Source organism: Drosophila albomicans, chromosome X (genome assembly GCF_009650485.2).
Source record: "Drosophila albomicans strain 15112-1751.03 chromosome X, ASM965048v2, whole genome shotgun sequence".
NCBI lineage: Eukaryota > Metazoa > Arthropoda > Insecta > Diptera > Drosophilidae > Drosophila > Drosophila albomicans.
Genome location: NC_047627.2, coordinates 25,483,946 through 25,888,450, shown reverse-complemented (window position 1 = coordinate 25,888,450; position 404,505 = coordinate 25,483,946). Strand labels below are relative to the sequence as shown.

Genomic DNA, 404,505 nt, shown 5'->3' with positions numbered 1-404,505 from the left:
CTATACAAATTCTGGAGTATTGAAATATTGTATTATATAATAATTGATTAGAGGGTATTTACTAGTCGATCTGTTCTGTGTGTGTGTGTGTGTGCTGCCAATACAAATACAAATGCGAATGCATTTTTCATTTTGATTCATTTTCTGTTTTCGTTACTGTTGTTGCGGTTTGTCGAAGTGAAGCACATTTGCTCAATTCGTACGTAGATAGATTCGTTAATATTATTTTCAATTTATCATGATTTGTGTGTGTTTTGAGCATTTTTTATTGCACACAACGAGGAGAACCAGATACCCCGAAAGTGTTCAAGTCTCTCCAAAGCAACAAGGCAGAAGGCAGTAAAACATCATCAAGTCTACAAGTCTCCAAGTCCCCAAGCGCCCAAGTGTCTCTCTCTCTCTCTCTGTCTCTTTCTGTCTCCACCAAAAACAAGTTGTGACATTTCCCCCCTAAATGGTTAAAATAAAACATTGCAAATGGCAATACAATGTTTATTTGTTGCTGTTGTTGTTGGAATTGCAATTGTTGTTTGTTACTGCTCATTGGATTGACTGCTGTGATTAGTTGCTGTGGCCGCCAGCGTCGCATTTTGGCTTCAGTTTTGGTTAACATCAAACGCTGTTCGGTCAAACGGCAATTGGAATCCACAGCACGTTCTCAGCGTCAGCCCGGAGACGGAGACTAAAACCGAGACTGAGACTGCGATCAGACCGGACAAAGTCAACGACTGAGATTTTTGAGAGCGTGGTGGAGGGGAAGCGGTGACTGAGGGGGGCACTCGGCGGCCAAAAGCCAAACAAGTTCAAAACCGCAATTGGGCAAATAGGCTGATGATTGTCAGGCAGTCGTTTAGTGGGCCAGTCAGGTGGATCAGTCAGTCAGTTGATCAATCAGTTAGTCAGTCAGTTAGTCACTCAGGCTGAACTTGAAGACCACAATGCCAGTGCAGCATTGTTGCAAGCCCTTTAAAGGTCACGCCACAAATGGAGCAATACCACAAAAAGTGACTAAAATAGCTAATCCATCAATATAAAACTCAATTTCAAATTCAATTTTAGTATATGGTAATTATTACAGTACATTAAACTGAAATAATGTTAAACATAAATAAAGGTTATTCCTAGCACTATATTTAGAGTTAAGATTGGAACTTAGGAACTTTTTCTATTTTACGATAAAATATATACATTTATTTCATTCATTTTTATACCCGCTATCCATAGGGTAGAAGGATATTATAACTTTGTGCCGGCAGGAAATGTATGTAACAGGTAGAAGGAGGCATCTCCGACCCTATAAAGTATATATATTCTTGATCAGCATCAACAGCCGAGACGATTTAGCCATGTCCGTCTGTCTATATGAACACCTAGATCTCAGAGACTATAAGAGATAGAGCTATAATTTTTTTTCGACAGCATTTGTTATGTTTGCACGCAGATCAAGTTTGTTTCAAATTTTTGCCACGCCCACTTCCGCCCCCGCAAATCAAAAAAATCGAATTACAAGCCTAATTTAAAAGCTAGAGTTTCCAATTTTGGTATATACTATAATTACTGTAGTAGTTATGATTCAGATAAAAATTGTGGAAGTTATTAAAGAAATACTTTTGTATGGGAAAAAACGTCTGAGTTGCTTTGGCTGACAATCTGGCACATTGTGCCGTCTATGGTATATTTTGAATGGTGTACTATATCGATATACCAAGCATATCATTTGGTATATTTTTTAGTATTTTTTAGTATTTTCGGTATATTTTGAAAATGATACCGCAATATTTTGCCTTTATTAAAAATGGGTAGCGGGTATCTCACAGTCGAGCACACTCGACTGTAACTTTCTTACTTGTTTGGTTTGCTTTTGAATTCATTCATTTTTGCAATAATCTTAATAGAACAGAAAAGTAATTCCAAAATCATTCTTTGCTCTAAGTAAAGTGTTTATCCAGAGTTATAATTCAACTTGACTTTACCATATATACATACAATATATATAAATGGAACAGTTTATCTTGATAAAGTTATTTATAGACAATATGAGATTAAAGGATTATTTATTCAGTTAAGGAATTTCTATTTCAATTGATATGACTTTTGTTTTATTTAAGGGTACAAAAATGTATAGCTGCTTCACTTAACGAATTTCTATTTCAATTGTTATTTTGTTTTATTTATGAAGGGTACTAAAATAATGTATAACTGAAGAAACTGCCATCGAGTTATCTAACTGTTTCACGCGATAGCTTATCGTGAAGTTAAACTAGGCTAAAAGTCTAAACGATAACAAGGTTTAAACACACAAGTTGACACAAGGATTAATATTGTAATCCCCCAGCAATGGCAAACGGAAGTCAGTCAATTAGAGCGATACAGATCTCGACAGACAACAGTTCCGTTTTAAGTCAAGTCCAATTTGTGTGATCGTATTAATAACACATAAGTCATAGATTTGCATACGTTTTGCATAATTTGCAATCTGTTTTTTTTTTTTTTTTTTTTTTGTTAATTTTCAATTTGATGGATCAATAGATTTATCGCACGTACATGTGTGAGAATCGCGTAGGAAGGCGCGTGGCCAATGCCCCGCGATAAACGATAAATGAACGAAAGAAGAAAGAGAGGCGCGCACTCATAAATTTTGAATTGGTCGATAAAAAGGAAATGCACGATTTGCATTATTTTTGGTGCGAGCTAATCGTAAAAGCGCCATTCATAATCCAATATATATTAAGTCTAGCCCATATATGGTAATGTGCTTAACTTGTCTTGTCTGTCAATTGGCTTTGATTTGATTTTAAATTTCAAATTCGAATTGGAATTGGAATTTTGAATTCAAAGTGGAATTTACAAGTTTACATTTGTGATTTATGCGTGTGTGTCGCCCACATAGCGAATGCTATGGGCGAGAAAGAGACGCACAGCGAATGCTGTGAAATGGAATATGAGGGCTTGATTGATTTGCCGATAGATGGCGCCAGCGGCAGCAGGAAAACCACAAAACGCTTAGAACATTGTAGTCGGGCACTTAATTTGCCATGCAAAGCAACATGCAAATGTGTGCGTGTGTGTGTGTGTGTGTGTGTCTTTGTGTGTTTGTAGTTGAACTCACCTGTTGCTGGTGCTGCTTCTTATCAGAGACGTTGTTAATGTCGCGGCTTTTTGTAACTGGAGACAAACAAAAGCCGAGAGCGCAACAACAAACGACAAGAGGAAAATCAACAAGACACAAACAAAACAAATACAAACAATGCCGAAGTAAATAGTAGTGTAATTTGCAAGTGTATTAGTTAGTTCTACGATTCGCGGAAAAAAACTCGCTCGAATTTCCAGCACGACGCGTGATGGGGAAAGGAAAGAAGGTGGGGGATGAATTTTTGATTGACTTGCGGTTATTATTACAGATAACTGTTTATAGTTGTTGTTGTCGGCACACGCAAATTTGCAGAAAATGTTATTAAAACGCAAAACAAAAATAAAAACACTAAACAAAATATGTGCAAACACACAATTTGCGAAATTGTTGACTTTGGAGAATGTTCGAATGTTCGCTTGTTCGTTTTTCGTTCGTTGTGTAGAGTGTGGAGACTGGAGACTGGGTGGAAAAAAAAGATGCGCACAACCGTTTGGCACGAGCGGAGGCTCTTAACTGATTGTGCAAGCTGCAATTGTTGCTGCATTTAGGCTCGCATCGCAGCAGAGAGATAGGCGCCAACAGCAGCAGCAGTCAAATCTACAACAACAATAACAACAACAACAATAACAACAACAACAAGTGCGCTGCTGTGGGCAGCGGTCATCTTCCAGTTGCAGTTCCAGTTGCAGTTCCAGTCGCACTCCCAGTCCGGATGTGGTTCGCCTCGTTGCTGTCTACGCTACGTGCGTGCCCAATGCGTGTGTGTGTGTGTGAGTGAGTGTGAGTCTACATGCGTGTGTGTGTGTGTGAGTGTAAGAGCGAGCGCGTGCGTGCGAGTGAGTCTACACTTATGTGCATGTGTGTGTGAGTGCCTTGCGTGCATGTGAGTCTGCATGTGCGTGTGTGTGTGTTTGCAGTTGTCACCACACAAATCAACAGCTTACAACAACAAATCAAAACACAACCTTCAGCAGCAAACTCAGCAGGATTTTCGGCACCGCGACAAGGACTTTTGCCATTTTGGCAAATACCCTGCAATTAGTAGAAAAGAGGGTAGCACATAATTGAAGCAAAACTTCAACTAATTAAGCAATTATTGCTTTTCAATGCAAGAAAATATTAAAGTTTGCTAAATTTAACCAAATCAAAGTTGCCCCAAATAAAAGTTGGTCTCCACTTGAATTAATAATGCATAGAATGCATTTATTGTCGAGTTGTGGAATTGGAATTATTGGAATTATCCAGCTTCCAGACTGCTTCTTCTTCTTCTTCTTCGCTTCTAAATGGAATAGCTGCGTGGACGGTCACGTTCCTCTTCGGCTAGGAATTCATCCCTGGACGACGAGGAGGACAAAAAGCTCTGCATCGAGCTGTCCATGCTGCTGCTCGTTGAGTAGTCCGTGCTGTTGAGCAAAGAGGTTTCCTTCTCAAGTTTGAGATCTTGAAATTTCATAGTCAGCTCCTCTGGAACTTCATGATTTCTGTTCTCCTCCGGTATGGATGGCATATCGTTGGACAGTTTGAACGCCTGCTTGGGCTTCGATAGCAACGAGGATACGTAATCGCACTCTTTAGCCGTCCTGCGAATATTCTGCATTTTTCAACCTTTTTCTTTTTTTTTTTAATTTTTAGTTGTAATGTGCACGACTTATTCGACTTACTGCTGTCAAGGAAAAAAGATTAGCTAGCTTCTAAGTTTCAAACTTCAAAATTGACAGGACTTCTGAGTTGTCATATCATTGGGAAATTGGGGGGAAATCGGAAAAGTTTCGATTTTAAATCAGATTTAGTTCAGACATCGCCAACTCCGATTGTTTAACTTGGTTCCGAAAAAGGTATTTTCTTTGTCGATATGATATAATATAAAATAATAATATAGGAATATACACAGATTAGTGCAAAAATGTCATTATCAATCCCTTTTTTATCAATGTTTTTCTTATAATATATGTTATAGTTATATGTATATATTATATTATAATAAAAATAATAATAACAAGCAAAGAATAGTTTGTTCTTGAAGACCAAATATGTGAAGATGAAGGATATAAAGAGAATGTCAGTTTTCCACCGATCTTCCTATATTTCTAAAATGTAATTTATTATAAATAGATCGGTGAAAAGTTGTCATTCTTTTTATATCGAAAGAAATTATTTAATAATTATATTATAGGAAGATTAATACTTATTCCATAATTATATTATAGAAATATAGAATTTCATTCTTCATTGCAGTTTTTATATCGATGCTTTTCACATATTTAATCATATTATATTTCATTCTTCACATATTTAGTCTCTAACAAAAAACTATTTTTGGCTTCTTAAAACATTTACAATATTTAAAAAATAATCGACCTATTTTTGTGAATTTTTTACCAATTTTTACTAAGGACAATTTTCTGAAATATAAGAAGTAGTTGTTCAAATATCTTTTTCATTTCATACTTCTTCCCATCAATCTAATTATTTCACATTTTATTGTCACTTTTTTCCAGATGTGTTTTATTTTTGCCAAACTGGAAGCTGGCAATAAGTAGTAAGTCTTTTTTATCAAGTATCTTTCTTTATTATTGCTTCACAATGCAATTAAGTTTGCTTGTAACATAAGTGATATTAATTAATTAGTTTCCTTGTTGGTTGGGTTTCAGATTAGTAGATTCGACTGTAGACATGTTGTATATCAAGTTTCCTAGTCGCAAATATTGCAGAAGCTGAGTTCAATGAGTTGAAATTTGTTATAAATTAATGATTTCTTGCATGTCCGTTTAGAATTCGTAGAGAGCAAAAGTTGCAAGTGTTATGGATTGTTGAACAGTGATAAATGCACATGAGATCCCTCGATATGGCGAGACGCCCTTGATGGGTGCATGTAATATGCCCAAAGTGAAACCGCCTTATCGAAATGCAAAGCGCAGCTCCAAAAACAAAATCAACAAAAATCGAAAACAAACAAGTAAGAAAGCTACAGTCGAGTGTACTCGACTGTGAGATACCCGCTACTCATTTTGAATAAAAGCAATATATTTTGTGGTATATTTCTCAAAATATACCAATTATACTACAAAAATACTAAAAAATATACCAAATGGTATATGTGGTATATCGATATAGTACCGCATTCAAAATATACCATAACTAAGACCTTTGGCTGACAATCTGGTATATTGTGTGGTATATTTTGAATGCGGTACTATATCGATATACCACATATACCATTTGGTATATTTATTAGTATTTCTGTAGTAAGTAGGCGTTTTTGCCCATACAAAAGTATTTCTTTAATAACTTCGACAATTTTTATCTGATCGCAACCAAATTTTCAGGAATCAGAACTACTACAGTAATTATTGTATATACCAAAATTCGTAACTAGCTTTAAAATTACGCTTGTTATTCGATTTTTTTGATTTGCGGGGGCGGAAGTGGGCGTGGCAAAAATTTGAAACAAACTTGATCTGCGTGCAAACATAACAAATGCTGTCGAATAAAAATTATAGCTCTATCTCTTATAGTCTCTGAGATCTAGGTGTTCATACGGACAGACAGACAGACAGACAGCCAGACGGACATGGCTATATCGTCTCGGCTGTTGACGCTGATCAAGAATATATATACTTTATAGATATAGGTCGGAGATGCCTCCTTCTACCTGTTACATACATTTCCTGCCGGCACAAAGTTATAATACCCTTCTACCCTATGGGTAGCGGGTATAAAAAACAAATACAAGTGAAACAGAAACAGAAATTGAAACTGAAATGAACTGCACACAGCACATGGTCAGTGGGTTGTGCAGTTTTGGCCAAAACCACAAGCTGGATATGTATAAACGAGTGGATGAGTTGAAGTTGATATTGATGATGATGATGATGATGATGATGCAGTTGCAGTTGTAATCGATTGTGTGAATGTCAACGTCAACATTCAGTGTCAATCAAATGAAATCGCATGAAAAATGCTGCACAAATTCTAGGAAAACAGTTTTAAGCATGCAACGGGCACAAGGAGAGCGAGCGTGCACCCAAAATGTGGCAAGCAGCGACTCTAACGGTGCCACAAAGTCACAGCTGGCAGGTGAAAGTGAAGAGACACTCAATGAGAAACTCACGTTGAAGGCTGAGCTGTCCTTGCTAGGGCAAACGAATTCAGAGGAGGCGTCACTAGAGTCTCAACATGGAGGCTGACGTCAGCTTGCAGACTGAAGACTAAAGATTGAAGCTGTGGCAAGTGCGCCATAAAAGGATTGGGGCAAGTTTTTGGCTTGGAGTCGGAGGCGCAAATATCACGCATGAAAAATGCACAAAAATTGATTTTAATTTATTTTAAGTGATTCACTGCAACGCAAACGCAAACGAAAAACTCGAAACTCGTCGAAACCTTGAATGCGCTAAATTTGTCGAAAAATAACAACAATGAGAACAACAAAAAGTGCAATTGATGATTATGTTTTTATTAAGCTATCTCTCATTTATAAAATAAAGTACAATTTGTCATAGCATAATGTTCATTTGCAAATGCGCGTTAAATGTCGTCTACAAAACTAATCAGTGCTAAATACAACTTAGTTATATTATTAACTGGACAGGACACGCCCCCCCACAATAGCTGTCTCTAACTACATATATACTATATATATATATGCTAGAATATGATTAATCACTTACTATCTATATAGATGTTAGGTATGTGTGTGTGTGTGTCGAGAGATGATATCAATATGAAAGCAACAATATGTATAATCAAAAAAAATATATATATATCTCTATATAATATTATGGTATGTTTATGTTTAATGCATAGTGAATGAATGTTTATGAATATCTCGGCAATGTTCGTGTCTCAAAACAATCACAAATTAAATAGTGATCATCAAAAGATGACAAATATTCTATGAGAAAAGTTTCAAAAGTTTCACTTAATTCAATTTAAGAATACAATTTCGATTAACAAAGAACATAAAGATGGAAAACATGCAAAAATTCTTATTTTGATGAAGAAATACTTTTAAAATGAACATATGGGTAATTCTTTTACTATTTACAGTGAAAGAAATCCTAAACTGAAACAATTTGAAAACTAAGTAAAGATTATTTAGCTTATAGCTCTGTTTAAGTACAATATTTAGAGCCAAAATTGAATTTAAGAACTTTTTCTGTTGTATGATTAAAATATATAAATTCATTTCGTTATTTTTTTGATTTGCATTTTTGCATTTATCTTAAAACAGAAAAGTAATTCTAAAAATCGTTTATAGCTCCAATTAAAGTGCTAATCAAGAGCTATAAGATTCATCTTTACTCAATATACAAAAAAATGTTTTGATATATAGTTTTTTCACTTTAAATAGTTTCACAGAGAATTAGCCATATAATCAGTCGAATGGTTTGAATATGAATGCACTTCATCAAATGCATTTTTATGGCTTATCTGAATCTGAGAAAACAGAAACAGACTTAAACACAAGCATTATAAATTCGAGATGAACATATGTTTAACAAATGCGAAATGCGATGCAATTTTGGCACAGCTTACAAACTAATAATGCTGCTTATGCGATACACAGACACAATTACTAAATATTGATTTAAAATACTAATAGGTGTCGTGTTGGGGGAAGCAAACTCTATATACTATATATATATATATAATAAATGTATATAATATGTAGTGTGGCAATACAGTGAGAACGTGTATCAATTAAATACAAAATAATATAATAATATAAAATCATATAAAATACAATACATGCATTTGCTTAACAACTATAAATTGGAAGAACAGTTCGTTACAGTTTCCTATTTTGAATGGAAGATGGAAATTGCATTTGCATTTGAGTTTTTTTTTTTTTTTGCTTTTTGTTGGGGATTGTCTTTTGTTTTTTAGTGTTCGAGCAGCTCGAACAATTAAACAATTATTTGTATATAAAAAAAAATATAGATTGCACACACATTGAGATTTTTGTTAGCAATAGAGTGAGAGAGAGAGAGAGTACTTAAAGAACATTGGAAGAATTCGTGTAATTGTGTGGAAGAGTTTGAGATTACTCGATTTTTGTTGTTGTGTTGTTCAATCCGTGACTCCTAGATGGACCAGCTGTTGCATGGTGCGCTGCAAATAGGTGGGATCCGGAAACATGTTGAACTGCGTCTTGTGATCGACGCTATTCCAGATGACCACATCCTCGCGACCCGTCGTCACCGAGCGTCCAATCGAGAAGAGCAAACGGCGATCGAAGGCGATCTTGAGGAAGCGCAACACTTTGCGGCCCAGCGGACAGTCGGGCAAATAGCAGATGCGTGGAAAGCCAACGGCAAAGAAGGCGCGACCCGGATGCGGATGCTCAGCGGTCTGCAGACCCGAGGCGATGCTACACAAGAGAGAAAGAAACAGATAATGAGTGAGAAAGAGAGAGATGGAAAGCAATACTCACTCGTAGACAATTTGAATGGTGTTCTGTCCCTCGTGACCGGGCAAATTCTTGCTGATGATGCTCCAGGACATGCTGCCAATAGGCTGATTGCCCACCTTCTCCCCATAGACGATGCCACACACGGGACACTCGATGAACAGATTCTGCTGCAAGACGGAGAGAGAGCAAATCAAATGTGAAATTGAACACGAATTAGAAGAAGACAAGAGACTTTACCTTATTCAGCTCGTTCTGCTGGGCAATGATCATGCCGTTGAGACACTGCAGATGCATCAAATGCTGGCAGCGACTCAACGATATGGCTGGATTCTGTGCCGAATGCACCAGCTCCTCCATGCACATGGGACACGGCTGAGCATTGGGCCACAGCGGTGGCTCCACCACCTTTACAAAGCGCGATATCATATCGCTGGCTGGGTCCACGCCCACAATCGAACCAGCGATTGATTGCTGTTGTAGTTGTTGCTGCTGCTGCTGTTGTTGCACCTGTTGCTGTTGTTGTTGTTGTTGCTGCTGTTGCTGTTGTTGCACCATCTGCTGTGGCAGGGGCGGCGGCACCGGGGCACGTTCACCCAGCGACGATGGCGGCAACGATGGCACAAATACCTCATCACTGCCCAGCGAACAGTCGAGCAGATCATTCACAGATATGGCAAAGTTACGGCTACGCAAGCTCTCCTTGCTCTCATGGCTCAGATACGTCGAGACGGTGTCCACACTCGGTCGCCTTCGATGCGACTTCACACTGTTCGTATCCGTATCGGAGGCACGCGTGCGCGAACGCGATCGATGCGAACCCAAGCGGCTGCTGCGCTGCGACTGCAACGAACCCTCCGAGCAGCGACTGTGATGGCTGTTCATCGATGAGGTCAACATGCTCTTGTTGCTGCCGTGCGCAAAGTGTTGCGGCACCTGATGTTGCTGCTGATGTTGGTGTTGCATCAAATGCAGCGTTGAGCCCGCCACATTCGAGGAACTAGCGGAGGCGCCGCCCACTAAATGTCCATTGCTGTGGCCATGATTGTGATTGTTGTTGTGGTTGTTGCTGCTGCTGCTGTGCTTCGTGCTGCTGCCAAAGATGTTGAGATTGTTGAGTATCTGACGCAGATTTGTGGTTGAGATTTCGCTGTGCTTTTTGTGTGGCTTCCTCTGCTGCTGTTGATGCTGCTGCTGTTGATGCTGTTGCTGATGATGCTGTTGCTGATGATGCTGTTGATGTTGCTGAAGATGTTGCTGCTGTTGCTGCAAATGTTGATGCTGCTGCTGCTGCTGATGGCTGTTGCTCACTGACATGGGCAACGGATGTTGCTGTCGATGCATTGGCGGCAACATTGTACCAATTTTGGGCAACGTATTGTTGCGTTGTTGTTGTTGCTGCTGCTGCTGCTGCTGTCCATTGCTGTTGGCATTGCTGTTGCTCGTTGTCTTCAACTGCAGCGCCTGCTGTGGCGTCAGCTTGACCAACGGATACGGCGCCTGCTGTGTACGGCGAATGCTGCGCAACGGACCGCTCGGCTGTCGCATTTGCGTCAGGTTGCAAAAGTTGATGGTGTATGGCAGGCTGATGTTTGTGTTGCACAGATCCAACGTTTGTTCTCCCTGCGTAGAAGAAAGTGGCAATCATTATCGTAGCTCACAAAAGTGGTCAAATAAAATCAATGGATTACTGTGCTTACTGTTCAAATTACATTTTAAGCATTTTACGAATCTTATGCATAGCGAACAAGTCTCGAAATTATTAATTATTTGTAAGATTATTTTAAAACTCGATAAGACAGTCAGTTAGTAGGATCCAAATTACATTTAACTTATTAGGTTATGATATCTAATGAATAATGTATTTAAAGTGATTTAAGAAAAGACAAAAACTAACTCGAGAGTTTCATTATAAAACTCAAGAGTGTAGGAAATTATTTCAAATTAGTTGTATACAATAATTCTCAAAGATGATAAAAGTTTCAAAAAAAAAAAAAATAATGGTTATCCGTGAATTTTCTTATAAACTCAATAAAAGAGAAATCATTTGAAATAATTGTAGACAAAAGATGTAGATTAACATTGGAATACATAGAATACATAGATTCAAATAATAGTTCACTTGAAATTAGTTGTATAAATGATTGCAGATCAATTTATATTAATTCACTGTTCACTACTCGAAGCCTGAAATGTACTACAATGGAGATAATAGTTTAAACTCGAGTGTCGCTTATCCGATGATACTCACACGCGCCCACGCATCCTCGATGATGCACTGCACATGCATGTTGTAGGGTCGCCAATCACAGCAGTTGCCACCGCTGCCGCTGCCACCGCCGATGTCCCCTCCGCTGCCACCCGCCGACCACTCCCACTTGGTGCCCTTGCCCGCCGGACTGCTGGGCGCATAGAGCATGCGTCGCACTCCGATCGTGAGAAGGCCTCCCGCTTCCGATTCGGTGTCCGACTCCTGTGTCATTGTCCGAACATTCACATAGTATTGCTCCAGGCTGGGATCCGCATCGCTCAACATGACGCGGGTTAATTTCTTGGCGTGCGCACGCTCCAAATGCTGGGACACTGCCGGAGAATATGGCAACCATTTGCCGCCGCCGCGCGATGCTTCAAATTCCCAGACACAAACGGCATGCGTATGATTGATGGTCATGGTTGATGATTGACCAGCAGCTCCACCACCACCAGCACCAGCAACTGAACCAGCTCCAACTGCAACACCAGCCACATTGCTGGCCATATTTTGTGTGAATTGCGTTGGTCACTTCATTTTAATGCAATATTTGCATTTATCATCAATCACTCAATCAGTCAGTCAGTTAGTTGATCAGTCAATAAGTGTGTTTTGGTTCTGATTCTCTTTCTCTGTTTTATGCATTTACATTTGAGCTGCTGACACTGCGACTGCGACTGCGACAATGCGACACTGCGACGAAGATGGAACACAAAATAAACAAAGAAATTAAAAATGGTGGCCCACACAGTATGCACAGGGGCAGGAGGGAGGAGAGTGTATGTGCATTGCAATCGCTCGTTGCATTCACTACCTTTTTTTAATTTGAGCATGCAATTTGATGTTTCACACAAAAATACACTGCGAATGATCTTCAACTTTAATTCGATCGCACTTTAATTAAATTTATATGCAAATTTCAACATTTTGGGCGCAAGCGCAAATGATAATTAGTGGTGGCGAAACATCGATAATACTATCGATGCATCGCTCTGCATGCAATATTATAAACATCGATTTCTTATATCAAACATCAAGGATTCGCGCAGTAAAAGTGACTTTCATCAATTAATTTATATAATTTCGCAGTATTAATTTTTGTTACGTCATATTTATTAATGCATTTTGTATTTAAATACAAAAAACATAAGAATTTTTATCTGGTTACACTTCATATAGTATATTGGTATATTTGTAAAGCACCTATAAAAAGGTGTATCATTTTGAACTCCTTGTTATTTTTAGGTTTTTCTCTCCGTAGACCCGTAAAATATATTCCCCTCAGCATTTGAGAATTTTCCGCAATTAACTATACTTCTATTAAAAAATAAAACGTTCGCATATTAATTCTAAAAACGAATGCGGCATAAATGCAAATGAAACGAAGATCGATAGCTGCAAGTTGAATTTCAAAATATATTAGAAATGGTCACACTACGAACTGCCATTTTCGGTATTATCGAGAAAGCAAACGAATGTATCGAGTACTATCGCATGCAACACTAAAAGCGCCATCTGGCCAAAGAAGTGGGCAAACTGTCAGAAATGCAACCCTGCTACCGACAAATGTCAACTTTGACAAGCTGGCGACTTCCGCGGCTCTCTCCATTCCTTTACCTTTCAGACGGGCAGACGTAAAGCTGGTCTTTTTAAACGACCTGCAAAATAATCTGCAAATTTTGTTAGCATCTCTCAATTAAAACCGCGTTAAAATGGTTGTCAAGAAGGTAAACACCGCTACCAAACTAAATGAACTAAACGTGCAATTGCAGTATTACGCGAAGTGAAATATTTTAGTTATTTATTTTTTTTATACATTTTTTTATTTGTGTTGTGTTTGTGTTTGTGAAACCGCAAGTGAACTAACTACTGCATACACATATGATGTATTTACATGATGCTTGCTATATGTGCGAGTGACGTACTAAACTGAAATTCATTTCAAACTTTGCAGCCCAGGCCAAAGAAGAAGCCAGTGACCAAGAAGGTGGCTCCAGCCCCATTGGCCGTTAAGAAGCCAGTTGTCAAGAAGGTTGTCAACCAGCTCTTCGAGAAGCGTCCCAAGAACTTTGGCATTGGTAAGTCTATCAATTATTCCATCTATCAATATGGCAACTAACGTGAGGCATTTTGTATGTTACAGGCCAAAATGTTCAGCCCAAGCGCGATTTGTCGCGTTTTGTGCGTTGGCCCAAATACATTCGCATCCAGCGCCAGAAGGCTGTGCTGCAGAAGCGTCTGAAGGTGCCACCACCAATCCATCAGTTCAGCCAGACACTGGACAAGACCACAGCTGTCAAACTGTTCAAGCTGCTCGAGAAATACCGTCCAGAGTCGCCTCTGGCCAAGAAGCAGCGCTTGAAGAAGCTGGCTGAGGCCAAGGCCAAGGGCAAGGAAGTCGAGCCCAAGAAGAAGCCCAGCTACGTTTCAGCCGGCACCAACACGGTGACCAAGCTGATTGAGCAGAAGAAAGCCCAACTGGTTGTCATCGCTCACGATGTCGATCCCCTTGAGGTGAGTGTACGATTTGGTAAACAAAGCCAGCCTGTCCCCCCCCCAACTAGATCTCAATATTTTCCAATGATGTGAAATTTGAATTTCTTCAACTGAAGCAAAACGTCTTATTAACAAGACGCATTTTGTTCAATGTGGTCAAATTGACAGCTGAGTACTTTGCCGACAATTGATATTTGAGTGTGGAACACGTGTTTCATCAGCTGTTTATACTAATGTAATGTTTTGTCTCATCTTGTTTTGCAGCTGGTTCTCTTCTTGCCCGCCCTCTGCCGCAAGATGGGCGTGCCCTACTGCATTGTGAAGGGCAAGGCTCGTCTGGGACGCTTGGTGCGTCGCAAGACCTGCACTGCCTTGGCTCTGACCACCGTCGACAACAACGACAAGGCCAACTTCGGCAAGGTGTTGGAGGCTGTCAAGACCAACTTCAATGAGCGTCACGAGGAGATCCGTCGTCACTGGGGCGGTGGTATTCTTGGCTCAAAGAGTTTGGCCCGCATCGCTAAGCTGGAACGCGCCAAGGCCCGTGAATTGGCCCAGAAACAGGGTTAAGACACAGTTCAGTTCAGCTGCTACTATTTTGTATACCTAATGCAAATAATATGGACGTTGATTTCCATACCAACAACAACAACAACAAATAAACATTTAAGTGTACAATTTTTAACTATTTTTTTTTCTATATGTATAGTGTGAGTGCTGTGGCGCTTGAACGCCGCGTGGGCGTTCAATAAATCAATAAGCTTCCAACTCTTGCGTGCTTTGTTTATGCTGCTAATAAGAAAGAAAACAAATCTTATTCAACATCATCCTAAAAAAATGATATAAATGCATTATCTTATCAAAAAGGAGCTTAAAACCGTTTTGTTTAACACATGTGTCGGAATGTGACCACACGGTATATTTAGTATTTTATACCACAGCTGATGTATTGTTTGAAACGTGCGCAAGCCATTGCGGTTAACAGTTCCATTTTGAGTTTAACATAATGCAAATACCAAAGTGGCAGTACGCTTTTGAATTGTGAGACGCGCTCTTCAATTGTATTCCAAAAAATGGTGTAATTTTCAATTATAAAAGATTTTATTGTTGTAAATGCAATTGTAACAAGAAGAATCGTATGTATGTACTAAGTGTAATTATATTTTGGAGCGTTCCACGGCGCGCAGCTTGATACTCTGAATGGCTTCGTTCAAAATGCTGAGCACCATGTCCACCTTTTCCAATGTGGCGTTCTCACCCATCAGGCCAATGCGGAAGACGTGTCCCACTGTGGGTCCAAGGCCGCCACTGATTTCCAGATTGTATCTGCAATGCAAAGAAGATGGAGAAAATTCAATATTGGTGTAGCACGAATTCCGTTGATAATGCGATCCAAGCAGAATGTTAATTCTAACAGCAGATCGTTTACAGAGTCGAATTAATGTTAAGACTCCAATTGGATGCTGTGAGTTGTAACAGTGATTGAGCAGCATGTTGACTGCCAAGTGAGTAATGTTATGAGACTACTGTTAATATGTTAGTGTTTAATGTTTTCATGTTAGCACTGCGCTCTCTCGCTCTCTCTCTGTCGCTCTCACTCACTTGCGCATGGCATAGTCGGCGACCTTCTTCCAGTCGACGCCAAAGGGCACTTTGATGGTGTTCACCGTGGGCAACCGATCCTTCTCCTGTTGCACAAACAACTCTAGGCCCAATTCCTCGATGCCTAGTTGCAGGCGAGCCGAGCACTCTCGATGACGCTGCACCACATTCTTCAATCCCATGGCGCAGAAGTTGGAAAGTGCCTCACGCAGGCCAAACAACAGCGTCGACGAGATGGTGTGATGATAGATCCTTGGCGTGCCATAGCAACCCCAATACTGCCCAATGAGCAGTATGTCAAAGTAGTACACTTTGGGCTTCGTCTTGCGCTGTTTGATGTGGGACAAGGCGCGTTTGCTGAACGAGATGGGCGTCAAGCCCGCTGGACCACCTAGGGACTTCTGTGAGCCGGTGTATGCCACATCCACCTTCCACTCGTCCATGAGGAAATCGGTGCCACCCAGCGATGCAACCGTATCCACAACAAGGAAGCAATCGTACTGCCTGCACAGCTCGCCAATCTCGGGAATGTGTCGCTGCAGAATGCCGGTCGATGAGTCGCCCTGGGCAATGAAGAAGACGCGCGGATTGTGCGTTTCGAAGGCGGCGCGTATCTCGTCCAGCGTCAGAGCGCGACCGAAACTCGCCTCCACGTAGCGCACATCGGCGCCATAGCGACGCGCCATATCGGCGGCACGATGACCCCAAACGCCCGAGATGCCCATCAGCACGACATCGTTGTCCTCGATGAGATTGCAGAGTGCGGCCTCCATGCCGCTGTGACCGGCGCCGCTGATGCACATTGTGGCATCGTTAAGTGTCTGGAATATGTACTTGATGCCTTCCTTTACCTCGTCCATGATCTGCAACGAAGCGTCTCATTAATTGCTTAAGTACTTTGCCCTCGCTCTTATCACTTCGAGAGACTCCCGACTACATTTCGACGGGAAACAGTTTGGGGAAGACGGTAAGTTGCTCTCGATTTACGATTGAAACTCAGTATATATATGTATATGAATATTGATTTATATAGGAATTTGAACAGGTTTAAATTGTTTTCTTTAAGCGTTGTCAATTTGTAGGTGTTAATAGTTCATTAACAACATAGATACAAAATGAAATATCTATATTTAAAGCACTTTGAAGGAAATCTAATTAAATTTCTGTTGTTCGAAACTAGATTTGAAAGAAATCATAGGAATCTAAATTGACGAAATGAAGAATAGTTTAGTAGTTTTGTTTCTTGTATAAATAGTTTGTTTAGCTGTGTATTTGTTCTATTAAGAATCAGTGATCTTGTATGATATCAAAATTTTAGATAATCATATCTTTAAACAAAGCCTTATCTTTACTCCTGGAATATAGAGCATAGACAATAGTAATGTTACTTTACCTGAAGGCACTCGGGATGCATGTGTCCGAGAACTGGATTGCTCATCGCTTCGAGCACACGCTGGGAGCAGTTGGAGGGTCCTGGACCCATCAACGTCTTGCTGGGCACAAACAGAGGACGCTTGAGGACTAAAGGTGGCGGCACTTCCATTTTGTACAGGAAATTTTAACAAGTCTCTCTAATTTTATGTTTTCTTCTGTTATTCTTTTTTTCTTTTTTTTTACGTAACAACAACAGTTTTATTGATGCTGTTATCACAAAAAACAAAAACGAGTCACGAAGATTTGTTTGTTGGCGAGAGGGAGAGAGAAAGAGCGAGAGGAAGGGAGCAAGAGTAGAAGATCACTCTCGTTGAAATCTAAAGATCTAACTGAAACGCTTTGGCAGCAGCTCGTGCGGCTTTATAGCTGCTGTTCAGAGTCGAGAACTGGGAGATCAGATTTTCTTATCACTACTGGAAATACATAGAGGCGCTAATGAACGCACTTGAACAAGTGGTAAGTGATCACTTTTCTCTTTCTCTGTCGCTCTTGCGATGCTATTGCGTCGTTCCGGAGAGTTCTTGGGCTATATCAAAAGGTTATAATCTCTGATTTATGGTGAAATTCGTGTGTGTGACGTCTCTTCTGCTCGAAGGAAGTGTAGAAATTGCTTAGCAAGAGAGAGAGAGAGAGAGAGTCACGTTCACCTGCTTCGCCTTTTCCTTTTCCACTGCTAATCACTGATAATGCAAAAGTGATTGATATGCCAAAATAGAGATAGAGCACAATGCATGTGCTAGCTAGCATTACAAATATTTACATATTATTTATAGACGGAATGATGCACAAACAATAGAAGCTACGACACGGAAATGGCAAAAGGGTTAAAGGGGTCATGCATCAAGGCCAGCATTAAACGTAAGTATCACAATTAATTCACAAATTACAGCAATATACAAATTTCCGTTAATATCGGCTGTGATGTTAATTTTAAATTTGCCGCCTTAACAGCACTGTTATTTTCAGATTTGCTCGCATTAACAGCACTGTTGAGTTAACAGCTTGTTGTTTGCTTCACAACACTACTTGTCAGCGTTGCCAGACTGCTTGCAATTGAACACAGCAATTCAGGCAACACGTGCGACCACCGTAAACAAAATGCATTGCCTGTAAACTTAATTTCATCACAATTTTGTAATTCGGAAGAGTGAAAAAAATGTCTCGTATTATAGTTAAACAATTGCCCAAGCAGGTGAGTGCAAGAAAACGTTCCGCAATTAACCTTATTTTAAAGCACACATTGATTTGCAGATCAGCGAGGAGAAGCTGCGCAATATTTTTGGTGCCAAAGGAACAATCACAGATTTGCAACTGAAATATACGGCCGATGGCAAATTTCGGCAATTCGGTTTCATTGGCTACAGCAGCGAGGCCGAGGCTGAAGCGGCCATCAAGCACTTTAACAACACTTGCATTCAAACAAGCCGCGTAAAGGTGGAATTATGTGCATCGCTGGGTAGCGAGGAGAAGCCACAATCGTGGAGCAAATACGCCAAGGATAGCAAAAAGAATCTGGAAAAACAGAAGGCAGCTGAGCAGCCTGCAGCAGACGAGGAGGACAAGAAACGAGAAAAGAACAAGCAGTCCAAAGTAGATACCATACTGGGCAAGCATAAAGATGATCCGGCATTCCAGGAGTTTATGCAAGCGCACGACAAGACACGCTCGTTGTGGGCCAACGATGCGGGACTAAACACTGCCGAAACAGCCAAAGATGATGATGATGAAGACGATGAGGAGGAGAAGGAGACGAATGCGGTTGCATCAAAGGGAAAAAGTGGAAGTGCCAGTAGCAACGTTGATGCTGCAGCGGAAAAGGAATCAGATGAGGACAATGACGATGACGATGATAACGAGGAGGAGGAAGAGGAGACTGGCGAAAAGTTGGCCGAGAAACCCATCAGTGATCTGGAGTACATGAAGTCCCTGATGGCGGGCAAGCAAAGCGAAACCTCAACAGCCAAGCCAAAGGCACAAACACCGAAAGCAGACAAGAGTAATTTGGAGCTGTTTACCATCAAGATGCACAATGTGCCATACAACATAAAGCGTCAGGATGTTATCAAGTTCTTCAAACCACTCAAACCGTATTCTGTGCGTTTGCCGAGCAAAGTGCATGGATTTTGCTATGTGGGCTTCAAGACGGAGAAGGATATGGCCAAGGGCATGCTGAAGAACAAGAGTTTCATCAAGGGTAAACAGGTGTTCTTCTCTGACTTTACCGAAAAGAACAAGCTGACCAAGGCGAATCGAAATGGTGAAACTGCAGCTGTTGGCGATGCGTCAGCAAGTGGCAGCAATGCTAAGTGGAAACAACAGCAGGATAGTTTGCGCAGCGAGGAGAACATCTCGGATTCCGGCCGCATCTTCTTTCGCAATCTGGCATACACCACAACGGAGGACGATCTCCAGCAGTTGTTCAAACAGTATGGTCCTGTGGTCGAGATCAATTTGCCAGTGGACAAGATTACGCGTCAAATCAAAGGCTTTGGCACCGTTACATTCATGATGCCCGAGCATGCGGTGCAAGCTTTTAATGCGCTCGACGGCAGCGATTTTCGTGGCCGACTGCTGCATCTGCTGCCCGGCAAGGAGCTGGACAATGCCGCCGACGAGCAGCGGGATATCGATAACGATGCAAGTCTTTCGTTTAAGCAGAAAAAGGCGCTGAAATTGAAGCAGAACGCACAGAAACCAATTGGATGGAACTCTTTGTTTCTGGGCGCCAATGCTGTGGCTGATCTACTGGCTAAGCAGTTCAACACCAGCAAGGAGCGCATCCTGGACACCAGCGAAGGTGGCAGCAGTGCTGCCGTTCGCCTGGCGCTCGGCGAAACGCAAATTGTCATCGAAATGAAAAAGTTCCTGGAGGAGGAAGGTGTGCGTCTCAGCGCCTTCGATGAACCCAATCAAAAGCGCTCCAACACTGTGATACTGGCTAAGAATTTGCCCGCTGCAACCGACATCAAGGAGCTGACGCCGCTGTTTAGCAAATTCGGTCCGATCGGACGCATTGTGCTGCCCCCAAGTGGCGTCACAGCGCTCATCGAGTTCTGCGAACCATCTGAAGCACGACTGGCCTTCAAGAGGCTGGCCTACACCAAGTTCAAGAGTGCTCCGCTGTATTTGGAATGGGCACCGGAGCATACGTTCACCAAGACACTAAACGGCGAGGCCATCATACCGAAGACCGAACCCAAAGAAGAGCCAGAAGTCAAGCAGGAGGAGCAGAAAAAAGAGACTGCAGTTGCAGAGGATGAGGATGATGAGCCGGAAGTGGAGACAACCATTTTCCTGCGTAATCTCAACTTTAAGACAACGTTGGAAACAGTGCGTAAGCACTTTCAGCACCTGGGCACCATTCACACTGTGGAAATAGCCAAGCGCAAGGATCCCCAGAACCCACGAGTCCTCAACTCAATGGGATGTGGCTTTATACAGTTTAAGAAAGCAGCAGTCGCCTCACGCGCTCTCAAAGACATGCAATTGACCCAAATTGATGGCAATCTAGTCGAGCTCAAGCGCAGCGATCGTGTGCTCAAGTAAATGACGAAATTCCCCTCATATGAACTGCAATAATATCAATTGATTATCTCTTTTTAGCACTCAGATTGATACCGGACGTCGTCGCCAGGTGGAGAAGAAGCAACAGAATGGCACCAAGATTCTCGTGCGAAATATTCCCTTCCAAGCGAATTATCGCGAGGTGCGCGACATATTCAAGTGAGTAGCCAGACAAAATAGGATTACTTCGTAAGCTAACATAACGTAATTTGTAATCATTATTGCACAGAGTTTTTGGCGAGCTGACGTCACTGCGCATGCCCAAAAAGATGACACCTGGCGAGGATTCACATCGTGGCTTTGGCTTCGTTGATTTTGTCAGCAAATCGGACGCAAAGCGTGCCTTTGATGCGGTAGGCGCCAGTACGCATTTGTATGGACGTCGTTTGGTACTGGAGTGGGCCTCCAAGGACGATCAAAACGATGTGGAGGAGTTGCGCAAGCGCACAGCAGCCAAATTTGATAATAATCAGGCGGCAGTGGAAGCAAAGCGCAGCCGTCGTGCCTTCTTCGATGTCGATAGCAACGTTCAACCGGTTGCTAACGAGGAGGACGAGGAATAATAGTTTTTAGCAAGGATAACTATTTAGGATATAAAATGTACATTATATAGATATGTATCTAAATCAAGAGAATATAATTCGTTAACTGCTTTTAATGTAAAGAAAAATTAAAATGCATTCTTTGCGGTATGTATAACAAAAAGAATATTCAAATTCATTGCATACTTTGGGGGTATTTTTGGCAGCTCAGAATTTTCTATTTATTGCCATATCTGGCCAGGATACTGCAGGATCTTCAAATGACGTGCCATTTTGAACTCACCGTTAGCATATCTATCGATTGGCATTCAAGGATTTTTAAAAATTTTTTAAATTTGCACCAAAAATTTTTACAGGGGTGAGCATAGAAAATTTGGCCATAAAACACAAAATGTCCTTTATCTCAGCCATTTTTATGACGATTTGCATGTCCTTCTCCAGATCGATATATATTGGTGTAAGTAATCGAATGACACTACAAAATCCCGGATTGTCCTTCAAACGGACGAGTTACAAGGACTTTTTCGTATATGAAAAAGTAGCTTTAACTTGGTAGTCCTTGGCAGGAAAAGGACGAAAGTAGTGTCAAACGATAGCGTTGAAATAGGACTATCAACTTGCCAAAGGACATTCAAATCGCCCTGTTATTTTTCGAGATATTCAGGATTTTCTGTTTTTGACAAATTTCCCGTCGTCCCGAAGCCGAAATTTGACAAGTGTTGGATTCTTAGATGACCCCATTTTTTGTTGATGCCCATCGAAAGATTGAGTTTCCACAAATCGAATGCAACAAATCCTTTGAAAATACGTAAGGATATAGCTGAGAAATGAACACTTTTCTAATTTGTAAACAATAATGCAATGTGCAGCAAATAATTTTTTGTGGCATACTTTGAGGGTTCGCCAAGTTAAATTACCACGACAACCCATAGATGGCGCCACTTCAGTGACTTTTTGTATATCAGCTTGCTGCTGATTTATGTTCGCCTGGTATTTGAGCCGCTGATTAAGAACTTTTTTGGGTCCCTCGAGTTCAATTGTAGTTCCGATAGCAACTGATAGATGGCGCCACACGAGTAACTCTCTGTATATCAGCTTGCTACTGATTTATGTTCGCCTGGTATTTCACCTGCTGATCAGCCACTTTTTAGACCTTCGCAGCTTCCAGTAGCGAATAACAACAACATTAATTCTTAGCATACATTTCCGAGTTATTAAAGTCAGCATTTCTAAATAGAATATATTTTACTTTATTTTACGTTTCTGTTTATATAAAACCTAAGTAATTAATACAAAACAAGACGAAAAAAAAAACAGAATCTTTTAAGCATACACATACATATATCATCATTACCGTGATCATTATTACACCATTATCATCAATATTCTCTTGCCGCAAACTATAGACTTTGCATTTCCTTTTTTTTTTGTTTGTTTGTGTGTTTAGTAATATGTATAGTATACTAAGTAGTAGTTAAATATATATATTTATGTATATATATATAGAATATAGATATAGTATGTATATGTATATTGTGTGTACTCGTAATATTGAAAATATTTGCCATTATCTCTCTCACATTCTCAATTTCATTCTGATTCTCATTCTTATCCATCGTATTAATTATGCAATTGTTGCAATAAGCAGGATGGGGGCGGGGCCAGGGGCCGGGGAGCTTGTGCTGCGCCTATGTATATGTATATATATATATATATATTATTGTATATATGTTCCTTTTTTTTTGTTGTATATCGATAAAGCATATAGTAGTTGTTCTTCTCCTGCAATTTGTTTTGTTTGTCTTCTAAGAATATACGAGCAAAAGCAGCTAAAAGCCATTGGGGGAGTTTGGGGAAGATGTCTAGTGTCCTCGCACAGGACACTAGAACCGGGATTAGCAGCAAATAGTGTTGGACACTCTTCTACGCATGTACATCATGTGTGTGTGTTTGTGTCGATCGATTTGGGGCTCGATTTCGAGCACTTTTGTTCACTTTTGCTTATCGACTCGATTGACCAACAAATCATCAGTGTGTGTGTGTGTGTGTGTTTTGGACCGGGGGGCGGGATTTGTGAGCGTTTGAAGCATAGGCCATAGAGTTTTATGCATATGTAAATATTTCTTCTGTGTGTGTGCGGCAGAGTAAAGTCAAAGACACGGACTCCGCCTCAATGTCTGCCTTCTTAATCCTTTTTGATGCGCGCCTGCAGGAAGCAGTAGAGTATGCCCGCCTGTGCCATGGCATCCACGGTGCTTGCTGCTAGCGGATCCTTTTGCTTCACCTGCGTCTGTCCTGGTCTCAGCAATGTGGGACCAAAGACCATTGCCAGATTGTGCAGCGACATCTTGTTGTCCGCCTCCTTTTCGTGCACCCTACGAACAATGAATGAATGAATAATGTTGCAAAGCAATTGGCATCGAGAATTCAGTTCACTTACCTGATTAGATGATCGAGTATCAGATTGATGGAGGATTTGTTGGCTTGCGGCAGCTCCTCGTACACCTTGAGCAGCTCGTTGATGCGTGTGGCTTCGTTGTTGTTGCTGAATGCACTGAATGTTTCGAAGAAGCGCGGATATAACTGATCCGAAAAGAGTGCCTCGGGCAGTTCGCGCAAGAATGTCTTCAGTATGCCCGTCACCGAATGTATATCGACTTCGCGCAGCAGCTGCTCCGCCTCATAGGCATCTATATTTGGGGGGGACAAGACATTAGTTATTGGTTGGCTGGACTCTCAACTTGTTTTTCAACCCTTACCCGACTCGAAGGCCTTCTTGAGCTTGGCCAGATCGGAGGCAGAGCCGCTGACGCGATAGCAGCCCACCTCGAGCATGCCACGTCGCTCTACTTCCCGTATGCAGGCACTGATGATGAACGGAATGTCGCGTTTTTCGCGCCTGTCCAAGAGAAAGAGAGTGAATAATAAGAAGCACTCTTCACCAGCTACTTCAAGGCTTACTTACTTTAATACTTGACTCATTTTGGCACCAAAGAGTGCACCAGGCTTTGTGGTGGCGCGACAAAGTTCGCCGGGCACAAAGCGGAAGCTGGCGCTCAGCTCGAGCGTCTCGCTCAGCTTGATGCTGCGCGTCTGTGTCGTCTCCGTCAGCCAGCTGCGACTCAGCTGCAATGCAATTGAAATGCAATTGTTAACAACAGCTTGAACAGATTCAATAGACTCTCGCTTACCTTGAGTATGTGCTTGGCGCGCAGCAGCGGTCGCTCCTTCGCCTCGTAGAGCAAGACACGCACATTCTGACTGCCCTCGAGCTCGAGCATAAAACTCTCGTTCCACAGCGGACACTGGCTGCGGCAGATCATCTTGGTGGTGGCCTTGCGGAAATAATGGCCATACGAGTCGACCTCAATGCAGATGTACAAGTCGGCCGCTTGCTCCAATCCCTGCAGTCCCTGAATGCCCATGTGCAGATCGCCAACGAGCAGACTCTCGTCGTTTGTATTGCGCATCAGATACGAGCCCATTTCAGTCTTCATGCCCTTCTGCATGGCCACAATGAAAGCGGTCACCTCCAGCGAGTTGATCGTGTTGGCGCCAGGCAGATTGCACTTTTGCTGAAAGAGTTAAAAGAATGTTAAAGTCCCTGAAATCGAATCCTTATATTTTTACACACACACCTTGAGCGACATTATAGAGTCCATCCACTGCGTGCGCTCAAAGTCCGAGCTGAGGAAGAAGGTCATGGTCTTGTTGTTCGCCTTGTTGCCCAGTCGCAGCACCAAATTGGGCGTGGCCAGCACTAGCTGTGACTCCAGATCCGCCAGCTTGCGTCGATACTTATCGCCGGTGCGCACGCCATTCGACTCGAGTATTAGTTGATCGCGCACCGAGCGCAGATTGCGCTTCACTTGCGAAATGTTCGCGGGACTAGATTCCTTGAGGTCGGCACTCATGTCCGACTCCTCGTAGACATTGACATCCTTGAGCGGTATAAACCATTTGAGCTCATAATCGATGCGATCACGCCCCAGTGCCTTATACTTGGCGCACGCAATCACATCGTTGAAGAGGAACAAATGCCGCAGCTTGCGATGGCCATCGACGAGCTCGACAATGAACGAGTTGCGGACCATGCGACGCAGATTGCGATTCGATTCCGTTGGCAGACGTTGATTAACCACATTGAATTGATTGAGAAAGATCTGTATGTTCTTTTGTGCCTGCTTCAGCGGCTGATGATCGGGATGATTGGCCGGTGTCTCGCGCAGCAGATCGTTAAAGACCAGCGCATTGATTTGCACTCTTGCCACCGGTTTGTGCAACAGATCCTCCAGCGTCAGCGATTGTTCCGTCTGCAGATTGACCACAATCGTTGAGACAATCTTCTTGAACTGCGGATTGTTCGCGCTGCACTTCTTCACCGTATCAATGGCCTGGCCATAGTTATGCAGAAATGCGCTATACAAGTCAAACATATCCGCCAAACGCTTAAACGGTTCTCCGATCAACACATCGCCGCCCTCGTGGGCGACAATTGTCTTTAGATCGCCGAGGAATGCGGTGTGCACCTCGTGCAATTCATCGATTTTAAAGAAGATCGTATTCTCCTCCTCCTCCTTGATCACAGGCTGCGATGTGCCCAGCGTCGCGTGTATCGCTCGCTTGTACTGTGGAAAAATTAGTTTGCATTAGTTATAGAGTATTTGAATTGATCTGATCTTTTACTCACCTGTATCATCTTGTTCAGACATTCAACGTAGATCGTCTCGCTGTGGATGATGGAGCTCAGTATGGAACGTATTTTGGCACCACGAGCATTGCCAGACAGCTGCAGGGAACAATTGTAAGCATTAGATTGATATATTTTAAAATATCTATACATATGTAAGAATAAAGAATATATTTCGTGTAATCTACAGATGCTTGCAGGGAAGAGCGCATGTTATCTACAACCCTTGCACCGCTTGCAAAAGCCAAAGAAAATGGAGCACATCACAAAGGTAGACAAATGTAACATAAAGTATATAATATAGTGTGATACATATAGAAATTTATATACATATATAATATGTGTTGTAGTAGCTGGGAGGAAGTGAACGAGATATGTACACGGGAAGGAAAGAGTCGGATAGATGGTGACAGAGCGAGAGGGCAACATACACACTATGCAGTAATAAACTTTCTAAAAAAAAATAAAAGTACAAATAATAATTTAATATTCTACACTAAATTAAGTTTAATAAGTCTAAATTGAAATATTTATTATAGCTATTCTTCTTTAAGAGAACTATTATATTTAAGTCAAATGTTAATTAGAGCTTTGATATTTAACTAAATTTTATTTTCGAACTAGAATAGAAATTATCTTGAATATTTAAATTGATTCGATTTTGATTTAATTTGCTCACTATTATTTACTACAATCTGAAGTTCAGTTTTTACTATTATTCATTGCAAATGCTACAACTCATTAAAATCTTATTGAAATCGTTTTTTGAGGACAAATAATTTGCATAGTGCAAGGAATGAATGCAAGTGTGTGTGTGTGAATGGTGAATGAATATGTAGCTATGTTTGTGTGTGTGATAACAATAATAATTTTGGGAGAACACAATAAAGAAGGCAACGGAAAAGTGTGAACCAAAATCGCATTGAACATTTAACACTGAAGAAGAAGCGCGCATTCAGATAAAAGCTAAACAAATATGTATATAGTAAATAAATTTACACAAGTACGTAGAGTATGTACATAAGCATTGAATATACAGTACTATATACAATACTATATATATATAGGCACAATCATATGCGAGGACAACAATGACAACAACACAATAACAATAACAGTAAGAAATAACGAGAACAAACTAAAATAGAGCTGAGTCTAGGCTTGGACAAGTGTTCGGTACTCACAAGTATCGCTGACACTAAGTTCTGTTGAGAGAAAGTAAAAAAAAAGAACAAAATAAAACGAATAAAATAAAATAAAACAAAGAACAAAAAAGAGAAGTTGTGGAAAATATTAAGAGAATAAAATCGTTGGTTAGTAAATATTATCAGATATTAGTTAGCATCAAATATTATTTAAAAAAAAAAAAGTGTTCTCAATCGATTATTATATTATAATTTCAAGAGAGATCAGCTCTTTTTCTCTTAAGCGACATATGAATTAATCCCGTAATTATGGATTCAAAAAGCGTTAACAATATTGCCACTCACAACTCGTTTAATGCAAGCGCAGTGCATTATACATCAATAGTTATTATCGAATACGCTTAACAACGTTTCTAGATGCCAATTAATGAAGCAATTTGCATACAATTTTAGGGCAACTTATGGAATGCGAATGTTAGTTTAATTGAAATTAATATTGAATGGGTTAATGGGCCAATAAAATTGTTTAAATATATTGAGACAATATCAAATTGAGATCAGTTTGTAATCGTTTGAATATGTGAAATGGATTTTCACAGAGAATATTCAAATCGCTGTTGAAGTAAAGACGATTGCATACCTCATTCGCAGTCTGAACTGTTTCCTTGTTCGCGTTAAGCAAGTCAAAGATAAATGAACTGCGCGGCGCAGGCCACAATGAAGAAGAAGAAGAAGGCATTGCGCACAGCTTTGAAGAACTGTTGTTGAAACAGTTGCTTTCGCTTGAGCTGAAGCTGAGAGCTGCAGTCAGAAAATAGCAAACGAAACAATTTGCGCAAAGAATTGGTGAAATTGTGTGTGGCAATTAGAGGCGAGTGCGCTGAGTCATTAATCGATACGAGTTGAATCGTTGCAACTGCAGCAATTAGTCTGTTAGTTGTTTGCACAAAAGCACAATACGTGTGATTCAATAGCAATCAACTTTGTTAGGGGGTTAATACAACAGCAGCAGTAGCAGCAGCAGTCTAAACAAATCAAAGCCATAAAAACAAAACAGCTGAATGACAGAATTTGAATCACAAAAGTCACAACGCACCTTGCGTAATGCGCCTGGCGTCTGTGATGTGGATGATGATGATGACGTCGTCGTCATCGTCGTCTGTTGCTCGTCATGCGAGATGGTCCGCAAGATGGGCGGCCCTTCGAACTCGCCATCGCTGTCCAGCGAGCTTGAGCGCGTCTCGTTGCTCTGACTGCAAGCGAAAGAGATGCAATGAACTTAGTAAACGTATTCAGTTACATAATAATCAATTAGATAGTTACATAAAGTAGTCAATGTTGACATAGTTGGAGGTACGGCCGGGAGATTCGGGATCCGTCACGCTCGCCTGACTGCTCAGCTGTGCCATCGGCAGCGTGCTGCCCGGCGTCGACAGATCGTCGCGACTGGAGGAGGAGCCAGTGCGTCCGGGCTTGATAAACACATACTCGCCATCGCCATTATCAAGCGGAACGCTGTCATAATACGGCTCGTTGTCCGCCTGCTGTGCGTTCGCCGCTTTGGCGCTGTCCGAGCTCAACGATGACACCGACTCGTAGCTCTTGATCTGCAAGAGGAATATGATTAGATGTGGAATAGGAAACTATAATTGCTAACGACTGCATCGATCGATTCGATTCGATTCGATTCGTATCCAATGCCAACTATCGATAGTAAGTTGCCGTTGCTAGCAACTATCGATATCTAGTAACTCAACTATCAATAGTTAGCAGAGAAACTGCACTCTATCGATAGCCATCCTAGTAACTGAAACTATCGATAGGTAGCACAGTAACTGAAAGCTATCGATAGTTAACGTCTCTAGCCGTGCACTCACCACCTCCGATATGCCTTGCGAGGCAAGCGATTCCTTGCTCCTTGCCGTCTCCGCATCGCTGGCCTGCAGTGAGGCACGCGACTTCTTCTCCAGACTGCTCGTTGAGCTGCTGTCGACGGCCGCCAGTTTGGCCGTCTTGCTGAGACTGCCCGTTGGCGAGGCGCCCACAATGTTGTTGCCACGCCCCGCGAGTGGCGTCAGCGCCCGCCCCGGTGTGGATGCAGTGCGTCCCAGGCTGCCGCCATTCGTTGTGCTCAACGCATCGCTGCGCTTTGCGTGCTCCAAGCTATCGGTTTTGCCCACCATTTTGCGGCCAAGCTCCTCCATTAGCTCGGGTGTGTTGGCCAGCTTGCTCAGCTCGGGCGTTGTCTTGCGATTGGCCGTATACTTCGACTCCAGACTTTCCGATGACTTTTGCCGCAATATGTCCGATGGCTTAATGTTGCGCTCCAGCGAACTGCCCGGACTCTCGCCCGAACTGTTCGCCCCCAGTGGAGGCAGTGGCATCGTGCTGCCCACATACGGAGTCTCGCGCTTCGGCGACGATGACAACTGATGTTGTTGCTGGCTGGGAATGGTGGGCGGCTCGACGCGTCGCACGTTCTTTGGCGGTGGTCTGAGGGAGACGCAACAGAAGATCACGATTAGCAGTTGGCAGTGATTGTAATAAGCAAAGACTATCGAGTGTTATCCTTGAGTTATAGGCAATTACAAAACGACAGACGGGGGAAGGCGAACAAACAGTCGAATAATATTTTAGGTACACCCGACACACCAACGGATAGATTAGTCCCTAAGTTATTGGTATTTATATAGGACAGACAAAAATACAGACTCAGTTATTTGAAAACAAAGACAGACAGACACAGATGAAGAATAAATCTAACGTAGTCTCTGAATACTAGGCATTTGTATAGAAGGACAGACAGACAGACGGAGCATAAGGGTTCTTAGCACAAGGGGTTCTTCCTCACACTCACAGTTAAACAGGTTGAACATATAGTCAGACAATAGAAAGAACAACAGACAAATGAAGAACATTAATAAAGTAGTATTAAACTCAGCTTGAAATAGAAGAACAAAACAAAGGATAATAATTGTAATGTGCATTTCCATCAATTAAGTATAGTTTATTCCGTCTGTCTGTCTGTCCGTGTGTAAACGTAGCTTAATCTCCAAAACTATAAGAGCAAGACCTACCAAATTTTAAACTAATAATCCTCTAGACTCTAACTAAACTGTATTATTGTTTTAGACGCCTAGACACAAATACTATATTATTAACCTCTTCTGATTATATTTGTCAGTCTTTGCACTGCTTTTCCCCTCCCTTCGCAACTAATGTTGCCCATTAGTGGCTTAGTGGCACTTTGCTTACCTGGGTGGCATTTTCTTTTTGGCCTCGGACGCTGAGACGGATGTGGACATGGCCAACGATGGAGACAACGGTGGCGCCGTCGCCTCTACAGCCTTGTTGCGCTGCTCGGGATAATGTCGGGCGAATGTCGATGGTGGCGTCGATGTTGACGACGACGAATTCGCTGCTGACGATGATGATGATGTGTCATTGACCGTTGTCGTCGTCGTCGATGTCGTTGTCGATGCTGCAGCATCATCGATGTCTTTGTCTTTGGCCTCCTTGACCTCGATGACGGTGACAAAGTGTGATGTCGACTTGCGCAGCGGCTTCGACTGCGACTGCGACAGCGACTGTTCCTTGTCAGCATCTCCGCCCCCACTTCCACTTCCGCTTCCACTTCCACTCGCAGCTGCAACTCCTGCCTCCTGCTTGTTATCATTCGGTGCTGTTGTCCTTTGTTCGTTGGCCTTGTGGGCACCGGTGCCAATGGAGGCAGCCAGCTCAGTGATGCACTGCTGTAGCGCTCCATTTGCGTCCTTCTCGTTGCCGCTGTCTTTTTTATCCTCACGCTCGAAGCTGTGCTCCGTCATGCTGCGCTTTCCCGTCGGCGGGGCAGAGCTCAATCCACCACCGCTGCCACCTCCGCCTCCATCGTTCTGTGTGTTCTGTGTGTATTTGTTGTCGGTGCTCAAGGACAGCCTGTCCTTGTCCTTGCCGCCCGATGACGCAGTTGATGCCTCGCGTAGATTCAAACTAGATTTCTGCAACCAGACAAAAGACAAAGACAAAAACAAAAGCGAATTGTGAATTGTGAATAAACACGTGTGTGAATAGTGAATACAAATTGCAATTACAGTTAAGCAAAATATGCAATCAACTTTCAGTACTTTCAAATCATTTACGTGCACAATTAAAGAGGGTCTATTGAGCTGCTAAAAGTTAGCGTAACAAATAAAAGACGTATAAAAGGAAATATCTTTTTGTATATAGATTATGCACTTAAATGACGAATCATTTTGATTAACCAAAATCATATCAAATCTTTTCATCTTTTCTCATGAATTTCACACTTCTTAAGATTCCACAAAATTACCAAGAAAATCTTTCTAGATAAGAGTCTTAACAAGACTGTTACCAATTGGAATTGCTCAATTATAAAATCTTTAATGTAACCAGAACAATTCCATTTGATTCCATTGTTTTGCTTACTTTGATTCAATGTTATATCTACTGTTCTGGTTGCTAAACAAACAACTGAAATATTCCGAACATTTCTAAACTCAACTCTTTGTTAAGATATCTTTTTCTCTTTTCTAAACTAATAAGCGTAATAGCTTAATATATTCATGAAATGAATGTAAATGTTTTCATTGAAGGTATTTCTCTGTTTTTACTTTGGTCTTCAACGCACGTGCTGTTGATTTCCCAGTATATGGTAACTCCCGGATTGCTGTCGAGCAGTGAGCTAGCTGTTAATGGGGGGAATTACGAGTTCATAATTGACATAAAGAACAGATGTGCTCGCTGGCTTGGCCGCAGCTAAACTTAGTCAGCGTGAAGCAGATGTGGCTTAAGGCAGATTAATTGAAGAAGTGAAGTCAAGAAAGCCGAAGCCGAAGCTAAGCGTAATGATTAAAGTGGCAGAATAATATGAGAAATGCGAGCTGTAAACGTGTGATAAAAGTGGGCAAGACAAACTTGCGAGAAGTATCGAGAAATGTATCTCTTGAATAGCTTTGGACTTTCGGAATGTATGCGGCGATAAATAAGGAATTCAAACAATTAGTAAAGTTTAAATAGTTGTTTCTTTTTTAGATTTATTAATTTATTATCGCAAATTAAAGTCAATGCAGGGCATTGTTTATTGTTGCGACTCCGCAGAGTTAAGGCTGTTTTCTTTACGTGTGTTCACGTGCAGTGTGTAGCGTAAAAGTTGAAACCGTTTTTCGTTTCTTTAGCAATGCCAGATTGCCTCAGATAAAAAAGGGAACAAGGGTGTATTCATTTACACCCACAACATTTCAGACATTCAGACGCTTGATTCGTTTATAGTTTGAACTCGAATGGCATAATAAATAATCTGTGGGTCTGTGTGTGTGTGTGTTGCTTCGTGGAAATGGAGCAATGAGTTCAGCATTCAATCAAGGTTTGTGTCGACGACAAAGACTTGCGAGACTCGGGGCGTATACGCAACAACAACTAATTGAATGAATTGCAAAAAGGTCAACAGGCTGAGCATGCCGAGCAGCGCCATCTACAGTTCAAAGATCCTTCGAGCACTGCACTGCACTGTCAATTGAAAGCAGCCCAGACACTCCCCCTATCCGCCATTCCACTAGCTGTGTCAACTGGCTCCATCTAGAGGTCATTTGCTCATGCTAGGCACGTAACGCATTTCTCTAACACGTTGCGAGCTTACACTTAACAGCAACAACAACAACAGCGAGAGAAAAAAAAGCAAAAGCCCGAAAAAAAAAACCGAGTCTTGACTGACTGACAAATAAGCCAAACTTGGCGTGTGCGTGTGCTGGGGCATATTTCTTTTTGGCCAAATTGTTTTTGGCTACAAAAAAGTGAAAACTATACAGAAAAAAAAAATCAACTAAAAGAGAGCAACTTTTTAATGTGTTTTGTTTGATTTTTTGTGTGCAAGCGAAATAAATAAAGAAAATTGGCAACAAAATTCGTGTTTTTTTCCCGCATTTATTTTACTTTTATTGTTGTTGTACTCGAATATGCGAGTGAGTGTTGGGGTGGGGGTGGGGGTGGTGGTGAGCACGAGCTCAACAGCAGCCGGCAACAGTTGCACATGTGTGTGTGCGTGTGACGACTCTGTGTGGAGCTCTGTGCTTGTGTGTGTCCAAGCGAAGCGAAGAAGAAAGCGTGCAATAAAAGTTGACGGCGAAGGTCGAACACACACACATACATACAGGCAGAGACAGACACGCGCCCACTCACTCACACACATACACACACACAAGCACAGATGGAGACTGACAAACACACGCACTTAGCCAGACAGTTAGAGCTACATTAGAAATACTCACACTCACACATTTAACGAGTTTTGTTTTATCGTCAAAATGAACTGAACTGAGCTGAGCTCAGCTTCAGCTTCAGCTTTTTGGCCGCCACGCAAGTCATGCAGTCGCTGCTCACTTCTCCCTTCTCTCACTGCGGATTTTTGCTCGCCTATTCGTGTGCGCCATGTCGATACAATTATTTAGCATATTTTCAATCAACACACACACACACACCCAATACTCGCACACGCAACACAACACACACACACACACCCATATATAAATACTTGCAAACTCATGTAGTCGACAACAAGCTGGTGTGAATGTGAATCATGAGCAATAACAACTAAAACAACAACAAAACTGAAACGGCAACTTAAAGCATCAATTTTTGTTTGTTTGTTGTTGTTGTTGTTGTTAAGTGTGAAATGCGCTAAGAAAAGTGCCAAAAAGGAGCATCGCAGCAGCAGCAAAATCATTTCACGTTAACAGCCAAAATGTTAACATTAACAATTCTTTAACAGCATGTTAAAGATTCTTAAAATGTTACCAAAGAAATGATCACTTCTGCAACTTGACGAATCTTAACGAAAGTGAATAGAAACTAAGCAATTAGAGATGCATAAATAAAACTCAAGATTAAAGATTAAAAAAGTTATGCTTAGCTATAGAATAAGGGAAGCTACAGTAACGCAAAGTCACAGAAAACAAGTAAGAAAGGTATAGTCGAGTGTACTCGACTGTGAGATACCCGCTACCCATTTTGAATAAAAGCAATTTATTTTGCAGTATTATTCTCAAAATATACCAAATATACTGCAAAAATACTAAAAATATACCAAATGATATATTTGGTATATCGACATAGTACCGTATTCAAAATATACCATAAACGGCACAATGTACCAGATTGTCAGCCAAAGTAACTCAGACCCCTAGTAAGTAGGCGTTTTTGCCCATACAAAAGTATTTCTTTAATAACTTCCACAATTTGTATCTGATCGCAACCAAATTTTCAGGAATCATAACTATTATAGTAATTATAGTATATGCCAAAATTCGTAACTCTAGCTTTAAAATTACGCTTGTTATTCGATTTTTTGATTTGCGGGGGCGGAAGTGGGCGTGGCATAAATTTGAAACAAACTTGATCTGTGTGCAAACATAACAAATGTTGTCGAAAAAAATTATAGCTCTATCTCTTATAGTCTCTGAGATCTAGGTGTTCATACGGACGGACAGACGGACATGGCTAGATCGTCTCGGCTATTGATGCTGACCAAGAATATATATACTTTATAGGGTCGGAGATGCCTCGTTCTGTTACATAAATTTCCTGCCGGCACAAAGTTATTCCTTCTACCCTATGGGTAGCGGGTATAAAAAGTTATGCTTAGCTATAGAATAAGGGAAGCTACAGTAACGCAAAGTCACAGAAAAATATAAAGCAATACATTTCGTTTTTTTCAAAACAAAGTTCTTCTAGCATATAAAAAGGGCGTGTTAATTGAAATTTTTTCAACTACTGCACTCATTATCTAGTTGAATATTTTTTATCGAAGTTCGAAGAGCAGATGAAACAGTCAGCTGTTGACTGATAAAGAAGAAAAGGCGGAACATTCTATACTAGCATGACATTTCAAAATAATTATATTTTGTGACATTTCCCAATTGTTAACAACACAACAAAAATAATAGCTGATGCACAGTTGGCGTTTATAACATAACATAAACATGTTATCATTTATCATTGAGAAATCGGAATTATTTTTAACTAAATGTATGCGAATGTTAACTAACTACAGCCTTAAATAGAAATACCGAACCCTAAGAGAAGTTTGCATGAAGTTTCTTGGCATTGATTCTACACTTTTAAATAATACAGAAAAGATGAGACTAAAGTAGGGGTTGAAGTGCTTTATTTGATTCTGTTTAATCACAACACAAAAATCAGTTGAATTTCTGGAATACTTTGCAAAGTGGCAGACGAAACTTATCAACTTTAATGCACGCTGTATATAGGTAATTAAACCATTCTTTCAAATGGAATACTCATCACTAAGACATGTCTAGCTCCATTCATTCAGTTCTCTTCCGTTTGCGCCAAGTTTCATATGAGATAATTTATCTGTCAGCTGTTTAACACTTTCAGGTCTAATCATTGCTCTCAAAAGGTTGCTTGAAAAACTTTCGTGTTTATTATGCGAACGTTATGAAATTTGCAGAATATAAAGATAAGCGACAATGCAAAAGAACAAAGGCTTTTAAATTGTTGATTTTTCTATCGAAAGCAAAGAAGAAAATGCGATGAATCTCTACGGAAAATGGACCTTTTGGCGCATATTTTCAAGGGTATACAACTTAAGTTTATCTTTGCAAGCTGGTTTTTTTTTAGCATTACCATCGACTAATTTGGTAGTGGGATTATTTCCCCAGCTCTCAGCTCCCGGTGCAAAATGGAAACTCGTCTAATCAGAAACGCTTCTAATCATATTTCAATTGGCCAAAAACAAGCTGCAGTCTATAAAGTACAAACGTATTATGAGTAGGCTATATGAAGTGCCTCCCCCTCCCCCTCTAACTTCTTTACCCACTCTCTCTCTCTCCACATACACGCACGCTCTCCCTTGCTCTCTCTCTCGCCTTTGCTGTCTTTGCTGATAGCGACACCAGCTGCTTATCAACTGTGAACGAGAGAGAGAGAGAGAGAATGGCACAGAGATTTGGATTTTGTCGTCGTCTAAAGAGGACTGCGAAAGAAGGGCATTGCATGCATATGTATGTGTGTAGATATTTGCATTTGTGTGTGTGTGTGTGTGTGCGTTGGGCTTGACGCATTCTCTTAACGTGTTGCTGCTTAGCTCTTTTCTTTGGACTGCTGTTGTTGTTGTTGCTTAAGTCCTATAGACTATCCGCACACCATTTTTTATGACTCGCTTCGACTCGATGTGTGTGTGTGCGTACTTGCGATAAGTTTATTGATTTCAACTTGTGATAAATATACAATAAATGCTGCACACACACACACACACCCACACACACGTACAAACACACTCGCTTATTCATTGTGTCTGCTGATTACGCACCCCTCTGGTCCATAATTTGAATTTCTCCTTGAAGGAAGACATGCTCCTTAAGCAGCAGCAGCGCCACTTTATTTGTTGTTCTTCTTTAATTCACACAAGCAGTCAGATGTTTGTGTTGTTGTTGTTAGTAACTGCAATTGCCGAAACGAGCCGAACACGAACACGAACGCGAACACGACACGAGCACCACACGGACACAAACACGAAGCTATTGATAGCCGAGCTCCGCCCAGCGTTTGCAAGAACAACAACTAAGTAGTTAAGGCAAAAAGCAAAACAGCAACGTTAGCTGCGACGTCGACTGCGACCGCGACAGCGACTGCAACGCTGACGTTGACCACGAAATTTGAGTCAACCGAATTTGAAAAGCACAAGTTAAAGTCACACACGCCCAAAAAAAAAAAAGAAAATATTGAAGTTATTAAACAAAATCAAATATAAAACACTGGCACACAAACAGATAAAAAAAACACAATACGCAATTTAGCCGATGTCGTTAATATTATTGTTATTATTTTTCTTTTTACGTAATTTATTTATTTTGCATTCATTTATTTATTATGAAATGCAATTCTTTGTTGTTGTTGCTGCTGCTGTTGTTGTTGCACTGCCGGTTCAAGGCAGAGCGCGCGCGCGGTCAACGCGGAGCAGACGACGCGTGGACAACAGCTAGGTGGGGAGGGTAGAGAAGAAAGGGGTGGGGACTGGTGGGCACCTGGCACATTCAACATTGACCGGGTAACGTTACTTTTTGTACTTATTTTTCGGGGTCCCGTTGTTATAGAGCGAACACTGCTGACTGCTGAAACACGGCGACTCGCGACAATGGCGACGACGTCGGCGGCGGCGACGTCGACGATGCGGCTGCGGGAGCTGAGAGAGTCGCAGTCGCAGTCACAGTCGGAGTCGACGACGCGCAAAACCGAAAGAAAAGCACAAACACACACACACACATGCAGATAGGCATGCATAGACAGTGTGTGTGTGTGTGTGCGTAGATAACGGGCAAAATTAAAGATATCGAAGTGGGAGAACAGACGAACGCACAAACGAATGGACAGACGAATAATGGAGGAAGAGCGCGCTCTTACGGTGTACGCTTAAGTGTGGGAGGGAGGTGAGTGGGGGGTGGGGGGGAGGGTGGTTCAAGAAGAGCGTCATCAGCTGCAAGGGCACGCAATCAGCTGCAATTCAAATGCTTGAAAACTACTCGAACCGTTCCGGCTGCGTTGTATAAAGCACAAACTTATAAACCGGTTCAGTTAACTTGAACCATTTCGCAAAATGTTGAGAATGACAGTGAAGTTTAAAGGTATATGAAAAATTAAAGGGATATAGTACAAAATGCAGCGAACGATTGGGAAAGCCATATTCAAGAAACTTAAAACGTTCAATTAAATTATTATTACCGGTATTAATTATGTATATTAAAATCCACCAAATATATTAAAATTCCAATAAAATCTGTTAAACTGAGAAGAGTTAAGCACCAAGTCATATTTCGAACCGGTTCGTTAAACCATTCTCAAATAATTTCATTTAGTTACAGGGCATTTTCAGCGCTCAGCTGGCTGAACAAGTTTGTCGCTTCAACCGCGCTGATAAGCATTGATAACAAAACAACGGGGCAACCAATGGAAAGAGGGAGCGAAAGGGATTGGCTGCCTACAAAATGTGAAATGCTGTGCGCCTGGTAATAGCTAACGGTTAACGCAATCACAAAACTCTCACTCTTGCAAGATCAGAGCACAACAATGACTGCAGATAATCAAGCAACAATAATAACAAAAGCAATAGCAATAGCAATAACAATAATAATAAGAGTAAGGAATACAATTGCACTTACAAAGTCTTTGTCAACGCCCGCGTTTGCATTTCCAGTTGCGCTGCAAGTTGCGCCATTTGCAGCAGTAGCAGCTGTAACATTGTTGCTGCTCCCACTGGGTGCATTGGCTGCATCTGCTGCGCCTGGATTGGTAGCTGCCTCAAAGAGTGTTGTGGGATCACCGCCAGATTCACGATACTTTTCCACATCCGATAGCAAACGCTCCAAGTACTCCACATAGAGTGTCTCCTGTTCGAGTTCTTTGCTCAATTCGGCGATTTTGATCTTGTGTCGTTCGAGACTGGCGCGCACATCTTGCTCCCAGGCATCGGAGAGTGAGCTTTGTGGAAAGCGTTGCATCCACAAACGTTGAAAGTCATTGAACACGCTCATTGCAAACTACAAAACAGCGAACAAGCGAACAGCAGCAGCTGCAACTCCACCTGCCTCCCTGCTGCCTGCCTTCCCTTTTTCCTTTTCCTTTGATTTTTCCTTAACCCTTTGTGCAATTGGGTGCTTGAGTTAGTTGGGCTTGATTGGAGAGCGAAAGCTTTGCCTTGGGCTTAGCTTTTATGTAAGCGTTGCGTAGCCCTGGTCCGCCTGCAAAGGTGAATATGTGAACGTGCATTTGTGTAAGTGTGCGAGTGTATGTGTGTGAGTGCGTGTGTCTGCAGGAGAGCATTCGGTCTCTCTCTCTCTCTCTCTCTCTCTCTGCATCCTGGATCGACAACAACAACAATAAGAAGAGAACAGCAGCACAACAAATCATCAACAACAACAAGAAGTAGACGAGCAAGAACAACAACAGTAGCGACTGCAGCAGCAGCATCACGACTTTTGAAAGGGGTTCAGTTTCAATTTTGTGTTTCTGTTTTGTTCTTTTGCTTTGCTGCTGCTGCTGCACTTGCTGTATACGCCTGTAGTTGTTGTTTTTGTTGTAGTTGTGGTTGCTGTGTAGCCGTTGTAATTGTTGTTGCTGCCCTTTCTCATTCGCATACACACACACTATAACACATATGCACATTCGTAGGCCTGCATAAGTGCAACTGCGACAAAAGATGCTCGCTGCCTTTTTTTTGTTTTTACTTTTTTAGTTCTGTTTTTTTTTTTTTGTACTCTAAACCAAGGCCAAAAAGTTGTTGTGCATCTTCGGCCAGCAGCAGCAGTAGCACAGCAACAACTATGGATTTTAAAAAGAGGCGCAGACGCATTCATTTTGTTCACACACACACACATGCAGTGCCGCTCCTGTTGTTGTTGTGGCTGCTGGCTGCGCCCATTGAACATCATAGATGGCCTATACCACTTAAAGCGCACTTACAATATGCAGATCCTTTTTGGGAGGCCCGACCGACGCGCCGTTTTATATTTATTTCGTTTCGTTTGCCATTTCACTGTGCATTATTTAATTCCAATTAGATTTCGCTTCGCGTACCAAAAAAAAAAAAATCACTTCGCACACACATATAACCGACGACGACAAACACATACAACGAACGCAAGCAGATGAGAAGACATTTGCATATGTATGCATTTGTATTAGGTACAAATAGGGTGACCGCGAGTGGCATTTCAAAATATACTATTAAAAGTCGCAAAATATACCAAAAAGATGTCACTTCCACATTGTTAGCTTGGTTACACTGTGTAAAATGTGGGGCAATTTTCGAAAAGTGAGCGTCTTATCTCTTACACATTTTTGACTGAAAGTTTAACCAAATTGATGGAGCAACTTTTTAATATAATAATTAAAATAGTATGTTTAAAAATCCAAATAAGAATTTTGAGTTTAAGCTTAATGTATATGAGACATTAAATGGTAATTTTTAGTGTATTGTATTGATAACTACCCGCGACGCTTACTGGATTTGCAGAATGTCTTTTCCAACACTCAGAAAATATCGACGATCGCAATACATTAAATATTTCATTGATTTGTCCTTAAATTACATATTTGCTAGGTCTAATAAATAAATGAGAATAATTAATCATACAGTTTTTTGACGTGCGAATATATCACATTTTATCGAATAACAAAATCGATAACGATTGATCGACAGTCACTTGCGAAACGTATTTGTAAAAAAACGGTCTTCCTAATTTTGGATCTGTGCAGTTGAAGAGCCGCCAAATTCAAATGCACCTACGGTTTAAACTTATAAAAAAGTACAATCATTTTGAGCTCAAACATTATAAGCAATAAATTAAAATATGCTCTGTTAATGAGTCAGAAACATTTCTTGCTCCACGGAAATTTCTAGAAAGCGCAATTGAAAAAAAAAAACAAGTTTCTTAGTCAAATGAGCAACGAAAACAAATTAATAAATTTGCAGACATAAATATACGCAGAAGTGATTAAGATTGCTAATAAAAGGTATTAACATTTGCGGCCTTAACTTATCTAGTCCGCCGATAAGATAAATAGATATGCATAAATATAGAAATATACTTGGGCAGTAATTGATTAAGAATAAAAATATGTAGTAAATAAAATTGTTTTGTCGGTTCGTTTCTTTGGTATCGTTGCTCATTTTAAGCCAAGTTAAATCAGCGAACAAAGGACGTCATCATTCTCAGGTAGCTAAAGAAGCAGATGAGACAGATTGTCCACTATCAAGTCCAGTTTTATCATAGAGACAGTCGGACGTCTTATCAGTCTTATCCAAGCGATAACCGGATATGGAATATAAAGGCAAATACGACACTTTCAGTGTCTTCACATCGATTTCAAGTGACAGACGTGCCAAGCTCAAGCCAAGCAAACACTTAATTTAAGCGAAAAACGTTCAAGCATGTCGTATGTACCATATGTCTAAACTAAGCGAATTCTCCCCAAATCTTTAACCCAAGTCCTCTTTTTACGTTTAGCAAGCTCACGGAATATGCCGTCATTTGGATACTTTTAATCGTGGCCATTGGCTGCCTTGTCTTGGGCCTAATCTTTGGCCTTGGCAACGAGGTAGATGGCCGCATTGGCGCCGTTGCTTCCAATGGCGTTGGCTGTGCTGAGATCGGTGGCCAAATGCTCGATGTGGGGGGCTCAGCGGCCGATGCCGCAATTGCCACAATGCTCTGCGAGGGCGTTATGTTGCCACATAGCTTGGGAGTTGGCGGTGGCTTCGTGGCCACCATTTACAACAAGGCAACTGGCCAGATGGAGACACTGATTGCAAGGGAAACGGCGCCGGCGGCAGCAACACAAGACATGTTTGTGAATCTAACCAAGGATGATCATGTGACGGGCGCTTTGTCCTGTGCTGTGCCCAGCGAGATCTTTGGCTATTGGAAGCTACACGAGCGACTCGGCAAATTGCCCTGGCGTGCACTTTTTGAGCCGACCATAGAGCTGTGTCGCAATGGCATCACCGTCTCGCTTTATTTGGCCGGCGTGCTGGCCAACAATGAGGAGCACATCCGGCGGGAGCTCTCCATGTCCGAGATCTTCATCAATCCCGCCACAGAGCGCGTCTACAGAGAGGGCGAGGTCATGTATCGGCATGTGCTAGCGGACACTCTAGAGATTATTGCCACAGAGGGAGCTGAGGTGCTCTACCGAGGTGGACGTGTGGGACGTATGTTGGTCGAGGATATCCAGGAGATGGGCGGCATCATAACCGAGCAGGATCTGCAGAGCTACAAGTGAGTCGAATGTGGAGTTTGCATGCCAAAAATAGTCAAGGTAGCGCTGATAGTTTCGGTGATAATAATGTTTATATGAGTGGGAACCAACGAAGAGATTATCTCGCTTAGCGGCCACATTGCTTTTGGTAGCCGAGTACGCTGAGCAGCCTAGATTTTTTGTTTAACTGTCACCGAAAGAAAACATGTCGAAGAAAAACGCAGAAATAAGTTACAAAATTATTGCCTCACTTAATGTCACTTAGTGGCGGTTAAGCGAGTTTTTGATTAAACGAATTCAATTTTCAGGCTATGCTTAACAGCATATAATTTCTTGTTTAACTTTCACCGAACGAAAACATGACAAAAACGTAGAAAACAGTTAAGAATTCTATTGCTTCAGTTGCAGTTTTTTTCATTAAGTGGCAGTTAAGCGAGTTGTTAGGAAAGCGAACAATATTTTGCATTAAATTTAGTGGGAATATTAGTATTTGCAAATCAGTGCTGATTGAGCAGCTTAGCTTAATTTGCTGACTAATGAAAAGTGTAGTAACATCAAAGATAAGAGCCACACACAAATTTGTGCGACAAAGTGTCATTAAAGTAAAGTTGTTTAGGATAACTGCCAAAACAGTTAAATCAGTTTTGTTTACTCAATATAATCAACATGAAATATAGCGCGTTAACCTTTTGCTGACTAATGAAAGGTGTAGTGTGCTTAACTGCACTTTAATGATAAGTGCCACACACAAATTTATACAACAAATAATATATACATATAGTATATTATGTTATTTGAAGTTGATTGTGTGTTTAAAATAGCTGGCACAAAAGTGATCTTGAAATGAACTTATTTAAAGTTGTTTAGGATAACTGCCACAGCAGTCAGTGAGTCAGTTAAGTACATTATGTTGCTTTTTTGTTTACTCATTATGATAATCATAAAATATAGCCCGGTTGTTTACCTTTTCTAGCCTGTCAGCTTATCTCCGCAAGCACTTTTCCCCATTTTAATTAATAGATATTTGGCCAATTAAATGATTGAGTTAGTAGTAATCAAGCTCTATCTTCTCTTTGTCTCTCTCTTTTAGTGTGCGCTGGGAGGAACCGCTGCGCAGCAGCTTTGGACACGGCTACGACTTGTACACAACACCGCTGCCCACCAGCGGAGCACTGTTGATCTTCATCGTGAATGTGATGGACAAATTGCACTCGAAGGACATGCCGATCGAAACGTATTGGCATCGCCTCGTGGAGAGCTTCAAGCACGCCTATGGCCAACGTAGCAATCTGGGCGATCTGCACTTTGAGCCCTCGGTGCGTCCGCACTATCGGAAGCTGATCGATCCGAGATTCGCTGACAAGATTCGTGCACTGATCCGGGACGATGTGACGTTTGAGGATATACATTATTATGGCGCCAATTTTAGCAGTGTCGAGGATCATGGCACTGCGCATATTTCGGTGCTGGCGCCCAATGGCGATGCCATCTCGGTGACCAGCACGATTAACGGAGATCTCGGTGCTCGGCTGCGATCGCGGCAAACCGGATTCATACTCAACGACCAGATGAATGACTTCTCAAAGCCGGGACGTGTGAATGCCTTTGGCATTCCCGATAGTCCTGCGAATTACATTAAGCCCGGCAAGCGTCCCATGTCTTCCGCATGTCCCAGCATTGTGCTCGACAAACAGGGCAATGTCCAGCTGGTTGTTGGCGGCGCCGGCGGCCCAAAGATCACCACCTCGGTGGCACAGGCCATACTCCGGTACTTTGTGCTCAAGGAGTCCGTCTACAATGCGGTTAACTCGGGTCGACTGCATCATCAGCTGGTGCCGATGCACGTCGAATTGGAGCCATCGGTGCCGCGACGTACGGCTGATCATCTGGAGGGAATTGGTCACAAGCTCAGTCCATTGAGTGGGCACAGAGCGTACTCGGCCCTCACGGCCATTGGCAGCAAGGAGAACGTTCCCGATCCCATCTGCGACTATCGACGCGAGGGCAGCGCTGTCCTAGTTGGTCCCAGCCTGGATTATGTTTAACTCGCATCATCTACTCACTTCTTCCTCCCTCTCTCACTCTCTCTCTCTCTCTGTCCATCCCCATCTCAGCTCATCAACTACTTACAATAAATTAAAATATACATTTTTAATATACTAAAGAAATAACAAAACAATTTCATGCAGAAATCTCGCATTTTTCATTTTTCCATATTTTAAGTCACAACAAATAAGAAAGCTACAGTCGAGTCTAAAATAATGCACTTTGTTCCAGTCTATTTACATATATTTTAAGTGTGTATTCAAGGTGACTTCTAATCTGGTGTAAAGCATTTGCCTAACTTCCAAATTTGAGACATTTATAGATTACCGAATGCTAGATAAGGGAAAATGTGAATGTCTGCTTACAAGTTTTAATGTTTGCTAAGACTCAAATAGAAATAGCGTCCATTGATCTCGCTTTCTGTCATCTTATCTCTGTCTCCCTCTTAATTTCTATCTCTTTCTTAAGCATGATAAGAGAAATGCTTGCGATTATAGCGATTGTATTAGATCTAATTAATATAATTTTTTCATCGTACAACAAAATGAACTTAACAAATAATAAATTCTTATTTAGTTTGTGACCCGAAATACTCTAGATAATTGTATAGATCTTGAGTTATAATTCAATAAATAAGAGTACATACCATAAAATGATAAAATAAGTTGAAAAATGAACCATGTTAGAAATGTGTGATGGCTAGAATAAAATAGAATGAGATGATGCCATAAATGAAATGAATATGAATGAAATATGGAAACACAAAAGTTTTAAATACAATCAGTAAATTATTTAGATTAAACACATAAATAATTTGATGACAAGTGGAGCATACACAGAACAAACAATATAATCATAATAATAAAAGAACAGAAAATGGACAAAACACAATTAAAAAATCGAAAATGATAATAGTAAAAGCCCCTTTGGTACACACATTTAACATTTATAGTAAATACAAAACAAACTTACGGTAGACGAGAGACTTTTGTAACATGTAAATAGTAAATGTGATTCACATCTTGTGTTTTGCGTATAAATAAAGACTTACAATCTGTTCAAATTTGAATTTAATGCTTAACATATAAATAGTACTAGATTAATGTAGTATTATTTTTGCTTTTGTTTTTTGTTTGACTGTGCTGGTTTTTATGGTAGCTTCTTTCACCTGTTACAGTTCTGTATAGGGGAACAATTTCTACGGGGGGAGGAATATATAAATATATATATATTATATTTAGAGGCATTCTAACGATTGTTGTAAACTTGCAATCAATTCGAATGGCTTGAATTTAGTTGATTTAAATATATATGCGCAGATATATATATATATTAAGCTATACATGAATATAATTTGCATTAATTGAAAAAAAAAAAACAAAAACTAAACCAAATCATTTAACAAATTGCCAATGAAATGAACGAGAGAATTTTGTTTGAAACTTTCTAAATTCAGTGTGTGGTTTATCAAGCGATATCGAGTCGAGTCCAAAATCAAAGGCATTTCCTTTTGCATGTGTGTTGAGGTGAAAACTATCAGTTGAGCAAATTATGCATTATGTGGAAAGTTCTACGAGCTGTTGCAGTTGCAGTTTTTATCCAATTACTACTTGCGCTTTTTGGCCATTTTATTCTTTTTATGCAGCGCTTCCATGCGCATATCTTCCAAGTCCTCTTGTAAGCCTGAAGGAATAAATTGATACATTAGAATTAATAAAAGTAATGACAACAATGTGACTTACCTAGTTTCTTGCTGATGAGTTCCTCGCGTTGCACTTGCGCGAAACTCGATTCCATTTGATCGTCATCGTCGTCCATGTCGCGATATCTGCGCTTATCATAGCCAAAGATATCACGAATGTGCGATGAAATATCCTCCTCGCAGTCGCCATCGTCGATGAAGTCATCCAGCTCCGAATCGTACTCCGAATCATCCTCATCATCATAAATGCGTCCTAGAAGAGGCAAGAGGCAACGTAATGCAATTAGTTTCCATACTTGAACAAATTATTTGTGAGTTACGTCAGTAGAGTGCTAGACAATTATATATCACACACTATTCCCTGTTTAACTTGACTAATTTAATTACAATTAACACTGGAATAATTGTCAATTCACTAAGCTTAATACGCATGCATCTAAATTATGCTATCGAATTAGTAAATGATTAATTTTGAATTCTAATAACTTTGTTTTAGTTGTTTCAATTTGTTATAACTTTAAACATTTCAAATACTTTTTAGTAAATTAACTACTTAAGACAACTAAGTAAGTAATTCATTTGTATAAAATAAATTATAAATGAAATAAAATTAAATTCTATTTGCTAACTATGTTAATCATATAAATTTACTTTCGTCCTCTTATCTTTTGTTAGCAACATTATTCTATAGATAATGTTGACTAATGACTCATTCATTAATTGAATTTCAATTTTGTAACTATCTTCATGTTAGTAGTATAAGATCAATTCTCTAAATAAACGAATTTGTTTTAGTATTATTAATTACATTTTTATGTTTTTTTGTGTTAGTAATATTGATTGGTGAATGAATCTGGTTTTCAATTGTTTACAAATGGGTTGGTTTGTTCAATTACATGCAACAGTTCGATTTGAGTTAGTTGTGATGCATTGGATAGATGGATGGATGGATGATTGGATGGATTGGTTAATTCGGATTAGGATTCATTCCTGCTCATTGCGTCACTCACTTTTGTTGCTCATCTCTGGCTGCCTTCGCGACGACGCCTGCGCCGATGAACCACCTCGACCACCACCGCCACCGCCACGTGCATCGCCAGGCGGAGGCGGTCGACGCGGTGCCGAACGCTGCACATCGCTGGGCGGGAAGGCGCGCGTCTTGGCGATCGGTTCTCGTGGTGGAAATTCGCGAGTCGCTCCCGCTTTGACAGCGGCCGCGTATGGATTGCGAGATTCCGTTTTCGCAGCGGGTTTGGATGATGATGATGAAGCCGCCGCCGACGACGTTGACGAAGACGTCGTTGCTGACGATGGTTTTGTGTTGCTGTTGCTGGCGCTGCCTTGGGGACGCTTCGAAGCGCTGCTACTCCCGCTGGCGGTGCCATTGCTGCTTGAGGATTTTGTGGCTGTTTTGAGGCTGGAACTGTTGCTGCTACTGCTGCTGCTTCCTGGGGCACTTGACGTTGGCCGCTTGAGGCTATCACTTGTGGGCTTCGCTTTGGCATCGCTGCCGCTGCTTGACGCAGATCTCCCTGACTCCGCCGCCTTGCTGCTGGCCACGGCTGGCGATTTGTTCAGCTTGGGTATGCGACCATTGGGCTCCATTCGAGCTGGCGCCTGAGCTGTGGCATTGCCATTGCTCCGCTGCTCCTTGCCAGCAGCTGTTGACGTTCCCTGCTCTCGCATGCGATCACGCTGCGCTCGCTGCTCCTTGTAGCGCTGTCGTTCCTCCTGTTCACGCTGCTCGCGTGCCGACAACAAACGCTCCGGCTCCTTTTTCTTTTCGGGCGCCGCCATTGCCACGGGCTCGTGTTGCTTCTTCTCGGCCAGACGCAGTAGCGCCTGGAAATCCATGGGCGGTGGTTGCGCTGGTCGCTTCATCTTTCGCTTTTCGCGCTCCTTTTCCTCCTGCTTGCGTTGCTCCTCCTCCTGGGCGCGACGCTCCGCCTCGGGATTGTACAGCGTCTTCGACGAGGTGCTATAACTACGCGCCACACTCGGTTCGCTTTTCGAACTCGCACTCGCTCCTGTGCTTAGCCGCTGCCGCGTGTGTGTTTTGGCCTCCTCACGCTCCCGGGTGATGGCAGCCTTGACGCGCTCCTTGGTGCCAGAGAGATCCCGCAACGATTGCGGCCTACTGGGCGCAAATCCTTTGTCCTCCTGCACATCCTTCACCTTCTCGATGTACTTCTGATAAAAGGCGTTCGCCTCGTTCGACACATAGCCATAATCATCGCCATCGTGCTGCTCGCCATCGCCAGCCGCGGTATCACAGTCTTCAAGCACCGATTTGTTCGCCGACTTGGTCACTTTGAGCATTTTGCGTATCTTATTCTTGGACTTCTCGTCGCGCATTGCCAGCAAATTGTTCAGCTTGTCGCGCTCCTGTTTCTTGCGTTCGCTTTCCTCCGCCTCGCGTTTCTTGAGGAACTTCTGTATGTTGCTCGACAGCTGTTTGCTCTCCTTGCTCTCCTTCTTGGGCGGCGCATACTTGGTGCTATAGTATTTATTCTGCTGGAAACGAGAAAGTGAAAGACAGACGGATGAAAGCAGAGAGATATTAGTTAAATTTAAAATTTAAATGTAGAATGAAGATAGAGGAGAAGTTAAAAATTTGTAGCTCTTCCTTTAGGGTTTAATTTGAGAGTATTAAACAAAACTATTCGTCACGGGCAGAAGTTGGTAACCGCAAGAAGCCCATCAGGTATTTTATGTGTTTTATTATCACAAACTGTACGTATTCAAAAAATTCCATACAATCGCCCCATCAAATTGAAAGCGAAAGTGTTTTACATATGTACATATGTAATCAATTTTTTTGGGGTTTCTCGCCTAATCTACAATAGCTCATATTCTGTGAATTCCATTTAAAGCGTATGATCAACATGAAAATGAGTTTTACAGCAGCGAGTATCGGAAAGTCGAGCACACTCGAGAGCAGCCCGCATGCTTGCACATCAAGTGTGGATCGTTGGTCACAGTAAATGCGATTCGTAGCAATGAGTAAGTATCCAAGTGTCGAGCACACTCGCCTGCAGCTTTCGTTCGATTCGTGGGGTCATTGTATGACCTACTTGACGACGATCCGCAAGCGATAACGAAATGGGAGACGAGCGCACACCGGACGGCAGCAACCATATGGGGAATGCAGCATGCAGCATGCAGCATGCACAGCCTGTTTTATCGAACAGCTGTTCGAGGCATCCTGGTCCAGCACACACACATACGCGTACTTCATTGAAATCTTGTCGTTGTTTCTTTCTCCATCAACAACAGCAACAATAAAAGCAACAACACCAAATGGGGGGAAGAAAACCCACACAACAAACCTCAATTTTGGTGACTGCATCATTTTTCTTCTTGGCGTAATGCAACAAGGCACCGAAATCCATGCTGGGTCCTCGTTAGTTAGTTAACACACACACTGCAATTACTGTAGTTGTTGATTTAATATGATGTTGATAAATATTTAAATCGCTGCGATGCGTTTTATTCTCTTTGTCTCTGAGACGTACGTACTCGTTGGCTGAAAACTCTAGAAAATACTACTTATTACAATGTGCTGTGTGACCGTAGGTTGCATGGCCAAATATACCATTTTGGTGCGACAACATGGTCACACTGCTGCTGTCCACAGGTGATTCTGAATCACATTATTTATTTCAATTATTATTATTACTTACATTTCTGTTCATTTCTTCCATTTACTTAATTTCATAACTCGTATGCTTCAAGTTCCGCTTGTCAATAGTGCTTTGAGTAATATCAAAAGCAGCGTTATCGTAACGAATGTTATCGATACATTTAAAATGTTATCGCATGCAACAAGTACAAATGTATGTTTACCTTTTCAAATAATCGTAACGCACAATATATGTAAGTGTTTATTTCTTTATTTTAGACAAAAGAGAGGAAAAAAAAGAATAGTGATAGTAGCACAAAGCTAAAAAAAATGTGCACTACACTCAAATCTCAGGATAGGCGCTGCCAATGAGGCTCTTGCCGCGATAGCGCCACGAATAGGTGACAATGCCGAACTTGCTATTGCCCAAGGAGACGGGGCAAGTGCGATCCGGACGCAGCTGGAAACAGACGGTGTACAGCGCCAGTTCCAGTTCCGGCGAGGTGCCCACAAACATGGTGTCCACCGGCTTATTCAGACCCTTGTGTGAAAAACGCAGCTTGATCACTTTTCCTTTCTGCAATAGATAATCGATGATGATGCACTGGTGGTTATGTTACTCTGTTAAAGGATTACGACTTACGGTGCCAATATCCTGCTCTTTCATGTAGCCCTTGTAGTCGAAGCGACCGGCCTGCTCCTCCTCGTTGACATACACCCAGTTGTGGAAACCAATAATGGTGCCATTCTTCACCTCATGCACGAAAACATGCTCAAACCCAGAGCTGCCAATCTTGCCCTGGCCGCGGGAATACTGCGTGAACCACAGCTCCTTAACCAGATCTCGATGTGTCTTCGGGTCGGGCGTAACCAAACCCTTCTGCTGCAGGAACAGCATCGCTTGACGCATAACTCCGGTGGCCATAACAGCATCGAGGAATTCGTTCTCCTCGCGTCGCTCATTGGCGGTCACATGCTCGTTGACCATCGTGTCCTGCTCGTAGTTGTTGAACAGCAGTCGCATCTTGGCAATCGTTTCTGGTTGCAGTGCCTTGGAGTCCACCGTGAGCAGCGGCTGCGGCGCCTCATCGGCGCTGTCAATGGAGCGAGTGCGTCCCTGGAGGTTCACCGCAATGTTATTCAGCTGACTGTTGGATTCCTTAGTGTACAGCTGCTCGGTCAGCTGGCGTATCTCATCATCGCTGGCCACCGAGTTGCCAGACGATTGGAAACCAGGACGCACTGTGGTTGTGGTGACGCCACCAGTGTGGGGCACAAAGGATACACCGGAATGGCCACCTGTTGTGGTCGTCGTTGTAGTGGTGGTCGTTGTCGAATGTCCTGGTGTTGGCCTCACAGCTGGCTGGGCTGGTGTAGGCAGAGGCGATTGCCAAGCCGACGGCGAAGTGGGCGTGCTGGGCACAGTTGGCGTCTTGGCCGTGGGCAGCGGTGGGTAATCCTCCTTGATAGAGGGACGACGTGGCACGGGCAGCGTGGGGAAGGCATCCTTGGACGGCTGAGGCTGAGGATGCACTGTGGATGTTGTGGAGCTGCCGCCGAAGCGCAAATCGACGCCAGGTGTCGGCGTCTTAGGTCGCTGTGTTGTCGTTGTCGTCGTGGTGGTTGTCGTTGTGGAGCTGGTCATGGGCGCCAAGCCAAAACTGGGACGCACTGGATTTGCAGCTCCTCCTCCTCCTCCAACTCCTCCACCACCAGAATAGCTCAAATCAAAGCCACTTGGCTGTGGCTTCTGTGGTCGATATGGAGCAAAGCCGGGCGGCAAATTGGGTGCCGTTGATGCTTGCCCAGGTTGACCGAAACGTCCCTGCTGCGGTGAGGCGGCAGTGGTGGGCGTGGCACCAGCTGCAGTTGGCCATTGGGGGCCATGTACCGGCGATGGCTGTGCTGAGCCAAATGGCGACGAGGCGGGCGTATCGGGGCGTGGTCCCAGTGGCATCAACGGTGCATGCGAAATGACCAATGGTGGTGGCTTCTGTGCCGGCGTCACAGGTACAGACCGTGGCGTTGTTGTTGTCGTCGTCGTCGTCGTCGTGGTTGTTGTTGTTGTGGTTTCGCTGCTGCCGAAGAATTTTTTGAAGCCGCCAAACCAGCTGGATTTCTTGGTAGTAACTTCCACATCGGGAGCGGGGGTTATTTCAATTTCGCTCTTGTAGCCAGCTGCAATTGAAATTAAAATATTATACTTTTCGGTATATTTGTAACGTATATTTCATGATCGTCCTTTAGTATATTTGCTTGAGCTGCGCTTAAGGTACGGTCCCACAGGTGGCTCGTTTGGTATATTTGACCAAGTATATTTTAAGTGAGTCCTTAACTAAGCAAAGTGATTTAGTATATTTTCTGAGTCGCGCTCTAACTGCGGCCACACACCTCGAACGTCGCATTTTAATTGCATATGTATTTTGAAAAATGTGTTTCAGATGTGTCCTTTGCACTTTGGCAAAGGAGAATTCATTGGTTTGCCAATTTATGGTGCGATCATACATTTGTCGTCTACCTGCCCCTGAGGCGGTTTGCTTGATCACTTGCTTACCTGCAATTTCGCACTGGCCGGCGATGACAACGCAAACAAACAACGCGCTCAATGCCAGACAACGCATTTTGTAGCCGTTGTTGTTGCTGTTGCTTAAGTTGGGTTTTATTATCACTTTGCTGCGCTACTTTTAACGCACGTCTTTGCCGTGGTGCGGTGTGGAGAAACAAAAACACAACCAACTGGTCAGAGATTCAGCACACGACTGAGACCTGAGACAGTGCTTTGCTTACGCTGTGCTGACTTCAACGGCGGGCATCCGCCATCAACTGTGCTGCCTTTGTTGTTGTTGTTAGTGTTTTGCTTTTATATTTGTTTTTATTTTCTTTATTAATGAGCTGATGTCGGAGCAGCATTTAGCGTGGGTTTCGGGCCGCTCAACGCTGCGCTACTACGTTTTAACTGAAGCATTTCAGTTGCCTCACCCAAATCAAGCAGCTTTTGTCCGATCAGCAGAGAGCAGTTAATTTGTCTATGACAAACAGCTTTTGAGGATCCACTTGCGAGGATTCAAATGGACTGTGCCAAACAGCTTTTACTTGTAATACGCGGATTGTGATCCATTTTGAAAGTTGACTGCACTGACGTAAGCTTAGCTGTCTCACTCGCACTTTCACTGCCCAGCCTTGATCTTAAAATACACATGATAATTACTGTGTGCACGTGCAATTGTTAAAAGCTATGACGAATAATGAAGTTAGAGCGGAATTTTTGAAGCTCGACTTCCGCGTATTTATCTTGATCATCACAAGGAGTTATTTTAAATCTAAAATTGATAGCTGAACATTTTGTGTAGTGATGGAATATTTGTATTTAATTGAATTCTCTCTTTTTCCCGTGTAGCAAAATAAATTAAAGCTGGCTCAATAGTAGTATGTAAATTTCAAGAAATAAATCTGCACACAATAGAACCAGTTTCTCTAACTGAAGTAAAAATGGGAGGCAACTGTACCTGTTTTTCTATTTCTATTTACAGCGCATTCAGCAGTCGCTGTATTCCGAAAACTTTTCACCATCGTTTGCCTAAATTCATTTGAACTTGCCAGTGGACCAAGTGCAGAGGGTTCTTCTGGATGATGCTGTAGGGGTGGTAAGCCTGGATTGGAGGGTTGTGCTGTGTAATTATGCTCTGCTATTTCAGTGTTCATTATTCCCTTTAATTGCAGGAGAGGAAAATAAAAAACCGGAAGCAAAACGAAAATAGAATATTAGCGGTGCACTTTGATTTTATCGTTTGCTTTCATTTCATTTCATTTCATTTGAATGGGTTTTATTGACTTACATAAAATGCATAATATTAACTTGAGGCTCAGGCCCTTGAATAAGGTTTAGCATAAGTTGTGTCTCCCTCTCTCTCTCTCCCTCTCTCTCTCTCTTCAGACGACCTGAATTCCATTGAATTCAACTACTCAAAACAATTATAAATTGCACCGTGTTGTAATTGTTGTTGCTGCTGATCGCACTTAGATGAATTTCTATACCCGGATTGATGGGTATTTTAACTTAGTGACAATCGAATGAGGTTGTTAACATTTTGCCAAAAAATAATAATTTAATAAACTCAACGAATTCAATTTTATTCTGTTCATATAAAATTTGCTTTGGTTATCAGGTATTTTATAGTCGATCTTATCGACTCTTACGAGTTCGAGATGTTGTTTGCTTTGAGCTCATTCCTAATGAAACGAAACTGGAAACTGTGGAACGCTTATCAATTTTATATACCAAAAAGGCCATTGGGAAAGGTTGCGACATTATTTTTATTTCTATTTCTAAGTATTAGAATTCGTTCTATACCACATACGAAAGTGTACACATCCGTTAGGTAAGAAAAGAGAGATTATACTATATGAGAATTTCTTCTGATCGTTTAATCAAACAATTGTAGCAAACAAAAGAGCCACGGCATTTCATAATTAATTTCGCTTTAATTTGGCCCGTTTTACATTTTTTAAGGCTTCTCAATTAAACTGCGCAACACTATTTTCTCTATTAAAATTTGCTTTTTTTAATGGATTTTCAGAAATTATCCAAGTTAGATCGAAAAGAAACCCTGAAGAAAAATATTTCAATACTGAAAAGATACTTCTAGAAAGGAAAGAAAATAAAAAATTGATGAATGACTTTCCAAACCAATTTAATTGTTTAAATTTGTAATTTTCAATATTCGGAATATAATATATTTTCAAAATTAGTTTTGTAATAATGTATTAAAGTGTTGCTTCATAACTTCTTCCTGGATTGTTTAGATTTGTAGCATACATTTGGGCTTCTTAGCAAAATGCAAGTACGACACGTTTTCCCGACTTGCAAATACTCTGTAGATCGATTAAATGTTGTTTTTCCCTTCTCCACTTTCATTTATGATGATTATGAAAGCTAATATTATTTTCATTATGACTTGTATCGATCAGAAATCACAAGAACCCCCAAAATGGTGCTATGAACATTTTTATTTGATCAAAACATCTTAAGCTTAGACAATGTGGCTAGTGATCTTGAAGTCTTCAACAGAGCAGAGATGTAGCTCATCTCAGGTGCTTTTATGAATAAGCTTGCTGCGAATAGTCTCGTCCAAGGGGGGAATCGCTTCGCGGGGTATCAGAAACGTTGACAGATTGAACAGATCCAGAAATACTTTATAGCGATCGCTGCAACAGAAAAGATCAACGATCGATCTCTCTCGTGTTATCTCTCTTTATCGACTCACCTGAGTGTGGAGCGTAGATATTGATAGCCGGATGAGCCGCCTGTGCCCAATTGCTGTGAACCGATCATGCGTTGCACCATGATCACATGATTGTCTAAAGAAAAAAACGAAAGTGTCAACTAAGAAGAAAGACTGACAGAGAGAAACTTACAGCGCCACTTGGTGATCAACGAGTCAATGTCCATGAGCAGTGTGAGTAGCTGATGGGGCTGACTGAAGCGTGGCTCGTCACGATAGAATGTGATCATGATGGCACCCTGCAACGCTCGATGACTGAACCGACGATCGCCACGCTTCACCAGCGCCTCATGCACCGCCGGATCGAAGATCGAGCGATAGACTTCGCGACGCTTCTCAATGTCCATCAGGCGATAGTTTTTGGCCCGCTCCACAGGCTCGAGGAGAGCACTCTGTACCTGTGCCTCCAAGAACTTATCAACACTCTGTTGGAATTTGTCCCAAAAATTGAAGCCATCTTCCTCGAGTCCCGGTGTGCGTTCCAGCCAACGTTGCACCAATTCCAGCAGCGAGGGTTCATCCTCAGAGCTGCGTATAGCGTTCAACGCTTGGGCATCGCTCCCAAAGACATCTGTGTACTTTTGGTTGTACTTCACCCGCTGCTCGGTGAGCACACCCAGCTTGTTCTCCATCAGGCGAAACTGCAGCGATTGAAAGCCCGATGCTGGCGCCAGATACTTGCGAAAGTCCATGAAATCCAGCGGTGTCATTGTTTCCAATATAGGGACCTGATCCACCAGTAACTGTGGAATTATGTGAAAAGGGAATTTTGGATTATAAACAGTAACAACAAAAGTATAATCTACAAAGCGATCACATGACAAATCGTTTAGACTTAGAGGATTCATCAGTCAAAAGCTTAACTCAAAACGATTTTAAACAGTTCACTTAATATGAAAAACATCTTTCAAAGAGATCCAAGTGATCATTAAAAATGGAAAGTAATAAAAAGAAAGAGTTTACAAGGATGACTGTCAGTCTTCTACATAGAAGAAAAACTATATGCGCTTAGGATCTATCTAGGAGGAAATTATAAAAGTGTTTAAGATCAATGCAAGATCGTTTTTCGTCTTCTAAAAGAAAAACTTTATGCTAAATAGACAATCCTTTTGATGCATTCAGGATCCATGGATCTAGCGATGTTGACAAAAATAAAAGTGTTCAAGATCAATACAAGATCATTTCTCTTCTTCTAGAAGACAAACTTGATGCCAAATAGACAATTCTTTTGATGGCGACAATAATAAAAGTGCTCAAGATCAATGCAAGATTAATTTCTCCCTTTAATGGGGCTGTCTTAGCGATCAGTTTCATTGCGATGAGATCAATATCACGATCACTTGAGCTTACCTTAAGTATGAGTACAACGCGATTTAATCGCTTGACAATTTCCAGGGTTTTGGTCTCATCGATGACCTCCGTGTTGAGCATGTCGCGTATCGAATCGAATTCGAAGATGATTTGTTTGAACCACAGCTCATACGCTGCAAAGAGAGATAGAGATAGAGAGAGTGAGTGAGAGAGAGAGGGGTAACGTACTCACCCTGATGCGTTATGATAAACAGATGCTCATCGTGAACGGGTCGCTTGTCCTCCTGGGAGAGCATGCACTGGGCATCGAGCAGCTTGTCCAGCATCAGATACTCGCCATAGATCTTGCCCACCTCGGTGGTCAGCGGCACAGCCGACTCATCATGGTCATTGCTATTTGGTATTGTATCGGAGTGATGATTGAGAATTGAGCGATTGTTCGATTGTTCGATTGAAGAAGATACTCTGCTTACCCATTGCCAGCATAAGGGCAGCTCATGATTTTGATATGTTTTTCTTTTGTATTTTGCTGTTGCGACTGTTGGGCAGCACGTCAAGCGGCAGACTGAACTATCAGTGAGTGCTCTGAGAGAGTCTCGCATCACTTACAGCCTAGACAACGCTAATCAGTGCTGCCACCTAGCCGAAAAAGTAGCCAGAATATGACAAAAAAGTTGCAGCTAAGTTGAATTGCATTTAAGTGCGAAGAAAGCTAATTAAATTGAAAGTTTCAAGTCTCTCGTTGTGTAATGATTAATCTTGAGTGTAAGAACAAAGATAAAAGATGGTTTTTTGCTGAAGATTTGCTGAGTATTTAAAGTATTATTCATAACTATAGGAAATTTGAATGCATATTTGTTGAACATATTTTTGTAATCTACAAGAAGATGGTTCACGGCTATCTATGAGTATGTATTAAATTAAAATTTTAAGCTGAAGGCCTTCGCTACCATTGCTTTATCAATAGCGTTAGTATTAATTTTAATTATAGCTAACCTTTAAATAAATAAATAAATAAAATTTTAATCCTTCCAAGTTTGTTTGAAATGAAACTGATCAAACTTTTAAAATCCCAACGGTTCTTAGAAATGAGGTGAGTTGGCAGCCCCATTCGCCAGTTGGCAGCTCTCCACATAAAGATGATTTCGAATTTCTGTTATCAGTCCGCTGTTGGTGTCACTTGACGTCAAGTGGCCAAGCTTATCAGCTTATCAAAAGGACTGTGCCCAGCCTCCCATCCGTTGTTTTGACATTTCAGAAATAAAAATACACTTTAATAGTTTTGTTTTTTTTTTGTTTTTTTTTTTACCTTTCAATATAATTGTTTTTTTTTGTTGTTGTTTTGTTTTTTGTTTAAAATTTATTTGTGAGTCATTGGGCTCAGTCATATTTTTAAATTTGTTATATAACTTGTTTAATTTATGTTACTTTTGCTGTCGCTTCGTCTTCGTCTACAACTTCGTCTTGATTTTGTTTTTTATTTTTATTTTGTTGTTCTATAGTTGTTGCTGTTTTGCCTCTGCCATATACACTAATTGTGTATATAAGTACTATTTATATATATTTGGTTTGTTTTCTGTTTTTTTTTTTTTTTTTTTGTTTTCATATTCTTTCTTATTTAATTAATGAATACACATTTTTCACATTGTGTCTGTTGTTGCATGCCACAAAAAAAAAAATCAAAATTCTTTAACCATTCAATAGATTAGTGTATATATATATATGTATATCTGCTTTTTTTGTTGTTGTTTTTTTTTTTGTTTTATATAATTTGTCAACTACATTTTGCATAGAAAAAAATTAGTTATAGCTGATATTCTCAACCCAGACAATTCGAACAGAAAAAGTCGCAAAAAATACCATTCATAATTTTCTTTTGCATTTTTCTGTGAAATTCTTTGCGTTACTTTAGCTGTTTTTTTTTTTTTGTGTTTTCTTTATGTATTACATAAACATCTAATATATATATATATGTATATCATATACATGTATATATATATACTGGAATATATATATATATTTAATTGTTATTAAATATGCAAATCGCGCTGCTTTATCAATTCTTGAATTTAGGTTTTTTTCTCGGAAATTGTTCGGGTAAAGTGTTCGTTCGATTTTTTTTTGTTCATTTCTTTCTATTTTTATGTGGCGCCTAAAAGTGCGCTATGTTTTTTTTTTAACTACACTTTGTTGTGTATACTATATATCATAGTTTCGGTATATATTGGTTGTGTATGGTATATATATGTATTATATATATGTATACGACTAAGTTCGTTTTGCGCCTGGGCCTCTTCTATGTATATGTATATATGTATATGTATATAACTAACTGTATCGAACTAACTGTACTGTAGCACTAACTAACTCTCGCTCTGGCTTCACTTGCTATGCGTTGTCTTTGTTTCTTCTTAATCTGCTTCATCTATTTATTTCTTTTTTATTGCATTTTAAATGTAATTTATATTTATATATATATATGTATATACTATATAATGTTTTTATTTTTTCTCTTATATTTTTGGTTGAATGTTTATTATAGACATGAACGCAAGTGGAGTGTTAAAAATAATATTTGCTTTATATTCGTTCGTTTCCTTTGCCAGTTAAATTGTATTGTATATACTCTTAAAAAGTATTGGATTTCTCTTTTTATATATTTTTGCATTATATCGTTTTCTTTCCTATTTGTGTTACCTGTTTCAAGTTCAAGTTTCTAACAAGTTTTCTTTTTTGTTTTTTATTTTAGTTTTGTTTTGGTGCAACTTTGGCACTGTTACTTAGAAGTAGATGATTTTTGTTATTTAAGAATGATACAATAGATTCGTATACATAGATCCTACGCACACACATACAAATGTGTACGTAGGCATGTATTCTCTCTCATGAAACCCAAACAAACTGCAGCTCACAAAATAAATACGCAATCGTACAATGGCACTTATCGGGGTTCGTATGGGGGACATTCCAGAAAACCCCAAATCACCAAAGAAATACGTGCGCATATTATAAATGTAGCGAATGAAAGTTCTATCAATTAAAACTGTATCGTTAATGTAAGAAAATCAAAATAGTGGTGGAGAGGGGGGAAGCACTCTAATCGGCATAGCCGAAGCTTAAATACCCTTGCAATTGGGTTGTTCCCATTTCCAGCTTTCAGCTTACATTTATTTGTTGCCTACTTTCTGGAATTCGCGCCCATTGCAATGGGCATAAAAACCATATATTGCATATTATTTATAATAAATCAAAATAAATACACATATTTATATATATATATATATTTAATACAAAAAAAAAGAGTATTTGGATCAAGTGTATAGACATAAATAATAATAGTAATAATTTGCTTAAGAATAGCTCTATTAATTAAGTTCCTTCATATATGATATTTACTACCTTGAGATTTAAAAAAAGACAAATTCAATATATATGTATATATATATTTTTTTTGTTTGTGTGTGTTTTATGTGTTAAGATTGTGTTTTTTTTTTTGTGGTTTGTGGTTTTTGGTTTTGATTTTTTGTTCTAGTTTCGAGTCGAGAAATGGATGTGAAAGAAAGTTTCACTGTAGCAACAAATTGCACTACATATATAATAAATATATATGTATATAGTATGATAATTTAAATATGAGTGTATGTATAATATAATTTATATATATTTATAATTTAATTAAATTTAATTTATGTATATTTTCACTTAAAATCAAATGCAATTTTCATTGAGCAATTACGTTTTTGTTTTTGTTTTCTTTTCAATCAAAGCGAAACAACTAAACTAAAGCTAAATCATAGACTAAAAAAAAAAAAATGAAGATCAATCTAGTCGCAACATGAACGACTAACAGCTACCCTGTTCTCGAAATTAAAGAGTTTCCCTTTTCAATGATTTTTGAACAAAAATTCATTAAAGAACTTTGTTTAATTTTAGTTGCTAAACAGACACTCGAAAGTTTTTGAATTCTGAATTCTAAAGTACAGGGTATTTGAAAAACGAAATTATAATTTCAACATTTTCAGTATCTTTTCGATTTTGTTTTTGTTGCATTTGTAGCACCCAGCATGTAATAAATAAATTCATATACTTAATTAATTTGGTTTACTATTTTGGTTGATGCGAAATTCGAGATTCGAAAACGTAACTTTGGAAAACTCAACTCAATTCGAAATTGAAATCGATTTTCCTTTGTTCTCCTTCTTCTTCTGGTTCTTCTTTAACCTGCTTGCCTCTCATAATTTATCATATATGCATATGTATATGCTTAATTTCGTTAGTATGTATATATTTGTTGTATTAAAGAGAATTGTTAAATGTTTAATTTTAATAGTGTTTTGTGGTTTTTCGTTTCGTTTCGTTACGTTTCACTTTACGTGCGTTGCACTGTTGCACAGTGTCCAGATCCAGGGCTGGGCATGGAACAGGGTTGGCGCAACAATATACAATATTAAATTTTCGAAATTCACAGACACATACACACACGCACACACTGATGAGGCGTAGATACACCTGCACACCTACACATACACAGGAAAATAACAGAGATTGCGACACTAGGGAAGGGGGGGTAGGAGCGAGGGAGGGAGGAGGAGGCATGGAAAAGAAATAAAGCGCAGGTTCGCTAGGATCAACGCGGAGCAAAACTCAACGACACAATGACAGCTTTGTTAACTCAATTTGCGGAGAGGGAAATGAGGCTGTTGTTGAGGGCTGTTGTGGTGGGCGTGGCTGTGGCTGGTTGTTAGCTCATCTGCCGCCACCGGCGGCGCCACCCAAATGCACTGAAGTCGCTGACAACTCGACGCGTTGACACTGGCGGCGCTCGACAATCAACGCCGCTGGCAGCGACTATTCAAGCCCGGGTCATACGTTCATCGCATAATACACCGAGCCCTGAGCTGCCGAAGCGGCAGCTCCTCCTGCCACCTGTTGTTGTTGTTGCTGCTGAAGCTGTTGCTGCTGTTGCTGCTGTTGTTGCTGCTGCTGTTGCACGGCAGCGGCGGCTGCTGCTGCTGTTGTGGGTGAGACCATGGCATTGCAATCGCTGTGCGATACAGCGGCTGCTCCCTCGGGCACGCCCCGCTCACTGAAGCCCGGCATTCCGCCCTCGGCTCCAAACTGATAGTGTTGCTGCATCAGACGTTGCTGCTGCTGTTGTTGCTGCTGCTGCTGTTGCTGTTGTTGGTGTTGCTGCTGCTGCTGCTGTTGGGCTGCCGTGTGCGGGTGTTGTCCGTAATGGGCGGCATGGCCACGCCCACTGACCACATGCAGTTGCATGCCAGGCAGCGCATAGCCAATGGGCACACGTATCGTTTGCTGTGTCACCTGGGAAATCAATAATACAGAGAGAAAAAAAAAAGAAATACGCAAATGTTAATTAAGCACAGAGCACACAATGCGAACATTTTCCGCATTTTCCGTAAGCCCGAGGGAACGGAACGAGGCGAGGACAATTGTCCTGGAGTGCAAAACGAGGCTGTGTCGCCCTAAACTATTCTCTCAAATTTCTTCAAAAGTTGTCTCTCTTCTATTTGTAACTTTTTTTTATGCTTTGCTTCCTTTGTATTGTTTTCAACTGCGTTTCAGATTCTGTTTTTTCACCTCTTAACTTTATTATCTAAGGTTTCCTTTTCTTTCCTATACTTTTTATCATCGTCTCCCTTACTTTGTTTGCTTGTAGATTTATTTTCTTTCTTACCATATTTTATTCATATCTATCCTTTCTTTTCCTTCCTTTAAATTGCGTTAACTTCACTTCATTGTTCCTACAATCGAGGGACATTCTTTTCGGAAATCCTTCCAATCATGCTTTTCCACCTAATAACTTTAGTTTCGTATACTTCCTTTCTCTTCCGATTTTTAAAATACATTATTCAGGAAAGCATCAGAAACTGATATTTCCTTTCTTAAATTGGCAATAATTTCTCCTCTTTTCGATCTCATCAGTTCTCTTAAACATAATCTTCTCGGAACTTCTCTTTCCTGACTTGTAATCTTCTATCTCTCAATCATAATTACCCTACTTTCCTCCTTACTTTTAGGAATCCCCTCCAGCTATACTTATTTGCTGATTACCAGCTCCTTCAATTCCCATTAATTTTCCCCATCTGTTTTCCTTCCCTTCCCTTTCCCTTCTCTTTCCTACCTTCCACTCCCTGTGCCTCCCTCCTTCCCCTTTTGTATCTCCTCCCGCTTTACTCACCTGTTGATACTCGAGTATATTCTGCCGCTGGATGTGGGCCAGCTTGGGATCGACACTGCTGCTGGTGGCAAACTGCGAGTACGTCTCCGCATTGTAGGGTATCAGGACCATCGTCTGGTGATAGTTGCGCAACGGCGGCGGCGATTCCGGTCGTCGGGTGGGGCTGCGTGCAAAGTGGCTGCTGTAGCTGCTGTGCTTGCTCTGCTCGATGCGACCATCAACGGTGGCGGTGGCCGTGGCTGTTGCCGTGACGCTCTGGCAATTCTGGGCGGCGGCATACAGCAGCGATGAGGCATCATCGGGCGCTCCGCCCTGCTGCTGGATCATCGTCTGACGGAACATGGCACCGGCGGGCAATGTTTGATAGTAGGTCTGCTGTATGGCTGCCGCATCGACGGGGAAGCGTTGCTGCTCGCCGCTCTCGCTGTAGAAGCTCCAGGTGCGTTGCTCCGTCTTTTGCTGGGCAATCGTGTTCGCCTGCAACGCTGCCGCTGCAGCTGCCATCTGTTGTTGCAACTGCACCTGCGCCTGTTGTTGCTGTTGCAATTGTTGCTGCTGCTGCTGCTGCTGTTGTTGTTGCTGCTGCTGCTGCTGTTGCTGTGGCACGTTCTGTGGCGAGGGATTCTGCGAGAGTTGCTTGGGCTGATTGGGCATCGCATAACCCTTGACCGCCTGCGGCACCGGTTGACTGCTGATCACCGTCGTCGGTATCTGTTGCGTCAACTGTTCCTGCATCTGGGCGAGTATCTCGTTCGTTGAGCTAAACTTCGGCTTAATGCCGCGCACCGACGGCCGCTTGTTGAACCCATAATCGTTCTGCTCATCATCGTCGCTGCTCGCCTGCGATTGCGACTGCGACTGACCGCCACTCTCCATTCCCGTGTAGCGTTTCTTTAGCTGCTCGGTGCGCTTTGCTTCCGCCTGCGCAAATGCCGCCAACTCGTCCTGCTGCGACGTCTCTTGTCCCGGTGTCCCGGCAATCACATCGGGCGCCACCTTACGCGCCTCATCCCCGCCACCAACACCACCTGAGCCGCCGGCTCCGTTGCCACCACCCAGCGCCAAGCCCTGAGCTGCCATCGCGGCCACAGCGGCTGCTTGCTGTGCGGCAGCATCGCCTCCCGCTCCGGCTGCTGCTGCGCCCAGTAGTTGACTCATATTGAAGTCGGCGGCAGCCGCTGCAGCGGCATAATGGGCGTGGTGGGCGTGCCCATGCTGATGGGCCGCCGCTGCCGCAGCCAACGTGTAATACGAGGAGAGATCGTCCTTGTTGCCGGCAACGCAGGCGGTGAGCGGCGCCAGCGTGGATAGGAACTGACGCTTCGGTTCCGTTTGACGGGGCGGCGTGCGATGGATTTGCGTGTGCACAACGGGCACCTGGATGCCCATGCCCAGATCCGGTGCGGCGGGACAGCGGCATTCCTGACAAAAAAAAAGGAATAAACCAAATTAGCAAATTGTGTTAAGTCTCAAGCTTATGTATTCAAGAACGTAATTTATAGGAAACAAGTAAGAAAGTTACAGTCGAGTGTGCTCGACTGTGAGATACCCGCTACCCATTTTTAATAAGTGCAAAATATTGCAGTATAATTTTCAAATTATACCGAAAATACTAAAAATATACCGAATGGTATGTTTGGTATATCGATATAGTACACCATTCAAAATATACCATAGACAATATCAGATTGTCGGCCAAAGCAACTAAGACCCCTAGTAAGTAGGCGTTTTTGCCCATACAAAAGTATTTCTTTAATAACTTCCACAATTTTTATCTGATCGCAACCAAATTTTCAGGAACCATAACTACTACAGTAATTATTGTATTGGGCGTGGCAAAAATTTGACACAAACTTGATCTGCGTGCAAACATAACAAATGCTGTCGAAAAAAAATTATAGCTCTATCTCTTATAGTCTCTGAGATCCAGTGTTTCATACGGACGGACGGACATGGCTAGATCGTCTCGGCTGTTGACGCTGATCAAGAATATATATACTTTATAGGGTCGGAGATGCCTCGTTCTACCTGTTACATACATTTCCTGCCGGCACAAAGTTATAATACCCTTCTACCCTATGGGTAGCGGGTATAAAAAGCTACAGTCAGATACCCGCTACCCATTGTGAATAACAGCAACACATTGCGGTATTATTCTAAAAAAAAATACTAAGGTAATGTATCGCAAAAATACTAAAAGTATACCAAAGGCTATATTTGGTATATGGGTATACATTCAAAATATACCCTAGAGTGGAAAATGTACCAGATTGTTAACCAAAGCAACTACAATAAGTATCTGTCTTTCTCTTATAGTATCATAGATCTAAATGTTTATACCGACAGACAGACGGACATGGCTATATCGACTCGTCTGTTAATGATGATCAAGAATAAATATACTTTATAGAGCCGGAAATGCCTCCTTCTGCCTGTTACAAACATTTCAAGAAGGCACAAAATTATGTTATAATAAACTTCTACCCTATGGGTTGCGGGTATAATCAGGTAAAATAAGTTTCCTATCAAATCTGTTTCTTAGTGAGGCATTAATTGAAGTGAATTAACGTATTTCCCTAACCAATTTTGTTGTTCCATTGCTCTTAAGGTTCATCTCATGTAATTTTTAGGGTTCAAGCAAAGGTTTTGGATTCAAGGTTTCGATTTGAACCTTGTTGCACCTTAAGAATGCAATTTGTAATACAGAAAATCAGTTTTCTCTTAGAATTGTATATTACTAATCTTCATAATCTATGTATATTGGAACTATACTTTGTTCTTCCACTCTATTTTTTTATGTGTTACGACGATTCAAGGAACATTTCGGACTTTGCTAACTATAGATATTACAGTGTTCAACCTATATTCATTCCAAACTATTTCCTCCTAAACTTTACTTCTCCGTGCAATAGCGGTTTCCGCTTTGTCTGCCAACTCACCTGCGGTATAATGACTATGGGATTCTCCTCAAGCTCCATGATCTTCTCCTGTTTCTTGTCGCGACTGAAAATGTCGGCGATTTTCTTGTAGGCGGACGAACCGCTCGACGAGCTGGACACTGAGCTGCTCGGCGAGAAGCTCTTCTCACCGTTCAAGAACTTGGGCGCCATCGCATTGGGATTCTCCTCGCCGGCGGGACTGTCGCGTTGCGCCAGCTCGCTGCACTCGCGTTCGCTGCCCTGATCCTGATCCACCTGTTGCTCGTGCTCGACAACGCTGCGAGCCAGCGATAACTCCTCGGCCAGATCCTCGTCAATGTCGCAGGTGAGCTGCTTAATCCGCTCCTCCAGCGAGATGTCCGACTTGACGGCCTTTTTCCTGCAATAGAGAAAGTTGTAGCGTGAAGTGTGTGACGAGGCGAGGAAATCTCCACTTACTTGATCAGGGAACGTCGCAGTATGTTGCGTTCCATGCTGCGGCGCAAGGTGTCCGAGTCACCGCAGCTGCCGGGCAAATGGGTGACCAGGCAGCCGGCACGCTTCGACTCGTCGAAGGCGCGCAGTGCCTCCGAGGTCAACACCGGCGCCTGTTGGGCCGACACGCTGGGAAACAGCTGGCGCACCGCCGAATTGGGACGCAACGCATTGTTGAACAGCGTCGAATGCTTCTTGATCGGTATGAGCTCGTTGATCTGATTCTCGCTGTCGTCTAGATCACCAGACAACGATTGACCGTCGCCATCGGTGCCGGCATTGGCCTGATCCTCGGTTACGAAACGCACAGAACGCTTGGTGGCACCACTCTCATCCTCGGAGGTGGTGTTGTTCTGGTCATCCGATTGCTAGCGACGAATGGGAGAAGGTATTTAGTAAGTAAATCATTTATTTAATTGATAACTCGAGTATCAAATTTGAATTGAAATGTAATAAATGAATAAGAAGAGTGACTAACATAAATAGTAAACAAGTAATTTCATAAATGAAACAAATAAAAACGAACAGTGTTAATAATAAAGAATATTAAAAACAGCGAGTAAATAAAATAAAGAGTAAAGAAACTAAGAAATAAATCCAATTTATGGCGTAAAAATGGCGTAATTTAATAAATAAAGAAGAGAGTTGAGTAAAACAACGAAAGAATAATAATTGAAAACAAGCTACAGTTGAGTATGCTCGACTATGATATACCCGCTAACCATTGTTAATAAAAACAAAACAGTGTGGTGTTATTCTGAAAATATAGCAAATTACTATACTGCATATATTATATATATCAAAGGCTATAATTGGTATATTGATATAGTACTACATTTAAAATATACCATAAAGTACAAAATATACCAAATTATCAAATTCTGAAAATATAGCAAATTACTATACTGTATATAATAACTATACCAAAGGCTATAATTGGTATATTGATATAGTACTACATTTAAAATATACCATAAAGTACAAAATATACCAAATTATCAAATTCTGAAAATATAGCAAGCTACTATACTGCATATAATAACTATACCAAAGGCTATAATTGGTATATTGATATAGTACAACATTTAAAATATACCATAATGTATAAAATATACCAAATTATCAAATTCTGAAAATATACTGCATATAATAACTATACCAAAGGCTATAATTGGTATATTGATATAGTACTACATTTAAAATATACCATAAAGTACAAAATATACCAAATTATCAAATTCTGAAAATATAGCAAATTACTATACTGCATATAATAACTATACCAAAGGCTATAATTGGTATATTGATATAGTACTACATTTAAAATATACCATAATGTATAAAATATACCAAATTATCAAATTCTGAAAATATACTGCATATAATAACTATACCAAACGCTATAATTGGTATATTGATATAGTACTACATTTAAAATATACCATAAAGTACAAAATATACCAAATTATCAAATTCTGAAAATACAGCAAACTACTATACTGCATATAATAACTATACCAAAGGCTTTAATTGGTATATTGATATAGTACTACATTTAAAATATACCATAATGTATAAAATATACCAAATTATCAAATTCTGAAAATATACTGCATATAATAACTATACCAAACGCTATAATTGGTATATTGATATAGTACTACATTTAAAATATACCATAAAGTACAAAATATACCAAATTATCAAATTCTGAAAATACAGCAAACTACTATACTGCATATAATAACTATACCAAAGGCTATAATTGGTATATTGATATAGTACTACATTTAAAATATACCATAATATATAAAATATACCAAATAAATCAAATTAACAGTCATACTAAGTCAAACTAAGACTCGAAGTAAGTAGTAAGAAACCAATTTAAGGGCTACTCACTTGCGAGATAGAGTCCTGCTTCCACAGTTTGCCGCCTTTGAGTATGCCGCTGATCTGCGTGGTCGTCGTCTCCTTGGGTGGTATGGGCGGCGGTTTCAGCTCATCATATTGATCCGTTGCATTTCCAGTTGCTGCTGTGGCGGCGGCTGCAGCTGCGGCAGCGGCTGCAACAGCTGCTGTTGCGCTTGCCTTGGCTGGCAACGCTGGCGGCAACATCTCGGCACCAGCTGTCTGTCCAGCTCCAGGTCCGGGTGTGGCAACTGCGGCTCCAGCGTTCGCTCCACCGGCGTTGGCAGCGACATCCTCGTGCGCCTCACGTATAATGCGTCGCTCGGTCACTGTGGTCATAGTGGTAATAGTTTCAACAACAAATCGTTTTTTCTTGGCCACGGCCGGCAGCAAGGAGTTGCCATAGCCGCCAGTTGAGCTAATGGAACCGCCAATGCCAATGCCAGCGCTGGCGGTGGCGTTGGGCCTGCTACTGCTACTGCTACTTGTGTGGTTGTTGCTTGAATCCTTTCTAACTTTGACTGTCATACGCTCGCAAACGGAATTTGGAGAAGTGTGCGTGTTTTTTTTGGTTTGGTTTGTTTTGATTTGATTGATTGAAATTGATTTGACAACAATTTGTGTTGCATTTGCCAGAGTGAGCCGCAATTGTAGTTCGGTAGACGAGTTCGACGAAGTCGAGTGGACGAAAGAGAGCATTGTACATATTTTGTATTGCATTCACAGTGTTGCAGATCGTGAGAGCGAGCGAGAGAGGAATAGAGAGATGGCAACACAAAAACGAGCGGGGTTGTGATAGCGAGAGCTGAAGCAAATGGCGATACGATTGCGAATGTGTGCATAAGTATGGGTATAACACAGTTATATAACAGCTGTATAACAGTCGTATAACAGTTGTATAACAGCTGTATAACAAATTTGGGCATACATATTAGCTATGCTTATGCCGTCTAACAGTTTTACTTCAGTTGTATAACAGACATTTGAATCCTGGCAATAACTTATCAAACTGTTATACACTATGAAATTCCTCATCTGTGCATTGCCCATTGTACAACAGTTAATTCAACAGTTGTGCAACAGTCGCATAAGCAAGCTTATTTATACATAACTGCCAATGTCAAATTGTTTAGCTGGCAGCTAAGAATGCATGTATAACAATTGTATAACACTTCGCCATGAAATGGAATTCGAGAATTGCATAATGTGAATGCTATGCGTGAGAAGTGTATTGCGTCAACTTCAACCAACCGACTGAATGCTGTAATGAATGCTCAGTGAATGCGGTAACAAACAAGGAACAAGAAGGAGTATTTTGTGGGGAGCTATGAGAGATACATAGAATACGTTCGAGGCACGTCATTTTTGTTTTTTTTTTGGGGGGGGGAGGGAAAGGGCTCTTTTATCATGATGTACATGTATGTAACATTCGCTCTTTGCAAAATAACTCGCGTTGACAGCGCTGACATCTGTGAGCGAGAGCGCGTGCATGAGGGAGCATGAGGGTGGAGCAGGGGACCATGGGAGCATGGGGAGCAGAGGAGAGCGACAGCGAGAGCGCGTTGTGCTTGGCATGAGTTGCAATTGTATTTGTGTGTGTGTGTGTGTGTGTGGGAGTGCGGCTTATCGATTTGAGAGGTAGCATGATGCGAGCAAAGATATTCGAGATTCGAGATGTATGTTCGAGTATATACAATGTACGAGACTATGTACAAAAGCTAATGACACAAGTTCGATTTTTGGAATATCGGATACATATCGGATATTGAAATTTCAATTCTGTTGATAGCTTACCTGCAGCACCCGCTGTTGGCTTGTTGTATTGCGATTGCAGCACATATTTGGGCCTCTCCTCCCCGGCAATGATCTCCTTCTGCGTAATCCGACGCTCCGGTGAACTTGTGTGCAGCGGCAACAGCGCCACCGCTGGGACGCCGATCGGCGTCAATTCCTCGCCACACTGCGCCGAGCTGCATTCTGTGGAGGAAGCGACAAAAGAATAATGAGGGAGGAAGTTAGTTACGAGTAAGTGAATGAGTTATGATCACATTAGTTGTTGCCCAACTCCCAGCCTGTTGCTCTGCTCAGCTCTAAGCTAGAGATGAGCTCGTGCAGACAATAGTTTATACTTGTATAATTTGAGAAAATATCGTTTTGCTTAAAGAAAATGTTACAATTAATCTGTGAGTTTCAATTGGTTTATGCTTTCGATAACAACTGATTGAGATACATGCTCGGGTTTGTGTCTTTGCTTAGCTAAGAATTACATTATGAAAGCATTGTTCTCCAACTAATTGAAATACATTTATCATCTTTATCTATTATCATTTATGCGTTAATAATTCATTTGTTGTGGTATTTATCTTTAGCATTGTCTGTGAACGTTAAAATAGCAGTGCGACCGAAAAAAAATAGATTATGGTTTATTACATATTCCATTTTGTTAGCTGATTGCTGGAACATTGTTTTTGTAAAATGGAACATAGAGAACTAGCTACATAATTTATAATCAGAATCGCATATCAAAATATTCTATTTTGTCTGTTTTCATGAACTTTCATCGATATTCATTTCGTGTCACGCGCTCAGCTCTAATTTAAGCTGAGGCGGAAGCGCGCTTGAAGGATCGCTTTGCCACCAAAAGGGAGAGGCATGGCGAACCAGGGCTGGGCCGAACCTTAACTGAGCTGGGGTTCGACTCGATTCGGGTTGGTCACATTCCGCTTCGTTAGGCGCAACAATTAATATATATAGAGTCAGAGTCAAAGTCAGAGTCAAGCCTGAAACGGGCTTCAAATTCGTTCAATTTCGTTCCATTTCGTTTCGTTCCGTTCTGTTCGTTTGTCACTTGATAATCAATAATGCGTGACCGATATTAATGCAAATGAATACGTTTACTTCCCTTCCCTGCTCACCCTCAACATTACAGCCGCTCCCTAACCCTTGAGGTGGGCCAAAAGTGTCGTTGTGGCAAAAGTTATACTCGTATGTCCTTGTATGGTTGCGCTCAAAAGGGGGAACGAACGTTGGCAAACAAACCAATAAACAACCAAGAGGCAAAAACAACATAAACAAGCACAACTTGAGCTTGTTTATCCATTAAGCAAAGTTGCCATAAATCAATCAATAGTTGGCGACACAAACCCCTCAAACTTCAAACAAAAATGCCAAGTTCAACATTTGCCAAACTGCGGGCGTTCATAACAAATCGAAATTTAATCGAATTATATCCGAAATAACTAAGTGTTCTGTAAATACTGGCGGCAAACAATTAGCGGGGAATCGATACGCCATCAAGTATGTCGAAAGTTAAATACCATATAACTGAAGAGTTCAGAAAGCAGCTTCGTAACATTTCACTCAATTAAGAGTTAGTTAAAGTTGTGCACATGAAACATGAAAAGACATGCTGCCTATGTATAACAGTTGTATGACAGTTTATTGACTTGCCTATCTGACAAACTCATTTAATTTCATTGCAAAACGAAGCGTTTTTCAATAGGGGCAGCTTTCTCGAATTTAATTAACTACAAAAATTATATGGAACTCTTCACAGAGTTCTCTGACTGCGACACAAACAAAATGGCGTCCAATTTATGGCGCACACATTGAAAGAGAGAGCGAGAGAGAGATGGAGAAGAGATGTCTAGCTCTGTTCGGTGGCTGGGCAAATGTTTGCATAAATAATTCATAATTAGATTACACAAAGCCAAACGAAAACATTTGAAAAGCGCCTCGCGGCAATTGGCACTGCTCTCCTCTGCTCTCCCTGCCTTTCTCCCTCGGCCCTTGGGGCTTGGCTTGCCCACTAATTGGTGCCATGCACTGCGGCTCATTTACCTGCATCCTGCAGCTGTTTGGCTGCACATTCGGCGCACTCCGCGCACTCGGTGCACACGCCCTGCAAGTCCTCATCCGCCTGCTGTTGCCCTGCTCCATGATGCTGTGTCGCTGCTCCATGATGTGGTTGCTGCTGCTGCTGCTGTTGTTGTTGTTGCTGCTGTTGTTGTTGCTGCTGCTGCTGCTGTTGTTGTTGCTGTTGTTGGGCTGCGGTGCCAACGGGCGGCGGTGGCGGCGGTATTTGTTGACTATTGCCGTTGCCATTGCTGTTGCGTGCGGCCAACATTGCGGCACGTTGCTGTTGCAGACGCTGTATCACCTGCAACTGCTGCAAATGTTGCGCCCCAAAGATGTGGCCGCTTAGCGCGCCACCAAGCGTATTCTTTAAGCTATTATCCTTGTAGCCATCGGGCGGACTGAGCGCCGCATCGTCCACAAAGTCAATCGGCGGTTGATATTTGGGACTCTGTCAAAATGGAGCAAGAAAAAAGAAGAAGAGCAGTTAGTACTTGGGTTAGTTAATCACTAAGCTAAAGTTAGTTATATTAGTTAGTCTAAGGGCTGCTGCTGTTGATGCTGCTGTTGATGCTGATGCTGCAATGTTGTAATTATGCTCCCGCCGCAAATTAACTTAATTGAGTTTTATAGCCAGACGTTATTGGGGACGCTACGTGTGAAAGCTTCTGTGTGTGTGTGTGTGTGTGTGTGTCTGTGGTTTGTTTGGGGCTGATGAACTGTGTGTGTGTTTTTTGCTCGTAAATCTGTGTTAAGTCGCTCTTCGAGTATGCTGTGGCTTTGGTTATGCTATAACAGTTCTTTCATAGTCGTCTGCGCCTACAGTTATGCATTTTGATGACTTAATATACATACATATACACGTCGTATAACAGTTGCAGTCGTTATGTTAGTCATGCAATTGAAGCATACGACAATTGCTAAAATGTCGAAAAGCGAGACTTGGTAGTTTTGTAACCTATTGATGTATAACAGTTGGAAAACTTATATAACAGTTCGTAATACAGTTGATAGTAAAAGCAAAATCTTCCAGCATATGAATTTTGTTATATTTCTTGTGGTATAACAGTTGTATAATACCCGCATAATAGTAACATATTTGTTTTGTTATATTTCAGTTGTATAACAGTTGATAGTAACAGCAAAGGCCTCAAACATATTCGTTTTGCTGTATTTCAAACGGTATAACAGTTGTATAACAGTCATATAACAGCCTTAATTAAGCATAATTTGCTAAGAAAAACCGTTCATTAGCTGATATGAACAATGGTAGCTGACTGCCAGCGCCAAGGCCAGTCATGGCATCATAATCATAAGCACAAGTGCACGCACGCACATGTCTATGCATGCACACACACGTCCACACACACCCGTATATGCATGCCAAACATTTGAAGAATGCATTTGCAATTGCAATGGCAACAATGAAGCAGAGGAAACAGAGGCCCAAGAGAAGGCAACGAAAAGACGAGGCAACAACAAAGTCTAGGCCAAAAGTTCGAGCCGAATGCCAAGTTGTGTGTGTTTTTCTGTGGTTCTTCGTTCTTCGGCAAGCAATCAAGTTTTTGTTGTACAATAAGTTAAGTTTAAGAAGTGCCACATAAAGCCGAACAAAATGTACATTGTACATATGTAACTAAATAAGCGTGTGTGTGTGAGAAAATGTAAATGGAAATGGAAAACTCACAGCTATAACTTGGCGTTGTAGCCATAAAAACTTTGTCCACAAAAAATGCAGAGAGAAGAAAAATGTTTCCTTTTTTTCGCCATTCATGATTTGCACACACCCGGTAAACCAAGGCAAGAAGACGAGGTATTATAAGTTAGCCAGTCAGTTGGTCACAATCAAAAAGCCATAAAAAATAAAAATAAATGATATTCTTAATGTGGAAATGTTTAGCTTTTTGGTCAATTTCAAACAAGTTCCACAATAATTTAGCCTGAGAATATCAAATGTTGGTGAAACTAATCGATTACCATATAAAGTAAAGTAAAAACTTCGTCAGTAGTTCAAAGCAGGCATCTTTTAGTCGAGCATTATTATTTGGACCGTCTGGCGAAGTGAGGCAACGTTTGGGTTATGCAACGCGTTTTGTAAACTTGTTACATACACTAAATGCATATTAAACTCTTGAGTTAACGGGGGCGAAGTGGCGGAGGCGAAGGCAATGGGACACAACACAGACATTGGGGTCTAAGGCAATGGGCACAATGCTTGAGCAGCGTCAAGTCAAGTGCATTGGGCGTCCGCCCACCCACTTTGGTCGTCGAGGTGGTGCTCAGACAGTCAGATAGGCAGATAGAGGACAGCTCTGTGTGTGAGTGTGTGTGCCAGAGAGTGTGTGGCATGAGTCTGGCCTGGTGGCAGATAAGAAGCAAAAAGCGTCGCAAACTCAAGTGACGCTCATATGGCAGAAAATTGAAATTTAAACGCAGCTTGAGGGCCGCTTAGGATCGATGCGAGTGCTACAAAGAAATGAGAGGCAATTGTGCAAGCGAGATGGCAAGCAAGCCAGAGAGAGAGAGAAAGCAGGCAAACTTTGGCAAATGTCCTTTAACACATTGAAACGCGTACATCACGATAACGCGCACTTCAAGGCACAATTTCATAAAACAATATAAGAGAGATACACACACACACACACACACACACCTTACACTCACTCACACACACATACATGCAGACTCCTACACAGACAAGAATGCCCCCCTTAAGACACAATGTTGATGCAGTTGCTGCGAAAAGTTTTTAAGTGATTTATACAGCACTTGCAAATGGAGCGGAGGACACAAGTTACACAGGACTCAGGATGCAGGCTAAGACGCAGGACACAGCAGCACCCACAGGAACTACTCCAAAAACTTGTGTGTGTGTGTGTGTGTGTGTGGCAGCAACAAAAGATGCCTCTGCGGTTGCAGCACGTGTACGCTTGACTTGCAACTTGACTTGGCACTCCACGAAGACAGTTAGTCCTCGCCCCCCGCCCCCCTACAGTCCCCCAGACAGCAGACAGGATATGGGAAAACAGGATAAAGGATATGCAATATACACACATAAATGTTGTGCTGCAAAGACAATGGGCAAACATTTTTTTTCGGCGACGAGCATATAATATGCTTTTGTTGTCTTATTGTCTTCTTGTATCGCATTGATAACGTACAAAAGGCGGTCAATTGTGACGTAATTGACAGGAAGGACAACAAGTTCTCGCTGTGCAAACGAGCGAGTGAGAGAGAGAGAGACCGCGAAAGAGAGTGAAAGGAGACGACGGGGAGAATTAATAGAGCCTGTGAAATCGAAAGGAGTGAGTGTTCAAGAGCTGTGGTCAGCTTCAACTTCAACTGTGTGACTATTAAAGGCAAAGGCAAAGACAAAAGCAAGACAAGGCGATAACCAAATACAACACGATAACAATCAACAATCTTGAATGAGCTGGTGAATTATAAATAAAAATCATAAATATGTTAGTGAAAGCCCTCAATGTGAAATCAATGTAATGCGACATTGAAGTGCCTGAAAAGTTAAATTGAAGGACTTGGATATTGAATAATCTGACTATGAAGAAGGAAAATACGATAAAAGTTGAGAGAACTAAATATCTAGGAAATCAGGAAATCAGAAATTAAAAGGTAAATAGTTCAAATTAGTTGAATCATAATAAAAATTGACATCAAAATCAAGAGACATCAAAATCAGGAAATCAAGAAGATAACAAAATAATGTCAATTTGTGTTAAATCAATCAACACTTGTTTTAAAAGTAAATTAAATGGTAAATATTTCAAACTAGTTGAACCAATATAATAAAAAATTGTGACTGAAAAAAAGTAAAATCTTTATGAAATCAAGAAGTTAACCAAAAATGGAATTGTAAGTTAAATATTATACTATATAGAATTTGATTAAAGGTATCAAATCCAGAAGAGAACTAAGTGAACTATTTAGGCAAGACTTATCTTAAAACGAATTGAGCAAAAGACAACGAAACTTCTTGAGAATGTAATTGAAAATAAATACTAAACAAAATTCCATGGTATATGAAATAAAGAACACTTAATTGAAAAAGCATTAGAAGGTTTATAAAAATCAGCATAATTAAGCCAAGCTAAAAAAAATTAGTTTGATATCAGTTTAAACTAAATATACTAAGATTAAATATATTAAAAAAAAAATGTTGAAGTGGAAAAAAATAAAAAGATTTAATTTATTTCTTTATGAAACCTAAACTAGAACTAAAAGGTAAGAAAGCTACAGATGGGTGAGCTCGATTGTAAGATGTAAAACAGTGCAGTATTAATTTGAAAATATTTGCTATATTGATAAAGTAAGGAAGTAAGTAGAAAGGAAAATATACTAGATTGTCAGCCAAAGTAACTGATACCGATAGTAAATTAGCGTTTTTGCTCATATAAAAGTATTTCTCAAACAACTTCTACAAATTTTCAGAAATTAGAAAAAGGCAAAAAAGTCAAAGCAAATTGAATTAGTTTTTTATGAAACCTAAAACAGAATTAAAAGTTCTATAAAACATACTCCAAAATATACCTTACATATCCAACCTCAAGACACAGGAAGACAGGACACCAAGGTCACAGGCAAATGAAAAATTTAACAACCGAGAATTGAACAAATACGTGGATAAAGCTCACATCACAAATGCATTAGTAAAAAAAAGGAAACGCGCACATACACACACACATATTAAACAACAACATAAATAGGAAGAAAAAAAGCTGAACATGGAGAACAAGAGGCGCTTAAGTTGTCAATGAAAGCGAAGGAAGGAAAATGAAAATGTAGCGAGTGTTGTTTCGTATTTCGTATGCGTTATGCGTGTGTGCATTGTGTGTGGTTATAAAACGAAAGTGGAGCACGAAATGACTTAGGAGAAATTCGATAAGACTCGATAGATGGCTAATAATTAGCTGTCGCTTGTTTGGCCAAAAGCTTTTAGCGACTGCTAGAGGAGAGCTTCGCTGGTTGCATGTGGCATGTGGCATGTGGCATGTGGCACAGACACTGACACATAAGCTGCCTATAAGCACTTCAACTTTGGCCACTTCTGCAACTCGCAACTCGACATAATCCGCTTAACGAGAAGGGAAGCAAATACAGCCCTCCCCCCCCCCACATTTAGTTTAGGGTTGAGGATGGATGTGTTGTTCACTCACCTGTGGCGTTCGGCCATCGCCTGGATCGGCGGCATTCACCGCATAGTTGCATTGGCAGCCCTCCTCGCAGCAGAGACGGACGAGCTCGTGCTCGCCACAAGTGCAGGGCTCCTCGTCCTCCTCATCGTAGGCGCAATCCTCACGTATCAATATGACATAGTCCGCCTCGAAGAACTCGTTACGTGTCTCGTCGAAGACAACGCGATTTTTACGCGTCGGCGGCGGACGATTTGGTTTTTTGAGCAGACCACGCAGCTGTCCATTAACCTCACGCATCTTGATCGCTGTTCTCGATGTTGTTGTTGGCTTGACTGTGGCTGCTGCTGCTGCTGCTGCTGTTGAAGTAACGAGTGCACTCGCTATATTATTACTATTAATGCAATACTCGTTGCTCGTCGGCGTTGGTTGTATAAACTGTGCGGACGACGCTAGGCACTCATGGCACTGACAATCGTTGCAATTGTTGCTATCGCTATCGCTCTCGCTAACAGTGTCGCTCTCTTCCTCTTCCTCGACCTCCTCCTCTTCTTCTTGCTGCTCGCTAACGAATTCAGCGAGCAATTCGTCGTAGCACTGAAAACCGCGTCGCTGTTTCCCACTAACAACACCTGCAGCCGACTCTATGGGATTAACAATTGTGTGCGACAACGATGAGGCGCTTGGATTGTGATTGATGTCGAGCAGCTGCAGTTGTCTCGCTGCTTTCAGATACTCGCCAAAGCGCTGCACATCGAACTCGCTGAGTGTGCTCACAAAATTATCGTGTGGCTCTGACGATGACGATGACGATGACAACAACAACGATGATGTTGTTTTGTTGCTTGTCTTGTCACCAAACTCGGTGGCCACAAATGCGCTGCGTTTGCCCGTCAATCTATCGCCATCCGTTTCAATTTCAATCAGCACCTGGTCGCTGCTGTTGATATTGCTGTTACTGCTGTTGTCAGTGCTGCTGTTGCTGTTGCTGTTGCTGTTATTGCTGCTGCTGCTGTTTTTGACAGCTGTCAATTCAACACTTTCAATCTCTCGAATCGCGTTCGTTTCGCTCTCGTTTGCCACGCACACGCGCACTCGCCTATTCAGCAATTGCTCTTGCTCTGTCAATTGCTGAATGTTGCTGTTGTTGTGGTTGCTGCTGCTGCTGCTGCTGGTTTCATTTGGCAATTGCTGCTCCTCTTGAATACAATTTACATTTAATTGTATTGCACTTGAGCTTTGCTTGGACTTCTTTTCAACAATTTGATTGTCCTTAAAAGCCCATTCGACCAGCTTTATCGCGGGGGTTGTTGCCGTTGTTGTGGTTGTTGTTGTTGCTGCTGATGGAGTGAGGCAAGTGTTAGTTGGGGGTAGTTTCTTTATTGTTGCTGCGCTGGCATTTAGTTGTTGTTGCTGTTGTTGCTGTTGTCTCAAGGATGCCTTTACACAATCAACTTCAGCAGTGACACTACAGCTGTTGTTGTCGTTGCTAGAATGGTTGCTGTTGTTGTTGCTGTTGTTGCTGTTGTTACTATTGCTGCTGTTGACGCGTCCCTGAAAATTGTGCTGTAAGCGTTTCAGTCGCTGACTGGCCACAAAATCGTCAATCAAATCGTTTTCAAAATCAATAAGATCGCAATCGCTGCAGCTTGTTGCTGTCACAGCCAACACTGACGAGTTGCACTCGTTACTGGTTGTAGTTGTAGTTGTAGTTGTTGTTCCTGTTGTTGTTGCACGCTCCTCGCATTCCTTGGTGGTCTGCTCTTGTTGCTCCCGATCAGCGTCAAGTGATTCGCAATCTATAAGCTTGCACTCGCCACTCGTCACTTGCAACTCGTTGCTGTTATTACTCGTTACGTTCGTTGCTTTGTTGTCTGCTTTGTTGTTGGCTTTACTCACGTTACTCACGTTATCCACGTAACCGTCAGCACCAGCAACATCAACATCAACTGACAAGGCAACCACAGCATCCGCATCGACGACGACAATGTCTCCAACGGCATTATCAACAGCAATCAGAGGGTCGTGCCATGCTCCACCTTGTGCTGCGTCCTCTTCTGCTTCTGCTCCTGCTTCTGCTTCAAGCCACAAATATGGCAATGACAATGGCGTCCTCGGCAACTGCTGCTGCTGCTGCTGCTCTCCTTGCTGTTCCCCCTGAGCCTGCTGCTGATGTTTGAAATTTTGTTGCGTTGCCTTGGCGTGGCTGACACTTAAAGATGTTGTTGCTGTTGCTGTTGCAGTTACAATTGATGTTGCTGTTGCGGTTGCTTTTGATACTTTGTCACTTTGCACATTTGCACATAAATTAGAATTGGAAAAAAAATCATGTGGCACGCGAGCTGGAGCTGTTAACGCATTTTCACTGCCTTTTTGCACAAATTTTTCTCTACGTCGCGCTGCGCAGTCGACTGCGCTGTCGCCGTTGACGTCAACGTTGGCGTTGGCGTCGTTGTTGACGCCTGTATACAAATTTTGTTGGCTTACAAATTGTTGTTGTTGTTGCACGTTCAGTTGCTGTTGCCCGTTTTCTTGTACGATTTGCAATTGTTGTTGTTGTTGTTGTTTTTGTCGCACAGCGTTTAAACCGTTGTTGTCTTGAGTTGTTAAGATGAAATTTGCACAATTTGTTGTAAATTGTTTTGCAATTGTTTTCTGGCCAAATTGATTGAAAATTGGCTGCTTGGGCTGCTGCTGCTGCTGCTGCTGCTGGTGCTCAGCTGCGCTTGCTGCGACGACTGCTGCCACTGCGAGTGTTGCCACTGCCACTGGAGCTGCTGCTGCTGCTTTTGCTTCTGCTGTTGGTACCTCGTCTGTTGGTATTGAGCAGGCGCAGTCGCTGCTGCTGCTGCTGTTGCTCCCATTGCTGGCTGTTGTTGTTGTGACTTTGGGTGGTTGTTGACCATGGCCAGCATGGTTTGCGTTTGCGTTGTCGCTCCCGCTCTCACGCTCGACTTGCGCGCGCTCACAATTGCTGGCAACTTCCGCTCGTGAGTTGACGATGATGTTGTAGTTGTCGTTGTCGTTGACGTTGACGTTGTCGTTGTCGTTGCTGTATTCAGCACGCGCCTGCGTCGTTTGCATGTCGCTCAACATTCGTGTTGTCATTGTCGTTGCTGACTGGCACGCCTCTTCGCCCCTCGCAACGCTGCGCAACGGCTGCCACACACAATGCGCCTTATATTGCACGCCAGCAACAACAGCAGCAGTGGCAGCATTGGCAGCATTGGCAGCAGCAACATCATCAATGCGTGCCTCGCATGACAAATCGACACAGGCAGCAGCAACATGACCAACGTCATCGTCATCGTCGCCAGCGACTCGTGCAACATTGAAGCCTACTCCACGGTGTGGCATGTTGCCCGCTCGACTTGCTGCAATATCATAAATGTTGTTGCTTCTATTGTTGTTGTTGTTGTTGTTGGTGTTGTTGCTGTTGCTCTTCCAATTTGCATCTTCAGCTTGTTTGCTTAGCGCTTTGTTTGCCATTGTCGCCGTCATCTTTCCTCTTTCTCGCTCTCGCTCCCTCTCTCGGTCTCGTTCTCGGTCTCGCTCTAGCACGCTCTGTCCGTTGGTTAAAGCCAATGTTAGCATGTCCACAATGAGCATAGTTGCCGTCAATCATCGAGGCCAATTCTCTGTGGATGCAAAATAATCGCAATTAGCTTCAAACTGCCATAAATTATGCCACTAAACAGCGCAATCCTCCATCGTCATAGTAATAATCTTAAACGTAATCGCAATCGCAATCGCTTGAAATAGATACTCTCTGCATTACCGTTAGACCCCGCATAGACCCATTTACGTTTTCTAGTTCAATCGATCAGCTCTCGTTTCTGCGTATTCTAATTACTATACTCCATCTTTCTGATTGAAAATTATTCATTTCTTGCATTCCACTCGATATACTTCAATAAGTAACAAATACTAATAATGGATTGCTGGAAAGCTATTGCAGAGCGCAACAGAAATGGGGTGAAGTATTGAAAATTCAATCTATTTTTATGGCAAAAAGAATCACGGATCTTAGATTGATTCATAATAGAAATAATAATTCTATTCTTACAATAAATCTTCATTCAAAATCTTCTATAACTCAATAATCGTTTTGTTATGGTCATATTCCTTTATATCGTTTTCTTATAAAGACTATTATTAATAACGAATACAATTGTTTTTTGGAATAGAATGAACCAGAGCGTCTAAGACCTTTAACTAAAAAAAAAAAACTAATATATATTATCATTTTCTTAAATTTGCAGATTGAAAATAAAACTTTGAATATTGTTAAATCAGTATTTGAAATCCTTATCACCTAATCGGTTTTTATACCCGCTACCCATAGGGTAGAAGGGTATTATAACTTTGTGCCGACAGGAAATGTATGTAACAGGTAGAAGGAGGCATCTCCGACCCTATAAAGTATATATATTCTTGATCAGCGTCAACAGCCGAGAAGATATAGCCATGTCCGTCTGTCCGTCCGTCCGTCCGTCCGTATGAACACCTAGATCTCAGAGACTATAAGAGATAGAGCTATAATTTTTTTTCGACAGCATTTGTTATGTTTGCACGCAGATCAAGTTTGTTTCAAATTTTTGCCACGCCCACTTCCGCCCCCGCAAATCAAAAAAAATCGAATAACAAGCGTAATTTTAAAGCTAAAGCTGGTATATACAATAATTACTATAGTAGTTATGATTCCTGAAAATTGCGATCAGATAAAAATTGTGGAAGTTATTGAAGAAATACTTTTGGGGTCTTAGTTGCTTTGGCCGTCAATCTAGCACATTGTGCCGTCTAGGTATATTTTGAACGGTGTAATATATCGATATACAAACATACCATTTGGTATATTCTTAGTATTTTTTAGTATATTTGCAGTATATTCGGTATATTTTGAGAACAATGCCGCAAAATATATTGCTTTTAATCAAATTGGGTAGCGGGTATCTCACAGTCGAGTACACTCGACTTTAGCTTTCTTACTTGTTTTTTTTGCGCTTGTGAAGAATTTAATTTTTTAATTGTATTTATCTTGGAAATTTATCTCAAAATATAATGCTTATGAAGAGCAATAATTTTCACCCTTTATGAGAACAAAATAAAGTGTTGGCTATTTTGAATAATTACTAAAATAAATTATATCTTTTTTTATAAACAGTTTTGCTAAGATTGAGAAACTTACTATTAAATAATCTATTATATACTTTTCAAAAACCGACTATTATATAATACATATTGCCGTGAAGTTCATAAAAGTTCTAACCACTTCCACACCATAAACAAATATGATGTAATGATTTAAAAGCGAAACTACCTCAGAGGTTAAACTATCTCTGACCAAGTTCCGGTCGCCAAGTTGTGACATACAAGTATGTATGAACACATTACCATATTCAAATTTGTGCTTTGCCGATAGAGACTGACAAAATGTGGGAGTTTTTCTTATCGGAAACTCTCACACAACACTCAAAATATGTGAAATAGTTGACAACAGGTTAAAAGTGGTTAAAAGTGCTGATGATAGATGGAGATGGAGATGGAGAGGGGGGTAAAACTACCAGTTGAATTTTCCACCAAAGGTTTTTCTCAACATTTTCTCGAGTTTTTTTTTTTTTTGCATAAATTAAATTTACCGGCGTTCACTTTTCTGGCTGTGGCAATAACAAATTTTACGCGCGACTTGTTATTGTTGTTGTTGTTGTTGTTTGCAGTGGTTGTTCCTCTTCCTCTTTTGCTATCCGTTGTCGTTCTCATTGTTGTTGCGTTACACCGCTGCAACTAAAACACACACACACACACACTCGGGCACACAGAAGAATAAAAAAACAGGTGCGCGCGCGCAGTGAAGCGCATCCTGTGAACAGGACCCTCTCTCTCCCACTCGCACTCGCACTCGCACTGTCAATTGTGGGGAGGTCAACAGCGATAATAGCGCTGCTCGTTACGCGCCAATGCAGACGAAAAGACACCACCAGAAACACACGCAAAAAAAAAACACACACACACACCACACAAAAACAAAACACGTAATGTTCTCTCGAGTTGAGTTTGGTTTGTCTCGATTCTGTTTTGCGCTGCGATCGCGCTGCTTAAGACGCACGTCCGAACGCGTTTCGTGACGGAAGTTGACTGAGCGAAACATAACGCGGCAATTGGTTTTGGGCCGCCGTCGTGCAATCGTGTCTTGAGACTCGATGGATCGGCTGTCGTCGTGTTTTCCGCCACTCGGCAATGTCTTTAAACGAGCGGCGCAAGCGCAAAAACGAAGACATTGGGCATTAGAGTGAGAGGGAGCGCGATGCATGGCGTTGTAATGCAAGTAGTGGAGCATCAGGAAAAGAGAGGAGTGGGGAACATTGTTAATGATTGGGTGCAGATCGCATGCGCCGCAGTCGCAGTGGCAGTCGCAGTTGCAGTCACAGCTGCTGCTGCGGTTATTGCGTGTTCGTCTGTGGCAATTACGTGCTGCACTTGCAACTTGTACGTATTACCCATGTATCTCCCCTCATGCAAAGCAAAGCTCGTACTAGGCCTAATGTGACCATTGACAATTTACTTAGTTACCAACCTTGCAAAAAAAAAAAAAAAAAAAAAAACAGCAACAGAAAAGAAAACAAGAGTTTGCTAACTTGTTGGAAAGCTTGGTAACAGACATATCCTATCTAATCACTCTTACGATCTACTTCTTCTCACGATCTTCTTCTTACAATCTCTTCCTAAAATCTCTAGCAATTGTAAGATTTAGTCCAAAAATGAATATATCTCAAAGCAGCACTGTGAAAGCTTTTTTATGATAAGTCAGTTAGTTAAATCATTTCCAAAAACTTGCAAAGTTCGAACTAAAAATTATGTTTCTTAATTCATGTACTTATATGAAATTTTAAGACATTAAGCATTTATATTGAAGTCTTAGTAGATTATTTATAAAACTAATTTACATTTAAGTTAAATACTTGTATAATAGTTAACATTTAATTAAATCGAATGACAACTTCGGCTATCTAACCTGAGCTGAAGTAAAATGCGAGTATCTTAAAGTCAAGCACACTTGCCGCTTTGCTTTTTTCGTATATTTTTTTGCGTCTATGACATGCGCAAAACGTGCTCATCGTGCGATCTTTAATTGTACGAGTATGCGTGTTGTATATAGGAAGCATCGCCATCACTTCAACACACTCGTCATATTATAAACAACAACAACAGTAGACTTTAGATATCTTAACGCAGATACGTTGCAACTTTCAGAATGAGAAAGTAACGTTTTCAGTTTGTTCGCTGATTACAGAATTCCAAACCCTGGCAAAAAGTTAAGCGAAAAGTTAAGCGCCTCTTTGAGTGATAGTTAAAAGTGTTCATTGAATGAATTATCAACAATGAATTAACAGATATATAACATTTTATGTACAAGTTGAATTTAATATCAAATCCAACTAAACTCTATTCCGGTCCATGGTTAGTTTCCCCTCTAAGTAACAATAGTGGCTAAGAGATCAATCAATTAAGCTAATGAAGCGTCGCCAGAAACTCCCACGATATTTTTTAAGTATCTGACAAGTTTCCTATATAATACTTAATGGAGAAGTGGAGGGAAGGGGACACTGTTTATATAGTACTTATGTAGCACTTCGCTTAGTTCTTGGTGCTAGGTGCTAGGTGTATGTGCTCAGTAACCCCATATAAAGTACACTCATTATAGGGCTATTGGCATTGCATGTGGCTGCTTCATGAAGACGATGGATGTTGATGTGGCTGTGACGGTGACGGTGGCTGATGATGACGATGGAGATGGAGATGGAGACGACGACGACGACGACAGCCGGTGGCCAAAATGACAAACTCAAGACACAAGTACTATGACATGGCAGAAGGGGTAGGAGAAGGGGAAGGGGAAGGGCGAGATGCCCGTTTGCTTTTTTTCCGGGGCAAAACTTATTACAAAGTAGGAACACAAAGTGAGCAAACTGAATGAATGGAAAAATGTGGGAACAATGGAACGCAGAGCGTGTGAAATAGCCACCGCTCGAAGACGATGACGACGGTGACGAAGACGACACCGTTGAGGATGGCATAGAGCCGGTGGAGGAGCTAGTCGCTACTGCTGCTGCTGGTGGTGCTTCAGTTACAGATTCAGATTCAGACAGCGTCTAAGTCTGGGGCTACTATTTAGCACACAATGGCACCATTAAAGGTCGCTCTCTCAGGCTCCCAGGCAAAGTCTATCGTACTATATACATATATATATATATATATATAAGTATACATGCATATCATATCAAAGTGGTTCGGTCTTTAAACAAACAGTGGAACAACCCTAAAATGAATGCACATTCAACTGATATACTCATATGTACGGTAGCTCAATTATCTAACCTAATTGTATAATAGGTAATATTTAATTAAATTTTAACTTAAGAAATTTCATCAAGTTTCAAACTTATCAAACTTATCTGAACATCTCTCTTCAAATTCATTATAACGTGTTAGCACTGTATCTCTAGCAATTCCATCGAAATAGCCGTCTTTAGTTTTAACTAATTTGCAGTTGAGCTGCGTTTGCATTTGTATAAGCATAACTCCCATATGGTTATTATATGCACATATCTTAAGTGCGATTTTTAACTTATGTATGTGCGAAATTTTCCACGAGTTCAAGGCAAAAACATTTGACGTTGCATTTACAAGTGGAAAATGCAAAAGTGGAAAATGAGAAATGAAAAATGAATAATATAAAATGTAAAATGGATTTTATGGCATGCTCAGTGCACAGTTGCGTTGAGTTATGATAATGCGTGCCCATGACTTGGCATTTTAAGCGATTGTATGTTTTAATGCTTGAGGCTAACTCAGTGACTGAAGCCCCCACAGCTAACAGCTGATAAAATACCGAGAAAAAAAAAACAATACAAATTAAGTGAAATGCAAATTCATCAGGATAAAATATTCGCATTTCGCAATAAAAGCTTTAACAATTTTCGTATCCATTTGTGTCAAAGAGAATGTTTAAGTTAAATAATGTATATAGAACACTAAACTAAATTATTATATAAAATTAATATGTCAAGTTTATAATATCACTCAATTTAAATTTAACTCCAAATTTGTGGCTTGAAGATGATCTAACTTTCAGCAGGCCCCCCACTCAGAATCCGCACAAGTCTCAAAGCATTTTAAAAGAAGCGTCTTAATTGCGCTCTTCTTATAATCTGGGTACATGTAACAACACTTCCTAAACATGTCAAAAACGTTTGTCCAAATTAAGCTGAACTCCAAAATCTATTTCAAACGGCCTTAGAACAATACCCGAATCCGCTCAAAATTCGTATTAAATTTAAAGTCATCAAGACGTGTAATGTCCACAAAACATTTAGTTGTAAAAATTGTTATTATAAGGAAATCGCTTACAACGTCCCTTCTGTGCTTCCCCCCTTGCTCAACAAACTAAGCACGCACAAATATACTCGCACACACAAAATAGGGAGCTCACGCACTCACATGCACACACACACACACACACGCACACACACTCTAACATTCACTCAGTCGTACTCACACCTTTTAACGCAGTACGCGGGCTTCTTTCTGTGCTATCTCTCTTCTTTTGACATTTGTTTTCCATTGTTTCGTTGCCCGTTGTCGCTGTTTGTGTCATTTTGCTTTGCTAACTTGTTCGTCGTCTCAAATTCACCTAACTGACTTTTAATTACATACACAGGTGTATGTGTGTGTGTGTACGCGTGCTTAGTTATGCTTTAGTTAGAGCAGGAGAGCAGGAACAAAGTGACAAAAGCCCAGACATCAACTGAAACAGCGAGAGTGCGACTGCAACCGAGAAACTGAAACCGAATTGGGAGTCCCATTCTACTTGTTTTTATTTTTTTCGTTTTTTGCGCCGTTGTAACTCAATTTATGGCTGTGAAGTGTTGAGGTCTTTGTTTATGTGGAGTGCTCGGAAAACTCGTCATGTTTACTTGGCCATAGCCTTAAGATATCAGTTCCCTAGGTGGATTGAGCTTATATAATACATTGGATATCTGACATAACTGGTAACCCGAGATACCCTTATGATATAATTGGCGTTATCTAAGCTGCTCGTCTCTATTCCACCTAGGACAGGGAGAACTCTAGGTTTTTTAATTTCTCTCCTTCAATAGTCATTAAGTAACACAAAAAGAAGTAAGGGGTATCTATGTTATATGTGTTACATGCTCTTCCCAACATAACCAGAACTCACAGACACTACTAACCTGTTTGATACTTATGTATCAATTTGATAATCGCTTTCATTGACGTTGCGCTTCAGACAGCAACAGTTTTGCAACATCAGTTACATCTGCAGCAATCTTGTTGTCCTTGTCGCTCCAGTGCGAAATTCACAAATCGTTTGCGCAATTGTCTGTCCGCAAATTATGTGACTTATCGACGCATCGTCTCAGTCAGCGATTTGCATATTTGTAGTTGTAATCTCTTTTTTCTTACTTTGATAGCGCACACTTTCACAATTTTACCATGTATATCACATTTGTCGATGTCATTGAACTTTACACATATTCCGCTTACCGGCGACCGAATAATTTGCAATGAAAATTGCGACGAATTTTTAAGAGGCAAATTAGCAAAACTGAACTTCACGTTTAACGAACTCATTGAACTGGAAGTTCAAGTGAACTAGGATTTGATAATCGATAACTAAAGAAGCTTCGAGCTGAGCCTTGAAGCTATCGAAATCACTGAGCCAGCCAGTTCATGTGAACTAGGACTATCGAAGTCTGTGAGTTAGCATAATGCGGAATTAAAGATGGCGTCCCAGATCTAAAAGCAATTGGAGTTGCTTTTGACACCGGCATAAATAATTAATATTACATATGAATGTATGTAGTATTTAGAAACAATACTGATTGTTCTAAGCTATTTCGCAGAGTGCATTGCATCAGCGTAAGTCTCTGGCATTGTTTCTCAGCTCCATCCCAAAAATAGCTGGCAACGCCTAAAAGGCTGCCATGCCAAATGGCTGTGCTGCGCTGTGTTATGTGTTTCGTTCTATTATTATGGCAACAATTGGAAATGGGCGCGCACAAGAGTGCAAGCTTGTTGCTCTTTGTGATCAACTCAACGCAACTCAACTCAATGACTAATGCCCGGTTACTATGGTTGGGACGGGAACAAAGGGATAAGGTACTCGGCCGAGGGCAATGAAAGCGAAAGCAATGGCGGCGGCAGAGGCAGCGGCAACGAGAACAACAACAACAATAGCAAACTCAAACTCACGTGGCTGTTGTGCGTGACTCGTATTGCACATTTTTGAGGCACACTCACAGTCACATCAAGAAAGAGCCAACGTGCCGCCGTTGTACTGTTCCTCCCCCACTGCACACACCACTGTACACCAACCGCCCCGCCCTCTTTCAACAAACGTGGCGTCGACCACGAGACACCGAGGTCCATTCAGCTGCGTCTGCTTTGACTTTGGCTTCTGCCGCGCAGCTGTCTTTCACTAGATTCTTGCATTCGCCTTTGCTCGCCGTTAGATCTTTAACCCATCAATGGCCCAACGGCACACAACAGTTCCAACCAATAATTGTATATTTTTTACTTGATAACTTACGTATTTGCAAATTTCAAAATTATATGAAATAATAGAATAGACAAGCCAAGGCCACGCATATCTTAGCGAGCCGGCTAAGGGTTAAGGACAGTAGAACTGTGTCAGAACGAGCCGAGTGTCAATCGTTGGGTCGTCGATTGCCGAAGGCGTGGCGCGAAGTGAATCGCCGAAGTAGAACGCACGTTGTTGGCGCTGCTTTTGCTTATGTGTGTGTTGGCTTATGAATGTATGCGAATTTTGTTTTTTTTTTTTGCAAAGCTTGGTACGCTGGCGCCGCTCAATGCGCTTTTCGTCTCTGAGTTGTCGCAACTGTTTTCAGTATTCGCGTGAGTTTTCATCAAGTAGGTCGTCGATACAAATCGAACGGAAGATAAAACAAAACTACAACACTCCAGAGTGTAAACTGAAAACAACGTTTATCTTATTTATACACAATACTATTTTTGTTCAAGTGAATAATCAAAAGTGAACTACTAATAAGTATGATTTCTGAATGCAAACATATTGTGCATTCAATAGAATCCATATGCAAATGCAATGTTTGCAATGCGTAGATCGCGAGTGAACGAAACAAAAAGAGAGTTAACGAAAGAACGAACGTATAAATTTGTGAGCACAAATAAAGAGAGGCAGAGAGAGAGAACGAGAGAGCGTAGGCAAAAATGACGCGCACATTATCACAAATATACAATTGCATACAAAAGCTCGACCAGCAGCTTACATAAATGTGTTCTTGTTGTTGTTGACGCTACGTAACTTATTTACGTTGAACGTGCATTTCTATTAAGTGCCCTTGTAAGTGAGTGAGCTTGCATGTGTTTGTGTACGTGTGTGTGACAGAGATAACGAAACAACTTCGAGAGCTCTAAAGCAACAACAACTAGAAATGCATTCAACTAGCCGGCATGCTTTGGCAAAATCAACAACAACAACAACAGCACCCAAAACAAAGTAGTTAAATTGTCATAAAACTCAAATCAGATTGTCGTAGTCCCTGCGCAACAACAGGTCTTGCAGTTCTAAAAATATCACACATACGACGCGTTGTTAAAAACTTATTTGAAAACAAAATTAAAATTTGTATTTATTTCATAAGTAAAGTAAAATACTCAAGATAATTATTAATGAGCTATTGGGTAAATGTGATATTTGGTAATTAACCTTTGTGTCATTTAATACGAAATAAACATTTCGTAAGTACATCTCAATCCAATTAGAATGGCGAATGGCGATTTACAGTTACACGATCCAAGCGCTAATAAGAAAACCTATCTCATCAAAAACAATTAACTTTAATTATCGATTGCATAATTATGCCTAGTGTATATTACAATTCTTCATAATTATTTCGATAATTGTTTTGTTTTCATATAAATCTGAGATACATACAAACGAATAATGCTCACATTACATTATATAATGCTTGGAATATTGCGAAAGTATGTTGCTCTGACATCTCAGAATGCTTCGCTTTGCGTAATTTGATGCGCTCAGCATTGTTTTTGTTTTTGGAACTTTTGACCATTCAGCCAAAAAATGTATACAAGGCGACCAAAGTGTTTTAAAAAATAAACCAAAGCGAATCTGGCCATGCAAGATTGTCTAGATAACTGGACGATCTGGCAACGTTGAGTTTTCGGATGCCATTGCTGATGCGCTATTCGATATGCCGGCATTTTTCTATTTGCGTCGCTGTTGTTGTTTTGCATAACGGCATTTGTCAGCAAGTTCAGCTGCAGCCACACGTGAATACATTTAGAATAGTGCACGCCAAGGCTGCAACTCAATGGCTCTCTCCCTCTCTCTCTCTCTCTCTCTCTCTCTCTATATTAGTCGCTTGCACTCTCTATTAAGTTGAGTTACGTGACGTGACGTTTTGTGTGGGCTGTTGTTGAATGAGTTTAAATCAAACGTGACGCCATTACGTCGAGCTTAATACTAACTCAGAGAATCTCGCATTGGCATTTACAGTTATGTTGCTGCTGCTTCTTTGTCGTTTAACGGTTTCTTCTTTAAATTGTAGAATACTTTTCGGCGCGTACAAATATACATATGTATATCAAACGTCAGCTTCTTCAGGCAGTAAAAGCATAACTATTATACGCTAATATTGTTTCTAAAGAAGAAGTAAACAAACAAAAAAAGAAAAATGGAAGGCGAATCCACAGAGTCAACACATAATACTAAGGTATCCGATTCGGCATATTCCAACAGTTGCAGTAACAGTCAGTCACAGCGCAGGTGAGTCATCGATAAGTCGATTAAAATATCGTTATTGATTTGAAACGATAGGCTGTAAGCTTTTTTAATACATTGATCGATATATCTATTCCTTCCTACTTATGATTTTGTGACTATCGATGTAAAAGCATTAATCGATAAAACAAACAAAACAGATTAATACCGATCGCAAGTCCTTAAACGAATATTTCTTCTATATTTGCGTCTCTCAGTGGCAGCTCCAAGTCGCGCCTTAGTGGTAGCCATTCATCGGGCAGCAGCGGCTATGGCGGCAAACCCTCGACGCAGGCCAGCAGCAGCGACATGGTCATCAAGAGGAATAAGGAAAAATCGCGCAAGAAGAAGAAGGCCAAGTGCACACAAGCCCAGGCTACCGTCACAACATCCCTTGAGAGCACCGAGGAGCCACAGCCGAGACCCAGTAGCGGAAGTTGTGAGCAGCTTCAGGAACTTCAGGATACACAACAACTGTGCGAACCACCGCCAAGTGAACAGCTCAGCGAGCAATTGCAATTGCTCGAAACGGAGCAGAATGGCGAGGCCGCAAATCAATCGGAGCAGGCACAACAGCTACCCACATCGTCGTGCCTGTCGGTCAGCACATTGCCGGGCACAGGCAGCATGGCGGTTGCCGGCAACGCTGCTGTCCCCGGTACTGGCATTTGTGTAAAGTCCGACAAGACATACGAATCGGCGCCGGGAAAACTGGAGACGGTGGCAGCCGGTGTAGGCAAGCAGCAGCACCATGAACGCTCCAAGGAGGACAGTTTCTGTTGTGTCATCTCCATGCATGATGGCATTGTGCTCTACACGACGCCCAGCATTACGGATGTGCTTGGATTTCCGCGCGACATGTGGCTGGGTCGTTCGTTTATCGATTTCGTGCATCTCAAGGATCGCGCCACATTCGCCAGTCAAATTACCACCGGCATACCCATTGCCGAGTCGCGGGGCAGTATGCCAAAGGATGCACGTAGCACATTTTGTGTGATGCTGCGACGCTATCGAGGTCTTACCTCGGGAGGTTTTGGGGTCATTGGACGTGCTGTTAACTATGAACCCTTTCGCCTGGGTCTTACATTCCGGGAAGCTCCAGAGGAAGCACGTCCCGACAACTATATGGTCTCGAATGGCACAAATATGTTGCTCGTCATCTCCGCCACGCCCATCAAGAGTAGCTACAAAGGTAGGCGAAAAGTCTGAATACTTGTTATTTCTCCCTCATGCTTCTCTCTCAGTTCCAGATGAAATCCTGTCACCGAAGAGTCCCAAGTTTGCCATTCGTCACACCGCCACCGGCATCATTTCGCATGTGGATAGTGCCTCAGTGAGCGCACTAGGTTATTTGCCACAGGACCTAATTGGACGGTCCATTATGGATTTCTATCACCATGAAGATCTCACTGCAATGAAGGAAACCTACGAAATGGTCATGAAAAAAGGTCAAACAGCTGGTGCTTCTTTCTGCAGCAAACCGTATAGGTTTCTCATACAGAATGGGTGTTACATACTTCTCGAAACAGAATGGACTAGTTTCGTCAATCCCTGGTCACGCAAGCTGGAATTTGTCGTCGGACATCATCGAGTCTTTCAGGGTAAGTGAGGGAACTTTTTGCGTTATGTCAGCCATTAGTATTCCTTAGTTAGGAACTGTTCTAAATGAAAAGACCTCATTTTAGAAAAAATATAACCTGAAAGCGAATAGTTTCAGGCGTAAGTTTGTAAATAAAGGTTTCCCAGGTATTTATAGATTTAAAAGAGTTACTCTGCAATCCGAAGGGCTTTCGTGAGATTAGAAAGGTTGACTGGGAAATAAAAGTTTCACACATTATTTCTAGAAAAAGAGGGATTTCTTTCATGTCAAACCCATCTCGACTCCAAGTTAATTAATTCACTCTCATGCTCTTGATTCATACAGGTCCCAAACAGTGCAATGTGTTTGAAATGGCACCCAATGCGAAGCCAAAGATATCCGAGGAGGCACAGAGCCGCAACACACGGATTAAAGAGGATATTGTCAAATTGCTGGCGGAGACGGTGTCGCGACCATCGGATACCGTTAAGCAAGAGGTTTCGCGTCGCTGCCAGGCGCTCGCCAGCTTCATGGAAACACTGATGGATGAGGTGACGCGGGCGGATCTAAAGCTGGAGTTGCCGCATGAGAACGAGCTAACCGTATCGGAGCGTGATAGCGTAATGCTTGGTGAAATATCGCCGCATCACGACTACTATGACAGTAAGAGTTCCACTGAGACGCCACCCAGCTACAATCAGCTAAACTATAACGAGAACCTGCTGCGTTTTTTTAACAGCAAGCCTGTCACCGCCCCCGTCGAACTCGATCCGCCCAAAGTGGAATCCTCGTATGTGAGCAGTGCTCGCGAGGATGCACGCAGCACCGTCAGTCCCGTACACGGTTTCGAGGGTAGTGGCGGCAGCGGTTCATCCGGCAACTTCACCACCGGCAGCAATGTGCGCATGAGCAGTGTGACCAACACTAGCAATGCCGGCACTGGCACCTCGGGCGGCGGCAATTCCGCTGCCGCCAGCGGGGCCAGTGCCAATGCACCGCCCGTTACGGTCACGCTCACCGAATCGCTGCTCAACAAGCACAACGATGAGATGGAGAAATTTATGCTGAAGAAGCATCGCGAGTCGCGTGGACGCACCGGCGAAAAGAACAAGAAATCCGCCAATGAGAAGATGCTCGAATATAGCGGACCGGGACACGGTCATGGCATCAAGCGCGGTGGCTCGCATTCCTGGGAGGGCGAGGCGAACAAACCCAAGCAACAGCTCACACTCAGTGGCGTCGGTGTGGGCGCCAATGTGGGCGTGTCCGATGGTCATACGTTAACCAAATGCCCAACGCCCAATACGCCATCGTTGGCCAGCAATCAATACGTTGGCAGCAGTCTCAACTGCACCCAGAACATCAATCTCTGGCCCCCCTTCTCGGTGGGCATCACAACACCCTCCGCTCACACCACCCACACTGCGGTCGCCCAAAGCAGCTTCTCGCCGCAGCACAGCCTCTTCCCCGCCTTCTACTACATCCCGGCGCCGTTGGCCAGCGCCTCGGCAAATGCGGCAGCTGCCGCGAATGCCGCCAATGCTCATGCACCGCAACGCACGCACAAAAGCTGCGATCAGCCGAGCACCTCGCAACAAGCAGCCGCAGCAGCGGCGGCAGCTGCAGCGATGCCGCTGCAATACATGGCCGGTGTGATGTATCCGCATCCTTCGCTCTTCTACACGCATCCGGCGGCAGCGGCCGCGACCGCAATGATGTACCAGCCGATGCCCTTCTCGAGTGTTGGCAATGCCCTGCAGATGCCGGAAAGATCGAGTGGCTCACAGTCCAACTACAACAAAACGGTGTACACGGTATGCTAATTAGTTATCTCGGAATAATCTCGCATTGCTAATTCTTTGGCATCTTTCTTGCAGGCACAACAAGTTATGGTCGCGCCGCTTTCGAGCAACACAAAGACTCAGGGCGCCTTTCATTCCATAACGCCGTCGCAGCTGCAACGTCCCGCTTCACAGGCTACGTCCGTCAAGGCGGAACCGGGATCGAATGTGGCGCCATCGGATACATCGAAAAAAGAGGTACCCGACTCACCAATAGCCTCGGTAACGGGCGAGGGCGACTACACATCTGATCAGCCTAGCAATCCCGCCAACACCAAGGTAAGTCCCAATTTATAAAAGTCCTCATTCCAGCTCTAACTCTTCGTGTCTCCCCATACAGAAATACACGGACAGTAATGGCAACAGCGATGATATGGATGGCTCCAGTTTCTCCTCGTTCTACTCGTCGTTTATCAAGACCACGGACGGCTCGGAGAGTCCGCCCGACAACGACAAAGAGACCAAACACCGCAAAATCAAGGTAAAAAACTCAAGTCTTCGCGCCCAAGCAGCTAATGTATAATGTGTATTACTTTTACAGGCTATTATACCGCTAGAAAGCAAGATTGTGGAACATCCGGAGGAGGATCAAACGCAGCACGGCGATGGATAGCGGTCGAAGCTGCAGCTGCTGCTGAATCCATTATTTGCGACCAGTTACCAGCAATTAAGCCCCCTCTCCAAGGCCTAGACAAACTTCAACCCAGCAGCACACCACGTACATAAAGGATTTGATTGTTATTCAGGTAAGTAATTTGTCTATTCTGATTTGGATTCACTCTGTAACTTTGTTTCATCTCTTTTTTAGTTGTCCGCACAAATCACCCGACTATTAATTGATGCGTAATCTTCCAGCCGAAATTACTATCTAAAAATCCACACAATAAAAAAAATCCAATAAAGAACGTTGCCAGAACAGTGACAACAATCCAAAAACAACAAATTCTTTATATCATTATTTTACTTTTTTATTGAGGAACAAACCCTCATAAGGCATTACATCGAAGAGCTTTTGCAATACGGACTTCATTTTACGTGTAATGGCGTTCATTAACTTCGGTTTGATCTCACCCTCGAATGTCGAAAATTCATCGTTGAACACCTTCACAGTTGCTTCATTCAGTTCCGCATCTTTGAATAGATTCGTGAAGTTTATCTTGATGCTGTAAAATAAAAACAATGGACAATGCATTTTGATAAAGTATTGACGGACTGCGTCGCCTACCTGCCAATGGATTCTGTTGCGCCGATCTTTACGATCTTTAAGTACGTGTTGCCATCTTTACGCTTCTCGGGCTGATTAAAACAAGTAGCAGTGACCACTACTTTGGTCAGCTTGGCTTTCAGCTTACCCTTGCTATTCATGGGCAAGATAAGAAATTTGCCCTTCAACGTGTAATCGGCATTGATATCCAGCTCGGGGAAACTTATTTTCCAGATCACATTAAAGGGTGTGGTAAGATCCGTGGCAGAGGCATTAATCTGCAAGCTATCTACGATCAGGCCGTTGCCAAAGTTTGCGACAGCAACATTAGTTGCCTCCAATTCCATTTGTAACGGGCTATTTGAGTTGCCAAGCCGAAAGTTCAGTGCTCCCAATTCTAAAGGCTCCACGCCCGGAATACCATGCTCCGGAATTCCATTTTTGTAATACTTCACATATTGCTCCGCTTGAGTTTTAAAGCAGTTTTTATCATCCACTGAACAGCGAACCAAAGCGGAGGCTTCATGTGTAGATAAATGTGGTAAGACATTTAATACTGAATATTTAAAACTAAGCTACTTACGAATATATCCCTGGGCGAGCGTACCGCAAATGCCCAATATAAGGGGCAGAACTCTAAGCGCGATCTTTAACATGTTCGTCAAACTACAATACTGTCTGAGCCTTGCTATGGTTTATATAGTTCTGGGATCTACGTGTTGTTATATGATCTCCATAAGATCGCTTACAATGTAACTCTCTTAATTTAGTTGTTACAATGCTGCGATCGTTAGCAGCTGATTTGAGACATTTATTAACTGTTTTTAATACGAGCGTGGCATAAATACGCTAAGCCATATAATTATTTAAATTCTTGCAAGTAATAATGAACATTGATGTAAAGCTCAATTAATATTCGAACAACTAATAATCGAACAACTTGTTGAAACAAGTTTCCCATTGCGTAATTAATAGCCACGTAGCTGGTTTCAATAATTTTATTGAAAAAGCTCCTACGCAACTAGCAGTTCTATACTCTACTTTCTTGGTGATATACTTCCGTATTAACCATTTCATGCCAAAGATATTTGTAAAATGCTTGTTCAAAATGCTTTATAATGTCGCACGTTGGGCGCCAGCTCAACCAACCAAAATAAGTACTTTATTTTATTTAAATACAATTTTCTCATAAATACATACAAATATTGAAATAAATGCCTGAATCTTAGACAATGTTAAAGAAGTCATCATAGGGCACTGCATTCCAGAGACTTTCAATTATACGCTTAATGGAGCGATCATAGGCTTCAGTGATCCTGGGCTGAATATCCGCAGACAACGCTTCCCAATCATTGTTCAGCACCGACAACATGCTATCCGCTAATGCTGGATTTATGTTGGTTGAGTTTGACATGCTAAAGTTACCACTGAAAGAAAGCAAAAAAAACTACTTAGGAATGCAATTTGGAAAATCCTGATGTTCAACTTGCCTGCCAACTTTGGAGACGGACTTGTGCTCGGTTAGCTTCAGATAGTACTTGCCATCGTCACGTTTTTCGGCAACAGCTGAAACTCTGCTCTTGGTCTGCACATCGTTTAAACGAATGACAACATCGCCTTTGCTCACGATAGGCAGCATTATGATCTTGCCCTTGACGTCATAGGTGGCATGCACCTCTAGTTTCTTTGCACTTAAGATCCAGGTAAGTTTCAGAGGTTTACTCAGGTCCCTGGTGAAACCCTTAATGCTCGTTAGCTGTGCTTTCGACAGCAAGTGGAGTGAAGTGTTTGTCAGCACGAGATTAAAAGACAACGCACCGCTGGGATCATTGTTTAGGGCACGCACTACTCCCAACTCCAGGGGATCCAAACTTGGCACCATCAGTTCAGGAATTCCCTGGCTAAAGTGCTGGAAATACGATTGAACCTGCGCGATCAGGCAGTCCTGATCTTCGGGTTGGCAGCGCTGCAGCGGCGAAGCTGCAAAGAGAAGACCGAGTTTTGGAATCCTGAGGAAAATTGCAGTAGCTACAAGCTGAACTCACGCAATTCCAGAGCTCTAGTCGAGCTTACGCCCAACAATAAAAGTAAAATAGGAAATTTGGAACTTTCACGTAACATTTTGCTCGCCGCTGGTTTCACAACTAACATCCGATAATTGCATGCATTGCGTTTTTATTTGCACCTCTCAACTGAACTCTGGGCATCGTGTCGCAGAGTTCGTCTCGTCTCAATTACAAGTGCCAACTAAATGGGAGTTCACTACGCTTCCGTTATGAAGTCATAACTTACTTGCAAAAACATGGATCTCCAATTTTTCTGACTCTCAACAATATCTCTACTGATCCTTTACATTATTCCCCTCCTTCGCATAACTTTATTTATGTACACGGTATCTAACAGTCGTGTCAGCCTCCAAAGTACCCATTTCTTTGATGTCATTTTCCCAAGAACTTCAATGTTATGGGCCAAGTATTAAGACTCAATTATTATTATAGTTTTAAGTACCAAGGAATTATCTAGTATGGAGATCCCCTCTAACAGGGCTATCGATCATAAATGCACTATAAACAAAAGATTATTATTATTATTAGTCACTATTAGACAGCTACAAAAACTATTAACTGACATATTTAATAAGCCTATAGAATATTAACTTTAACTTTCAGATAAATGACTTTATGTAACCTGAAAAAATGCTTACCTAACCTCAATATTTTTTTTAGGTAATTAATATATTCACTAACTTAAAAATAAATGATCCCCTACTTCGTATAGTAACTTTATTTATGCACAGGGTATCCAAAAGTCGTTGCAGCTTTTAAGGCGCCCATTTCTTTGTTGCCATTTTGCCAAGAACTTCAATGTTATAGAGCAAGTATTAAGATTTAGTTATTGTTATAGTTTCAAATACTCAGGAATTAGCTAGTAGATCCACTCTATTAATTATAATCACACTAGTCAGCTACAAATACAATAATCAATAAATTGAATAACCTTAACACATCTCTTCTAAAATATTGATAACTTTACAATATGTTTACATAACCTAATAAAATGCTAACCGAACCTTTATCTTTCTTTTTTAGTTAACTAAAAAATCCATTACCTAATGTATTCAATAAAAAAAATCTAGCCCAATAAAATATTAAGCTAAATACACGTTAAAATAATAATGTCATATTAGACCTAAAAAAATACTTATCTTATCTCCAAACAATTCCTTTTTGTTTAGTTAGCTGAACTTATAAATTATATATATATTTAATATAGCATCTAGCTAAGTTCCCAAGTGTTTGATCTAGCCTAAGACTTAATAATTTGACAGAAATGTAGGGTGCAGACGTTACTGACTAATCGCTAAGGTAATAGAGTAGCACATTAAGCTGAAGTTTTTTTTTATAGGTTTTTGTAGCGTTACAAAAAGGTCTCGAGAGTTCAGCGAACAAACTAGTGACAGGTGACTCAGAGATGTGTAAATCAATTTAAAAAGGTAAACAACTTTATTTACATTTAGTTGAACATGAACCTGGATGGCGTGGTGAAGAGTTGGGGATAGTGGCGAGAAAGGTGTGAAATGAATGCTGCTAATAATAGATGTCGCCATTAGGCTTTGGTCGCATCGTCGGTGCTCAGGTTCTTCAGCGATTGCTCAAACTCAACGGCTTCCACTTGACGTTTGGCCGGATCGAACGGTGGTGGACCAATCAAGCTAACAACCTCGTCATAATCGAGTGTCTCCTTCTCCAACAGCGCCTCTGCGAGCTGTGCAAAAAATCAAATATCAAAAATGATGATCTAATATAGATAGAGGAATTTATAGACACGCACCTTTTCTAGCTTGTCGCGGTGCGTGATGAGTATCTCCTCGGTGGTCTGATACGCCTTTGAGACTATGGTGCGCGCCTCGTTATCGATGATGTTCTCCATGGCCCTGGAGAACGGTTTGCTGCTGCCACCGGCGCCCGAACTACCGGATTCATCCGCATCGCGTATATAGATCGGACCCAAAGTGTCATTCATGCCAAATTTCTTAATCTGTGAATACGCTATTTTGGTCACCTTCTCCAGATCATTTTGGGCGCCCGTCGTAATGCGCTGAAAGATCAAATTCTCGGCGGCCCGACCGCCCAGGGCCATGCACATCTTATCGAAGAGCTCCTCCTTGGAATACAAATGCTGCTCGCTCGGCGTATACTGAGCGAAGCCCAATGCGAGACTTGTGCGCGGCACAATTGTCACCTTGAGCAGGATATCCGAGTTGGGCAGCATCCAGCCGACAAGCGCATGTCCCGACTCGTGATACGCAATCACCTTGCGTTCCGCCAGCGACAGCGCATGCGAACGCTTCTCGGTACCACCTAAAAAGAGAGAAAGAAGAAATGTAGAGCACGTACAGAGAATTGTAAAAGTTTTTAACACTCACCCACTAAACGCTCCACAGCATACTCCAGATTCTTGCTGCTCACTTCGGACTGTGTGTGACGTGCCGCATGCAACGCCGCCTCGTTGCACACGTTGGCAATGTCGGCGCCGGAGAAACCGGGCGTCAGGCGTGCCAGGCGCTGGGAATATGTGCTGGGCGATTCGGCCAGTTTGACCGAGGACAAATGCTTCTCGAAGATCTCTTTGCGCTCCTGCAGCGTAGGCAAATCGATGAGTATGTGACGATCGAAGCGTCCGGGACGCAACAAAGCCTGCAAATGTTGAAAAGAAACAGAGATTAAAGTTCGGTTAGTTCAGGCAAGAAGTACCTTACCTTATCGAGTATATCGGCACGATTGGTGCTGGCGAGCATGAGAACACCCTCCTTGGTAGCCATGCCATCCATCTCAACAAGCAGCTGATTAAGAGTTTGCTCCGATTCTCCAGAGCTTCCCTGTCCCATGCTCTCGGTGCCGGAACGCTGGCGACCAATGGCATCGATTTCATCGATGTAAATAATGCACGGCGCACGCTTCTTGCCCTCCTTGAAGAGATCACGCACACGAGCGGCACCCAGGCCACCGATCATCTCAATGAACTCGGAACCGTTCATGCTAAGGAAAGGCACTTGAGCTTCGGTAGCCACCGCTTTGGCCAGCAGCGTTTTACCGCAACCGGGCGGACCGAGCAACAGGGCACCGCGTGGCACCTTGGCGCCCAGACGTTGGTACTTCTCCGGTGACTTGAGGTAGTCAACGAACTCCTTCACCTCTTGCTTGGCCTCACTGAGGCCGGCAACGTCGCGAAACAAAACGCCGCGTCCACCATCAAAGGGATCAACCAGCGTGAACTTGGCGCGTCCCATTTGGTTCTATAAACAGAAAAGAGTTCAAATCAATGGATATACCAAATATATATAGAGCGGAGAAAGCTGCTTACAAAGGAGTCCATGCTGAGGGGACTCTTCATACTGCGCATGCGCGTTGCAATCGACATGAGCAGCGCACAGAAGAGCAACAGCATCAATATGCGACCGGTTGTATCCGTCTGCCGATCATAGGTAACTGGCACGCCGTCCTTGATACCTAGCCGCTTCTCCACCAGCCGCAGTTTCTCCTCAAACTTGTTGGCATCGGCAACAGCCATGTGGAAAATGCTCGAGGTGACTTTACGTCCCTTGATCACGGCGCCCTCATGCAGAATGATGGTAACCATCTCCATGTCGGGGCGTATGATCAGTTCCTTGACTTCGCCAACGGCGAGCATGTGATGCACAAACTCATTCCAGGAGACGTAGCGTGTGGAGCCCTCGGGACGTTCGGTGCGCGGTGTGATAAGCAGCGAGATGAAGGCCACAAACATGTAGATGGTGAAGAGCCACAACACGGCTTTAGTTAGGACTGAGCGCAATTTCTCGTCATTCTCGTTGTTCTTGTTGTTATTGCTATTGCTGCTGCTGCTGTCCTTGGGGGGTTCCTCTCCAGAGCTGCTTGTTGTTTCTTTACTGCTGCTGCTGTCGTCGCCAGCAGCTGTTGTTGCTTTCTTTTCCGACTTGTCGCCTTTTTTGTCATCGCTGCTTTTGCTGCTGCTGCTGCTGCTTTCGTTGTCCGATTTGCGGGAGCTCAGGCAGCGCAAATGCAATTGCTGCACCTCGCGTGTCGTCAATTGCAGCGAGCGCGCGATCACACCCACAATTGCCTTGTACTCCGAGCGCAGCAGTTGCACCTAAACAAAAATGCAAATCAGTTGACAACAATTGAGTTCAACTTCTTCACTTAACTCACCTGTCGCCAGCTCAGCGGCTGCAAAGCGGGCACACTCAGCTGGTGTCGCAAGGCAGCACTGCCGATGCCACCAGAATTGTTGTTGTTGTGTTTGGTGGCTGCCGATGCCGCCGACGCTGCTGCTTCAGCTTTCATCATGTGCGTCACGTAGGTGGCATGGCAGCGGCCTGTTGCCTGATTGCAGTAGTGTCCACGTTGCAGCACATTTCTCACATGTCGCAAACCCTTGAACATAATTTTTCCAGCCACTTTTTCTTGCTCTCTCTCTGTCTCGCTGTCTGTTTGTTGGCCGCCGGTTGCGAATACGTAACTTGATGTTGTTCGCTTGAAATTACATGCAATGCATCGAGCGTTGCCACTCCGTCGCAAAACGGCTGACTGGCAGGCTGGCCTCTGAATCAGCTGTTTTACGTTATGTTGTTTCGGCGTCTATTTTAATAGGCACACTTTTAATTTGTTTCAATAAATTCCAAAAATTCATCTTTACATCAATACATTTTCTACACATCAATATGGGAATAAATAAACAATTTTTCCATATTCATTCATGTGTCATGTGTTATTTGTGTACTTGTGTATGTATGTATGTGTGTATGTTTGTTATCAAACAACGGCTCAGCAAGGTTAACCCTTATGCAAGTCACTCACGTTACAAAACACCAATCCCTAGGAAAATCACTTGTTTTAATTTCATCGTTTATGTCATATGTATAATCTTTATTATTGGGTTCTACAAAAATATATATTTATATATATATATCTTGGTCTGTTCAAATATGAAAACAATCAAAAAGCGCCTATTCTTTAAGATTACAAAAAAAAAATATAATAATAATAATAATAATGCTATACAAAATTACTTCGTACTACACAATAATAATGTCACTTGAATTGAGTAACGTAATTTGTTAAATGTTGTTCTTGTTATTGTTCTTTTTTGTTGGTTTTGTATCTTTAAATGGCATTTTGTTCGCTGCTTAATCAATAATTACTATTCACTGAGCCATCGAAGGGACCCATACTGTCGCCAAAGTCCTGCATCTCTTCATCGATGTTCTCATCGAAATCATCGTCGGAATCTTTCGATTCTGGACAACGTCGACAGCGACTTTCATTGACTCCATAGTTAATACACGTAGAGCCTACACATTCGCAGCAACCATCGTGGAACCATCTAAATACAATAACGAATAATTTAAATACGATATTCTTTTCATCGTAGTGTTTTTTTTTTTCGACATACCTGTAGCTGCTAGCACCTGTAGTTTGACAGCTTTGACGGCATTTATTCATCGACACACAATGATCCCAATATATGACTGTGCAGTTAACTGTCAGCAAATTGTCACGCTCTTCGGCGCCGCCATCTTCCAAGTTCTTATCGTTATATTCTATAAGAGTTAATTCATTATTCGGGTATTTCATATGAACGTTTTTGTCCAACACTCACTAAGATAATATTTTTCATCCTTCTCCAATGTGGGCTTGCCCCTGGACCAATCCACTTGAAATGTGAACGCATCCCAATAATCACTATCACTGTCATCTTCAGAGGCCAGCACATTGAAGAGCTCGGGCACGCCTTCAAAATCTTCTACGTGCGATTTCTTTGACAGCGAATTGCGTGTTTCATTGGGCTTGGGACACAACTCTGCAAAAATTTAAATAAATTTAATTATATAGCAAACTATATTTAAATAATTTTATTTATATAGCTAACTAAATTTAACTATTTCACAAAACAGACAAATACATAATAATTCATTTGAAGAATATTTATTTCAGCAATCAAAATATTATTTTTTAATTTCTAACTACTATTATATTTTGAGAAATTCATATTTTGGGAGCACGACATAAGTGTTAATGTTTTCTATTTGTGTAATCGAGTTTCAAACAGCGGCTCAACTATCGATAGACGTTGACGCTGAGCACGATCGCATTATTACACATCGCAAATATTCACATACACACAGGCACTCGTTCAAATACACAGATACACGCATACCTATGTATTTGCATACAACCAAAAACAACAACGACGGCGACGACGACGGCAGCGCAATAATGAATAATGATAATGTCACACACAAATCATATTAGCTGAGATCACATCATCGATCGATCGATCGATTTAGCTACTTACCCACACAACTACAGCACTCCTCATAGTATTTTTTGCCCAGACACTTGAGGCACTCTTTGCAGCAGGAGCAATTTTTAAGCTCGCATTTGCAGCTTTGCGTTAACATGCACTTGGAAACGATGGAGGCGCAAACGATTTCATTGCATGATTCCACCACGCCATAGAAGCACACAAATCCCAGCACTAGAAATGCGCCAATCGTCAACGATCGCCACACTTCCATTTTCGATAAATGATAACTAAATTGTATATGCACAAGTCAATGTTTTGTTTCCTTTTCGTTTTCGATAAATTTCGATACAGGTGGTTGTGTTGCAGTTGTTTTTGGTGGGAGATATTTTGATGATGTGTTGTTGTTGGTGGGTGGAGAAAGAGTAGAAGTAGAAGGAGGTGGCGCAGTATTTGAATTGCACACGAGCAGCAAGAAGAAGACACGCCGACGCTCTGCTTGCTGGACTTTGAATGATTGATAGATGCTACTGCAGTTTACAACAATTTTTCTTTAACTACTAATACACATTATAAATACTATGTATAATATTTGATAGATACATAGAAATTGTAGCGCGTTAATTTTATATATATATTTTTTATATTTGCACAAGGCACAACAACAGCAGGCACAAGAACAAGTTTTGGAATGAGCTATGAATATTTTTACTAAATCATTGAACAAGTCAGTCACAGCGCGTAACAACAACACAGCGCAACAACAATAAACGACACCACGACATACACTAACAAACGATCCCAGAAGACACAACACAGCAGCAGCAGAGCAGCCAGCGATCGACAGATGCGAGAGAGCCAAACGACGACGACAACGACAACGACAAAAACAACAACGACAACGACGTCGGCGCAGACGGCGACAGCAAAGACGACGACAACGAGACGACGTCAGCTATGTAGCTTGTTTTTGTTATTGGCGCGACGCAGCAGGGCATAACTGTCTTTTTTCCTGTCTCTCTTGTTTTTTTTTTTCTTCTTGTTGTTGTTGCTTCTTTCCCTATCCAACCAGCCAGTTAGCTAGATACAATGCGCGAATTAAGCGCACACACATACACACACGCATATATGGTATTTATGTGTGCTCAACCCATAGACACACACACAGGGTGGCTTAGAGAAACGTAAACACGTTACGAAGCGTTGATGTCGCTGCTCTTATTGGTGGATGCGTGCGGGGGCGGGGTGGGGTAGGTTAAGGGAGCGCGAGCGCGTTCATTAACTGAATGATGGACTACCACAACGCGAGATGTGAGCAAATACAAACAACAACAATAATCAATACACACACACACACTAATATACACGTGTAGAGATCAAAAAGGTATTCGATTGGAATGCTTGTACTTGTATGAGTGTGTGTGTGTGCACTAAAAGATTTGTAACTGTGGCGTGTGTGTGTGTGTGTAAGCCTTGCTATCGATGTCGCTATTTTTAAAGCCGTGCTATCGAATCATCAAAGACAATTATTATTATATACTACATTACACATAAAGTCTAACAAATAAACTATGAATTGCACACAAAACACCCTCATTTTGAATGCAGAGTAGGCTTTATATTAGTTTAGTTGATCTATTTGAATTTATGTAAGGATATTTGTTGTTTATTTGTTATTTGACCCCCGCTATTCTTAATAAGCAAAATTATCAAATTATGAAAAAATACAAAATAAATACATTTTATAAAAATATTAACATAGGTGAGTTTTAATAAAAATGTTAAAATGAAAAACTAACAACACACCTCTAGACCCGGATTCAAAATTGTCTTGTTCTGTAGGTAGGCTTTGCATTAGTTTAGTCGATATATTTAATTTTTTAAATCCACATATCGGTATCATTTGTTCCATATTTAGCATTCACCACTAATAAGACCTGTCTTTTATCATTGCTAAAATAGGTAAACGAAAAAAAAAAACTATACTGCTACGAATATTTGCTTAAGTGAACTTAAAACAAAAAACAATGATAGAAAACGATCGATAGGCTAAAACACGACACGCACTCACCTCTAGTCTGGGATTCAAAACAGTCTGGCTGTTTTGTATTTGTTTGTGTTCGCAAGATCTGGCAACGCCGTGCAAGCGAAATAATAACAAAGCGGCCGCACAACAAAAAAGAATAACAAAAAAAAAACAATACGTCAAATTCTCTCGTTTATGCCAAATGATAGTGTTTCGGAACTGTGCAGTGCTCCTTGTAATTGGCTCAATATGCAGTTTCATCTACGGAATCGGCCAGCTGCACGTGGAAGTGGAACCCAACGCCTGCCGCATGACTTATATGTTTGGCGAGCCCATGTTTGCGGTAAACTTATCATTTCTTTGCAATAGTAATAGTTAGTTAATTGCATATTCTTAAACAGCGTGTGCACTTTGCGGCGAATAAACAGTTCCCCAACTATGGCCTCTATTACTACTACGAAAGTGTGCGCCGTGAGAGTCCCCTCAAGAGTCGCATGACCGGCGCTCCCGTAATATTTGTGCCCGGCAATGCTGGCTCCTATAAGCAGGTGCGTTCTCTCGCCTCGGTGGCGTTGCGCAAGGCACGCGAACATGTGGAGACTGGTGTGCATCTGGACTACTATACCATTGACTTTGATGAGGAATTGTCGGCTGTCTATGGCGGCTATATGTACCATCAGCAAACGTTTCTCAAGCATTGCATACGCAGCATTTTGACGCTATACCGGCAACCCAGTCCCATTGTGCTGATTGGCCATTCGATGGGCGGCAAATTGGCGCAATCGGTGCTCACAGATGCGGAGATAAGTCAACATATCAATGCGATTATTAGCATATCAACGCCATTGGATCAGCCGGTGCTCAATTTAGATGCCCATCTGGGTCAATTCTATGTGGACACGCACACGCAGCTTAGTCGCACACGCACCGCCTCAAAGCCGACGAATAGCACGAATGTGTGCCAGAGTTTGCATCAGAAGCAGTTGAGCGAGGAGCGCATGGCCAGCCAAGAATTGTCACCGAAGCTGGACAATGTGCTGCTCATCTCGACGGGCGGCGGCAATCGTGATCTCTTGGTCAATGCAGGACTGACCAGTTCACAGTTTAACGATCTCCATGCCATGGTAAGCGGATGCAACTCTAACTCTATTGAATATCCTCTGTTCTAATCTCTGTGCTGTATTTTTTGAAGACTTCGGCCATACCGCGTGTGAGCCTCAGTTGTGACCATTTGTCGGCGGTTTGGTGTCTGCAGTTCATGCAGGTCATAAATCGTTTCCTCTTCAGCATTGCCCAGCGACGCAGCGATGACACCGTCATCTTTAGCAGCAACAAACAGCGCAACATGCATTCTGCGCTGTCGCATTTTGTGGTAAGTCATGGGTTTCACATTCAATCTTCGTCTTATCTATAATGTTTGCTTATCGATTGCAGCGACGAAGACCACGTCAGCAGAGTTTGGTCAATTTGCCGTCGCGTACCAATTGGCATGAGGAGCGACGCCTGGTCATCAACAAGTTCTTTGCTAGCGGCCTAAAGAGTCAATACCACGAGCTGATTAGCCTGCAGCGTCAGGAGCGTTACAAGGTGCGTTTTGCCAATCGTAAATATGTTTGAAAAGCAGCAGAAAACATGAAACTATTGTCTGTCTGTCCGCGTCTTTAAACGCCCAAATCTGTAAGACTATAGCAGCTAAGATTTTCAAATTTGATGACAATGCAGCTGAAAATGTTGCATGCTAGTTACGTAGAATAAGCTTAAGCAATTCTTCAAATTTTTCAAGTATCTGCATAATTTTCAACCAATTTCATTACAACATTATTTTTAAATCATTCCTGATAAGTGAATGTTAGGCAAGCAAAACAGCTGTATTTTAGTCTGTTTCATTTTCTGGGTATTTAGTCACAATCAGTTGGAAGTTATTTAAGCAAAAGTATTTCAATTGTTTACTGCGAACTTAATTACAAGCTGTTGTAAAGCTATGCAAGCAAAACAGTTGTATAAAAATAATGAATTCTCTTGCAGAAAATTGCCATCGAGGCGCTGAACGTAGAGAGCGATGAGAACTGGTTGTTTGGCTGCGAAGCTCAACGTCACAACGACAATGAGTCACTCACTTGGTGAGCTTAATCAAATTGCTATTCCAAATAGAAAATATCAAGCTAATCACAATGCATCTCCACAGCGACAAGGCGACACCATTGACGCATCTGATACAGCGTTTGCCCAATGCAGAGATCGAAGCGCGCAGCATTGCTGTCCTGGACTTGCACAATTTACGCAAAACGTATCAACAGTGGTCGCATTTGTTGGTACGCCTGCCACCAGGTAGCCAGCGCACTGGCTACAATCTGGACATCTATGATCCCAAGGAGCGCATTGTCGATATACGCATACCTCGATGGTATGCCTATGGACGACGCACGGCAGTCAATGAGACGCTGCAGGGCACGTTGCACTACAAGTTGCGCGTCGCAGAGCTGGTCGAACCTTATCAGAGTTTGCGTGTCCATGTCGAGCCGTTGCAGTGTCTGCAGCCCAACTATCGCATCACGGCCAAACTATGTGTGCCCTGGGCAGCTGGTTTTGAACGCTATCAAACACTAACGTAGGTCCACAAGTATATTTTAAATACTAAAAGTATATTTTATCGTCTGTCTGGCTGTCTGTCCGCTTGTAAAAACAATCCAAATTTTTAAAACTATAATAGCTTGTTAAAGAATACTTTTATGATAGCAACGCATCTTAAGTTAACGTTAATTTATGTTATATGCATTCGTAATTCGCTTTACTTCGAAGGTGTTTATCCAGCTGTCTGTCTGTCCGTTAATAGAAACAACTAAAGCATAGCAACAACTTGAGCTGGGGCTACCAAATTTTAGAGAGAAAACTCTCTTAATGACAATGCACAAGTATATTTCATATACTAAAAGTATATTTTATATTCGTCTGTCTGTTTGTCTGTCCGCTCATTAAAACAATCACAACTTCGAAACTATAATAGCTGAAGCCACCACATTTTTAGAGAATACTTTTATGTTAGTAATGCATCTCAAGTAAAAGTTAATTCATTTCACATGCATTCATACCTTACTTAAAAGCCTAAACGTATATTTTATATTCGACTGTCTGTCTGTCTGCTTGTAAAATGCACTAAAACTTTGAAACTATAATTGCTGAAGCCATCAAATTGTTAGAGAATACTTTAATAATAGCAACGCATCTAATTTGTATAATTTTCAGCTCGCCAGATCAGAAACCCGGACTCTATGTCAATGTGCCCACGCTGATGCCAAGGCATTACAATACTTCCCTCAATCCCGTCGTGCTCGACTTGTACTTGGATCCCATTTGTCGCTATCGCATCAGGTGAGTACGCGCCTCGTTTTCATGTGATGAATTGTCCAGCATTAATTGTTGCCATCTCGCTCTTAGCTATGAATACTCTTATGCGGATGCCTTGTCCCGCATTGTGTTGCAGTATTACGGATGGTTTCCGGCGCATTTGGTGTGCGTTCTGCTGATTGTGCTGCGCAATCAATTGGATAAATTCCAGCACGTTGGCAGCTTCAATAGCCTGAAGCCCTACGTTGGCTATTTGCAGTACACATCGATCTATTTGGTCACCGGCTGTCGGCTGCTCAAGAAGCTGATACTCAATTTGAAAGTCTTCCCGGAACCGGAGCCACTCGACTATAGCATCAATGTATCGATCATTATACACTGCACCGCCATTGGCATCTCCATTTTGTTAGTGCTGGGACTGTGGTTAGCACTGACGCTTTACGGACATGTCTTTTATCGCCTGGCATTGCGACTGACGCGACTCTCGACATCCAGCTCCAATATTTTACTGTCGATCATGACACATTTGCCAATCACGTATGGCATATTGACAATTGGCGTTGCTATTGGCGCCAGCAGCGGTCTGGGCCTGCTCTTGGCATTTGTATTTTACTTTTTGATGCTATCGAATGCGTACAAAGATTATCTTGAGGATTTTCTATGGCAAAAGGCGGCCGATTTGGTTAAACTAACAACGACGGGTGCACAACAACAACAACAAAGCGAGGACCAGACACCAGCGAATACGGAGCAGCCGCTTTTCGAGCTGGATGAACCTGACACGGAAACCGATTCCGAAACAGAGGCGTTGCAAGAGGCACAGCCAGCAGCTGAGGAGAAGTCTGACGAGAAGGCGGCAGAATTTTGCGTCGGCTTGCAGAACTTTCCCTTTCACGTCACGCTGCTGCTCATGCTGTTCATGCTCTTGTTGCTCAATGGACCCACCACGCTTGCCTGGCTGCGTAGTCGTCGGTAAGTTGGCAACAACCTCACACACCTGCGAAATCAATTAATCGACTTAAATTTACTTTGCAGCCATGGCATTAATCTTCCAGATCCGTCGCTGGTCACCAACGTCATTGTGTTGGCTTCGTTGAGTCTGCTGCTCCAGCTGCGTGCACCACAAAAACTGTAAGTTCTATCCCCGACAATCAATTGTAGTTGTTTTAAACTGCTTATCCAGCTTTACTTATTTACTGATTCTTTGATTTTATTGCTAATAACCTTAAGCAACTTTCCTTTACACATTCAGTACTCATTTATTTTACCTTACTTTTTTCTGTGTTTGTTTTGTTTTTCATTTGTTAATGCTTAAATTTGCATTACATATATATATGTATATATGTTTAGCTTTCCTAATAATGCCACTTACTACTGACATGCCACTGACTACTACTGACACTTAATGTCAGTAAACTAATGAACACATCACTGCTTTTCTACTCTATCTACTCTTCTCATAATTATACATTTAAAGCCTTGAATTTAAGGTAGACCGCTGAAAACATCGCTGCTTTCGTACTTCCATTTTCATCAGCATTTCAATACAATTCCTTTATTTAACTAGTTTTCTGTTTGTTTTGCTTTTAATTTTTAAAGCTTAAATTTGCGCTCTTAATAATGCCACATATTTCTAAAACCACTAAAGATTTCGCTGCTTTCGTACTTCCGTTTTAATGAGCATTTATATAATTAGTTTATTTAGCTATCTATTAACTTATTCACTTTACTTGTACTTTACTTTTCATAGTCAGTTCTATATATTCCAAACTCTTAGGTTAGAGCATACTTTGTAATGCACCTCGTTTTTTACCGAACCACTGAAAAAATCACTGCTTTCGTATTTCCATCTTCATCGGCATTTCTATAATTTCTTTATTTAATCCATCCATTTGTTTAAAGCTTAATAACATAACTTTTATTCGCTCCACTCGTACTTTACTTTTTATAATTATTTCTATATCTCTGTAGTCTCCTTTTCCACACCATACTTATCATCCCATTTTTAACTATCCATTAATTGAAAGTTTGACTTTTATTCACTTCACTCGAACTCTACTTTCCATAGTCATTTCTATACTCTCGAAACCTTTAGGTAAAGTCATACTTTAACTTATTTTCTCTTAGCGAACCAGTGAAATCATTGCTGCTTTGGTAGTCTCCTTTTCCACACAATACGCAGCATGCTTACTCGTTTTATTTCAATTTTTCGTTTAATCGCACTCAACACTAACTAAATGGTATCTATGCTTGCTTTTCACAGTCGTGGCTATTGGATATTGTCGTTGGTGTTGTACTTTTGTGCTGGATGCGTGCTCCTCTATTCACAGGCGGCTGTCTATCGCCTCAACTATGTGATCGCTGGCGCCTTTGCGCTGCTCGCCGGCCAACAGAGTCTAGGGTGTTTGCTGGAGAAACTCTTGCCCAAGTATTTTGACTAGTCATCCAAAAAAGAGAGACAAAAACAAAACAAAAGAACAAAATGGTTTATAAATTTTGTTTGCCATTTATTTTAACCATGTGTTTAATGCGACTGTTAATTGTTTACTTTTGTAGTTTTTTTTCTTTTTTTGTTGTTTAATAACTATTTAGTTTAGTTTAGTTTCATTACACACTTGACAATAGCCAAATATGTAAGGTGTCTACTATAATAAGAGCTTGACATGTTTTTCTGCACGCTGTGCGGGAAGTCCATAATGATATGCCACACAGCAAACGCGAACGCTAACACGAACACGAAAACGAACACAACACAAATCTATCCAAATGGGCGTCCATTTTGAAGCTCGATTGCTCAATTCGATGGCTGCATTAATAACTAAGTGGAGTAAAGCGTTTGTCTGTCGCCTGTGGCAAAAAACATGTCAGCAGGCCCATTTATATCAAATGTGTGAAAATATCCATAAATATACTATATTTAATAAACGCGTGTGTACATTAATTGTAAGTTTACACTGGACTGCAAAACACAAAACCACAATAACTATTTACTTAATGTCATTGGCTCCATATTTTATAATGAGAGCCTCAATATCACAATTAACTATTAAATAAACCCTCTAAATGTTTATTGTAAAACTTGGACGTAATTTGCAAATTCATTTACAGAGTTTACACTACCAAATGCACTTTATAACTCATTGAACTTTATTGAACTTTATTTATTTATTTGTTCAAGCGTGTTGACTTGCTTCTTGATATATTTTCCATTTTGTTGCAAATGTTGATCTTTAAACTGTTCAAAGTTATTGACACTTGTACTTAAAATGTTACGGCAACGAATCTTCAATTCTTTTCAAAGCGTGTTAACACTTGAGACTAAAAGCTTTGTAGCTTTACTTAAGTACTCTGAAAGATTGACTTAGTTACGAGGCACAAAGCTTAGTCAATCTTCTAGTCATGCAGCTGAAATTTATTATACATATTATTTAAATATTTTATAATAGTTAAAGTGCACAAATATTGCAATTAATTTAAATTTAGCATGTCTAGCAAATTTATTTCTTAAGCCAAACTTGTTGCATAGTGTAGCTGAGTGTGTCGTAAATTCAAAGTATAAAATGGGCAAGCGTTGTCCCACCTTTTTTTATGGGCTGATCACAGCGCATCGTCACAGCACCGAAGGGGCCGCAAAAACCAGTTCAAATGGAACTGGGCAGTACACAGCAAGTCCCTGTTGATGTCGTCGGCCGTTGATTTATTGCATCAGAGATGCTGTGTAAAAATAACTACTTGTAATATGTTTTTTACTTTTTTCCACCTGCTACCCATAGGATAGAAGGGTATTACAGATTTGTGCCTGCAGGAAAAGGAGGCATCTCCGATCCTATAAAGTATAAATATTCTTAATCAGTGTAAGCAACCGAGACGATATAATGATATCTGTCTGTCCGTATAAACACCTAGATCTCATAGACTTAAGCTGGCTAACATACAAATACAATTCACTTCGACCGCACTTGAAGCTTTTATAAAATTCTTTTGTGTGTGAAAAACTTACAATCTGGTATATTGTGTACTCTTTAGTATATTTGAAATATAGTAGTATATCTAAATACCAATTATACCATTCGGTTATGCTTTGATTTAAAGTGGCAAAAATTTACAATTTCTATGGTATACTTTTCATTATAGGATTATATTAATATACCAAATATAGCTTTCGGATTATTTTAATACTTTTGCGGTTTAATAACTTGGTATATTATAATAATAATACCGCTTTGTTTTGTTCTCATTCAAGAAGAAGAAAAAACTTACAATCTCTTAGATTTTATATTCTATGGTATATTTTGAATGTAGTAGTATATCAATATACCAAGTACAGCTTTTGATATATTTTTATATTTGCTTTGCTTTATGATATACCAAATATAGTCTTTTGTGCAGTTTTAGTATTTTTGGTATATTCATTTGGTATATTATAAGAATAATACCGCACTGCTTTGCTTTCATTCAAACTGGCTAGCGGGTATCTCACAGTCGTGCACACTCGACTTTGCCTTTCTTACTTGGTGTTTTTTTCATCTTTTTTCTCATTTTCCTAATTGCACGCATTTGGGCAGAGTTTGTTTTTTGTTTTTCGTTTTTTGCTTTATGCATTTATCCATTTATCGCCGTTGTTGGAAATTTTGCGCTTGTCGCCATAAATGCTTTGGGGCGAGGTTTGAATTTCTCCATGCAAACTGGGCTGATACCTAGATACGCGTGTATAGATATGAGTCCCAGTGGAGTGCATTGATTAATTGAGACATTTATGGGCGTGGCAAGTACGTGATGTGCTGTTGGCCACGCTTGGATATGTCAATAAGGCCTCAGGTGGAATTTTAGCCATTTACGATTGCAGCGTGTCTACGATTTGTAGATGCAAATCAAGATCAGATCGTTTGGTGTATGGGGCGTATGCGTAACATTACTGGCATTAAGTCAAATTGAAAGAGCTTTCATGAAGCTTAAAAGCGCATTACGGGGGAGTTGAAAATAAAGTTTAAGAACTTATTTAAATAATAATTCCGATAGTATTTCATAAAATTTGAGTTTAATACAAGATAGAAAAATGTACATCTTGGAATTCCTCAAAATTGGTCTTATTGCTTGCTTCTCAATGTTTTAATTGTAGAAATTTCATGACAATAGGCCAAGGCATAAAGTATATTTAAGAAATTCAAAGATTATATATGCGACAAGTTTTAATATAGAACACATTAACTAAAATCTGGGATGAAGAAAATAATTGAGGGAGGACTGAAATAGAGTAAAAGATTAAATAATGTATTCAATAATATGATTCAAAGATACAAACTAATCTTTATATTTATCAAGAGATAAACTTCAACTTCATATCCAGTAAAAGATTTGAAAACTGTGTAAGATTTTTGGGGTTGATCTTTAGTATTATTTTTATTCATATTTCACTTGCAACAAACAATTAAAAAAAAAAAAACAACAAAAACTATTGTATTACAATAACAATAAGAATGTGATTTGTTAGACATTGAGCTATTTACAGTTAAGTATATATATAGTAAAGTATATATAAATGAGTAGCATATAGTTTAAAGTATATAGAGTAAGATTGCAGTCAGAGTATTTATATATACTTGTATATATGGTATATATAATAAGTCATTATTTAGATGTCTCTCTTTTTGGAGCTGTTCTCAATCGCTGAGCGCTTAATTCCAATTGCTGGGCACAAACTGAATTGGATTTCCCAGGAACGGAGCAGGCGGCAAGGCATCCAAGCTGAGCAGCAGTAGCAACAAAAAACATGAAAACGAAAAAATAAACAGGAAATCGTTAGACAACATTATTCGGTAAACAAGATTAGATAACAGCAGATCAATGCGCGAGCGAGGAATCGCGTGTGGGCAAACTCACCGCATTGGCTGCGCGGTCTCCGAGAGGATGGTGCGATAGTAACGTGGACGAGGTGCCACATAGTTGGCCGAAGCGTAGCTCCTTGGATTGGCGATGGGGAAACGAATGTTAGCATTGCTGCGGCGTGTACCAAATGGACGCGAGATGCGACTAATATCGCCACCTGCAGCTGCACCGGCAGCAGCTCCAGCAGCAGCTCCACCACCTCCTCCGGCTGCACCGCCACCGCCAGCAGCAGCTGCAGCACCAGCGGCAGCAGCACCACCACCGCCAGCACCACCGCCAATGGCTCCAGCGCCGGCAAAGCCAAAGCCAAAGTTACCCAGGCCAGCGCCAGCAACGGGCACCGGTGCCGTGTACATCGCGGACAGCTGGATGGGCACAAAGGCGGGCAGCGATACCGTTAGCGGCACACCAGGTGGTGGTCCAGCGGGTGATTCAGGTGCTGGAGCGGGAGCTGGCGCCGGGGCTGGAGCTGGTTCGGGCTCCGGTTCTGGTTCCGGCTCCGGCTCGGGCTCTGGCTCGGGCTCTGGCTCCGGTTCGGGAGCGGGTGCCGGAGCTGGTGCTGGCGTTGGTTTCGGTTTGGCTTCGGCTGCCTTCCAGGCGGCGAGCAGCGCCAACACTTCGTCCTTGGTGATGTGATTGGAGCGCGGTGGCAGCTCAAAGCTGGGCGGAGAGCTCCAGCCGCCGTGCCAGCCACTTGGTGGTCCCGAGCTGAACAGCGAACGCTGGGCACGTCCCGCCCCGGGATAGAAGTATTGAGCGCTGGCCAGGCTCAGGCTGCAGCCGAAGGCGAAGATGGCGAATAGCGTTAAGGTTGAAGAGCGATTGCTGCTAATCATGATGGTTGATGGTTTTGCTTTTGCTTGCTTGTTGCGAGTTGGATGCACGTTGCTTGTCTGCGCGTCAAGTAGGCCGACCCGCTGTCTTATATATGCTGCTGTTGCTAAAGCTGGTGATGCTGGCGCAGCTGGCCGGATTCGAATTGGGTTACAGTCGACAGGAAGTGGCAGGCTAGCCAAGCAGGCAGGCAGGCAGGCAGGCTGGCTGGCTTTGCTTTGCTTTGCCTAGCCTGGCATTGGCATTTGGTCAACTGGTTCAAATGATTAGGAAGGCGCACACAACATCGATGGCTGCTGCTTCAACTGCTGCTGCTGCTGCGGCTGCTGCTGCACCATTTAAGGCCGCATTGCATCACTCAAGAAAACTGGTTCACTCCCCACCAGCGACAACTGGACAAAATGTGTTTTGTGTGTTGTGCAGTGTAACATTTCTTGATTAAGTGCTTTGTGTGTTTGTGTGTTTGTCTCTTTGGGTTTCAATTTCATTTTTCGTTTTTGTTTTTTGGGATTACCATTTTCCTCCAAATATTTTCATTTTAAATTTTCAGTTAAGCAACTGCTGCGTGTGGCAGTCCCATGATTTCTTATCCTCGTGAAACTGTATGAGCACCAGCTCATAGGTAACAATGCTGCCCGCGACCTGTCAAAATACATGAAACATGAAACATGAAAAACACAGAAACTCAGTTGTCGTTGCCACCACAAATCAATCAATCAATAATTCATTAACTCGCCAGCTCGCCAGCTCGATCGCTCACCGTCAGAAATAGCTTCCTGGTAATGCTGAAGAATTTGAGGCCACTCAGCGACACATTGTCCGCTGACAATTCGCTGGCCAACCGCGACACTTCATCGCTGTAGCCGGCGTGTGGCACTTGGCGCAGAAGTTGCAACAGCGGATCGCGTGCCGCATCATTCACCGAGGACACAAAGAGCAGCACGGCTGTGGATCGGCCTATCAGAAACGATAGCGAGAAGTAAAAGTAAAACGCGTGCACTGTCGATGGCATCGTGCTGAAAGAGCAAAAGAAAAAGAGGTTATTGGTTTATATACTGGAAAGAAAATAATTATAGAGTTTCAGGTAAATATTCACAACTATTTAACTAACTATAACCCTATTTACTAAATTATATTGTAGTACAATACATTTTATTTTATTTTTATTTTTACTTTTAAAAATAGTTTTGATTTCTTGAATTTCATTTTTTTCAATGTGTTCAATTAGTAGTATTCTAATATTTTTATTTTATTTTTTTAACTTGCTTAATACTTTTCAATTTAAAGATAATTTTATAGATTTCAATTTTAAAATGTTTTTTTTTTTTTTGTTATGTCATATATTTTATCACATTTCAATTTAATTTTTCATATATATTTGAATTTTTACCTTCATTATTTTTGGATATATATTTTGTATTCTATTCGGTTTAATTTCTACTTTGTTATTTAATTATATATATTATTATAGATTTCATTGTATTTACATTTTCCCATTTGCAGATTTATATATTATAGAATTGATTTCTAAGATTTAACATAGTTTATATTTTTAAAAGTTGTCTTTTTAATTTCAATTTTACTTTTGTATTTAAATGTTAATTTGATTTTTGATTGACTGTTAAGGTTACGTAAAATAAATAAATAGTATATATTAATATTGAATACATGGTGAAATCCATTCAAAAATCGAGCTTAAAATACTACTTGTATTATTTACATTATGCCAGAAAAAGACATTAAAATTGAAAGCAATTACTCAGCGCATTAACAATCAATCTAATATCTATCTGCTATTTGTCTGTCTCCATTCACAGTTTATTACTCACTTTATGCTCTTGAGCAGCTGCAGGCAGACAAAATACAAATTGCTGCCAAAGGAGACTATGATGAGGACCGAGACGGCATCGTCCACCTCATAGATGAGCTCCACAATGGCGCGATAACGTTTGCGTGTGTGCGTCCAAAATTCCTCAGGCATGGGCTGCAAAAAACAAGTCGCAATTGTAGTTGTTGATGGAGATTGTGGATTGTGCAGTGCATAGCAAATGGACGGCGTGAGCAAGTGATCCGCATTCATTCACCTGTTGTACAGCATGCTGCAGATGGCACGTGAGTCGAGTGAGCAAATCATTTAGACCAATGCCCAGCAGCATGAGGAATATATCCATATAGCTCCAGCTGAACGTGAGCAGCACATTCTGCAGCTTGCCCAGCCAACCCAACCAATTGGAGTAGGCAAACAAATGGAAAAGCTGCGGTCCAGTGGCAAACAAATACGATTCGATGGGATCCCTGCGAGACGGACACAAATCATGATACACAAAGGCAATGATGCTAAGCAGATGCTCCACTGCAAAAAAAAAGGAAGCTTTAGTAACAGCTTTAATTAGCATAATAATTAGCATACCCAAGGAAAGGGACAGCAGCAGCATAGCGACTTGGTGAATACGTCGGGCGAGGTGCTCGCGTTGTTTCCAGTTCTGATGGGGCGGCAACTGTTTCTCCACGGCAGCCCAATGACGCATTAACGATGGCCACTTTCTCGCCAGTTGAAGGAAGACACAAAAGCCCAGCAGATTGCACACATGGAATATTATGGGTTCTGCAAAGGAAAAGGGTGAGTTTAATACTCAAATATGCAGAAAGTGTCGCTAGAAAGTTGTAATTTTTATACCCGCTACCCATAGGGTAGAAGGGTATTATAACTTTGTGCCGGCAGGAAATGTATGTAACAGGTAGAAGGAGGCGTTTCAACAGCCGAGACGATATAGCCATGTCCGTCTGTCCGTCTGTCCGTATGAAACACTGGATCTCAGAGACAATAAGAGATAGAGCTATCATTTTATCTATCATTATGTTTGCACGCAGATCAAGTTTGTTTCAAAATTTTGCCACGCCTACTTCCGCCCCCGCAAATCAAAAAAATGGAATAACAAGCGTAATTTGAAAGCTAGAGTTGAGAATTTTGGTATAGATAATAATTACTATAGTAGTTATGATTCCTAAAAATTTGGTTGCGATTAGATACAAATTGTCGAAGTTATTAAAGAAATACTTTTGTATGGGCAAAAACGCCTACTTACTAGGGGTCTTAGTTGCTTTGGCCGACAGTCTGGTATATTGTGCCGTCTATGGCATATTTTGAATGCGGTACTATATCGATATACCAAACATACCATTTGGTATATTTTTAGTATTTTTTTTTAGTATTTTCGGTATATTTTTAGAAAAATACCGCAAAATATATTTCTTTTATTCAAAATGGGTAGCGGGTAGTCGAGTACACTTGACTGTAGCTTTCTCACTTGTTGTTATTATATCAATTATTTTTACATCAATACACAAATTAGCTTTTTACTTTGACCACCTTGAACTGTATTCCTTTCAAAAGTTGATAGAGTGCAGTTTTCTAAAAATTGAATTATTTTGCATTCCCTTACAAAATGGCGGCCATAATGACAGAGTCTAGCTATCTCTTTCCAACTACGTTACTCACCCACATTACGCACATCGAGCAGACTGTGTGCCGTCATATTAATTGTGAAGATCGTGTCCACGCTGAGGCTGCAAATGCAGAGCACACTGTACCAGGTGCGCCAGCTACGCCAGCTGAAGCGCAATCCCTGCGCAGTTGCAGCATAAATGCCGCATACGGGCATCAAACTGAAGCATTGGGCTATAACGAGCACTTTGATTGGAATTGGGAGTTGGAAAATGTGGAATGTGCAATGTGGAATGGGGGAATGGTGGAATGATAAAATTGGTTAAATTGGTTAATCATAACGGGAGCCGCATTTTCCAAAACAGATGCTCACCTGGCGCAATCGCCTCATGAAAGCCGCCGTTGTGCAAAAAAAGATGGCGTCGTTGCGTAGCAGCTGCTGCAAAAAGGCAAAAATCAGAAAAAAAAAAAAATATTTTTGTCAAATAGGGAGCGACTGTGGGCGGTTTCATTTACCTCGCTGCATTTGTGGCTCGAGCCACCTCGCACCATGTTGATGCACTTGCTTCACCAACAGCAGCTGGCGGCGAAGGCGACGCCGTCGATGCAGCGGTTCATTTGTCGGACGATTTATTCGCTTGAACGTTGGCATCATGACTGCATGCAGATTGTTGGGTGCTTAGCGTCCACATTATGCCAGAATTGATGGATATCACAGCAAATCCTAATTGACAGCGCCAATCTTACCGTCTTAATGCGTATTTAATTGACCTAATGACACTGCACAAATCTAACTGCAATCAATTTAAATTGGGTATCGTTAACGTGCCATTGAGATTGACGATCCCGTTTCAAGCAATTTGCAATGGTCTTGCCAGATCCTTGCAAAAAGGTTCTAGTGTATCTCTTATGGGAAACTCATAAATATGTTAAACAAAAATTGGGACAAAAACAGCTTAATTACTGATAAACAGGAATTTTATAGTGCTTTATAAGAGATTTAAGTAAAATTCTAATTAATTAGGCTGCGATCCATTACGTTTTATAGGTGTGGACACACTGTCCAGTGCAGAATCGCCTTGCCAGATCACTACAAAAACATTCTAGTGTTGTTCAGTTAAGAAAAAAGTGAAATAATGAAAATGTGCTGCAAGTTAAAATATAACACAGTTCTAACATAATACCTGAAAGCAATTACGTTACAAGTGAAATTGCATATGTATAAAAAAGAAAATAACGCAAAAAATGCAGGAAACCATTGAATGCGGATATTATATAGACGAGCTTGCGCACGCCCACAACGCCGGCGGCATTTTGACATGGTGCATTTTTGAAGCAGTTCAACTGCTTTTCTGATCCTTGCCAACTTTCCAGCAAAAGAAAAACATAACATCAACAGCAACAGCAACAACGACAACACATGTATCGAATTTGACAAGTTAGTTGATTTTATTTTTATTTCTATACATTTCACCAAGTATCCCGCAGTGGACCGTGGCGATTTGTGGGTGCATGACAACATCAAAATTGATATTATTATAAATAATGGACAGCAAAGTGGAAAATGTTAAGCGAGAGTTGAGCTCGTAAACAAATGCATAAAAATTGAAAGTAATTACTAAGTGAGTGCGAAAATAGACGGGCGTGTGTGTGTTGATTTTAGCAATGTTGTTATCAGATTTGCAACATAAGGTATGCAGTCTGGATTAGCTAACTGTGCACTCAATAATCCGGTAAATTAACTAATTAGCTACTTATGTCGTTAGCTATGTGTGCGTGTATGACCAAGCAGTATGTGTATGTGTGTGTGTATCGTCAATGAGTGCAGTGCAGTAGTGCAAGCAAGCAGTTCATAGCAAAGTGTAGTAGGTCGTTAAATAGGATTCCGGGTTTCACTTTTCGTTTCTTGCTGGTCGCATAAATAATGCTCACATATTGACTGAGCTGGGATGCGGATGCCTTTGCCTGTTTATTCAACTCGGCTGTAGTAAACGGATCACCAGCTACCAAGCAACTAGTTTCATCAACTTTTAATTGGTGCGATTAGACGAAACGTGTTTGAATAAACACACACATACACATGCATATGCACATGCACACTGTCCTATAAACACACACTCACGCACACAAGTGTTAATTAACATAGTATGTGTGCAACAGCCAGGGTTAATTTTACATATTTCCTGACAACCGACGTATAACAATAATAATGGTAATAAAAATATAAAAGCTGAGTTATTAAAATATTTCATTTATTGTGAGGCAGCCTAACAACATAGAAAAGGAAAAGAAAAGTGAAGCAACAGCTACGTTTCATTTTCCTTGTTGCTTAACCGCATTTGATTTTTGAAATCAAAAGTGGCGCAGACTTTAAAGTAATTGATCTCTTTTCTCACTCCCCCATATCTGTCCCGCTCTTTTGCACCACATTTATCTCGCGCATTTGGTGTCAGAGACGAGAAAACTTGTTACGTCCACAGGATGTGGAGGATAACCAACAACAGGTTTCAATTGTAGTGTGCGGCTGATTTGAATAATGGATAACATTTGTAATTTGTGCTTTTTACTTTTTTCACTTGCCAGACAATCTATAACAATATAATAAAGCCTTATGCAAATCGACGGCCATTAACAAGTCGTAAAGAAGTTTCAAGTTCAGTTCGTGCAAGCTTCAAATTTCCTTTTCCGTCATGCTGGTTGTTAATGGTCTATTTCTTTTAACGAGTGCATAGGCGTGTGTATAATTAAATTGTTAAGCTAAGTTATGTTTTTAATATAGGGGGAGTAAAATTGATCCATTGCTGCTCTTAAAACCTTTCTAACATCGGTTAATTATTTCATTTTTGCACATTTCATTGTAGTGATTTTTTAAAAAGCGGTTTTTCTTAACGACTATTTTGCGGTGTGACCATAAGCTCTATTTCGAGACAATTTCCAGCCGTTACAATAAATTTCACACCTTACTCAAAATGGCACTGTAAACGCCTACGAGCAGCTGCGCTTACGCGGATATGGTCACCCTTGATCGTTCTTATAGGGTTAACAGTGTCATTTGGGAACAGCAGGGGCTCAACATTAACATTAACATTAACATTGAGCCAATGTCAAGTCATAGGTCCATTTCGATTAAATATTATATTTACATCTTTTAGAAATGATGTTCTTTAGGTGTTTATATAGATAAGTAATTTATTCAATAATAAATTCATGTTTATTAGGTGGCTGCAAATACCATATCAATTTTGTCATACAAAAATCGATGATTACAAAATCGTATACAAATCGATGCATCGATAGTGCTATCGATGCTTCTCCGCCTCTTACTTCTTCTGAAATTAATGATCATTTGTTGTTGTTTCGCCGCCAGATTCGGACGTGTATTTTCCCAATCTTTCTGCCATGCAATTGACTAACTTAATTTTAAAATTTCGCTCATGTTTTTGTTGTTGACAAACGTTATTTGTTTTTGTTATTAGCGCAAACACGACGTAACATTGATCTCCACAGCCGAATCGAGTCTTCAACAACAACAACTACGACACAATGTCTAGTCCGCCTGCGTACGACAAGTTTGCTACCAATTTCGAATAACATTTAAACAATTTAGTGTGTGCGTGCGTGCGTGTGTGTATGTTTGCGTGTTAGTTTAAGCCGTGTATGTGAAGAAGTGCAAACAAAAGTAAAACGTGAAGCATATCAAAATGCAATTACAATTACACTTCACGCAATTCCATAGTGTTTAGTTTAGTGGCGCCATCTAGAAGTCCCAAATTGTACTATCTTCACCGTCTGCAGTTGATCAAAAAACGGGTAAGCAACAAATGAAACCAGTTGGTTAATAATAATAATACAATGTAACATCAATGTGTGCGTGTGTGTGTGTTGAGAGTATGAGTGTGGGGCTTATGTTTGTTGGTGTGTGTGCATATGTGGCTTCAAAATATAATTTGAAACATTGCGCATACAGTTGTTGTTGTTTGTATGATAAAGAACAAACGGCTGTTTGCCTGCTGCATTCAATTCGATTGTCCGATTGACGTTTTCCACCCTCCCCTCTCTGTCTCTCTCACTCATTCCGTCAGCAGCAGCCGCCACAGCAGCAGCAGCAGCTAATACAACACACACACACACACGCATGCAGAAATTGTCCCACACACACATGCGTAAGCGACTTTTATCATGCACACATTCACATACAGATATACTCCAACATCCAAAACGAATTTACACACATTCATCTTCGCTTCGCCTTAGTTTTGTTGCCTCTCCTCGCATTTTCGTTTCCTTTTCAAATATATAGTTTTTTTTTTTGCTTATTTACTTTTGTTTTTGTCGTCTGCATTGACTGCATTGTTCTTGCAGTGAAGTTTTATAGCTATCAGCTATAAGAGTATGCATCATCTTTTCGTTTCTTTTTTTTTTTTTGTTTGTGTTTGTGTTTGTTTTGACCTGAAGTCTGACGCTGGCTTTGACCAAACGGCAGCAGCAGCACAGCTGATGATTCATCTGCCCATACACGGAAACAGCTTTTGTCTTACGACGACGCACGAATGCAATGCAAAAGCTCGACTCATTCATGATGTGTAAGAAAAAACCCCAACGCTGGGCGCGCTGTGTTTAGTTGTTCCGGTCGAGTTATGCATACACATTAAGAAATTATAAAAGAAAATAATATTATAATGCTAATAGTTATTATTACCGCGCTAATCGCCAATCAGCTCGATCGAGCGAATGTGCTAATTAAGCATTTTCGATTTTTCGATTAGTCAGCACGCGCAGTTGGCACTGTTAAGGTCTGCCTAACAAAGCCGGGTATGTTAAGGTCTAGCATATTTTCATTGATTTATATACAAGTCAATTAATTGCAGCTGCCCAAAATGTAATTGCATTGCGTATGCACTTCTTGCAAGCAGTGGTAGAGTTTGGTTTTTTTTGCACGCACCGGCAAGCAGTGCAAAAAGAACTGCATGTTTTACTGTTAATGAGAATCTGCTAGTCGTGAGTTTCTTTCATTTTTAACTTGACACAAAATATGTGAAAAGCAAAGAAAATGATAATGCTGATGCCACGAAAGTTGCATTTTCCCTTGACATAACTTGAGTCGAGGCGAGGCGAGGCGAGGCTTTTTTTAAGCTCAGCGACTTTTGTGTATTTATTGATTGCTCAAGTCGAATTCAAATTCAAGACTCTCAATTGAATAAAGATATTGCAGATAAGACAACGACAACAGCGTGTAAACATTAAACGTATGTGAAATGTGTATTTTCAGACACAATATCATCAATAGGCGAGGGTAGCTCGAACAATTCAAAGGCACACAGTATTAAACTTCTGATTGCAAATTTCGATTTGAATGGAATTTTTATAAAGCTATATGAAATTTACGGATTTCTACTACATGTAAAAAAAAATGATCAGAAGGTAATTAAATTAAAAATTAATTAAATTTGTTGCTAATTGTCAGATGTTTAGCGCATTCTGTTGAAGATTGGGAAAGCTCCATTTCAATTATTATTTAACAAAATTCATTAAAACGAAAGTTGTTAAAATTTGAGTCATTTTCGAATTTGTTTTTTATTTGTTCTATTGAAGATTGAACGCAGTTTCGGTTTCTTATTAAGTTCCCCTCGTTTGATTGAGCACCCCAAAAAGACTTTATGGGAAGCATTTAAAGTCAGTGCGATATATGCTCACAATCCTGACCCTCTGTTGAAAAGGGAATGTTCTGCTTTATGGCGATACACACACACACACACACACACACACACACACACAAGCATAAGTATGTATTTGTATCCAAGCATAAATGAGACTGCTTATCTCTAATATCACTGTGGTCCCCCCCATTAGTTACACGACTGAAGAGAAGAGAAGAGGGGAGGGGGAGGGGGAGGTATGAGAAACAGTGTGAGAGAGAAGGAGAGCTAGATTGGGGGAGGGTAGTGGAGGGGAGGGGAAAGAGTGAGACATGCATATTCAGATTTCATTTAATTTTTGTGTCATTCCCTCCCCAATGCCGAAAGCAGCAAAGCAGCAAAGCAAAGATAGAAGAGCTACAAGAAGTAGTTGAAGAAGAAGCAGAATCAGAAGAAGAGCACAAACACACACACACACACATGTTGATCATGCATGAAAGCGGGCCGCGTTTTACCCCGAAACCAAACAGAGCCTAAAAACTCATACGGAAAACTGTTGCGCAGGAGGGGAGTGCATAAGTGTCTGTGAGTGTGCGTGTGTATGTGTGTGTGTGTGTGTGTGTGGTGCGGGGGCTGTTGCAAGAACCCATTTGTTGTTGCAGAGTCACCGGAAACGGCGTTAAATGCGTAACAAGGCGCTTTTCAATTTAACCGATCCAAATACAAATAAAAAGCAAAAAGCATTAAATAAATGAAATTGTGTGTATGCAAAACATTTCACGTTGCTCTGCGACCTGCCAGCTCTCTTCTTCTTGCTCTTGTTCTTGTTGTTGTTGTTGTTGTTATCTGCGTGGATAAAACGCAGAGAATGAAACTGTCACATACAACAGCAACAACAACAACAACAACAACAACAAGAAGTAACAGCAACTGAAACTGAAAAAAAAGCAGCAAGAATTAAAATGTAAGAGGAGCGAGTGCATTTGACACGCCGAACTTTAAATACTCTAACAGAGAAAATGGAATGTTAAAGTGACACTCAAATAAATGCATTTTGTTTATTATTATTAAGTAATACAATTAATGTTTTTATTTTCAATTGTAATATTCTTAAATTGAATTATCATTTGCAACTTGGTATTATATTCTAAGGTACAAAATTGTAATCCGATTTATTATAATAATTAATAGGAATATTTTGGGAATATTTGAACTTTGTTTTTCACAAGTTTGACAATATAGTAGAACTATAATAATTATTTTTTGATGCAGAAATACGATAAATTCATTTTGAGAATCAATAATAATATTTTATAATTAATTTTGAATCAACATATACAACCATATTTCTTAGTAAGAATCAACTATGCCAAATTTCAGCTTCGTAGCTACGCTATCAGTCGAGTTCCAATAGTCGAGTGCAGCCCTCGAACTTGGTTAGGGTATAAAACTGAACATAAAACTGAAACCGAAACTGAACTGAACTCAACTCAAACGCAACGCAACGCAACGAAAAAACAAACAGAGCTTAATTGAAATTTTTCATTGCTCTGCGATGATATTTTTTTGTGGTTGCAACATTTCGATATTGAGCGGCGCGTCGCAAAGTTCGGTTCCAAGCTCCATCACTCAACATGTATTAGAAACATAAAAGAACAAAAAAAAAAAAAAGACAAAAAGAAAATTTACGAGTACTACTGACTGAACTTATCGATTGGATTCGCTTCGTCTTAAATCAAGTTGTAGTCACAATCTCTATCTCGCGTCTATAAGGTGGGTTGATCACGTCCCTTAAGTCAGCGCTGACCTTTTTCCCCGCTTATCTTCGCCTGTTTTTCGAATTGACCATAAAATTGTATACGAAGAGAGTGAAAGAAAATGCATTGAAAAACATCTGCTGATAGCACGAAATACGAAATACGAAATGGCACACAATGATAACACACAATTTAAGAACAAATTCGGGGGAAAAACGCAATGACACAACTGTAAACAAAGGAAGAAATTTCCGGTTCCAGGATTACTAATTTCGAATTTCGACATAAAACCGATTACTTTGCATAACGAAAGTAAAAATTGTGTCGTAAGTGATTGTGGAAGAACGGAAGTTAAGAAAAATTCAATAAACTTGTTTCGAACTCAAAATGTAAATTGATCAAAATTAATTTAAGAAATTTATAATTAAATCGGGAATTTTCATAACGGTTTACGAGAATTATTAATGGTTTTTTTCACGGCCAATTTAAAGTTTGGAAAATTTCTGAATCCCAAGATCGCCATGTATAAATGATTCGATATTTTTTTCTTAGAAATTACAATCTGTGGAATGGTTGACTAAATGAAATAATGTTGTATTAAGCATGATTCGAAGCTAAGCAATGCACATTCTATAAAAGAATTCTGATTAAACTAGAACAAATGCAATTCAAGGTCAACTTAAACGATATGAGAGTTATTCAGCTCGCAATCTTCAAGTCGTTTATACTAATATGTAAGAAATAACATATAGAAAATTTAGAAGCGATGAAAATTGTTGGTTTTAGATGTGCAGAGTTGCTAAGAACGGAAATATAACGGATAAAAGTGCACAATTAATGGCCATTATCAATTAAGTTTCTTATTCCAAAATGTCAAATGGTGATAGTATTATAATTTATTGAACACTAATTTATAATCTATTGATATTGAATAAATGAAGTTTCTATTTAAACGTGATCATTCCAAATATGATATGATTATAATTATGAAATTTTTATTTTCATTCGAGATGATCATTAATACATTATATTATGGAATTCTAAATATAAATTGATCATTAATTCATTATAATTATGTAATTTTCATTCGAAATATAATATGATCATTAATTCATTATAATGTATGTTGATTAAAGATCTAAAATGCGACTTTGAATCATATGTATTTTTCCCGTCTTTAAATGAATTGCTTTATATCAAATAAATAAAGTATAAATATAAATTACTCACACATTTTTCGAATTATTTAATCTTAAAATCGTGATAAAATTCTAATTTATTGAAAACTAATTTATAAATATAATAGGATCATTAAAGTATTCTAATTTGGTGTTGAATAAAGATCTAAAATGGGATTATTGTTTTATATATTTCCCGTTTAAAAAAGTATAAATATAAATTACTCACACACTTTTGACGTAATTTAATCTTATTGAAATAAAATCGTTATTTTATAACGAGATAATATACTAATCTATTAATATAATAGGATCATTAATGCATTATAATTAGTGTTGAATATAGATCTTTTTTAAATTGCTTTATATAAATGAAAAAAAATTATTTATTTAAATTAGCCACACACTTTTGAAATGATTTAAGCTTATTAAAATAAAATCGTCCATAGAAATGAAAATATTTTTATACAAATACACTAATTTATAATCTGTATTGAATTGCTTTTGCAGCATGGACGTTCCCACACAGTCTATATACCCGCATTCCGCAACGCTTTTCGCTGCCATTTGTGCCTGTGTCTTTGTGACCATCGGCGTATTCGGTAAGTATCTCTCGACTAATGCCCCTCGATCCACATAACATATAAATCCCCTACTATAATACAACATTTGGACATGATTGCAGGAAATCTAATTACGCTTCTGGCGCTGCTCAAAAGTCCAACGATACGCGAACATGCGACGACAGCGTTTGTCATCTCGCTCAGTATATCGGATCTGCTCTTCTGCTCCTTCAGCCTGCCATTGACAGCCGTTCGATTCTTTCAGGAGGTAGAACACTAATATATTTTGAATGATTTTTGTATTTTAATAATGCCATTCTATTATTTAGAGCTGGACTTTCGGCAGCACTTTGTGCAAGATATTTCCAGTGATCTTCTATGGCAATGTCGCCGTCTCGCTGCTCAGTATGGTGGGCATTACACTCAATAGGTAGCAGAGTACATTTAAAATGATTAATTCGATTACACAACTAATCAAATCTTTACTCAGGTACATACTCATCGCTTGTCACAGCAGATACTCACAGATCTACAGGCCCAAGTACACGACGCTGCAGCTGTTGTTCGTTTGGGCCGTTTCCTTCCTGCTACTGGTAAGATGGTCTTTCGTTTAGTGATTAGTGATGCAAAGTTATCGATATGTTGTTTGTACTATCGATGTTTGATAGTTGTAGTTGATCTTCAGTTGCTTTTGTTTATACTCAAAGTTGATGGTATGCAAATCAAAAAGAGATTTTAATGGGCAACAAATAGAAGTTATTTGTAATATATCGAAACTATCGATTGTGCATCACTACTTACTATCGATCAACAAATTAGAAACTGTGCATTAATCCTTGAATTTGAATGCTTTCAGCTACCTCCAATTTTGGGCATTTGGGGCGAAATGGGACTGGACGAGGCAACCTTCTCCTGCACAATACTCAAAAAGGATGGCAAATCGATTAAGAAAACACTATTCCTCATTGGTTTTCTGCTGCCATGTTTGGTCATCATCATTTCATACTCCTGCATCTACATAACTGTGCTGCATCAGAAGAAGAAGATACGCAGTCATGATAATTTCCAAATTGGCGCTGCCGGCGGTGCAAAGAATGCATCAGCATCGGGCTCGTATGTGACGACAACGAGTACAAGGAAGGCGAGAGAGGATAATCGCCTCACTGTGATGATGGTCACCATATTTTTGTGCTTTCTCATCTGCTTCCTGCCGCTGATGCTGGCCAATGTGGTGGACGATGAGCGCAAAACCAATTATCCTTGGCTGCATATCATTGCCTCTGTGATGGCCTGGGCGTCCAGTGTCATCAATCCGATTATCTATGCAGCCAGCAATCGCAATTACAGGTGAGGCAGGCCACTTGAACCTTTTTAGCAGGACTGCAAAACTTGAATCTTGAGTTGTAAATTTAATTATATTTGAGACTCAAGTTTTGCAGCCTTGACTTTTTACTTCTACAATCCTATATAACATAATTAATCAAATGTTTTCTCTTTCATTATTTTAGGGTGGCGTACTTTAAGATATTCGCATTGCTCAAGTTCTGGGGAGAACCGCTGTCGCCGATGCCAAGTAGAAACTATCACCAAAGCAAAAACTCAAAGGAATTATCGGGCGTTATTCGCAGCACGCCATTGTTTCACGCTGTTCAAAAGAATAGTATCAACCAAATGTGCCAAACATATTCAGTATGATGAGTCTTTTGTATTCGACGACGAGTTTGCAATACACACACCAATTAATCTACTTATTAATCATATGTATTTTTTTTCCCCTAATTTATACAAATCTACATACATACTATATATAAATTTATTATATTATATTCGAGAGCACAGAAGAAAACGACAACAAAAATATAGAGAATATTATATTGTGACGATATAAACCATGTATTTATAACGATGGAATGTCCTTTTTGAAGTGTACTTCAAGAAAAAACTTGAAAGAATCAAACAGGATATAGCCGAGATATATTTTCATTTTTTGTATGTATACGAGAATGTCCATGAAACAGTTTTGCTCACAGGATATTCGTCGTTTTTAGTTGGTTTTTATTAACTCGAACTCTCTTGGATATCTCACCTCCTTAGCGATATCCTTGAATGCCACTCGATTGTGCCAGAAGCCCTGTTTTAAGAAGAGGTATGTCCCGGCGAGATCCTTAAAGATTTGAAAAATCTGTGGGTAAAAAGCGAATGTCCTTTTTCGAAAATGAGCTATATCTTGGCCATATCCTGATCCAATTTAAAAGGACTCGTACTGCAAGAATCCCAGAGAGCCAACTCTAACAATTGGCATCAAAAAATCGTGGGATCATCGACGAATCCAACTGCTCAAAATTTGCAGTGGAAAATGTGCGAAAACCACATAACGAAGGATATCTCGACAACTACTAGGACGATTCGGAAGTCCTTTGGCAGGATAATAGTGTTCATCAAGCTGCTTCATTTGACATAGCCCATGCAAGGATCCGACAGGATATGGATGAGATATAAGCTATTTTCTGTTTACAAAAATGTCCTTGTAACTTGACTGATTGAAGGATATTCGTCCTTTTAAGTATGCCATGCGGTTTGTGTCCGAAAAAGCTATCATTGTGCCAAAGGACATGCCATTCGTCCTTCAAATGACCGAGTTACGGCGGATTTTCGAAATTTTGGCCAATTTTTGTAAAAAATTGTTGCGAAATATTTCCGTTAAAATCTTAAAATCGATGAATGCCACTCGATAGGTATGACGTAGCTGAGCATACAAATTGGTGTTACGAATTTTCTAGGATATAGTATCAGGAAAAACAACCCATAATAAACCATTAAAAAACGTATCGTTTTGTAACGTATTATTTGAAATATTTTTATTTAAAAAAATAATCGATAATCGATACATTGTTTTTGTATCATATTATTTAATTAATTATCGAAAATAGTCGATATTATTTTTTAACGTATTTCTTTTAGATATCCAGAAAAATCTAGTTTGCCATGAAAAAGGTTGGACAATTTAGAAACGATTTGTTTACTTTTCGTACATTTTGGGTGGTTAGTAAACTTTACTTTTGGGGATCTAGGCAGGCCTAAGCAAACTTGTCTTAAAGGCAAACACATACTCAATCAATAAATACAGCAGGAGAGAGAGAGTTAGTTATTCAATGACAAGGAAAATAATATGGAAATAAACGAAAACTTAAGCGATACAAGCAATAATCAGAAATTCTGGTGTTGCGCCTGGGGTCTACTTAAAGGCGAAAGATCCCCGTCGACTGGCAGGCAAAAAGCCCAAGAATTCGTTATTATCGGCGGCATCGAACCGCAAATGAGAATTGTGCATTTATCGGCCACAGAGGATCATGTGTTCCCCTATGAATACACTTTGCCCTTGCCTGGCATGGGTGTTCATTGTGTGGCCGTCAGTCCGGACAGCAGTTGCATTGCTGCCATCGCTGTGGATGGCAATCTAATGTTGATGGATATCAACACTGGCGTACGTTTGCCCAGTGTCAGTCACCGTGTGGTCAGCAATTTCTGGTCCACGGCTTTTGGGGCTGAGAGCAATGAGGCTGTCTACGCTGGTTCCGGCAATGGACGTATCTTTAAGTATGACACCGCGAAGGGGAAATTGTTGCACAGCTACGACACGGAACGTTGTGAGAATATCCTTGGTTTGGCCATCAGCGGAGATGAACGTTTGTTGGGTGCCACCGATTATGCCGGTAGATTCTCGTTGATCGATGGTGCCACTGGTCAGACATTGCGGCGTCGCAATTTTAAGCATCCTCTACGTAAATTGGTCTTTCAACCGAATATGAAACGTGCTTTGGCCGCCTGCGATGACAAGACCGTAAAGCTCATTGATTTGCCCAGTGGGACGATGTTCCACGATCTGAAGGGACACGATTCGTCTGTGATGTCGGTGGACACCTCGCCGGATGGTCGACTTATTGCAAGTGGTGCCTGCGATGGCTCCATCAAGTTGTGGGACACTCGCAACACCAAGAACACGCTGTCATTTCTGTCGAGTAATAACACGAATCTGTGGGATGTGGCCTTCAATAGGCGCAGCAACAAGATCGGATTTGTGGGCGACGGCAAGGGACTGAATGTCTACTATTGCCTTGGTGGAATGGGATTGATGTTAGTGTGAAAGACATGTGTTTTTAAAGTTGCATTACTATTAAATTGTTGCGCTTTAACGAGTTATCAACTTAGCAAAGTACGTCAGGCTAGTGCTCGGAACTTAATCACGAATAGTGATCAGTGCAGGTAATATAACGAGTCCGCAGTTAAGGAAATACTGGAGCATCTCCTCTATGTATGTTCAGCGTTATCCTGACTCCGATTTTCGTGGCGTGTGACGTGTCACCCAGGATGTTCCTCCACTGGGGTCCATACTCCACCCCTCTTAGGGTCATCCACATATATCTGAACCTAAACCTATGAGCAAACCTGAAGAGAAAGTTTATTGGCAACCCTCGCCAAGGCCTCATTAAACTGCGGTCTGTTTTCTTTTTGGTGTTCGCTACTTCACCCAGTTGCGACGAGAGGGAGCAAGGGTATAAAAGGGTAATAGCGAGGATGGTGGCAACTCTGTAAATAAAAAATATATATATTTCGATGACGCGACCTTAATTGACAATCGGTTGTCAGCGGCATTTTTATTTGTAATTTGTAAATTGTTAACAATTTATTTTTAATGTACCTTTGTTTTTGTTTGCTGATGTTAGCTTTATGCTTTTATGTATGGATGCTCATATGTGTGTGTGTGTGTATGTCCGTGTGTTTTCTACTTGTCTCCTTGTGTCTTTTGTTTTATCATCGATTGGAAAGCTATCGATATTCTATAGTGCACACTTATTCATCGAGTATGTCAAGGATTTTTTGAAGCAACGGATTATCGCCGTCATTCAAATGCTCCTCGCAAATCATTCGCACATCACGAAACTTGGCATTGTAGATGCTGCGCTCCTCTTCAATCTTTGCCAAATACGCCTTCATGTCCTGCACTTCTGTATCGGTTACACGCGAATCGTTCAATTGGCTGCTGATGCGACTTATCGATTGGTCCACATCAAAAGTACGCGAGCGACCGCCGCTGCCATAAATCGAAGTTGGCAGCACTATCGACTGCTTGATGGTACTCGGGCCGAATCCCATGGGGACGCCATCGCGGGCGGCGAGTGCATTGTACGCCCTGCCATTGTAGTTGGCATTGAAGAACTTGCGGAACCATTGCAAGAACTCAAAATTGTCCTGGAAGCGACTCTTGATGAGACGCTCGACTGGTATCTCCTTTTTGACAATCTTCTTTTGGAAGCTCGCTTGCAAAATCTTAAAGTTATGCACAAATTCATGCTCCTGATTGCAACGAAACTTAACGCGTTTGATGGCCACCGAATTGGGAAACATCATATCCATCATCTGACAATAAGCGGCTCCTAAAAGACGAAACACAAATCATAAACTAAATCAAAATGTAACACAATTGAAGGACAACTCCTCTCTCACCAGTGCAAAGCTCCTCGATCTTGCGAAACTCGGACTTCAATTGCTTATTCACCCAGCTTAGCATCTCATGGCGCGAAAAATTCTCCGATGAAACATTCGTCGAGTGCACATTAACAGCCATATCTTTCCCTTTATTTTTGCTAAATCCCTTTAAACTAAATTAATGGTACAAACAAAAAATTGAATTGGATGTTTAGTTGTTCGTGAGCAAATTCTGTATATTGACACCAGAATCCCTGAATGTGTGCTGCAAATAACAAATGATCTATGGCCTACATGGATCCCAACAGAACAGAAATAAAATAAAATTCATTTCATAGCCAGCATAAGCCAAGCATCAATGTGCACGTGCACGCAAGACTATTTTGCGCTCGGGCCTTCGCATGACAAATTCCATGATGCTACCAATTGGGACACTGCAAATCTTATTGGACACTTCGTTTGCTTGGGCATCATTTATAGCTCACACACATACACACACGCGCGTTGTAACACAAACACAGAGATTTCACATTTAAAAAAAAATGGTTTTATTTTCTTATTCCTTTTTTCTTTCTTTTTCAGGAGAATTTTCTTAGCGCACACTATATATGATGTAGTTGGTTAACAATTTGTATATTGTTTCGCCTTCATATTTATGCCTTGACGGCGAATTTGCGTTGTGGGAAGATGGAACGCTTGCGGATTTCCTTCAGCGTCTTGCGGTTGGCGTCGCGGGGCGACAGAGCCTTGCGCATGGCGCGGGTCTTCTTTTTGCGCAGATCCAAAGGCTTGTACTTCTTGTTCTTGAACACCTTGCGCAGATTCTCCTTCTGCTTCTGGTGCATCACAATGAAGACGCGAGCGATAGCTTTGCGCACAACGCGGCTGCAAAGTGAACAAATAACAAATATTATTAGTGTTGTTGTTTGATGTTGTTTCGACTTGACTTGTGACTTACATCTTGGAGAGCTTGGATGGTGCTCCACCGGTGACTTTAGCCACACGCAAGTTAAGCAGCTCATTCTTGAGCTCATCCAATTGCTTGGTGAGCTCGCGCTTGTCCTTGGTTCTCAATTCGGAGCACTTAACCTTCACCTATGTTTCGTTGTAGAGGAATAACATGAAAAAAAAAATGCAATTAGTTTCCATTATATTAAGAATGCGCACACACAAAAAATAATAAATCACACACGTTAAATGCATATTTTGTTGAATGTTTCACATATTTCTTTGTTATTTTCTATGCGGATGTGTGTTATTTCGTAAAATTAAAATTCATAGAAACTCGGCACCAACCATTTTTCTCGCTGGTCACGTCAAAAAAGAAAGAACTAGGGCCGCACAATCGAGCTAGGGCTGCGAATTGAAAACAAACGCCGATTTTTGACAGTTGCAACACTTTACAGCACTACTGTTGTCTAACACTGGTGAGATTCATGTTAAGGGGCAGTGCGAGTGAAAACAGTATATACATTTCTTTTTTAATTTTTTAGATGATAATTATTATTGAACATCAATTTGATTAGTGGGGAAGAGAAAACCCGAATGGCGAGAAAAAAATGCGTCAGATAATATCTAGATTTAAAAAAAAAACCCCTAAAATAGAAAGCTTTTTAAAGAAACGCGCCTTTTCATACGCGTTCGGAAATATACTAAAATGTTAAATGAAGTGCAGCCAAGTGTCAGTTATCTTTACATTGGTATTAAGACATATTTTATAGAAAATTTGCATGTGGTCACACGCAGCCAAATAAAACAGCTTTAAGAAAGCTCTATTTTTATATTTACTATTGTAAATGAAGGCAAGCAGCAAATAAATAAATATAGAATAAATAATTACACTCAAGTAAATTAAGAATGGCTGACAGAGCTATCAAACTGCTAATAATCGGCGAAAGTGGCGTTGGTAAATCCAGGCAAGTTTATTAATAACTAGCTTATTCCAAATTGCGTATTTCGCATATACATACATACGCAGTTATATGTAAATACACGCTCCCACACACATATACGTGTACTATATATATGTAAACAAATACCTAAATAGAGATTGGCTTAGTAATATTGTGTGTCATAGCATGCGTATTGCGTATTTCATTCAAATCTTATTGTTTATAGCCTGGTACGTCGCTTTGTGGAAAACAAATTCGATGAGAACCATGACGTCACAATTGGCATGGACTTTAAATCGGCGGTGATGAATGTAGATGGCATTGATTACAAAGTCGCACTTTGGGACACAGCTGGCGCTGAAAGATTTCGCAGTCTAACGCCCAGTTTCTATCGGAAAGCTCTGGGCGCAATTCTCGTTTACGATATCACAGATCGCGATTCGCTTGTGAAATTGGAGGCATGGCTTGCGGAGGTGGATAGCTTCAGTGATAATCCCAACATTGCCATAATTGTGGTGGGCAATAAGATTGACAAGGATCGTGTTGTGGATCGCGAGGAGGGACGCAAATTTGCACGCAAGCATCGAGCGCTATTCATTGAGACATCAGCGAAATGTGATCAGTTTGTGAGCGATGCATTCAGAGATATTGTGGAAAAGGCAAGTCAACAAGTCGCAGTACTATATAGTTGTTAACCGTAATCGTTAATTGTGTGTAATTGCACTTACAGATTGTGTCATCAGAATATTTTGGCTCCGGCACCGGTGCATCGAATGGCATGACTATTGATAACACACAGGATGTTGATGCTGCCGGATCGACGTGTTACTGTTGATCGATGATGGCCTCATTTGGATAACCAATCTTTTGTCAAATTTCTAGAGTGTATTTATTTAAACAACCAAAAAAAAGCGTTTCAAAAATATCATTAGCATAAAGTCAAATCGTCTACTACTTCAATAATCCCGCCTTGGTATCGCTTTTTGTGGTAAGCAACACAAACAACAAACAAATGATGTTTTACGTACCTTAATTGTAAATATAATTTACTCCATAACATCCAACGATCATCATTGTTTACATGCACGAGTGCGAAAGAAAGCGCACTGTTGTGGTCCGCCTCCTTCCTATGTATATGTATGTATGAGTGCGTTTGTACAAAAGAGAGAGCACGAGTCCAGTTTGATTTTCTCAAAATGTTGTTTTTCATTTGATTTATTTATTTATATGAAGACATTACTGTTTTCAAGTCATGATCTCTTTGCGTTTCAAATTTCATACAAAAAAAAAATTAGATGAGATACAAAACTTATTACACTTTCTTTTTTGTTATAGCCGCAAAGAACAGAGTACGGAAAAAGAACAATTTCAGGAGCAGTTTTGTTTTTGTTTTCGCGTGATTGGTGCTGAATGTTTGTGTGTGAGTGTATTTACAAGTATCGATGAATGTTGTTTGCTGTTTTTGCAATTATCGTTATCGCTAAAAATACAAGGTGATTCTTTTTGTTTGTTGAGGGGTGAGGTTAGAGGGGACACAATTTCTTATGTACACACTTGTTATAATAATCGTATAGTGATTTCTTTTTTGTTTTTGATCATTTTGATTTTTTTTGTTTTTTTTTTTTTTTTTAATAGTGTCTAGGCATTACAGATGTAACTTAAATGTAGAGCAACGGGCTTGTCTGCCATAAATTTTATTGGCTGCTTGGTCGGTCACTGGTCGCGTCGTCAGTGTGGCCACTTATGCCATTTCTACTACTTGCCGGCGATGCCACTCTTCTTGGCATCCAGTTCGTAAATCAGCAGGCGCCACATTTTCACCACAAACACCTCAGCCTCCTCATCCAGCACCTGTTCGTGATGACAATAAGTTATCGATAATTAATTAATCGTTATAAATTTAAATTGTATACGAGTAGTTGTGTGGACATACCATTTGGACATCGTCGAGTATGCTTTGGGGTGGACTGCCGGCCAAGACTTTGGAGCAGATAAAGTCGACCAATGTTGGCTCGGGCTCACCGATATATTCGATGATTTTCTTATTGATCCATGGACGTATTTTGCGTTCCATTAGACCGCTGTCAATCTCGTTGCGGTCAAGCTTATAATTAAATAGCTCCTCCTTTTGTGTGGGTATCCTGTCAATAATGCTTTTTATATGGCGGCGTTTTTCATCATGCACCTTTGCACCATTCTCATCCTTTTTGGTGTTTGTCGCCGCAGCATCTGCGCTTCCCGCAGATGCAGCTGCATCATTCTTACCGTGCTGTTTGCTGCCGCTGTTGTTGCTGTTACTATTGCTGCCAGCGTTGCCACCGTGTTTGCCGCCGCCACCACTACCGCTCCCCTTGCCACTGCTGCCACCACCATTACCACCGCTGCCCGATGATGTGGAGCCAACACTCGCCCCACCGCTGGCATTGGCTATCTTTTGGCTGACGGCAGCGGCAGCCGCAGTCGCCGCTGATACAGCAGAACTTTGACGCTCCGCGGCCGTCTGCGTTGCACTAGCCGTCGCTGTTGTTGAGCTGTTCCCAATGTTGTCATCATAGTCTGCAAACCAAAAAAAAAAAAAAAAACGAGTATTAATTTCATATTGCAATTGTATTCGGTATTTTTTGCCTGGTATATTTTGTTTAGTACGCAGGCGCACAGAGCTTGCCATCCTGATGAAAGCTTGCAAGTTGGGCGGGCAGCACAACCACAAGCACACTATTGTTGTCTCGCTCTTTATAGTGCTACCACCCATCCTTGCTGTAAGCTAGACACTTTAAACCAACTAGAGAAAGCGGGACAAGAGAGTGCGTCTACTACTTGTTGCCAGCTTGCGACTCATGCTGTCCTGCTCTTTCTAGTATTACAGATCCAACAAGTGTTTACATTGTTTTTGGTTTTGTTTTGATTTGTTTCATTATGCTTACCTAATGGCACCAGTTTGCGCTTCTTGGGATTGATGTTCTCATCGTTGTCATCGTCGTTGACAAACACTCCCGTTGCCTCGATCTTCTTTTTCTTGAGATTGTTGCCCAACGTGAGCGAGATGAGGGGCATGCTTATAGGCGGCGTTGCAGAAGCAGAGGCGGCAGCAGCAGCACTGGTTCCTCTATCTCCTGCGCCGCCACCATGATCCAGATTATCGAGAGCATTGTTCATGGTGGGCGTGTGAATGTTGGACAAGGAATCGCGTGATTCGCTGTTCTGTCGACTCACACTATCGCCGCCCGACTGATTGTTGTTGTTGCTAATGTTGTTGTTGCTGCTGCTGTTTTTGAGATGCGAGTAACTGGCATTGGATGCCGTGTCCGCCATCGAGGCATGATCATCAATGGTCGATATGGAATCCTCCGATGGCGGCACCTTGCTGTGCACTCCCGTCATCTCCACAACACTGTCATATAACGCATCGCTGCTGCCCTTGCGTCTCTCCTGTTGCAACGCATCCAACTGTGCATCCTGTTCGCTGCGTCGCTGCGCCGCCTCCTGATTCACATTGATCAGTATCTTGGGTTCGTAGAGCTTCTCGATTTCGCGACGCGCTTTCTCAAACTCCTGCGAGGGATTCTCGTAGTCGCCACTAAAGATTTTGTTCTTCAACTCGGACAGTTCGTCTGCTTCCTTCTCGCGATCCTTGGAATCGGCGTCCGCTTCACGCACACGCTCCGCCAGACGCTGTTGCAGCTCACGGCCGCGATAATAAAGCGCATCGTCACGTTCGTCATCGTAATCCTCGACGAACTCCTTAAGACGCTTCGCATCCTTCTCACGTTCCTCCTGACGCATCAGCTCCTTCAGACGATGCTGAAATAGCAAAAAGTTGGTTATTTTTATAAAGTTTTTATATTCTTAAATATTAGCATCAAGTCTTCTATATAAATTTTAATAAAACAAACCTCTTACGATTCAGTTATTCGTTAGGCTAAAGTAGGTCAAAGAAGATAACGAATCTTATAAAATATATAATAGTGTAGTTGCCAATTTACCTTGTCGTTCTCCTTGGCCTTGCGCATCTCTCGTATCTCCCAGTTGCTAAGACGCTCCTGGTAGGCGGACTCTTTCTCCCGCGCCTTCTTCTCGGCCTTCTTGCGCTCCCTCAGCTCCTCCTCCATTTCCTTTTCGCGACGCGCATCACGCACCGGTTTGTTGGCCTTCTCGTCACGCTCTCGCTCCCGCTCCCGTTCACGATCTCGATCGCGATCCCGCATCTCCATGCGTTCACGCTCACGTTCGCGATCCCGTTCACGATCCCGTTGCTCGCGTTCACGTTCCCTTTCACGCTCACGCTCCCGTTCGCGTTCCCTTTCGCGCTCCTTGTCGCGCAGCTCTCGCATTTCGCGTTCACGCAACTCGCGCATCTCACGCTCTCGCTCGCGATCACGCTCACGATCCTTGGTCCGTGATTTGGAGCGTCGACGTCGCCCACTGTCGTTGGCCTTTGTTGTGCTGGTATTGTCGCCGCTGCTGCCTTTGTTGTTATTGCTGCTGCTGCTGCCGCCGGCAGCGGCTGAGGCGGTGGCATTGCTGCTGCTGCGATCCTTGTTGTTGTGCTCCTTGTGGCGTGGCGGCGACGCATCGATGGTGACCACCGCGGACTCTTTGCGACTGCGACTTGTTGTGCTCGCCGATTGCTCCTTATTGCTGCTGCTGCTTCCGGGCTCCTTGTCGCTAATCTCCAGCACCTCGTCGACTTCGCTGCTGTTCGAGGTATTGGCTGCATTTTTGCTTGCACTTCCTGCTGGTGCTCCGCTGGCACTACTGCTGCTGGTTTTGCGTTCGCTGTCGCGTTGCTTCTTACGCTCGCGATCACGCTCACGCTCCTTTTCCTTCTCCTTGCTGGCCAGCTGCTTCTCCTTTTCCTTCTCCTTCTCGAGCTCCTTGCGATGCTCATCGGCCTCGGCACGCATGCGAAATTTACCAATTTCGCTGCTAATCAAATTACGTTTCTCCTCCTCCAGGGCATTGTCATTTAACGATTTGATCTTCAAATCATCCTCGCCACGTCGCGCTTTCTTATTGCGACTATTGCCACCGCTGGCACCATATAAATCACCACGATTGCTGCCATCGAAGCCATCGAACTCATGCTTATGCTCCTCGAGCAATTCGTGCATTTGACTTGTCGCATACTCGTCTTCAGTCTTTTCATCCAAAGTATTCCCATGACCACCGCCTCCTCCTCCGCCACCTCCTTCGCCATTCTTGCACTCCTTCTCCTTGTAGTCCTCAATCAAGACTTTGTTCTTGGCATCCACCTTGGCCAGCAGCGTTTTGCCATCAATCTCCAGCTCGCTGAGCAGACGCACAGCGCGCATCGCAGCAATTGGACCACTGTAAAATCACAGAAACAAATTAGAAAATTATGGCAATTGGGGGTTTAGTTTTGTGCGTTTTACTCGAATTCACAGAATCCAAAGGTGGAGACACGCTTCCAGTTGATCACCACACCGCAGGTGGCCAGAATGCGTTTGAGCAGCGATTCGGGAACGCGTTCGCTAATGTTGCCCACAAAGACGGTGATGATGGGACCACGGAATTGTGGCTGCGGCTCTGGTGGTCGATGATACACTGTGGGCTGTGAACTGATCGTTGCCGAGTTGCGGTAACTGCGTGGCGGAGGATTTCCCATCGGCGGCATTAGCTACAACAACAAAAATGAATATAGTAAATTAATTGGCCAAGTACTATTTTGCGATACTTACATGCGGCGGTGGAATCGATGGTATCGATGCATTCATATATGGCGGCATCGGCGCACGCGGTGGATATGACATTTTTGTTGCTGTTTTCCTGCGCTTCTTTTTTTTTTACTTTTCCTAAACTAATATGTACTGTATTTGTGTGTGTATTTGTTGTTGGCGTGCGTGCAAATTAAAGCCGACACACGCACACACACTTACACACACGCTCGCCCGTCCGCACACACACACACACACACACGCGAAGGCACGCACACGGTAATATTGTATGAGAGTGAATGTGAATCGTGTACGATATTTATTTGTGAGCAGCCAGCCAGTTGAATATCTTTTTTGTGTGTGTTTTGCGTCGCTAAAACTAAACAGAAGCGTGCGCCTATTCAACACTTTCACATACGTATTAATTAACTAGCGTGACGCTTAATGCAAACTTCTTTCTTCATGCACAGTCAATTTAACAAATTTCGATGAAAATGTTGCTATTCTCAAATTTTCACCACTGCGGCCGCTGCTATAAGAGACAGCGTGGCTGCACTTTGTCGCTCAAAATACACTAATTTGCGTCACCAAATATACCGCTGCTGCAATTGGCCGCCAAGGGTTTCTGATATGCGTGAAGTCTCTATCATTTATTTTTTTATTTTGATTTGAATAGGTATTTAAAATTCGTACTGTTCTCCTTTTCTTTTCTTTAAAAACAAGGTGCACACGCGAATTATTATTTTTAGGCCGGTATAAGCAATTATGGTATTTTTTTTAATGGTCACGCTGCCCAGCGTTTGTGGCAAAGGTTGCTTGTGCGATATATTATCGATGCGCTACTATTTTTAGTGCTGCAAAACATTGTGCCAAAAAGCGGAACAGCTGTTTGGCAATATATAAACATTAAGTTTTTTTTTTTTGTTTGCAACAATTATACAATGCGTTTGGGTGGCGTGCTGCGTTGCCGCAGCGTTACAAAGTTACAACAATATGTGCCACAACACAAACCGGCTCTAGAGAATGACATAAAGCGTCTCGAAGACTTTCTGCTGTCCAAACCAAATATTTTGGTTCTCACAGGCGCGGGCATATCCACAGAATCAGGTGATGTCTCGCCCAAACATTGTCTTCAAACAGTTACTAACGTAATTTAAATGTTGTAGGCATACCCGACTATCGTTCAGAGGGCGTTGGTCTCTATGCGCGTACCAATCACAAACCCATACAGCATATTGATTTCGTTAAATCGAATAATGTACGCAAACGTTATTGGGCTCGCAACTTTGTTGGCTGGCCAAATTTCTCCAGCACCCAACCAAATGCCACACATCATGCGCTGGCACGCTTTGAACGTGAGACACGCATCCAAACCGTGGTCACACAGAACGTGGATCGTTTGCATACGAAAGCGGGCAGCAAACAAGTGACGGAATTGCATGGCAGCGGTTACGTGGTCAAGTGTTTGAAATGCGATTATCGGATCGATCGCCATGAGTTCCAGAGCATACTCACTTCATTGAATCCGGCGTTTAAAGATGCCCCTGACATGATACGACCCGATGGTGATGTGGAAATACCCGCCGATTATATTGAGAACTTTATCATACCCAGTTGTCCGAGTTGTGGTGGCGATCTTAAGCCTGAAATTGTCTTCTTTGGCGACAGTGTGCCGCGTCAGCGCCTGGACGACATTGCTGGCATGGTTTATAATAGCGACGGGTTGCTGGTGCTGGGCTCCAGTCTGCTTGTCTTCTCAGGCTATCGCATTGTTCTGCAGACAAAGGATCTGAAGTTGCCGGTGGCGATTGTCAACATTGGCGAAACGCGTGCGGATCATTTGGCGAACATTAAGATCTCAGCCAAGTGCGGCGATGTGATACCCAAGCTCTTTGACTACAGAAATAAAAATTAGCTAAGGACGATTGCTTGCTTATAATACTTGCTATCCATAGTGCCCGTCTGTCCATATATCCGTCTGTTTTCTCTCCCTTATATTCTGTCAATTTAACTAGGAACTTATTTATAAAAAGGGCAATGGCTAGCGAGTTTTTGACATTCGAGCACCCTCGATTGAACCTTCTTACTTGTTGTATATAGTTGCTCCATGAGTTTTAGTTTGTTGTCAAATACAACGTTATTGAAAATGTATTCTCCTAATTTTAATTTTCTTGAAGAAGCAAACTATTGATATTATTAGTCCAATAGTGCTCATCCTTGAGCTGAATTTGTTCTAGAGCTTTCTGAAGGCATCCAATGATCTCTTGGTTTAACGACAGTAGCTGCAAAATCATTACACATTAATTAATTATCTGGTCACGATATGTATTCAAACACTTATAATGCACTGTACAATTGGGTCTAATCAAAGAAAAACAAGCTTAATAGCAACTATGGCATATTCATAATATTTGAATTCAAATATTTGATACAATTCTGGCGCCAACTTATCAGTCAAGAGTGTGGCCGCAGTAATATACCAAAGGCACAAGGAAATATACCAAAGTATAACATTTCATTTGCATGCAAATTCCGTAGAATGTCAATGAATATGTGCACTTAAAAAAGAGGCATAGGCAAAATATATTATTATTGCTTACAAATATTTTCTAATTTTAATAAATTGAACAGTTTTGCAAGCCTATTAATAGTGGACAAGCGATAGTCAGCGACCGGCAATCGTCTAGCAGTGTTTTCCAGCACTGCTTGTCAATGTAGAAAAAACAGCCGCAGTCGCAGCAGCAGCAAAAAGAAGAACGACAGACAGCCGCAACGATAACAACAACAACAACAACAGCAGCAGCTAGAAGAGGCTACGACACTTCCAATTGTTATTTTTTATTCACAAATAATAAATCAAACACGATGGCGTACGACTTAAAAAAGGAATCTGATGTTAAGGAATACGTTGAGAAATTGGGCGTTGAATATCGCTTCGGTTGTTACTCGGAAAAGAAACCGGAAGGTAAATGTAGCAACAACAACAGGCGGCCTGCTGTGCGATTGCAGCACCAACAACAACAAAAACAACATTGCGTATGCGTATATGTGTGTGTGTGTGTGTGTGTGTGCTCTAACCTAGGTTTCTGTGTGTAGAGCAATTACAAAACAATAACATAATCAATTGACTGCTGCCAAAAATCGTACTGTGCGTAAATCGTATTGCAAACGTTTGAATAACAATTGTGATACCCGGTTATAGCAACGCATAGAAGGGTATTATAATTTAGTGGTAACTGAAAAAATATATAAGGTGTTTTCTTGATAAGATCTGATACCAATGTCTGTCCGCCAATATAAACTCGACGACAATCAAAACTTGACCTATAAAATGTGAGAATAATAAAACTATAGCTTCCAGTTATGTCTGGGTAAATACCTAGAACTACCAATTTTGTTATTTCAAAATTTGTTTATGCACTCCTTAATCGAAAGAAAACTAATTACCTCTTTACCTATGTCTTTGCAGTCTGCCATCTGCTGGGCGATTATCTGGAGGGCATCAAGAAGGACTTCGAGAAGGCATCGAAGGTGTACAAATCGACATGTGATGATTATGGCTATGCCAAGTCGTGTTACAAATATGGCAACTATAGCTTTCTGGGCAAGGGCAAATCGGGCAGCAAAGGCGAACCGCGTGTCGCCTATCAATACTATGAGAAGGGTTGTAATCTGAACGATTCGGATGCTTGTTTGCACTCGGGTCTGTTGCTCGTCTCACGCTCCATGCCTAAAGAGATCGATCGTGATGTGCCCAAGGTAAGTATAGTATGAATGCATTTCAATTACCATATAATTGATTCATTATATATTCATATTAAATGCACTTTGCATAGGGCCTGCAATTTCTGACCAAGAGCTGTGACATGAACAATGCCACCGCTTGCTTCTATTTGTCGGGCATGCACATTTCGGGTGTGCAAAAGAAACCGGAGGATGCAGCGACAGCAACAAGCACAACGACAACAGCAGCGGCGGCGGGGGGTAAAGCGGCTGGGGTCAAGGACACCGATTACATTGTGCTGAAGGACATGAAGAAGGCATTTCAATTTGCGTACAAAGCGTGCGAGTTGCGCAACATGTACGCGTGTGCCAATCTCAGTCAGATGTATGCTCGTGGCGATGGCATCGAGAAGAACGAGAAGGAGGCGGAGAAGTACAAGAAGTTGGCGCTCGAGATGCAGGACGAGGTGAAGAAGCAACAGGAGACGCTCGGCTTTCAACAGGGCGTCGGCATGCCCAATTGACGATGATCAATCCCAGCGAAAAAACCAAAACAAAAAAACCATCCAACTATATATTTTACTTTATATGTAGAGTTATCTTCTGACCCCCCTCCCCCCCCCCCACACACACACACACAAACACACTTTCAATGCTCCATTGTCATTGCTATCCACATATACGATACTTTTGTTTTAGATCAATTTTCTGTTTCAGTTTTTTTTTTCTTGTAATCCTAACTATTTGCTATCTTAACTTATAAGTGGGGTTATTGTTATATGTGTATATACAAAAAAAAAATCAGCATTTGCGTTTTCGGCATGTGTGTGAAAGAAAGCGAGTGAGAGCGAAAGCGATACAGAAAGAAAGAAAGAGAGAGAGAGAGCGACTACGTTCGAGGAAGATAATGAAAATTCTTAGTTTTAATTGTTAAAGTTAATCACAACAGCAAGCCGGCACAACATCCCTATAATAATCCTTAAATATTCCTACTCCCCGCCCCCCATCCCTCGTTGACACCTTACATTAAAGACGAAAAAGAAACAAACTCAAAATGCCTTCAATCATTTTTGGGGGTCAAGTTCTACAGAGATTACAAATACAACAAAAAATGAAAGAAAAGCTAAACTGAATTTTAGCGATAATCCAGCACGACTTTTGTCACTTTGCCATTGATAAGCCTTTGTTCTATACTGTAGCCTCAAATCTCAATCTCAAATGAAATATGGCTTATTTTGTAGGTGACTCAAGTATGTTGCACTTTGAATTTGGTATTTCACACGACGACTTCGATAAAAGTTGCATTTTATAGAGTAAGAAAGCTACAGTCGAGAATGCTCGACTGCGAGATACCCGCTACCCATGTGAAAAAATCAAAACAGTGTGATATTTTTCTTAAAATATACCAAATCTATAAAATGTAGCAAATGCGATATTTGGTATATTAATATAGTACTACGTCCATTAGCAATATACCATAGAGGTCCAAATATACCAGATTGTCAGCCAAAGCAAATAAGACCTGTAGTAAGTAGGCGTTTATACCCATACAAAAGTATTCTTTCAAATAACTTATGCAATTTTTATCCGATCGCAATATTCCCAAATTGTCAGAAATAAAAAATACTAGGATGATTATTATCTTTATCGAAAACTTCAAAATTACGCTTGTTATTCGATTTTTGTCGATTTGCGTGGGCGGAAGTGGGCGTGGCAAAAATTTAAAACACCTTTGATCTGCGTACAAAAATAAAAAATGATGTCGGAAACAAATTATAGCACTATCTCGTATAGTTTATAAGATCTAGGTGTTCATACGGACAGACAGACAGACGGACAGACGGACAAGGCTATATAGTCTCGGTTGTTGACGCTGATCAAGAATATATATACTTTATAGGGTCGGAGATGCCTGTTACATGCATTTCCTGCCGGCACAAATATATGTATCATATATTTATAATACTCTTCTATCCTATGGGTAGCGGTTATAACAAGTAACGAACTCACATTAAATAGAGGAAGAATGTTGTGTAAATATTTGCTAAAGATCAAGTAACGCTTGACAGTTGTAATTTTTGGAAAATTTATACTTGTGTTTGAGAATATCAAAGAGTATCTATCTAATGATTGATCGTAATTGGTATGCGTGTCTAATTAAAATGCCATCAAATTGAGTGGGTTACAATGCGTTTGAGTTGATCCAAACACACACATAGACCCCTCTTAGTATGACATTATTAACGGGTACCAGAGTACTACGTCTATATATACATACATACATATGTATGGTAGTTTGTTAAATAGTAGCACAAACCACACGATTTCGGTGATTGTCATTCGTAACTATTTCATTTTCGTGCCTAATTAGAAGCGTTTCAATTCAATTAGCTGGACACTGGCTAGAGACAATTCATTCATTTGCCGACCATTTCAGATTTCATCTAATTTGATATACCGATGTACCATGTTTAAGTAGAGTCCATAAATCGCATGTCCGACTCGACTTTTATCACCTGGCAGGCAAACAGAGATAAGCCCTTTGTGTGTATGAAACGTCACGTATGTTTCTCATGTTTCCACTAGTTTTCTCTCTAGATAGATTCTGATATTTGATATAATCTTCAACATATTTGTGCAAGTATGTTGCAAATCAAACATTTTGACTTACGACTCTCCCGCTCTGTAAACTATTTTCAATTCCATTTATAGAGCTGACGACTGACTCTAACTGTGGACATAACTCGCTTCTCTCAGCTGGCAACAGATCTTAACATTTTTTTTATACCCGCTACCCATAGGGTAGAAGGGTATTATAACTTTGTGCCGGCAGGAAATGTATGTAACAGGTAGAAGGAGGCATCTCCGACCCTATAAAGTATATATATTCTTGATCAGCGTCAACAGCCGAGACGATATAGCCATGTCCGTCTGTGTGTCTGTCCGTCTGTCCGTATGAACACCTTGATCTCAGAGACTATAAGAGATAGAGCTATAATTTTTTTTTCAACAGAATTTGTTATGTTTGCACGCAGATCAAGTTTGTTTCAAATTTTTGCCACGCCCACTTCCGCCCCCGCAAATCAAAAAAATCGAATAACAAGCGTAATTTTAAAGCTAGAGTTGGTACATACTATAATTACTATAGTAGTTATGATTCCTGAAAATTTGGTTGCGATCAGATAAAAATTGTGGAAGTTATTAAAGAAATACTTTTGTATGGGCAAAAACGCCTACTTACTAGGGGTCTTAGTTGCTTTGGCTGACAATCTGGTACATTGTGCTGTCTATGGTATATTTTGAATGGTGTGCTGTATCGATATACCAAACATACCCTTTGGTATATTTTTAGTAACCAAACATACCCTTTAGTATTTTCGGTATATTTTGAAAATAATACCGCAATATTTTGCCTTTATTAAAAATGGTTAGCGGGTATCTCACAGTCGAGTACACTCGACTGTAACTTTCTTACTTGTTTTTTTTTTTGATAAGATAGATGTGAATGAAAATCTAATGAATGGGAACACAATAATCAAGCTAATCATCAGGTGAGATGAGATAACATTATCATGCCATCAGAGAAGACGTTCTCTTAAAAAATAAAAAAAAAAGATATATCTAATATGTCGAGTTGTCCTATCCAGTGTAAACAATTGTCAACCTCTTAAGTTTCTTATTTCTTTAAACAGAGAAATCCCTTAAAATTTCAAAGAATATCAATAATAAATTTATTCTGTTCTTTTGATTTAATTACTTGAGTTAATGTAAATGTAAAACAAAACAATTTAAGAGCATTCAAGTATGGATTATAAATATGAATCGTAATAAATCAACTTTTGTAAAATAATAACAAAGATGTTTGAAAATTCCCCGCTATTTGCATTACAACAAAAATGAATAGGAAATATTAAGTGAAAAGAATAAATTATATATTTTAATTTGTGGTATCTATAGATATTAAAAATATAGTTATAAAATAAAGAATCATTTGTGAATCGTATTATACTAAAATTACCAATTAATATGCATTTTAATATAATAAATGGAAATTAAAATTTCTTTACATAAGTTTCTGAAATCTAAAACGAAAAAGTATAAAACTGACTATTAAATAGTTGTTGTTGTTGTTGTTTAGGGCGTGGAAGACAGGAAAAAATAGAGCAATAAATGCTGCATAAACTAGGTTAATTAAACATACTTATTTTTAGGTTAGATTTGACAAAGCATTATAAGTAGGCTATGCTCGTCTGTAAAGTAGATAAAAGAATGGAAATTGTTGTTGTTGTTGGTGTTGTTGTTGTTGTTGTTGTTGTTGTTAGTGGAGCCAAGCCCAATCGGACTTTCTTTGATGGCACGAGCTGTTTGTATGCTTTTGGGCTATAGAACATAATTAGTTAGTCGCTGTACCATGACATGACCTTTGGGGCGGCTCGTATTCGATCGTATTTGATCGTGTACAAATCCGATTTGCGAAACTGGAGACTGTCCGACGACAACAACAACAACAACAATAATAATGCGAGCACATAAACACACACACACACACAGCATTTGATGGGTGTGCGTGTGTGTGTGTGTGTGGTCAGCATGCAATCGGTTTTTTTTTTCGTGTGCGACGACAAGTAAATGGTCTATAGTTAGTTAAACTGTATATAAACTGCACACACACACACACACACACTTACACATATTAAAATGCCTATACACATACAGACATCGGTATGTTTGTATGTATGTATGAATGTGTTGTGTGTATGGCAACGAATGATGCGCTATAGAACAAAAAATCAAGCTCGGCAAAAAATTTCGATGCTCAGTTTCGACTAAAGCGCTATCCGAAACATCGAATCAGTTTAACGTCAACGTCGGCGGCATCAAGACAATATATAGAAAAAAACTAAGCCAAAGCCAAAAGTTAAATCCAACAAAAAAAGAAAAAAAACCTAAACGAAAACGAATACGAAAACAAAAACACATCATACGCTAAACTAAATCAAAGTCAAAAGCAAAAACAAATACAAAATCAAAGGCACGCAAACTCGAGCCGAAGTCGAAGTCGAAGCCGAAGCCGAAGCCGAGACCGCAGTCACAGTCACAGTCACAGTCTCGATGCTCTGCAGTCGCAGCCGAAGCGAAATCCCAAGCAAAGCGAAGGCAAAGTCGAAACGAGCCTAGAAGACTGACACTATAAATGCACACACACAAACAAACAAATTGAGATGCGAGCATAAAGAAAAAGATGTGAAAGATGCGCGACGTCAACTAAGCGACCGGATTCGGGATTGACTTTTGCCTATTGTCATTGTTATTTTTGTTGTTGTTTTTTTTTTTTCGTTCTTGTTGTTGTTGTGCAAGTGTGTTTCATTTGATTTTGTTGTTGTTGTTGTTGTTGTGTGCAAAAGAGAATCAAGCAGACGGCAGACAGGCAGGCTTTAAGTGTGACTGTGTGACTGGCACGAGACGAGCGCGAGAGCGAGACAACTGTATAGTGCTGCCGAGACGAGGAATATAGAAAGCATAAGAAAACGAAACCGAAACGAAACCGAAATCAAAACCGAAGCCGAAGCCGAAGCCCAAAGCTTAACTTCGGGGCGAGTGCGAGACAGAGACAGAGACAGAGACAGCGAGAGAAGGCGGCTAGTTTTTATGATTGCCCCTTGATTTATGCCTTTTTGCCGTTTTGGCATCTCTGTCTTTAAAACGCGCCGCGACAACGCGAAATGCATTAAGTGAGACACACACACACGCACGCACACACACACACACATATGCACATATGCCGAAGCCGATGCTGTGTGTGGGTGTGTATGAGTGTCGCGCCACGTCGCGCCTTGTGCTTTAAATTGCCAGCCAACGCGCGTCGCAAACGCCTCGTTGCCGCTCCCCTCCGCCCCTCGCAACGATCATCGCCATCCTGAGCGCTGCAAGAGATCTTCACGACAATTGAAAATAACGCGCGGTTTATATAGAAAGAGACTAAAAACTTACTACTACATGCGTGCACGTGTGTGTAGGTGTAGTTGTTGTTGTTGTTGTTGTTGTTGTGTGTGTTAGTGTGTGTGTGTGCTGCTGCTGCTGCTGCCGAGGCCGAGGCTAAAGCTAAAGCTAAAGCGGGCGAATCAACACCATTGAAGTGGAAGCGACAGAGATTGAGATTGAGATTGCGTTTCATAGAGCGGCCGCAGCGCAGTTTACGAGTGTCCATCACCACTACAACACCGTGCAGCAATGGAAGACTATTGGGGTCTTAGCAGCACTACGGGTACATCCAACCAAAAAAAAAAAATTAATACACTACAAAAAAAAAAACAGAAAAAACACTACAAAAGAAAAAACACAGACAATATATAATACATACATCTGTCTATAAACTTACAAAAAAAGAAAAAAAAAAAAAACATAAAGGAACAACTCAAAACTGGAAAATATCAATTACAACAACTCAATAAGAAAATCTACAAAGAAAGTTTGTGCTGATAATTCATAAATTATTTTTGTGTGCATCATCATCAAAAACCAAAAACAATTTTTTTTTTCTTTTTTGTATTTGTCCTTTTTGTTAATGCGGCAAAAATCAAAGCGTATCAAGCGCAATTAACGCAAATTACAAGTCTTGATTGTCTCTCTGTGTGTGTGTGTGTGTGTGTGTGTGTGCTTGTTCGTATGGATGTGTGTGTGTGTGTGTGTGTGTGGGTGTATTAAACAGTGACGTCACATGTTACATAGTATATATATAATATATACTATATATTTTTAATATATATACTAGCTCTATATATAGACATATATATAACTCGATATTCTCGTGGATCTTTTTTTTTTTTATTTTTTTTTTTTTTTGCTATCTGCGCGTTTTCCCTCAATTCCACACACATGCACACATAATCTATTTATATATATATATATATATATATATATATATGTGTGTGTGTGTGTGTGTGTCGCGTAAACTAAAGCATATGGATCAATTGTCTAAATTGGCTCATTAAGTGAAACTTAATGACATTTACTATGCACAAAAAAAAAAATAAAAAAAACAGAACAGAACAGAACACAAAAAAAATCGAAACGAAACGAAACGCAAAGAAAAGAAACAAACAACAAAATAGAAAAAAAAATACAGACTGTTGTTGTTGTTGCTGTGCCTATTGTTCAGTTAGCTTGTTTTTGTTGTTGTTGTATTTTCGTATTTTTGTTGCGGAAAACTTAGTTTTTATAGATGACTTCATTTGTATTCTGCATTCTGCATTCTTTTCCTTTTCTTGTCTTTCGCCACGTACAATGCGGCGTATGCGCAATCCGATCAAGTATACGCTCAGTTGACCACTCAATCAAAACTGAGTACAAAACACCATAATTTCATATGGCGTGCAATAGATCTACCATATATTCAATTATATTACCCACGACATCTTCAAATTGAGCTCCAAAGGGTTTCACAATACACGCAAATCTATCATTTTATATAGATTATAGTGTTTAGTCACAACCGATTCTGAGCAATAGAGAAAAGCTAAAAACTGTAATTATTATTTGTATAGAATTTTCGTTTTTGTGAGTTTCAAACATAGAAATCTATAATTATTTCAACAATTATTATCAATTGGTCAATCTGAAAACATCTTTTGATGAATCATAGTTGAAATAACTTTGAAAGGCTATAAAACTTGAAATATTTCAAGAAATATCAGAGAAGAAGCGAAGCAAACTCGAGAATACGTGATCAAAAGCATAGATGAGCGCGTTTTTTTCTTTTTTGTGTGTGAAACATGATTAATTTGGATAAATCTTAAATTGTCTCGGTGTCAGATGCCGTTGTTCGCTGGGTGCACATCAACTTGCGCAAGATACAATACAACAACAACAACAACAAGAACAACAACAAGAACAACAACAAGAACAAGATATAGAGCTAAGCTAAGCTGAGGCACAGCTTGGGTGCTCTCGAAACTTACTTAAACGGTATACAAAAGTCATATTAAAACGCATTGTCGCGTTGATTTCGCTTACTTTATGTACACAAAAAAAATAAGAAAACTTACACAGTTCTATGTGTCTGTGTGTTTGTGTGTGTGGCTTGAGTATATAGCTCTGATCTGGACTATAACTATGTCCATTGCGACTGTTCCGTTTCGTTTCATTCTGTTCTCTTCTGTTCTGTCCTGCTCTGTCTGTGACTGCTTTGAGTCTCTTGTAAAAACAAAAACCAATTGCGGCTATGAGGCGTATACGTAATATGCTTTTAAGCATACTACTTTGACAGTGTTGGACAATGCAAAATGCTTCACAGGCGATGTCAACATTGAACAGAGAATTGAATACGGCGCTGTTGCTTTTTCTTTTCTTATAAATTCATTTCATATTATATTCTTAGTAGCATTTATAGATATCTATTCTATATGCATATAGTAAACTGTATTTCTTTTTGTTCTATCTTAATTCCATAAAGTTGTTTTGGCTTTAATACTCTACTTTTATATGATGTTAATTCCATTTTCTATTTTCGCATGGAATTTACTTTCACAACGTTGTTTCGTTTTTCTATATGTTATGATGTGCTTCTCTTTGAGGCTATGAGACGTATACGTAATATGCTTTTAAGCATACTACTTTGACAGTGTTGGACAATGCAAAATGCTTCTCAAGCGATGTCAACATTGAATAGAATTGAAAAACGCGGTGTTGCATTTAATTTTTTGGGAAACATTCTATAAATTAATTTCATATTTATTCTCCGAATATTTTAAGTGTTGTTGCTTTACATTATCTTCGAATTTTAAAAAGATTTAGTGGCTCTTAATAAACTATTTTGATTAATCGCTCAACATTTTTTACATACAAAAATTGTTAAAATCGACAGAAATTTAAATATTGATAAAATTGAAAATCGTACAAATAAAAAATTTGAAACTCGATCGAAATCTTCAAAATCGAAGAAAAATTAAATATTTATAAAATTGAAATTGAAATTAAAAGTCGATTGAAATTTTTAAAACACAAAACTTGTATAAATAGACTAAAGTTTGAATATTAAAACACTTTGAAGATAACAATATTGTAAAAATCGATTTGAACAATAATTTAATAACTATAACTCAAACTTTGACTACTTTGACTTTTGACATGCTTAATCTTTTACATTATTAATTCGATTTTGTTTTATACTCATAATGTATTATTAGATCATTCAAATAACGATTGAAACTCAATTGTTTGTTTTTTTTTTTTTTTTTTTTTTTTTTTTTTTTTTTTTTTTTGTCGCTTTCTACTTCTACATCTGCTTCTGGTACTGTTTATGCGGCTGTTATTCAATTAAAGTGAACTTAATTTACAGTGATTGAACATTTCGCTGATTGTTATCCATGTTAAATTTATTATCATTAGCTGGAGCAAGCAAAGTGAGGCGAAGTGAAGCTCAGCTTAGCTGTGTAAATGCTGATTAAGCATTATTGCATTATGCGGGTCCGACGCGTTACAAAATGCGTTTGGCTGCTGCTCAATTGACCCCGAAGATGCAACTCTGAGGGCGAGGGAAAGACACAGCGGAGGGGGGATGAGAGGTGTGGAGGTGTGGGGAGCATAGCATTGGAGTCAAAAACCCGGGTACGTTGTTGTCTGTTTGTCCGTTTGTTTGTTGTCATAAAGTAAAGTAAAGTAAAGTAAAGTGTCGAGTGAGTGAGAACTTGCCCCACAATCTTGCCACATTTCGGTTTCGTTTTTCCACTTCATAAATATTGTTGTTGTCTTCTTATCTCGTTCTTGTTGTCATTCTATTTATTGTTGGTCGTAAATATTATGATGATCACGATGATGATGATGTTGCTGTTGCTGTTGTTGATGTTGATCATACTTGTGTCTCTATTACAACGTCTTTGCAACCGTGCGGCAAAATTACCTTCAATTGTTTATCGAAATTTATGCAAATTGCCCTCAAATAACTGCAACTGAGTTTCGATTTGACATAGCGGACTTTTGCTTTTACTTGTAGTTAAGCTAAGACTTTCCTTTGGCAATCATTGTAGTCATCTTGCTTTTATACTATTAATGATTGCAAATACCTGGTTGCATTTTTATTATACCCGTTACCCATAGGTTAGAAGGATATTATAAGTTTGTGACTCCAAGAAATGTGTCTTACATAACAGGTGGAAACATCTCCAACCACATAAAGTATATATATTCATGATCAGCGTCAAATGTCCGTAATGAACACCTAGATCTAACAGATATAATTATACTCTATGATATATTTTGAATGTAGAATTATAGCAATATACCAAATATAGTATATATAACTTGGTATATTAACTTGGTATATTTTTAGGATGTGGTTTTAATAAAAATCGTTTGCGGGTATCTTACACTCTATATATACCAATATACCAAGTATAGCATTCGGTATATTTTTTTTTAGTATTTTTCTGATATATTAATTTGGTATATTTCTAGAATATAATTTTATTAAAAATAGGTTGCAGATATCTCAGTCCATTTATATAAATATACCAAATATAGCTTTCGGTATATTTTAATATTTTCGGTATATTGATTTGATATATTTTATGAATATTGCCTCATTGGTTTGCTTTTATTCGGTATACTAATTTGGTATATTTTTAGGATGTGGTTTTAATAAAAGTGGGTTGCGGGTATCTCACACTCTATATATACCAAATATATCATTTGGTACATTTTTAGTATTTTTCTGGTATAATTTGGTATATTTCTAGAATATAATTTTATTAAAAATAGGTTGCAGATATCTCAGTCCATTTATATAAATATACCAAATATAGCTTTCGGTATATTTTAATATTTTCGGTATATTGATTTGATATATTTTGTGAATATTGCCGCATTGGTTTGCTTTTATTCGAGATGGATACCGGGTATCTCACAGTCGTGCACACTCGACTGAAGCTTTCTTACTTGCTAACAACATTCTGTATCACCCTAAACTGAAATTTTAACTTAAAAAATCTTAATCAAAGCAATTCATTTTTTTTTTAGTAATATATAAAACATTGAAAAACTAAAGCTCTCAATTTAATTGGCAACATACAAAAATGTTGTGGATATATTAAAATCATTAAAAAATAAACTATCAAGTTCAAATATCAGATCACTTTTTACCAATTCTTTAGCTTTTTCGTCTTTTTCTTGTGTACTTCTGCAATACAAATCAGAAGATTAGAAATGCAAACAAATAGTTCGTGTTTCGAGAGTTGGAATTTGCCTCAATAAATATAGCAACTAATTCTAATTGTTCATAACTTATGAACAGATTATATAAAATTGTGAAATTATCAAGTCGAGTCTTTACTTCAATAAGCTGAGGAATGCGCCAAGTTGTAGCTAATGGATTTATTTTTGCGCATACTCGTAAATCATTTTAAAAAGTCTTTCACGAAATTGGTAAAACACACAAATTTAGAGAACGAATCACGATTGCAAGAAATTACATTGAAATCTTGCATCTGCAAAATAGTATTATGGCTGTTTACATGTTTACTTCAAGTGTAAACAAATTAACCCAATTTGAGGTAAACTCCGATCGGCAATCGATTGTTTGATTGTTTTGGTGTTGTGTTGGGTCAGCGTTTGATTATTGAGCGCGTTGTTTTTTTTTTTTGCAATTTCAATTTGAATTTGCATTTGATGATGAGATGGCGACATGATCAAAGCGTTTTCTCGTATTTATCATTGTTTCCGCTCGATCCAAAATAAACGAAAATAAAAATGCAAGTCTAGTTGATCGATAATCAAGTGCAGCTGAAGAACGAGCGACGCACAAGAGATCGAGATCGAGATCGAGATCGACATCGAGGCGAAGAACGAACACGACTCAGACTCAGACTCTCGCCTCACACACTAGAAAACTCGAACCTCCCTCTCAATAAACGAGCTGTTATTTTTTTTTTTTGTTTTTGATGATGTCGTTTTCTTGACCGAATGACAGTCTTGTGGTTTTTCTTGCTGCTTCGCTGGTTTAGTTCTTTACCGGCGCTTGAGATCGACACAAAAAGAAAAACGACACAAGAAAAATAGGAGAAAGAATTGTGAAAAGAATTTTTTGTTTATTTTTTGTTTTGTTGGAATAAATAAACAAAAATATAAAGTGCAACCACGTAACATGAAATGTGCGCATTACGATTATTCATAAAGTGTGAACACACACACACACACACACACTCGTTATCTATAATAATAACATTTGAGTGCATTACATGAATAGGTCATTCGAATTAGTCGAGACGCGAGAGATCAAATGAATTGAGATGCGATGCGATGCGATGAAAATGAAATGAAATGAGATGAGTTGTAATGACAGACGAGCTGTCGACTTGTCGAGCTGATGTTGTGAAGCTGAAGTGCAAATGCTGAACTTTTAATTGATATTTAAAGAGCTGTGAACTGTAAATTGAATGCAACACTCATTAATCAATCAAGCGATTATTGTTATTCATAATATGCACTTAAACACACGTAATTCGCTTAGTTTTTCAACTTTTTTAAGATGCGGTTTTGTTCATGAAATTAATTTCAAATTCGAGTGGATAAAAAACATAATAATTTTTGTAATTTTGAAAATGGTGTTCGAAAACATCAGAGAACTATAAATATCGTAAACGATTTTAGAATGAGCTTAGGAAAGAGCTCCTCTGATTGATCTGCTTTCCGAACTAAAATGTACTAAAATGATGAAATGAATTTCGAATTTGAGTGCCTAAGAATCGCCATTAAAAATACATATTGATTTTTGTGGTTTTCAAATCAATTAAAGTGGTGTTTAAATGTTCAAAGAAAAGACAACAATAAATATCGTAAACGATTTTAGAATGAGCTTAAGAAAGTACTCTTTTCAATGATCTCTTTTCCTTATGCATACACATTAAATTGTATTCAAAACTTTACCATTATAATAGATGGTTATCTAGAGAAATATTCTTGTAAAAAGTACAATAAAATATCAAAAATTGAAATTAAGAGATCTTTTTTCTTGAGCATTTAATGCTTCCGATATTGATATATAAATTTGTTGTCAAAGTTTTGCTTAGTCATAAAATATAAATAAATTGATGTACTCACGACTTTGTAGATACCATAACAACAGGAATGTCGGAAGTTCTTTAGATAAGCATTTCAGCAAAATAATTTCACAGACTCCTTCAGACACAAACGCAGAAAAGTAGGCAATAGAAATGTGCAAACCTGAAAACACTTTTAAAATTGAATTTTCAAATTGTAAAATCGTATTTAATGAATAAATATAGGAAAAGGAATTTATCTAGTTAACGTGTTCTATAATTAAAAAGAAGTGCGCAGACTAATTTGATTTTTATTAAAGTTTAAGATAAATAATGTAAGGAAAATAAGATGACAAACAAAGTATTTACGCACATGAAAATAAATGTGAATTTGAATGCCACGAACATGTGAATATAAATATGAATATCAAGCATTATAATATCAACTGAATATGAAGCACTATAAGTATTCTAAATACAACAAAACTAATTGCCAACACTTTCTTTTTATTTCTGATTCTACTCCCAAATGACAGATATAAATTGCACTCTGCCCGCCATTGATGATTTCCCCAGAGATCTATTCACGGAGGCGCAAAGACAGTCCGGTGCTGTTGTACTTCATGTTATAGCCAGTTTATATTTATTTGTAGCATTAGCAGTAGTATGTGATGAGTACTTTGTGCCAGCTGTCGAGAAAATCTGTGCAGGTAATCCAACAAAAAAGTTGATTCAATTCAGCTGCAACTATGACACTTATGATATATGTATTGCAATTATTATTTGAATATTTTTTTTTGTGAATACATAGCACTCAACATGTCCAACGATGTGGCGGGCGCCACGTTTATGGCAGCGGCCACATCGGCGCCGGAGCTGTTCGTCAATGTGATAGGCACATTTATCACAGAGGGCGACATTGGTGTTGGCACCATTGTTGGCTCTGCGGTGTTCAACATACTCGCTGTTGCCGCCTGTTGTGGCATCGGTGCCGGCATGGTTAGTATTCGCGTCGCCTCGCCTCACGACTTTTCCATAGCAAATCATCCATGAATTCCAACGGACAATGTTTTGTTTTTCGTTTTTTGTTTATGCTTTTCTTAGACTATACCGCTGGACTGGTGGCCTCTGACGCGAGACAGCATCGCCTATGGCGTTACAGTCGCCATCCTAATCTGTGTGATGCACGATGAGCGCGTCGAGTGGTACGAGGCTCTTATTCTGGTATCGCTCTATGCCGTCTATTTGGCAGTCATGTATTTCGACAAATCTTTCCAAAAGTGCGCCAAAGGTGAGTGTTTTAAAATGTTGAAACGATTTTGGGCTTAAACAGCATTCAATGGGTGTTAAATCAAGCACTTTTACCACGTTTATAAGACTATAAGGCTAAAATGGTTTCACATTTGCTGTTGTAAACCAAGTTTAATCATCGCATAAACGTTGTAATTGTCTGATTAACAATCTTTAGACAGACTCTGTTCAAAAAATACGCTGGTAGACAGACAGACAAGTTAGTTAGTCAGTCAGTCGGTCAGTTGGTGAAACACACACGTACACAGTCAGTCACAAATACATACAACTTGCCAACAACTCTCACATACAGGTGGCGTTAAGCAGGCGCGTTCGCGCAGCCGCTCCTCCAACTGCAGCATACACACAAAGAACAGCAATGAGAAGGAACCAGGTACACACAAAACAAAGATACAACATATGTTACTCCTACTCAAAGTCCACTTCCAGAGTTTACCCAACTTTTCATTTCATATCATGCTTGTTCCTCTACCAGTTTTCAATTCCAGTACTCATTCCAGTTTACTTGCGATATTTCTCTTGCTTTTGTATTTTCCATTGCATCCTTATATTCCAATTTTCAAATGTACCTCTTACAGTCTTCTTATCATTCATCATTTATACTCCCGTTCCAGTTTCCATTCTATACACATGATTTCCATTTATACAATCCTTCCACTTGACTTTCCATATACCATATTTAAAATCTTTCCTGATGCCCTTTTATTTTCAATTTCTTCTCTGATTTCCAATTGGTTTTCCATTTCCCATTCGTGCTCTTTTTCCAGTAACTTTTCCTTTTCAATTATAATTTTCCATTCTTAAAACCTTTTCATTTGCATTTCTATGTTCAACATTTCCAGTTGTTCTTCTATCATATTTCTTCTCTCACTGCAGTTTCTTTTTCATTTGCTATTTCCATTTTGTTTTAACTCACATTTTCATTTCCTTTTCCACTTTAATTTATTTGCCTTTTTATTTGTAAATTCTGCTTCCACTTAATCTGTCTATCCACTTTCTTTTCATTTGCCTTTTCATATTCCTTTACCATTCATAATTTCAGCTCTCGTTCCAGTTTCCATTCTATTCGTGCTCTTCTTCGTGTTACTTTTCCATTATCTTTCCATTTGCTAGCTATTTTCAATATAAGCAATTGTTTCTTTTGTCCTTCTATTTCATCCCTGTTAATTTAATTTGTTAATAGTTTAATTTCTTCTTCCATTTAATCTGCTTAGGCACTTTCTTTCCATTTAACTTTTTATATTCTTTTATTACTCTCTTCTCCTCCTTTCCAGCATTCCAGTTTACTCCACGTCAGTTCTGATTTCCATTTATATCTTTCCCGCATTTGCTTTCCAATTTTCGCATTCCATGGCATTCAAATCATTCCACCATTTGCTTTCCAGTTTTCCCCTTCTATGGCATTCAAATCATTCCACCATTTGCTTTCCAGTTTTCCCCTTCTATGGCATTCAAATCATTCCAGCATTTGCTTTCCAGTTTTCCCCTTCCATGGCATTTGAATCTTTCCTGTATTTGCTTTCCAGTTTTCCCATTCTATGGCATTCAAATCATTCCAGCATTTACTTTCCAGTTTTCCCCTTCCATGGCATTTGAATCTTTCCTGCATTTGCTTTCTAATTTTCCCATTCCATGGCATTCAAATCATTCCTGCATTTGCTTTCCAGTTATCCCATTTTCAATGGCAATACAAAAATCAAATAACCTTCTCACTTTTTCACAGAACTTGTAGAGAATCGCATCTGCCAGAACATGGCAAGCATTCAGCTGAATGGCGGCCTCAACAACGATCAGTCCAAGGCGGGCAGCAATACCACAACCACAACCACAGCTGGCTTAGGCGGTGGTGGAGGCGTCGTTGCAGCTGTTAGCAGCGGTCCAGCTGCAGGAGGAGTAGGAGGTGGAGGAACTGCAGCTGGAACTGGCGTTGGCGTTGGTGTAGCAGCAATCGGACCCATTGTCTCGGTGTCGGCTGTTGTGGACAATGCGGATCCTGAGTCGCAGCTCGCTGCGGTAGCTGCGGTGGCTGCGGCGGCAGCTGCTGCGGGTGAGGAGCAGGAACAGGAGGGTTATTCGCTATTCACATATCCAAAGGGTACGAGTTGCTTTGCCCAGTTCACGTGGCTGATCATTTGGCCCATCCATCTGCTCTTCCGCATCGCGATACCCGATTGCAAAAAGGACAAGAGCAACAGGATCTTCCCATTGACTTTCTTCATGTGCATTGTGTGGATCGGATCGCTCTCCTATGTGGTCGCGTGGATGATAACCATTATTGGTAAGTTTGTGATTATCGATTTATTTTATCATATAGTTGAGTTACTTAAATGTATGATTTTTCATGGCATAAACTTTATTTTGATTATGATTTTTTGTGATACAAAAATGGAATATTTTCCAAATGTTGTTTATCTTGTTGTTTTTTAAATCGATTTAAATATTTTAGTAAGCGACTTCATTATTTTTCACGGCATAAAGTTTGAAGGCATTAATGAATTTCTACGACATAAACATAACAATTTTAAATTCTTGTATATATATTTTTCTACCCGCTACCCATAGGGTAGAAGGGTATTATAACTTTGTGTAGGCATGAAATGTATGTAACAGGTAGAACGAGGCATCTCCGACCCTATAAAGTATATATATTCTTGATCAGCGTCAACAGCCGAGACTATCTAGCCATGTCCGTCTGTCCGTCTGTGTGTCTGTCTGTCTGTCCGTATGAAACACTGGATCTCAGATACTATAAGAGATAGAGCTATAATTTTTTTCGACAGCATTTGTTATGTTTGCACGCAGATCAAGTTTGTTTCAAATTTTTGCCACGCCCACTTCCGCTCCCACAAATAAAAAAAAAAAACGAATAACAAGCGTAATTTTAAAGCTAGAGTTGCGAATTTTAGTATATACAATAACTACTATAGTTATTATAATTCCTGAAAATTTGGTTGCGATCAGATAGAAATTGTGGAAGTTATTAAAGAAATACTTTTGTATGGGCAAAAACGCCTACTTACTAGGGGTCTTAGTTGCTTTAGATGACAATCTGGTATATTGTGCTATGGTATATTTTGAATGCGGTACTATATCGATATACCAAACATACCATTTGGTATATTTTTAGTATTTTTGCAGTATATTCGGTATTTTTGAGAAAATACCGCAAAATACATTTCTTTTATTCAAAATGGGTAGCGGGTCGAGTACACTCGACTGTAGCTTTCTTTCTTGTTTGTTATGATTTTTGATGACATAATTTTGAATATGAATTGTACTATACTTTATAAATCGATTTCATGAATTTTCATGGCAAAACATTACAAAAAGATGGAATATTTTCCAAATGCTATATATTCTCGTTGTTCAAATGATTTTCAATGGCGAAAACGTTACAAATTGGGTTTGTCATGGCGTAAAGTTTTCCCCAAATTTCGAATATTCAGAATATCATGAATTTTCATGGCATACTTTGTACTTTTCTTTATCGTTCTTCCAGGCGACACACTTAAGATACCCGATTCGGTGATGGGAATTACATTTTTGGCCGCCGGCACCAGCGTTCCCGAGGCAGTGTCCAGTGTGATTGTGGCCAAACGCGGTGAGTATGAGTTGAACAGTGAAGAGTGAGCAACGATCGTGATTCGATTGTATATTAATTGTGGATGTCCTTCATATATATGAATATATATGTGTTCTATATTGTCGTTGTTGTTGTTGTTGTTGGCAGGTCACGGATCGATGGGAATATGCAATTCAATTGGATCGAATACGTTCGATATATTATTGTGCCTGGGCGTGCCGTGGCTGATAAAGGCGGTGTTTTTCCCCATACTGCCGGGACAGAATTATGTGGCGATCAATTCGGCGGGCTTGGAATATTCGGCGATCACATTGCTGTCGACGCTGTTTCTGCTCTATTTGACATTCTCGATGAACAAGTTCAAGCTGGACAAGAAAGTGGGCATCGCCTGTTTGGTGATCTATTTGGTATTTATGGTATTTGCCTCGCTCATTGAGCTCAATGTGTTCTTTCGCGTCAATCTGCCAACCTGCGGACGATCATGAGCCATTGTGGGAGCCTAAGGAGCTGCGAGATAGGAAGTTAGGGAGCTGGAAGCTCGCGGCTGGAGCTGGAGCTGGGACTGGTACTGCAATTGAAACTAGAGCTAGAACTGGAACTGCAACTGGAATCTGGAATCTAGAGCTGAAGCTAATTATAACAAAAGAGAGAGAGAGCGGGAGAGTGGATGAGGCAAGAGAGCGAGAGCGAGAGGGAGAGGGAGAGAAAGTGGGCCGAGGCAACTCTGCAGTGCAGTCGTTTTAATTAATTAATATGTATTTCCTGTTCTATTCTATCTACCTTGATAGTTGAGTTACCTTATGCTACTACGTTATGCTGTTATTGTAATACTTTTTTTTTATTATTATTATTAAAGTAGAATGGAAAACTCATCAGTGATCACATCGCAGTGACATGAGAGAATCAACCAAAAATCAAAAACCAAAACAAACAAACCAAAAAAAAACAAAAAACAAAAAAAACCAAACAAAACAAAACAAAAAACCAAAAAAAAAAAAACAAATAAAATCAAAACAAAACAAAAACAAACAAACCACAAAAAACAACAAAAACCAAACAACAAATTCAATAATGTATTTATATGATTAATATATGAGATTTAACAATGAAAATATACCAATCATCTGTTTCATTTCAATTCCCTTGTTCAACACCGATAGTTATCGATAACAACGATTGAGAGTGCCTTGATTTATTTCGAGTTGTTGATCTAGTAGCTTTTGAAAATGCTCTAAAAGCATTTACATTTCACAACAATTTCACATTGTAAAACCAAAAACTACACTTTTCTTTTTCGAACAAAATTCTTTTTTGAAATGTATATCAACTTTAATGCAATACTCGAAGAAGAATTCGGTGAGTTATGAATTCAATGATGGTCACACATTCCTCACATTTGATTCAATTCCTCCGATTGCAGATGCAAACTTTCTACGTACTCCTCATAGAGATAACTTGAACTGTACGCCCCCAGATATTATAGAGTTTCCAAATTTTATGCGAAAGAAAAACATTGGCTATGTCATTATATCGATATTAATCAGCCTATATCTATTCCTCATACTAGCAATAGTGTGTGATGATTATCTGGTCCCAGCTATGGAACGTTTATGTTACGGTACGTAAATATGCAATTGATATTTGATACGAGTACAACATATGTATATGTATGTATATGACATACCTTCGTCACACCATTAATCACAGGAATGCGAATGTCATATGATGTTGCTGGGGCAACATTTTTGGCGGCTGCAACCTCGGCACCAGAGCTCTTTGTGTCCATCGTGGGCACATGCGTCACCAAAGGAGATATCGGAGTGGGAACTATCGTTGGGTCATCCGTATTCAATGTGCTTGGTATAGCGGCATTTTGTGGTATTTTCGTAAGCGCGGTAAGAAAGCACGTAAGCAGATATAGAGATGTCGATATAGAAATTCTAGAATGATATAAAAGAGGTATAAGGAGATATAAAATATAGTAGAGATAAAACACAAAATATATATTATAGATATAAGATATAGAAGAGATATAAGATATAAAAGAGATATAATAAATAGATGAGATAAAGGATACAGTAGAGATATAGGTATGATAGATATAAGATATAATAGAGATATAAAATATTGTAGAGATATTGATATAGTAGAGATATAAAATATTGTAGTGATATATATATGGTAGAGATATAGGTATACTAGGGATATAAGACACAGTAGAGATATAAGATATAGTGGAAATATAGATAAAGCAGAGATATAATAGATATAGTAGAGATATAAGATATAGTGGAGATATAAGATATAGCAGAGATATAGATATAGTAGAGATATAAGATATAGTAGAGATATAAGATATAGAAGAGATATAAGATAGAGTAGAGATATAGGTATACTAGGGATATAAGATATGGTAGAGATATAAGATATAGTAGAGATATAAGATATAGTGGAGATTTAAGATTAACAAAATATAGAAGAGATGAAGGTATAGAAGGGATATAGGTATAGTAGAGACATAAGATATAGTGGAGATATAAGATATAGAAAAGATATAGGTATAGAAGGGATATAGGTACAGTATAGTATATATATATAGTATAGATATAAGATATTGAATATATAGATATAATAGACATATAGATATAGTAGAGATATACGATATAGTAGAGATATAAGATATAGTGGAGATATAAGATATAGGTATCGAAGGGATATAGGTATACTAGGGATATAAGATATATTAGAGGTATAAGAGTATAGAGTATAGTAGAGATATATGTATGTAGTTATGATAGATATAGTATATAAATACATGCATTGCATTCTTCTTCTCCCCAGGCAACTCAAATGGACTGGTGGCCAATAACTCGAGATACTTTCTGGTACATGGTATCCATATTACTGCTCTTCGGGGTTCTGTACGATTCGAAAGTGGTGATATATGAGGCAGCTGGTCTGCTGTCATTCTATATCCTCTACATAGTTGCATTGGCATGTGATCGCCGTCTGCAAGGCCTAGTTGGAAGTAATTATCATAATTGTGTTATACACTACACTATACTGTATATTTGATTGTTCTGTAGAGCAATTCGATGAAGATAATATAATGAAAGAGAATCCCATGGAGCGAGAGGAAGATCCTCTGAAAACATTCAAGGAGACAATTATGGAAAGACCTGACCCAGAGGCTAAATTGATCGTAAAAATTTGGTGGGCTATCAAATACCCAGCCGTTGTATTGCTGGCCATAACAACGCCAAGTGCTCGCTCAATATTCCCCTTGAGTATGTTATTGGCGGTGATATGGATCAGCATTATATCGTACTTTATAACTTGGTTGCTCACCATTGTGGGCTACAATATTGGGATACCAGATTCAATCATGGGACTGACCGTGCTTGCAATCGGAACAAGTGTGCCCGAAATTATTTCCTCCTATATAGTCTGCATGAAAGGTAAGGCCAATTAACTATAGTCTTTTTCCTACTCGTATATATAATTTTACACTCTACTTCAACGTTTTTAACGTTCATATTTTATTTAATATTCGTAAAGTTTCGTAATAATTAGGTTGAATTTTGTAAAATTTTCATAAATACCTTAATCGATATATTCTCATACTATCGTTAAAGTGTCCTTGATAAATCGTCAAGCTTTAACTAAACTATCATTTATTTAGCCTCATGCTGTTGTTAAGCTATTAACTGTCACAAGATATGGCCAATCCATTCCGAAATTAGCTCTATACTAAGTTTACTCTTTTTTAAAACTATTGCCAAATTTATCTATCGTCGGACTATCGCTAAGCTATCGTCAATCGATTCTGAAACTATGTTTAACATATTGCAAAGACAATACAAGTTCTGACAAAGTTATCGCCAATCACATTTAAAACTATCCCAACACTATCAATATTTGAAAATTTCCTCAAACTATCGCTAAACTATCGCCAATTTATTTGTCCATCCAATTAGGATACGGCTCTATGGCAATGTGCAATGCAATTGGATCCAACACCTTCGATATTTTCATCTGCCTGGGGCTGCCATGGACAATTATGATATTGGCGAGCGGCAAAAACATTCTAATTAATTCACAGGGCCTCTCAATTACCACCGGACTGCTGATTGGAACCGGTCTCTTGGTTTACATATGCTTTCTTATCACCAAGTTTTCCCTTAACAAATTTGTCGGCTGGTCCAGTTTCATTATGTACGTCTTATTTTTGATCATCTCATCTTATATCGAGGTCGTAACGCTACCGGAGGTCTGCGATATTGAATCCGAGGATTATTCGTTCCTAAACTATGACTAATGGAATGATTTCATTTCCATTTATCATTCAATATCAACAACATCAAGATCATTATTTAAGAGCGTGCAAAATTCAATAAATTACTTGTATACATACTCTATGCTATATATAAAATGAAAAATAAAGTTATACATTTGTTGCGTTTCTTTGTTTTGACGTTTGTTTTGTTGTTAGTGCGTATGCGAAATAATAGAATAAGATTTGTCAATCCAATCGCCATATGAAAACACCTGGGGTGTTATCAAGATGCGATTACCGCTGCGATTATTATTTTTTTCGGTGGGTCCTCTTTTAATTTAGTCGTACGTCTTGAATGTACACTCATGTTGGTGGCCATCCAGCAAGGCGATAAGGAGGAGAAAGCTTTCGAATTTTTGTTAACTGATTTATTCAACTGATTTTATCAGTTTTCACTTTTGCCCCCTATTCGAAGAAGTGTATTCAAGAAATCAAGCATAGATTTTTTAATAATTGAAATCTTACTTCCAAGGATAGAAATATAACTAAAAATTTATAGCAAATTTTACGCAGGTGGAAATAGTAGAGAGAAAGGGAACTTAAATAAATCATCGCAGAAATTACAACCGAGTCTTATCAGGCCACAAAAACTGAAATATGGTAGAATAGTCATTTATTTTACTCGCTATTTGTAACAGGCAGAATTCATAAAGTATACGATATATATTCTTCATCGGGATCAAGGCCTACTTCCGCCCCCGTAAACCAATAAAGATCGTATAACAAGCGTAATAACTAAGTCTTTATGATTCCTAAAAATGTGGTTGCAATTTGTAGAAGATATTTATGATATAGTTTTATATTGGCAAAAATGCCTAGTTGCTAAGGATCTTCGATGGTTTGACTGGCAATCTGGTATTTCTGGCAATCTATGGCACATTTTAAATGTACCAAATGTCTCCTTTAGTATATTTTTGTAGTATTTTTGCTTTATATTAATTCGGTATTTTTGATGTTAGTATCGCAAATATGCAACATATTTTTAAAGTATTTATCCGGTATATCAATTCGATATATTTTAAGATTAATACCGCACCGTTGCCTTAATTCAAAGTGGGTATCTCACAGTTGAGCACACTCGCCTGTAGCTTTCTTGCTTGTTATCATTATTTTGCGGTGCAAACTTCTAAATTATTTCAATTTTACTAAAGTAAATTGTATCGATTACTAAATCAATTGTTAATCACTAATATTCTATTTCATAAGTGTGTGTTCTATCATCATCTAACATATCTGACCTTTTTGAGGACGGCACTTTAGTCGGCATCGATGATGGGGTGTAAATTAAACTCAACTTAAAGATTTTCGATTGCGATATGGCGCTAAACATTTAATGAAATATTTGATTGAATAGCTGCAGGGGAATACCACATACATACATACATATGTACATATAGTATTGCAAGTGATATATAGTATGGGTTTTTAAAATTGTTATCCGCCATATTTGTTACAGTTAGTGTGTGCAGCAGACAATCGCCATATCGATGACGTCAATTCGCTAGCTGTTGTGGTCTGTTATGACATCAAGAATTGTCATTGTCCGTCCACACACACACACACACACAAAGTCTGAAGATAAGTGATTGGAAATCTCTGCAAGAATGTGTGTGGTTATAATTTATATATTATTGATAAGCGTTTAGTACGCACCACAGTTGAAAATCAAAAAGTGATACAAAGCTACAGATACAGATACAGTTACAATTATCTGGAAATATGTTCTAAAGAACCTAGAGACACAAATACTATATCAGTCATTTGAAGCGAAAGGCTTCCGTTTCAGATTTGAGGATAACTGAACCTAATCGCAGTTTTCGTATATTATTGATAACGACATATTTACTATATAATATTTGAACTACATAATTTAATTTTTTTTTTTTTTTTTTTTTTTTTTAGTACACTATTAGAACATATGTTTATATATTGTACATTTGGTATATTAGAATACTGTTTTATTTGAAATGGAAATGATAATTGCGACTTAGCTCTATTAGAGTTTTAGCATATTATCATACTGTATATGGCATATGGTAATATATATGGCATACCATATATGACATATTTAGTTATTAGAAAACTATATTATCTTACGGAAAATGAAGCTCAAATAAAGGTCAGATTTGGTTTTGTGCACTACAAACTGGAAGTTTTCATATATCTTATATTTAGTATATTAAAGTACTATTTTTTTAAATTTACAAGTTATTTACAACATTTATATTTGGATGTGTAAAATATGTATAGATAATTTGAAATCTACCACTCAGCTTTGCCATCTACAAGACTTCCGTTCTAATATTAATTGAAAATCATTTCCGTTTTAGATTTGAGGCTGAGCAAACTGACAATTTCAACAATTACTATACTATATATACATTGTACTGAATTTGTACTAAATTATTTAGATAATTTCAAAGTACTGCTAAACTGCGTTAACTAGTAAAATCCAGCACAAATATTAATTGAAAATCATTTAGATAAGATATTTAACATTCGCTAAATTGTGTATTATCAAATCGCTGACATATCTCAAAGAAAAAAAAAGAAAAAAATCGCACAATCCTAGAACTAATGGTACGATTATTCGGAAATATATATTTGACCCACACTTCTCCACGTTTCCAGCGATTAAAGTAAAGTAATTGAAGGGAAAAAACGTTATACGAGCGGGGCGATTGTTTTTTTTTATTTTTTAGGGAATCAATAAATCGGGGGATAAAGTACTTGAGTTTTGATTGTCGTCGCTGTCGTAATTCGCTTGGTAACACCCAGTGAAATTTTGTGAATAAAATCATTGTGCCATCGCCAGTTTATTTTTTTTTTTTTTTATGGTTGCAGACGACGGAGACGGCGCGGCAAGCTGAATGTGATTAGCTCGTGACTATATAATCGGTAATTGTGAATTGGGTGTGGGTGCTTCTTGACGCTAAGTCAGCTCTCAAGTGGCCTCTAATCTAGATCGGACTCTCACTTACGATGTCAAATTTTGAGTTGTTTGCCTGATAATCGCGGCCTCAAACGTAAGAAGGAAATAGCGCAAAAAAAAAAGAAAAAAAAGAATTCAATTGAACTAAAAATGAAAAGAAATAAAAAGAAACTCGAGCAAGTCTGATTAAAGGCCACACTTGAGATTATAAATAGTATAATCGTAAACGAGTTTGTAATTAATGAAAATAAATAAAATAAAAGTCAACCCAAGTGAATTTTTCAATTGCCATTATGCGAATTTCCGCCAACTCGGTGTTCGATTAATTGATTCAATATTCGAACTTATCAACAACATATTTGAAAAGCCAAAAAAAATGCAAAAAAAACGAAAAAATGGGGCAAGCACACGTGTTTCGTTTACTATTTTTTTTTTTTTTGTTTAACACTCTCATAAATTAGTTTTGAAAAGTGAAACCAATCGAAAATACTCAGTGAATAAATCTGAGTTGATATTTTGTGGCTTCACTTGAAATAATAATAAATTATTTGAACATTTCTTAAAATAGTTACTTATTGATTAGACGCACAAAAAAAAAAAAAAAAAAAAAGAAATTCATTTAGCAGATTAGACAAATCATATTTCTTAATGCCCTGCATGATTCAGTGCAATTCTTGAGTATTCACATGTGAATAACATGAATTTTTCGCTTACGAAATATTTTTCAGATTTAATCTGGAAATACGTTTTTGGGCGAATTTATATGGAATCGCAGTTCATTAGCTTCAGCTCAGAAAACATACTTCAAAGTCATTGCAAGCGCTAAGAAAAAACCAGGTTGAGGGGAACTACGATTGCGATTATGATGCACATTTTTTGTGGATTGTTAGTCAATCAATTTTGTTTTAAAAAAAGGATCTAAATTCAAGAGAATTCAGAAATTATAAAATGCAAAATGGTCAAAGTTAAAGTTGCAGATTCGAAGGGAATTTCGATCTTTGGTTATTCTGTTTTCTTTCTTTTTTAAATGGTTAATTTTTATATGGAAATAATGTGATTATTTTCAGAAATCCATCTTGTAAATATTACCATCAATAATAACTTTTCTAGCCACAGGATAGAATGATACGCCCACTTTCTACTTGTCTTAGTTGCTTTGACTGACAATCTAGTATATTTTGCACTGTATGGTATGTTTCTAATACAATATACCAAATATAGCCGTTGATCTGGTATATTTCACATTCTTTGTTATATTTCGAAGGTAGTACTATATTAATATACTAAATCTAACCTTTGGTATATTTTTAGTATTCTTATGGCATATTAATGTGGTATATTTTGAAACTAATACCACACTGTTTTGCTTTAATTCAAAATGTGTATCGAGTATCTCACAGTCGAGCTCACTTCACAAATAAAATAGACTGAAACTCAAAGGTTACTAATCCACCAGATAAACTACTAAACACTCCAAGTTACAGTATCAAAAATGTACAACTATAGAGAATCACATATAGTATAAGACAGACAGGTGAAAGAGAATGGAAAATATTTCGCACGCGTGAGATTGTCATATCTTTCTTTCTCTCTCTCTCTCTCTCTCTCTCTTTCTCTCTTTCTGAGTATCGTTGGACATTTGAAAGTTGGGGCGGAAACCAGGCGAAGCCAGTTAAGTCGACCAGTCAAAATGTCTATCAGCATTACTTGATTTTGCAGACGGGGGTATGGCTTATTTTGGCCAATTTAATTTATAGTAGAGCGATGCGATACTATACCGACTACGCAATTGTTTTGTGACGTCGTCTCCGGGGGTTCTGATATACTTCGGCGCCATAACAAGTGTGACGTACAGGAAGACGCAACAAACAAACATCACAAGAAAAGGAAAACAAAAAATATATATAGAGTAATATCAATAAAATCAAAAGAAGTGCATTGAAAAAAGTACACTTTATAATCCCAAGTAAAAGTGGACTGACTGACTCGATTGGCAAAAAAGGGTAATCACAGATGGCAGAGATATGATAAAGAAGTTTCTAAAAATAGTCGCGACATATATATGAATATATACATATGTATTAATGAACGTTACAACGTTTTTCGCTAATGATATTTCACTTTTTGTCTAGCCAAATTTTCCCAAAAAGGTTTTTTTTCAGCATACCGTTAGCTAATTAACAAAACTGATCTATTGGCAAAAGCTGAAATATATGATAATTGGTTAAGTGAAGTTTTATGTAAAGTTGTAAATAATCTACAAAAGTTTTTCACTCACGACAAATTTCTAATTTATTTATAAATACAATAAGCAAGAGTTGAATCAATCATTCATATTAATAATTGATCAAATTGTAATGGACAACTTATGATAGATCAATGTACAAAGAGAACGAAGTGACATTGAACGAATAAAAAGGATTTAATAGAAACGAAACTCAAGTCTTATGACTTTATACAAATCATAGAACGAAATGAAAATATATGAAACATATTTTAATGGCCAAATTTTACCTTATTCTTTTGTAATGTAAAGTAGATGATACGATTTTAAAAACATATTAATTATACGCCCTATAAAACATATAATTTAAACTTGGTCATCTTATCGACCAAATGCACAAACTAAAATGGAAACAAGTGAAACTCAATTTAAAGATATACATATTAAAATTCCGCAATACCGAGCTTTATATTTGGTATATTGTGAGATACCAGCTATCCATTTTCAATAAATATATAGTTTTAAAATATACCTAATTAACATACCGCAAATATACTTAAATATACCAAAAGCTATATTTGGTATATTGACTTATATAGACTATGAGATACCCGCTACCCATTTTTAATAGTCATATTCTAAAAATATACCAAATTAATAAACCACAAAAATAGTGACATGTACAATACCAACTGCTTTATTTGGTATATTGGTAAAGTACCATGTATATTCAAAATATACTATAGAGAAAATTACTAAAATATACCGAGCTTTATATTTATTATATTGTATTTCAATAAATATATAGTTTTAAAATATACCCATTAATTAACATACCGCAAATATACTTAAATATACCAAAAGCTTTTGGTATATTGACTTATATAGACTATGAGATACTCGCTACCCATTTTTAATAAAGTCGTATTCTAAAAATATACCAAATTAATAAACCACAAAAATAGTGACATATACAATACCAACTGCTTTATTTGGTATATTGGTAAAGTACTATGTATATTCAAAATATACTATAGAGAAAATTACTAAAATATACCGAGCTTTATATCTATTATATTGTATTTCAATAAATATATAGTTTTAAAATATACCCATTAATTAACATACCGCAAATATACTTAAATATACCAAAAGCTATATTTGGTATATTGACTTATATAGACTATGAGATACCCGCTACACATTTTTAATAAAGTCATATTCTAAAAATATACAAAATTAATAAACCACAAAAATAGTGACATATACAATACCAACTGCTTTATTTGGTATATTGGTAAAGTACTATGTATATTCAAAATATACTATAGAGTACAATTATACCTCTTAAAACTATCTCTCATATTCTCTTCGATCTATAAGCTATATCGTCTCGCCTATTGACACTGATCAAGAATGTATATACTTTATGGGGTTGGAGATGCCTCCTTCTGTCCGATAGGGATCGGGTAAAATATTAATATTATTAATTAATAATCGTATTACCGAAACGCCTAGTTTGAAAGTAACTGGGGAATTCAGTGAGGACTGAGTCATTAATAAAAATCGCATTTGAATGTTGACAAAGTAACCAAAATTCTTTTGGGAAAACACTAGGATTCAAATTGATTACAGAAGATGTTAATATGGGCGTGAGTTGAATAAAATGAATAAAATAAAATCCCAAACACCAGCGGAGAGTGTGTTACGAGTGTGTTTGCTCACAAAACTGAACTTTGCACAATCATAGCACACATTGCGATACGATCGATGCGATGCGATGTGATGCGATGCCATCGATACCTCTGAGCGAGAGACTTTCGCACAGGGAAGTACATTCTGAAAATAATTAATGGATAAATCGTTGCTGTCGTTTTTCTTTTTATTTATACCAGTTACTCCAGGGCTAAAAGTGTATGATAAGTTAACTCAGATGACAAACAAATAATAAAACTACCTTTAAAAGTTTTTCCAATATTTAAGAGATACAATACATAATATACTTAGATGATGTATTTAAGAAACAACCTAGTTTAATTATGATTAAACTTTCTCTAAGATAAAACACATATCGGGTATCTCAACGTCAAGCGACACTTTTGATTATCTTACATGTGATTTTTTTTTTTTTTTTTTAATTTTTATCAACAATGCAATCAAGTGTGCAAGTTGTAATAATGCTGATCAGGATCGCAAAAATAGAGATCAATTAAAAAAGTAAGTGATTGTGTGTATGAAAGTGAAGCAAGTGAATGCCCCCGATTACTATATACATACATACATATAGTACGATCGAATGATTGCATGACGATTAAGCCAAGATCCCGTTTTATTGAGATCTCTGGCACGTGAGCATTATAAATAGGCTTTGCAGTTATAGCTTTCCAGTTAAGCGTGAAAATACCCAAAGTATTTTCATTTGATTTCAATTTGCAAGTCGCCATACAAATGACTTCAAGTTTGCGGTTAAGGTTTTGTCTCAGCAATATTACTATGTTAGATTGATAAACTGTCGCGCGGGCACAAAAAAAAAAAAAAAAAAAAAAAAAAAAAAAAAAACTAGTAGTCTTTTCTGAGTGTTGTTGCTTTAGCAAGTTCTTATCAGAGCGCGGTAACTGCTCTATTAATGAGCACACATGCCTCAGCGTTACATGCTCAACTCAACTTAAAACAAGCACAAAAGCTATAGACAAATGTGCTTTACTTTGAGATACCCGACAACTATTTGTATGCTTTTGTTTTTTTGGCAATCAAATGGAACACTTTTTTTTTTAATGGGTAATTAGTTTAATTGAATTTTTATAACTCGCCTTAAGTCTGACATAGAGTTATTTTTATAGATGGACAGACAGACAGACGGATGTTTGCAAATAAATACATGCGAATTTATTTACAGCGTACAAATTTATGATAAAAGAAGAGCTTTAGAAAATATATATTTTTTTTTAAAGGCTACTTATTTCAGTTCTTTTTCTATTATATTACAAAACATATATATGGGTAATTCTTTAGCGTCATAAATTGAAGAAATTTCCAAAATTAGTAAAAGTTATTCTTATAGCTATCTATTAGCACAAATATTGGTTTAGAGTTAAGATTGATTTTAAGTGCCATTTTTTGTGTTATTATTAATTTTTCCAATTATCTTGAAAGAAAAAAATGTTATCAAATTTATTCTTTGCTATAATAAAAGTGTGAATCAATAACTATGAGAATAAAAGAAATGTTTTGGTATATGTTTTTGTCCTGTCTGTCTGTCTGTCCATCTATAAAAATAACTGTATGTCTGACTTGAGTTACTGCATTTTCAATGGCAAGGTATAAAAATGCAATGAAATGAAATTAAATACATATATGTATATATTTTCTTTTAGGGGGTCAACGATAACTTCTCACTCAGTTATTGAGACCCTTCTACACCCTTCAGATAACGGGTATAATCAGCGGCAACAACGAGCGAGAGTGATACCAAAAAAAATAATGCACACACACACACACACGCACAGCTGTTATTACAATATCAGAATTGAAATGAAAATCACTCGAAAAAAAGAACTGAAAAATTGTTGTTGTTGTTGTTGCTGAGAACTTGTCTCCAGTCAGAGAGTTATCATCCAATAATAATACTCTATCACGTCCAAAGCAGCGACAGCGGCAGCGGCAGCGCGTTGACAGCCGACAGCAGCGACGCTGACTGCGACGTCGACTGCGCGGTTGGCGTCGCTGTTTATTATTAAGACGCGCGCGCGCTGGCCGCACTTAATTAGTTGTGCGATACAATTCTAGCCAAGCGGTTGGCGTACCAGTAGCAGCAGCAGCTGCATTTGCGAATTCAAATACAACCGACGACGACAACGAAACAAATCACAAATTTTTGTAATAAATATATAATAACACGTCAATTCACAAATATATCGAATCGATCGAGAAAAAGCTGATGAAGCAAAGCTGCTGCTCAATTCAATTCAAGTCAAAGTCAAAGTCAATGTTTCAACGCGTTGCGCATACGCCGTGTGTGTTTTGCTCTAGCTACAATTTCCAACCATAAAACAAAAAAAGGAAAACAGACAAACAAACACTTTGCGAAAATCGTTCAACAATTTTTTTGTGTTTTGTGCTTGTTTATTTTATTCTTTTTTTTTGTCGTCTCAACACAAAAATCAAAGCCAAGTTTTTTTTGGAGAAAAAATTTGCGAGCTTTTTTTTTTTGTAGATAGAATGTTGAAAAACGCGCGCCTTTTGCTTGGCGTTTTCATCGTGTTTGCCAGCCTCATAGCGGATACACAAGCAACAGGTGAGTAAATAAAATACGAGTACTCAAAAAAAAAGACACAACTTTGCCCAAAGAAAAACCGTGTGCAAGAGAAACAGGCTGAGACGCGAAACTTTCAATGGATCGTGGGGAATTTGGAGACAACAAAAGTTCGTCAAGCAGATGTTAGCATTAAATATAGCATATCAAATTAAAAACTAATTAAATGTGTAGAGAAGCTACATAAGAGAGGAAAATAGAGGAATAGGAATACAATAACAAGAGATTCCTCTAGACAATTTCTTATTATTCTTTTCACGTTTGCTGCATCAATCGTCTCATATTTTAAAGCCGCACAAAGTACACAAATGTCAAGTCAAAGTGCTAAAGTAGCTGACATAAAGATAGTTGTACGACTAAAGTCTTAAACATTGTTGTTCATTGGTCTAGTCCTAGTTTTCCAGTTACTATTATTTATTCACTGACAAGCTAGATACAAACAAAAGAAAAACAAAAAAAACTAGTTTACAAGCGCACAAAAGGAAAGCGAAAGTTGCGTTACGTTTGTAAAGCCGCTTGAATACGGTATTTTCGAGGGTATTTGGTATTTAGTATTTGGTATTCAATACTGCAGTTCTTTGCTGTGCTGATGCCCATGAATACACAATGAAAAGACCCAAAATTTAAATAAAAAAAAAAAAACTTGATGCAAGTTACCTTGCCTCAACTTCCATAATTTATGCACACACTCAACAAAATACCTTCACAATGTTGAGTTTGTTACATTTTCATTACATTTAATCAGACAGCTGTCCGATAATCATAGATAAAAAAAACACTATATAAAACATACCGATCTTTCGTTATGCTGATAAATCAGTTCAATTTTCACTATCAATCTCTGATTCGATTCCCAAACAGCTGGCAGCATTCACAGCACTTCTCCCTCGACTTATCAGCGACGTATTAAGATCTAAAGACCCCTCAAAAAAACAAAAAAAAAAAGAAAATAAATAAATAAAATATGATATACACTTACAAACCTGACGCTTCTTATCAAATTTGACTGCTGATAAAGTCGCTTTTCTCTGTCAATTATATATTTGTTCTATAAATTCAATTCGCCTCGCTAATTCCATATTTTATTTGTGCAGCATTAAATGCAGACTTATTAAATAAATTATTGTTATTCAAACAAATACGAGTATTCAAGGTATTCAATCAAAACTGTTTGAACTTGCAGATAATATTTGACAGGCAAATGCAAAAGTGATTTTCAAGATATTTTCTCTGTGTCGCACACTCAAATCTGAAAACTCATTAGTTCTTGTTTTTACCTTTTTATCAAGCATTTAAATGCAGATAACACACATCGAGAGTCAACAATAAATACTTCGAAACAGACAGCATCAGGTGACAGCGCTGATTATCTTATTGATAGGAAAGTTCTGTTCTCTGCCGCAAAGGCAGACACAGTCAAAAAGATGCAAAGGGAAGACAAATCAACTATCAATATCAAAACAGTTTAAACATTACTGTGAGATAGCCGCTGACTAAAAGCAAAACAGTGCGGTATTAATTTTCAAATATACCAAAATAATATACCGCATAAATACAAAAATATACCAAAAGCTATAATTGACATATTTATAAAGTACTACATTCAAAATATACCATTGAGTGCAAAAATACTAAAAATATACGAATGACTATAATTAGTATGTTGATATTATATACCATAAAGTATAAAATATACCAGATTGTCAGAAAAGCAGTTATTATTCCTAAAATATACCGAATTAATATTCCGCAAAAATACAAAAATATACCAAAAGCTATAATTGACATACTACATTCAAAATATACCATCGAGTGCAAAAATACTAAAAATATACGAATGACTATAATTGGTATGTTGATATTATAGTATAAAATATACCAGATTGTCAGCAAAGCCGTAGTAAATAATCGTTTTTGCTATACAAAAGAATTTCTTATTATTCTTAAAATATACCAAATTAATATACCACAAAAATACTAAAAATATACCAAAAGCTATAATTGACATATTTATAAAGTACTACATTCAAAATATACCATTGAGTGCAAAAATACTAAAAATATACGAATGACTTGATATTATATACCATAAAGTATAAAATATACCAGATTGTCAGAAAATCAGTTATTATTCCTAAAATATACCGAATTAATATACCACAAAAATACTAAAACATATGCCAAATGCTATGTTTTTGGTATTTTGATACAAACATCTTCTTTTGGATAACATAATTAGTGAATAGCTTTTCTCGACTTTAATTTTATTTATAATTAAATTTAGAGTTAAATCAATGAGAAAAATAAATCAAAAATGTTGATAATTCTCATTAAACATCATTTAACAAACCAAGAACAAACCAACCTGACAACAGTCAGTTTTCAACTTTAAATCATAACACAACACTCGAGTGTACTTCAGATTTGAATTATCTAATGTGTACTCTTCATCATTTCATAATAATTATTGCATAAACTGGGAAACAATACAAACTGCGGTAATTACAATTAACAGCCAACAATTACGGCGGATCACACTGATCACTGATCACCGATCACCGATCACCGATCAAACTGATCACAGCAGATTCAACATAAATAACACGACAGGGCGGGAGATCAAAATGTGTGAATTCCCCGATTCCTTGGAACTGATCCCGGAGAATCAGGCGACCTACAGAAAATAGTTAACCAAAGTTCGTCCCACATATTGTTAACAACATATTTATAAATAAATTTGTGTTTTTCGATTTCGATTTTCGCTGGAAGCATGAAAAGGCAGAATTCTAATTTGTCTTCCACTATGCTGGAGAATCTGGCTTTGGCACTTTCGACTCCCCGCAAATCGAATTCACCTGTTTTGTTTGTTTGTTCTTTGAGCCAAAGTTCAATCAATTTAATAATCACAACATCACAGCATCCATGACGTTTGCAGTCGATAAACAAAATAAGCCCACATTAGTTTGTAGTATTTGTAGTTGGCAACAACAACTTACAAGTGCTTACAATATTATTTACTATTTATTTTCATTTGATTTTATTTTCCATTTATATTTGTTGCTTTGTTTTTGGTTTTTTGTTTTTTTTTTTTTTTTTTTTTTTTTATCATCGTCATCGTTGTTGCTGCTTCTGTCTTTATTATTTCCCTCCTTCGTCGTTTTTGCCGGCGCACATTTATCATCATCGTCTCTCTGGTATTTGTCGAACAAACAGACAAACAAGCCACAGTCACAGCCAGAGCTAGAGCCACAGTCAAGCAACCAACCAGACAGACAGACAGCCAGACAACGGCGCCTTCGTTTGATGCCAAAACACTGGGCAACAAAAACCAGCTTTAATTATGATATTATTATTATATATTATTATTATTATTATTATAGTAACAGGTGTAATATATGAGGGAAGAACCTGTCTGGAGTGTCTGAGCAAACTGTTTTTCATTTTTGTATTGATGACGAATAGTTCAAACTTAGTTTAAATTTAATGCCAGAACAAAATTTGTTTGTAAATAATATCGCGTGCTTTGTGTTCCACATTCTTTTCACAATTTGAATATATAAGATATAGATAGATATAATAATGTCCGACTTTCATGTTTCCTTCAATTTGATTCCATTCCATTTCTTTCGATTTAATTTTCCATTTGTTCACATTTATTTGTGTTTCCTTCGATTTCATTCCATTTAATTTCTTCACATTTTTCAATGTTCCCTTAAATTTCATTCCATTCCATTTCTTCACATATATAATATATGTATATATACATAATATACTATCCTCTAGCAATAATATAAATTTTGATCTTTCTATCCATTTCAATGAAATTCATTTCCTTTCAATAATTTGCCTTCACTTTCATTTCTTTTGCTGCAAGTTCTTAAAATGATGAAAATACTATTCCATATTTTTGGTTGGACAGTGTTTAATAATCGCATTTGTTGATTTAACAACAATTAGCAAGCAGTTTTCAGTCAGCTTGGGAAACCGATTGATTTGCATTGAGTCGCAACACGATCAGAGAAACGAGTTGCCAATTAAACGGCAAAGTTGCAACGATATTTTTAATACAAAAAAAAGAAGAAAACAAAAAACAAACGCAGTGATAATAATAGTAATAATAATGAGGGTGAGAGAGGTGGGCGGCTCTGAAGTCGAGTGTTAATAATACTTAGTTAAACATTAAATAAACAAAATGCATTTGGGGGCGTCGGCCACTTCTCTGTACTTTGCGCTTCGTGGAGTTCCCATTTAACGGGCGGAGGGGGGAGAAGAAGTTGAAAGGGTCTCTCGGGTAATTATGGCAAAACATTTTCCAATTGCAAATCGAATGATAAATTGCACAATGAAATGCATCAATGGGCATACAGAATGTAAATATTGATGTTGATAATAAGGGAGCCCGATGGTGACGTATTTATTATTGAGGTGCGGAGGGATTTCCCTAATTGAATTCCACAATTTCCGCATACGAAATTGCAATGTCTTCGACTTAAAATACTTAACTATATAAATATAAATATAAATATTATATTAACTGGGTTTTTAGCGGCTCTCATTCGACTGTTTGGGTATTTCTCCATAAGATGGAGATCAGATTTGATCTGATCCGATCCGATCCGACCTCCATAATCAATGGGCGTAACCCCAACCCCCAAGCGATAGCTGTCAACAGGTTCAATAAACTTGTTTGTGCGCAGCTAAGCGCAAGCTTTAGATGCAATCCCATAACCACACACGTTCACAGTCACAGTCACAGATTCACACATTCGTATTTGTATTCGTTTATTCACATTCACATTCACATTCACACACATCTGCTGCAGTTCCAAGCACTCGCTATAAGATGCGGCACCTGTTGCAGCAAAGCTGCAACTTGACAAAAAAGGCCGACAAGAGCAAGTTTTTTGGAATAGTTTTAACTAAATTGCAGGGTATTCGCATTACATGGGGTATAACGTTTTGTCGAAGTGGCTTGTGACATCATAAAGATTAGTTTAAGGTCGCTCACTCTTTTTTTAGTAAGTGCTCTTTAAAAGAATTCCAACTGTTTGTTCTATGTTTCAATATGAACATTCAATGAATTCTGTTCGATTCCAATTGGTTCCTTTCGACTGTCATATTTGAATTCTGTTCAATTCCATTTCGTTCCCGTTGACTGCTTGACCAGTATATTTCACATTCCTTTATTCTTTGAAAATTCTCTTTAAATTTCATAAATTTGGTTCTATATTTTTAATAAATTCTGTTTCATTCCATTTCGTTTCCGTTGACAGCTTCAACAGCATAGTTTTCGTTTCATTATTCTTTGTAAATTTTCTTTACCTTCTACATATAAAAAATCATTATCCATCTTTCCACATTCCCTTTATTCATTGTACCAGATTCGTCTTCCAATACTTTTTCGTTACATTCCAACAAACGTTTATAGGGTATTTGCCATGTCGACTCCCATTTTGTTTATGGGGTTTATGATGCTGTTGTCTTTTGGTTGCTATGCTTCAATTTTCAATTTTCAAGTTTAAGTTTTATTTAATTAACCAAATTATGTCTGATTATTGCTGCAGCTTATTTTATTGTTCTCCGCAGCCAGCTGCTAAAGACATGCAATTCTTCAAAAAGCACCCACATAAACAAAACAATAACAAATAAAATAATAAAACAAAAAACACGCATACTGGGCATAAACAAGTTGGTGCAAAGCTGCCGAGCGTATCGCACGTGCTGAAAGAGTTTCAAGTGAAAAAAAAGGTCAAAACCAAATACCTAAGTTTTGTGCATAGGGAATAATAACAATGAAGAGTAGAGATAGCTGGGCTATAGTCGACAAACGAATACACTATGAGCACAAGAGTTGTGAAGAATTTAGCTATACATAAAGGGCAAAAAGAGTAATGCATATTTAAAGCTCACAAATCATATTAAAATGAAATAATCTATACAAAAAAAAAATGCAGAAATATTTAACAAAAGATAATAAATATTCAAAGCATTAAAGAAAGTTGAAATCGCTTAATTGACTCAACTGTATCTTTATATCTAATGTATTACAAATTGCATTAAAATATAGTGGAAGTTATATACACAATATTTTATATGCATAATGAGTGATCATTCTTATAATGCTTATATTACAAAATGCATTAAAATGAAATTATCTATAAAAATGTATAAATATTTTATACAAAAATATTCAATATTTTAGGCATCAAACAAAGCTTAACTCGCTTAATTTCGAGTCAATTGATTTTCTTGATTCAAAATTAAGTATATTTATTTCTAATGCATTACAAACTGCATTAAAATGTAGTGGAAGTTAGATAAACTTTGATATATAAATTTACTCATACGACTTATCATTGGAAACTAAGGAATGCTTTTGCTTGAATTCCTTAGACCCAAAGATACACATATTCATAATTAAACGTGCACTAGTTATCGTACATTTACGGCCCATAAAATGTCTGGCTAAGACTTCAACGTATTGCCAATTTCATGGGAAAACAATGATACCTTCAGACGGAGTAACAACAACATGTGAATCACTGCCCCATGGAAGGTTGTAAAAAAAGCAAAAAGAGGGGGCGTGAGAGAAGGTTGTGTGTATTGTGTGTATTGTACAAGAGTTTGCTCAAGAAATGTGCTGATAAGACATATGCCAATCAGACAGCACGGCCACCCACCCGATCCCAGAGAGACCCACAACGACTGCGACTGCGACTGTGATTGTGACTACGACTTCGACTAATTGTGGCCAATTTCATGGGAATTAACTTACAAAGATAAAAACGATAGACAGGAATTATTTCGGTCACTTCGCAGTAAGCCGAAATTATTGCTAATAATAAACCATAAAAAAAAAAACGACAAAAAATGTGAAAACAAATCGTCTGTGATGAGTGTTTCTCATATTTTTGGATGACAATTCAATTTCCTGATTATGAACGGAACAAAACGGAACAAATCGGCGTAAACAATTAGCCATAATAACAAGTTCATAAAATATCCCAATCAAAGTCAATAATAATATTGCGCTACGATAGCTTCTTAACTTGGCTAAACTTTGGAGGGCGTATTGAGCAGAAAAAAGGCATTAAATGTTTATGTTCCGACTTGTTTGATTTACAATTTATGCAATTAGGCATTGAAATCGCATCCACAGGTATTACTATGTACCTCAATTACCGCGTCATATAATTGTTTATCTGCTCCACGAATTGTGGAATTTTTTTTTTTTTTTTTTGTTCTTTCTTTGCACCTTTTGCGTGAGAATTACACTTAAATGAAATCATTCATTTGCCAACACCACGAGCCATCATGGAATGTAGGGGGGAAAAATGCCGATCTTGACCTGCATAGCAACAGAAATGGTTGAAGAACAAATTGGCAACTGATCATTACAACTTCAAATTGAATAAAAACTTTGGAATCAGACAAATGGGACAGAATCAAAGCAACACAATTCATGCAGATAATCCATTTGAATGTAAAATTGGCTTTTCTTGAAATATCCCTATTCAAACAATCAAAAATACCATTTCAAATGATCTGGTCACACTAGGACTTTCTCTTTCCTTTTTGGTCTTGAACTTAAATGTGAATGTGTTCGGTTTTGCTGTTGAAAAATATGAATTATTGAAAACATTTTAATATTGACAATAATTAAATATTCAAAATAAAGTACGACAGCTTAAAAGGAATAGAACATTTGCTATATTTAAGCTTTGAAGAAGATATAAAATGAAAAATTAAGCATTATAAATAAATGATTAATTGGATTATGATTTTATTATTACGGAGAATGACGAAAAACAAGAAAGAACGCAGCTACCCATTTTAAATAAAAGCAAACAGTGCGCACCACAAAAATATTTAAATATACCAAAGGATATAATTGGTATATTGATGTAGTACTACATTTTCTACACTCTCTCTCTCTCTCTCTCTCGCTCTCTCTCTATGCTCTGTTAACTTAAACCTACCGCAATTGAGGCGTGTAATTTTGAGGGACTACAGACTCGGAATCTTATCAGATCATTAACTTTCGTTAACCCAGTCAGGGGTGTTATCTGCATTATTTTCTTTCAAACTTAGTCATTAAAATAATTTTACTGCTATATGACATACATTAATAAATGTTGATTTTCCCCGCTCATCCATTTGCAGCGAACTATAATGACACCAACTTTCTGGAAGCATCGCTAAGATATTTGGATGAACAGCTACTATTCGATATACTGCCCAGGGCAACGTGTCCTGGCGAGGAGGCCGATGCGCCGCTCGATGAGTTTGCCGAGATATTTACGGGTAAGTAATGTGAAATCGATAACGATATCAGCATTTATCGTTGCAATTTCAATGATCTCGATTGGGGATTGGGGAGGAACAACTCCACTTTTATCACCTGTTCAACTGTGTGCAAAAGATACTTGAACTTGTTGTGTGCACCCCCAAGGTGCAATGGTCAGTCAATGATGTTCAATGCTACGTAGCTCTTCCTGCATTGCGACTCAGCGTTAACGGCGTTATCACTGGGCCAGGGTCAATACAAGTGCTGCGATAAGCGCGTTAAAAATTTAGGAGGGGGGGACAGAAAAAGTGCTCAATAAATCAGACGTCGTTTCGGTTTGTGTTGTTGTTTTGTTTAAAAGCTCCCCATATAAACTATTATACCGATCTGATTGTCTATTTTTACGCTCTCTTTGGGCTGCTCTTCAAATCGCGACGGCCCTCTTATCGCGAAAAGCAACTCGTGTGTGTGTGAAAACCTTTAATTAAGCTACAACAACTCTGAGGTACATGTCGGACCCGCATGCTTACTATACCTACTATATAATAGTTTAGCTATGAATGTATCTCGTTAATAAATATCACAATGCCAATTCTGATTATAAACTGGATAGACGGCAAGATAAGGCCATAAGATAATGCTGCAAGCAAAGCCCTTTGAAGTTGATACTTCGCCACACTTAGTCAGCATCTAAATTGGTTGGTTTTGGTCAACGCTCTTAAAAAGAATTGAGATCCGTAGACACAAAAGAATTCATGAGCAGCCAAAAGATAGTCATGCCAAATATTAAATATAGATAGCATTGTTTAGCGCAATTAAAAAGAAAAATAAATAGAACATGCAAAGCTACACTTAATAATTCGACTGTTAAACTTAATTTTCAAATTTTCAAATAAGAAATACAAGTACCAAATTTCAGAGCATTAACTCTGATGCGAATCGTTTTCTCATCAATCAGTATTATAACCCATTTTCCCCCCTTTTCGTTTTTCTTACAGTGGAACAACTACGTCAGGGCTGGGTAGTATTGCATGTGTTTGCAGCCATCTATTTCTTTATATTGCTTGCGATTATTTGCAACGATTACTTTCTGCCCACCGTCGAGTGCATCTGCGAGGATCTGCATCTATCCAAGGATGTGGCGGCAGCGACATTTATGGCCACAGCCACCTCAATGCCCGAGTTTTTTACGAATACGATAAGTACATTGATACTTGAATCGGACATGGGTCTGGGCACGATTATTGGCTCTCTAATGTTTAACACATTGGGTGTTGCTGGCCTCGCAGCCCTCTGCATCAATAAGGTAAGTGGTGCGAAAGTGTTTTCAGTGTTTGGTTTGTGATTAAAACGCTTCGACCATTTTTGATGTTTTGCAGCCAGTGCAGTTGGACTGGTGGCCTATAGCTCGTGATTGTGTTATCTATATCTTCAATACGATCGTATTGCTGGTGCTCGCTTGGGGCGGTAGCATTAGCTTTGTCGAGTCCTGCATTATGATGGGTTTCCTGGTGCTCTACTATCTGATCACATTCAACAACAACAAATTTATGCCTGCAATACGCGTCTTCATCGAGGATCGCATGAACTGTTGCTTCTCCACGCGCTACGGTAAGTTTTCTTAAAATACTATTTTAAAGAAAGTCTCACAACCCTATAAAACTTGTCTTTGCGCTTAAATAGTCCAAGCATTCATACATCATACATACATATGTAATTGATTTTCATTTTACTTTTTTAGACCTAACGGAACCGCCAGAGAATAGCGCCAAAGCACAACTGCCTTTGAAAAAGGATCCACTTTCAGGCGATGGCCTTTTTGTGATCAATTTCCCAGAGAATACCTCTTCAATGTCTTCGACAGCCAACTTAACACACTCAAAGAATTGTAAGTAATCGACTTACCACCACCGGTTCGATTACAGCTTTTAGCAATCGATAATCATTTGACTGTCCTTTCACAGGGAATGGCGAAGATGAAGAAGAGGATCAAATGCCCGATAGCATTTTTGCCTATCCCCATCATGCGTCACGTTTTATGAAATGCTGGTGGGTCTTTGTTTTTCCCATCAGACTGTTGCTGCGCGTCATCATTCCGCATCCGATGCGTCATCGCCGTCTATATCCCTTGTCCTTTATCATGTGCATTATCACAATTGGCGCGAACGCTTATCTTATTGTCTGGATGTTAACGGCGTTCGGTGTGGCCATTCATGTGCCCACAATTGTAATGGGTCTCACATTTCTTGCCGCCGGCTCCACGATGCCCGAAGCGGTCTCCAGCCTGATTTCGCTGCGCAATGGTAAAGCACTTGTCTGCATACAACTTACGAATCATTTTATTAAGTTTGTATTTTGTTTTCGTTGCAGGTGAAAGTGGCATTGGTGTATCAAATTCATTGGGCGCCAATTCGTTGGCCATTTTGTTATCGCTCGGCGTGCCGTGGTTTGTGAAAAACTGCATGAACTATGGCACTGGGGAGAAGCAGCAAGTGGGCACCCAGGGTATCGAGTACAATATTATCATATTGATATTATCGACAATTGCGCTCTTCATTATATTGAGCTGCAGCGGTTACCGACTAACGAAACGCGTGGGCGTCGCACTGTTTGTTGTGTACACTGTTTTTATAGTACTGCAAATCCTGATCGAGATGAACGTGTTCTTCCCGCTCGTTTGCAGCAGCTAGTTCCGGTTCACCAATTGCAACTTCAGTTCCAGTTCAATAGCTTCGTTCATTCGAGTTGGGAGTTTCATACTATCGAGCTTCTGGCTGGCACCAGAACAATTGTCATTGAATGAAATTCCAATTCGCTGAATGTCTGCCTGCTATGTTATCTACTCCAACAACTGTATTGATTGTGTATACGACCTGTTACACTAATAATTTCATGTATAATGTGTATATAAAGAGTATCTGATGATAAAAAGGTGCTTGTGACACGAGTTAGTTAGTGCCAGCTACTTGTAGAGTTACCACCTAGACAATAAGTGGGCATTACCTAACCTCAAAGTTTGTGAAACATTTGTCATAAGGATATTTTTTTTTCGTGTTTTGTTATTTTAGCTTAGGTACTCCTTAAGACTGTCTACTGTTTAGGTATAAATACACGATTATTTATAAACAACAACAACAACAACCACAACAAAAAACAAACCCTATTCGTCACAAAAACAAAAAACATTCCAACTGGTACCAAAGCGCAATATTCTATGTACTTAAATAGATCGAGCTATAAGCTCAAAGCGAATTACCACTAAGAAACCAAAATGCTAGTACTATATATCTTAACTATCTATAAGTGCCCTGCGATATTTATGGCCCTTGGCTAGACTTTCCTTAATTATGTTGTATAGTAGATATAATGATAGTATCAAAATGTTGATATTTCGTAATGTGTATTAAGCATTATTGTTACCGTTACCTAATTATCTTTTGTTATTAATTTATAAAATACATTTAATGACCAACATTACCAATTGTTTTTGTTTTTTTCTTTCTAAAGTACAAAAAAAAGAGTAAAGATCTTGATCGACTGGAAAATACCCGTTATTCCCTCAAGCACTTCATTTTCGCTATATACTATTTTTAGACGATCCTAAATTTTCAGTAAACATTTGTATTCACTCTTCTACATTAATTAATTTTGATTAGCATCAACTTATTAGAGCCCATCGATGCCCATGAGTAACGGGTATGAAACAAAAGAAAATTAATAAAGCGATATTGGAATCGTCAAGTGGTCGCGCAATGGGTGTTCTCAAGTGGCCTGTGGATTGGATGGACGTGTGTGATTTTGCTGATTAGTATGTTCACATTGTGTACAGATACTTATAGGCGACACTGTGTTGAGTAATACCTATAAAAATAAATACTTGGCAAATAATAACAATGTTTTTGGGAATTTTTTTTCTTTTTTAAAAGGGAATTTTCATTTTTATAACCCTTGACGTGAAGAGTTTGCATTTGTTTTCATTTTTTTTTTTTTTGTTCTTGTACATCACATAAATAAATTGATAAATGAGATCAAACACATACAATTTATATACCTTATATATATAGCAAGTATACACTGAGAAAAAAAAGCAAAAAAAAAAAACTAACTAACTAAGCTAGTTGATGTGATTCTTGCGACTTCGTATTCGAGTATAATATTCACTTATAAATACAGAACAGAAACTCGTTTCATGACAATGACAATGATTACATATATGTATGTATATATATTTATATATATAAATATATACCAAGTATATTATGAATTATCGGTCGAGTGTAGTTCTTTATAATTGTTGTTGTCGGTTTCAATTGGGATGAAGACTGGGTGTCAAATGGGTGGGAAGGACGGGTAAATGGGATTGTTAGTGATTGTATTAACATGCGTATAAATATGCAATTAGTTACATCATAAATACTTATAAATAGTTTTTGCTAGGCTTTAGCTTGTCTTTACATATTTCGTATAATTTTGGTATACCATTCTTTTTGTTTGTTTTCAATACAATACAATTTTAAATATATATATATATATACTTGTTACTAAATGAAGGAAGTTTTAAAAACTTTTGCGTCATACTTTTCATTCTTTTCATTTCTCATTTTCTCAATCATATTTCAACGTCATCATGGACTTTTCGCCACGATCAAATCAGTCTGAGCAATTACAATTCAAATGTGCTTGCGAATTATATTCAAACACCCAAGTGTATCGAGTATCAAGTATCGAGTGTGGGGGGGGGGGGGCAAGTGTTTTGTTTTCGTTTGGGGTAAAGGGACGAGTTTAGGGGAATAACGTTCAAGTTAGCTGCGCTTTTTGAACAATAAATTGGCACAATTATTATGACAATCTTAGCACAAACTTAAATTACACAAAGAAAAAAAATAAAATGAAAAATAAACACATATACAAATTGTTAACTAAGATTTAAACTACAAAACTGCTGCGCCGTGGTGGCAACCTTGCCATCTGCCATTAGGTGCAGCAATGATGGCCGCTCTTCACATAATAATTGTGCATGGCCACACTGCCGTTTTTGCTATAGCTGCCGCTGATGCTGCCACCGCCGGCGCCATTGTATTGGCTAAGATTATTGCCGCCATTATTATGGGCAGCACTGCCCGTCGTCCCGTTGTTGCCATTTGTATTTGTATTTGTGTTGTTGTTGGCGCCGCCGCTGCTGTTGTTGTTGCCGGTTCCCTTATCAGTGCTGCCGCTGCTGTTCGTAACGGTAGCGGCTGCAGCGGCGGCGGCTGCAGCATCAAATGCCTTTATATGATTCGGTATTATCTTGCATGTAAATTGACGATGTTGTCCCGGCTCCTGTGCACGTCGATACGATGGGGGGGGGATGGAAAGTATGTGAATATTATTAGCAAATTGTCCCGTTGTCAGACAATACTACTGTACGTACATTTGTGTTTGTGTGTATGGGTGTGTTTGCGTGGAATTCTACCTACCTTTGGCTGTATGGGAAAACAGCACCACAGTATGAATGCTATGAATGCCACCAATGTGCCCACAAGCAGTATGAAATCCTCGATAGTCTGGTCGCACAGTTGGATGACAATAAGGAAGGAACGTTCAAAAATTCATGTTAGTCTTGCATTCGCATGAGTGTGTGTATGTTTTGTTATTGCAATTACGGTATCATGACAAGTGCATGCATGTACATATGTTGTGTGTGAGTGTGTGTGTTTAAGCTTATTTGTATGCATTTGTGCCTTGATGGTTTTGCAGATTTATTAGCAGTCTTTGCCACTTACCGGTTCTTCGCCAAGCAGCACGTGATTTATTAAATAGATAAAATCATCAAATGGTGTCATCATGGTTAGGCGCAAAGAAAACGTCGTTGTCCTTAATGCAGCAGATAAAGTTGGGCTTTTTGTTGTTTTTCTTTTCTTTTTTGGTTACTGCTCGAGCTGCTCGATTTGCTTGTAATTGATTCTTTGCACATTTACAACAACAAAAGCATTGGTCACATAGCACACACTATCACATTAATTAAACGAATAACTTAAAATCAAAATTCGTATTTTTGCATCATTTGTGTGTGTGTTGTTGCGTTTGTTATTGAATAAATTATTCTTTTAGATGAATTCAGACTTTTTTGCTTACAAAAAAAAGAAGAGCTTTCTTAAAGCTGTTTTATTTAACACCTGTGCTAAGATGTGACCACAAACTGCTTTGTCAAATATGCGTTTTAACGTCGTGATGGAGATATACCAAACAAAATAATCAAGTTGCTATAAATATCAGCTGGTTACACTTAATAATGTGCTGTAAAACTTGCATAAAAAGGCGCTGAATTTTGAACAGCTAAAAATTTGCACAAATTTGCTTCAGTGTGACCACAAGTGAAATACTTAGATTTCCTGCAAATAAGCTTAGCTATAGAATGCTGGTACAACTGGTCACACATGAATGTAACGTATATCGATAAGTATTTCATGGCGCAGCAGCATATACATATACAACCATCTGGCAACACTGTTTCAAATTCAAATAAGCCGGTTACATGCAAAACAGAAAAGATAACTTTGTAAATCGTATAAAAAGCATATATTTATATATGTATTCATAGGAGTAGCAATGTAAAGGATTAAATTGTACAGAGCAAGAGGAAATAGGACTCGATTAACATTAAGTGCGGCGCGTTTTTTTGTTTTTCTTTTAAATACATTAAGCAATTTTCTGCTGCGAGAATCAAGAATGAATAATTGATACAAAAAAAATGTCAAATACATTTACGATATACAAAAAATATAGTAAATTGCTGCGTCTTATCGTTTACAAACACATTTCGAGCATATGAACGCACACAAAAACTTAAAAATAATATAATTAAAAGATACACGAAACAGTTTGTTAAATTTTTGGTCACAAATTTGAGACTGATAAAATATGAATTGTTTAACATGGTAGGTTTGAATTTGTTATGCGTTTCACTTAAATTAAATGCAGTACACAAATACAAGTTGTAAAATTGAAATGTTAATTAATATCATGTCGCTAAAATACATATAATAGGAATACAGTTTAGTTAATAAATCGTTTTCGGTTCTTTTAGGAGTGATATGAAGTTCGAGTGTGTGTGTTTGTCTGTGTATATGTGAGTGAGTATGTATGTGTATGTGTGTGTGAATGTGTTCAGTTGCCTTGAGATTTGATTTTACATCTTCGAGTAGTAGGTATAAAAATCACTTTAGCTAAATGTATATATATATATATAGAGTTATAGTTATATCATGTCTTACACATATGTACATATGTATATAAATATATATATATCGGTTTATATATACATATATATTGATATATAAAATGCCAAACAAATACTTGATCAACTTAGAAACTGCATACAAAAAATATATATCTTTGTTGGTTTTTATATGTAAATTGCACAATCGTGCGCTCTCTCTCTCCCTTCGATTATATATCAATCTCTCACTTTTGCGCCTGCATACGCGCTTGCATTTGAGCTAACATCTCCTGCATGCGTCGCAGCTCCGCCTCCTTCTCCTGCAGTATGCGATCCTTCTCCGAGAGCACACTATTTGCCACCACTTGTTGCGTGCTATTGTCACGTCCATGGTCCGACTTGTTGCCGATGCCGTTCTCCTTGCCGCCGGCACCTTTGATGATGCTGCCCTTGGCTAGACGATCGGAACGATAGTTTTCATAGTGCACCTCTTGTGTCACTTCCTGCAGATCCTGCATGTGTGTGATTAGCATGGTGCGTAGCTTAATGAAATCACAATGCTCGGGATTCTCGACCTCAACAACGCCCCAGGGATATAAACGACCGCGCACCTTTTTGCCCTTGACCTCGAGCAATGTGTTGGCGCCACAGACGGCAAAAGGCACAGCTTCCTTCAGTTGCTTCACCTGCTCCTTGTAGTCCTCATCCTCATCGGAATCACAGTCGGGCAGTGGATAAATCTTAATGCCATGGCTTTCAATCTCCTGCATGATGCGGCACTTCAAACGTAATATCTCCTTTTTGGTCAAACAATCGGCCTTGGCAATCACAGGCACAATGTTCACCTTCGAGTGCAGCTTCTTCATGAACTCCACATCCAAGGGTTTCAGACTATACAGAAAATAATTGTTGTAGGGATTGCGATTAAACAATTACGGTATACTTCAACTTACCCATGGCCAAAGGGCGATATAAAATAGAAACAGCAGTGTATGCGATTGTCCACAATGTTGCGACGATTGAGACCGCTCTCGTCTTGGAGAAAGCGTTCGTATTGCTCATCGATGTACTCGAGTATGGCGCCAAAGCTATTCGAATTGTCAATGGCATCGCCAAAGCCCGGTGTGTCCACCACAGTCAGACGCAACTTGACGCCACGCTCTTCGATCTCCACCGTCGATGCCTCCAGCTTGACAGTCTGCTTCTGTTTCTCTGTGAATGAAGTTAATGAATGATTCACTCCACTCCACTCCACTTGTGGATTCATTGACTCACCTATGGCATCGGGTATGATGCGCTCGGGGTAGAGATCGGTGAGAAACAGGCTGTTGACCAGCGTCGATTTGCCCAAACCGGATTCACCGACCACCATCAGCGTAAACTCGAAGCCCTTTTTAACGGACTTGCGATGCACCTGATTCGGCAGATTGGCGAATCCCACATAGCCGGGTGTTTCAATGCTCGAGAACTGCAAATTGAGAAAGAGTAAAATATATACTGATATTAAATATATCCTAATTTAATAGACATTAAACAGAAAGTCAGAAAGTATTTGGCGTGTGCTCGACTGTAAAATACCCGTACCCGTACCCGTACCCGTACACATTTGGTACCTCTAGCTCTCCTATTTCTCAAAATACAGCTGTGTATAGAGCCGGACAGACAGAACGCCGGACGGCTTTTGGTATTAATTGACAGCTAGTTAAAACACTCTTCGGTTAACGGTTATAATTAGAGAGTGGCTTGAGGAAGGAAAAGGGAGGAGGGGGCTGGCTTTGGGAAAGCCTCGCTCAATGAAAGTGTAGACGGCGTCGTCGCCACATTGGAATGCGCAGACACGCACGAGTTTCTCTTGCAAACACACACACATACGTATACACATACGCATACACCCGCACCCGCACACACATGTGTGCATACCAGACTTAAGTATGTCGGCGGCAGTCTTAAAGCCAATGACACTACACAACAGTGCATATTTGCGTACGTACGTACTTATTTATTATGTATGTATGTACATACTGTTTGTGTTAAGTGTGTACATACTTGTATGTAGGTCACAGGCAACAACACAACACAACAAAGGATGGCCACACATCAATGCACGACATGGCACGAGTTGACACGACACAACACGACCCGACACGACATGGCGCAACGTCGACGCCGACGCCTTTTTGTTTTTGCCGGCTAGTGTGTGAATCATGCATGCACTTTATTGAATTTACTGCTTGCTACAGCTACACAGATCTCTCGACTGCGACATTTTTAATTAACAACGCATACCCACAGTTTTTTCTTTTTTTTTGCTGATAATGTCTGTGTGTCTGTGCACAATGCATTTCCATGCCAAGGAATTTGCATGATAAGCAATAAAAACAACAAAAAGGAGTGGGGAAGACGAAGACGAAGAACGCCATCTCAATACGCGTCTTGAAGCTCGAGTTGCAACCGCGCCCAGAGACCAAATTCAATGTTATCCATTGATACACAATTACTCACACACACACGCACATCTTGCTTCACTTGCACTTAGCATATTTCACATAGTTGGTTGATTGCAAATAAATCATGTACTTACGCCCTTTGTATCAGCCATTTTAAAAAAACAAAAATTAAACGACGAACAAAATATGTTGCTCATGAACTGAAATGAACTAGCGCGGCAGTGTGACCGCAAATTCAATTTCAAAACATACCTTTGCGCTTTCAACTCAAATGCACACAACTTGCACTTGCGCAGTGCAAAAATACCGCCCGATATACTGACATTTTGTGGTAAATTTAAATGTTTTTTTTGTTTAATTTATTTATATTTGCGCTAAGACTGGCAACTAGACTGTTTCGTAAATTGATGGTTATTATACAAATTGCGTCAATCAATTATAACAGCATAATTCGATTTAGCTGTACAGTTTGAGGTATATTCACCAGTGTTGCACAGCACACCGACAATGCATTTGACCTCAAACTGTACAGTTTGGTATGCACAACAAAACAATTCGAAATCAGTTTGGCTTTTATAACTGGTAGTATTTTATTTTGAAAACAATACGACATATTTATATGTATGCTGGATCGTGACGCACATGCACTTAAATTCAAATACAAATACAAACATCGATAAAATGAAGAAAACTCGATAGGTTTATGCGGCAACCGTTACCGTTTCATGGTTTCTTTCGGGTTGTTTTTGTTCTTTAACTTTCTATCATTTCATTTCATTTGGATTTTTCTTGTTCATGTTGGTTTTCAATATGTGTGTGTGGATCGTTAACTATTTCATAGTATACATATACAGATATATAAATGTGTGTACGTATGACGTTGACAAAACATCGACTAGAATATGCAATTAAACAAAAAAATAATAAACGAAATAGAAAACAAAATGCAAATGGCAAAAAGGAATACACATAGATACAAATATATATGCTATATATCGTGTGTGTGTGTGTGAGTGTGTTTGAACTAACGTCGACTATCACTGCTCCCAATATTCTCTCTCATGCTCTTCCATCCAGATCTTGATCCTAATCCTGTTGCTCATCCCTGATCCCCTCGATTATGTTATCAACCGTGGCGCATGCAGACCGTGCACATTCTCAATGGGCGGACAGTGGGTGGCACCTGGTGGACCCCAGTCATGCAAACCCCTCGAGTTCGCCAGCCGATGCGTCAACCGATGTGCGATGCTAAAGCCGCCGCTGCCCTCCAGCTGCGTCAGCACAATGATCACTTGCCTAGTGGTGGAGAGAAAGAAAAAACGATTAAGGATACAGAAGTAAGCATAGAACTTAAAAACTATTGCGGTCATCGAAAACATAGATAGATAAAATCGTAGGCGTTTGGGGTTGAGGTTAAAATTAAACTACTCTTTATACAATTATATAAAGGGAGAATTTTAATTTTACATAAGTATAAACTAAAGCAAAATTATTATCAGTATCTAGGAGATATTGTGCCATATAATAACATTTAATTGAAAGATATACTAGACTAGAAAACATTAATTAAATAGCATCATCACTCAGTCAACATTAGCTAGTATCAGTAAATTAGTTATCGATTAGTATAGTACTATATATTATAAAACTATCGATGGCTGCGATTATTACTATCGACTAGCTATGTTTATCAATGGTTGTACTTGGAGTCACTGCGTTGCATCGATTCACTACGTTGTATCGATTAATTTATAAAACTATCTATTGTTGCGACTATTACTATCGATTACCGTTAGCAAGCTTATATTAGAGATAATGCCATATACTATAATTTAATTCAAATATTGACTAGAGTAGAAAATATTTAATAAAGTGACTTCAGGTTTTAACTTATAGTTTGTATCAGTATATTTGAATTAACTAATCTAATATATATACTATCGATTGTCGGAACTATTACTATCGATTATCGCTAGCTAGCTTCATACTCAACTCACCGTTGCAGGGGCGGCACCGAGTCCACCGTTTTGAGCTCGCCGCGCGTCGACACCACATTGTAGCTCTCCTGGCAATCGCACTTCACATGTATCCACTTGTTCTCATGCCGGTTCTCTACCATTACGACCAGACCAGCCCAGCCCTGTAGACAAAATTAGAGAATGAGATGCATCAAAATTGAGAAGTGAAAGACTTACCTTGGTCAGATAGTAGGCGGTCATGCCTTCGCGTCCCTCGTGCCGCTGTCCCTTGGTCAGTGTCAAGCTGATGATGGCATCAGCGAGCAGATGCGGCGATGGTGTTATCTGCTCAACGAGCAGACGCTTCGAGCTGTGTATGGCTAGTATGCATTGCGGATACTGATGCGGATCCTCGATGCCCGTGTGCCAGTGATTAAAGGCCAAGCAGACGAGCAAATAAATGTCACGCTCCAGCATCTTGTGGCAGCCAACAAATCCACGAACCTAAGAGGGGAAAAACGTATCGTTTAAAGTTTAAAACAATAATTATAATCGCATGATTTTTTGTGACATCGTTTTTCATAATCAAAGTGTCATCCCTAATCGCACAGTTTAACCATCACTAGCAAAATCAACCCTGCTTGGTTGAACAGAATAATGGAAAGGTTCTCCAGAAAGGGTTTTCTTACCTGTCGCTTGCTGTGCTCCACGAGTCGCCCAATTTCGGGCGCCGCCGGCGAGCGTGTGCGAAATATCACAACACAGAGATCCAGCTGGGAGCGTTGCGACTTCTCCGAGTTGCGTTGCCCCTCCTGGAAGAGCGTAAACTCCGCCTCCGTTGGCTCCAGCACCGTCAGCAGCACACACGATATCGAGCAGAGCGGCTGAAGAGTGCCCTGCAAGCGCACCTCATTCCAACCGGAACGCACCTTGCAAATGTCAATGCAGTCGAAATAGTTGAGCACATCCTCGAACGAGATCCAAAAAACGCCCTCCGAGGCGCCATGCGGCATTAAAGCATCACGCAAATCGTCTGTCCAAAGCGTCGAATCATCCGACCAATCGCCGCGCCATGAATAATGACCCCATGGATTGCGTAGCTTCAACAGTCGATGTCCCTGGATGTCCTTCACATCGAGCACCGAGTAGGCGTGACGTGGTCGCAGTCCCTTGTGCTGATACTCCTCTTCGTCGACCTTCATGTTGCCGCCGCCGCAGCTGGCGCCCATCAAGAAGCGCACACAACGCGAGCTTAACAGCTGCGCCCAAATCAAGTCCTTGTCCAGCTCATCCTCGCTGGGCATGGGCAACGAACTGGCCTGCAAAATTTGTATTCAGTTTAGTGAAAGTTCAAGGAATAGCTACGGACTTCTATTCTATGCTCCGCTCCTATTAGGAACAACTGGTTCTAAATAATCCTAAACATATGTAAATTTAATCGGTTTTTTTTTTTTTGTATATCAAAGACGGTGACAACCCTTTACAGATCTATTCTCCGATGCAGCCTATTCCACCTAAATCTAAACCTATGTAAGTTCAATTGTGGTTTTACCTTTTTGTTGACAGGAGATGATGACGACCTTTCCAGATCTATGCGCCGCCCTCCTAGGGACAGCTTAAACCTAAACCTGAGGCCTAAACTTAAACCTTAACCTTCACTCGGACATTTTCTTTTTGTTGATAAGTGAACCAGGTTCAATTTTGATCCTTAGATTAGAATTTGTTGTTCATCTTTCTTTTCTTTCTCTGAATCAAGTTCTGTTCTTTCTTTTAAGGATTGTTTCATTCTCTATCGGAACAAAATCGGTGACGGACCTTTACTGTTTTATCTAAACCTTTGTAAGTTGTTCTGTGAGCCTACTTTAATTTTATTCCCTAGATTGTTTCAGATTGTCTTTTCTAATCTCAATTAAGTTACATTCTGTTTATTATTTAAAGAATTGTTTCATCTTCTCCCGGAATCGAACTGGATAACGGAAATGAAGAAAATTCCTTCGAATTACCTGCAATGGAATGCTCTCGCAGGGCGCTCCCGTCAGTGTGGCGAGTCCCTCGATGGCACGACCCGAGACGAGGGCCTCGTAGCAGCCATGGATCTTGGCCACCGCCTTCTCGATGAGCGGCACCCAGAGCTGCTTGCGCTTGGCCTGCGAGTAAACCAAATGTCCGCGCTTGTCGCAGGGCAACAGATCATCGACCAGGACCGTGGTCCACTTGCCATCCTTGCACAGACGCACCTGATAGGCGCCCTGAGCGCAAATCTCCTTCGTCACCAGCACCTCCTTGACGAGATCCTCGCGCTCGGCGAGCACAGCGAGCGCACTGAGCAGCCAACAATTCCCTAAGACACCTTGGCAAATGTCCGAGGGCAACGGGGTGCGAAACACAGCCCACGGTGGATAGGCGCCGCCATCGCAATTGATCTCGTGGGGACGTCGCCATTGGACAACAGGATTGCCGCCATCTAGAGCACTGCTCGCCGGATTGTAGTAAAGACTCTTTGGTGCGGGTGGAAACGAGTCGTCGACAAAGAGTTCGTTGTTGTCGCGACAATATTGGATGATGTTCTGCCACTTGGTGAGCGCTTCGGTTTCCTCCAGCTGTCGCAGGTTCTCCATCAGTTTGCTCTCCTGCCGGAACTCGCTGAGATTCGTGACGCGCAGCGATTTGCGTGCCAAGGCATCGGAGAGCACAGCGTTGACCAAACCACGCGAACTCGAGCAAATCTCACAGACCACCGAAGCGGCACAGTTCTCATACGTGCAGGCGGGACATTGCCACTTCTTGACTGTAGATTGTTGTTGCTGCTGCTGCTGCTGTTGTTGTTGGAGATTGTAGCTAGAGTTGGAGCTGCTGGCAATGTTAAGCGGATGTTGCTGACGCGGCACAATCGAGCCCCCAGTGCTGTGACGCTTCGGTATGGCACCCGAGGAGCTCCGTTGCGTCGGTGCCTGAATCCCAGCCTGTTGCTGCTGCGCTGTGGCGATGCAAGCTGCCGGAGCTGCACTGGCCATGGGCGCTGTGGCCACCGGAAGCGCAGCCCGAGGCGATGGACTGCGCGAGAGACGCGTTGCCGGCAGTGGCAACTGGAGCTGCGACACCGGCGGCGGTGCTTGAGGTGTTGTTGTTATTGCTAGCTCGCTGAGGGACTGAGTGACTAATGATGATGCATGATCCTGCTCCTCATAGGACTGACCATCGGGACGTTCGCGCACCGCGTCCATCATCACGGGGAGCAAACGCATCGATTTGCAGGCACTGCACAGTCCGACGGCGAGCGAGTTCTTCAGCGTGCAGTGGCTGCACGTCCAGAATTCGCCCTTGCGCAGCGTCATGTCCTCGATGGATGAGATGCTCTTCAGCTTGGAGCCGCCGCACACGATGCACGCCATTGCCGTCGCATAGTTGACCAGCGTGCACTTCTTGCACGTCCACGGCTCATCGTTGCGCGGCGACAGCGCGCCAGGAACTGCAAAGAAGAGGATCAACGACGAATTAGTGGGGATATACAATAAACATAAACAGAGCAAAGATGAGGATCAAGTAGTATCGATATTTTTGTTTCTATACTTTTATTTACAATCTATATAAACAATAATTAAATTGTATAATGAATATTAAAATTCTCTGAAATAGCAGTTATCCAATGAGTTCTGCTTTTATATGTTACATATTTTCTGTTGCTTGAATTTATTTCTCGGGGATATTTAGTATGTGGAATCTTTTCAGTCTTCTTAGTATTTAATTGTTGTCTACAAAACTTAAGTCGATATAAAGCATAAACAGAACAGTCTTTCTATATGTTCCCTATTTGCTATTATTCATGGTTAACTAAGTGCGTTTGTTGAAAAACAACTTTATGATTAATAAACAAATAAGCTACAACTGTGTATAAAATCAAGAGTACAGTATTCTTAAAATATACCGAATAAATATACCAAAAAACACTGTAAATGTGCTGCCTATACTCACCACGCTTTTTAAATAAAATCATATTTTGAAAAATATACCAAATTAATATACCTCATACGATATTGAAAATATACCAAATGCTATATTTGGTATACTGATGAGATACCTGCTGCCTATTGTGAATGAAAGCAATCCAGAGCAGTAGTATTCTTAAAATATACTAAATTAATATACGAAAAATACCGAAAATATACCAAGGATACATGATACGCATTTTAAATGCGTATTATATTATAAAAATATACTGATTTAACAGACCTCAAAAATACGAAAAATATACCAAAGGCTTTACTTGGTATATTGATAAAGTGGTACATTCAAAATATACCACAGATTGCAATATATATTAGATTGTCAGCCAAAGAAACTGAGATAATAACTTCCGCAATTTTTACCCTGATTGCAATCAAATTCTCAGTAACCATAAAAACTATAGATATTATTGTCGGCATCAAAAAACGCGACTCTGGCACCAAAAATTTAATTTGCGCGGGCGGAAGTGGGCGTGGCAAAAATTTGAAACAAATCTGAGCTGCGTGGAAACTTAACAAGTACTGTCGAAAAAAATTATATCTCTATCTTTTACAGTCTCTGAGATCAAGGCGTTCATACGGACGGACGGACAGACAGGCGGACATGGCAGTATAGTCTCGGCTGTTGACGCTGATGAAGAATATACATATATACTTTATAGAGTGGGACTGTTACATTAATTTCCTGCCAGCACAAAGTTATAATTCACATCTAGCGTATGAGTAACGGGTATAAAAATTACCACCTCAACATCCTGAGAAGTTTCCTGTAAGGTTTGAGAATCGCAGACGAAGGCTTGAATTAAGCATACTGTAAGCGATAATCAGAACTAACCAAGGGTTTGATTTCCACTGTGATGAATCATTAATGCAAACACCTTCTCAGGAATTTCCCATATTATAGATTAAACGCTTTCTTCGAGTATGTATATACCCAACGAAAAGGTTCCCATCATTAAAATTCCCAAATACAACACACACAATAATGTAATGAAGAACTCTTCAGGCTTGTGACTCACCTGGTGCTGGTTGATCTTGCTGCGACTGAGACTGCGGCGATGGGTCGCACATCTCACAGGACTCGGACCAGAGGCGATTGTAGGCGTAGGAACATTTGCCGCAAGTCCGCAACTTTCGGCTGCCCTGGAGCATCGATTGCTGCTGCTGCTGTTGCTGTTGTGATTGCTGCGTCTTATTGTCGTTGCGTGGCGCTGCTGGAATGAGTCGAGCACTCGCTGCTGCCGCTTCGTGCGTGCTGTAGAACGACAACGAGAACGAGAGCAAGAACCAAGAGTGAGTAAGCTTGAGAGAGTCTACGCTTGCATGCACAAATAAAAACAACAACAAAAACAAAGCAAAAAAAAAATAGCAACAAACATAAATCGACTCTTGTTAATTAGCAATAAAAGTAACAAAGAAATACATACAGCAAATTAACGCAAAAGCACAAATAAATAAAAAAAACCGCAAATTGACTTCGGCCTTATCTTCGGTTAGACGAAGTATCGAAATGCTTTGATTAGAGCGAGCGTCGCATGAGTCAAGCTGACATGATAATAAAGAGGCACTCAGTGTATTGACTGCTGGAGACCCTTTCAAATATGAAATGTGATTAATAGATTAATAGAAGCGAATAATAAAGAAAGCGTCTCACAAAGTATTGACAACTGCGACCCTTTTAAATACGTAAAGCTTGTATAATGGTAAAGAGTTACTCAATGTATTGACTGCTGGAGACCCTTTAAAGTATATTTGAATTGATTAATAAAGTGTCGCACAATTTATTGACTGCCAAAGACCCTTTTAAGTGTGTAATGAGAATAATTGAATTAAATAATAAGGTGTGACCCTTTATATTGACTCTTACAGACCCTTTTAAGTATGAAACGAGAGTATGGATATTCATTAAAAAAACGTCACTCGATGTATTGACTCATAAAGACCCTTTTCAGTATGCAATGAGCATAATTGAATTAAATAATAAAGCTTTACATAATGTATTGACAGCTGAAGACCCTTCTAAGTTTTTAAAAAGAATATTTGAATAGAATAATAAAGTGTGGCGCATTGTATTAACTGCTAGAGTTAAGTAATGTAATAAGAGTATTTGAATTTCGTGAATTGTTAATTAATTCAACATACATTAGTAAGCAATTCGAAGTATTATTATGAATGTAAAATGAGTTCCAAGCAATTGCGTTGTACAAATACAATTGCAAAGTTCCAAAGCACTTTTTAAACGGCCACTCAAAATACGATTGAATTTTGAGTAATTAATCCTTAAGCAGATTTTCAATTATTTAAATTTTGGAAAGAAATTGAAAATTATTCATAGAAATGAATACAAATGGAAATGGAACTCGGAGAGTTGAATTCTCAGTTACAAATAATGTATAAACTGCCAAATTATTAATATCACTATCTAATATAGTCGAAATGCTTTACCTAAATATTAATAACAACACCTATAAGTAAATCTATTCATTCATGACATAAATATGAATATTCATGAAATAAAATTATTAATTTAAGACATATACATAAATATTCATGTATGTCTTGAATTAATAGATTTTAATTGCTAATCAGCTGTCTATTAACTACAACTAATGGACTCGCTTTTTTTTTTAGTGTAGAGCATTCGATCAACGAAGCGTGGCGCATGGTGAGCAAACAATAAAGCGAACGATCGTAAACTGCAAACGTTCTTATACGATATATGCACACAGCTATATAGATCTAGATATACACATTATAGATCTATAGTTGCGTGTACATTTGCAATTTTCATTCGTATGACTAATCAGCAAATTAAGCAGAAAACGAAACAAAACGAAAGCAAAAACACACAATCGAAAAACAGAAGCGCAATTGTTAAGTGTGCAATTAGTTGTTGTTGTTGCTGCAGCAACAATTGTTGTGATTGCTTGTTGGTGTTGTGGTTGTTGTTGTGGTTGCTTTGATTGATGCCTACATTTTGGATTCAGTCGTTTTGCGCGGTCCCTTCCACACCTTGGCATAAATGGAATGCTCGGAGGCCGCATAAAATTCACTCGCTGCACTCACAGCTGCAACTGTTGTTGCTGTTGCTGTCGATGTTGCTGCTGCTGTCGATGTTGTTGTTGCTGTTGTTGTTGACTCCGACGGTTCCAAGTGCGCTTCGTGGCTAAGCTCGTTGCTGGCTGCTGCAGTTGTTGTTGTTGTTGCTGCCGCCGCTTCGCAGCTGCCATCGATCAACTCGAAGCTGCTGTTGTTGCTATTATTGCTGTTGTTGTTGCACAGCAGCTTCTTCTTGTGCAACTTGTGCTGCTTATTCACCTGCGCATAAATGGGTGTCGTCGTTGTCACCTGCTGCTGTTGTTGTTGTTGCTCCAAGCGCAGTTGCTGCTGTGCAATGGCAACGCATTCGTTCTCATAGAGCTTGTTGCTGTTGACATTGTTATTGTTGTTGCATGTTGTTTTTGATGCTGTGCTTGTTGTTGTTGTTGTTGATGATGTTGTATCACAGTGCTGCGGCATGTTGCTGCTCCAATCGTTGACCGCTATAAAGACGCCGTTGCGTGGAATCGTAAACTGAGAGCTGCTGCTGCTGTTGTTGCTACTCGTTGCCTGACGTTGTGGCTGCTGTTGCTGCAGCTGCTGCGATTGTTGTTTGTGTTGCTGCTGCTGCTGCTGATGTTGTTGCACTTGCTGTTGCTGCTGTTGGGGTTGTGATTGTGATTGTTGCTGCTGTTGCTGCAACTTAGGCGGCAGCTGACGCAACGGCTTCGTCACAACACTTGGCGCTGGCTTTTGCGCCGATCTCGACAGCGTTGTGATGGTAAAATTATATCTTTTCTTGGCGCACGCTTCGCGCAGTTTGTTGTTCTGATTCTTGTTGTTGTTGTTCTGCTTGCGGCGACAAAACGTATCATTGGCAATGGCAAAACGCGAATTGCTGGCAATGGGCGTTGGCGTCGGATTTGCCACAGCAGCCAAGGGCACAGCTAACAACAGAAGAGATAAATTAGTTATAGGTTATATGCAATTAATTTACATTTCACTTACCTGGCGGCAGATTGAAAATGTCCTTGCTAAAGTTATTCACGTAGCAAACGTGACAACTTCGTTGCGTCGCTGGATGCGCGCTCTTGTCAATGCTTGTGCTCAGGCTTTGAGTGCGTCGGAAGCTGAAACTTGTGCGTCGTGACTTCTGCTGACGTCGATTGGCATGTGCCGCCTCCAGTTCCAGTTGCTCCTGCTCCTGTTGCTTCTGTCTCTGCTCCTGCTCCACTTGACTGCTTAACTCCAATTGCACTGCTGCTCCTCCTCCAGTTGTTGTTGTTGTTGTCGTTGTGGTTGCCTCAGCTGTCGTTGTTGTCGCTGTTGCTGCCTCATGGCGATGCGTATGCAGCGTCTCCTTGTAAATGGGCGCCAAGTAGCTGACCGTGTCACAGATCACACAATGCCAGGTGACCGAATTGTTATCGGCCTCACAGGCGCGACAGCTCCAGCGACGATTGAGTGCCGGATTTGAAAAGTGGCGATACAGCTCAATGGAGTTCTTGATATATTTGCGCGTCTCCTCGCAATTCCCGCAATTTGCGGGCAAATTTTGGCTATTCCGTTGCGGTCGCTTCAAGCAGCCGCGCAGCAGCGATTTGTACACATGTCCGTGCTTGTTATCGATAACAATGCCACTGCCTGGCGCCACCTGTCTGCTGTCCAGAGAAGATCATTGCGGAGATTGAACGGAAAGTGAAGAGAGTGGAGAATAAAGAAAACAATGGGCCACAACACACAGCAAAACCAACGTTTTATATGCGTTGCAAACTTAGCTCCACGTTCTGTTCCTTCTTCCTCCCCCCTCTTCTTCTTCCACTGTCTGTGTAGTGCAAGGTTATTTCAATGTGGTCGCAATTATTTTTGTTTCTTTGTACTGCTGCTGCACTTTGTATTGTTTTTTTTTTCAATTTAAATTTAACTCGTTTGCTTTGCTATATTTTTTTTCTTCTTCACTTCCTTTACCGAGCGCAATCGATAAAATTGTAAACAAAGTTTCGCTTTGTTTCCCCAAATCGATTTTCCCCCCAAAAAAAATATATATATATAAAGTGAGTTCCTTTTTTTTTTTGCTGCAGTTGCTGCCAATTGTTGTTGTTGTTATTCAGTGTGTACACACTCACATATAGACAAGCAGACCGACGGACAGACAGAGAGACATACATAAATAACAGTTAGACAGAGTTGCCAACGAACGGAACGAACAAACCGAACGAGAGAAAAGGACAAACACGGCACGCACACAAACACATACGTATGCAAGTTGGGCAAGCTTTTGTGTGCTTGCCTTGCATATCACCCACACACATACATACGTACACGTTTACAGTGTATGTGTATATGTAAATCCATGCTTACCTGGTCACAGCTTTGTGCTTATCAACAATTGTCGCGACCTCCTCATCACACTCAGTGGCCAACTCCGCTGCAGCCGTCACCACCCCCGCGACAGTGGCTGTGCCCCCGCCTCCACCTCCTCCAGCGTTTTGTCGTTGTCGATGATGCTGTTGTTGTTGTTGTTGCTGTCGCGGCGGCTGCATTTGCTGTGATTGTGATTGCTGCTGCTGCTGGTGATGATGATGATACAATGTTGCGGTAGGACTGGGAAATACCTTTCGAACGGTGCCGCAATTGAAACATTTTAGCGATTCCGTTGGATTAATTGTATTGCATTTGCTGCACGACCATTGTAGAACCGAAGATATTGTGCCCATATTGCTGCTGCTGCTGCTCTTCTATCGAAATTCAAATTCACATCCAATTCGCACACAATTCACGATGCTGTTCTGTATATGAATGTGTGTGTGAGTGTGCGTGTGTTTGGAGTGTGCGATTGTAATATGTGTGAGTGGAGAGTGTAGAGTGGGGAGAGAAGCTGCTGCTGCTGTTGATGATGATAATGATGATGTTGATGAATGATTGGTGGAAGGAAGTTCGCTGCTCCGTTCACAGCCAGCAGTTGTTGATGATAATTGCATTTAACTCGTTCACGCCGCGCGCTGATTTAATACTTTGAACTGTTGCACCACAACACAGCATATTTAGCATATAATGTGTGGGCCAACCTTGTTGTAGATACAGATCCTTAAAGCAGCAACAACAATAAGCCTAGCGCCAGCCAGCAATCCAGCCCACCAGCGTGACCGCTATTTCTATTTTGAAAATATACCCATTTTCGACACAAAAAATGCCAAGATGACTATTGCCATTTGGCTACACTTCCAAGGAATACATTGGTATTTTCGCAAAACTGTATATAAAACGGCAGAACTGTTTTCAAAAGTCCTTTTCTCTATTAAAAACTAAAAATGTCTGTCATTATAATCTTAAATCAACATTAATTTATTCCAACTAAATATTCGCCTTATTGACTGCACGAAACCAACAAATCTAATAATGGAATTTAAATTTGACAAAACTTCAGTGAGCTTTTATATACCCTATTGCAAAATACTAAAAACTGCGTCTACCGATAGGTTCGCAACTCGCAAGGATATCGATAAGCTGAAAATATACCGTGTATGACCAGCGACTAGTATTTTAACTATCGCAATCAAGTTGATATCGATATCAATCGATAGCCTGACAGCTGTAATCGTTGTTCCGCGTGCGAACCCAACGTGTTTTGTCGGTGTTTAGCTAAACAATAAAATCAACAGATTGTATTAATAAGTTGTAGACATGCAGAAGCAAAAACCTAAAGGTGCTGGCAAGCCAGGACCACGTCCACCCAAACAGGGCAATCACAAATCAGGCGGAAAACCACAGCATCAATTCAAGCAGAAGCGCTCCAAAGAATTTGCCATCTCGAAATTAGCAGCAACAGATGCAGAAATTGCCGAATTACGTGCAAAATACGCTGATATCGATGCTGGCAGCATTAAAACCTTTTCAGATTTTCCATTCTCACAAAAGACTAAACGAGCGCTCACCGAATCCAAATACACAGTGCCCACGGAAGTGCAACGTCAAAGTATTGGACCCGCTTTGCAAGGCAAAGATGTGCTTGGGGCTGCAATAACGGGCAGCGGCAAAACGTTGGCTTTCCTCTTGCCGGTAGGTGGCGCATTCGCTTTACAAACTGTTTACCTTATGTTATTATTGGTTATTTTGTAGGTGCTGGAGCATTTGTATATGCAGAAATGGTCCCGAACTGACGGTGTCGGTGCCATCATCATTTCACCCACACGTGAGCTGGCGTATCAGATCTTTGAGACACTGAAAAAGGTGGGCAAGCATCACGACTTCTCCGCCGGCCTTATAATTGGTGGCAAAAACTTGAAATTCGAACGCACACGCATGGATCAATGCAACATCTTGATTTGTACGCCCGGCCGATTGCTGCAGCACATGGACGAGAATCCGCTGTTCAATACCACAACCATGGAGATGCTGGTGCTCGATGAAGCCGATCGTTGTCTAGACATGGGATTCGAAAAGTGTCTCAACTCTATACTGGAGAACTTTCCGCCCGAGCGCCAAACGCTGCTGTTCTCAGCCACACAAACGAATTCACTCGCTGACTTGGCCCGCCTGAATCTTAAGGAGCCCGTCTATGTGGGCTACGAGCAGGCATCCAAGCAGACCTCATCAAAAGCTCTCCTTGCCCTGCCGGAGCTGCTGCAGCAGAGCTATGTGGTGTTGCCGCTGGAGGAGAAGATCACCATGTTGTGGTCGTTCATCAAGAATCATCTGAAGCAAAAGATCATTGTGTTCGTTGCCAGCTGCAAACAGGCCAAATATCTCTACGAGATCTTTTGCAAACTGCGTCCGGGTGTTGGTCTCCTGGCGCTCTACGGCACTCTGCATCAGGATCGTCGCATTGCCATCTACGAGGATTTCTTGCGCAAAAGTCATGTCGTGATGTTTGCCACCGATGTGGCGTCGCGTGGATTGGACTTTCCTGCTGTCAATTGGGTGCTGCAACTCGATTGTCCCGAGGATGTGGCGCAGTACATTCATCGAGCCGGACGTTCAGCACGCAACAAGACACGCGGCGAGTGTTTGCTGGTGTTGACGCCCAACGAGGAGAAGCATATGATTGATGCCCTGCAAGATCAGTTGAATCTGAGCATACGCAACGTACAGATCGATCCCAAGAAGCTGTTCTCGCCACGCGTCAAGATCGAGGCATTCTTGGCGCAGTTCCCAGAGTTGCGTGCCTCGGCGCAACGTGCGTTCCTCTCCTATCTAAAGTCTGTGTTCCTGATGCGCAACAAGCGGCTGTTCAATGTTGCCAGCTTGAATCTGGATGCGTATGCTCAATCCTTGGGTTTGGCGGTGACGCCGCGTGTGCCCTTCATACGTCATCATTGGCTACAGAAGCAGAAGGAACAGCTGCAGCAGCAGGGAGAGAAGAAGGACGAGGACGAAGACGAAGACGTCGAAGTGGAGCAGCAGAAGCAACAGCAGCTCACAAACTTTGCCTCCGACAGTGAAGAGAGTGGCGACGAGGACGATGACTTCATCAAGATCAAGCGACGCGATCACGACGTGGAAGGTGCTCCTGTGGACTTGGCTGCCTTAGACGCCGTTCGGAGAGCAACTGGAGATGAGGATGAGGAGGAGACGCCGCTGGTGGTGCCCAAACGTGAAGCGAAGCTGGTGACAAAGGCAGCGCTGGCAAAGAAGGCGCTGAAAAAGCAACTACAAGTGAACTCCAAGCTGAAGTTCGATGACGAAGGCGAAACGCTGGCAGATGAACGAAATCAAATGAAGGCGCTGGCCACGAACAAGAGCCAGCAGGATGACGATGGCGGCATCAATTTGATGCTGTCCAAGGCGCTGCTCAATGAGGAGGATCAGTATGATAAACAGCGATTCCGTGAGCTCGTGAAAAAGCGTCACAAACTGCAGCGCGAAAAGTTGCGCAAAAAGGTCGAGGAGCAGAAGAGTGACGGCGAAGATGAGAATGAGGAGGAGGAACAGGATGAGATGGCTGTGGACAGCGAGAGCGAGAATTCTGTGGATCTCAGCTGGTTGCCTGATCCCGACAAGATCTACAACAAGAAACCTGGCAGCGGAGTTGAGAAGCAACAGTCAGCTGATGAGCAGGATGATGTGGAGGATGGCGATAGCGATGATGACAACGATAGCGGCAGCGATGACGATGACGATAACGATGAGCCAGCGTTTAAGAAATCACGTATCACACAACGATTAACGTTACTCGACACGGAAGCCATTGCAGCCAATTTGTTGGCCAGCTAAGATGGCGCCACCTGTTGGTTGATTTTGCGGGGGGGGTTTATGGGGGGATAATCGATAAACGATAGTTGAATCATTAATAAATAAACAAATATAAAAAATGCGACCATAAATGCTTCACAAATATTTGGAAAATGCCCACAAATTTATTTTTTGTTTTCTTCTGCTTCTTCTTTCACTCCTTTTATAGCCATTTCGCGCATGTGATACACACGTTTGCGATAGAGAGAGAGAGACACACACCGTGAGATAGAAAGGGATAGATATGAGTTGGTTAGTTAATGGAAGGATACAGGGGAGCGAGGGGGCTGGGGGCTTGTCGTAGGTAGGGGAGATTTGGATATATTGGAGTTTTTGGAGGGCGCGTAAAATTTGCTTTTAAAAATATCATTACACATCACGTCGAATTACATTTTTGTTGAGACATATTTTGTTTTTGTTTTTTTTTTGCATTTCTTTTTTGTTTTCTCTTGTTTTGTTTTTGTTTTTCTTTTGTAGCGTATATAAATAAATGCATACACATACAAGTACATATACATATATAGCATTGCATCCTGCGTGTATATGTTCATATATATATCGTATATACATATATGTATGTATGTATGTGCATGTACATTCATGTACAAATAATGCAATAGACACACATCTATACAAATTATACTATATATTGGTTATTTTGTTTGCTTTTTTTTGTCATTCTCTTCTCTCTGTTTTTTTGTTTTGTTTTGTTTTTTTTTTCGCACATCAATTTTTTTTATTTAGTTTTACTTTTTTTTCTTTCGTTTTTTTTGTTGTTGTTTTGCTTTAAGTTTGAGGTCCGTTCAGACACAAGATACACAATTATATAATTAGGTTTATAAAAAATTAATGCTCAATTACAAGAAATAACACTTACGCTTACGTTGTCTACGTTTTTTGTTTTTTTTTGTTTGTTTTTTAGTTAAAATACACATATATATTGTATATATATAGATATATATGTACGAATATATACATATATATTATATATATATATCGAAGTTGTTGTATATGAGTTTTGTTTTTGTTTTGTGTTTGTTTTTTATTTTTTTGCCATATGTAAGAGTAGAGCACACATTTATAATAGCTGAGAGCCTAGAGACAAAGAGAGTGAGTGAGATAGACAGCATACTGCAATGCTGTTGCATGTCAAGAGGGCCGCGGGGGGTGGTGGTCATAGGCGAGGATCAGGGCTGGGGGGCGGGTAGTACCAATGTTTTTTGTTTTTGTATCAATATTAGCGCTAATTACTTAATACACATGCTTGCCATCTTTTAGACACAATTTGTTTTGCTGCCTGCTTAATACATACACAAACACACACACGCACATAAATACACATAAAAGAACAGGACATTCACTCGCACACACACACACAGACACAGACACAGACTCACATACAATAAGAGATTCACATTTAGTTTAGCTGGAATTGGTTTTGAATTTTGCATTTGCATTTGCGTTTGCGCTTTACTTTTTCGTTTACTTTGCAGCTCTTCTTCGTCTGCTGCTTCGTCCTCTAATTAGACATACATAGCAAATATATAGATATATATGTGTATATGTAATGCTTTAGTTTATGCTTTGTTTATGTGTTTTGTTTTTTCTTATTATTTTCTTGTTCTTTTAACATACAATACACAATTAATACATTTATTGAATTTTTCTCTTTTGACGCCGACGACAAACACACACACCGATGCACACACGCACACACTGAACGAAGCAAGTGTTGGTGAGCAAAGCCAAGTTCAGGAGCACACACAGGAGCGGTTCAGGCGTAGTGCGGGGGGCGTTTGTTGTTGGGCGCTTCTTTTTTTTTGTTTTGTTCTTTACGCATTATGCGTTTACATATATCACGGAAACACAACAAAGCCATTAAATACAAAATATGTATATCTATATATGTGTATATATATGTATATATTAAAAATACAAAAAAAAATACAGAAGTAAAATACAATAAAATCAGTTAAAATGTGGTTAAATACATGCATATATAGATATACATACACACATATCAAAAAATAAATATATACCCTACTTAACTAATTGGTTGCTCCTCCTCCTCCTCTTCTCTTTATATACTTTTCGTTTCCATATCAAATACTTTACAATACAAACGCATTCACACCCACACACACACACGCACACACATACATTCATGCACTCATACTGTTGCGTTTACAAAAAAATGGCGACTTGGCTGCCTTCATTTAATTTTGAGAAGACCCTTCACACTTTTGCAACAAAGTAAAAAGGATCTCTCTTCTTCGTCTTCTTCTTCTATTTAGCTGTCGTTATTGTGATTTTGTTTTTGTTTTTCCTTTTTAATGATCTGTAAATCGATCGATGGGTTCATGATGGTGCTGCTGCTCCATGAGTGTGTTTCGTCCTCGCTAGCCTTCTTCTTCGCTAGACTCTAGACCATGACAAAGGCATCCTTGCCGCAAAAGAGATACGGGAATTGATCAATCATCGTCTGGACAATGTCCTCGAGATAGGGCCGCAGCTGCTCAAAGTGTCCCATGTCGGTAAAATCGATGGGTATCAAGGTGGGCCACCAGCAAATGGCCAGATTCTTGCTGTCCATGCTGTTCAGCTTTGAGTTATCCGAGACACTATAAGAAATTGATCCAAGATTAGATTTAGTCTACTATATATATGTAGTAAAAAAGATTACTTACTGCACAAAGTGCTGGAATATGTATTTGAGTATGGCAAAGTTGATGGTTGGTAATTTCTGCAGCAAGGACTTTAAAGCTATCAAACGGCAACTGCGATCGGTTTTAACCTCAACATTCAGCTTGGATGAGCCGACGCCACGAGAGCCTGAGAAGAGAGAAAAAAAGTGAACAAAGATTAGTATAAAAAAAAAACAAGAATAAAGAAGATAAAAGTGAGGTATTAATTTTAAAGTATACCAAACTAAGAAACCGCAACCAAAGGCTATATTTGGTATATTGATGTACATTCAAAATATACTAAAGTTTGCAAAATATACCACAACAATTAAGAACCTTTGTAAGTAGGCGATTTTTCCCATACAAAAATATTTCTTAAATACATCTACAATTTTCATCTGATCCCAAGCAAACGAAGGAATCTTAAGGGACCCTCGTTTTTTTTTTCGCCTAAATTGTTGTTATTGTATTTAAGGATAGTTATATTTCTTTTAAGCGAAAAATAATTGAATTTTTGAAAATTTTACACTGATGTTACTCCTTAAATGACTTGATTCTGCAATTTTGTTCTTTCTTGTCTTTCGGGTTTCTTGTTATCTTTTCCCTATTCTTCACTTGTTACTCACCCGCAATCTCTTCGAGCTCCTTGATGATGTCCTTGCTGAACAGCGGCGGCAAGCGTTTCGAGAAGAAATCTTTGAGCGCCGTGGCCACAGCATTCACTGGTATATCGAGCACATCAATCACCGTGTTGGTATCTAAAAAGTCATTAGAAATAATATTCATATTATAATCCAATTGGGGAGTCGAGAGATTTATGCGACTGCGACGTACCCTCTTCGAAGCGCTGGAAGAGCATGTCGACGTGAGCTCTACTGCCGGGAACACGATAAATGCCCTCAGAGTCGAGACCTTCCTTCTCGATGAACTCCACGCACTTGATGAGGAAAATGGGAATCTCGTCCTTGTCGGATGTGATCATCAGTTTGCCAAATTGTGCCTCGGTTGTCTCGGTCAGACCCTTGGCATTTTGTTTGAGCTTACGCTTCAGCTTCTTTTCCTGCTCCTTTTCACGCTCCTGTTGCTTGCGCAATCGTGCTGTCTCCTCCTTGATGCGTCGCTTCTCCAGCTTCTCAAAGTCCTTCAAGCATTTGGCATTCATATTGAACTCGGGCGAATTCTCCGCACCAAAAATACCCGCTGCCGTTAACTCGGGCACCATGGAATACTACAAATTGTCAAAAGATCAATATTCACATTGTTTTGAATGCTTAATTTATCAGCAAACGTTCTTACCTCGGGCGATTTGTCGCTCTTCATGAAGTCGGGCACAGCCTCAGCTTTTTCTACAGACAGAAAGTGAGTGAGAAAATGAGAAAAATGAGGAAGTTAGCGGGGAGTTCTTAATAGTTAAGATATAAATATAAATGGGAATGCTAAGACTAAACATATTTTAGAACTAGAATACGTTAATAAAATAAAATACTAAATGATAATAATCATTATACAAGTAGAAAGTTCAAATGATGATAATCATTTTAGAAGTTATAAATTATAAAATTACAAATGATTCATAAAATATAATAAAATCTTATTCCCTGTTACACATTTTCAATAAAAGCAAAAACAGTGCCACAATATTGTTAAAATATACCGAATTAATATACCAAATGTTATATTTAGTATATGGGTAATTTGGAATTTACGTTTCCTATTCGTTTTTTCCTCTATTTTCGGGGTAACATAATAATAATAGTACAAGTCGGGATAAGTACTTAAAACTGAACATAATCTTAACATAGACCATCTTAAATGAGAACTAATTAAGTGAAATGAAATGAAATAAAAAAGAACACGACACATACTCTTCTCACCTGCAGCGGCAACGGCGGCCATGCGCTGATAGTGCGACGGTATCTCCGGGGGACTGACGTAGGATCCAAAGGGAGGAACGCGTGGCGTTTGCACCGGAATGGCGACCTTCTTCTTTTTGTTCTTCTTGGTAGTAGCAGCCTTCTTGTTGGCCTTGTAATAGGCGTTCTGTTGTCGCACCCGACGCTCCGTCGAGCTGGCGCAGCTATCCGACTCGGTGCAGTCTAAACAAACAGTTTGGGAGAGAGAAAGAGAGTCCGATATTACAATCAAGAAAGAGTCTATTCAAAGGAGACTTTTCTACTTTATCAGGACAATCAAGAAATGCTCTAGAAGGAAAGAAAGAAAGTACCCAGGACAATCAAGAAAGAGTCTAGTCTTCAAAAAAGACTTCAACTTTACTAGAACAATCAAGAAGGAGTCTAGTATTCAAGAGGGACCTTTTAGTAAATACCTACTTTACTGAGACAATTAAGAGTCTAGTATACAAGAGAGACCTTTTTACTTTGCCAAGTCAATCAAGAAAGAGCTTTCAACTTTACTAGGACAATCAAGAAAGAAGTTACTATTCAAGAGACCTTTCAACTTTACCAGGACACCAGGACAATCAAGAAAGAGTCTAGTATTCAAATGAGACCTTTCAGTATTACCAGGATAATCCGGATAAGTAGGAAAGAGTTTTCAAGAGAGTTTATTCAACTTTACCAGGACAATCAATAAAGAGTGTCCTATTAAAGAAAGACCTTCCAACTTTATCGGGACAATCAAGAAAGAGACTACTATTCAAGAAAGACTTTTCAGTATTACCAGGTCTCTCAAGATTTTAGTATTCCTGAAAGACCTTTCAACTTTACCAGGATAATCAAGAAAGAGTCTAGAGTTCAAAAGAGACCTTTTAACTTAATTAGAACAATCAAGAAAGAGTTTAGAATTCAAGAGGGACCTTTCAGTATTACCAGGACAATTAAGAAAGAGTCTAGTATGCAAGAGAGACATTTTAACTTTGCCAGGACAATCGAGAAAGAGCTTTCAACTTTACTAGGACAATCAAGAAAGAGTTTACTATTCAAGAGACCTTTCAACTTTACCAGGACACCAGGACAATCAAGAAACAGTCTAGTATTCAAATGAGACCTTTCAGTATTACCAGGATAATCCGGATAAATAAGAAAGAGTCTAGTTTTCAAGAGAGTTCATTCAACTTTTACCAGGACAATCAAGAAAGAATGTACTATACAAGAAAGACCTTCCAACTTTACCAGGACAATCAAGAAAGAGTCTACTATTCAAGAAAGACTTTTCAGTATTACCAGGTCTCTCAAGAAAGATTTTAGTATTCCTGAAAGACCTTTCAACTTTACCAGGATAATAAAAAAAAAAGAGTCTTTTCTTGAAAAGATACCTTTCAACTTTACCAGGATTTTGACTAACTTTGTAAAATTCCTTACCTTCGTTTTCGTAGATTTGTTCATACTCGGCCAGCTCCTCGGAGTCCTCGTCCTCGCCATCGAGCTGAGCGTGATCATAGCGCTTGGCATCCTTATCGCTGCCAACTCCGACGCCAACAATGCCATCGCCTCCGACACCGCCAACGCCACCCAAATAGGATTCACCCATGCTGCCGCTGCTGGTGAAATTCATTTTGGCGACGGCATCGCTGACCAGCTGAAAGTTTTTCATGTTCAGCTTGCCCGGTTGCTGTGTGGGTAGCGTGAAAGTTGAGGAGCTCATGGCACAGTTTCGACTGGGCGCTTCACCCACCTTCAGCGTTTGGCTCGGTCCCTTGGGCCGTATCTTATTCAAATTGGAATCAATGTGCCGCCTCCCTGTGGTATAAGCATGCGTCGATCCGCTGAAATTATTCCATATCGAGTTCTTGTTCATGTTGCTGCGACGCGGATCGTTCTTATCCTCGAGCCATTCTGCAATTATGCCGCGATCATAAAACAATCAAAATTTCATGTGTTCAATAGATGACAGAACAGTAAGAGTAAAATATATATAAAAAAAAAAACACTAAGCACTAAGAGCAGCTAAGAAAGGAACGAGCAGTGCAGTCGGGGTAAGTGGTGAGAGGGGAGAGGAAGAGGCAGGGAGTACTTTTTTTTTCTTTAGTCTAATACTAAGTGCTCTAGGCTCTACGGCAACAAAAAGGCGGGCGACTCTCCAAAGTGTATTTTTTGTAGGCTGGGAAGAGGGGGGAAGAGCGTGAGTGAGGGAGAGAGAGATTGAGAGAGGCAGCTACAATTCGTGCAGGAATGTGTATGCATGTGTGTGTGTGTGTGTGTGTTAGACAGAGAGAATGGTACAGAGAGAAGACAGACAGACAGAAATGCGGGAAGAAACGACTAAGAGTGAGAGAGAGTGGAATGTTAACCTGCATCATGGGTGGCCAATGAATCCTTCGACCCGCTGACATCCGCTGCTTATGAAATGCATGAATAGGATAAAAAGGAAACGAAACGAAAGAAGAACGACAACAACAAGAACAACAAGAAGAAGACACAACGAAATTATAATTGGCATCAACAATTGATCGATATCAGTTTTCGAAGCTCAACTTTCGGAGCTTTCTCATCTAAGCTTAAAGTTAGATTCACAACGCAAATACTAAAAACAAAAAATAAAACCAAACAAAACGGAAACGAAACGAATTTAAGAAGCAAAGCAAAAACACGCACAAAAATCATACGATAAATGAAGAAAGCCAACGAAATCGATAAATCGATAACGATAACGCTGTACTTTTGTAAGTGTGCCGAGTAGAGTTGTTGTAATTTGTACATTTTGTCATTTTGTATGTGTAAGCAAAGGCGTAATGGAACAAACACATCTAACAACAGCAACAAAAGCCGAGCTATCGATTAATCAAATGCGAATTATTCGCTTCACAATTCGGGACAACATGCGTGTTACATTCGACTACGCGAGACCCTTTTTAAATGAGTTCAGTTGTAAAGAAGTTATTAACTTCGAATCAAAAGCAGTTGAATAGTGTATTTATTTCCATATAAGAATGCTCGCATATATTTGCTGTAATCTGTATTTTATTTGATTACAATTATTTGCATTAAAATCATTGAGCAGTTAACTTTCTTTTTGTTAAAGATGTGCATCGCTTTCGATTCTATGAACTTCCATTTACGCCTACTGCAAAAGGGGTTTTAACTGACAATCTGGTATATTTCTGACCTCTTAATTTGGTATATTTTTTTTTCAGAATAATACTGCACTTTTTGGCTGTTGTTTAAAATGAGTAGCGGGTATTTCACAGTCGAGCACACTCGCCTACTTACTACGGATCTTAGGAGCTTTGGCTGACAATCTGGTATAGTTTGCACTCTACGGTATATTTTGAATGTAGTACTATATTAATACTCCAAATATTGCCTTTGGTATATTTTAGGTATTTTCGCGGTATATTGTTCGGTATATTTTAAAAGAAAAAATGTGTTGTGGGTATCTCACTACGAATCTGAGCAGCTTTGGCTGATAAGTTGGTATATTGTGCACTGAATGGTATATTTTGTAGTATTATATCGATGTACCGAATATAGATTTCGGTATATTTTAGTATCTTCTGGTTGTTATTCAAGTTGAATTTCGGAATAACCCTAGGTAATAATTTGTAAGTCTATAGTTGCTTAGAATATCTGAAATCTAAGCTTTGCTTCGACTTTTGATGCTGCTGTAGAGTATAAAGGTATCGAATATTACGCGCAACGTGACGTTTTTGTTGTCGAGACACACACAATATCAATTGCAGGTAAAATATGTACATACAAAAGCGAGACAAAGAGCAACAAAAATACAAGGATATATAATACAGAGAATTGGCGATTGGAGCGATTTTAAAGTTTTTGTATATATACAAAATACGTATTATGTACATAGAACAATCGTGAGTATAGTATTAAAAAATCTATATGTATGCTATTTATGTTTGTTATTTATGTACATGGAGGAGAACGAAAAGGTTCGCGAATTGCGATTATTATTCACAGTTTGCGTTTCGCATACAAAATGAACACAATGAACGTAGGCAAAAGGAAGAGCAATAGAACCAAAAGGAAGACTTCACAAAATAACAAACGAATAAGAAGAAAAAAAAAAACGATTACGAATACGAAGAATAAGAAACGTAAGCGAAATTCGAATGGAAATCAAGAGCGTTTTGAATTGAATTGAATGTTTACGATTAAACGAGTATATAAGAAAATATTCAATTAGTTAGATTACATGTTATTTCTTCCAAACTTGATTCTGAAGCCGAAACGAATTGACTCTTATATGTGCATGTAATGAGCTGATGATCTGGAGGGGCTGGCTCTGGAGGAGTTGTTGGAGGAGGGAATATCTGGAATCCTGTTTTTTTTTCAGTTTTTTTTTTTTTTTTTGGTATTTATAATAATTTTTTTTTTTGTTTTTTTGGTATGCAATAGGCAATGACAACAACAAATACACACACACAGAGATAAATCGATATAAAAAAACACAAAAAAATATATGTAATTGTTATATGGTTAATCATTAATCAGATGTAATCATTATAAAAGATCATTAGAGAGTACTTATATAGATATATAGTATGATACGGGGGACAAGACAACGCGAATATTCTGCCTAAAGTTTAGCTTTCTGAATTTTTTTTTGTTAATATTAATTTTGTGTTCCTCTCTTAACAGTTAAGAAGTGTTCTGAATTTTTTGTTTGCTATTGCACGAATTGAGATTTATAAGACAAAAACTTTAGATCGCCATGATCTTATAAGAGGAATAGTTTTTTTTTTGTTCTTAAAATATTAAAGTAAAAATTATTTTGACCAAATTGCACCTTTTTTTCAACTTTAAACGACATCAGCAGCTGACGAAAGCAATAAACAACTATAGCAATAAACATAATTTTTGGACTTCCCTGAAATATCAAGAGTGAAGATCAAAAGCAATAAGTACTATGAATAACGATCTTGCGGACTAAAGGGTTAAATTCGTTTAGTTCAAATAGATATTACTATAAGCAACTAAAAGGAAAACCTTGAAATATTATTGAAAGGATATTATTGAAAAGTGAAAGCAACCATTTCTTTCAAACCGAATAGCCTTCTTTTCTGTCGGTTTAAATTCGAAATTCTGTATTCTAACTGTAACTTTCTTTTCGTAATTAATAAACTGTTCTCATTTCTGAGCCGTCTCGAGTGATTCGATTCATGACAATACGTTTTTCTTTTTTTTATGTACAATTGTTATGATATTTTTTTACTGAGGGAGACGACGACGCATGATAAAAGATGATATACATATCGATTTTATGGTTGAATGTCGTATAACTGAGGTGTCAATTGATTGGACAATATATAGAGAGAGAGAGCGAGAGATATATATATATAGAGAGAGAGATAGAGATAAAGGGGCCCAGAAGTCAACGATGATGAAACTTACTTTGATGCAGGTGCTTGGGTTTTTCGTTGTTGTCATCATAGATTTCATCTAAAGATATATCTCTTTCTTCTGCGAAATAAAATAAAAAACAAAAACAAAGAGATTTAGAAAATTCGAAAAACGTAAAAGAAAGAAATATCTCGCTTACCATTTAATGAGTTGAGAGATCTTGTAGGAAGCATTTCGTAATTCTCACTGCCGGAACCATCGGTACCAAGTGTATTGGATAGCATATAGCTTTCGTGTCTCGGTGGCGGACGTGGCATTTGATTAACTGAATTCTCAAGCGTGCCTTCGCCCGAATCTAAAGTAATTGACTCCTCCACATGCAGATTCTCCACCTCGTATTTGTTGTCCCAGGCCGTCTTCAGGAATGGATTATAAAAGGCAACTGAAAAGGGAAGTAAAGTTAGTATAGAAGAAAGTAAAATGCATTCTATGAGCACTTACACTTCACATACTGATCGGCGGAGAAGGTCATGAAGCTGCCCTTGAAGCGATCGGCCAACGCATTGCCCTCGGTGATGAGAAACTGGCAAATCTCATTATTGAAGAACGCATTAACGCCGCCGCTCTCCGTTACCGCCACAATTTGCAATGGAATGTTGGCATTCTGTGCTGCCAAAATGCTGCAAAGAAAAAGTAGAAGAAAAACATTTAGTCTACACACAGATGCAGGCAAAGTTTTGCTACTCACTTGAGATTGGCCAGCGAGGAGCGTCGTTTGGCCGAATAGATGTAAATATAGCCGTGTATGAGCTCATCGCGATACTGATTGGTGCCATGATACGATGACAAGATAAACTCAACGCGTCGCTTCGCATCGCCAATGAAGACATCGACAACGATGCAATGCTCGTTGGCCTTGACCAAACTGGACTCGGCCAACAATGGCTGGACAATGTTCTCGATGTCATACTGATCGCCGCAGTAGATGCAAACCAAAATTCGGAGATCGGTGTGATTGGACGATGGATATGGCTCGTAGCTTTTCATTTCGCTCAATTTGAGCGATAGAATGACAATGTTGAGTATATCGTAGACGTATTTCTGATGATTTTGCGTATGATCAATGAAATCGCAGTGCAACATTTCCGATAGACGCATTCCCTCGCTGCGCAAATACTCGACTTCGTTCTCCTTGAGATCCTGCGGCTGATAGACCAACACAATCGGTAGATTCTCAAACTTATCCTCCAGCTCGAGATTGCAGAGCAAAGTGCGCTCCAAGTTGTCCTTGAGCGTCTCAAACGATTGCTGATTGGAGTACACACAAATCAGACCTGCAAAACGATTCGAAAAAGACAATTCAAAATCGATATTCAGATTCATTTTATTCATTTTTCCCATACTGACCACTCGAATAGACGTCGATGGCCTTGAAGGCCTCCATGTCGCCGTTGGCAATGCGATAGTTGAGATAATATGTTTGATTCTCGTAGATGTATTCGCCCTTGCTGCCCGTGCAGATGCGTATATCGTTGAGCAGATCGCTGGCCAAATGCTCCGAGCCCACGATCAGCAGATTCAATGTTCGATCGCTGCCACTTCCAGGCGTCGATTTCCAGCCTCCGCCGCCAACTTGTCCCCCAGCATGTGATGACTTGTGATTGCCAGCTGAGGATTTGTCGGAGAGCACCTCTTCTATCAAGTTATCAACGCAATTGTTGAAGAACGGACAATGATCACGGATGGGGCAATGGATGAAGCGCAAATGCTGCACCAGCATCACTCGTCGCTCCTGATCCAAGCGATCGAGCATCTTGTAACGCGAATCCTCCTGTATCACATCCGTGATTTGCCGGACATCCTCTTGCGTGATGATATCAACGTTCTTGAACTGCAGAAAGTATTGCGCATGCTCCAGCAGCAGCTCAACGAAATTCTGTTTGCTCTTCTCAATGATCTCGTCCTGATGGATATCGTAGATCTGTTGGCAATCATGCTCCGACAGCGCCTCGAAGCACTCACGACCCATGAACAGCACCCGAACCTCCGACAGCTGCTTTCCGGGCGTCACGAAACCGGACTCCTCCAGCAGCATCTTGAACTGTTGCTTCCAGCTGCAAAAACGACAATGGCAAAAGAATATGGTCAAGAAAGCACAATATTAACTTTGTTTGCAGTGATGAATACTTCCTAAACGATGTGGGTCAAGGATTAATACATTTTACTTTCGGGTACAAGTAGGAAGAGAAAAGTGCATACAATATATTTAAAGCCTATGGGGAAAAGTCAAAGATAACCAAAGCAATAATTGCAACTCAGTTCTTACATGGATATATGGAATATAATCTGAGAATCTGGTATATTTTCCACTCCATGGTCAATTTTCAATATCAATATCAATATACCAAAAGCATTTAGTGTATTTTTAGTATTTTTGTGGTATATTTTGACATCTATGGTATATTTTAAATATTGAATATAATCTGACAATCTCGTATATTTTACACTCCATGGTCAATTTTTAATGTCAATATCAATATACCAATGGAATTTAGTATAATTTAGTATTTTAGAACTATACTTTGTATGCAAAAAAGTCAAAGGCGGCCAAAGCAATAAATGCAACTTAGATCTTAAATGTATATAGGGTATATAATCTGAGAATCAGGTATATTTTCCACTCTATGGTATATTTTCAATGTCAATATCAATATGTCAATAACATTTAGTATGTTTTTAGTATTTTTGTGGTATATTTTGGTTTCAATGGTATATTTTAATGCATTATAAATATATACTAAGTATAAATATACTGAGTTTTTTTTTTTTAGTATTTTGCAGTATATTAATTTGGTCTAAATTAAAAATAATACCGCACTGTTTTATTTTCATTATAATGTGTAGCGGGTATCTCATAGTCTGCTGCAATCGAGTGTGCTCTACTGTGGGATACCCGCTAGCAATTTTTAAAATATACGCATATACTAAAAACATACCAGATTAGTGGACCAAAAAAAAAAAAAATTAAAATATACCGAGTATACCTGAAAATATACCCGTCTAAATACTGAAATTATACCGATGACTATATTTGGTATATTGATACAGTGATACATTCTAAATATACCATAAATACCCGCTACGCAATATACTGAAAAAATACCGATGAGTATATTTGGTATATCGATAGAAGGTATACCATAAATAATCGCAACGAATTTCGAATAAAACTATATTCTAAAAGTATACAAAATTAATATACCAAAAAATACTGCAAATATAACGCGGACTACATTTGGTATATATGTAGATATGTTGCTACATTAAAAATATACCCTAAAGTACAAAATTTAACAAATTATCAGCCAAACCCTTTGAGCTGTACAAAATTATTTCCTAATTTTTTTAAAATTTCTTTCACCCTTCGGTTAGCGGGTATAATACACGACTAAATGTACATCCATGCATAACATTTAGTTATAAAAGTTATGGTCAGTAACTCGCACGTAATTGAATCCAACAAAGCCTATTATTGGCTTAGAAATTTGTTGACAGTTTCGCTGATCTAAAACTTGTAATGCTGGAATATTGTATTCGGGGTGTAGAGAGTATCTCAATTTCAATTGCAAAAGCAAAAGTATCTACATTCACACTCTGTTGAGGTGTCAGCTACATACGAGATAAATTACAGCAAAGTTTCAATGATCAATTACTAGATACAAATTGTATCTAATTACAGAAGACTGTGACTCAAAGAAGAAAAATATGTGCGATGCTTGTGCACAATTCTAAGATACTAGTTGCGACATAACAATTTACTAATTACTACAAAATATCTGCTGATCTAATACATAAATGCGAGATGCTTTTGAGTTAACTGCTGATTCAAGCTTGAGATATGTATTAGATGCATAATTGTAGCTGAGTTGCTAATAGAGAAATGCGCAGCTCAAGGGGCTGATGACTAAGAGAAGACCTAAAAGAGAGATCGTATGATCAAATTTGCAGATCTACTATAAGGAATTTAATGAAATTATCTTGAAAAATCGATTTACTGAAGAAGTTAACTACCGATCGTGAAGATCGTTTTGAGTAAACAATCTAGTGATCGTGCATAAAGTAAACTCAATGAAATTGAACTTCAAAATAATATTCTGCAACTTGATATTATAATTTGGAATCAAAGAAGTTAACTACTGATCGTGAAGATCATTTTGAGTATTGATCTTGAATAAAGTAAGATAAATGTCGTTAAGAGTAGATAAATGTTTCTTTAAAATAATATACTGCACGTTATTGATATTATAATTTGCAAACGAATAACTTGACTACTGATCGTGAAGATAGTTTTGTGTAAACAATCTAGTGATCTTGTATAAAGTAATATAAATTTAGATAAATTTATCTTTAAAATAATATACTGCAAACTATTGGCATTATAATTTGTAAACGAATAATTTGACTACTGATCGTGAAAATCGTTTTGAGTAAACATTTTTTTACTGATCGAGCATAAAGTAAACTCGATGAAATTTATCTAGACAACTATATCTTCAAAATAATACACTGCAAATTATTGATCAATAGATAGATGTAGATCGATTGATCACTCACCCGATCTTCTTCTTGTCCTGCTGCACCGAGTTCAAGTAGTTGCGGAAGACGGTCTCGGCCTCGTTCGTCTCGAGGACATCGAACGGTATACGCGCCTCATCCTCAGCCTCATCCATGTCCAATAGCTCGGTCCATGTGGCCTGCGGACACTCGAAGAAATACTGCTCAAACTCAATGTGATTCTGCAGATAGTTGCGAGCGCATTCCCACGCATCATCATCGCTAATATTGAGCGCACTGATATCGGGCAGCAGATACTCGAGGGCCAATGCAAACTTATCCAAATATTGATGCAGCTTCTTGTTGAGATGATCGTCACGCAGCTTCTTCATGTGGCGACGGAACAACTTCTGACCGGCCTCGTGTCCAAAAATGTTGAGGAACTCGTTCCATTCGCGATACTGCGACAGCATCTTGGAGCCCTGCGACCACAGCACATGATAATCGGTAATTTGATTGCGTATCAGCCGCGTGACCGCCTCCGATCGGATGTCGAGGAGTTCTTTGCGTGATTTCGCCGATTCCTGATATGAAATGATCTTGACGCGATTCTTCACCTTATCGATCATTTGGGCAAGCATCAGAAATGCGAGATCAATGTTGATGCTCTCGTGCGCCGATGTCTCAATCAATTGCACCGTACTCTTGTAATCCTTCCGTTGACTGATCTTCTCCGCCTCCCTCACATACAGCTCATAGGCATCATCGTTCTTTGTGGTCACCAGAACGAGTGGTTTCTTGTTTTTCAATATGTTCGCAATGGCATTCTGGACAAACTCAACCTGTTTCTCCACACTGCGATTGGGCACGGGACTCACATCGAAGACAACGACGAAGCCATCGATACTCAGCCGACCGTCGGGCATCACCTTCTGTTCGTATTCCTTTTCGATGCCCAGCTGATTTTTGCATATGTACATGAGTTTCTCAGCGGAGAAGACTTTGGTGGCGGTGCAACGCTTCAGATATGGATCCATTTTGCCCACTTTGAAGGCCTGGAACGTCGAATCATCCATAAACTCGGTCTGCTCAATGATATTGAAATTGTATTCGACGCCTTCGTCGGTCGTTTTGCGCACCTCGCCCCAATAGAGAAAGTGATCATTGTTCACGATGCGACCGCTGAAATCGCTCTGGCTGAGCACTGATATGTGATCGATAAAGTAATCGTCGGCCATCGGCCGCATAAATCTGTTGCACAAACATGACTTGCCCACGCCCACCTGGCCGCGATCCTTTTCGGTCCCGGATAGTCCAATGACCGAAATGTTGAATTGACGCATCTTGACGCACCTGTCGGAAGGGAGGCAAACAAAAAGCAATTTAGTTGGGGGGTTCGATTGAGAGATATCCTGCTAGGGTATACTTGACTAGCAAATACCCTGTAGTATAGAGCGAACATAATTTTTCTTACTTCACTTAACACATTTTCAATTAAAAGATACAAACGAATTTATAGGTAGGCTTGACCGACTAATGAAGGGACACAAACAAAAAGCAATTTAGTTGGTGGGTTCGATTGAGAGATACCCTGCTTTTTGTATCACTAGGATATGCTCGACTATCAGATACCCCGATTTTTATATCACTAAGATATGGTATTAAAGATACCCTGTATTATCGAGCAAAAATAATTTTCATTACTTCACTTATCACATTTTCAACTAATTCAGTCACTTTCACAAAGTTACAACAAAATTGGTAGATAGGTTTGCCTGACTAACAGATACTCTGTATAGTTAGGCAAAATTAATTCCTCTTGCATTACTTTTGACAGTTAATCAAGTGAATCCCAGTGAATCACTTTATAATTATTCTATATATTAAATGGATAAAGCTAGACAAGCAGATACCTTATAAAATTAAATAAGCGTCACTTTGGAATAAATTATGCAACGTTATTGTTAATATATTATAATAATATATAATATTAATATCGCATAAATCAAAAGACATTTATCCTAGAATAATTTTGAAGCCTAGAACAAAGACACTTTTTGGTATGAACCAAAAACCAATTCAAATTCATCACCTATAAAATAAATTGATCGACCACCAGTTACCCATTTATTATCTAGTGAAAACCTTCAAGCTCACAAGTATTTATCAAAAATATAACAGAATACAATTAAAAGATTGCTCTATCGCTAGCTATTTGTGATTATCATTGGATTACAGAGATAGTGCGAAACGTACAATGTAAAACTTGCAACTCCTTTGCTATTCTTTCAGTCTATGATAAGAAAAGAAAAAACAAAAACAACAGCGGCGATAATAATAACAAGCGCAACCACAACAACAACAACGACAACAACAACAAGAGCCACAAAAAAGAAGAGGCAGAGAGAGGGACTGAGGAACTGGGGACCGCATAGGGATACATCCACGACTGGACATCTCCGCTGAGAGGAGCTGAGAGCTGTGCTGAGAGACTGCGCTGAGCGCAGGCACACACGAACACACGAACACTTTATACGCACACACAGCCGGCGCAGGCGAATGCAAATTGCCACCTGCCCCCCCCCCCCTCCCTTCCATCCTTCCTTTTCATCTCGTACTCACGCGCCCTATGCACGCACACACACACACACACTGACACACGCACACAGTTTGTTCAGTTTCAATTAAACAGAATTGTGAAATGTTTTTTTTTTTCATCTCATTTGTTTGTTTTATACCTCGCTCTTGGTTTTTGATTTTGTTTGTGTTATTTTTTTTGTTCAGTTGCACAACATTATTAATTATTAATGTTAGGATAGTGTGTTGTTTTTGTGGTAATTTGCACCCAAAAATGTCTGGCAACAAACTGAAAAATCCTTTTTCGGCTGCGGCTGCTGCGCTGCTCCTGCTGACAAACGGCAACTAAGCTAGAAATACAGAGAGCGCACACAACTGACCAGCAAGCTGAGCAGAGCAGAGCATAGAGCAGGAAAACACAACAGGGGCACACTGGCTGCTAGACAGCATGAGAGAGCACACACACAAACACACGCATGCATATGCAGAGCCAGCGAGAGAGAGCGTGCTCAAATAAGGTAGGTGGACGAGGCGAGAGAGCACAGTGTGTGTGTGCACAGGTTGAGAGAGAGCAAGCAGTGAAGCAAAAGCAAAAGCGTGAGAGGGAGCATCAAAAGTTCGGTAAAATGTGGGTGGCTTTGTTGTTGTTGTTGTGTGTGCATTTTTGTTACTTTTATCCTGCTCTTTTGACTGCTGCTGCTGCTGCTGCTGCTCTCTCTCTCTCTGGGGCTGTGAATGAAACGCAAATCCTACAAGCAATTGCAACTGTATGTGTGCATGTATGTGTGGGTGTGTACTTCAATAAAAATCAACATCACTCGAACTTTAATTGAGTTTTTCCGGCTATAGAAGAATTACACAAATATGCAGTCAATGTTGCCGTCGCATTTGATGGGGAAAGTGCAGCTGCTGCTTGCTGTTGCTTGCTGCAAGAAGTGCAAGTGCAGCACGCAGAATCATCAAGTTCGCTTCAAGCTGAGATGTGCTAAGAGTTTCCCAGCAACAGATTTCCTGTACAACACATACACACACACACACATACATATGTATGTACATTCCCGGGCTGCACAACAATAACAAAAGCAACAACTACGATAACGACAGCAACGACGACGACGTCGACCCTTGTTCAAAACTCTCTTCCTCTCGCTCTCTCTCTCGCCTTGCGTTTCCATACACGTTTTGTTGTTGTTGTTGATTTCGTCTCAATTGTCTTGGGCGCAGGAGTGGGCGTTTCGGGAGAGCCAAAGAGGGGAGTCAGTGGTGGCCAAGGCAGAGCGAGAGGGAGAAGGAACGTTTCAGCTGCATGTGCAGCGAATGTTTAATGTGTGTCCAGTCAATTTTTCGTAACTTCATTGAGTTTTTTAGCCAGCCCCAACTACTGTGTATGTGTGTATATGTATGTGGTGCGGAGGGGAACGAAGGGGGCGACAGACACTGTGTGATTACCTGCAACTGCGCACAAAGAAAGCGGCGGGGCGCAAAGAAACAGAAACGGAGTAGCAAAAAAACTAGAGTCCAGTGGTCGATTCACCGATTCCGATAGCGTTGTGTGTGCGCGTTTGTCTGTGTGTGTGGAGATGGTGACTGTGTTGTGGATGCTGCGAATGGCATCCAAATGTCTTCTTCTAATACTCCTTTCCAGCCATCAGTAGCAACAGCATCCACACACACATACACTAACAGAAATACACACACTTATGCATACTAACAATCTGAAATCACAATGCAATCACTGGATGTATTTATGTTGATGCACAATATAATTACGAATTGCCCACTGCGGAACTCTATGAAATGTGTTACAAATTGGAGTTTGTTCACTTATGTATATTATTTGCTTTAATTATTTTCCAACCAAAGCCAGCAGCAGTCACAAAACACATACCACCTCAACAACACTGACACACACAAACACACACACACGCGCGCAGCAAAGACACAAGAGAGAGAGGAAGAAAGAGCGAACGTGTATACAACAAGACAATTACGAATCAGCATCGTAAATACAACAAAAAATGAAGTGAAGCCAAATGGGAGAGAGCGAGAGAGAAAGAAAAACTTCCGACGCAAGTGAAAAATTTTGAGGCGTAAACGACATTTTTCGCAATGGAAATGCCACCTGCCGTTTACAACACCGATATCATTTACTCACAATTATTGCACTTGCACAGCTCCAATGCGTTTTGAACCGTATTTAAATTAAGAGAAACTATTTTATTTTAAATTTTCTCATCCGAGCGTAGCTTAAACTGCAAAAACAACTCTGCAGCCAGCGTGACCGGAGATTGAGTTTGAAAAGCGGACTAATTCATGTCGCAAGAGATGCCTATAAAAAAAACGAGCTGGTAACACTCCAAATGCTACAATTGTATATTCTCACAAATGCGTTTTAAAAAGCGCGCGACCTTTTAAACCAAATTATATTTACGGAAAAAATTATTACTGCATATATCGTTCAAGAGACTACTTCTGAGCAAATTGTTGAGATAGAATGATCAAATCGAATTAAGATTTCAGTTATTTCAATTTAGGATATTAATTTATTCGATATTTCTCAGTGTTTCTATATTCTTAAAAGTATGTAATATACTAGCTGTGTTCATATCAGTTTTACGGCCAGTTCTATTCCTTAAACTTAAGTTAATTGATGTCTAAATAAATAAAATTGAGCAAGAATTACGCATGTGTGCCTATAAGAATTGTGTGGTATATTTAAGGGCAAAATCTTAATCACCCTGTGGTTAAGAAACCCAAACAATCGAAGGCTAACTACAAATAGTTATCGATGTGCGACTCCAAAATCGAGTGGATGCGAAATTAAATTTTAATTCTGTTTTAAATTTCATTGATTGTGCCGAGTTAGCATTAGTTTCGAACCAGCCAAGAATTCGATAGATCGATAGTTAAATTGTGCTCAAATATTTATTTGTTTTCGCATTGTTTTTTTTATTTTTTGTTTGTTTATTAATTATAAATACATTTAATAAAAAAAAACCTAAATAATGTAACGCTTAGATGTTGTTGTTAAAGAAAGAAAAATATTTCGTGTTTCTGCTTTAATATACTCGTATGCATTATAAGCCTTTCTTCTGTTCTTTTTGTTGTTGCTGCTGTTGTTGTTGTTGTAGTCATCTGCCGATTGTTGTTCATGATGGCTGGAGAAATCGATAGCTGCCTGCGCTATCGCTATCGCTACTGTTGCCCGAATGAACAATGGCGCCTTTCGACTGCAGTTCAAACGCTCCTAGCATTTGCGTTTCGGCGTGCGACGTTGCTTCACGCCGCCGCAATTGTTGTCGACCTTGTTGTTCTTGTTGCCCTTGGCAATGGCCAGCAGCTTCACCAGCTTCTTGTGCGAGTCACCAACGATCCAGCCGTGCTTCTGATATTGCTCGCTCTCCTCAAAGTGTTTGGGAGCTGATGTTGCTGTTGCCGTTGCTGTTGCTGTCGTTCCAGTTGCTGGCATGGTTGCTGCTTGAGAGGTTGCTGTTGCCGTCGGCAACATTTGCAGCACTGGATCAACGCGGGACGATTGCTGCTGCTGATGTTGGTGCTGTGGATGTTGCTGTTGTAGCTCATCGTCGTCATCATCATCGTCACCCGCTTGTTGCTCCGCTGCATGCTCGTCATCATTTCCATCCCCATCGGGGTCTACGATGCGTCCAAATTCATCGTCGCTGGAGCTGCTCCAGTAATACAGCTGCTTCTCGCTCGCCGGACGCTTCCGGCGCGCCGGCGACTGACGATTCGTTTGCGACTTGCGCTTCGTCTTCAGGTTGAGGTTCTTGTTGCTGCTGCTGCTATTGTTGTTGTTGTTGGCCGCAGGAACTGCTGCTGTAGCAGCAGCAACCAAGGGAACGGCCGGAGTTGTGGCAACAGTTGAGCGGGGCTTCGGCTTAGGCGGCGCTGTCTCCTGGTAGTGATTCACCTCCGAGTCTAGCGGTTGCTCCTTCGTCTGCTGTCGTTGCTGGCGACTGCTTCGCGTACGTTGATTCGCTCGATCCGCACGAGAATCGGCTGCAGTTGGTGCTGCAACTGGCGCAGGCGGAGGAGGAGGGGGTGGAGGAGGAGTAGGTGGTGGAGCAGCCGCAGTCTTACCGCGCTTTCGGCCACTCGTTGTAGTCGCTGGCTGCTTCTTTGCCGATGGCTTGCCACGCGACGCCTTCGCGGTTGCCTTGAGGGGCGTGGTGGGGGGCACAACCGCATCCACCACCGCAACACGTTGCCTCGAACGCTTGCCAGGCGTTGCCATTGTCGCAGGAGGCGGAGGAGGTGGCGGTGGTGATGGTGGAGTTGGAGGGGGTTCCTCTTCCTTTTGCTGCTTCCGACTCTTGCGACTTTTTGCCGGCACCGGTGGCATCGTTTGCGTCGACTTCTCCCGATCCGCACGACGATTGGAAGCGGAAGTGACGCCGGTTTCTAATGTTTGGACAATTGCCTCGCTGGTCTTGCGTTTGCGACGCTGCTCCTGCTGCTCCTTCTGCTCGATGAGCGCTATAATGTCCTTGGTGGAAAGGAACTCTTCGTATTCATCGGAACTCCATGTTTCGACCAGTTTCTTGGGACGATTCGTGGCGCAGCGTCGCTTCGATTTGCGTTGTCCCTCATCGATCAGCTGCTTGAGCTCCTCGGGACTCATGCCCAGCTCCGTCTGCAGCTTGGACAGATCTTTCCGAGGCGCTGCCGCAGCAGTTGCTGCTGCTGCCGCTGCTGCTGCAGTTTTACGCGCCGAACTCTTGGGAGGATTAGCTGTTGCCGTAACTGCAGCTGCTGCTGCTGCTCTTCGGTTACCGCTCTTGGCTTTACTTCCCTTAGCAGTGGCTGTTGTGACAACAGCTACGGCCGCTGGCATTGCAGCGGTTGGCGGCGTTGATGCCGCCGGAACAGCCAAAGGTTCCAGGTCCATCCAACGCTCCACGGTGGGCCCTACTACCGTGGCAGCCACCGACGGAGCAACTGGCTCGGAATGTGGCTTGGCAGCGCCACGCAACTCATCGAATAATTGATCCAGCTGCGCTTTGTCCTTGGGCGCCGTCTTCACCGGCTGCACAGCGGGCAGCACATGCGGATGTGCCGACGACGTTGGCTTGCTGACGTGCTTGAAGATGCGTCCCATGATCAGGGACTTATTCTCGAAAGTTTTGGCTGTGGCACGACTCGAATTGCTGCTGCTGTTGCTGCTCTGCTGGGACGTGGAGCTCGCCGAACTCGAGCTGCTCGAGGCGGACGTCGTTATTGCCGAGCAACCGACAATCACTGCTGTCGCTCCGGTTCCGGTTCCTGGTCCCGTTCCCGTTACCGTTCCCGGCTTCAGACCCGTCGCCATATTGTGCTCTCTTTGCTCCCTTTGCCTTTCCATTTCCCGTTCCCTTTCGCGCTCACGTTCCCGTTCCCTTTCACGCTCCGCCTCGGCTTCCACCTCCTGTTCATCCTCGCAGCTAAGCGTACCAAAGTCATAGTCATCGCGATCCGAGTAGCTGGCCGTTGACACGCTGTTGTTGTCCTCGGTCAGCAGATTCACCGTCGTCTTGGGCTTCTGGAACGTTATGCTCGCCTTCTCCTCTAGCCCAATGTTCTTGAACGGACGTTCCGGTATTATGATGCGACCCGAGACGGGCGGCAAATTGGCGCTGCTCGCTGCCGCCGTCGCTGCGGTCGCTTTAATGATCGATGAGGCATGCATGATCGTCTTCGAGGATGTGGAGCTCTGTTCTGTGGCTTGCACAGCCGCCGCCGGCGTCAAAGCGGCCCCAATATGCGTCCGCGGTTGTTGCTGCTGCTGCTGCTGCTCGGTTGCATTAATGCTCGTCGCTGGCTGCTCGACATTGCTGTTTGGCGTTGTCAGGTAATCGACACCCGGTGGCTTTTCGCTCCCTAACGCAATGTCCGCCAACTCGGTGAGTTTGCACACTGCACGCGTTGAGGATTTGGCCAGGACATCGACAACATCGAGGTTCGTTTCGTAACCCTTCATGGCTGCCTTCGTTTTGAAGCGTGACGTCGTCATGTTCGTTACCGCGGACACAGAGAACTGTGACATTGCCGAGTAACTGGGCGACAAGCGATGCTGATGCTGATGCGACGGCGGATGCTGTTGATGATTAAGATGCTGTTGACCATGTTGTGGAGGATGCTGCTGCTGCTGATGATGATGATGATGGTGCTGCGTATGATGTTGCTGCTGCTGCTGTTGTTGTGGCTGGTGATGAAGATGAGGATGCTGGGCTTGCAACTGTTGTTGCTGCTGATGATGATGATGATTCCTGTGGAAGACGGGTTGAAGTCCAAATTAATATCAGTTTAGTTTATTGAGTCTGCAACTCCTCATATCAAGCCAACTGACTAACGACTTTCCTAACCTAGCCTAACCTCAGACCGATTAAAATACTTTAAGTTATTTATATATTCCGAGTATTGACCGGTACTTGATAGGAGATTGTAGACTGAGGAATCACCTGAACAAATTAGGGAGAGCTGAAAGTGCAACTTTTCTAACATAGCGTAACCTCGCACCGATTGAGATTCGTTATGTTATTATAGACCTAACCTAATCGATCAGAGGTTAGGTTAGGTTAGAAAAGTTCCACTTTCAGCTCAACTTAATTTGTGCAGGTGATTTCTCTTGACTCCGGACTTTCTGATATCTCCACCGAAAGGGATTGTTTTAGTTATATATTAATCCTACAAATTCCTGGCTATTCATGCATTGTTTCATTATCTCCGGACTTTCTGATCTCAGCACCCCGAGAGGAATTTTCTTAAATATTCCTGAATGTTTGTTCTTTCTTTCAAAGTCTCCTGACTCCAAACTTTCTGATATTCCAAAATTCCTGACTATTTTTTTCCTCCATTCAATATCTCCGAGCTCTGCAGTTTCTGATAGCTCCACCGTGATGAATTTTCATATATTTTCTGTTTTTCATTATCGCCGAACATCCTTAGATATTCACGGACAGAAATTTTAACTTATAACTTCTACAAATTCCTGACTATTTTTTCCCGACTTTCTAATATCTTCCCCTCCTAAAAATTCCCGAATACTGTATCTTTCTTTCACTATCTCTCTCTCTCTCTCTCTCTAGGATACTTACGTAGCTGCCGTTGTGGGTGTGGCTGCGGGCGGATTGCGAAACAGCTGCTGAATGACGGGCTGATGGCAGACAGTCGGCGCTGGAGGAGCAGGCACTGGAACTAGGGCGGAGGCAGCAGCTATGGGAGAAGCTGCAGGTGTGCACGCTGTTGCCGGAGGTGGTGAGGGTGACGCCGGCGTTGCTGGTAACTCCTGAACTACGCGAGGTGCTGTCGGAGTCGGTTCCAATGTTTTGCGAGCGGCGCTAACAATCACCGAAGGCGTTGGCGTCGCTGCAGCCGTTAGGGTTGTAGTTGTTAGGCGTGGCGTCTCGGCACTCTTGAGGATGTTGCAGCACTCGTAGAAGAGCCGCTCGTCGGGATTGAGATTGAGGCGGGCGGCGCTGTGGGCGGGACTCGTTTGCTGTTGCTGCTGCTGCTGCTGTTGGTTGTCGTGGAGTCGCAGACTCGCCTCGGTGATGACATGATGGCTGGCATTAGCAGCAGCAACTTGAGCGGGGGCGGGATTTGGCGTTAAAACGGAGGCAGAGGCAGAGGCGGTGGAGGCGACGGCAGGGACAGGCGGCATGAGCACAGAGGCGCGCAACTGTTGTTGTTGCTGCTGCTGCTGCGGCGGCGTCGGCGGCTCCACATTAAACTTAAGCGGCTCCTTTACGGCGATTGCTTCGCGGGGCAACTCCCTCGTGACGTCCTCCCGTGGCTCTGAAGAGGCTCGCGGACTTTTGGGACTCGGTGGCGCATTGCTCTTGGATTGCAAATACTCCAGTTCCGATAATTTCGAGACGTGAGCCAACGTCATGTTGTGCTTGGACAGCGAGGTGGCACTGTAGAAACTCTTGCCGCACAGCTGGCAGGCAAACTTCGCCCCATCCTCCCCCAGCTGCTGGGCGGTCCTAGAGGTTCGCTTCTTGGGACGTCGCGTGAACAACACGCTACGCCTGCGACGTCGTCGTCTCCTGCCTAAGCCCGAACGTCCCAAGTCCTGAGAGTAACTGGTGTAAACACTCATCTCATCATCGAGATCCATGTCCATCAGTTCAGTGTTTGTGTTCTCGCCATCATCGTCCTCGTCATCCGAACCAAAGTTCGAGTGCTCATCGTTCAGGTTCGGTGCACTGCGGACGCTCATTGAGGTGGGGGGACGATAGAATTTATCGTCGTTATCCTTCTCCTGATCGAACTCATCGTTGGCGAACTCAAAGTCCTCGTTGTTAGTAGCCGACATGATTTTCTCGTTCACATTCTTTGCGATCTCGGTGAGATAGTTGTCCTCCTCCTCCAGATGTTGTTGCTGTTGTGTTGTCTCTTGTTGCTGCTGCTGTTCTGCCGATGGTTGCTGCTGATGTTTCTGTTGTTGTCCAGTTGCTGACTCTTTGTGTATGTTTTTGTTGAGCCTCGGATCGCGACTGTAAGTGGGAGCAGCCACTGTTGCTGCTGCTGCGGGCAACTGTTGCTGTTGCTGTTGTTGTTGCTGCTGCTGTTGCTGCTGTTGTTGTTGCTCGCGCTGCTGTTGCTGCTCCTTGGCTGCTGTGCACAAAATGCTGGGACGTAGAATGCTACTCGTTTGGGTCTTGGCTGCTGCCGCTGCTGTTGCCGCCTCCTTTGCCAGCAACTGCTTCTCGATGCCAATGGAGAAGGATTCCAGCGAGGATTTAAGTGCGCTAATGTTCGTCTCCGCCGGCGCTTTGCCTCTACGATAATAACAACTCTGACGTCTCTTTGGTCTGCCGCGAGTTGCTGTCGGTGTCGTCTCGTTTGCTGTCGGCTCCAGTTTGCTGCGCTTTGCTTCGGCAGCAACAGTTGCTGGCGTTGCCGTCGCCTGTTGCTGCTGCTGTTGGAGGGTTGCATTGCGTTTGGTGCTCGACATGAGCAACATTCCCGTGAGCAACAGATCCTCGCTCTTCTCGTACGCCAGATTCTCCAGCTTCTTGAGATTATCGCGTCGCGCATTGTCGATCTTAAAGCTCTCCAGCAACTGATCCGCCACGATTGCAGCCAATTCATTTTTGCGTCGTCGTCGCTGCTTTTTCTTGTTGTTGGGATCTTCTTTGAGCGGTTGTTGGAGTTCCTCCGCTTCAATCTCCGCTTGAGGAACTTTCTGCTCCTCAAGCAATTGTTGCTGCTTTTCCAGTTCCTCCTTTTGCCGCTTTTGTTCTTCTACTTCTGCCTTTTGCTTCTCCTGTTCCAGCTTTTTGAGCTGCTCCTGCTGCTGCTTCTGTTGCTGTTCTTCCAATTTCCGTTGCTTCTTCTCCTCTTGCTTCTGGCGTTGCTTCTCCTTCTTCTCCTCGCGCTGCTGTTGCAGCTTCTCTTCCTTTTCCCTTTGCTGCTGTTCCTGCTTCTCCCTCAGAAGTTGCTCTTTCTTCTTGGCCTCCAATTCCTGTTCCTCCTTTTCCTTCGCAATGCGCTCCCTCTTTTCCTGTTGCTCCCTTTTTTCCTGTCGCTTTCTTTCCTGTTCCTGACGCTCCTGTTGCTCCCGTTCCTCTTGTGCCCTGCGCTGTTGCTCCCTTTCCTTTTCTTTTTCCCGCTCCCTTTCCAGCAGCAATTGTTGTTGCTGGCGTTGCTGCTCAAGTTTCTCCGCCTCCTCCTTAGCCAGCCGTGCTTCCTCTTCCTCCCCATCGTCATCGTCCTCATCTTCATCAACGTCGTCGTCCTCCACTTCCAGCAGCGGCTGCGGTTGCTCCTCGTCTTCTTCCTTGGCGCTGGCGGGCGCCAGACTGTGAAAACCAGACGAGGTGTTGTTGTTGTTGTGCATGTTGCTGCTGTGCTCCTCCAGCAATGAGCTGCTCGGCGTGGCGCTGCGACGCAACAGCGTTGTCGAGGTTGTTGTCGATATTGAGGTTGTGGTTGTTGTTGCAACTGCTGCTGTTGTTGCTGATGTTGGTGGTGCCACAGAAATTACCGAAACTGGCATTGGAGCAACTGTTGCTGGCACCTCTTGAGGTGGTTGCTGCTGCTGCGGTTCAGTCTCAAACTGCGGCAAAGTTGCTGGCGTCTCAGCAACCGTTGAAATCCCATTTTGCTCCGGCAGCAGCAATGGCAATGGCAGTGTTGTTGTTGTTGCTGTTGTGGTTGCTGTTGGCTCCGTTGGCAGCAGCAACGCTGAGCGGCAGTCAATTGTCTTTGAGCGCATGTTGCGCTTCTTTGGCGTCAAATGCTTGGCGGGTGCAGCAACAACAGCAGCAGCCAGTAATTGCTGCTGTTGCTTGAGCAACTGTTGCTCTAGTTCCTCCTCCTCCTCCTGGACAGCAAGTATGACCGAATTGATGGCATCATCGATGTGATTGTTGATCACCTCGTCCATTCGCGTTGCACTTGGTTTCTCCTTCTTGCTGTTCACATCCGAAGTGCGTTTCTTCGACGGCGTCTTCACCGGTGCAGCAACAGCAGCAGCAGCAACAGCAACAGTTGTTGCTGGCTGTGGTTGCTGCTGCACAGCAGGCATTGCTACGGGCAATGGCAACACGGGATTACGCACTTGCGGTATTTTGAGCAACTCCAGATTCGAATAATAATGCGCTGGCAACGGCAGCGGCAAACCGAGTGGCGGCAACTCCTGGCAGCTGTTCAATGGAATAGCAGCAGCAACTGTTGCCGCTGCTGCTGCTGGCACTGGCGATTTGCATTGCTGCGATTTCTTGGACAAATCCAACGGTTGCATTTCATCCAATTGCAGCAAATTTCGCGCCTCAAAGCCGCAAATCGTTTGACGACGCGCGGGCATTGCTGAAGTGCGTGGCTGCTGCTGTGCATGTTGCTGCTGCTGCTGGGGATGCTGTTGCTGTTGTTGTTGCTGCTGGTGTTGCTGATGTGCCTCGGCGACCACAAGCAGCGGCGGCTTCACATGACTGAGATTCAACGGCTCCAAGACGTAGCCAGCAGCAACTGGCATCGGCAAATACAGCGGCAACTTTGGCAGCAGCAATGTGGCTGCTGCCGCCGCTGCTGCTGCTGTTGCTGGAGTACCGGCTGCTGCTGCTGCTGTGGCGCTGACAGCAGCCACTGTTGGCGGCGGGGGCAGGGGCAACGTTAGCGGCACAGCGAGCAACTGTTGATGTTGCAGCGATTGGTGTGGTTGCTGCTTCATTGGTTGCTGCGGTTGCTGATGTTGCTGCGGTTGCTGAGATTGCTGTGACTGCGTTAGCGGCGGCGGCAGCTGTTGCTGCTGTGCCTGTTGCTGCGGCAATTGTTTTGGCTGCGGTGGTTGCTGCTGTTGTTGTAACTGTTGCAACTGTTGCTGCTCAAGTGCAAATTGCTTGATTTGCGGCGCTGCCATTTGCTTGGCTGCCGCCTTAGTGGGCGTGGCACGTTGTGTTGGCAGCGGCAATTTCAGCGTTGGTTCAACAGCAACTGTTGTTGCTGCCAGCAATACTGCCGGGTTGTTGGCTGCTGTTGCTGCCAGCAGTGTTGCTGCTGCGGCAAGTGTTGCTGCGGGCGCCGTGGCAGCAGCTTGGACAACTGTTGCCGCCGTTGCAGCTGTAGCTGTTGCTGTTGTAACAGTGGTTGCTGCTGGGACTGTTGCTGCTGTGGTGGCAACAACTGTTGTCGCTTTAGCTGTGGTTGCTGTTGGCGTTGTCACTGTGGCTGTTGTGGTTGTTGTGGTTGCTGCTGCTGGTGTTGTTGCTGCTGTTGACTCGCTGTTCGATTTGATGATGCGCCTGGAGACAGCTTTGCGCTTTGGCGTCTTTGGCGGCAACTGTTGCTCTAACAATTCTGGCTGCTGCTGCTGTGGTTGCTGTTGTGGCTGCTGCTGCTGTGGTTGCTGTTGCTCCTTATCGGGTGGCTGCTGTTCAGTCTTGAGTTTCTCCTCCAGCTTGCCCGTTAGCATTGCAATGCAATCGCTAATCCGTTTGCTGCGTTTCAGTTGCGGCAACTGTTGCTGCTGCTGTTTGCTGCCAACTGTTGCTGCGGTGACTAAAGGTGTTGCTGTAACTGCTGCTGTTGCTGTTACTGCTGTTGTTGTTGTTGTTGTGGCTGTGACTGTTGCTGGCGCTGGCGTTGTTGGCGGCGTTGGCATCAACTGTTGCTGAGCAGCAATTGTTGCTGTCGTCATCGTTGTTGTTGCTGCTACCGCTGGTGTTGTTGTTGTTATGGCTGTGGTTGCTGTTGTGGTTTCGACTGCTGGTGCTGGGGCAGTGTTGCTTGTTGTTGTTGTCAGCTTCGCTTGCGTTGGCTGCTTGCGGCGATTACGCAACTGTGGCTGCAACTGTTGCTCGCTGCCAGCAACAGCAGTGGCTGTTGAGGTGACTGTTGCTGTTGCTGTTGGCTTGGCACGCACGAGACGAGCTCGCGCTCGTGTGTTGCGCAGCGCATGCTGATGATGATGATGATGGTGGTGATGATGATGATGATGATGATGATTGTAGAGTTTTTTAGCGCCACGCGTCAGCTGCTTGTTCTTCTTCTTCATGTTGCTGCCAGGCTTCACCTTGCCAGCCTTGGCGCCCTTCGAACGTTTCTTGTTGTCCGTGGGAAAGATTTTCTTGCACACACGCTTCGCCGGCAAATTCTCCAGCATTTTGCGTATGGATTCAGCTGAAAGAGAAGAGAGTGAAAATAAGTTGTCGGTTGCAGTTGTTGTGGTTGCTGCTTGCTTGGACTCACCATCGCTGGGACGTTGACGAGGCGGCGTTTTGGTTTTCTGGCAATTCGAATTCAAATTCGAATGCGAGCTCTCCTCGGAGCCAGCATCGTTGTTGTTGCTGTTGTTGCCCGGCTGCAACTGTTGCTGCTGTTGCTTGGCTTGCAACTTTTTGCTATTGTGTTGCTGCTGCTGTTTGCGCAGCAACTGAGCAAAATTGCAAGCATTACGACGCTTCTTCGAGCCACAATAGTAGCGATATTTGCGCTTCTTTGCCAGCGACCAAACATAATCACCGGAGCAATCGAGCATGTGACGATAGAGATCCATTAATCCGCTGCATTTGCGTCCGCATTTAGTGCAATTGCTGCTGCCGTTGTTGCTACTGTTGTTGCTGCTGCTACTGTTGCTGTTGCTGTTACTGTTACTGTTACTGTTGCTGTTGCTATGGCTGCTGCTACTGTTGCTGTTGCAATTACTGTTGCTGTTGCTGTGGCAATTGCTGTAGCTGCTGGCTGGCGACGCTGAGCTGCAACTCGCCTGCTTCACATCGCTGCTGCTGTTGTCATTGTCATTGTCCTCCACAGAAGTTGCATGGCTGTTGCTGTTGCTATTACTGTTGCTGTTGCTGTTGCTGTTGCTACTGTTGCTGTTCGATGAACTCGAGTTTGCTTCTTCCACTTCCAACAGTGGTCGCTCCTGTTTCGTTGTCAGCAACTGTTGCTGCTGCTGCTGTTGCTGTTGATGTTGCTCCGCAGCGTAGCGACTCAACGCACGTTTGGGCAAAAACAAATGACGCAACAAATTGCCGGCGAGCAACTCGCGACCAACCAGCTCGTAATGCGTGGCATAAATGTGCGAATGTCGAAACGTTTTGTGCTCCTCAAGAGCTTTGCGTTGCTCAAACTTGGCACCGCAACAGATGCACAAATATAAACGTGGACGCGCCCATTCGCCGCTTAAAACGAGCCGCGACGTTTGCTGCATTGCTGGTTGCAACTGCAACTGTTGTTGCTGCTGTTGCTGTGGTTGCAGCTGTAGCAGCGCCAGAAAACTTTGCTCTGCCCCAGTTGCATTCACATTGGCTGCTGTTGTTGATGGCAACGACGACAAAGGCAACTCCAGTTCACACTTGATGATCGCTTGTTCGTTTTGTTCGCGCGTGATTTGCGGCAACAATCGACGATCGAGCAACTGATGCAGTTGCTGCAACTGTTGCTGCTGCTGTTGCTGTGCCAACTCCAAGTCATGTTTCTGCCGCATCGTCAGCTGCGTCCACATATCCAATCGGGACAAATCTCGCAGTCCCATAAACGGTTGCTTCAGCTTCTTCACCAGCCGCCCGCCCTCGTTGATGATCGTGAACTTCTTCACATAATCCCATTTCCATTTCCAGCTGTGCTTCGTGTGCGGCCGTCGCGCCGCCTTCACCAACGGCAACGGCAACGTGTCCAGCCCGTGGCCCAGTTCACCAAACTGTTCGGCTGTCAACAGCGTTGGATACGCAGCTATTGTTGTCAGCTGTGGAGCAGGCGTCGTTGTTGCTGTTGCGGTTGCTGTTGTGCTCAACGGTTGCGGGGGCGCTGGGCCGCTGCGCAATCGACCGTCGAGATAATGCTGGAGATTGTGACGCACATTGAGCACCACATCCTGATAGAAGTTGTCGTCAAACACATGACTATGGCCGGGCATCCGAAAGAGTTGCTCATCTGGCTGCGATGACAGCGCATTTGTGCCTGTTGCTGTTGTTGTTGTGCCTGTTGCTGCTGTCGTTGCATTGCTGGTGGTGGCTGCTGATGCTGCTGTTGCTGCCGCCGCCGCTGCGGCTGCTGCAGCGGCTGCTGCTGCTGCCTGTTGCCGCTGTGCAGCGCGACTGCTGCTTCTTGGTTGCTGCTGCTGTTGCTTGGGCACTGCAGCAGCAATCTCCTCCTGTTGCTTGCGATTACGTTGTCGCTGGCCCGGCAAACGATTCTGCGTCAAGCCCAAACGAAACAACACTGGCTCCTCGCCACCAATCATTGCTGGCTGTTGTTGTTGTTGCTGCTGGTGTTGCTGTTGCTGCTGCTGCTGATGTTGCTGTCGCAAGTGCGTGTGCAGCTGGTGGACATCCCCGAAGCGCAGCTGACATTGCTGACAACCGAAATACTTGTCGCCATGATTGCGTATCAAATGCTGAAACAATTGCTCCAATTGTGGCGATGGCAAACAGACGATTGCTGGCGTTGCTGTTGTTGTTGCTCCACTCGATTTGCTGCAGTGCTGGCAACCGGGAAAATTGGCGCTGCCACTTGGCTGGCCAGCGCTGCCAATCGAATTGTGGCTGCCAGCGCTGTTGCTGTTGCGATTGCTGCAACGTCGCTCTTTGCGCTCCGTATGAAATTTATCCACATGCTTCGCTTGCAGCTTGCTCGATGCGAACTTCTTATCACAGTACAAACACAAGACTTTTATCAATGGCGTCGTCTCCAATTGTTGTTGCTGCTGCTGTTGCTGTTGTTGTTGCAACTGTTGCAATTTCTCAAGCAAGCGCGGCAAACGCTCGAGCGGCACGCTGCAAATGAGCGTCGGAGGCGCTTGCTGTTGCTGCTGTCGATCGAGTTCCAACTCCACATCGAGCGGTTCCGTTGGCAACTGTTGTTGCTGCTGTGGTTGCTGCTGCTGCGGTTCTCTGGCCAAGCTGTGATTGCGTTTTTTGCGCGGCGGTGTTGCCAACTTGTGTGTAATTCCAATTGGAACACCGTTGTTGTTGTTGTTGTTGTTGCTGTTACTACTGCTGCTGTTGTTGTTGTTGCTGCTGTTACTGCTGCAGTTGCCATTGAGCTGCTGTTGTTGTTGTTGCTGTTGCTGCTGCTGCTCCTCGGAGAATTTAAAGCCACGGCGCAGGCCAAAGCGCGACATCGTCTTCATGTGTGCGCCTTTGCCAGTGTTGCCACTCCTGCTTCGTCTTATCGTATATCTTCTAACTCACTCGCTCCCACTCCCACTCGCACTCGCTCTCGACGCTCTCTCGCTCGCTCTCCCTTGCTATGTTAAACTGCGAAAAATACAATAAACAAATGCCAAAAATTTACAAATTGCAATGTGTGTGTGTGTGTGCGAGTGCATGCATGTGTGTGTGTGGTTTGTCTACATTACTCTATGCATGTGTGTGTGTACGTCTGTGTAAGCTGTCAGTGTGTCCACAACTGCTGCAGCAGCTTAAAATCAATAAAGACACACACAAAACAATCGCGAGACGAGGCAAACAAAAATACAAAATAAAAATGGCTCCAGCTTTGCACAATTTGTTTTTGACGAATAGTGCGAGAAAGCAACAAATCGCAAAAACTACAAAACAACAGCCAGCAGCATATAAACAAAAAACTATACACACACACACACACACATGCACGCTGTGATACCACCAACAGACACACACACACACACACACGCGACGACACAAGTGTGTATGAGTCTGTGTGTGAGTTGTAATGAAAATTATACAATAAACATTTTTTTTTTGTACACACTATTATGTTTTTTTTTCTTGATGCTCTTCGCTTTTTGTTGTTGTTTATGGCGTATACCCCGCTTTTTGTTTGCCGCCTGTGTGCGCTGAGCTGCCGCCTTTTATTATATATAGTACATTTATATTAAAAAAAAAACGTTTTTCGTTGCGTTTTTTTATTTTCCGTTGGGCCCTTTTTTTATATATATTTCTGTTTTTTTTTTTTGTTTTGCTGCTCGTCGTTGTTTAGCGCCACAGTGCTGGCGTATTATTTATGTTGGGTTTGGTTTTTGATTTAGTTACGTTTTTAGTTCGTTTGATAATATTGCACTTGCATGTGAATTTGTTGTTGCATATGGTTAAATTGAATGAAAAAAATGCACAGCATTTCTTCTCGTTTTCTTCTTTCGTTTTTTTTTTATTTATTATGATGTACTTATTATTTTTTCCACCCTAACAACTTGCGTTAGGAGGTATCTAACGTTTAGCCCAAATCGATGCGTGCGTAGAGAGCAGCGGCAGCGACGGCGGCAGAGACAGAGGCAGCACCAACCAGAAGCAGCGGCGTCGACAGTGACGACGACGGCGACAGGACACTGAGAGAGTTAGAGGTGGTGAACGATTTTTCTCTGGCACGAGTCCATTTCCATTTCACTTGCCGCATTTCCAATACAACAAACTGACAAGAAAACGAAAAAGAAACAACACTAACCCATCACTTTGAATTGTCACTAGGCATTTGGGGCTTTTGTTTTTGTTTTGTTAACGATTTTTAACTAGATTATTTATTTGTCAATTCTTCACGCACGCACGCACACACACACACAGCAGCGAACGACAATGGCACACACACATATTTATGTAGTTAGATATGGGGCCCCCAAAATAAATGTGTTTTTCTTATGAGAAAGAATCGAAAATCGGCCACACAAAAATGGTCGTGGTGCAGTAGGTGAAACAGTGTGTGCATGCTGTTTTTTGGTGAAGACGAAAAAACTCTGATTGGCAGGTATCGATACCATTCACTCCCGGCGAACACACCAATATTTCATCAAGAACATAAGCAGTAAAACCATATCAATTTTATATTTCACAATTACCAATTATATGAGCGTAGCAATTAACATTTTATTCAAAACCAAAAAAAACAAACACTTGAAAGTGACACAAAAATATCGATAGCAGCAGTGTGACCAACACATTGATTGTACTACCATTTTGTGCAATTGCGTCGGCCACACCGAGCTGTGGTCAGCTTGTTTTTGACGAGTCATTTGGATTTTCTGCTTGCTGCTTACAATTTATATTTTTTGTGATTATCATCGAACAAGCGACGGCGGCAAAACAAACAAATTAATATTCAACTTTGCATTAAAATAAAGTGATAAAAAGAAAACAACACAACATGGACATGCTGCTGGCAGCCGAAAGGGTAAAATGCACCTTTCAATTTACGGCAAAAATAGCAAACGTTAATCGCCGAATTTTTTGTTGTTGCAGGATGATTTGGAACTGAAGCCAAAAGATGCGCACAGCTCGCTGGATGAACTGGACATGGATGATTTGTATGTGCGATACAAGGTAAGCGACTCTAGCTATAATATAATGTGAACCCAACATTAAACACTTGACTTCTTGTAGAAATTGCAAAAAACACTCGAGTTCATTGAGGTGCAAGAAGAGTACATCAAGGATGAGCAGCGCAATCTGAAAAAGGAGTATTTACATGCACAAGAGGAGGTGAAACGTATACAGTCTGTGCCCTTGGTGATTGGCCAGTTCCTCGAGGCTGTCGATCAGAACACTGGCATTGTTGGTTCCACCACCGGCTCCAATTACTATGTGCGCATCTTGTCCACTATTGATCGTGAGCTGCTGAAGCCATCAGCATCGGTGGCACTGCACAAGCATAGCAATGCCTTGGTCGATGTCCTGCCCCCAGAGGCAGATAGCTCCATTTCCATGCTACAGCCGGATGAGAAGCCCGATGTCAGTTATGCCGACATTGGTGGCATGGACATGCAAAAGCAGGAGATACGCGAGGCTGTTGAGCTGCCTCTGACCCACTTCGAGCTGTACAAACAGATTGGTATTGATCCTCCGCGCGGTGTGTTGATGTATGGTCCTCCCGGTTGCGGTAAAACGATGTTGGCCAAGGCTGTGGCACATCACACAACGGCATCCTTTATACGCGTCGTGGGATCCGAGTTTGTGCAGAAATATTTGGGCGAGGGACCACGCATGGTGCGTGATGTGTTCCGCCTGGCTAAGGAGAATGCGCCAGCGATCATATTCATCGATGAAATTGATGCCATTGCCACGAAACGTTTCGATGCTCAAACTGGCGCCGATCGTGAAGTGCAGCGCATTTTGCTGGAGCTGCTCAATCAAATGGATGGCTTCGATCAAACGACCAATGTGAAGGTCATCATGGCCACCAATCGTGCCGACACTTTGGATCCCGCTCTCCTGCGTCCCGGTCGCTTGGATCGTAAAATTGAATTCCCACTGCCCGATCGCAGACAGAAACGTCTTGTGTTCTCGACCATCACATCGAAGATGAACCTCAGCGAGGATGTTGATTTGGAGGAGTTTGTGGCGCGACCCGATAAGATTTCGGGTGCGGATATCAATGCCATTTGCCAGGAGGCGGGCATGCATGCAGTGCGTGAGAATCGTTACATTGTCCTGGCCAAGGACTTTGAGAAGGGCTACAAGAACAACATCAAGAAGGACGAACAGGAGCACGAGTTCTACAAATAGAGCGGACCGATTAGCATTACACTTTTCTTTCCCTTCCCCCCCATTCTCCCCCTCATCCCGTTGGTAAACTTAATGCTACGACTAATAACAAAATAAAAAACAAATATATATATATTATATCCTTTATAAAGGCGAAGTTTTTATACTCTTTGGGTATTCAGTTTGTGGGTTCTTTGTCTTGTCTATTAACTCATTATCACAATGGTACGAACTGGAAGGCTGAAATTGTAACATACGACATTGGATTATAATTATAACAAATTTGAATATTTCAAAAGTTATAAATATGCCGAAAATATTAATTAGTGATTTTAGATTGAATCAGAATTTGCTCCATATGTGTTAATTATTTCGTTCATGAGTCAGCACAAATAATTGTATAGTAGTCTGTCTGTCTGTCCGTCCGTCTGAATGAACACCTAGATCTCAGAGACTATAAGAGATAGAGCTATACTTTTTTTCAACAGCATTTATGTAAACACGCAAATCAAAATTGCTTCAATTTTGTCACGTCCACTTTCGCCCCAGCAAATCGACCAAAATCGAAAAGCAAGCGCAAATTTTTAAGCTACATTCGTGATGTTTGGTACATTCACTAATAATTCTTGTAGAAGTTATTTAAGAAATGCTTTTGTATGGTGCAAAAACGCCTGCTTATTAGGGATCTTAGTTGCTTTAGCTGACAATCTGGTATATTTTGCACTCTATGGTATATTTTGAATGTAGTAGTGTATCAATATACCAAATGTAGTCTTTGGTACATTTTAGTATGGTATGTTAAGGTATGTTAATTTGGCATGTTTGGAATGTGGCAGTATATTTTCACCATTTTGTGGTATATTATTTTGGTATAATTTGAATGTAGCAATGCTGTATCAATATACCAAATACATCATCCAGTATATTTTAGTATTCTTATGGTATATTATTTTGGTATATTTTAAAATGAATACCGCACTGTTTAAAATTTATTTAAAATGTGTTGCGGGTATCTCACAGCCGAGCACACTCGACTGTAGCTTTCTTACTTGGTTTTTTGTTATATTTACTTTTTATCAATAATTTTGCATAGTAAACAAAAAGATTGAACATAAGTGAATGAATATGTTTTATGAGAAAACATTAAATTAAAATCCTGCGTTTAAATAAATGCAGCACCTCTCTTAGTTTGGCCAGTATAACGATTTAAAGTTGTCTGTTGGTGGTGCTTGAAATAAGCTGTGATCCACTGAACATCAGTTATATATCTATGTTCAACAGAAGTACAATATAATATACTTGTCTAGAAAGAAGTTGGCTGTTTCGTCAGCTTGTTTCACCCAATTTACAGCTTATTCAATCGATATATATATGCATAATATATATTATATTCAACAATAGAGTGTAAAAAGTACATTTTATTAGCCGGTCACATCCAATAATCGAAGCGCTAATCGCAAAACTAATTTAGAGCACTAGCATAAAGGTTCGTTCCTGATCCTGTGTCGTCTTGTCTTCGTCTCCTTTCCTTCTCCGTCATATCTCTCTTGCTTACTTCATTAGCGAACTGACGACGGCATTCACATTGATGGCCTTGAGGTCCGCATACGTTTGTCCGGTGCCCACAAACACAATTGGCTGCCCGGTGATGTAAGTCATGGAGATGGCGGCGCCAACTTTATCATCGATCGTATCGAATTTGGTGAGGACGATGCCATCGATGATGTGGGGATTCTCATGCGATGAATAATCCGCCAGCGATTGATTGAACTTGACCAGCTGATCGACAGCCTCATTGCCCACCAAAGCCTCGCCGACAAACAGCACCAGATCCGGATTGTTGACCTTGATCAACTTTGAGAGCGAACGCATCAGCGGCTCGTTGTCCTGCATGCGTCCCGCTGTGTCAACCAGAACCACATCGACCTTGGTGTCGTGGGCAAACTTAATCGCTTCCATCGCAATGCCAGCGGCATCCTTGCCATAGCCCTTCTCATACAGCTGGACCATCTGACGATTCTGATGCTTCGCAGGCGGATGCAAGGCATTCAAGTGTCGCGTATGCGTGCGCAATTGTTCCACGGCACCGGCACGGAATGTGTCGCAGGCGGCGATCAGGACATTGAAATCGTTCTCGATGAGCCAGAAGCAAATCTTGGCCAGATTCGTTGACTTGCCCACACCATTGACGCCACAAAAGATGATCGTATAGGGGCGTCCGTTGCGCTTCGATTCCAACGCATCGCGAATGATGTCAATGCGTCGCTTAGGTGACAAAATGCGCACCAACGATTGCGTCAAAGCGTCGCGCACCTGGCTGGCAATGCTATCGAAGGTGCCCAACTGTTTGCCCTCCAGCGAGGTGGCCACCGAGTCGCACAGTTTCGCCGCAATCTCTGAGGCCACATTCTTTGAGATAAGATGATCGCGCATCTTCTCCAGCGCCGGCTGCAATTCCTGTCGTGTCATCGTCTTGGCACCCACAATTCCCTTGAAGTAGGAAAGCAGACCCGAGGAACTTTTGGGCTTGCGTTGCGTTGGCGCCGCCTGACGACGCTGTTGCTGCTGCTCCTCGTAGTCATCAACATCGCTTTCATCGCTTGGCGAATCGCTCTGCTCATCCAGATCGGGGATTTGACCCTGCATCGTGCCCACCAGCTACACATAAAACGATACAATTTAGTTTAGTAAGCTGCAAATTGTTTAGCCTTGCTGCTCTCACCTCATTGTGGATGCTTGGCACTTGCACTTGATCCTCGGGCGCATCCTTGGAGCGATCAAGCAGCACTGCGTCCTTGGAATTACCGCCCAGATCCCAAACACGCGGCTTTTTGCCCGCCTTCTCGCTCTGCGTCGACTGCTGTGCTTTGCTCGCACGCGACTCTTGCGCCGCCTTCTTGGTGGGCGTGAGTTTCTCGCGCAGCTTGCGACGATTCTCCTGGATAATGTCTTCGTTGCTGCGCGGTGAGCCTGCTGTTGATGATGGCGGACTTTCCTGTATGTTGACGCGCTTCTCGCTCGCCGCTGTCGTCGCCGACGACGACGACTTCTTGGGGTCCTCTATCATGGAGGCAACTGTTTTCTTGGACTTTTGGGATTCGTTGTAGGAGCGCATCGCTTTGGGTGCTTTGCCCTGCTTGGCTGAGGCCTCTTCGGCCGCACTCAGCACGCTGCGAAATTCCTGCTCAAAGTCATAGTCGTTGCCTAGTGCAATCTCGGAGAATTTCTCTTTGAACGCCAGCTGCATCTCTGAAAGAAAGTTGTCCAAATAGTTGAGTTTGATGACCTTTTGGAAAACGGCCGCGTAAACCAAATCGAGCTCATTGTCCAGCTTAAATTGCACGGCCAGATGATCCTCCTCAAAGTACTTGGACTCTGTATTACGTTCCTAACAAATGAAAACATCATTTATTAACAACAATAACAATAACAACAAACGAAGTTTTACTTGCCTCCAAGATGACGCCACGTATCAGGCTGTTAATGCACGACGAGTAATTCTGCCCGGACTCATTTGAGTTCCACAGCACGACACCGCCTTTCGTGAAGACCACCACAAAGTCCAACATTTTAATAACCAACTAAATAACTAACAACGACACGGCCACAATATTCAACAAAAATAATACGTTCCACGTCACGCGCAGCGTGACCGCACTTCAATACTTTTAAAATATATACCATCGTGCTAAGAATATACTAGAGTATCAGAAGCAACAATTTTGCCGCAAAGTGAGAGACAATTTTTATATTTTATTTCCATTTATTTTCTTACCTGTATTCCAATTTTCTTAGTTGAGCGATTTAATAATGGATATCTGCATAAATAAATAAACTTTTCTTTCATGTTTCTCTTTCGCACGTACAAAATACTTATAGCTATCGATCGAAAAAATACCAAGCTGCAGTTGATCCAATGAAAACGTAAACTGTTTGAAATAAATTATTATTTGTTAACTGCCTTTCTATTTAATTAATAGGCAATATATATTATTGAAAATGTGCATAAACAAATTAACTTTTCTGTCATGTTTGTGTGCAAAATATTCCACAATGTTCATAGCTATCGATAATTGATCGATACAAATCGCAAGCTGCAGTTAATCGGCAGAATACGCTACACTGAGCGAAATGTGTTTGAAAAACAAAAACTGTAATAATTCCCAACTGAAATATATATTCATTAACTCAACCAATTGGACTCATTGCATTCATTCAATAATTTCAATCGTTTTCTCGGTTTTTATTATGACAGCTTAATAACTAACGTTCATGTTGTGTGTGAATGGAATTCTCGACATTATTGCAATACATTTCACAAATACATGAAAATTTTGTTACAAAAACAAATGGACATTCGTTGAATGTACATAATGAATGGGGGGAGGTTAACTATACAAAAAAAAAAATGTGTATAATCTATATAATGTCGTTGTTGTTGCATCGGCGCGAAAGAAAACATTTTTGAAATATACTAGGCATTAAAATGATGATTATTATTATAATTATTGTTCTTCCAGTTCTGCGCCTACTGCCACATATATATAGATATATATATTGTTGATCTCGGCTTTACGATCCCACAATGATGTTGTTGATGGGAATGTGTATCAGCTTGACGAAGAATCCAATGAAGCCCATGATGCAGAAACCAATCGCCGTGGCAATAGCAATCTTTTGGAACTCCTTGCGGTCTGGCTTTGTGCAACGTTTGACCAGACGAATCGAATCCTTGGCAAACAGGCGACCAGGTTCAGCGAATTTAACAACTTTGTCCATAGTTCTTTTGTTGATTTATGTGATCAAGAGTTGATGAGCTGCAAATACAAAATGATAAACATTCAGTTTTCGTACTTCAACAGTTACATATATATGTATGTCGGTTAAAAACAAAAAAAAAAAAAAATAGGATCAACCTGCCACTTTCATACACTTATATGTAGGTTAAACACAAGAAAAAAAAAATAGAATCGACCTGCCACCACTTTCACAAACAAAACACGACGACGGCATCGGCAACGTCACGACGACGACGTCGACGACGCTGCCACGTCGCCAAAAGAAACGAAGTCAACGTCATAGGTGAAATTTCGCTTGACACGAAGCCGACAGCTAAATGATAAATACAACTCTTAAAACCAAGCTTAAACCTTAATTAACTGTCTTTTGCTAGCAAATTCTTTTAATTAATTAAATTAAGATTTCTTTTGCGGCGTCGACAGCTACGCATGCAAAAACATTGCACTTGTTGCAGTCTTTATATAAATTTCAAGAACTTTTAACGTGCAGCTATTATTTGTTCAGTAAAAGTAAACACACATTAATGTTGTATTGTAAATATCAGCCGAACTTTTAAGTGATTTACTAAACTATTATTTGTTTTAGGCGAGTAGCACACACAGTAAATTAAAATCCAAGCACACGCACGTCCACTTACTTTGAAAATTTCCACACGAATGATTGTTCGTGCAATATCGTGCTGGCTGCTACAACACGAATTTGTTTTGACAACTGTCCACGTCAAAATGTCAAAGCGGCAGTGTTGCATGTCGCGCGGTGTGACCGAAGGCGTTTATGCAAGTGTCAGTTGACATGACTTTTGATATGTATTCAAGTTAAAAGTGCACTAAATTTCAAGTTGTTTATCAAACGCATATACAATTATTAAATGCTGTATGCAAATGTATATTCGTGTAATTTAAATAAACATATATTTGATTGAGGTGACTGATATATGACAACGACTATGATGTGGTCACACTGCGCGAAGTTCATGCAAAACAGCTGATTGGCATTGCTCTAGGCCGACATCTTAGTTTTCGGTCGGCATTTTGCTGCTTGTCAGTGTTTTTCTTTTATTGTGATATTTGCAAATTTGCAATACGAATATTTTTCCCGGCGATTAATACTATTAATACTATTGTAAGACGGTGTTTTTTGATTAACTTACATGCAATTTTCACTTGCACGCCACGCAAACGAAAAAGAATATTCCAGATAGGCGCAAAAACTTTTACGGTACATTTCACAAAAAAAGTTGTAACGTTGTAGTTGTTTTCATTTGTGTGTTGTGCTTTTGTTTCTTATACCCGCTACCCACAGTGTAGAGGGGTATTATAACTTTGTGCCCATGAGAAATGTGTGTAACAGGCAAAAGTAGCTATCTCCGACGCTATAAAGTATTTATTTTCGTAATCGGCGACAACAACAGAGACGATAAGCAAATATTCGTCTTACTGTCCGTATGAACACCTAAATCTTATAGGCTATCATAATAGAGATACAATTGTTTTGTACAACATTGATATTGTTGCACGCATATTTACCACGCCCACTTCTGCCCAAGAAAACCAAACAATGCGAATAGCAAGTTCACTTTTAAAGCTCTAGCTCCGATTTTTGGCACACACAATAACAACAGTCTTTATGATTTCTAAATTTGGATGTGATCAGATAAAAAAGAAACTTAAAAGTTATTCATGACCAAAGCTGACTGTAGTTGTTGGGCTGCTTTGGTTGAAAATCTCGCATATTTTCTATTCTATGGTATATTTTAAATGTCGTAGTATATGGTTATACGAAATATACATTTTTGCTTAATAATAAATTTATATGGGTTTGGTATAATTTAACTATAATATCGCACTCTTTTGCTTTGAGTGAATATCTTACACTCGACTGAAGTTTTCTTACTTGTTTTATAGGCACAACGAAGCTTACGAGATGAGTGCACAGCCGAGTCCCTGCATGAATCCCCAGCAACAACAGCCTACCGAGCAGGAAAAGGTAAAAAGAATGATTTTCTGTCAGTGTGTATACATATATTTATATATTGTTCTCGGTAGGTTTATCAATGGATAAACGAGTTGGCGCATCCGGATACAAGAGAGACGGCCTTGCTGGAGCTGAGCAAGAAGCGTGAAACGGACTTGGCACCGATGCTGTGGAACAGTTTTGGCACCACTTGCGCCCTGCTTCAAGAGATTGTCAACATCTATCCATCGATAATGCCACCGACACTGACGGCGCATCAATCGAATCGAGTGTGCAATGCGTTGGCGTTGCTGCAGTGCGTCGCCTCGCATCCGGAGACGCGAACAGCGTTCTTGCAGGCGCAAATCCCATTGTATTTGTATCCATTTCTCTCGACCATTTCGAAGACGCGGCCCTTTGAATATCTGCGCTTGACCAGCTTGGGTGTGATTGGTGCGCTGGTGAAAACGGATGAGCAGGAGGTGATTACGTTTCTGCTGACCACCGAAATTGTGCCACTGTGTTTGACCATTATGGACAGCGGTTCGGAGCTGAGCAAAACCGTCGCCACGTTCATCATTCAAAAGATCTTGTTGGACGAATCGGGATTGTCGTACATTTGTCAAACCTATGAGCGTTTCTCTCATGTGGCCATTACGCTGGTAAGTTGCATCCGATTTGTAATTGTTCTCACCTCATTTCGGTCTCTTTTGCTTTAGGGTAAAATGGTTATACAACTGGCTAAAGATCCTTGTGCGCGCCTCTTGAAACATGTTGTACGTTGCTATCTTCGACTCTCCGACAACACACGGTGAGTAATTACATCTCTTTCACACAAACTGGCATATCATGCTATCCCTTTCTATTGTATGCAGTGCCCGCAAAGCACTTGGCCAATGTTTGCCCGATCAGCTGCGCGATGGCACATTCACACAGTGCCTGCAAGATGACAAATCCACTAAGCAATGGCTGCAGATGCTCATCAAGAATCTAGAATTGGGCGCCGCACAGCCGCCAGGCGCTGATCCCCGTCAAATTGGCATGTCCCCACTGGGCTCCTAGACTGTACATATGTATATCATCATCAACATCCCAAACAAGAGAGAGAGATAAAGTGAGAGAGAGAGAAAGAGAGTTGAGAGTATATCTCAACCCCAAATACACTACTTATTACTGCCCAGACTCTATCTAAACAAAACAAAAAAACAAAAACACATACTAGCAGTTAAGCATTGTTTGGTTAATTATTAAGTGTCCTCCACCCCAAGCCCTGCCCTGCGTCCGCACTGCTGCTGCGATAGTTAATAAATTATATTATGATCTTAGGTTCTAAGAACTTTGTTAATTCGAATAGAGCTTTGCATATATAACAAATTCATACAAAACAAACAAACAAACAAAACACTAAAATACTATCGAAACAATACTGTTGCTCTTTCCAAATACCATTTACAAGTCCTTAGCTGTAATTACACCTAATTACAATATAAATATATTAATGTATATTAACTGATTACAACATGTATACATTTAAATCAAATAAAAAACAAATTTGTCGATTGTGAAAAGAAAGAAAGAGACAACAACAAGAAATGACCTTGCCCTTGCTGTCGTTGGGCACAACTACTCATAGATGGCGCCAGTTGCAAGTGCGCCTATAGATGGCGCATGTAGCACATTTGACTGACTGGCACTGTAGATGGCGCCAGCGTGGCGAACGTTACTTGCTGCGCATTTAAACAAAAAAAAATTTGTTAATTGGACTTTTGTGTACTCTTGAAACTTGTTTGTTTATGCATCTGAGAAGCGTGCAATTTGCACTAGATCTGTTGCCTGTCAACCGTCTGACAAATGGCCTTAGCTTAAATTCGTTCAAAAATCAAATGCTATATAGCTGTGATTTTCAATTGCAACGTTCAAAACACATATTTATTATGGACACACATAATACACATGTATATATACACATATACAAACAATACAGATATATAATATATATAATTAATGACAACATCACAAGTACACATTTAATAAAGATTCTACATAGCAACAGCTGCGACCACAAAAAAATTGACGACGCACCACAAAAATTGAGGAGCAAGGGGAATTCCCCCCTCCCATTACAATTGGAATTATTCAGCTTTACAGTGTGTTTGTGTGTGCAGGATAATCTATGTATGAATGTATGCGTAAATTACTCGTATATGTCTAGGTTGAATACAATATATGCAGTTTTCTTTTTACTTTTATAGTACAAACATTGATCACATCAAGGTTTTCAATTTCACTTGCGTATTATTAGCGTAATTATTATTATTATTATTATAATAATGTGATTCTTTTGCCGCCCCACCGAGAAACACGGCCACGCCTTCAAATGGACAGCAGCATGACGAGAGGGGTTGGATGGTGGGGAGGTAGAAGGATCACATTTTGTGTATTATGCACATACTATATACATACTTTTTTCTCATTTCGTATAACTAACTTTCGTGTGTGTGTAAATCGACAAAATTACTTTACTGCTGCTGCGGCTGTTGTTGTTGCTGCTGCTGTGGCGCAGCTGCTCCGTCTATGGCCGAGGCACGACGTGCCAGCTCCGCCTGCGACTGCAAAGGTCCTTGCAACTGTGGCAAGGCGCACAGCTGATCGAGGAGCTCAAAGCCGCTGCGCCAAATCAAGAGATTCGCACGCAATTTCAATTTATTGCGATTCTTAATCAAATGCCGTTCCATGGCGAATCCTTGACGGGCACAGGCAAAATCGCAGGCACGCTGCCGCAACACGGGACAAATATCATTGTTGCCATCGCCCACATAGAAGACGTGATCGTAGCGGATATTGAAACGCAAATCGCGTTCAATGACAAAATGCTCCAGCACACGTCCTTTGCACAAATTGCTGGCGCTGAGCTTGCAATCGGTTTGCTGATGATGCGGACGGACTTGCAGCTGTCCGTTGTCATCGAAATGGGCGGGATTGGTGAAGATGCCGTCGAAGCAATCGCATAGATTGTGCGCCCGCAGCCATTCCTCAATGAAAACGCTATTCGAATCGCTAATGATGATCAAATCAAAATTGAGACGCTTCTTCAAATGCTTGATGAGACGCACAAAGCCGGGCACTTCGGGTATGCAGCGTATGGTGTCGCGTATACGCGATTCGGCCACTTGTTGCACGTGCAGCAGGCGAAACACCTCGGACATGTATTCGGTCCAGCAATCGTTCTCCATCAGCTCGTTGAGCAGCGTCGAGCTAATTAGTTCGTTGGGCAGCAAATCTCTGACCACAGTGTCTGTGTTTTGCGACACAATTGTGTGATCGAAATCAAAGGCGGCCAAACGACGACGCTGCTGCTTCCCAAGGCCACCACCACCAGTAGAGTGGGTGGCGTTGGCGGTGCCGCAGGCGTTGGCAGAGGGGGAGGGGGCGGGAAGGTTCGCTGCAATTGCGTTGGCGTCGCTGGAGGACATCTTTAAATTTTTGTTGTTTTTTTTTTTTTGTTGGTTGTTGGCCTGTTGCTGACTTTGGCACTGCTGCAAAGCACAACACTTTAAAAATAACAAACAAATTCTCAACTGCTTGGCAGTCGCCTGCAGTTGCAATTAATATTTGGCTTTTCTCTGTATGCGTTTTCCAGGCGTAGGCTTGCGCTTTTGCAGCAACTTTATGCGCGACGGCAGCGTTGCCATCCGTTGGGCTGCTCAACTCAACTAACTGACAGTCGCTGACCGTCTGACAGTCTGGCAAGGGGTAAAGGACTAGAGATGGAGCAAACTTGATAGTTGGCGCCATCGATACCGGACGATTGTGTGTTTTGTCTGCCATCGATAGTTGTCATCAGTATCGTTCACTATGTCTATTTATAAAAATAAATAATCTGTAGGTTTTATAAAAATGTTTATTTGGGCATTCTTAGCAGTAAAAGTTCTTCACGTTCCGAGCTCTACTTTCAGAAGCTAACACTCAAATAATTTTACTCAAGTCGCAAATGATATAGACAAAAGCATTGTTACAAAACCGTGAAACAATTATAAAAGTTTGTGAATTCAAAACGGACGAATATTAGTTGTTTTGCATAATTTCAATGTAATATCGGTGGTGAAGAGGCTCCATTCCGAGAAAGTACTTGGCCATTAATAGTGTTGGAAATGGTATCGATATTGCTTCACCTATAGAAGAACGCGCCAAATTATGTTTCCAACAGTGTGGCTATTTCGCTCTAGTAACAGTTGTACTTTTATTTTGGTATTTTTGCAGTTTTGGTCCTTTTTGCATTTTGTTTAAAAACTTGTTTTTTTTTTTAATTATTTTTCATTTATATTTTCATTTTGAACTAAATTATATTTTACCTAAATAAATTATTATTTTGAAACTAAAATATTATGAAGTAGTTGTATGATTAAATTAGAACTAAATACATATGCTCATAAAGTTAATAGTAGTTAAAGTAAAAAAGATTTATCAATGCATATCAAATAAATTAATTTGTTATTTTCCCTAACTAATTATTTAAACTTAGATTATATTATTTAAAAAAATATTATTTTATTTATTTTTAATTATACAATCAACAAATTTAACTGTTTATAATTTAAAATGTAAATTTTTTCTTCAAATATATAATAAATTTTATTTTAATAAATTATATGTTTATTGCTAAGCTTATTGGTAGCCAGGGCTATTGGGATTTGTCGAAATGAAAATCTAATTATAATTAATGTAAAAAAAAAAACAGCAATAGCAAACACGCTGATTGCAAATGCTGTTGAATGTCCTCGTGTTATCGATAAACATTGAATTATAGTCAAGTGATGCTCATTCTTATTGTGCATAGTGTTTGCATTATAATATATTGTGATAATACCTTTTTTAATGTGTTTAGCTAATTCTAGTTAATTCTTAAAAAAAAAATAGGAAATGTTTGTATAATGAAAATTTGCAAATTATTCAAACCGAATGCGATAACATTTAAGAAGCACACTTGCACATATTCGATTTAATTTCTATCAGACAAATGAACTTGTATTATTAATAAATTTGGTGAAAGGAATACATTACGTTCAATTCGTTTGATTTCTGGTTGGCAAGAAAAGAAAAACGCTACAATATCAGAGCTGGTATATTTGGACTATGCTTGCGCATTGCGGAAGTGACGGTATATTCAGTATATTTTGTGAGCGAAAATGGCCGATTTTGGTGGGAATGGCTGCGGTCACGCTGTTAGTGTTATATTCCAAGCGAAAAACCCAAAAACACTGGCAGACAGCGCGAGCAGGGCATATATATACATTTATTTAATAATGAAATGTTAAAACCGAGAGGTGCGCGCCGAATTTGCAGTTTGCGTTTACACATACATACATATGCGGACAATTCGAATTGTTAACAATCAACAAACAAATTTCTGCGTCGTCGTTTTGTGTGCTGTTCGCTCGCCTCGAAATCGTTAAAAAAAAAGAAAAAAAAGTGCGTGGAAAAGTGTACGACGAGAAACCAATACACGGAAAGTGGGACAACCGAGCAGCGCTACGCTTTTGGATGTATGTGTGTTAATATTGTGTGTTGTGTGTAGTGTATGTGTATATGTATATGTTTAGTGTGTGTGTGTGCAAGTACGGGTAATTTGTACCGACTACAGTCACAGCAGAAGCAGCAGCAGCAGTCTCAGTCAGCAGCAGCGGCAGAGCCTCCTCACAGTGTGTGTGTTTTATTTTACTTTTTTTTATTAAGATATACATATGCACATACATATGTATATTCCAACAAATGAAGAGTAATATCAACGACAAGAAAAAATAAAAGTGCAACGAAATGTTGACAAAAAATGTGTTGTCTGGCTGCAAATAAAAACAAAACATGTTCAATGGCTTAACACACAAAGACACGCGCACTCTCACACACACACACACACACGCTCGCACACCGTTGTACTACGTTATACACGCGAATTGCATGCAAAGAGAAGGCGCTCAACTTCTACTCCATCTTCTTTTGTCTGACGTTTTGCCGCATGGTGAGTTTATTGCCTGACTGCTGCTGTTGTTGTTGTTGTCGCTGTCGTTGTTGGGTCAGTTTTCGGCGTCTTGTTGTGTTGTGCGTTTTTCTGTTGTATTTTTCCCCTATTCGCTGTTTCTTCGTATTTTGATTTTCTTTTCTATGAATTTTTTGCGCATAGCGCTTAGCGCATGTATTTTGTGTTTGTTTTAAGAAACTGTTGTTGTACAAACGCCGTCATTTCGTTAGTTGCGCGGGGGTCGTCGCCAAAGCAAATGCAAATGCATTGCATACATAAGTATGCATGTGTGTGTGTGCGTGCATAAACGTGCATATGTGTATGTATTTTTCTCCATGCAGCGCTGCGGCACGGGCGATTGCCTTTCATATGCTAGTATTGGTGTCCATCTCTGCGCGCGTGTGTGTGTCTGCTGTGGTGAATTTGTAGCTCGTCTCGGGCCCATGGTGAATTTGTGTGTGAACAGTGTTGCCAACACATACGTCATTTAGCAGCGCTCTCTATGTGTGTTGTGCACTACTGTTGTTGTTAGTGTATAGCTGGCGTACCAATGTGGCGCGGTTTTCTCAATTTCTGCCTGCTCTGGAGCAGACAGCTGTGTTGCCGCGCATGTTTCCACGCTTACGCAGCGCATTATTAACAACGTTTGTTGTTGTTCTTGTTGTTGTTACTATTGCAGGCTTCCCCAGCCAGAGCTGCTTAGCTTCTTCTTCTTCTTGTTTTTGTCGGTGGTGTGAGTTGTCGTTGCCTTTTTTACTGTTTACGCGGCAATTCTTATTCGCCGCTTATTTCATGCGATCTCCGCACAAAAACCACATTTAATTATCTATTTCAAATATTTAAATTACTGTATATCGATTTAGTTAGTTATCAACTAATATTTGAGCAACTTATTTGATATTTATTATATTCGGGGAGGGGGGAAGAGTGTGTAATAATCAAATATCGTAATTGCCGGCATAGTGAGCATTTTTTGTTGTTTGTTGTTGTCGCTGTTGTTTGAAGCTTTAGTTACCGTTTGCTGAAAAAACAAAAACAAAACAATACAAGCGCATACACGCTGCTCTCTCTCTTTCGCTCTCCCTCTCTCGTTACTACTCTCTTTTGCTTAGCTTTCACGCACACAACCAAATAATATGTATGCTTAATTGATATGCATATGCAAGCGGCTATCCCTGTGTGTGCGTGTGTGTGTGAGAGAGAGAGAACACACATTAAGCATTGCGATTTCATTGAATTTATGTGCAGCTAATCAAGCGATTACTATTATTAAAATCATAGACCCAAACAAAGCTAGCAAATTTCCATGCACACACATACACATTGTAAGTAATTTGAATGTGTGTTTGTGTGTGTGTGGAAGTTTGCTTGCAATTGTTTGCGTGTGTGCACGCTTTTTGTCGTTTGTCTCTCTTGTGCGTATGTGTGTGTGTGTATGTGCGTTGAGTTCGTTCTCCTCGCTCTTCGTTGCATCAAGCGATCTCTATAAACTCACACACACACACACACACACACACACACACACACACACACACACACACACATGCTTCTTCTTCTTCATCTTTGGCATCCTTTGAATTGTTGCTGCTGCTCAGTTATCTCATTCTCCTGTTGATCGAACTTCTCTTCCCCGCCATCGCTCATGTCCAAGTATTCCGAATCAACTTCCATCGCAGTCTCATCATCGTCACTCTCTTCCTCTTCCTCCAGACGCAACAACACATCCAACTGACGGCGTGTAAAACGCAACATGGGCTGCAATCCACCGTTATCCTTGTCTCCCCCTTGCCAATAGATTTGTTCCTCGTCACTCTTCCACTGTTCACTGTGCTGCTCCAGTTCCGGTTCCGGTTCCATGTCTAGTTCCGAAGTAGTTCTGCTATTGTTTGTTCTCTTCGCTGGCCGTTGTTTCCCTTTCTCCCTGTTGTTATTGTTGTTGTTGTTGTCCTCGTCGGCCAGCTTGCAGCAGATGACACGAAAAAGCAACCAACCGCCGGCCAAAGCCATCAACAGCTGTTCCATGCGTCCGAAACGCATCCTGCTGGATGCCGCAATGGATGCCGCTGGAAGCAGAATTAAATTTGTGCCCGGAATGCGTTTGCCGGTGGCCAAAGCACGAAAGAGGCAAAGATGCTCCATCAACGGCTGCAGCAGTGACATCAACATTTGTTCCTTTCTTTTTTTGTGTGTTTCTTTTTTGCTCCAAAACTAACTATTGGATAAACAAATAATACGCTTGCTGCTTGCTGCCTCGATACTCGATAATTTTGTGTGCTTTCATTTGTTGTGTTCACCCTGTTTTTCCCCTTTTTGCTTGACGATTCTCAGCAGCTGCTCTTCTCGCTTCGAGCGGCGTTTACACGCTGTTAGCAGCTGCGTTTACACGATGAAGAAGATCTTGATTTACAATCTCTAGGAAAAACCTCAGTTACTTTGCGTCTCTTGAGACATCTGAAGCCAAGTGATGAGTGCAGTATATACCCTGTATTTGATGGCGAGTAGACATTCTTAGAAATTTTCAGTAGTTTTCCACAGCAGCATAGAACTTCGGTTTTCTCAGTTCAAATGTTACATTTTGCTCTATGTAAAAATCCATAAGAAAAAAACTCGGATTTTTTTAGTTTCGTGAGTTTTGTGAACATATCAAGCGTTGAAATATCGAACACACTTTTTGAATAGTCATATTTTATCGATGTCAAACCGAATCGAAGCTCACCATATCAAAAATTAATAAAAAAAATGCATCGAAGCTATGCAAATCGCACTACTGATTTTTTAAAAATCATTCTGATTCAATTTTTTGATGATTTTGATCGCTCATTTATTGGTAATTTGGTGATAAAAGTTTGTTTACATTCTGCGCAGCTGTTTTGCACTTTTTTCCATTTCGTGGTTGTAGAAACGCCAAAACGGGACTTGATCAAATATGAAAAAACTGAGTGACTGGGAAAACGGAGCATTACATCTTAGTATTATGAGAATGCGAATATTGATCTTTCTCTCCCGCTCTTTCTTTTTCTCACGGTTCTTTCTTTGCTTTACTTTCATTGTGCAAACATTGCTACCATCTTAAAGACTTAAGCTGTGGATAAATTCATTAGATTTTAATGCTCTATTAGTTCACCAATTGATGCCATTTGTTAGCATTGTTTTTAACTTATCTTCGGCTTTTGATTTGAGATTGCATTGCAGTTGCAGTTAACTGCTCTTTTAGGATAATTGCCAAAGAGAAGATGCTATTTAAGCATTATTTTTATCATTAAGCAATGAAGTAAAGTTTACGGAAATAAACTGTAAACGACTTTATTTGATAGCCAGTTAAAGTAATGAAAAATATAAGGCTTAAAGAGAGTGTTCTTTTTGGCATTTAACCTATAACTGCACTTAAATGCAAAGCGACAAAGTTAAACCGCCTTTAGGTTACCGCTTGAATGAATTTATAGTTCTCAAAACTACTTTCAATGTCTCCAACTTAGCAGAGCGAAAAATTATAGTAAATTGTCATGCATTGTATAATTGAGGCAGTTATCTTTAATGTGCAGTTAAGTGCATTAATAGAAAGGTTACTAGCTTGAAGACTTTAGTCTCATCTTATTGCAGAAAGGAATTGTATTCATTATATAAAGTTATAATAATAGAAATATTGCAATTTATCTTTAAAGCTCATTTTTGAATTGTTTTATTGATTTATTTATTAGATTCAATTAGAGAAGAGGTTGCTCGGTTTCTTTGACTCGAAAAAAATGTCTACACTTATTGTGAATAAAGTTTAGTTTTGATTCTAAAATTGTACATTTTCATTTAGTTTTCATTTGTTTCCACTTATTATAAATTTCATCAAAGGAAACATAATGAAAATATACACTTTTAATGGAAATGCTAATGCTCTTTAATTTTAGACAATCATCAAGAATATGCTTTAGTTTATTGAATTTGCTTTTATTAATTATACAAATCAAACTAATTAAATCTATTTCTGTATTCTTTCAGGCAATTGCGTGTGGTGTGGATAAAGTTGAAAGCAATGAATGATTTACGCCAGCAACAGGTACAGGTAGCAGCAACATCGTCTTCAGTCAGCAGCCTGGCAGCAGCACCGCACTGCGCCGCCACCAACACAAGCAGCAGCAACACCAGCAGCAGCAGCAACACAAGTAGCGCCAACGTGAGTCCACGTTCAAGCTCCAATTCGAATTCGAATTCCAGCAACGGCAGCCGGAGCAGCAGCAACAACAGCAACAACTACAAAGCAGCAACAGCTCAGCGACAAAGACAGCAACAACAGCAACAGCTTGAAGAGGAGGAAGAGGAGCAACAGGAAGTGAGCTCAACATCGTCGCCGGCACAGCGACAACAACAGCAGCAGCAGCCAGAGCAGCAGCAGCAGCAACAGTTGAATGTGTCGCCAGCAGCAGCAACGCACCAACAACAATTGCAGCAACACCAGCAGCAGCAACAGTTGCAGCAACAGCAACAACAACAGCAGCAGCAGCAACAGCTGGTGGGTCAAATAACCAGCACTACAGCATCGCCGCCGCAGCAACGACTGCGCGACGATGCGCAGCTGCCAAACAGCAACAGTAACAGCAACACGAACAGCAACAACACTGGAGCAGCTGCAGCAGCTGAGACAACAACTGAGCTGCCTCCGGTTGTCGCAGCAATGGCCGCCACGGCCCTAGACATTAATGGCGAGGAGAACAACAGCAGCAGCAGTAACAACAGCAACAGTAGCAGCAACAACAACAACAACAACGTTCCAACAACCACAACAACAGCTGCACTGGCAACAACAGCAGCCACAACAGGAGCTGTTGGTCACAAGATCATATTGAAGCTATCCAAACATGGCAGCGAATCTCTGTCGTCGTCGTCCAGCAGCAGCAACAGCAACAATGACGAACGTCGCGTTGAACCGCTGCGCATACAATTGCCCACACAATTGCCCAGCTCCTCATCATCCTCCTCAACAGCAGCAGCAACCTCCTCCGCATCAGCAGCAACCGCACAGCAGCAGCAACCAAGTCTGGTGCCAAAGATTACCATCAGACCGATAAAGCCAACAACACAAGATGCTGCCAATGCATCCAATTCGGATGCCTCATCCTCCTGCTCATCATCATCGTGTGCGGACGCTGATGTCGATGCTGATGCCGATGCCGATGACGAGCAGCTGCCGCACATTGTGCCCAAGCTGACGATTCGAGCAGCCAACGAGGAGCGTGTTAGCAGCGTGGTGCCCAAGTTGATTATCAAAATGCCCGATAGCGGTGATGGCGGAAGTCCGCACAAAAGTGCTGGAGGCGGAGGCGGAGGAGGAGGAGCAACAGCTGCTCCCACATTGCTGCCCAAGCTGACCATCAAGACGACAACGAAGCTGGAGGGCAACGGCAGCGAGACGCAACTGTTGAGCTGCAGTTTGTCGCCCGCTTCAGCGAGCAGCTCTTGCGCCTCATCCACAAGCTCGGCTTCATCGTCGGAGCAATTGACGGTGCCGAAGCTGATGATCAAGACAACGCACGCTGGCAGTAGCTGCATCAGCAGTGAGGAGCAGCAACCACAGCAGCAGCAACAGCAACAACAACAGATACCAAAGCTAACCATCAACATTAAGGAGCAGCAGCAGCAGCAGCAACCACAGCAGCAACAACAACACACGGTGATCATGACGCACGATGCCAAGAATGCTCAGTGCATACCCAAGCTAACCATCAAGACCAAGTCCATTGAACTGGACGAAGAGGAAGAACAGCAACAACAACAATTGGTGCCCAAGCTCACCATCAAAACGACGAGCAACAGTGAACAACAGCAACAGCAGCAACCATTGCTCAAGTTGACCATCAAGAATCTATGCTCACCCAAGCACAAGGTGCGCGCTGTGCTCGAGGAGAAGGTTGTGACGCACACCAGCTCCAAGCTGACGCTCACCAATGGCGGCGATGTTAGCAGCAACAACAGCAAAGCAGAAGCAACTGTTGCTGCCGTTGACGATGAGCTGCGTCGCAACTCGGATGACATGGACATCGATGATGCACTGTCCAAAGAGCATGATCCGAAAATCTTTCACAATCTGCCAGCAGCAACAGTTGCTGCCGCGGCTGCAGCCAGCAATGGCATCGAAGCAACACAACAGCAGCAGCAGCAACAGCCAGCGCAACAGCAACACAACATTGTTGACATGGTGGATCTGACGTCGTCACCTTCGCCCGGCTCCTCGCCAGCGCATGTTGTTAATAGCAGCAGCAGCAACAATTATACCGCAGCAACAGTTGCTGCCGGCGGCGGCACAGCGAACAGCAGCGATTGCGGCTTTACGACGGGACAAAAAGAGAATCTGTTGCTGGAATGTTTGCGCATGCAGGCGGCACAAGCAGCAGCAGCAGCAACCGTTGCGCCCACAGCAGCAACTGTTGTTGGCAACAACATCTCAAATATATTGCTCAGCCAGTTGACGGCGCCGCCGAAGAATTTTAGCGGCCAGAACAACAACAAGAACTCGAACTCTGCTGTCGCTGCCAAATATCCGCAGCTCACCGAACGTCTCATGGCCAATGGCGGAGCAGCCAAAGATGCCGCAGCATCAACCGTTGCAACTCCCACAGCAACAACTGCGCCATCAGAATCAATCATCGATTCCATTGAGATTCTGGACACGCCCGAGGGAAGTCCACAGTTGACGCCCTACATGCAAAGTGCCTACGACGAGTCAACGGATGCTCCAACAACGCCACCGCCACCAACACAGCAGCAGCAACAACAACAACAGCAGCAGCAGCTGGAGCAACAAGAACAACAAAAGTTGCTTGGCATTTACCAAGCGCATATGAATCTAAATCTGAATCTTAACCAGCATCGTAACCACAACAAAACAACAACAACAACTAACGACAATCAGACGTCGCCACAGCAACTGCAATTGCAGTTGCACAACAACAATGACAACAACCATCTGAAGCGACAGCAACAGTCGCCACAGCAGCTGCAACATCATCACCATCAACAGCAACAGCAGCAGGATCTAAACGCAGAATCTCCCAGTGGCGTAAGTGTAGCATACAGAGACGATCTAAAGTATGGTTCGAAATTTATAACGCTGAACCGGTTTTTTGCATCAAAATGTTTTACATCATTGTTCCTACTAAAATTCGAGAGTTTCTCCAAAAATTATCTTGTAATTTATAAAACGGATCAGTTTAAATCACTTTGAAAAGAGCTACAGATTTATTAGAACTTTAGTTCTCAAGTTGAACCGGTTTTTGAACCAACATTTTCTTCTAATCTTAAAGACAATTCGTTGCAGCTAAATTTGTATCATTTCCATTTACACATATACTTCATCGGCTTTACTTTTGTTTATTCTCAAGTTTTTGCACTGAACCGCTTTTTGAACCAGTTTGAATCGTTCGTCAAAAACTGCTTCAGTTTTGTTTTGTCATTTATGTAAACGATAAGTTTGAATAACGTTTAAAACCACAAAAGAGGAAGATTAGGAAACGAAAGTGAATCGTGAATCGAGAATTTTTATCCAATTTAAATCGTTCCTACTAAGCTGAACCGGTTTTTCAAAAAATGTTGCCATGCTTTTAAAATAGTTTACAGATTTTAAACATTATAAACCAATCAAAGCACAGATAACTATTGTTAAGATTTGCTAAATTTAGTTGAACCACTTTGCGAACCACTCCCAACATAAGCTGAACCACTTTATAAAGGAAAAGAAAGCATTTGAATAACTCGCTTTATTTTCGCTTTGCAGTTGCCGCCCAACAAACAGCGGCGCCTGGACAACAATGAGAACGACCAACAGACGCACAACTGCAGCAACAATACGCCGGCAACAGTTGCTGCTACCGTTCAGCAGCAGCAACAGACGACGCCACCGACGCCGCATCGCAGTCGGAAGCAGAAACACGAGCGGATACTCAACACGGATTTGGAGGAGCAACAACAGCAGCTGAGCAATGGCAATCTGTTGCTGTCGTCGGTAACAGCAGCAGCCATTGATGTGAATAACTTGGATGCAACAACAACAGCGGGAACAACAGCATTTCCTGGCACGCCAGCAGCAGGAGGAGCAGCAGCCACGACAACAACAACGACGACAACAGGCAAAAGACGCGGCAGACCGAAGAGAAATGCAATTGACACCGCAGCAGCAGCAGCCACAGCGGCAGCAGGAGCAACACCCGGCACACCAGCAACACCAGGCACGCCCATCAATGCGCAGGCCGAAAGTGCGGCCAAGTCACGTCGCGTCCAGCTGCTAAGGAAGCGACTGGCCATCGATATGGTGCACAGTGCCGAGGAGCAGCTGGAGAGCAATGCGTTGTTGCCTGAACATCATGCGGAGCATAATCACATGGACGGCAGCAGCAGCGAGGAGGCAGCCCAACGTTTGGCCACAATGCTGACGACGACGACAACATCATCATCATCACCATCGATGGCGACGGCGATGTCAGCGACAACAACAACAACGCGACAACGCAACGATCATCGGCAATTGCGTGCCACACGACGCAGTGTTGTTGCCTCGCCAGCGGCCGCAACGCCAGCGAAGGCGACGCGCAAACGCATCAGCAAGGCTTCGATGTTGGCGGTGGAAGCGGCAGCGGCACAGGAGGCAGCGTTGCGAAATCTCTCGCGGTTCATTGAGGAGACAAACAACAACAACAGCAGCAACAATAACAGCAACAGCAATAGCAGCAGTAACAACAACATGTCGTTCGCCTTGGCTCAAATCGATTTGACCATGTGCAGTTCCTCTTCCTCCACCAGCAATGGCAGCGCCGCCAACACAGCATCATCAGCAGCAACTACAGCAGCAGCAACTGCTGCAGCGTCAGCAACAACAACGATTAACTCGATGTTGCCGCCCACAACGATATTGTCGTCGTCGGATCCGCTGCCCGATGTCATCTTTCAGCCCAATGACTTCTCCTCCATTATGGCAACGCAGCAGCTGCGCAACAACAACAGCAGCAGCAGCAACAACAGCATCATGCACTTTCCGCACACGACAAACAGCTCGAGCATCAGCAACAGCGACTCCCACGACGAGGACAACTTCAGTGCACTGGAGCATTCTGGTGGTAAGCATGCAAAAATACTTATTAAAAAGTTTGACAAAAGTTGCAATTTAAACATTACTTTAATTTTACGCCGTTGGTTTGGTCAGCGGCAATGGCTTAGAAGGGCAAGAAAAACGACGGCGGCGGCGTAGCCTTTTTGGTGAATCGGCGGCTTCGGTAGCTAAGCCGTCGATTTTATCGGCGACCTTCGGTGTATGCAATTTATCTAATTTTGTTTTTCAAAAAAATTGATTTTTTGAATCGAATTTTGACATTTTACGATATATGTATTTGTATCCTTCAAGGTCTGCAATTTATGCACTTTTGTTTTTCAAAATATATCGCTTTTTTTAATCGATTATTTACAGAAATAATTGATCACATTTTACGATATATTTGTATCCTTCAAAGACTGCAATTTATGCAATTTTGTTAAAAAAAAAAAAATCAATTTTTTTAAAGCGATATTTTTAAAGAAATAATTTTTCACATTTTACAATATATTTGTATCCTTAAAAGTTGTACAAAATGTTCACACGCCCAACGCTGCTGCGCCGTTATTTACGTGACTTGGCGCCGACGCGTTAGAAAAGACCAAAAATCGTCGCCGACGGCGTAAATGTTTCCTTTGTAATTCTTTTCAATTGCTTTTACAACAAATAATAACTAGTACAACTTGCATTTACAGATGAATCTTCGGCCCAGGGCAACAATATTCTCGCCACTTTCGGTGGCAGTCCAGCACATGCCACGCCCACTGGCCGTGGTCGCGGACGTGGCCGTGGATCCAGGGGAGGCGCTGGCGGCTCAGGATCTGCGCGCAGTGGCAGCGCAACGGGACGTGGCGGAGGCAACAATGCCAGCAATCTCGGCCAGCCACGTTTGCCGCGCATGGGACGCGGCGCCAGCGCCGTGGCCAAAGCCATCGCACTCAGTCGACCGCGCTGCGTCGGCGGACTCAAGCATCAACCGGATCCAGAGCGGCTCAAGGGTCTCTTCAGTCCGGTGAGTGGCATTATTGTATACTGTTTGTTTGCGCGAGTATAAATAAGATTTCGGGAAGCATTTCCGATCCCATATGGAATATAGTTTGTGTAAACATTCCGACTCTAAACACAAATGAACTAAAATTTGAAAAATTTAAACTGCATCGTTCAAGCTGAGCTGCTTTTAAGAGTATTATTTCATGACTCGTCCTCAAAGAAAATTATCAATTTAAATGGGTATAAAGAGCGAAACTGACTAAGAAAAAAAAAAATAGAGTGAGAGAGAGAGAGAGAAAACTTAATTTGGCGGTGCGCACAGCACATAAAAGTAGTCTTTAAAGATAAAATGAAGGGTATGCGCATTTCAGTCAACATGAAAGCTTTTAGTTTGTGTGCTGCTTCTTCTTCGCGGCATGATTCATTCAAAGGATGTCACATTGTCTGTGTGACCAAGCACATGTGCGTGCGTGTGCGAATGGCTGTGAGTGTGTGAGCGTGCGTTTGCGAATGGCTGTGTGTGAGTGGGAGGTATTCTATGTGTGAGTTTGCTCTTTATTTTTTGGCTAATTTTCATTGTCTTACTATATTGCATCTTGTTTATGTTTTATTACGTAAAACTTGCTTACACCCAAGCAAGCACACACACACACACAGAACTAAACCAACCTACACACACTCACATTGCACAAAGTGCGCTCTATGTGTGTACGTGTGTGTTTGTGTGTCGTAATTAAAATCAAAGGCGCGCGCGCGCTGCATTCATTGCCAACTGCTACCAAAAACGCAACCAATTGCAACAATAACAATAACAGCAACAGTAGCAGCTCTACTAACTACACACCAATAGCAACAACAACAGCAACAACAAGAAAATCAGCGGCATCGACAGCAGCATGCGAACGAAGCGCGACGTTATTGTTGTTGTTGTCGTCTCTTCACCTGCGATTTTAATCAGCTGAACAATTTTTTTGTCTGTTTCTTTGTGTCACTGTGTGTGAGTGTGTTGGTGCTTTTTTTCGCTCGCTCTCTTTAATATGCGTCCGACGGCAACGGCATGCAAAAGCCACCTTCACCACACCTGCTGCGTCGAGAGAGAGCATCCAGAGTGCGACAGAGCGAGAGAGGGAGAGATAGAGAGAGCGCACTCAACAGCACCACGCTGCAGTCTCCCCACAGTTTGCTGTTGCTGTATATTTTTTGCATGCTGGCAACGCTGTACTCACTCGCTCTCTCTCCCTCTCTGTGGGACGCTAGTGCTGCCGGCGTCGCTGCCGCTGGCTGCGCAGCTTCGGCTGGCGCTGCTGTTTGGAGCAGAGCGCGCGAAGCCCAAAATCAATGCCAAAAAAATAAAAACAACAAAAGCTTACTGCAAAATGTCCTAAATAGAAAAGAGTTTGTTTACAAATGTGATTATATTAATAATCGTTGTGTTGTTGTTGCAGTCGCCGCAGGTGTTTGAGGAGGACACACGGATGAGCGCCGATCTAAACAACAGCAATCAATCAATGACCAGCATGGAGCCACCGTTAACGCCGCAAAAGTAAGTAAACTATTTCTATTTGCAGTTGGGAACATTTATTCACTATACCCTCTCTTTCTCAGACAACAACTGGACTTTCTCAACAACGAGGAATCGCAATCATCGATGGTGAGCAGCGTCAGTTTGATGGATTCGAATCAGGGTCAATCGGTGGACGCCATCATCGGTTCGGCCATGAAGCGACCCAAGAAGAAGAAGATGGAGATTTGCGTAGCCGAAGAGTGAGTTGAATTTCGCTAAAAATGTTTTCCGTTTCTAACCTCAAAATTTTAACAGTACGGAATTTAATGCCTCCTCGATTGCGGAATACGATTGGCCGCCACCCAAGGGTTGTTGTCCGTCCAAGAATCGGGATACATTCATGATCCAAGAGCAGGTTGCCCTCTACTTGGGCATCACCAGTTTCAAGCGTAAATATCCCGATTTACCGCGACGTCCCGTCGACATGGAGGAACGCAATTGGCTCCAGGAGAAGGGTTTGGTCAGCGAGAAAATGTGCGATCTGGGCATCACTGCGGTCTGGGCCTCCGACATCTTGGACATTATGTATACCGATTTCTATGACAAGTACGAGGAGTACAAGGAATACATACGCCAGAAGCATCTCCGCGACATCGAGGCCAAGCAAAAGGCGCTCGGACTCACCGTGGGCAATGGACGCGGCTTGCAGGCCCGCGATCGCGCCATGCTCTCCACCAGCAAATGGAACGTCTACTTCAACAAAACGTAAGAGAAACCATTCTTTAAATCAAATTTTTATATTTAATGATGTTTTGTGTACAGAAGAATCTTCCTTCTGTATAAGAATCTGTTGTAAAAGAATATTCCTTTTGCTAAAGAATGTTCCTTATGTAGAAGAATCTTCATTTTGTACAAGAATCTTCCTTCTATAAAAGAATCTTCTTTCTGCAGAAGAATCTTCCTTCTGGAGAAAAATTTTCCTTTCTTAGATGAAGAATCTGCCTTTTGTAGATGAATCTTTCTTTAGAAGAATCTTCTTGCTGTAGAAAAAATCTTTCTTATGTATACGAATCTTCCTTCTATAAAATAATCTTTCTTCTATCGAAGAATCTTCCTTTTGCAAATGGAATCTTCCTTCCATAAATGAAGAAGGCTATTTTCTGTAGAAGAATCTTCCTTTTGTGAAAAACTCTTCCTTTAGAAGAATCTTCCTTGGCCTCCCAACTTCTTTACAAATAATATTTGTTGATCTTCTTTATTTGATAGTTGAATATTGAATATATCAAGCTAATTATTATACATTATTTCTGAGACTTTCAAAGATCGTCAGTTAAGTTATTCAAATGATTTCAGTGAATTTTCTCATGATTAGAATGGGAGAATCTTGAAGTTATGCTAACGAGTATCTCACCACAGTTGTTCTCTTTCTCAACTCTGTTCCCACACTAATTTGCAATCTTCTTCCACTTGCCATTTCTTCGTTTCTTAGGCGCAAGGAGGAGCGTGTGGCGTGTCTCGATCTGCAGACGTTCACAATGAATCTGCCGATGCCGCGATCGGCGCCCAGTTCGACGTTGTTGCATCGTTCGATCACGAATGCGGTGCGATCGGCTGCCCAGGCGGAGAACATCCCGGAGCCGCCGACATTGCTGCCGTCGCGTGTCTACGATGCCGGGTATCAGCGAGTCGACTACGCCTATCCCTTGGCTTTGGTGCCCGGTCAGTTTTCGTCCAGCTATCGCCAGCTAACGCCCGCCGAGTTACGGTAAGTCGAAAGATGAGAAAAACAATTTATGAATAGGGTAGAAGGGTATTATAACTTTGTGCCGGCAGGAAATGTATGTAACAGGTAGAAGGAGGCACTACCAACCTCTTAAAGTATATATATTCTTGATCAGCGTCAACAGCCGAGACGATCGAGCCATGTTCGTCTGTCTGTCTGTCCGTCCGTCTGTCTGTCCGTATGAAACGCGGGTTCTCAGAGACTATAAGATATACAGCTATCATTTTTTTCGACAGCATTTGTTATGTTTGCGTTCGTTGCGATCAGATAAAATTTGTCGAAGTTATTAAAGAAATACTTTTGTATGGGCAAAAACGACTACTTACTAGGGGTCTTAGTTGGTGTGGCTGGCAATCTTGTATATTAAGCAGTCTGTGGAATATTTTAAATGTGGTACTATACCAAATATACCACTTGATATATTTTTTTTAGTATATTTTGAGAATAATACAATAGTTTGCTTTTATTTAAAATGGGTAGCGGGTATCTCAGAGTCGAGCACACTCGACTGTAGTTTTCTTACTTGTTACTAATCGTTTTTTTTTGGAATTTGCAGAGCTTATCCGCTAAACACAGTGCTGGAGAAGCCGCAGCAGCCAAAACAACAGCAGCAACAAGAAGAACAGCTGATTGATGCTGTTATCAAGGCAGAGCCAGCAACAACAGCAACGGTAACGGTAACAAAAGCAGCAGCAGCTGCGACTGCAACGGTGCGACGCAGTCAGCGAGCTGCGCGCCAGCATCGTCACAATGAGACAGCAACAACAACGGGAGCAACAGCCAAAACAACGTCCAGCGGCGGCGCATCGTACTACAGCGGCAGCAGCAGCAGCGAAGCCAGCAGCAACAGCGACTCGGTAAGCACGACGCGCACTCTCACTCTTTCACTCTCTCTCTCTTTTCGGCATTCTCTTAAGCTCTTTGTTAACCCACCCCCAAAAAAATCATATGCAAATTTTGCAGGAGAGTGACGGCGACAGCGACAGTAGCTGCAGTAGCAGCAGCAGCGCAAGCAGTGCAAGCAGTCGCAGCAGTAACGAAAGCAGTCGCAGCAGCAGCGGCAGCGCAACGAACTCACAGTCGCAGCAGCGGGAACAGGACGCAAGATTAACAACGACGACGACGAATTGTGGCGTCTGTTTGCGCAGTCAGCATCGCAATGCGAAAAACATGCCCGAAGCTTTTATACGCTGCTACAGCTGTCGGCGTCGAGGTAAGTTGGAAAGTGTTTGCTGACAGTGCTGCCAACTTGTTAGTTAGCAGTTTATAAGTGGGCGGCACTAATTGCTTTAAAGCTAGGTACAAACGATGCAAACAATTTGCAGCAAGTTGATTACTTTTTTTTAAACTTAATTTCTTTATTAAGTCTTGAACCAATACAGCTAGAAGAAAAAAACAACCCAGGGAAAGACTTATTTGAACCAAACCTTATATTCATTTAAGGTTTTAAGTTTAAGTGGATTACTGCAATCAACTATCCATATTTGCAAAAATATTGAATTAGCCAAAGTGAAAAATGTGTTTAATTATTAAAAATTAAATACATTATGCTGTTATAACTAAATTTTATGTGGAAGTTGTGTCGCTAGTTGTCGCTAGCACTGCTATTTCAAAGTTCACAGTTGTATAAACACTTGTGAAATCATTTTGCTGCAAACAAATTGCAAATTATTTTCCACTTGCTGCAAATTGTTTGCATTGTATGTACCTAGCTTACCATTTTCAATGAAATACTTATTAAATTTAACTTTTTTACAGTGCATCCCAGCTGTATTGAGATGCCACAGCGCATGGTTAACCGGGTGCGCAATTATAATTGGCAATGTGCGGACTGCAAGTGTTGCATTAAATGCCGCAGCAGCCAGCGACCCGGTAAAATGCTCTACTGCGAGCAATGCGATCGCGGCTATCACATTTATTGCCTAGGCGTCAAAACAGTGCCGGATGGTAAGGCTGTAAATTGAAATAGAATTGTTAACTAAACTACAACTAATCATAATTGTATATATTATTTTGTAGGTCGCTGGAGCTGTGAACGTTGCTCGATTTGTATGCGTTGCGGTGCCACACGACCCGAAGGATTGCCAACGATTGTCTCACCGCCCAACGGTGTTGTCGATGGTTCGTCGCTGGTCAAGCCGGTCAAGCACAAAAAGGTGAAATGGATGAACGAGTATCGCATCGATCACATCACCAATTTGCGCGAACACTGTTCCATGCTCTGTGTGCCGTGTGCACGCGCCAAGCCCACCAAACGTACGCCAGCTGCTCCTGCTCCAACTCCAGTTGCGACTGCCAGCAACAATCAGTCGTCTCCTCCTGCTCCTCCTCCTGCTCCTTCAGCCACGGCAGCAACAGCAACAGCTGCATCGCCAGTTCAACAACAGGCGAATGGCTCCACAACAACAACAACAACGGAGCCAGCTTTGAGTCCAACAGCGTCTCCAATGGTGCAAACGACAACGCTGCCCGTCGAGGCGGTCAGCAATACGCCCGTGACAGCGAAGCGACGGCAGCTGACGACGGCAGTCGAGATGATGAATGAGAGCAGCAGCAGCAGGGAAGCGGCATTTGAACCCATGTACATTAGTTATAAGAAGCAACAGGATAATGGCAGCAATAGCAGCAGCAATGTGGTGGATAGTGCTCTCATGTTGGTTGCTGATGGAGGAGCGTCGTCGACTACAGGAACAGCAACAGCCACAGCAACAATCACGACAACAACAACAACAGCAACGTCGTCGTCGTCGTCTTCGTCATCATCAATTGGCATAGCGCCGCCGCCGGTTGTTGCCTGAGTGGGGGTTATTCGTTATTGTGCCAAGCGCACTCTAACGGACTTGTAGTAAGAGCGAGCGAGCAACAGAAAGAGAGAGAGAGAGACAGAGAGATAGCGCGGGTCGCGGTGCAGTCACCACACCCCCCCAAAACACCCACCACCCAATCCCCTCACACAAACACACACACATACACAAATGCGTGCATAGTATTAACGAAGAAAGGAGGAAAAGGAAACGAAAAGAAAAGAAAGCGCCGCTATTTTTGTACATGTCTGCGGTTTGGCGTATGTTAATAATTAATTATTATTATTATAATTTTTTTTTTTTTTTTTTGTTTAACTTGTAATTGTTTTATATTATATTCACATACAATTATGTTACTTAAGAGAGCAACAAGTGCGAATTATGCTAATTACAACACACACACACATACACATACATGACAAACACACACACACACAATAACAAATTACGAAAATGATCAACAAATTATGTTCTATGCCTAAGTTCAATTGTTTAGTATATTTAGCAACTAAGAACACACCACTTTCTCACACACACACATGCAACACACTCACACACATAGACACAAAAAAGAGTTCATTAGTAGCTGCATTTTAGTTGAATTATTTTTAATTGTTTTCTGTGTGCGTCCCTTTTTGGCGTTGCCAGACTGTTAACCATCATCATCATCGTCATCATCATGTAGTGTACTGCAAACTGTCTGGCAACTCTGCGCTCGCAAAGAAACAACAACAAACCAGCAAACAAATCACACTTATGAAACGTATTTACAAACTTTAGTATGTGTTTTAACTAATTTAAATTACAATTGTTATCCGTGTTGTCTCTACACACCTCCCTCCCCCACCCCCCATCATCCACTCACACACACACACGTTCGAAATAATGCAAAAGAGAAATATCATACAAAAATCATGTCTATGTATGGCTAGCTTATACAATTGTACTATACAAATAATATACATATAAATACTTATATATATATATACACTATGGATAAATTAAAAAACAACTAACATTATTGTATGTAATAATAATAAAAACAAACAAAAAAATTATTGCGCTAATTGGGCTGAACCTTTTTTTTATATATACATACATATATGATATATGTATAAACAACTAGAAATTGTGTTTGTACTTCTAAATACTACCTAAAAAAAAACAAGAAAAAGAAAAAAGAAACTAATTATGTGTATTCTGCTTAAGTTGTAAGTTTAGTGATGTAAATTAATTAAGAGCCAAATACAAATGCAAATGCACACGCATGCATATGTGCGTGTATGTGTGTGGGTGCGTGCGTGTGCTTATGTATGCGTGTGTTTGTATGTATATATTAGTAGTGTCTTTAACAACAACAAGAATATTTACTATGTATGAGAGATTAGATATTAAGGATGTATTATACATGTAATTAACGCTAATGCTTCACACACACACACACCCTCACACTCGTATATATAAAATCTTTGAAGCACAAGAAGAGAAATGAAAAAGTGTGGCCACACTTGACGACGTAACGTGTAGCGTAACGTAGCGTAACGTAACGTAATGCAATCGGTCTACTTAAACGCATCAGCAGTGTTTGGTAAAAATCTAATTTTCCATTCAGAAACTCGTATGCAATAAGTCCTTTATTAAGTGAATTATTATAATACACACCCAACAAACACAAAAACAACACACATACACTTATAGTATATATATATATATATATATATTTACGCAGAATAAGTCGAAAATAAACAAGCAGCATTAATAATTTTGCCTTACCAACAAATTTTGATTGCTCTGTGTGCAACTACAACAAAGAAGATGAAGATGATGTTGAGAGTGAAGATGAGGAAGTGGAAGTGAAAGTGGATTCAAAGCAGCCAGCTTTTTCTAGTTGCTGCTGCAGATCATCGCCATCCCGCCAGATCAACACATGAGCCTGAATCTCCCCCCCATGGACGGACAATCGATCGTGCAGCTCCTCGCCATGCCGAATGCAAGCGAAATCCTGCGGACGCAACTGGAGCATGGGACACAAATCGTTGCATCCATCGCCGCAGTAAACAATGCGATCGTAACTTTGCTGCGGCTGGTCACACTGCATCAGGGCAGACATTATGCCGCCTTTGCACAAGTTGGCAGGACAGCGATCGCAATGCGATTGCTCCTCATACGGCGCCAATTGCAATTTCCCATTTTCCAACACGTTCGCTGTGTTCGTAAAGATGCGTGAAGGGGGAAAAATATCACTTAAATCATTCGCCTCGAGACACTGTCGAATAAAATAACTATTCGCATCGCTGATAATGCACAGATCCGTTTCCGGTCGCTTCTCCAGTCGTCGCAGCAAACATTCCATGCCCGGCATCGTTCGCAATTTTCGCACACTTTCCGTTATCTCCTCGACCCGCACTCCTTGCTCTTGCAGTATTCCTAGCAGACATTCGATGTACGTCATCCAGCCGAATTGCGCTTTCAGCGAGTGCAACTCGTCGCGATTGTAACGCGGATCCAAAAATGATTCGATTGTCTCATAGCAATCGCCATTGAGAATCGTGTGATCAAAGTCAAAGCTGGCGAGGAGTCGTTGATGGACCAGCCTAATACTCCCCCAAGTTCTGTGTCGTCGTCGCAGCACGTGTCCAGCAATCTTCATTATCATCATCGTTTACGTATACCAAATATTTGTCAAATGTGATGGGAAAAGCTAACCTCACTTTTTATACAAAATATGTATACAGTGTTTACAGGTTTGAAAACTCAATTTGAATATCATATTTCAAGCGGTTTAAATAGTTAACAGCAGCTCAAAGTAATTTTAATTTAATAACATTTCCGTTCTGTGTGATGGGAAAAACTAACCTCACTTTTCTAGCCTTTGAATATGCAAATTTTGAGTTTGAAAATTCAATTTTGTTATCATATTTCAAGCGATTACAATAATTAACAGCAGCAAGTTTAGTTTTCATTTTGTTCATCAGTTACGTATACAAAATATTTCTGATGGGAAAAACTAACCTCACTTTTCTAGCCTTCAAATTGAAAATATAGTTCAACATACGTAGCTTGTTGTCTTACTTTTTGTAATTATCCGGCGGAATTTGTGGCGTGTCTCTAAAAAAAAAAACACTCAAGTTTAGAGCTAAGATTGATTTAAGGAATATATAAATTCATCCATTTTTTATCCTAAAACAAGAAAATAATTTTCAAATCATTCTTAGCTTTAGTTCTAAATAAGAGCTAAAAGACTTGTCTTTACTCAAAAAAAAAAAAAAAAAACAAATTTTGTTGGTTTTTGAATTTTTACTTTAGATACTGTCACCAAAATTTATTCTATAAATTATATTAATATATAATATAATATAATTATCACAAAAAAATCGAAGTTTCATCATTGCTGCCCAATGAAATGTAACTCAAAATAACCGCTTCATTTTGCACTCGTTTTGCAGCTGTGTTGCTCAAAATTCAACTCAAGCTCAAAAGTTATTGCTCCTCATTTGCTCCTCAGCTGCTTAAAAAGCAGTGCTTAATAAGCAGTGCTTACTTTGCCCGCAAAAAAAAACCATTGCATACTTTTGCTGTCAAGCATTAATAACTAGCGCCTAAAAGATGCTCGCTGTATTTTAGTGCAGCTACTTGCTGCTCATTTCTGTTCGCCTGGTATTCAGCTGGCATTTTGCATCGATTGCCGGAGCTGCAAACGAGATGAACACACACACACACACATGCACGGTCGAGATTAATGTTCCAATCTAGCGACCAGCATCTCGAAACAAATTTTTTTTTTTTTATTTGACTTATTGACTAGATGAATCTCTGCAGCAATAAATTAAAATAAATAGAAAAAAATGCTTTAAAATTTGCATCAAAATTTTTCATGAAAAAATGCCCAAGCATGAAAAAATCAGCTATAACTTTGCCATTTGCAGGACGATTGCGATATCCTTTGGCATGCACATAGTGCTAATGATATGCTAACAAAGTGCGTTTTTCAAAGGACCAAAATCCTTTCAGTTGCCAAGTGACAAGGATCTTTTTGTGTAGGGAAAATACCACAAAACTCGGTCATGTCTTGGCGTATCCTGGCAAGTCGTATGTCAAAAAACGAGGAATGATGAGAGCTACCATCTGATCACAGCATAATCTCGATGTTCTTGTAGTTTAGCTCTGGTCCTGAATTTTGTCGTATCATGAACTTTTTTTGCTTTTCTTCAGTTGATTGTCGATATCCTTGAATGTCAAATTGCTGAATGTCCTGGTTAAATCTGTCAGGATATGGTAATAGAGCATATAGAATTGCTAATATCAGAATTTAACAAACCACACAAATCAAAAAAACGACTTCTTCGAATATTTCACAATATAATTCAAAAGCACATCGATAGGTTGTCTCCCTCTGCTCTCTCCCTCTCACTCCTGCCACAATAATGGTTTATCGATAACAATTTGAAGTCGATTAGCATCGATTTCAATTAGTGCAAAAGCTTATTCAGTTTTCAGGTGCTTGTTGCTTAAAGTAAACTTTCGGTCTTCGAGCGTCCTTATCAAAATTAGATCACAAATTGATATAATACAATATATATATATACTTATAAATGACTAGATTTAAACGGGAAGCTCTTTTGTTTTTTCTATGCACATTTCGATAATTCTGCAAGCGAGACAAAGTGTGTGTGTGTGTGAGTGAGAAAGCCAGAGAGAAAGAAAGAGAGAGCGCACATTCATCTTGACATCTTAGTCAAATTGGCGAACAAACATTATTTGAATATCTTTTCTTTTTTTAGTTTTTTTTTTGTTATGATACAATTATTAAGATTGGCGGACAATTTGTGTGTGTGTGTGTGTGTGTGTGAGTTTGTTATTAACAATATAACGACGTACAACATTTATAGTAGCGTAATGCAAAAATTTTAACTTTAAATATTGTCACCGACAAAAATCTTTACAGTTTTTCGCTTTCTTTTCTTTTTGATTTCGCTTCTTTTTTGGTTTTGTTTTGTGTAATCGTTTTGCACGTTTGCAAAATGATATCATATTAATAATATTATGTTTTTGTGGCCATTTCATTTGCTGGTCCACACACAACAATGCGCAAAATACGTTTCCAAAAAGTACATTTATAATCATTAATTAGTTATTACAATATTTTTTCATTTTGTTTTAGGTGTGTGTAATGCAAAAAAGCGATGCAAATGTAAAATGCAAAATGGAAACAGCATAAAACCGATTTCAATATGGAATACATATACATATACATATATATCAGCATTAGCGAATTTCATTTGCTAACTATAACATTCTTCGTTCATTTAACATAACATTGCTTATGCTGCTTTTCTCTCTATATTTGTTTGGCCTGCCAAATCGAAGCTAGTTTTGTTTCTTTTACTGAGCTCTAACTAAATAACAACCTTGGAACTCGCTTCAAATGGCTGGTTCACTTGCTCTTTACAACTTATTGAAGCTTCTCCTTTTCATGCTTGAATCCTTCCACACTTATCCTAAATGCTTCTTTCGTCCCTTTTTCAGCTGCAGTCGAAATCTTGATCATTTTCTTGTTTTCCTACTCGTTTTCCTTGCCTCATTTAGACCGTCGTCTGCACATTCTGCACCGCCTTGGAGAGCTCCACCTTGGAAGGTATCAGATAGAAAGCGGGCGTCATTGTCTCGCCGCAAGGACACTGACAAGCTGGAATAAATAGAGAGATTTAAATGAATGATTGTCCACTATTTATTATATATGTAGTTACTGTTACCATTGACCCAACTAAAGTTGCCCAGCTTCTGTTCGCATTTGGGACAATAGAGTCGCCCCTGGGTGTTGAGCATGATGCGATGCATCCAGGCAATGGGCTCCACAAAGAGCAAACTCCGGCATTGCGACGTCTGGTCATGACTGGGCGAACCCAGCGATGTTTTTCTTATGCGTTCCGCCAGCTGTTCGAGCAGACGAGGAGGTTCCGCTCCCTCTGCTGTCGCCGGAGCATCTGTGGATGGCGGCGGCGGTTGCGGTTGCGACTGCGGTGGCGCATTGCGAGCCCGATGCTCGAGCACATGCGACTTGGTGGCGAGGACACGGCGACAGCGTCGACAACGAAACACAATTGGCTCGGGATTCTCGCGTGTTATGTCCGGATCGGGACGCACAACGTTGTGAAAGCTTTGCGGCAAGATTTTCGCTTTGCGCATCTGTTCGCCAGCCAAACGCAAGCGATGCATTTTATAGCGCTGATAGCCGGGATCAATCTTGTAGCCCATGCGACGAAACAACTTCAGCTGGGCCACAAATCCCGCATTCGGTTGGACAAAGCGACGCTTGGCACGCACCATCTCATAGGCAGCCTGATAGTCCAGCTGATGCGCCTTCATCACATACGCAATCACCGCCGAGGAGCTGCGACTGACGCCGAAATAACTAAAATGGGGTTTAGAACATGGATTAGTGATTGATTGAGATGGGGAATTGTCTTTGTCTTACCAATGCACAAGCACATTCTGTTGCTGTTCCAGCGCGTTGGCTATGAACTCCACGCAGGCTTCCAGATGCTGTAAGATGTCCTCGCGAGGCATGTCAGCAACTGCAAGAGATGAACGAGAGTTACAGGCAAAGTGATTAGTATTGGGTGGGAGGATTAACAGAAGAAAGACGAGAACGAATGAGCAGGAGGTGTAGGCCAAATGAATAGTATTGAGAGGGAGTAATAGTAGATGAAAGAAAGACGAAAACGATCAGAAGCAGAAAAAGCAACGAAAAGGGGAAACATTAGTAATAAGAGCACAACAGGAATAGAAACGGAATGATAAGAGAAAAATATGAAAGAATATAATGTCAAGGATTAGGAGGAAGTAGGGGGAGCGTGTGGGAGGCATAGAAGCAGGAAAAGGAAGAGGTACAAAAGTAATAGACAGAATAGGAATACTAAGAGGGAAATATAGCAGAAATATGAAAGCAAAATGAGGAGCCAAAAAATGCTCAGGAGGCATAGGAGCACTTCTTCCACTTCCTGCTCCTATTTCTCCTGAACCTCTCCTTTCCTCCTTTTTTGTTCCTATTCCCCCTTCACAAAATTTCTTTCTTTTCCTGTTCCTATTCCTTCAGCTTATTTTTTTGCCTTCTCACTATCCTTGTAATAGATGGAAAAATAACTAGCCAGAACAGGAATACTAACAGAGAAACTGGGAATAGTATCTAGATTGATATAGCAGAAATATGAAAGGAAAATAAGGAGCCAGGAAACAAGCAGGAGAAATGGGAACAGGAAAAGGAATAGAACTTCTTACTTTTTCTCTTCCTCGGAATAGGAATAGGAGCTCCTGGGAATAGGACCAGGAAAAGGAAAATGTTCTGTGCTTTCCCTGCTTCTATTCCTCCTTCACAAAACTTCTTCCTCTTCATATTCCTATTCTTCCAGCTTGTTTCTTGACTCCTTCCAATTTTGCTTGTAATCGATGGATGGGAAAGGGAAAATAGCAGCTGGATTGATATTGCTGACATAGGAAAGGAAAATGAGAAGTTAAGAAACAAGCAGCAGGAACAGGAGTATGAACAGAAAGAAGCACAGAAGTAGTACATGGACAAATAAGAGCCGGAACAGTAATACTAGCAAGGAAGGTGGGAATAATAGCTGGAGAGATATAGTAGAAATACGAAAGGAAGGTGAAAAGGAGCTTAGAGACGCTGAGGAGGCATAGAAGCAGGAAAAGGGAGAGGCACAGAAGTAGTACATGGCAAAATAAGGGCCGGAACAGTAATACTAAGGAAGAACACAACGCGCACTCACTCTGCACGTATTTGGTGGTCAGGAAACTGGTGTCCACAATGTGCTGTGGCAGCGGCACCGAGTCCAGCGTCAGAATGTGCGTGATCTTGAACGATTTGAGCGTCTCCATGTGCGTGGCAGCCGTCAGATTGCCTGCCAGCAAGATGCGGGAGCATTAACACATGGCATAGAATAGAAGGAAAGGAAACTCACCTAGGAAGAGACCCGTTTCCACTTCATCGATGCTGACCGGGCCGCCATCAAAGTCATCGCGAGTCAAGTTACCCGCATCCTGTGGCTTGCCACACTTGGTTGCAGTTGCTGCTGCTGCCATGTTGCAAGAGCAACGCAAACGCAACTGTTGCACGCGCTCGTTCCGCTCCGTTTGCGCCTCTCCTAAACGCTCAACAACAAATGTGGCTGCATGGTAGCGACAATTGTAAAGAGGTTGCACTCTGCTGCTGACCTCAGTCGCCAGTCGCCACTAGACCAGGACTGGATAACGACGTTTGTGCACCGAGTTTCCTGCTGTCCTGATCCGCTTGCAAAATGCTCTATGCTGCAAAAGCAGCAACAACGAAGGCCAAACCGAATAATTTTTGTGCGCAGCTTTGTTCAGCGGCCACTGCGCATCACGACGTCATTTGGCGGGGGGGAAACTCACTCGATTTCAAATTAAAGCGCGCAATTCATGCGTTGTCCCACATCTGTTTGCCTGTAACACACGATATTATACTGTTTATGTTTGCTTATTGAGCATATTATTACACTTTTCTCACAAGAAAAACAACTTTTGTTTTGTTTTATTTCCAATGACGCGTGACGTCACGACGCTTACTGTAACTTGAGCCTGTGTCAAATGAACTAGTTAAACTAGCAGCGACCAAGCAGCAAGCAGTTCATTTGGGTTCAAGTGAACTTACTCATGCACGCCAGCAAGCAGTGCACACGTTCAAATGAACGAAAACGTGACCAGCTCGCATGTCAAGTGAGACCACATTTGTCAAATATCCACATTTTACATAGCGCCTGCTTTCATATAACTAAAAGTGCAAAATTATAAAAGAAAATTTTATTTTTCACATTTCGTTAAATTTTTAAAACCAAATTGAATTGATCCCTCAAAAATTTGTTGTCCAATATAGCAATAGCAAATATACCAAACACGATTATCGGCCGCTAGAAAATACTTTAACCAAAAAAATACCACCACACAACAAATTGTTGCGGCCACACTGCTGCTAATCCCATTCAGGGCGCCCGGTGTCACAACAAAAATAAGCAACAAGGTGCATTAATTAATAATAGCATAACAATGACCACGCTGCGGCCGTTTACTTGCGATGACCTATTTAAATTCAATAATGTGTACGTACTAAAATGTTTCATACATCTATGTGTGTAGTTTGTTTTGTAATTAATTGCACTGCTATCTATCTATTTGCTGCAGTAACTTCGACCCACTGACTGAAACTTATGGTTTATCGTTCTACACGCAATATCTGGCCAAATGGCCAGAGTATTTCCAACTGGCGGAGTCACCCAGCGAGCACATTATGGGCTACAGTAAGTTCATCGATAATAAGAATGTAATCGATCGATGATTGCAACTGCATTTCTCTCTCTCACTCTCTTGCATGCTCTGTGCGTTACAGTCATGGGCAAAGTAGAGGGACACATGGATAATTGGCATGGACATGTCACGGCGCTAACAGTTTCGCCCGATTACAGGCGATTGGGATTAGCGGCTCTGCTGATGAACTTCCTCGAAGACATATCTGAGAAGTAGTTGTTAAGCAACCCATCGAAAAACTCAGTTATTACCGTTAATATTTATTCGACCATTAGGAAACGCGCCTATTTTGTGGATCTATTTGTACGCAAGAGCAACAAGGTGGCAATTAACATGTACACTAATCTGGGCTACATCATCTATCGCACCATACTCGAATATTATTCCGGCGATCAAGACGAGGATGCGTATGGCAAGTGCACTCCCATCACTAATTCAATCGAATCTCCTCTTCTAATGTCAATCTAACTCAACTCGCTTTACAGATATGCGCAAGGCGCTGTCACGAGATGTGAACAAAAAGTCGGTTATACCGTATACGCAGCCAGTACGATTGGAAGATATAGATATGAATTGATACATCCACCCGATACCAATACCAATAAACCAATACAGCCCGCATTTATGTCTAACTGCAAAAGAATTCTATAAATTACTGATCGATCACCCAAAGCTGATACTCTTCCTACTCCTATTATTCCTTTATACCTGGAAAGATCTTAGTTATTACATTTTCAATTGTATCTAATTTTGAGTTCTCCCCTCTCCAGCATTTCTAATCCGGTCCCAAAATTTAACTTATCTTGTTGTTATGTTCATAATACTTATTACATACATATATATATAGACATATATAGTATCTACTCGATTTTGTTATCAGAGTTCTTAAGCCGACTGTAACACTGACTTTATTTTCTTAAAGGTAAATAATAAGAATAATCATAATCTCCAGTTTTCTCATTTTCAACATCAAAATGTATCTAACCGAAATGTATCTAAAGATGAAAGCAAAGATTATCCATATAAGTACATACATATATCCTAATATCGTTGACTGACTTTTACAGATTACGATGCGCGAACTGCGTCACCAACTGCGTCACGATGGCTGTTAGCCCAGCAAAGGAGTATCCTCAAAACTATATACACGAAGAAACAAAAATAAAATAATTCATATTTTTATTTCTCTTAGCTATTATAATTTTTTAGCGATGACTAATTTAATTCACCAGTTGGTAATCAGCTCTCAAATTGAAGACTGCGTTGAAAAATGTTGAATAAATTTTTTTTGATTGAATACTGAACATTTTATTGTCTTTTATTTTGGTTATATGATTTTCCAAGTTTGCCACTAATTTGAAAAATAAATTATGAAAAGAATATTTTCAATTATCAGAATATTCTAATTACAAATCAAGTTTGTGCGATGCCATGAAAAGAAAAATTCTCGTTAAGTAACTGGAGAAATTTGAAATATTTCGAGGCCAAAAAATAAATGTTTCTAATCATATATATGTAAATTGAAAGAAAATAAATAAATTCTCGTTAAATACTGTCTTAAGTAACTGGATAAATTTGAATTATTTCTAGGTCAAAAAATACATTTTTCTAATCATATACAAATTGAAAGAAAATAAATTAATTCTCGTTAAATTCGGCCTTAAGTAACTGAATAAATTTTAAATATTTCTAGGTGAGGAAATAAATTTTCCTAATCATATATAAAGTAAAAGAAAATAAATAAATCGTCATTAACTGGATAAATTTGTTGAATATACAAATATAACTTTTACTTTAGCATTAACTGTTTAACAATTTCTTTTTGAAACCATAACCACTTGTATGTAATAATTGTTAAAATAATAATAATGCTGAAATCGCTCATCCTTTAAAAAGGCCTCAAAGGACAACAAGTAAATGTCAATATGGGACACACGTTTTTATTATTATTATTGAGGTCTAATGAATAGTTAAGCAAAAAGTGTGTCGCCGCAGCTTTTAAAGTGGAATAACGGGTTTCCATTTACATAGGCGACAAGTGGCGTTCATGTCTAACCTCAAATTGTTGTGCCGGGGCCCGAAGCCGCCTTAGCTAACTTGTTCAAAGTAGAATCCTGCTACAACAATAACGAATAGCTAAAAATAGGTATGTAAATATTTCATTCAATAAATTGCCTGAATGACATTTTAACACATTTTGTGCTATAAAGGAAAATACAATATTAAATATGGCATAATTTGCGGGAGCAGCGAGAGGACAAGAAGAGGAAGAGACATTTTGCGAACTCATCAAGCAAACACACAAGCAACGTGCGACTTTGGCTTCTCTCTCTCTCTCTCTCTCTTTGTCGTTCTGCTCCCCTTATTCGTTTTTGTGTGTGCATTCGTGTGTTACGCTCTCGCTGTTTGCTGTGTGTTGTCTGTATGCACGTGTATGTGCACATGTACATTGTATGCATGGGTGTGCGTGTGTGTGTGTGTGAGTTTTTTCGTATTCTAATGCTTTATTAAAAACGAGCAAAGCGAACATTCAGCTTGCCATTGTAGGGTATCTTAGCGAAAAACAAGCGCAATGAACCACTCCGCAGTCGATGTCGCTGTCGCTGTCAACGACGCTGCCGACGCTGCTGCTTTATCATCATTTGTCTTCTCATCTAATTATCATTAATAATTTCAGTACACACCAACAACTGACATTCTGTCTGTTTGTCTGTCTGTGTGTGTGTGTGTGACCGTGAGTAAGAGAGTCAGCAACAACAGCAGCTTTGAATTTCAGATTCATATTTTCAACATTTCATTTCATGCATGTTGTGTAAAACTCGTTTCCAAGTTGAGACGATGTGGCAACGCCGCGCCTCACAAAACAATACATTAACATGACGGATACAGATGTGCCTCTGTCTATGTGTTGTGTGTTGTGTGAAGCGAACGAACATAGGGTAAAAATAAGCGAACCACAAACAGTCAACAGCGCTACAGAGCTAAATTGCAGCTGCTATACGCGTCGTCGACGACAGCAGCGAATAGGGTAAGTAAAATGAAGGCAGGCAAGCAGGCAGGCAGGCGGGCAGCAACAACGACAACAACAACGAAGCATGAGCGTAAAACGCAAATGAAGATAAAACCGAGACACAAGGCGCAGATGGCAAACGAACGAAACGAAACGAAGCGAAATGTGAATGCGAACCACGAACCACGAACGGGAACGCTGAACGCCGAACGTACACACACTACTCGAGTAAGTAGAATGCAGGCAATGGCAAAAGCAGCGGAGCGGACGGAGCGATAAACTGTCAGAGGCGTAACGCGATTAAAGCACAGCGGGGACAACAACCAAATATACTAAATACTTTATACTGAATACTAATGTTGCTTTAATTTTAGAAATAGTTTTGTTTTTTTTTGGTAACTGCCCTGGGCATACATTAATAAACGCTTAAGAACGAACTAGTAATATATTTGTATTACTAAAATGCGTTTAGCGACATATTTTGCGTCGAATAAACAAGATCGAATAATAATATATTACTAAAATTCGTTAAGTGAATAATAATATATTACTAAAATTCGCTTGGTGACGTATTTAGCTTCGAATAAAAAATAATGAATAATAATATATTACTAAAATTCGCGTAGACAACAACCAAATATACTAAATACTTTATACTGAATACCAATTAATGTTGCTTTAGTTTTACAAGTTGTGTTTTTTGCTTTTTTTATAGTCGATGGCCTTAGTAGCTAGCACTCCCTTCTTTTACTTATATTATTTTGTAAAATAATTAACACATAAATAAATAAATATTTTTTTCTGGGCATGTATTAATAAATGCTGAAGAACAAAATAGTAATATGTTTATATTACTAAAATTCGCTTAGCAACATATTTGGCTTACAATAAAAAAATATTATTTATTTACGTGTTTAATTATTATACAAAATAATATAATAACTAAAAAAAGTGGAGTGCTAGCTACTAAGGCCATCGACTCAATAGTTAACTTCTATGTTGTTTAATATGTAAAAAATAAAAATAAAAAAATAGATATACAAAGAAAATATAAAAATGTGCTTCACTTTACAATTGTTGCGCTTAAGCAGTTGAGATCGTTAAGCGATTTATCAAAAACATTCTTTGATCACACTGACAGAGACAGAAAAAGTGTCTAATTAGTTTTGTGCATGTCTTGACAGTCGTTTAATCGTCATCGACATCGCCATCGACCATCTGCATTGCCAACAACCCCCATTGTAAACGACGTCGACGCCGCTGTCGAGGTGCCTTTTGCGAGCAGCAGCAGAAGCAGAAGCAGCGTCGCTTGAAGCGAACAGCGACAGGCATTGAATACGAATGAACGCTCGAAAGTGGAAACGACGATAAAGCGGTGCGCACACAGACGTGCGGCTTTGGCTTTGAGGGGTGCGCGCGCTCTGCTGCTGCTGCTGCCGCTGTTCTTATTGTGGTTGTTGTTATTATTATTGTTTTAGCTGCTCTGCTGAGAGAGAGAGAGCGACGGCAACGTAATTGGATTCGCGAAGGCAGCTGCATCCTTTTTGCTTGAATTACGAATGCGGATGCGAGCAACGAAAAACAAACGACAAACACTCGACAGTTAAAACCCCGCTCAGCGACGCCACTGCCAGCGCAGTAGAGTGAGAGAGAGAGGGAGGGAGGCAGAGCAGCGGCAGAGGAACAGAGAAGCAGCTTTATTGCTGGCTGACTCGACTCGACTACAGTGGCTCTCTCTCTCTCGCTGGCTCTCTGCTCTACGCTCTGCGTTTGGCTGCCTTGGCTCGATTGCTGGCGTTTGGCTGTTTGGCTGACTGCCTCGCTGTGGACAGAACGAAAGACAGGCGGCAACTAACAGCGGCGGTCGCAAGCGAAATTGTTTTTAATATTAAATTCAAATCCGAAACTAGAGAACAAACTCTCGAGTACATCCCACATATATATACATATATATATCAATAATAATAATAATCATAAGAGGAATATAACCATACATAATCAAAGAAAACAGCGCAACGCAACGCAACGAAGCACCAACAACAACAACAAATATACAGCGAAACAAACGGATAACGAAGAGCGGCGGCTAAAAAAGCAACGAACGTTGCTTTTCTTCTTATTTTTTGTTGATTTGTTTCTGTTTTATTTATTTTTTTTTTTGTTTTTTTTTTTGATGATACAAAGAGGTAAGCACCACAAAACAACTACAACAATAACAATAATAACAACAAACAAGAGCATCAGCAGCTGCTGCATACACTGAATATATTTTATTCACGATTCGCGTTCGAGATTCGCATTCGCAAATTCGCCAATTCGCTGCTTGGTGGCCTCTTTGGCACCCGTCTCAACCAAGCAAGCAACAACAACAACGACGGCAAAGACGACCGAGAGACGGCCACACTGGCAGCTCTGAACACTGTGAAGAGCTGCGATTGTGACGGCGCGACTGTTAATGTGACTGACAGCCAATGTTGTTATGTTTTGTTAGTTTTGTTTTAGTTTAAACGAACGCATATTTCCAAAATGCAATATAACAACAACAACGACAACAATAACAACAGCAAGCAAAACGAGAACGTATAAGAAAAGAAATTTCGTTGCCCCGTTTGCAAGCAGTGTGAGTGTGCCCGTGTATGTGTGTGTGTGTGTGCGTTTGCCTGTCAGTCACTGTGTGTATGTGTGTGTGTGTGCCTGCCAAAGCTGCCGCTGCCTAGTGTTTGTGTGTGTTTGAATGTGTGCGTGCGAAAGACCGACACAAGCAACGACAACGACGTTCGCCGACAACGAGAAACAAAAAAAAAAAAACGAAAAAAAAAACCCGACTGGTGCGAACCAAGCGACAACGACACAACGAAAGCAGCGACTGCGAACTGCGACTATGCTGCTGCCTTGCTTTTGCTTTTGAGAGTAAAAATTCGATTTGATTTTTTGTGCCTGTGTGTTTTTTGTGTGCGCTGTGCTGTGTGTGCTGCCCTGAAAAATTGCAAATTGCAAATTTGCAAACGAAATGTGATTATCGTTATTATTATTGAAAATGCTGACAAATTCACGACGAAATTGAACACACACAAAACAAAAAAGAAACAATAAATATATCCCAAAAAAAACGACACAAGGCGGCAAACAGCAGCAGCTTGGCTAGTCAGACGGACAGTGAAAGTAATTAAATTGTTGTTTCTCACATTTTTCGCAAACATTTCTCGCCGTCCGTCACTCACACGCACACGTGCAACAGCACACACACACACACGCATATGCAGCAACGCTAGAAAAGAAAAAGATAAAAAACGAAAACGAAAAAAAAAGCTCTCATTGTCTGCTGCGTTTTTAAAATGTAATGCTAATTTGTGTTCTCTCTTTCTCTCTCCCGCTCTCTTCCTTTGCTGCTGTGGTACTTCTTCTTCATCATGTGTGTTCATCATGCCAACGTTTCGCCGGCGCATCACCAACAACAATAACAACAACGACTACAACAATCATCAATCGACATATTGGCATATATCGATAACACATTGTTAGAGATACACGCAAGGAGCGATAACTGGTAAAGTGATAAACACAGAGACAGAGATCGATATACATACACAAACACACACACTCACACACAGACAGACAAACAGACGATTAAGAAAGATGGCAAACGGCAAAGCGACAGCGTCGTTCTTCGAGAATGGCAGCACCACACAATTCGAATACTGCTACAAACTGTATCCAGAGGTGCTCAAAATGAAGGCTGAGAAGCGCAGCAAGAAGCCCCAGGAGCTGATACGACTCGATCAATGGTTTCAAAACGAGCTGCCCACGCTGATCAAGGCACGAGGGAAGGACGCCCATTTGGTGTACGATGAGCTCGTTCAGGCGATGAAATGGAAACAGTCGCGTGGCAAATTCTATCCACAGCTATCGTATCTGGTCAAGGTGAATACACCACGTGCCGTCATTCAGGAGACAAAAAAAGCGTTCCGCAAGCTGCCCAATCTGGAGCAGGCGATCACAGCGTTGTCCAATCTAAAGGGTGTGGGCACAACAATGGCATCGGCTCTGTTGACCGCCGCCGCACCGGATTCGGCACCGTTTATGGCCGACGAGTGCCTGATGGCCATACCAGAGATCGAGGGCATTGATTATACGACCAAGGAGTACCTCAATTTTGTGCAACACATACAGTCCACAGTGGAGCGTCTAAATGCGGAGGTTGGCGGCGAGACGCCGCATTGGTCGCCGCATCGTGTCGAGCTCGCACTGTGGGCGCACTATGTGGCCAACGACCTCAGTCCCGAGCTGCTTGACGAGATGCCACCGCCGGGTGTGGCGGCCACAGCGGCCACAAATGGCAAGACGACGAGCAGCAAAGTGCTCGATGGCGATGATACCAACGATGGCGTTGGAGTTGTCGATGACGAAAGTCTTGGTGCAGGTAAAATTGAATCGATCATCTCTCTTTTTGTGTGTGTGCTAATCTCTTGTTTCGTTTCGGTTTCTTGCAGCTGCTGATGACAACATCAATCCGCCGTTGGCAACGAGCGTCGTCGTTGTCGGAGCTAAGAACAACAGCAATAACAACGCTTTGCAGGACGGCGACTCGAATTTCGTGTCGAATGATTCCACTTCGCAGGAGCCCATCATTGACGATAATACCACACAGACCACGGCCACCACCACGTCCACAGAGGATGGCGAGGACAGAGGACCTTTGGCCTCTGACGATTCCGAAAGCAATCTTGAGGCCCCACCACAACAACAACAGCAACAACACAAGAATCATCCCCAGCCTGCGGCAGCTGGAGTCGCTGCTGAAGTGTCTCCACAACAACAACAACAACTCAACAACAACAAGCAGCTCAACAACAATGGCGAAACAGTTGCAACCACCACAACAACAACAGCTGCTCCGGCTTCAGTTGATGGAGCTGCTGCTGCAGCTGGAGTTGAAGTTGGAGCTGCTCCTCCGCCGGCCAATGGCAATGGAAAAGCTGCTGCGGCGTCGGCGACAACGGCGCAGGATGAAGACGAGTTGGATGACGACGATGTCGATGATGAGGACGAGGAAGACGATGAAGAGGAGGATGACGAAGACGATGAGGATGAGGAGCTAGAGGCTGATGAGAGCAACAGCAGCAGCAACAATTTGCGTGCCAGCAGGAAACAACTGCAGCAGCATTTGACAACAACAGCGACAACAGCAGCAGATAGTGCAACGCTAACGGCGCCATCTATTGGCCAGAAGCGTACGGCACTGCACTGCGAGTTGGATGCCAGTTCGCCAGATGGCGCCACTGCTGCAGCCGCCACAGGCGCCGATAAATCACCAGAGCTAAAGAAACTGCGCAGCGACTGAGCTGCTCACCGAACGCCCAACCGCCCACACACAATACAACACAGACAAATACACATACGCCCAGATCTGTTGGTTGGGTAAGGGTAACAACAACAACAAAAAACAACAACAACAACATATAAACGTAAGAAGAAAAAAAAAAGAAGCGAAAAGGATAACACGTATCTGCGTAACTGGTGGAAAGACACATTGTATGTATGTAGTGCAGTTGAGTCGACATTGATTGAGAGCAAAACATTACCTACACTTTGCCACAACAACAACAACAACAACATTCAAGAAATTTTACTATTAAGCAAAAAAAACAACTAATTATACACATATAATATATATATATATATACAACTCACACACACACATATAACGAGATCCCCACACACACACAACATACGAAACTTAACATAGCAAGGAGCACACAGCACACCAACACACACACACACACACACAACACACACATACTAGAGCATAACGTAACATAACGTAAGCATAACGGATGAGAAGAGACGTAAGAAAAGTCCCCATAACAGAGAACCACAAATACACAAACGCAGCAGAACCATTTCACGTACACACACACACACACGCTGACATAGAACGTAATGCTAGGAGCAAGCGAGAATCAACAAAAAAAAAAATATTTAGTGCGAGCGAGAGGAGGCAAACATAAGAAAAAACCAAGTAAATGAAGTTGGAAACGAATTGAATGTTGAAAAAAGCAAAATACACAAACAAAATAGCAAATAGCCATATACACAACAACAACAAAAAAAGGTCCCCAATTTGCCGCAGCGATAACGTAACGTCAACGTAACGTGAAAACACGTGAAGAATTATGTAGATGATGAGAAAACGAAAACGAAAAGCAAAATACCATAATTACCATAAAAATACAACATAGTAACTATTAAAATCAGAAACAAATTGATATTTTTACACAGTCAAATGAGAAACGAAACGTAAAACAAAAACAAATATGAGAAATCAACATTTAAATATTAAAGAAATTTACAAATGCCGCAGTTGCCCACTACAAGAAACATACAAGAAACGGATGAAAGAAAACAAAAAAACAAAAACAATAATTATAATAAAAAAAAAGTAATTTATATAAGTATTTAAATTTAACAATAAATCAAAACTTGTCGCATACAAATTCAGAGCTCATCGTACACCCCTCGCCCCGCCCCCTTCAACAAGAAAAAAACACCGCCTGCCGCTTGATCGGCAAGCGTTCTCTCTCTCTCACACACACACACACACACACACACATACACAGACAGACAGACACCCACATCTCTAACTCCCTCTCACACACACACACACACACACACTCATGGAGCATTAGACGCCGCCGTCGACTAAGCAAAAAGAATGAAAAGAAAAAAAAAACAAAACAAACAACAACAACACACACTCATTTGAAACAGTACGAAATTTTTGTGGTCGTAATTGTAATAATATAATTTATAATTTATGTGTACGACGTTTTTTTTAATACTATATATATATATAATACTGAATTTTTTATAATTTATACGATAATTTTTCATTTGATTTAACAACACAACTACAACCTAAATTTTAATAGCATTAAAAAAAAAACAAACAAACGCATTCATTTTTGGCGCTGATCTAACAAACGAAAACAACAACGCAAATTGCCGTTGGAGTTGCAAATTGTAATTGTGGAAAATTTGGAAATAGCTATTGGAAAGTGAGTTGCTCACAGATACTTTCCACCAAATAGGGGAAACATGAAATTTGATTCCTTAGAATCACGTAGCATAAGTCCCAATGGATTGTGAAAGTATACTGAAAAAAAAAAAAACCAAAAACAAAATGAATAATCCAAAAACAACGATGCCTCTTGTTAGCATGGAACAGAACATTGCGAATTTCCCTCTTTGAATGTCCCGCAGAAGTACCAATAATGCAATCAAGTTGGACTATCGGCACACCGCCACTCTCCCAATCGATATCAGCATGTGTGATATTTGGGTTACGTGTCGTTTGCCGACTTTGGTATTCGCATATTTTTGAAGTGCGTTCGACATGCAGGACAGACTTTCATAGTATGTTATTAACCTGCAAATATGCTAATGTTGTTGCCGGCGTTAGTTTTATTCAGCAATCGTGTTTTATCGAACGCAAAAATATACTAAAACTGAAATATACCGATAATAAGAATAAAGTGCACGGCGATATCTATCGATAGACTGCAGCTTCATCCCTATTCTAGTATTTTGTTATTTATTTATTCTCGCCAAAAGGAACGAGAAAAAAAGGAAAAACGGAAACTGTGTCATTGCATTGCCGTTTGTGTTGTTTACGTTGTTGTCGTCGTTGTTTGTTGTTGTGGTTAGCAATGAAGTGCCGCGCAATAATGATAAGCATTAGCAGCTAAAGCGCTGCTCGTTTGGTTGGTGACTATGCGACGACGAGCCAAACGGCCAAAAAACGCTCAAGCAACAACACTCCATTAACAAGCTGTGCCAACCACACACACACACACACACACATACACTCTCGCACGCACACACCGGACACGACACCCGCACACACACATACACACACACACGCAGGCAAGCTATTGTGAGTTGGAGAGTAGGAAAGATTTGCAGCAATGTTGCTGGTGCGCCAGCTGTTTGGCTCCTCATCCAATTCCTGGGTACGTGCTCTCATCATCTTTGTGCTTGCGTGGGCGGTGCTCGTCTACGTCTTTGTGCTCAAGTTGACCAACACACAGCAGCAGGCTGCTGGTCAAGGGCAAGGTGGACAGGGAGGCCAGAGTTATGGATCCGCTTCGCTGGGATCGAATGGTGACAATGAGCTGAACACGCGACGCATCAATCAGGCGATGCAGCTGCTTGAGCACACGAAGCAGCGCAACGAGGAGCTCAAGCTGCTCATCGATGAGCTGATGAGGTGAGTCTGCCGGGCAACGGGCAACAACGCTGATGACACGTCGAATTTATCGCCGAGATCCTGTCTTCGAAGTCTCCATTAAAATCGTATTTTAATCTCCCATTGAAATCGTCTGGTCTGGTATAACAAAAAACCTTCAAAGTTCTTCTGGTTCCCCATTGAAATCGTCTCATCATCACAACTAAAAACGCCCCTTAAATACTACTAAAATTTCCTCATTGAAATCACCTTCTATGAAAGTCCTTTTGGAAGGTTGAAGTTACCCCATTGAAATCTTCTGATTTGATCACTAGAATCACTTCCTAATATCCTATAAGATTTTCTAAGAAACGTCCCTTAAATACGCTTAATGTTACCCCCCATAATCTTCACTAAAAGCAGCTTACTAATTTCCTATAAGAAACCTTCCTTAAATACGCTTAATGTTACTCTCATAATCTTTCTTAAACAGCTCCATTTCAAATCTCCTGGGAACGCCGGCTGCAATTTACCTGCTTAACTTCCTCTTATGCTGATTATGTGGTTTCCACAAAACGATTTTAATTTTTATCGCAAGTGGCCCTTGAGGTTATCACATAAGTTTTGTTGAAACCATGAGCTCAGAAATTTGGCCCTGAAAACGCTTTACCGGAAATACCCTCGATTTAGCTTTAAATTCATCTCCTAAACTATGATAGCGTGAAATCGCACTGAAAGTACCCAGCAATCTTTTAATCTTTTTCAAACTTTCGCTATAATCCCCATAAATGCCACCGTGAAACTTCACTGAGATCACATGATCTTGCCCTGAAGTCTCCCCACGAAAGCGCGCCGTAATATTTCAGTATCCAACAATCTCTCTGAAGTTTCCGCTGTAATCCCCAGAAACTCCCTGAAGTCTCCCCACGAAAGCGCGCACAGTAAAATTGCTTCTTAAGTCATCCCTAACGCTACCTCAAATCTCAGCTGAGACCTCGTTGAAATGACCACCAAAATCAGCACAGAAATCGCCCCAAATCCGCACTCGACATGCTTTCATAATCACGTGGCATTCATATGCTAAACGGCCCCTGACACGTTGGTGTAATGAGGAATTATCCACGCTAGCAGTGAACACGTCACAAATAAACACACACAGTCTGTTCTTTTGCATTCTCTCATTCTCTCGGGTTCTTTCTGTTCTCCCTTCTTTTACAGTGAGCAGCTCGACAAGCAGAGTGCTTTGAAGCTTATCCAAAGACTGGAGCAGGATGCTGCACCCAAAAACGGAGGAGCCGGAGGTGGCAACGATGCTGGACTTCTTGTGGATGACACGCTCTTCGAGGTCGTGCCCGCCGACTCGGACATGGAGCGTGGCCTTGAGGCTGCGGGCGGAGCTGCAATCGACTCAGCACCAGCTGGGCAACCTCCGCTTGGGGGCGTGGCGGGCGTCGAGCCGAGTCTCGAGTACGAATTGGCACGACGTCGTGTGCAAACAAATGTGGCAGAGATTTGGAATTATTTTAGCAGCGAGCTGGGCAAAATACGCAAATCTCTTGGTCCGAATAACGCCGATCTCGAGGAGTCCATACAGCAGGTGCTGTTGCAGGGTGCCGAGCACAAGCGTTCGCTTCTGAGCGACATGGAGCATCTCCGTCGCGTCGATGGCTACGAAGCGTGGCGTCACAAGGAAGCGAGCGAACTGAGCGATTTGGTGCAGCGACGTCTGCATCATTTGCAGAATCCCAGCGATTGTGCCAATGCACGCAAGCTGGTCTGCAAGCTCAATAAGGTGAGCAACCTTTTACTCTCTCTCTCATCGTTCCTCGTCTCATCTCTCGTCTCGTTTTCCAGGGTTGCGGCTACGGTTGTCAGCTGCATCATGTGGTCTACTGCTTCATTGTGGCCTACGCCACGGAGCGTACGCTCATCCTTAAGTCACGCGGTTGGCGCTATCACAAAGGTGGATGGGAAGAGGTTTTCAAGCCCGTCTCCGACAGCTGTCACGATGCTGGCACCGCCAATGCGTACAATTGGCCGGGAAAGCCCAACACTCAGGTGCTGGTGTTGCCCATCATTGATTCGCTGATGCCGCGTCCGCCGTATTTGCCGTTGGCAGTACCCGAGGATCTGGCGCCGCGATTAAAGCGTCTGCATGGCGATCCCATTGTCTGGTGGGTGGGACAGTTTCTCAAATACTTGCTGCGACCGCAGACGAGCACACGCGACTTCCTCAACTCGGGAATGCGCAATCTGGGCTGGCAGCGTCCCATAGTCGGGTAGGTACACTGAACTAGAATAGGATTAGGACGTTGCTCTACAATATTTGCAGCTTGAAATCACTTTTGTCCCGTACTCGCTTTCTTATTTGTGCTTCTATTCCCATTTCCAAACCTCCCTTAGCGTTCATGTCCGACGCACGGACAAAGTGGGCACCGAGGCCGCCTTCCACAGCATTGAGGAGTACATGACACATGTGGAGGATTACTACCGCACCCTGGAGATCAACGGCACGAGTGTGGTGCGTCGCATCTTCCTCGCCTCGGACGATGCGCGTGTCATCGAGGAGGCGCGCAAAAAGTATCCGCAATATCGGATCGTCGGTGATCCTGAGGTGGCACGCATGGCCGCCGTTTCCACACGCTACACCGACACCGCTCTCAATGGCATCATCCTGGACATTCATCTGCTCTCGATGTCCGATTACCTGGTGTGCACATTCTCCTCGCAGGTGTGTCGCGTCGCCTATGAGATCATGCAAACGATGTATCCGAATGCCGCGGATCGTTTCAAGTCCCTGGATGACATCTACTATTATGGCGGACAGAATCCACATAATCGACGAGCGGTAATTGCTCACAAGCCGCGATCCCATGAGGATCTGCAGCTGAAGGTGGGCGATCTGGTTTCGGTTGCGGGCAATCATTGGGATGGAAATTCCAAGGGCAAGAATACGCGAACCAATCAGGGTGGATTGTTCCCCTCCTTTAAGGTCGTCGACAAGGTCGAGACGGCCAAGTTGCCCGTTTACAACGGTGTCTAAACGTCCAACAACAAATAGCAAACAGCAAAGCAACAACACAACTCCTAATGAATCTCGCACTATTTCTCATTCCACGTAACGCGTAACGTGACGTAACGTAACGTGACACTTTTGATGATATTAATCGAGAATTCTCTTTTTCTTCAAATTCGCAACGCATTCGAATCTCATTCTTAAGCAAACAAGTAACACAAAAAAAAAGAAAACAAAACAAAACTAGCAAGCAAATGTTGCATTTCTCGTAAGCCGCAGAAGTTAAAAATAATGTTGACAAACAAGAAAAGAATATATACATATATATAGTAATATTATAAATACACAAATATATATATATAAATTAAATATATATATATATTATATAGACTAAGTTTAAGCATGCAAAAGTAGGGTTCAAAGTACGCGCAATATAGTTTATCCTCTGTAACATAGACAAAAGAAACGACAACAACAAATAAATAGTAATGTTTTAATTTAACAAACGAAACATGGATTTCTTTCATTTCGACAGCACAAAAGTACAAATTACAATTTTACAGGCAACTGGAAATGGGACAAAGCAAGCAAAGTACCATTTGTACCGAAGAAGTTGCTATGTGTCGCTACAAAAAGTACCATTCATATTTACAGGCAACTGGATACTAGGCGAAAAGTACGGGAGCGAAATGTCCCAAAATCATTGCTGGCATTACTTTACAAAGCAAAAAGTCCCACTTACGAAAAAATCCTTTTTAGTAAAGCTGCATGGCAACCACCTAGCATCATTTTCCTCCACAATCCTATTAAAAACACAATTTGTCAATGCTCCAAATAAAGTACCGTTGTATGCCAACTGCAAATGCAAAATGTACCATTGCAAGAGTGTAAGAATGTACCCCGCTGTGAAAAGTACCAACGCTCTGCTACCATTTTGAGTAAAGTGTCAATGACACTTATCGATAAACAAACGCACGCATGCGCACGCACATCATCAAATATCGATTGATATTTTGAACTTTTGGCGCAAAGGTTGAAGATCCCACAGCAGCCGGTTGATTGTTCGGTGAAAGTTTGTGCATTGTTTTTTTTTTATGATTTGTGTGCGAAACGTTGAGTCAACGTTGAAGCAACCACAGGAATGCCAAAATAAAAAAAATAAAGAATTCCCAAAAAAGCCCAAACAACAATCACAACAACAAGAATTAAGCAGGCGCCAATTGACAGCAACAACAACAACGAAATGGAAAACGTGATAAGCGCCAGCGGCAGCATCAGCAGCAGGCTCATAAAAAACGCCTGTGTTTGTGTGTGCATCAATTAACAATTAAAGTATTTCACAAAATTATTTATATGCGTGTATATACTGAGCGCGTAATATAATTAAGTACTCAATGAACCGCAGGGAAGTCGAAGTCAGCAGCAGCAGCAGCAACAACAACAATAACAAACGGCAACAAAACAAAAAGTCGCCAAACAGGCAGCTGTCGCTAAAACCGGCATGGGCGCGAAAAGGAGCGCAATATTGGGGATTGGGATTGGACAAGGTCAAGTTCGGTTGGCAGCTTAGCTCTCGATAAGCCGCAAGTCGACGGCGTATTTTTTGTGATTGTGATAACAAAGCGTATAAAACATTGCCGCATTCACAGAATCAACAGCACTTGCCGTCCTACAATCCAATTGTGAACAACAGCAGCAGCAGCATCAGCATCACCTTCACCTCAGCAGCAGTAATAACAAGAACAACTACAACTACATAAACAAAATGGCGCACTTCAAAATTGTCGCTTTCTTCGTTTGCGCTGTCGTTCTCTTCGTGCTAAGCACGAAGTCTGCCGAAGCGGCCATTGCACGCGTCAAGTTTAGCAATCCTTGTAAGTGCCAATTTATAAAATGAAAATGAAAAAAAAACATAACTTACTTATTTGTAATCGCATCGATGCTTTTTTTGCAGCGTATCCCGGCAAATGTGTGCTCAACTCGAACGTGATTATGGCCCCTGGACAAACTGGCAAGGCACCCGATCATCTGTGCGCCGGCGTCACTTGCTTGGAGAACGGTTATGTGGAGTTCCGCACTTGCCAGGCAAAGGCACCACCAAAGGGCTGCAAGCAGCGCGACTTTGTCAACACGAACCGTAACTATCCCGAATGCTGTGAACGCTCGTATGATTGCACCAAGCACATTTAAGCTTTACCATCGATAACGATAACAGCAGCGATAACTCACGTTGTTGCACTTTTCTGTTTCTATTTTTGTTCGTTTCGTTTTTTTTTGTATTTTTTTTTTTATTTATTTTGTATACTACAACATAACAATTAAAATGTAAACGCTTAGCAATATATTTAAATAATTTAATAAAATCGTTAACAGAAAATACATATGCATCTATGTATGTTTGTTTTTGCTTGATTTGTTGATTGGTAGTTGTTGTTGTTGTTGTTGGTGTTTTCTTATTCCTCTTTACTCACTCGTTATGTATGTCGAGCGGGGAGTGGGTAAAGGGGGAGGCAAAGGCCTTTTACGGTTCGTACTCACTACTACTACTACTCTCACTACTACATGCACATCTGTTGCCTTCTCATTTCTTCTCATGTTGTAGTTGTGCTTCTTGTCGTTGTATTATTGGCGACAATTCGCGTTTAATTGTATGTATGTAAGTAAGTATGTACATAGGTAAAACTAGCATACTAATTATATGTATGTATGTATGTAGTATATGTATGTTGTGTGAATAGTATTAATTTCTACACTAACTCCTTCCATTTTTCTTTTCAGCTCTTGTACATACACAACATAATAATGATGTGGAGATTTCAAAAAACAAGAAAAAAAAATTAATTGTACATACAAACAGAACCGAACCGATTGCTGATTACACTTTGTTGCTGTTATTGGTGTGTGTGTGTTTGATACGTATTTTATGTGTGTGTCGTTTAATTACTTTTGCTAATTTTCGTGTTTTGTATGTATGTGTGTGTTTATATGTGCATGTGTATGTGTGTTTGTGTGTTGGTGTGCGTCTTCCGCTTCCTATCGACTGAGATTGTTGATGTAGAGCGCATGGAGTTCGGTGCGCGGAGTATTCTCGAAGAGGGCGGCACGATTCTGTCCCTCGCCCTTCTTCACCCAATGGCCGTAAACGCGGAAAGCGCAGCCATCGATGACCTGCAAAGTGAGAGGTGAATATGTATGTATGTATGTGTGTTTGCTTTGCACTCACCTTGCGCAACACTTTGACGCGATATGGATCGCGTATGGCTTCCTCGACATGCAGCGGCTCTGCAGTGTAGCGCAGTCGTCGTATCCTGATCACGGCACGTATCACTAATATGGCAAATTGGAACTTTTTGCGTGCATTGAAGCGACTCTGTTTCCGCAGCTATATTTTTTATATGAATAACACACAGAAAACAAAAAAATAAAGAGAAAATTGTTAATTAATTCATATACTGATATTTATAGTTTATTATTATTTTTATTTGATTTATGTTGGGTTTCTTATTTTTGTTTTTTAGTTTAGATTTAGTTTCCATTCGCCATTTTGGGGTTAATATGAATGTTAGAAGCTGTTTTTGATACAACAAAATGTGTGTGTGTATGTGTGTGAGTAATAATTTTGTTTTTTTTTTTTTGTTTTGTTACGTTACGTTATGTTGTTAGACGGTTACAGCAATAAAGAGAAAAGTGCAACACAACTTGCGCCTTAAGACAAATGTACAGTGTGCGTGTGCGTGTGTATGTTTGTGTGTTTACCAAAGAGACCAAGAGAGAGAGATCAAGATATAGACAGAGAGTGAGGGTGGAAAGACTTCTTAAGCTAGACTTTTTTTGCATTTGCATTTGCATGCTGTGTTAACTGCAGTGTGTGTGAGTGGGAGAGCGAAAGCTTTCGCATTGCTTTGCTTAGATCCTCTTTTCTCTCCCTGAACTGCGCTGCATTTGTGTTAGTGTGCGTGAGTTTGAAGTGCAATGTGAAGAGGGGGAGTTATTATTCAGTTTCTTGTTATTTGTAAGCAAAAGCAAATAAATATAATTAAAACAGAAAATTTGTATTAATTTTGACAAGATATGTATATAGTATAATGGGTGAGCGACACTCTAGGACAAAACACACACACATATATAATAGAGAGATAGAGAGAGAGACTAGTATATGTATATGTATGTATGTAGGTGTATGTGTGGTAGGTGTAACTAATAGTTTGTTGGTTTTTTTTGTATATTCTCAGCATTTTTCTTTGGTTTACTCACAAGGGAGTCTCCACAACACCGACTTATAGACACACATCCTATAAGGGCGTTGAGACTCTGACAATATTGATAGAGAGAACATGACAGACACACAAAACAAAACGTGTATATCAACAAATCATACAGAGGAGAGAGAATTAAAAACAAAAACAAAAGACATCGTCAGTGAAAATCGGTAAAGCGTATAATTTTTTTTTTTTGTTTATATCATTTTTCATTTCGATTCGTAAATTGTGTATTTGTATTTGTATATATTTTGTGATGTATTAAACGCTACGCTAAAATCGAAACTAAATCAAGTGGCATGCAAGAAAGAGAGATAGCATGAGAGCGAGAGAAGAAATCAAAGTTAGTTACACAGATTGAGCCAATTATTAGTGATCGGGGTGCAAAAGCGATACTTAAATAAAAACCACCATCAAAATTATCGTTTTAGATATAAGATATGTATAATAATAAACTAAATACTTCTACAAAGGTGCATATAATACAAACAAAAGTTTGATTTACTTGGCTAAAACAACAATAAAAAAAAAAGAATTAATATATAATAATAATAATACAAGGTGTGTTTCAAAAACTAAACATTAACATTAATGACTCCAATTACCAATAATACAATAGATATATATTATATAGTATAGTTATAGAAAGAGATAGTGGGATATGAGCATGATTTTTCAAGTGCCTTGACGCCGTTGTGTAAGTGTATTGGTGTGTGTGTGTGTGTGTTGGTGTTTCGTGATTTTTGATGGCTTTCATCTCAGCGTGTGTGTGTGCTCAACATAATTTTCAACAACTCAAAAGCAACTAAGTGTGTGTGTGTCAAAAACTAAGTAAATAAGTTGTACGTGGCAATAAAAATAAGAAATACAAAACCAAAAAGGATAAGGAAAAACCTGCCTGCACTGTGGGATATAATAAATGTGCTTGTTGTTGTTGTTGTTTGACATTTGCATACAGCAACTTATCGTTATCGATATCGCCGCTTATCGCTGGTATCGATGCCTGCTGCTGTTGTTGTTGTTGTGAATAGTAAACAGTCGCCGTTAGCGTCATCGATGAGCTGCCAGTGTTGGAAAACGACGATGTTGCTGCCGTTACTGCTGCTGCTGCAGCTGTTGCTGCCTCCAACACTTGTTGCTGTTGGAGTTGTTGTTGTTGTTGCTGTTGGAGTTGCTGTTGTCGCTCGGCGTCGGGCGAGAGCGCAACATCGCGCAATCGATTCGATGAATAGGAGCTCTGCGGTGCACTGTAGTAAATGTAGGAGGAGTTGTTGTTGCCACTGTAGCTGCTGCTGCTCGTTGGCTCCATGATCGCATGATTGAGGTAGGTTCGGCTGGATGTGGTCGCTGTTTGCGAATGCTGACGCATCGCTGGCGGATGCCACGCCATTGTCAAATCGTTCATTAGAACCTGAGATCGATAACCGATCGATTTTGTTTGTTGGGTGTTTTTTTGATTTGGTTTTTGAGGTTTTACGATTTTGGTTTACGAAAGTGAAATCAAAAGAATTTTATAAATATAATCAAAAATGGTAAACAAATAAAAATAATACCTAAATTGTTTCATTTGAGCGACATAAATCGATTTATTATTTAAATTATCAAATAAATATACGAGTACATAAATAAATAAATAAACCTAAGCTAGCTTAAAAGGACCATTTTCTTCATTGCTTCTTTTACTATATGCACCTTTTATCTTGTTTCTTTTTTTTTGCTGTTTTTTTCGCTCATTGCACGCACACATACAAAAGGACAAATGGGTTCGTTAAATGCTAGACAGAGATGGCATGCATGCACGCGGCTTTTGTTATCGGTTGTTATCGTTATTGTTATCGCGACGACGGGCGACACGATCACGAAAAGAGCGAAAGGCAAACAAATTAGACAAGCAAAATAATAAGTAGAAAAGAACGCGACAACAAAAACAATAATGTAGAAATAAATAAATAAAAAGTAGGAAATGGGAAGCAGCAACAAACGATTAAGTAATTAATTCATTAATTATTTATTATTCTCTAGTATGCAACTATTTGTTTTTTTGTTTTGAAGGTTATATATAGAGATGGGACAATGCTCAAGCTTAATCCCTGAGCAAACACGAGCACAAGCACGAGCACGAAAACAGGAAGAGATAAAAAAAAAACATGGTGTTAAAGAGTTGAGAGTTATTCGGATTAGACAAGTTTTGATTCGATTCGATTCGATTTCGATCAAGAACAAAATGCAACAAAGTTGATATGTATGTGATTTGTTGTTTGTTGATTTCTTGTAATTATTTATTATTATCATCGATATTATTATTATTATTATTGTGGTGGTTGTGGTAGTTATTATAGAGTATTTGTTAGTCCAGACATTATTCGTTACCAGTGCGATTTCAGTGATGCGACTCATTCTTCTGGACTTGGTCGAGAGGCTGCGCTTGAGGCCATCAATGTTTTGCTCGAACAACTACGTGTGTTATCGAATATCGATTATTCGATTATTGACGTGAGAGAGACAGAGGTACGATACATTTGTATTTGGTTTTGTTTTTTCGTTTTTTTTTATTATTATAATTGCATGTTTTTTTTTGTAAGTTTTAAATAAACGTATTTTATATGTAAGAAAAAGAGAAAAATGTACGTATATATAATAATAATAAATTCTCAAAAAAAAAACAAAAAAATAAAATAAAATAAAATAAAAATAAATTAAGTAAATAAATACTAAAATAAATGTAAAACAACGAACAAAAAAAAAAAGTAGGAAGGGAAATCAGTTTCTTTGAGGGGAAAAATTTGAAATAGAAAATGTGTCGACTCCCAAGGTGCAGTACAATATCAATTGGTTTGGATTATATATATTATATATGTGAATATATAGTTGGAAGTTTATAGAAAGAAGAAGAAGCAGTTAATTGGCTGTTTGTTTGTGTTTTTCCGGGAATATGTGTGAGTCACAATTGTTGGTAGAGTGTTTGTGTGTATAATTCTAATTCCTGAAGTTTGTTGGACTTAAGAATACGAAATATAAATACGCATAGATATCTATTGTGTGATAGTAGTAGACCTGAACACGACTAACGTTATGCCTAGGGGACCGGATCGGGGCATTTAGATTGGGTTCTATGGGATCGTCACTTACCATTTGATTGAAGAATGGATGTCTTAATACTTCCTTGACGGTGATACGTTGCGCAGGATCAACGACTAGACATTTGCGTATCAGATCTTTGGGATCCTCTGTCGAGAGTAGAGTGAAATCAGCGATTAACAATAGATTCGATTATACGAGAAGTGATGTGATAAACTTACCTGAAATATCGGCCCACTCCGGCGAGGTAAAACTGTATTTACCTTCCATAATATTGCGCAGCATGACCATCTGCTTACGATGCCAGAACGGCGGACAACCGACAAGCAAAGTGAACATTATAACGCCGCAGGCCCAACTAAAAAGAATACAAAATACCATAGTTAAAAATAGAACTTCGATTGTTGTTCATCGATCGATCTTACATGTCCACCTCCTGTGAGTAGCCTGGAGAGCCTTCGAACATGTTGCATTTGAGCGTCTCGGGGGCTAAGTAGCCCGGTGTGCCGCACAGATCTGTATGGAATAGAGAGAGACAGCATAATAGCGATCAAAAGTGAAAAAGAGAGAGACAGACGGAATGTGCATGAGCATCAGTTGGAAATGCATTTCACATAACTCAGCTAATACACAAGCTAGGCTTATGAAATTTGAAAGACATATTTATATTAACGAAAAAAATGCATAACTAAAATCTTTTTGGTGTAGCACATATTCTAATTTAAATGGAAATATAGTATAAGGTAAATGGTAAAGTTAACGTTAAGTCAATGTTCTATAAAATGTTCTATTAAAGAAACTAATATTTGGAGAGAAACAGACAGAATGTGTAGATCTTATTATTCTTCAATATTCTAATTTAAAGTTAAATGATTAAGTCAATGTTATACTAACTTTATATAACAATAACAAGGCACCTAAGAAACTCTGGAGAGAGACAGACAGAATATGTATGGGAAACAATTTGGAAATACTTTTCATTTAACTCATCTAATATACAAGCTACCCTCATGAAATTTGAAAAACATATTTCTGTTAACAAAAGAAATGTACAACTAAAATCTTTTTAAAGTATATAATACTATATTTTCAATTTTCTAATTTAAAATTAAATAGTTAATTCAATGTTTGGCTAACTTTATATAAAATTAACAAGGCATCTAAGAAACTCTAATATTTGGAGAGACAGACAGAACGAAAGAAATGCATCTCATATACTAAGCTAATACACAAGCTAAGCTCATAAAATTTTAAAGAACAATTTCTTTTAACAAAAGAAATGTAGCACTAAAATCATCTTAAAGTAGATCCTACTCTTACTTGAATATTCTAATTTAAAGTTAAAAAATTAACAAGTTTTAATATACTTGACTACTTCTTTCTTCAATATTAGGGTTCCTTAAATAGACGTTTATTAAATATATTCTAATATTGAGGAATGAAATCGTGAAGTATATGAAAAAATCTCTGATTACATAGAAAAAAGAAACCCTTATATTAAAGAATCAAATAATCAAGTATATATAAAAATTCATGCTTAGAATAGCTTATTTAAAAAACACTAATATTGAGGAATAGTAGGAAAATAGTCAAGTATATAAAAAAAATCTCTGCTTAAATAGGCGCTTATAATAGCTTATAAAAGATATTCTAATATTGAGGAAAGAAGTACTCAAGTATGAAGAAAATCCGAATGTTCTTTGGGAATGTAAAATCCCTTTCTTACCCGTAAGTTTCTCGCCATCATGCAGTTGACGGGCGAAACCAAAATCTGTGATCTTGACATTGTGATTCTCGTCGAGCAATATGTTCTCGGGCTTCAGATCGCGATGGACAATGCTCTTGGCGTGTATGTACTCGACTCCCTCAAAGATCTGTCGCATAATGGTGCGTGTCTTCTTCTCGGATAGCGTTACCACCGATGTCAGATAGTCAAAGAGTTCGCCTTTTGGGCACAGCTCAAAGACGAGAAATACAAATGCATCTGATTCAAAGACGTCCTGCAAATCAACTGAGGAAATCGAAAAGGAGGATTATTATTAATGTTCAATTTAGTTGAATTTTACAACTCACTTATATAGGGATGACCCATCACTTGGCGTAAAATTGAGATTTCCTGTCGCGTTGCCTCGAGCATATGATATGGATTCGTTTCGCCCGCCTCCGTTGTGGCGCCCAGATCGATGATCTTAGCGGCAAACTCTTTGCCCGTCTCCTTCTCGATGCATCGTCGCACCGTCGAACTGATGCCCCTGTAAAATGTTGAAGCACAAATTAACACACTGTTTGAACATGCAACTTTATCAAAAAGATACGACTTGGAGAGGATATTACAATCATAATCACTTTTACAGCTTTACGATCTATTTGCCTCGCTGTGAAGTTCAACTCAAGGTTGATCTCGATATTGTAGTGTAACAATGACAATTCTCACACGTCTCCACATGTGCCTCTGTCTCTGAGTCATAGTCTTATGGTCTTATTGAGGCAACCCTTCTGCGTCTTTTCTCCAATTTAAAACATAAACAAAAGTCTAGAATTCTGCAAGCTCGGCATAAAGCCAACGATAATAACATTAAATATGTTATGCACCCCGCATTGGATCTTTCGTTTTTGGGCACAATTCGCACCCACAAATGCCCTCTCTATATAGCGCGATTTTATCTAGTAGGTGAAAAACTATATACACTAAAAGATTGCTTATAATTTATTATTATATTAGTTCAATATTTAGTTATTCTGTACATCAAATAAATAGTTTTTCTTCATGCTAAGTTTTAGTTTCTTGTTTCTCCTTAAGAAAGAAATTTAATAGTTTTTCTTCTAACATAATTTTGGTTTTCTTTTTATCTAACTTAAGGGAGAATTTAATAGTTTTTCAAGTATGAAAATTGTAACTTCCTTATTTTCTAACTTAAGAGAGAAATTAATAGTTTTATAGTTTTACTTTTAGTTTTCTAGTATCATCATTTTAGCTTCCTCTTAAATTAAGGAAATATTTCAGTTCCGATTAATTCAATAAAATGTTGTATACGATCATAATTTAAGCTTACTTTTCCTATAACTTAAGACAAAAATTAAGAGATTTTAAAGTAACAAAATTTTAGCTTACTTTTCCTTTATCTTAAGCGAATTTTTCGAATTTACGATTATTTAAATAAAATGTTGTATACCATAACATTTCATCTTTATTTTGAAAATAAGATTTGTTTCTAATATTTAATTGATTATTTATTAAGAATTGTGAAGACACATTCTATATTTCATTATTTTATTAGTATAATCAGAAAACTCGTTTGATTTATTGCAAATTCCAAAATAAAAAAATAATAATCGAATATCTGCTAGTTGTGTACGATTATTATTAACAGCTATTCGATTAATATTCTTTTAACATGAACAAATTTGATATTTTGTAAAACTAAATATCAGCAAAATGTATGAATTATTGCAAATTCTAATTAACAGATATTCGAATAATATTCTTTTAACTTAAATCTCAAATATTATGAACATAATTTGATATTTCTAAATCAAACTATCAGCATTATGTTTGCTAGTTTGCCTGAAAATATATCATTTTAATCGTTATAGTCACAAAACTCGTTTGATTTATTCCACGTTCCAATTCTATTCAACTAACAGATATTCGCTTATTATTCTTTTAACTTAAACCTTGAATATCACGAAAGTCATTTGATATTTTTAAATCCATCTATCAGCATTATGTCTTCTAGTTGAACATGACTCAATTTAAATTTGAATTCTACATTATATTCCCAAATAAGAAGAAATATTGTAATTCTAGCCCACTTCTAGCTAAATTCGCAGTAAGTCTAGTCTTTCACAAAATTTACTTGTATGAGTAATTTTTGTCGATCGCATGAAATTGTTTTGCCCAAAAGGTCAATGATATGTGTTGTGGGGCGTGTTTTGCTGAGGCTTCTGAAACACTATCTCTATAAGAAACTAGCAAAGAAAGGTCTCATGTAAACTTAGTTGTGACTAACGAAATTCGTAAAGTTTAACTACGAAAAATTTTATTTTTTAAACTAAAATATTTAAGAAGTTGTCTTTATGCAACAAGGATCTTAGTTTAGAATACTTTTTTCCCCTATTAAAATATTTAAATCTTCTTTATCTAACCAGGATCGTACTTTGGAATACTTTTTTCCCAACTAAAATATTTAAGAAATTTTCTAGCCATGATACTCCTAAAAGATTAGCCGAAATTCTCCTAAATACTTAGAATAAATGATTACCTGAAGTAATTACATTGATCTATATCGAACTATATTAATAACAATTCATTTAATTTAGTTTTGTCATCTCAACATCTATCTATATAAGAAACTGGCAAATAAAGGTCTCATGTAAACTGAGTTTTGAATAAAGAAATTTAATAGGGAATGAAAAATTTGTAAGAATTAGATGAGGAAGATTATTGTTATACTTTTTGTCAACTAAAATATTTAAGAAACTGTCTTTATCTAGTCAGAATGATCCTTTAATTTCTTCTATATAGTTATAGAATACATGATTACGTGAAATAATTTATATTGACCTATATAATATTTATATCTATATAATAATTGATTTAATTTTGTTCTATAAGAAATTAGCAAATAAAGGTCTCATGTAAACTGAGTTGTGATTGAGGAAATTTAATAGGAATAGGAAATTCGTAAAGTCTAAGATCATAATATATAATATATAAATTCTATGATTCCCATAAAGTCGGTCTCATGATTTATCTAAAATTAGTTATCTATCCTTATTTAGCATTCTTCATTAGTATACTAATATTTTCTTCAGTCATCTTAAGTCTCAATTAAGATATATAGAATAATCGTTTTAGGGGTTATATCGGGCTGATCTTACCTGCCCAGAATTTCCTTGGGCTCATATTTGGCATAGAAGCCCTTGGCCGCATCCTTGTCGGGCAGCAGATCATCCTCCTCGTCTTTGGCCATTAGATCCAGTGAAATTTTGGCGGCGTTCTCAGCAACTCGAGACGTCGCAGCGACACCAGCGTCGCTTCTGTCTCACTCGCACTTGCTGTTGTTGTTGGTGTTGTTGTTGCTGGTTGCTTGTGCTGTTGTTTGTTTGTTTATTTGTTGTTGTTGTTGTTGATATTATTGTCGTGTATGATTATTGTTGCTTTTGTTGTTGTGGTTATTAAGTGTAATCCAAATCCAACACAGAATACAATGCTCTTTCTCTCCCACTCACTCCTTCTCGCTCACTCCTTGGCGTGTTGCTATTTTTGTATAAAACGACGCAAGTTGACGCGACGCGACACGATCAATGCACGAATTGAGTCTGTTCCGTTATACGACGTCGTCGCTTGCCGTTTGCTGTCGACGTCGCTGCTACGCTGCTGCTGCTGCGTAGTTGTTGTATTTGCTTTGCTTTTAATTACCAACAAATCGCTGGCAGCGCTGCTGCTGTTGCTGCTTTTACTGTTTCTGTTGTGCCGGTGTTTTTCAGCTTGGGCTGGTGTAAGAAACAATTGTTCTTGTTGTTGCTGCTTTCGTTGCTGGTGTTCTTGTGGAAGTCAAAAGTGGGCTGCTGTTGCTGCTCTCTCATTTCCACATTGCTCGCTCGCTCGCTCTCCCTCTCTCTCTCTCTCGCATTCGCTCGTTCACACTCTCAGCTGTTGTTGGTTTGTTAAAAGGCTGCGAGTCGGGTGCTGATTTAATTAATAGCGAATGCCAACAACTACAACAAATCGATTTAAAACAGAATACAGAACAGAGAAGAGAAATCAAATAAAATCAAATTGAAATGATATAGAATTAGCATTCACATTCGCGTTTGCCTTTTTTTCTCTGCCTTTGCTTTTGCTCTTCTACTTCTATTTTCTACTTCTGAGTGAGTGCGCTTTATGAATGATTACACAACGCGTCGTCGGCCCAATAAATCTAAACGGCGACAAATGCTTTCCAACTTTATCACATTTTGTAATTACACACAAACACCCACACACACATAGAGAAACACATACGATCGCCCTCCCCCACTCACTCAGTCATTCAATAATCACACCCACACTTAGTGTTTTGCCTCGCTCGCTCTCGCTTTTGCGCTCTATCTCTGTTACCGTTACTATTTTGACTTTGGTTTGTTTTGATCTGTTTCTCATGTACTACTGCAACTAAGCCGAGCCACAGCTGCAGTCGCGCTGCCGCAGTCGCAGTTGCCGCCGCTGCTTTCGTTTCGTACATATCGACCTGCCTCCACCACCTCTCCCCCCTTTACCATTCCACGAACACAGCAGGTGAGTTTCAGTTTCGTTTAGTCTTTTATCATTTCACACTCTTTATCATTTCATTTTTCGCATTTGGAGTTTTGGGGGCGCGGCATCGGCAACGACAACGACGACGACCATAATCGTTTGTGAAGCACATGTGTCACAAATTACAAAAAAAAAAAAAAAATAATAAAAATTCATTGGGAGACTCTGCATGCAGTTTATTTGTCTTTGGTTTGTTCTCCTTTTCTAGCACACACTCACACACATTGAAACAGACAGAGAGACGTCGACGCACTGTCTCCGCCTCTAGCAGCGGGTACATTTCAATGTCAACTAAGGTTAAAAGTAATACTCTTGTCCATTTTTTGGGGGGAGTTTAACACATTTTGCTGCACATACGTCTGGCGAACAACAGTGCACTGTTATCTTGTGTTGTAACAATTCCGGTCATCACTTTGCGGCTTTGCGATTTACGGTCAAATTTAAACCAAAATAAAAATAAAACACAAAACCTGTATTTTGGGATCACACACAATCACAAATAGAGGTGGTGAAACATCGATGGCACTATCGATGCATCGATGCTTTTGCAATTACTCAAACACATCGATGTTTTGTGCAGCCAAATAATATTATCAATTCATTTATTATTGAATCAATAATTCTTTTCGATGATTTCCGACTTTTTCTATCTTAAAACAAGAGCTTTCTTAACACCTGTGATGAGGTGTGACCACAAGTCGTGTTTCTAAAATATTCGTTTTAACGCCATTGTGATATACCAAAAATATACTAAAATTTGCCACCTGGTTACACTACCATCGATATTGCACAAATAATTACAAGCAGTTGTGTAAAAATATGCTTCATTTTAAGCAAACAACATTTTTATATATTTCATTACAAAATCCAGTGCAACATAAGCAAAAATCATTTCGATAGGGTTATCACACACAGTTGCCCATATGCATATCGATAATTATGTAAGCAGCGTTGCCACTACGCCATTGGTGCGCCATTTGCGGATTTAAATTCCAATTTAAATGCATTTTTGATTTGATTTTATTCTTGACATATATGTTTTTATATTTTGTATGTATATATATTTTAATTATATCGGTTTATGGAATACAATTGTAAAAAATATTAAATAGACGCTAATGTTTATGCATGTAATATTTATGAGGCAAATGTTTACAAATTTTCGGTTTTTGCATTTAATGAGGGGAATAGTCTTTCGCTTATGGGTGGATTTTGGTGTTAAAAAAAAAAGTTTGCAAGTGGGTTTTGTTTGCTTAATGCTTATGGTTTATTAATACTCCACACAACGGGGCTTTTTAATTACCAGTGGCTCAACCTCGGTGTTTACATGGTTTTCTTTTCTCTCTTTCTCTCTTGTTTTCTTGTTTTCTTTTAAAGTACACAATCATAAGTATATTTGTTTAAATATAGTATGTATAGAAAAAAAATAGGCTTGTAGATACTGCTTGCTGTATATATGGAATACAAATACAAAATGCACTTGCCACAAGAATACATTACAATCATAATTATAATAATTATAATATAATAATAATAATCATAATAATATATGTATATGTATGTAGTATTATGCCATATGTAAATATTTATATATATATAAAAAAAAAAAATGTTGCAATTGTTTTTTTGTTTATCATTTCTGTTGTTGTACACATATCGTATTATTTTTGTTTTTGTTTAGCCCTACAACTTACAAAATAGTAATATATATATATATATATCTATAAATATATTATTATAGATAGATCAGTATCAGAGGCGAGGCGAGGCGATGGAGTCTCTCGATATCCCAGATCGATTCAGTACAATAAATCCGTCTTTTGGGCGCCCTCGCTATAGACAGACGCCAGCGGATATTCGTCCTCGTCTCGTGCCCCGTCATCGTCCGCCTTGATGAGACCCTCGCCAATGCCGACAATGCTGCCATTGCCATTAAAAGCTGCTCCTCCTCCTCCTCCCGATGCTCCACCGCCAGCAGAGGGACTGCCATTGGTGCTGCCGGCGCTGCCAACGCTGCTGTTACTGTTGCTGTTGCTGCTATCGGGCGTCGTGTAGCGTGTCACGCCCAGCTGAAAGAGGCTGTCCATGGGCGAGGCCTTGACGGGCGTGTAGAAACCTAAAGCCGTGGAGCCTGCAAAATGGAGAATCTAATTAGTTTATGATTGCAATTGATTTGATTCATTGATTGATTGATTGATTGATTAGTGTTGGTTAGTGGCACAAAACGCTGAACAAAGTTTGTTGGTTAATGTGCAAATTGAAATTGAAAAATCAAGTGTGTGTGTATTTGTGTGTGTGTTCGTGTCTAGTTGGGGGTTAGTTACCTTAAGAAGTAATATGAATTGGCGATTAGTTTTGATTGGAATTGTTAGACTCTTCACCAACACCAGAAGCGGTCAGCAGCGGATTGGTTAGATTGCTTGGCTGATTGATTGATTGATTGACTGCATATTTTATATTTCATTTCATTTTACAAATTTCTTGGCTTCTGTTTTATTTCGTTATATTTTTTTTTATCGTTATTTTTCTTCTTTTGTTTGTGGTTATACAGTTTATATATATATTATTATTTCAAAGTATTTTGGATTTGGATTTTTTTTTGGTTTTTTATTTTTTTGCTTAGCTGTCTGTTATTTAGATTTAAATAATATCTGCAAAAAGAAATTAGTATAAAACAAAAAGAGCACAAAACGAGGTTGTTGGGAGCATGAGAAAAATACAAAAGATCAAAATGAAAAAAGAATATCGCATTTAGTTGTATGTATATAAATATTGATGATGGATTGATTGATGATGGTTTTTACGCTACATTTTTACAGCTACTGCTAGGGATGCACTACAAAAAAAAATGACATAAAATGTGCAGAATTCGTTGCGTTGCCAGTTCGCTTGACTTGGTAACGAGTATTTACAGTTACATGAGGAGGATTGTGAGTGTGCGAGGGCGAGGGGAGAGATGCAGTTTTTTCTATTGGTTGCGTCAATGATGTCAATATCAAGTTAAACAGCAGAGCCAACTGATCAATCAAGGCGAGTACATGTGCGTAGTGACGAGTAACGAGTGACGATTAGCGACGGATTAGCAACAAAATACCACAGTGAGTGAGGAACGAGCTAGTTGTGGGGTCTTTTAACCAGGGGCCAATCAACGAGTAGCGATTAGCGAGTACCGGGAAAACTTAACGAGTGTAATTTGAAGTTTTAGGGACCAGTTAACGAGTAGCGAGTAATGAGTGTAATTTGAAGTTTTAGGGACCAGTTAACGAGTAGCGAGTAACGAGTGTAATTGGAATTTTAGGGACCAGTACCGCAATTGTGTAACCTTCAATAAAAAGCAGCAAGTCACGCTCAAAACTAACGAGTCGAGTTAGCAAATAGCGAGTAAATACAATTCACAATTATTTGGTTGGGGTTTTAAGGGCCAGTACCAAAGTCGAGTAACGAGCACAGCGAGTTACCATCAACAACAACTGCAATTAGAGGACCAAATACCAGAGCCTTGTATAACGAGTAGCGAGTAACGAGAGTTGATAGTGTGGAGGGAATATACGTTTTAAATAAAAGCAATTGCGCTTGCCTACGTTTTCGTTGACATAATTAGACGGGAGAGTTGGAGACGGACGAGTTCAAGTACAACAACACACGATTGAGGATTTTGCTGACGACGAGTGATTGTTGGAAGGAAGGTATCACACATAGTATAGCGTGTTGCCTGGTATGCGTGCCTGCAGCAATGCTGTCGTGGTATTGGGTAGCGCTAGCGACGTGGACGTGGACGCAAAGGTGCTGCTGATGATGCTATTGCTAGGCAAACTGGTGCGACGGCGACTGGCGAGGGAGTTGGAGTTGGTTGAGGACGAGCTGCTGATGCTGCTGTTGGATCGCTTGCTGCTGCTGTTCGAGGTGGTTGCTGCTGTTGCTAGTTGTGTTGATGGAGTTGCATATTTACTCTGCTGCTTGCCACAGAAGGAGGCCGCTTTGCGTGCAGGATGCGACGACGACGACGAAGGCTGCACTGCATCATTTTGTAGAAAGCAGGCGTACTGGGGCTTCAACAGCACCGAAGCTCGACGCCGTTGCGTTGGATTATTGCTGTTGAGACTGATGCTGGGCTTGCTGCTGACTGCGACGGCAAGTGGACGCGACGACGTCGTTGGCAATACCTTGGGCGGCAGCGGCGACGGTTCCAGTTCCGTCTCCGGCTCTGGCAAAATAATACCCCTCCCTAAACTTGGGTAATCTGGAAATATGCGTGAGGCTTTTTGTGTGTTTGTTTGTTTGTGTGATTTCTTTCAGGGATTGCAAATAAGAGTTATGCAGTTCATAAATATTGAAACAGGATAAATTTGCATTGCCAATTCATAGATCGAACTTAACTCTTATTTGTCACATTTAAAACTAATGACAACAGACGACAGCTGCGCTGTGTTTGGACTGTGCGGGGTCGTAGAAAAGATCTCAGTGTTCAAATCTTAGGGGGGTTCGGATCTCAGGGTTTGAAAGTCAGAGCTCAAATCCTTGGGTTGCGGATCTCCGGGAGGAATGAATTCTAGGAAAACTTCAGGTCAGGTCTGTAGTCAAACACCCCAAAACTAAGTAAAAGGACGGACGTCAAATAAGGGGTTGAGGTCTAAAGCATTTGGGGTTCAGATTCCAGGTTATAAAAGTCAGAAGTCAAATCCCTGGGTTCCGGATGTCCGGCAGGAACGGATCTTAGGAAGACTTTGGGTCAGGACTATAATTCAACGCCAAAAACAAATGTCAAAAGAGCGACGTCAGGAAAGGGTTTGAGGTCTATGGCATATGGGGTCAGAGAAGATATCTCAGAGTTCATATTCTAGGGTTCAGCATCTAGGTTTTAAAAGTCAGAATTCAAGTCCCTGGGTTACGGATCTCCGGAAGGAACGGACTTTAGGAAAACTTCAGGTCAGGTCTATAATTCAACGCCAAAAACAAATGTCAAAGGAGCGACGTCAGGAAAGGGTTTGAGGTCTATAGCGTAAAGGTTGGAGAAGACATCTTAGGATTCAAATCCTAGGGTTCAGATTTCAGGTTTTAAACGTCAGAGCTCAAATCCCTGGGTTCCGGATCTCCGGAAAAGTTTTGGGTCTATAGTTTTAACACCAAAACAAATGTCAAGGAAGCAAGTCAGGTGGTAAGAGGTTGAGGTCAATAGCGTATACATAGGGGGGCGTAAGGGACGACGGGTGGCGTGGGTGGAAGTGGAAGTTAGCTACGCACACCCACCTGATTAGCTGGCTGAGTTTGCGTAAGCTTTTGAGCAGTTGCCTGCCGTGTGGCAAGACGAAGAACTGCCAGGACTGCTGCACTCTGGGCCAACAACAGCAGTTGTCACAGTCGCCGCTGCCGTTGCTGCTGCTGCTGCAGCCGCAATGTGCAGCCCTGGCACTGTCCCTGGTCATGGCAGTTGGTTTGGCTGTGGGCGTGGCAGTGGCAGAGACGGATTCGGATACTGCAGCAACAGCGGCAGCAGCAGCGACATCAACGTTGTGGCCTGTGCTGCTGTGCTTAATCGCTATGTTAACTGTAACAGTGGCGTCTTCGTTTTCTGTAAAGTGCAGAAATTTGTTTTTTTTTTCTTTTCGTTTTTGTTTTGTTTTGTAAAACTGTCTGGCTGTCTGGCAACGCAGACAGGGCGGTAGTTAGAGGACATGCAAATGCTAAGGGCTGAGATAGTGTGAGTGTTGTCAAAAAGCTGATTGCTATGACACGCTAAGGACTATGAGATAGTGTGAGTGTTGTCAAAATGCTGATTGCTATGACACGATTGTTTAATTATGTATGTGCGTGTGTGTGTGTGTGTAACAATAAGGATGCTAAAAGAGAGTGTGTGTTTGATGTGGTGTGGTGAGTTTAGTGTTAATGTTTGACCCCCCGCGACAAGTGTTAAACGATACAAACTCAAGAGAGCACAGCATAACTACAGTATGTATGGTTGTATGTATATAATTTGAAGACACACAGAACAGAATCAGAGAATTCAGAGAGATAAAATAAATAGAGGCAGACAGCGACAGAGAGAGAGAGAGACGGAGAAAGAGAGATAAAGATAAAGAGAGAATGATAGTGTGACGGGCAGACACGACAGGCAGCGATGTCGCGACGACGAAGGCGACGACGACGACGGCGGCAGGCAAAGAGCGCATATTTTTTAAGCCATGCTCACATGCATGCACACACACACATATGTGTGTGTGTTGTGTTGAATTTGCAGACTTACCTAGTGGTAAATTCCCCAGCATGCCGCTGGTCGCTGATGTTTTCGTCGAGGATGTCGATGGCGTTGTTGTGGATGTTGGAAGCTCAATTATCTCATCGACAGTCACATGATGATGCTGTTGTTGTTGTTGATGCTGTTGCAAAATAAGCTGCTCCTCATAGAGCAGCTGATGATGTTTGTTCACATTGCCGCCATAGGGATCGGCATACGGTGGGTCATCAATGATCTGAGATGCCTCGGAGGGATATTCAAACGTTGACGTTAACGTATCGTTGAATTGTACGCGGAACTGTATCGAAATCGAGTTCAAGACAAACAAACACATTATTATTTGTTGTTATTAACAGCAAAATAAAAATATAATAAAAAAAAAACCTGTCGATATCTGTCCGATTGATGAAACGCACCCAAGGCCTCCTCCTCCCTCCCTTCTCTTACTATTGTTAAACTCACCACACACCCCCCCTCCCTCTCACCAACAATCTATTTAAGTCGCCACATAAGCCACTTATAATGCAGTTTGATTAATAATAGCGACTGAATAAATAAATAAGTAATGATAACGCACAAGGAAATGAAAAACGCGACACATAAAAGTAAAACACTAACTAATGCACGACTATTGAAATACCCTCGACAAGAGCTAAAATCATGTTAAAGCATGTTAAATGCCGTGTTAACAGCTTGTTAACATCTTTTAATCTGAGCACCGATTACAAATGTATCGAAAGACGATAAACAGCTTCGAAACGAGACAAATGAAAGTGGCTCAAACAAATTGTTTGCCCTTAATTGCAAAAAAAAAATCAAGAAAAAAATGTGCGACATTAGCTTTTGCACACAGTGCGAGTGAGATGGAGAGATTTGCACGATAATTACTGCTAATTGTTTTGACAACACTTTTTTTTTGTTACCAGCTATTAAAATACCAAACGAAAGTGAAATGTGGGTCACACTCAGCATACCCTATGGGCAAAGAAATATACTAGATATGTGTTATCTACTTATGCTACAGACACCACCGGAATGGTCAAGCACAAAATTTGTAGAATTCGAAGCCGTTTTTTTATTACACAAAAATTCTTCCAACGCCGACGAAAAATTATTGGAAGCCCAGTCAGCAACCAATCTTATCTTATCCTTTGCAAATACACAAAACAAAAAAAAATACCAAAAAAAAAGAACCCACACTATCGGTAATCAAGCATGTGTGTGTAGTGGGGGGGTCCGATTAGTCACAGCCTACGTACTAAATCGATAGCGATAATCAAGCTTCAACATGTCGTTAGTCATCATATCATCATTGTATTGAGGTCAATCCCAAATAACGCATTTCCCATTTCCGCAAACAATAAATGAATGTTCTTCATAAGTATGTATACTCACCGATGAATCTTTGGCCTTTTGTCGAATACTCGACTTGCCATCGATCACAATATTTGCATTCTCGAATTCCACATCGCATGGTGATGGCGGGCACATGGAGTAGTCATCGTAATCGGTGTCTGTCGATGTCTCCACCGAGAGGTCGCCCAGCAACACGAAGCCAGGCTCATTTGGCTGTCAAAAAATATACACAAGAAAAACCAAAAACGTTTTTAAAAGGAATAACAGTGAGTGGTATGAATGAGCAGGGAATGGGGGCGGGGAGGAGAGAGCAGAGTGGGACAAGCACAAACTGAATCACAGCTGTCCCATTTCTCGCCATGTCAGAAAACGGCAGATAATAATAAAGTTCAGGGCACAGATAACACAAAAAATAAAAAAAACACATACAAAACATAAAGAGACCAACAAGAACAAGCACACAACAACACAACACACACACATACAAAGCAAAAAGCTACCGACCAGAATTGTACATCAAAAAAGAATTGACAAAATTGAGTTCAGTGCCGGAGAGAACGCAAAGAACGCACACAAACAAACATACATCAGACCAAACGAGTTTAACAGCTTAGGCCGAGAGAGCTTGCGCGCAAGCGGGAGAACGAGAGTGACAGAGAGAGCGAGAGCAGTTGAGTTTATTCAACATGGTTACTTTTTCAAAACAGCTGTGCACCCAAATGCGTTGTCCAACTGTTTCCCACTCCCCATTCTCTCCCCGCCATACACGGCTCGCTTTTCACCACAACAGCAGCGGCAGCAGCACTCTCCCCTTCCCACTTTTGATTGCCATGCCTTGCGTTCACTGCTCCTGCTTCACCACGCAACAGTCTACGTACATACATATGTATATATGTACATATCTTTGTCTGTCGCACATAGTAAATATGTACAAATATATGTAAGTATGTTTGCATGTGTGCATATAGAGCGGCAGCAGGAAGCAAAGAACAAAACGAACAAAAAAAAATATCGCAACACATGCTTGACATATGACTGTGTGTGTGTGTTTGTAAAGAACTGGTTTTTCGCAATGCAATCGCAGGAGCCAAGAATTTGCCAATCGCAACATGTTTTAATATCAAACAAAGCAACTGCCATATGCACGCTATATGTACATACATACATACATATGTATTGTGAGTTGTGCATAAGGCAAAATGAATCAGCTTGCATTTGCATAGTTTTCAATAATCGATTAATCGGCTGCGTTTCAATTGCAAGGTTGGAAAGAGCAACAACAACAACAGACGAACGTCAAACGTCAGGCTTGGAAGAGTGCATGCAATTTGCACACACACTCACACTTGCATAGATGCACATGCATGGAGCATCATCATCACGTCTTCTCGCACATTTTAGAAGGTCACGACGACGCCTAGCATAGTGTGTGTGAATGAGAGAACACGAGTGTCGTAAAAGGAATTGAATTTCAAAACTGTTTGCGTGTGTATGTGTGTGTGCTTCCTACATGTCTAAAAGAACAATATATTGCTGATTATTATTGCCATATTTAAAAATGAAGGATCTATACACAACTGTAAATACAGCTGGAAATTGGAATTGATGACCATGGGAAAGCCCAAAAGTGAGTTGTGACATTCTTAACATATTTGCTGTTGTTCTTATTGTTGTTGCTGCTGCTGCTGCTGCTTGAACTTTCCAAAATGCGCATGATCTCTTCCACGCTCTTTTCGACTCATTCTAGCTCTGCCTATGCCGCTCTCTTGACTTGAACACGCTCTCTCTCTCTCTCGCGCGCACAGTTGGTGGGCGCTTTTTGTTTTCGTATTTGTTGTTTTTATACGGCAGCGAAACGAAACGAGACGAGAGAAAAAAAACCACAAACAAAATGTGTTTGTATTTGGGGCTTTGTGTGTGTGTGTGTGTTTGTAAGGGGGCTTGCAAAGATTAAGAAGCAAAATAATTCATAATGAAAATAAGCATGAATAATGCGCAACGGCGCCACATTCCAGGGGTGGAAAGGGGAAGGGGGGTGAGTGTGGGTTGGGTGATTTTCTGCTGCTGATAACGAGAGAAATGAAAGCAAAACAGCTGCTGCTGCTGCTGGGTGAGTGTAAGGGAGATAGACTTACCTTTGGCAGTTCCCGTTTCCGCCTGTAGATCACAACGTCGCTTTCAATGTAGTCGGGCACCTCCTTGCTGCTCTTGGAGAAATTGAACACCATTGATGTGTTGTTATCCGCCAATGAGTTGCCATGTCCGCCACCTCCACCCACACCACCCACCCCGCCACTTGCAGTGGGCTGACGGCGTTTGCGCAAGTGTGGCCAGATCGGTGAAGCATTAGATGCCGCAGCAGCTGTGTCCGTTTCGCTGGCATCCTTGTTCGTATTTATCACGTTATCGAGACTAGGGTTGCCACCCCCTCCAGAGGCGGCGGCGGCGGCTAGAGCTGCTGCATCAGCGGCCAATGCGTTTGATTTTTTCATTTCATTAATGCGATTCTTTTCAATTTCGCGACTGGTTAATTGCGTGGATGATGAAGAGTTGTTGCTGTTGCTGCTGCTCGTTGCTGCTTGATTTAAGAGCGGCCGTATAACACCAATTTGTTTGGTCGTCACGCTCGTTGTTGTTGTTGTGTTGTTTATCGATAAGGAATCGTTGTTATCGGCGCGTTGAGGCAATTTTCGGCTGTTGATGTTACTGCTCGTCGTTGTCGTTGTCGATGTTACGTGCGCATTCTCTTGCAAGGCGCTCGCGAATGAACGCTGAACGCCTCCTCCTGCTGCTGTAGACGTCGTCTCTTCCAGCGACTGCGCTGCTGCTATTAACTTATCGCCGCCTGCCGCACCCAACTTAACGCCATTGCAAACCTCGTCAATGTTGTCGGCGTTGTGCTCATTACTATTATCAGCTTCGTCTCCGTCGTTGCCGTCGTCTCCGACTCCGTCTTCGTTGTTTTCGTTGTTCTCCTCCCCAACGTCTTCGGCTCCGACGGCGACGTCATCGTCATTGACTTTGTCTTCGTTGTTTTCATCGTCGTTGTCGCTGTTCTGATCGACGACGACGACGCTGCTGCTGACTAAGCGCTGTTGCTGTTGTTGTTGCTGTTTTGCACCCCCAATTTCAACTCCACCTCCACCGCCGCCCACAACAATTGCAGGCGAACCCACCTCAGTCTGTTGTTGTTGTTGTTGCTGCTGCTGTTTGCGTGCCAACATTTTGCCAAGCATCGGCGATTCATAGTTGTTGGCATCCAATTGACGCGGTATTATATCCGGCACATTGTTGCCATAATTTGTCGATGAACGTTGCTGTTGTTGGTGTTGCGTCTGCTTCGGTGTTGAGGCAGCCAAAGCTCCACCCGGCAAACTTATCGAATTTGAACTTGAATTCGTATTCGATTTCTGCTCCTTTATTATCGATTTATAATTGGCCACCTTGCTGGCAACGCCACCAACTCCGTTGCTGCGCTGTGCACTGCGCGGTCGCCGATTGGCGCTCGCTTCAAACATTTTCAACGTTTGCTTTACCAAATCGGGTGGCGGACGTTCGGTGTCATCGATTATCGAACTGAGACGCTTGGGGGGCGCTGCATCGGTGCCGCTGTGCAAACGTTCGCGTGCATTATTAATTTTATCCTCGATGGTGACCACATTGTTGCTTGACGGCGCAACTGAGGCGGCCATGTTGTTGTTGTTGTAGTTGTGATTGTTGCTCCACGGTGACTTTTCGCAGAGTAAAGCTTCAACGCTGCGCGCTCGCTTCATCACCTCGTTGCCGCGTTTAAAGTGACGCGAACGCTGTTGTTGTTCCTGTTGCTGTTCGATTTGTTGTTGTTGTTGCTGCTGTTGGTGTTGTTGTTGTTGTTGGCGCAGCTGTTGTTGAGCAATGGTTACGCTTTTAATATAACCGCTGCCTGTGGTTGCAATTCCCGTTGGTTTCACGCCCAAAATGGGCGGCGGAGCAACAACAGCAGTTTTGCATTGTTTAACCGGCTCCTCGACATCGACGTTGTCATCGTTATCGACGTTATCGTCGTGATCGTTATCGCTGCGATCGAGCAGCGTATTGAGACTGGTCGAACGCTGCAGTCGCTGGCTCTGCTGCTGCGATTGCTGTCGCGTCGCCTCGCAGCGCAGCGCCAAGCTGAGATAGCGACAGCGCAGCTTCGACACAATGCCGGGACCGTAGCTTAAATCCTCGACGCCAACGACGACGCCGCCGTCGCTAACGACGCCAACGACGTCGTCGTTTTTCACATTGTGCTGATTGTGATGATGATGGTGGTGATGATGATGATGATGACGATGTTGGCCATTTTGTGTTGTTGTCTTTTTCATTTCTTGCATGGCGACCATTGTTGTTTTTACCGCTACTTTCGTGGGCGATGCAGCCAATTGTTGTTGTTGCTGCTGCTGTTGATTTTGTATGAACTTGTTGCTCTGCAATTTATCGGATATTTTCGTTTTACAATTTTTATCAACAAAAAGTGTTGTTGTTGGCAAGATCGTTGCCGCTGCTTCAGCACCAACGCTCTGGCCAAGTTTGCATTTCGTTTGCAACTGATTTGCTGACGACGACGATGTCGCCGCTGTTGCTGTTGCCGTTGCCGCTGTTGCTGCGCCGACGTCGCTGCTGCTGCCCAGTGCTGTTAATGCTCCAGTTGTCGCTGTGCTAGTTTCAACTTCACCACCACCACTGACGACGCCGCGAGAGCGCACTCGATTGCCGCTGCTATTCAACATATTCACCACCTCAACGTCACGCTCTCCGCACGCACGCTCTCTTTCACTCTCTCGCTCTCGCTCTCCGCGCTCTGCAGAGTCCAAATTTAGAATCTCTTGCTGTTGCTCCTTGCCAGTTGATTGACTTCTTGTGTTAAATAAACTTGATCGCTGCTTTGGTATTGGTGCCGTTGTTGTTGCGGTTTCTGCTGAAAATGCCGCGGTCGCTTCTTTGCCTTGTTGTGTACTTTGGGATGATGCTGTAGTTGTTGTTGCTGCTGGAAGCGTTTGATGACCTCCAGCTCCAATAAAACATTTCTCAGACTTTTCCTCTGCTGTTGGTGAAGTCTTTAATGTTGTTGTTGTTGTTTGGCTTACATTTCGTTTCACATGCTTCTGTTGTTGTTGCTGTTGACTAGTTATTGTTGTTGTTGCTGTTGCACTGGCGTCAGTCGCACCTGACTCTGCAGAAGCAGCGAAAAAACGAACAAAACACAAAACACACAACAAAAAAAAAAAAGCAAAGGTAAAGAAAAGAAAAGAAGAAATATACAATGTAGAAAAAGAAATGATGACAACAACTTTAAACTATGTGAATTGCTCAAGCTCGAAAACTAACTGTCAATGACGACGGACGAAAAAATATTATTATTAGTAAAAAGTCATAAATGGGGTACGAAGCGAATTTTCAGTGCCAATTATTAATTGATAAAGCGTCGTTGTTCTTCGCTCTTTGCTTTGGCTGCTGATAACCAAACGATTGCGTTTGTGTGTGTGCGTGTGTATCAGTGATGCCATTCTTAGCTATTTTATGGCTAGATCTAGCTGCCGATAACCAAGCGATTGCGTTTGTGTGTGTATATCAGGGCTGCCACTTTGGCTACTTTATGGCTAGATCTAGCTACTTTTAGAGTGAGTCATTTTAACACTAGATTTACCGAGAAATTTGTATACCTATTTATACCAACATAAGTCATTTTTAATGGCTCGATAAATCTAGTGTTAATTATTGCATGTTTTGATTGGCTATTTTGTGGCTAGCATTAAGATGTATTTGTTTTTTCTATCAATCAATTTCATCGTTATCTCATTTTATGCCAAATTCTAAATTTTTGTGTGATTGTGATGTCGTTTTGGCTACTTTCTGGCTATATCTAGCTACTTTTAATGTAATTCATTTCAACTGTTGCATGTTTTGTTTAGCTATTTTAAGAGAACTGAGATTGATTTGTTTTTGCTATCTATAAATTCATTCGTTATCTCATTTTATGTCAAATTCTAAATTTTTGTGTGATTGTGATGTCAATTTGGCTACTTTCTGGCTACATCTAGCTACTTTTACAGCGAGCCATTAACAGCTGCGCTTTTTATTTCATTCGGTTATGTTTCTTAAATACTATTCATTAGCCAAAAAGTCAGTTCTCAGTTTACTTTATCCAAATTTGCTAAGATGCTAAATTATATATTTTCATATATTATCTAAAAAATATATATTTATATTATTATTGATTATTATATTTTTAGTATTAGTGACCAAAAAGTGGCTTTGTCTATTACTATATTTGCCTGGAAATAAAAATTTCCTTTTTTTTAAATTATGTTTTTCCAGAAATTCACTTTAATTTTGAAAATTCTAAATGCACTGCTGTGTTGTTATCGTTATCGACAGTCGATAGCACAACTCAGATGCGGCTGCTTGACAGTTGCAATAACATTCAACGAAACACAGCTGTTTATAATGATTATTTTTTTTCGTTTTCTGTTGTTAACGTGGCTAATTAAGCACCAGCTGCATTTGCCACTTTGCACATTTGCGATTTCATGAATCGATATCGATACCTCGAAACATGAACAAACATGCACACGCACGCACACACATATATTTGTCTTGTTCTGATAATTACTCAAGCGATCTTTTTGCTTTTGTCTTGCTGATAACTCTGCGGCGAACCGGTTCACAAGCAAAACTATTTGAAAGCTGTGTGTGAATTGATTTGAAAGGCGATGAACTACTTTCAAAAAACCTATGATCCGGCTAAAGAGTTCGATGCGCTTGAAATAATGCTGAACCGGTTCAGAAAGCGAAAGGTTATTATTGTGCTGTTAAAGACGGAGCTATGCAAGTAATTTAAAAAGGTTTAGGAATAGTTAAAGTAAATAAATAAATACCGATTGTTACACCAACAAAAATACAAAAATATTTAATGGAAATGCTGTGAACCGGTTCATACCAGAAATAATCTATGGAAATATTGTAAACCGGTTCAGCAGCGTTTGAAGCAAGTTGCTCGCAATGAAGTCATGCTATTTGAAAAGTGGTGATCTACTTTTAAAAACCTATGATCCGACTAAAGAGTTTGATGCGCTTGAAATAATGTTGAACCGGTTCAGAAGGCAAAAAGTTTTTATTGTACTGTTAAAGACGGAACTATGGTGTTGATTTGATACGGTTCAGGAATAGTTAAGATTTTAGCTTAATACTTAATAGTGCATATTACACCTATAATAAAAATACTCTAAAGAAATGCTGTGAACCGGTTCAGGAAGCGAAAAGTTTTTATATTGTATGTGACGGAGCTGTGCAAGTGATTTGAAGCAGTTCAGGAATTGTTAAGATAAATAAAGAAATACTTTTCACTGCATGTTACTCCTACAACAATACAATAATACTTTTCAGAAATGCTGTGAACCGGTTCAGCAGCGTTTGAAGCGTGTAATTCGCTTCGTAGTTATGCTACGTCATTGAAATTTGATATGCTGACTGAGACTGTGAGCTGAATGCATTCTAGTTTGCAGTTGCATAAGAGCATTTGGAATCAACTCACCTGCAGGTTCAGTGAAAGCCATGCAACTGCTGCTGCTGCCATCAGCTGTGGACGCTGTGGGTGAGCTGGCGGCAGCATTTGTACGTGCCACATTCGTTTTGCGTCGCTGTATCAAATCCTTCTTCCATTGCGGCATATCGGGCAAAAATCCAGCGTTGCCATTGCTTCCGCCGCCCAGTGGAGTTGTTGCCGGCGAACAATTTGAACCCGTCTCAACTCCAGCTCCAGTTCCAGCTCCGGTTCCAGTTCCCAGTGCCCCGAGCTCGGCAGTAAAATGCAATGAGGAACGCTTCGGTTGCTGTTGCTCCATTTTTGGCTAACGACGACGATATCGCTGCAAATGATGGCATGTTATGTTAGGTTATATCTTTAGTGCATCCTCTTCTTCTTTTTGACCCTCTCCCAACGAAAAAAAAAAAAAAAACAACAACGTATTTAACGTCTTGACCCAAACGCGCTACCAAAGAGACTGAAGCGTAGCTTTGGCTTGCAGACCTGTCAATAGCTCTGGCCCCATAAATGCTACGGAAAGGGTCTAGACGAACTTTGTATGAACTTTATTGATAAACAAACTTTTCCATTTCCATTGCATTACTAAATTTAAAAATTCTCATATAGTTTTAATTTTAAAATAACACAATTTGGATTAATTCCTCATCATTTTTTTTATTAGATATGCATCAATTTATCCTTTTTGAAATTACTAGATTCTAATAATTTATTAATTTAAAAAATGCAAATAATTTTAAATTCCAAAATTTGTTAATAAGTTTCACCTCTTTCAAACTTTTTGTTTTATTTTTTTAATTGTAAAATGTTTTTTTTTTTTTTTTTTTTGTATGAAAAATTTAAAAAAGAAATGCAATGTTTTTAAAATTATTTAATAGAAATGAAACATTAAACAAATTAAAGTTAAATTCTTAAATCATTTTGTACATTTTATAAGAATTAAATTCTTAATTTCTCAAGCCAAAACGAAAATTCAAGGTTACCATAATTTTTTATTACAAAATAATGCATAACAATTATTTTTTATTCAAGAAAAATTGAATTCTTTCGAATTTGAACATTTTGAAACTTATTAGAATTTATAATTCATATTTCCTTATTCTTATGCTAGAAGCAACAAAAACATTTCCTGAAGAGTATTCGACATGTCGACTTGGCTACGTTAGTTTTTGTTATCTTGCATTTTTGTTAATTGGATTAACTGTTGTTGTTTTTCAATATTTGCAAATGGCGGGCAAGAGACGAGGAACGAGGAAGCCGAAGCAGAAATTGAAACTGAAGCAGAAGCAGAAGAATGTGCTAAATATGAAGATATAAAAATGCAAGTGAATTACTTTTCATTTCATTGCGTATCGTTTCGTTTTGTTTTGTTTTTGCCGCTATCAGTCAAAACGATCGGCAGCGAAAGAGAGCGAGCGAGAAAGAGGATTGTTTGCTCAGGATACAGCGAGGCTAAAGTGTAAGCGGGATGCCGCTACACAGAGAGAGCGCGAGTGTCAAATTGAGAGCTGAGCTTAAATCATAGTTTTTAATATTGTCTGCATTTAATTGTGAGTGTGTGTCTGTATCTCTGTGGGCATGCCTGACTGTCTGTCTGTCAATGTGTGTGTGTGTGAGTAGTCAAGGGTGCAAGCAGCGTGAAACGGTAGAGTGAGTGAGAGGGAGAGAGAAAGGGCTGCAAATTGCAGACGAAGCATAAAATAAACAAGCGTTAACGCTGCGCTGCTGCTGCGCTCTGCACATTATCGATTTTTACAAGAGCTGCAAGAACTTTTGAGCCAACACACACACACACAAACACCATGAATTAAAAATTAAATACACACACACACACATAAACACATAGATAATATACATTTGTAGCTTAATATGCATATGTATTGAAAGAGCACCCAAGTCTGACATTTCGAGTTGGGAAAGTGTCTAACACAACACCAACAACAGCAACAACAAAAGCCGCACATTAACATGTTGTTTGACTGCGGGAAAAATGGTAAATAATTGCCTAGCCATTTTTTCTTTTTCATTTTTCACGATTTTTTTCTACACACTTTGTGGGCTAAGCGTCCTTTTCTTTTTCTTCTTATTCCTATTGTTGTTGTGTATCCTTTCGCCTTGCCCCTATGTTTATTTACTTCGGCACTAATAAACATAAACAAATTTGCTTTTTTTATGTTAAGAATTTCTTACTTTTACGTCCAATTTGAAGTGGTGGGATTTATGTTGTATTTGTGCACATAAGTCTTATAGTTGTCTGCGCATTTGATAATTTTTTATTAATTACTAATAAAATTAGTTTCGTCTCTAATAATTTCTATATACGCGCACTTTCTTTCACTGCACCCAAGGGTGACCGCAAGTCCGATTTCAAAATTTGCTACGTAAAGCCCACAAACATACCACAAAATATACTGCTTTCACAATTGACAGCTGGTCGCACTGTTCAAGGTATATTCGAAAATACCTGAGCTAGACGACAGTTATTAAAAATTAAAAGAATTGTCTGAATAAATTTGCATGTGCATTTAGATTGTAGAAAAATTGTAACGAACAAAGAATATTATCTCAGCGTTGTCAGATTCAGTCATGATATCTATTAAAATGTATGTACTATTTAGTTGGTCACACTGCAGTCATTTGCATTTTTATAAATTTGGTATTTTTATGCATTGAAATTGGGATTTTTTTGTTAGCAGAAGTGTAACCAAACCAGTAATGTATTTGTGGTATATTTTTTGATCGAATATGATGTGGTTACACTGGACAGTATAAATCATTGCATTTCTGTAAGTTGTTTGTTGTTTTGTTTTGTGATACATTTGCAATTGCAATGAGTATTAACTGGATTAAGATCACCGAGCGGTAAGCGTAAAGTTAAATTGACTTGAATGCACTTATTCCACCATATTGTTGTTTAGGGCACGCGAGGGCATCAAAATCATCAATGCACTGCCCTACGAAACGTTCACAACGGTGTTGCTCTATGTGCATCGTCAAATGAGCCCCTCGAGCAGCGCTGCCGCAAGCAGTGGTGTAGGTGGCGCCAGTGGAGCTGGTTTGCCAGCGCCCAGCATTACAGTGGGCACCAGTGTGACGACTACAACAACGGAGCGAGCTGGCAGCAGCACAAGCAGTGAACCAGAATATACGCTGGAGGAGCTGGAACGTTTGGTGGGCGTTCCGCGTGCCGACTTTCTGCTGCTGATCAAAACATTCTCGTACATTTTGCGTCGCATCTCCACGTTCATCATCAAGCCAAGTCATTTGCAGCGTGAGCTGCGCGAGAAACTCCAGCTGCAGGACGAGGCGAAAATCGATGCCATATTGCGTCTGTGGGTCCGTCAAACGACGCCCATGATGAACAACTTGGCCAGCGAACGCTACGAGTCGAATGTGATTGAGGACATGGCATGGAAATTGAATGTTGAGATTGCCTCGCATTGCCAGCAACGAGAGAAGACGGCGCTGGCAGTGTTGCAATTAAAGACGGGCGCCGGTGAGGATATTAATTTTGAGATGACGCAGCCGGAGCTCCTGCAGCTGTTCAATCAATTCGAACATATTCAGTCTGAGTTGGATGCAACGCTGGCAAATATGAAGGCGTCAAATTAGATTGCATTAGCTTTAGTTTACTCATTTCTGTTGTGCCTAATTTGTAAGATAATGTATGTATGTATATTTAATTGTTATAAACAAAAAAGACGTAATTTAAATTGTAAATCGAAAACCTCGCTTTGAATCAGCCGCCAAACCATTGAGATGTCATCGAAAAAAGTGAAAGCTTGCAGTATATTTTAATCGATATTAATCAAAACTCAATCTATATTGCGCGCAAAATAAAGCTAAATTAAAAACGATTTATGTAGAGTATCCAAAACGGGCGAGAGTTTGTCAGATCAAAATCATCGCTTTTAATTCAAACATTAGAATGCCATCGATAACTGCTGGCTTGCAGTATATTCCAATCGATAAACAAAATATACTCTCCACTGCATTGCTAGTGATGCGTTAAAGGGCGCCAAATAAAAAACAGTGAAAGTGATTCCGTTAGAATACATTTGGTGAGTTTTGCGTTTTTAATATGCATTTTTCATTTTCATATCATAATTCTACTGATAAACATTACAAATAATTATTACAATGATATAGACGTGTGTGTATTTATATATATATACGTATTTATATATGTATTTATTGCATATGCATATGTATTCCATTCATATATAGTCTATGCTTCTATGTATGTATATCAAGTCAAGCATATGTATGTGTATGCGTTCTCTACTACAGACTTGTTAGTTATGTGTTTGCATATGTGTTTTGCATATATGGTATGTATGACACTTTGTGTTTGTGTGTATGTGTGTGTGTTGGGGGGAAGGGGCAGTTTTGTTTTCGTTGTAAGTATTGCATTTTGTTGATGTGTAGTATTAACCTAGTCTAAAAGCATTCTATTGCACTGGCAAATTAATTTGACTACATTTTCTCTATTGCTACATTCTCATGTTTATTGTTTTACACACTTCCCTATTCCATGATTATGCTTGTCTGTGTGTGTGTGTATTGCTTTGGCACCTGCTGAGCACTAAAATGTAAATCAGCCATGTTGTATGCAAGTTCCGTTACTTATACATACAAACATACATACATATACAAGGCAAAAGAAATGTAAAATTTTTGTATTTGTTCTGTTTGCTGTTTGTAAATGATTATCGCCTTACAAAATGCGTTGGTCATTTGTTCTCTTCATGTTTGTTGTTGTTCTTGTTGTTGTTGTTGTTGTGCTGCTGTTGTCGGTGTACAGTTCGTTAAGCTAACAGCGTCTTGTGCTTTCAACAGTTATTGTGCGCTGTTAGCCATGTATTGTTTTTTCTCTCATCGTTATCGTTATCGTTAGATTATCGAAATCGATAAAAATTCAAATGAACGAAAAAGAAACACAAAAATAAAACGATGATTTTTAAATAAAATTCTATATATATTAATTATGTAGAAACAACATTAAAGTAGCACATACATACACAAAATTACACACATATACAAAGATACTGTTTACATATACAGTAAGTAGATTTAATCGGTAAAAAGTAAAAAAAAAAAAAAAACGGGGGGAATATGGTCTAAAAATTAATTCTTTTCTCTTTTGTTGTTATCGTTTAAAAACTATGTAACTGAATTATTGCATTTGATTACATACATTTATATGTACATATGTATATAATTTATATATATATTTTCAAGCATTTCGGTTTAGTAGTTATTTGACGCCCCAATATCGGGCATATATACCCTAAATCTTCATATGGTATATATAGTATATATATATTTAGTATATATGTATATAAAAAAAACCATTAGCGCTTTTCTTCAACTTCGTCGTTTTCAACTAACATTTAGTGTACAAAAATTGGAAGATACATACGATATATATATATTGATATCTATATATATATATATATATATATATATATGGTATATAGTGTATATATTGTATATATATATATGTATAATTATATAACATTACAAAAAATTGTGGCTAGCAATAAAAATATGTTTAGGTTGACAATCAGTTATATAATATCGGTAGTATCAGTATTTTAGCAGCGATTACAAATTACAAATACAAATACGGATAGTACAAATTACAAATACAAATACAGGATTGGATCTTTTTAGTAGATATTCTAATTTTATACCCTTTAGCGCACCTTGACAGAGAGCGAGCGATGCTTGACTTTATTATACCGTGAAACTTATTGATTTGCAGATATCTTTAAAATCGGAATTGGAATATGTACTATATGTTTGCTTTATCGGACATATTTTTGCTTGAAAATCTTTTTTATATCTGATTATAACAAATTTAAGCTTGGCTAGGGAGGGAATTATTTAAAGTGAGGTTATGAAATGTTTATTTTTAAATAAATAAAATCATTTTATAAAAGTTTTTCTTATGTAAGATAATCAGTGTAAGATTTAGAAGTTGTAAGCACTCTCTGTAAGGGCATTAAAACTTCGGCTAGCCGCAGTTGAGTTCGTCTTTATTTTTCTGTTTTTTTTTTTTCGAAATATTTTAGATTTTTCTTTTTCTGAGATGTATGTATAAAAGTTGAATTATTGCGCATCCGATCCAATGTTTTTTTTTTTTTTTGTTTGAGTGGGTTTCGTATAGTACGTTGTACGATATACGATATATATGGTGTACGATATATGTATATATATGTATATATATGATGTATCAAGTATAATATCAAGCGTTGCTTTTCGAATTACTTAAGTAAATTAAATTTTATGTAGTGTTTTTCCTTTTGTTTTCTGATGCTGCGGAGGGTAGGCAAACTTGGGGGGGCAGGGTTTGAGGAAGAAACATCGTCATTTACATGCCCGATTCCGCGATGCCCTCGTCATCTGTAAAAATGGAAAAAAAACAAATTAGATATTGGATCATTTTGAGGAGAACAAAACAAAAAACATGCTACGAAAAAAAGTATATAAAAAAGTTTATAGTAAATTAAAAAAAAAAGCGGCAACAAGTTGCATGCGGCATACAAAAGCAAAAGACAGAGAGATACACAGATAGAGAGAGAGACAGAGAGTGAGAGAGAGAGGGAGAGAGAGATAACATACAAAAATAAAGAAAGAGAGAGAGAGAGAGAGGGAGAGCAAGTATGAGAAGACTACAAACCCATGAAGGGATTGGCATAGATGATGCCACCACCTCCACCACCGCCACCGCCACCTCCTCCTGCGTTGCCAGTTTCACCCACAGTAACAGCATTATGCTGAGCATTAGATGGCACATTAGTTGCCGCATTAGCCGACTGATGTTTGCTCGATAGCTTGGTGTAATTATCCCCATCACCGATGAGCGTGGCAATGTCATCGTCATCGCCATTTCGCGTCGTATTGCAACTGCTGCCTAAGAGTTGATCGTAGCAACTGACATCGGTGCTAATCACATCCACCTCGATGTCATCGTCGTCCTTCTCCAAACTGTTCCGATTGCTGCCACCCAACGAACTGTGCAGAGCATGGGAATCCTCATAGCTGCCGCCTCCGCTGTCATCGTTGGCATTATTCGACTTGGCATCGATGTGCGTCTCGAACTCGTCGTGCAAATAAAGATCTTCCTCTTCGATTTCCTCTTCCTCTTCTTCTTCTATTTCCTCCTCGAGCTCCTCCTCGAGCTGCAGTTCGACGCCCTCTTCACCCGCCTCAACACCGAGCTCCACTTCGCTGAGCAGCGAGCGACGACGACGAAAGACATCATCTTCCATCGGAGGTGCAACTGTGTTCGTTGCCACAGCTGGGGGCAATATCATGACATCCTCCTCGGCGAAACTGAGACGCACATTCGCCCGACTCGCTCGTTGGCTACCGGCACCGGAATTTCCACCGGAATTCGCAGCGGAGGAATTCGCTGCAGCTGCTGTTGTGATGAGCTCATGGCTCAGACTGTTTTTGATGTCACATGAGCTGGCGCTAAATGTGATCAGTTGGGATTTGCGACGATGCTGCAATGTTGTGTAGCCCCCATTGGGGGCAATGACTTGATTGGGCTCCTTCTTCACATCGATATCGATGCTGCTGCCCTCCTTGCAGATCATTGAGCTGGGCTTGTTGTCAACCAGAACAATAACCACCGAATTGTTGTTATCACTCTGATTGACAACCGAATGTCATCTGTCCTGTGACGTCTGATCCTGTCCGCCACCTCCTGTCGATCCCGCCGAGGTGTTGTTATTGCCCACCACACCGAAGGAGCTCATCGAATTCGAGGCCAACTGCAGTCCCAAGCCATTCGTTGCGCCAAAGCTTGTCATGTGAGCACTAAAGCTGCTCGTCAGCGGCTGTTGATCGTCGTGGAGTATGGCGGCGTTCTCATCGTCGATCGCTTCGGCTTCGTCCGGTTGCAGCAGCAGCTGCTGATGTAGATGATGTTGATGATGTTCCTCAATGGTCGCCACAATGGCGCCTTGTTGCTGCATTTGACCATCGCCGCCTACTCATTTTCGTTTTTTTTTTTTTTTGATGATGCGTGTGCAATGTATTTTGTGTTAGCAGAAATTTGTTTGTTAGAAGAGAGAGAGAGAGAGAGAGAGAACCCGTCACCAAATTGTGGATTTTTCTTTTCATTGTTTTGAGGAATTTCAGGTTAGGATTAGTCGCTTTACCAAAAACCAAAGCAGGCCCAGCACCAGGCAACGTAATTTTTTTGTGTAGGGAATAGGGAACAAGGGACGGAATGAAATTTGGGTACATACCTTCGAAGCCCTCGTTGTCTTCCATGACACGGGCGGGTCCCACGATGTTCTCCTTGCCCTCGAGCACCGCCAGCAGGCACTGATGTATGCAGATATACTGCTGCTCGGTTTGCACCATCCAAACGCGCTCTGCAATGCAAGGAAGGGAAAATTAATGTTCTGTATTTAGACCCCCAATTTTGAACCGACCTTTGCGCATGGCATAAACGATGCCAAAGATGTCCACGTAGTCGGACGTATTGATCTGCTGCAGTATGCGATCGAGGGTGATGAAGGTGCCCGATCTGCCAACGCCAGCGCTGCAGTGCACCAGTATCGGACGCTGCTCGGCACCGATGCGATCCCGGAACGCGCGCACAAATCTCACCAGCGTCTGCGGCGGATTTGGCACTCCAAAGTCCGGCCAGGTGATGAAGTGGAAGTGTCGCAGGATGCGCTGTTCACTGCCCTGTGGGCGAGAAGAGAAGATGGCGAGAAAAGAATATGAATATTAATTGATAAATAAGAGCTGAAGAGTTGATGAAACCTGGGTAGATCAATTGGGAAATACAAGGAAAACCTCTTTAATAAAGATTCTAAGAAAGCTTCTAAGGGAGGTAGAGTACCTCTTCAATAAAGACTGGACAGATCAATTGGAAAATACGAGAAAGACTTCTAAGAATCAAGAGTTGAAGAGTTGATAAAACCTGGGTAGATCAATTGGGAAATAATTCTTAGGGATACAGAATTACTCTTTAATAAAGATACGACGAAAACTTTTAAGGGAGATAGTATTCCTCTTGAATAGAGACTGAATAGATCAATTGGGAAATACGAGGAAAACTTCTAAGGGAGATAGAATTCCTCTTCAACAAAGACGAATGGAAAAATATTAAGTGGACAAAGAATACAATGGATAGGAGAGCTCATGAAATCAAAAAGAATTTAATTGAAACATAAATCTCGAAGATTGGGATACAACAAAGATACCGACAGGATAGAGAAAAAGATCAATCATTAGGAAAACTTCTTAGACAAAGATGAGCAAAACCCATGTTTTGTGCTTTTTTTTTAAATAAAACGAGAAATCGAAAAACAAGACTTTGACAAGGAATATATGGGCTTAACAACTTAACGGAGTGACTAGGATTCAATGCTTTGAGTCAAGGACAAGGAATGTATTGAATTAACAACTTAACGGAGTTAATAGGTTTCAATAGAAGATAGGAATAGGAATTGGAATAGCCTGCATGAGGTAGTCAAAAATGAGGCGCGCATGGCAGGTAAGGAAAGGAGAGCGAGCAGGATGGACTTAGGAGTAGAAGAAAAACTTACCCGACACAACATGAACTCGGTCATCACCCAGTCGGCGTAATGACTGTCGTTGAGTATCTGCACCTTGATGTCGCCATAGAAGACGGGCACCGTATCGTTGGGCCAATACTGATCGCACTTCTCGCGTCCCTTCTCGAAGCAGCGCGTCAGCATGACAATGGCACGCGAGTTGCTCTCCCAGCACATGCGCCAGAAGTCGTCGCGTGTGGAGTGCAAAGGTCCCTGGGTGACAATGAATTCGCGTGGCGAATTATGGCCGGGCACATAGTTGGCATTGATGTAGTCAGAGCCCTCGTCATCATCAACCGGTTGCAGTTTAAAGCGCGAATGATCGTAGGGTAGAATGTTGGTGAAACGATTCTTCGGACGATTGCAGGGTAGATCAGCGAATGTGCAAGGTTGATCCCGACCCACATGCTTCAGTTCCTCGAACTCCTCGCTGAAGCGAAAGTCCGAATCGGCGGACATTAGGCGATAATGTTCGGCAAAGTTCTTGATCAAAATGGGGCGATTCTGTTCGATGACACTGTCGGGCAGCGACAAATTGTCGTTGGCACGCGAATCCTTGGTCGTCTTGCGGCAATTGTTTCGCCGACGCTTGTAGAACATCAGTGTGACCAGCAGCACCAAGATGATGGTCAACGGCACCGTGATAGCCACAATTAGCGACGTGTTGTCTTGATCTAGTTCGATCGGGGGGAATAAAAGCAAAAGCGAAGGAGAGTTGATTATTTAAATGCAAGGAATAGCAGCAGCAGGTTTTTGTTTTTGTTGATGATGAAAACGCAATAAGGTGTCTTACCCGGTGAGCTCAGCAGTTCTATTATGAACATGCAAAAAGGCAAGACATACGATAAGGGGTTAAAGTGGATAAGGGTTGTTAAATGATTAGGTGCGGGGGCGGGCGTAAGGTTTGCCAATTTAAACATACCTGTCTGTATGGGGAAACTGTAAGCGGTGTCCGTGAACTTGTCGGGACCGGTGAAAGCGCGCACTTTCACCCGATATGTGGTGCCCGATTTGAGCGGACCATTGCAATAGCCGAGCTTGTGATTGTCACAGTTCTCGGTGCCAATGGTAAAGTCCTCGACTGAACGATTCTCGAATGGATAATACGGATCGATGGCCTGGTACGGCAACCAAACGCTATACGATTGCACATCCAGCCAGCTGGGCATCTCCAATCCGGACGCGTTCTTAGCATCATCCTCGGCCACAATGATCGTGTACATGCGCACCTGACCATTCTGATCGGAGAAATAGTTCTTGCGGAAGCGGATCTGTATGGTTGACGAGCTGCGATACACCTCAGTCGGAACCACCTGAGTGGCTGGTCGAGGTGGCGCCAATATCGGCATCGTTTGCTTGTACTCACGCTCCGGTCCATAGCCAATGGCAGTCTTCGCTTGTATCTTGAACACATACGTCTCGCCCGGCTTGAGGTTCTTGATCACACCGAACGACTCCTCGGAATCAAAGTCCTGGGCGCCCGCATCGCTGGCGTTATTCACATTGCTGTAGGCTATGGAGAATTGCCTTATGACACCGTTCGCTTCGCTCGATGGCAACGACCACTCAAAGTTAATCTCACTCGGTTGCACGTCCATGGGATGGAAGCGTTCCACGCGTCCCGGCACCGCCTCGTTGGTCGTAAAGCTCGCCGAGAGCGGTGCACTGCTGCGCAGTACCGATGACTCTGTACCGGAGCGCACCACAACGGTGAAGGTGTAATTGCGATGGGGTCGCAGCTCGTTGATTGTGATCTCGTTGCGAGTGGTCATGTTCTGGGCCAGGAGGTTATCGGCCGTCAGATAGGCAATGTCAAAGTCATTGTACTCGCCCTTGGGCAGATCCCAACGCAACGAGATTTCCGTATCCGTAATATTTGTCGCATGCAGTTGTGTAATCGGTTCGGGATAGAGACGATCCTGTCGTTGAATGGGCAAACTGGCGACGCCACCGCTCACCGTCCACACGGTGATGTTGTACAGACGTCCCGGGACCAAACCGGTGAATGTCACCTTGCGATCGGTGTCATTGGCCAGCTTCTCCTTGTCCTTGATCTCGGCATCGCCCAGCGAGAAGCGATAGATGTCGAACTTCGATGACGACTGGGGCGTCGGTGTATAGCTCAGTGTGATTGTATCCCGTTCGTCTTCCTTCTCGCCATTGGCCACTACCACATCGGATTGTATAAGCGGCATGGTGCGGGGATAAAGGCTTGTAATGCCCGACAGTATGCCGTAGGATGTCGTCTGAATGTCGAACTTGTACTGCAGTCCGGGCATCAGGTCGCCAATGAGAACGCGCACCGTCGACAGATCGTCCGCTGCAAGAAAACGGGTAACAAAAAGTCGTTTATAAGTTAAGGGTTTATTTGAGGAGACAAATTGGGGGAAATGATGTTCCTGTGTTTAAGAATTTCGGATTTCAAACGCTTTGCTATTGACTTGAGGGGTTATATTTGATTGTGGAACTTGGTTTATATTTGTGTGGCTTTCTTAATGAGTCCGTATCTTTCAATAGCTTTCACAATTTGTTAATGGTCTGTTTGTTATGCATTCCTAAGCCCTATACCATTTCAGGTATTTTTCTTCCAGTTCCTTCTTTCTTCGAAAGCTTAGAATCCATCCTTTTGTGATTCTTCTCACACATTTCTAATTAGATTAGACCTGCTCGTCAAAAGCCAACAGTCTGCTTCTACTTTCGACTACTTCTTTGTTTTTTGCCTTAGGGATACTTTCGAAATGTTTCTGATTTCATCCAAAACTATGAGTCGATCCTTTTGTTGTTCTTCTCACACATTTCTACTTAAATTAGACCAGCTTGACAGTAGCATTCAACAGTCTTCTTTCTATCATGATTTCTCATTCTCGGATTTTAATATGTAGTTGTTTGTTTTTGTCTTAGGGAAACTTCCGAAACGGTCCGATTTCTCCTGAAGCTTAGAATCGATACTTTCACTGTTCGTCTCGCATAGTTTAGACTTAGTCTTAGTTTAGATGTACTTGACGGGAGTATTCAACAGCTTTCTGTTTTTCCTGCTTTATCATTCTATAATTGTTTCTTTTTTTGTCTTAGGTATATCTCCAAAATGTTCCTGCTTTCTCCTGATGTTTAGAATCGATTCTGTCGTTGCTCTACACACACATTTCTACTTATTTTAGATCTAGTCCAGAGGACTCCTCTGACGTACTTACCCGACTTGTTTTCCGAAACGTTTTTGGTCTGTGCACGACTGGGATTGTCGCTGGGCCACCACTTGAGGATGTAGGACTCGACGCGACCCTCGGGTTTGGGCCACTCCAGCGTAATGTTGCGCGAGTCAACCAGCTGAATAATGTTCGAGACGGGATTTGGCGGCACTGTGGTGTTGACCTCCTGGGGATTGGGACTTTCGACGCCAAAGCTGACGGTGTTCACTTGAATGGTGTATTTCTCGCCCTTGGTCATGTCAGTGATGTCGGCTTCGGTGGAGCGTACGCTAGGCAAACGCACCCACTGCTGTTCACTGTCGGTGCGATAGCGTATGGAATATTCGGTGAATTCGCCACTTTCCGGTGGTGACCAATGCACAAGCACCGAATTGCTGCGCACAGTTTCAATTGTCATGTTGCGTGGCGGATTGGGAACTAAACAAAGGGGAATTTGAAAAATTGAGTTGCGGAAATAAATGTTGCATATATTGTGTACTCACAGACTGCTTGGAAGTAAGCGTGTGGTTCGCTTCGCAGCTCGTGACTAACGGCAAAGACCTTGAGCTCGTAACCAGCGCCTGGTTGCAGATTCTTGATGACCAAACGCGACTCCTTGGTGATGAGGGTGCGCACCTCGCTTGTTCCGTTGCGGGAATACAAAACTTCGTATTGTTCCTGCTTGGAGTTGACATCGCTCTTCCAGCTTATGTTGAGGCCCTGACGTATGCTCTTCAGATCCTCAATGATCGGCGATGAGGGACGCGTGACCACAAAAATGCTCGTCTCGTTCGATTCCATTGTCTTGGAGACAGCCTGTACGGAAAGCGAGTAATTTCTGCCTGGCAGCAGACTCTCGAGAGTGAAACGAGTCCGACCTGTGGTCAGAGTGCTGGTGTCGCCATTAAACGTCTCCAGCTCGTGGTAGCTAAGCGTAAAGAAAGTTTAATTTAGGTTAAATCTGATAGAGGAAACCTCAGGATCTAGGAAGAGAGTTGAATTGAAGTCACTTCTAAAAGCGACAATGACAGGAATTTTACAGAGAGCTTAATTTTGATTAATTCCGACAGAGGCAACTTCAGGAATTGAATAGGGAATTTAATTTAGATGAATTCCGAAAAATAACTAGATAGGGAAGTTAATTTTGATTAGTTCCGGAAGAGGTAACCTCAGGAATTCGACAGGGAGTTTGACTTCGGTTAGTCCCAGAAGAGGCAACTTCAGGAATTGAATAGGGAATTTAATTTAGATGAATTCCGAAAAATAACTAGATAGGAAAGTTCATTTTGATAAGTTCCGGAAGCGGTAACCGCTGAAATTCTGCCGGGAATTCAATTTGTCCTTTTCTGGAAGAGGCAACCTCAGAAATTCGACAGGGAATTAAATGTATATGAATTCCGAAAGAGGAGCTAGACAGGGAACTTCATTTTGATCAGTTCCGGAAGAGGCAACTTCAGGAATTCGTCAGGAAGTTTCATTTTGATCAGTACTCAAAAAGGGAACCCCAGGAATTTGGCAGGGAGCTTAACTCTGTCAATCCGTACTTACACAATGCGATACTCATCCTGCGTGCTTGCCGCATCTGCCTCCCAGGTGATGATCATTGTGTTGGTCTTGTCATCGTTGAAGCTACGCAAATTGCGCACCGGCAGCGGTCGCAATGTCACATCGCCCGTGGCGGGCCACGAAGTTACTTTGCCGGAGACTGTCTTTACAATCACATTGAACGTCTTGCCCGGCTCGGCAATGTCACGGAAATCAAAGTAGGCAATCGGTTCATTGCTACGGGCCACTGTCGACTGTCGTCGCGTTGTGGCCACCGACACTTGATACTTGTCAAACTCGGAGATGCCTTTGGGCGCCTCCCACAGCACCCGAAACGAATTGGATGTGATGAAATCTTTATCGAATGTCACATTTAACGGTCGCAACGGCACCGTGCGATATTGCGCCGTTGTTGGCAGTGAAATCTCATCCTCAGACATCGTTTGCACCGATATATTGTACGCCCGACCGGGCACAAGACCCTTGAAGGCCGCCTGCGCCGGACCGGGAGGTTCGCCCTCCTTCTCCACATACAGCACACTGTCGTTGGCATCGGGCGGCTCAATCGAGACCTTGTAGTGCGTGTAGATGCCCGCTGGATAAGGCGGTTGCCACAGCACCAGCAGCGTTGTCTCGTTCCTGAACCACACAATGAATTTGCCAGGTGTGTTGGGTTCTAAGAGGGAGAGAGAGAGAGTGAGAGTAAGTACAGGATTAAAATAAAGGGAATGTTCCTTTAGCGGGTTGCGTATACGACCCATTGTACCATGCATATGCTAACATACAACTATGTTGCGTTGACTGATGTGCAAGCAAACAAAAGTATTTTTTGTGCAGTTGCACAGTGGTTACAAAATTCAACAATGAATTCAAATTTGTTAGGTTAGGTTTATTACGAAGATATAAGTAGTTAAATAAAGCTATTAGTTGTGATTAGTTCAAATAAATAGCTACATTTGACAATAGACGGATTAGTTACGTAGTTTGACCCACTCAATGTGGAAACACATTAAGTTTGTAAAAGTTTGTTTGTTAAATGAGTTCTTCTACAACTTTTACCTAACCCTACTTTTAGTTTTATACCTTTCATTTATTATGGTTAATGTCAGCCGCAGCCAACTTAATAGGCTTATGAAACATTATTGCCAAATGGTCATATTGCATAGAGTTGTCGCGTCAGCATAAAAATCCATGCAATTCATGGTTTAAATGTTCAACTGTGCAGCTGGGATATAAGGATATTTGTGTGTGTAATCGCACTTTGTTGTGGTGGCAAATGCAAATAGCGTGCACAATGTGGGTTGAGGTTAAGGCCGATGGAGCCAGGGAAGAGGAAGAGTGAGAGGGAGCGACTGTGGTTGGAGAAAGTGCCAAAATGGTTGCTGTGCAATTTCTTTCTTTTTTAGCTTTACTTTTTTTTTGGCTGGTGAAATGAATTTGGCGCATTGCCAGCGGTCAGTTTTGGTTGGCTTGGCTTGGGGTCAGGGTTGCACACCAGTCAGGGGTGGCAGTTATAGTATAGTAATTTAAATAGAAAAACCAAAAACAAAATACAAACAACGACGAGCAAATTGTGCGGCATGCAATTTTTGTAGACGAGCCGAAAATTTCATGGGATTACATTACCTCTCAAAATTTTAATATCCAGCAATTCTTTATGCCGCGTCCTTCGACCTTTTTATTTTAAATTTTTATTTATTTTTTTTTTTTTTTTAGTTACAATTACAAGAGATGCACACAAGAGAGTTAAGAGTGTGTAAAGAACAGAGAATAATATGGTTGTTGTTGTTGTTATAGTTATTAATATTTTCCGACACCAGAAAACAGAGAATGGAAGAATATAATTCAATATACTATCTACTCACTTGTGGTAAAGTTTCGACTCGTATAGGCGACAGACTCTTTGCCATCGTAGATGGTATAGGCCTGCACTTGATAGGTAGCGCCCGGTGTCAGCTCCTTGACACTGTGCTGGAATGTATTATCGTTGACTTGGAAGGTGCGATTGTAGCTGCTCGATGCCTCCGAGAGGCCAAGCACCTTGATTTTGAAGGCCGTATAGCTGCCCTGTGTGGGCGGTGACCACAATACGATTGCATTTTTGCCGCTGCGCACCTGCACCGACAGATTCGATGGCGGATCGGGTGCTGAAAAGTTAAAAAAAATCGTAAATTAATAAAAAATAATCCAAAAAAAGTTGATTTTGCATCGGCCGGGAATCGAACCCGGGCCGCCCGCGTGGCAGGCGAGCATTCTACCACTGAACCACCGATGCTTCGTGATTTCGCCAACACACGAAAGCTTCACTAATTTTACCCCTATTGACATCTATTTTTTGACCGCATAGATAGTAACTATATTTATTTATCTGTCTAAGATCTTTTTCAAATTTTGTGAAATGAAAAGGTGAAGCATTGTGAAGTTCATTTGTTTAGCAAAGTTGTTGAGAAAAAATTTCTGCATTGACATTGAAAGGTATTTAAAAGAAATTCAATGAAGTCGTTCTGCAATTGAAAATTCTAAAATTCTCTCTTTATTCTTTACAAGTTTTTCTTGAAGCTACCTAGACAATTTTAAATCTATATATCGACGTTTCTCCGTCTTTTTGTGTGTCCGCCCTGTTGAACCCTTCAATCTCAAAGACTAGAAGAGTTCTTGGCATCAAAAGTGGTTTTTACTTTCAGGACTTTTATAAATTTAACCAAGACATTTTAAATGTAAGTATTAGATAATTTTGAATCCATATATAGAGTTATTTACGTGAGTATTAGACAATTTCAAATCCATGTAAAGACTTATTTCCGTCTTTCTGTTTGTCCGCCCTTTTGAACTCTTCAATCTATAAGACTCGAAGCCTTGTTAACATGAAAAGTGATTTTTACATCCATGGCTTTCATATAATATTTTAAATCGCGATAATTTAGATAATTTCCAATCCATATATAAACCCTTCTTTATATTTCTGTCTTCAATCTCAAAGACTAGAAGAGTTATTGACATCAAAAGTGGTTTTTACTTTCAGGACTTTTATAAATTTACCCAAGACATTGTAAATGCAAGTATTAGACTATTTCAAACCCATCAAATCGATGTTTCTTCGTCTTTCTGTATGTGCGCCCTTTTGAACTCTTCAATCTATAAGACTCGACGCTGCATTAACATGTGGTTTTTACTTCCATGCCATTCATATAATATTTGAAATCGCGAGAATTTAGACGATTTTCAATCCATATATCAAATATTCTTTGGCTTTCTATCTCTCTGCGTTTTTGAACACGCCAATCCTAAGGACTAAAAGAGTTATTGACATAAAAAGTGTTTTTACTCTCATGACTTTCATAGATTTACTTAAGTGTAAATGTAAGTATTAGACAATTTTAAATCTATATAAAGACTTATTTCCGTCTTTTTGTCTGTCTGTGCTTTTTAATGCTTTAAAATCAAAGATTCTACTTTCATGACTTTCATAGATTGATCTAAGACAGTCGAAATGGGAGTATTAGACAATTTCAAATCCATATATAGACTTATTTCCGTCTTTCTGTCTGTCTGCGCTCTTAAACACTTCAATCTCAAAGACTAGAAGAGTTATTGGCATCAAAAGTGTTTTTTTTACTAAATTGAGACTGGATATGATTCTTTGCAATATTCATTTTACCTGTTGTTATGGTTACCGTCCAGGTGAGCCAATCGTGATGCGTGAAATTGGTGTAGTACAGCCAGAAGTTGTATTTGGTGCCGGGCAAGGCGTTGGAGAATTGGATCTCGTCACCAATGTCCCGCGAGGCAATTGTTGTGTTTGGCTCCGGTGAGCCCGAGGGCGGGCTATAGTCCAGTCTATAGGAGGCGCCATCGTCTAGGCCCGGATTGTTCGGTATGCTAATGGCTAGATCTGCGCCAAGGGCGTGCTAAAAGAAAAGAAGCGGACAAAACAATGTGAATATATAGTTGGGACATTTATTTTGCAGTGTTGTGGAGTTAAAGTTGAAAAGGGAAGAAAAGGCTGCAAAAAGTGCAATGACATTCACAATAAGCCGGCAAAAGTAACAAGCTGACAATAAAATGGCGCACGGCGCCTGATGACTGATGACGAGTTGATGTTGGGTCCTTGTTGTCCTTGCTGTCCTTGCCTGGTGGTGGCAGACGCCAAATATTAACACCGCAAACAATGATGCTGCTCGTTGCTCGCGACGTCGCGAATGAAAATCATAAAGAGGAAGCTGCAACACATAATGAATGCAAAAAGCACGACTGGGGAAAGGGGAATGGAGAGGGTGAAGGGGGAGTTGGCGCCACCCGTTTAATGGATTAAAAGAGCCGGCAAGTTGTGCACACAAATTATGCACTATTGAAATGTTTGTAGTGTTGCAAAGTGCGCAAAGAGTGTGGCATTAGTTGTTTGCTTTAATGCACTGCGCTGGGCACGCCCTTGCTCTCAATGCTCCGACCTCGACTCCGTCTCCGACTCCGTCTCCGGGTCCGACTCCGTCTCCAGTCTGTCTGGCTCTTAAGAACTTTCGTCCGTCTCTCAGACTTGTGAAATTGGAGACTTGCATTGTAACTTCAAAATGTTGGCGGTAGCAGTGTTGTAAAGAGTTCAAAAGAACCGTTTACAATTTATGTACTGTATATTTATTTATTACGCTTTTTTTGATTTCTAATTAAGGTGTGCAAAATTGTTACTTGTCAAATTATAGCAAATTTAGTTAATTGCAGCGTTGTTTAATTGATCATAAATCGCTGTCGCATCATTAAGTCCAGTCCCCTTAATTTGACACTGCAGCAAATTGTTTTCACTACGCTTTCAACTAAAATCAATAGTGTGGTTTTATTTTGTTGCGCGAATTCGGCAAAATTTTACGTTAATTGTCAACCATTTGCGCGCAGCTAACAATAATTTATGGCAAATTGCTTTTTTCTTCTTTCAAAAAAAAAAAAAACGAATAACACGAAAAACGCTCCGAATTTCATTTGTTCAATTGAATTATTTGGCTGCGAGGACTGCAATTTAATCAAATCAACAAGGCAGCGGACAGACGGACGGACGGACAGACGGACGCATGAACCGTTGCTCTGTGGGCGGGTCGCAAAATGGCGGCGCGCAGTCAAAAAGCACGCGCTCAAATGATTGATGAGTAGCGCAAAAAAAGCGTAAAATGTAAATAAAATTACATGCGGCAACGTTTATGCGTTCAGTGTGCACTTCATGAACTGAGAGAAACGTTTTTATGCCCAAAACAGTTTAATCATTTTAAATGTGTAATTTTTATTTTTTTTAATTTGGTTTTTTTTTTTTAGAAATTAGCATAGGTTAGTTTTATTTTATTTTTAATTATTGAAAACAAAAGTAAACATTTTCGGTTTAAATTATTTGAATATCTCTTTTAGTTTGCCCAATATAGTGATTTCAAATATGTACTACCAAAATATAGTTTATGTTGATATGCGCGTTCGCATAAACGTGCTGCCTGCACTTCATATTGAGAGTCAAGAGCGAAGAGCACGAACATAGAGAGCCATAAAACTTGTCACTCTCCAGTTAAGTGCAAAATGATGGCAGCATAAATTAGAAACCCAAGCTACATTTTAAAATTTACATCATCTACTGTTATTATGGCAATAATATGGGAGCAAAAACGACTAAAAAAACAAAGTGGAATGAGCATATCAATTAAGTCAGTCAGTTAATAAGTTAATTATTTGCTTCTCTTTCACATTTCATGCATATGCATTGAAATTGCAAAGCTTTTATACGTTTGCCGCTGTTACTGTTATTGTTTCTTTCTCTTTCGCTCAATTAGCTGCTCGCTGTCTGTCATCACATAATCAATTACTTTGTGTGCAATGTTACACTTTTCTACATTTCTGCTTCTATTTGTTGTTTCTACATTTTTCGCAACATTTTTTGTAACAAGTTTTTTTTTTCGTTTCGATTTTCTTCTTTTTGTTGCCATTGTTGTTGTTGTTGTTGTTCAACTGGGCGGCAATTTGAAATGCAATTTATGTTGCGCTTTCGCTTACACACAACTTACACACACACATACACACGTGCATGCCAAACATAAGTAGGTAAAGAAAAAGTAGAAATGAAACACAACGAAACTCGTCGAAACGGCGGCGTCTGAAATGACAAAAACAGCAACACGAAAGAAAGCTGCAGTGGCATGTGCTCGACTAAGAGATACCCGTGATTCATGTTTAGGACAAACAAACATTACTTGTAAAATCATTTTCATATTATTTTATTTATTTACAGTTTGAATATATAGCTGCTTAATAATAATGTACTTATTATATATAATTTATGTATATACCCTTTTATGCTTTGCGTAGCCAGGGTATCACAATAGCAATATGGCTGGCTGCTAAGCAAAGTAGAAAAGTGTGTGTGTGTGAGTGCGCGCCACCTGCTGCCCTCCCTCTTACACTCTCACACACTCGCACAGTCTCGCTTTGGCTGCATTGCATAATTTGTGCGTTTCATTTCTTTGGCTGTTTTTTTTTTGTTTGTTTCATTTTTCGCTTTTGGGCGCATTACATGATGCTTTGCTTACTGCTGCTTCTGCTCTTAAGACATTTGCTGCTGTGCTTTATGATCATTGGCGAATGCTGATAATCATGATAATTAGCGCACACACATCGTTATGCAATTGCCAATATTCGCAGCAATGGAGTTAACGATTATCGACAGCAACAACAAAAAACGCAAAGCACAACGTAAAGCTCTTGCGATCTTTTGGTAGTTTGCTCTTTCTCTCTCTCTTTAATAGTGAACGTCTTGCTATTGGCAGAGTTAATTATTGGGCATTTTTGTCGCTTAATGTGACTCATCGCCCGTCACCTCAAATTGGTTCAAGCCAACAACAATTACCAGTTTTTTTTTTATGTATTTGCAAAAATTACCAACAACATCAACAGTAAGAGAATGAATTAATAATAATTATCAACAAAAGTGGCGGTTAACCTTCGCTTTTGATTTTCGCTTTGGCTTTGGCTTTGACTCGTCCAGGGTCGTCTTGAAACTTATCGAGTATATTCGAGTATATCGTGGTCAGCTATGAAAAAAGTATGTATGAAAAGGAGAGGTCGCTTTGGAAGCACTTGAACTACTTTCTGTTTATTTCAACAACGCCATCTATGCGGTCAACTGTTGTACTTTGTCCATTTAATTGCAATCTACGCATTAGAAATAAATTAGACAATTATTGCAAATATTTGCAATTTCTTATCCCAAGATACAAGTATAAGATAATTATTGTATACATATGTCTATACTATATAGCTAAACTTTAACTTTGGCTGCATTGCTGTTGTGACAGGCGGCAAACAAAGGCCAATATAAACAACAAGCGAGTAAACAAAACAAAACAAAACCAAAGCAAACAACAACACACAAACATGTCAGCAGCGTATGCTAAAACAAACAACAATGAATAATACACAACAACAACAATAACAACCATAATAAGCAAACATTATTTGAATAATTCAAGCAAAGTAGCCAGAGTCAACCCCAAACACATGACAAGATACTCGCATTGCATTTGCTGTATAGAAAATTATACTACTCGTTAGCAAATAACTTCCTTATTACGGCACACAAAAAGTATGCTATAGAAATTGTGCTAATAATAACAGGATAATACTTTAATTTGATAATTTGAATGTGCGACAACGCTTTGGGTGCTAATCGATAAATATGTCTATCGATATGTCACTACCAACAGGTGGCCCTCACCCCTTTCCTTGCAAATTTCTAATGAGTAGTTGTCATCAGCCATCTTGTTGTAGCCTGTCGCATTCGCACTTGTAAAAGCTTCGCCTCCTCAGCGCCATCTACCGCATTTGGCATTCCCTTTAGTAGTTGCATTTTTGTTTTTTTCTAGTACGCTGTGCACTCTCACCCGCACTTGACTTTTCGATGGGTCCGCGCGCGCGTTGTGTTGTTGTAGTTGTTGCTTTTTTGCTACCTGACCAAAAGGCAAACGTAGTGCAATTAGCATAAAGTGCCGCACTGACAGACACGACTGCTTTGCTGAATGTAAATGCATAGTTGGTTAGTTTGCTGCCGTGTTAAAGTGTGAAAAGTTGGCTGCAAGTTTCAGGTTGACTGCCTTGGCGATGACGACGACGAGAATCCACAAAGCGCAGCACAAATAATAGGTGAGTGAGTGAGTAACTGAATGACTGACTAAGTGAGTGAGTGAGTGAGTCAGGCAGTCAGTCAGTCTGTAAGCTAAGCCCAGTCTAGATGTGGGTGTGTGTGTGTGTCTGTCTGTGTACCTGTGCATTGCGTGTAAGAAACCCCACAAACACACCCACACAATTATGTAGTTCTGTGTGTGTGTGTGTGTGTGTGTGTACAACACCCAGTCCAATTCAGGCAGCCCTCGTTTAATTTATGCCCATTTATGTATGTACAAGTAGTTGTTGTCTCTGTCTGTTGCTACTGTTGCTGCTCGCTTCCCCTTTTTGCATTTTTTTCCTTCTTTAATTTCGGTTAGTTTTTGACATGCATTGCACGTTCCACTCGCATTGCCGCCTCTCCACCAGCAACAACAACAACAACGGCACAGCACTGATCTGAGCTTAGTTAAGTTGAGCGAGCGCGCGTCTGTTCAACTGCAGCTCTCTTGCGCTCTCTCAGACTTTTCGTTAAGTCGCGCTCAGCTGATGCTAAATGTGTGTGCATATGTACATATGTATGTATGTATGTACTAAGTGTGTGCGTGACTAGAATTGTTGCTTGTTTGTTTGTTGATTGTGTTGTTGTCATAACAGCGGCGCACATAAGAAATGCGCGACAAAGCAACAACAACAACAACCACAATAACAATGTCAACGACAATTGCAGCGCAGCAACATAAAAATACTTTAAAGACAGTGGGCACAACAGCAGCAGCAATGACAACAGGAAGCTTGAATTAAATTGAAATTGCTTCAGGGGCCATTGGATAGTCGCTTTGCGTATGTTCGTGTGTGTGTGTGTGTGAGTGCACAATAAAAGCGCATCGATTATTTATAGTTCCATAGTGAACTAGTTCTTGTGAACTCTTAGCTTCAACTTCAGTTTCTATTTTGATTTTTGCATAATTGAAATATTACAATAACAAATCAATTATCATAGCAAATGAACAACAATTGGACAATGCGAATTAGATACTCAAACAAGAACAACAACAACAACCAATACACAATACACACACAAAGTCATATAGTCATGGAATAGAAAATTGCCTCAAGCTATTTGCAAGGTTCAGGGCACGGGAGTGAGAGTGAGATGACATGACTATACACTTAGACATGGCACATTTGGCCTCCTCTTGGATCGCAATTTTGCAACGCAATTTGCAAAGTGTTGACAAGAGACACGCACACACATCACTCTTTTGTGTGTGCGTGTGTGTGTGTGTGTGTATGCGAAACTTGCAGTCAAAGTGGAGCAGAGAGTAAGAGAATTTATTAGTTGCCTTTCACAGCAAATATTGTGACAAATAGGCATATAAAAGAAGCTTTGCTGAATGGTTACGACTTCCAGAGGATGCTTCCTGGTGGCTGGCGAGAGGGGCGAGGGAGCAGTGCAAGCAGCGTTCAGGCTCTGTGCGTGACAACGAGCTTCATTTGTGTGTGTGTGCGTTGAAAAGTTGCGACTTAAGTTTTATGCTGATGCTCTGAGGCGCCATCTTGTTAATTGCTCTCACACTCACTCTAGCCCCATAAAGTTAGAGCCTAGACAATTACAAAAGATGGCGTCAGCGAGTTCGACTGCAGTCCAAAGTTCATGCTCATTTCCCTTGCATACTTTTCATACAGTTGCACTTAATCCTTTTCATTTCAATGAGAATAAAGAGTACCAAAAGAGAGCATATGTCTTTATTTGTACCATTTATTTATTTATTTCTCTCTCGCCTTCGATTGGACAATTGACAACTTGTCAGTTGGAGGCAGGTACGATAGGCGATGCCAGGGCTGGGCACAAATTATCGCAGCCCAGTAGCATTGCTGCAAATTGAAAAGTCATGCATAAATTATAGACTCGTTGTTTGTTCGCATGCCCTGTAATGGGGCTATCAACTATAGCGGGTATATTGTGTTGTTCCCAAAAAATACACTTTATTATTATTACATAAATATGTATTTGAATATACAAAAATGTGCATTCATTCATTCACACGGTAATGCATATCTTTTTCGGGCATTTTTCTCTTTGACAGTGGCCCAGACATCGTGTCAACTGCTCTCCTACATAAATGTGGCTGATCTCGATACGAACATACTCGTATATTGACTTTTATGTCGCACTGTTGCCTTCCGCAAATGTTCTTGCATTATTGAACATTTCGCGCGCCTTCAGGAGCGAGAGAGAAGGTAATGCAGGGGAGAAAGAGAGGCAACGAGTGGCAGACAGTTGAACATTTTCATATTCACACATTTTTACAATTTTTTTCCCCTCGTCGTCGTCGTTTCCTGCCACTGGGAGGGGGAAGGCAAAAAGTATGAGGAAAGTTGGGAGCCGGTCTGCGTTTATTTGTTTGTCTTGTTGGGGAAAAAAGAGCATTTTGCATTATTTAACGTGCTCGCCCAGTCGAGTAATTAAACACCTCACAAACAACGTATTAAATATTGATACAACAACACGCTCGTATTCATTTTCACTTTGCACTGTTTACTGCAATCAATCAATCAATCATGCCATCAATCAATCGCCTCCAACATTTACTTGCAATTATACCGCACATAAAAAAGAAAATTTTCGTGTGGTCGACTGATTTATTTTATAGCGTAACTTCAGTTTTTATTTTCTTTAATTTTTACGGCTAATTCGGTGTGTTCATATAATTCTACTACTTTGCTTTGGTATTGTTTCCTATCTGCAATAAACTTTAAGCCAACCTAACCAATGGAAAACTTTCATAACTATAAATATAATGTTCATTTAATTTTGTTGCAGTCGAATAGAAAGTAAACTTGAGTAACTTTAAGGATATGCCACAAAAAAAGCTTTCATTAAGTTGGCCCAAGTTTACGACTGGGTCTAGGGCTTGGCCAGAGTTTGCCATCTCAACCCACAAATAACCGCACACATTTGCTCTAAAGTGCATAAATTATGCTTGCCCCCCAAATGGAGTGGAGTGAGAGAGACGGAGGTAAGTTATTGTATGTGTATTTTATGATTGTAGCGAGTCGATGGGGTCACAAAGGAGGAGGGTAGAGTAGGAGGGTAGAATCATTTGCATAGCACAAGAAACGCCTGGCAACAATGAAAATCAATACTCGTTATGACACCAGGAGAGAGAGATGCATAAAAGCAAAGCAAAAAAAAAAAAGATGAAAAAAGAAAGAAATATAGCCACCAAGAGAGAGGGAAAGGCAGAGGGAAGAAATGAAAATAGTACGAGTAGAGAGAGCGATGGTAATCTATTATGGGAAATGATATACTGCCCGACCGAGTAGTATTCCAATAAATGTCGAAAATATGTGCAATGCATGCAAATTGATGGTGCAACTTTAAATGCTAAATAAAAATGTGAGTTTAGTCTAGGAATAGATGAAATAATATCTCTGAACGGTTGTCGAATGTTTTAGGAAAGAACTAGGAAATTTCCCATATCAAAAGTACTTTTATTTTTTTAATTCCCCTGCGCTTTTTACTATGATTAACAAATCCAGAGCAATGAGTTTATGTTTTGGTTGCGAGTTTACTTTAAATGCAAAATAAAAATACGAGTTTAGCCTAGGAAAGAACTAGGAAATTTCCCACATCAAAAGTACTTTCATTATTTAATTCCCCTGCGCTTTTTACACTGATTGGTAAATCCAAAGTTATAAGCTTATGTTTCTGGTTGTGTGTTTACTTGTTTCTCTTTTCTATGTTTATGATTTTTGAGGGTTTTTTGTGTAACTCATAATATTTTAACTGGCGGAGCAGGTCCGCTAATTGGCCGTAACAGTTAATTGTATAGCTCCCCAATTGGGAACAGTTAAATTGCCCAAAAAGAAACAAAAAAAAAAAAAAAAACGTTGAAATCGTTTCAACTTTTATTAATGATTTATATGGTAATCATAGCTTAGCGCGGAAATGGCAAAAAAATCAAATTGGCAAGGCAACAAATAAGAAGTATTAACTGTCAGAGACCCTGTACTTAGTTTGAATGGATTTTAAAAGAAAAATGACAGAACTCGCAAAAACGAAATGCCATTTTTTCGGTTATTTTGTTTAGTGTTTGTTCAACATAATTATGTAGTATGTAAATTATTTTTTTTTCCAAGTTTCTTAACTACAGAATATTTTGCGACAATCGGGATTTAATTGCTTTGGTATATTTCGAATGGAGTACCTCATCGATATACCAAATATGACAGTTGGTATATTTTTCGTATTTTTGTGGTATATTAATTCGGTATATTTAAAGAATAATACCACATTGATTTGTTATTTGGATATCTCTATGGTATATTTCGAATATAGTATTTAATCGATATACCAAATATGGCTTTCGGTATATTTTCACATCTATGACATATTTCGAATGGGTTCCTATATCAATATACCAAATATGACAGTTGGTATAATTTAGTATTTTTGTGGTATATTAATTCGGTATATTTTAAAAGTAATACCGCAGTTTTGCTTTTATTTAAAATACGTAGCGGGTATCTCACAGTCGAGCACACTCGACTGTAGCTTTCTCGCATGTTTTGGTATGTAAATTGTTTATTTAAAAGTTGCCTAATTACAGGGTATTTAGCGACAAGAAATCGAAATGCAATTAAGTGAAATGAAATACAACCCTAAAAGAGAGAGAGAGAAAGAGAAAGAGAGTTAGAGTGAGAGGAAGGGAATTACAATTGTTGTCGTTTGGCCCTTAGACTCTTAGCATTTAAGCGCAAAGCGTTTTGGCTTTCTTTTTTTTTCGTTTTTCTTTTTGTAGCTTCTCAAATGTCAGTTGGGATTGCGATTTCAAATTGCCGTTGTTGTTCTAGCCTGGCGAAAACTAATTAAGTCAATGTCAGTTGAGCTACTACACAACAAATAAGCAAAACCGAGTTACGACTTTGATGACTGGCATAGGCAGCAAAAGAGGGGGGCGGTGCAGAGTTTGAGGAGTTGTTACGGTGTCCAATTGTTGGTGCAGCAAACTACATTAATCCTAATTAATGCTGCACAAAAGGGGCATGCAACAACATTTTAATTAAGCGGCAGGCGACTTGAAAGGATTCGATGCCGATGTTGTTAGCCTGGCTTACCGGCTGGTTGCCTGACTGCGAATTTGCTGCACTTGCAACAGCAGCTGGGGCAAGCGCATCTTAGCCCAGAAAACTAGCTTGCAACATTGCGACCCAAATGCTCGTATTACCAACTCAACTCATAACTCAACTGGCCAAACAATTACCAAGCTTACAGACCGATCTCTGAATACTCTTAATAACGTTTTTGATTTAAAGAAATACTTTAACAAATAAGTGCAACAAGAAAATAAGTATATTAAAATAATGTAATTGATTGATTGTTTAATAGATCCCAGTAGCTTAACAGAAAAAGAAATATTAATTAATTTGCAGAATGATATATTTGATTACCATTACAATGTTAACTTGATTGATTGATTGATTGATGTATCTTATTAGTTTTACAGAAAAAGGAATTTTGATTGGTTTTGCTTGATTTATCAAATGAATTCTGTAAAAAGATATTTGATTGATATTGCTTGATTCAATGTACATATATATAAATGATTGATTGATTGATACATCCCATTAGCTTTACAGAAAGAGGAATTTTAATTGTTTTGCTTGATTGATTAAAAATATATTTGATTGATATTGCTTGATTAATCAAATAAGCTCTGCAGAAAGATATATTTGACTATCATTATAATGTTAATTTGATTGATTGATTGATTGGTATTGCTTGACTGAATGTATCTATAAATGATTGATTGATTGATGCATCCCAATAGCTTTACAGAAAATTGAATTTTGATTGGTATTGCTTGATTGATTAAATTAACTCTGCAGAATAAGATACTATATTTGACTATCATTACAGTGTTAACTTCACTGATTGATTGATTGATCATATGAACATTCTTTCAATATCTTCCAAAATGCGTCAAGTTGCAAGCAACAGTTGACATTTCCCTTGCTGTAGAGTAGTTAGCTCATGTGACCTTAATTTGCTGGCACTGAGATTACGTGTAGCGTTTGGCAAAGGTTTTTGCCTGAATGCAAGTGTTTAGCGCGCGTTAAGTGTGCTCGACGACCAAAATACCCGGTTAAAGACAAAAGCGAGTGCAATTAAGAGCTTACCTTGTTTTATTTAAAGAAAATTTAGTTGTTTAAAAGTTTATACATAATATTTCGATGAGAAGCTTAAAAGCAATTAAATGGATTTGAGCAGAAAGTAAAAGGAATAAGAGCTAAATAGGCAACAAAACTATTTATGAATTGAAATTTGTTGCGGATACTTAATGCGTATACGTAATGTGGAATATGAGCTCAAGGATGTGAAGTTTTATCAGCTGCTCTTCAAACAAATCTCAGATGTCTAAGCACTACTAATCATACGTAAAATCATATTATAATTTAGTTTTGAATTTAGTGTATAAGATGAAATTTCTTGTGTGTTGGCAAAAAAGTGATCGAATCAATTGATTTAGTAAATTGACAGAGGACGAGGCGACAATGTGTGAGGCGCAGAGGCTGCTGGATGAGTTGTATGCAACATTTCAGAGATACAATCATCAACGATGCGTCCAACTGCTCAAGATCTTCAGTCAGGTGCGTTGCTGTGAATGCGGCCATCGAATACGCATCGAGATTGCCCAACAGAAGGCGGCGGTTAAAAATGCCGCATCTCGATATCAATTCGCAAATAAATTGCCAATTGTTTGCCTTGTTGTCATGCTGCTCATCATCATCTTCATGATCCATTTGGCCAGGCGCTACAATCATGCCATCGCCTTTGGCAGCTGTGCCTGCATCTCCACGTTATTCTATACCAACGATGATTGCGAGGTGGTCGTCTAGCCAGAAGTGTTGCCTTCTAATTGATTCTCCCCAATTGTGTAGCGTAAAAATAAATAGACTACACTGTTTCTACAAATTGTTTTCTGTTTCAAATATCAAGAGTAGATGAATTGTTTGACATTGATTTCATGCACTAAGGCTTCTTGAATTTAAAAAGTTGTATACCGGCTACTTCTGGTGTACTCTATGGTATATTTTGTACTTTATGGTATATTTTGTACTCTATAGTGTATTTTGTATTCTATGGTATATTTTGTACTCTATAGTGTATTTTGTATTCTATGGTATATTTTGTACTCTATAGTGTATTTTGTATTCTATGGTATATACTATAGGCTGTGGTATATATTATGGGTTATGATATATTTTGTATTCTATAGTATATTTTGTAATGTATATTTTTAATGCAGTGTTTTAGTATTTTTTTTTTACTTTTTTAAATAGTTTTTGGCATTGCAATTTGCAAATTAAGTCAAGAATATGAATTCTTTATCATGTAGTGTACAATCTGGTATATTTTGATTGTAATAGTATACTAATATACTTTTGATATATTTTAGTATTTTTTCGGAATTCTTTAAGCAAGAATCAAAATTTAAGAATTTGTTTAGGATGTGCATTAAATGTTTGCACATTCTTAATCAACCAATGATTTTTTGTAAAATTGAAAATATGTTTGCCTTGATTAAACGTTTTTCCCTTCGCTGTGTGCAAATTCTCAGTGTTCATAGCATTTTCTATGATCCGTAAATCGTTTTGTTCGGTGTCTCGAACAAAACTATCATAAGCTTATGCTTGTCACATCCAAAAGCAATCTATGAGCAAAAACAAATGCTCCAAAGACCACACAAAAAATGCCTTTAAAATTTGCTAAACACAAAAATGTTTGCGCAACAGACTCCGCCCGCCTCCGCCTCCTCCCCTCCCTCTCTCCACCAATCGTTCTCAATGCTCGCTTTATGGCAACATTTTAACTAAAATCAACATTTGCCTAAACAAGAAAAAAAAGGCAGAAAAAAATCAACAAATGCGCAGCATAAACTAAACCAGAGCATGGGGAGGGATGGATGGGGAATGGTGAATAGAGGGGAAGAAGAAGAAGAGGGGGGAGGGGAAGGAGCAACACCCACACATACACTTGTGCATGAATGAGCAAATGATGCCACGCCCACATGGGCGAGCTCGTTGAGGCGTTGCGTTTAGTTTGCTGAATAGTTTTTCAGTATAATTTTCCCATTTTTTTTCTGTTTTTTTTTGGTTTTTTTTTGCTTCAGAGTATTTTCTTTATGAATGGAACACAGTTCCGCGTGGCCAGAGGGGCACAAATGTGCGGAGGGGAGGGGATTCGAGGAGGTTGCTCGTTATTGAGGCAGCAACAGCAGCCGACACTTGAAAGTGTTGCAAGTTTGCTGCTTCTGCTGCTGATGTTGCTGATGTTTTTCTTATTCGCCGTTCGCTAGTTTCAAAACACACACAAACAGACAAACAAACAACAACAAAGGCAACAAAAGCGACAGCCGTGCGACATTAATTGAAGTTTGTTGAACCAAAAGCTGTTTGCATCGTCCCTATTCCTAGCTAACATACAAAAAAAAAGCATCCCCAATTCCAACCCCAAGCCCACTTCACATCACCTGCTGAATTCCGTAGCTGATGATAGCTGATAAAAACAAAGAACGACAAAAAAGAGGCTGTGAACACAAAACACAACAAAAAAAACATGGAATACATTCTGCTATCTTGCTCGATAACTTGCAATCTGTTTTCTATACGTGTCAGGCTCTTTAATCTCTGTAAAAGCCAATCTAAGCCAGACATAGCAAAAAGCTTCGACTGCTGCGATGCACTTCCATTTGTCTGTCATTACTTAGAAAGAAGAAAAAGAGAGAGATGAAGAGTTAGCTGGGAATTCTGGGATTGATTGAGATCAAAAAGAGAAGTAAAATAAAAATAGTTCCAACATTGATTGATTAATTGATTGATGCACCCCATTAGGTTTATAAGGAATTTTGATTGGTATTACTTGATTGACCAAATTAGCTCTGCGGAAAGAGATATTTGACTATTATTACAATGTTAAGTTGATTGATTGATTGATGCATCCCATTAGCTTTACAGTAAAAGGAATTTTCATTGGTATTTTAATATTGATTGCTTATTTCATCAAATTAGCTCTGCAAAAAGAGATTTTCGATCATCAATCATTACAATGATAACTTGATTGATTGGTTGATTGATGATATGAACATTTCAGAAAAAGCTGCTTGATCGGTGTTAAAATGTTGGCTTGTTTGATAATCAGTTGAGTTGTATAGAAAATACATTTGCTTGATATTAATGTAGAATTTATTGATTGAACGATTGATTGATCATAATTGTTGTTAAATGATTGGTTGATTGATTGGTATAATTTACTGATTAATTGATTGTGTGGTCATAATTGTTCTTGAATTGATTGATTGAGTGATCGATATAATTTATTGATTGAATGATTGATTGAACATAATTGTTGTTAAATTTTTAGTTGATTGATTGATTGATTATATATTTCATTGAAATTGTTGTTGAATTTTTGGTTGATTGATTACATAATTCATTGATTGAACATAATTGTTGTTAAATGCTTGGTTGATTGATTGATTGATGAAATGTGCTTTACAGCAAAATGTATTCAAATGTTGAGTGGATAAATAGCTAAATAGTTTGTCAATACCAAAATTTTGGAACTGATTGCCTGCTAGATGATTGATTGATTGAATGATTGATATGCGTATTTAATACACACTTCTTCTAAAAACGAGCAAATAATGTGAGATCATCAAAGATATTTAATCAACTTCCGCCTTTACTTTTCTGTTTTTCTCTGTGGAAATCTGAGCATTTTTTGCTTTTTGTGAGATTTTCATTGGATTACATTGCTGTGAGGCAACTCGAGTACTCGTAGCGTCTATCTATGCAGCTAACAATGAAAATGGGCGCGACAGTTGCTCTCATGATTTAAATTGTTGTCGACTCGCGAGTCGCGACTTGGCGAGGTGCCACTCTCTATCTCCCCCTCTCTCTCTCTTTCTTTCTCTCTCTCTTTATCTGTGTGCCCTTCTTCACTCTTCACATCTCGGCTGCTGTTTCGCGCATTGTTACATTTCCATTAATGATGCAATTTGTTGTCTCTTTTTATGGGGCAACAATTACAACAGCAGCAGCAACAGCAGCAATGACAGCATTTCCTACTTTCTGCCCTTTTTTATGCCTTGCAGTTGCCTAACAAAAGACGCTACTTTATTACAGGGTATTCAGCGCGTCACTCCCAAGGAAGTTTATGTTGTGCAATCTTCTTTTTGGCCACTTTTGTGTGTCGCCGCAGCAAGTTCAAGAAACTTTTTGCTTAGCTGCCTGCATTAAATGCGGCACAAAGTTACACACCAAAATGAAACTATTTGCCTCGCCTTTCTGCATCTGCAACTTTACGATTGTTTCGCTGTCGAGACGTTGCTACTTGCAACGCGGCCAAATAAAACTTGCAACCACTCGTTTTATAGGGTATTTTGAGTAGACAGGCATTTTTTTGTTGTACTCTTCTGAACTCTTTAATTTGTTCTTTCCAGATAACTTTAAATATTGCATAACAGCGATATAATTTTAATTCACATATTGAATTTGTTTTTTCAACTATATGATATAGCAAAAGGATCCGATTTGTGTTAAGCTTTATTTTCAAGCTTGGGAAAACTGAAACGATTTTCAAAAGATGATTCTACGACATACATTTTAGATTATACTTCAGTTTTAAAGCAATTCTGTTCTGCAATTGAATATTATTCAGTTGTATAAGTTCAGTTTACTGCTGCCAGGCTTGTCATCATTATCTTCAACTTAATAAAAACTGAAATATTGTTCAAAACTTGATTCTATAATATAAAAATCATATTGTAATTCAGTTTTAATGATATTCGAATCGTTGCGCGCAGTATAAAATCCATTTACCCAAACTGAAACAATGTTCAAAAGAATTCGCTTTTTAAACTATTGCTGTGCAAATTAAAGACATTCAAATCGTAGCGCGCATTATAAATTCAGATTACTGCTGCCAGGGTTGTCATCACTATCTACAACTTTACCAAAACTGAAATAATGTTCAGAAGATGATTCTATAATATGAAATTCTTATTCGGATTCACTTTTTAAATAATTGCTGTGCAAATTAATGATATTCAAATAAGTTTACTGCTGCCAGGGTTGTCATGGTTATTTTCAACTTGACTGAAACAATGTTTCTTTGATGGCATTTGAATTATGCAGATTTATTGTATTGTTTGTTTTGCTGGACACAGTTTCATTGCCGTCTCTACTGCCAGGGTTGTCATCACTATCTTCAATTTTATCAAAACTGAAACTTTGTGTCTGTAATTTTGCTTTAAAATCTTGTGCAAATTAATTGTATTCCGTTTTATGAATTATAAATTAAAGCACACATTGAAAATGCTGTTTGGAGCTGCCAGGGTTGTCACTGTTGCCAACAAACAAAATGGCGTCCATTTGTAAGACGAATTTTGTATTTGTTGCCGTTGTTGTTGCTGTTATTTGTTGTTATTGCCAGTGGCTATGTGCCACCTGTGCGCTGTGAAGTGGCTACCCTATCCTTACACACACACACATACACCAACACACACGCATTCTTTCAAGGACACTTTTTTAGCTGTGAAGTCTCCCACTTTTTGCTTGCCTCTGCATATAAATCAACGTCGTCTGCCTCGTCGCATTTCTCTTTTTACTTTTGTTTAATTCTGTTCGCCATTTCTTTGACTTCTTCTTCTTCTTTTGCTGCTGCTTCTTCCTTCTCTCCCTGTGCATTGTTTCCTTGTTTAGCACATTTCCCCAGACAATCGAAACGCGAGAGCAAAGCACCAACAAACACTCCATAAGCATTTGCTAGGTTCCTCTTTTGCTTTTCCGTTTCTAGGGTTGCAAACGTGCAAAGCACACGAAAATGCTCAAGCAATTAAACAAATAGAAGCGTGCTCGACTAGTAGATACTCTGGGAAAAGTAGATTTGGAGATATTAAAGAAGAGAAATAAAATAAATCTTATAGAAGTAAAGATTCACAAATTCATAACCTCAAAAAGAGAAATCAAAGTAGAAGAATAAAATAAATGTTAGAGTATTTAAGATTCATATCTCCATAACCTCAAAAATAAATCGAAGAAAACTACTCCCCAACTTTACTGGAATTATAAAAGAACAAACATTGCAATGTTATAGTTGACAAATCTCAAATAAAAACATAGAACACAGAAAAACAAGAATAAACATAAGATTTCAAGTTTTGGGGGTGAATGCGGGAAAGTGAGGTTAAATCCGCTTTTTTATTGCGCTTATCCTTTCGGTTTTATGGTTGGCCATTAAACCATCAAATTCGCATAGAACTCACATCAATTTGGCATTTGGCATTACGTGTCCTGTCCTCACATCCTTAACATGGGCCATTCAGTTTGCTTTGTTGTTGTTTCTTGCTTGTTATAAGAAACGCATTTAGCAAACAACACAAAAAAAAGGGTTGAAGAAGCGCTCTGAGGGTGGCGCAAAGATTTGCGAGTTCTTTGCTGCCTGATTGATTGATTAATCAATTGCGACTTTAATGGCGGTCACGAGGCCAAAACGCACAAGACTTGGAATAGATCGTATAGAAGGGATAAATGCTGCTGTAGCTGTCCAGTTTTAATTTGGTTGACAATCAGGTATATTTTGTATTCTATGGTATATTTTGAATGTAGTAGTATGTCGATTTGTTGATACTTTTTATATTTTCAGTGTGGCAGTATATCGATATAGCAAATATTGAATTTGGTATATTTTATTACTTTTCCGTATGTTAATTTCGTATTTGTTACTTTTTTAGTGTGGTATATTTTGAATGGTATATCGATATACCAAATAGATAGATTTTGATATTTTTATATTTTTTGGTATATTTGGTACTTTTTATATAACACTATAACGATATACCAAAAAAAAAAACAACCGTTGGTTTATTTTTTACTTATTAATTTGCTATTTCTTGATATAGTATATTTTGAGTGTAGCAGTATATCAACATATTAAATACAGATTCTGGTATATTTGATTACTTTTCGGTATATTGATTTGGTAAATGCTACTTTTCTGGTATGGTATAATTCAAATGTAGCAGTATATTGATATACTAAATGTATAATTTGGTATGTTTTATAACTTTAAGTATTTTCTACTGTTCTCTCTTGATCCAGCTTCCATTTAAACAATTCGAAATATATACAATGTATATTTATACTTGCGTTTTAAAAGATTTTGCCAGTTCGCTCTACTTTTCGATTATAATAGCACCAAGCATACGAAGATGAAATCGAATAGAATCCAGTAGAGTGCGCAATATTATCTCACGCATCAAATTCCACATCAAAAGCAAATGTTTACCTATTTCCAGGCATATTTTTCTATGCCTGAGCAGCATTTTCCCCGCTGGCTAATCAACGCATTGAAATTCAAAGGAAAAACTTTCGCTGCACCCGAAAAAAGAAGAGAGAAGGAACGAAAAGGGAAAAGCAAAGCAAGAGAACAAAAAGTAAACGCCAATCGCACTTTAATAATTTCAAGCCTACAAATATTCTTGTGCCAAAAGTACGTTTGTCTCCTTCTCTCTCTTGTTCTCACTCTTTGTCACTCTCTCTATCTCTGTCTCGCTGACAATGCGTCTGAGTGGGCGGCAAAAAGAAAAAAAAAAGTCTTATGTGGGTGCTGAGCTTTTGTGCGGCGACTGCCTTTGACAGACAGACAGAAAAACAGACGGACTAAAAGTGAAGCTAAGGCTTTGGCTTCGGCTTCAGGTTCTGGCTTTTGGGGTAAATCGTAAATCTCGTTTCCAGAAGCACCTTCACTTTTGCCTGTTGCCTCAAAACTAGAAAATGACAGCACACAAAACAACTCTTCATATGGTTTTTCCCTAGCATTTTCCCAGCGTTTCCACGCAGTTTTTCCTCGCTCTTTTCGTTTTTTTTGGGCTTGAATTGAATTCGAGCAACTCGGCAAAATGGTTTTTTCATGGCCTGAAAAAGGTGCTTGGCACAGCAATAACGGCAGACACAACAACTCTAACACACACACACCTACATCCACACACACCCACACACAGACACACCCACGCACACACACAGACATAGTCGAGAGGCAGCGGAAGTTGCCGGCAAGCAAAAGCGGAAGTGCGAAACAGCAAGCAAAATACATAAAAACGAAAAGAACTCTCTCTCAAAGACTAACTAACACAACGATATCGCAATGCTCTCAACATACAATGTGAATAACAATTTAATTCGCTTGAAATTTGTATAGAGACATTTTTAGTCTTTCATTTATAGAATTATATATTGAATTGTTGATTTAAATAAGTTAAAGTATTTGACAAATTTGATAAAAGGCTCTTCGACATTTTCTATTTATTTCACACATTAAAAACTCGCATAATTTGATCAATTTATGAATTCGTTTTATGGGCTTTAAATCAAAAAATCAAATCAATAAAGAGAAAGCTACAGTCGAGTATGCTCGACTGTGAGATTACCGCTTTCTGTTTTCAACTATAGCAAAATAGTGCAGTATTATCGTTAAAATCTAACAAAAAATGGTGATATATAAAGGTATGTTTGGTATATTAAATATACCAAAAAATATAAAATATATGAGATTGCCAAACATAGCAATACCTGAAAGCTGATGACATCGATATACCAAATAAATATACTGAAGGCTATATTCGGTATATTAAAATACTACTGCACTCAAAAATACCATAAAATACAAAATATATTAAATTGTCAATTAAAGAAAAACCCAACAACTGCTGCCGTCGATATACCAAATAAATATACAGTATATTAATATACTAATGCAATCAAAATATACCATAAAATGCAAAATATATCAAATTGTCGATCAAAGTTGGCAAGATATTCCAAATAAATATACCGAAGGCTATATTTGGTATATACTTTGGTATACTACTACAAAATATACCATTTGCCATTGTAAACTATTTCTAAATGAAGAGTTACAGTTAAAACAAAAACCTGGCTTGCTAGCGATAGAAAAATCAACTATCAAGGATTGCTATACTAAGTTTAAACAAGGGGAAATTAAATGTTGGTTCATGTTTAGTTGTATATATTTATACGGAAAAAAAACTTTGTGCACAATTAAATATTCGACTCTCGCAACTAACGATTCAACAGCGATGTGATCGCCTAGCCTATACCCTGTAATCAGTTCTCACTTAGTCAAGCAAATTTCTTAATTTAATTTCCCAGTTTGTTCCATTCAAAAGGCAAATTTTAGTGAATAGAATTGCAAACCTTTTTGTGCTGAGTTGCAGATTATTTTCACCGTTGAGTTCGCAGCCTTTAAATGCATAGCTTGGATGGTTATTTAGCTGCAAGGTGTTTGCAACTTGTTTTTGTACAAAATGGCAGCGCACAGCAAAAATGGCAAAATGCGAAACTTTATCAAGCATACGACATGTGGACTGCCCAAGTTGAGACCTCTGCTTGTGCTTCTGCTGTTGACACTGCTGCAGCTTCTCTGCTTCCAATAGTTGCCCATTGTGGGCATATATGTATATATAAATATATATATACAAAGTTGTTGTTGTCGTTGGCAAGAAAATGAAAACCGGCAGCAGGAAAATAAAACGAGGCAAATGAAACTTTCATCTGCAGTTGGCGGCTGCTGTTGCCATGGCTGTTGTGCCATATCTTGAAGCGACAGCTCACAAAAAAAGTGTCTGACAAAATGTTGCCGACAACAACAACAACAACAACAACAATACAGACAACAACAACAATAACGAACTACAACAATAATAAAAGCAAGCTTGGCAGACGACGACAAAGCAGCGAGAATGCTCAAAAAGGAGCAGAGAAAATCAATAGATTTCGGCAGATACACACAGAGCAGAGTACACACACACACGCACACAAAACACACGCACACATACAGTCACACACACACACAGCGACAGAAAGACAGACAAAGGCAACTTCCTGATGCTGCCGGCGACTTTATGTGATGCTATTATGTATACGCAATGTTGAGCAGAGGCCAAAGCAAAGGCAAAGCGAAAGAGAGACAGAGAAGCAGAGAGAGAGAGAGCAAGCATAAACAGACAGGCAAAGAGAGAGAGAGTACAGCACTCAGAGAGAGAGAGAGAGCGAAGCAAGGCAACGAGGGAGGGAAAAATGTTGCCGGAATTTGAATTTTGATGGTTATGATTATTTTTATTATAGTGTTGCTGTTGTCATTATACATCTCTGTTACTGTTGTTGTTGTTGTTGTTGCTGCTGTCGTAAATATTTGCTCATCCCCAAATAAATTACCTAACAACAACACTCTCTCTCTATCTCTCATACCCTGTAAATGAAATCAACAATGAATTTTTATGCGCACTTTAAATACTCGCAATATCAAATTGATTAAAGCACAATATGGATTTTTTTATGCACTCGCATAGTTAGAGCAATATTGTAAAAAAAAAGTTCTTGAAACAAGATTTTGGTTTTGTACTAAGAATTTTGGTCTCAAAAGTGCGTCAAGAACACGAAAATCATAATGTTCGAAAACATAAGAACATTTCCAATAAGACCTATGTTCTTATTAATAAGAAGAAAAAATCGCATAGGTCTAAATCTTATATTATAAGATCATCAATCTTATTATAAGATCGAAAAAACAAATATTATTATTTATTATTTTCGCATTTTATGATTTAATAAGCGCATTCAGTTATTCAAGTGTCAGAACCTCTCATTTCTTAGAAGTGGACAACAATCGATGGCACCATCGAAACTATCGATGGCGCAAAATTGACTATCGATAGTTCTCCACCACTAAATCGAGAATGTTTGAGCTATGATTGAAAACACTCAAATCTTGATATAAACTTCATAGAAATTTCGATGCTTTACAGAATTTTGTAACCTTAATCCAGAATTTTTGGTCTTATTTTGAAAGTTTGGTATTATTTAGACAAATTTTCGTAGTTTTAAGAATTTGCTCTTCAAGTGTTCTTATTTCAAGAACACATTTTAGAACTAGGATTTTTTTTCACAGTGTATACTCAACATTTTCATTCATATTGCACATCAAGTATACGCCATGTGAGCTTCAAGTGCCCCTGCTTCAAAGTATCTTGAAATCAAAAGCATTCGCATCGCCGACTTTTGCTGTAGTTTTACTTCAAGTTACTTCGAGCATAACTTTTTTTTTTTTGCTTTTCAAGCACATTTCCAATGAATTAAAGAATTAAATATTGCAGTTGAAGTCTCTTTCAGATTTTCTACCACATTTACAGGGTATGTTAGCGTCAGTTAAAGTTGCAGCTTTTACTCTTTATGCTGTTGTTAGTTTACTTTACGTTACTTTTACTTTTTTTTTTGCTTTCCAAACACTTTTGGTATTAAATATTTCAGTTTAAGTCTCAGTATTTTCAGTATTTACAGGGTATTTTTGAGTCAGTTAAACGTGCAACTCATGCTCTTTGTATTGTTGGCATTTGCTTTTGTTGCGCTGTTGCGTGCTTCGCTTGCCTTTGTTTAGCCTTTTTTTATTATTTCCAATTCTGACCCATTTTGCCAGCACCCCACCAAAAAAAAGGGAAAAAAGGAGCTTTTCATTGATTATCCTGCCCAGGTGTGTGTGTGTGTGTGTGTGTGTGTGTGTGTGTGTGTTGGTGTCAGCGAATGTTTGTCCAGCATTTGCAGTGTCAATTTTTCATATATTGAATCTGTGCAAAGTGGTTAAATCAAGCGTCACTGATGCAATTAAAATGAGCATCGAGCAACAAAAATCCCGCCTCTGGGGTACAAGGAAAACACACACAGGACACACAGGACATACACACATCCTTTCACTCTGTCTGTCGTATGTCGTTTGTCGTCTGTCATCTGTCTAGTGTCGTTTGTCCCCCATCGTAGACTAAACAGACTGGGAAATTGCATGGAAAATTAGCTTTGACTGCGTCCATTTCCAAGGGCAACTGCTCTGACTTTAGTGTGAAATCAAGCGAGAGAGAGAGTTAGAGAGAGAGAGAGGTAGAGAAAGAGAGAGAGGGAGAGGTAAAGAGTGAGAGAGAGACAGAGATTGTGCCACTGAATGGTAGCTAATGCAATCTTATTGCTCTCAACTTCATTTTTGCATATTGACTCCACTTGAGTCCTTTTCACATTTGCACCAAGTGTCATTCGTTTGCTGGCAGCTCATTTTTCATATGTATGTATCTCTTACTTCTTTGATAGCTACTTTGCTCTAAACTTCTCTAATAAGTGTCTGTCTGTCTTCTCTCTTAACTTATTTCGCACCAGCTAAAAGTGGAGTACTTACTTCTCTAATAAGTACTTCTTTTCTTGACTTATCTTTTTGCTTCTTTCGTTTCATCTTTTCTTGCCAATCTTCTTCTAACCCGTGATCACTGTCTTCTCTAATGGATTTCCATAATTTACTCTCTTATACTTCTCTAGTAAGTTTTCTTCTTACTTTCCTCTTGTACTTTTCTAATTACTTCTTCTCTTGCTTCTCATTTTACTTCCGTCATTGCAGCTCTTCGAAGTTCTCCACAATCGGAGAAGAGGAATATTAACTTCTGTGATGAGTACTTCTATTTTACTTTTCCCTTGGAGTTCTCTAAATACTTCTCTCGTACATCACTTTTTACTTCTTTCTTTCATCACTAACTTCTCTTAAATGTTCAGATATTTCTTACTCGCTTTACTTCTTTACTTCTTTCATTGGATCTATTTTCACTAAACGTCTTTAAACTTTTGACTACTGGATTCTTTAATCACTTGTTCCCTTACTTCTTACATACTTCTTCCTTATACTTCTCGAATCTCTAACCTTTCGCATTTGCTCTAGTCTTCTCCTTAAACTTAGTACTAACTTTTCTAATCACTTCTTTTTCATTGCAACTTTCCTTTATCTTTTGTTTACTGACTTCTCCAATCATTTTTCACCTTACTTAGTCCGTTATACTTCTCTAATCTATAACCCTTTGATGTTGTTCTCTTCAATTCTCTTCTGAACTTCTCCTTTAACTTTGTACTGACTTTTCTAATCTTTTCTCTTATTTTCCTTGAATGACTTCTCTAATTTTACTTTGAACTTCTCTCCTACAACTTTTCTCTTTTTTTCTCTTCGCCGCTTCTCAATGCTTCTTTCTGTTTCGCTTGTCGCAATCCTTTCGTCATTTCATTTGCTATTGACGCTTCTCTTAATGCTCCTCACATTGTTTTCACTATCTGTTGCTGTGGCGGCTCAACAACAAGGGGGCGTCTAACAGCCACGCCCCTTTTGTCTGTAACGGAAATGTAGGCAACGAGACGACAACAACAGCAACCAGTGAATGTGGAATGGGAATTGGAAGGACAACAGATTGCAGATTGCAGGCAAATGCAATTTCCTCATCGCACAATGGCCGACATTAAGCGACACCTGGCGGCCGGTGGCAAATGCTCTGCGGCAAATTACAGGAATTGCCAGCAAAAGCGGAAATGTTTGAGGCAACTCCTTTGTTAACGACTGCAAAATGAAACCGACTCGTTGAACTCGTTGCTAAAGCTCCCTTCCCCCTTTCCCATTACTTCTCTTCACTTAATTTCTCTTCTCCGCTTCACTCCTATATTGTTGAACTATTGCCGAACCGCTAATGATGCCGCTAATGAGACAAACTACGAGGCAATCGCTGTAATGTTGCCAACTTTTTGCTACCCGGTGCCCAAATGCTTAGAAGGGTATAATCACAATTTGGCTAGAGTAAAGACAGCTTCTAAGAACAAGAATGCAATTCTAAAATTGATGAATTTGAAGTGCTTAGTTGGTATATTTTGTGTTATATGGTATATTTTCAATATTGTAGTATATACACAATGGTATATTTTGTACTCTATAGTATATTTTCAATATTGTTACATATAAGTATGGTATATTTTCAATACTGTAGAATATAAAGGATATTAGCAATGGTATATTTTGTGATATATGGTATATTTTCCATGTTGCAGTATATCAAGTATGTCAACAAATATAAGCTAAAGATCTTAATACCAGAAATGACAGTAGAGAAAAGTTTAGGAAATTTGATTTTCAAATTTCAAAATTTGGATCTTTCGTTGTATCTTTTTGTTGCATATTCTCAAACGTCTTTTAAATATTGACTATTTACTTCTCCAATAAATTGTTCGTTATAATTCTCTTAACTCTAACCCTTTGCTTTTGCTCTCTTCTTTTTTAATGCATTGCATTTCTTCTAACCTTCTCCTTTGCTTCGAAATTCTCTCCTACAACTTACTTATTTTTATTGGTTGTCAAACTGGTATATATTGTATATGATATGGTATATTTTCAATAACCTGGTATATAAAGTATTTCAACAAATATAAGCTAAGAATCTTAATAGTAGGTTATAGTCACAATTTGGTATATTTTGTACTCTATGGTATATATTTCATGTTGTAGTATATATTTTATATATCAACAGTCGAGAAAATTTTATTGCAACTGGTATTTCACAGTTGAGCGGACTTATTTTCTCTTAGTTTTTTTTTGTTTTTGCAAAAATGTTGCCAAACTCTTGAGAGCTTTTTGGCAACTGTCAAACTGACAAATAAACAAGTTGGCCAATTGCCAGCGATTTGTAAGCTGGCTCTCAATTCTGATTACAATAATCAACGCGAACCAAAGCGCTGAACCACTTGATAAACCCAAAGATGATGATGATGACAATGAGCAATTGACATATGTCTCCCACTACATCGCATTGTGTGTCGCCAGTTGTCTCTGAAAAATGTCGTAAATCCAAATGGATTCTTACCAGAGACGAGTGAAAGCAACAGGAAGACAGAGCCGCCATTTACACGACGTCGACTTCCACTTCCACTAAAGACTTTGGCTGGCGTCTGGCTTCAATTGTGTGTCTTTGGTTTGGCAGCCAGTAAATCTCATCTTGCTGTCTGCCAAATTTCAGTGAACGAATTTTGTGGTCATGAACCACTTTTGAACTATTTTATGAACCACTTGAGAATCATTTGCCAGCCAAATGGGAAATGCTGTGAAGTGTCCAACTATTGAACTGAAATTTCAATATTATGCTCAACTTATTTCTCTCATTTTTATAGTAGTTTGTCTAGCTTGTTTTTTCGATTCTATTCCAATTCTATCTCTCTTTTCATTAAGGTAATATCTAGCTTGCATCCTTATGTCTTTTCTCTTCTCTTTCTTTAATGTTTTAAAAACCGGATTTTTAAAAAATAATCAAAATTTCATGTTCTTGACCAAGTTTTAATGTGAATAATCATTGATTTATTTTTCAATGTTATGCTGAACTTATTTGTCTCATTTTTATAGTATTTTAGCCAGTTCTATTTTTTAATATTTTTATATATCTATATATAGGAAAGACAAAAAAAAAAGATAATTTTGTTATTCGTTAAAGGATATATTTTCTATTCTTCCTTCTTAAATGTTTATAAAGCGTTTTTAAAATTTTTAGTAATAATCGTTAGTTCATCATTATTATTTCTTGTTCTTCACCATCATTGTTTAATTTTTCAATACAACGCCGAACATATTTCTCTTTTCTTTTTTTATAATATCTTGACTAGCAACTCTTTTCTTTTCGTATACAATATCTAGGAAAGGCAAAAAACGATAATTTTGTTATTCGCTTACAGATATTTGTTCTATTAACTTTCTTCAGTGTTTATAAAGTGATTTTATAAGTTCAAATAATAATCGTTATTTCATGATTTTTATTTCTTGTTCGTGACCAAGTTTTCATGCCAATATTCATTGTTTTATTTTCGAACTACAAAGTTCAAGACTTCACTAAGAAGTTGAAAACGCATCCATTACCTTGTGATTACATATTCTTAGGTGCGAAATGTTGGAGAGTCTGTTTCATGTTGTCGATTAATAAAGCCGAATCACAGCGGAAATGAAAAATGAGTTACAACAACAAGATGTATAACACCAACAACAACAACAACGAGATAAGATGAAAGCAATGTGACAGCTGTCAAAGCACAGCAGGATTTTTGTTGGTAAAAGGGAAATAAAGGGGGAAAGGCGATGGTAATAGTAAGAATATGGAATAAGGCAAAGCTAAATAACAGAAGCAGACTATGGGAATGTGAAAGGGAAGAGAGCGAGGGAGGGAGAGTGAGAAAGACATAGCGAGATGAGAGCGAGGGAAAGGGACAAATACATAGAGAAATGCTGAAATTATCAGGGCAAACCACCCGAAAATCGCAACGAGGGGAGCAGCTGCTCTTTGCTTGTTGCCAAAACAACAACTACACACTTGATGTTGATGATGATGATGATGATGATGAAGGTGGGGCGCTTAGAATGGGGCGCAAAAAGTGCGACTCGGGGGGTTGGACTTGGTTGCAGCACAAAGTTGTGTTTAAACGGATTTCGACACTGGCACGAAATTCAATTTAATTAATCAGCGGCAAAGGCAACAAAACAACCCCTCAAGATTGCCAAAGACGTTCGGCTCCACTCAACTGCAAAATACCAAGCAAAAGAAAAACACTCAAAACTAACTACAATTAAGTTTTAAGTAGTATTTATTTATATTTGAAACACTCATAAGCTACTTAATTGCCTTTTATATCCGCTTTGGTTGGCAATTTGGTATATTTGTTGGTCTGTGGTATATTTTGAGCCTGGTAGTATTTATATTAATATACCAGATATGGTCTTCAGTATATTTTAATAGAGTAATTTAGTTTATTTTAAAAATAATACTGCAGTTTTGTTGTAATTGATTTGCTGTTTAGTATATTTGGTACTCTATGGTATATTTTGAGCTTAGCAGTATATTAATATACCAAATATACCCTTCAGTATATTTTATTATATTAATTTAGTAAATTTAAAGAATAATAGTGCACAATAAAAACGGCTAGCTAGTATATAAGTTATTCTATGGTATAATTCGAGCGTAGTAGTAGTATATTAATCTACCAAATGTAGCCTTTGGTATATTTTACTATAGTATTTAAGTGTATTTTAAGTGGTTTTGCTCTAATTGAAAATAGCTATTGACTATTTTTGTTACTTCTTGAAAACCAATTTGTAAATCTTGTGAAAACTGAAGATATTGCTTAATTTACTAAAAATACTAACATCATTCACATAATTTACATCTTTACCATTATGAAGTTTGTTTTTATACTTTTTTTTACTTTTATTATACTCCTTTAAAGTGTTCCATTTAACAACACATTAACTAGCCCAAGTAAAAGCCAAGAATATTCAGCTGAACTCTATCTACCCTTTGCATACTTTAACTACCGGGTATTTTGCGTAAGAAACAGCGCCCAAGGGGGCGGTATACCTTTCGTTCTTTCTTTCGTGCTTCCAGTTTATTTTGATTTCTTTTCAACAACTTTTGGGGTTTGTTTCTGATATTTCTGCCATCTACCTGCAAGTGCAATTAATCATTTTGCTTTTAACAATTCGCTTTCCGTTTTTGCGTATCCTTAATGGCTTCCACTGCACATCTTCTGCTTTATTTTTGTAACTGTAACTGTTGCACAATTAAGTGTGACCTCGCCCTGCGTCACTCGAGTTGATTAGCCTTCGCTTTGGGCAAAAGTTACCCTCGTTGCATCCCATTCAACGAGATGATGATCGCTCGCATCACACGCATAATTAGAACAATTTGCATATGCGATTCAAGTGTGACCAGCAGAAGCCACAGTTAATGGCCCACATCTCTCTCTCTCTCACTCGCTCTCTCTCACTCTCTGACCAGACTGCGGTTGACCCTTTCTTGCGGTCTGGTCACCCCGTCAACATTAATTGATTGAATTAAGTCGTCAGGCAGAGCAATAAACCAGATAGAGAGAGAGAGAGAGAGAGAGAGAAACACACACACTCATGCTCGAGATTAGGCTATTTGAAGAGCTTATGCAAAGCGCTTTGATTAGTTTCGATTAAGGAGGAGAGAGTGAGAGGCAGAGAGGGAAAAGCTAATGCAACTCTCTACGAAGAGAGAGAGATGGAAGTGTTATCAATAATTTTGTTTATTATTGTAGTTTGTCTAATGTGTACTAATAATATACTACCTACCTATTATATATACTATATAATATACTACAATAGATTACTGGGAAAGCACTTTGCATTAATGCAAATTTACTCACTCATTCAACTTCTGTTATATTTTGCAGTTTTTCAACAATTGTTGTGAATTCAAAGAAATAATTTTGCCAGCCAACATTTGGTAAGTACTCTCTAAATTTATCTCAATTATAAAGCAAAAGTTTGTTAGCGATAACACTTTCGTAATGCAGTCGCTCGCTCGCACATTTAACGAGCTGCTAATTTATTTGCTGAATGATCAATTGACAGTTTGCACGACCCTCGTGCAATTTGCATTACCTTTGCCAGCCAGACAGCACTCCACTACTACGACTACTACGACTACAACCCAACCAACCATCGAGCAAGTCAACAACAATCCAGCCATCCATCCAATTGTCAGGGTCGCGCATGCCGTTCCATTTAGCACCTGGGCGCCAGCCAAAGTCAGGCAAAGAGATAGAGAAAAACTGCTGCGAATGGGGATCAAAAAACATTGCAGTGGAGTGTGCTCGACTGTAATGTGATTTTACTTTTTTCGCGATTACTTAGATGGCATTTCTTGTTCTTCTTCTTGCCAAGATTTAATTATTAATGCACGTGGACAGACGGATGAGGTTATTCAACCGTCAAATGTGCTGTCATTGATTAAATATATATTTTGAATATTTAATCTAAGCTACTATGCTCAGAAAGTATTCTGAGCAAGTTTGGTATTTCATACTATCATAGTTTTCGAGATATACATATTTAAGCAAGCGGACAGACGGATGAGAGTAATCAAATGTGAACTTTCGGATGTGATATGTGGTCAAATACATTTAGCATATTTGAGATTTTCATTTCTTGTTCTTTTTGTATCCAAGATTTAACTATTAGTGTTAGTGGACAGACATATGAGGGTATTCAATCGCCAAACATGCTGTGATTGGTTAAATTTATATTCTCAATGTTTAGATTCTAAGAGCAGAAAGTATTCTGAGCAAGTTTGGTATTACAGACTATCATAGTTTCTTAGATATATAGTAGTGATCAAATGTGAACTTATTTTCGATTATTATATGTTAAAATACATCTAGCATATTTGAGATTTCTAGCTCAAAAGTATTCCTACCAATTTTCAAATTTATAATTATTATAGTTTCCGAACTCTAGTTGTTAATGTAAATGGACAGACGGATGAGAGTACTCAACACAGAACTTATGTTCGGCTGTGAAATGTTTAAATATATTTAACATATTTGAGATGTGTAACTCAGGAGTATTTTTACCAATTTTGGTATTTCTAATTATTATAGTTTCTGAGTTCTAGTTGTTAATGCAAATGGACAGACAGATGCTAATATATAAAAAGGATATAAACCTATACTATTATTTTCAATCACTAAAAAGAGAGCATACCCGCTGCATAGCACACTCATTGAATGGGTATGCGAAAAAAAAAAAATTAACTGCAGTGCATAAGCCAGGGTAATAAATCTGTTTTAGGCTACGTGGTCCGACGAGCGACGCAGTTGCTGTCGCAATGATAATGCACACTTACACACACTCACACACACACAGACAGACAGTCACACCTCAGCAGTGCGTGTGTGTGTGTGTATGCGTAGGGAGAAAAAGCCCAGCGAGTTTGAAGGACAGAGCAGACGAAGCAAGAGCAACAACTGAGGACAGAGAAGCATTTAAAAAGCGGAAATCAGGCAGACGACAGAAATAAACCACAGAAAAGAGTGCAAAACAAACTGAGCGGGAAGTGCCAAAAGGGGAGTGAGAGAGCGAGAGTGAAAGAGAGAGAGAGAAGGTGAAACTGGGAATAGAGAGTGGGGAGATTAAAAAGGGACACGGACACAGGTTGCTAACAAGTGCAATGTCGCCTAACAGACGGAAAGGCGGAAAGAGAATCAGGCAAACACACTGAATAGGCGAGTATTTGATGTGTGTGTGCGTGTGTGTTTGTGTGTGCCACGCCCCACATTCAATTGGGGCCTTTTGGCTTTGTGACTTTGCTTGTGTCGTTCTTCGCATAATTGCATGCAAAGCGATTTCTCTTTCCCATTAGACGCCGCACTTGAAAAACGTGTGCTAAAGGAAGCGAAAGCAGTCAGACGATAACATTTGCAGCGATAGCGCGTATATCGATAACACATTTTAACGGTACTGTTGAAAGAAAAAGGAAATTTAACAGCTAATGAGTTTAGTATTAGACTAAGCTCACAACTACATATATTGAATATTATTATATATTCTCATACAATATTGCTTACTTTGAGTGCAAGAAGTTGAGTTTATTTGAATAGCATAAAATAAGTTGATAAAAATGAGGTCTCAAATTCAAATATTATTCAGTAATTTACCAACTTCAGAATTAACATTTTCATAGCGAAATTTCGATTACTACACAATACATAATATATCGATAGTAAATAACGTATGCAAAACATTGAAAAGTTATTTGTTTGCCTTGATGAGCCAACTTTAATTATATGTAAACAATCATTTTGATTAAACCTTTTCAATGATAATAATGCCACATATCGAATAGTACAGAATACACAATATATCAATAGTAAATATGGTATATCAAATATCGATAGGTACACAATTCATAAAATATCGATTGTACAAAATAAATGACAAATATCAATTAGTGCACAATTTATGAAATATCGGTAGTAAAAAGGAATGTCAAATATCGAATAGCATAGAATACATAAAATATCGACAGTAACGAGGAATGCCAGATATCGATTAGTAGAGTATACATAAAAAATCGATAGTAAATATGAAAAGCACTGGTTAGAAGGGAAGCTGAAATATTTGGGGAAAAGGTGAATTCAAAATCGTCCTTTTGTTTGCGCCTGATTTAGATGCAGACTTGTGGGCAGCAGCCACCTTTTATGCATTCATACAAGGAAAAACACTTGACTGCGGAGAGTGGCTTTTGTTTCCTCCTCTCCGCTTGTCCCGCTGTGGCAATAAACTTGAATTATGGCCACAAGACTTGTGCATAAATGCATAAGTCCCCAGCTTCCATAAGTCTATGCCTGTCTGTATCTGCATTTGCATCTGCATCAGCATCTTTAGCTGTATCTCTATCTGTAGCTGTATCTGTGGCACGCTTGCTGTCAGCACTTGTCGACAATGCAAAGGCCGTGATCTGAGCTTGAGTTAAGCTTACCGCATTGTTCTCGACCCTTTTTTTTTTGTTTTTTTTTTATTTTCTGTAACCCGCGAGGCAAAAGTGTTACAGGTAAATGGAGAAGCATGTTTATATCCACATCATGTTACATACCTGAAACGGGAATAAATTAGTTGAATAGAGTATTAGTCGAGAATATACAAACATGTATAGTAATAATCATATAATTAAATAATACAAATATTTGCATGCCTTGGCCTCTTTGCCCAGTTCTCAACAATTGCAATTGTTTTTTATGATTCATGCGAAAATTCATTATGCTTCTTCTCCATTGAGTGGAAGACGTAAGCTTATAAAATATTTATTAAATGCTTTGCATGTTGAGCCACTATTTGGCGCAATTGACACGCCATCAATCAGGCAGCCAGTCCACTTCAGTCCAGTCAATCAATCAATCAATCAAAGCTAGCTAACAATGAGCGAACATTGCAAATGCTTGAGATTGTTTTCATGTTCAAATTATGAGCAAAAAAAAAAAAGAACGAATGTCAATGGCAAAGAAAACTAATGAAAAGAGATAGAAGAAAGAAAAAGAAAGAGATAGATATATATAGAGAGAGAGAGATAGAGACAGAGATAGAACAACTTAATTTGATGTCATGACCGACTGCAGCGGAATTGTTAGTGCTGTCATTATAAATGCTCGACCCGAGTTCCTCTTTTCTGTTCTTTTTTTTTGCCCCCTTCTTGCGAGTTTGTTGTAATTGTGCTAAGCATTATTAATGTCATTTGTTGTTGTTGTTGCTCGCTTGTGTGTGTGTCTGTGTGTGTGTGTCTGTGTGTGCTGCATTTAACCCCTGGCGCAATGAAATTAGAGCGCAAACATTTCAATTTTTATGTCGCCTGCCTGCCAGGAGTCTAAAGAAAAGCGACAGCGTTTTCCGGGTGGTTGTTACGGACAGACAGACAGACGGACAGACGGACGGACGGACTGACTAACTGACTGACTGACTGGCGGGTGGGTGCATTAACCTTTCCACAGACAACAGCAAAACCTTGCAGCATCAAGTTTTTCCGCATTTCCACGCATCATTTTCGCTGCCATCATCACCTGACCGCCAAAGGGAAAACAACAACAACAACAATGCGATGTTGTGTGTCACATCTGTTGGCATCTCTAAATCAACTTTGCCCCTTCTGCACTTTGTGTGTGTCCCTTTTTTATAAGCCCTCTCTGCTTTGCATACACAAATCAAAAAAATAGCAGTGCATATGAAATATTTCTTGGGTTTGATAGTCCCCAATGGATTAAAGTCAAGCAGATGAATGTGGCTCAAAATGTAGTTAAGCTTAGGCGAGCTGAGAGGATGGAAAAACTGCACAAATCTGCTCAGATAAAAACATATGTTCTTGTAATGATCGTGACATATCGTAACTTAACAGTTATATCAGCTATATAGGGATGCGATGCAGATCAAGTTTGTTTTCGGTTTTTGCTTAGTGGCTTTAGCTTTGTACTCTACGGTATATTTTAAATGTGATAGTATAGTTGCTTACAATTTGGTATATTCTGTAGAGTTATGGTATATTTAAAGTGTAATAGTATATCAATCTACCAAATTTAGTCTTCGGTATATTATAGATTATATGGTATATTTTAAATGTAAAAGTATATATTAGTCGTTTTAGTCGATAGTCTGGTATATTCAGTATTCTATGGTATATTTAAAATGTAGTAGTTACTTTAGTTGACAATCTGGTATACACTGTACTCTATATTTTGACGGTAATAATAATATCAATATACCTTCAGTATATTTTACTATTTTTAGTACATTAATTTGGTATATTTTAAGAATTACACCGCACTGTTTTGCTTTTATTGAAAATATGTAGAGGATATTTCCCAATTTTCCAACTATATAGAATAGTATATTTATACCCATCCTATATAGGTCTAGCTAACAAAACAAAAGGTACTTCCATCCCTTAAATAAATCTAAGCTAAATAGAAGTTAGAATTTTGTTATGAATAATAATAATGGATAGTAAATATATTGAAACTTATTTCAATATTAAGTAAAGACTACGCAAAAAGACATAAATTTATTGTGATGACTGCATATAAAAATTACTAACTAATACAATCAGTTTGATCGATCCCTTTAATTATATGAATAATAATTACTACGAATATTATTATTAATTATGCAACCTAATTAAATTCCTAAAAGACATAAATTTCATTGTGAAGACTTGATCGATCCCTTAAACACATTTTACCTAGACCAAAGCGAAAATATTGCTATGAATAATAATTTCACAAATATTATTATATTGCAACATAATTAAATTCCTAAATGACATAAATTTCAGTGAAATGACTGTTTAAAAAAAACCCGAAAACCAATTAAATTCCAATCAGTTTGGTTAATCATTTCGATAGCCTTCAAAATTTTGCCGCTGGCTATTATGAAGCTGCAAAGATTGAGATTTTAAAGTTGCGTAAAGTTGGCACGGCAAAAAAAATAGCAGGAAAACGATAGAAAAGCACAGAGGAATATCAGACAAAGGGGAAAAGCAACCCCTTGGAGAGCGTTGACAGCCCGTGTTATTGGCAGCCCAAAAAAAAAAAATACATATATATTCTCGTATATATCTGCTGCAGGCCCAATCGAATGCCAATCGATAAACAATAATGGCAACGCGGTATGCGATGGCAGCATCAGCAGCAACATCAACAGCAGCAGTTGCAAGATGCGAGTTGTGAAGTTAGCCAGCGGCCAGAACACAGAACTCACCCTGAAAGGACGACAGACACGAAAAGCGAGTATGACAGCGACTAAAACTATGAGTGAGTGAATGAGAGCCTGCCACCCCTGGGAAAAGTGAGCGAAATACAAAAAAAAAAACGAAACAAAAGTGCGCGTTGCAAAAGTGTTAAAAATGCAGGCCACAAACGAACAAAAAAAATTAAGGAAGCAAGTTACAGTCGACTTTGAGATACCCGCTACACATTTTCAATAAGAGCAAAACGGTGCGTTTAAAATATACCAAATTAATATATTGCAATATAGTAAAATAAGATATATTTTGTAGATCAATATGCCATAGATAGTACCAAATGAATATACTGAAATATACCGTAGGTTGTGTATCATAAATATACAAAAATAATATAATTAATATATTGAAATATACTAAAATACATCGTAAACAATATTTGGTATATCAATATACTGTAAATAAAACCAGATTAACATACTGAAATATGATATACGGTAGTTTTTGATATATATAAATATACTAAAAAAATAATATACTGAAATATACTAACATGAACCGTCGGTTGTATTTGGTATATCAATATACTTTCGCGTTGAAACAGTATCATAAAATATACTAGATTTTCGACTAAGCTATCAATTTTTAATAAGCGCAAAACGGTGTAGTATTATGATTAAAATATGCCAAAATAATATACTGAAACATACTAAAATATACCGTAGGCTGTATTCGGTATATTAATATACTATACATAAATATACTAAATATACCGTATATCAATATACTATTACATTACAACTATAAACTATTAACTCGTCGCATACAGCTGTTTTTCCTTGCTTTTAACGCTGATCAATAATGTATGCACATATATACTATATAAATTAGGTAGGAGATGACCTCATCTACCTATTACATACATTTGCTGGAGGCACAAAGGTGTGATACCCTTCTATACCCTATGTGTATAGGGTATTAAAAAAAACGCCGCTGTCTACAGTGATTTGCTGCACATTAAAAGTGAAGCAACTGTGGCACGTGGCAAGTGTGGCAAATGGGGTGAGGGGGACGAGGTGGGCAGCAATGTAACTCAATTGCGGCTTGAACGAGTTGCGAATTACAAAGGAGGCGTGCTCATAACTGACGCGCCCTTGTCCCCCTCTAGTCTCTAGCTGTTACGAATTCAATTTGCCTTTGCGGCAAGGCAACAGCTTCCAGTGCACTTTAGCACGTAGTTGCATCGCATCGCATTGCTTGAGTGTGCTCGCTGTTTATGCAAACAGTTTAGATGCAGTGCTGAGCTGTGCCTCCTCGTATGCTAAACGTTTGTTTAACCTGCAGTTACATGCAACAACAGCAACAACAACAACAACAGAACTCAAGATGCAACACATTGGCCAAATGCCAGATGCAAGCAGCGACTCTTCTGAGGGATGCAAAGGGCACAAAACTATGCACCAGGGAGTCGTAAATTTCGTGGCAGGCAGACGATATAATTGCCACAACACACACACACACACACACAAAATATAGACAGACGTGAGCAGCAGCAGCACTTGGCATCAACTCAAGTCCGGATACGGATGCGAATACGAATACGAATACGGCTTTAGCTCCTTGCAAAATATATGCACATTACTCTCAGCCACTGTCACGGACAGACAATCCCTTAAGCACTTCCGAACTTCCGACTCCTCACTCCTCACTCTGGACTGCTCTTGGCAACCATAATTTATTTAAAATTAACTCGCAAACAAAATGCATGCACATTATTCATTCGACTGATTGGCAACTAAATTATTCACAAACATTTCGCATATCCTAAGAGCCATCAATTTCATGTATAAATATTGCATATCGTATTTAGATCAACTATTGAACCGATTTTAGAAATTATAAAATTATTATTTATACTTTTTAAATTATTTTATATTCAAACAAACTAGCTTGCCCTTATGTATGTTAAGCAAGTTTCTTAAAGAAAACTATCTTCTCTTTTTTTTCTTTTTGCCAATCTCCAAATTTTGAAAAAATTCGAGATCTGGAAATAATTTCATATTCGAGCAACCTTTCTTCTCTTTTTTTCATTTTCAATAGCTAAATTCCAATGAAATTCCTATTCTGGATATGATTTTATATATCCAAGCAAATTTTCTTTTCGTTCTTTCCTAAATTCTGGAAAAATCGAATTCAGGAAATAATTTTATATTCAAGCAAACTTTCTACTCTTTTTTTCCTAAATTCTGGAAATAATTTTATATTTATCCCAATTTTCTTTCTTTCTTTTTGTCAATCTATAAATTCTAGGGATAAAATTGAATTCAGAAAATAGTCTTATATATTCAAGCAAACAATTCTCTCCTTGTTTCATTTTTAATCGTTAAATTCAAGAAAAATTCGAATTCTGTAAATAATTTTATTTTTGTTAAGAAATTTTTCTTCTCTTTTTCTTTCTGCTTTTTGTAAATCTGTAAGTTCTAACAAAAAATTACAATTAACCATCACTTCTTCTTTATCTTTTCTTTGAAATTCTTAAATTCTGGAAAAATTCGAATTCAGGAAATATTAATTATATATTGAAGCAAACTTTCTTCTCTTTCCTTGTTTTTTAATTCAAGAAATAATTTAATATTCAAGCATGCTTTATTCTCTTTCCTTTTGTCAATCTCTAAATTCTCAAAAAAATAGAATTTTATGCATTTAAAAAATTTCCATCTCACATTCCAAAAAACTACGAATGCTAAAACTAATTTGATAACATTTATTCTCTTTCTTGCTTTTTGTCAATCTCTAAATTCTGGAAAAATTCGAGTTCTTCATTTAATCAAATTGTTACTGATATGCTTTCATCTTTGTGCAGTCTTTATGCGCTTTATCAGCATTTAGCTATTGATCCAATTTATGAGACAGTACCTTAAAATCTTCTCAATCGAATTATTGTATCCATATCACAGAATCTGCTGCTGCAATATATTTTCTGTATTTTATTGGGTTAGCCTCAAAGATATTCGATCAAGGTCGAGTCGAAAAGTTGGGGGAGGCAACACTATTGCAGGGGTTGGACAATCCCAAAAAGAAAACAAAAAAAAATAATAATAGACGACGGAATGAAGAAAATTGAGAGTCACCCTCGCATCGCTCGCGATACGAAATCGGTCATTATGAGTACATGGCACGCATTTCCTGAACTCGTTTCAATTGTAATTCCCTGACCCCGACCCAGATTAGACCTCATTCCTTCCATTTTTCTGCCCCCTTTTGCGATGCGTAGTCGTTTTCACTATTCGATTCCCGTTGCTAGAGCAGAAACTAATAATTAAAACTACAAATGAATTCACACCCCACAACCAATGAGCATTCAAATATGGGGTGAGGAAATGAGTAGTCGCCCTGGCTATTGACATTTCAGATGCAACAATTGACAGTTCATTACAATTAGAGAACGCACAAGCTTATAAAGCTTATAAACTGAATGGATGTCATAAACTTTGCATGTTCACTGCAACAGAATGCATTAGTTATTCGATTCGCTTTGATCCGAGTCCATTCACACTCATAATCAGAGTTGTCAGAGCTGCCAAACTGTCAAATTCTTTGACTGACAGATGCGCTAATATACAAGGCCCAGTTTTGTTGCGTTTCTCTCTCTCCCTCTCTTCCTCGCTGCCAGGTGTCAATCAATGCACACGACTGGCCACACTGCCAATTAGCGATAGTTCTCATGCACTCACGTGACTCACGCAGACATCACTAATCAAATGATTGACAGATCACAAGGAAACGCAGCGAGATGAGTTTTCTTATGATCTTACGAGAGTTTTTTTGCACAAGTTTCGAAATAATTAGAACTTTTAGCCACGATTTCAATAATCTTGCTTTAATACTTATTTCGTGTTCTGGTTTTTAGTTGTATAAAGGAAATGAACGATATCAAATGACACTTTTAAGCTGAGCTGGTCACATTAACGCATTTTCACTTTGAGATGGTACTCGGCTGCATGGTTATGCATTTTCGTGGTATTTTCCTTTAGGAATATTCATTATTTATGATAACTATCTAAAATGACAATATTCTTATAGTGAATCATTATCATATCAGCATAGTTTTTAAATATTTGAATGTAGTTTTTAAATGCAGTTTTCCTAAAATAAATGTTCCTTATCCATACGGTTCTATTACCAGCATATTAGCTTGCGAAATAGTAAAATGTATTCAAAACGGAATGCAAATCTGCACAGCACAATATCAAATAACACTTTATAAAAACACTTTTAAGCTGAGCTGGTCACATTAATTCATTTGCGTTTTGAGATGGCACTAAGCTGCATAGCGCTTTTACTATCGATAGTATCAATTCAAAAACTTTTGAAATACTTAAATGTAGTAAGCCACCGCAAGATAGTGTTCAAATTTATAGAAAATATGATACTTTTTAAATTAATGTTCTTTATCAATACGTTTCTATCAGCTTGCGAAATATTTAGATGTATTAAAGTGTTATTCACATAAAAATGAATGTAAAATGAATTGAGATGTAAATTTGTCTATTCTCTATATAAGAGTATGGAACTAGGTTTCGATCGGATATGATCAAGAATTTAGCTTGGCATTCTTTTGGCTGGGGATCATTTAATAATAACTCAAGCACTTCCTCGCCAACTGAAGTGTTTGATTAAAATGGCATTAAAACTCTCGAATGGCGCCCACAAAAACAAAACGCACTGCGAGATGCTAATGGGGAAACGGCTGCAGACAGCAGGCTAATGGAGTGCGTAGTTGAGAAGAGGGAGAGAGAGGGAGTGGGGGAGTGAGATGCAAAGAGATGACCGAGAAGCAAATCAGAAATAATAAAGTCAAGGGGCAATATCCTGTAATCATAACAGACGGCAGCAGCCTCAAGTAGTCGCTGTATTGGGGAGTGTAAAGAGCCTATTCCCCAATCCCCCAATTCCCCCTTTCTCCCATCCCCAGTCTAGGCAACAACAACTACAACAACAACAACAACATAGCGAGCAATTGCAATGAGCACTCAATAAATTTCAATTAAGCAAACGGCGGCCAGTGCATCGTATTTTCCCACTGCAGTTGACTTGCTTTTATTGTTTATAGTCTTTCTTTTGTTTCGCCTTCTTTGCTGTGCATACCCTGTAAAGTGCCCAAGAAGTAAGGTCGTTTTGTTCCTAAGCTAATTAAAGAATTTGATCTTTTTACTGAAATCAGACAACGAATGAAATCGAAATACTTTTCAACAAATATTTTCTATCTTTTTGAAGATTTTAATATCTAGTTTTTGTTTTAAGATATATATATTGTATATAACATATTCATTTTTTAAGATATAAATTGAATATTAAATATTCTCTTTTTAATATATTAAAATGCAGTTTAATTTGATGATGTGAAGTAAAATTAAATTGAACTTTAAGATATGAAAAAGTGATTATTCAAAAAGTGATTATATTCAAAATATCTTTAAAAAAAATGTATATTATATTCAATAAATATCTCAACAAGAAAATAAATATATTATATTATAAATAAATTAGACTCAATTAATATCGAAATTTCGTTGTTAAAGAGTATAAAGTCTCTGCATTTCATACTATGTTGTTAAGTACAAAGGGTATCTGCTAGTCGCATACTTTTCGCACTATTGAAATTGCTTTCATTGTGCTTAGCACATTGCTCATTGCTTTATGTGGCGTTGCAGCATTGTGGAAATCGATTTCAATTTCATTTTTGTTTTTTTTCGCCTTTTCAATATGCTAATTACGTAGGTGTATTACGAATAGTTGCGAGAGAAAGGGAAAGGCAACTAATTTAATTTTATTTCATATTTAAAGAGAACACTTTTGCTATAGATAAAATCAAGTATGAATAGTTTATTAAAATTCCAGAATCGAGTTTCTCTTAATGAAAAGTATTTAGTATGCCTTGAAACTAATTTCATTTCATATTTCTATATAAATTTCACACACTCTGAGCTCATTCATTTCTCAGACTTCAGAGCTAAAACAAACAGCACAGCCCAAAACTAAAATTTAAAATTTTTTATTTAAAATCGAAAAGTTATAAATTATTTTTGTTGTGATTAAAATGGATTCGCAAAGAGAAACGGGAAATCGATTCACTGGAGGCTTTATTGGGAATCCATCGAAGCCATCAGAATTTTCAAGTTTTTTATCTGACTTGCGTAAAAAAGAAATGGATATTTTGAAGAGAGGAACCGATTGCACTAAAGATCTTCATCAATACCCCTTTAATTCCAATGATAAACCGAAGGAGATTATTTTTCCAGTGTTTTGCTATGATCCCACCAGCAACAATAGTCTGTATGTCAAACGATAATATGACGAATATCTGAACTCCTCCAAAATATGTATACAAGATATATATTTCAAAATGACTTAAATATTCGAAATATATATGTGATCCTAGTTTCTATGTTTTGCATTTTTATATCCACTATTAACATGTAGAAGGAGCCATTTCTGACCCCATAAAATACATATATTCCGTCTGTCTGTCTGTCCGTCCGTCTGCATGAACACCTACATCTCACAGACTATAAGAGATAGAGATACAATTTTTTTCGACAGCATTTACTATATGTTTCCACGCAAATCAAGTTCGCGTTAATTTTTGCCACGCCCCCTTCCGACGGAGGTGTATTACGAATAGTTGCGAGAGAAAGGGAAAGGCAACTAATTTAATTTTATTTCATTTTTATAGAGAACACTTGCTATAGATAAAATCAAGTATGAATAGTTTATTAAAATTCCAGAATCGAGTTTATCTTAATGAAAAGTATTTAGTATGCCTTGAAACTAATTTCATTTCATATTTCTATATAAATTTCACACACTCTGAGCTCATTCATTTCTCAGACTTCAGAGCTAAAACAAACAGCACAGCCCAAAACTAAAATTTTAAATTTTTTTTATGTAAATTCGAAAAGTTATAAATTATTTTTGTTGTGATTAAAATGGATTCGCAAAGAGAAACGGGAAATCGATTCACTGGAAGCTTTATTGGGAATCCATCGAAGCCATCAGAATTTTCAAGTTTTTTATCTGCCTTGCGTGAAAAAGAAATGGATATTTTGAAGAAAGAATATGATTGCACTAAAGATACTCATATATTGCCCTATGATTCCGTTGCTAAACCGAAGGAGATTATTTTTCCTATGTTTTGCTATGATCCCGACAATAATAGTCTGTATGTCGAACGATAATATGACGAATGTCTCAACTCCTCCAAAATATGTATATAAGTAATATATTTCAAAATGACTTAAATATTCGAAATATATGTATGTGATCCTAGTTTCTATGTTTTGCATTTTTATACCCACTATTAACATGCAGAAGGTGGCACTTCTGACCCCATAAAATACATATATTCCGTCTGTCTGTCTGTCCGTCCGTCTGTATGAACACCTACATCTCACAGACTATAAGAGATAGAGATACAATTTTTTTCGACAGCATTTATGTTTTCACGCAAATCAAGTTCGTGTCAATCTTTGCCACGCCCCCTTCCGACCCCGCAAATCGATAAAAATCGAAAAACAAGTGTAAAGTGATAGCGATCAGTTAAAATAGTCGAAGTTATTAAAGAAATACTTTTTTTACTAGGAATCTTAGTTGCTTTGGCTGATAATCTGGTATATTTTGCACTCTGTGGTATATTTTAAATGTAGTACTGTAGCAATATACCAAATATAACATTTGGTATAAATGTAGTATTTTTGTGGTAATTATATTTTTAAAATTCTACTTCATTTTTGATTATTTCCTTCTTTATTTCTTTTTCAATATTTTCTTTTTTTTTCATTATTTGCTTTATTTCTTTTTTTATTCATTATTTTCTTTATTTCTTTCTTTCTTTTTTCATTATTATCTTAATTTTTCTTTCGTTTTCTTTAACATTTTCTGTTTCTTTCTTTCAAGTTTTTTTATTAGCTAAATCATACAATTATTTCTCTGCTTAGCTCTTCTTTTTACAGGGTATCTTGCAGTCGCATACACTCCACTCAGCTCTTGGCTAGCTGTAATATTTTTATGAACTTTGCTTTACTTCGGAGTTATTACGAATTTAGCAAACATTTTCGACATGTTTTGTGTGCGCTCTGCTTTCTGTAGCAATATAATTAGTTCACCATACACTGCCCGAAATAGTTGTGCCATAATATTTGACAATACTTTTGAGTGAGGCAAAGTTGAGGCATGTTTTCGTCAAGTGTATTTTGTTGAGTATTATATTGCATTGTTTCGTTGTGTGTATCTAATGACTTTAATAAAGTTGAAGTGGGTGCAAAAACTAGCGACACGAGGGCTGAACTCAGACTCGAATCCCAAAAGCCCAAAATATATCCAGTGGCCAGGGGCGAGTCAAGGCTGGGCGTGGCGGATCTGGGGGCAGCGGGCAGTTCACCCTCGATGTGGCGTCGTGTCTCAGAGTCTCAGTCCATCATACATACAAATGCATGATTCATGCTACACTTACAACATACAACTAAATATTAAGAGAGCGAGAGAGAACGAGAGAGGGAGGGAGATGGAGAACACTACACTACATTACACTAAATAACACACACACATACACACACTCAGTGCACCAAAAGTCACCCCTCGCTGGCTGAGTGTGGGAGCAAATAATATCCAAATACTCACACAATCTTCGTCTTGCCCTTTGCAACGGGTCTCTAACGCTTAGCAATGTTATTAATTTTTATTTTATTTTTGTAGAAATCTAGTAAAAGTTTTACATACATTTGTATCTACGCAGCTAATTCAGAAATTCGCTCGAAATTGGTTTCTAAACTATTTCAGACACTAGATATGGTATGTCGTAAAATATACCAAATTAGCATACCGAAAACATACAAAAATATACCAAAATACACCAAAGAAATGCATATTCTATTTGAATCATAGTATTCAGTTAAATAGCCTTCAAATATACCAAATGAACATACCGAAAATATACTATTGAAACCCATAATATCTTCGAATTTTCAAAATCGATTAAATAGCTTCCAAGTATACCAAAAAATACCGACAACATACCAAAATAGGCCATAATGTCTCTGCTTTTGAGAATTTAGTTAAATAGCCTCAATATACCAAATACATATAACGAAAAGATACCTAAAATAGACCAAAATACAGCATAGAAATGCTTAATCTCTTCGAATTTTAAATAACCTCAAACCTCTTAAATAACCTCAAAATATACCAGATGAACATACCGAAAACATACAAAAATATTCCAAAATACACGCTAGAAATGCATGGTATCTTTGAATTTCTGAGTTTAGCCACCAAATAAACCAAATGAAATATACCAAAATACACCATAATATTTTCGATTTTTAGAATTCAGTTAAATAGCCTACAAATATACTAACTGAATATGGTAGAACATATCAAAAATATACCGAAATACACCATTGAAATGCGTAATATCTTAACAATTTAGAATACATTGAAACTGCCTTAAATATACTATATGAATATACCAAAATTATACCAAAAATACACCATAATCTCTTTGAAATTTCCGAATTCAGTGAAATGGTCTCAACAAAATATGAATGGTAGAGTATTTATATTTAGCTTTGCTGCTCGATACGTTCTTAGACTGCTTTTATTATCCAGCTGCAGTTTGATGGAAACTCTAAAGGGAAGCGAGGGAGGGTGGCAAACTATTGCTCTGCATTTGACTTATTTGTGTGTGTGTGTGCAAAATACTTCCGCGATTTGTCGTCGTTCAGTTAGTTGTTTAGTTGGTTGTCAACACTACTTGAATGCGACTCCTACCGAGAGAGCAGCCCATAAATGAGTGAAGTACGTTGCGATGTAAGAAATATCACTCAAGTTTGTCTGTCTGCCTATCTGTCTGTCTGTCGTGTCTGTCCATCAATTTCATTCGACTCGAAAATAAAAGAAGACAAAAAAAAGTGGCGTTTGCCATTTCCGATGTCTCTGGCACTTCAAAGTGGTCTCGCTGCATGTTTCTCTTAACATTTTTCTCGTCTTTTCACTTTTCCTTTATCCATATCGCTGCTTTGTGTTTTTTTTTTCTTTCTTTTTTCGCTTTTTGCATTTGATGGCACATTTCCGGCAAACTTGATGTTGATGTTGCACTCTATTTTTGGCATGTGGCGCACGCAATGCGCGTAGACCGCATCAGCAGTGTTGTAGTGTTGGTAAACGAGATCAAGTGCTTGAATCTCATCTAAGCTGATGCTTAGAGTACGACAGCAGTGTTGAAAAGTTAGTAAAGATCTTAAAGAGCTTGACTCTTTTGTAAGCTGCGGCTTAAGTTATATTAGCAGTGCTGCAGTGTTGGTAAATGACATAAAGCATTTGAATATCTACTAAGCTGTGAATTAAAATGCTTAAATATCGTAAAGAGATCAAATATTTTATAAGCTAAGGTTTATACTGGATTAACAGTGTTGGTAAACAGCTTGAATTTATTTAAGATACGACTTAGACTGTTACAGCAGTGATGTAGTGTTGGTAAACGTCTCAAAGAGCATAAACTTTTTTAAGCTGCGGTTGTAGTGTTGGTAAACGTCTTAAAAATTGGAAAATAATCTACGATGCGGCTTAGACTGCGACTGTAGTGTTGATAACCGTCTTAAATAGTTTAAATCTACTCTAAGCTGCGGCTTTGACTGCAGCATCAGTATTGTAGTGTTTTAAAAAGTTTGAATCTTATCTGAGCTGCGGTTTAGACTGCGACAGGAGAGTTGCAGGGTTGGTAAACGAATTTGCGTTTTAGACGGCTTAAATCTTTTAAAAATCTGAGACTTAAGCTGCGACAGGAGTGTTGATAAACATCTTAAAGAGCTTTAATATGTTGTAGTGTTGATAAACATCTTAAAGAGTTTAAATCTATTCTAAGCTGCGGCTTTGGCTGCAGCATCAATGCTTTAGTGTTGGTAAACATTTTAAAGAGTTTGAAGCTTTTCAAATCTGCAGTTTAGACGGTTTGAATCTTTAAGAATCTGAGACTTATACTGCGACAGCAGTGTTGCAGTGTTGTTAGACGTCTTAAAGAGCTTAAATCTCTTGAAAGCTGCGGCTTAATTGATTTGCAATTTGCTGCCCTTCAAAAGTCACTCCCCCTCCGTTGGTATTGCTGTTGAGTCTGTTAGTTTTGGGCAGCCACGTGGCGCGTTTCAGTGTGGTGGGCGGACTTTATCTGCGACACGCATCTGTGGCCATGGCCTTTGTCTCTCTCTCTCTCTCTCTGTCTTTGCGGACGTGCATTTAATTGCCATGGAGCCCACGCCCAGAAAAAAAAAGAAACAGCAGCAAGTAATCGGGGAAGAGAAACGGCGAAAAACAAACAAGCCAGACCAGACCAGACCAGATCAGATCAAACCGGGCCAGACGCACAATTCCACAACCAATTCCGATTCCGATTTCGATTCGGCCGATTTCAATTCCCATACCGAATTGGCCTCGCTTCTGTGTATGTCTTTCTTTTTTTTTAGTTGTTGTTGCTGTTTCGGTTTCAGTTTTGGATTCGGATTGTGTTTAATTGTTTTTCAGTGCTGTTGTTGTTTCAAATTAGGCCGCATTTTGCGCTTAATTTATCAGCTAGCGTTTAACCCTTTGCACTTAGCCATCATCGGTATCTGTAGCTGCGTATCTTTGTATCTTTTTGTCTCTTTGGCATTATCTGCACTGCGCCAAGCAGATAAACTCTGTCGCCTGCTTGCCGCTGACAAATCATTTCGAATATTCAATTCAAATTATACACTTTAGATATGCATAGCATTTTATTTAAGAGGTGAAACTTAACTTAAATGAATATTATATAATTTGAGTAAAGTTTTCTTCTTAAACAGTTTGACTAATGGAAAAATAATGTGTTAAAGTAAAGTAAATTGCGAAATTCAAGAATAGTAAAATTAAAAATCTTTTAAGTTTGACAGCCAAGTTTCAGTGTTGGTTAACGTCCAAATAATTGTTTAAGCTACCAGTTAACTATCTTGATCGACAAAAATTGGCTTAAAACAATGCAGTTAATATCGATTTTTAATGAACTCAAGCTCTAATACTATTTAAGAGGAGAAGAACAACTATCTCCAATTAAAAAAAAAAGAAACAGACGCTAAACAAACAAACAAACATTTCGGTTTTTTTTTTGTGTTTTTGGCAACAACTTTCGCAGTTCGCTGAACCAGACAAACCTGAGTGCAATGTTTGCTTTCAACCCATGCACATTAATATTAAATATATATATATGTATATATTTATATAATATCTATATAGCGTAGGTACTACCAATATATATATATTGTCTGTTTGTATGTAAAGAGCGGGTGCTTTGCTTTGGGTTATTATAAAGCGCCGTGCGGCGTACGTGACTTTTGGTTGCTTGTTTTTGTTGGGCTCGTAATTCGTCGTCGTATGTGACTAAATGGCGAATTTTTGCCAACATTTATCGAATAGACAAAACAATGACAATTTTTGCGATTGTTTTGTATACCCGCTACCCAAAGGGTAGAAGGGTATTATAACGTATTGTCTTCATGAAATGTACAAGAAGGAATATACAAAAAATACGTTATTTAGTTTTTATCGGTCATAGTTCCAATTTTTGTTTCAAATTTTTAGTCTTTATGAGTCCTGAAACATTGTTTGTGACTAGATGCAATTTGTTTTTAAATAAAGTTGTTAAAGAAATACTTTGGTATGGGCACAAAAAACCTACTAAGGGTCTTAGTTGCTTTGGCTGACAATCTGGTATATTGTGCACTCTATGAGTTATTTTAATGTAGTACTTTATACTACAATATACCAAATACAACGGATGGTATATTTTTGGTGTTTTTGTGGTATATCAATTTGGTATATTTGAAAAGGTATATCATATTTTTATACCATATTTTCCATAATTTGAATATAGTACCAAATGTAGCATTTGGTATATTTTTGGTATTTTCGTGACATGTTCATTTGGTATATTTTAAATTATATACTGTATTATTGTACCATATGTACCATATTTTGCATATAGTACTATATCGATATACCAAATGTATAATTTAATGCAGTTTTAGTATTTTTGTGGTGTATTAATTTGATATATTTTAAAATATATACCGCAGTTTTATACCATATTTTGAGTATAGTACCAAACGTATCATTTCTTATATTTTTAGTATTTTTGCGGTATATTTATTTGTCTGTTTTGCTTTTCACAATGTATAGCGGGTATCTCATAGCTTTCCTATTTGTTAGCACTTTTTGACCTGTCCTACAACACAATCAGGAACTTGAAGAGGAAGTCTGTTTACTCTTTGCAATTTGCTAAACGCCACTCGCAAAATTGATGCGAATTGCGAAATGCTAAATAGTAAAGTACTAAACATGTTTCTCCATTTATTTATGACGAGTACGTGACGTTGATTTGCGATTTGCCAGCAAGTTAGTTTCTTAGTTAGTTAGTTATTGCGAACTCCTCCTCCCCCAAAAAGCAGCGCCCTTAAATTTCGTGTTTACGATCCGAGAGCGCTCCTAATGAGCACATTCCTGTTTTTTGCCTGCCTCGGTAATCATTCGGTAATCGGTTATCGTTTGCACTCGTAAATAAACATCACACAACGAAACAATAAAGATGCCTTTCATGGCAAATTGCTGGGAAATACCAGGAAAATAAACACTCAACCCAATAGTTGCGACAACTGTAATATATTTATTATATAGTACCATTTTTAATTTATCTAAATTGCATACATTGTAATACCTTTCCTTTGCAATGTTAAATCATTCTATTTAACAACGACTTACTTGACAAATGTACAAAATTCTCTGAATGGTATTGTAAGGAATTTACCAGAACAAAGTTACACAACATTGGAGTTTGAGACTTAGGAATATGTTCGTAAAAAATAAAATTCATAAAGAAATAATAGTTTTAGAAAAAAATTACTTAAAGTAGAATATAATAGACGATTCTATAAAGATTGAGAAAAGCTCAACTTAATTAGAAAGTACATATTTTTTGGTTTATAATTATGATTTACAACAATGTTCAGGAAAAAGTGTGAAATTATAGACTTTTTCTATAGAGATTAGGAAAAACATAACTTAAAATAAAAGTCAATAAACTTTTGGAAAAGATATTGAAAAAAAAAAACTAAAAATATAAAAAAAAATAGGCTATTCCTATTCTATAAAGATTAAGAAAAGTTCAACTTATAATAGAAAGTACATCTTTCTTTTTAATTTTTTGGTTAACATTTTTTATACACTTATTTATAATATTGTTCTGGACATTCAAATCGTGGATAGCTATAATAGTCTTTTAATAGTGAAGAATCTTAAAAAAAGAATACGAAAAGCTTATTTAAATGAAGCATAAATTAAGCTAATATTTAAAACACAAAATTATTTTGCTTATCTAGCTTATCTATTAGTATAGTATTATCTGTTATATTTCGTTAGATATAAAGTATGTATAATTTATGTAAATTTGAAGAAGTTTTTTAGGAAGCTTCGAATTAAACTCAAGTTTAGAACACAAAATTATCTAGTTTAAAAAGTTTAAACTATATGAAATTGAAAAAGTTTTTCGGAATATAAATATCTAAATATAAAATATATTCAATATGAAATTGAAGAAGTTTTTGGGAAGCTTCGAATGTATTATTTTGCTACTCTCTATTGTGAACTTTAGCTAGGAAGTTTAGTATGCGAGGCTATTTCTGGTTATTCGTGATTGATTGATTTAGAGCTTGCTCACGTTTTGGCAAAAAATACAAAAATTGTAGATAATCAATTGATGTGGAAGGCTTCATTAGGAGGGCGCTTATGCAATTGGTTGGCAGTGCAATCTAACAGTAAATAACTAAGCAAGTATCTTGTGATCGACAACATGCGGGTATCGCAATCTGCCAATGTATCTGTATCTGTATCTGTATCTGTTGTTGTTGTTGTTGTTGCTGTTGTTACTGTTTGCTGTCAGTATCGAATGCATATTCATTTCATTCACTTTAACTGGCTTGCAAATAATTCGCTTGCCTAACTCTCAAGGTCTCTCACGACTGATAGCCCGACACTCCCTTCCGCTCTAGCCCCCCGTCTCCCCTTCCCCATCCTCCCCTATATACTTGTATGTAGTTGCTGTAGAGAATACAAGTTTTGCAAGGCGCAAACAAAACCAAAAACACGATGCGAAATAATTGAATTTAATTAACATGGGAAATGTGCGCTCCACTAACAAAAACAATGAAAGACTTCAGCAACAGCAACAACAACAACAACACGTGCATAAGAACAGATAGAGAGAGGCAAGAGAGTGGGAGAGAGAGACCAGCATGTGAGCACGCAGCAAGTGCAGCTGTGATTTATGTATACACACATACATACGTAACATACATCTAAGACTGTCTCTCTTGTGCTTGTGTGTGCTGCCGAAATGCATGTTGCTAATGTGGCCAGCAACGCAATATGTTGCTAAACATTTATTGCGCGACTCAAAAGAAAGTTGATGATCGAAAAGAAAAAGCTTTTTGCTTTTGCTGCTTACCTTCGCACAAAATGCAGCCAAAAATGTTAAACTCCAAATCCAGCGATTATTTGTTGTTGTTGTTTTGAGTCGAATTCTTGTTGTTGCTTTGCTTAGCGTGTACAACATGTTGTGGCCGTCTTGTTGCTATTTGGCTTCTTCTTCCTCTCTGATTGTTGATGTTGATGGGTTGTTGCTGCTTTTGCTGTTGTTGTTTTGGTTGTTGTTGCAGCCTTTTATAGGTGTGCTAATATATATTTTGTTGCTTGCTGAGAAGACTTTTAGGCAACGGCGGGGGAATAGCACTTTTATTTTTTTGTATTCTTTGCTAATTTCTTTTGAGTTTCGACATTCTCAAGACGAGCGTAGTTTTTGATTTAAACAAATGCATTGTTTTCAATTTGTTTTGTTGTTTCTTGGCTCTTATATGCACAACTATATGTATATCTGTGTGTATGTTTGTGTGTGTGATTATGTATGTGTGTGTGTGGGTTAAATATTATGAACTTTCCACATGTCGAATACTGTGCGAGAGAGTTAACAAAAATGTTGTTAAGAGAGCGCGAAACCAAAGCGAGAGAGCGAGAGAGAGATAGCAGGCTAGACAGGTAAACACAGAGAGTGTGTATGTATGTGTGTGGTAAGCTTAGCTTTCCAGCCAAGCTTCGCCTTCGATCGTTCGCTCTCTCACTCTGGCTTATGGGTTTGTCCATTAAATTGCTGTTGCCAACCTCGCAGCTTCTGCTGCTGCTGCAGAGCTTTCAATGGGTTTGTGTATGCGTGTGTGTTTGTGTGTTGTTGCTGCTGTTTTGCAGACGTAACAACAATAACAATAACATAATGACTATTGTCGATTGCATTTCTGCAACTAATTTGTGTTGCATTGCGCAAAATGACGTCAAAAAACACTCACGTATATTTACATAAATATGTATGTATGTACGTAAGTGTTCACGCATTTACATACGCGCATTAATGTATATAATGTAAATATGTATGTATTTAAATGCCAATGAAAAGAAAACAACAATTTTTACGGCAAACCAGTTTAACATTTTTATGTGATCAGCAGCTAAAGCTGCCTAGGAACTGTTGTGGCTATTTTTGTTGTTATTGTCGTTGTAGTTGTTGTTGTTGTTACTGCTCCGTAACATTGCTGTATGCAAAAAGGCCTTCAACTTTGTTGCTGAGTTGCAGCTTCAAGAGAGCAAGAAGAGACCGAGAGACCGTGAGAGCGAGAGAGCAACGGCTCAGAGAAGAGAAGCTTGGAAGCCAAATCCAAAATCGGAGCTTCAGCTTAGTGTTGCCATTGTTCTGTCATTTATTAGAACAACAACAATGGCAACAACTATGAAATGTGCAAAAAAAAAGCAATAACTTTAAAGCTCCAACAACAACAGCAACAACAACAAGAAAAGCTCATAAAAACGAGTTTTTATTTCATTTTCCATTTGTTGTTTTTGAAGTGAATTTAGGACAAGTTTCTATGCTCAACAAGCAACGGACAAAATAATAAACATCAATTTCAGTTACTTGTAGCTCTTGTTGTTGTTGCTGTTGTTGCTGTTTGCAGACTTTTGTTGTTTCTTCAATTCATTCACAAATCAAATCACAGGGGAGAAATTTCATTCAAGCAACAACTGCAAGCAAATATTCAAATTTGCAACGGACAAACAGACGAAATTGCAAATCGGCGGCGTTAACAGAGAGCGCCTCTTTGTGTGAGTGTGTGTGTGTGTGTAAAAGTGAGAGAGTGGGTGTGTTAGAGGCGGACAAGAGGTGAGCATGGGCACGCAAAAGAAAGCGACGGCATGTCAATCGACAGCAACAAACAACAACAACAAAAAGCTGCTGCCGGTGATGCCCATAACGCGTAGGTGTAACTGTTGTTGGTAATGTTAGTGTTGCCAATGCTTGTTTTTGTTGTTGTTGCAACGCACTCGAAACGCGCTCAAAAACAACAAAACAAACACACACAAAAAACAACTCTCAATTTCTGCTTTTACTTTGCTACGCTTTGTTGGCCAAAACGAACAAAACAAAAAAAAAAACGAAAAACGTCCAAAACCCCAAAAACACAGTATACAGATGATGTTTAAAAAAAATTGTTTGTATGTATGCGTGTATATTGTATAGTATTAAAGTGAACACAACGAACTTTTCTTCTTATTCAATGTGAATAAGTTTTTTTTAAAAAATTTTTCTATATATTCATGAACATTATACATATATTTATGTATACATCTATATATATTTATAAATATGTATGTATGTATATGCTGTATACATTTGCGTTCAAAAATTTTTTGCTAACTGTCGCCAAAAATACAAAAAAAAAAAAAACATACGAAAAAAAAAACAACAAAAACGTACACTACTCAGACGCAGACGCACACACACGTAAACAACAGACGGGGCAACACCGCTGACGCTAACGACGACGGCGGCGACGATGACGATGAAAGCGGCGGCGGCGACGACGACGACAACGGACAACGGACGAGAGAGACAATGACGCGCACCTGAACACGCTCACGGCCAAAACTCAACTGAGTAGCAAAAGCAAACAGTATAGCGGATATTTTGTAGCGCTTGGCGGTGGCTGCGACTCTGGCTCTGCTGCTAACTCTGGCTGCATCTGCAGCAAGTCAGTCCACTGATTGAGCAAGTGTGCGTGTGAGTGTGTGCGTCTCCCTGTCTGTCGGTGTGTATGTGTGGGAGAGCCCCCAGTGCTGGGTGGTTGTTTCTATAACCAGTGCTGCCATATTTGCCGCGCTATTTGAAATGCTGGCAAGCTAACGAGCTTTCAATTATATTTAAAATTGTCACTAGAAAACACAAAAATCAGCACTGATGGCAAATGCAAAATTAAAAAACCAGTTAAGCTTAATTTTTATTGTTATACGTCGTTTTTTTACCTATGCGATAATATATTCCAAAAAAAAAACGGTGATAGCAACGATGATACATCGACAAAACGCAATCGATTATGTGAGCAATCGATATGTTGTCAACTATTGCTGGCACATATTTTAGTATATTTTGGAAATATACAATTGCTGCAAGTACATTAATAATGACTGATGTTTAACAAAAAAATATTTCCTTTTTTTATGTTTTTTTGCAACATGTTTCCTTTAATGTGCAGTGTGAAGAGGCAGTATGATAAATGTTCAAAATGTGCCCAGCCGTGAATGCAACCATGCAAGGTATATTTCCAAGGTAAAAATTGGTGCATTTTGCGCTGTTGCCTTTTCACGCATCACTAACAACACACACAGCTACGCTACAGCGATTTTTTTTTTTGCAAAAACTATTTGATAAAAAAGCAAGTATTAAATGTGTGCGTGTGTGTGCGTTAAACAATATACAATTAAACAATAGCCCGAGGAGCGTATATCGACCAATAAGCACAATAAGGTGTGCAGGGCAGCTGGCGTTGCTTACAACAAAAAGACCGGCAGCAGCTTCCTCGCTCGCACGCACACACCCACGCACACATACATACATGTACACGAATCTATGAGAGAGCAGTATCATCGTGCAAAAAAAAAACGAAGAAAAGAAAACGACAGCAACAACAATAAGTAAAGGTGTTGGAGTGAAAGAGCGAGGGCGAGAGGGAAGCAGTGTGTGCGATCATCAGATCAGCTTTAGAGGCCATGAAGAATGTATTGATGGTGGCAGAGAAGCCATCGCTGGCTGCCTCCTTAGCTGCCATACTCTCCAATGGACGCTCCACGGCAAAGCGAGGTTCGACCGGACTCTCAATTAAAAATATGTACATATTTATCAATAATAACAATGAATTTTGACAGGTAACAACGGTTGCTCCACCCACGAATGGACGGGACACTTTCGCAACGAGGGCGCGGTGCATTTTCGGATGACATCGGTGTGCGGTCATGTGATGTCATTGGATTTCACCAGCAAATATCAATCGTGGGACAAAGTGGATCCCGTCGAGCTTTTCGATTGCCCCACCGAGAAGAAGGAATGCACGCCCAAGCAACAGATGCGCTCATTTCTGGCCCACGAAGCACGCGGCTGCGATTATCTGGTGCTGTGGCTCGATTGCGACAAGGAGGGCGAAAACATTTGCTACGAGGTCATGGATGCAGTGCAGCATGTCATACACAATGTCTACAGTCGCAATGTCACGTATCGTGCCCACTTTTCGGCCATCACGGACAAGGACATCAAAGGCGCCATGGAGTCGTTGGGCCATCCCAACGAGAATGAGGCCAAGTCGGTGGATGCACGTCAGGAGCTCGATTTGCGCATCGGTTGCGCCTTCACACGCTTTCAGACTAAGTTCTTTCAAGGCCGCTACGGCGATCTGGACTCCTCACTCATCTCCTATGGTCCCTGCCAGACGCCCACGCTCGGTTTTTGTGTGAAGCGTCACGATGACATCCAAACGTTTAAGCCCGAAACATTCTGGTATCTTCAACTGTCCGCCGGGCAGCCGGAGGTGACGCTCGAATGGGCGCGTGGACGCGTCTTCAAGAAGGACATTGCCATCATGCTGCTGAACCGTGTGAAGGAGCATAAAGAGGCCACGTAAGTCGAGTAGAGTAGAGAGAGAGGGAGTGAGAGAGTAAAGCAGACTGTAATTAGTGTAACCAGAGCGCATTTCGAAAAGTGCTGCCTTACTTAATTGACTCTTTTAACTTAAGTTTAGTGGGCAAGAGAAAGTATTTCCTTTTGTTTATGTTTTTTTTATAAAGTAATTAAGTATATATAAAGAGGCCGCGTAAGTTGAGTATAGAGAGAGAGAGAAATAGGGTAGAGAAGAATATAATTAGTATGACCAAAACGAGGCCTCGTATGTCCAGTAGGGAGAGAGAGAGAGAGTAGAGAATAATATAATAAGTGTGACCAGAAGGACTTTACAAACGAACTATTTAATTTTTGATTGTCTTAACTTATCTTTAAGTTTAGTGGGTAAAATAAAAAAAATTTGTGTATTCAATGTAAGTTTTGAAACAAACTCTTTTTACCATTATATTCAAAATGTCTCAAAATAAACCATTTTCTCTCTTTTCCGTGCAGCGTGGAGAGCGTGAGCAGCAAGGAATCGTTCAAGAGCAAACCGCAGGCGCTGAACACCGTCGAGCTGATGAGGATTTGCAGCTCGGGCCTGGGCATTGGTCCCTTCCAGGCGATGCAGGTGGCGGAGCGTCTGTACACGCAGGGCTACATCAGTTATCCGCGTACCGAGACCAATCAGTATCCCGAGAACTTTGATCTGCACGCCGTGCTCCGTGTGCTGCAGCCGTCGAGTGAATTTGGCGACGAGGCGCGATCGATTGCCTCCGATTTCCAGATGCCACGCAAGGGCAAAGATGCCGGCGACCATCCTCCGATCACACCAATGAAGCTGGCATCACGCAACGACTTTGATCGCGACACTTGGCGTGTCTACGACTTCATATGCCGTCACTTTATGGGCACGGTGTCGCGTGACCTAAAGTATCGCACCACAACGGCCAAGCTGCGCGCTGGCCTTGAGTCATTCTCGTGCACGGCGAATGTGCTGCTCGACGCCGGATTCACCAAGGTGATGACATGGCAAGCCTTTGGCAAGGACGAACCGGCTCCGCCGTTTGTCCAGGGCAGTCAGGTGGCCATCAATGATGTCCGACTCGCCGAGTCTCAAACGGGGCCACCCGATTATCTCACCGAAGCGGAGTTGATAACGCTGATGGAGCAGCACGGCATTGGGACGGATGCCTCGATTCCCGTGCACATCAATAACATTTGCCAGCGCAATTATGTGCGCATCGAAAGCGGACGCAAACTGATACCAACGACTCTCGGGATTGTGCTCGTCCATGGCTATCAGAAGATCGATCCGGAGCTGGTGTTGCCCACAATGCGTTCCGAGGTGGAGCGCATGCTCACATTGATTGCCAAAGGCTCGGCGGATTTCAACGATGTGCGACGCCATGCAACGAAAATCTTTAAGCTCAAATTCATGTTCTTTGTGCAAAACATTGCCAGCATGGACATGCTCTTTGAGTCCTCGTTCTCCCCCCTCGCCGAGTCGGGGAAGGCGCATTCGCGTTGCGGCAAATGCAGACGCTACATGAAGTACATTCAGGTGAGTAACTAAGACTTTTAAGTAATTTAACTCAAGTATAATTTGATATTTTTAAAAAAAGAAACTTTAACTTTTGCTTTTGTCTTAGACTTCCATATAGAAAGCTATTTATAGATTATTTTCTCTTAGAAGAAGTATTATATCGAAGCCATAAATAGTTGTTTTTTGTTTTCTAGTTTTATTTTGTTTGCTTACAAATAATATAAACCTTAATCGTCATTAATATTTATTTTAAATTTCACTCCTACAAAGTGTTGATGATTAATGATTATATTATTTTTGAGCATTCAAAATATATATGGATATACTTGATGGTATTTTTTGAATGTAGTACAATATTGTTATACCGAATATAGGCTTTGGTATATTTTAGTAGTTTTGCGTTATATTTTGAGGATATGGTTAGAAAATTTGTGGAATTTATTTAAGAACAACGCCTTCAATCGGGTCTCAGTTGCTTTGCCTGAAAATCTGGTATATTATGATGTTCCATAACGATATACCAAATATAGGTTTTAGTATTTTAGTATATTTTATGAATATGGTTTAAATCAATCGGGTCTTAGGTGTTTTGGCTGACAATCTGGTATATTTTGTACTCTATGGTATACCAAATAATGGCTTTGGTATTTTTGTGATACATTTTAAGAATATAGTTTCAATCAATCGGATCAAAGCAACCAATCTGGTATATTTTAAATGTAGTGCAATGTCGATACACCAAATATAGGGTTCTGGTATAAAGTATTAGGTATTCTTGAGGCATGTTTTTGGTATATTTTAACAGGTACACACAATTGCAGTTTTCGTACTTGTTTTTAAATGTGTAATGCAAAATTACAAGAAAAATAGTTAATCCTTGTAATGCAAATTTAGTTATTACATTAAATCTAGTATGTAATACTAAATTTCATTTAGAGAAAAGAGAATGCTGGCTATTTGGGTCTTTGACTCGACAATTACTATGTTTATCATAAATTAAGTTGCATTTTTATTATAGAATTGTACATTTTCATTATGTTTTCCTTAGAAGGAGTTTCTTGGTATATTTTTAATTGTTTTGCGGTATATTTTTTGAGGATATGGTTACGAAAATTGTAGAATTTACTTTTGTATGGCATAGATTAAGAAAGAGTAATTTGTTGTATATATATATCTTTAAAGTCCTCTTCTGTTCTCTTCTCTTTTAGACGAAACCAGCGCGTTTGTATTGCTCGCATTGCGATGAGAATTATACGCTGCCCAATGGCAATGTTAAAGTGTATCGCGAGTTCAAATGCCCGTTGGATGACTTTGGTCTGTTGGCCTTCTCCACGGGGGTGAAGGGTCGATCGTATCCCTTCTGTCCGTATTGCTACAACCATCCGCCGTTCAGGGATATGCCCAAATTTGGCGGCTGCAACACCTGCACGCATCCCACCTGCCCCCATTCGTTGAACACGCTGGGCATCTCCAGCTGTGTGGAATGCGAGACGGGTGTCCTTGTGCTCGATAGCACGCTCTCACCGAGCTGGAAACTCGGCTGCAATCGCTGCGATGTCATCATCAATTGCTTTAAGGGTGCCACCAAAATTGCAGTTGAAGGTAAGCACAAATGCCATCTCCGATAAATTCGCTTGCTTAATATTTATTCTCTTTCGTGCAGAATCCAAGTGCAGCGATTGCGGTGCCCAACTGGTCAACGTCGTCTACAAATCGGATAAATCCAAGTTCAAGGATGGCAGCGAAGAGAAGACCGGCTGCATTTTTTGCTCTGCCGAATTCTCGCATCTGGTGGAAAAGCATCGCGCTGTCGCCTCGCGTCAGGTGCGCACAAATGCGCCACGCGGTGGACCCAATGCAGCCGCAGGTCCTGGAGGTCCTGGCGCAGCTGCTGGCGGCGGAGGCGCTGGGCGTGGCGGACGTCATGGCGGGCGACCGCCCAAGGATAAAATGGCTCAGCTGGCGGCGTATTTCGTCTGATTGTCATCGTCATCGTCGTGTTGTCGTCTTGGCTCTGGAATTTGCATTTTATTGTGTAACTCGTCACGAGCGAGCATCTTGGCAGTAAAAATAAACGAAAACAAAGTTTGTACAAATGCTATCGAGTCCTTATATAATGTATTCTTGCGTACGCTCCTGTAAACAACTCTTCTCAATTTTGTAAACAACTTTTTTCTCAAAATTTGTACAAAATGTCCAACATAATATTATCGATTGGCTTCAACTGAATCCTTTTATCCTTGCGTACCCTTTTGTAAACAACTCTTCTCAATTAGCTCTATAATTTAGCCAAATGAACTTTCAATTCATCCTTAAAACTTACAACTTATCAAGGATTCTGTATTTTAAGCTAACTCTGAAACAAAAATTGTGCAATCATTGCTTTTTTAGATAATTCGAACACGTTTTTTAATGCAGTTCAGTAAAACAGATCCTTACAAACCAAGCACATCAAGTCTCGTTAAAATACGCAAGTTTTATCCTTTTTTCGAAAAAGGATAATCTAGTTTAAGCTTTAACTCGGTTATATCCTTCCGGATCCTGTAAGCACATATATTTTTATGCTCACGGTAAGTAATACTATCGATTGGCATTCAAGGATTTTCAAAATATTCCGAAAAATTTGGCCTCAAATTTTTCTAAGGGGGTAGCATAGAAAAATTGCCTAAAAATCGCCGAATCAGTCGTAACTCCGTTATTTAAAGGACTAGAAGGGTGTCCTTTGGTACACATGTAACACTAATTGTGCTCTATTGAAATGCAAAATAAAAAGGACGAAAGTCCTTACAGGAGCGAAGATAATATGAATTTTTTCGTAACACAAAATTCGCTATAACTCGTCTTTATCCTTGCGTATCCTGGCGAGTCCTGTGTCAAACGCTGCATATAAGTTGGATCTATCATCTGACCAAAGGACATGCAAATCGTCCTTGTGGTTTGCGAGTTATCCTAGAATTTGTGTTTTCCACACATTTTCTTCGGCCCTGGAACTGAAATTTTCAAAGTGTTGGATTCCTAGATGACCTCACATTTTTTTGATGCCGATCGATGGAGTTCGTCCCTGCGATTCGAACGAGACATGTCCCGAAATCCTGCGCCAGGATATGGCCGAGATATGACTATTTTTGTAAAAAGGATATTCTTATTTTAGCTGTAACTCGGGCATATCCTTACAGATCCTTGAAGGATGCATATTGTTATGCTCACGGTAAATAATACTATCGACTGGTATTCAAGGATTTTCAGGATATTCCCAAAAATTTGGCCTCAAATTTTTTTAAGGGGGTAGCATAGGAAATTTACCCAAAAATCAAAAATTCAGCCATAACTTCGGCATTTGCAGGACTATTGCGATGTCCTTTGGCACACGGATAGCCTTTTTGATAAGAAGTTTGCACATGCAACTCCGAGGAAGATAGTCCTTGAAACGGCCGAGTTACAAGGACTTTTCGCTATAGAGAAAATAAGCTATAACTCGGGAATGTCCTTGCGTATCCTGGCGATATGTATGCCAATCAACT

General features: G+C 39.9%; 52 protein-coding genes, 1 long non-coding RNA gene and 1 other non-coding gene across 97 annotated transcripts; 23 read left to right on the top strand and 31 right to left on the bottom strand.

Moving 5' to 3' along the window:
* Positions 1–8,224: 8,224 nt before the first annotated feature.
* LOC117568674 (protein deltex) lies at positions 8,225–12,764 on the bottom strand. 2 transcript variants are annotated; one of them, XM_052008613.1, is made up of 5 exons: positions 12,608–12,764; positions 11,794–12,486; positions 9,783–11,165; positions 9,567–9,709; positions 8,225–9,503 (listed from the first exon to the last, which is right to left on the bottom strand). In XM_052008613.1, exons 2-5 carry the CDS (start codon positions 12,298–12,300, stop codon positions 9,203–9,205), a joined length of 2,334 nt encoding a protein of 777 aa, XP_051864573.1. In that variant the 5' UTR covers positions 12,301–12,486; positions 12,608–12,764; the 3' UTR covers positions 8,225–9,202. The 2 variants fall into 2 exon arrangements, with proteins under 2 accessions (XP_051864573.1, XP_034105374.1); XM_034249483.2 differs by having other exon boundaries at positions 8,227–9,503; positions 9,567–9,712; positions 12,608–12,763.
* A 598-nt stretch (positions 12,765–13,362) lies between these two features.
* On the top strand, positions 13,363–14,974 carry LOC117568952 (60S ribosomal protein L7a). The gene is made up of 4 exons (XM_034249894.2): positions 13,363–13,520; positions 13,748–13,871; positions 13,937–14,307; positions 14,554–14,974. Exons 1-4 carry the CDS (start codon positions 13,506–13,508, stop codon positions 14,857–14,859), a joined length of 816 nt encoding a protein of 271 aa, XP_034105785.1. The 5' UTR covers positions 13,363–13,505; the 3' UTR covers positions 14,860–14,974.
* Positions 14,975–15,371: 397 nt separating this feature from the next.
* Positions 15,372–17,672, bottom strand: LOC117568859 (alanine--glyoxylate aminotransferase). The gene is made up of 3 exons (XM_034249750.1): positions 17,285–17,672; positions 15,892–16,754; positions 15,372–15,615 (listed from the first exon to the last, which is right to left on the bottom strand). The coding sequence occupies exons 1-3, from the start codon at positions 17,432–17,434 to the stop codon at positions 15,447–15,449; spliced, it is 1,182 nt and encodes a 393-aa protein (XP_034105641.1). The 5' UTR covers positions 17,435–17,672; the 3' UTR covers positions 15,372–15,446.
* A 619-nt stretch (positions 17,673–18,291) lies between these two features.
* Positions 18,292–21,558, top strand: LOC117568623 (probable RNA-binding protein 19). Its single transcript, XM_034249416.2, has 4 exons — positions 18,292–18,517; positions 18,577–20,867; positions 20,929–21,048; positions 21,119–21,558. The coding sequence occupies exons 1-4, from the start codon at positions 18,482–18,484 to the stop codon at positions 21,450–21,452; spliced, it is 2,781 nt and encodes a 926-aa protein (XP_034105307.1). The 5' UTR covers positions 18,292–18,481; the 3' UTR covers positions 21,453–21,558.
* A 1,143-nt stretch (positions 21,559–22,701) lies between these two features.
* On the bottom strand, positions 22,702–39,924 carry LOC117568524 (active breakpoint cluster region-related protein). 4 transcript variants are annotated; one of them, XM_034249231.2, is made up of 14 exons: positions 39,759–39,923; positions 38,459–39,037; positions 30,522–31,264; positions 29,144–29,759; positions 28,590–28,873; positions 28,363–28,519; positions 27,306–27,326; positions 26,122–26,220; positions 25,070–26,059; positions 24,623–25,006; positions 24,397–24,557; positions 24,191–24,330; positions 23,872–24,121; positions 22,702–23,806 (listed from the first exon to the last, which is right to left on the bottom strand). In XM_034249231.2, exons 2-14 carry the CDS (start codon positions 38,828–38,830, stop codon positions 23,617–23,619), a joined length of 4,407 nt encoding a protein of 1,468 aa, XP_034105122.1. In that variant the 5' UTR covers positions 38,831–39,037; positions 39,759–39,923; the 3' UTR covers positions 22,702–23,616. The 4 variants fall into 4 exon arrangements, with proteins under 4 accessions (XP_034105122.1, XP_034105131.1, XP_034105141.1 ...); XM_034249240.2 differs by lacking the exon at positions 27,306–27,326; XM_034249250.2 differs by lacking the exons at positions 38,459–39,037; positions 39,759–39,923 and adding an exon at positions 36,613–36,744 and having other exon boundaries at positions 22,704–23,806.
* A 1,181-nt stretch (positions 39,925–41,105) lies between these two features.
* Positions 41,106–44,636, top strand: LOC117566055 (scoloptoxin SSD14). The gene is made up of 3 exons (XM_034245512.2): positions 41,106–41,234; positions 41,306–42,076; positions 43,147–44,636. Exons 1-3 carry the CDS (start codon positions 41,230–41,232, stop codon positions 44,099–44,101), a joined length of 1,731 nt encoding a protein of 576 aa, XP_034101403.2. The 5' UTR covers positions 41,106–41,229; the 3' UTR covers positions 44,102–44,636.
* A 310-nt stretch (positions 44,637–44,946) lies between these two features.
* On the bottom strand, positions 44,947–49,339 carry LOC117568711 (protein SPT2 homolog). 3 transcript variants are annotated; one of them, XM_034249538.2, is made up of 5 exons: positions 49,324–49,339; positions 49,134–49,237; positions 46,815–48,318; positions 45,845–46,057; positions 44,947–45,785 (listed from the first exon to the last, which is right to left on the bottom strand). In XM_034249538.2, the coding sequence occupies exons 2-5, from the start codon at positions 49,194–49,196 to the stop codon at positions 45,709–45,711; spliced, it is 1,857 nt and encodes a 618-aa protein (XP_034105429.1). In that variant the 5' UTR covers positions 49,197–49,237; positions 49,324–49,339; the 3' UTR covers positions 44,947–45,708. The 3 variants fall into 3 exon arrangements, with proteins under 3 accessions (XP_034105429.1, XP_034105420.1, XP_034105436.1); XM_034249529.2 differs by having other exon boundaries at positions 49,134–49,339; XM_034249545.2 differs by having other exon boundaries at positions 46,815–48,315; positions 49,134–49,338.
* Positions 49,340–49,681: 342 nt separating this feature from the next.
* Positions 49,682–52,198, bottom strand: LOC117568732 (endoribonuclease CG2145). The gene is made up of 3 exons (XM_034249558.2): positions 51,981–52,198; positions 50,070–51,604; positions 49,682–50,003 (listed from the first exon to the last, which is right to left on the bottom strand). The coding sequence occupies exons 1-3, from the start codon at positions 52,045–52,047 to the stop codon at positions 49,770–49,772; spliced, it is 1,836 nt and encodes a 611-aa protein (XP_034105449.1). The 5' UTR covers positions 52,048–52,198; the 3' UTR covers positions 49,682–49,769.
* A 2,217-nt stretch (positions 52,199–54,415) lies between these two features.
* Positions 54,416–56,598, bottom strand: LOC117568877 (tryptophan 2,3-dioxygenase). The gene is made up of 6 exons (XM_034249772.2): positions 56,493–56,598; positions 56,252–56,412; positions 56,059–56,192; positions 54,842–55,451; positions 54,691–54,784; positions 54,416–54,631 (listed from the first exon to the last, which is right to left on the bottom strand). The coding sequence occupies exons 1-6, from the start codon at positions 56,516–56,518 to the stop codon at positions 54,514–54,516; spliced, it is 1,143 nt and encodes a 380-aa protein (XP_034105663.1). The 5' UTR covers positions 56,519–56,598; the 3' UTR covers positions 54,416–54,513.
* An 889-nt stretch (positions 56,599–57,487) lies between these two features.
* Positions 57,488–82,511, bottom strand: LOC117566063 (uncharacterized). Of its 2 annotated transcripts, none has more exons than XM_052008587.1 (9): positions 82,187–82,511; positions 76,572–80,185; positions 71,386–71,851; positions 69,340–69,522; positions 67,537–68,066; positions 65,599–66,002; positions 65,161–65,539; positions 62,222–63,643; positions 57,488–61,344 (listed from the first exon to the last, which is right to left on the bottom strand). In XM_052008587.1, exons 2-9 carry the CDS (start codon positions 80,154–80,156, stop codon positions 60,883–60,885), a joined length of 7,431 nt encoding a protein of 2,476 aa, XP_051864547.1. In that variant the 5' UTR covers positions 80,157–80,185; positions 82,187–82,511; the 3' UTR covers positions 57,488–60,882. The 2 variants fall into 2 exon arrangements, with proteins under 2 accessions (XP_051864547.1, XP_051864548.1); XM_052008588.1 differs by having other exon boundaries at positions 67,537–67,874; positions 82,187–82,507.
* Positions 82,512–88,491: 5,980 nt separating this feature from the next.
* On the top strand, positions 88,492–94,747 carry LOC117568601 (period circadian protein). Of its 2 annotated transcripts, XM_034249357.2 has the most exons (9): positions 88,492–88,635; positions 90,179–90,396; positions 90,609–91,582; positions 91,635–91,991; positions 92,315–93,783; positions 93,847–94,089; positions 94,151–94,291; positions 94,352–94,556; positions 94,619–94,747. In XM_034249357.2, exons 2-8 carry the CDS (start codon positions 90,305–90,307, stop codon positions 94,421–94,423), a joined length of 3,348 nt encoding a protein of 1,115 aa, XP_034105248.1. In that variant the 5' UTR covers positions 88,492–88,635; positions 90,179–90,304; the 3' UTR covers positions 94,424–94,556; positions 94,619–94,747. The 2 variants fall into 2 exon arrangements, with proteins under 2 accessions (XP_034105248.1, XP_051864569.1); XM_052008609.1 differs by lacking the exons at positions 93,847–94,089; positions 94,151–94,291; positions 94,352–94,556; positions 94,619–94,747 and having other exon boundaries at positions 92,315–92,632; positions 92,709–92,918.
* A 6-nt stretch (positions 94,748–94,753) lies between these two features.
* LOC117569063 (circadian clock-controlled protein daywake-like) lies at positions 94,754–95,696 on the bottom strand. The gene is made up of 3 exons (XM_034250080.2): positions 95,598–95,696; positions 95,036–95,534; positions 94,754–94,973 (listed from the first exon to the last, which is right to left on the bottom strand). Exons 1-3 carry the CDS (start codon positions 95,668–95,670, stop codon positions 94,766–94,768), a joined length of 780 nt encoding a protein of 259 aa, XP_034105971.1. The 5' UTR covers positions 95,671–95,696; the 3' UTR covers positions 94,754–94,765.
* Positions 95,697–96,110: 414 nt separating this feature from the next.
* Positions 96,111–97,175, bottom strand: LOC117568960 (circadian clock-controlled protein daywake). The gene is made up of 3 exons (XM_034249921.2): positions 97,060–97,175; positions 96,505–96,994; positions 96,111–96,441 (listed from the first exon to the last, which is right to left on the bottom strand). The coding sequence occupies exons 1-3, from the start codon at positions 97,163–97,165 to the stop codon at positions 96,240–96,242; spliced, it is 798 nt and encodes a 265-aa protein (XP_034105812.1). The 5' UTR covers positions 97,166–97,175; the 3' UTR covers positions 96,111–96,239.
* A 1,319-nt stretch (positions 97,176–98,494) lies between these two features.
* Positions 98,495–101,737, bottom strand: LOC117568658 (paraplegin). The gene is made up of 6 exons (XM_034249460.2): positions 101,224–101,737; positions 100,379–101,164; positions 99,774–100,310; positions 99,441–99,711; positions 98,846–99,375; positions 98,495–98,779 (listed from the first exon to the last, which is right to left on the bottom strand). The coding sequence occupies exons 1-6, from the start codon at positions 101,455–101,457 to the stop codon at positions 98,621–98,623; spliced, it is 2,517 nt and encodes an 838-aa protein (XP_034105351.1). The 5' UTR covers positions 101,458–101,737; the 3' UTR covers positions 98,495–98,620.
* Positions 101,738–101,933: 196 nt separating this feature from the next.
* Positions 101,934–104,109, bottom strand: LOC117569073 (protein twisted gastrulation). The gene is made up of 4 exons (XM_034250091.2): positions 103,370–104,109; positions 102,674–102,874; positions 102,467–102,614; positions 101,934–102,397 (listed from the first exon to the last, which is right to left on the bottom strand). Exons 1-4 carry the CDS (start codon positions 103,590–103,592, stop codon positions 102,205–102,207), a joined length of 765 nt encoding a protein of 254 aa, XP_034105982.1. The 5' UTR covers positions 103,593–104,109; the 3' UTR covers positions 101,934–102,204.
* A 1,088-nt stretch (positions 104,110–105,197) lies between these two features.
* On the top strand, positions 105,198–111,775 carry LOC117568617 (GPI inositol-deacylase). The gene is made up of 10 exons (XM_034249393.2): positions 105,198–105,687; positions 105,746–106,468; positions 106,537–106,716; positions 106,779–106,931; positions 107,370–107,464; positions 107,530–107,952; positions 108,588–108,713; positions 108,780–109,661; positions 109,725–109,820; positions 110,953–111,775. The coding sequence occupies exons 1-10, from the start codon at positions 105,547–105,549 to the stop codon at positions 111,128–111,130; spliced, it is 2,997 nt and encodes a 998-aa protein (XP_034105284.1). The 5' UTR covers positions 105,198–105,546; the 3' UTR covers positions 111,131–111,775.
* A 2,442-nt stretch (positions 111,776–114,217) lies between these two features.
* On the bottom strand, positions 114,218–115,496 carry LOC117568944 (translation initiation factor IF-2). The gene is made up of 2 exons (XM_034249885.2): positions 114,570–115,496; positions 114,218–114,434 (listed from the first exon to the last, which is right to left on the bottom strand). The coding sequence occupies exons 1-2, from the start codon at positions 115,409–115,411 to the stop codon at positions 114,365–114,367; spliced, it is 912 nt and encodes a 303-aa protein (XP_034105776.1). The 5' UTR covers positions 115,412–115,496; the 3' UTR covers positions 114,218–114,364.
* A 197-nt stretch (positions 115,497–115,693) lies between these two features.
* On the bottom strand, positions 115,694–119,406 carry LOC117564483 (gustatory receptor 5a for trehalose). The gene is made up of 8 exons (XM_052004668.1): positions 119,371–119,406; positions 119,228–119,312; positions 118,909–119,100; positions 117,820–118,014; positions 117,494–117,762; positions 117,239–117,393; positions 116,170–116,425; positions 115,694–116,051 (listed from the first exon to the last, which is right to left on the bottom strand). Exons 1-8 carry the CDS (start codon positions 119,404–119,406, stop codon positions 115,956–115,958), a joined length of 1,284 nt encoding a protein of 427 aa, XP_051860628.1. The 3' UTR covers positions 115,694–115,955.
* Positions 119,407–122,201: 2,795 nt separating this feature from the next.
* LOC117568881 (protein trapped in endoderm-1) lies at positions 122,202–129,882 on the top strand. Of its 3 annotated transcripts, none has more exons than XM_034249792.2 (7): positions 122,202–122,664; positions 127,936–128,027; positions 128,111–128,256; positions 128,318–128,418; positions 128,479–128,581; positions 128,845–129,335; positions 129,497–129,881. In XM_034249792.2, exons 2-7 carry the CDS (start codon positions 127,937–127,939, stop codon positions 129,681–129,683), a joined length of 1,119 nt encoding a protein of 372 aa, XP_034105683.1. In that variant the 5' UTR covers positions 122,202–122,664; position 127,936; the 3' UTR covers positions 129,684–129,881. The 3 variants fall into 3 exon arrangements, with proteins under 3 accessions (XP_034105683.1, XP_034105675.1, XP_034105691.1); XM_034249784.2 differs by lacking the exon at positions 122,202–122,664 and adding an exon at positions 124,250–124,275 and having other exon boundaries at positions 129,497–129,882; XM_034249800.2 differs by lacking the exon at positions 122,202–122,664 and adding an exon at positions 126,245–126,263 and having other exon boundaries at positions 129,497–129,882.
* A 2,728-nt stretch (positions 129,883–132,610) lies between these two features.
* Positions 132,611–133,901, bottom strand: LOC117569093 (microtubule-associated protein RP/EB family member 1-like). The gene is made up of 2 exons (XM_034250113.2): positions 133,494–133,901; positions 132,611–133,423 (listed from the first exon to the last, which is right to left on the bottom strand). The coding sequence occupies exons 1-2, from the start codon at positions 133,612–133,614 to the stop codon at positions 132,840–132,842; spliced, it is 705 nt and encodes a 234-aa protein (XP_034106004.1). The 5' UTR covers positions 133,615–133,901; the 3' UTR covers positions 132,611–132,839.
* Positions 133,902–133,999: 98 nt separating this feature from the next.
* Positions 134,000–134,901, bottom strand: LOC117569142 (60S ribosomal protein L35). The gene is made up of 3 exons (XM_034250176.2): positions 134,772–134,901; positions 134,434–134,570; positions 134,000–134,360 (listed from the first exon to the last, which is right to left on the bottom strand). The coding sequence occupies exons 1-3, from the start codon at positions 134,772–134,774 to the stop codon at positions 134,129–134,131; spliced, it is 372 nt and encodes a 123-aa protein (XP_034106067.1). The 5' UTR covers positions 134,775–134,901; the 3' UTR covers positions 134,000–134,128.
* A 309-nt stretch (positions 134,902–135,210) lies between these two features.
* LOC117569103 (ras-related protein Rab-18) lies at positions 135,211–136,311 on the top strand. Its single transcript, XM_034250124.2, has 3 exons — positions 135,211–135,391; positions 135,594–136,026; positions 136,098–136,311. Exons 1-3 carry the CDS (start codon positions 135,333–135,335, stop codon positions 136,200–136,202), a joined length of 597 nt encoding a protein of 198 aa, XP_034106015.1. The 5' UTR covers positions 135,211–135,332; the 3' UTR covers positions 136,203–136,311.
* A 433-nt stretch (positions 136,312–136,744) lies between these two features.
* On the bottom strand, positions 136,745–141,583 carry LOC117569171 (RNA-binding protein 25). 2 transcript variants are annotated; one of them, XM_052008610.1, is made up of 6 exons: positions 141,067–141,582; positions 140,761–141,005; positions 139,351–140,695; positions 138,292–139,168; positions 137,301–137,923; positions 136,745–137,218 (listed from the first exon to the last, which is right to left on the bottom strand). In XM_052008610.1, exons 1-6 carry the CDS (start codon positions 141,136–141,138, stop codon positions 137,123–137,125), a joined length of 3,258 nt encoding a protein of 1,085 aa, XP_051864570.1. In that variant the 5' UTR covers positions 141,139–141,582; the 3' UTR covers positions 136,745–137,122. The 2 variants fall into 2 exon arrangements, with proteins under 2 accessions (XP_051864570.1, XP_051864571.1); XM_052008611.1 differs by lacking the exon at positions 136,745–137,218 and having other exon boundaries at positions 137,310–137,508; positions 137,633–137,923; positions 141,067–141,583.
* Positions 141,584–141,900: 317 nt separating this feature from the next.
* On the top strand, positions 141,901–142,982 carry LOC117568930 (NAD-dependent protein deacylase Sirt4). Its single transcript, XM_034249850.2, has 2 exons — positions 141,901–142,149; positions 142,209–142,982. The coding sequence occupies exons 1-2, from the start codon at positions 141,984–141,986 to the stop codon at positions 142,955–142,957; spliced, it is 915 nt and encodes a 304-aa protein (XP_034105741.2). The 5' UTR covers positions 141,901–141,983; the 3' UTR covers positions 142,958–142,982.
* Positions 142,983–143,216: 234 nt separating this feature from the next.
* On the bottom strand, positions 143,217–186,779 carry LOC117569201 (uncharacterized). 2 transcript variants are annotated; one of them, XR_004572242.2, is made up of 4 exons: positions 186,687–186,779; positions 164,375–164,630; positions 157,858–157,989; positions 143,217–143,324 (listed from the first exon to the last, which is right to left on the bottom strand). It is a non-coding gene; the product is annotated as an uncharacterized LOC117569201 (long non-coding RNA). The 2 variants fall into 2 exon arrangements; XR_007955684.1 differs by having other exon boundaries at positions 157,858–157,980.
* LOC117568954 (cytochrome c oxidase assembly factor 7 homolog) lies at positions 143,767–145,824 on the top strand. Its single transcript, XM_034249910.2, has 3 exons — positions 143,767–144,007; positions 144,512–144,801; positions 144,879–145,824. The coding sequence occupies exons 1-3, from the start codon at positions 143,908–143,910 to the stop codon at positions 145,287–145,289; spliced, it is 801 nt and encodes a 266-aa protein (XP_034105801.1). The 5' UTR covers positions 143,767–143,907; the 3' UTR covers positions 145,290–145,824.
* LOC117568781 (sodium/potassium/calcium exchanger 3) lies at positions 149,630–163,806 on the top strand. 4 transcript variants are annotated; one of them, XM_034249622.2, is made up of 8 exons: positions 149,631–151,030; positions 158,333–158,506; positions 158,608–158,795; positions 158,901–159,087; positions 159,400–159,480; positions 160,831–161,385; positions 162,607–162,708; positions 162,838–163,806. In XM_034249622.2, exons 1-8 carry the CDS (start codon positions 150,997–150,999, stop codon positions 163,173–163,175), a joined length of 1,659 nt encoding a protein of 552 aa, XP_034105513.1. In that variant the 5' UTR covers positions 149,631–150,996; the 3' UTR covers positions 163,176–163,806. The 4 variants fall into 4 exon arrangements, with proteins under 4 accessions (XP_034105531.1, XP_034105513.1, XP_034105542.1 ...); XM_034249630.2 differs by lacking the exon at positions 149,631–151,030 and adding an exon at positions 156,822–156,908; XM_034249640.2 differs by lacking the exon at positions 159,400–159,480 and having other exon boundaries at positions 149,630–151,030.
* Positions 163,899–167,153, top strand: LOC117568835 (sodium/potassium/calcium exchanger 3). Its single transcript, XM_034249714.2, has 6 exons — positions 163,899–164,046; positions 164,111–164,308; positions 164,398–164,585; positions 165,532–165,718; positions 165,777–166,148; positions 166,668–167,153. Exons 1-6 carry the CDS (start codon positions 164,007–164,009, stop codon positions 167,006–167,008), a joined length of 1,326 nt encoding a protein of 441 aa, XP_034105605.1. The 5' UTR covers positions 163,899–164,006; the 3' UTR covers positions 167,009–167,153.
* On the top strand, positions 176,032–188,277 carry LOC117568825 (sodium/potassium/calcium exchanger 3). Its single transcript, XM_034249703.2, has 7 exons — positions 176,032–176,476; positions 184,658–184,798; positions 185,780–186,087; positions 186,161–186,392; positions 186,523–186,669; positions 186,746–187,084; positions 187,152–188,277. The coding sequence occupies exons 1-7, from the start codon at positions 176,401–176,403 to the stop codon at positions 187,469–187,471; spliced, it is 1,563 nt and encodes a 520-aa protein (XP_034105594.1). The 5' UTR covers positions 176,032–176,400; the 3' UTR covers positions 187,472–188,277.
* A 423-nt stretch (positions 188,278–188,700) lies between these two features.
* On the bottom strand, positions 188,701–191,063 carry LOC117569132 (nuclear transcription factor Y subunit alpha). 3 transcript variants are annotated; one of them, XM_034250160.2, is made up of 3 exons: positions 190,547–191,052; positions 190,241–190,327; positions 188,705–190,103 (listed from the first exon to the last, which is right to left on the bottom strand). In XM_034250160.2, exons 1-3 carry the CDS (start codon positions 190,607–190,609, stop codon positions 189,756–189,758), a joined length of 498 nt encoding a protein of 165 aa, XP_034106051.1. In that variant the 5' UTR covers positions 190,610–191,052; the 3' UTR covers positions 188,705–189,755. The 3 variants fall into 3 exon arrangements, 2 of the variants coding, with proteins under 2 accessions (XP_051864589.1, XP_034106051.1); XM_052008629.1 differs by lacking the exon at positions 190,241–190,327 and having other exon boundaries at positions 188,701–190,103; positions 190,547–191,063; XR_004572230.2 differs by lacking the exon at positions 190,547–191,052 and having other exon boundaries at positions 189,956–190,103; positions 190,195–190,327.
* Positions 191,064–191,319: 256 nt separating this feature from the next.
* Positions 191,320–194,678, bottom strand: LOC117568867 (septin-1). The gene is made up of 4 exons (XM_034249760.2): positions 194,564–194,678; positions 193,258–193,450; positions 192,936–193,194; positions 191,320–192,873 (listed from the first exon to the last, which is right to left on the bottom strand). The coding sequence occupies exons 1-4, from the start codon at positions 194,624–194,626 to the stop codon at positions 192,228–192,230; spliced, it is 1,161 nt and encodes a 386-aa protein (XP_034105651.1). The 5' UTR covers positions 194,627–194,678; the 3' UTR covers positions 191,320–192,227.
* Positions 194,679–194,994: 316 nt separating this feature from the next.
* On the bottom strand, positions 194,995–206,593 carry LOC117568613 (calpain-D). 4 transcript variants are annotated; one of them, XM_052008593.1, is made up of 9 exons: positions 205,792–206,593; positions 204,439–205,091; positions 203,366–204,377; positions 201,411–201,646; positions 198,391–199,856; positions 197,077–197,706; positions 196,625–196,891; positions 196,427–196,569; positions 194,995–195,725 (listed from the first exon to the last, which is right to left on the bottom strand). In XM_052008593.1, exons 1-9 carry the CDS (start codon positions 206,145–206,147, stop codon positions 195,548–195,550), a joined length of 4,941 nt encoding a protein of 1,646 aa, XP_051864553.1. In that variant the 5' UTR covers positions 206,148–206,593; the 3' UTR covers positions 194,995–195,547. The 4 variants fall into 4 exon arrangements, with proteins under 4 accessions (XP_051864553.1, XP_051864554.1, XP_034105269.1 ...); XM_052008594.1 differs by having other exon boundaries at positions 204,439–205,088; XM_034249378.2 differs by lacking the exons at positions 203,366–204,377; positions 204,439–205,091 and having other exon boundaries at positions 205,792–206,582.
* Positions 206,594–207,011: 418 nt separating this feature from the next.
* LOC117568665 (probable ATP-dependent RNA helicase DDX10) lies at positions 207,012–209,746 on the top strand. Its single transcript, XM_034249472.2, has 2 exons — positions 207,012–207,489; positions 207,550–209,746. The coding sequence occupies exons 1-2, from the start codon at positions 207,115–207,117 to the stop codon at positions 209,641–209,643; spliced, it is 2,469 nt and encodes an 822-aa protein (XP_034105363.1). The 5' UTR covers positions 207,012–207,114; the 3' UTR covers positions 209,644–209,746.
* A 295-nt stretch (positions 209,747–210,041) lies between these two features.
* LOC117568507 (rho GTPase-activating protein 190) lies at positions 210,042–229,043 on the bottom strand. 5 transcript variants are annotated; one of them, XM_052008598.1, is made up of 16 exons: positions 228,891–229,043; positions 224,219–225,511; positions 221,012–221,718; positions 220,353–220,938; positions 220,106–220,284; positions 219,804–220,046; positions 219,656–219,724; positions 218,457–218,582; positions 216,595–216,639; positions 215,666–216,139; positions 214,220–214,441; positions 213,642–213,691; positions 213,180–213,573; positions 212,972–213,103; positions 212,349–212,493; positions 210,042–212,282 (listed from the first exon to the last, which is right to left on the bottom strand). In XM_052008598.1, exons 2-16 carry the CDS (start codon positions 225,499–225,501, stop codon positions 212,084–212,086), a joined length of 4,854 nt encoding a protein of 1,617 aa, XP_051864558.1. In that variant the 5' UTR covers positions 225,502–225,511; positions 228,891–229,043; the 3' UTR covers positions 210,042–212,083. The 5 variants fall into 5 exon arrangements, with proteins under 5 accessions (XP_051864558.1, XP_051864556.1, XP_051864557.1 ...); XM_052008596.1 differs by having other exon boundaries at positions 214,211–214,441; positions 228,891–229,042; XM_052008597.1 differs by lacking the exon at positions 228,891–229,043 and adding an exon at positions 226,897–227,006 and having other exon boundaries at positions 214,211–214,441.
* A 610-nt stretch (positions 229,044–229,653) lies between these two features.
* On the bottom strand, positions 229,654–243,851 carry LOC117569155 (uncharacterized). 3 transcript variants are annotated; one of them, XM_034250218.2, is made up of 4 exons: positions 242,915–243,851; positions 239,429–242,439; positions 233,830–239,359; positions 229,654–233,001 (listed from the first exon to the last, which is right to left on the bottom strand). In XM_034250218.2, the coding sequence occupies exons 2-4, from the start codon at positions 242,310–242,312 to the stop codon at positions 229,983–229,985; spliced, it is 11,433 nt and encodes a 3,810-aa protein (XP_034106109.2). In that variant the 5' UTR covers positions 242,313–242,439; positions 242,915–243,851; the 3' UTR covers positions 229,654–229,982. The 3 variants fall into 3 exon arrangements, with proteins under 3 accessions (XP_034106109.2, XP_051864545.1, XP_051864546.1); XM_052008585.1 differs by having other exon boundaries at positions 242,972–243,851; XM_052008586.1 differs by having other exon boundaries at positions 243,605–243,851.
* Positions 243,852–244,149: 298 nt separating this feature from the next.
* On the top strand, positions 244,150–245,785 carry LOC117568855 (26S proteasome regulatory subunit 6B). Its single transcript, XM_034249738.2, has 3 exons — positions 244,150–244,324; positions 244,393–244,473; positions 244,534–245,785. Exons 1-3 carry the CDS (start codon positions 244,298–244,300, stop codon positions 245,653–245,655), a joined length of 1,230 nt encoding a protein of 409 aa, XP_034105629.1. The 5' UTR covers positions 244,150–244,297; the 3' UTR covers positions 245,656–245,785.
* Positions 245,786–247,032: 1,247 nt separating this feature from the next.
* LOC117568701 (signal recognition particle receptor subunit alpha homolog) lies at positions 247,033–249,281 on the bottom strand. Its single transcript, XM_034249518.2, has 3 exons — positions 249,087–249,281; positions 248,357–249,022; positions 247,033–248,292 (listed from the first exon to the last, which is right to left on the bottom strand). The coding sequence occupies exons 1-3, from the start codon at positions 249,201–249,203 to the stop codon at positions 247,186–247,188; spliced, it is 1,890 nt and encodes a 629-aa protein (XP_034105409.1). The 5' UTR covers positions 249,204–249,281; the 3' UTR covers positions 247,033–247,185.
* Positions 249,282–249,856: 575 nt separating this feature from the next.
* On the bottom strand, positions 249,857–251,210 carry LOC117569145 (protein transport protein Sec61 gamma-2 subunit). Its single transcript, XM_034250192.2, has 2 exons — positions 251,072–251,210; positions 249,857–250,451 (listed from the first exon to the last, which is right to left on the bottom strand). The coding sequence occupies exon 2, from the start codon at positions 250,411–250,413 to the stop codon at positions 250,207–250,209; it is 207 nt and encodes a 68-aa protein (XP_034106083.1). The 5' UTR covers positions 250,414–250,451; positions 251,072–251,210; the 3' UTR covers positions 249,857–250,206.
* Positions 251,211–251,425: 215 nt separating this feature from the next.
* LOC117568934 (CCR4-NOT transcription complex subunit 9) lies at positions 251,426–253,959 on the top strand. Of its 2 annotated transcripts, XM_034249863.2 has the most exons (5): positions 251,426–251,652; positions 252,339–252,420; positions 252,480–253,049; positions 253,107–253,198; positions 253,263–253,959. In XM_034249863.2, exons 2-5 carry the CDS (start codon positions 252,358–252,360, stop codon positions 253,447–253,449), a joined length of 912 nt encoding a protein of 303 aa, XP_034105754.1. In that variant the 5' UTR covers positions 251,426–251,652; positions 252,339–252,357; the 3' UTR covers positions 253,450–253,959. The 2 variants fall into 2 exon arrangements, with proteins under 2 accessions (XP_034105754.1, XP_051864587.1); XM_052008627.1 differs by lacking the exon at positions 251,426–251,652 and having other exon boundaries at positions 252,322–252,420.
* Positions 253,960–254,385: 426 nt separating this feature from the next.
* On the bottom strand, positions 254,386–256,139 carry LOC117566073 (pyridoxal phosphate phosphatase PHOSPHO2). Its single transcript, XM_034245552.2, has one exon. The coding sequence runs from the start codon at positions 255,858–255,860 to the stop codon at positions 254,907–254,909; it is 954 nt and encodes a 317-aa protein (XP_034101443.1). The 5' UTR covers positions 255,861–256,139; the 3' UTR covers positions 254,386–254,906.
* Positions 256,140–257,622: 1,483 nt separating this feature from the next.
* Positions 257,623–276,213, top strand: LOC117569162 (supporter of activation of yellow protein). Of its 2 annotated transcripts, none has more exons than XM_034250230.2 (12): positions 257,623–257,930; positions 262,394–265,448; positions 266,163–267,498; positions 268,166–268,482; positions 269,906–270,003; positions 270,066–270,224; positions 270,280–270,729; positions 271,454–271,729; positions 272,304–272,604; positions 272,711–272,960; positions 273,506–273,694; positions 273,767–276,213. In XM_034250230.2, coding segments are annotated over exons 1-12 (7,212 nt in total). In that variant the 5' UTR covers positions 257,623–257,928; the 3' UTR covers positions 274,546–276,213. The 2 variants fall into 2 exon arrangements, with proteins under 2 accessions (XP_034106121.2, XP_051864549.1); XM_052008589.1 differs by having other exon boundaries at positions 257,623–258,403.
* A 37-nt stretch (positions 276,214–276,250) lies between these two features.
* LOC117566078 (uncharacterized) lies at positions 276,251–277,493 on the bottom strand. Its single transcript, XM_034245562.2, has one exon. It carries the CDS (start codon positions 277,208–277,210, stop codon positions 276,353–276,355), a length of 858 nt encoding a protein of 285 aa, XP_034101453.2. The 5' UTR covers positions 277,211–277,493; the 3' UTR covers positions 276,251–276,352.
* A 1,418-nt stretch (positions 277,494–278,911) lies between these two features.
* LOC117568905 (dual specificity protein phosphatase MPK-4) lies at positions 278,912–283,205 on the bottom strand. Of its 2 annotated transcripts, XM_034249812.2 has the most exons (6): positions 283,088–283,205; positions 282,522–283,023; positions 282,330–282,461; positions 281,027–281,126; positions 280,305–280,963; positions 278,912–280,237 (listed from the first exon to the last, which is right to left on the bottom strand). In XM_034249812.2, exons 2-6 carry the CDS (start codon positions 282,640–282,642, stop codon positions 280,134–280,136), a joined length of 1,116 nt encoding a protein of 371 aa, XP_034105703.1. In that variant the 5' UTR covers positions 282,643–283,023; positions 283,088–283,205; the 3' UTR covers positions 278,912–280,133. The 2 variants fall into 2 exon arrangements, with proteins under 2 accessions (XP_034105703.1, XP_051864585.1); XM_052008625.1 differs by lacking the exon at positions 283,088–283,205 and having other exon boundaries at positions 282,522–283,043.
* A 207-nt stretch (positions 283,206–283,412) lies between these two features.
* On the top strand, positions 283,413–285,162 carry LOC117569113 (N-alpha-acetyltransferase 20). 2 transcript variants are annotated; one of them, XM_052008628.1, is made up of 6 exons: positions 283,413–283,676; positions 283,759–283,874; positions 283,964–284,093; positions 284,157–284,293; positions 284,367–284,428; positions 284,949–285,158. In XM_052008628.1, the coding sequence occupies exons 1-6, from the start codon at positions 283,624–283,626 to the stop codon at positions 284,994–284,996; spliced, it is 546 nt and encodes a 181-aa protein (XP_051864588.1). In that variant the 5' UTR covers positions 283,413–283,623; the 3' UTR covers positions 284,997–285,158. The 2 variants fall into 2 exon arrangements, 1 of the variants encoding a protein (XP_051864588.1); XR_007955683.1 differs by having other exon boundaries at positions 283,426–283,676; positions 284,367–284,803; positions 284,949–285,162.
* Positions 285,163–288,697: 3,535 nt separating this feature from the next.
* LOC117568810 (homeobox protein cut) lies at positions 288,698–293,766 on the top strand. Of its 3 annotated transcripts, none has more exons than XM_034249674.2 (3): positions 288,698–289,077; positions 290,414–291,311; positions 291,382–293,766. In XM_034249674.2, exons 2-3 carry the CDS (start codon positions 290,528–290,530, stop codon positions 292,230–292,232), a joined length of 1,635 nt encoding a protein of 544 aa, XP_034105565.1. In that variant the 5' UTR covers positions 288,698–289,077; positions 290,414–290,527; the 3' UTR covers positions 292,233–293,766. The 3 variants fall into 3 exon arrangements, with proteins under 3 accessions (XP_034105565.1, XP_034105582.1, XP_034105573.1); XM_034249691.2 differs by lacking the exon at positions 288,698–289,077 and adding an exon at positions 289,242–289,511; XM_034249682.2 differs by lacking the exon at positions 288,698–289,077 and adding an exon at positions 289,914–290,053.
* A 685-nt stretch (positions 293,767–294,451) lies between these two features.
* Positions 294,452–298,440, top strand: LOC117568693 (alpha-(1,6)-fucosyltransferase). Its single transcript, XM_034249506.2, has 4 exons — positions 294,452–295,157; positions 296,334–296,907; positions 296,970–297,394; positions 297,519–298,440. Exons 1-4 carry the CDS (start codon positions 294,856–294,858, stop codon positions 298,156–298,158), a joined length of 1,941 nt encoding a protein of 646 aa, XP_034105397.1. The 5' UTR covers positions 294,452–294,855; the 3' UTR covers positions 298,159–298,440.
* A 1,177-nt stretch (positions 298,441–299,617) lies between these two features.
* Positions 299,618–300,543, top strand: LOC117569124 (uncharacterized). The gene is made up of 3 exons (XM_034250148.2): positions 299,618–299,678; positions 299,781–300,005; positions 300,086–300,543. Exons 1-3 carry the CDS (start codon positions 299,633–299,635, stop codon positions 300,319–300,321), a joined length of 507 nt encoding a protein of 168 aa, XP_034106039.1. The 5' UTR covers positions 299,618–299,632; the 3' UTR covers positions 300,322–300,543.
* LOC117568749 (phosphorylase b kinase gamma catalytic chain, skeletal muscle/heart isoform) lies at positions 300,401–312,434 on the bottom strand. 6 transcript variants are annotated; one of them, XM_034249577.2, is made up of 10 exons: positions 312,237–312,434; positions 310,350–311,189; positions 307,542–307,720; positions 307,195–307,479; positions 305,894–305,984; positions 305,690–305,826; positions 305,520–305,617; positions 303,289–303,801; positions 301,355–301,513; positions 300,401–301,299 (listed from the first exon to the last, which is right to left on the bottom strand). In XM_034249577.2, the coding sequence occupies exons 2-10, from the start codon at positions 310,439–310,441 to the stop codon at positions 301,165–301,167; spliced, it is 1,689 nt and encodes a 562-aa protein (XP_034105468.1). In that variant the 5' UTR covers positions 310,442–311,189; positions 312,237–312,434; the 3' UTR covers positions 300,401–301,164. The 6 variants fall into 6 exon arrangements, with proteins under 6 accessions (XP_034105468.1, XP_034105476.1, XP_051864577.1 ...); XM_034249585.2 differs by having other exon boundaries at positions 312,258–312,434; XM_052008617.1 differs by having other exon boundaries at positions 312,322–312,432.
* A 334-nt stretch (positions 312,435–312,768) lies between these two features.
* LOC117568547 (serine-rich adhesin for platelets) lies at positions 312,769–329,259 on the bottom strand. Of its 5 annotated transcripts, none has more exons than XR_007955682.1 (7): positions 329,109–329,257; positions 326,910–327,243; positions 321,490–324,548; positions 319,394–319,567; positions 318,008–318,296; positions 314,091–314,417; positions 313,748–313,897 (listed from the first exon to the last, which is right to left on the bottom strand). XR_007955682.1 is itself a non-coding variant. In XM_034249290.2 (7 exons), the coding sequence occupies exons 2-7, from the start codon at positions 327,217–327,219 to the stop codon at positions 314,407–314,409; spliced, it is 4,134 nt and encodes a 1,377-aa protein (XP_034105181.1). In that variant the 5' UTR covers positions 327,220–327,243; positions 329,109–329,258; the 3' UTR covers positions 314,392–314,406. The 5 variants fall into 5 exon arrangements, 4 of the variants coding, with proteins under 4 accessions (XP_034105176.1, XP_034105181.1, XP_034105160.1 ...); XM_034249290.2 differs by lacking the exon at positions 313,748–313,897 and adding an exon at positions 315,716–316,006 and having other exon boundaries at positions 314,392–314,417; positions 329,109–329,258; XM_034249285.2 differs by lacking the exon at positions 314,091–314,417 and having other exon boundaries at positions 312,769–313,897; positions 329,109–329,255.
* Positions 329,260–329,634: 375 nt separating this feature from the next.
* LOC117569083 (uncharacterized) lies at positions 329,635–330,771 on the top strand. Its single transcript, XM_034250102.2, has 2 exons — positions 329,635–329,780; positions 329,837–330,771. The coding sequence occupies exons 1-2, from the start codon at positions 329,749–329,751 to the stop codon at positions 330,528–330,530; spliced, it is 726 nt and encodes a 241-aa protein (XP_034105993.1). The 5' UTR covers positions 329,635–329,748; the 3' UTR covers positions 330,531–330,771.
* Positions 330,772–332,931: 2,160 nt separating this feature from the next.
* LOC117568465 (tyrosine-protein phosphatase 10D) lies at positions 332,932–397,449 on the bottom strand. Of its 3 annotated transcripts, none has more exons than XM_052008591.1 (14): positions 397,270–397,449; positions 394,918–395,420; positions 344,894–345,143; positions 343,101–343,382; positions 342,862–342,909; positions 341,239–341,911; positions 340,194–340,618; positions 339,697–340,128; positions 337,428–338,825; positions 337,299–337,316; positions 336,497–337,179; positions 335,372–335,630; positions 335,183–335,311; positions 332,932–333,326 (listed from the first exon to the last, which is right to left on the bottom strand). In XM_052008591.1, the coding sequence occupies exons 2-14, from the start codon at positions 395,023–395,025 to the stop codon at positions 333,295–333,297; spliced, it is 4,737 nt and encodes a 1,578-aa protein (XP_051864551.1). In that variant the 5' UTR covers positions 395,026–395,420; positions 397,270–397,449; the 3' UTR covers positions 332,932–333,294. The 3 variants fall into 3 exon arrangements, with proteins under 3 accessions (XP_051864551.1, XP_051864552.1, XP_051864550.1); XM_052008590.1 differs by lacking the exon at positions 332,932–333,326 and adding an exon at positions 334,464–334,920; XM_052008592.1 differs by lacking the exons at positions 337,299–337,316; positions 342,862–342,909 and having other exon boundaries at positions 397,270–397,448.
* On the bottom strand, positions 343,440–343,510 carry Trnag-gcc (transfer RNA glycine (anticodon GCC)). The gene has a single exon. It is a non-coding gene; the product is annotated as a tRNA-Gly (tRNA).
* Positions 355,774–356,352, top strand: LOC117564492 (uncharacterized). Its single transcript, XM_034243306.2, has one exon. The coding sequence runs from the start codon at positions 355,921–355,923 to the stop codon at positions 356,263–356,265; it is 345 nt and encodes a 114-aa protein (XP_034099197.1). The 5' UTR covers positions 355,774–355,920; the 3' UTR covers positions 356,266–356,352.
* A 712-nt stretch (positions 397,450–398,161) lies between the features above and the next one.
* On the top strand, positions 398,162–403,080 carry LOC117568634 (DNA topoisomerase 3-beta). Its single transcript, XM_034249427.2, has 5 exons — positions 398,162–398,649; positions 398,715–399,459; positions 399,952–401,002; positions 402,193–402,586; positions 402,648–403,080. Exons 1-5 carry the CDS (start codon positions 398,559–398,561, stop codon positions 402,962–402,964), a joined length of 2,598 nt encoding a protein of 865 aa, XP_034105318.1. The 5' UTR covers positions 398,162–398,558; the 3' UTR covers positions 402,965–403,080.
* The last annotated feature ends 1,425 nt before the right edge of the window (positions 403,081–404,505 follow it).

Bases quoted from the DNA above. Each gene is read 5' to 3' on its own strand.
- LOC117568674 (XM_034249483.2), bottom strand. From the start codon at position 12,300: ATGGCCAGCAATGTGGCTGGTGTTGCAGTTGGAGCTGGTTCAGTTGCT. The intron at 11,166-11,793 runs GTGAGTATCATC...TCTTCTACGCAG, and splicing joins TCGAGGATGCGTGGGCGCGT to GGAGAACAAACGTTGGATCT. The intron at 9,713-9,782 runs GTAAAGTCTCTT...TCCGTCTTGCAG, and splicing joins AGCAGAACGAGCTGAATAAG to CAGAATCTGTTCATCGAGTG.
- LOC117568952 (XM_034249894.2), top strand. The intron at 13,872-13,936 runs GTAAGTCTATCA...TGTATGTTACAG, and splicing joins TCCCAAGAACTTTGGCATTG to GCCAAAATGTTCAGCCCAAG. The intron at 14,308-14,553 runs GTGAGTGTACGA...CTTGTTTTGCAG, and splicing joins ACGATGTCGATCCCCTTGAG to CTGGTTCTCTTCTTGCCCGC.
- LOC117568859 (XM_034249750.1), bottom strand. From the start codon at position 17,434: ATGGAAGTGCCGCCACCTTTAGTCCTCAAGCGTCCTCTGTTTGTGCCC. The intron at 16,755-17,284 runs GTAAAGTAACAT...GCTTCGTTGCAG, and splicing joins TGCATCCCGAGTGCCTTCAG to ATCATGGACGAGGTAAAGGA. The intron at 15,616-15,891 runs GTGAGTGAGAGC...TTTGCATTGCAG, and splicing joins GCCGACTATGCCATGCGCAA to ATACAATCTGGAAATCAGTG.
- LOC117568623 (XM_034249416.2), top strand. From the start codon at position 18,482: ATGTCTCGTATTATAGTTAAACAATTGCCCAAGCAG. The intron at 18,518-18,576 runs GTGAGTGCAAGA...ATTGATTTGCAG, and splicing joins TTAAACAATTGCCCAAGCAG to ATCAGCGAGGAGAAGCTGCG. The intron at 21,049-21,118 runs GTGAGTAGCCAG...ATTATTGCACAG, and splicing joins GAGGTGCGCGACATATTCAA to AGTTTTTGGCGAGCTGACGT.
- LOC117568524 (XM_034249231.2), bottom strand. From the start codon at position 38,830: ATGAGCGTGTTCAATGACTTTCAACGTTTGTGGATGCAACGCTTTCCA. The intron at 27,327-28,362 runs GTGCGTTGTGAC...TTCTCTCAACAG, and splicing joins CGCCAGGCGCATTACGCAAG to AACTTAGTGTCAGCGATACT. The intron at 24,558-24,622 runs GTAAGCGAGAGT...ATTGCATTGCAG, and splicing joins GCGCCAAGCACATACTCAAG to CTGAGTCGCAGCTGGCTGAC.
- LOC117566055 (XM_034245512.2), top strand. The intron at 42,077-43,146 runs GTGAGTCGAATG...TCTCTCTTTTAG, and splicing joins CAGGATCTGCAGAGCTACAA to TGTGCGCTGGGAGGAACCGC.
- LOC117568711 (XM_034249529.2), bottom strand. From the start codon at position 49,196: ATGGATTTCGGTGCCTTGTTGCATTACGCCAAGAAGAAAAATGATGCA. The intron at 48,319-49,133 runs GTTTGTTGTGTG...TCTCGTTTCCAG, and splicing joins ATGCAGTCACCAAAATTGAG to CAGAATAAATACTATAGCAC. The intron at 45,786-45,844 runs GTAAGTCACATT...TTATTCCTTCAG, and splicing joins ACTCATCAGCAAGAAACTAG to GCTTACAAGAGGACTTGGAA.
- LOC117568732 (XM_034249558.2), bottom strand. From the start codon at position 52,047: ATGCGTTGTCTGGCATTGAGCGCGTTGTTTGTTTGCGTTGTCATCGCC. The intron at 51,605-51,980 runs GTAAGCAAGTGA...TTTCAATTGCAG, and splicing joins CGGCCAGTGCGAAATTGCAG to CTGGCTACAAGAGCGAAATT. The intron at 50,004-50,069 runs GTAAGTCGTAAT...TATCTATTGCAG, and splicing joins AAGAGCAGGATATTGGCACC to AAAGGAAAAGTGATCAAGCT.
- LOC117568877 (XM_034249772.2), bottom strand. From the start codon at position 56,518: ATGAGCTGCCCTTATGCTGGCAATGG. The intron at 56,413-56,492 runs GTAAGCAGAGTA...AATACCAAATAG, and splicing joins TGCCCTTATGCTGGCAATGG to CAATGACCATGATGAGTCGG. The intron at 56,193-56,251 runs GTGAGTACGTTA...CTCTCTTTGCAG, and splicing joins GTTTATCATAACGCATCAGG to CGTATGAGCTGTGGTTCAAA.
- LOC117566063 (XM_052008587.1), bottom strand. From the start codon at position 80,156: ATGCTCATTGTGGACATGCTAACATTGGCTTTAACCAACGGACAGAGC. The intron at 68,067-69,339 runs GTAAGCTATCAA...AGCGTATGACAG, and splicing joins GCCAACAGCGGGTGCTGCAG to TCAAAGTTAGAAAGGATTCA. The intron at 66,003-67,536 runs GTGAGTAGCCCT...ATTCGTCGCTAG, and splicing joins AGCAGGACTCTATCTCGCAA to CAATCGGATGACCAGAACAA.
- LOC117568601 (XM_034249357.2), top strand. From the start codon at position 90,305: ATGGAAGGCGAATCCACAGAGTCAACACATAATACTAAGGTATCCGAT. The intron at 93,784-93,846 runs GTATGCTAATTA...TCTTTCTTGCAG, and splicing joins ACAACAAAACGGTGTACACG to GCACAACAAGTTATGGTCGC. The intron at 94,292-94,351 runs GTAAAAAACTCA...TTACTTTTACAG, and splicing joins CCAAACACCGCAAAATCAAG to GCTATTATACCGCTAGAAAG.
- LOC117569063 (XM_034250080.2), bottom strand. From the start codon at position 95,670: ATGTTAAAGATCGCGCTTAGAGTTCTGCCCCTTATATTGGGCATTTGC. The intron at 95,535-95,597 runs GTAAGTAGCTTA...CTACACATGAAG, and splicing joins GCTCGCCCAGGGATATATTC to CCTCCGCTTTGGTTCGCTGT. The intron at 94,974-95,035 runs GTAGGCGACGCA...TTTATTTTACAG, and splicing joins GCAACAGAATCCATTGGCAG to CATCAAGATAAACTTCACGA.
- LOC117568960 (XM_034249921.2), bottom strand. From the start codon at position 97,165: ATGTTAGTTGTGAAACCAGCGGCGAGCAAAATGTTACGTGAAAGTTCC. The intron at 96,995-97,059 runs GTGAGTTCAGCT...TTCTCTTTGCAG, and splicing joins GACTAGAGCTCTGGAATTGC to CTTCGCCGCTGCAGCGCTGC. The intron at 96,442-96,504 runs GCAAGTTGAACA...GCTTTCTTTCAG, and splicing joins TCCGTCTCCAAAGTTGGCAG to TGGTAACTTTAGCATGTCAA.
- LOC117568658 (XM_034249460.2), bottom strand. From the start codon at position 101,457: ATGTTCAAGGGTTTGCGACATGTGAGAAATGTGCTGCAACGTGGACAC. The intron at 99,712-99,773 runs GTAAGGTACTTC...CAACATTTGCAG, and splicing joins GTGCCGATATACTCGATAAG to GCTTTGTTGCGTCCCGGACG. The intron at 98,780-98,845 runs GTGCGTGTCTAT...TTTTTTGCACAG, and splicing joins ACCGCGACAAGCTAGAAAAG to CTCGCAGAGGCGCTGTTGGA.
- LOC117569073 (XM_034250091.2), bottom strand. From the start codon at position 103,592: ATGGAAGTGTGGCGATCGTTGACGATTGGCGCATTTCTAGTGCTGGGA. The intron at 102,875-103,369 runs GTAAGTAGCTAA...AAATTTTTGCAG, and splicing joins GGAGTGCTGTAGTTGTGTGG to AGTTGTGTCCCAAGCCCAAT. The intron at 102,615-102,673 runs GTGAGTGTTGGA...TAACTCTTATAG, and splicing joins GGATGAAAAATATTATCTTA to AATATAACGATAAGAACTTG.
- LOC117568617 (XM_034249393.2), top strand. From the start codon at position 105,547: ATGATAGTGTTTCGGAACTGTGCAGTGCTCCTTGTAATTGGCTCAATA. The intron at 106,932-107,369 runs GTGCGTTTTGCC...ATTCTCTTGCAG, and splicing joins AGCGTCAGGAGCGTTACAAG to AAAATTGCCATCGAGGCGCT. The intron at 109,662-109,724 runs GTAAGTTGGCAA...TTTACTTTGCAG, and splicing joins GCCTGGCTGCGTAGTCGTCG to CCATGGCATTAATCTTCCAG.
- LOC117568944 (XM_034249885.2), bottom strand. From the start codon at position 115,411: ATGATTAGCAGCAATCGCTCTTCAACCTTAACGCTATTCGCCATCTTC. The intron at 114,435-114,569 runs GTGAGTTTGCCC...ACTGCTGCTCAG, and splicing joins GAGACCGCGCAGCCAATGCG to CTTGGATGCCTTGCCGCCTG.
- LOC117564483 (XM_052004668.1), bottom strand. From the start codon at position 119,406: ATGGTGCGAGGTGGCTCGAGCCACAAATGCAGCGAG. The intron at 119,101-119,227 runs GTGAGCATCTGT...TTCCAATCAAAG, and splicing joins TCATGAGGCGATTGCGCCAG to TGCTCGTTATAGCCCAATGC. The intron at 118,015-118,908 runs GTGAGTAACGTA...TTTCCTTTGCAG, and splicing joins GCTCGATGTGCGTAATGTGG to AACCCATAATATTCCATGTG.
- LOC117568881 (XM_034249784.2), top strand. The intron at 128,257-128,317 runs GTAGAACACTAA...TCTATTATTTAG, and splicing joins CCGTTCGATTCTTTCAGGAG to AGCTGGACTTTCGGCAGCAC. The intron at 128,419-128,478 runs GTAGCAGAGTAC...ATCTTTACTCAG, and splicing joins GTGGGCATTACACTCAATAG to GTACATACTCATCGCTTGTC.
- LOC117569093 (XM_034250113.2), bottom strand. From the start codon at position 133,614: ATGGCTGTTAATGTGCACTCGACGAATGTTTCATCGGAGAATTTTTCG. The intron at 133,424-133,493 runs GTGAGAGAGGAG...TTCGTCTTTTAG, and splicing joins GATCGAGGAGCTTTGCACTG to GAGCCGCTTATTGTCAGATG.
- LOC117569142 (XM_034250176.2), bottom strand. The intron at 134,361-134,433 runs GTAAGTCACAAG...TTCACTTTGCAG, and splicing joins CCATCCAAGCTCTCCAAGAT to CCGCGTTGTGCGCAAAGCTA.
- LOC117569103 (XM_034250124.2), top strand. From the start codon at position 135,333: ATGGCTGACAGAGCTATCAAACTGCTAATAATCGGCGAAAGTGGCGTT. The intron at 135,392-135,593 runs GCAAGTTTATTA...TATTGTTTATAG, and splicing joins AGTGGCGTTGGTAAATCCAG to CCTGGTACGTCGCTTTGTGG. The intron at 136,027-136,097 runs GCAAGTCAACAA...TTGCACTTACAG, and splicing joins TCAGAGATATTGTGGAAAAG to ATTGTGTCATCAGAATATTT.
- LOC117569171 (XM_052008610.1), bottom strand. From the start codon at position 141,138: ATGTCATATCCACCGCGTGCGCCGATGCCGCCATATATGAATGCATCG. The intron at 141,006-141,066 runs GTAAGTATCGCA...TTGTTGTTGTAG, and splicing joins CATCGATTCCACCGCCGCAT to CTAATGCCGCCGATGGGAAA. The intron at 137,924-138,291 runs GTAAGCATAATG...TTTGGTTTGCAG, and splicing joins GCGCAAACTGGTGCCATTAG to ACTATGATGACAACATTGGG.
- LOC117568930 (XM_034249850.2), top strand. From the start codon at position 141,984: ATGCGTTTGGGTGGCGTGCTGCGTTGCCGCAGCGTTACAAAGTTACAA. The intron at 142,150-142,208 runs GTGATGTCTCGC...TAAATGTTGTAG, and splicing joins GGGCATATCCACAGAATCAG to GCATACCCGACTATCGTTCA.
- LOC117568954 (XM_034249910.2), top strand. From the start codon at position 143,908: ATGGCGTACGACTTAAAAAAGGAATCTGATGTTAAGGAATACGTTGAG. The intron at 144,008-144,511 runs GTAAATGTAGCA...ATGTCTTTGCAG, and splicing joins CTCGGAAAAGAAACCGGAAG to TCTGCCATCTGCTGGGCGAT. The intron at 144,802-144,878 runs GTAAGTATAGTA...CACTTTGCATAG, and splicing joins TCGATCGTGATGTGCCCAAG to GGCCTGCAATTTCTGACCAA.
- LOC117568781 (XM_034249622.2), top strand. From the start codon at position 150,997: ATGGAAGACTATTGGGGTCTTAGCAGCACTACGG. The intron at 158,507-158,607 runs GTAATCCAACAA...GTGAATACATAG, and splicing joins TGTCGAGAAAATCTGTGCAG to CACTCAACATGTCCAACGAT. The intron at 159,088-159,399 runs GTGAGTGTTTTA...TCTCACATACAG, and splicing joins TTTCCAAAAGTGCGCCAAAG to GTGGCGTTAAGCAGGCGCGT.
- LOC117568835 (XM_034249714.2), top strand. From the start codon at position 164,007: ATGTATATCAACTTTAATGCAATACTCGAAGAAGAATTCG. The intron at 164,309-164,397 runs GTACGTAAATAT...CATTAATCACAG, and splicing joins TATGGAACGTTTATGTTACG to GAATGCGAATGTCATATGAT. The intron at 166,149-166,667 runs GTAAGGCCAATT...CCATCCAATTAG, and splicing joins CTATATAGTCTGCATGAAAG to GATACGGCTCTATGGCAATG.
- LOC117568825 (XM_034249703.2), top strand. From the start codon at position 176,401: ATGTTGAAAAACGCGCGCCTTTTGCTTGGCGTTTTCATCGTGTTTGCC. The intron at 186,088-186,160 runs GTAAGTGGTGCG...GATGTTTTGCAG, and splicing joins CAGCCCTCTGCATCAATAAG to CCAGTGCAGTTGGACTGGTG. The intron at 186,393-186,522 runs GTAAGTTTTCTT...TTACTTTTTTAG, and splicing joins TTGCTTCTCCACGCGCTACG to ACCTAACGGAACCGCCAGAG.
- LOC117569132 (XM_034250160.2), bottom strand. From the start codon at position 190,609: ATGATGACACCATTTGATGATTTTATCTATTTAATAAATCACGTGCTG. The intron at 190,328-190,546 runs GTAAGTGGCAAA...CTGTGCGACCAG, and splicing joins TGCTGCTTGGCGAAGAACCG to ACTATCGAGGATTTCATACT. The intron at 190,104-190,240 runs GTAGGTAGAATT...CGACGTGCACAG, and splicing joins GTTTTCCCATACAGCCAAAG to GAGCCGGGACAACATCGTCA.
- LOC117568867 (XM_034249760.2), bottom strand. From the start codon at position 194,626: ATGAGCAACATATTTTGTTCGTCGTTTAATTTTTGTTTTTTTAAAATG. The intron at 193,195-193,257 runs GTGAGTCAATGA...CTTCATTCACAG, and splicing joins CATCATACCCGATGCCATAG to AGAAACAGAAGCAGACTGTC. The intron at 192,874-192,935 runs GTAAGTTGAAGT...TTTTCTGTATAG, and splicing joins ATATCGCCCTTTGGCCATGG to TCTGAAACCCTTGGATGTGG.
- LOC117568613 (XM_052008593.1), bottom strand. From the start codon at position 206,147: ATGGGCACAATATCTTCGGTTCTACAATGGTCGTGCAGCAAATGCAAT. The intron at 204,378-204,438 runs GTAAGTGAAATG...TTCTGTTGTTAG, and splicing joins CATTTTCAATCTGCCGCCAG to CTGTGCCCTTGGCTGCTGTG. The intron at 195,726-196,426 runs GTGAGTTGAGTA...CTCCACCACTAG, and splicing joins TCGGTGCCGCCCCTGCAACG to GCAAGTGATCATTGTGCTGA.
- LOC117568665 (XM_034249472.2), top strand. From the start codon at position 207,115: ATGCAGAAGCAAAAACCTAAAGGTGCTGGCAAGCCAGGACCACGTCCA. The intron at 207,490-207,549 runs GTAGGTGGCGCA...GTTATTTTGTAG, and splicing joins CGTTGGCTTTCCTCTTGCCG to GTGCTGGAGCATTTGTATAT.
- LOC117568507 (XM_052008596.1), bottom strand. From the start codon at position 225,501: ATGCGTCAATTCAACATTTCGGTCATTGGACTATCCGGGACCGAAAAG. The intron at 221,719-224,218 runs GTGAGTGATCAA...TCGTTTTTGCAG, and splicing joins CAGGACAAGAAGAAGATCGG to CTGGAAGCAACAGTTCAAGA. The intron at 213,574-213,641 runs GTAAGAACGTTT...GACAATTTGTAG, and splicing joins AGAGCGACAAATCGCCCGAG to TATTCCATGGTGCCCGAGTT.
- LOC117569155 (XM_034250218.2), bottom strand. From the start codon at position 242,312: ATGAAGACGATGTCGCGCTTTGGCCTGCGCCGTGGCTTTAAATTCTCC. The intron at 239,360-239,428 runs GTGAGTCCAAGC...CTTCTCTTTCAG, and splicing joins TCGTCAACGTCCCAGCGATG to CTGAATCCATACGCAAAATG. The intron at 233,002-233,829 runs GTAAGTATCCTA...CGTCTTCCACAG, and splicing joins ACACCCACAACGGCAGCTAC to GAATCATCATCATCATCAGC.
- LOC117568855 (XM_034249738.2), top strand. From the start codon at position 244,298: ATGGACATGCTGCTGGCAGCCGAAAGG. The intron at 244,325-244,392 runs GTAAAATGCACC...TTGTTGTTGCAG, and splicing joins TGCTGCTGGCAGCCGAAAGG to GATGATTTGGAACTGAAGCC. The intron at 244,474-244,533 runs GTAAGCGACTCT...GACTTCTTGTAG, and splicing joins ATTTGTATGTGCGATACAAG to AAATTGCAAAAAACACTCGA.
- LOC117568701 (XM_034249518.2), bottom strand. From the start codon at position 249,203: ATGTTGGACTTTGTGGTGGTCTTCACGAAAGGCGGTGTCGTGCTGTGG. The intron at 249,023-249,086 runs GCAAGTAAAACT...TTCATTTGTTAG, and splicing joins TACGTGGCGTCATCTTGGAG to GAACGTAATACAGAGTCCAA. The intron at 248,293-248,356 runs GTGAGAGCAGCA...TTTTATGTGTAG, and splicing joins TGCCAAGCATCCACAATGAG to CTGGTGGGCACGATGCAGGG.
- LOC117569145 (XM_034250192.2), bottom strand. From the start codon at position 250,413: ATGGACAAAGTTGTTAAATTCGCTGAACCTGGTCGCCTGTTTGCCAAG.
- LOC117568934 (XM_034249863.2), top strand. From the start codon at position 252,358: ATGAGTGCACAGCCGAGTCCCTGCATGAATCCCCAGCAACAACAGCCT. The intron at 252,421-252,479 runs GTAAAAAGAATG...TGTTCTCGGTAG, and splicing joins AGCCTACCGAGCAGGAAAAG to GTTTATCAATGGATAAACGA. The intron at 253,199-253,262 runs GTGAGTAATTAC...TATTGTATGCAG, and splicing joins CGACTCTCCGACAACACACG to TGCCCGCAAAGCACTTGGCC.
- LOC117566073 (XM_034245552.2), bottom strand. From the start codon at position 255,860: ATGTCCTCCAGCGACGCCAACGCAATTGCAGCGAACCTTCCCGCCCCC.
- LOC117569162 (XM_034250230.2), top strand. The intron at 267,499-268,165 runs GTAAGCATGCAA...TTGCATTTACAG, and splicing joins TGCACTGGAGCATTCTGGTG to ATGAATCTTCGGCCCAGGGC. The intron at 272,961-273,505 runs GTAAGTTGGAAA...ACTTTTTTACAG, and splicing joins CTACAGCTGTCGGCGTCGAG to TGCATCCCAGCTGTATTGAG.
- LOC117566078 (XM_034245562.2), bottom strand. From the start codon at position 277,210: ATGATGATAATGAAGATTGCTGGACACGTGCTGCGACGACGACACAGA.
- LOC117568905 (XM_034249812.2), bottom strand. From the start codon at position 282,642: ATGGCAGCAGCAGCAACTGCAACCAAGTGTGGCAAGCCACAGGATGCG. The intron at 282,462-282,521 runs GTGAGTTTCCTT...TCTTGCTGGCAG, and splicing joins GGAAACGGGTCTCTTCCTAG to GCAATCTGACGGCTGCCACG. The intron at 280,964-281,026 runs GTAAGACAAAGA...ACCCCATTTTAG, and splicing joins CAGAATGTGCTTGTGCATTG to TTATTTCGGCGTCAGTCGCA.
- LOC117569113 (XM_052008628.1), top strand. From the start codon at position 283,624: ATGACCACGCTGCGGCCGTTTACTTGCGATGACCTATTTAAATTCAAT. The intron at 283,677-283,758 runs GTACGTACTAAA...TATTTGCTGCAG, and splicing joins CTATTTAAATTCAATAATGT to TAACTTCGACCCACTGACTG. The intron at 284,294-284,366 runs GCAAGTGCACTC...CTCGCTTTACAG, and splicing joins TCAAGACGAGGATGCGTATG to ATATGCGCAAGGCGCTGTCA.
- LOC117568810 (XM_034249674.2), top strand. From the start codon at position 290,528: ATGGCAAACGGCAAAGCGACAGCGTCGTTCTTCGAGAATGGCAGCACC. The intron at 291,312-291,381 runs GTAAAATTGAAT...GGTTTCTTGCAG, and splicing joins TGACGAAAGTCTTGGTGCAG to CTGCTGATGACAACATCAAT.
- LOC117568693 (XM_034249506.2), top strand. From the start codon at position 294,856: ATGTTGCTGGTGCGCCAGCTGTTTGGCTCCTCATCCAATTCCTGGGTA. The intron at 295,158-296,333 runs GTGAGTCTGCCG...CTTCTTTTACAG, and splicing joins CTCATCGATGAGCTGATGAG to TGAGCAGCTCGACAAGCAGA. The intron at 296,908-296,969 runs GTGAGCAACCTT...CTCGTTTTCCAG, and splicing joins TGGTCTGCAAGCTCAATAAG to GGTTGCGGCTACGGTTGTCA.
- LOC117569124 (XM_034250148.2), top strand. From the start codon at position 299,633: ATGGGCGCGAAAAGGAGCGCAATATTGGGGATTGGGATTGGACAAG. The intron at 299,679-299,780 runs GTCAAGTTCGGT...CCGCATTCACAG, and splicing joins GGGGATTGGGATTGGACAAG to AATCAACAGCACTTGCCGTC. The intron at 300,006-300,085 runs GTAAGTGCCAAT...CTTTTTTTGCAG, and splicing joins CGTCAAGTTTAGCAATCCTT to CGTATCCCGGCAAATGTGTG.
- LOC117568749 (XM_034249577.2), bottom strand. From the start codon at position 310,441: ATGGCCAAAGACGAGGAGGATGATCTGCTGCCCGACAAGGATGCGGCC. The intron at 305,618-305,689 runs GTAAGTTTATCA...TACTCTCGACAG, and splicing joins GGAGTGGGCCGATATTTCAG to AGGATCCCAAAGATCTGATA. The intron at 301,514-303,288 runs GCAGGTTTTTCC...TAAAAAATATAG, and splicing joins TATTATATCCCACAGTGCAG to CTGCGGAAACAGAGTCGCTT.
- LOC117568547 (XM_034249269.2), bottom strand. From the start codon at position 327,219: ATGGAGCAACAGCAACCGAAGCGTTCCTCATTGCATTTTACTGCCGAG. The intron at 324,549-326,909 runs GTGAGTTGATTC...CTGCTTCTGCAG, and splicing joins GGCTTTCACTGAACCTGCAG to AGTCAGGTGCGACTGACGCC. The intron at 318,297-319,393 runs GTGAGTATACAT...ATTTCGATACAG, and splicing joins AAAAGGCCAAAGATTCATCG to TTCCGCGTACAATTCAACGA.
- LOC117569083 (XM_034250102.2), top strand. From the start codon at position 329,749: ATGAGTATTAACTGGATTAAGATCACCGAGCG. The intron at 329,781-329,836 runs GTAAGCGTAAAG...ATTGTTGTTTAG, and splicing joins TGGATTAAGATCACCGAGCG to GGCACGCGAGGGCATCAAAA.
- LOC117564492 (XM_034243306.2), top strand. From the start codon at position 355,921: ATGTGTGAGGCGCAGAGGCTGCTGGATGAGTTGTATGCAACATTTCAG.
- LOC117568465 (XM_052008590.1), bottom strand. From the start codon at position 395,025: ATGTTGTACACGCTAAGCAAAGCAACAACAAGAATTCGACTCAAAACA. The intron at 338,826-339,696 runs GTAAGTACGTCA...GTTTTCTTGCAG, and splicing joins CGTTTCGGAAAACAAGTCGG to CGGACGATCTGTCGACGGTG. The intron at 335,631-336,496 runs GTAAGTTTTTCT...TCTCGCCCACAG, and splicing joins CCGAGTTCATGTTGTGTCGG to GGCAGTGAACAGCGCATCCT.
- LOC117568634 (XM_034249427.2), top strand. From the start codon at position 398,559: ATGAAGAATGTATTGATGGTGGCAGAGAAGCCATCGCTGGCTGCCTCC. The intron at 399,460-399,951 runs GTAAGTCGAGTA...TTTTCCGTGCAG, and splicing joins AAGGAGCATAAAGAGGCCAC to CGTGGAGAGCGTGAGCAGCA. The intron at 401,003-402,192 runs GTGAGTAACTAA...CTTCTCTTTTAG, and splicing joins GCTACATGAAGTACATTCAG to ACGAAACCAGCGCGTTTGTA.